Source organism: Ambystoma mexicanum, unplaced genomic scaffold, assembly GCF_040938575.1.
Source record: "Ambystoma mexicanum isolate Mex_15411 unplaced genomic scaffold, UKY_AmexF1_1 Mex_scaf4, whole genome shotgun sequence".
In the NCBI taxonomy this organism is placed as follows: Eukaryota; Metazoa; Chordata; class Amphibia; order Caudata; family Ambystomatidae; genus Ambystoma; species Ambystoma mexicanum.
In genome coordinates, this window is record NW_027182455.1 from 15,429,525 (window position 1) to 16,006,240 (window position 576,716).

Consider the following 576,716-nt stretch of genomic DNA (forward strand, 5'->3'; position numbering starts at 1 on the left):
CTCATGCTATAGGAAGGGTCTCAGGTTGGAATGGGAAGGAGTTGGATATCACATCTCATGTTATAGGAAGGGTCTCAGGATTGGAATGGGAAGGACTTGGATATCACATCTCATGCTATAGGAAGGCTCTCAGGTTTGCAAGGGGAAAGAGTTGGATATCACATTTCATGTTAGAGGTAGGATCTCAGGTTTGGTATTAGAAGTATTGAGATATCACATCTCATGCTATCGGAAGGATCTCAGGTTTGGTATAGAAGCATTGAGATATCATATCTTATGCTATCAGAAGGGTCTCAGGATTGGAATGGGAAGGATTTGGATATCACATCTCATGCTAAAGGGAGGGTCTCAGGTTTGGAAGGGGAAGGATTTGGATATCACATCTCATGTTATAGGATGGATCTCAGGTTTGGTATTAGAAGTATTGAGATATCACATCTCATGTTATCGGAAGGATCTCAGGTTTGGTATTAGAAGTATTGAGATATCACCTCTCATGCTATAGGAAGGGTCTCAGGATTGGAATGGGAAGGAGTTGGAAATCACATCTCATGCTAAAGGAAGGGTCTCAGGTTTGGTAGAAGCATTGAGATATCACATCTCATGCTATAGGAAGGGTCTCAGGATTGGAATGGGAAGGACTTAGATATCACATATCATGCTATAGGGAGGGTCTCAGTTTTGATATTAGAAGCATTGAGATATCACATCTCATGCTATCGGAAGTGTCTCAGGATTGGAATGGGAAGGAGCTGGATATCACATCTCATGCTAAAGGAAGGGTCTCAGGTTTGGAACGGGAAGGAGTTGGATATCACATCTCATGTTATAGGAAGGGTCTCAGGTTTGGTATAAACATTGAGATATCACATCTCTGCTATCGGAAGTGTCTCAGGATTGGAATGGGAAGGAGTTGGATATCCCATCTCATGTTATAGGACGGGTCTCAGGTTTTTTATTAGAATCATTGAGATATCATATTGCATGCTGTAGGAAGGGTCTAAGGATTGGAATGGGAAGGACCTGGATATCACATCTCATGCTATAGATAGGCTCTCAGGTTTGGAAAGTGAAGGAGTTGGATATCATATTTCATGTTAGAGGAAGGATCTCAGGTTTGGTATTAGAGGCATTCAGATATCACATCTCAGGCTATAGGAAGGGTCTCAGGATTGGAATGGGAAGGAGTTGGATATCACATCTCATGCTATAGGAAGGGTCTCAGGTTTGGAATAAGCATTGAGATCATATCTCATGCTATAGGAAGGGTCCAGGATTGGAATGGAAGGAGTTGGATATCACATCTCATGTTATAGGAAGGATCTCAGGTTTGGTATTAGAAGCATTGAGACATCACATCTCATGCTATAGGAAGGGTCTCAGGATTGGAATGGGAAGGAGTTGGATATCACATCTCATGCTATAGGAAGGGTCTCAGGATTGGAATGGGAAGGAGTTGAATATGACATCTCATGCCGTAGGAAGGGTCTCAGGTTTGGTATAAACATTGAGATATCACATCTCTGCTATCAAAAGGGTCTCAGGATTGGAATGGGAAGGAGTTGGATATCCCATCTCATGTTATAGGAAGAGTCTCAGGTTTGGTATTAGAAGCATTGAGATATCACATCTCATGCTATAGGAAGTGTCTCAGGATTGGAATGGGAAGGACTTGGATATCACATCTCATGCTATAGGTAGGGTCTCAAGTTTGATATTAGAAGCATTGAGATATCACATCTCATGCTATAGGAAGGGTCTGAGGATTGGAATGGGAAGGAGTTGGATATCACATCTCATGCTATGGGAAGGGTCTCAGGTTTGGTATAAGCAGTGAGATATCACATCTCATGCTATAGGAAGTGTCTCAGGATTGGAATGGGAAGGAGTTGGATATCACATCTCATGTTATAGGAAGGATCTCAGGTTTGGTATAAGCATTGAGATATCACATCTCTGCTATCGGAAGGGTCTCAGGATTGGAATGGGAAGGAGTTGGATATTCCCATCTCATGTTATAAGAAGGGTCTAAGGTTTGGTATTAGAAGCACTGAGATATCACAACTCATGCTATAGGAAGGGTCTCAGGATTGGAATGGGAAGGACTTGGATATCACATCTCATGCTATAGGGAGGGTCTCAAGTTTGATATTAGAAGCTTTGAGATATCACATCTCATGATATCGGAAGGGTCTCAGGATTGGAATGGGAAGGAGTTGGATATCACATCTCATGATAAAGGAAGGGTCTAAGGTTTGGAAGGGGAAGGATTTGGATATCACATCTCATGTTATATTACGGGTCTCAGGTTTGGTATTAGAAGCATTGAGATATCAAGTCTCATAGTATAGGAAGGGTCTCAGAATTGGAATGGGAAGGAGTTGGATATCACATCTCAAGCTATAGGAAGGGTCTCAGTATTGGAATGGGAAGGACTTGGATATCACATCTCATGCTATAGGAAGGCTCTCAGGTTTGGAAGGGGAAAGAGTTGGATATCACATTTCATGTTAGAGGTAGGATCTCAGGTTTGGTATTAGAGGCATTGAGATATCACATCTCATGCTATCAGAAGGGTCTCAGGAATGGAATGGGAAGGAGTTGGATATCACATCTCATGCTAAAGGGAGGGTCTCAGGTTTGGAAGGGGAAGGATTTGGATATCACATCTCATGTTATAGGAAGGATCTCAGGTTTGGTATTAGAAGCATTGAGATATCACATCTCATGCTATCGGAAGGATCTCAGGTTTGGTATTAGAAGCATTGAGATATCACATCTCATGCTATCAGAAGAGTCTCAGGATTGGAATAGGAAGGAGTTGGATATCACATCTCATGCTAAAGGGAGGGTCTCAGGTTTGGAAGGGGAAGGATTTGGATATCACATCTCATGTTATCGGAAGGATCTCACGTTTGGTATTAGAAGTATTGAGATATCATATCTCATGCTATAGGAAGGGTCTCAGGATTGGAATGGGAAGGAGTTGGATATCACATCTCATGCTATAGGGAGGGTCTCAGGATTGGAATGGGAAGGACTTAGATATCACATATCATGCTATAGGGAGGGTCTCAGTTTTGATATTAGAAGCATTGAGATATCACATCTCATGCTATCGGAAGTGTCTCAGGATTGGAATGGGAAGGAGCTGGATATCACATCTCATGCTAAAGGAAGGGTCTCAGGTTTGGAACGGGAAGGATTTGGATATCACATCTCATGTTATAGGAAGGGTCTCAGGTTTGGTATAAGCATTGAGATATCACATCTCTGCTATCGGAAGAGTCTCAGGATTGGAATGGGAAGGAGTTGAATATCCCATCTCATGTTATAGGACGGGTCTCAGGTTTGTTATTAGAATCATTGAGATATCATATTGCATGCTATAGGAAGGGTCTAAGGGTTGGAATGTGAAGGACTTGGATATCACATCTCATGCTATAGATAGGCTCTTAGGTTTGGAAAGGGAAGGAGTTGGATATCACATTTCATGTTAGAGGAAGGATCTCAGGTTTGGTATTAGAAGCATAGAGATATCACATCTCATGCTATAGGAAGGGTCTCAGGATTGGAATGGGAAGCAGTTGGATATCACATCTCATGCTATAGGAAGTGTCTCAGGATTGGAATGGGAAGGACTTGGGTATCACATCTCATGCTATAGGGAGGGTCTCAAGTTTGATATTAGAAGCATTGAGATATCACATTTCATGATATCGGAAGGGTCTCAAGATTGGAATGGGTAGGAGTTGGCTATCACATCTCATGATAAAGGAAGGGTCTAAGGTTTGGAAGGGGAAGGATTTGGATATCACATCTCATGTTATAGGACGGGTCTCAGGTTTGGTATTAGAAGCATTGAGATATCAAGTCTCATGGTATAGGAAGGGTCTCAGAATTGGAATGGGAAGGAGTTGGATATCACATCTCAAGCTATAGGAAGGGTCTCAGGATTAGAATGGGAAGGAGTTTGATATCACATCTCATGCCATAGTATGGGTCTCAGGTTTGGTAGAAGCATTGGGATATCAGATCTCATGCTATCGGAAGGGTATCGGGATTGGATTTGGAAGGAGTTGGATATCCCATCTCATGCTATAGGAAGGGTCTCAGGTTGGAATGGGAAGGAGTTGGATATCACATCTCATGTTATAGGAAGGGTCTCAGGATTGGAATGGGAAGGACTTGGATATCACATCTCATGCTATAGGAAGGCTCTCAGGTTTGCAAGGGGAAAGAGTTGGATATCACATTTCATGTTAGAGGTAGGATCTCAGGTTTGGTATTAGAAGTATTGAGATATCACATCTCATGCTATCGGAAGGATCTCAGGTTTGGTATAGAAGCATTGAGATATCATATCTTATGCTATCAGAAGGGTCTCAGGATTGGAATGGGAAGGATTTGGATATCACATCTCATGCTAAAGGGAGGGTCTCAGGTTTGGAAGGGGAAGGATTTGGATATCACATCTCATGTTATAGGATGGATCTCAGGTTTGGTATTAGAAGTATTGAGATATCATATCTCATGCTATAGGAAGGGTCTCAGGATTGGAATGGGAAGGAGTTGGATATCACATCTCATGCTATAGGGAGGGTCTCAGGATTGGAATGGGAAGGACTTAGATATCACATATCATGCTATAGGGAGGGTCTCAGTTTTGATATTAGAAGCATTGAGATATCACATCTCATGCTATCGGAAGTGTCTCAGGATTGGAATGGGAAGGAGCTGGATATCACATCTCATGCTAAAGGAAGGGTCTCAGGTTTGGAACGGGAAGGATTTGGATATCACATCTCATGTTATAGGAAGGGTCTCAGGTTTGGTATAAGCATTGAGATATCACATCTCTGCTATCGGAAGAGTCTCAGGATTGGAATGGGAAGGAGTTGAATATCCCATCTCATGTTATAGGACGGGTCTCAGGTTTGTTATTAGAATCATTGAGATATCATATTGCATGCTATAGGAAGGGTCTAAGGGTTGGAATGTGAAGGACTTGGATATCACATCTCATGCTATAGATAGGCTCTTAGGTTTGGAAAGGGAAGGAGTTGGATATCACATTTCATGTTAGAGGAAGGATCTCAGGTTTGGTATTAGAAGCATAGAGATATCACATCTCATGCTATAGGAAGGGTCTCAGGATTGGAATGGGAAGCAGTTGGATATCACATCTCATGCTATAGGAAGTGTCTCAGGATTGGAATGGGAAGGACTTGGGTATCACATCTCATGCTATAGGGAGGGTCTCAAGTTTGATATTAGAAGCATTGAGATATCACATTTCATGATATCGGAAGGGTCTCAAGATTGGAATGGGTAGGAGTTGGCTATCACATCTCATGATAAAGGAAGGGTCTAAGGTTTGGAAGGGGAAGGATTTGGATATCACATCTCATGTTATAGGACGGGTCTCAGGTTTGGTATTAGAAGCATTGAGATATCAAGTCTCATGGTATAGGAAGGGTCTCAGAATTGGAATGGGAAGGAGTTGGATATCACATCTCAAGCTATAGGAAGGGTCTCAGGATTAGAATGGGAAGGAGTTTGATATCACATCTCATGCCATAGTATGGGTCTCAGGTTTGGTAGAAGCATTGGGATATCAGATCTCATGCTATCGGAAGGGTATCGGGATTGGATTTGGAAGGAGTTGGATATCCCATCTCATGCTATAGGAAGGGTCTCAGGTTGGAATGGGAAGGAGTTGGATATCACATCTCATGTTATAGGAAGGGTCTCAGGATTGGAATGGGAAGGACTTGGATATCACATCTCATGCTATAGGAAGGCTCTCAGGTTTGCAAGGGGAAAGAGTTGGATATCACATTTCATGTTAGAGGTAGGATCTCAGGTTTGGTATTAGAAGTATTGAGATATCACATCTCATGCTATCGGAAGGATCTCAGGTTTGGTATAGAAGCATTGAGATATCATATCTTATGCTATCAGAAGGGTCTCAGGATTGGAATGGGAAGGATTTGGATATCACATCTCATGCTAAAGGGAGGGTCTCAGGTTTGGAAGGGGAAGGATTTGGATATCACATCTCATGTTATAGGATGGATCTCAGGTTTGGTATTAGAAGTATTGAGATATCACATCTCATGTTATCGGAAGGATCTCAGGTTTGGTATTAGAAGTATTGAGATATCACCTCTCATGCTATAGGAAGGGTCTCAGGATTGGAATGGGAAGGAGTTGGAAATCACATCTCATGCTAAAGGAAGGGTCTCAGGTTTGGTAGAAGCATTGAGATATCACATCTCATGCTATAGGAAGGGTCTCAGGATTGGAATGGGAAGGACTTAGATATCACATATCATGCTATAGGGAGGGTCTCAGTTTTGATATTAGAAGCATTGAGATATCACATCTCATGCTATCGGAAGTGTCTCAGGATTGGAATGGGAAGGAGCTGGATATCACATCTCATGCTAAAGGAAGGGTCTCAGGTTTGGAACGGGAAGGAGTTGGATATCACATCTCATGTTATAGGAAGGGTCTCAGGTTTGGTATAAACATTGAGATATCACATCTCTGCTATCGGAAGTGTCTCAGGATTGGAATGGGAAGGAGTTGGATATCCCATCTCATGTTATAGGACGGGTCTCAGGTTTTTTATTAGAATCATTGAGATATCATATTGCATGCTGTAGGAAGGGTCTAAGGATTGGAATGGGAAGGACCTGGATATCACATCTCATGCTATAGATAGGCTCTCAGGTTTGGAAAGTGAAGGAGTTGGATATCATATTTCATGTTAGAGGAAGGATCTCAGGTTTGGTATTAGAGGCATTCAGATATCACATCTCAGGCTATAGGAAGGGTCTCAGGATTGGAATGGGAAGGAGTTGGATATCACATCTCATGCTATAGGAAGGGTCTCAGGTTTGGAATAAGCATTGAGATCATATCTCATGCTATAGGAAGGGTCCAGGATTGGAATGGAAGGAGTTGGATATCACATCTCATGTTATAGGAAGGATCTCAGGTTTGGTATTAGAAGCATTGAGACATCACATCTCATGCTATAGGAAGGGTCTCAGGATTGGAATGGGAAGGAGTTGGATATCACATCTCATGCTATAGGAAGGGTCTCAGGATTGGAATGGGAAGGAGTTGAATATGACATCTCATGCCGTAGGAAGGGTCTCAGGTTTGGTATAAACATTGAGATATCACATCTCTGCTATCAAAAGGGTCTCAGGATTGGAATGGGAAGGAGTTGGATATCCCATCTCATGTTATAGGAAGAGTCTCAGGTTTGGTATTAGAAGCATTGAGATATCACATCTCATGCTATAGGAAGTGTCTCAGGATTGGAATGGGAAGGACTTGGATATCACATCTCATGCTATAGGTAGGGTCTCAAGTTTGATATTAGAAGCATTGAGATATCACATCTCATGCTATAGGAAGGGTCTGAGGATTGGAATGGGAAGGAGTTGGATATCACATCTCATGCTATGGGAAGGGTCTCAGGTTTGGTATAAGCAGTGAGATATCACATCTCATGCTATAGGAAGTGTCTCAGGATTGGAATGGGAAGGAGTTGGATATCACATCTCATGTTATAGGAAGGATCTCAGGTTTGGTATAAGCATTGAGATATCACATCTCTGCTATCGGAAGGGTCTCAGGATTGGAATGGGAAGGAGTTGGATATTCCCATCTCATGTTATAAGAAGGGTCTAAGGTTTGGTATTAGAAGCACTGAGATATCACAACTCATGCTATAGGAAGGGTCTCAGGATTGGAATGGGAAGGACTTGGATATCACATCTCATGCTATAGGGAGGGTCTCAAGTTTGATATTAGAAGCTTTGAGATATCACATCTCATGATATCGGAAGGGTCTCAGGATTGGAATGGGAAGGAGTTGGATATCACATCTCATGATAAAGGAAGGGTCTAAGGTTTGGAAGGGGAAGGATTTGGATATCACATCTCATGTTATATTACGGGTCTCAGGTTTGGTATTAGAAGCATTGAGATATCAAGTCTCATAGTATAGGAAGGGTCTCAGAATTGGAATGGGAAGGAGTTGGATATCACATCTCAAGCTATAGGAAGGGTCTCAGTATTGGAATGGGAAGGACTTGGATATCACATCTCATGCTATAGGAAGGCTCTCAGGTTTGGAAGGGGAAAGAGTTGGATATCACATTTCATGTTAGAGGTAGGATCTCAGGTTTGGTATTAGAGGCATTGAGATATCACATCTCATGCTATCAGAAGGGTCTCAGGAATGGAATGGGAAGGAGTTGGATATCACATCTCATGCTAAAGGGAGGGTCTCAGGTTTGGAAGGGGAAGGATTTGGATATCACATCTCATGTTATAGGAAGGATCTCAGGTTTGGTATTAGAAGCATTGAGATATCACATCTCATGCTATCGGAAGGATCTCAGGTTTGGTATTAGAAGCATTGAGATATCACATCTCATGCTATCAGAAGAGTCTCAGGATTGGAATAGGAAGGAGTTGGATATCACATCTCATGCTAAAGGGAGGGTCTCAGGTTTGGAAGGGGAAGGATTTGGATATCACATCTCATGTTATCGGAAGGATCTCACGTTTGGTATTAGAAGTATTGAGATATCATATCTCATGCTATAGGAAGGGTCTCAGGATTGGAATGGGAAGGAGTTGGATATCACATCTCATGCTATAGGGAGGGTCTCAGGATTGGAATGGGAAGGACTTAGATATCACATATCATGCTATAGGGAGGGTCTCAGTTTTGATATTAGAAGCATTGAGATATCACATCTCATGCTATCGGAAGTGTCTCAGGATTGGAATGGGAAGGAGCTGGATATCACATCTCATGCTAAAGGAAGGGTCTCAGGTTTGGAACGGGAAGGATTTGGATATCACATCTCATGTTATAGGAAGGGTCTCAGGTTTGGTATAAGCATTGAGATATCACATCTCTGCTATCGGAAGAGTCTCAGGATTGGAATGGGAAGGAGTTGAATATCCCATCTCATGTTATAGGACGGGTCTCAGGTTTGTTATTAGAATCATTGAGATATCATATTGCATGCTATAGGAAGGGTCTAAGGGTTGGAATGTGAAGGACTTGGATATCACATCTCATGCTATAGATAGGCTCTTAGGTTTGGAAAGGGAAGGAGTTGGATATCACATTTCATGTTAGAGGAAGGATCTCAGGTTTGGTATTAGAAGCATAGAGATATCACATCTCATGCTATAGGAAGGGTCTCAGGATTGGAATGGGAAGCAGTTGGATATCACATCTCATGCTATAGGAAGTGTCTCAGGATTGGAATGGGAAGGACTTGGGTATCACATCTCATGCTATAGGGAGGGTCTCAAGTTTGATATTAGAAGCATTGAGATATCACATTTCATGATATCGGAAGGGTCTCAAGATTGGAATGGGTAGGAGTTGGCTATCACATCTCATGATAAAGGAAGGGTCTAAGGTTTGGAAGGGGAAGGATTTGGATATCACATCTCATGTTATAGGACGGGTCTCAGGTTTGGTATTAGAAGCATTGAGATATCAAGTCTCATGGTATAGGAAGGGTCTCAGAATTGGAATGGGAAGGAGTTGGATATCACATCTCAAGCTATAGGAAGGGTCTCAGGATTAGAATGGGAAGGAGTTTGATATCACATCTCATGCCATAGTATGGGTCTCAGGTTTGGTAGAAGCATTGGGATATCAGATCTCATGCTATCGGAAGGGTATCGGGATTGGATTTGGAAGGAGTTGGATATCCCATCTCATGCTATAGGAAGGGTCTCAGGTTGGAATGGGAAGGAGTTGGATATCACATCTCATGTTATAGGAAGGGTCTCAGGATTGGAATGGGAAGGACTTGGATATCACATCTCATGCTATAGGAAGGCTCTCAGGTTTGCAAGGGGAAAGAGTTGGATATCACATTTCATGTTAGAGGTAGGATCTCAGGTTTGGTATTAGAAGTATTGAGATATCACATCTCATGCTATCAGAAGGATCTCAGGTTTGGTAAAGAAGCATTGAGATATCATATCTTATGCTATCAGAAGAGTCTCAGGATTGGAATGGGAAGGAGTTGGATATCACATCTCATGCTAAAGGGAGGGTCTCAGGTTTGGAAGATAAGGATTTGGATATCACATCTCATGTTATAGGAAGGATCTCAGGTTTGGTATAAGCATTGAGATATCACATCTGTGCTATCGGAAGGGCCTCAGGATTGGAATGGGAAGGAGTTGGATATTCCCATCTCATGTTATAGGGAGGGTCTCAAGTTTGATATTAGAAGCATTGAGATATCACATTTCATGATATCGGAAGGGTCTCAAGATTGGATTGGGAAGGAGTTGGCTATCACATCTCATGATAAAGGAAGGGTCTAAGGTTTGGAAGGGGAAGGATTTGGATATCACATCTCATGTTATAGGACGGGTCTCAGGTTTGGTATTAGAAGCATTGAGATATCAAGTCTCATGGTATAGGAAGGGTCTCAGAATTGGAATGGGAAGGAGTTGGATATCACATCTCAAGCTATAGGAAGGGTCTCAGGATTAGAATGGGAAGGAGTTTGATATCACATCTCATGCCATAGTATGGGTCTCAGGTTTGGTAGAAGCATTGGGATATCAGATCTCATGCTATCGGAAGGGTATCGGGATTGGATTTGGAAGGAGTTGGATATCCCATCTCATGCTATAGGAAGGGTCTCAGGTTGGAATGGGAAGGAGTTGGATATCACATCTCATGTTATAGGAAGGGTCTCAGGATTGGAATGGGAAGGACTTGGATATCACATCTCATGCTATAGGAAGGCTCTCAGGTTTGCAAGGGGAAAGAGTTGGATATCACATTTCATGTTAGAGGTAGGATCTCAGGTTTGGTATTAGAAGTATTGAGATATCACATCTCATGCTATCAGAAGGATCTCAGGTTTGGTAAAGAAGCATTGAGATATCATATCTTATGCTATCAGAAGAGTCTCAGGATTGGAATGGGAAGGAGTTGGATATCACATCTCATGCTAAAGGGAGGGTCTCAGGTTTGGAAGATAAGGATTTGGATATCACATCTCATGTTATAGGAAGGATCTCAGGTTTGGTATTAGAAGTATTGAGATATCACATCTCATGCTATCGGAAGGATCTCAGGTTTGGTATAGAAGCATTGAGATATCATATCTTATGCTATCAGAAGGGTCTCAGGATTGGAATGGGAAGGAGTTGGATATCACATCTCATGCTAAAGAGAGGGTCTCAGGTTTGGAAGGGGAAGGATTTGGATATCACATCTCATGTTATAGGATGGATCCCAGGTTTGGTATTAGAAGTATTGAGATATCACATCTCATGTTATCGGAAGGATCTCAGGTTTGGTATTAGAAGTATTGAGATATCACCTCTCATGCTATAGGAAGGGTCTCAGGATTGGAATGGGAAGGAGTTGGATATCACATCTCATGCTAAAGGAAGGGTCTCAGGTTTGGTAGAAGCATTGAGATATCACATCTCATGCTATAGGAAGGGTCTCAGGATTGGAATGGGAAGGACTTAGATATCACATATCATGCTATAGGGAGGGTCTCAGTTTTGATATTAGAAGCATTGAGATATCACATCATGCTATCGGAAGTGTCTCAGGATTGGAATGGGAAGGAGCTGGATATCACATCTCATGCTAATGGAAGGGTCTCAGGTTTGGAACGGGAAGGAGTTGGATATCACATCTCATGTTATAGGAAGGGTCTCAGGTTTGGTATAAACATTGAGATATCACATCTCTGCTATCGGAAGTGTCTCAGAATTGGAATGGGAAGGAGTTGGATATCCCATCTCATGTTATAGGACGGGTCTCAGGTTTTTTATTAGAATCATTGAGATATCATATTGCATGCTGTAGGAAGGGTCTAAGGATTGGAATGGGAAGGACTTGGATATCACATCTCATGCTATAGATAGGCTCTCAGGTTTGGAAAGTGAAGGAGTTGGATATCACATTTCATGTTAGAGGAAGGATCTCAGGTTTGGTATTAGAAGCATTGAGGCATCACATCTCATGCTATAGGAAGGGTCTCATGATTGGAATGGGAAGGAGTTGGATATCACATCTCATGCTATAGGAAGGGTCTCAGGATTGGAATGGGAAGGAGTTGAATATGACATCTCATGCCGTAGGAAGGGTCTCAGGTTTGGTATAAACATTGAGATATCACATCTCTGCTATTGAAAGGGTCTCAGGATTGGAATGGAAAGGAGTTGGATATCCCATCTCATGTTATAGGAAGAGTCTCAGGTTTGGTATTAGAAGCATTGAGATATCACATCTCATGCTATAGGAAGTGTCTCAGGATTGGAATGGGAAGGACTTGGGTATCACATCTCATGCTATAGGGAGGGTCTCAAGTTTGATATTAGAAGCATTGAGATATCACATCTCATGCTATAGGAAGGGTCTCAGGATTGGAATGGGAAGGAGTTGGATATCACATCTCATGCTATAGGAAGGGTCTCAGGTTTGGTATAAGCAGTGAGATATCACATCTCATGCTATAGGAAGTGTCTCAGGATTGAAATGGGAAGGAGTTGGATATCACATCTCATGTTATAGGAAGGATCTCAGGTTTGGTATAAGCATTGAGATATCACATCTCTGCTATCGGAAGGGTCTAAGGTTTGGAAGGGGAAGGATTTGGATATCACATCTCATGTTATAGGACGGGTCTCAGGTTTGGTATTAGAAGCATTGAGATATCAAGTCTCATGGTATAGGAAGGGTCTCAGAATTGGAATGGGAAGGAGTTGGATATCACATCTCAAGCTATAGGAAGGGTCTCAGGATTAGAATGGGAAGGAGTTTGATATCACATCTCATGCCATAGTATGGGTCTCAGGTTTGGTAGAAGCATTGGGATATCAGATCTCATGCTATCGGAAGGGTATCGGGATTGGATTTGGAAGGAGTTGGATATCCCATCTCATGCTATAGGAAGGGTCTCAGGTTGGAATGGGAAGGAGTTGGATATCACATCTCATGTTATAGGAAGGGTCTCAGGATTGGAATGGGAAGGACTTGGATATCACATCTCATGCTATAGGAAGGCTCTCAGGTTTGCAAGGGGAAAGAGTTGGATATCACATTTCATGTTAGAGGTAGGATCTCAGGTTTGGTATTAGAAGTATTGAGATATCACATCTCATGCTATCAGAAGGATCTCAGGTTTGGTATAGAAGCATTGAGATATCATATCTTATGCTATCAGAAGAGTCTCAGGATTGGAATGGGAAGGAGTTGGATATGACATCTCATGCTAAAGGGAGGGTCTCAGGTTTGGAAGATAAGGATTTGGATATCACATCTCATGTTATAGGAAGGATCTCAGGTTTGGTATTAGAAGTATTGAGATATCACATCTCATGCTATCGGAAGGATCTCAGGTTTGGTATAGAAGCATTGAGATATCATATCTTATGCTATCAGAAGGGTCTCAGGATTGGAATGGGAAGGAGTTGAATATGACATCTCATGCCGTAGGAAGGGTCTCAGGTTTGGTATAAACATTGAGATATCACATCTCTGCTATCAAAAGGGTCTCGGGATTGGAATGGGAAGGAGTTGGATATCCCATCTCATGTTATAGGAAGAGTCTCAGGTTTGGTATTAGAAGCATTGAGATATCACATCTCATGCTATAGGAAGTGTCTCAGGATTGGAATGGGAAGGACTTGGATATCACATCTCATGCTATAGGTAGGGTCTCAAGTTTGATATTAGAAGCATTGAGATATCACATCTCATGCTATAGGAAGGGTCTGAGGATTGGAATGGGAAGGAGTTGGATATCACATCTCATGCTATGGGAAGGGTCTCAGGTTTGGTATAAGCAGTGAGATATCACATCTCATGCTATAGGAAGTGTCTCAGGATTGGAATGGGAAGGAGTTGGATATCACATCTCATGTTATAGGAAGGATCTCAGGTTTGGTATAAGCATTGAGATATCACATCTCTGCTATCGGAAGGGTCTCAGGATTGGAATGGGAAGGAGTTGGATATTCCCATCTCATGTTATAGGAAGGATCTCAGGTTTGGTATTAGAAGTATTGAGATATCACAACTCATGCTATAGGAAGGGTCTCAGGATTGGAATGGAAAGGAGTTGGATATCCCATCTCATGTTATAGGAAGAGTCTCAGGTTTGGTATTAGAAGCATTGAGATATCACATCTCATGATATCGGAAGGGTCTCAGGATTGGAATGGGAAGGAGTTGGATATCACATCTCATGATAAAGGAAGGGTCTAAGGTTTGGAAGGGGAAGGATTTGGATATCACATCTCATGTTATATTACGGGTCTCAGGTTTGGTATTAGAAGCATTGAGATATCAAGTCTCATAGTATAGGAAGGGTCTCAGAATTGGAATGGGAAGGAGTTGGATATCACATCTCAAGCTATAGGAAGGGTCTCAGGATTGGAATGGGAAGGACTTGGATATCACATCTCATGCTATAGGAAGGCTCTCAGGTTTGGAAGGGGAAAGAGTTGGATATCACATTTCATGTTAGAGGTAGGATCTCAGGTTTGGTATTAGAGGCATTGAGATATCACATCTCATGCTATCAGAAGGGTCTCAGGAATGGAATGGGAAGGAGTTGGATATCACATCTCATGCTAAAGGGAGGGTCTCAGGTTTGGAAGGGGAAGGATTTGGATATCACATCTCATGTTATAGGAAGGATCTCAGGTTTGGTATTAGAAGCATTGAGATATCACATCTCATGCTATCGGAAGGATCTCAGGTTTGGTATTAGAAGCATTGAGATATCACATCTCATGCTATCAGAAGAGTCTCAGGATTGGAATAGGAAGGAGTTGGATATCACATCTCATGCTAAAGGGAGGGTCTCAGGTTTGGAAGGGGAAGGATTTGGATATCACATCTCATGTTATCGGAAGGATCTCACGTTTGGTATTAGAAGTATTGAGATATCATATCTCATGCTATAGGAAGGGTCTCAGGATTGGAATGGGAAGGAGTTGGATATCACATCTCATGCTATAGGGAGGGTCTCAGGATTGGAATGGGAAGGACTTAGATATCACATATCATGCTATAGGGAGGGTCTCAGTTTTGATATTAGAAGCATTGAGATATCACATCTCATGCTATCGGAAGTGTCTCAGGATTGGAATGGGAAGGAGCTGGATATCACATCTCATGCTAAAGGAAGGGTCTCAGGTTTGGAACGGGAAGGATTTGGATATCACATCTCATGTTATAGGAAGGGTCTCAGGTTTGGTATAAGCATTGAGATATCACATCTCTGCTATCGGAAGAGTCTCAGGATTGGAATGGGAAGGAGTTGAATATCCCATCTCATGTTATAGGACGGGTCTCAGGTTTGTTATTAGAATCATTGAGATATCATATTGCATGCTGTAGGAAGGGTCTAAGGGTTGGAATGTGAAGGACTTGGATATCACATCTCATGCTATAGATAGGCTCTTAGGTTTGGAAAGGGAAGGAGTTGGATATCACATTTCATGTTAGAGGAAGGATCTCAGGTTTGGTATTAGAAGCATAGAGATATCACATCTCATGCTATAGGAAGGGTCTCAGGATTGGAATGGGAAGCAGTTGGATATCACATCTCATGCTATAGGAAGTGTCTCAGGATTGGAATGGGAAGGACTTGGGTATCACATCTCATGCTATAGGGAGGGTCTCAAGTTTGATATTAGAAGCATTGAGATATCACATCTCATGCTATAGGAAGGGTCTCAGGATTGGAATGGGAAGGAGTTGGATATCACATCTCATGCTATAGGAAGGGTCTCAGGTTTGGTATAAGCAGTGAGATATCACATCTCATGCTATAGGAAGTGTCTCAGGATTGGAATGGGAAGGAGTTGGATATCACATCTCATGTTATAGGAAGGATCTCAGGTTTGGTATAAGCATTGAGATATCACATCTGTGCTATCGGAAGGGTCTCAGGATTGGAATGGGAAGGAGTTGGATATTCCCATCTCATGTTATAGGGAGGGTCTCAAGTTTGATATTAGAAGCATTGAGATATCACATTTCATGATATCGGAAGGGTCTCAAGATTGGAATGGGAAGGAGTTGGCTATCACATCTCATGATAAAGGAAAGGGTCTAAGGTTTGGAAGGGGAAGGATTTGGATATCACATCTCATGTTATAGGACGGGTCTCAGGTTTGGTATTAGAAGCATTGAGATATCACATCTCATGATAAAGGAAGGGTCTCAGAATTGGAATGGGAAGGAGTTGGATATCACATCTCAAGCTATAGGAAGGGTCTCAGGATTAGAATGGGAAGGAGTTTGATATCACATCTCATGCCATAGTATGGGTCTCAGGTTTGGTAGAAGCATTGGGATATCAGATCTCATGCTATCGGAAGGGTATCGGGATTGGATTTGGAAGGAGTTGGATATCCCATCTCATGCTATAGGAAGGGTCTCAGGTTGGAATGGGAAGGAGTTGGATATCACATCTCATGTTATAGGAAGGGTCTCAGGATTGGAATGGGAAGGACTTGGATATCACATCTCATGCTATAGGAAGGCTCTCAGGTTTGCAAGGGGAAAGAGTTGGATATCACATTTCATGTTAGAGGTAGGATCTCAGGTTTGGTATTAGAAGTATTGAGATATCACATCTCATGCTATCAGAAGGATCTCAGGTTTGGTATAGAAGCATTGAGATATCATATCTTATGCTATCAGAAGAGTCTCAGGATTGGAATGGGAAGGAGTTGGATATCACATCTCATGCTAAAGGGAGGGTCTCAGGTTTGGAAGATAAGGATTTGGATATCACATCTCATGTTATAGGAAGGATCTCAGGTTTGGTATTAGAAGTATTGAGATATCACATCTCATGCTATCGGAAGGATCTCAGGTTTGGTATAGAAGCATTGAGATATCATATCTTATGCTATCAGAAGGGTCTCAGGATTGGAATGGGAAGGAGTTGGATATCACATCTCATGCTAAAGGGAGGGTCTCAGGTTTGGAAGGGGAAGGATTTGGATATCACATCTCATGTTATAGGATGGATCCCAGGTTTGGTATTAGAAGTATTGAGATATCACATCTCATGTTATCGGAAGGATCTCAGGTTTGGTATTAGAAGTATTGAGATATCACCTCTCATGCTATAGGAAGGGTCTCAGGATTGGAATGGGAAGGAGTTGGATATCACATCTCATGCTAAAGGAAGGGTCTCAGGTTTGGTAGAAGCATTGAGATATCACATCTCATGCTATAGGAAGGGTCTCAGGATTGGAATGGGAAGGACTTAGATATCACATATCATGCTATAGGGAGGGTCTCAGTTTTGATATTAGAAGCATTGAGATATCACATCTCATGCTATCGGAAGTGTCTCAGGATTGGAATGGGAAGGAGCTGGATATCACATCTCATGCTAAAGGAAGGGTCTCAGGTTTGGAACGGGAAGGAGTTGGATATCACATCTCATGTTATAGGAAGGGTCTCAGGTTTGGTATAAACATTGAGATATCACATCTCTGCTATCGGAAGTGTCTCAGAATTGGAATGGGAAGGAGTTGGATATCCCATCTCATGTTATAGGACGGGTCTCAGGTTTTTTATTAGAATCATTGAGATATCATATTGCATGCTGTAGGAAGGGTCTAAGGATTGGAATGGGAAGGACTTGGATATCACATCTCATGCTATAGATAGGCTCTCAGGTTTGGAAAGTGAAGGAGTTGGATATCACATTTCATGTTAGAGGAAGGATCTCAGGTTTGGTATTAGAGGCATTGAGATATCACATCTCAGGCTATAGGAAGGGTCTCAGGATTGGAATGGGAAGGAGTTGGATATCACATCTCATGCTATAGGAAGGGTCTCAGGTTTGGTATAAGCATTGAGATATCACATCTCATGCTATAGGAAGGGTCCAGGATTGGAATGGAAGGAGTTGGATATCACATCTCATGTTATAGGAAGGATCTCAGGTTTGGTATTAGAAGCATTGAGACATCACATCTCATGCTATAGGAAGGGTCTCATGATTGGAATGGGAAGGAGTTGGATATCACATCTCATGCTATAGGAAGGGTCTCAGGATTGGAATGGGAAGGAGTTGAATATGACATCTCATGCCGTAGGAAGGGTCTCAGGTTTGGTATAAACATTGAGATATCACATCTCTGCTATCGAAAGGGTCTCAGGATTGGAATGGAAAGGAGTTGGATATCCCATCTCATGTTATAGGAAGAGTCTCAGGTTTGGTATTAGAAGCATTGAGATATCACATCTCATGCTATAGGAAGTGTCTCAGGATTGGAATGGGAAGGACTTGGGTATCACATCTCATGCTATAGGGAGGGTCTCAAGTTTGATATTAGAAGCATTGAGATATCACATCTCATGCTATAGGAAGGGTCTCAGGATTGGAATGGGAAGGAGTTGGATATCACATCTCATGCTATAGGAAGGGTCTCAGGTTTGGTATAAGCAGTGAGATATCACATCTCATGCTATAGGAAGTGTCTCAGGATTGGAATGGGAAGGAGTTGGATATCACATCTCATGTTATAGGAAGGATCTCAGGTTTGGTATAAGCATTGAGATATCACATCTCTGCTATCGGAAGGGTCTAAGGTTTGGAAGGGGAAGGATTTGGATATCACATCTCATGTTATAGGACGGGTCTCAGGTTTGGTATTAGAAGCATTGAGATATCAAGTCTCATGGTATAGGAAGGGTCTCAGAATTGGAATGGGAAGGAGTTGGATATCACATCTCAAGCTATAGGAAGGGTCTCAGGATTAGAATGGGAAGGAGTTTGATATCACATCTCATGCCATAGTATGGGTCTCAGGTTTGGTAGAAGCATTGGGATATCAGATCTCATGCTATCGGAAGGGTATCGGGATTGGATTTGGAAGGAGTTGGATATCCCATCTCATGCTATAGGAAGGGTCTCAGGTTGGAATGGGAAGGAGTTGGATATCACATCTCATGTTATAGGAAGGGTCTCAGGATTGGAATGGGAAGGACTTGGATATCACATCTCATGCTATAGGAAGGCTCTCAGGTTTGCAAGGGGAAAGAGTTGGATATCACATTTCATGTTAGAGGTAGGATCTCAGGTTTGGTATTAGAAGTATTGAGATATCACATCTCATGCTATCAGAAGGATCTCAGGTTTGGTATAGAAGCATTGAGATATCATATCTTATGCTATCAGAAGAGTCTCAGGATTGGAATGGGAAGGAGTTGGATATCACATCTCATGCTAAAGGGAGGGTCTCAGGTTTGGAAGATAAGGATTTGGATATCACATCTCATGTTATAGGAAGGATCTCAGGTTTGGTATTAGAAGTATTGAGATATCACATCTCATGCTATCGGAAGGATCTCAGGTTTGGTATAGAAGCATTGAGATATCATATCTTATGCTATCAGAAGGGTCTCAGGATTGGAATGGGAAGGATTTGGATATCACATCTCATGCTAAAGGGAGGGTCTCAGGTTTGGAAGGGGAAGGATTTGGATATCACATCTCATGTTATAGGATGGATCTCAGGTTTGGTATTAGAAGTATTGAGATATCACATCTCATGTTATCGGAAGGATCTCAGGTTTGGTATTAGAAGTATTGAGATATCACCTCTCATGCTATAGGAAGGGTCTCAGGATTGGAATGGGAAGGAGTTGGATATCACATCTCATGCTAAAGGAAGGGTCTCAGGTTTGGTAGAAGCATTGAGATATCACATCTCATGCTATAGGAAGGGTCTCAGGATTGGAATGGGAAGGACTTAGATATCACATATCATGCTATAGGGAGGGTCTCAGTTTTGATATTAGAAGCATTGAGATATCACATCTCATGCTATCGGAAGTGTCTCAGGATTGGAATGGGAAGGAGCTGGATATCACATCTCATGCTAAAGGAAGGGTCTCAGGTTTGGAACGGGAAGGAGTTGGATATCACATCTCATGTTATAGGAAGGGTCTCAGGTTTGGTATAAACATTGAGATATCACATCTCTGCTTTCGGAAGTGTCTCAGGATTGGAATGGGAAGGAGTTGGATATCCATCTCATGTTATAGGACGGGTCTCAGGTTTTTTATTAGAATCATTGAGATATCATATTGCATGCTGTAGGAAGGGTCTAAGGATTGGAATGGGAAGGACTTGGATATCACATCTCATGCTATAGATAGGCTCTCAGGTTTGGAAAGTGAAGGAGTTGGAAATCACATTTCATGTTAGAGGAAGGATCTCAGGTTTGGTATTAGAGGCATTCAGATATCACATCTCAGGCTATAGGAAGGGTCTCAGGATTGGAATGGGAAGGAGTTGGATATCACATCTCATGCTATAGGAAGGGTCTCAGGTTTGGTATAAGCATTGAGATATCACATCTCATGCTATAGGAAGGGTCCAGGATTGGAATGGAAGGAGTTGGATATCACATCTCATGTTATAGGAAGGATCTCAGGTTTGGTATTAGATGCATTGAGACATCACATCTCATGCTATAGGAAGGGTCTCAGGATTGGAATGGGAAGGAGTTGGATATCACATCTCATGCTATAGGAAGGGTCTCAGGATTGGAATGGGAAGGAGTTGAATATGACATCTCATGCCGTAGGAAGGGTCTCAGGTTTGGTATAAACATTGAGATATCACATCTCTGCTATCAAAAGGGTCTCAGGATTGGAATGGGAAGGAGTTGGATATCCCATCTCATGTCATAGGAAGAGTCTCAGGTTTGGTATTAGAAGCATTGAGATATCACATCTCATGCTATAGGAAGTGTCTCAGGATTGGAATGGGAAGGACTTGGATATCACATTTCATGCTATAGGTAGGGTCTCAAGTTTTATATTAGAAGCATTGAGATATCACATCTCATGCTATAGGAAGGGTCTGAGGATTGGAATGGGAAGGAGTTGGATATCACATTTCATGCTATGGGAAGGGTCTCAGGTTTGGTATAAGCAGTGAGATATCACATCTCATGCTATAGGAAGTGTCTCAGGATTGGAATGGGAAGGAGTTGGATATCACATCTCATGTTATAGGAAGGATCTCAGGTTTGGTATAAGCATTGAGATATCACATCTCTGCTATCGGAAGGGTCTCAGGATTGGAATGGGAAGGAGTTGGATATTCCCATCTCATGTTATAAGAAGGGTCTCAGGTTTGGTATTAGAAGCATTGAGATATCACATCTCATGCTATAGGAAGGGTCTCAGGATTGGAATGGGAAGGACTTGGATATCACATCTCATGCTATAGGGAGGGTCTCAAGTTTGATATTAGAAGCTTTGAGATATCACATCTCATGATATCGGAAGGGTCTCAGGATTGGAATGGGAAGGAGTTGGATATCACATCTCATGATAAAGGAAGGGTCTAAGGTTTGGAAGGGGAAGGATTTGGATATCACATCTCATGTTATATTACGGGTCTCAGGTTTGGTATTAGAAGCATTGAGATATCAAGTCTCATAGTATAGGAAGGGTCTCAGAATTGGAATGGGAAGGAGTTGGATATCACATCTCAAGCTATAGGAAGGGTCTCAGGATTGGAATGGGAAGGACTTGGATATCACATCTCATGCTATAGGAAGGCTCTCAGGTTTGGAATGGGAAAGAGTTGGATATCACATTTCATGTTAGAGGTAGGATCTCAGGTTTGGTATTAGAGGCATTGAGATATCACATCTCATGCTATCAGAAGGGTCTCAGGAATGGAATGGGAAGGAGTTGGATATCACATCTCATGCTAAAGGGAGGGTCTCAGGTTTGGAAGGGGAAGGATTTGGATATCACATCTCATGTTATAGGAAGGATCTCAGGTTTGGTATTAGAAGCATTGAGATATCACATCTCATGCTATCGGAAGGATCTCAGGTTTGGTATTAGAAGCATTGAGATATCACATCTCATGCTATCAGAAGAGTCTCAGGATTGGAATAGGAAGGAGTTGGATATCACATCTCATGCTAAAGGGAGGGTCTCAGGTTTGGAAGGGGAAGGATTTGGATATCACATCTCATGTTATCGGAAGGATCTCACGTTTGGTATTAGAAGCATTGAGATATCACATCTCATGCTATCGGAAGGATCTCAGGTTTGGTATTAGAAGCATTGAGATATCACATCTCATGCTATCAGAAGAGTCTCAGGATTGGAATAGGAAGGAGTTGGATATCACATCTCATGCTAAAGGGAGGGTCTCAGGTTTGGAAGGGGAAGGATTTGGATATCACATCTCATGCTAAAGGAAGGGTCTCAGGATTGGAATGGGAAGGAGTTGGATATCACATCTCATGCTATAGGGAGGGTCTCAGGATTGGAATGGGAAGGACTTAGATATCACATATCATGCTATAGGGAGGGTCTCAGTTTTGATATTAGAAGCATTGAGATATCACATCTCATGCTATCGGAAGTGTCTCAGGATTGGAATGGGAAGGAGCTGGATATCACATCTCATGCTAAAGGAAGGGTCTCAGGTTTGGAACGGGAAGGATTTGGATATCACATCTCATGTTATAGGAAGGGTCTCAGGTTTGGTATAAGCATTGAGATATCACATCTCTGCTATCGGAAGAGTCTCAGGATTGGAATGGGAAGGAGTTGAATATCCCATCTCATGTTATAGGACGGGTCTCAGGTTTGTTATTAGAATCATTGAGATATCATATTGCATGCTGTAGGAAGGGTCTAAGGGTTGGAATGTGAAGGACTTGGATATCACATCTCATGCTATAGATAGGCTCTTAGGTTTGGAAAGGGAAGGAGTTGGATATCACATTTCATGTTAGAGGAAGGATCTCAGGTTTGGTATTAGAAGCATAGAGATATCACATCTCATGCTATAGAAAGGGTCTCAGGATTGGAATGGGAAGCAGTTGGATATCACATCTCATGCTATAGGAAGTGTCTCAGGATTGGAATGGGAAGGACTTGGGTATCACATCTCATGCTATAGGGAGGGTCTCAAGTTTGATATTAGAAGCATTGAGATATCACATCTCATGCTATAGGAAGGGTCTCAGGATTGGAATGGGAAGGAGTTGGATATCACATCTCATGCTATAGGAAGGGTCTCAGGTTTGGTATAAGCAGTGAGATATCACATCTCATGCTATAGGAAGTGTCTCAGGATTGGAATGGGAAGGAGTTGGATATCACATCTCATGTTATAGGAAGGATCTCAGGTTTGGTATAAGCATTGAGATATCACATCTATGCTATCAGAAAGGTCTCAGGATTGGAATGGGAAGGAGTTGGATATTCCCATCTCATGTTATAGGGAGGGTCTCAAGTTTGATATTAGAAGCATTGAGATATCACATTTCATGATATCGGAAGGGTCTCAAGATTGGAATGGGAAGGAGTTGGCTATCACATCTCATGATAAAGGAAGGGTGTAAGGTTTGGAAGGGGAAGGATTTGGATATCACATCTCATGTTATAGGACGGGTCTCAGGTTTGGTATTAGAAGCATTGAGATATCAAGTCTCATGGTATAGGAAGGGTCTCAGAATTGGAATGGGAAGGAGTTGGATATCACATCTCAAGCTATAGGAAGGGTCTCAGGATTAGAATGGGAAGGAGTTTGATATCACATCTCATGCCATAGTATGGGTCTCAGGTTTGGTAGAAGCATTGGGATATCAGATCTCATGCTATCGGAAGGGTATCGGGATTGGATTTGGAAGGAGTTGGATATCCCATCTCATGCTATAGGAAGGGTCTCAGGTTGGAATGGGAAGGAGTTGGATATCACATCTCATGTTATAGGAAGGGTCTCAGGATTGGAATGGGAAGGACTTGGATATCACATCTCATGCTATAGGAAGGCTCTCAGGTTTGCAAGGGGAAAGAGTTGGATATCACATTTCATGTTAGAGGTAGGATCTCAGGTTTGGTATTAGAAGTATTGAGATATCACATCTCATGCTATCAGAAGGATCTCAGGTTTGGTATAGAAGCATTGAGATATCATATCTTATGCTATCAGAAGAGTCTCAGGATTGGAATGGGAAGGAGTTGGATATCACATATCATGCTAAAGGGAGGGTCTCAGGTTTGGAAGATAAGGATTTGGATATCACATCTCATGTTATAAGAAGGATCTCAGGTTTGGTATTAGAAGTATTGAGATATCACATCTCATGCTATCGAAAGGATCTCAGGTTTGGTATAGAAGCATTGAGATATCATATCTTATGCTATCAGAAGGGTCTCAGGATTGGAATGGGAAGGAGTTGGATATCACATCTCATGCTAAAGGGAGGGTCTCAGGTTTGGAAGGGGAAGGATTTGGATATCACATCTCATGTTATAGGATGGATCTCAGGTTTGGTATTAGAAGTATTGAGATATCACATCTCATGTTATAGGAAGGATCTCAGGTTTGGTATAAGCATTGAGATATCACATCTGTGCTATCGGAAGGGCCTCAGGATTGGAATGGGAAGGAGTTGGATATTCCCATCTCATGTTATAGGGAGGGTCTCAAGTTTGATATTAGAAGCATTGAGATATCACATTTCATGATATCGGAAGGGTCTCAAGATTGGAATGGGAAGGAGTTGGCTATCACATCTCATGATAAAGGAAGGGTCTAAGGTTTGGAAGGGGAAGGATTTGGATATCACATCTCATGTTATAGGACGGGTCTCAGGTTTGGTATTAGAAGCATTGAGATATCAAGTCTCATGGTATAGGAAGGGTCTCAGAATTGGAATGGGAAGGAGTTGGATATCACATCTCAAGCTATAGGAAGGGTCTCAGGATTAGAATGGGAAGGAGTTTGATATCACATCTCATGCCATAGTATGGGTCTCAGGTTTGGTAGAAGCATTGGGATATCAGATCTCATGCTATCGGAAGGGTATCGGGATTGGATTTGGAAGGAGTTGGATATCCCATCTCATGCTATAGGAAGGGTCTCAGGTTGGAATGGGAAGGAGTTGGATATCACATCTCATGTTATAGGAAGGGTCTCAGGATTGGAATGGGAAGGACTTGGATATCACATCTCATGCTATAGGAAGGCTCTCAGGTTTGCAAGGGGAAAGAGTTGGATATCACATTTCATGTTAGAGGTAGGATCTCAGGTTTGGTATTAGAAGTATTGAGATATCACATCTCATGCTATCAGAAGGATCTCAGGTTTGGTAAAGAAGCATTGAGATATCATATCTTATGCTATCAGAAGAGTCTCAGGATTGGAATGGGAAGGAGTTGGATATCACATCTCATGCTAAAGGGAGGGTCTCAGGTTTGGAAGATAAGGATTTGGATATCACATCTCATGTTATAGGAAGGATCTCAGGTTTGGTATTAGAAGTATTGAGATATCACATCTCATGCTATCGGAAGGATCTCAGGTTTGGTATAGAAGCATTGAGATATCATATCTTATGCTATCAGAAGGGTCTCAGGATTGGAATGGGAAGGAGTTGGATATCACATCTCATGCTAAAGGGAGGGTCTCAGGTTTGGAAGGGGAAGGATTTGGATATCACATCTCATGTTATAGGATGGATCCCAGGTTTGGTATTAGAAGTATTGAGATATCACATCTCATGTTATGGGAAGGATCTCAGGTTTGGTATTAGAAGTATTGAGATATCACCTCTCATGCTATAGGAAGGGTCTCAGGATTGGAATGGGAAGGAGTTGGATATCACATCTCATGCTAAAGGAAGGGTCTCAGGTTTGGTAGAAGCATTGAGATATCACATCTCATGCTATAGGAAGGGTCTCAGGATTGGAATGGGAAGGACTTAGATATCACATATCATGCTATAGGGAGGGTCTCAGTTTTGATATTAGAAGCATTGAGATATCACATCATGCTATCGGAAGTGTCTCAGGATTGGAATGGGAAGGAGCTGGATATCACATCTCATGCTAATGGAAGGGTCTCAGGTTTGGAACGGGAAGGAGTTGGATATCACATCTCATGTTATAGGAAGGGTCTCAGGTTTGGTATAAACATTGAGATATCACATCTCTGCTATCGGAAGTGTCTCAGAATTGGAATGGGAAGGAGTTGGATATCCCATCTCATGTTATAGGACGGGTCTCAGGTTTTTTATTAGAATCATTGAGATATCATATTGCATGCTGTAGGAAGGGTCTAAGGATTGGAATGGGAAGGACTTGGATATCACATCTCATGCTATAGATAGGCTCTCAGGTTTGGAAAGTGAAGGAGTTGGATATCACATTTCATGTTAGAGGAAGGATCTCAGGTTTGGTATTAGAGGCATTGAGATATCACATCTCAGGCTATAGGAAGGGTCTCAGGATTGGAATGGGAAGGAGTTGGATATCACATCTCATGCTATAGGAAGGGTCTCAGGTTTGGTATAAGCATTGAGATATCACATCTCATGCTATAGGAAGGGTCCAGGATTGGAATGGAAGGAGTTGGATATCACATCTCATGTTATAGGAAGGATCTCAGGTTTGGTATTAGAAGCATTGAGACATCACATCTCATGCTATAGGAAGGGTCTCATGATTGGAATGGGAAGGAGTTGGATATCACATCTCATGCTATAGGAAGGGTCTCAGGATTGGAATGGGAAGGAGTTGAATATGACATCTCATGCCGTAGGAAGGGTCTCAGGTTTGGTATAAACATTGAGATATCACATCTCTGCTATTGAAAGGGTCTCAGGATTGGAATGGAAAGGAGTTGGATATCCCATCTCATGTTATAGGAAGAGTCTCAGGTTTGGTATTAGAAGCATTGAGATATCACATCTCATGCTATAGGAAGTGTCTCAGGATTGGAATGGGAAGGACTTGGGTATCACATCTCATGCTATAGGGAGGGTCTCAAGTTTGATATTAGAAGCATTGAGATATCACATCTCATGCTATAGGAAGGGTCTCAGGATTGGAATGGGAAGGAGTTGGATATCACATCTCATGCTATAGGAAGGGTCTCAGGTTTGGTATAAGCAGTGAGATATCACATCTCATGCTATAGGAAGTGTCTCAGGATTGGAATGGGAAGGAGTTGGATATCACATCTCATGTTATAGGAAGGATCTCAGGTTTGGTATAAGCATTGAGATATCACATCTCTGCTATCGGAAGGGTCTAAGGTTTGGAAGGGGAAGGATTTGGATATCACATCTCATGTTATAGGACGGGTCTCAGGTTTGGTATTAGAAGCATTGAGATATCAAGTCTCATGGTATAGGAAGGGTCTCAGAATTGGAATGGGAAGGAGTTGGATATCACATCTCAAGCTATAGGAAGGGTCTCAGGATTAGAATGGGAAGGAGTTTGATATCACATCTCATGCCATAGTATGGGTCTCAGGTTTGGTAGAAGCATTGGGATATCAGATCTCATGCTATCGGAAGGGTATCGGGATTGGATTTGGAAGGAGTTGGATATCCCATCTCATGCTATAGGAAGGGTCTCAGGTTGGAATGGGAAGGAGTTGGATATCACATCTCATGTTATAGGAAGGGTCTCAGGATTGGAATGGGAAGGACTTGGATATCACATCTCATGCTATAGGAAGGCTCTCAGGTTTGCAAGGGGAAAGAGTTGGATATCACATTTCATGTTAGAGGTAGGATCTCAGGTTTGGTATTAGAAGTATTGAGATATCACATCTCATGCTATCAGAAGGATCTCAGGTTTGGTATAGAAGCATTGAGATATCATATCTTATGCTATCAGAAGAGTCTCAGGATTGGAATGGGAAGGAGTTGGATATGACATCTCATGCTAAAGGGAGGGTCTCAGGTTTGGAAGATAAGGATTTGGATATCACATCTCATGTTATAGGAAGGATCTCAGGTTTGGTATTAGAAGTATTGAGATATCACATCTCATGCTATCGGAAGGATCTCAGGTTTGGTATAGAAGCATTGAGATATCATATCTTATGCTATCAGAAGGGTCTCAGGATTGGAATGGGAAGGAGTTGAATATGACATCTCATGCCGTAGGAAGGGTCTCAGGTTTGGTATAAACATTGAGATATCACATCTCTGCTATCAAAAGGGTCTCAGGATTGGAATGGGAAGGAGTTGGATATCCCATCTCATGTTATAGGAAGAGTCTCAGGTTTGGTATTAGAAGCATTGAGATATCACATCTCATGCTATAGGAAGTGTCTCAGGATTGGAATGGGAAGGACTTGGATATCACATCTCATGCTATAGGTAGGGTCTCAAGTTTGATATTAGAAGCATTGAGATATCACATCTCATGCTATAGGAAGGGTCTGAGGATTGGAATGGGAAGGAGTTGGATATCACATCTCATGCTATGGGAAGGGTCTCAGGTTTGGTATAAGCAGTGAGATATCACATCTCATGCTATCGGAAGGGTCTCAGGATTGGAATGGGAAGGAGTTGGATATTCCCATCTCATGTTATAAGAAGGGTCTCAGGTTTGGTATTAGAAGCATTGAGATATCCCAACTCATGCTATAGGAAGGGTCTCAGGATTGGAATGGGAAGGACTTGGATATCACATCTCATGCTATAGGGAGGGTCTCAAGTTTGATATTAGAAGCTTTGAGATATCACATCTCATGATATCGGAAGGGTCTCAGGATTGGAATGGGAAGGAGTTGGATATCACATCTCATGATAAAGGAAGGGTCTAAGGTTTGGAAGGGGAAGGATTTGGATATCACATCTCATGTTATATTACGGGTCTCAGGTTTGGTATTAGAAGCATTGAGATATCAAGTCTCATAGTATAGGAAGGGTCTCAGAATTGGAATGGGAAGGAGTTGGATATCACATCTCAAGCTATAGGAAGGGTCTCAGGATTGGAATGGGAAGGACTTGGATATCACATCTCATGCTATAGGAAGGCTCTCAGGTTTGGAAGGGGAAAGAGTTGGATATCACATTTCATGTTAGAGGTAGGATCTCAGGTTTGGTATTAGAGGCATTGAGATATCACATCTCATGCTATCAGAAGGGTCTCAGGAATGGAATGGGAAGGAGTTGGATATCACATCTCATGCTAAAGGGAGGGTCTCAGGTTTGGAAGGGGAAGGATTTGGATATCACATCTCATGTTATAGGAAGGATCTCAGGTTTGGTATTAGAAGCATTGAGATATCACATCTCATGCTATCGGAAGGATCTCAGGTTTGGTATTAGAAGCATTGAGATATCACATCTCATGCTATCAGAAGAGTCTCAGGATTGGAATAGGAAGGAGTTGGATATCACATCTCATGCTAAAGGGAGGGTCTCAGGTTTGGAAGGGGAAGGATTTGGATATCACATCTCATGTTATCGGAAGGATCTCACGTTTGGTATTAGAAGTATTGAGATATCATATCTCATGCTATAGGAAGGGTCTCAGGATTGGAATGGGAAGGAGTTGGATATCACATCTCATGCTATAGGGAGGGTCTCAGGATTGGAATGGGAAGGACTTAGATATCACATATCATGCTATAGGGAGGGTCTCAGTTTTGATATTAGAAGCATTGAGATATCACATCTCATGCTATCGGAAGTGTCTCAGGATTGGAATGGGAAGGAGCTGGATATCACATCTCATGCTAAAGGAAGGGTCTCAGGTTTGGAACGGGAAGGATTTGGATATCACATCTCATGTTATAGGAAGGGTCTCAGGTTTGGTATAAGCATTGAGATATCACATCTCTGCTATCGGAAGAGTCTCAGGATTGGAATGGGAAGGAGTTGAATATCCCATCTCATGTTATAGGACGGGTCTCAGGTTTGTTATTAGAATCATTGAGATATCATATTGCATGCTGTAGGAAGGGTCTAAGGGTTGGAATGTGAAGGACTTGGATATCACATCTCATGCTATAGATAGGCTCTTAGGTTTGGAAAGGGAAGGAGTTGGATATCACATTTCATGTTAGAGGAAGGATCTCAGGTTTGGTATTAGAAGCATAGAGATATCACATCTCATGCTATAGGAAGGGTCTCAGGATTGGAATGGGAAGCAGTTGGATATCACATCTCATGCTATAGGAAGTGTCTCAGGATTGGAATGGGAAGGACTTGGGTATCACATCTCATGCTATAGGGAGGGTCTCAAGTTTGATATTAGAAGCATTGAGATATCACATCTCATGCTATAGGAAGGGTCTCAGGATTGGAATGGGAAGGAGTTGGATATCACATCTCATGCTATAGGAAGGGTCTCAGGTTTGGTATAAGCAGTGAGATATCACATCTCATGCTATAGGAAGTGTCTCAGGATTGGAATGGGAAGGAGTTGGATATCACATCTCATGTTATAGGAAGGATCTCAGGTTTGGTATAAGCATTGAGATATCACATCTGTGCTATCGGAAGGGTCTCAGGATTGGAATGGGAAGGAGTTGGATATTCCCATCTCATGTTATAGGGAGGGTCTCAAGTTTGATATTAGAAGCATTGAGATATCACATTTCATGATATCGGAAGGGTCTCAAGATTGGAATGGGAAGGAGTTTGGCTATCACATCTCATGATAAAGGAAGGGTCTAAGGTTTGGAAGGGGAAGGATTTGGATATCACATCTCATGTTATAGGACGGGTCTCAGGTTTGGTATTAGAAGCATTGAGATATCACATCTCATGATAAAGGAAGGGTCTCAGAATTGGAATGGGAAGGAGTTGGATATCACATCTCAAGCTATAGGAAGGGTCTCAGGATTAGAATGGGAAGGAGTTTGATATCACATCTCATGCCATAGTATGGGTCTCAGGTTTGGTAGAAGCATTGGGATATCAGATCTCATGCTATCGGAAGGGTATCGGGATTGGATTTGGAAGGAGTTGGATATCCCATCTCATGCTATAGGAAGGGTCTCAGGTTGGAATGGGAAGGAGTTGGATATCACATCTCATGTTATAGGAAGGGTCTCAGGATTGGAATGGGAAGGACTTGGATATCACATCTCATGCTATAGGAAGGCTCTCAGGTTTGCAAGGGGAAAGAGTTGGATATCACATTTCATGTTAGAGGTAGGATCTCAGGTTTGGTATTAGAAGTATTGAGATATCACATCTCATGCTATCAGAAGGATCTCAGGTTTGGTATAGAAGCATTGAGATATCATATCTTATGCTATCAGAAGAGTCTCAGGATTGGAATGGGAAGGAGTTGGATATCACATCTCATGCTAAAGGGAGGGTCTCAGGTTTGGAAGATAAGGATTTGGATATCACATCTCATGTTATAGGAAGGATCTCAGGTTTGGTATTAGAAGTATTGAGATATCACATCTCATGCTATCGGAAGGATCTCAGGTTTGGTATAGAAGCATTGAGATATCATATCTTATGCTATCAGAAGGGTCTCAGGATTGGAATGGGAAGGAGTTGGATATCACATCTCATGCTAAAGGGAGGGTCTCAGGTTTGGAAGGGGAAGGATTTGGATATCACATCTCATGTTATAGGATGGATCCCAGGTTTGGTATTAGAAGTATTGAGATATCACATCTCATGTTATCGGAAGGATCTCAGGTTTGGTATTAGAAGTATTGAGATATCACCTCTCATGCTATAGGAAGGGTCTCAGGATTGGAATGGGAAGGAGTTGGATATCACATCTCATGCTAAAGGAAGGGTCTCAGGTTTGGTAGAAGCATTGAGATATCACATCTCATGCTATAGGAAGGGTCTCAGGATTGGAATGGGAAGAACTTAGATATCACATATCATGCTATAGGGAGGGTCTCAGTTTTGATATTAGAAGCATTGAGATATCACATCTCATGCTATCGGAAGTGTCTCAGGATTGGAATGGGAAGGAGCTGGATATCACATCTCATGCTAAAGGAAGGGTCTCAGGTTTGGAACGGGAAGGAGTTGGATATCACATCTCATGTTATAGGAAGGGTCTCAGGTTTGGTATAAACATTGAGATATCACATCTCTGCTATCGGAAGTGTCTCAGAATTGGAATGGGAAGGAGTTGGATATCCCATCTCATGTTATAGGACGGGTCTCAGGTTTTTTATTAGAATCATTGAGATATCATATTGCATGCTGTAGGAAGGGTCTAAGGATTGAAATGGGAAGGACTTGGATATCACATCTCATGCTATAGATAGGCTCTCAGGTTTGGAAAGTGAAGGAGTTGGATATCACATTTCATGTTAGAGGAAGGATCTCAGGTTTGGTATTAGAGGCATTGAGATATCACATCTCAGGCTATAGGAAGGGTCTCAGGATTGGAATGGGAAGGAGTTGGATATCACATCTCATGCTATAGGAAGGGTCTCAGGTTTGGTATAAGCATTGAGATATCACATCTCATGCTATAGGAAGGGTCCAGGATTGGAATGGAAGGAGTTGGATATCACATCTCATGTTATAGGAAGGATCTCAGGTTTGGTATTAGAAGCATTGAGACATCACATCTCATGCTATAGGAAGGGTCTCATGATTGGAATGGGAAGGAGTTGGATATCACATCTCATGCTATAGGAAGGGTCTCAGGATTGGAATGGGAAGGAGTTGAATATGACATCTCATGCCGTAGGAAGGGTCTCAGGTTTGGTATAAACATTGAGATATCACATCTCTGCTATCGAAAGGGTCTCAGGATTGGAATGGAAAGGAGTTGGATATCCCATCTCATGTTATAGGAAGGATCTCAGGTTTGGTATTAGAAGCATTGAGACATCACATCTCATGCTATAGGAAGGGTCTCATGATTGGAATGGGAAGGAGTTGGATATCACATCTCATGCTATAGGAAGGGTCTCAGGATTGGAATGGGAAGGAGTTGGATATCACATCTCATGCTATAGGAAGGGTCTCAGGTTTGGTATAAGCAGTGAGATATCACATCTCATGCTATAGGAAGTGTCTCAGGATTGGAATGGGAAGGAGTTGGATATCACATCTCATGTTATAGGAAGGATCTCAGGTTTGGTATAAGCATTGAGATATCACATCTCTGCTATCGGAAGGGTCTAAGGTTTGGAAGGGGAAGGATTTGGATATCACATCTCATGTTATAGGATGGGTCTCAGGTTTGGTATTAGAAGCATTGAGATATCAAGTCTCATGGTATAGGAAGGGTCTCAGAATTGGAATGGGAAGGAGTTGGATATCACATCTCAAGCTATAGGAAGGGTCTCAGGATTAGAATGGGAAGGAGTTTGATATCACATCTCATGCCATAGTATGGGTCTCAGGTTTGGTAGAAGCATTGGGATATCAGATCTCATGCTATCGGAAGGGTATCGGGATTGGATTTGGAAGGAGTTGGATATCCCATCTCATGCTATAGGAAGGGTCTCAGGTTGGAATGGGAAGGAGTTGGATATCACATCTCATGTTATAGGAAGGGTCTCAGGATTGGAATGGGAAGGACTTGGATATCACATCTCATGCTATAGGAAGGCTCTCAGGTCTGCAAGGGGAAAGAGTTGGATATCACATTTCATGTTAGAGGTAGGATCTCAGGTTTGGTATTAGAAGTATTGAGATATCACATCTCATGCTATCAGAAGGATCTCAGGTTTGGTATAGAAGCATTGAGATATCATATCTTATGCTATCAGAAGAGTCTCAGGATTGGAATGGGAAGGAGTTGGATATCACATCTCATGCTAAAGGGAGGGTCTCAGGTTTGGAAGATAAGGATTTGGATATCACATCTCATGTTATAGGAAGGATCTCAGGTTTGGTATTAGAAGTATTGAGATATCACATCTCATGCTATCGGAAGGATCTCAGGTTTGGCATAGAAGCATTGAGATATCATATCTTATGCTATCAGAAGGGTCTCAGGATTGGAATGGGAAGGATTTGGATATCACATCTCATGCTAAAGGGAGGGTCTCAGGTTTGGAAGGGGAAGGATTTGGATATCACATCTCATGTTATAGGATGGATTTCAGGTTTGGTATTAGAAGTATTGAGATATCACATCTCATGTTATCGGAAGGATCTCAGGTTTGGTATTAGAAGTATTGAGATATCACCTCTCATGCTATAGGAAGGGTCTCAGGATTGGAATGGGAAGGAGTTGGATATCACATCTCATGCTAAAGGAAGGGTCTCAGGTTTGGAACGGGAAGGAGTTGGATATCACATCTCATGTTATAGGAAGGGTCTCAGGTTTGGTATAAACATTGAGATATCACATCTCTGCTTTCGGAAGTGTCTCAGGATTGGAATGGGAAGGAGTTGGATATCCATCTCATGTTATAGGACAGGTCTCAGGTTTTTTATTAGAATCATTGAGATATCATATTGCATGCTGTAGGAAGGGTCTAAGGATTGGAATGGGAAGGACTTGGATATCACATCTCATGCTATAGATAGGCTCTCAGGTTTGGAAAGTGAAGGAGTTGGAAATCACATTTCATGTTAGAGGAAGGATCTCAGGTTTGGTATTAGAGGCATTCAGATATCACATCTCAGGCTATAGGAAGGGTCTCAGGATTGGAATGGGAAGGAGTTGGATATCACATCTCATGCTATAGGAAGGGTCTCAGGTTTGGTATAAGCATTGAGATATCACATCTCATGCTATAGGAAGGGTCCAGGATTGGAATGGAAGGAGTTGGATATCACATCTCATGTTATAGGAAGGATCTCAGGTTTGGTATTAGAAGCATTGAGACATCACATCTCATGCTATAGGAAGGGTCTCAGGATTGGAATGGGAAGGAGTTGGATATCACATCTCATGCTATAGGAAGGGTCTCAGGATTGGAATGGGAAGGAGTTGAATATGACATCTCATGCCGTAGGAAGGGTCTCAGGTTTGGTATAAACATTGAGATATCACATCTCTGCTATCAAAAGGGTCTCAGGATTGGAATGGGAAGGAGTTGGATATCCCATCTCATGTCATAGGAAGAGTCTCAGGTTTGGTATTAGAAGCATTGAGATATCACATCTCATGCTATAGGAAGGGTCTCAGGATTGGAATGGGAAGGAGTTGGATATCACATCTCATGCTAAAGGAAGGGTCTCAGGTTTGGAACGGGAAGGAGTTGGATATCACATCTCATGTTATAGGAAGGGTCTCAGGTTTGGTATAAACATTGAGATATCACATCTCTGCTTTCGGAAGTGTCTCAGGATTGGAATGGGAAGGAGTTGGATATCCATCTCATGTTATAGGACAGGTCTCAGGTTTTTTATTAGAATCATTGAGATATCATATTGCATGCTGTAGGAAGGGTCTAAGGATTGGAATGGGAAGGACTTGGATATCACATCTCATGCTATAGATAGGCTCTCAGGTTTGGAAAGTGAAGGAGTTGGAAATCACATTTCATGTTAGAGGAAGGATCTCAGGTTTGGTATTAGAGGCATTCAGATATCACATCTCAGGCTATAGGAAGGGTCTCAGGATTGGAATGGGAAGGAGTTGGATATCACATCTCATGCTATAGGAAGGGTCTCAGGTTTGGTATAAGCATTGAGATATCACATCTCATGCTATAGGAAGGGTCCAGGATTGGAATGGAAGGAGTTGGATATCACATCTCATGTTATAGGAAGGATCTCAGGTTTGGTATTAGAAGCATTGAGACATCACATCTCATGCTATAGGAAGGGTCTCAGGATTGGAATGGGAAGGAGTTGGATATCACATCTCATGCTATAGGAAGGGTCTCAGGATTGGAATGGGAAGGAGTTGAATATGACATCTCATGCCGTAGGAAGGGTCTCAGGTTTGGTATAAACATTGAGATATCACATCTCTGCTATCAAAAGGGTCTCAGGATTGGAATGGGAAGGAGTTGGATATCCCATCTCATGTCATAGGAAGAGTCTCAGGTTTGGTATTAGAAGCATTGAGATATCACATCTCATGCTATAGGAAGTGTCTCAGGATTGGAATGGGAAGGACTTGGATATCACATTTCATGCTATAGGTAGGGTCTCAAGTTTGATATTAGAAGCATTGAGATATCACATCTCATGCTATAGGAAGGGTCTGAGGATTGGAATGGGAAGGAGTTGGATATCACATTTCATGCTATGGGAAGGGTCTCAGGTTTGGTATAAGCAGTGAGATATCACATCTCATGCTATAGGAAGTGTCTCAGGATTGGAATGGGAAGGAGTTGGATATCACATCTCATGTTATAGGAAGGATCTCAGGTTTGGTATAAGCATTGAGATATCACATCTCTGCTATCGGAAGGGTCTCAGGATTGGAATGGGAAGGAGTTGGATATTCCCATCTCATGTTATAAGAAGGGTCTCAGGTTTGGTATTAGAAGCATTGAGATATCACATCTCATGCTATAGGAAGGGTCTCAGGATTGGAATGGGAAGGACTTGGATATCACATCTCATGCTATAGGGAGGGTCTCAAGTTTGATATTAGAAGCTTTGAGATATCACATCTCATGATATCGGAAGGGTCTCAGGATTGGAATGGGAAGGAGTTGGATATCACATGTCATGATAAAGGAAGGGTCTAAGGTTTGGAAGGGGAAGGATTTGGATATCACATCTCATGTTATATTACGGGTCTCAGGTTTGGTATTAGAAGCATTGAGATATCAAGTCTCATAGTATAGGAAGGGTCTCAGAATTGGAATGGGAAGGAGTTGGATATCACATCTCAAGCTATAGGAAGGGTCTCAGGATTGGAATGGGAAGGACTTGGATATCACATCTCATGCTATAGGAAGGCTCTCAGGTTTGGAAGGGGAAAGAGTTGGATATCACATTTCATGTTAGAGGTAGGATCTCAGGTTTGGTATTAGAGGCATTGAGATATCACATCTCATGCTATCAGAAGGGTCTCAGGAATGGAATGGGAAGGAGTTGGATATCACATCTCATGCTAAAGGGAGGGTCTCAGGTTTGGAAGGGGAAGGATTTGGATATCACATCTCATGTTATAGGAAGGATCTCAGGTTTGGTATTAGAAGCATTGAGATATCACATCTCATGCTATCGGAAGGATCTCAGGTTTGGTATTAGAAGCATTGAGATATCACATCTCATGCTATCAGAAGAGTCTCAGGATTGGAATAGGAAGGAGTTGGATATCACATCTCATGCTAAAGGGAGGGTCTCAGGTTTGGAAGGGGAAGGATTTGGATATCACATCTCATGTTATCGGAAGGATCTCACGTTTGGTATTAGAAGCATTGAGATATCACATCTCATGCTATCGGAAGGATCTCAGGTTTGGTATTAGAAGCATTGAGATATCACATCTCATGCTATCAGAAGAGTCTCAGGATTGGAATAGGAAGGAGTTGGATATCACATCTCATGCTAAAGGGAGGGTCTCAGGTTTGGAAGGGGAAGGATTTGGATATCACATCTCATGCTAAAGGAAGGGTCTCAGGATTGGAATGGGAAGGAGTTGGATATCACATCTCATGCTATAGGGAGGGTCTCAGGATTGGAATGGGAAGGACTTAGATATCACATATCATGCTATAGGGAGGGTCTCAGTTTTGATATTAGAAGCATTGAGATATCACATCTCATGCTATCGGAAGTGTCTCAGGATTGGAATGGGAAGGAGCTGGATATCACATCTCATGCTAAAGGAAGGGTCTCAGGTTTGGAACGGGAAGGATTTGGATATCACATCTCATGTTATAGGAAGGGTCTCAGGTTTGGTATAAGCATTGAGATATCACATCTCTGCTATCGGAAGAGTCTCAGGATTGGAATGCGAAGGAGTTGAATATCCCATCTCATGTTATAGGACGGGTCTCAGGTTTGTTATTAGAATCATTGAGATATCATATTGCATGCTGTAGGAAGGGTCTAAGGGTTGGAATGTGAAGGACTTGGATATCACATCTCATGCTATAGATAGGCTCTTAGGTTTGGAAAGGGAAGGAGTTGGATATCACATTTCATGTTAGAGGAAGGATCTCAGGTTTGGTATTAGAAGCATAGAGATATCACATCTCATGCTATAGGAAGGGTCTCAGGATTGGAATGGGAAGCAGTTGGATATCACATCTCATGCTATAGGAAGTGTCTCAGGATTGGAATGGGAAGGACTTGGGTATCACATCTCATGCTATAGGGAGGGTCTCAAGTTTGATATTAGAAGCATTGAGATATCACATCTCATGCTATAGGAAGGGTCTCAGGATTGGAATGGGAAGGAGTTGGATATCACATCTCATGCTATAGGAAGGGTCTCAGGTTTGGTATAAGCAGTGAGATATCACATCTCATGCTATAGGAAGTGTCTCAGGATTGGAATGGGAAGGAGTTGGATATCACATCTCATGTTATAGGAAGGATCTCAGGTTTGGTATAAGCATTGAGATATCACATCTCTGCTATCAGAAAGGTCTCAGGATTGGAATGGGAAGGAGTTGGATATTCCCATCTCATGTTATAGGGAGGGTCTCAAGTTTGATATTAGAAGCATTGAGATATCACATTTCATGATATCGGAAGGGTCTCAAGATTGGAATGGGAAGGAGTTGGCTATCACATCTCATGATAAAGGAAGGGTCTAAGGTTTGGAAGGGGAAGGATTTGGATATCACATCTCATGTTATAGGACGGGTCTCAGGTTTGGTATTAGAAGCATTGAGATATCAAGTCTCATGGTATAGGAAGGGTCTCAGAATTGGAATGGGAAGGAGTTGGATATCACATCTCAAGCTATAGGAAGGGTCTCAGGATTAGAATGGGAAGGAGTTTGATATCACATCTCATGCCATAGTATGGGTCTCAGGTTTGGTAGAAGCATTGGGATATCAGATCTCATGCTATCGGAAGGGTATCGGGATTGGATTTGGAAGGAGTTGGATATCCCATCTCATGCTATAGGAAGGGTCTCAGGTTGGAATGGGAAGGAGTTGGATATCACATCTCATGTTATAGGAAGGGTCTCAGGATTGGAATGGGAAGGACTTGGATATCACATCTCATGCTATAGGAAGGCTCTCAGGTTTGCAAGGGGAAAGAGTTGGATATCACATTTCATGTTAGAGGTAGGATCTCAGGTTTGGTATTAGAAGTATTGAGATATCACATCTCATGCTATCAGAAGGATCTCAGGTTTGGTATAGAAGCATTGAGATATCATATCTTATGCTATCAGAAGAGTCTCAGGATTGGAATGGGAAGGAGTTGGATATCACATATCATGCTAAAGGGAGGGTCTCAGGTTTGGAAGATAAGGATTTGGATATCACATCTCATGTTATAAGAAGGATCTCAGGTTTGGTATTAGAAGTATTGAGATATCACATCTCATGCTATCGAAAGGATCTCAGGTTTGGTATAGAAGCATTGAGATATCATATCTTATGCTATCAGAAGGGTCTCAGGATTGGAATGGGAAGGAGTTGGATATCACATCTCATGCTAAAGGGAGGGTCTCAGGTTTGGAAGGGGAAGGATTTGGATATCACATCTCATGTTATAGGATGGATCTCAGGTTTGGTATTAGAAGTATTGAGATATCACATCTCATGTTATCGGAAGGATCTCAGGTTTGGTATTAGAAGTATTGAGATATCACCTCTCATGCTATAGGAAGGGTCTCAGGATTGGAATGGGAAGGAGTTGGATATCACATCTCATGCTAAAGGAAGGGTCTCAGGTTTGGTAGAAGCATTGAGATATCACATCTCATGCTATAGGAAGGGTCTCAGGATTGGAATGGGAAGGACTTAGATATCACATATCATGCTATAGGGAGGGTCTCAGTTTTGATATTAGAAGCATTGAGATATCACATCTCATGCTATCGGAAGTGTCTCAGGATTGGAATGGGAAGGAGCTGGATATCACATCTCATGCTAAAGGAAGGGTCTCAGGTTTGGAACGGGAAGGAGTTGGATATCACATCTCATGTTATAGGAAGGGTCTCAGGTTTGGTATAAGCAGTGAGATATCACATCTCATGCTATAGGAAGTGTCTCAGGATTGGAATGGGAAGGAGTTGGATATCACATCTCATGTTATAGGAAGGATCTCAGGTTTGGTATAAGCATTGAGATATCACATCTCTGCTATCGGAAGGGTCTAAGGTTTGGAAGGGGAAGGATTTGGATATCACATCTCATGTTATAGGACGGGTCTCAGGTTTGGTATTAGAAGCATTGAGATATCAAGTCTCATGGTATAGGAAGGGTCTCAGAATTGGAATGGGAAGGAGTTGGATATCACATCTCAAGCTATAGGAAGGGTCTCAGGATTAGAATGGGAAGGAGTTTGATATCACATCTCATGCCATAGTATGGGTCTCAGGTTTGGTAGAAGCATTGGGATATCAGATCTCATGCTATCGGAAGGGTATCGGGATTGGATTTGGAAGGAGTTGGATATCCCATCTCATGCTATAGGAAGGGTCTCAGGTTGGAATGGGAAGGAGTTGGATATCACATCTCATGCTATAGGGAGGGTCTCAAGTTTGATATTAGAAGCATTGAGATATCACATCTCATGCTATAGGAAGGGTCTCAGGATTGGAATGGGAAGGAGTTGGATATCACATCTCATGCTATAGGAAGGGTCTCAGGTTTGGTATAAGCAGTGAGATATCACATCTCATGCTATAGGAAGTGTCTCAGGATTGGAATGGGAAGGAGTTGGATATCACATCTCATGTTATAGGAAGGATCTCAGGTTTGGTATAAGCATTGAGATATCACATCTCTGCTATCGGAAGTGTCTCAGGATTGGAATGGGAAGGAGCTGGATATCACATCTCATGCTAAAGGAAGGGTCTCAGGTTTGGAACGGGAAGGAGTTGGATATCACATCTCATGTTATAGGAAGGGTCTCAGGTTTGGTATAAACATTGAGATATCACATCTCTGCTTTCGGAAGTGTCTCAGGATTGGAATGGGAAGGAGTTGGATATCCATCTCATGTTATAGGACGGGTCTCAGGTTTTTTATTAGAATCATTGAGATATCATATTGCATGCTGTAGGAAGGGTCTAAGGATTGGAATGGGAAGGACTTGGATATCACATCTCATGCTATAGATAGGCTCTCAGGTTTGGAAAGTGAAGGAGTTGGAAATCACATTTCATGTTAGAGGAAGGATCTCAGGTTTGGTATTAGAGGCATTCAGATATCACATCTCAGGCTATAGGAAGGGTCTCAGGATTGGAATGGGAAGGAGTTGGATATCACATCTCATGCTATAGGAAGGGTCTCAGGTTTGGTATAAGCATTGAGATATCACATCTCATGCTATAGGAAGGGTCCAGGATTGGAATGGAAGGAGTTGGATATCACATCTCATGTTATAGGAAGGATCTCAGGTTTGGTATTAGAAGCATTGAGACATCACATCTCATGCTATAGGAAGGGTCTCAGGATTGGAATGGGAAGGAGTTGGATATCACATCTCATGCTATAGGAAGGGTCTCAGGATTGGAATGGGAAGGAGTTGAATATGACATCTCATGCCGTAGGAAGGGTCTCAGGTTTGGTATAAACATTGAGATATCACATCTCTGCTATCAAAAGGGTCTCAGGATTGGAATGGGAAGGAGTTGGATATCCCATCTCATGTCATAGGAAGAGTCTCAGGTTTGGTATTAGAAGCATTGAGATATCACATCTCATGCTATAGGAAGTGTCTCAGGATTGGAATGGGAAGGACTTGGATATCACATCTCATGCTATAGGTAGGGTCTCAAGTTTGATATTAGAAGCATTGAGATATCACATCTCATGCTATAGGAAGGGTCTGAGGATTGGAATGGGAAGGAGTTGGATATCACATTTCATGCTATGGGAAGGGTCTCAGGTTTGGTATAAGCAGTGAGATATCACATCTCATGCTATAGGAAGTGTCTCAGGATTGGAATGGGAAGGAGTTGGATATCACATCTCATGTTATAGGAAGGATCTCAGGTTTGGTATAAGCATTGAGATATCACATCTCTGCTATCGGAAGGGTCTCAGGATTGGAATGGGAAGGAGTTGGATATTCCCATCTCATGTTATAAGAAGGGTCTCAGGTTTGGTATTAGAAGCATTGAGATATCACATCTCATGCTATAGGAAGGGTCTCAGGATTGGAATGGGAAGGACTTGGATATCACATCTCATGCTATAGGGAGGGTCTCAAGTTTGATATTAGAAGCTTTGAGATATCACATCTCATGATATCGGAAGGGTCTCAGGATTGGAATGGGAAGGAGTTGGATATCACATCTCATGATAAAGGAAGGGTCTAAGGTTTGGAAGGGGAAGGATTTGGATATCACATCTCATGTTATATTACGGGTCTCAGGTTTGGTATTAGAAGCATTGAGATATCAAGTCTCATAGTATAGGAAGGGTCTCAGAATTGGAATGGGAAGGAGTTGGATATCACATCTCATGCTATAGGAAGGCTCTCAGGTTTGGAAGGGGAAAGAGTTGGATATCACATTTCATGTTAGAGGTAGGATCTCAGGTTTGGTATTAGAGGCATTGAGATATCACATCTCATGCTATCAGAAGGGTCTCAGGAATGGAATGGGAAGGAGTTGGATATCACATCTCATGCTAAAGGGAGGGTCTCAGGTTTGGAAGGGGAAGGATTTGGATATCACATCTCATGTTATAGGAAGGATCTCAGGTTTGGTATTAGAAGCATTGAGATATCACATCTCATGCTATCGGAAGGATCTCAGGTTTGGTATTAGAAGCATTGAGATATCACATCTCATGCTATCAGAAGAGTCTCAGGATTGGAATAGGAAGGAGTTGGATATCACATCTCATGCTAAAGGGAGGGTCTCAGGTTTGGAAGGGGAAGGATTTGGATATCACATCTCATGTTATCGGAAGGATCTCACGTTTGGTATTAGAAGTATTGAGATATCATATCTCATGCTATAGGAAGGGTCTCAGGATTGGAATGGGAAGGAGTTGGATATCACATCTCATGCTATAGGGAGGGTCTCAGGATTGGAATGGGAAGGACTTAGATATCACATATCATGCTATAGGGAGGGTCTCAGTTTTGATATTAGAAGCATTGAGATATCACATCTCATGCTATCGGAAGTGTCTCAGGATTGGAATGGGAAGGAGCTGGATATCACATCTCATGCTAAAGGAAGGGTCTCAGGTTTGGAACGGGAAGGATTTGGATATCACATCTCATGTTATAGGAAGGGTCTCAGGTTTGGTATAAGCATTGAGATATCACATCTCTGCTATCGGAAGAGTCTCAGGATTGGAATGGGAAGGAGTTGAATATCCCATCTCATGTTATAGGACGGGTCTCAGGTTTGTTATTAGAATCATTGAGATATCATATTGCATGCTGTAGGAAGGGTCTAAGGGTTGGAATGTGAAGGACTTGGATATCACATCTCATGCTATAGATAGGCTCTTAGGTTTGGAAAGGGAAGGAGTTGGATATCACATTTCATGTTAGAGGAAGGATCTCAGGTTTGGTATTAGAAGCATAGAGATATCACATCTCATGCTATAGGAAGGGTCTCAGGATTGGAATGGGAAGCAGTTGGATATCACATCTCATGCTATAGGAAGTGTCTCAGGATTGGAATGGGAAGGACTTGGGTATCACATCTCATGCTATAGGGAGGGTCTCAAGTTTGATATTAGAAGCATTGAGATATCACATCTCATGCTATAGGAAGGGTCTCAGGATTGGAATGGGAAGGAGTTGGATATCACATCTCATGCTATAGGAAGGGTCTCAGGTTTGGTATAAGCAGTGAGATATCACATCTCATGCTATAGGAAGTGTCTCAGGATTGGAATGGGAAGGAGTTGGATATCACATCTCATGTTATAGGAAGGATCTCAGGTTTGGTATAAGCATTGAGATATCACATCTGTGCTATCGGAAGGGTCTCAGGATTGGAATGGGAAGGAGTTGGATATTCCCATCTCATGTTATAGGGAGGGTCTCAAGTTTGATATTAGAAGCATTGAGATATCACATTTCATGATATCGGAAGGGTCTCAAGATTGGAATGGGAAGGAGTTGGCTATCACATCTCATGATAAAGGAAGGGTCTAAGGTTTGGAAGGGGAAGGATTTGGATATCACATCTCATGTTATAGGACGGGTCTCAGGTTTGGTATTAGAAGCATTGAGATATCACATCTCATGATAAAGGAAGGGTCTCAGAATTGGAATGGGAAGGAGTTGGATATCACATCTCAAGCTATAGGAAGGGTCTCAGGATTAGAATGGGAAGGAGTTTGATATCACATCTCATGCCATAGTATGGGTCTCAGGTTTGGTAGAAGCATTGGGATATCAGATCTCATGCTATCGGAAGGGTATCGGGATTGGATTTGGAAGGAGTTGGATATCCCATCTCATGCTATAGGAAGGGTCTCAGGTTGGAATGGGAAGGAGTTGGATATCACATCTCATGTTATAGGAAGGGTCTCAGGATTGGAATGGGAAGGACTTGGATATCACATCTCATGCTATAGGAAGGCTCTCAGGTTTGCAAGGGGAAAGAGTTGGATATCACATTTCATGTTAGAGGTAGGATCTCAGGTTTGGTATTAGAAGTATTGAGATATCACATCTCATGCTATCAGAAGGATCTCAGGTTTGGTATAGAAGCATTGAGATATCATATCTTATGCTATCAGAAGAGTCTCAGGATTGGAATGGGAAGGAGTTGGATATCACATCTCATGCTAAAGGGAGGGTCTCGGGTTTGGAAGATAAGGATTTGGATATCACATCTCATGTTATAGGAAGGATCTCAGGTTTGGTATTAGAAGTATTGAGATATCACATCTCATGCTATCGGAAGGATCTCAGGTTTGGTATAGAAGCATTGAGATATCATATCTTATGCTATCAGAAGGGTCTCAGGATTGGAATGGGAAGGAGTTGGATATCACATCTCATGCTAAAGGGAGGGTCTCAGGTTTGGAAGGGGAAGGATTTGGATATCACATCTCATGTTATAGGATGGATCCCAGGTTTGGTATTAGAAGTATTGAGATATCACATCTCATGTTATCGGAAGGATCTCAGGTTTGGTATTAGAAGTATTGAGATATCACCTCTCATGCTATAGGAAGGGTCTCAGGATTGGAATGGGAAGGAGTTGGATATCACATCTCATGCTAAAGGAAGGGTCTCAGGTTTGGTAGAAGCATTGAGATATCACATCTCATGCTATAGGAAGGGTCTCAGGATTGGAATGGGAAGGACTTAGATATCACATATCATGCTATAGGGAGGGTCTCAGTTTTGATATTAGAAGCATTGAGATATCACATCTCATGCTATCGGAAGTGTCTCAGGATTGGAATGGGAAGGAGCTGGATATCACATCTCATGCTAAAGGAAGGGTCTCAGGTTTGGAACGGGAAGGAGTTGGATATCACATCTCATGTTATAGGAAGGGTCTCAGGTTTGGTATAAACATTGAGATATCACATCTCTGCTATCGGAAGTGTCTCAGAATTGGAATGGGAAGGAGTTGGATATCCCATCTCATGTTATAGGACGGGTCTCAGGTTTTTTATTAGAATCATTGAGATATCATATTGCATGCTGTAGGAAGGGTCTAAGGATTGGAATGGGAAGGACTTGGATATCACATCTCATGCTATAGATAGGCTCTCAGGTTTGGAAAGTGAAGGAGTTGGATATCACATTTCATGTTAGAGGAAGGATCTCAGGTTTGGTATTAGAGGCATTGAGATATCACATCTCAGGCTATAGGAAGGGTCTCAGGATTGGAATGGGAAGGAGTTGGATATCACATCTCATGCTATAGGAAGGGTCTCAGGTTTGGTATAAGCATTGAGATATCACATCTCATGCTATAGGAAGGGTCCAGGATTGGAATGGAAGGAGTTGGATATCACATCTCATGTTATAGGAAGGATCTCAGGTTTGGTATTAGAAGCATTGAGACATCACATCTCATGCTATAGGAAGGGTCTCATGATTGGAATGGGAAGGAGTTGGATATCACATCTCATGCTATAGGAAGGGTCTCAGGATTGGAATGGGAAGGAGTTGAATATGACATCTCATGCCGTAGGAAGGGTCTCAGGTTTGGTATAAACATTGAGATATCACATCTCTGCTATCGAAAGGGTCTCAGGATTGGAATGGAAAGGAGTTGGATATCCCATCTCATGTTATAGGAAGAGTCTCAGGTTTGGTATTAGAAGCATTGAGATATCACATCTCATGCTATAGGAAGTGTCTCAGGATTGGAATGGGAAGGACTTGGGTATCACATCTCATGCTATAGGGAGGGTCTCAAGTTTGATATTAGAAGCATTGAGATATCACATCTCATGCTATAGGAAGGGTCTCAGGATTGGAATGGGAAGGAGTTGGATATCACATCTCATGTTATAGGACGGGTCTCAGGTTTGGTATTAGAAGCATTGAGATATCAAGTCTCATGGTATAGGAAGGGTCTCAGAATTGGAATGGGAAGGAGTTGGATATCACATCTCAAGCTATAGGAAGGGTCTCAGGATTAGAATGGGAAGGAGTTTGATATCACATCTCATGCCATAGTATGGGTCTCAGGTTTGGTAGAAGCATTGGGATATCAGATCTCATGCTATCGGAAGGGTATCGGGATTGGATTTGGAAGGACTTGGATATCCCATCTCATGCTATAGGAAGGGTCTCAGGTTGGAATGGGAAGGAGTTGGATATCACATCTCATGTTATAGGAAGGGTCTCAGGATTGGAATGGGAAGGACTTGGATATCACATCTCATGCTATAGGAAGGCTCTCAGGTTTGCAAGGGGAAAGAGTTGGATATCACATTTCATGTTAGAGGTAGGATCTCAGGTTTGGTATTAGAAGTATTGAGATATCACATCTCATGCTATCAGAAGGATCTCAGGTTTGGTATAGAAGCATTGAGATATCATATCTTATGCTATCAGAAGAGTCTCAGGATTGGAATGGGAAGGAGTTGGATATCACATCTCATGCTAAAGGGAGGGTCTCAGGTTTGGAAGATAAGGATTTGGATATCACATCTCATGTTATAGGAAGGATCTCAGGTTTGGTATTAGAAGTATTGAGATATCACATCTCATGCTATCGGAAGGATCTCAGGTTTGGTATAGAAGCATTGAGATATCATATCTTATGCTATCAGAAGGGTCTCAGGATTGGAATGGGAAGGATTTGGATATCACATCTCATGCTAAAGGGAGGGTCCCTCGGCGAAAGGGCGAGTATCGTGCTGTTTTGCTGTGGAGAACTGTGGTGAACCCCCTCTGGTGTCCCTCTGGTGTCCTGCGCGTGCTGTGGAGTGTTAACGCTGCTAACATCAAAGCGGACTAAAGCTTTCAGGAGGTGCGTGTGCCTTTAAGTCAGCTGTAAATCGAGGATCAGCTGACTTTAAAAGAGCCGCCTCCCCGCCCTTGCGGCGTAAGCCCTCGGCGAAAGGGCGAGTATCGTGCTGTTTTGCTGTGGAGAACTGTGGTGAACCCCCTCTGGTGTCCCTCTGGTGTCCTGCGCGTGCTGTGGAGTGTTAACGCTGCTAACATCAAAGCGGACTAAAGCTTTCAGGAGGTGCGTGTGCCTTTAAGTCAGCTGTAAATCGAGGATCAGCTGACTTTAAAAGAGCCGCCTCCCCGCCCTTGCGGCGTAAGCCCTCGGCGAAAGGGCGAGTATCGTGCTGTTTTGCTGTTCTGCGTGATTCTGCGGCTGGTGAATCGGCCGCCCTGCCGCCCTGCCGACTCAAACAACACGCTAGCAGTAGCTGCTGATGTACGCTGACGCCCTGAAACAAACAACTCCACTTTCCTCGAACACGATGCACCTTGCCAAGACTCGTGCACAAACCCGGAAATGGTCTGCAACGGACACACACTCTAATGCCGAGCTGACAGACACTGCTCCTCGTGAGGAGTACAACATAACAACTGTAAGTACCTTGAATACACAAGCTTTCTCTGAGCTAGGGAACACTACTCGCACAATGGTCGAGGCGGACATCAACATTAAGGAACTAAATGCTGATTATGTCGATGATGTCTTAGTACACACTCCCATTGAGCAGTGCCCAGCAGAGAATCCAACCAACTGCCTGGACCCTATCACAGACAGTCTATTACGCAGTGCTTGTCAGGACAATCATGGAATCGTTGCGAACACATTGCCAGACTTTACGGAAGGGACACTAGTAACAATGATGGTTACCGAACACACACAAAAACACAACCTCACTGATGAAAGTCATTCGAACACACTGTGTTACGATGAATCCAACATCGAGGTGAATGACACTTCGAATCCCATGAAATCAGATGGATGTAACAGCAATCTACACAATCTAATAACCAATTCTGAGAGCAGGGGTGATAGTGTCGGACGGCATTCATCACCTCTCTGTTGTATGTCCAGCGATGCAGCGGCCTTGTTTAATCAGGACAACTCGGCTGTCAATGATGCAATGGATACACCAACAACTAAAACAGCACACGCTCTGTGTTCTGAAACTCCACAAAGAGATGACACGAGTAGAAATCTACCTATATTTTCCACATTACCAAACTTGGAAGCTTGTACTGAGACACTCAAAACACAAGGTCCCGGGACCCGCAGACATTCCCTAGACATTGCCAACAAATTAATTACTGATCTGGCACTAATGACTAAACTCCAACAAAACCGATATGCAGTAACAGAGGAGCAAGGTCACATCATGGCTAGAAACGAACGGCGAGAACAAGTGATCCATGAAGCCACACAAAGCGGACCCCAGTGTAATACTCGCATAGCATTTGCGGGAACCAAACGCAGCTGGATTAACACAGACAGTTTATCACCGCTGCGTTGCTCACAGGTAAAAAAGCAAAAAGTCATTTCCACTACAGACCGTCTCATTGACCAAATGAGCTCTGACCCTTCCTCAGCTGAACATGTCGATCGCTCCAAAACTGACAGACAACTACATTTACTAAATGTTTCTGACTCAGAAACCTCATCATCTGACTCCTCGATCATGGAGCGTCCCTATCCCAAAATTAGATCCTCCAGACGACTAAACTCATCACAACAAGCACGCTCGAGCAAAAAACAAGAGATACTACGAAATGCATCTGCTCCTAAAGACTTACAAGCTATCATCATCGCATCAATGGGAATTTCAATTGCACCCTTCTTAAAACTTTATGAGCAGATGAACGAAAACATAAAAGATCTTACAACTCTAATTGCTCTTCTTAATACAAAAATAACTGAACTAGAAAGGAATGAAACGAAACAGTACAATAAACTCAATTCTTCTAATGACAAAATTGACCGTATTCTAAACTCGGTCTGTAGCTTTGCATCTAACAATATGGAAGACAAAAAATTACTGGCAGAAGTAGCACGAGAAGCTCTAAAACTTTTTAGAGAACAGCCGGGGAAGTCGGTGTGTAGCATCAATCCGGTAGTATCCAGCTCTGCGAAGATACAAAGTGACACTGATAATATGACTGATGTAACAACTATAATACAACAAGGAAACCGAAATACATTGAGCCATAACCCAGAGACCCAAAAACAAAACACAACAGATCTGTCTGATACGATCGCTATCCAGGCCGTTGGTCTACACCCATTAAATGAGTGTGTTATTTTACCATCTAATGTACAGGATAAGGATTTGTCCCTGCAAACGACAGTCACATTTGACGAGATGATCGAAATTAGCAGCCTTCCGTGCAATCCGGCACACGCTGACCCTCAACCGGCATCATCTTCTGGAAGCGAACCAGTACCAAAGCGAATTGACACAAACGAAAACAGAATACCGATAAAATCGAGTGTGGCTCTGACCTCCACTAGTGTGGAGCTTTACGACATTTTCAAAAAAAATAAACAGCAGCCTAAACCAGTGCCTAAACATGTTGCAGTGAAGCCCGACAACTGTGAGAAAAAATCTAAAAATTTACCATCTAATAACATGAGACGCGTAAACGGTTCCAGAAAGTTTCTGCGAAACTTGAAAGCAGTGAACTTAGCAGTTGCTGACTCGAGAAGTAATCTCTTCAACCCTACTAATCCAAAAACCTCCCAAAAAAGTGGAAACCCTAATGCCAAACGTTGCTCTCCAGAAAGAACCTTAGACGATGATCTAGATCTGATAAATCTATCAACATATGATGATGATGAAACAAACCAAACAGAAGAGCTGATAGATCTGGCAAATGAGAGCTCCCCCCTTAAACATCTAGGAGCTGAAGCTTTACATCCAAATGACAACACAGAGAAAGAACGGTCCGCTACAGCTTCAGACACTCAAAAATCAACAAAGACACGACGTACATGCACGATCATTTGTGCTGTCGACATAAACTCTGATCGAAATGACAACCTGGATTCACCGTTTGTAACAATGGCCGAAAGACGAGCCAAACTGGCGGCCTCATGCACTATGGATCACGATATGGCTGCGGGTCAATCAATGGTTTCTCACATGACGGAAGAAAAGGCCATTCGAACGATCACTGAGTTATCCGGAAATCTTGACTCACCTATTGAAATACTAGCCGAAAGGCGGCTTAAGATGGTGCCAAAGACCCAGAAGGATCACGAACGGGACCGCAGCATAGAGGAGGTTGTCGACAAATTCAGGGAAACCGGAATAAGTGACTTGAACAGCTCAGGTCGCACAAAGTCCAAACAACAGCCTATGCTCAAACAGTGGAGTGACGTATGTAACCTAAGCTCAAAAAACAAGATGCCCAAATCAAAAACAACAAAAAAGGAATCTTCTTTCGAAAAACTTATCCTAGAAAGACTCGACTGTTGTGATAACATGATTCTAAATCGACATTACTTATCCAAACTATTCTACTTAATCCCTAGTTTGCGAACACTCACCTCTGATGACGTGAAAATAGTGGAGTTTCACTGTGAAGAAAGAAATGACACGGTGACGCTACACCTCGCCTCTAAAATTATCCGCGAGATACTGCTGGATGCAGTACCTGCACTGCTATCCCTAGGCTTTGACCTATATCCATTGAGCATAGTTGACAAAACTCCAGTGCCTTGTCTGAATAATACACACGACAAAGGACTGCAAACTTCAAAGAAAAGAACTATCTCGGGCATAAAAGATAAGGATTTCAAAGTCTTGAAATCCGACACACTATCTCGAACTGAGATCAAATCAAGGGACCTTGTAAAATCTCAGTTCCACGTGAACGAACAAATCCAAATAACGGTCGACGGACTGCATAAAAACAATGAAATAACTCAAAAGAACGATTCAGAAGATGGAAATTGGGCATGGTTAGCTGCAAACTTAAACAACAAAAACCATGATTAACGTTCAAACTGGAGTTCACCCCAGCACTTTATTCTCGGATCTTGGAATACACGCGGATTCGTTCATCTATTCAACTCTCCTTGGACGAACAATCTAGATCTGATTTGTCTGCAAGAAACTTGGCTGACAACCTGTCCGCTGCTGCCTGCCTTTGAGATAGTGGCAAATCCAGCCATCAAACCATCCAAAGGTAGGCCCATGTCTGGCCTCCTGATAGCGGTCAAAAAAGACCGTGGACTCAGAATAATTGAAACAGAAAATGTTTCACCGTATATACAAATTGCTAAAGTGGGTATTAACTCCCTAGACAAATCTGAATCTATGCACATAATTAATCTTTATTGGAATCACACTACAACTGGCGTCGCCAAATTTATTGACCAGGTGACTGCCATACTGGATAATATAATGGAAAATACAAACAGACCCTTGGTTCTGCTCTGTGGTGACTTCAACGCCGACTGCCTAAAACTGAATTTAGCATCAAAAGGAAACTTTGAGAATCATAAAGTCAATGAGAAAAAAGGTCAGCTTTGGATGAATGAAATGAATCTGAGAAATTTCACATGTTTGAATGGAAACACACCGGGTGATATCCCGGCTCAACCTACATGGAGACGTGACAATCAATCTTCAACGATAGACTATCTCTTCGCGTCCGAAGACCTTGCAGCCAACGTATATCAACTCGTGGTCACCAAAATGAAACATAGTGATCACGACATGCTAAGGATGTCGTTCAATGCCCATAGCCAGACCTCCCAACAACTATGGCCTTACGACACTGTGTATCGATCGGGAAGAATTCGCCTTAATCTGAAAACAAAGGACATAAATGCGGTTACAACTGCCCTGCAGAACAGCCCTGGGGAGACTGAATATCAACACCTGTTGATCCAATTCGTGGAACGTAAACAAGGACTCAAACAACAAAAAATACAGCACAAACATAAGTCTGATCTTCAAGTCTTACAACAAAAACGAAGTTTACGTAAAGACATAAGGATGTTACCTAGAAATAACAAAGAACTATATGCTGTAACTAAAAAACGTCTAATGCAAAAACATAGAAACTGGAGAAATAACTACTATGCCACAATCTTGCAGAATGATTCTGAAGAAATGATGTGCAAACTCAAAAATAAAAACTCAGCTGATTTTTGGCGTGTAATAAACAACTTTGCCGCCCCACAAACAGCACTTCAAGTATCTCCGATTTGTCAAGAAACTTGGATAAAACACTATACACAATTGTTTAATTCACTTGAAGTGGAATACAAAAGCACAAATGAGCATAAAATTCCGTGGACTCTTGAGTTCGATTTAAACGACATTAAAAACACAATCACGAACTCTAATGCATCCAGAGCTCCTGGGCCGGACGGTCTCACGAATTATACAATGAAACAAAATCCGAAAGAATGGGCAAAGCTTTGTCTACTTCTTTTCGAACGTATAAAAATAAAACGTGCTACCCCAAGATCTTGGAAAAATGCTATAATTGTGCCAATTTTCAAAAAGGGGAACAGACTAGACCCGAGAGATTATCGACCTATCGCCTTGCTTGACGTGATAGGAAAAATCTACGCAACTCAACTTCAGCAAATGCTAAAATCATGGGCACATAAAAACCATCGTAATGACTCTCGACAAGCAGGATTTGTTAAAGGCGTTGGTTGCGGGCTCAACACCCTTTTGCTAAATTTACTAAAAATGGAGTCAATACGAACCAACACTTCCATCTATATCGCATCTATCGATTTTTCACACGCTTTTGATAGTGTTGACCGCCACATTTTGTGGGAGAAACTCAAAGATTGGAAGTGTCCAGTAGACCTTTTAGACGCAATAAAAGAGCTCCATTCTAACACCACTATGCAGGTCAGACTTGACCAAGGAGGCTCCTTATCTCCTTTAATTCCAACTCATAAAGGAGTTAAACAAGGATGCCCCTTGGCTGCAATTGTGTTTAACCTTTTTATTTCTGACATTGGAGATGCACTAAATGTGGCAAAAGCCTTTCCACCTAAAATTCACGGCTCACATTTGGGCCATTTGTTGTATGCGGATGATCTCTTAATCCTGGACGTCACACCGGTCGGCCTACAGCGAAAACTAGATGCCTTAGAAAGATATGTAACGGAAAATAAGTTATGTTTAAACAAAAAGAAATGTGAAATTTTGATATTTCGCAACTTATCGGTCAACAAAAACAGACCAATCCAATTTGTGTGGCACTTGGAAAAAATACCTCTCAAGATCTCCACTCACATAAAATATTTGGGTTCCATAATAAGTGCACACATAAACGACAATCCCTGGGTGGAGGCCGCCAAAAGGAAATGTCAACAACTGGCTTGTCAAGCTGCGTGCATAAACAAAAAATTCGGGAAATTCTCCATAAAACCAGTGATTAACTTTTACATACAAAAAGCAATACCGACCATGATTTATGGTGCCGAAAATATGTTTGGCTGCTCATATGAGCTATGGAACACACTCGAAAACAACTTCTGGACAAGAGCGTTACATATCGCTAAAGGATGTCCGACCAGCAACGTAAGATTCGAACTAGGATTGACTTCCATACAAGCGAAAGTTTGCTGGAACGCTCTAACTCTATATAGGAAATCACAGCTTACCAACGCAGCTCCCCCATTTAAAATAATCCATAAAACAGATTTAGAGCCCGAATACACAATGTTGGCTAAATGGAATCGACATTGCACTGAAATTCTGGATGCAAATAATATTAATATTACAACTTTACTCGAAAATCCAGAGATGGCCAAACGAAAATTACGGAGTGCGGACTGGCATCAAACTTGTAACGAGAGATCCAGCTCACGTCTTTTAAGAGAAGCACCACCAGAGGCAAGAGAGCTAGACAAATTACAACCTTATCTGATGCAATTTCCCGACCAAATTTCAAGAGCAATATATCTGCACTTTCGGCTCAATCTGTTCATGACTAAAGATCGCACAAGCACTTGGCTAAACAAGAAACCTGGCGACTTAACATGTCGCTTCTGTAAATGCTCGACAGAGACACTAAAACACTTGACGCTATTCTGTCCGGAATTTCGATCTTTGCGAACTAAGCTATTTGGACCGTTATTTATGACACGAAGCACCTATACTGCTGATGATTGGTGGAAAGCTATGTTTGAGGGTGTTGATCGTAAAATCATGTTTAGTCTAGTTCAATTGTTGAAAGAACTGAAAATACGGCTAAAAGAACCGATCGAGACAGTAGGAGGAGTGGTCCGTGAAAGTGTTTAGAACAACACACTGTTGACGAAAGAAGTGGAAAGAAATGTCTCTCGTGATTTGTTTTAAAGGTTTTTCTTTTTAAACCATATAAAACCAATAATAAAAAAAAAAAAAAAAAAAAAAGGGAGGGTCTCAGGTTTGGAAGGGGAAGGATTTGGATATCACATCTCATGTTATAGGATGGATCTCAGGTTTGGTATTAGAAGTATTGAGATATCACATCTCATGTTATCGGAAGGATCTCAGGTTTGGTATTAGAAGTATTGAGATATCACCTCTCATGCTATAGGAAGGGTCTCAGGATTGGAATGGGAAGGAGTTGGATATCACATCTCATGCTAAAGGAAGGGTCTCAGGTTTGGTAGAAGCATTGAGATATCACATCTCATGCTATAGGAAGGGTCTCAGGATTGGAATGGGAAGGACTTAGATATCACATATCATGCTATAGGGAGGGTCTCAGTTTTGATATTAGAAGCATTGAGATATCACATCTCATGCTATCGGAAGTGTCTCAGGATTGGAATGGGAAGGAGCTGGATATCACATCTCATGCTAAAGGAAGGGTCTCAGGTTTGGAACGGGAAGGAGTTGGATATCACATCTCATGTTATAGGAAGGGTCTCAGGTTTGGTATAAACATTGAGATATCACATCTCTGCTTTCGGAAGTGTCTCAGGATTGGAATGGGAAGGAGTTGGATATCCATCTCATGTTATAGGACGGGTCTCAGGTTTTTTATTAGAATCATTGAGATATCATATTGCATGCTGTAGGAAGGGTCTAAGGATTGGAATGGGAAGGACTTGGATATCACATCTCATGCTATAGATAGGCTCTCAGGTTTGGAAAGTGAAGGAGTTGGAAATCACATTTCATGTTAGAGGAAGGATCTCAGGTTTGGTATTAGAGGCATTCAGATATCACATCTCAGGCTATAGGAAGGGTCTCAGGATTGGAATGGGAAGGAGTTGGATATCACATCTCATGCTATAGGAAGGGTCTCAGGTTTGGTATAAGCATTGAGATATCACATCTCATGCTATAGGAAGGGTCCAGGATTGGAATGGAAGGAGTTGGATATCACATCTCATGTTATAGGAAGGATCTCAGGTTTGGTATTAGAAGCATTGAGACATCACATCTCATGCTATAGGAAGGGTCTCAGGATTGGAATGGGAAGGAGTTGGATATCACATCTCATGCTATAGGAAGGGTCTCAGGATTGGAATGGGAAGGAGTTGAATATGACATCTCATGCCGTAGGAAGGGTCTCAGGTTTGGTATAAACATTGAGATATCACATCTCTGCTATCAAAAGGGTCTCAGGATTGGAATGGGAAGGAGTTGGATATCCCATCTCATGTCATAGGAAGAGTCTCAGGTTTGGTATTAGAAGCATTGAGATATCACATCTCATGCTATAGGAAGTGTCTCAGGATTGGAATGGGAAGGACTTGGATATCACATCTCATGCTATAGGTAGGGTCTCAAGTTTGATATTAGAAGCATTGAGATATCACATCTCATGCTATAGGAAGGGTCTGAGGATTGGAATGGGAAGGAGTTGGATATCACATTTCATGCTATGGGAAGGGTCTCAGGTTTGGTATAAGCAGTGAGATATCACATCTCATGCTATAGGAAGTGTCTCAGGATTGGAATGGGAAGGAGTTGGATATCACATCTCATGTTATAGGAAGGATCTCAGGTTTGGTATAAGCATTGAGATATCACATCTCTGCTATCGGAAGGGTCTCAGGATTGGAATGGGAAGGAGTTGGATATCACATCTCATGCTATAGGGAGGGTCTCAAGTTTGATATTAGAAGCTTTGAGATATCACATCTCATGATATCGGAAGGGTCTCAGGATTGGAATGGGAAGGAGTTGGATATCACATCTCATGATAAAGGAAGGGTCTAAGGTTTGGAAGGGGAAGGATTTGGATATCACATCTCATGTTATATTACGGGTCTCAGGTTTGGTATTAGAAGCATTGAGATATCAAGTCTCATAGTATAGGAAGGGTCTCAGAATTGGAATGGGAAGGAGTTGGATATCACATCTCAAGCTATAGGAAGGGTCTCAGGATTGGAATGGGAAGGACTTGGATATCACATCTCATGCTATAGGAAGGCTCTCAGGTTTGGAAGGGGAAAGAGTTGGATATCACATTTCATGTTAGAGGTAGGATCTCAGGTTTGGTATTAGAGGCATTGAGATATCACATCTCATGCTATCAGAAGGGTCTCAGGAATGGAATGGGAAGGAGTTGGATATCACATCTCATGCTAAAGGGAGGGTCTCAAGTTTGGAAGGGGAAGGATTTGGATATCACATCTCATGTTATAGGAAGGATCTCAGGTTTGGTATTAGAAGCATTGAGATATCACATCTCATGCTATCGGAAGGATCTCAGGTTTGGTATTAGAAGCATTGAGATATCACATCTCATGCTATCAGAAGAGTCTCAGGATTGGAATAGGAAGGAGTTGGATATCACATCTCATGCTAAAGGGAGGGTCTCAGGTTTGGAAGGGGAAGGATTTGGATATCACATCTCATGTTATCGGAAGGATCTCACGTTTGGTATTAGAAGCATTGAGATATCACATCTCATGCTATCGGAAGGATCTCAGGTTTGGTATTAGAAGCATTGAGATATCACATCTCATGCTATCAGAAGAGTCTCAGGATTGGAATAGGAAGGAGTTGGATATCACATCTCATGCTAAAGGGAGGGTCTCAGGTTTGGAAGGGGAAGGATTTGGATATCACATCTCATGCTAAAGGAAGGGTCTCAGGATTGGAATGGGAAGGAGTTGGATATCACATCTCATGCTATAGGGAGGGTCTCAGGATTGGAATGGGAAGGACTTAGATATCACATATCATGCTATAGGGAGGGTCTCAGTTTTGATATTAGAAGCATTGAGATATCACATCTCATGCTATCGGAAGTGTCTCAGGATTGGAATGGGAAGGAGCTGGATATCACATCTCATGCTAAAGGAAGGGTCTCAGGTTTGGAACGGGAAGGATTTGGATATCACATCTCATGTTATAGGAAGGGTCTCAGGTTTGGTATAAGCATTGAGATATCACATCTCTGCTATCGGAAGAGTCTCAGGATTGGAATGAGAAGGAGTTGAATATCCCATCTCATGTTATAGGACGGGTCTCAGGTTTGTTATTAGAATCATTGAGATATCATATTGCATGCTGTAGGAAGGGTCTAAGGGTTGGAATGTGAAGGACTTGGATATCACATCTCATGCTATAGATAGGCTCTTAGGTTTGGAAAGGGAAGGAGTTGGATATCACATTTCATGTTAGAGGAAGGATCTCAGGTTTGGTATTAGAAGCATAGAGATATCACATCTCATGCTATAGGAAGGGTCTCAGGATTGGAATGGGAAGCAGTTGGATATCACATCTCATGCTATAGGAAGTGTCTCAGGATTGGAATGGGAAGGACTTGGGTATCACATCTCATGCTATAGGGAGGGTCTCAAGTTTTATATTAGAAGCATTGAGATATCACATCTCATGCTATAGGAAGGGTCTCAGGATTGGAATGGGAAGGAGTTGGATATCACATCTCATGCTATAGGAAGGGTCTCAGGTTTGGTATAAGCAGTGAGATATCACATCTCATGCTATAGGAAGTGTCTCAGGATTGGAATGGGAAGGAGTTGGATATCACATCTCATGTTATAGGAAGGATCTCAGGTTTGGTATAAGCATTGAGATATCACATCTCTGCTATCAGAAAGGTCTCAGGATTGGAATGGGAAGGAGTTGGATATTCCCATCTCATGTTATAGGGAGGGTCTCAAGTTTGATATTAGAAGCATTGAGATATCACATTTCATGATATCGGAAGGGTCTCAAGATTGGAATGGGAAGGAGTTGGCTATCACATCTCATGATAAAGGAAGGGTCTAAGGTTTGGAAGGGGAAGGATTTGGATATCACATCTCATGTTATAGGACGGGTCTCAGGTTTGGTATTAGAAGCATTGAGATATCAAGTCTCATGGTATAGGAAGGGTCTCAGAATTGGAATGGGAAGGAGTTTGATATCACATCTCAAGCTATAGGAAGGGTCTCAGGATTAGAATGGGAAGGAGATTGATATCACATCTCATGCCATAGTATGGGTCTCAGGTTTGGTAGAAGCATTGGGATATCAGATCTCATGCTATCGGAAGGGTATCGGGATTGGATTTGGAAGGAGTTGGATATCCCATCTCATGCTATAGGAAGGGTCTCAGGTTGGAATGGGAAGGAGTTGGATATCACATCTCATGTTATAGGAAGGGTCTCAGGATTGGAATGGGAAGGACTTGGATATCACATCTCATGCTATAGGAAGGCTCTCAGGTTTGCAAGGGGAAAGAGTTGGATATCACATTTCATGTTAGAGGTAGGATCTCAGGTTTGGTATTAGAAGTATTGAGATATCACATCTCATGCTATCAGAAGGATCTCAGGTTTGGTAAAGAAGCATTGAGATATCATATCTTATGCTATCAGAAGAGTCTCAGGATTGGAATGGGAAGGAGTTGGATATCACATCTCATGCTAAAGGGAGGGTCTCAGGTTTGGAAGATAAGGATTTGGATATCACATCTCATGTTATAGGAAGGATCTCAGGTTTGGTATTAGAAGTATTGAGATATCACATCTCATGCTATCGGAAGGATCTCAGGTTTGGTATAGAAGCATTGAGATATCATATCTTATGCTATCAGAAGGGTCTCAGGATTGGAATGGGAAGGAGTTGGATATCACATCTCATGCTAAAGGGAGGGTCTCAGGTTTGGAAGGGGAAGGATTTGGATATCACATCTCATGTTATAGGATGGATCCCAGGTTTGGTATTAGAAGTATTGAGATATCACATCTCATGTTATCGGAAGGATCTCAGGTTTGGTATTAGAAGTATTGAGATATCACCTCTCATGCTATAGGAAGGGTCTCAGGATTGGAATGGGAAGGAGTTGGATATCACATCTCATGCTAAAGGAAGGGTCTCAGGTTTGGTAGAAGCATTGAGATATCACATCTCATGCTATAGGAAGGGTCTCAGGATTGGAATGGGAAGGACTTAGATATCACATATCATGCTATAGGGAGGGTCTCCGTTTTGATATTAGAAGCATTGAGATATCACATCTCATGCTATCGGAAGTGTCTCACGTTTGGTATTAGAAGTATTGAGATATCATATCTCATGCTATAGGAAGGGTCTCAGGATTGGAATGGGAAGGAGTTGGATATCACATCTCATGCTATAGGGAGGGTCTCAGGATTGGAATGGGAAGGACTTAGATATCACATATCATGCTATAGGGAGGGTCTCAGTTTTGATATTAGAAGCATTGAGATATCACATCTCATGCTATCGGAAGTGTCTCAGGATTGGAATGGGAAGGAGCTGGATATCACATCTCATGCTAAAGGAAGGGTCTCAGGTTTGGAACGGGAAGGATTTGGATATCACATCTCAGGTTATAGGAAGGGTCTCAGGTTTGGTATAAGCATTGAGATATCACATCTCTGCTATCGGAAGAGTCTCAGGATTGGAATGGGAAGGAGTTGAATATCCCATCTCATGTTATAGGACGGGTCTCAGGTTTGTTATTAGAATCATTGAGATATCATATTGCATGCTGTAGGAAGGGTCTAAGGGTTGGAATGTGAAGGACTTGGATATCACATCTCATGCTATAGATAGGCTCTTAGGTTTGGAAAGGGAAGGAGTTGGATATCACATTTCATGTTAGAGGAAGGATCTCAGGTTTGGTATTAGAAGCATAGAGATATCACATCTCATGCTATAGGAAGGGTCTCAGGATTGGAATGGGAAGCAGTTGGATATCACATCTCATGCTATAGGAAGTGTCTCAGGATTGGAATGGGAAGGACTTGGGTATCACATCTCATGCTATAGGGAGGGTCTCAAGTTTGATATTAGAAGCATTGAGATATCACATTTCATGATATCGGAAGGGTCTCAAGATTGGAATGGGAAGGAGTTGGCTATCACATCTCATGATAAAGGAAGGGTCTAAGGTTTGGAAGGGGAAGGATTTGGATATCACATCTCATGTTATAGGACGGGTCTCAGGTTTGGTATTAGAAGCATTGAGATATCAAGTCTCATGGTATAGGAAGGGTCTCAGAATTGGAATGGGAAGGAGTTGGATATCACATCTCAAGCTATAGGAAGGGTCTCAGGATTAGAATGGGAAGGAGTTTGATATCACATCTCATGCCATAGTATGGGTCTCAGGTTTGGTAGAAGCATTGGGATATCAGATCTCATGCTATCGGAAGGGTATCGGGATTGGATTTGGAAGGAGTTGGATATCCCATCTCATGCTATAGGAAGGGTCTCAGGTTGGAATGGGAAGGAGTTGGATATCACATCTCATGTTATAGGAAGGGTCTCAGGATTGGAATGGGAAGGACTTGGATATCACATCTCATGCTATAGGAAGGCTCTCAGGTTTGCAAGGGGAAAGAGTTGGATATCACATTTCATGTTAGAGGTAGGATCTCAGGTTTGGTATTAGAAGTATTGAGATATCACATCTCATGCTATCAGAAGGATCTCAGGTTTGGTAAAGAAGCATTGAGATATCATATCTTATGCTATCAGAAGAGTCTCAGGATTGGAATGGGAAGGAGTTGGATATCACATCTCATGCTAAAGGGAGGGTCTCAGGTTTGGAAGATAAGGATTTGGATATCACATCTCATGTTATAGGAAGGATCTCAGGTTTGGTATAAGCATTGAGATATCACATCTGTGCTATCGGAAGGATCTCAGGTTTGGTATAGAAGCATTGAGATATCATATCTTATGCTATCAGAAGGGTCTCTGGATTGGAATGGGAAGGAGTTGAATATGACATCTCATGCCGTAGGAAGGGTCTCAGGTTTGGTATAAACATTGAGATATCACATCTCTGCTATCAAAAGGGTCTCAGGATTGGAATGGGAAGGAGTTGGATATCCCATCTCATGTTATAGGAAGAGTCTCAGGTTTGGTATTAGAAGCATTGAGATATCACATCTCATGCTATAGGAAGTGTCTCAGGATTGGAATGGGAAGGACTTGGATATCACATCTCATGCTATAGGTAGGGTCTCAAGTTTGATATTAGAAGCATTGAGATATCACATCTCATGCTATAGGAAGGGTCTGAGGATTGGAATGGGAAGGAGTTGGATATCACATCTCATGCTATGGGAAGGGTCTCAGGTTTGGTATAAGCAGTGAGATATCACATCTCATGCTATAGGAAGTGTCTCAGGATTGGAATGGGAAGGAGTTGGATATCACATCTCATGTTATAGGAAGGATCTCAGGTTTGGTATAAGCATTGAGATATCACATCTCTGCTATCGGAAGGGTCTCAGGATTGGAATGGGAAGGAGTTGGATATTCCCATCTCATGTTATAAGAAGGGTCTCAGGTTTGGTATTAGAAGCATTGAGATATTACAACTCATGCTATAGGAAGGGTCTCAGGATTGGAATGGGAAGGACTTGGATATCACATCTCATGCTATAGGGAGGGTCTCAAGTTTGATATTAGAAGCTTTGAGATATCACATCTCATGATATCGGAAGGGTCTCAGGATTGGAATGGGAAGGAGTTGGATATCACATCTCATGATAAAGGAAGGGTCTAAGGTTTGGAAGGGGAAGGGGAAGGATTTGGATATCACATCTCATGTTATATTACGGGTCTCAGGTTTGGTATTAGAAGCATTGAGATATCAAGTCTCATAGTATAGGAAGGGTCTCAAAATTGGAATGGGAAGGAGTTGGATATCACATCTCAAGCTATAGGAAGGGTCTCAGGATTGGAATGGGAAGGACTTGGATATCACATCTCATGCTATAGGAAGGCTCTCAGGTTTGGAAGGGGAAAGAGTTGGATATCACATTTCATGTTAGAGGTAGGATCTCAGGTTTGGTATTAGAGGCATTGAGATATCACATCTCATGCTATCAGAAGGGTCTCAGGAATGGAATGGGAAGGAGTTGGATATCACATCTCATACTAAAGGGAGGGTCTCAGGTTTGGAAGGGGAAGGATTTGGATATCACATCTCATGTTATAGGAAGGATCTCAGGTTTGGTATTAGAAGCATTGAGATATCACATCTCATGCTATCGGAAGGATCTCAGGTTTGGTATTAGAAGCATTGAGATATCACATCTCATGCTATCAGAAGAGTCTCAGGATTGGAATAGGAAGGAGTTGGATATCACATCTCATGCTAAAGGGAGGGTCTCAGGTTTGGAAGGGGAAGGATTTGGATATCACATCTCATGTTATCGGAAGGATCTCACGTTTGGTATTAGAAGTATTGAGATATCATATCTCATGCTATAGGAAGGGTCTCAGGATTGGAATGGGAAGGAGTTGGATATCACATCTCATGCTATAGGGAGGGTCTCAGGATTGGAATGGGAAGGACTTAGATATCACATATCATGCTATAGGGAGGGTCTCAGTTTTGATATTAGAAGCATTGAGATATCACATCTCATGCTATCGGAAGTGTCTCAGGATTGGAATGGGAAGGAGCTGGATATCACATCTCATGCTAAAGGAAGGGTCTCAGGTTTGGAACGGGAAGGATTTGGATATCACATCTCATGTTATAGGAAGGGTCTCAGGTTTGGTATAAGCATTGAGATATCACATCTCTGCTATCGGAAGAGTCTCAGGATTGGAATGGGAAGGAGTTGAATATCCCATCTCATGTTATAGGACGGGTCTCAGGTTTGTTATTAGAATCATTGAGATATCATATTGCATGCTGTAGGAAGGGTCTAAGGGTTGGAATGTGAAGGACTTGGATATCACATCTCATGCTATAGATAGGCTCTTAGGTTTGGAAAGGGAAGGAGTTGGATATCACATTTCATGTTAGAGGAAGGATCTCAGGTTTGGTATTAGAAGCATAGAGATATCACATCTCATGCTATAGGAAGGGTCTCAGGATTGGAATGGGAAGCAGTTGGATATCACATCTCATGCTATAGGAAGTGTCTCAGGATTGGAATGGGAAGGACTTGGGTATCACATCTCATGCTATAGGGAGGGTCTCAAGTTTGATATTAGAAGCATTGAGATATCACATCTCATGCTATAGGAAGGGTCTCAGGATTGGAATGGGAAGGAGTTGGATATCACATCTCATGCTATAGGAAGGGTCTCAGGTTTGGTATAAGCAGTGAGATATCACATCTCATGCTATAGGAAGTGTCTCAGGATTGGAATGGGAAGGAGTTGGATATCACATCTCATGTTATAGGAAGGATCTCAGGTTTGGTATAAGCATTGAGATATCACATCTGTGCTATCGGAAGGGTCTCAGGATTGGAATGGGAAGGAGTTGGATATTCCCATCTCATGTTATAGGGAGGGTCTCAAGTTTGATATTAGAAGCATTGAGATATCACATTTCATGATATCGGAAGGGTCTCAAGATTGGAATGGGAAGGAGTTGGCTATCACATCTCATGATAAAGGAAGGGTCTAAGGTTTGGAAGGGGAAGGATTTGGATATCACATCTCATGTTATAGGACGGGTCTCAGGTTTGGTATTAGAAGCATTGAGATATCACATCTCATGATAAAGGAAGGGTCTCAGAATTGGAATGGGAAGGAGTTGGATATCACATCTCAAGCTATAGGAAGGGTCTCAGGATTAGAATGGGAAGGAGTTTGATATCACATCTCATGCCATAGTATGGGTCTCAGGTTTGGTAGAAGCATTGGGATATCAGATCTCATGCTATCGGAAGGGTATCGGGATTGGATTTGGAAGGAGTTGGATATCCCATCTCATGCTATAGGAAGGGTCTCAGGTTGGAATGGGAAGGAGTTGGATATCACATCTCATGTTATAGGAAGGGTCTCAGGATTGGAATGGGAAGGACTTGGATATCACATCTCATGCTATAGGAAGGCTCTCAGGTTTGCAAGGGGAAAGAGTTGGATATCACATTTCATGTTAGAGGTAGGATCTCAGGTTTGGTATTAGAAGTATTGAGATATCACATCTCATGCTATCAGAAGGATCTCAGGTTTGGTATAGAAGCATTGAGATATCATATCTTATGCTATCAGAAGAGTCTCAGGATTGGAATGGGAAGGAGTTGGATATCACATCTCATGCTAAAGGGAGGGTCTCGGGTTTGGAAGATAAGGATTTGGATATCACATCTCATGTTATAGGAAGGATCTCAGGTTTGGTATTAGAAGTATTGAGATATCACATCTCATGCTATCGGAAGGATCTCAGGTTTGGTATAGAAGCATTGAGATATCATATCTTATGCTATCAGAAGGGTCTCAGGATTGGAATGGGAAGGAGTTGGATATCACATCTCATGCTAAAGGGAGGGTCTCAGGTTTGGAAGGGGAAGGATTTGGATATCACATCTCATGTTATAGGATGGATCCCAGGTTTGGTATTAGAAGTATTGAGATATCACATCTCATGTTATCGGAAGGATCTCAGGTTTGGTATTAGAAGTATTGAGATATCACCTCTCATGCTATAGGAAGGGTCTCAGGATTGGAATGGGAAGGAGTTGGATATCACATCTCATGCTAAAGGAAGGGTCTCAGGTTTGGTAGAAGCATTGAGATATCACATCTCATGCTATAGGAAGGGTCTCAGGATTGGAATGGGAAGGACTTAGATATCACATATCATGCTATAGGGAGGGTCTCAAGTTTGATATTAGAAGCATTGAGATATCACATCTCATGCTATAGGAAGGGTCTCAGGATTGGAATGGGAAGGAGTTGGATATCACATCTCATGCTATAGGAAGGGTCTCAGGTTTGGTATAAGCAGTGAGATATCACATCTCATGCTATAGGAAGTGTCTCAGGATTGGAATGGGAAGGAGTTGGATATCACATCTCATGTTATAGGAAGGATCTCAGGTTTGGTATAAGCATTGAGATATCACATCTGTGCTATCGGAAGGGTCTCAGGATTGGAATGGGAAGGAGTTGGATATTCCCATCTCATGTTATAGGGAGGGTCTCAAGTTTGATATTAGAAGCATTGAGATATCACATTTCATGATATCGGAAGGGTCTCAAGATTGGAATGGGAAGGAGTTGGCTATCACATCTCATGATAAAGGAAGGGTCTAAGGTTTGGAAGGGGAAGGATTTGGATATCACATCTCATGTTATAGGACGGGTCTCAGGTTTGGTATTAGAAGCATTGAGATATCACATCTCATGATAAAGGAAGGGTCTCAGAATTGGAATGGGAAGGAGTTGGATATCACATCTCAAGCTATAGGAAGGGTCTCAGGATTAGAATGGGAAGGAGTTTGATATCACATCTCATGCCATAGTATGGGTCTCAGGTTTGGTAGAAGCATTGGGATATCAGATCTCATGCTATCGGAAGGGTATCGGGATTGGATTTGGAAGGAGTTGGATATCCCATCTCATGCTATAGGAAGGGTCTCAGGTTGGAATGGGAAGGAGTTGGATATCACATCTCATGTTATAGGAAGGGTCTCAGGATTGGAATGGGAAGGACTTGGATATCACATCTCATGCTATAGGAAGGCTCTCAGGTTTGCAAGGGGAAAGAGTTGGATATCACATTTCATGTTAGAGGTAGGATCTCAGGTTTGGTATTAGAAGTATTGAGATATCACATCTCATGCTATCAGAAGGATCTCAGGTTTGGTATAGAAGCATTGAGATATCATATCTTATGCTATCAGAAGAGTCTCAGGATTGGAATGGGAAGGAGTTGGATATCACATCTCATGCTAAAGGGAGGGTCTCGGGTTTGGAAGATAAGGATTTGGATATCACATCTCATGTTATAGGAAGGATCTCAGGTTTGGTATTAGAAGTATTGAGATATCACATCTCATGCTATCGGAAGGATCTCAGGTTTGGTATAGAAGCATTGAGATATCATATCTTATGCTATCAGAAGGGTCTCAGGATTGGAATGGGAAGGAGTTGGATATCACATCTCATGCTAAAGGGAGGGTCTCAGGTTTGGAAGGGGAAGGATTTGGATATCACATCTCATGTTATAGGATGGATCCCAGGTTTGGTATTAGAAGTATTGAGATATCACATCTCATGTTATCGGAAGGATCTCAGGTTTGGTATTAGAAGTATTGAGATATCACCTCTCATGCTATAGGAAGGGTCTCAGGATTGGAATGGGAAGGAGTTGGATATCACATCTCATGCTAAAGGAAGGGTCTCAGGTTTGGTAGAAGCATTGAGATATCACATCTCATGCTATAGGAAGGGTCTCAGGATTGGAATGGGAAGGACTTAGATATCACATATCATGCTATAGGGAGGGTCTCAGTTTTGATATTAGAAGCATTGAGATATCACATCTCATGCTATCGGAAGTGTCTCAGGATTGGAATGGGAAGGAGCTGGATATCACATCTCATGCTAAAGGAAGGGTCTCAGGTTTGGAACGGGAAGGAGTTGGATATCACATCTCATGTTATAGGAAGGGTCTCAGGTTTAGTATAAACATTGAGATATCACATCTCTGCTATCGGAAGTGTCTCAGAATTGGAATGGGAAGGAGTTGGATATCCCATCTCATGTTATAGGACGGGTCCCAGGTTTTTTATTAGAATCATTGAGATATCATATTGCATGCTGTAGGAAGGGTCTAAAGATTGGAATGGGAAGGACTTGGATATCACATCTCATGCTATAGATAGGCTCTCAGGTTTGGAAAGTGAAGGAGTTGGATATCACATTTCATGTTAGAGGAAGGATCTCAGGTTTGGTATTAGAGGCATTGAGATATCACATCTCAGGCTATAGGAAGGGTCTCAGGATTGGAATGGGAAGGAGTTGGATATCACATCTCATGCTATAGGAAGGGTCTCAGGTTTGGTATAAGCATTGAGATATCACATCTCATGCTATAGGAAGGGTCCAGGATTGGAATGGAAGGAGTTGGATATCACATCTCATGTTATAGGAAGGATCTCAGGTTTGGTATTAGAAGCATTGAGACATCACATCTCATGCTATAGGAAGGGTCTCATGATTGGAATGGGAAGGAGTTGGATATCACATCTCATGCTATAGGAAGGGTCTCAGGATTGGAATGGGAAGGAGTTGAATATGACATCTCATGCCGTAGGAAGGGTCTCAGGTTTGGTATAAACATTGAGATATCACATCTCTGCTATCGAAAGGGTCTCAGGATTGGAATGGAAAGGAGTTGGATATCCCATCTCATGTTATAGGAAGAGTCTCAGGTTTGGTATTAGAAGCATTGAGATATCACATCTCATGCTATAGGAAGTGTCTCAGGATTGGAATGGGAAGGACTTGGGTATCACATCTCATGCTATAGGGAGGGTCTCAAGTTTGATATTAGAAGCATTGAGATATCACATCTCATGCTATAGGAAGGGTCTCAGGATTGGAATGGGAAGGAGTTGGATATCACATCTCATGCTATAGGAAGGGTCTCAGGTTTGGTATAAGCAGTGAGATATCACATCTCATGCTATAGGAAGTGTCTCAGGATTGGAATGGGAAGGAGTTGGATATCACATCTCATGTTATAGGAAGGATCTCAGGTTTGGTATAAGCATTGAGATATCACATCTCTGCTATCGGAAGGGTCTAAGGTTTGGAAGGGGAAGGATTTGGATATCACATCTCATGTTATAGGACGGGTCTCAGGTTTGGTATTAGAAGCATTGAGATATCAAGTCTCATGGTATAGGAAGGGTCTCAGAATTGGAATGGGAAGGAGTTGGATATCACATCTCAAGCTATAGGAAGGGTCTCAGGATTAGAATGGGAAGGAGTTTGATATCACATCTCATGCCATAGTATGGGTCTCAGGTTTGGTAGAAGCATTGGGATATCAGATCTCATGCTATCGGAAGGGTATCGGGATTGGATTTGGAAGGAGTTGGATATCCCATCTCATGCTATAGGAAGGGTCTCAGGTTGGAATGGGAAGGAGTTGGATATCACATCTCATGTTATAGGAAGGGTCTCAGGATTGGAATGGGAAGGACTTGGATATCACATCTCATGCTATAGGAAGGCTCTCAGGTTTGCAAGGGGAAAGAGTTGGATATCACATTTCATGTTAGAGGTAGGATCTCAGGTTTGGTATTAGAAGTATTGAGATATCACATCTCATGCTATCAGAAGGATCTCAGGTTTGGTATAGAAGCATTGAGATATCATATCTTATGCTATCAGAAGAGTCTCAGGATTGGAATGGGAAGGAGTTGGATATCACATCTCATGCTAAAGGGAGGGTCTCAGGTTTGGAAGATAAGGATTTGGATATCACATCTCATGTTATAGGAAGGATCTCAGGTTTGGTATTAGAAGTATTGAGATATCACATCTCATGCTATCGGAAGGATCTCAGGTTTGGTATAGAAGCATTGAGATATCATATCTTATGCTATCAGAAGGGTCTCAGGATTGGAATGGGAAGGATTTGGATATCACATCTCATGCTAAAGGGAGGGTCTCAGGTTTGGAAGGGGAAGGATTTGGATATCACATCTCATGTTATAGGATGGATCTCAGGTTTGGTATTAGAAGTATTGAGATATCACATCTCATGTTATCGGAAGGATCTCAGGTTTGGTATTAGAAGTATTGAGATATCACCTCTCATGCTATAGGAAGGGTCTCAGGATTGGAATGGGAAGGAGTTGGATATCACATCTCATGCTAAAGGAAGGGTCTCAGGTTTGGTAGAAGCATTGAGATATCACATCTCATGCTATAGGAAGGGTCTCAGGATTGGAATGGGAAGGACTTAGATATCACATATCATGCTATAGGGAGGGTCTCAGTTTTGATATTAGAAGCATTGAGATATCACATCTCATGCTATCGGAAGTGTCTCAGGATTGGAATGGGAAGGAGCTGGATATCACATCTCATGCTAAAGGAAGGGTCTCAGGTTTGGAACGGGAAGGAGTTGGATATCACATCTCATGTTATAGGAAGGGTCTCAGGTTTGGTATAAACATTGAGATATCACATCTCTGCTTTCGGAAGTGTCTCAGGATTGGAATGGGAAGGAGTTGGATATCCATCTCATGTTATAGGACGGGTCTCAGGTTTTTTATTAGAATCATTGAGATATCATATTGCATGCTGTAGGAAGGGTCTAAGGATTGGAATGGGAAGGACTTGGATATCACATCTCATGCTATAGATAGGCTCTCAGGTTTGGAAAGTGAAGGAGTTGGAAATCACATTTCATGTTAGAGGAAGGATCTCAGGTTTGGTATTAGAGGCATTCAGATATCACATCTCAGGCTATAGGAAGGGTCTCAGGATTGGAATGGGAAGGAGTTGGATATCACATCTCATGCTATAGGAAGGGTCTCAGGTTTGGTATAAGCATTGAGATATCACATCTCATGCTATAGGAAGGGTCCAGGATTGGAATGGAAGGAGTTGGATATCACATCTCATGTTATAGGAAGGATCTCAGGTTTGGTATTAGAAGCATTGAGACATCACATCTCATGCTATAGGAAGGGTCTCAGGATTGGAATGGGAAGGAGTTGGATATCACATCTCATGCTATAGGAAGGGTCTCAGGATTGGAATGGGAAGGAGTTGAATATGACATCTCATGCCGTAGGAATGGTCTCAGGTTTGGTATAAACATTGAGATATCACATCTCTGCTATCAAAAGGGTCTCAGGATTGGAATGGGAAGGAGTTGGATATCCCATCTCATGTCATAGGAAGAGTCTCAGGTTTGGTATTAGAAGCATTGAGATATCACATCTCATGCTATAGGAAGTGTCTCAGGATTGGAATGGGAAGGACTTGGATATCACATCTCATGCTATAGGTAGGGTCTCAAGTTTGATATTAGAAGCATTGAGATATCACATCTCATGCTATAGGAAGGGTCTGAGGATTGGAATGGGAAGGAGTTGGATATCACATTTCATGCTATGGGAAGGGTCTCAGGTTTGGTATAAGCAGTGAGATATCATATCTCATGCTATAGGAAGTGTCTCAGGATTGGAATGGGAAGGAGTTGGATATCACATCTCATGTTATAGGAAGGATCTCAGGTTTGGTATAAGCATTGAGATATCACATCTCTGCTATCGGAAGGGTCTCAGGATTGGAATGGGAAGGAGTTGGATATTCCCATCTCATGTTATAAGAAGGGTCTCAGGTTTGGTATTAGAAGCATTGAGATATCACATCTCATGCTATAGGAAGGGTCTCAGGATTGGAATGGGAAGGACTTGGATATCACATCTCATGCTATAGGGAGGGTCTCAAGTTTGATATTAGAAGCTTTGAGATATCACATCTCATGATATCGGAAGGGTCTCAGGATTGGAATGGGAAGGAGTTGGATATCACATCTCATGATAAAGGAAGGGTCTAAGGTTTGGAAGGGGAAGGATTTGGATATCACATCTCATGTTATATTACGGGTCTCAGGTTTGGTATTAGAAGCATTGAGATATCAAGTCTCATAGTATAGGAAGGGTCTCAGAATTGGAATGGGAAGGAGTTGGATATCACATCTCAAGCTATAGGAAGGGTCTCAGGATTGGAATGGGAAGGACTTGGATATCACATCTCATGCTATAGGAAGGCTCTCAGGTTTGGAAGGGGAAAGAGTTGGATATCACATTTCATGTTAGAGGTAGGATCTCAGGTTTGGTATTAGAGGCATTGAGATATCACATCTCATGCTATCAGAAGGGTCTCAGGAATGGAATGGGAAGGAGTTGGATATCACATCTCATGCTAAAGGGAGGGTCTCAGGTTTGGAAGGGGAAGGATTTGGATATCACATCTCATGTTATAGGAAGGATCTCAGGTTTGGTATTAGAAGCATTGAGATATCACATCTCATGCTATCGGAAGGATCTCAGGTTTGGTATTAGAAGCATTGAGATATCACATCTCATGCTATCAGAAGAGTCTCAGGATTGGAATAGGAAGGAGTTGGATATCACATCTCATGCTAAAGGGAGGGTCTCAGGTTTGGAAGGGGAAGGATTTGGATATCACATCTCATGTTATCGGAAGGATCTCACGTTTGGTATTAGAAGCATTGAGATATCACATCTCATGCTATCGGAAGGATCTCAGGTTTGGTATTAGAAGCATTGAGATATCACATCTCATGCTATCAGAAGAGTCTCAGGATTGGAATAGGAAGGAGTTGGATATCACATCTCATGCTAAAGGGAGGGTCTCAGGTTTGGAAGGGGAAGGATTTGGATATCACATCTCATGCTAAAGGAAGGGTCTCAGGATTGGAATGGGAAGGAGTTGGATATCACATCTCATGCTATAGGGAGGGTCTCAGGATTGGAATGGGAAGGACTTAGATATCACATATCATGCTATAGGGAGGGTCTCAGTTTTGATATTAGAAGCATTGAGATATCACATCTCATGCTATCGGAAGTGTCTCAGGATTGGAATGGGAAGGAGCTGGATATCACATCTCATGCTAAAGGAAGGGTCTCAGGTTTGGAACGGGAAGGATTTGGATATCACATCTCATGTTATAGGAAGGGTCTCAGGTTTGGTATAAGCATTGAGATATCACATCTCTGCTATCGGAAGAGTCTCAGGATTGGAATGGGAAGGAGTTGAATATCCCATCTCATGTTATAGGACGGGTCTCAGGTTTGTTATTAGAATCATTGAGATATCATATTGCATGCTGTAGGAAGGGTCTAAGGGTTGGAATGTGAAGGACTTGGATATCACATCTCATGCTATAGATAGGCTCTTAGGTTTGGAAAGGGAAGGAGTTGGATATCACATTTCATGTTAGAGGAAGGATCTCAGGTTTGGTATTAGAAGCATAGAGATATCACATCTCATGCTATAGGAAGGGTCTCAGGATTGGAATGGGAAGCAGTTGGATATCACATCTCATGCTATAGGAAGTGTCTCAGGATTGGAATGGGAAGGACTTGGGTATCACATCTCATGCTATAGGGAGGGTCTCAAGTTTGATATTAGAAGCATTGAGATATCACATCTCATGCTATAGGAAGGGTCTCAGGATTGGAATGGGAAGGAGTTGGATATCACATCTCATGCTATAGGAAGGGTCTCAGGTTTGGTATAAGCAGTGAGATATCACATCTCATGCTATAGGAAGTGTCTCAGGATTGGAATGGGAAGGAGTTGGATATCACATCTCATGTTATAGGAAGGATCTCAGGTTTGGTATAAGCATTGAGATATCACATCTCTGCTATCAGAAAGGTCTCAGGATTGGAATGGGAAGGAGTTGGATATTCCCATCTCATGTTATAGGGAGGGTCTCAAGTTTGATATTAGAAGCATTGAGATATCACATTTCATGATATCGGAAGGGTCTCAAGATTGGAATGGGAAGGAGTTGGCTATCACATCTCATGATAAAGGAAGGGTCTAAGGTTTGGAAGGGGAAGGATTTGGATATCACATCTCATGTTATAGGACGGGCCTCAGGTTTGGTATTAGAAGCATTGAGATATCAAGTCTCATGGTATAGGAAGGGTCTCAGAATTGGAATGGGAAGGAGTTGGATATCACATCTCAAGCTATAGGAAGGGTCTCAGGATTAGAATGGGAAGGAGTTTGATATCACATCTCATGCCATAGTATGGGTCTCAGGTTTGGTAGAAGCATTGGGATATCAGATCTCATGCTATCGGAAGGGTATCGGGATTGGATTTGGAAGGAGTTGGATATCCCATCTCATGCTATAGGAAGGGTTTCAGGTTGGAATGGGAAGGAGTTGGATATCACATCTCATGTTATAGGAAGGGTCTCAGGATTGGAATGGGAAGGACTTGGATATCACATCTCATGCTATAGGAAGGCTCTCAGGTTTGCAAGGGGAAAGAGTTGGATATCACATTTCATGTTAGAGGTAGGATCTCAGGTTTGGTATTAGAAGTATTGAGATATCACATCTCATGCTATCAGAAGGATCTCAGGTTTGGTATAGAAGCATTGAGATATCATATCTTATGCTATCAGAAGAGTCTCAGGATTGGAATGGGAAGGAGTTGGATATCACATATCATGCTAAAGGGAGGGTCTCAGGTTTGGAAGATAAGGATTTGGATATCACATCTCATGTTATAGGATGGATCTCAGGTTTGGTATTAGAAGTATTGAGATATCACATCTCATGTTATCGGAAGGATCTCAGGTTTGGTATTAGAAGTATTGAGATATCACATCTCATGTTATCGGAAGGATCTCAGGTTTGGTATTAGAAGTATTGAGATATCACCTCTCATGCTAAAGGAAGGGTCTCAGGTTTGGTAGAAGCATTGAGATATCACATCTCATGCTATAGGAAGGGTCTCAGGATTGGAATGGGAAGGACTTAGATATCACGTATCATGCTATAGGGAGGGTCTCAGTTTTGATATTAGAAGCATTGAGATATCACATCTCATGCTATCGGAAGTGTCTCAGGATTGGAATGGGAAGGAGCTGATATCACATCTCATGCTAAAGGAAGGGTCTCAGGTTTGGAACGGGAAGGAGTTGGATATCACATCTCATGTTATAGGAAGGGTCTCAGGTTTGGTATAAACATTGAGATATCACATCTCTGCTATCGGAAGTGTCTCAGGATTGGAATGGGAAGGAGTTGGATATCCCATCTCATGTTATAGGACGGGTCTCAGGTTTTTTATCAGAATCATTGAGATATCATATTGCATGCTGTAGGAAGGGTCTAAGGATTGGAATGGGAAGGACTTGGATATCACATCTCATGCTATAGATAGGCTCTCAGGTTTGGAAAGTGAAGGAGTTGGATATCACATTTCATGTTAGAGGAAGGATCTCAGGTTTGGTATTAGAGGCATTGAGATATCACATCTCAGGCTATAGGAAGGGTCTCAGGATTGGAATGGGAAGGAGTTGGATATCACATCTCATGCTATAGGAAGGGTCCAGGATTGGAATGGAAGGAGTTGGATATCACATCTCATGTTATAGGAAGGATCTCAGGTTTGGTATTAGAAGCATTGAGACATCACATCTCATGCTATAGGAAGGGTCTCAGGATTGGAATGGGAAGGAGTTGGATATCACATCTCATGCTATAGGAAGGGTCTCAGGATTGGAATGGGAAGGAGTTGAATATGACATCTCATGCCGTAGGAAGGGTCTCAGGTTTGGTATAAACATTGAGATATCACATTTCCGCTATCAAAAGGGTCTCAGGATTGGAATGGGAAGGAGTTGGATATCCCATCTCATGTTATAGGAAGAGTCTCAGGTTTGGTATTAGAAGCATTGAGATATCACATCTCATGCTATAGGAAGTGTCTCAGGATTGGAATGGGAAGGAGTTGGATATCACATCTCATGCTATGGGAAGGGTCTCAGGTTTGGTATAAGCAGTGAGATATCACATCTCATGCTATAGGAAGTGTCTCAGGATTGGAATGGGAAGGAGTTGGATATCACATCTCATTTTATAGGAAGGATCTCAGGTTTGGTATAAGCATTGAGATATCACATCTCTGCTATCGGAAGGGTCTCAGGATTGGAATGGGAATGAGTTGGATATTCCCATCTCATGTTATAGGAAGGGTCTCAGGTTTGGTATTAGAAGCATTGAGATATCACATCTCATGCTATAGGAAGGGTCTCAGGATTGGAATGGGAAGGACTTGGATATCACATCTCATGCTATAGGGAGGGTCTCAAGTTTGATATTAGAAGCTTTGAGATATCACATCTCATGATATCGGAAGGGTCTCAGGATTGGAATGGGAAGGAGTTGGATATCACATCTCATGATAAAGGAAGGGTCTAAGGTTTGGAAGGGGAAGGATTTGGATATCACATCTCATGTTATATTACGGGTCTCAGGTTTGGTATTAGAAGCATTGAGATATCAAGTCTCATAGTATAGGAAGGGTCTCAGAATTGGAATGGGAAGGAGTTGGATATCACATCTCAAGCTATAGGAAGGGTCTCAGGATTGGAATGGGATACCCTTCCGATAGCATGAGATGTGATATCCCAATGCTTATACCAAACCTGAGACCCATACTATTGCATGAGATGTGATATCAAACTCCTTCCCATTCCAATCCTGAGACCCTTCCTATAGCTTGAGATGTGATATCCAACTCTTTCTGATTCCAATTCTGAGACCCTTCCTATACCATGAGACTTGATATCTCAGTGCTTCTAATACCAAACCTGAGACCTGTCCTATAACATGAGATGTGATATCCAAATCCTTCCCCTTCAAACCTTAGACCCTTCCTTTATCATGAGATGTGATATCCAACTCCTTCCCATTCCAATCCTGAGACCCTTCCGATATCGTGAGATGTGATATCTCAATGCTTCTAATATCAAACTTGAGACCCTCCCTATAGCATGAGATGTGATATCCAAGTCCTTCCCATTCCAATCCTGAGACCCTTCCTATAGCATGAGATGTGATATCTCAATGCTTCTAATACCAAACCTGAGACCCTTCCTATAACATGAGATGGGAATATCCAACTCTTCCCATTCCAATCCTGAGACCCTTCCGATAGAAGAGATGTGATATCTCAATGCTCATACCAAACCTGAGATCCTTCCTATAGCATGAGATGTGATATCCTACTCCTTCCCATTCCAATCCTGAGACCCTTCCTATAGCATAAGATGTGATATCTCAATGCTTCTAATATCAAACTTGAGACCCTCCCTATAGCATGAGATGTGATATCCAAGTCCTTCCCATTCCAATCCTGAGACACTTCCTATAGCATGAGATGTGATATCTCAATGCTTCTAATACCAAACCTGAGACTCTTCCTATAACATGAGATGGGATATCCAACTCCTTCCCATTCCAATCCTTAGACCCTTCCGATAGCAGAGATGTGATATCTCAAAGCTTATACCAAACCTGAGACCCTTCCTATGGCTTGAGATGTCATATACAACTCCTTCCCATTCCAATCCTGAGACCCTTCCGATAGCATGAGATGTGATATCTCAATGCTTATACCAAGCCTGAGACCCTTCCTATAGCATGAGATGTGATATACAACTCCTTCCCATTCCAATCCTGAGACCCTTCCTATAGCATGAGATGTGATGTCTCAATGCTTCTAATACCAAACCTGAGATCCTTCGTTTAACATGAGATGTGATATCCAACTCCTTCCATTCCAATCCTGAGACCCTTCCTATAGCATGAGATGTGATATCTCAATGCTTATACCAAACCTGAGACCCTTCCTATAGCATGAGATGTGATATCCAACTCCTTCCCATTCCAATCCTGAGACCCTTCCTATAGCATGAGATGTGATATCTCAATGCCTCTAATACCAAACCTGAGATCCTTCCTCTAACATGAAATGTGATATCCAACTCCTTCCCTTTCCAAACCTGAGAGCCTATCCATAGCATGAGATGTGATATCCAAGTCCTTCCCATTCCAATCCTTAGACCCTTCCTACAGCATGCAATATATATGATATCTCAATGATTCTAATAACAATCCTGAGACCCGTCCTATAACATGAGATGGGATATCCAACTCCTTCCCATCCCAATCCTGAGACACTTCCGATTGCAGAGATGTGATATCTCAATGCTTATACCAAACCTGAGACTCTTCCTATAACATGAGATGTGATATCTGTTAGGAAAGATTTCGTAATTGTAGGTAATTTTCCTTCCATGTGGCAACCCCTAAACTTTTTGCTGTTGTTTTTCACCTTGTTCTCGACTTTGCCAGAGAAGTGCAGCCTTCTGCCGCACTCCTCTGGGCTTTCGCTCCTTTCTTACGGGGAAACTTGCATGGCCTTAAGACAGTCAGTACCGGGAAACGCTGTTTTCCGTAGTTTCTTTTATCATGTTGCGGCTTTCGTGCAACATGACACAAGAGGGCACTGTAAGCTAAGTTACTGCTCTCTTGGGATTCTAGCCTTCTACAGGCCCTAGATACTCTTTCAGGATTGTAACTGATCGGTGCAAGTGATTCACGGACGGTGAATGGTGGCAGCGATCGTTTCTTGTGTTTTGAGCTCCTTTTGGCGTTCTAAGCGCGTTTCTCGCACTTAACCCAAAATGATGGCCTGGCTCCCAAAATTGGCCAGACCACGAGGCTCCTTTATCCTGTCCGCTGACCGTCTTGCTCCCTTCACCTTCCCCAGGTCGAGCCGACCCGGGGCCTTCCTTATTTGGGCATGTACTTTCCCGCGAAACACGGATGCTTTCGCGGGCTTCTACATGTCTTGTGTGTGCCTCCAGGATGTGGGCTGGGATGTCTGGTCCCGTGTGAATGCCTGGGACCACCGTGGTCCGTGATAGGTCCACGAATGGTGTGAGTGTTGATGAGCGGATCTCCCATTGGGTCCCCACCGTTTTGGCACGAAGGGAACCGTGGATAAGAGGGGGCTGGAAACACCACTACCATGTCGATCTCCTGAGTTCTCACGAACGAAGGAATACAGGAGCCAAGTATCCTGCAACCAAGAGGCTGAACCGAGGAATCGCTGGTGACCCGCTGAAGGACTGCTCCTCTGCACTGCTGTCGCCTTGTGAAACCCTTTTCACCTTTGATCGAACCAGAAGGCCTGTACTAGTACTTCGACCCTTGGAATAGCGGGGACAGCTATTCTCGGCATCTTCACCAGCTCCTGCTAGTAAGCCTTCGGAAGCGTCTCTGGCCCATCCAGCAGACTGACCAGCCTACACAGGAGTCTTGCTCTGTAACTGCCACCAGGTTGTGTAGTATATCGAGTCCTTGTCACTCTCACACGATTCGTACACTTGGCGTTCCCAGGTCTGAAGTGAGTAGTGTACATTTGGCTCAGATACACACGGCCGCTCCGTTGCCCTGCTGTGGTAACAAACTGTGCGGGTTCCTTCGTTTGGGACGTCTTTTACTCAACTCTGCTGCTGCAGACTCAACACGACGACGAGACATCCCCTGCTCTTCTGAACCTGCCAGCGACTGAAACTGACGTGGAGAAGCCTGGGTCTGCTTGCATCGGGGACCGGTGAGTAGCATAGCTAGGAACTGGTCGCCCTCCTGCAGGAACCCATAGCTTTTCCCCGCTGTGTCAAAACAGCATGCCTTTCCGTACTCGCGCTCTGCTTCTGCCCTTGAGTCGCGGAACACTGTTCTTCTTCGTTTGTGCACTAAACTGAACTGCCTGATCTCCCTCGAAGAGACTCCCCTTTTGCCCGTTGGCACCAGCGTGTGCAGGTACTTTTGAGCACAAGGCTCCACTCTTCGTAGGGCTCGGACTTCCTTTTAGTTAGGTGCCTCTGAAGGCGGACTGGGTCTAAGCATTATTTCGCACTGCCTGTTTTCCTTCCCTTTTAGGTGGACTACACATTTCGTGCATCTAACGCTTGAGACTTGTTTGTATTTGTATATATATTGTATTGGTATGGTATGTGTTGGTTTACTAGAGTTGTATTGTGATTTCTCGCTACGGTCATTGTTTTAAAGGCCTTGGAATAAATGTGTATATATTTTTAATATAGCACCTGTTTGGAGTAGTTTGTAAGTGTCCTTGCTTTGTGTGCTCATTGCGGGCTTTCAGTCACCCTCACCTCTCTTGAGACCTAGTCTTGACCGCCGCGATCGCTACCTTGATTGGTCTGGCTTGTCCAGAGGTTACCCTGTTCCAAGAAATTAGGTTGGCCATCTGAACTTCTGCGCCACCAGGACAGAGTTCAGAAATCCGTCTTAACAATATCCAACTCCTTCCCATTCCAAACCTGAGACCCTTCCTATAGCATGAGATGTGATATCCAACTCCTTCCCATCCCAATCCTGAGACATTTACGATTGCAGAGATGTGATATCTCAATGCTTATACAAAACCTGAGACTCTTCCTATAACATGAGATGTGATATCCAACTCCTTCCCGTTCCAAACCTGAGACCCTTCCTATAGCATGAGATGTGATATCCAACTCCTTCCCATTCCAATCCTGAGACCCTTCCGATAGCATGAGATGTGATATCTCAATGCTTCTAATACCAAACCTGAGATCCTTCCTATAACATGTGATGTGATATCCAAATTCTTCCCCTTCCAAACCTGAGACCCTCCCTTTAGCATGAGATGTGATATCCAACTCCTTCCCATTCCAATCCTGAGACCCTTCTGATAGCATGAGATGTGATATCTCAATGCCTCTAATACCAAACCTGAGATCCTTCCTATAACATGAGATGTGATATCCAAATCCTTCCCCTTCCAAACCTGAGACCCACCCTTTAGCATGAGATGTGATATCCAACTCCTTCCCATTCCAATCCTGAGACCCTTCTGATAGCATGAGATGTGATATCTCAATGCCTCTAATACCAAACCTGATATCCTACCTCTAACATGAAATGTGATATCCAACTCCTTCCCTTTCCAAACCTGAGACCCTGCCTATAGCATGAGATGTGATATCCAAGTCCTTCCCATTCCAATCCTGAGACCCTTCCTATAGCATGTGATGTGATATCTCAATGCTTATACCAAACCTGAGACCCTTCCTATGGCATGAGATGTCATATACAACTCCTTCCCATTCCAATCCTGAGACCCTTCCTATAGCATGTGATGTGATATCTCAATGCTTATACCAAACCTGAGACCCTTCCTATAGCTTGAGATGTGATATCCAACTCCTTCCCATTCCAATCCTGAGACCCTTCCTATAGTATGAGATGTGATATCTCAATACTTCTAATACCAAACCTGAGATCCTTCCGATAACATGAGATGTGATATCCAAATCCTTCCCCTTCCAAACCTGAGACCCTCCCTTTAGCATGAGATGTGATATCCAACTCCTTCCCATTCCAATCCTGAGACCCTTCTGATAGCATGAGATGTGATATCTCAATGCTTCTAATACCAAACCTGAGATCCTTCCGATAGCATGAGATGTGATATCTCAATGCTTCTAATACCAAACCTGAGCTCCTTCTTATAACATGAGATGTGATATGCAAATCCTTCCCCTTCCAAACCTGAGACCCTCCCTTTAGCATTAGATGTGATATCCAACTCCTTCCCATTCCAATCCTGAGACCCTTCTGATAGCATGAGATGTGATATCTCAATGCCTCTAATACCAAACCTGAGATCCTACCTCTAACATGAAATGTGATATCCAACTCTTTCCCCTTCCAAACCTGAGAGCCTTCCTATAGCATGAGATGTGATATCCAACTCCTTCCCGTTCCAAACCTGAGACCCTTCCTATAGCATGAGATGTGATATCCAACTCCTTCCCATCCCAATCCTGAGACATTTCCGATTGCAGAGATGTGATATCTCAATGCTTATACCAAACCTGAGACTCTTCCTATAACATGAGATGTGATATCCAACTCCTTCCCGTTCCAAACCTGAGACCCTTCCTATAGCATGAGATGTGATATCCAACTCCTTCCCATTCCAATCCTGAGACCCTTCCGATAGCATGAGATGTGATATCTCAATGCTTCTAATACCAAACCTGAGATCCTTCCTATAACATGTGATGTGATATCCAAATTCTTCCCCTTCCAAACCTGAGACCCTCCCTTTAGCATGAGATGTGATATCCAACTCCTTCCCATTCCAATCCTGAGACCCTTATGATAGCATGAGATGTGATATCTCAATGCCTCTAATACCAAACCTGAGATCCTTCCTATAACATGAGATGTGATATCCAAATCCTTCCCCTTCCAAACCTGAGACTCTCCCTTTAGCATGAGATGTGATATCCAACTCCTTCCCATTCCAATCCTGAGACCCTTCTGATAGCATGAGATGTGATATCTCAATGCCTCTAATACCAAACCTGATATCCTACCTCTAACATGAAATGTGATATCCAACTCCTTCCCTTTCCAAACCTGAGACCCTGCCTATAGCATGAGATGTGATATCCAAGTCCTTCCCATTCCAATCCTGAGACCCTTCCTATAGCATGTGATGTGATATCTCAATGCTTATACCAAACCTGAGACCCTTCCTATGGCATGAGATGTCATATACAACACCTTCCCATTCCAATCCTGAGACCCTTCCTATAGCATGTCATGTGATATCTCAATGCTTATACCAAACCTGAGACCCTTCCTATAGCTTGAGATGTGATATCCAACTCCTTCCCATTCCAATCCTGAGACCCTTCCTATAGCATGAGATGTGATATCTCAATACTTCTAATACCAAACCTGAGATCCTTCCGATAACATGAGATGTGATATCCAAATCCTTCCCCTTCCAAACCTGAGACCCTCCCTTTAGCATGAGATGTGATATCCAACTCCTTCCCATTCCAATCCTGAGACCCTTCTGATAGCATGAGATGTGATATCTCAATGCTTCTAATACCAAACCTGAGATCCTTCCGATAGCATGAGATGTGATATCTCAATGCTTCTAATACCAAACCTGAGCTCCTTCTTATAACATGAGATGTGATATCCAAATCCTTCCCCTTCCAAACCTGAGACCCTCCCTTTAGCATGAAATGTGATATCCAACTCATTCCCATTCCAATCCTGAGACCCTTCTGATAGCATGAGATGTGATATCTCAATGCCTCTAATACCAAACCTGAGATCCTACCTCTAACATGAAATGTGATATCCAACTCTTTCCCCTTCCAAACCTGAGAGCCTTCCTATAGCATGAGATGTGATATCCAAGTCCTTCCCATTCCAATCCTGAGACCCTTCCTATAACATGAGATGTGATATCCAACTCCTTCCCATTCCAACCTGAGACCCTTTCTATAGCATGAGATGGGATATCCAACTCCTTCCAAATCCAATCCTGATACCCTTCCGATAGCATGAGATGTGATATCCCAATGCTTATACCAAACCTGAGACCCATACTATGGCATGAGATGTGATATCAAACTCCTTCCCATTCCAATCCTGAGACCCTTCCTATAGCTTGAGATGTGATATCCAACTCCTTCCCATTCTAATTCTGAGACCCTTCCTATACCATGAGACTTGATATCTCAATGCTTCTAATACCAAACCTGAGACCCGCCCTATAACATGAGATGTGATATCCAAATCCTTCCCCTTCCAAACCTTAGACCCTTCCTTTATCATGAGATGTGATATCCAACTCCTTCCCATTCCAATCCTGAGACTCTTCCGATATCATGAGATGTGATATCTCAATGCTTCTAATATCAAACTTGAGACCCTCCCTATAGCATGAGATGTGATATCCAAGTCCTTCCCATTCCAATCCTGAGACCCTTCCTATAGCATGAGATGTGATGTCTCAATGCTTCTAATACCAAACCTGAGACCCTTCCTATAACATGAGATGGGAATATCCAACTCCTTCCCATTCCAATCCTGAGACCCTTCCGATAGCAGAGATGTGATATCTCAATGCTTATACCAAACCTGAGATCCTTCCTATAACATGAGATGTGATATCCAACTCCTTCCCATTCCAATCCTGAGACACTTCCTATAGCATGAGATGTGATATCTCACTGCTTATACCAAACCTGAGATCCATCCTATAGCATGAGATGTGATATCCAACTCCTTCCCATTCCAATCCTGAGACCCTTCCTATAGCATATGTGATATCTCAATGCTTCTAATATCAAACGTGAGATCCTCCCTATAGCATGAGATGTGATATCCAAGTCCTTCCCATTCCAATCCTGAGACACTTCCTATAGCATGAGATGTGATATCTCAATGCTTCTAATACCAAACCTGAGACTCTTCCTATAACATGAGATGGGATATCCAACTCCTTCCCATTCCAATCCTGAGACCTTTCCGATAGCAGAGATGTGATATCTCAATGCTTATACCAAACCTGAGACCCTTCCTACGGCATGAGATGTCATATACAACTCCTTCCCATTCCAATCCTGAGACCCTTCCTATAGCATGAGATGTGATATCTCAATGCTTATAGCAAACCAGAGACCCTTCCTATAGCATGAGATGTGATATCCAACTCCTTCCCATTCCAATCCTGAGACCCTTCCTATAGCATGAGATGTGATGTCTCAATGCTTCTAATACCAAACCTGAGATCCTTCATATAACATGAGATGTGATATCCAACTCCTTCCCATTCCAATCCTGAGACCCTTATGATAGCATGAGATGTGATATCTCAATGCCTCTTATACCAAACCTGAGATCCTTCCGATAGCATGAGATGTGATATCTCAATGCTTCTAATACCAAACCTGAGATCCTTCCTATAATATGAGATGTGATTTCCAAATCCTTCCCCTTCCAAACCTGAGACCCTCCCTTTAGCATGAAATGTGATATCCAACTCCTTCCCATTCCAATCCTGAGACCCTTCTGATAGCATGAGATGTGATATCTCAATGCCTCTAATACCAAACCTGAGATCCTACCTCTAACATGAAATGTGATATCCATCTCCTTCCCTTTCCAAACCTGAGACCCTGCCTATAGCATGAGATGTGATATCCAACTCCTTCCCATTCCAATCCTGAGACCCTTCCTATAGCATGTGATGTGATATCTCAATGCTTATACCAAACCTGAGACCCTTCCTATGGCATGAGATGTCATATACAACTCCTTCCCATTCCAACCCTGAGACCCTTCCTATAGCATGAGATGTGATATCTCAATGCTTATACCAAACCTGAGACCCTTCCTATAGCATGAGATGTGATATCCAACTTCTTCCCATTCCAATCCTGAGACCCTTCCTATAGCATGAGATGTGATATCTCAATGCTTATACCAAACCTGAGACCCTTCCTATAGCTTGAGATGTGATATCCAACTCCTTCCCATTCCAATCCTGAGACCCTTCCTATAGCATGAGATGTGATATCTCAAGGCCTCTAATACCAAACCTGAGATCCTTCCTCTAACATGAAATGTGATATCCAACTCCTTCCCCTTCCAAACCTGAGAGCCTTCCTATAGCATGAGATATGATATCCAAGTCCTTCCCATTCCAATCCTGAGACCCTTCCTATAACATGAAATGTGATATCCAACTCCTTCCCATTCTAACCTGAGACCCTTCCTATAGCATGAGATGGGATATCCAACTCCTTCCAAATCCAATACTGATACCCTTCCGATAGCATGAGATGTGATATCCCAATGCTTCTACCAAACCTGAGACCCATACTATGGCATGAGATGTGATATCAAACTCCTTCCCATTCCAATCCTGAGACGCTTCCTATAGCTTGAGATGTGATATCCAACTCCTTCCCATTCCAATTCTGAGACCCTTCTTATACCATGACACTTGATATCTCAATGCTTCTAATACCAAACCTGAGACCCGTCCTATAACATGAGATGTGATATCCAAATCCTTCCCCTTCCAAACCTTAGACCCTTCCTTTATAATGAGATGTGATATCCAACTCCTTTCCATTCCAATCCTGAGACCCTTCCGATATCATGAGATTTGTTATCTCAATGCTTCTAATATCAAACTTGAGACCCTCCCTATAGCATGAGATGTGACATCCAAGTCCTTCCCATTCCAATCCTGAGACCCTTCCTATAGCATGAGATGTGATATCTCAATGCTTCTAATACCAAACCTGAGACCCTTCCTATAACATGAGATGGGATATCCAACTCCTTCCCATTCCAATCCTGAGACCCTTCCGATAGCAGAGATGTGATATCTCAATGCTTATACCAAACCTGAGACCCTTCTTAAGGCCTGAGATGTAATATACAACTCCTTCCCAATGCAATCCTGAGACCCTTCCTATAGCATGAGATGTGATATCTCAATGCTTATACCAAATCTGAGACCCTTCCTATAGCATGAGATGTGATATCCAACACCTTCCCATTCCAATTCTGAGACCCTTCCTATAGCATGAGAAGTGATATCTCCATGCTTATACCAAACCTGAGACCCTTCCTATAGCATGAGATGTGATATCCAAATCCTTCCCATTCCAATCATGAGACCCTTCCTATAGCATGAGATGTGATATTTCAATGCTTATACCAAACCTGAGCCTACCTATAGCATGAGATGTGATATCCAAGTCCATCCCATTCCAATCATTAGACCCTTCCTACAGCATGCGATTGTTAAGACGGATTTCTGAACTCTGTCCTGGTGGCGCAGAAGTTCAGAAGGCCAACCTAATTACTTGGAACAGGGTAACCTCTGGACAAGCCAGACCAATCAAGGTAGCGATCGCGGCGGTCAAGACTAGGTCTCAAGAGGGGTGAGGGTGACTGAAAGCCCGCAATGAGCACACAAAGCAAGAGCGCTTACAAACTACTCCAAACAGTTGTTATATCAAAAATAGATACACATTTATTTTAAGGCCTTTAAAATAATGACCTTAGCGAGAAAATCACAATATCACAATATTAAACCAACACATACCATATCAACACAATATATATACAAATACACAGTCGCAAGCGTTTAAAGCACGAAATATGTAGTCCACCTGCCAGGGAAGGAAAACAGGCAGTGCGATACCGCTTTAGACTCAGTTCGCCTTCAGAGGCACCTACTAGATGGAAGTCCGAGCCCTGCGAAGAGTGGAGCCTTGTGCTCAAAGTACCTGCCACGCCGGTGCCAACGGGCAAAAGGGGAAGCTCTTCGGAGGAAGTCAGGCAGTTCGGGTTAGTGCACAGCAGAAGGAGAACAGGTTCCGTAACTCAAGCGCAGCCTCCACAGCGGGCAGAAGCAGAGCGCGAGTACGGCCAAAAGGGTGCTGTTTTTACACAGCAGGGAAAAGCAATGGGATACTGCAGGAGGGCGACCAGATCCTAGCTAAACTACTCACCGGTCCCCGAAGCAAGCAGACCCAGGCTTCTCCACGTTCGTTTCAGCAGCTGGCAGGTTCAGAAGAGCAGGGAACGCCTCGTAGTCGTGTAGAGCAAAAAGACGTCCCAATCGACGAAACCAGCACAGTTTGTTGCCGCAGCAGGACAACGGAGCGGCCGTGTGTATTCGAGCCAAATGTACACTCCTCCCTTCAGACTTGGGAACGCCAAGTGTACGAAGCGTGGGAGAGTGACAAGGACTCGGAATACAACACAACCTGGCGGCGGTTACAGAGCAGGACTCCCTTGTAAGCTGGTCAGTCAACTGGATGGCCCAGAGACACTTCCGAAGGCTTACTTGGCAGGAGAGGATGAAGTCGCCGGGAATAGCTGTTCCTGCTATTCCAAAGGTCGAAGCACCAGTACAGGCCTTCTGGTTCGATCCAAGGAGGAAAGGGTTTCACAGGACGACAGCAGTGCAAAGGAGGATTCCTTCAGCGGGTCACCAGCGATTCCTCGGTCCAGCCTCTTGGTTGCAGGATACTTGGCTCCTGTATTCCTTCGTTCGTGAGAACTCAGGAGATCGACCTGGTAGTGGTGTTTCCAGCTCCCTCTTATCCACGGTTCCCTTCGCGCCAAAACGGAGGGGAGCAAATGGGAGATCCGCTCATCAACACACATACCATACGTGGACCAATCACGGACCACGGTGGTCCCAGGCATTCACACCACCCTAGACTCTCTGGCACCCAGGATGTGTATTGGGACCAGACATCCCAGCCCCCACCCTGGAGGCACACAAACGACATGTAGAAGCCCGCGAAAGCAACCACGTTTCGCGGGAAAGTACATGCCCAAATAAGGAAGGCCCCGGGTCGCCCGACCTGGGGAAGGTGAAGGGAGCATGACGGTCAGTGGACAGGACAAAGGAGCCTCGTGGTCTGGCCATTTTGGGAGCCAGGCCACCATTTTGGGTTCAGTGCGAAAAACGTGCTCAGAACGCCAAAAGGAGCTCAAAATAAACAAAACGATCGCTGCCACCATTCCAGTCCCTGAATGACTTGCACCGATCAAATACCATCCTAAAAGAGTATCTAGGGCCTGTAGAAGGCTAGAGACCCAAGAGAGCTGTAACTTAGCTTACAGTGCCCTCTTGTGTCATGTTGCACTAAAGCCGCAACATGATAAAAGAAACTACGGGAAACAGCGTTCCCCGGTACTGACTGTCTTAAGGGCATGTCAGTTTCCCCGTAAGAAAGGAGCGAAAGCCCAGAGAAGTGCGGCAGAAGGCTGTACTTCTCTGGCAAAGTCAAGAACAAGGTTAAAAACAATAGCAAAAAGTTTAGGGGTTGCCACATGGAAGGAAAATTCCCTACAATTACGAAATCTTTCCTAACACTCGCCCCTCCCAGACTATGGACAGGGGGAACTAATCCACCCCTGGATGAGTCTCTTGTTCAGGTCGGTTAAACATTCTGGACAACCCATCAGCATTGCTATGTTGGACACCTGGCCTATGCTCAATAGTGAAGTCGAAGCCTTGTAGACTTATGGACCACCTAAGCAACTTTGGATTCTCCCCCTTCATGTTCATTAGCCACTTTAACGGCTTATGGTCAGTCTGCACAGTGAAGTGGGTCCCATAGAGGTAGGGCCTCAGCTTCCTTAGGGCCCACACAACAGAGAAACATTCTTTCTCTACCGTGGACCATCTGAGCTCTCTGTCCTTAAACTGGCGACTAATAAAACCGATAGGGTGTTCCTTACCCTTCTCATCTACTTGTGATAGTACAGCTCCTATCCCAGTGTCAGAGGCATCCGTCTGCACGATAAAAGGTCTTTGATAATCCGGGGCCCTAAGGACAGGGGCCTGGCACAAGGAGTCTTTTAAGCCATTGAAGGCCTTCTCACACTCGTCGGTCCAAGTTACCTTCTTGGGTTTCTTCGGAGTTGTGAGGGCAGTCAGAGGAGCAGCTATGGTGCCATAGTCTTCCACAAAAGTGCGGTAATACCCCGTGAGTCCTAAAAAGGCTCTCACTTGGGTTTGCGTAGTGGGGGTAGGCCAGTCTTGTACTGCTTGTACCTGACTGAGTAGAGGCTGTCTCCTCCCTCCACCTACTTCATGTCCAAGGTAAACCACTGAGCCTTGTCCATTTTGGTGAGGGGCCACGCGGACACCCTCAAAAGAGCTCTCTGAAGGACTGCTTTGGAACAGGTCGGGGAGAGGTTCAGACTCCTCTTCCTCAACGTCTGAAGCCAATAGCAGTGCTGCGATTTCGCCGCTTGGGACGAAAGCCTTCAGCCTATTCATGTGAAACACTTTGGGAGCCTTTCCAGGCCTTCCAAGGTCCACTGAATAGTTAACCTCACCCAGGGGCTCCACCACTGGGTAAGGGCCTGACCAATTGTCCTGTAAAGCTTGAGGCCTTATGGGATTCATGATCAGGACTTGCTGACCAAGTGTAAAGTTGATGAGGGAAGCTTTCTGGTCATACCAAGGTTTCACCAGCGCTTGCCCTGCCTTCAATTTATCACTAGCCAAGCCCATCAGAAGTACCATCCGTTTTCTGAGCCCTAGCACATAATCAACTACATTGGTAGTAACAGGGGGAGTGGGCATCTCCCATCCCTCCTTGACAATGGCTAAGGGTCCCCGTACGGGATGACCGAACAGAAGTTTGAAGGGGCTGAAGCCAACACCCTCCTGTGGTACCTCTCGGTAGGCAAACAGTAAGCATGAAACAAGAAGATCCCATTTTCTTCTCTGGGGCTCCTCCAGAGCCCCAATCATGCTCGTTAACGTCCTGTCGAAACGCCCCCCCAGACCATTGGTCTGGGGGTGGTATGCAGAAGAGAACCTGTAGGTGACCCCACATTCTTTCCACATAGCCTGCCTATACTTCGACATAAAGTTGCTGCCATGATCCGACACAACTTCTTTAGGGAAGCCAACCCTAGTAAACATGCCGAGTAAAGCTTCTGCAACTGGCTTGGCAGTTACAGTTGTAAATGGGACGGCCTCAGGATACCTGGTTGCATGGTCGACCAGCACCAGGATAAACCTATTGCCTGAGGATGTTTGCGGGTCAAGGGGACCAACCATGTCGATCCCTACCCTTTCAAATGGTACCCCCACAACTGGGAGCGGTACCAACGGAGCTTGGATTGTCGCGCCAACCTTACCAGACAACTGGCAGGAGGCACAACTCCTGCAGTGACTTTCTACTTGCTCCCCCATCTTGGGCCAGTAGAAGTGCATGGATAACCTTTGCTTGGTTTTCCTCATACCGAGGTGACCAGCAATGGGAACTTCATGCGCCAACTGCAGGAGGAAGGGCCTAACAGCAAGGGGAACCACCAACCTCCTATGGTCTCCTTCTGTAGACTCTGTGGGCTCACTATACAGGAGTCCACCTTCCTGGTAAATCCTACGCATCCCAGGAGGTTCACCCTCAAGCTGGGAGCAGGCCTGTCTCCTTAGGCCTTCCAGAGATGGGCACTCACGTTGGCCTTTACTGAATTCGTCCCTATCAGGACCTCCTTCAACTAACAAGTCTTTTAGTTCAGGATGATCGTTGGGGTCGAATACTTCAGGCATCGCCACCTCCTCGTCAGGCCCGGGCGATTGACCAACTTCCTCCACCGCAGTGGTAGGCGAGCTCGGGGGAATATTCTCTTTCCCTCGTTTTGACTTGTAGACTCCTTTCGCCTTGGGCTTCCCCTTCGGCTGGGGCGGCGTATTGGACTTGGCCAATGCTGCCCGTGCTTGAGACCGTGTGTAGGGTCTTTCGGCAGTGTCTCCTACGAGCCCTAAAGCTCTGAGATCATTACCTAACAAGACCTTTCCCGGGACGTTTCTCTGAATGCTCACTGGAATCCTGACTGCTGTACCATTTAAAGTAAGATTTACAGGGATCACGGGAAACATACGGAGGGGGCCGTCAGCCAACTTAGTGGGCATCAGAGTAGCTCTGGCAACTTCCTCTGAGTCTACCAAGGTAGAATCTACTACAGTGCGACTGCACCCACTATCCCTAAGAGCTGGAGTATCCACTCCATTGATCAGCACACTGTCTTTAAAGTAGTGCTTGGTATTATCCGGAATCCTAGCATAAGCCTCTGCGACTTTAGGCTCCCAGGAACCCAGGGACACTAAAACTACCTCAGCCTCTATCCCGCTGGGAAATGAGTCTGAGGAGAAGGATGCTCCTGTAATCTCTTCTTCCTCGTAGGAGGAGAAGGCCAGATTAGCGGAGTGGACCCCCAAAGGTCTAACCTTACACCGGGGATCCCCCTTCACATGGTCAGTTGCTCCACAAGACAAACAAGCCCCAGTGGGTCTGTTTACGTAGGGAGGCTTATTGTAACCAGAGTTCTGTTTCGGAGGCTGACATCCACTACCCTGTGAGTTCTCTTGTGTCTTACCCTTGTTTTTCTTTTTGTGGCCCTTATGGGAAGAAGATTTAGCAGATTCCCCACCCTCCATATCTTTGGACTTTTTCCCTTCCTCCTGCTTACCAGGATGAGTTTTGTCCTTATGGGACACTCGATGTGACACCCATAAGTCTGCTGCAATGGCCAGCTTCTTAGGATCTATCTCCTTCGAATCGGCCAAATGCTGCTTAAGCTCCGGGGAAGAAGAAGCAAAAATATGTTCCAGCATGACAAGATTTATCATGCCTTCGAAGGTAGAAACCTTATAATCTTCGACCCAGCCAGTTAAGTTTTTCAAGGATTCAGCGACATAAGATACCCAAGTACCACCTTCCTTTTTCTTATACTCTCGAAAACGCTTTAAATATTGGGCCGGAGTCTTCCCAAACTTTAAAATGAGAGTTTGCTTTAACATTGCGAAATCAGCCCGCTCAGCCTTCGACATTTCCATAATGGCACTACAGCCAGAATGGGGCAGTCTACTGAGCAACCACGCAATCTTATCAGCACTGTCAACTTTTTGAACCTCGCATGCATACTCAAACGCATTCAGCCAGTCCATAATGTCATTCCTTTCTTCATATACACTGAGCAGATCTTTTGGAAACCGTGGATGAGAGGAAGCCCCAGACCCATGTCCAGGACCCTTGGACCCATTTGCAACCTGAAGCTTGGCCAGTTCCAACTGGTGATCCCTGTCTTTCTGTTTTTCTGCCTGTTCAATTTTTAGTTTGGCTATGCTGAATTCAAGCTCCTGCTGCCTAAACCGCAGCTCTTGCTTCTTGAATTCAAGCATAGCCTCCCCATCAACACTGGCAGAGGAAACATTAAACATTACATCCTCCCTGTCCTCGTGGTCGCGATGGATCAGTGCAGCGGCAGAACCGTCGGTTCTACCAGTGAGAGCAGCCCCACCACCTTCTGCACTGTCCTCGGAAGTTATAGCGTCAAGCTGCGCTTCTTGCCACACCACGATTCTCTGGATCATTTCCAATTTTGTGCCTTGAGAGGAAACACCTCTCTCCGCACACATCTTTTTCAATGTTTCTGATTTGGAAGCATTTAAAGTTAACAAGGTATTTGCTTCCATACTGTTTGATAGGACTATGGCCTTTTTAAAGTTATTCTATAACAATTCACTACGTGTACTGTTTGGAATAACCTGAAATGCCTTAGTTCGAGCGCAACACTGGATACCTTCAGTCGTATCCCACCGCTGTACACCAATTTGTTAAGACGGATTTCTGAACTCTGTCCTGGTGGCGCAGAAGTTCAGAAGGCCAACCTAATTACTTGGAACAGGGTAACCTCTGGACAAGCCAGACCAATCAAGGTAGCGATCGCGGCGGTCAAGACTAGGTCTCAAGAGGGGTGAGGGTGACTGAAAGCCCGCAATGAGCACACAAAGCAAGAGCGCTTACAAACTACTCCAAACAGTTGTTATATCAAAAATAGATACACATTTATTTTAAGGCCTTTAAAATAATGACCGTAGCGAGAAAATCACAATATCACAATATTAAACCAACACATACCATATCAACACAATATATATACAAATACACAGTCGCAAGCGTTTAAAGCACGAAATATGTAGTCCACCTGCCAGGGAAGGAAAACAGGCAGTGCGATACCGCTTTAGACTCAGTTCGCCTTCAGAGGCACCTACTAGATGGAAGTCCGAGCCCTGCGAAGAGTGGAGCCTTGTGCTCAAAGTACCTGCCACGCCGGTGCCAACGGGCAAAAGGGGAAGCTCTTCGGAGGAAGTCAGGCAGTTCGGGTTAGTGCACAGCAGAAGGAGAACAGGTTCCGTAACTCAAGCGCAGCCTCCACAGCGGGCAGAAGCAGAGCGCGAGTACGGCCAAAAGGGTGCTGTTTTTACACAGCAGGGAAAAGCAATGGGATACTGCAGGAGGGCGACCAGATCCTAGCTAAACTACTCACCGGTCCCCGAAGCAAGCAGACCCAGGCTTCTCCACGTTCGTTTTAGCAGCTGGCAGGTTCAGAAGAGCAGGGAACGCCTCGTAGTCGTGTAGAGCAAAAAGACGTCCCAATCGACGAAACCAGCACAGTTTGTTGCCGCAGCAGGACAACGGAGCGGCCGTGTGTATTCGAGCCAAATGTACACTCCTCCCTTCAGACTTGGGAACGCCAAGTGTACGAAGCGTGGGAGAGTGACAAGGACTCGGAATACAACACAACCTGGCGGCGGTTACAGAGCAGGACTCCCTTGTAAGCTGGTCAGTCAACTGGATGGCCCAGAGACACTTCCGAAGGCTTACTTGGCAGGAGAGGATGAAGTCGCCGGGAATAGCTGTTCCTGCTATTCCAAAGGTCGAAGCACCATTACAGGCCTTCTGGTTCGATCCAAGGAGGAAAGGGTTTCACAGGACGACAGCAGTGCAAAGGAGGATTCCTTCAGCGGGTCACCAGCGATTCCTCGGTCCAGCCTCTTGGTTGCAGGATACTTGGCTCCTGTATTCCTTCGTTCGTGAGAACTCAGGAGATCGACCTGGTAGTGGTGTTTCCAGCTCCCTCTTATCCACGGTTCCCTTCGCGCCAAAACGGAGGGGAGCCAATGGGAGATCCGCTCATCAACACACATACCATACGTGGACCAATCACGGACCACGGTGGTCCCAGGCATTCACACCACCCTAGACTCTCTGGCACCCAGGATGTGTATTGGGACCAGACATCCCAGCCCCCACCCTGGAGGCACACAAACGACATGTAGAAGCCCGCGAAAGCAACCACGTTTCGCGGGAAAGTACATGCCCAAATAAGGAAGGCCCCGGGTCGCCCGACCTGGGGAAGGTGAAGGGAGCAAGACGGTCAGTGGACAGGACAAAGGAGCCTCGTGGTCTGGCCATTTTGGGAGTTAGGCCACCATTTTGGGTTCAGTGCGAAAAACGTGCTCAGAACGCCAAAAGGAGCTCAAAATAAACAAAACGATCGCTGCCACCATTCCAGTCCCTGAATGACTTGCACCGATCAAATACCATCCTAAAAGAGTATCTAGGGCCTGTAGAAGGCTAGAGACCCAAGAGAGCTGTAACTTAGCTTACAGTGCCCTCTTGTGTCATGTTGCACTAAAGCCGCAACATGATAAAAGAAACTACGGGAAACAGCGTTCCCCGGTACTGACTGTCTTAAGGGCATGTCAGTTTCCCCGTAAGAAAGGAGCGAAAGCCCAGAGAAGTGCGGCAGAAGGCTGTACTTCTCTGGCAAAGTCAAGAACAAGGTTAAAAACAATAGCAAAAAGTTTAGGGGTTGCCCCATGGAAGGAAAATTCCCTACAATTACGAAATCTTTCCTAACAGCGATGTGATATCTCAATGATTCTAATACCAAACCAGAGACCCGTCCTTTAACATGAGATGGGATATCCAACTCCTTCCCATTCCAATCCTGAGCCACTCCTGATAGCAGAGATGTGATATCTCAATGCTTATACCAAACCTGAGACCCTTCCTATAACATGAGATGTGATATCCAACTCCTTCCCGTTCCAAACCTAAGACACTTCCTATAGCATATGTGATATCCAACTCCTTCCCATTCCAAACATGAGACCCTTCCTATAGCAAGAATGTAACATCCAACTCCTACCCATTCCAATCCTGAGACCATTCCTATAGCATGAGATGTGATGTCTCAATGCTTCCAATACCAATCCTGAGATCCTTCCTATAACATGAGATGTGATATCCAACTCCTTCCCATTCCAATCCTGAGACCCTTATGATAGCATGAGATGTGATATCTCAATGCCTCTTATACCAAACCTGAGATCCTTCCGATAGCATGAGATGTGATATCTCAATGCTTCTAATACCAAACCTGAGATCCTTCCTATAATATGAGATGTGATTTCCAAATCCTTCCCCTTCCAAACCTGAGACCCTCCCTTTAGCATGAGATGTGATATCCAACTCCTTCCCATTCCAATCCTGAGACCCTTCTGATAGCATGAGATGTGATTTCTCAATGCCTCTAATACCAAACCTGAGATCCTACCTCTAACATGAAATGTGATATCCATCTCCTTCCCTTTCCAAACCTGAGACCCTGCCTATAGCATGATATGTGATATCCAAGTCCTTCCCATTCCAATCCTGAGACCCTTCCTATAGCATGTGATGTGATATCTCAATGCTTATACCAAACCTGAGACCCTTCCTATGGCATGAGATGGCATATACAACTCTTTCCCATTCCAATCCTGAGACCCTTCCTATAGCATGAGATGTGATATCTCAATGCTTATACCAAACCTGAGACCCTTCCTATAGCATGCGATGTGATATCCAACTTCTTCCCATTCCAATCCTGAGACCCTTCCTATAGCATGAGATGTGATATCTCAATGCTTATACCAAACCTGAGACCCTTCCTATAGCTTGAGATGTGATATCCAACTCCTTCCCATTCCAATCCTGAGACCCTTCCTATAGCATGAGATGTGATATCTCAAGGCCTCTAATACCAAACCTGAGATCCTTCCTCTAACATGAAATGTGATATCCAACTCCTTCCCCTTCCAAACCTGAGAGCCTTCCTATAGCATGAGATATGATATCCAAGTCCTTCCCATTCCAATCCTGAGACCCTTCCTATAACATGAAATGTGATATCCAACTCCTTCCCATTCCAACCTGAGACCCTTCCTATAGCATGAGATGGGATATCCAACTCCTTCCAAATCCAATACTGATACCCTTCCGATAGCATGAGATGTGATATCCCAATGCTTCTACCAAACCTGAGACCCATACTATGGCATGAGATGTGATATCAAACTCCTTCCCATTCCAATCCTGAGACCCTTCTTATACCATGAGACTTGATATCTCAATGCTTCTAATACCAAACCTGAGACCCGTCCTATAACATGAGATGTGATATCCAAATCCTTCCCCTTCCAAACCTTAGACCCTTCCTTTATCATGAAATGTGATATCCAACTCCTTCCCATTCCAATCCTGAGACCCTTCCGATATCATGAGATGTGATATCTCAATGCTTATACCAAATCTGAGACCCTTCCTATGGCCTGAGATGTCATATACAACTCCTTCCCATTCCAATCCTGAGACCCTTCCTATAGCATGAGATGTGATATCTCAATGCTTATACCAAATCTGAGACCCTTCCTATAGCATGAGATGTGATATCCAACTCCTTCCCATTCCAATCCTGAGACCCTTCCTATAGCATGAGAAGTGATATCTCCATGCTTATACCAAACCTGAGACCCTTCCTATAGCATAAGATGTGATATCCAAATCCTTCCCATTCCAATCCTGAGACCCTTCCTATAGCATGAGATGTGATATCTCAATGCTTATACCAAACCTGAGACCCTTCCTATAGCATGAGATGTGATATCCAACTCCTTCCCATTCCAATCCTGAGACCCTTCCTATAGCATGAGATGTGATGTCTCAATGCTTCTAATACCAAACCTGAGATCCTTCCTATAACATGAGATGTGATATCCAACTCCTTCCCATTCCAATCCTGAGACCCTTATGATAGCATGAGATGTGATATCTCAATGCCTCTTATACCAAACCTGAGATCCTTCCGATAGCATGAGATGTGATATCTCAATGCTTCTAATACCAAACCTGAGATCCTTCCTATAATATGAGATGTGATTTCCAAATCCTTCCCCTTCCAAACCTGAGACCCTCCCTTTAGCATGAAATGTGATATCCAACTCCTTCCCATTCCAATCCTGAGACCCTTCTGATAGCATGAGATGTGATATCTCAATGCCTCTAATACCAAACCTGAGATCCTACCTCTAACATGAAATGTGATATCCATCTCCTTCCCTTTCCAAACCTGAGACCCTGCCTATAGCATGAGAAGTGATATCCAAGTCCTTCCCATTCCAATCCTGAGACCCTTCCTATAGCATGTGATGTGATATCTCAATGCTTATACCAAACCTGAGACCCTTCCGATGGCATGAGATGTCATATACAACTCCTTCCCATTCCAACCCTAAGACCCTTCCTATAGCATGAGATGTGATATCCAACTTCTTCCAATTCCAATCCTGAGACCCTTCCTATAGCATGAGATGTGATATCTCAATGCTTATACCAAACCTGAGACCCTTCCTATAGCATAAGATGTGATATCCAAATCCTTCCCATTCCAATCCTGAGACCCTTCCTATAGCATGAGATGTGATATCTCAATGCTTATACCAAACCTGAGACCCTTCCTATAGCATGAGATGTGATATCCAACTCCTTCCCATTCCAATCCTGAGACCCTTCCTATAGCATGAGATGTGATGTCTCAATGCTTCTAATACCAAACCTGAGATCCTTCCTATAACATGAGATGTGATATCCAACTCCTTCCCATTCCAATCCTGAGACCCTTATGATAGCATGAGATGTGATATCTCAATGCCTCTTATACCAAACCTGAGATCCTTCCGATAGCATGAGATGTGATATCTCAATGCTTCTAATACCAAACCTGAGATCCTTCCTATAATATGAGATGTGATTTCCAAATCCTTCCCCTTCCAAACCTGAGACCCTCCCTTTAGCATGAAATGTGATATCCAACTCCTTCCCATTCCAATCCTGAGACCCTTCTGATAGCATGAGATGTGATATCTCATTGCCTCTAATACCAAACCTGAGATCCTACCTCTAACATGAAATGTGATATCCATCTCCTTCCCTTTCCAAACCTGAGACCCTGCCTATAGCATGAGATGTGATATCCAAGTCCTTCCCATTCCAATCCTGAGACCCTTCCTATAGCATGTGATGTGATATCCAAGTACTTCCCATTCCAATCCTGAGACCCTTCCTATAGCATGTGATGTGAAATCTCAATGCTTATACCAAACCTGAGACCCTTCCTATGGCATGAGATGTCATAAACAACTCCTTCCCATTCCAACCCTGAGACCCTTCCTATAGCATGAGATGTGATATCTCAATGCTTATACCAAACCTGAGACCCTTCCTATAGCTTGAGATGTGATATCCAACTTCTTCCCATTCCAATCCTGAGACCCTTCCTATAGCATGAGATGTGATATCCCAATGCTTCTACCAAACCTGAGACCCATACTATGGCATGAGATGTGATATCAAACTCCTTCCCATTCCAATCCTGAGACGCTTCCTATAGCTTGAGATGTGATATCCAACTCCTTCCCATTCCAATTCTGAGACCCTTCTTATACCATGAGACTTGATATCTCAATGCTTCTAATACCAAACCTGAGACCCGTCCTATAACATGAGATGTGATATCCAAATCCTTCCCCTTCCAAACCTTAGACCCTTCCTTTATAATGAGATGTGATATCCAACTCCTTCCCATTCCAATCCTGAGACCCTTCCGATATCATGAGATTTGTTATCTCAATGCTTCTAATATCAAACTTGAGACCCTCCCTATAGCATGAGATGTGACATCCAAGTCCTTCCCATTCCAATCCTGAGACCCTTCCTATAGCATGAGATGTGATATCTCAATGCTTCTAATACCAAACCTGAGACCCTTCCTATAACATGAGATGGGATATCCAACTCCTTCCCATTCCAATCCTGAGACCCTTCCGATAGCAGAGATGTGATATCTCAATGCTTATACCAAACCTGAGACCCTTCCTAAGGCTTGAGATGTCATATACAACTCCTTCCCATTCCAATCCTGAGACCCTTCCTATAGCATGAGATGTGATATCTCAATGCTTATACCAAATCTGAGACCCTTCCTATAGCATGAGATGTGATATCCAAATCCTTCCCATTCCAATCCTGAGACCCTTCCTATAGCATGAGATGTGATATCTCAATGCTTATACCAAACCTGAGAGCCTACCTATAGCATGAGATGTGATATCCAAGTCCATCCCATTCCAATCCTTAGACCCTTCCTACAGCATGCGATGTGATATCTCAATGATTCTAATACCAAACCAGAGACCCGTCCTTTAACATGAGATGGGATATCCAACTCCTTCCCATTCCAATCCTGAGCCACTCCTGATAGCAGAGATGTGATATCTCAATGCTTATACCAAACCTGAGACCCTTCCTATAACATGAGATGTGATATCCAACTCCTTCCCGTTCCAAACCTGAGACACTTCCTATAGCATATGTGATATCCAACTCCTTCCCATTCCAAACATGAGACCCTTACTATAGCATGAGATGTGATATATCAATGCTTCTAATACCAAACCTGAGATCCTTCCTATGACATGAGATGTGATATCCAAATCCTTCCCATTCCAATCCTGAGACCCTTCCTATAGCAAGAGATGTGATATCCAAATCCTTCCCATTCCAATCCTGAGACCCTTCCTATAACATGAGATGTGATATTCAACTCCTTCCCCTTCCAACCTGAGACACTTCCTATAGCATGGGAAGGGATATCCAACTCCTTCCCAATCCAATCCTGAGAACCTTCCGATAGCAGAGATGTGATATCTCAATGCTTATACCAAACCTGAGACCCTTCCTATGGCATGAGATGTGATATCCAACTCCTTGCCATTCAAATCCTGAGACCCTTCCTATAGCATGAGATGTGATATCTCAATGCTTCTACCAAACCTGAGACCCTTCCTTTAGCATGAGATGTGATATCCAAATCCTTCACATTCCAATCCTGAGACCCTTCCTATAGCATGAGATGTGATATCTCAATGCTTCTAATACCAAACCTGAGATCCTTCCTATAACATGAGATGTGATATCCAATTCCTTCCCATTCCAAACCTGAGACCCTTCCTATTGGATGAGATGTGATATCCAACTCCTTCCCATTCCAACCCTGAGACCCTTCCTATACCATGAGATGTGATATCTCAATGCTTCTAATACCAAACCTGGGAACCGTCCTATAACATGAGATGTGATATCTCAATGTTTCTAATAAAAAACCTGAGACCCTTCCTATAACATGAGATGTGATATCCAATTCCTTCCCATTCCAAACCTGAGACCCTTCCTATTGGATGAGATGTGATATCCAAATCCTTCCCCTTCCAAACCTGAGACCCTTCCTTTAGCATGAGATGTGATATCCAAATACTTCCCATTCCAATCCTAAAACCCTTCCTATAGCATGAGATGTGATATCTCAATGTTTCTAATAAAAAACCTGAGACCCTTCCTATAGCAAGAGATGTGATATCCAAATCCTTCCCATTCCAATCCTGAGACCCTTCCTGTATATAACATGAGATGTGATATCCAACTCCTTCCCATTCCAACCTGAGACCCTTCCTATAGCATGAGATGTGATATCCAACTCCTTACCATTCAAATCCTGAGACCCTCCCTATAACAAGAGATGTCATATCCAACTCCTTCCCATTCCAAACCTGAGACCCTTCCTATAACATGAGATGTGATATCCAACTCCTTCCCATTCCAAACCTGAGACCCTTCCGATAGCATGAGATGTGATATCTCAATGCTTCAAAAACCAAACATGAGAACCATCCTATAACATGAGATGTGAAATCCAAATCCTTCCCTTCCCAAACCTGAGACTCTTCCTATAGCATGAGATGTGATATCTCAATGCTTCTACCAAACCTGAAACCCTTCCTATAGCATGAGATGTGATATCCAACTCCTTCCCATTCCAATCCTGAGACACACCCTATAGCATGAGATGTGATATCACAATGCTTCTAATACCAAACCTGAGACCCGTCCTATAACATGAGATGTGATATCCAAATCCTTCCCCTTCCAAACCTGAGACCCTTCCTTTAGCATGAGATGTGATATATAGCTCCTCCCATTCCAATCCTGAGACCCTTCCGATAGCAGAGATGTGACATTTCAATGCTTATACCAAACCTGAGACCCTTCCCATAGCATGAGATGTGATATCCAACTCCTTCCCATTCCAATCCTGAGACCCTTCCTATAGCATGAGATGTGATATCTCAATGCTTCTAATACCAAACCTGAGATCCTTCCTATAACATGAGATGTGATATCCAACTCCTTCCCATTCCAATCCCGAGACCCTTCCTATAGCATGAGATGTGATATCTCAATGCTTCTAATACCAAACCTAAGGTCCTTCCTATAACATGAGATGTGATATCCAAATCCTTCCCATTCCAAACCTGAGACCCTCCCTTTAGCATGAGATGTGATATCCAACTCCTTCCCATTCCAATCCTGATACCCTTCTGATAGCATGAGATCTGATATCTCAATGCCTCTAATACCAAACCTGAGATCCTACCTCTAACATGAAATGTGATATCCAACTCCTTCCTTTTCCAAACCTGAGACCCTTCCTACAGCATGAGATGTGATATCCAAGTCCTTCCCATTCCAATCCTGAGACCCTTCCTATAAAATGAGATGTGATATCCAACTCCTTCTATTCCAACCTGAGACCCTTCCTATAGCATGAGATGGGATATCCAACTCCTTCCAAATCCAATCCTGATACCCTTCCGATAGCATGAGATGTGATATACCAATGCTTCTACAAAACCTGAGACCCATACCATGGCATGAGATGTGATATCAAACTCCCGTCCTATACCATGAGACTTGATATCTCAATGCTTCTAATACCAAACCTGAGACCGGTCCAATAACATGAGATGTGATATCCAAATCCTTCCCCTTCCAAACCTTAGACCCTTCCTTTATCATGAGATGTGATATCCAAGTCCTTCCCATTCCATTCCTGAGACCCTTCCTATAGCATGAGATGTGATATCTCAATGCTTCTAATACCAAACCTGAGACCCTTCCTATAACATGAGATGTGATATCCAAGTCCTTCCCATTCCAATCCTGAGACCCTTCCTATAGCATGAGATGTGATATCTAAATGCTTCTAATACCAAACCTGAGACCTTTCCTATAACATGAATTATGATATCCAAATCCTTCCCATTCCAATCCTGAGACCCTTCCGATAGCAGAGATGTGATATCTCAATGCTTATACCAAACCTAAGACCCTTCCGATAGCATGAGATGTGATATCTCAATGCTTCTAATACCAAACCTGAGATCCTTCCAATAACATGAGATGTGATATCCAACTCCTTCCCATTCCAATCCCGAGACCCTTCCTATAGCATGAGATGTGATATCTCAATGCTTCTAATACCAAACCTAAGGTCCTTCCTATAACATGAGATGTGATATCCAAATCCTTCCCATTCCAAACCTGAGACCCTCCCTTTAGCATGAGATGTGATATCCAACTCCTTCCCCTTCCAAACCTGAGACCCTTCCTTTAGCATGAGATGTGATATCCAGCTCCTCCCATTCCAATCCTGAGACCCTTCCTATAGCATGAGATGTGATATCTCAATGCTTCTAATACCAAACCTGAGACCCTTCCTATAACATGAGATGTGATATCCAAGTCCTTCCCATTCCAATCCTGAGACCCTTCCTATAGCATGAGATGTGATATCTCAATGCTTCTAATACCAAACCTGAGACCCTTCCTATAACATGAATTGTGATATCCAAATCCTTCCCATTCCAATCCTGAGACCCTTCCGATAGCAGAGATGTGATATCTCAATGCTTATACCAAACCTAAGACCCTTCCGATAGCATGAGATGTGATATCTCAATGCTTCTAATACCAAACCTGAGACCGGTCCAATAACATGAGATGTGATATCCAAATCCTTCCCCTTCCAAACCTTAGACCATCCCTTTAGCATGAGATTTGATATCCAACTCCTTCCCATTCCAATCCTGAGACCCTTCTGATGGCATGAGATGTGATATCTCAATGCCTCTAAAACCAAACCTGAGATCCTACCTCTAACATGAAATGTGATATCCAACTCCTTCCCCTTCCAACCCTGAGAGCCTTCCTATATAATGAGATGTGATATCCAAGTCCTTCCCATTCCAATCCTGAGACCCTTCCTATAACATGAGATGTGATATCCAACTCCTTCCCATTCCAATCATGAGACCCTTCCTATAGCTTGAGATGTGATATCCAACTCCTTCTCATTCCAATTCTGAGACCCGTCCTATACCATGAGACTTGATATCTCAATGCTTCAAATACCAAACCTGAGACCGGTCCTATAACATGAGATGTGATACCCAACTCCTTCCCATTCCAATCCTGATACCCTTCTGATAGCATGAGATGTGATATCTCAATGCCTCTAATACCAAACCTGAGATCCTACCTCTAACATGAAATGTGATATCCAACTCCTTCCTTTTCCAAACCTGAGACCCTTCCTACAGCATGAGATGTGATATCCAAGTCCTTCCCATTCCAATCCTGAGACCCTTCCTATAACATGAGATGTGATATCCAACTCCTTCTATTCCAACCTGAGACCCTTCCTATAGCATGAGATGGGATATCCAACTCCTTCCAAATCCAATCCTGATACCCTTCCGATAGCATGAGATGTGATATCAAACTCCCGTCCTATACCATGAGACTTGATATCTCAATGCTTCTAATACCAAACCTGAGACCGGTCCAATAACATGAGATGTGATATCCAAATCCTTCCCTTCCAAACCTTAGACCCTTCCTTTATCATGAGATGTGATATCCAAGTCCTTCCCATTCCATTCCTGAGACCCTTCCTATAGCATGAGATGTGATATCTCAATGCTTCTAATACCAAACCTGAGACCCTTCCTATAACATGAGATGTGATATCCAAGTCCTTCCCATTCCAATCCTGAGACCCTTCCTATAGCATAAGATGTGATATCTCAATGCTTCTAATACCAAACCTGAGACCCTTCCTATAACATGAATTGTGATATCCAAATCCTTCCCATTCCAATCCTGAGACCCTTCCGATAGCAGAGATGTGATATCTCAATGCTTATACCAAACCTAAGACCCTTCCGATAGCATGAGATGTGATATCTCAATGCTTCTAATACCAAACCTGAGACCGGTCCAATAACATGAGATGGAATATCCAAATCCTTCCCCTTCCAAACCTTAGACCATCCCTTTAGCATGAGATTTGATATCCAACTCCTTCCCATTCCAATCCTGAGACCCTTCTGATGGCATGAGATGTGATATCTCAATGCCTCTAAAACCAAACCTGAGATCCTACCTCTAACATGAAATGTGATATCCAACTCCTTCCCCTTCCAACCCTGAGAGCCTTCCTATAGAATGAGATGTGATATCCAAGTCCTTCCCATTCCAATCCTGAGACCCTTCCTATAACATGAGATGTGATATCCAACTCCTTCCCATTCCAATCATGAGACCCTTCCTATAGCTTGAGATGTGATATCCAACTCCTTCTCATTCCAATTCTGAGACCCGTCCTATACCATGAGACTTGATATCTCAATGCTTCAAATACCAAACCTGAGACCGGTCCTATAACATGAGATGTGATACCCAAATCCGTCCCCTTCCAAACCTTAGACCCTTCCTATAGCATGAGATGTGATATCTCATTGCTTCTAATACCAAACCTGAGACCCTTCCTATAACGAGATGGGATATCCAACTCCTTCCCATTCCAATCCTGAGACCCTTCAGATAGCAGAGATGTGATATCCAACTCCTTCCCATTCCAAACCTGAGACCCTTCCTATAGCATGAGATGTTATAATTTAATGCTTCTAAAACCAAACCTGAGAACCATCCTATAACATGTGAAATCCAAATCCTTCCCTTTCCAAACCTGAGACCCTTCCGATAGCATGAGATGTGATATCTCAATGCTTCTAAAACCAAACATGAGAACCATCCTATAACATGAGATGTGAAATCCAAATCCTTCCCTTTCCAAACCTGAGACCCTTCCTATAGCTTGAGATGAAATATCAAACTCCTTCCCATTCCAATCCTGAGATAGCTTGAGATGTGATATCCAACTCCATCCCATTCCAATCCTGAGACCCTTCCGATAGCATGAGATGTGATAGCTCAATGCTTCTAATATCAAAACTGAGACCCTCCCTATAGTGTGAGATGTGATATCTCAATGCTTATACCAAACCTGATGACCCTTCCTATGGCATTAGATGTGATATCCAACTCCTTCCCATTCCAATCCTGAGTTCCTTCCTATAGCATGAGATGTGATATCTCAATGCTTCTATCAAACCTGATACCCTTCCTTTAGCATGAGAGGTGATATTCAACTCCTGCCCATTCCAATCCTGAGACCCTTCCTATATCATGAGACGTGATATCCAACTCCTTTCCATTCCAATCCTGAGACTCCTCCTATAGCATGAGATGTGATATCTCAATGCTTCTAATACCAGACCTGGGACCGGTCCTATAACATGAGATATGATATCCAAATCCTCCCCCTTCCAAACCTGAGACCCTTCCTATAGCAAGAGATGTGATATCCAATTCCTTCCCATTCCAACCTGAGACCCTTCCTGTAGCATGAGAAGGGAGATCCAACTCCTTCCCATTCCAATCCTGAGACCCTTCCTATACCATGAGATGTGATATCTCAATGCTTCTAATACCAAACCTGGGACCCGTCCTATAACATGAGATATGTCCTATAACATGAGATATGATATCCAAATCCTTCCCCTTCCAAACCTGAGACCCTTCCTTTAGCATGAGATGTGATATCCAAATCCTTCCCATTCCAATACTGAAACCCTTCCTATAGCATGAGATGTCATATCTCAATGTTTCTAATAGAAAACCTGAGACCCTTCCTATAGCAAGAGATGTGATATCCAAATCCTTCCCATTTCAATCTTGAGACCCTTCCTATAACATGAGATGTGATATCCAACTCCTACCCATTCCAACCTGAGACCCTTCCTATAGCATGAGAAGGGATATCCAATTCCTTCCCAATCCAATCCTTAGACCCTTCCGATAGCAGAGATGTGATATCTCAATGCTTATACCAAACCTGAGACCCTTCCTTTAGCATGAGATGTGATATCCAAATGCTTCACATTCCAATCCTGAGACCCTTCCTATAGCATGAGATGTGATATCTCAATGCTTCTAATACAAAACCTGAGATCCTTCCTATAACATGAGATGTGATATCCAAGTCCTTCCCATTCCAATCCTGAGACCCTTCCTATAACATGAGATGTGATATCCAACTCCTTCTACTCCAACCTGAGACCCTTCCTATAGCATGAGATGGGATATCCAACTCCTTTCAAATCCAATCCTGATACCCTTCCAATAGCATGAGATGTGATATCCCAATGCTTCTACAAAACCTGAGACCCATACCATGGCATGAGATGTGATATCAAACTCCCGTCCTATACCATGAGACTTGATATCTCAATGCTTCTAATACCAAACCTGAGACCGGTCCAATAACATGAGATGTGATATCCAAATCCTTCCCCTTCCAAACCTTAGACCCTTCCTTTATCATGAGATGTGATATCCAAGTCCTTCCCATTCCATTCCTGAGACCCTTAATATAGCATGAGATGTGATATCTCGATGCTTCTAATACCAAACCTGAGACCCTTCCTATAACATGAGATGTGATATCCAAATCCTTCCCATTCCAATCCTGAGACCCTTCCGATAGCAGAGATGTGATATCTCAATGCTTATACCAAACCTGAGACCCTTCCGATAGCATGAGATGTGATATCTCAATGCTTCTAATACCAAACCTCAGATCCTTCCAATAACATGAGATGTGATGTCCAAATCCTTCCCCTTCCAAACCTTAGACCCTCCCTTTAGCATGAGATGTGATATCCAACTCCTTCCCATTCCAATCCTGAGACCCTTCTGATGGCATGAGATGTCATATCTCAATGCCTCTAATACCAAACCTGAGATCCTACCTCTAACATGAGATGTGATATCAAACTCCTTCCCATTCCAAACCTGAGACCCTTCAGATAGCATGAGATGTGATATTTCAATGCTTCTAAAACCAAACATGAGAACCATCCTATAACATGAGATGTGAAATCCAAATCATTCCCATTCCAAACCTGAGACCCTTCCTATAGCATGAGATGTTATAATTTAATGCTTCTAAAACCAAACCTGAGAACCATCCTATAACATGTGAAATCCAAATCCTTCCCTTTCCAAACCTGAGACCCTTCCGATAGCATGAGATGTGATATCTCAATGCTTCTAAAACCAAACATGAGAACCATCCTATAACATGAGATGTGAAATCCAAATCCTTCCCTTTCCAAACCTGAGACCCTTCCTATAGCTTGAGATGAAATATCAAACTCCTTCCCATTCCAATCCTGAGACCCTTCCGATAGCATGAGATGTGATAGCTCAATGCTTCTAATATCAAACCTGAGACCCTCCCTATAGTATGAGATGTGAATTCTAAGTCCTTACCATTCCTATCCTGAGACCCTTCCGATAGCAGAGATGTGATATCTCAATGCTTATACCAAACCTGATGACCCTTCCTATGGCATTAGATGTGATATCCAACTCCTTCCCATTCCAATCCTGAGTTCCTTCCTATAGCATGAGATGTGATATCTCAATGCTTCTATCAAACCTGATACCCTTCCTTTAGCATGAGAGGTGATATTCAACTCCTGCCCATTCCAATCCTGAGACTCCTCCTATAGCATGAGATGTGATATCTCAATGCTTCTAATACCAGACCTGGGACCGGTCCTATAACATGAGATATGATATCCAAATCCTTCCCCTTCCAAACCTGAGACCCTTCCTATAGCAAGAGATGTGATATCCAATTCCTTCCCATTCCAATCCTGAGACCCTTCCTATAACGAGATGTGATATCCAACTCCTTCCCATTCCAACCTGAGACCCTTCCTGTAGCATGAGAAGGGAGATCCAACTCCTTCCCATTCCAATCCTGAGACCCTTCCTATACCATGAGATGTGATATCTCAATGCTTCTAATACCAAACCTGGGACCCGTCCTATAACATGAGATATGTCCTATAACATGAGATATGATATCCAAATCCTTCCCCTTCCAAACCTGAGACCCTTCCTATAGCATGAGATGTGATATCCAAATCCTTCCCATTCCAATACTGAAACCCTTCCTATAGCATGAGATGTCATATCTCAATGTTTCTAATAGAAAACCTGAGACCCTTCCTATAGCAAGAGATGTGATATCCAAATCCTTCCCATTTCAATCTTGAGACCCTTCCTATAACATGAGATGTGATATCCAACTCCTACCCATTCCAACCTGAGACCCTTCCTATAGCATGAGAAGGGATATCCAATTCCTTCCCAATCCAATCCTTAGACCCTTCCGATAGCAGAGATGTGATATCTCAATGCTTATACCAAACCTGAGACCCTTCCTTTAGCATGAGATGTGATATCCAAATGCTTCACATTCCAATCCTGAGACCCTTCCTATAGCATGAGATGTGATATCTCAATGCTTCTAATACAAAACCTGAGATCCTTCCTATAACATGAGATGTGATATCCAAGTCCTTCCCATTCCAATCCTGAGACCCTTCCTATAACATGAGATGTGATATCCAACTCCTTCTACTCCAACCTGAGACCCTTCCTATAGCATGAGATGGGATATCCAACTCCTTCCAAATCCAATCCTGATACCCTTCCAATAGCATGAGATGTGATATCCCAATGCTTCTACAAAACCTGAGACCCATACCATGGCATGAGATGTGATATCAAACTCCCGTCCTATACGATGAGACTTGATATCTCAATGCTTCTAATACCAAACCTGAGACCGGTCCAATAACATGAGATGTGATATCCAAATCCTTCCCCTTCCAAACCTTAGACCCTTCCTTTATCATGAGATGTGATATCCAAGTCCTTCCCATTCCATTCCTGAGACCCTTAATATAGCATGAGATGTGATATCTCAATGCTTCTAATACCAAACCTGAGACCCTTCCTATAACATGAGATGTGATATCCAAATCCTTCCCATTCCAATCCTGAGACCCTTCCGATAGCAGAGATGTGATATCTCAATGCTTATACCAAACCTGAGACCCTTCCGATAGCATGAGATGTGATATCTCAATGCTTCTAATACCAAACCTCAGATCCTTCCAATAACATGAGATGTGATGTCCAAATCCTTCCCCTTCCAAACCTTAGACCCTCCCTTTAGCATGAGATGTGATATCCAACTCCTTCCCATTCCAATCCTGAGACCTTTCTGATGGCATGAGATGTCATATCTCAATGCCTCTAATACCAAACCTGAGATCCTACCTCTAACATGAGATGTGATATCAAACTCCTTCCCATTCCAAACCTGAGACCCTTCAGATAGCATGAGATGTGATATTTCAATGCTTCTAAAACCAAACATGAGAACCATCCTATAACATGAGATGTGAAATCCAAATCATTCCCATTCCAAACATGAGGCCCTTCCTATAGCTTGAGATGTGATATCAAACTCCTTCCCATTCAATGTGATATCCAACTCCTTCCCATTCCAATCCTGGGACCCTTCCTATACCATGAGATGTGATAGTTCAATGCTTCTAATACCAAACCTGAGACCCGTCCTAAAACATGAGATGTGAGATCCAAATCCTTCCCCTTCCAGACCTGAGACCTTTCCTTTAGCATGAGATGTGATAACCAATTCCTTCCCATTCCAAACCTGAGACCCTTCCCATAGCATGAGATGTGATATCTCAATGCTTCTAAAACCAAACATGAGAACCATCCTATAACATGAGATGTGAAATCCAAATCCTTCCCTTTCCAAACCTGAGACCCTTCCTATAGCTTGAGATGAAATATCAAACTCCTTCCCATTCCAATCCTGAGATAGCTTGAGATGTGAGATCCAAATCCTTCCCCTTCCAAACCTGAGACCCTTCCTATAGCTTGATATGTGATATCAAACTCCTTCCCATTACAATCCTGAGATAGCTTGAGATGTGATATCCAATTCCATCCCATTCCAATCCTGAGACCCTTCCGATAGCATGAGATGTGATAGCTCAATGCTTCTAATATCAAAACTGAGACCCTCCCTATAGTATGAGATGTGAAATCTACGTCCTTCCCATTCCTATCCTGAGACCCTTCCGATAGCAGAGATGTGATATCTCAATGCTTATACCGAACCTGATGACCCTTCCTTTAGCATGAGATGTGATATTCAACTCCTTCCCATTCCAAACCTGAGACCCTTCCTATAACATGAGACATGATATCCAACTCCTTCCCATTCCAAACCTGAGACCTTTCCTTTAGCATATGTGATATCCAACTCCTTCCAATTCCAATACTGAGACCCTTCCAATAGCATATGTGATATCTCAATGCTTCTAATATCAAAACTGAGACCCTCCCTATAACATGAGATGTGATATCCAACTCCTTCCCATTCCAATACTGAGACCCTTCCAATAGCATATGTGATATCTCAATGCTTCTAATATGAAAACTGAGACCCTCCCTATAACATGAATTGTGATATCCAAATCCTTCCCATTCCAATCCTGAGACCCTTCCGATAGCAGAGATGTGATATCTCAATGCTTATACCAAACCTAAGACCCTTCCGATAGCATGAGATGTGATATCTCAATGCTTCTAATACCAAACCTGAGATCCTTCCAATAACATGAGATATGATGTCCAAATCCCTCCCCTTCCAAACCTTAGACCATCCCTTTAGCATGAGATTTGATATCCAACACCTTCCCATTCCAATCCTGAGACCCTTCTGATAGCGTGAGATATGATATCTCAATGCCTCTAATACCAAACCTGAGATCCTACCTCTAACATGAAATGTGATATCCATCTCCTTCCCTTTCCAAACCTGAGACCCTGCCTATAGCATGAGATGTGATATCCAAGTCCTTCCCATTCCAATCCTGAGACCCTTCCTATAGCATGTGATGTGATATCTCAATGCTTATACCAAACCTGAGACCCTTCCTATGGCATGAGATGTCATATACAACTCCTTCCCATTCCAACCCTGAGACCCTTCCTATAGCATGAGATGTGATATCTCAATGCTTATACCAAACCTGAGACCCTTCCTATAGCATGAGATGTGATATCCAACTTCTTCCCATTCCAATCCTGAGACCCTTCCTATAGCATGAGATGTGATATCTCAATGCTTATACCAAACCTGAGACCCTTCCTATAGCTTGAGATGTGATATCCAACTCCTTCCCATTCCAATCCTGAGACCCTTCCTATAGCATGAGATGTGATATCTCAAGGCCTCTAATACCAAACCTGAGATCCTTCCTCTAACATGAAATGTGATATCCAACTCCTTCCCCTTCCAAACCTGAGAGCCTTCCTATAGCATGAGATATGATATCCAAGTCCTTCCCATTCCAATCCTGAGACCCTTCCTATAACATGAAATGTGATATCCAACTCCTTCCCATTCTAACCTGAGACCCTTCCTATAGCATGAGATGGGATATCCAACTCCTTCCAAATCCAATACTGATACCCTTCCGATAGCATGAGATGTGATATCCCAATGCTTCTACCAAACCTGAGACCCATACTATGGCATGAGATGTGATATCAAACTCCTTCCCATTCCAATCCTGAGACGCTTCCTATAGCTTGAGATGTGATATCCAACTCCTTCCCATTCCAATTCTGAGACCCTTCTTATACCATGACACTTGATATCTCAATGCTTCTAATACCAAACCTGAGACCCGTCCTATAACATGAGATGTGATATCCAAATCCATCCCCTTCCAAACCTTAGACCCTTCCTTTATAATGAGATGTGATATCCAACTCCTTCCCATGATGTGATATCCAGCTCCTTCCCATTCCAATCCTGAGACACTTCCGATAGCATGATGTGATATCTCAATGCTTCTAATATCAAAACTGAGACCCTCCCTATAGCATGATATGTGATATCTAAGTCCTTCCCATTCCAATCCTGAGACCCTTCCTATAGCATGAGATGTGATATCTCAATGCTTCTACCAAACCTGAGACCCTTCCTTTAGCATGAGATGTGATATCCAACTCCTTCCCATTCCAATCCTGAGACCCTTCCTATAACATGAGATGTGATATCCAACTCCTTCCCGTTCCAAACCTGAGACCCTTCCATTAGCATGAGATGTGATATCCAGCTCCTTCCCATTCCAATCCTGAGACACTTCCGATAGCATGAGATGTGATATCTCAATGCTTCTAATATCAAAACTGAGACCCTCCCTATAGCATGATATGTGATATCTAAGTCCTTCCCATTCCAATCCTGAGACCCTTCCTATAGCATGAGAGGTGATATCTCAATACTTCTAATACCAAACCTGAGATCCTTCCGATAACATGAGATGTGATATCTCAATACTTCTAATACCAAACCTGGGATCCATCCTATAACATGAGATGTGATATCCAAATCCTTCCCCTTCCAAACCTGAGACCCTCCCTTTAGCATGAGATGTGATATCCAACTCCTTCCCATTCCAATCCTGAGACCCTTCTGATAGCATAAGATATGATATCTCAATGCTTCTATACCAAACCTGAGATCCTTCCGATAGCATGAGATGTGATATCTCAATACTTCTAATACCAAACCTGAGATCCTTCCTATAACATGAGATGTGATATCCAAATCCTTATCTTCCAAACCTGAGACCCTCCCTTTAGCATGAGATGTGATATCCAACTCCTTCCCATTCCAATCCTGAGACTCTTCTGATAGCATAAGATATGATATCTCAATGCTTCTTTACCAAACCTGAGATCCTTCTGATAGCATGAGATGTGATATCTCAATACTTCTAATACCAAACCTGAGATCCTACCTCTAACATGAAATGTGATATCCAACTCTTTCCCCTTGCAAACCTGAGAGCCTTCCTATAGCATGAGATGTGATATCCAAGTCCTTCCCATTCCAATCCTGAGACCCTTCCTATAACATGAGATGTGATATCCAACTCCTTCCCATTCCAACCTGAGACCCTTCCTATAGCATGAGATGGGATATCCAACTCCTTCCAAATCCAATCCCGATACCCTTCCGATAGCATGAGATCTGATATCCCAATGCTTCTACCAAACCTGAGACCCATACTATGGCATGAGATGTGATATCAAACTCCTTCCCATTCTAATCCTGAGACCCTTCCTATAGCTTGAGATGTGATATCCAACTCCTTCCCATTCCAATTCTGAGACCCTTCCTATACCATGAGACTTGATATCTCAATGCTTCTAATACCAAACCTGAGACCCGTCCTATAACATGAGATGTGATATCCAAATCCTTCCCCTTCCAAACCTTAGACCCTTCCTTTATCATGAGATGTGATAGCCAACTCCTTCCCATTCCAATCTTGAGACCCTTTCGATATCATGAAATGTGATATCTCAATGCTTCTAATATCAAACTTGAGACCCTCCCTATAGCATGAGATGTGATACCCAAGTCCTTCCCATTCCAATCCTGAGACACTTCCTATAGCATGAGATGTGATATCCAACTGCTTCCCATTCCAATCCTGAGACCCTTCCTAGAGCATGAGATGTGATATCTCTATGCTTCTAATACCAAACCTGAGATCCTTCCTCTAACATGAAATGTGATATCCAACTCCTTCCCTTTCCAAACCTAAGAGCCTATCTATAGCATGAGATGTGATATCCAAGTCCTTCACATTCCAACCCTTAGACCCTTCCTACAGCATGCAATATGATATCTCAATGATTCTAATAACAAAACTGAGACCCGTCCTATAACATGAGATGGGATATTCAACTCCTTCCCATTCCAATCCTGAGACTCTTCCGATAGCAGAGATGTGATATCTCAATGCTTATACCAAACCTGAGACCCTTCCTATAACATGAGATGTCATATCCAAATCCTTCCCGTTCCAAACCTGAGACCCTTCCTTTAGCATGAGATGTGATATCCAGCTCCTTCCCATTCCAATCCTGAGACACTTCCGATAGCATGAGATGTGATATCTCAATGCTTCTAATATCAAAACTGAGACCCTCCCTATAGCATGATATGTGATATCTAAGTCCTTCCCATTCCAATCCTGAGACCCTCCCTATAGCATGAGATGTGATATCCAACTCCTTCCCATTCCAATCCTGAGACCCTTCCTATAGCATGAGATATGATATCTCAATACTTCTAATACCAAACGTGAGATCCTTCCGATAACATGAGATGTGATATCCAAATCCTTCCCCTTCCAAACCTGAGACCCTCCCTTTAGCATGAGATGTGATATCCAACTCCTTCCTATTCCAATCCTGAGACTCTTCTGATAGCATGAGATGTGATATCTCAATGCTTCTAATACCAAACCTGAGATCCTTCCGATAGCATGAGATGTGATATCTCAATGCTTCTAATACCAAACCTGAGATCCTTCCTATAACATGAGATGTGATATGCAAATCCTTCCCCTTCTAAACCTGAGACCCTCCCTTTAGCATGAGATGTGATATCCAACTCCTTCCCATTCCATTCCTGAGACCCTTCTGATAGCATGAGATGTGATATCTCAATGCCTCTAATACCAAACCTGAGATCCTACCTCTAACATGAAATGTGATATCCAACTCTTTCCCCTTCCAAACCTGAGAGCCTTCCTATAGCATGAGATGTGATATCCAAGTCCTTCCCATTCCAATACTGAGACCCTTCCTATAGCTTGAGATGTTATATCCAACTCCTTCCCATTCCAATTCTGAGACCCTTCCTATACTATGAGACTTGATATCTCAATGCTTCTAATACCAAACCTGAGACCCGTAATATAACGAGATGTGATATCCAAATCCTTCCCCTTCCAAACCTTAGACCCTTCCTTTATCATGAGATGTGATATCCAACTCCTTCCCATTCCAATCCTGAGACCCTTCCGATATCATGAGATGTGATATCTCAAAGCTTCTAATATCAAACTTGAGACCCTCCCTATAGCATGAGATGTGATATCCAAGTCCTTCCCATTCCAATCCTGAGACCCTTCCTATAGCATGAGTTGTGATATCTCAATGCTTCTAATACCAAACCTGAGACCCTTCTTATGACATGAGATGGGAATATCCAACTCCTTCCCATTCCAATCCTGAGACCCTTCCGATAGCAGAGATGTGATATCTCAATGCTTATACCAAACCTGAGATCCTTCCTATAACATGAGATGTGATATCCAACTCCTTCCCATTCCAATCCTGAGACACTTCCTATAGCATGAGATGTGATATCTCACTGCTTATACCAAACCTGAGACCCTTCCCATAGCATGAGATGTGATATCCAACTCCTTCCCATTCCAATCCTCAGACCCTTCCTATAGCATGAGATGTGATATCTCAATGCTTCTAATATCAAACTTGAGACCCTACCTATAGCATGAGATGTGATATCCAAGTCCTTCCCATTCCAATCCTGAGACACTTCCTATAGCATGAGATGTGATATCTCAATGCTTCTAATACCAAACCTGAGACTCTTCCTATAACATGAGATGGGATATCCAACTCCTTCCCATTCCAATCCTGAGACCCTTTTGATAGCAGAGATGTGATATCTCAATGTTTATACCAAACCTGAGACCCTTCCTACGGCATGAGATGTCATATTCAACTCCTTCCCATTCCAATCCTGAGACCCTTCCTATAGCATGAGATGTGATATCCAACTCCTTCCCATTCCAATCCTGAGACCCTTCCTATAGCATGAGATGTGATGTCTCAATGCTTCTAATACCAAACCTGAGATCCTTCCTATAACATGAGATGTGATATCCAACTCCTTCCATTCCAATCCTGGACCCTTCCTATAGCATGAGATGTGATCTCAATGCTTATACCAAACCTGAGACCCTTCCTATAGCATGAGATGTGATATCCAACTCCTTCCCATTCCAATCCTGAGACCCTTCCTATAGCCTGAGATGTGATATCTGAATGCCTCTAATACCAAACCTGAGACCCTTCCTATAACATGAGATGTGATATCCAACTCCTTCCCGTTCCAAACCTGAGACCCTTCCTTTAGCATGAGATGTGATATCCAGCTCCTTCCCATTCCAATCCTGAGACCCTTCCTATAGCATGAGATGTGATATCTCAATGCTTCTACCAAACCTGAGACCCTTCCTTTAGCATGAGATGTGATATCCAACTCCTTCCCATTCCAATCCTGAGACCCTTCCTATAGCATGAGAGGTGATATCTCAATACTTCTAATACCAAACCTGAGATCCTTCCGATAACATGAGATGTGATATCTCAATACTTCTAATACCAAACCTGAGATCCATCCTATAACATGAGATGTGATATCCAAATCCTTCCCCTTCCAAACCTGAGACCCTCCCTTTAGCATGAGATGTGATATCCAAATCCTTCCCATTCCAATCCTGAGACCCTTCTGATAGCATAAGATATGATATCTCAATGCTTCTATACCAAACCTGAGATCCTTCCGATAGCATGAGATGTGATATCTCAATACTTCTAATACCAAACCTGAGATCCTTCCTATAACATGAGATGTGATATCCAAATCCTTATCTTCCAAACCTGAGACCCTCCCTTTAGCATGAGATGTGATATCCAACTCCTTCCCATTCCAATCCTGAGACTCTTCTGATAGCATAAGATATGATATCTCAATGCTTTTATACCAAACCTGAGATCCTTCTGATAGCATGAGATGTGATATCTCAATACTTCTAATACCAAACCTGAGATCCTACCTCTAACATGAAATGTGATATCCAACTCTTTCCCCTTGCAAACCTGAGAGCCTTCCTATAGCATGAGATGTGATATCCAAGTCCTTCCCATTCCAATCCTGAGACCCTTCCTATAACATGAGATGTGATATCCAACTCCTTCCCATTCCAACCTGAGACCCTTCCTATAGCATGAGATGGGATATCCAACTCCTTCCAAATCCAATCCCGATACCCTTCCGATAGCATGAGATCTGATATCCCAATGCTTCTACCAAACCTGAGACCCATACTATGGCATGAGATGTGATATCAATCTCCTTCCCATTCTAATCCTGAGACCCTTCCTATAGCTTGAGATGTGATATCCAACTCCTTCCCATTCCAATTCTGAGACCCTTCCTATACCATGAGACTTGATATCTCAATGCTTCTAATACCAAACCTGAGACCCGTCCTATAACATGAGATGTGATATCCAAATCCTTCCCCTTCCAAACCTTAGACCCTTCCGATAGCAGACATGTGATATCTCAATGCTTATACCAAACCTGAGATCCTTCCTATAACATGAGATGTGATATCCAACTCCTTCCCATTCCAATCCTGAGACCCTTCCGATATCATGAGATGTGATATCTCAAAGCTTCTAATATCAAACTTGAGACCCTCCCTATAGCATGAGATGTGATATCCAAGTCCTTCCCATTCCAATCCTGAGACCCTTCCTATAGCATGAGTTGTGATATCTCAATGCTTCTAATACCAAACCTGAGACCCTTCTTATAACATGAGATGGGAATATCCAACTCCTTCCCATTCCAATCCTGAGACCCTTCCGATAGCAGAGATGTGATATCTCAATGCTTATACCAAACCTGAGATCCTTCCTATAACATGAGATGTGATATCCAGCTCCTTCCCATTCCAATCCTGAGACACTTCCTATAGCATGAGATGTGATATCTCACTGCTTATACCAAATCTGAGACCCTTCCCATAGCATGAGATGTGATATCCAACTCCTTCCCATTCCAATCCTCAGACCCTTCCTATAGCATGAGATGTGATATCTCAATGCTTCTAATATCAAACTTGAGACCCTACCTATAGCATGAGATGTGATATCCAAGTCCTTCCCATTCCAATCCTGAGACACTTCCTATAGCATGAGATGTGATATCTCAATGCTTCTAATACCAAACCTGAGACTCTTCCTATAACATGAGATGGGATATCCAACTCCTTCCCATTCCAATCCTGAGACCCATTTGATAGCAGAGATGTGATATCTCAATGTTTATACCAAACCTGAGACCCTTCCTACGGCATGAGATGTCATATTCAACTCCTTCCCATTCCAATCCTGAGACCCTTCTGATAGCATAAGATATGATATCTCAATGCTTCTATACCAAACCTGAGATCCTTCCGATAGCATGAGATGTGATATCTCAATACTTCTAATACCAAACCTGAGATCCTTCCTATAACATGAGATGTGATATCCAAATCCTTATCTTCCAAACCTGAGACCCTCCCTTTAGCATGAGATGTCATATCCAACTCCTTCCCATTCCAATCCTGAGACTCTTCTGATAGCATAAGATATGATATCTCAATGCTTCTATACCAAACCTGAGATCCTTCTGATAGCATGAGATGTGATATCTCAATACTTCTAATACCAAACCTGAGATCCTACCTCTAACATGAAATGTGATATCCAACTCTTTCCCCTTGCAAACCTGAGAGCCTTCCTATAGCATGAGATGTGATATCCAAGTCCTTCCCATTCCAATCCTGAGACCCTTCCTATAACATGAGATGTGATATCCAACTCCTTCCCATTCCAACCTGAGACCCTTCCTATAGCATGAGATGGGATATCCAACTCCTTCCAAATCCAATCCCGATACCCTTCCGATAGCATGAGATCTGATATCCCAATGCTTCTACCAAACCTGAGACCCATACTATGGCATGAGATGTGATATCAAACTCCTTCCCATTCTAATCCTGAGACCCTTCCTATAGCTTGAGATGTGATATCCAACTCCTTCCCATTCCAATTCTGAGACCCTTCCTATACCATGAGACTTGATATCTCAATGCTTCTAATACCAAACCTGAGACCCGTCCTATAACATGAGATGTGATATCCAAATCCTTCCCCTTCCAAACCTTAGACCCTTCCGATAGCAGAGATGTGATATCTCAATGCTTATACCAAACCTGAGATCCTTCCTATAACATGAGATGTGATATCCAACTCCTTCCCATTCCAATCCTGAGACACTTCCTATAGCATGAGATGTGATATCTCACTGCTTATACCAAACCTGAGACCCTTCCTATAGCATGAGATGTGATATCCAACTCCTTCCCATTCCAATCCTGAGACCCTTCCTATAGCATGAGATGTGATATCTCAATGCTTCTAATATCAAACTTGAGACCCTCCCTATAGCATGAGATGTGATACCCAAGTCCTTCCCATTCCAATCCTGAGACACTTCCTATAGCATGAGATGTGATATCTCAATGCTTCTAATACCAAACCTGAGACTCTTCCTATAACATGAGATGGGATATCCAACTCCTTTCCATTCCAATCCTGAGACCCTTTCGATAGCAGAGATGTGATATCTCAATGTTTATACCAAACCTGAGACCCTTCCTACGGCATGAGATGTCATATTCAACTCCTTCCCATTCCAATCCTGAGACCCTTCCTATAGCATGAGATGTGATATCCAACTCCTTCCCATTCCAATCATGAGACCCTTCCTATAGCATGAGATGTGATGTCTCAATGCTTCTAATACCAAACCTGAGATCCTTCCTATAACATGAGATGTGATATCCAACTCCTTCCCATTCCAATCCTGAGACCCTTCCTATAGCATGAGATGTGATATCTCAATGCTTCTAATATCAAACTTGAGACCCTCCCTATAGCATGAGATGTGATACCCAAAGTCCTTCCCATTCCAATCCTGGACCCTTCCTATAGCATGAGATGTGATATCTCAATGCTTATACCAAACCTGAGACCCTTCCTATAGCATGAGATGTGATATCCAACTCCTTCCCATTCCAATCCTGAGACCCTTCCTATAGCCTGAGATGTGATATCTCAATGCCTCTAATACCAAACCTGAGATCCTTCCTCTAACATGAAATGTGATATCCAACTCCTTCACTTTCCAAACCTGAGAGCCTATCTATAGCATGAGATGTGATATCCAAGTCCTTCCCATTCCAATCCTTAGACCCTTCCTACAGCATACAATATGATATCTCTATGATTCTAATAAAAAACCTGAGACCCGTCCTATAACATGAGATGGGATATCCAACTCCTTCCCATTCCAATTCTGAGACACTTCCGATAGCAGAGATGTGATATCTCAATGTTTATACCAAACCTGAGACCCTTCCTATAACATGAGATGTGATATCCAACTCCTTCCCGTTCCAAACCTGAGACCCTTCCATTAGCATGAGATGTGATATCCAGCTCCTTCCCATTCCAATCCTGAGACACTTCCGATAGCATGATGTGATATCTCAATGCTTCTAATATCAAAACTGAGACCCTCCCTATAGCATGATATGTGATATCTAAGTCCTTCCCATTCCAATCCTGAGACCCTTCCTATAGCATGAGATGTGATATCTCAATGCTTCTACTAAACCTGAGACCCTTCCTTTAGCATGAGATGTGATATCCAACTCCTTCCCATTCCAATCCTGAGACCCTTCCTATAGCATGAGAGGTGATATCTCAATACTTCTAATACCAAACCTGAGATCCTTCCGATAACATGAGATGTGATATCTCAATACTTCTAATACCAAACCTGGGATCCATCCTATAACATGAGATGTGATATCCAAATCCTTCCCCTTCCAAACCTGAGACCCTCCCTTTAGCATGAGATGTGATATCCAACTCCTTCCCATTCCAATCCTGAGACACTTCCTATAGCATGAGATGTGATATCTCACTGCTTATACCAAACCTGAGACCCTTCCTATAGCATGAGATGTGATATCCAACTCCTTCCCATTCCAATCCTGAGACCCTTCCTATAGCATGAGATGTGATATCTCAATGCTTCTAATATCAAACTTGAGACCCTCCCTATAGCATGAGATGTGATACCCAAGTCCTTCCCATTCCAATCCTGGACCCTTCCTATAGCATGAGATGTGATATCTCAATGCTTATACCAAACCTGAGACCCTTCCTATAGCATGAGATGTGATATCCAACTCCTTCCCATTCCAATCCTGAGACCCTTCCTATAGCCTGAGATGTGATATCTCAATGCCTCTAATACCAAACCTGAGATCCTTCCTCTAACATGAAATGTGATATCCAACTCCTTCACTTTCCAAACCTGAGAGCCTATCTATAGCATGAGATGTGATATCCAAGTCCTTCCCATTCCAATCCTTAGACCCTTCCTACAGCATGCAATATGATATCTCTATGATTCTAATAAAAAACCTGAGACCCGTCCTATAACATGAGATGGGATATCCAACTCCTTCCCATTCCAATTCTGAGACACTTCCGATAGCAGAGATGTGATATCTCAATGTTTATACCAAACCTGAGACCCTTCATATAACATGAGATGTGATATCCAACTCCTTCCCGTTCCAAACCTGAGACCCTTCCATTAGCATGAGATGTGATATCCAGCTCCTTCCCATTCCAATCCTGAGACACTTCCGATAGCATGATGTGATATCTCAATGCTTCTAATATCAAAACTGAGACCCTCCCTATAGCATGATATGTGATATCTAAGTCCTTCCCATTCCAATCCTGAGACCCTTCCTATAGCATGAGATGTGATATCTCAATGCTTCTACCAAACCTGAGACCCTTCCTTTAGCATGAGATGTGATATCCAACTCCTTCCCATTCCAATCCTGAGACCCTTCCTATAACATGAGATGTGATATCCAACTCCTTCCCGTTCCAAACCTGAGACCCTTCCATTAGCATGAGATGTGATATCCAGCTCCTTCCCATTCCAATCCTGAGACACTTCCGATAGCATGAGATGTGATATCTCAATGCTTCTAATATCAAAACTGAGACCCTCCCTATAGCATGATATGTGATATCTAAGTCCTTCCCATTCCAATCCTGAGACCCTTCCTATAGCATGAGAGGTGATATCTCAATACTTCTAATACCAAACCTGAGATCCTTCCGATAACATGAGATGTGATATCTCAATACTTCTAATACCAAACCTGGGATCCATCCTATAACATGAGATGTGATATCCAAATCCTTCCCCTTCCAAACCTGAGACCCTCCCTTTAGCATGAGATGTGATATCCAACTCCTTCCCATTCCAATCCTGAGACCCTTCTGATAGCATAAGATATGATATCTCAATGCTTCTATACCAAACCTGAGATCCTTCCGATAGCATGAGATGTGATATCTCAATACTTCTAATACCAAACCTGAGATCCTTCCTATAACATGAGATGTGATATCCAAATCCTTATCTTCCAAACCTGAGACCCTCCCTTTAGCATGAGATGTGATATCCAACTCCTTCCCATTCCAATCCTGAGACTCTTCTGATAGCATAAGATATGATATCTCAATGCTTCTTTACCAAACCTGAGATCCTTCTGATAGCATGAGATGTGATATCTCAATACTTCTAATACCAAACCTGAGATCCTACCTCTAACATGAAATGTGATATCCAACTCTTTCCCCTTGCAAACCTGAGAGCCTTCCTATAGCATGAGATGTGATATCCAAGTCCTTCCCATTCCAATCCTGAGACCCTTCCTATAACATGAGATGTGATATCCAACTCCTTCCCATTCCAACCTGAGACCCTTCCTATAGCATGAGATGGGATATCCAACTCCTTCCAAATCCAATCCCGATACCCTTCCGATAGCATGAGATCTGATATCCCAATGCTTCTACCAAACCTGAGACCCATACTATGGCATGAGATGTGATATCAAACTCCTTCCCATTCTAATCCTGAGACCCTTCCTATAGCTTGAGATGTGATATCCAACTCCTTCCCATTCCAATTCTGAGACCCTTCCTATACCATGAGACTTGATATCTCAATGCTTCTAATACCAAACCTGAGACCCGTCCTATAACATGAGATGTGATATCCAAATCCTTCCCCTTCCAAACCTTAGACCCTTCCTTTATCATGAGATGTGATAGCCAACTCCTTCCCATTCCAATCTTGAGACCCTTCCGATATCATGAAATGTGATATCTCAATGCTTCTAATATCAAACTTGAGACCCTCCCTATAACATGAGATGGGAATATCCAACTCCTTCCCATTCCAATCCTGAGGCCCTTCCGATAGCACAGATGTGATATCTCAATGCTTATACCAAACCTGAGATCCTTCCTATAACATGAGATGTGATATCCAAATCCTTATCTTCCAAACCTGAGACCCTCCCTTTAGCATGAGATGTGATATCCAACTCCTTCCCATTCCAATCCTGAGACTCTTCTGATAGCATAAGATATGATATCTCAATGCTTCTTTACCAAACCTGAGATCCTTCTGATAGCATGAGATGTGATATCTCAATACTTCTAATACCAAACCTGAGATCCTACCTCTAACATGAAATGTGATATCCAACTCTTTCCCCTTGCAAACCTGAGAGCCTTCCTATAGCATGAGATGTGATATCCAAGTCCTTCCCATTCCAATCCTGAGACCCTTCCTATAACATGAGATGTGATATCCAACTCCTTCCCATTCCAACCTGAGACCCTTCCTATAGCATGAGATGGGATATCCAACTCCTTCCAAATCCAATCCCGATACCCTTCCGATAGCATGAGATCTGATATCCCAATGCTTCTACCAAACCTGAGACCCATACTATGGCATGAGATGTGATATCAAACTCCTTCCCATTCTAATCCTGAGACCCTTCCTATAGCTTGAGATGTGATATCCAACTCCTTCCCATTCCAATTCTGAGACCCTTCCTATACCATGAGACTTGATATCTCAATGCTTCTAATACCAAACCTGAGACCCGTCCTATAACATGAGATGTGATATCCAAATCCTTCCCCTTCCAAACCTTAGACCCTTCCTTTATCATGAGATGTGATAGCCAACTCCTTCCCATTCCAATCTTGAGACCCTTTCGATATCATGAAATGTGATATCTCAATGCTTCTAATATCAAACTTGAGACCCTCCCTATAGCATGAGATGTGATACCCAAGTCCTTCCCATTCCAATCCTGAGACACTTCCTATAGCATGAGATGTGATATCCAACTGCTTCCCATTCCAATCCTGAGACCCTTCCTAGAGCATGAGATGTGATATCTCTATGCTTCTAATACCAAACCTGAGATCCTTCCTCTAACATGAAATGTGATATCCAACTCCTTCCCTTTCCAAACCTAAGAGCCTATCTATAGCATGAGATGTGATATCCAAGTCCTTCACATTCCAACCCTTAGACCCTTCCTACAGCATGCAATATGATATCTCAATGATTCTAATAACAAAACTGAGACCCGTCCTATAACATGAGATGGGATATTCAACTCCTTCCCATTCCAATCCTGAGACTCTTCCGATAGCAGAGATGTGATATCTCAATGCTTATACCAAACCTGAGACCCTTCCTATAACATGAGATGTCATATCCAAATCCTTCCCGTTCCAAACCTGAGACCCTTCCTTTAGCATGAGATGTGATATCCAGCTCCTTCCCATTCCAATCCTGAGACACTTCCGATAGCATGAGATGTGATATCTCAATGCTTCTAATATCAAAACTGAGACCCTCCCTATAGCATGATATGTGATATCTAAGTCCTTCCCATTCCAATCCTGAGACCCTCCCTATAGCATGAGATGTGATATCCAACTCCTTCCCATTCCAATCCTGAGACCCTTCCTATAGCATGAGATATGATATCTCAATACTTCTAATACCAAACGTGAGATCCTTCCGATAACATGAGATGTGATATCCAAATCCTTCCCCTTCCAAACCTGAGACCCTCCCTTTAGCATGAGATGTGATATCCAACTCCTTCCTATTCCAATCCTGAGACTCTTCTGATAGCATGAGATGTGATATCTCAATGCTTCTAATACCAAACCTGAGATCCTTCCGATAGCATGAGATGTGATATCTCAATGCTTCTAATACCAAACCTGAGATCCTTCCTATAACATGAGATGTGATATGCAAATCCTTCCCCTTCTAAACCTGAGACCCTCCCTTTAGCATGAGATGTGATATCCAACTCCTTCCCATTCCATTCCTGAGACCCTTCTGATAGCATGAGATGTGATATCTCAATGCCTCTAATACCAAACCTGAGATCCTACCTCTAACATGAAATGTGATATCCAACTCTTTCCCCTTCCAAACCTGAGAGCCTTCCTATAGCATGAGATGTGATATCCAAGTCCTTCCCATTCCAATACTGAGACCCTTCCTATAGCTTGAGATGTTATATCCAACTCCTTCCCATTCCAATTCTGAGACCCTTCCTATACTATGAGACTTGATATCTCAATGCTTCTAATACCAAACCTGAGACCCGTAATATAACGAGATGTGATATCCAAATCCTTCCCCTTCCAAACCTTAGACCCTTCCTTTATCATGAGATGTGATATCCAACTCCTTCCCATTCCAATCCTGAGACCCTTCCGATATCATGAGATGTGATATCTCAAAGCTTCTAATATCAAACTTGAGACCCTCCCTATAGCATGAGATGTGATATCCAAGTCCTTCCCATTCCAATCCTGAGACCCTTCCTATAGCATGAGTTGTGATATCTCAATGCTTCTAATACCAAACCTGAGACCCTTCTTATGACATGAGATGGGAATATCCAACTCCTTCCCATTCCAATCCTGAGACCCTTCCGATAGCAGAGATGTGATATCTCAATGCTTATACCAAACCTGAGATCCTTCCTATAACATGAGATGTGATATCCAACTCCTTCCCATTCCAATCCTGAGACACTTCCTATAGCATGAGATGTGATATCTCACTGCTTATACCAAACCTGAGACCCTTCCCATAGCATGAGATGTGATATCCAACTCCTTCCCATTCCAATCCTCAGACCCTTCCTATAGCATGAGATGTGATATCTCAATGCTTCTAATATCAAACTTGAGACCCTACCTATAGCATGAGATGTGATATCCAAGTCCTTCCCATTCCAATCCTGAGACACTTCCTATAGCATGAGATGTGATATCTCAATGCTTCTAATACCAAACCTGAGACTCTTCCTATAACATGAGATGGGATATCCAACTCCTTCCCATTCCAATCCTGAGACCCTTTTGATAGCAGAGATGTGATATCTCAATGTTTATACCAAACCTGAGACCCTTCCTACGGCATGAGATGTCATATTCAACTCCTTCCCATTCCAATCCTGAGACCCTTCCTATAGCATGAGATGTGATATCCAACTCCTTCCCATTCCAATCCTGAGACCCTTCCTATAGCATGAGGTGTGATGTCTCAATGCTTCTAATACCAAACCCGAGATCCTTCCTATAACATGAGATGTGATATCCAACTCCTTCCATTCCAATCCTGGACCCTTCCTATAGCATGAGATGTGATCTCAATGCTTATACCAAACCTGAGACCCTTCCTATAGCATGAGATGTGATATCCAACTCCTTCCCATTCCAATCCTGAGACCCTTCCTATAGCCTGAGATGTGATATCTGAATGCCTCTAATACCAAACCTGAGACCCTTCCTATAACATGAGATGTGATATCCAACTCCTTCCCGTTCCAAACCTGAGACCCTTCCTTTAGCATGAGATGTGATATCCAGCTCCTTCCCATTCCAATCCTGAGACCCTTCCTATAGCATGAGATGTGATATCTCAATGCTTCTACCAAACCTGAGACCCTTCCTTTAGCATGAGATGTGATATCCAACTCCTTCCCATTCCAATCCTGAGACCCTTCCTATAGCATGAGAGGTGATATCTCAATACTTCTAATACCAAACCTGAGATCCTTCCGATAACATGAGATGTGATATCTCAATACTTCTAATACCAAACCTGAGATCCATCCTATAACATGAGATGTGATATCCAAATCCTTCCCCTTCCAAACCTGAGACCCTCCCTTTAGCATGAGATGTGATATCCAAATCCTTCCCATTCCAATCCTGAGACCCTTCTGATAGCATAAGATATGATATCTCAATGCTTCTATACCAAACCTGAGATCCTTCCGATAGCATGAGATGTGATATCTCAATACTTCTAATACCAAACCTGAGATCCTTCCTATAACATGAGATGTGATATCCAAATCCTTATCTTCCAAACCTGAGACCCTCCCTTTAGCATGAGATGTGATATCCAACTCCTTCCCATTCCAATCCTGAGACTCTTCTGATAGCATAAGATATGATATCTCAATGCTTTTATACCAAACCTGAGATCCTTCTGATAGCATGAGATGTGATATCTCAATACTTCTAATACCAAACCTGAGATCCTACCTCTAACATGAAATGTGATATCCAACTCTTTCCCCTTGCAAACCTGAGAGCCTTCCTATAGCATGAGATGTGATATCCAAGTCCTTCCCATTCCAATCCTGAGACCCTTCCTATAACATGAGATGTGATATCCAACTCCTTCCCATTCCAACCTGAGACCCTTCCTATAGCATGAGATGGGATATCCAACTCCTTCCAAATCCAATCCCGATACCCTTCCGATAGCATGAGATCTGATATCCCAATGCTTCTACCAAACCTGAGATCCTTCCTCTAACATGAAATGTGATATCCAACTCCTTCACTTTCCAAACCTGAGAGCCTATCTATAGCATGAGATGTGATATCCAAGTCCTTCCCATTCCAATCCTTAGACCCTTCCTACAGCATGCAATATAATATCTCAATGATTTTAATAAAAAACCTGAGACCCGTCCTATAACATGAGATGGGATATCCAACTCCTTCCCATTCCAATCCTGAGACACTTCCGATAGCAGAGATGTGATATCTCAATGTTTATACGAAACCTGAGACCCTTCCTATAACATGAGATGTGATATCCAACTCCTTCCCGTTCCAAACCTGAGACCCTTCCTTTAGCATGAGATGTGATATCCAGCTCCTTCCCATTCCAATCCTGAGACACTTCCGATAGCATGAGATGTGATATCTCAATGCTTCTAATATCAAAACTGAGACCCTCCCTATAGCATATGTGATATCTAAGTCCTTCCCATTCCAATCCTGAGACCCTTCCTATAGCATGAGATGTGATATCCAACTCCTTCCCGTTCCAAACCTGAGACCCTTCCTTTAGCATGAGATGTGATATCCAGCTCCTTCCCATTCCAATCCTGAGACACTTCCGATAGCATGAGATGTGATATCTCAATGCTTCTAATATCAAAACTGAGACCCTCCCTATAGCATATGTGATATCTAAGTCCTTCCCATTCCAATCCTGAGACCCTTCCTATAGCATGAAATGTGATATCTCAATGCTTATCCTTGATTCCTGTAGTAAATTGCTTTCCTTTGCAGGCCGACTCCTCTCACGAATGCCTTGTCTGCATGCATTCTCTCCTGGCCATTCTCTCACCGTGGCTATTTGCCTACCCCCTTCCTCTCTCAGTGGATGGACTTCTCCATCCTAGCCTCCTACCACTCAACTCCGCCTACTTGGAGAATTCAACATGAACCTGTATGCTTCCTGACCTGGACTTTTACGAGATCTGCAACTCTTCATGTCGCTGGCCCTACACACTGCAGGGAATACTCAGGATTTTCTGATCTCAGACCTCCCCCTCTGTAACCCTCTCAACAATCCTCTCCCGTGGTGATCAAGTTCTCATCTCCAAAGAAGGCTAACTGCCAGCTGTTCCTCCTCAGAGGAGTTCTCCCTTTCTGTCCCTGCTCCCTGCGCGTTGCAAACACTCGCTTCCCTGCTCTCTGGTTTAGACGCTTTTCCTTCTCAGAGGCCTTCTTCCTTTCTGCCCTTTTCGCGTTGCAAGTACTCGCTTCCCAGCTCTCTGGTTTAGACGCGTGTTCCCTGCCTTCTCTCCTCTTCCCGCTGCCTTCAAATAAAAAAATGAGCTCCAAAAGATACACAGTGCTCAGAATGCTCTATAACACCCATTATTCAACATATAGCCGTAACCCGCTAGACGTATTGAAACGTGCTGTAAACTAGCAAAAACAGCTAGAAAATGTACTTTCCTCGCGTTTTTGTAAATGCTAATTCTGATGGCTTCCCATGTATGTACTGTCCGTGCGTTTGTTGTCGAATCATGAAGTTTTTAACCACTGTTCTCCCATACAAGGGGGGGGGGGTCAACGTCTACTGCTGTTCACAGGCTGAAGGTATACGGTTGAAATCTTCAAGGCATTATCAGCTTTCCTGACTGTTTTGGAACGTGTATTTGCCATCTGTTAATGCAGTCGCCCTGTGTTCATCGTCCCTTCTACTTTACAGGCTGCACTCCCCTGGTGATCACATTCTCCTCTCCAGAGCAGGCTGACTACCAGCTGCTCCTCCTCATAGGCGTTCATCCTTTCTGTCCCTGCTCCCTGCACCGTTTCGCGTTGCATGTACTCGCTTCCCAGCTCTCTGGTTTAGATGCGTGTTCCCTGCCTTCTCTCCTCTTCCTACAGCCTTCCAATGAGCTCCACAAGATACAGTGTTCAGAATGCTTTATAACACCCATTATTCAACATATAGCTGTAACCCGCTAGACGTATTGAAACGTGCTAAAAACGAGCAGAAACAGCTAGAAAATGTACTTTCCTCGCGTTTTGGTAAATGCGAATTCTGGTGGATTCCCATTTTGTACTCTGTTCGTGCGTTTTTTCAGTCGAATCCTGGTCTTTTGAACCACTCTTCTCCCATACAAGGGAGGGTCAAAATGTGTTGTTCACAGGCTGAATTTATACTGCTGAAATGCTCGCTTGCCTGCTCTCTGGTTTAGACGCGTGTACCCTGCATTTACCAAAACGCGAGGGAAGTACATTTTCTAGCTGTTTTTGCTAGTTTTTAGCACGTTTCAATACGTCTAGCTGGTTACAGCTATATGTTGAATAATGGGTGTTATAAAGCATTCTGAACACTGTATCTTGTGGAGCAAATTGGAAGGCTGTAGCAAGAGGAGAGAAGGCAGGGAACACGCATCTCAACCAGAGAGCTGGGAAGCGAGTACATGCAACGCGAAACGGTGCAGGGAGCAGGGACAGAAAGGATGAACACCTATGAGGAGGAGCAGCTGGTAGTTAGCCTGCATAGGAGAGAAGAATGTGATCACTAGGGGAGTGCAGCCTGTAAACTAGAAGGAACGATGAACAAAGGGCGACTGCATTAACAGATGGCAAATACACGTTCCAAAACAGTCAGGAAAGCTGATAATGCCTTGAAGATTTCAGCCGTATACATTCAGCCTGTGAACAGCAGTAGATGTTGACCCCCCCTCCCTAGTATGGGAGAACAGTGGTTAAAAACTTCAGGATTCGACACAAACGCACGGACACAGTACATACAACATGGGAACCCACCAGAATTCGCATTTACAAAAACGCGAGGGAAGTACATTTTCTAGCTATTTTTGCTAGTTTTTAGCACGTTTCAATACGTCTAGCGGGTTACAGCTATATGTTGAATAATGGGGTTATAAAGCATTCTGAACACTATCTTGTGCAGCTCATTGGAAGGCTGTAGGAAGAGGAGAGAAGGCAGGGAACACACATCTAAACCAGAGAGCTGGGAAGCGAGTACATGCAACGCGAAACGGTGCAGGGAGCAGGGACAGAAAGGTGGAACGCCTCTGAGGAGGAGCAGCTGGTAGTTAGCCTGCTCTGGAGAGGAGAATGTGATCACCACGGGAGTGCAGCCTTGAAACAAGAAGGGACGATGAAAACATGCTGACTGGAATAACAGATGGCAAATACACTTTCCAGAACAGTCGGTTTACCCGATAATGCATTGACGATTTCAGCAGTATACATTCAGCCTGTGAACAGTAGATTTTGATCTCCCCCTTGTATGGGTGACGAGTGGTTAAAAACATCAGGATTCGAATGAACAAATGCACGGAGTACAAAATGGGAATCCACCAGAATTCGTATTTACCAAAACGCGAGGAAAGAACATTTTCTAGCTATTTTGCTAGTTTTTAGCACTTTTCAATACGTCTAGCGGGTTACAGCTATATCTTGAATAATGGGTGTTATAAAGCATTCTGAGCACCGTGTATCTTTTGAAGCTCATTTGTTGATTTGAAGGCAGCGGGAAGAGGAGAGAAGGCAGGGAACACACGTCTAAACCAGAGAGCTGGGATGCGAGTTGTTTTCTGCAACGCGAAACGATGCAGAGAACAGGCACAGAAAGGAAGAAGGAAAAGCGTCTAAACAAGAGAGCAGGGAAGCGAGTGTTTGCAACGCGAAACGGTGCAGAGAGCAGGGACAGAAAGGGAGAACTCCACTGAGGAGGAACAGCTGGTAGTTAGCCTTCTTTGGAGATGAGAACTTGATCACCACGGGAGAGGATTGTTGAGAGGGTTACATAGGGGGATGTCTGAGATCAGAAAATCCTGAGTATTCCCTGCAGTGTGTAGGGCCAGAGACATGAAGAGTTGCAGATCTCGTAAAAGTCCAGGTCAGGAAGCATACAGGTTCATTTTGAATTCTCCAAGTAGACGGAGTTGAGTGGTAGGAGGCTAGGATGGAGAAGTCCATCCACTGAGAGAGGAAGGGGGTAGGCAAATAGCCACGGTGAGAGAATGGCCAGGAAAGAGAGAATGCATGCAGACAAGGCATTCGTGAGAGGAGTCGGCCTGCAAAGGAAAGCAATTTACTACAGGAATCAAGGATACTCCCCCTCATGAACGTTTGGATCTGGGCATGGAGAGGAACTTGTCATTAGGGAGGAAAGTGTCAGAGCTCGAGACAGCGCTGGCCGTCATCCATGTCTCGGTTAGACCAAGGACATCAAGGTCGGGTTCTTCCAGGAAATGGCAGATGTCAGATGAGTGTTAACTGAGTGAGAGTTGAGAGTGGGGAGGGGTACAAATCAGTAATCCTTGCGGAGGTGTAGAAGGAGCCTGACCTAGGGCACATGAGGAAGGAGAGAGGAAAGGAAGCAGAAGAAGGGAGAGAAGACACAGCAGGAGTGCATTATCAATCCGGGAGCTAGGAGTGGTGAGGTTAGACGGGGAGGTCTGAGTCTCAGGATTTGAATGGGAAGTTCGATATCACATGTCATGCTATAGGAAGAGTCTCAGGATTGGAATGGGAAGGAGTTGGATATGATATCTCTTGTTATAGGGAGGATCTCAGGTTTGGTATTAGAAGCACTGAGATATCAAATCACATCCTATCGGAAGGGTCTCGGGTTTGGTATTGGAAGAAATGAGATTTCAAATCTCAGGCTGTGGGAATGGTCTAGGCTAGGGTATGGTATTGGAAGGGGTGAAAAATCACATTTCATGCTAAAGGAAGGGTCACAAGTTTGGAATGGGAAGGAGTTGGATTTCACATATACTACGGGAAGGGCCTCAGGTTTGGTATTAGAAGCATAGAGATATCACATCTCATGTTATAGGAAGGGTCTCGATTGGAATGGGAAGGAGTTGGATATCACATCTCATGTTATAGGGAGGGTCTCAGTTTTGATATTAGAAACATTGAGATATCACATATGCTATTGGAAGGGTCTCAGTATTGGAATGGGAAGGAGTTGGATATCACATCTCATTTTAGAGGGAGGGTCTCAGTTTTGATATTAGAAGCATTGAGATATCACATATGCTATTGGAAGGGTCTCAGTATTGGAATTGGAAGGAGTTGGATATCACATATGCTAAAGGAAAGGTCTCAGGTTTGGAATGGGAAGGAGTTGGATATCACGTCTCATGTTATAGGAAGGGTCTCAGGTTTGGAATGGGAAGGAGTTGAATATCACATCTCATGCTAAAGGAAGGGTCATCAGGTTCGGTATAAGCATTGAGATATCACATCTCTGCTATCGGAAGGGTCTCAGGATAGGAATGGGAAGGACTTAGAATTCCCATCTCATACTATAGGGAGGGTCTCAGTTTTGATATTAGAAGCATTGAGCTATCACATCTCATGCTATCGGAAGGGTCTCAGGATTGGAATGGGATGGAGTTGGATATCACATCTCAAGCTATCTCAGGATTGGAATGGGAAGGAGTTTGATATTTCATCTCAAGCTATAGGAAGGGTCTCAGGTTTGGAAAGGGAAGGATTTGGATTTCACATCTCATGTTATAGGATGGTTCTCATGTTTGGTTTTAGAAGCATTGAGATATCACATCTCATGCTATAGGAAGGGTCTAAGGTTTGGAAGGGGACGGATTTGGGTATCACATCTCATGTTATAGGACCGGTCTCAGGTTTGGTATTTGAAGCATTGAGATATCAAGTCTCATGGTATAGGACGGGTCTCAGAATTGGAATGAGAAGGAGTTGGATATCACATCTCAAGCTATAGGAAGGGTCTCATGATTGGAATGGGAAGGAGTTGGATATCACATCTCATGTTATAGGAAGGGTCTCAGGTTTGGAATGGGAAGGACTTGGACATCACATCTCATTCTATAGGAAGGCTCTCAGGGTTGGAAGGGGAAGGAGTTGGATATCACATTTCATGTTAGAGGTAGGATCTCAGGTTTGGTTTTAGAGGCATTGAGATATCTCATCTCATGCCATCAGAAGGGTCTCAGGATTGGAATGGGAAGGAGTTGGATATCAAATCTCATGCTAAAGGGATGGTCTAAGGTTTGGAAGGGGAGGGATTTGGACATCATATCTCATGTTATTGGAAGGATCTCAGGTTTGGGATTAGAAGCATTGAGATATCACATCTCATGCTATCGGAAGGGTCTTAGGTTTGGTATAAGCATTGAGATATCACATCTCTGCTATCGGAAGGGTCTCAGGATTGGAATGGGAAGGATTTGGATATCACAATTCATGTTATAGGAAGGGTCTCAGGTTTGGTATTAGAAGCATTGAGATATCACATCTCATGCTATAGGAAGGGTCTCAGGATTGGAATGGGAAGGACTTGGATATCACATCTCATGTTATAGGAAGGGTCTCAGGTTTGGTATTAGAAGCATTTAGATATCACATCTCATGCTATAGGAAGGGTCTCAGGAATGGAATGGGAAGGACTTGGATATCACATCTCATGATAAAGGAAGGGTCTAAGGTTTGGAAGGGGAAGGATTTGGATATCACATCTCATGTTATTGGACCGGTCTCAGGTTTGGTATTAGAAGCATTGAGATATCAAGTCTCATGGTATAGGACGGGAGTTTGATATCACATCTCATGCCATGGTATGGGTCTCAGGTTTTGTAGAAGCATTTGGATATCACATCTCATGCTATCGGAAGGGTATCAGGATTGGATTTGGAAGGAGTTGGATATCCCATCTCATGCTATAGGAAGGGTCTCAGGTTGGAATAGAAGGAGTTGGATATCACATCTCATATTATAGGAAGGGTCTCAGGATTGGAATGGGAAGGACTTGGATATCACATCTCATGCTGTAGGAAGGGTCTCAGGTTTGGAAAAGGAAGGAGTTGGATATCACATTTCATGTTAGAGGTAGGATCTCAGGTTTGGTATTAGAGGCATTGAGATATCACATCTCATGCTATCAGAAGGGTATCAGGATTGGAATGGGAAGGAGTTGGATATCACATCTCATGTTATAGGAAGGACCTTAGGTTTGGTATTAGAAGCATTGAGATATCACATCTCATGCTAAAGGGAGGGTCTCAGGTTTGGAATGGGAAGGATTTGGATATCACATGTCATGTTATAGGAAGGACCTTAGGTTTGGTATTAGAAGCATTGAGATATCACATCTCATGCTATAGGAAGGGTCTCGGGATTGGAATGGGAAGGAGTTGGATATCACATCTCATGTTATAGGAAGGATCTCAGGTTTGGTATTAGAAGCATTGAGATATCACATCTCATGCTATAGGAAGGGTCTCAGGATTGGAATGGGAAGGAGTTGGATATCACATCTCATGCTATGGGAAGGGTCTCAGGTTTGGTATAAGCATTGAAATATCACATCTCTGCTATCGGAAGGGTCTCAGGATTGGAATGGGAGGAGCTGGATATCACATCTCATGCTATGGGAAGGGTCTCAGGTTTGGTATAAGCATTGAAATATCACATCTCTGCTATCGGAAGGGTCTCAGGATTGGAATGGGAGGAGCTGGATATCACATCTCATGCTAAAGGAAGGGTCTCAGGTTTGGAAGGGGAAGGAGTTGGATATCACATCTCATGCTAAAGGGAGGGTCTCAGGTTTGGAATGGGAAGGATTTGGATATCACATCTCATGTTATAGGAAGGACCTTAGGTTTGGTATTAGAAGCATTGAGATATCACATCTCACGCTATAGGAAGGGTCTCGGGATTGGAATGGGAAGGAGTTGGATATCACATCTCATGTTATTGGAAGGATCTCAGGTTTGGTATTAGAAGCATTGAGATATCACATCTCATGCTATCGGAAGGGTCTTAGGTTTGGTATAAGCATTGAGATATCACATCTCTGCTATCGGAAGGGTCTCAGGATTGGAATGGGAAGGATTTGGATATCATAATTCATGTTATAGGAAAGGTCTCAGGTTTGGTATTAGAAGCATTGAGATATCACATCTCATGCTATAGGAAGGGTCTCAGGATTGGAATGGGAAGGACTTGGATATCACATCTCATGTTATAGGAAGGGTCTCAGGTTTGGTATTAGAAGCATTGAGATATCACATCTCATGCTATAGGAAGGGTCTCAGGAATGGAATGGGAAGGACTTGGATATCACATCCCATGATAAAGGAAGGGTCTAAGGTTTGGAAGGGGAAGGATTTGGATATCACATCTCATGTTATTGGACCGGTCTCAGGTTTGGTATTAGAAGCATTGAGATATCAAGTCTCATGGTATAGGACGGGAGTTTGATATCACATCTCATGCCATGGTATGGGTCTCAGGTTTTGTAGAAGCATTGGTATATCACATCTCATGCTATCGGAAGGGTATCAGGATTGGATTTGGAAGGAGTTGGATATCCCATCTCATGCTATAGGAAGGGTCTCAGGTTGGAATAGAAGGAGTTGGATATCACATCTCATGTTATAGGAAGGGTCTCAGGATTGGAATGGGAAGGACTTGGATATCACATCTCATGCTGTAGGAAGGGTCTCAGGTTTGGAAAAGGAAGGAGTTGGATATCACATTTCATGTTAGAGGTAGGATCTCAGGTTTGGTATTAGAGGCATTGAGATATCAGATCTCATGCTATCAGAAGGGTATCAGGATTGGAATGGGAAGGAGTTGGATATCACAACTCATGCTAAAGGGAGGGTCTCAGGTTTGGAATGGGAAGGATTTGGATATCACATCTCATGTTATAGGAAGGACCTTAGGTTTGGTATTAGAAGCATTGAGATATCACATCTCATGCCATAGGAAGGGTCTCGGGATTGGAATGGGAAGGAGTTGGATATCACATCTCATGTTATAGGAAGGATCTCAGGTTTGGTATTAGAAGCATTGAGATATCACATCTCATGCTATAGGAAGGGTCTCAGGATTGGAATGGGAGGAGCTATATATCACATCTCATGCTCAAGGAAGGGTCTCAGGTTTGGAAGGGGAAGGATTTGGATATCACATCTCATGTTATAGGACGGGTCTCAGGTTTGGTATTAGAAGCATTGTGATACATCTCATGCTATAGGATGTGTCTCAGGATTGGAATGGGAAGGAGTTGGATATCACATCTCATGCTATAGGAAGGGTTTCAGGTTTGGTAGAAGCATTGAGATATCACATCTCATGCTATAGGAAGAGTCTCAGGTTTGGGAAGGGAAGGATTTGGATTTCACATCTCATGTTATAGGATGGTTCTCATGTTTGGTTTTTGAAGCATTGAGATATCACATCTCATGCTATCGGAAGGGTCTCAGGTTTGGAATGGGAAGGAGTTGGATATCAGATCTCCTGTTATAGGAAGGGTCTCAGGTTTGGAATGGGAAGGAGTTGGATATGACATCTCTTGTTATAGGGAGGGTCTCAGAATTTGAATGGTAAGGAGTTGGATATCACATCTCATGCTATAGGAAGGGTCTCAGGTTGGAATGGGAAGGAGTTGGATATCACATCTCATGTTATATACAGGAAGGGTCTCAGGATTGGAATGGGAAGGATTTGGATATCACATCTCTTGCTATAGGAAGGGTCTCAGGTTTTTTATTAGAAACATTGAGATATCACATCTCATGCTATAGGAAGGGTTTTAGGATTGGAATTGGAAGTATTTGGATATCACATCTCATGCTAAAGGAAGGGTCTCAGGTTTGGAAGGGGAAGGATTTGGATATCACATCTCATCCAATAGGAAGGGTCTCAGGTTTGGAATGGGAAGGAATTGGATATCACATCTCATGTTATAGGAAGGGTCTCAGGTTTTTTATTAGAAACATTGAGATATCACATCTCATGTTATAGGACGGTTCCCAGGTTTGGTATTAGAAGCATTGAGATATCACATCTCATGGTATAGGAAGGGTCTCAGGGTTGGAATGGGAAGGAGTTGGATATCACATCTCATCCAATAGGAAGGGTCTCAGGTTTGGAATGGGAAGGAATTGGATATCACATCTCATGTTATAGGAAGGATCTCAGGTTTGGTATTAGAAGCATTGAGATATCACATCTCATGCTATAGGAAGGGTCTCAGGATTGGAATGTGAAGGATTTGGATATCACATCTCATGCTAAAGGAAGGGTCTCAGGTTTGGTAGAAGCATTGAGATATCACATCTCTGCTATCGGAAGGTTCTCAGGATTGGATTGGGAAGGAGTTGGATATCCCTTCCCATGCTATAGGAAGTGTCTCAGGTTGGAATGGGAAGGAGTTGAATATCACATCTCATGTTATAGGAAGGGTCTCAGGATTGGAATGGGAAGGATTTGGATATCACATCTCTTGCTATAGGAAGGGTCTCAGGATTGGAATGGGAAGGATTTGGATATCACATCTCATGTCATAGGAAGGATCTCAGGTTTGGTATTAGAAGCATTGATATATCACATCTCATGCTATAGGAATGGTCTCAGGATTGGAATGGGTAGGAGTTGGATATTACATTCTTGCTATAGTAAGGGTCTCATGTTTGGAATGGGAAGGAGTTGGATATCACATATGCTATAGGAAGTGTCTCAGGTTTGGAACGGGAAGGAGTTGGATATCACATCTCATGTTATAGGAAGGGTCTCAGGTTTGGTATAAGCATTGAGATATCACATCTCTGCTATCAGGAGTGGCTCAGGATTGGAATGGGAAGGAGTTGGATATCCCATCTCATGTTAAAGGACGGGTCTCTGGTTTGGTATTAGAATCATTGAGATATCACATCTCATGCTATAGGAAGGGTCTCAGGATTGGAATGGGAAGGATTTGGATATCACATCTCATGCTATAGGAAGGGTCTCAGATTTGGTATAAGCATTGAGATATCACATCTCATGCTATAGGAAGGGTCTCAGGATTGGAATGGGAAGGAGTTGTATATGACATCTCAAGCCTTAGGAAGGGTCTCAGGTTTGGTATAAGCATTGAGATATCACATCTCTGCTATCGGAAGGGTCTCAGGATTGGAATGGGAAGGAGTTGGATATCCCATCTCATGTTATAGGAAGGGTCTCAGGTTTGGTATTAGAAGCATTGAGATATCACATCTCATGCTATAGGAAGGGTCTCAGGATTGGAATGGGAAGGAGTTGGATATCACATCTCATTATAAAGGAAGGGTCTAAGGTTTGGAAGGGGAAGGATTTGGATATCACATCTCATGTTATAGGACGGGTCTCAGGTTTGGTATTAGAAGCATTGAGATATCAAGTCTCATGGTATAAGAAGGGTCTCAGAATTGGAATGGGAAGGAGTTGGATATCACATCTCAAGCTATAGGAAGCGTCTCAGGATTGGAATGGGAAGGAGTTTGATATCACATCTCATGCCATAGTATGGGTCTCAGGTTTGGTAGAAGCATTGGGATATCACATCTCATGCTATAGGAAGGGTCTCAGGATTGGAATGGGAAGAAGTTGGATATCACATCTCAAGCTATAGGAAGGGTCTCAGGTTTGGTATAAGCATTGAGATATCACATCTCATGCTATAGGAAGGGTCTCAGGGTTGGAATGGGAAGGAGTTGTATATGACATCTCATGCCATAGGAAGGGTCTCAGGTTTGGTATAAGCATTGAGATATCACATCACATGCTATAGGAAGGGTCTCAGGATTGGAATGGGAAGGACTTGGATATCACATCACATGCTATAGGAAGGGTCTCAGGAATGGAATGGGAAGGACTTGGATATCACATCTCATGCTATAGGCAGGGTCTCAGGTTTGGAAAGGGAAGGAGATGGATATCACATTTCATGTTAGAGGTAGGATCTCAGGGTTGGTATTAGAGGCAATGAGATATCACATCTCATGCTATCAGAAGGGTCTCAGGATTGGAATGGGAAGGAGTTGGATATCACATTTCATGCTAAAGGGAGGGTCTCAGGTTTGGAAGGGGAAGGATTTGGAAATCACATCTCATATTATAGGAAGGATCTCAGGTTTGGTATTAGAAGCATTGAGATATCACATCTCATGCTATCGGAAGGATCTCAGGTTTGGTATAAGAGGCATTGAGATATCACATCTCATGCTATCATAAGGGTCTCAGGATTGGAATGGGAAGGAGTTGGATATCACATCTCATGTTATAGGAAGGATCTCAGGTTTGGTATTAGAAGCATTGAGACATCACATCTCATGCTATAGGAAGGGTCTCAGGATTGGAATGGGAAGGAGTTGGATATCACATCTCATGCTATAGGAAGGGTCTCAGGTTTGGTATAAGCATTGAGATATCACATCTCATGCTATAGGAAGGGTCTCAGGATTGGAATGGGAAGGATTTGGATATCACATCTTATGCTATAGGAAGGGTCTCAGGATTGGAATGGGAAGGAGTTGGATATCACATCTCATGCTATAGGAAGGGTCTCAGGTTTGGTATAAGCATTGAGATATCACATCTCATGCTATAGGAAGGGTCTCAGGATTGGAATGGGAAGGATTTGGATATCACATCTCATGCTATAGGAAGGGTCTCAGGTTTGGTATAAGCATTGAGATATCACATCTCATGCTATAGGAAGGGTCTCAGGGTTGGAATGGGAAGGAGTTGTATATGACATCTCATGCCATAGGAAGGGTCTCAGGTTTGGTATAAGCATTGAGATATCACATCACATGCTATAGGAAGGGTCTCACGATTGGAATGGGAAGGACTTGGATATCACATCTCATGCTATAGGCAGGGTCTCAGGGTTGGAAAGGGAAGGAGATGGATATCACATTTCATGTTAGAGGTAGGATCTCAGGTTTGGTATTAGAGGCATTGAGATATCACATCTCATGCTATCAGAAGGGTCTCAGGATTGGAATGGGAAGGAGTTGGATATCACATTTCATGCTAAAGGGAGGGTCTCAGGTTTGGAAGGGGAAGGATTTGGAAATCACATCTCATATTATAGGAAGGATCTCAGGTTTGGTATTAGAAGCATTGAGATATCACATCTCATGCTATCGGAAGGATCTCAGGTTTGGTATAAGAGGCATTGAGATATCACATCTCATGCTATCATAAGGGTCTCAGGATTGGAATGGGAAGGAGTTGGATATCACATCTCATGTTATAGGAAGGATCTCAGGTTTGGTATTAGAAGCATTGAGACATCACATCTCATGCTATAGGAAGGGTCTCAGGATTGGAATGGGAAGGAGTTGGATATCACATCTCATGCTATAGGAAGGGTCTCAGGTTTGGTATAAGCATTGAGATATCACATCTCATGCTATAGGAAGGGTCTCAGGATTGGAAAGGGAAGGATTTGGATATCACATCTTATGCTATAGGAAGGGTCTCAGGTTTGGTATAAGCATGGAGATATCACTTCTCATGCTATAGGAAGGGTCTCAGGATTGGAATGGGAAGGAGTTGGATATCCCATCTCATGCTATAGGAAGGGTCTCAGATTTGGTATAAGCATTGAGATATCACATCTCATGCTATAGGAAGGGTCTCAGGATTGGAATGGGAAGGAGTTGTATATGACATCTCAGGCCATAGGAAGGGTCTCAGATTTGGTATAAGCATTGAGATATCACATCTCATGATATCGGAAGGGTCTCAGGATTGGAATGGGAAGGAGTTGGATATCACATCTCATTATAAAGGAAGGGTCTAAGGTTTGGAAGGGGATGGATTTGGATATCACATCTCATGTTATAGGACGGGTCTCAGGTTTGGTATTAGAAGCATTGAGATATCAAGTGTCATGGTATAAGAAGGGTCTCAGAATTGGAATGGGAAGGAGTTGGATATCACATCTCAAGCTATAGGAAGCGTCTCAGGATTGGAATGGGAAGGAGTTTGATATCACATCTCATGCCATAGTATGGGTCTCAGGTTTGGTAGAAGCATTGGGATATCACATCTCATGCTATCGGAAGGGTATCAGTATTGGATTTGGAAGGAGTTGGATATCCCATCTCATGCTATAGGAAGGGTCTCAGGTTAGAATGGGAAGGAGTTGGATATCACATTTCATGTTATAGGAAGGGTCTCAGGATTGGAATGGGAAGGACTTGGATATCATATCTCATGCTATAGGAAGGCTCTCAGGTTTGGAAGGGGAAGGAGTTGGATATCACATTTCATGTTAGAGGAAGGATCTCAGGTTTGGTATTAGAGGCCTTGAGATATCACATCTCATGCTATAGGAAGGGTCTCAGGATTGGAATGGGAAGGAGTTGGATATCACATCTCATGCTATAGGAAGGGTCTCAGGTTTGGTATAAGCATTGAGATATCACATCTCATGCTATAGGAAGGGTCTCAGGGTTGGAATGGGAAGGAGTTGTATAAGACATCTCATGCCATAGGAAGGGTCTCAGGTTTGGTATAAGCATTGAGATATCACATCACATGCTATAGGAAGGGTCTCAGGATTGGAATGGGAAGGACTTGGATATCACATCTCATGCTATAGGCAGGGTCTCGGGTTTGGAAAGGGAAGGAGATGGATATCACATTTCATGTTAGAGGTAGGATCTCAGGTTTGGTATTAGAGGCATTGAGATATCACATCTCATGCTATCAGAAGGGTCTCAGGATTGGAATGGGAAGGAGTTGGATATCAAATCTCATGCTAAAGGGATGGTCTAAGGTTTGGAAGGGGAGGGATTTGGACATCATATCTCATGTTATTGGAAGGATCTCAGGTTTGGTATTAGAAGCATTGAGATATCACATCTCATGCTATCGGAAGAGTCTTAGGTTTGGTATAAGCATTGAGATATCACATCTCTGCTATCGGAAGGGTCTCAGGATTGGAATGGGAAGGATTTGGATATCACAATTCATGTTATAGGGAGGGTCTCAGTTTTCATATTAGAAGCATTGAGATATCACATATGCTATTGGAAGGGTCTCAGTATTGGAATGGGAAGGAGTTGGATATCACATCTCATGTTATAGGGAGGGTCTCAGTTTTGATATTAGAAGCATTGAGATATCACATATGCTATTGGAAGGGTCTCAGTATTGGAATTGGAAGGAGTTGGATATCACATATGCTAAAGGAAAGGTCTCAGGTTTGGAATGGGAAGGAGTTGGATATCACGTCTCATGTTATAGGAAGGGTCTCAGGTTTGGAATGGGAAGGAGTTGAATATCACATCTCATGCTAAAGGAAGGGTCATCAGGTTCGGTATAAGCATTGAGATATCACATCTCTGCTATCGGAAGGGTCTCAGGATAGGAATGGGAAGGACGTAGATTTCACATCTCATACTATAGGGAGGGTCTCAGTTTTGATATTAGAAGCATTGAGCTATCACATCTCATGCTATCGGAAGGGTCTCAGGATTGGAATGGGATGGAGTTGGATATCACATCTCAAGCTATCTCAGGATTGTAATGGGAAGGAGTTTGATATCACATATCAAGCTATAGGAAGGGTCTCAGGTTTGGAAGGGGAAGGATTTGGATCTCACATCTCAAGCTATCTCAGGATTGGAATGGGAAGGAGTTTGATATTTCATCTCAAGCTATAGGAAGGGTCTCAGGTTTGGAAAGGGAAGGATTTGGATTTCACATCTCATGTTATAGGATGGTTCTCATGTTTGGTTTTAGAAGCATTGAGATATCACATCTCATGCTATGGGAAGGGTCTCAGGTTTGGAATGGGAAGGAGTTGGTTATCACATCTCATGCTAAAGGAAAGGTCTCAGGTCTGGAAGGGGAAGGATTTGGATCTCACATCTCATGTTTTAGGACGGGTCTCAGGTTTGGTATTAGAAGCATTGAACTATCACATCTCATGGTATAGGAAGGGTCCCAGGATTGGAATGGGAAGGAGTTGGATATCACATTGAATGGGAAGGAGTTTGATATCACATCTCAAGCTATAGGAAGGGCCTCATGTTTGGAATGGGAATGATTTGGATTTCACATCTCATGTTATAGGATGGTTCTCATGTTTGGTTTTAGAAGCATTGAAATATCACATCTCATGCTATCTGAAGGGTCTCAGGTTTGGAATGGGAAGGAGTTTGATATCACATCTCATGTTAGAGGTAGGATCTCAGGTTTGGTATTAGAGGCATTGAGATATGACATCTCATGCCATCAGAAGGGTCTCAGGATTGGAATGGGAAGGAGTTGGATATCACATCTCATGCTAAAGGGAGGGTCTAAGGTTTGGAAGGGGAAGGATTTGGACATCACATCTCATGTTATTGGAAGGATCTGAGGTTTGGTATTAGAAGCATTGAGATATCACATCTCATGCTATCGGAAGGGTCTCAGGTTTGGTATAAGCATTGAGATATCACATCTCTGCTATCGGAAGGGTCTCAGGATTGGAATGGGAAGGATTTGGATATCACATCTCATGTTATAGGAAGGGTCTCAGGTTTGGTATTAGAAGCATTGAGATATCACATCTCATGCTATATTAAGGGTCTCAGGAATGGAATGGGAAGGACTTGGATATCACATCTCATGATAAAGGAAGGGTCTAAGGTTTGGAAGGGGAAGGATTTGGATATCACATCTCATGTTATTGGACCGGTCTCAGGTTTGGTATTAGAAGCATTGAGATATCAAGTCTCATCGTATAGGACGGGAGTTTGATATCACATCTCATGCCATGGTATGGGTCTCAGGTTTTGTAGAAGCATTGGGATATCACATCTCATGCTATTGGAAGGGTATCAGGATTGGATTTGGAAGGAGTTGGATATCCCATCTCATGCTATAGGAAGGGTCTCAGGTTGGAGTAGAAGGAGTTGGATATCACATCTCATGTTATAGGAAGGGTCTCAGGATTGGAATGGGAAGGACTTGGATATCACATCTCATGTTATAGGAAGGATCTCAGGTTTTGTATTAGAAGCATTGAGATATCACATCTCATGCTATAGGAAGGGTCTCAGGATTGGAATGTGAAGCATTTGGATATCACATCTCATGCTAAAGGAAGGGTCTCAGGTTTGGTATAAGCATTGAGATATCACATCTCTGCTATCGGAAGGGTCTAAGGATTGGATTGGGAAGGAATTGGATATCCCTTCTCATGCTATAGGAAGGGTCTCAGGTTGGAATTGGATATCACATCTCATGTTATAGGAAGGGTCTCAAGATTGAAATGGGAAGGATTTGGATATCACATCTCTTGCTATAGGAAGGGTCTCAGGTTTTCTATTAGAAACATTGAGATATGACATCTCATGCTATAGGAAGGGTTTCAGTATTGGAATGGGAAGGATTTGGATATCACATCTCATGCTAAAGGAAGGGTCTCAGGTTTGGAAGGGGAAGGATTTGGATATCATATCTCATGTTATAGGACATATCTCATGTTATAGGACGGGTCCCAGGTTTGGTATTAGAAGCATTGAGATATCACATCTCATGGTATAGGAAGGGTCTCAGGATTGGAATGGGAAGGAGTTGGATCTCCCTTCTCATGCTACAGGAAGGGTCTCAGGTTGGAATGGGAAGGAGTTGGATATCACATCTCGTTATAGGAAGGGTCTCAGGATTGGAATGGGAAGGAATTGGATATCACATCTCTTGCTATAGGAAGGGTCTCAGGTTTGGAAGGGGAAGGATTTGGATATCATATCTCATGTTATAGGACCGGTCCCAGGTCTGGTATTAGAAGCATTGAGATATCACATCTCATGCTATAGGAGGAGTCTCAGGATTGGAATGGGCAGGAGTTGAATATCACCTCTCATGCTAAAGGAAGGGTATCAGGTTTGATAGAAGCATTGAGATATCACATCTCATGCTATAGGAAGGAACTCAGGATTGGAATGGGAAGGAGTTGGATATCACATCTAATGCCATAGGAAGGGTCATCAGGTTTGGTATAAGCATTGAGATATCACATCTCTGCTATCGGAAGGGTCTCAGGATAGGAATGGTAAGGACTTAGAATTCACATCTCATACTATAGGGAGGGTCTCAGTTTTGATATTAGAAGCATTGAGCTATCACATCTCATGCTATCGGAAGGGTCTCAGGATTGGAATGGGATGGAGTTGGATATCACATCTCAAGCTATCTCAGGATTGGAATGGGAAGGAGTTTGATATTTCATCTCAAGCTATAGGAAGGGTCTCAGGTTTGGAAAGGGAAGGATTTGGATTTCACATCTCATGTTATAGGATGGTTCTCATGTTTGGTTTTAGAAGCATTGAGATATCACATCTCATGCTATCGGAAGGGTCTCAGGTTTGGAAAGGGAAGGATTTGGATTTCACATGTTATAGGATGGTTCTCAGGTTTGGTTTTAGAAGCATTAAATTATAACATCTCATGCTATAGGAAGGGTCTCAGGTTTGGAATGGGAATGATTTGGATTTCACATCTCATGTTATAGGATGGTTCTCATGTTTGGTTTTAGAAGCATTGAAATATCACATCTCATGCTATCTGAAGGGTCTCAGGTTTGGAATGGGAAGGAGTTTGATATCACATCTCATGTTAGAGGTAGGATCTCAGGTTTGGTATTAGAGGCATTGAGATATGACATCTCATGCCATCAGAAGGGTCTCAGGATTGGAATGGGAAGGAGTTGGATATCACATCTCATGCTAAAGGGAGGGTCTAAGGTTTGGAAGGGGAAGGATTTGGACATCACATCTCATGTTATTGGAAGGATCTGAGGTTTGGTATTAGAAGCATTGAGATATCACATCTCATGCTATCGGAAGGGTCTCAGGTTTGGTATAAGCATTGAGATATCACATCTCTGCTATCGGAAGGGTCTCAGGATTGGAATGGGAAGGATTTGGATATCACATCTCATGTTATAGGAAGGGTCTCAGGTTTGGTATTAGAAGCATTGAGATATCACATCTCATGCTATATTAAGGGTCTCAGGAATGGAATGGGAAGGACTTGGATATCACATCTCATGATAAAGGAAGGGTCTAAGGTTTGGAAGGGGAAGGATTTGGATATCACATCTCATGTTATTGGACCGGTCTCAGGTTTGGTATTAGAAGCATTGAGATATCAAGTCTCATGGTATAGGACGGGAGTTTGATATCACATCTCATGCCATGGTATGGGTCTCAGGTTTTGTAGAAGCATTGGGATATCACATCTCATGCTATTGGAAGGGTATCAGGATTGGATTTGGAAGGAGTTGGATATCCCATCTCATGCTATAGGAAGGGTCTCAGGTTGGAGTAGAAGGAGTTGGATATCACATCTCATGTTATAGGAAGGGTCTCAGGATTGGAATGGGAAGGACTTGGATATCACATCTCATGTTATAGGAAGGATCTCAGGTTTTGTATTAGAAGCATTGGGATATCACATCTCATGCTATAGGAAGGGTCTCAGGATTGGAATGTGAAGCATTTGGATATCACATCTCATGCTAAAGGAAGGGTCTTAGGTTTGGTATAAGCATTGAGATATCACATCTCTGCTATCGGAAGGGTCTAAGGATTGGATTGGGAAGGAATTGGATATCCCTTCTCATGCTATAGGAAGGGTCTCAGGTTGGAATGGGTAGGAGTTGGATATCACATCTCATGTTATAGGAAGGGTCTCAAGATTGAAATGGGAAGGATTTGGATATCACATCTCTTGCTATAGGAAGGGTCTCAGGTTTTCTATTAGAAACATTGAGATATGACATCTCATGCTATAGGAAGGGTTTCAGTATTGGAATGGGAAGGATTTGGATATCACATCTCATGCTAAAGGAAGGGTCTCAGGTTTGGAAGGGGAAGGATTTGGATATCATATCTCATGTTATAGGACATATCTCATGTTATAGGACGGGTCCCAGGTTTGGTATTAGAAGCATTGAGATATCACATCTCATGGTATAGGAAGGGTCTCAGGATTGGAATGGGAAGGAGTTGGATCTCCCTTCTCATGCTACAGGAAGGGTCTCAGGTTGGAATGGGAAGGAGTTGGATATCACATCTCGTTATAGGAAGGGTCTCAGGATTGGAATGGGAAGGAATTGGATATCACATCTCTTGCTATAGGAAGGGTCTCAGGTTTGGAAGGGGAAGGATTTGGATATCATATCTCATGTTATAGGACCGGTCCCAGGTCTGGTATTAGAAGCATTGAGATATCACATCTCATGCTATAGGAGGAGTCTCAGGATTGGAATGGGAAGGAGTTGGATATCACGTCTCATGATATAGGAAGGGTCTCAGGATTGGAATGGGCAGGAGTTGAATATCACCTCTCATGCTAAAGGAAGGGTATCAGGTTTGATAGAAGCATTGAGATATCACATCTCATGCTATAGGAAGGAACTCAGGATTGGAATGGGAAGGAGTTGGATATCACATCTAATGCCATAGGAAGGGTCATCAGGTTTGGTATAAGCATTGAGATATCACATCTCTGCTATCGGAAGGGTCTCAGGATAGGAATGGTAAGGACTTAGAATTCACATCTCATACTATAGGGAGGGTCTCAGTTTTGATATTAGAAGCATTGAGCTATCACATCTCATGCTATCGGAAGGGTCTCAGGATTGGAATGGGATGGAGTTGGATATCACATCTCAAGCTATCTCAGGATTGGAATGGGAAGGAGTTTGATATTTCATCTCAAGCTATAGGAAGGGTCTCAGGTTTGGAAAGGGAAGGATTTGGATTTCACATCTCATGTTATAGGATGGTTCTCATGTTTGGTTTTAGAAGCATTGAGATATCACATCTCATGCTATCGGAAGGGTCTCAGGATTGGAATGGGAAGGACTTGGATATCACATCTCATGCTATAGGCAGGGTCTCAGGTTTGGAAAGGGAAGGAGATGGATATCACATTTCATGTTAGAGGTAGGATCTCAGGTTTGGTATTAGAGGCATTGAGATATCACATCTCATGCTATCAGAAGGGTCTCAGGATTGGAATGGGAAGGAGTTGGATATCAAATCTCATGCTAAAGGGATGGTCTAAGGTTTGGAAGGGGAGGGATTTGGACATCATATCTCATGTTATTGGAAGGATCTGAGGTTTGGTATTAGAAGCATTGAGATATCACATCTCATGCTATCGGAAGAGTCTTAGGTTTGGTATAAGCATTGAGATATCACATCTCTGCTATCGGAAGGGTCTCAGGATTGGAATGGGAAGGATTTGGATATCACAATTCATGTTATAGGGAGGGTCTCAGTTTTCATATTAGAAGCATTGAGATATCACATATGCTATTGGAAGGGTCTCAGTATTGGAATGGGAAGGAGTTGGATATCACATCTCATGTTATAGGGAGGGTCTCAGTTTTGATATTAGAAGCATTGAGATATCACATATGCTATTGGAAGGGTCTCAGTATTGGAATTGGAAGGAGTTGGATATCACATATGCTAAAGGAAAGGTCTCAGGTTTGGAATGGGAAGGAGTTGGATATCACGTCTCATGTTATAGGAAGGGTCTCAGGTTTGGAATGGGAAGGAGTTGAATATCACATCTCATGCTAAAGGAAGGGTCATCAGGTTCGGTATAAGCATTGAGATATCATATCTCTGCTATCGGAAGGGTCTCAGGATAGGAATGGGAAGGACGTAGATTTCACATCTCATACTATAGGGAGGGTCTCAGTTTTGATATTAGAAGCATTGAGCTATCACATCTCATGCTATCGGAAGGGTCTCAGGATTGGAATGGGATGGAGTTGGATATCACATCTCAAGCTATCTCAGGATTGTAATGGGAAGGAGTTTGATATCACATATCAAGCAATAGGAAGGGTCTCAGGTTTGGAAGGGGAAGGATTTGGATCTCACATCTCAAGCTATCTCAGGATTGGAATGGGAAGGAGTTTGATATTTCATCTCAAGCTATAGGAAGGGTCTCAGGTTTGGAAAGGGAAGGATTTGGATTTCACATCTCATGTTATAGGATGGTTCTCATGTTTGGTTTTAGAAGCATTGAGATATCACATCTCATGCTATGGGAAGGGTCTCAGGTTTGGAATGGGAAGGAGTTGGTTATCACATCTCATGCTAAAGGAAAGGTCTCAGGTTTGGAAAGGGAAGGATTTGGATCTCACATCTCATGTTTTAGGACGGGTCTCAGGTTTGGTATTAGAAGCATTGAACTATCACATCTCATGGTATAGGAAGGGTCCCAGGATTGGAATGGGAAGGAGTTGGATATCACATTGAATGGGAAGGAGTTTGATATCACATCTCAAGCTATAGGAAGGGCCTCATGTTTGGAATGGGAATGATTTGGATTTCACATCTCATGTTATAGGATGGTTCTCATGTTTGGTTTTAGAAGCATTGAAATATCACATCTCATGCTATCTGAAGGGTCTCAGGTTTGGAATGGGAAGGAGTTTGATATCACATCTCATGTTAGAGGTAGGATCTCAGGTTTGGTATTAGAGGCATTGAGATATGACATCTCATGCCATCAGAAGGGTCTCAGGATTGGAATGGGAAGGAGTTGGATATCACATCTCATGCTAAAGGGAGGGTCTAAGGTTTGGAAGGGGAAGGATTTGGACATCACATCTCATGTTATTGGAAGGATCTGAGGTTTGGTATTAGAAGCATTGAGATATCACATCTCATGCTATCGGAAGGGTCTCAGGTTTGGTATAAGCATTGAGATATCACATCTCTGCTATCGGAAGGGTCTCAGGATTGGAATGGGAAGGATTTGGATATCACATCTCATGTTATAGGAAGGGGCTCAGGTTTGGTATTAGAAGCATTGAGATATCACATCTCATGCTATATTAAGGGTCTCAGGAATGGAATGGGAAGGACTTGGATATCACATCTCATGATAAAGGAAGGGTCTAAGGTTTGGAAGGGGAAGGATTTGGATATCACATCTCATGTTATTGGACCGGTCTCAGGTTTGGTATTAGAAGCATTGAGATATCAAGTCTCATCGTATAGGACGGGAGTTTGATATCACATCTCATGCCATGGTATGGGTCTCAGGTTTTGTAGAAGCATTGGGATATCACATCTCATGCTATTGGAAGGGTATCAGGATTGGATTTGGAAGGAGTTGGATATCCCATCTCATGCTATAGGAAGGGTCTCAGGTTGGAGTAGAAGGAGTTGGATATCACATCTCATGTTATAGGAAGGGTCTCAGGATTGGAATGGGAAGGACTTGGATATCACATCTCATGTTATAGGAAGGATCTCAGGTTTTGTATTAGAAGCATTGAGATATCACATCTCATGCTATAGGAAGGGTCTCAGGATTGGAATGTGAAGCATTTGGATATCACATCTCATGCTAAAGGAAGGGTCTCAGGTTTGGTATAAGCATTGAGATATCACATCTCTGCTATCGGAAGGGTCTAAGGATTGGATTGGGAAGGAATTGGATATCCCTTCTCATGCTATAGGAAGGGTCTCAGGTTGGAATGGGTAGGAGTTGGATATCACATCTCATGTTATAGGAAGGGTCTCAAGATTGAAATGGGAAGGATTTGGATATCACATCTCTTGCTATAGGAAGGGTCTCAGGTTTTCTATTAGAAACATTGAGATATGACATCTCATGCTATAGGAAGGGTTTCAGTATTGGAATGGGAAGGATTTGGATATCACATCTCATGCTAAAGGAAGGGTCTCAGGTTTGGAAGGGGAAGGATTTGGATATCATATCTCATGTTATAGGACATATCTCATGTTATAGGACGGGTCCCAGGTTTGGTATTAGAAGCATTGAGATATCACATCTCATGGTATAGGAAGGGTCTCAGGATTGGAATGGGAAGGAGTTGGATCTCCCTTCTCATGCTACAGGAAGGGTCTCAGGTTGGAATGGGAAGGAGTTGGATATCACATCTCGTTATAGGAAGGGTCTCAGGATTGGAATGGGAAGGAATTGGATATCACATCTCTTGCTATAGGAAGGGTCTCAGGTTTGGAAGGGGAAGGATTTGGATATCATATCTCATGTTATAGGACCGGTCCCAGGTCTGGTATTAGAAGCATTGAGATATCACATCTCATGCTATAGGAGGAGTCTCAGGATTGGAATGGGCAGGAGTTGAATATCACCTCTCATGCTAAAGGAAGGGTATCAGGTTTGATAGAAGCATTGAGATATCACATCTCATGCTATAGGAAGGAACTCAGGATTGGAATGGGAAGGAGTTGGATATCACATCTAATGCCATAGGAAGGGTCATCAGGTTTGGTATAAGCATTGAGATATCACATCTCTGCTATCGGAAGGGTCTCAGGATAGGAATGGTAAGGACTTAGAATTCACATCTCATACTATAGGGAGGGTCTCAGTTTTGATATTAGAAGCATTGAGCTATCACATCTCATGCTATCGGAAGGGTCTCAGGATTGGAATGGGATGGAGTTGGATATCACATCTCAAGCTATCTCAGGATTGGAATGGGAAGGAGTTTGATATTTCATCTCAAGCTATAGGAAGGGTCTCAGGTTTGGAAAGGGAAGGATTTGGATTTCACATCTCATGTTATAGGATGGTTCTCATGTTTGGTTTTAGAAGCATTGAGATATCACATCTCATGCTATCGGAAGGGTCTCAGGTTTGGAAAGGGAAGGATTTGGATTTCACATGTTATAGGATGGTTCTCAGGTTTGGTTTTAGAAGCATTAAATTATAACATCTCATGCTATAGGAAGGGTCTCAGGTTTGGAATGGGAATGATTTGGATTTCACATCTCATGTTATAGGATGGTTCTCATGTTTGGTTTTAGAAGCATTGAAATATCACATCTCATGCTATCTGAAGGGTCTCAGGTTTGGAATGGGAAGGAGTTTGATATCACATCTCATGTTAGAGGTAGGATCTCAGGTTTGGTATTAGAGGCATTGAGATATGACATCTCATGCCATCAGAAGGGTCTCAGGATTGGAATGGGAAGGAGTTGGATATCACATCTCATGCTAAAGGGAGGGTCTAAGGTTTGGAAGGGGAAGGATTTGGACATCACATCTCATGTTATTGGAAGGATCTGAGGTTTGGTATTAGAAGCATTGAGATATCACATCTCATGCTATCGGAAGGGTCTCAGGTTTGGTATAAGCATTGAGATATCACATCTCTGCTATCGGAAGGGTCTCAGGATTGGAATGGGAAGGATTTGGATATCACATCTCATGTTATAGGAAGGGTCTCAGGTTTGGTATTAGAAGCATTGAGATATCACATCTCATGCTATATTAAGGGTCTCAGGAATGGAATGGGAAGGACTTGGATATCACATCTCATGATAAAGGAAGGGTCTAAGGTTTGGAAGGGGAAGGATTTGGATATCACATCTCATGTTATTGGACCGGTCTCAGGTTTGGTATTAGAAGCATTGAGATATCAAGTCTCATGGTATAGGACGGGAGTTTGATATCACATCTCATGCCATGGTATGGGTCTCAGGTTTTGTAGAAGCATTGGGATATCACATCTCATGCTATTGGAAGGGTATCAGGATTGGATTTGGAAGGAGTTGGATATCCCATCTCATGCTATAGGAAGGGTCTCAGGTTGGAGTAGAAGGAGTTGGATATCACATCTCATGTTATAGGAAGGGTCTCAGGATTGGAATGGGAAGGACTTGGATATCACATCTCATGTTATAGGAAGGATCTCAGGTTTTGTATTAGAAGCATTGAGATATCACATCTCATGCTATAGGAAGGGTCTCAGGATTGGAATGTGAAGCATTTGGATATCACATCTCATGCTAAAGGAAGGGTCTCAGGTTTGGTATAAGCATTGAGATATCACATCTCTGCTATCGGAAGGGTCTAAGGATTGGATTGGGAAGGAATTGGATATCCCTTCTCATGCTATAGGAAGGGTCTCAGGTTGGAATGGGTAGGAGTTGGATATCACATCTCATGTTATAGGAAGGGTCTCAAGATTGAAATGGGAAGGATTTGGATATCACATCTCTTGCTATAGGAAGGGTCTCAGGTTTTCTATTAGAAACATTGAGATATGACATCTCATGCTATAGGAAGGGTTTCAGTATTGGAATGGGAAGGATTTGGACATCACATCTCATGCTAAAGGAAGGGTCTCAGGTTTGGAAGGGGAAGGATTTGGATATCATATCTCATGTTATAGGACATATCTCATGTTATAGGACGGGTCCCAGGTTTGGTATTAGAAGCATTGAGATATCACATCTCATGGTATAGGAAGGGTCTCAGGATTGGAATGGGAAGGAGTTGGATCTCCCTTCTCATGCTACAGGAAGGGTCTCAGGTTGGAATGGGAAGGAGTTGGATATCACATCTCGTTATAGGAAGGGTCTCAGGATTGGAATGGGAAGGAATTGGATATCACATCTCTTGCTATAGGAAGGGTCTCAGGTTTGGAAGGGGAAGGATTTGGATATCATATCTCATGTTATAGGACCGGTCCCAGGTCTGGTATTAGAAGCATTGAGATATCACATCTCATGCTATAGGAGGAGTCTCAGGATTGGAATGGGAAGGAGTTGGATATCACGTCTCATGATATAGGAAGGGTCTCAGGATTGGAATGGGCAGGAGTTGAATATCACCTCTCATGCTAAAGGAAGGGTATCAGGTTTGATAGAAGCATTGAGATATCACATCTCATGCTATAGGAAGGAACTCAGGATTGGAATGGGAAGGAGTTGGATATCACATCTAATGCCATAGGAAGGGTCATCAGGTTTGGTATAAGCATTGAGATATCACATCTCTGCTATCGGAAGGGTCTCAGGATAGGAATGGTAAGGACTTAGAATTCACATCTCATACTATAGGGAGGGTCTCAGTTTTGATATTAGAAGCATTGAGCTATCACATCTCATGCTATCGGAAGGGTCTCAGGATTGGAATGGGATGGAGTTGGATATCACATCTCAAGCTATCTCAGGATTGGAATGGGAAGGAGTTTGATATTTCATCTCAAGCTATAGGAAGGGTCTCAGGTTTGGAAAGGGAAGGATTTGGATTTCACATCTCATGTTATAGGATGGTTCTCATGTTTGGTTTTAGAAGCATTGAGATATCACATCTCATGCTATCGGAAGGGTCTCAGGTTTGGAAAGGGAAGGATTTGGATTTCACATGTTATAGGATGGTTCTCAGGTTTGGTTTTAGAAGCATTAAATTATAACATCTCATGCTATAGGAAGGGTCTCAGGTTTGGAATGGGAAGGAGTTGGATATCACATCTCTGCTATCTGAAGGGTCTCAGGATTGGAATGGGAAGGAGTTGGATATCCCATCTCGTTATAGGAAGGGTCTCAGGTTTGGTATTAGAAGCAATGAGATATCACATCTCATGCTATAGGAAGGGTCTAAGGTTTGGAAGGGGACGGATTTGGGTATCACATCTCATGTTATAGGACCGGTCTCAGGTTTGGTATTTGAAGCATTGAGATATCAAGTCTCATGGTATAGGACGGGTCTCAGAATTGGAATGAGAAGGAGTTGGATATCACATCTCAAGCTATAGGAAGGGTCTCATGATTGGAATGGGAAGGAGTTGGATATCACATCTCATGTTATAGGAAGGGTCTCAGGATTGGAATGGGAAGGACTTGGATATCACATCTCATTCTATAGGAAGGCTCTCAGGGTTGGAAGGGGAAGGAGTTGGATATCACATTTCATGTTAGAGGTAGGATCTCAGGTTTGGTTTTAGAGGCATTGAGATATCACATCTCATGCCATCAGAAGGGTCTCAGGATTGGAATGGGAAGGAGTTGGATATCACATCTCATGTTATAGGAAGGACCTTAGGTTTGGTATTAGAAGCATTGAGATATCACATCTCATGCTATAGGAAGGGTCTCGGGATTGGAATGGGAAGGAGTTGGATATCACATCTCATGTTATTGGAAGGATCTCAGGTTTGGTATTAGAAGCATTGAGATATCACATCTCATGCTATCGGAAGGGTCTTAGGTTTGGTATAAGCATTGAGATATCACATCTCTGCTATCGGAAGGGTCTCAGGATTGGAATGGGAAGGATTTGGATATCATAATTCATGTTATAGGAAGGGTCTCAGGTTTGGTATTAGAAGCATTGAGATATCACATCTCATGCTATAGGAAGGGTCTCAGGATTGGAATGGGAAGGACTTGGATATCACATCTCATGTTATAGGAAGGGTCTCAGGTTTGGTATTAGAAGCATTGAGATATCACATCTCATGCTATAGGAAGGGTCTCAGGAATGGAATGGGAAGGACTTGGATATCACATCTCATGATAAAGGAAGGGTCTAAGGTTTGGAAGGGGAAGGATTTGGATATCACATCTCATGTTATTGGACCGGTCTCAGGTTTGGTATTAGAAGCATTGAGATATCAAGTCTCATGGTATAGGACGGGAGTTTGATATCACATCTCATGCCATGGTATGGGTCTCAGGTTTTGTAGAAGCATTGGTATATCACATCTCATGCTATCAGAAGGGTATCAGGATTGGATTTGGAAGGAGTTGGATATCCCATCTCATGCTATAGGAAGGGTCTCAGGTTGGAATAGAAGGAGTTGGATATCACATCTCATGTTATAGGAAGGGTCTCAGGATTGGAATGGGAAGGACTTGGATATCACATCTCATGCTGTAGGAAGGGTCTCAGGTTTGGAAAAGGAAGGAGTTGGATATCACATTTCATGCTAGAGGTAGGATCTCAGGTTTGGTATTAGAGGCATTGAGATATCAGATCTCATGCTATCAGAAGGGTATCAGGATTGGAATGGGAAGGAGTTGGATATCACATCTCATGCTAAAGGGAGGGTCTCAGGTTTGGAATGGGAAGGATTTGGATATCACATCTCATGTTATAGGAAGGACCTTAGGTTTGGTATTAGAAGCATTGAGATATCACATCTCATGCTATAGGAAGGGTCTCGGGATTGGAATGGGAAGGAGTTGGATATCACATCTCATGTTATAGGAAGGATCTCAGGTTTGGTATTAGAAGCATTGAGATATCACATCTCATGCTATAGGATGGGTCTCAGGATTGGAATGGGAAGGAGTTGGATATCACATCTCATGCTATGGGAAGGGTCTCAGGTTTGGTATAAGCATTGAAATGTCACATCTCTGCTATCGGAAGGGTCTCAGGATTGGAATGGGAGGAGCTATATATCACATCTCATGCTAAAGGAAGGGTCTCAGGTTTGGAAGGGGAAGGATTTGGATATCACATCTCATGTTATAGGACGGGTCTCAGGTTTGGTATTAGAAGCATTGTGATATCACATCTCATGCTATAGGGTGTGTCTCAGGATTGGAATGGGAAGGAGTTGGATATCACATCTCATGCTATAGGAAGGGTTTCAGGTTTGGTAGAAGCATTGAGATATCACATCTCATGCTATAGGAAGAGTCTCAGGTTTGGGAAGGGAAGGATTTGGATTTCACATCTCATGTTATAGGATGGTTCTCATGTTTGGTTTTTGAAGCATTGAGATATCACATCTCATGCTATCGGAAGGGTCTCAGGTTTGGAATGGGAAGGAGTTGGATATCACATCTCATGTTATAGGAAGGGTCTCAGGTTTGGAATGGGAAGGAGTTGGATATGACATCTCTTGTTATAGGGAGGGTCTCAGGATTTGAATGGTAAGGAGTTGGATATCACATCTCATGCTATAGGAAGGGTCTCAGGTTGGAATGGGAAGGAGTTGGATATCACATCTCATGTTATATACAGGAAGGGTCTCAGGATTGGAATGGGAAGGATTTGGATATCACATCTCTTGCTATAGGAAGGGTCTCAGGTTTTTTATTAGAAACATTGAGATATCACATCTCATGCTATAGGAAGGGTTTTAGGATTGGAATGGGAAGTATTTGGATATCACATCTCATGCTAAAGGAAGGGTCTCAGGTTTGGAAGGGGAAGGATTTGGATATCACATCTCATCCAATAGGAAGGGTCTCAGGTTTGGAATGGGAAGGAATTGGATATCACATCTCATGTTATAGGAAGGGTCTCAGGTTTTTTATTAGAAACATTGAGATATCACATCTCATGTTATAGGACGGTTCCCAGGTTTGGTATTAGAAGCATTGAGATATCACATCTCATGGTATAGGAAGGGTCTCAGGGTTGGAATGGGAAGGAGTTGGATATCACATCTCATCCAATAGGAAGGGTCTCAGGTTTGGAATGGGAAGGAATTGGATATCACATCTCATGTTATAGGAAGGATCTCAGGTTTGGTATTAGAAGCATTGAGATATCACATCTCATGCTATAGGAAGGGTCTCAGGATTGGAATGTGAAGGATTTGGATATCACATCTCATGCTAAAGGAAGGGTCTCAGGTTTGGTAGAAGCATTGAGATATCACATCTCATGCTATAGGAAGGGTCTCAGGATTTGAATGGCAAGGAGTTGGATATCACATCTCATGCCATAGGAAGGGTCTCAGGTTTGGTATAAGCATTGAGATATCACATCTCTGCTATCGGAAGGTTCTCAGGATTGGATTGGGAAGGAGTTGGATATCCCTTCCCATGCTATAGGAAGTGTCTCAGGTTGGAAGGGGAAGGAGTTGAATATCACATCTCATGTTATAGGAAGGGTCTCAGGATTGGAATGGGAAGGATTTGGATATCACATCTCTTGCTATAGGAAGGGTCTCAGGATTGGAATGGGAAGGATTTGGATATCACATCTCATGTCATAGGAAGGATCTCAGGTTTGGTATTAGAAGCATTGATATATCACATCTCATGCTATAGTAAGGGTCTCATGTTTGGAATGGGAAGGAGTTGGATATCACATATGCTATAGGAAGTGTCTCAGGTTTGGAACGGGAAGGAGTTGGATATCACATCTCATGTTATAGGAAGGGTCTCAGGTTTGGTATAAGCATTGAGATATCACATCTCTGCTATCAGGAGTGGCTCAGGATTGGAATGGGAAGGAGTTGGATATCCCATCTCATGTTAAAGGACGGGTCTCTGGTTTGGTATTAGAATCATTGAGATATCACATCGCATGCTGTAGGAAGGGTCTAAGGATTGGAATGGGATGGACTTGGAAATCACATCTCATGCTATAGGTAGGCTCTCAGGTTTGGTATAAGCATTGAGATATCACATCTCATGCTATAGGAAGGGTCTCAGGATTGGAATGGGAAGGATTTGGATATCACATCTCATGCTATAGGAAGGGTCTCAGATTTGGTATAAGCATTGAGATATCACATCTCATGCTATAGGAAGGGTCTCAGGATTGGAATGGGAAGGATTTGTATATGACATCTCAAGCCTTAGGAAGGGTCTCAGGTTTGGTATAAGCATTGAGATATCACATCTCTGCTATCGGAAGGGTCTCAGGATTGGAATGGGAAGGAGTTGGATATCCCATCTCATGTTATAGGAAGGGTCTCAGGTTTGGTATTAGAAGCATTGAGATATCACATCTCATGCTATAGGAAGGGTCTCAGGATTGGAATGGGAAGGACTTGGATGTCACATCTCATGCTATAGGGAGGGTCTCAAGTTTGATATTAGAAGCATTGAGATAACAAATCTCATGATATCAGAAGGGTCTCAGGATTGGAATGGGAAGGAGTTGGATATCACATCTCATTATAAAGGAAGGGTCTAAGGTTTGGAAGGGGAAGGATTTGGATATCACATCTCATGTTATAGGACGGGTCTCAGGTTTGGTATTAGAAGCATTGAGATATCAAGTCTCATGGTATAAGAAGGGTCTCAGAATTGGAATGGGAAGGAGTTGGATATCACATCTCAAGCTATAGGAAGCGTCTCAGGATTGGAATGGGAAGGAGTTTGATATCACATCTCATGCCATAGTATGGGTCTCAGGTTTGGTAGAAGCATTGGGATATCACATCTCATGCTATAGGAAGGGTCTCAGGATTGGAATGGGAAGAAGTTGGATATCACATCTCAAGCTATAGGAAGGGTCTCAGGTTTGGTATAAGCATTGAGATATCACATCTCATGCTATAGGAAGGGTCTCAGGGTTGGAATGGGAAGGAGTTGTTTATGACATCTCATGCCATAGGAAGGGTCTCAGGTTTGGTATAAGCATTGAGATTTCACATCACATGCTATAGGAAGGGTCTCAGGATTGGAATGGGAAGTACTTGGATATCACATCACATGCTATAGGAAGGGTCTCAGGATTGGAATGGGAAGGACTTGGATATCACATCTCATGCTATAGGCAGGGTCTCAGGTTTGGAAAGGGAAGGAGATGGATATCACATTTCATGTTAGAGGTAGGATCTCAGGTTTGGTATTAGAGGCAATGAGATATCACATCTCATGCTATCAGAAGGGTCTCAGGATTGGAATGGGAAGGAGTTGGATATCACATTTCATGCTAAAGGGAGGGTCTCAGGTTTGGAAGGGGAAGGATTTGGAAATCACATCTCATATTATAGGAAGGATCTCAGGTTTGGTATTAGAAGCATTGAGATATCACATCTCATGCTATCGGAAGGATCTCAGGTTTGGTATAAGAGGCATTGAGATATCACATCTCATGCTATCATAAGGGTCTCAGGATTGGAATGGGAAGGAGTTGGATATCACATCTCATGTTATAGGAAGGATCTCAGGTTTGGTATTAGAAGCATTGAGACATCACATCTCATGCTATAGGAAGGGTCTCAGGATTGGAATGGGAAGGAGTTGGATATCACATCTCATGCTATAGGAAGGGTCTCAGGTTTGGTATAAGCATTGAGATATCACATCTCATGCTATAGGAAGGGTCTCAGGATTGGAATGGGAAGGATTTGGATATCACATCTTATGCTATAGGAAGGGTCTCAGGTTTGGTATAAGCATTGAGATATCACATGTCATGCTATAGGAAGGGTCTCAGGATTGGAATGGGAAGAAGTTGGATATCACATCTCATGCTATAGGAAGGGTCTTAGGGTTGGAATGGGAAGGTGTTGTATATGACATCTCATGCCATAGGAAGGGTCTCAGGTTTGGTATAAGCATTGAGATATCACATCACATGCTATAGGAAGGGTCTCAGGATTGGAATGGGAAGGACTTGGATATCACTTCTCATGCTATAGGCAGGGTCTCAGGTTTGGAAAGGGAAGGAGATGGATATCACATTTCATGTTAGAGGTAGGATCTCAGGTTTGGTATTAGAGGCATTGATATATCACATCTCATGCTATCAGAAGGGTCTCAGGATTGGAATGGGAAGGAGTTGGATATCACATTTCATGCTAAAGGGAGGGTCTCAGGTTTGGAAGGGGAAGGATTTGGAAATCACATCTCATATTATAGGAAGGATCTCAGGTTTGGTATTAGAAGCATTGAGATATCACATCTCATGCTATCGGAAGGATCTCAGGTTTGGTATAAGAGGCATTGAGATATCACATCTCATGCTATCATAAGGGTCTCAGGATTGGAATGGGAAGGAGTTGGATATCACATCTCATGTTATAGGAAGGATCTCAGGTTTGGTATTAGAAGCATTGAGACATCACATCTCATGCTATAGGAAGGGTCTCAGGATTGGAATGGGAAGGAGTTGGATATCACATCTCATGCTATAGGAAGGGTCTCAGGTTTGGTATAAGCATTGAGATATCACATCTCATGCTATAGGAAGGGTCTCAGGATTGGAATGGGAAGGATTTGGATATCACATCTTATGCTATAGGAAGGGTCTCAGGTTTGGTATAAGCATGGAGATATCACTTCTCATGCTATAGGAAGGGTCTCAGGATTGGAATGGGAAGGAGTTGGATATCACATCTCATGCTATAGGAAGGGTCTCAGATTTGGTATAAGCATTGAGATATCACATCTCATGCTATAGGAAGGGTCTCAGGATTGGAATGGGAAGGAGTTGTATATGACATCTCAGGCCATAGGAAGGGTCTCAGATTTGGTATAAGCATTGAGATATCACATCTCATGATATCGGAAGGGTCTCAGGATTGGAATGGGAAGGAGTTGAATATCACATTTCATGATAAAGGAAGGGTCTAAGGTTTGGAAGGGGAAGGATTTGGATATCACATCTCATGTTATAGGACGGGTCTCAGGTTTGGTATTAGAAGCATTGAGATATCAAGTCTCATGGTATAAGAAGGGTCTCAGGATTGGAATGGGAAGGAGTTTGATATCACATCTCATGCCATAGTATGGGTCTCAGGTTTGGTAGAAGCATTGGGATATCACATCTCATGCTATCGGAAGGGTATCAGTATTGAATTTGGAAGGAGTTGAATATCCCATCTCATGCTATAGGAAGGGTCTCAGGTTGGAATGGGAAGGAGTTGGATATCACATTTCATGTTATAGGAAGGGTCTCAGGATTGGAATGGGAAGGACTTGGATATCATATCTCATGCTATAGGAAGGCTCTCAGGTTTGGAAGGGGAAGGAGTTGGATATCACATTTCATGTTAGAGGAAGGATCTCAGGTTTGGTATTAGAGGCCTTGAGATATCACATCTCATGCTATAGGAAGGGTCTCAGGATTGGAATGGGAAGGAGTTGGATATCACATCTCAAGCTATAGGAAGGGTCTCAGGTTTGGTATAAGCATTGAGATATCACATCTCATGCTATAGGAAGGGTCTCAGGATTGGAATGGGAAGAAGTTGGATATCACATCGCATGCTATAGGAAGGGTCTCAGGTTTGGTATAAGCATTGAGATATCACATCTCATGCTATAGGAAGGGTCTCAGGATTGGAATGGGAAGGAGTTGTATATGCCATCTCATGCCATAGGAAGGGTCTCAGGTTTGGTATAAGCATTGAGATATCACATCACATGCTATAGGAAGGGTCTCAGGATCGGAATGGGAAGGACTTGGATATCACATATCATGCTATAGGCAGGGTCTCAGGTTTGGAAAGGGAAGGAGATGGATATCACATTTCATGTTAGAGGTAGGATCTCAGGTTTGGTATTAGAGGCATTGAGAAATCACATCTCATGCTATCAGAAGGGTCTCAGGATTGGAATGGGAAGGAGTTGGATATCACATCTCATGCTAAAGGGAGGGTCTCAGGTTTGGAAGGGGAAGGATTTGGAAATCACATCTCATATTATAGGAAGGATCTCAGGTTTGGTATTAGAAGCATTGAGATATCACATCTCATGCTATCGGAAGGATCTCAGGTTTGGTATAAGAGGCATTGAGATATCATATCTCATGCTATCATAAGGGTCTCAGGATTGGAATGGGAAGGAGTTGGATATCACATCTCATGTTATAGGAAGGATCTCAGGTTTGGTATTGGAAGCATTGAGACATCACATCTCATGCTATAGGAATGGTCTCAGGATTGGAATGGGTAGGAGTTGGATGTTACATTCTTGCTATAGGAAGGGTCTCATGTTTGGAATGGGAAGGAGTTGGATATCACATATGCTATAGGAAGTGTCTTAGGTTTGGAACGGGAAGGAGTTGGATATCACATCTCATGTTATAGGAAGGGTCTCAGGTTTGGTATAAGCATTGAGATATCACATCTCTGCTATCAGGAGTGGCTCAGGATTGGAATGGGAAGGAGCTGGATATCCCATCTCATGTTAAAGGACGGGTCTCTGGTTTGGTATTAGAATCATTGAGATATCACATCGCTGTTAGGAAAGATTTCGTAATTGTAGGGAATTTTCCTTCCATGTGGCAACCCCTAAACTTTTTGCTATTGTTTTTAACCTTGTTCTTGACTTTGCCAGAGAAGTACAGCCTTCTGCCGCACTTCTCTGGGCTTTCGCTCCTTTCTTACGGGGAAACTGACATGCCCTTAAGACAGTCAGTACCGGGGAACGCTGTTTCCCGTAGTTTCTTTTATCATGTTGCGGCTTTAGTGCAACATGACACAAGAGGGCACTGTAAGCTAAGTTACAGCTCTCTTGGGTCTCTAGCCTTCTACAGGCCCTAGATACTCTTTTAGGATGGTATTTGATCGGTGCAAGTCATTCAGGGACTGGAATGGTGGCAGCGATCGTTTTGTTTATTTTGAGCTCCTTTTGGCGTTCTGAGCACGTTTTTCGCACTGAACCCAAAATGGTGGCCTGGCTCCCAAAATGGCCAGACCACGAGGCTCCTTTGTCCTGTCCACTGACCGTCTTGCTCCCTTCACCTTCCCCAGGTCGGGTGACCCGGGGCCTTCCTTATTTGGGCATGTACTTTCCCGCGAAACGTGGTTGCTTTCGCGGGCTTCTACATGTCGTTTGTGTGCCTCCAGGGTGGGGGCTGGGATGTCTGGTCCCAATACACATCCTGGGTGCCAGAGAGTCTAGGGTGGTGTGAATGCCTGGGACCACCGTGGTCCGTGATTGGTCCACGTATGGTATGTGTGTTGATGAGCGGATCTCCCATTGGCTCCCCTCCGTTTTGGCGCGAAGGGAACCGTGGATAAGAGGGAGCTGGAAACACCACTACCAGGTCGATCTCCTGAGTTCTCACGAACGAAGGAATACAGGAGCCAAGTATCCTGCAACCAAGAGGCTGGACCGAGGAATCGCTGGTGACCCGCTGAAGGAATCCTCCTTTGCACTGCTGTCGTCCTGTGAAACCCTTTCCTCCTTGGATCGAACCAGAAGGCCTGTACTGGTGCTTCGACCTTTGGAATAGCAGGAACAGCTATTCCCGGCGACTTCATCCTCTCCTGCCAAGTAAGCCTTCGGAAGTGTCTCTGGGCCATCCAGTTGACTGACCAGCTTACAAGGGAGTCCTGCTCTGTAACCGCCGCCAGGTTGTGTTGTATTCCGAGTCCTTGTCACTCTCCCACGCTTCGTACACTTGGCGTTCCCAAGTCTGAAGGGAGGAGTGTACATTTGGCTCGAATACACACGGCCGCTCCGTTGTCCTGCTGCGGCAACAAACTGTGCTGGTTTCGTCGATTGGGACGTCTTTTTGCTCTACACGACTACGAGGCGTTCCCTGCTCTTCTGAACCTGCCAGCTGCTAAAACGAACGTGGAGAAGCCTGGGTCTGCTTGCTTCGGGGACCGGTGAGTAGTTTAGCTAGGATCTGGTCACCCTCCTGCAGTATCCCATTGCTTTTCCCTGCTGTGTAAAAACAGCACCCTTTTGGCCGTACTCGCGCTCTGCTTCTGCCCGCTGTGGAGGCTGCGCTTGAGTTACGGAACCTGTTCTCCTTCTGCTGTGCACTAACCCGAACTGCCTGACTTCCTCCGAAGAGCTTCCCCTTTTGCCCGTTGGCACCGGCGTGGCAGGTACTTTGAGCACAAGGCTCCACTCTTCGCAGGGCTCGGACTTCCATCTAGTAGGTGCCTCTGAAGGCGAACTGAGTCTAAAGCGGTATCGCACTGCCTGTTTTCCTTCCCTGGCAGGTGGACTACATATTTCGTGCTTTAAACGCTTGCGACTGTGTATTTGTATATATATTGTGTTGATATGGTATGTGTTGGTTTAATATTGTGATATTGTGATTTTCTCGCTACGGTCATTATTTTAAAGGCCTTAAAATAAATGTGTATCTATTTTTGATATAACAACTGTTTGGAGTAGTTTGTAAGCGCTCTTGCTTTGTGTGCTCATTGCGGGCTTTCAGTCACCCTCACCCCTCTTGAGACCTAGTCTTGACCGCCGCGATCGCTACCTTGATTGGTCTGGCTTGTCCAGAGGTTACCCTGTTCCAAGTAATTAGGTTGGCCTTCTGAACTTCTGCGCCACCAGGACAGAGTTCAGAAATCCGTCTTAACAAATTGGTGTACAGCGGTGGGATACGACTGAAGGTATCCAGTGTTGCGCTCGAACTAAGGCATTTCAGGTTATTCCAAACAGTACACGTAGTGAATTGTTATAGAATAACTTTAAAAAGGCCATAGTCCTATCAAACAGTATGGAAGCAAATACCTTGTTAACTTTAAATGCTTCCAAATCAGAAACATTGAAAAAGATGTGTGCGGAGAGAGGTGTTTCCTCTCAAGGCACAAAATTGGAAATGATCCAGAGAATCGTGGCGTGGCAAGAAGCGCAGCTTGACGCTATAACTTCCGAGGACAGTGCAGAAGGTGGTGGGGCTGCTCTCACTGGTAGAACCGACGGTTCTGCCGCTGCACTGATCCATCGCGACCACGAGGACAGGGAGGATGTAATGTTTAATGTTTCCTCTGCCAGTGTTGATGGGGAGGCTATGCTTGAATTCAAGAAGCAAGAGCTGCGGTTTAGGCAGCAGGAGCTTGAATTCAGCATAGCCAAACTAAAAATCGAACAGGCAGAAAAACAGAAAGACAGGGATCACCAGTTGGAACTGGCCAAGCTTCAGGTTGCAAATGGGTCCAAGGGTCCTGGACATGGGTCTGGGGCTTCCTCTCATCCACGGTTTCCAAAAGATCTGCTCAGTGTATATGAAGAAAGGAATGACATTATGGACTGGCTGAATGCGTTTGAGTATGCATGCGAGGTTCAAAAAGTTGACAGTGCTGATAAGATTGCGTGGTTGCTCAGTAGACTGCCCCATTCTGGCTGTAGTGCCATTATGGAAATGTCGAAGGCTGAGCGGGCTGATTTCGCAATGTTAAAGCAAACTCTCATTTTAAAGTTTGGGAAGACTCCGGCCCAATATTTAAAGCGTTTTCGAGAGTATAAGAAAAAGGAAGGTGGTACTTGGGTATCTTATGTCGCTGAATCCTTGAAAAACTTAACTGGCTGGGTCGAAGATTATAAGGTTTCTACCTTCGAAGGCATGATAAATCTTGTCATGCTGGAACATATTTTTGCTTCTTCTTCCCCGGAGCTTAAGCAGCATTTGGCCGATTCGAAGGAGATAGATCCTAAGAAGCTGGCCATTGCAGCAGACTTATGGGTGTCACATCGAGTGTCCCATAAGGACAAAACTCATCCTGGTAAGCAGGAGGAAGGGAAAAAGTCCAAAGATATGGAGGGTGGGGAATCTGCTAAATCTTCTTCCCATAAGGGCCACAAAAAGAAAAACAAGGGTAAGACACAAGAGAACTCACAGGGTAGTGGAGGTCAGCCTCCGAAACAGAACTCTGGTTACAATAAGCCTCCCTACGTAAACAGACCCACTGGGGCTTGTTTGTCTTGTGGAGCAACTGACCATGTGAAGGGGGATCCCCGGTGTAAGGTTAGACCTTTGGGGGTCCACTCCGCTAATCTGGCCTTCTCCTCCTACGAGGAAGAAGAGATTACAGGAGCATCCTTCTCCTCAGACTCATTTCCCAGCGGGATAGAGGCTGAGGTAGTTTTAGTGTCCCTGGGTTCCTGGGAGCCTAAAGTCGCAGAGGCTTATGCTAGGATTCCGGATAATACCAAGCACTACTTTAAAGACAGTGTGCTGATCAATGGAGTGGATACTCCAGCTCTTAGGGATAGTGGGTGCAGTCGCACTGTAGTGGATTCTACCTTGGTAGACTCAGAGGAAGTTGCCAGAGCTACTCTGATGCCCACTAAGTTGGCTGACAGCCCCCTCCGTATGTTTCCCGTGATCCCTGTAAATCTTACTTTAAATGGTACAGCAGTCAGGATTCCAGTGAGCATTCAGAGAAACGTCCCGGGAAAGGTCTTGTTAGGTAATGATCTCAGAGCTTTAGGGCTCGTAGGAGACACTGCCGAAAGACCCTACACACGGTCTCAAGCACGGGCAGCATTGGCCAAGTCCAATACGCCGCCCCAGCCGAAGGGGAAGCCCAAGGCGAAAGGAGTCTACAAGTCAAAACGAGGGAAAGAGAATATTCCCCCGAGCTCGCCTACCACTGCGGTGGAGGAAGTTGGTCAATCGCCCGGGCTTGACGAGGAGGTGGTGATGCCTGAAGTATTCGACCCCAACGATCATCCTGAACTAAAAGACTTGTTAGTTGAAGGAGGTCCTGATAGGGACGAATTCAGTAAAGGCCAACGTGAGTGCCCATCTCTGGAAGGCCTAAGGAGACAGGCCTGCTCCCAGCTTGAGGGTGAACCTCCTGGGATGCGTAGGATTTACCAGGAAGGTGGACTCCTGTATAGTGAGCCCACAGAGTCTACAGAAGGAGACCATAGGTGGTTGGTGGTTCCCCTTGCTGTTAGGCCCTTCCTCCTGCAGTTGGCGCATGAAGTTCCCATTGCTGGTCACCTCGGTATGAGGAAAACCAAGCAAAGGTTATCCATGCACTTCTACTGGCCCAAGATGGGGGAGCAAGTAGAAAGTCACTGCAGGAGTTGTGCCTCCTGCCAGTTGTCTGGTAAGGTTGGCGCGACAATCCAAGCTCCGTTGGTACCGCTCCCAGTTGTGGGGGTACCATTTGAAAGGGTAGGGATCGACATGGTTGGTCCCCTTGACCCGCAAACATCCTCAGGCAATAGGTTTATCCTGGTGCTGGTCGACCATGCAACCAGGTATCCTGAGGCCGTCCCATTTACAACTGTAACTGCCAAGCCAGTTGCAGAAGCTTTACTCGGCATGTTTACTAGGGTTGGCTTCCCTAAAGAAGTTGTGTCGGATCATGGCAGCAACTTTATGTCGAAGTATAGGCAGGCTATGTGGAAAGAATGTGGGGTCACCTACAGGTTCTCTTCTGCATACCACCCCCAGACCAATGGTCTGGGGGGGCGTTTCGACAGGACGTTAACGAGCATGATTGGGGCTCTGGAGGAGCCCCAGAGAAGAAAATGGGATCTTCTTGTTTCATGCTTACTGTTTGCCTACCGAGAGGTACCACAGGAGGGTGTTGGCTTCAGCCCCTTCAAACTTCTGTTCGGTCATCCCGTACGGGGACCCTTAGCCATTGTCAAGGAGGGATGGGAGATGCCCACTCCCCCTGTTACTACCAATGTAGTTGATTATGTGCTATGGCTCAGAAAACGGATGGTACTTCTGATGGGCTTGGCTAGTGATAAATTGAAGGCAGGGCAAGCGCTGGTGAAACCTTGGTACGACCAGAAAGCTTCCCTCATCAACTTTACACTTGGTCAGCAAGTCCTGATCATGAATCCCATAAGGCCTCAAGCTTTACAGGACAATTGGTCAGGCCCTTACCCAGTGGTGGAGCCCCTGGGTGAGGTTAACTATTCAGTGGACCTTGGAAGGGCTGGAAAGGCTCCCAAAGTGTTTCACATGAATAGGCTGAAGGCTTTCGTCCCAAGCGGCGAAATCGCAGCACTGCTATTGGCTTCAGACGTTGAGGAAGAGGAGTCTGAACCTCTCCCCGACCTGTTCCAAAGCAGTCCTTCAGAGAGCTCTTTTGAGGGTGTCCGCGTGGCCCCTCACCAAAATGGACAAGGCTCAGTGGTTTACCTTGGACATGAAGTAGGTGGAGGGAGGAGACAGCCTCTACTCAGTCAGGTACAAGCAGTACAAGACTGGCCTACCCCCACTACGCAAACCCAAGTGAGAGCCTTTTTAGGACTCACGGGGTATTACCGCACTTTTGTGGCAGACTATGGCACCATAGCTGCTCCTCTGACTGCCCTCACAACTCCGAAGAAACCCAAGAAGGTAACTTGGACCGACGAGTGTGAGAAGGCCTTCAATGGCTTAAAAGACTCCTTGTGCCAGGCCCCTGTCCTTAGGGCCCCGGATTATCAAAGACCTTTTATCGTGCAGACGGATGCCTCTGACACTGGGATAGGAGCTGTACTATCACAAGTAGATGAGAAGGGTAAGGAACACCCTATCGGTTTTATTAGTCGCCAGTTTAAGGACAGAGAGCTCAGATGGTCCACGGTAGAGAAAGAATGTTTCTCTGTTGTGTGGGCCCTAAGGAAGCTGAGGCCCTACCTCTATGGGACCCACTTCACTGTGCAGACTGACCATAAGCCGTTAAAGTGGCTAATGAACATGAAGGGGGAGAATCCAAAGTTGCTTAGGTGGTCCATAAGTCTACAAGGCTTCGACTTCACTATTGAGCATAGGCCAGGTGTCCAACATAGCAATGCTGATGGGTTGTCCAGAATGTTTAACCGACCTGAACAAGAGACTCATCCAGGGGTGGATTAGTTCCCCCTGTCCATAGTCTGGGAGGGGCGAGTGTTAGGAAAGATTTCGTAATTGTAGGGAATTTTCCTTCCATGTGGCAACCCCTAAACTTTTTGCTATTGTTTTTAACCTTGTTCTTGACTTTGCCAGAGAAGTACAGCCTTCTGCCGCACTTCTCTGGGCTTTCGCTCCTTTCTTACGGGGAAACTGACATGCCCTTAAGACAGTCAGTACCGGGGAACGCTGTTTCCCGTAGTTTCTTTTATCATGTTGCGGCTTTAGTGCAACATGACACAAGAGGGCACTGTAAGCTAAGTTACAGCTCTCTTGGGTCTCTAGCCTTCTACAGGCCCTAGATACTCTTTTAGGATGGTATTTGATCGGTGCAAGTCATTCAGGGACTGGAATGGTGGCAGCGATCGTTTTGTTTATTTTGAGCTCCTTTTGGCGTTCTGAGCACGTTTTTCGCACTGAACCCAAAATGGTGGCCTGGCTCCCAAAATGGCCAGACCACGAGGCTCCTTTGTCCTGTCCACTGACCGTCATGCTCCCTTCACCTTCCCCAGGTCGGGCGACCCGGGGCCTTCCTTATTTGGGCATGTACTTTCCCGCGAAACGTGGTTGCTTTCGCGGGCTTCTACATGTTGTTTGTGTGCCTCCAGGGTGGGGGCTGGGATGTCTGGTCCCAATACACATCCTGGGTGCCAGAGAGTCTAGGGTGGTGTGAATGCCTGGGACCACCGTGGTCCGTGATTGGTCCACGTATGGTATGTGTGTTGATGAGCGGATCTCCCATTTGCTCCCCTCCGTTTTGGCGCGAAGGGAACCGTGGATAAGAGGGAGCTGGAAACACCACTACCAGGTCGATCTCCTGAGTTCTCACGAACGAAGGAATACAGGAGCCAAGTATCCTGCAACCAAGAGGCTGGACCGAGGAATCGCTGGTGACCCGCTGAAGGAATCCTCCTTTGCACTGCTGTCGTCCTGTGAAACCCTTTCCTCCTTGGATCGAACCAGAAGGCCTGTACTGGTGCTTCGACCTTTGGAATAGCAGGAACAGCTATTCCCGGCGACTTCATCCTCTCCTGCCAAGTAAGCCTTCGGAAGTGTCTCTGGGCCATCCAGTTGACTGACCAGCTTACAAGGGAGTCCTGCTCTGTAACCGCCGCCAGGTTGTGTTGTATTCCGAGTCCTTGTCACTCTCCCACGCTTCGTACACTTGGCGTTCCCAAGTCTGAAGGGAGGAGTGTACATTTGGCTCGAATACACACGGCCGCTCCGTTGTCCTGCTGCGGCAACAAACTGTGCTGGTTTCGTCGATTGGGATGTCTTTTTGCTCTACACGACTACGAGGCGTTCCCTGCTCTTCTGAACCTGCCAGCTGCTGAAACGAACGTGGAGAAGCCTGGGTCTGCTTGCTTCGGGGACCGGTGAGTAGTTTAGCTAGGATCTGGTCGCCCTCCTGCAGTATCCCATTGCTTTTCCCTGCTGTGTAAAAACAGCACCCTTTTGGCCGTACTCGCGCTCTGCTTCTGCCCGCTGTGGAGGCTGCGCTTGAGTTACGGAACCTGTTCTCCTTCTGCTGTGCACTAACCCGAACTGCCTGACTTCCTCCGAAGAGCTTCCCCTTTTGCCCGTTGGCACCGGCGTGGCAGGTACTTTGAGCACAAGGCTCCACTCTTCGCAGGGCTCGGACTTCCATCTAGTAGGTGCCTCTGAAGGCGAACTGAGTCTAAAGCGGTATCGCACTGCCTGTTTTCCTTCCCTGGCAGGTGGACTACATATTTCGTGCTTTAAACGCTTGCGACTGTGTATTTGTATATATATTGTGTTGATATGGTATGTGTTGGTTTAATATTGTGATATTGTGATTTTCTCGCTACGGTCATTATTTTAAAGGCCTTAAAATAAATGTGTATCTATTTTTGATATAACAACTGTTTGGAGTAGTTTGTAAGCGCTCTTGCTTTGTGTGCTCATTGCGGGTTTTCAGTCACCCTCACCCCTCTTGAGACCTAGTCTTGACCACCGCGATCGCTACCTTGATTGGTCTGGCTTGTCCAGAGGTTACCCTGTTCCAAGTAATTAGGTTGGCCTTCTGAACTTCTGCGCCACCAGGACAGAGTTCAGAAATCCGTCTTAACAATCGCATGCTGTAGGAAGGGTCTAAGGATTGGAATGGGATGGACTTGGATATCACATCTCATGCTATAGGTAGGCTCAGGTTTGGTATAAGCATTGAGATATCACATCTCATGCTATAGGAAGGGTCTCATGATTGGAATGGGAAGGATTTGGATATCACATCTCATGCTATAGGAAGGGTCTCAGGTTTGGTATAAGCATGGAGATATCACTTCTCATGCTATAGGAAGGGTCTCAGAATTGGAATGGGAAGGTGTTGGATATCACATCTCATGCTATAGGAAGGGTCTCAGATTTGGTATAAGCATTGAGATATCACATCTCATGCTATAGGAAGGGTCTCAGGATTGCAATGGGAAGGAGTTGTATATGACATCTCAGGCCTTAAGAAGGGTCTCAGGTTTGGTATAAGCATTGAGATATCACATCTCTGCTATCGGAAGGGTCTCAGGATTGGAATGGGAAGGAGTTGGATATCCCATCTCATGTTATAGGAAGGGTCTCAGGTTTGGCATTAGAAGCATTGAGATATCACATCTCATGCTATAGGAAGGGTCTCAGGATTGGAATGGGAAGGACTTGGATGTCACATCTCATGCTATAGGGAGGGTCTCAAGTTTGATATTAGAAGCATTGAGATAACAAATCTCATGATATCGGAAGGGTCTCAGGATTGGAATGGAAAGGAGTTGGATATCACATCTCATTATAAAGGAAGGGTCTAAGGTTTGGAAGGGGAAGGATTTGGATATCACATCTCATGTTATAGGACGGGTCTCAGGTTTGGTATTAGAAGCATTGAGATATCAATTGTCATGGTATAAGAAGGGTCTCAGAATTGGAATGGGAAGGAGTTGGATATCACATCTCAAGCTATAGGAAGCGTCTCAGGATTGGAATGGGAAGGAGTTTGATATCACATCTCATGCCATAGTATGGGTCTTAGGTTTGGTAGAAGCATTGGGATATCACATCTCATGCTATCGGAAGGGTATCAGTATTGGATTTGGAAGGAGTTGGATATCCCATCTCATGCTATAGGAAGGGTCTCAGGTTAGAATGGGAAGGAGTTGGATATCACATTTCATGTTATAGGAAGGGTCTCAGGATTGGAATGGGAAGGACTTGGATATCATATCTCATGCTATAGGAAGGCTCTCAGGTTTGGAAGGGGAAGGAGTTGGATATCACATTTCATGTTAGAGGAAGGATCTCAGGTTTGGTATTAGAGGCCTTGAGATATCACATCTCATGCTATAGGAAGGGTCTCAGGATTGGAATGGGAAGGAGTTGGATATCACATCTCAAGCTATAGGAAGGGTCTCAGGTTTGGTATAAGCATTGAGATATCACATCTCATGCTATAGGAAGGGTCTCAGGATTGGAATGGGAAGAAGTTGGATATCACATCTCATGCTATAGGAAGGGTCTCAGGTTTGGTATAAGCATTGAGATATCACATCTCATGCTATAGGAAGGGTCTCAGGGTTGGAATGGGAAGGAGTTGTATATGACATCTCATGCCATAGGAAGGGTCTCAGGTTTGGTATAAGCATTGAGATATCACATCACATGCTATAGGAAGGGTCTCAGGATTGGAATGGGAAGGAGTTGGATATCACATCTCATGCTATAGGCAGGGTCTCAGGTTTGGAAAGGGAAGGAGATGGATATCACATTTCATGTTAGAGGTAGGATCTCAGGTTTGGTATTAGAGGCATTGAGATATCACATCTCATGCTATCAGAAGGGTCTCAGGATTGGAATGGGAAGGAGTTGGATATCACATTTCATGCTAAAGGGAGGGTCTCAGGTTTGGAAGGGGAAGGATTTGGAAATCACATCTCATATTATAGGAAGGATCTCAGGTTTGGTATTAGAAGCATTGAGATATCACATCTCATGCTATCGGAAGGATCTCAGGTTTGGTATAAGAGGCATTGAGATATCACATCTCATGCTATCATAAGGGTCTCAGGATTGGAATGGGAAGGAGTTGGATATCACATCTCATGTTATATGAAGGATCTCAGGTTTGGTATTAGAAGCATTGAGACATCACATCTCATGCTATAGGAAGGGTCTCAGGATTGGAATGGGAAGGAGTTGGATATCACATCTCATGCTATAGGAAGGGTCTCTGGTTTGCTATAAGCATTGAGATATCACATCTCATGCTATAGGAAGGGTCTCAGGATTGGAATGGGAAGGAGTTGTACATGACATCTCATGCCGTAGGAAGGGTCTCAGGTTTGGTATAAGCATTGAGATATCACATCTCTGCTATCGGAAAGGTCTCAGGATTGGAATGGGAAGGAGTTGGATATCCCATCTCATGTTATAGGAAGAGTCTCAGGTTTGGTATTAGAAGCATTGAGATATCACATCTCATGCTATAGGAAGTGTCTCAGGATTGGAATGGGAAGGACTTGGATATCACATCTCATGCTATAGGGAGGATCTCACGTTTGATATTAGAAGCATTGAGATATCACATCTCATGCTATAGGAAGGGTCTCAGGATTGGAATGGGAAGGAGTTGGATATCACATCTCATGCTATAGGATGGGTCTCAGGTTTGGTATAAGCAGTGAGATATCACATCTCATGCTATAGGAAGTGTCTCAGGATTGGAATGGGAAGGAGTTGGATATCACATCTCATGTTATAGGAAGGATCTCAGGTTTGGTATAAGCATTGAGATATCACATCTCTGCTATCGGAAGGGTCTCAGGATTGGAATGGGAAGGAGTTGGATATTCCCATCTCATGTTATAGGAAGGGTCTCAGGTTTGGTATTAGAAGCATTGAGACATCACATCTCATGCTATAGGAAGGGTCTCAGGATTGGAATGGGAAGGACTTGGATATCACATCTCATGCTATAGGGAGGGTCTCAAGTTTGATATTAGAAGCATTGAGATATCACATCTCATGATATCGGAAGGGTCTCAGGATTGGAATGGGAAGGAGTTGGATATCACATCTCATGATAAAGGAAGGGTCTAAGGTTTGGAAGGGGAAGGATTTGGATATCACATTTCATGTTATAGGGCGGGTCTCAGGTTTGGTATTAGAAGCATTGAGATATCAAGTCTCATGGTATAGGAAGGGTCTCAGAATTAGAATGGGAAGGAGTTGGATATCACATCTCAAGCTATAGGAAGGGTCTCAGGATTGGAATGGGAAGGAGTTTGATATCACATCTCATGCCATAGTATGGGTCTCAGGTTTGGTATAAGCATTGGGATATCACATCTCATGCTATCGGAAGGGTATCAGGATTGGATTTGGAAGGAGTTGGATATCCCATCTCATGCTATAGAAAGGGTCTCAGGTTGGAATGGGAAGGAGTTGGATATCACATCTCATGTTATAGGAAGGGTCTCAGGATTGGAATGGGAAGGACTTGGATATCACATCTCATGCTATAGGAAGGCTCTCAGGTTTGGAAGGGGAAAGAGTTGGATATCACATTTCATGTTAGAGGTAGGATCTCAGGTTTGGTATTAGAGGCATTGAGATATCACATCTCATGCTATCAGAAGGGTCTCAGGATTGGAATGGGAATGAGTTGGATATCACATTTCATGCTAAAGGGAGGGTCTCAGGTTTGGAAGGGGAAGGATTTGGATATCACATCTCATGTTATAAGAAGGAGCTCAGGTTTGGTATTAGAAGCATTGAGATATCACATCTCATGCTATCGGAAGGATCTCAGGTTTGGTATTAGAAGCATTGAGATATCACATCTCATGCTATCAGAAGGGTCTCAGGATTGGAATGGGAAGGAGTTGGATATCACATCTCATGCTAAAGGGAGGGTCTCAGGTTTGGAAGGGGAAGGATTTGGATATCACATCTCATGTTATCGGAAGGATCTCAGGTTTGGTATTAGAAGTATTGAGATATCACATCTCATGCTATAGGAAGGGTCTCAGGATTGGAATGGGAAGGAGTTGGATATCACATCTCAAGCTATAGGAAGGGTCTCAGGTTTGGTATAAGCATTGAGATATCACATGACATGCTATAGGAAGGGTCTCAGGATTGGAATGGGAAGGTGTTGTATATGACATCTCATGCCATAGGAAGGGTCTCAGGTTTGGTATAAGCATTGAGATATCACATCACATGCTATAGGAAGGGTCTCAGGATTGGAATGGGAAGGACTTGGATATCACATCTCATGCTATAGGCAGGGTCTCAGGTTTGGAAAGGGAAGGAGTTGGATATCACATTTCATGTTAGAGGTAGGATATCAGGTTTGGTATTAGAGGCATTGAGATATCACATCTCATGCTATCAGAAGGGTCTCAGGATTGGAATGGGAAGGAGTTGGATATCACATCTCATGCTAAAGGGAGAGTCTCAGGTTTGGAAGGGGAAGGATTTGGATATCACATCTCATGTTATAGGAAGGATCTCAGGTTTGGTATTAGAGGCATTGAGATATCACATCTCATGCTATCATAAGGGTCTCAGGATTGGAATGGGAAGGAGTTGGATATCACATCTCATGCTAAAGGGAGGGTCTCAGGTTTGGAAGGGGAAGAATTTGGATATCACATCACATGTTATAGGAAGGATCTCAGGTTTGGTATTAGAAGCATTGAGATATCACATCTCATGCTATCGGAAGGGTCTCAGGATTGGAATGGGAAGGAGTTGGATATCACATCTCATGCTATAGGAAGGGTCTCAGGTTTGGAACGGGAAGGAGTTGGATATCACATCTCATGTTATAGGAAGAGTCTCAGGTTTGGTATAAGCATTGAGATATCACATCTCTGCAATCGGAAATGTCTCAGGATTGGGATGGGAAGGAGTTGGATATCACATCTCATGCTATAGGAAGGGTCTCAGGTTTGGAACGGGAAGGAGTTGGATATCACATCTCATGCTATAGGAAGGCTCTCAGGTTTGGAAGGGGAAAGAGTTGGATATCACATTTCATGTTAGAGGTAGGATCTCAGGTTTGGTATTAGAGGCATTGAGATATCACATCTCATGCTATCAGAAGGGTCTCAGGATTGGAATGGGAAGGAGTTGGATATCACATCGCATGCTAAAGGGAGGGTCTCAGGTTTGGAAGGGGAAGGATTTGCATATCACATCTCATGTTATAAGAAGGAGCTCAGGTTTGGTATTAGAAGCATTGAGATATCACATCTCATGCTATCGGAAGGATCTCAGGTTTGGTATTAGAAGCATTGAGATATCACATCTCATGCTATCAGAAGGGTCTCAGGATTGGAATGGGAAGGAGTTGGATATCACATCTCATGCTAAAGGGAGGGTCTCAGGTTTGGAAGGGGAAGGATTTGGATATCACATCTCATGTTATCGGAAGGATCTCAGGTTTGGTATTAGAAGTATTGAGATATCACATCTCATACTATAGGAAGGGTCTCAGGATTGGAATGGGAAGGAGTTGGATATCACATCTCAAGCTATAGGAAGGGTCTCAGGTTTGGTATAAGCATTGAGATATCACATCACATGCTATAGGAAGGGTCTCAGGATTGGAATGGGAAGGAGTTGTATATGACATCTCATGCCATAGGAAGGGTCTCAGGTTTGGTATAAGCATTGAGATATCACATCACATGCTATAGGAAGGGTCTCAGGATTGGAATGGGAAGGACTTGGATATCACATCTCATGCTATAGGCAGGGTCTCAGGTTTGGAAAGGGAAGGAGTTGGATATCACATTTCATGTTAGAGGTAGGATATCAGGTTTGGTATTAGAGGCATTGAGATATCACATCTCATGCTATCAGAAGGGTCTCAGGATTGGAATGGGAAGGAGTTGGATATCACATCTCATGCTAAAGGGAGGGTCTCAGGTTTGGAAGGGGAAGGATTTGGATATCACATCTCATGTTATAGGAAGGATCTCAGGTTTGGTATTAGAGGCATTGAGATATCACATCTCATGCTATCATAAGGGTCTCAGGATTGGAATGGGAAGGAGTTGGATATCACATCTCATGCTAAAGGGAGGGTCTCAGGTTTGGAAGGGGAAGAATTTGGATATCACATCACATGTTATAGGAAGGATCTCAGGTTTGGTATTAGAAGCATTGAGATATCACATCTCATGCTATCGGAAGGGTCTCAGGATTGGAATGGGAAGGAGTTGGATATCACATCTCATGCTATAGGAAGGGTCTCAGGTTTGGAACGGGAAGGAGTTGGATATCACATCTCATGTTATAGGAAGAGTCTCAGGTTTGGTATAAGCATTGAGATATCACATCTCTGCAATCGGAAATGTCTCAGGATTGGGATGGGAAGGAGTTGGATATCACATCTCATGCTATAGGAAGGGTCTCAGGTTTGGAATGGGAAGGAGTTGGATATTGTTAAGACGGATTTCTGAACTCTGTCCTGGTGGCGCAGAAGTTCAGATGGCCAACCTAATTTCTTGGAACAGGGTAACCTCTGGACAAGCCAGACCAATCAAGGTAGCGATCGCGGCGGTCAAGACTAGGTCTCAAGAGAGGTGAGGGTGACTGAAAGCCCGCAATGAGCACACAAAGCAAGGACACTTACAAACTACTCCAAACAGGTGCTATATTAAAAATATATACACATTTATTCCAAGGCCTTTAAAACAATGACCGTAGCGAGAAATCACAATACAACTCTAGTAAACCAACACATACCATACCAATACAATATATATACAAATACAAACAAGTCTCAAGCGTTAGATGCACGAAATGTGTAGTCCACCTAAAAGGGAACTAAAACAGGCAGTGCGAAATAATGCTTAGACCCAGTCCGCCTTCAGAGGCACCTAACTAAAAGGAAGTCCGAGCCCTACGAAGAGTGGAGCCTTGTGCTCAAAAGTACCTGCACACGCTGGTGCCAACGGGCAAAAGGGGAGTCTCTTCGAGGGAGATCAGGCAGTTCAGTTTAGTGCACAAACGAAGAAGAACAGTGTTCCGCGACTCAAGGGCAGAAGCAGAGCGCGAGTACGGAAAGGCATGCTGTTTTGACACAGCGGGGAAAAGCTATGGGTTCCTGCAGGAGGGCGACCAGTTCCTAGCTATGCTACTCACCGGTCCCCGATGCAAGCAGACCCAGGCTTCTCCGCGTCAGTTTCAGTCGCTGGCAGGTTCAGAAGAGCAGGGGATGTCTCGTCGTCGTGTTGAGTCTGCAGCAGCAGAGTTGAGTAAAAGACGTCCCAAACGAAGGAACCCGCACAGTTTGTTACCACAGCAGGGCAACGGAGCGGCCGTGTGTATCTGAGCCAAATGTACACTACTCACTTCAGACCTGGGAACGCCAAGTGTACGAATCGTGTGAGAGTGACAAGGACTCGATATACTACACAACCTGGTGGCAGTTACAGAGCAAGACTCCTGTGTAGGCTGGTCAGTCTGCTGGATGGGCCAGAGACGCTTCCGAAGGCTTACTAGCAGGAGCTGGTGAAGATGCCGAGAATAGCTGTCCCCGCTATTCCAAGGGTCGAAGTACTAGTACAGGCCTTCTGGTTCGATCAAAGGTGAAAAGGGTTTAACAAGGCGACAGCAGTGCAGAGGAGCAGTCCTTCAGCGGGTCACCAGCGATTCCTCGGTTCAGCCTCTTGGTTGCAGGATACTTGGCTCCTGTATTCCTTCGTTCGTGAGAACTCAGGAGATCGACATGGTAGTGGTGTTTCCAGCCCCCTCTTATCCACGGTTCCCTTCGTGCCAAAACGGTGGGGACCCAATGGGAGATCCGCTCATCAACACTCACACCATTCGTGGACCTATCACGGACCACGGTGGTCCCAGGCATTCACACGGGACCAGACATCCCAGCCCACATCCTGGAGGCACACACAAGACATGTAGAAGCCCGCGAAAGCATCCGTGTTTCGCGGGAAAGTACATGCCCAAATAAGGAAGGCCCCGGGTCGGCTCGACCTGGGGAAGGTGAAGGGAGCAAGACGGTCAGCGGACAGGATAAAGGAGCCTCGTGGTCTGGCCAATTTTGGGAGCCAGGCCATCATTTTGGGTTAAGTGCGAGAAACGCGCTTAGAACGCCAAAAGGAGCTCAAAACACAAGAAACGATCGCTGCCACCATTCACCGTCCGTGAATCACTTGCACCGATCAGTTACAATCCTGAAAGAGTATCTAGGGCCTGTAGAAGGCTAGAATCCCAAGAGAGCAGTAACTTAGCTTACAGTGCCCTCTTGTGTCATGTTGCACGAAAGCCGCAACATGATAAAAGAAACTACGGAAAACAGCGTTTCCCGGTACTGACTGTCTTAAGGCCATGCAAGTTTCCCCGTAAGAAAGGAGCGAAAGCCCAGAGGAGTGCGGCAGAAGGCTGCACTTCTCTGGCAAAGTCGAGAACAAGGTGAAAAACAACAGCAAAAAGTTTAGGGGTTGCCACATGGAAGGAAAATTACCTACAATTACGAAATCTTTCCTAACAGATATCACATCTCATGTTATAGGAAGAGTCTCAGGTTTGGTATAAGCATTGAGATATCACATCTCTGCAATCGGAAGTGTCTCAGGATTGGGATGGGAAGGAGTTGGATATCCCATCTCATGTTATAGGACGGGTCTCGGGATTGTTATTAGAATCATTGAGATATCATATATATTGCATGCTGTAGGAAGGGTCTAAGGATTGGAATGGGAAGGACTTGGATATCACATCTCATGCTATGGATAGGCTCTCAGGTTTGGAAAGGGAAGGAGTTGGATATCACATTTCATGTTAGAGGAAGGATCTCAGGTTTGGTATTAGAGGCATTGAGATATCACATCTCATGCTATAGGAAGGGTCTCAGGATTGGAATGGGAAGGAGTTGGATATCACATCTCATGCTATAGGAAGGGTCTCAGGTTTGGTATAAGCATTGAGATATCACATCTCATGCTATAGGAAGGGTCTCAGGATTGGAATGGAAGGAGTTGGATATCACATCTCATGTTAAACGAAGGATCTCAGGTTTGGTATTAGAAGCATTGAGACATCACATCTCATGCTATAGGAAGGGTCTCAGGATTGGAATGGGAAGGAGTTGGATATCACATCTCATGCTATAGGAAGGGTCTCAGGCTTGGTATAAGCATTGAGATATCACATCTCATGCTATCGGAAGGGTCTCAGGATTGGAATGGGAAGGAGTTGTATATGACATCTCAAGCCATAGGAAGGGTCTCAGGTTTGGTATAAGCTTTGAGATATCACATCTCTGCTATCGGAAGGGTCTCAGGATTGGAATGGGAAGGAGTTGGATATCCCATCTCATGTTATAGGAAGAGTCTCAGGTTTGGTATTAGAAGCATTGAGATATCACATCTCATGCTATAGGAAGTGTCTCAGGATTGGAATGGGAAGGACTTGGATATCACATCTCATGCTATAGGGAGGGTCTCAAGTTTGATATTAGAAGCATTGAGATATCACATCTTATGCTATAGGAAGGGTCTCAGGATTGGAATGGGAAGGAGTAGGATATCACATCTCATGCTATAGGAAGGATCTCAGGTTTGGTATGAGCATTGAGATATCACATCTCTTCTATCGGAAGGGTCTCAGGATTGGAATGGGAAGAGTTGGATATTCCCATCTCATGTTATAGGAAGGGTCTCAGGTTTGGTATTAGAAGCATTGAGATATCACATCTCATGCTATAGGAAGGGTCTCAGGATTGGAATGGGAAGGACTTGGATATCACATCTCATGCTATAGGGAGGGTCTCAAGTTTGATATTAGAAGCATTGAGATATCACATCTCACGATATCGGAAGGGTCTCAGGATTGGAATGGGAAGGAGTTGGATATCACATCTCATGATAAAGGAAGGGTCTAAGGTTTGAAGGGGAAGGATTTGGATATCACATCTCATGTTATAGGACGGGTCTCAGGTTTGGTATTAGAAGCACTGAGATATCAAGTCTCATGGTATAGGAAGGGTCTCAGAATTGGAATCAGAAAGAGTTGGATATCACATCTCAAGCTATAGGAAGGGTCTCAGGATTGGAATGGGAAGGAGTTTGATATCACATCTCATGCAATAGTATGGGTCTCAGCTTTGGTATAAGCATTGGGATATCACGTCTCATGCTATCGGAAGGGTATCAGGATTGGATTTGGAAGGAGCTGGATATCCCATCTCATGCTATACGAAGGGTCTCAGGTTGGAATGGGAAGGAGTTGGATATCACATCTCATGTTATATGAAGGGTCTCAGGATTGGAATGGGAAGGACTTGGATATCACATCTCATGCTATAGGAAGGCTCTCAGGTTTGGAAGGGGAAAGAGTTGGATATCACATTTCATGTTAGAGGTAGGATCTCAGGTTTGGTATTAGAGGCATTGAGATATCACATCTCATGCTATCAGAAGGGTCTCAGGATTGGAATGGGAAGGAGTTGGATATCACATCTCATGCTAAAGGGAGGGTCTCAGGTTTGGAAGGGGAAGGATTTGGATATCACATCTCATGTTATAGGAAGGATCTCAGGTTTGGTATTAGAAGCATTGAGATATCACATCTCATGCTATCGGAAGGATCTCAGGTTTGGTATTAGAAGCATTGAGATATCACATCTCATGCTATCAGAATGGTCTCAGGATTGGAATCGGAAGGAGTTGGATATCACATCTCATGCTAAAGGGAGGGTCTCAGGTTTGGAAGGGGAAGGATTTGGATATCACATCTCATGTTATCAGAAGGATCTCAGGTTTGGTATTAGAAGTATTGAGATATCACATCTCATGCTATAGGAAGGGTCTCAGGATTGGAATGGGAAGGAGTTGGATATCACATCTCAAGCTATAGGAAGGGTCTCAGGTTTGGTATAAGCATTGAGATATCACATCACATGCTATAGGAAGGGTCTCAGGATTGGAATGGGAAGGAGTTGGATATCACATCTCATGTTATAGGAAAGATCTCAGGTTTGGTATTAGAAGCATTGAGACATCACATCTCATGTTATAGGAAGGGTCTCAGGATTGGAATGGGAAGAAGTTGGATATCACATCTCATGCTATAGGAAGAGTCTCAGGTTTGGTATAAGCATTGAGATATCACATCTCATGATATAGGAAGGGCTCAGGATTGGAATGGGAAGGAGTTGTATATGACATCTCATGCCATAGGAAGGGTCTCAGGTTTGGTATAAGCATTGAGATATCACATCACATGCTATAGGAAGGGTCTCAGGATTGGAATGGGAAGGACTTGGATATCACATCTCATGCTAAAGGGAGGGTCTCAGGTTTGGAAGGGGAAGGATTTGGATATCACATCTCATGTTATAGGAAGGATCTCAGGTTTGGTATAAGAAGCATTGAGATATCACATCTCATGCTATCGGAAGAATCTCAGATTTGGTATTAGAGGCATTGAGATATTACATCTCATGCTATCATAAGGGTCTCAGGATTGGAATGGGAAGGAGTTGGATATCACATCTCATGCTATAGGAAGGATCTCAGGTTTGGAACGGGAAGGAGTTGGATATCACATCTCATGCTATAGGAAGGGTCTCAGGTTTGGAACGGGAAGGAGTTGGATATCCCATCTCATGTTATAGGACTGGTCTCAGGTTTGGTATTAGAAGCATTGAGATATCACATCACATGCTGTAGGAAGGGTCTCAGGTTTGGAATGGGAAGGAATTGGATATCACATCTCATGTTATAGGAAGGGTCTCAGGTTTGGTATAAGCATTGAGATATCACATCTCTGCTATCGGAAGTGTCTCAGGATTGGAATGGGAAGGAGTTGGATATCACATCTCATGTTATAGGACGGGTCTCAGGTTTGTTATTAGAATCATTGAGATATCATATTGCATGCTGTAGGAAGGGTCTAAGGATTGGAATGGGAAGGACTTTGATATCACATCTCATGCTATAGGTAGGCTCTCAGGTTTGGAAAGGGAAGGAGTTGGATATCACATTTCATGTTAGAGGAAGGATCTCAGGTTTGGTATTAGAGCCATTGGATATCACATCTCATGCTATAGGAAGGGTCTCAGGATTGGAATGGGAAGGAGTTGGATATCACATCTCATGCTATAGGAAGGGTTTTAGGTTTGGTATAAGCATTGAAATATCACATCTCATGCTATAGGAAGGGTCTCAGGATTGGAATGGGAAGGATCTGTATATGACATCTCATGCCATAGGAAGGGTCTCAGGTTTGGTATAAGCATTGAGATATCACATCTCTGCTTTCGGAAGGGTCTCAGGATTGGAATGGGAAGGAGTTGGATATCCCATCTCATGTTATAGGAAGAGTCTCAGGTTTGGTATTAGAAGCATTGAGATATCACATCTCATGCTATAGGAAGTGTCTCAGGATTGGAATGGGAAGGACTTGGATATCACATCTCATGCTATAGGGAGGGTCTCAAGTTTGATATTAGAAGCATTGAGATATCACATCTCATGCTATAGGAAGGGTCTCAGTATTGGAATGGGAAGGAGTTGGATATCACATCTCATGCTATAGGAAGGGTCTCAGGTTTGGTATAAGCATTGAGATATCACATCTCTGCTATCGGAAGGGTCTCAGGATTGGAATGGGAAGGAGTTGGATATTCCCATCTCATGTTATAGGAAGGGTCTATCAGGTCTTAGCATGAGACTCTTCCTATAACATGAGATGTGATATCCAACTCCTTCCCATTCCAATCCTGAGACCCTTCCGATAGCTTGAGATGTGATATCTCAATGCTTCTAATATCAATACTGAGACCCTCCCTATAGCATGAGATGTGATATCTAAGTCCTTCCCATTCCAATCCTGAGACCCTTCTGATAGCAGAGATGTGATATCTCAATGCTTATACCAAACCTGAGACCCTTCCTATAGCATGAGATGTGATATCCAACTCCTTCCCATTCCAATCCTGAGACCCTTCCTATAGCATGATATGTGAAATCTCAATGCTTCTACCAAAACTGAGACCCTTCCTTTAGCATGAGATGTGATATCCAACTCCTTCCCATTCCAATCCTGAGACCAGTCCTATAGCATGAGATGTGATATCTCAATGCTTCTAATACCAAACCTGAGATCCTTCCTATAACATGAGATGTGATATCCAACTCCTTCCCATTCCAATCCTGAGACCCTTCCTATAGCATGAGATGTGATATCTCAATGCTTCTAATACCAAACCTGAGATCCATCCGATAGCATGAGATGTGATATCTCAATGCTTCTAATACCAAACCTGAGATCCTTCCTATAACATGAGATGTGATATCCAAATCCTTCCCCTTCTGAACCTGAGACCCTCCCTTTAGCATGAGATGTGATATCCAACTCCTTCCCATTCCAATCCTGATACCCTTCTGATAGCATGAGATGTGATATCTCAATGCCTCTAATACCAAACCTGAGATCCTAACTCTAACATGAAATGTGATATCCAACTCCTTCCCTTTCCAAACCTGAGAGCCTTCCTACAGCATGAGATGTGATATCCAAGTCCTTCCCATTCCAATCCTGAGACCCTTCCTATAACATGAGATGTCATATCCAACTCCTTCCCATTCCAACCTGAGACCCTTCCTATAGCATGAGATGGGATATCCAACTCCTTCCAAATCCAATCCTGATACCCTTCCGATAGCATGAGATGTGATATCCCAATGCTTCTACAAAACCTGAGACCCATACCATGGCAGGAGATGTGATATCAAACTCCCGTCCTATACCATGAGACTTGATATCTCAATGCTTCTAATACCAAACCTGAGACCGGTCCAATAACATGAGATGTGATATCCAAATCCTTCCCCTTCCAAACCTTAGACCCTTCCTTTATCATGAGATGTGATATCCAAGTCCTTCCCATTCCATTCCTGAGACCCTTCCTATAGCATGAGATGTGATATCTCAATGCTTCTAATACCAAACCTGAGACCCTTCCTATAACATGAGATGTGATATCCAAGTCCTTCCCATTTCAATCCTGAGACCCTTCCTATAGCATGAGATGTGATATCTCAATGCTTCTAATACCAAACCTGAGACCCTTCCTATAACATGAATTCTGATATCCAAGTCCTTCCCATTCCAATCCTGAGACCCTTCCAATAGCAGAGATGTGATATCTCAATGCTTCTAATATCAAACCTGAGACCTGCCCTATAACATGAGATGGGATATCCAACTCCTTCCCGTTCCAAACCTGATACCCTTCCTATAGCATGAGATGTGATATCCAATTCCTTCCCATCCCAATCCTGAGACACCTCCGATAGCAGAGATGTGATATCTCAATGCTTATACCAAACCTGAGACTCTTCCTATAACATGAGATGTGATATCTAACTCCTTCCCGTTCCAAACCTGAGACCCTTCCTATAGCATGAGATGTGATATCCAACTCCTTCCCATTCCAATCCTGAGACCCTTCCTATAGCATGAGATGTGATATCTCACTGCTTATACCAAATCTGAGACCCTTCCTATAGCATAAGATGTGATATCCAACTCCTTCCCATTCCAATCCTGAGACCCTTCCTATAGCATGAGATGTGATATCTCAATGCTTCTAATACCAAACCTGAGATCCTTCCTATAACATGAGATGTGATATCCAACTCCTTCCCATTCCAATCCTGAGACCCTTATGATAGCATGAGATGTGATATCTCAATGCCTCTAATACCAAACCTGAGATACTTCCGATAGCATGAGATGTGATATCTCAATGCTTTTAATACCAAACCTGAGATCCTTCCTATAACATGAGATGTGATTTCCAAATCCTTCCCCTTCCAAACCTGAGACACTCCCTTTAGCATGAGATGTGATATACAACTCCTTCCCATTCCAATCCTGAGACCCTTCTGATAGCATGAGATGTGATATCTCAATGCCTCTAATACCAAACCTGAGATCCTACCTCTAACATGAAATGTGATATCCATCTCCTTCCCTTTCCAAACCTGAGACCCTGCCTATAGCATGAGATGTGATATTCAAGTCCTTCCCATTCCAATCCTGAGACCCTTCCTATAGCATGTGATGTGATATCTCAATGCGTATACCAAACCTGAGACCCTTCCTATGGCATGAGATGTCATATACAACTCCTTCCCATTCCAATCCTGAGACCCTTCCTATAGCATGAGATGTGATATCTCAATGCTTATACCAAACCTGAGACCCTTCCTATAGCATGAGATGTGATATCCAACTTCTTCCCATTCCAATCCTAAGACCCTTCCTATAACATGAGATGTGATGTCTCAATGCTTCTAATACCAAACCTGAGATCTTTCCTATAACATGAGATGTGATATCCAACTCCTTCCCATTCCAATCCTGAGACCCTTCCTATAGCATGAGATGTGATATCTCAATGCTTATACCAAACCTGAGACCCTTCCTATAGCTTGAGATGTGATATCCAACTCCTTCCCATTCCAATCCTGAGACCCTTCCTATAGCATGAGATGTGATATCTCAAGGCCTCTAATACCAAACCTGAGATCCTTCCTCTAACATGAAATGTGATATCCAACTCCTTCCCCTTCCTAACCTGAGACCCTTCCTATAGCATGAGATGTGATATCCAACTCCTTCCCATTCCAATCCTGAGACCCTTCCGATAGCTTGAGATGTGATATCTCAATGCTTCTAATATCAATACTGAGACCCTCCCTATAGCATGAGATGTGATATCTAAGTCCTTCCCATTCCAATCCTGAGACCCTTCCGATAGCAGAGATGTGATATCTCAATGCTTATACCAAACCTGAGACCCTTCCTATAGCATGAGATGTGATATCCAACTCCTTCCCATTCCAATCCTGAGACCCTTCCTATAGCATGATATGTGAAATCTCAATGCTTCTACCAAAACTGAGACCCTTCCTTTAGCATGAGATGTGATATCCAACTCCTTCCCATTCCAATCCTGAGACCAGTCCTATAGCATGAGATGTGATATCTCAATGCTTCTAATACCAAACCTGAGATCCTTCCTATAACATGAGATGTGATATCCAACTCCTTCCCATTCCAATCCTGAGACCCTTCCTATAGCATGAGATGTGATATCTCAATGCTTCTAATACCAAACCTGAGATCCTTCCGATAGCATGAGATGTGATATCTCAATGCTTCTAATACCAAACATGAGATCCTTCCTATAACATGAGATGTGATATCCAAATCCTTCCCCTTCCGAACCTGAGACCCTCCCTTTAGCATGAGATGTGATATCCCACTCCTTCCCATTCCAATCCTGATACCCTTCTGATAGCATGAGATGTGATATCTCAATGCCTCTAATACCAAACCTGAGATCCTACCTCTAACATGAAATGTGATATCCAACTCCTTCCCTTTCCAAACCTGAGAGCCTTCCTACAGCATGAGATGTGATATCCAAGTCCTTCCCATTCCAATCCTGAGACCCTTCCTATAACATGAGATGTCATATCCAACTCCTTCCCATTCCAACCTGAGACCCTTCCTATAGCATGAGATGGGATATCCAACTCCTTCTTATGCCAAACCTGAGACCCTTCCTATGGCATGATATGTGATATCCAACTCCTTGCCATTCAAATCCTGAGACCCTTCCTATAGCATGAGAAGGGATATCCAACTCCTTCCCAATCCAATCCTGAGACCCTTCCGATAGCAGAGATGTGATATCTCAACGCTTCTACCAAACCTGAGACCCTTCCTATAACATGAGATGTGATATCCAATTCCTTCCCATTCCAAACCTGAGACCCTTACTATTGGATGAGATGTGATATCCAACTCCTTCCCATTCCAACCCTGAGACCCTTCCTATACCATGAGATGTGATATCTCAATGCTTCTAATACCAAACCTGGGTCCCGTCCTATAACATGAGATATGATATCCAAATCCTTCCCCTTCCAAACCTGAGAACCTTCCTTTAGCATGAGATGTGATATCCAAATACTTCCCATTCCAATCCTAAAACCCTTCCTATAGCATGAGATGTGATATCTCAATGTTTCTAATAAAAAACCTGAGACCCTTCCTATAGCAAGAGATGCGATATCCAAATCCTTCCCATTCCAATCCTGAGACCCTTCCTATAACATGAGATGTGATATCCAACTCCTTCCCATTCCAACCTGAGACCCTTCCTATAGCATGAGAAGGGATATCCAACTCCTTCCCAATCCAATCCTGAGACCCTTCTGATAGCAGAGATGTGATATCTCAATGCTTATACCAAACCTGAGACCCTTCCTATGGCATGAGATGTGATATCCAACTCCTTGCCATTCAAATCCTGAGACCCTCCCTATAACAAGAGATGTCATATCCAACTCCTTCCCATTCCAAACCTGAGATCCTTCCTTTATCATGAGATGTAATATCCAAATCCTTCACATTCCAATCCGGAGACCCTTCCTATAGCATGAGATGTGATATCTCAATGCTTCTAATACCAAACATGAGATCCTTCCTATAACATGAGATGTGATATCCAACTCCTTCCCATTCCAAACCTGAGACCCTTCCGATAGCATGAGATGTGATATCTCAATGCTTCAAAAACCAAACATGAGAACCATCCTATAACATGAGATGTGAAATCCAAATCCTTCCCTTCCCAAACCTGAGACTCTTCCTATAGCATGAGATGTGATATCTCAATGCTTCTACCAAACCTGAAACCCTTCCTATAGCATGAGAAGTGATATCCAACTCCTTCCCATTCCAATCCTGAGACACTTCCTATAGCATGAGATGGGATATCCAACTCCTTCCAAATCCAATCCTGATACCCTTCCGATAGCATGAGATGTGATATCCCAATGCTTCTACAAAACCTGAGACCCATACCATGGCATGAGATGTGATATCAAACTCCCGTCCTATACCATGAGACTTGATATCTCAATGCTTCTAATACCAAACCTGAGACCGCTCCAATAACATGAGATGTGATATCCAAATCCTTCCCCTTCCAAACCTTAGACCCTTCCTTTATCATGAGATGTGATATCCAAGTCCTTCCCATTCCATTCCTGAGACCCTTCCTATAGCATGAGATGTGATATCTCAATGCTTCTAATACCAAACCTGAGACCCTTCCTATAACATGAGATGTGATATCCAAGTCCTTCCCATTTCAATCCTGAGACCCTTCCTATAGCATGAGATGTGATATCTCAATGCTTCTAATACCAAACCTGAGACCCTTCCTATAACATGAATTCTGATATCCAAGTCCTTCCCATTCCAATCCTGAGACCCTTCCAATAGCAGAGATGTGATATCTCAATGCTTCTAATATCAAACCTGAGACCTGCCCTATAACATGAGATGGGATATCCAACTCCTTCCCGTTCCAAACCTGATACCCTTCCTATAGCATGAGATGTGATATCCAATTCCTTCCCATCCCAATCCTGAGACACCTCCGATAGCAGAGATGTGATATCTCAATGCTTATACCAAACCTGAGACTCTTCCTATAACATGAGATGTGATATCTAACTCCTTCCCGTTCCAAACCTGAGACCCTTCCTATAGCATGAGATGTGATATCCAACTCCTTCCCATTCCAATCCTGAGACCCTTCCTATAGCATGAGATGTGATATCTCACTGCTTATACCAAATCTGAGACCCTTCCTATAGCATAAGATGTGATATCCAACTCCTTCCCATTCCAATCCTGAGACCCTTCCTATAGCATGAGATGTGATATCTCAATGCTTCTAATACCAAACCTGAGATCCTTCCTATAACATGAGATGTGATATCCAACTCCTTCCCATTCCAATCCTGAGACCCTTCTGATAGCATGAGATGTGATATCTCAATGCCTCTAATACCAAACCTGAGATCCTACCTCTAACATGAAATGTGATATCCATCTCCTTCCCTTTCCAAACCTGAGACCCTGCCTATAGCATGAGATGTGATATTCAAGTCCTTCCCATTCCAATCCTGAGACCCTTCCTATAGCATGTGATGTGATATCTCAATGCGTATACCAAACCTGAGACCCTTCCTATGGCATGAGATGTCATATACAACTCCTTCCCATTCCAATCCTGAGACCCTTCCTATAGCATGAGATGTGATATCTCAATGCTTATACCAAACCTGAGACCCTTCCTATAGCATGAGATGTGATATCCAACTTCTTCCCATTCCAATCCTAAGACCCTTCCTATAACATGAGATGTGATGTCTCAATGCTTCTAATACCAAACCTGAGATCTTTCCTATAACATGAGATGTGATATCCAACTCCTTCCCATTCCAATCCTGAGACCCTTCCTATAGCATGAGATGTGATATCTCAATGCTTATACCAAACCTGAGACCCTTCCTATAGCTTGAGATGTGATATCCAACTCCTTCCCATTCCAATCCTGAGACCCTTCCTATAGCATGAGATGTGATATCTCAAGGCCTCTAATACCAAACCTGAGATCCTTCCTCTAACATGAAATGTGATATCCAACTCCTTCCCCTTCCTAACCTGAGACCCTTCCTATAGCATGAGATGTGATATCCAACTCCTTCCCATTCCAATCCTGAGACCCTTCCGATAGCTTGAGATGTGATATCTCAATGCTTCTAATATCAATACTGAGACCCTCCCTATAGCATGAGATGTGATATCTAAGTCCTTCCCATTCCAATCCTGAGACCCTTCCGATAGCAGAGATGTGATATCTCAATGCTTATACCAAACCTGAGACCCTTCCTATAGCATGAGATGTGATATCCAACTCCTTCCCATTCCAATCCTGAGACCCTTCCTATAGCATGATATGTGAAATCTCAATGCTTCTACCAAAACTGAGACCCTTCCTTTAGCATGAGATGTGATATCCAACTCCTTCCCATTCCAATCCTGAGACCAGTCCTATAGCATGAGATGTGATATCTCAATGCTTCTAATACCAAACCTGAGATCCTTCCTATAACATGAGATGTGATATCCAACTCCTTCCCATTCCAATCCTGAGACCCTTCCTATAGCATGAGATGTGATATCTCAATGCTTCTAATACCAAACCTGAGATCCTTCCGATAGCATGAGATGTGATATCTCAATGCTTCTAATACCAAACATGAGATCCTTCCTATAACATGAGATGTGATATCCAAATCCTTCCCCTTCCGAACCTGAGACCCTCCCTTTAGCATGAGATGTGATATCCCACTCCTTCCCATTCCAATCCTGATACCCTTCTGATAGCATGAGATGTGATATCTCAATGCCTCTAATACCAAACCTGAGATCCTACCTCTAACATGAAATGTGATATCCAACTCCTTCCCTTTCCAAACCTGAGAGCCTTCCTACAGCATGAGATGTGATATCCAAGTCCTTCCCATTCCAATCCTGAGACCCTTCCTATAACATGAGATGTCATATCCAACTCCTTCCCATTCCAACCTGAGACCCTTCCTATAGCATGAGATGGGATATCCAACTCCTTCTTATGCCAAACCTGAGACCCTTCCTATGGCATGATATGTGATATCCAACTCCTTGCCATTCAAATCCTGAGACCCTTCCTATAGCATGAGAAGGGATATCCAACTCCTTCCCAATCCAATCCTGAGACCCTTCCGATAGCAGAGATGTGATATCTCAACGCTTCTACCAAACCTGAGACCCTTCCTATAACATGAGATGTGATATCCAATTCCTTCCCATTCCAAACCTGAGACCCTTACTATTGGATGAGATGTGATATCCAACTCCTTCCCATTCCAACCCTGAGACCCTTCCTATACCATGAGATGTGATATCTCAATGCTTCTAATACCAAACCTGGGTCCCGTCCTATAACATGAGATATGATATCCAAATCCTTCCCCTTCCAAACCTGAGAACCTTCCTTTAGCATGAGATGTGATATCCAAATACTTCCCATTCCAATCCTAAAACCCTTCCTATAGCATGAGATGTGATATCTCAATGTTTCTAATAAAAAACCTGAGACCCTTCCTATAGCAAGAGATGCGATATCCAAATCCTTCCCATTCCAATCCTGAGACCCTTCCTATAACATGAGATGTGATATCCAACTCCTTCCCATTCCAACCTGAGACCCTTCCTATAGCATGAGAAGGGATATCCAACTCCTTCCCAATCCAATCCTGAGACCCTTCCGATAGCAGAGATGTGATATCTCAATGCTTATACCAAACCTGAGACCCTTCCTATGGCATGAGATGTGATATCCAACTCCTTGCCATTCAAATCCTGAGACCCTCCCTATAACAAGAGATGTCATATCCAACTCCTTCCCATTCCAAACCTGAGATCCTTCCTTTAGCATGAGATGTAATATCCAAATCCTTCACATTCCAATCCGGAGACCCTTCCTATAGCATGAGATGTGATATCTCAATGCTTCTAATACCAAACATGAGATCCTTCCTATAACATGAGATGTGATATCCAACTCCTTCCCATTCCAAACCTGAGACCCTTCCGATAGCATGAGATGTGATATCTCAATGCTTCAAAAACCAAACATGAGAACCATCCTATAACATGAGATGTGAAATCCAAATCCTTCCCTTCCCAAACCTGAGACTCTTCCTATAGCATGAGATGTGATATCTCAATGCTTCTACCAAACCTGAAACCCTTCCTATAGCATGAGAAGTGATATCCAACTCCTTCCCATTCCAATCCTGAGACACTTCCTATAGCATGAGATGTGATATCACAATGCTTCTAATACCAAACCTGAGACCCGTCCTATAACATGAGATGTGATATCCAAATCCTTCCCCTTCCAAACCTTAGACCCTTCCTTTATCATGAGATGTGATATCCAAGTCCTTCCCATTCCATTCCTGAGACCCTTCCTATAGCATGAGATGTGATATCTCAATGCTTCTAATACGAAACCTGAGACCCTTCCTATAACATGAGATGTGATATCCAAGTCCTTCCCATTCTAATCCTGAGACCCTCCCTTTAGCATGAGATGTGATATCCAACTCCTTCCCATTCCAATCCTGAGACCGTTCTGATAGCATGAGATGTGATATCTCAATGCTTCTAATACCAAACCTGAGATCCTTCCGATAGCATGAGATGTGATATTTCAATTCTTCTAATACCAAACCTGAGATCCTTCCTATAACACGAGATGTGATATTCAAATCCTTCCCCTTCCAAACCTGAGACCCTCCCTTTAGCATGAGATGTGATATCCAACTCCTTCCCATTCCAATCCTGAGACCCTTCTGATAGCATGAGATGTTATATCTCAATGCCTCTAATACCAAACCTGAGATTCTACCTCTAACATGAAATGTGATATCCAACTCCTTCCCCTTCCAAACCTGGGAGCCTTCCTATAACATGAGATGTGATATCGAAGTCCTTCCCATTCCAATCCTGAGACCCTTCCTATAACATGAGATGTGATATCCAACTCCTTCCCATTCCAATCCTGAGACCCTTCCTATAGCATGAGATGTGATGTCTCAATGCTTCTAATACCAAATCTGAGATCCTTCCTATAACATGAGATGTGATATCCAACTCCTTCCATTCCAATCCTGAGACCCTTCCTATAGCATGGGATGTGATATTTCAATGCTTATAGCAAACCTGAGACCCTTCCTATAGCATGAGATGTGATATCCAAATCCTTCCCATTCCAATCGTGAGACCCTTCCTATAGCATGAGATGTGATATCTCAATGCCTCTAATACCAAACCTGAGATCCTTCCTCTAACATGAAATGTGATATCCAAATCCTTCCCTTTCCAAACCTGAGAGCCTACCTATAGCATGAGATGTGATATCCAACTCCTTCCCATTCCAATCCTGAGACCCTTCCTATAGCATGAGATGTGATATCTCAATGCTTATACCAAACCTGAGACCCTTCCTATAGCATGAGATGTGATATCCAAATCCTTCCCATTCCAATCCTGAGACCCTTCCTATAGCATGGGATGTGATATCTCAATGCCTCTAATACCAAACCTGAGATCCTTCCTTGAACATGAAATGTGATATCCCACTCCTTCCCTTTCCAAACCTGAGAGTCTACCTATAGCATGAGATGTGATATCCAAGTCCTTCCCATTCCAATCCTTAGACACTTCCTACAGCATGAGATGTGATATCTCAATGATTCTATTACCAAACCTGAGACCCGTCCTATAACATGAGATGGGATATCCAACTCCTTCCCATTTCAATCCTGAGAAACTTCCGATAGCAGAGATGTGATATCTCAATGCTTAGACCAAACCTGAGACCCTTCCTATAACATGAGATGTGATATCCAACTCCTTCCCGTTCCAAACCTGAGACCCTTTCTATAGCAAGAATCTAATATCCAACTCCTTCCCATTCCAATCCTGAGACCATTCCTATAGCATGAGATGTGATATCTCAATGCTTCTAATACCAAACCTGAGACCCTTCCTATAACATGAGATGTGATATCCAAGTCCTTCCCATTCCAATCCTGAGACCCTCCCTTTAGCATGAGATGTGATATCCAACTCCTTCCCATTCCAATCCTGAGACCGTTCTGATAGCATGAGATGTGATATCTCAATGCTTCTAATACCAAACCTGAGATCCTTCCGATAGCATGAGATGTGATATTTCAATTCTTCTAATACCAAACCTGAGATCCTTCCTATAACACGAGATGTGATATTCAAATCCTTCCCCTTCCAAACCTGAGACCCTCCCTTTAGCATGAGATGTGATATCCAACTCCTTCCCATTCCAATCCTGAGACCCTTCTGATAGCATGAGATGTTATATCTCAATGCCTCTAATACCAAACCTGAGATTCTACCTCTAACATGAAATGTGATATCCAACTCCTTCCCCTTCCAAACCTGGGAGCCTTCCTATAACATGAGATGTGATATCGAAGTCCTTCCCATTCCAATCCTGAGACCCTTCCTATAACATGAGATGTGATATCCAACTCCTTCCCATTCCAATCCTGAGACCCTTCCTATAGCATGAGATGTGATGTCTCAATGCTTCTAATACCAAATCTGAGATCCTTCCTATAACATGAGATGTGATATCCAACTCCTTCCATTCCAATCCTGAGACCCTTCCTATAGCATGGGATGTGATATTTCAATGCTTATAGCAAACCTGAGACCCTTCCTATAGCATGAGATGTGATATCCAAATCCTTCCCATTCCAATCGTGAGACCCTTCCTATAGCATGAGATGTGATATCTCAATGCCTCTAATACCAAACCTGAGATCCTTCCTCTAACATGAAATGTGATATCCAAATCCTTCCCTTTCCAAACCTGAGAGCCTACCTATAGCATGAGATGTGATATCCAACTCCTTCCCATTCCAATCCTGAGACCCTTCCTATAGCATGAGATGTGATATCTCAATGCTTATACCAAACCTGAGACCCTTCCTATAGCATGAGATGTGATATCCAAATCCTTCCCATTCCAATCCTGAGACCCTTCCTATAGCATGAGATGTGATATCTCAATGCCTCTAATACCAAACCTGAGATCCTTCCTTGAACATGAAATGTGATATCCCACTCCTTCCCTTTCCAAACCAGAGAGTCTACCTATAGCATGAGATGTGATATCCAAGTCCTTCCCATTCCAATCCTTAGACACTTCCTACAGCATGAGATGTGATATCTCAATGATTCTATTACCAAACCTGAGACCCGTCCTATAACATGAGATGGGATATCCAACTCCTTCCCATTTCAATCCTGAGAAACTTCCGATAGCAGAGATGTGATATCTCAATGCTTAGACCAAACCTGAGACCCTTCCTATAACATGAGATGTGATATCTCAATGCTTCTAATACCAAACCTGAGATCCTTCCTATGACATGAGATGTGATATCCAATTCCTTCCCATTCCAAACCTGAGACCCTTCCTATAGCATGAGATGTGATATCTCAATGCTTCTAATACCAAACCTGAGATCCTTCCTATAACATGAGATGTGATATCCAAATCCTTCCCCTTCCAAACCAGAGACCCTCCCTTTAGCATGAGATGTGATATCCAACTCCTTCCCATTCCAATCCTGAGACATTTCTGATAGCATGAGATGTGATATCTCAATGCTTCTAATACCAAACCTGAGATCCTTCCTATGACATGAGATGTGATATCCAATTCCTTCCCATTCCAAACCTGAGACCCTTCCTATAGCATGAGATGTGATATCTCAATGCTTCTAATACCAAACCTGAGATCCTTCCTATAACATGAGATGTGATATCCAAATCCTTCCCCTTCCAAACCAGAGACCCTCCCTTTAGCATGAGATGTGATATCCAACTCCTTCCCATTCCAATCCTGAGACATTTCTGATAGCATGAGATGTGATATCTCAATGCCTCTAATACCAAACCTGAGATCCTACCTCTAACATGAAATGTGATATCCAACTCCTTCCCCTTGCAAACCTGAGAGCCTTCCTATAGCATGAGATGTGATATCGAAGTATTTCCCATTCCAATCCTGAGACCCTTCCTATAACATGAGATGTGATATCCAACTCCTTCCCATTCCAACCTGAGACCCTTCCTATAGCATGAGATGGGATATCCAACTACTTCCAAATCCAATCCTGATACCCTTCCGATAGCATGAGATGTGATATCTCAATCCCTCTAATACCAAACCTGAGATCCTTCCTATAACATGAGATGTGATATCAAAATCCTTCCCCTTCCAAACCTGAGACCCTCCCTTTAGCATGAGATGTGATATCCAACTCCTTCCCATTCCAATCCTGAGACCCTTCTGATAGCATGAGATGTGATATTCAATGCCTCTAATACCAAACCTGAGATCCTACCTCTAACATGAAATGTGATATCCAACTCCTTCCCTTTCCAAACGTGAGAGCCTCCCTATAGCATGACATGGGATATTCAAGTCCTTCCCATTCCAATCCTGAGACCCTTCCTATAGCATGAGATGTGATATCTCAATGCTTCTAATACCAAACCTGAGACCGTTCCTATAACATAAGATGGGATATCCAACTCCTTCCCATTCCAATCCTGAGACCCTTCCGATAGCAGATATGTGATATCTCAATGCTGATACCAAACCTGAGACCCTTCCTATGGCATGAGATGTCATATACAACTCCTTCCCATTCCAATCCTGAGACCATTCCTATAGCATGAGATGTGATATCTCAATGCTTCTAATACCAAACCTGAGATCCTTCCTATGACATGAGATGTGATATCCAATTCCTTCCCATTCCAAACCTGAGACCCTTCCTATAGCATGAGATGTGATATCTCAATGCTTCTAATACCAAACCTGAGATCCTTCCTATAACATGAGATGTGATATCCAAATCCTTCCCCTTCCAAACCAGAGACCCTCCCTTTAGCATGAGATGTGATATCCAACTCCTTCCCATTCCAATCCTGAGACATTTCTGATAGCATGAGATGTGATATCTCAATGCCTCTAATACCAAACCTGAGATCCTACCTCTAACATGAAATGTGATATCCAACTCCTTCCCCTTGCAAACCTGAGAGCCTTCCTATAGCATGAGATGTGATATCGAAGTATTTCCCATTCCAATCCTGAGACCCTTCCTATAACATGATATGTGATATCCAACTCCTTCCCATTCCAACCTGAGACCCTTCCTATAGCATGAGATGGGATATCCAACTACTTCCAAATCCAATCCTGATACCCTTCCGATAGCATGAGATGTGATATCTCAATCCCTCTAATACCAAACCTGAGATCCTTCCTATAACATGAGATGTGATATCAAAATCCTTCCCCTTCCAAACCTGAGACCCTCCCTTTAGCATGAGATGTGATATCCAACTCCTTCCCATTCCAATCCTGAGACCCTTCTGATAGCATGAGATGTGATATTCAATGCCTCTAATACCAAACCTGAGATCCTACCTCTAACATGAAATGTGATATCCAACTCCTTCCCTTTCCAAACGTGAGAGCCTCCCTATAGCATGAGATGGGATATTCAAGTCCTTCCCATTCCAATCCTGAGACCCTTCCTATAGCATGAGATGTGATATCTCAATGCTTCTAATACCAAACCTGAGACCCTTCCTATAACATAAGATGGGATATCCAACTCCTTCCCATTCCAATCCTGAGACCCTTCCGATAGCAGAGATGTGATATCTCAATGCTGATACCAAACCTGAGACCCTTCCTATGGCATGAGATGTCATATACAACTCCTTCCCATTCCAATCCTGAGACCCTTCCTATAGCATGGGATGTGATATCTCAATGCTTATACCAAACCTGAGACCCTTCCTATAGCATGAGATGTGATATCCAACTCCTTCCCATTCCAATCCTGAGACCCTTCCTATAACATGAGATGTGATGTCTCAATGCTTCTAATACCAAACCTGAGATCCTTCCTATGGCATGAGATGTCATATAAAACTCCTTCCCATTCCATTCCTGAGACCCTTCCTATAGCATGAGATGTGATATCCAACTCCTTCCCATTCCAATCCTGAGACCCTTCCTATAGCATGAGATGTGATATCCAAATCCTTCCCATTCCAATCGTGAGACCCTTCCTATAGCATGAGATGTGATATCCAAAACCTTCCCTTTCCAAAACTGAGAGCCTACCTATAGCATGAGATGTGATATCCAACTCCTTCCCATTCCAATCCTGAGACCCTTCCTATAGCATGAGATGTGATATCTCAATGCTTATACCAAACCTGAGACCCTTCCTATAGCATGAGAAGTGATATCCAAATCCTTCCCATTCCAATCCTGAGACCCTTCCTATAGCATGAGATGTGATATCCAAATCCTTCCCCTTCCAAACCTGAGACCCTCCCTTTAGCATGAGATGTGATATCCAACTCCTTCCCATTCCAATCCTGAGACCCTTCTGATAGCATGAGATGTTATATCTCAATGCCTCTAATACCAAACCTGAGATCCTACCTCTAACATGAAATGTGATATCCAACTCCTTCCCCTTCTAAACCTGGGAGCCTTCCTATAACATGAGATGTGATATCGAAGTGCTTCCCATTCCAATCCTGAGACCCTTCCTATAACATGAGATGTGATATCCAACTCCTTCCCATTCCAATCCTGAGACCCTTCCTATAGCATGAGATGGGATGTCTCAATGCTTCTAATACCAAATCTGAGATCCTTCCTATAACATGAGATGTGATATCCAACTCCTTCCCATTACAATCTTGAGACCGTTTCTATAGCATGAGATGTGATATCTCAATGCTTATACCAAACCTGAGACCCTTCCTATAGCATGAGATGTGATATCCAAATCCTTCCCATTCCAATCGTGAGACCCTTCCTATAGCATGAGATGTGATATCTCAATGCCTCTAATACCAAACCTGAGATCCTACCTCTAAAATGAAATTTGATATGCAACTCCTTCCCCTTCCAAACCTGATAGCCTTCCTATAGCATGAGATGTGATATCCAAGTCCTTCCCATTCCAATCCTGATACCCTTCCTATAACATGAGATGTGATATCCAATTCCTTCCCATTCCAACCTGAGACCCTTCCTATAGCATGAGATGGGATATCCAACTCCTTCCAAATCCAATCCTGATACCCTTCCGATAGCATGAGATGTGATATCCCAATGCTTCTACAAAACCTGAGACCCATACATGGCATGAGATGTGATATCAAACTCCTTCCCATTCCAATCCTGAGACACTTCCTATAGCATGAGATGTGATATCTCAATGCTTCTAATACCAAACCCGAGACTCTTCCTATAACATGAGATGGGATATCCAACTCTTTCCCATTCCAATCCTGAGACCCTTCCGATAGCAGAGATGTGATATCTCAATGCTTATACCAAACCTGAGACCCTTCCTATAGCATGAGATGTCATATACAACTCCTTCCCATTCCAATCCTGAGACCCTTCCTATAGCATGAGATGTGATATCTCAATGCTTATACCAAACCTGAGACCCTTCCTATAGCATGAGATGTGATATCCAACTCCTTCCCATTTCAATCCTGAGACCCTTCCTATAGCATGAGATGTGATGTCTCAATGCTTCTAATACCAAACCTGAGATCCTTCCTATAACATCAGATGTGATATCCAACTCCTTCCCATTCCAATCCTGAGACCCTTCCTATAGCATGAGATGTGATATCTCAATGTTCATACCAAACCTGAGACCCTTCCTATAGCATGAGATGTGATATCCAACTCCTTCCCATTCCAATCCTGAGACCCTTCCTATAGCATGAGATGTGATATCTCAATGCCTCTAATACCAAATCTGAGATCCTTCCTCTAACATGAAATGTGATATCCAACTCCTTCCCTTTCCAAACCTGAGAGCCTACCTATAGCATGAGATGTGATATCCAAGACCTTCCCATTCCAATCCTTAGACCCTTCCTACAGCATACAATATGATATCTCAATGATTCTAATAACAAACCTGAGACCCGTCCTATAACATGAGATGTGATATCCAACTCCTTCCCATTCCAATCCTGAGACACTTCCGATAGCAGAGATGTGATATCTCAATGCTTATTCCAAACCTGAGACCCTTCCTATAGCATGAGATGTGATATCCAACTCCTTCCCGTTCCAAACCTGAGACCCTTCCTATAGCATATGTGATATCCAACTCCTTCCCATTCCAAACATGAGACCCTTCCTATAGCAAGAATGTAATATCCAACTCCTTCCCATTCCAATCCTGAGACCCTTCCTACAGCATGCGATGTGATATCTCAATGCTTCTAATACCAAACCTGAGACCCGTCCTATAACATGAGATGGGATATCCAACTCCTTCCCGTTCCAAACCTGAGACCCTTCCTATAGCATGAGATGTGATATCCAACTCCTTCCCATCCCAATCCTGAGACACTTCCGATTGCAGAGATGTGATATCTCAATGCTTATACCAAACCTGAGACTCTTCCTATAACATGAGATGTGATATCCAAATCCTTCCCGTTCCAAACCTGAGACCCTTCCTATAGCATAAGATGTGATATCCAACTCCTTCCCATTCCAATCCTGAGACCCTTCCGATAGCATGAGATGTGATATCTCAATGCTTCTAATACCAAACCTGAGATCCTTCTTATAACATATGATGTGATATCCAAATCCTTCCCCTTCCAAACCTGAGACCCTCCCTTTAGCATGAAATGTGATATCCAACTCCTTCCCATTCCAATCCTGAGACCCTTATGATAGCATGAGATGTGATATCTCAATGCCTCTAATACCAAACCTGAGATACTTCCGATAGCATGAGATGTGATATCTCAATGCTTCTAATACCAAACCTGAGATCCTTCCTATAACATGAGATGTGATATCCAAATCCTTCCCCTTCCAAACCTGAGACCCTCCCTTTAGCATGAGATGTGATATCCAACTCCTTCCCATTCCAATCCTGAGACCCTTCTGATAGCATGAGATGTGATATCTCAATGCCTCTAATACCAAACCTGAGATCCTACCTCTAACATGAAATATGATATCCAACTCCTTCCCTTTCCAAACCTGAGATCCTGCCTATAGCATGAGATGTGATATCCAAGTCCTTCCCATTCCAATCCTGAGACCCTTCCTATAGCATGAGATGTGATATCTCAATGCTTATACCAAACCTGAGACCCTTCCTATGGCATGAGATGCCATATACAACTCCTTCCCATTCCAATCCTGAGACCCTGCTTATAGCATGAGATGTGATATCTCAATGCTTCTAATGCCAAACCTGAGATCTTTCCTATAACATGAGATGTGATATCCAACTCCTTCCCATTCCAATCCTGAGACCATTCCTATAGCATGAGATGTGATATCTCAATGCTTATACCAAACCTGAGACCCTTCCTATAGCTTGAGATGTGATATCCAACTCCATCCCATTCCAATACTGAGACCCTTCCTATAGCATGAGATGTGATATCTCAATGCCTCTAATACCAAACCTGAGATCCTTCCTCTAACATGAAATGTGATATCCAACTCCTTCCCCTTCCAAACCTGAGAGCCTTCCTATAGCATGAGATATGATATCCAAGTCCTTTCCATTCCAATCCTGAGACCCTTCCTATAACATGAGATGTGATATCCAACTCCTTCCCATTCCAACCTGAGACCCTTCCTATAGCATGAGATGGGATATCCAACTCCTTCCAAATCCAATCCTGATACCCTTCCGATAGCATGAGATGTGATATCCCAATGCTTCTACCAAACCTGAGACCCATACTATGGCATGAGATGTGATATCAAACTGCTTCCAATTCTAACCTGAGACCCTTCCTATAGCATGAGATGGGATATCAAACTCCTTCCAAATCCAATCCTGAAATCCTTCCGATAGCATGAGATGTGATATCCCAATGCTTCTACCAAACCTGAGACCCATACTATGGCATGAGATGTGATATCCAACTCCTTCCCATTCCAATTCTGAGACTCTTCTGATAGCATGAGATGTGATATCTCAATGCCTCTAATACCAAACTTGAGATCCTACCTCTAACATGAAATGTGATATCCAACTCTTTCCCGTTGCAAACCTGAGAGCCTTCCTATAGCATGAGATGTGATATCCAAGTCCTTCCCATTCCAATCCTGAGACCCTTCCTATAACATGAGATGTGATATCCAACTCCTTCCCATTCCAACCTGAGACCCTTCCTATAGCATGAGATGGGATATCCAACTCCTTCCAAATCCAATCCTGATACCCTTCCGATAGCATGAGATGTGATATCCCAATGCTTCTACCAAACCTGAGACCCATACTATGGCATGAGATGTGATATCAAACTCCTTCCCATTCCAATCCTGTGACCCTTCCTATAGCTTGAGATGTGATATCCAACTCCTTCCCATTCCAATTCTGAGACCCTTCCTATACAATGAGACTTGATATCTCAATGCTTCTAATACCAAACCTGAGAGCCGTCCTATAACATGAGATGTGATATCCAAATCCTTCCCCTTCCAAACCTCAGACCCTTCCTTTATCATGAGATGTGATATCCAACTCCTTCCCATTCCAATCCTGAGACTCTTCCGATATCATGAGATGTGATATCTCAATGCTTCTAATATCAAACTTGAGACCCTCCCTATAGCATGAGATGTGATATCCAAGTCCTTCCCATTCCAATCCTGAGACCCTTCCTATAGCATGAGATGTGATATCTCAATGCTTCTAATACCAAACCTGAGACCCTTCCTATAACATGAGATGGGAATATCCAACTCCTTCCCATTCCAATCCTGAGACCCTTCCGATAGCAGAGATGTGATATCTCACTGCTTATACCAAACCTGAGACCCTTCCTATAGCATGAGATGTGATATCCAACTCCTTCCCATTCCAATCCTGAGACACTTCCTATAGCATGAGATGTGATATCTCACTGCTTATACCAAACCTGAGACCCTTCCTATAGCATGAGATGTGATATCCAACTCCTTCCCATTCCAATCCTGAGACCCTTCCTATAGCATGAGATGTGATGTCTCAATGCTTCTAATACCAAACCTGAGATCCTTCCTATAACATGAGATGTGATATCCAACTCCTTCCCATTCCAATCCCGAGACCCTTCCTATAGCATGAGATGTGATATCTCAATGCTTATACCAAACCTGAGACCCTTCCTATAGCATGAGATGTGATATCCAACTCCTTCCCATTCCAATCCTGAGACTCTTCCTATAGCATGAGATGTGATATCTCAAAGCCTCTAATACCAAACCTGAGATCCGTCCTCTAACATGAAATGTGATATCCAACTCCTTCCCTTTACAAACCTGAGAGCCTACCTATAGCATGAGATGTGATATCCAAGTTCTTCCCATTCCAATCCTTAGACCCTTCCTACAGCATGCAATATGATATCTCAATGATTCTAATAACAAACCTGAGACCCGTCCTATAACATGAGATGGGATATCCAACTCCTTCCCATTCCAATCCTGAGACACTTCCGATAGCAGAGATGTGATATCTCAATGCTTATACCAAACCTGAGACCCTTCCTATAACATGAGATGTGATATCCAACTCCTTCCCGGTCCAAACATGAGACCCTTCCTATAGCAAGAGTGTAATATCCAACTCCTTCCCATTCCAATCCTGAGACCATTCCTATAGCATGAGATGTGATATCTCAATGCTTCTAATACCAAACCCGAGACCAGTCCTATAACATGAGATTGGATATCCAACTCCTTCCCCTTCCAAACCTGAGACTCTTCCTATAGCATGAGATGTGATATCCAACTTCTTCCCATTCCAATCCTGAGACCCTTCCTATAACATGAGAGATGTGATGTCTCAATGCTTCTAATACCAAACCTGAGATCTTTCCTATAACATGAGATGTGATATCCAACTCCTTCCCATTCCAATCCTGAGACCCTTCCTATAGCATGAGATGTGATATCTCAATGCTTATACCAAACCTGAGACCCTTCCTATAGCTTGAGATGTGATATCCAACTCCTTCCCATTCCAATCCTGAGACCCTTCCTATAGCATGAGATGTGATATCTCAAGGCCTCTAATACCAAACCTGAGATCCTTCCTCTAACATGAAATGTGATATCCAACTCCTTCCCCTTCCAAACCTGAGAGCCTTCCTATAACATGAAATGTGATATCCAATTCCTTCCCATTCCAACCTGAGACCCTTCCTATAGCATGAGATGGGATATCCAACTCCTTCCAAATCCAATACTGATACCCTTCCGATAGCATGAGATGTGATATCCCAATGCTTCTACGAAACCTGAGACCCATACTATGGCATGAGATGTGATATCAAACTCCTTCCCATTCCAATCCTGAGACCCTACCTATAGCTTGAGATGTGATATCCAACTCCTTCCCATTCCAATTCTGAGACCCTTCCTATACCATGAGACTTGATATCTCAATGCTTCTAATACCAAACCTGAGACCCGTCCTATAACATGAGATGTGATATCCAAATCCTTCCCCTTCCAAACCTTAGACCCTTCCTTTATCATGAGATGTGATATCCAATTCCTTCCCATTCCAATCCTGAGACCCTTCCGATATCATGAGATTTGTTATCTCAATGCTTCTAATATCAAACTTGAGACCCTCCCTATAACATGAGATGTGACATCCAAGTCCTCCCCATTCCAATCCTGAGACCCTTCCTATAGCATGAGATGTGATATCTCAATGCTTCTAATACCAAACCTGAGACCCTTCCTATAACATGATTTGGGATATCCAACTCCTTCCCATTCCAATCCTGAGACCCTTCCGATAGCAGAGATGTGATATCTCAATGCTTATACCAAACCTGAGACCCTTCCTATGGCCTGAGATGTCATATGCAACTCCTTCCCATTCCAATCCTGAGACCCTTCCTATAGCATGAGATGTGATATCTCAATGCCTCTAATACAAACCTGAAATCCTTCCCCTAACATGAAATGTGATATCCAACTCCTTCCCTTTCCAAACCTGAGAGCCTACCTATAGCATGAGATGTGATATCCAAGACCTTCCCATTCCAATCCTTAAACCCTTCCTACATCATACAATATGATATCTCAATGATTCTAATAACAAACCTGAGACCCGTCCTATAACATGAGATGTGATATCCAACTCCTTCCCATTCCAATCCTGAGACACTTCCGATAGCAGAGATGTGATATCTCAATGCTTATTCCAAACCTGAGACCCTTCCTATAGCATGAGATGTGATATCCAACTCCTTCCCTTTCCAAACCTGAGACCCTTCCTATAGCATATGTGATATCCAACTCCTTCCCATTCCAAACATGAGACCCTTCCTATAGCAAGAATGTAATATCCAACTCCTTCCCATTCCAATCCTCAGACCCTTCCTACAGCATGCGATGTGATATCTCAATGCTTCTAATACCAAACCTGAGACCCGTCCTATAACATGAGATGGGATATCCAACTCCTTCCCGTTCCAAACCTGAGACCCTTCCTATAGCATGAGATGTGATATCCAACTCCTTCCCATCCCAATCCTGAGACACTTCCGATTGCAGAGATGTGATATCTCAATGCTTATACCAAACCTGAGACTCTTCCTATAACATGAGATGTGATATCCAACTCCTTCCCGTTCCAAACCTGAGACCCTTCCTATAGCATAAGATGTGATATCCAACTCCTTCCCATTCCAATCCTTAGACCCTTCCTACAGCATGCAATATGATATCTCAATGATTCTAATAACAAACCTGAGACCCGTCCTATAACATGAGATGGGATATCCAACTCCTTCCCATTCCAATCCTGAGACACTTCCGATAGCAGAGATGTGATATCTCAATGCTTATACCAAACCTGAGACCCTTCCTATAACATGAGATGTGATATCCAACTCCTTCCCGGTCCAAACCTGAGACCCTTCCTATAGCATATGTGATATCCAACTCCTTCCCATTCCAAACATGAGACCCTTCCTATAGCAAGAGTGTAATATCCAACTCCTTCCCATTCCAATCCTGAGACCATTCCTATAGCATGAGATGTGATATCTCAATGCTTCTAATACCAAACCTGAGATCCTTCCTATGACATGAGATGTGATATCCAATTCCTCCCCATTCCAAACCTGAGAACCTTCCTACAGCATGCAATGTGATATCTCAATGCTTCTAATACCAAACCCGAGACCAGTCCTATAACATGAGATTGGATATCCAACTCCTTCCCCTTCCAAACCTGAGACTCTTCCTATAGCATGAGATGTGATATCCAACTTCTTCCCATTCCAATCCTGAGACCCTTCCTATAACATGAGATGTGATGTCTCAATGCTTCTAATACCAAACCTGAGATCTTTCCTATAACATGAGATGTGATATCCAACTCCTTCCCATTCCAATCCTGAGACCCTTCCTATAGCATGAGATGTGATATCTCAATGCTTATACCAAACCTGAGACCCTTCCTATAGCTTGAGATGTGATATCCAACTCCTTCCCATTCCAATCCTGAGACCCTTCCTATAGCATGAGATGTGATATCTCAAGGCCTCTAATACCAAACCTGAGATCCTTCCTCTAACATGAAATGGGATATCCAACTCCTTCCCCTTCCAAACCTGAGAGCCTTCCTATAACATGAAATGTGATATCCAATTCCTTCCCATTCCAACCTGAGACCCTTCCTATAGCATGAGATGGGATATCCAACTCCTTCCAAATCCAATACTGATACCCTTCCGATAGCATGAGATGTGATATCCCAATGCTTCTACCAAACCTGAGACCCATACTATGGCATGAGATGTGATATCAAACTCCTTACTATTCCAATCCTGAGACCCTACCTATAGCTTGAGATGTGATATCCAACTCCTTCCCATTCCAATTCTGAGACCCTTCCTATACCATGAGACTTGATATCTCAATGCTTCTAATACCAAACCTGAGACCCGTCCTATAACATGAGATGTGATATCCAAATCCTTCCCCTTCCAAACCTTAGACCCTTCCTTTATCATGAGATGTGATATCCAATTCCTTCCCATTCCAATCCTGAGACCCTACCGATATCATGAGATTTGTTATCTCAATGCTTCTAATATCAAACTTGAGACCCTCCCTATAACATGAGATGTGACATCCAAGTCCTCCCCATTCCAATCCTGAGACCCTTCCTATAGCATGAGATGTGATATCTCAATGCTTTTAATACCAAACCTGAGACCCTTCCTATAACATGATTTGGGATATCCAACTCCTTCCCATTCCAATCCTGAGACCCTTCCGATAGCAGAGATGTGATATCTCAATGCTTATACCAAACCTGAGACCCTTCCTATGGCCTGAGATGTCATATGCAACTCCTTCCCATTCCAATCCTGAGACCCTTCCTATAGCAATAGATGTGATATCTCAATGCTTATACCAAATCTGAGACCCTTCCTATAGCATGAGATGTGATATCCAACTTCTTCCCATTCCAATCCTGAGACCCTTCCTATAGCATGAGATGTGATGTCTCAATTCTTCTAATACCAAACCTGAGATCCTTCCTATAACATGAGATGTGATATCCAACTCCTTCCCATTCCAATCCTGAGACCCTTATGATAGCATGAGATGTGATATCTCAATGCTTCTATTACCAAACCTGAGATCCTTCCTATAACATGAGATGTGATTTCCAAATCCTTCCACTTCCAAACCTGAGACCCTCCCTTTAGCATGAGATGTGATATCCAACTCCTTCCCATTCCAATCCTGAGACCCGTCTGATAGCATGAGATGTGATATTTCAATGCCTCTAATACCAAACCTGAGATCCTACCTCTAACATGAAATGTGATATCCATCTCGTTCCCTTTCCAAACCTGAGACCCTGCCTATAGCATGAGATGTGATATCCAAGTCCTTCCCATTCCAATCCTGAGACCCTTCCTATAGCATGTGATGTGATATCTCAATGCTTATACCAAATCTGAGACCCTTCCTATAGCATGAGATGTGATATCCAACTCCTTCCCATTCCAATCCTGAGACCCTTCCTATAGCATGAGATGTGATGTCTCAATGCTTTTAATACCAAACCTGAGATCCTTCCTATAACATGAGATGTGATATCCAACTCCTTCCCATTCCAATCCTGAGACCCTTATGATAGCATGAGATGTGATATCTCAATGCCTCTAATACCAAACCTGAGATACTTCCGATAGCATGAGATGTGATATCTCAATGCTTCTAATACCAAACCTGAGATCCTTCCTATAACATGAGATGTGATTTCCAAATCCTTCCCCTTCCAAACCTGAGACCCTCCCTTTAGCATGAGATGTGATATCCAACTCCTTCCCATTCCAATCCTGAGACCCATCTGATAGCATGAGATGTGATATTTCAATGCCTCTATTACCAAACCTGAGATCCTACCTCTAACATGAAATGTGATATCCATCTCCTTCCCTTTCCAAACCTGAGACCCTGCCTATAGCATGAGATGTGATATCCAAGTCCTTTCCATTCCAATCCTGAGACCCTTCCTATAGCATGTGATGTGATATCTCAATGCTTATACCAAACCTGAGACCCTTCCTATGGCATGAGATGTCATATACAACTCCTTCCCATTCCAATCCTGAGACCCTTCCTAAGCATGAGATGTGATATCTCAATGCTTATACCAAACCTGAGACCCTTCCTATAGCATGAGATGTGATATCCAACTTCTTCCCATTCCAATCCTGAGACCCTTCCTATAACATGAGATGTGATGTCGCAATGCTTCTAATACCAAACCTGAGATCTTTCCTATAACATGAGATGTGATATCCAACTCCTTCCCATTCCAATCCTGAGACCCTTCCTATAGCATGAGATGTGATATCACAATGCTTATACCAAACCTGAGACCGTTCCTATAGCTTGAGATGTGATATCCAACTCCTTCCCATTCCAATCCTGAGACCCTTCCTATAGCATGAGATGTGATATCTCAAGGCCTCTAATACCAAACCTGAGATCGTTCCTCTAACATGAAATGTGATATCCAACTCCTTCCCCTTCCAAACCTGAGAGCCTTCCTATAACATGAGATGTGACATCCAAGTCCTCCCCATTCCAATCCTGAGACCCTTCCTATAGCATGAGATGTGATATCTCAATGCTTCTAATACCAAACCCGAGACCCTTCCTATAACATGATTTGGGATATCTAACTCCTTCCCATTCCAATCCTGAGACCCTTCCGATAGCAGAGATGTGATATCTCAATGCTTATACCAAACCTGAGAGCCTTCCTATAACATGAGATGTGATTTCCAAATCCTTCCACTTCCAATCCTGAGACCCTTCTGATAGCATGAGATGTGATATTTCAATGCCTCTAATACCAAACCTGAGATCCTACCTCTAACATGAAATGTGATATCCATCTCCTTCCCTTTCCAAACCTGAGACCCTGCCTATAGCATGAGATGTGATATCCAAGTGCTTCCCATTCCAATCCTGAGACCCTTCCTATAGCATGTGATGTGATATCTCAATGCTTAGTCCAAACCTGAGACCCTTCCTATGGCATGAGATGTCATATACAACTCCTTCCCATTCCAATCCTGAGACCCTTCCTATAGCATGAGATGTGATATCTCAATGCTTATACCAAACCTGAGACCCTTCCTATAGCATGAGATGTGATATCCAACTTCTTCCCATTCCAATCCTGAGACCCTTCCTATAACATGAGATGTGATGTCTCAATGCTTCTAATACCAAACCTGAGACCCTTCCTATAACATGAGATGGGATATCCAACTCCTTCCCATTCCAATCCTGAGACCCTTCCGATAGCAGAGATGTGATATCTCAATGCTTTTACCAAACCTGAGACCCTTCCTATGGCCTGAGATGTCATATACAACTCCTTCCCATTCCAATCCTGAGACCCTTCCTATAGCATGAGATGTGATTTCTGAATGCTTATACCAAATCTGAGACCCTTCCTATAGCATGAGATGTGATATCCAACTCCTTCCCATTCCAATCCTGAGACCCTTCCTATAGCATGAGATGTGATGTCTCAATGCTTCTAATACCAAACCTGAGATCCTTCCTATAACATGAGATGTGATATCCAACTCCTTCCCATTCCAATCCTGAGACCCTTATGATAGCATGAGATGTGATATCTCAATGCCTCTAATACCAAACCTGAGATACTTCCGATAGCATGAGATGTGATATCTCAATGCTTCTAATACCAAACCTGAGATCCTTCCTATAACATGAGATGTGATTTCCAAATCCTTCCCCTTCCAAACCTGAGACCCTCCCTTTAGCATGAGATGTGATATCCAACTCCTTCCCATTCCAATCCTGAGACCCATCTGATAGCATGAGATGTGATATTTCAATGCCTCTAATACCAAACCTGAGATCCTACCTCTAACATGAAATGTGATATCCATCTCCTTCCCTTTCCAAACCTGGGACCCTGCCTATAGCATGAGATTTGAAATCCAAGTCCCTTCCATTCCAATCCTGAGACCCTTCCTATAGCATGTGATGTGATATCTCAATGCTTATACCAAACCTGAGACCCTTCCTATGGCATGAGATGTCATATACAACTCCTTCCCATTCCAATCCTGAGACCCTTCCTATAGCATGAGATGTGATATCTCAATGCTTATACCAAACCGGAGACCCTTCCTATAGCATGAGATGTGATATCCAACTTCTTCCCATTCCAATCCTGAGACCCTTCCTATAACATGAGATGTGATGTCGCAATGCTTCTAATACCAAACCTGAGATCTTTCCTATAACATGAGATGTGATATCCAACTCCTTCCCATTCCAATCCTGAGACCCTTCCTATAGCATGAGATGTGATATCACAATGCTTATACCAAACCTGAGACCCTTCCTATAGCATGAGATGTGATATCTCAAGGCCTCTAATACCAAACCTGAGATCGTTCCTCTAACATGAAATGTGATATCCAACTCCTTCCCCTTGCAAACCAGAGAGCCTTCCTATAACATGAGATGTGATATCCAACTCCTTCCCATTCCAATCCTGAGACCCTTATGATAGCATGAGATGTGATATCTCAATACCTCTAATACCAAACCTGAGATCCTTCCTATAACATGAGATGTGATTTCCAAATCCTTCCCCTTCCAAACCTGAGACCCTCCCTTTAGCATGAGATGTGATATCCAACTCCTTCCCATTCCAATCCTGAGACCCTTCTGATAGCATGAGATGTGATATTTCAATGCCTCTAATACCAAACCTGAGATCCTACCTCGAACATGAAATGTGATATCCATCTCCTTCCCTTTCCAAACCTGAGACCCTGCCTATAGCATGAGATGTGATATCCAAGTCCTTTCCATTCCAATCCTGAGACCCTTCCTATAGCATGTGATGTGATATCTCAATGCTTATACCAAACCTGAGACCCTTCCTATGGCATGAGATGTCATATACAACTCCTTCCCATTCCAAACCTGAGACCCTTCCTATAGCATGAGATGTGATATCTCAATGCTTATACCAAACCTGAGACCCTTCTTATAGCATGAGATGTGATATCCAACTTCTTCCCATTCCAATCCTGAGACCCTTCCTATAACATGAGATGTGATGTCGCAATGCTTCTAATACCAAACCTGAGATCTTTCCTATAACATGAGATGTGATATCCAACTCCTTCCCATTCCAATCCTGAGACCCTTCCTATAGCATGAGATGTGATATCACAATGCTTATACCAAACCTGAGACCGTCCCTTTAGCTTGAGATGTGATATCCAACTCCTTCCCATTCCAATCCTGAGACCCTTCCTATAGCATGAGATGTGATATCTCAAGGCCTCTAATACCAAACCTGAGATCGTTCCTCTAACATGAAATGTGATATCCAACTCCTTCCCCTTCCAAACCTGAGAGCCTTCCTATAGCATGAGATATGATAGCCAAGTCCCTCCAATTCCAATCCTGAGACCCTTCCTATAACATGAAATGTGATATCCAACTCCTTCCCATTCCAACGTGAGACCCTTCCTATAGCATGAGATGGGATATCTCAATGCTTCTAATACCAAACCTGAGACTCTTCCTATAGCATGAGATGTGATATCCAACTCCTTCCCATTCCAATCCTGAGACCCTTCCTATAGCATGAGATGTGATATCTCAATGCTTATACCAAACCGGAGACCCTTCCTATAGCATGAGATGTGATATCCAACTTCTTCCCATTCCAATCCTGAGACCCTTCCTATAGCATGAGATGTGATATCCAACTTCTTCCCATTCCAATCCTGAGACCCTTCCTATAGCATGAGATGTGATATCTCAATGCTTATACCAAACCTGAGACCCTTCCTATAGCTTGAGATGTGATATCCAACTCCTTCCCATTCCAATCCTGAGACCCTTCCTATAGCATGAGATGTGATATCTCAAGGCCTCTAATACCAAACCTGAGATCCTTCCTCTAACATGAAATGTGATATCCAACTCCTTCCCCTTCCAAACCTGAGAGCCTTCCTATAACATGAAATGTGATATCCAATTCCTTCCCATTCCAACCTGAGACCCTTCCTATAGCATGAGATGGGATATCCAACTCCTTCCAAATCCAATACTGATACCCTTCCGATAACATGAGATGTGATATCCCAATGCTTCTACCAAACCTGAGACCCATACTATGGCATGAGATGTGATATCAAACTCCTTACTATTCCAATCCTGAGACCCTACCTATAGCTTGAGATGTGATATCCAACTCCTTCCCATTCCAATTCTGAGACCCTTCCTATACCATGAGACTTGATATCTCAATGCTTCTAATACCAAACCTGAGACCCGTCCTATAACATGAGATGTGATATCCAAATCCTTCCCCTTCCAAACCTTAGACCCTTCCTTTATCATGAGATGTGATATCCAATTCCTTCCCATTCCAATCCTGAGACCCTACCGATATCACGAGATTTGTTATCTCAATGCTTCTAATATCAAACTTGAGACCCTCCCTATAACATGAGATGTGACATCCAAGTCCTCCCCATTCCAATCCTGAGACCCTTCCTATAGCATGAGATGTGATATCTCAATGCTTCTAATACCAAACCTGAGACCCTTCCTATAACATGATTTGGGATATCCAACTCCTTCCCATTCCAATCCTGAGACCCTTCCGATAGCAGAGATGTGATATCTCAATGCTTATACCAAACCTGAGACCCTTCCTATGGCCTGAGATGTCATATGCCACTCCTTCCCATTCCAATCCTGAGACCCTTCCTATAGCATTAGATGTGATATCTCAATGCTTATACCAAATCTGAGACCCTTCCTATAGCATGAGATGTGATATCCAACTTCTTCCCATTCCAATCCTGAGACCCTTCCTATAGCATGAGATGTGATGTCTCAATTCTTCTAATACCAAACCTGAGATCCTTCCTATAACATGAGATGTGATATCCAACTCCTTCCCATTCCAATCCTGAGACCCTTATGATAGCATGAGATGTGATATCTCAATGCTTCTATTACCAAACCTGAGATCCTTCCTATAACAAGAGATGTGATTTCCAAATCCTTCCACTTCCAAACCTGAGACCCTCCCTTTAGCATGAGATGTGATATCCAACTCCTTCCCATTCCAATCCTGAGACCCTTCTGATAGCATGAGATGTGATATTTCAATGCCTCTAATACCAAACCTGAGATCCTACCTCTAACATGAAATGTGATATCCATCTCCTTCCCTTTCCAAACCTGAGACCCTGCCTATAGCATGAGATGTGATATCCAAGTCCTTCCCATTCCAATCCTGAGACCCTTCCTATAGCATGTGATGTGATATCTCAATGCTTATACCAAATCTGAGACCCTTCCTATAGCATGAGATGTGATATCCAACTCCTTCCCATTCCAATCCTGAGACCCTTCCTATAGCATGAGATGTGATGTCTCAATGCTTCTAATACCAAACCTGAGATCCTTCCTATAACATGAGATGTGATATCCAACTCCTTCCCATTCCAATCCTGAGACCCTTATGATAGCATGAGATGTGATATCTCAATGCCTCTAATACCAAACCTGAGATACTTCCGATAGCATGAGATGTGATATCTCAATGCTTCTAATACCAAACCTGAGATCCTTCCTATAACATGAGATGTGATTTCCAAATCCTTCCCCTTCCAAACCTGAGACCCTCCCTTTAGCATGAGATGTGATATCCAACTCCTTCCCATTCCAATCCTGAGACCCATCTGATAGCATGAGATGTGATATTTCAATGCCTCTAATACCAAACCTGAGATCCTACCTCTAACATGAAATGTGATATCCATCTCCTTCCCTTTCCAAACCTGAGATCCTGCCTATAGCATGAGATGTGATATCCAAGTCCTTTCCATTCCAATCCTGAGACCCTTCCTATAGCACGTGATGTGATATCTCAATGCTTATACCAAACCTGAGACCCTTCCTATGGCATGAGATGTCATATACAACTCCTTCCCATTCCAATCCTGAGACCCTTCCTATAGCATGAGATGTGATATCTCAATGCTTATACCAAACCTGAGACCCTTCCTATAGCATGAGATGTGATATCCAACTTCTTCCCATTCCAATCCTGAGACCCTTCCTATAACATGAGATGTGATGTCGCAATGCTTCTAATACCAAACCTGAGATCTTTCCTATAACATGAGATGTGATATCCAACTCCTTCCCATTCCAATCCTGAGACCCTTCCTATAGCATGAGATGTGATATCACAATGCTTATACCAAACCTGAGACCGTTCCTATAGCTTGAGATGTGATATCCAACTCCTTCCCATTCCAATCCTGAGACCCTTCCTATAGCATGAGATGTGATATCTCAAGGCCTCTAATACCAAACCTGAGATCGTTCCTCTAACATGAAATGTGATATCCAACTCCTTCCCCTTCCAAACCTGAGAGCCTTCCTATAACATGAGATGTGACATCCAAGTCCTCCCCATTCCAATCCTGAGACCCTTCCTATAGCATGAGATGTGATATCTCAATGCTTCTAATACCAAACCTGAGACCCTTCCTATAACATGATTTGGGATATCCAACTCCTTCCCATTCCAATCCTGAGACCCTTCCGATAGCAGAGATGTGATATCTCAATGCTTATACCAAACCTGAGACCCTTCCTATGGCCTGAGATGTCATATGCAACTCCTTCCCATTCCAATCCCGAGACCCTTCCTATAGCATTAGATGTGATATCTCAATGCTTATACCAAATCTGAGACCCTTCCTATAGCATGAGATGTGATATCCAACTTCTTCCCATTCCAATCCTGAGACCCTTCCTATAGCATGAGATGTGATGTCTCAATTCTTCTAATACCAAACCTGAGATCCTTCCTATAACATGAGATGTGATATCCAACTCCTTCCCATTCCAATCCTGAGACCCTTATGATAGCATGAGATGTGATATCTCAATGCTTCTATTACCAAACCTGAGATCCTTCCTATAACATGAGATGTGATTTCCAAATCCTTCCACTTCCAAACCTGAGACCCTCCCTTTAGCATGAGATGTGATATCCAACTCCTTCCCATTCCAATCCTGAGACCCTTCTGATAGCATGAGATGTGATATTTCAATGCCTCTAATACCAAACCTGAGATCCTACCTCTAACATGAAATGTGATATCCATCTCCTTCCCTTTCCAAACCTGAGACCCTGCCTATAGCATGAGATGTGATATCCAAGTCCTTCCCATTCCAATCCTGAGACCCTTCCTATAGCATGTGATGTGATATCTCAATGCTTATACCAAATCTGAGACCCTTCCTATAGCATGAGATGTGATATCCAACTCCTTCCCATTCCAATCCTGAGACCCTTCCTATAGCATGAGATGTGATGTCTCAATGCTTCTAATACCAAACCTGAGATCCTTCCTATAACATGAGATGTGATATCCAACTCCTTCCCATTCCAATCCTGAGACCCTTATGATAGCATGAGATGTGATATCTCAATGCCTCTAATACCAAACCTGAGATACTTCCGATAGCATGAGATGTGATATCTCAATGCTTCTAATACCAAACCTGAGATCCTTCCTATAACATGAGATGTGATTTCCAAATCCTTCCCCTTCCAAACCTGAGACCCTCCCTTTAGCATGAGATGTGATATCCAACTCCTTCCCATTCCAATCCTGAGACCCATCTGATAGCATGACATGTGATATTTCAATGCCTCTAATACCAAACCTGAGATCCTACCTCTAACATGAAATGTGATATCCATCTCCTTCCCTTTCCAAACCTGAGACCCTGCCTATAGCATGAGATGTGATATCCAAGTCCTTTCCATTCCAATCCTGAGACCCTTCCTATAGCATGTGATGTGATATCTCAATGCTTATACCAAACCTGAGACCCTTCCTATGGCATGAGATGTCATATACAACTCCTTCCCATTCCAATCCTGAGACCCTTCCTATAGCATGAGATGTGATATCTCAATGCTTATACCAAACCTGAGACCCTTCCTATAGCATGAGATGTGATATCCAACTTCTTCCCATTCCAATCCTGAGACCCTTCCTATAACATGAGATGTGATGTCGCAATGCTTCTAATACCAAACCTGAGATCTTTCCTATAACATGAGATGTGATATCCAACTCCTTCCCATTCCAATCCTGAGACCCTTCCTATAGCATGAGATGTGATATCACAATGCTTATACCAAACCTGAGACCGTTCCTATAGCTTGAGATGTGATATCCAACTCCTTCCCATTCCAATCCTGAGACCCTTCCTATAGCATGAGATGTGATATCTCAAGGCCTCTAATACCAAACCTGAGATCGTTCCTCTAACATGAAATGTGATATCCAACTCCTTCCCCTTCCAAACCTGAGAGCCTTCCTATAACATGAGATGTGACATCCAAGTCCTCCCCATTCCAATCCTGAGACCCTTCCTATAGCATGAGATGTGATATCTCAATGCTTCTAATACCAAACCTGAGACCCTTCCTATAACATGATTTGGGATATCCAACTCCTTCCCATTCCAATCCTGAGACCCTTCCTATAGCATGTGATGTGATATCTCAATGCTTAGTCCAAACCTGAGACCCTTCCTATGGCATGAGATGTCATATACAACTCCTTCCCATTCCAATCCTGAGACCCTTCCTATAGCATGAGATGTGATATCTCAATGCTTATACCAAACCTGAGGCCCTTCCTATGGCATGAGATGTGATATCCAACTTCTTCCCATTCCAATCCTGAGACCCTTCCTATAACATGAGATGTGATGTCTCAATGCTTCTAATACCAAACCTGAGACCCTTCCTATAACATGAGATGGGATATCCAACTCCTTCCCATTCCAATCCTGAGACCCTTCCGATAGCAGAGATGTGATATCTCAATGCTTTTACCAAACCTGAGACCCTTCCTATGGCCTGAGATGTCATATACAACTCCTTCCCATTCCAATCCTGAGACCCTTCCTATAGCATGAGATGTGATATCTCAATGCTTATACCAAATCTGAGACCCTTCCTATAGCATGAGATGTGATATCCAACTCCTTCCCATTCCAATCCTGAGACCCTTCCTATAGCATGAGATGTGATGTCTCAATGCTTCTAATACCAAACCTGAGATCCTTCCTATAACATGAGATGTGATATCCAACTCCTTCCCATTCCAATCCTGAGACCCTTATGATAGCATGAGATGTGATATCTCAATGCCTCTAATACCAAACCTGAGATACTTCCGATAGCATGAGATGTGATATCTCAATGCTTCTAATACCAAACCTGAGATCCTTCCTATAAGATGAGATGTGATTTCCAAATCCTTCCCCTTCCAAACCTGAGACCCTCCCTTTAGCATGAGATGTGATATCCAACTCCTTCCCATTCCAATCCTGAGACCCATCTGATAGCATGAGATGTGATATTTCAATGCCTCTAATACCAAACCTGAGATCCTACCTCTAACATGAAATGTGATATCCATCTCCTTCCCTTTCCAAACCTGGGACCCTGCCTATAGCATGAGATTTGATATCCAAGTCCTTTCCATTCCAATCCTGAGACCCTTCCTATAGCATGTGATGTGATATCTCAATGCTTATACCAAACCTGAGACCCTTCCTATGGCATGAGATGTCATATACAACTCCTTCCCATTCCAATCCTGAGACCCTTCCTATAGCATGAGATGTGATATCTCAATGCTTATACCAAACCTGAGACCCTTCCTATAGCATGAGATGTGATATCCAACTTCTTCCCATTCCAATCCTGAGACCCTTCCTATAACATGAGATGTGATGTCGCAATGCTTCTAATACCAAACCTGAGATCTTTCCTATAACATGAGATGTGATATCCAACTCCTTCCCATTCCAATCCTGAGACCCTTCCTATAGCATGAGATGTGATATCACAATGCTTATACCAAACCTGAGACCGTTCCTATAGCTTGAGATGTGATATCCAACTCCTTCCCATTCCAATCCTGAGACCCTTCCTATAGCATGAGATGTGATATCTCGAGGCCTCTAATACCAAACCTGAGATCGTTCCTCTAACATGAAATGTGATATCCAACTCCTTCCCCTTGCAAACCAGAGAGCCTTCCTATAACATGAGATGTGATATCCAACTCCTTCCCATTCCAATCCTGAGACCCTTATGATAGCATGAGATGTGATATCTCAATACCTCTAATACCAAACCTGAGATACTTACGATAGCATGAGATGTGATATCTCAATGCTTCTAATACCAAACCTGAGATCCTTCCTATAACATGAGATGTGATTTCCAAATCCTTCCCCTTCCAAACCTGAGACCCTCCCTTTAGCATGAGATGTGATATCCAACTCCTTCCCATTCCAATCCTGAGACCCTTCTGATAGCATGAGATGTGATATTTCAATGCCTCTAATACCAAACCTGAGATCCTACCTCGAACATGAAATGTGATATCCATCTCCTTCCCTTTCCAAACCTGAGACCCTGCCTATAGCATGAGATGTGATATCCAAGTCCTTTCCATTCCAATCCTGAGACCCTTCCTATAGCATGTGATGTGATATCTCAATGCTTATACCAAACCTGAGACCCTTCCTATGGCATGAGATGTCATATACAACTCCTTCCCATTCCAAACCTGAGACCCTTCCTATAGCATGAGATGTGATATCTCAATGCTTATACCAAACCTGAGACCCTTCTTATAGCATGAGATGTGATATCCAACTTCTTCCCATTCCAATCCTGAGACCCTTCCTATAACATGAGATGTGATGTCGCAATGCTTCTAATACCAAACCTGAAATCTTTCCTATAACATGAGATGTGATATCCAACTCCTTCCCATTCCAATCCTGAGACCCTTCCTATAGCATGAGATGTGATATCACAAGGCCTCTAATACCAAACCTGAGATCGTTCCTCTAACATGAAATGTGATATCCAACTCCTTCCCCTTCCAAACCTGAGAGCCTTCCTATAGCATGAGATATGATAGCCAAGTCCTTCCAATTCCAATCCTGAGACCCTTCCTATAACATGAAATGTGATATCCAACTCCTTCCCATTCCAACCTGAGACCCTTCCTATAGCATGAGATGGGATATCTCAATGCTTCTAATACCAAACCTGAGACTCTTCCTATAACATGAGATGGGATATCCAACTCATTCCCATTCCAATCCTGAGACCCTTCCGATAGCAGAGATGTGATATCTCAATGCTTATACCAAACCTGAGACCCTTCCTATGGCCTGAGATGTCATATACAACTCCTTCCCATTCCAATCCTGAGACCCTTCCTATAGCATGAGATGTGATATCTCAATGCTTATACCAAATCTGAGACCCTTCCTATAGCATGAGATGTGATATCCAACTCCTTCCCATTCCAATCCTGAGACCCTTCCTATAGCATGAGATGTGATGTCTCAATGCCTCTAATACCAAACCTGAGATACTTCCGATAGCATGAGATGTGATATCTCAATGCTTCTAATACCAAACCTGAGATCCTTCCTATAACATGAGATGTGATTTCCAAATCCTCACCCTTCCAAACCTGAGACCCTCCCTTTAGCATGAGATGTGATATCCAACTCCTTCCCATTCCAATCCTGAGACCCTTCTGATAGCATGAGATGTGATATCTCAATGCCTCTAATTCCAAACCTGAGATCCTACCTCTAACATGAAATGTGATATCCATCTCCTTCCCTTTCCAAACCTGAGACCCTGCCTATAGCATGAGATGTGATATCCAAGTCCTTCCCATTCCAATCCTGAGACCCTTCCTATAGCATGTGATGTGATATCTCAATGCTTATACCAAACCTGAGACCCTTCCTATGGCATGAGATGTCATATACAACTCCTTCCCATTCCAATCCTGAGACCCTTCCTATAGCATGAGATGTGATATCTCAATGCTTATACCAAACCTGAGACCCTTCCTATAGCATGAGATGTGATATCCAACTTCTTCCCATTCCAATCCTGAGACCCTTCCTATAACATGAGATGTGATGTCTCAATGCTTCTAATACCAAACCTGAGACCCTTCCTATAGCATGAGATGTGATATCCAACTTCTTCCCATTCCAATCCTGAGACCCTTCCTATAACATGAGATGTGATGTCTCAATGCTTCTAATACCAATCCTGAGACCCTTCCTATAGCATGAGATGTGATATCTCAAGGCCTCTAATACCAAACCTGAGATCCTTCCTCTAACATGAAATGTGATATCCAACTCTTTCCCCTTCCAAACCTGATAGCCTTCCTATAGCATGAGATATGATATCCAAATCCTTCCCATTCCAATCCTGAGACCCTTCCTATAACATGAAATGTGATATCCTACTCCTTCCCATTCCATCCTGGGACCCTTCCTATATCATGAGATGGGATATCTCAATGCTTCTAATACCAAACCTGAGACCCTTCCTATAACATGAGATGGGAATATCCAACTCCTTCCCATTCCAATCCTGAGACCCTTCCGATAGCAGAGATGTGATATCTCAATGCTTATACCAAACCTGAGATCCTTCCTATAACATGAGATGTGATATCCAACTCCTTCCCATTCCAATCCTGAGACACTTCCTATAGCATGAGATGTGATATCTCAATGCTTATACCAAATCTGAGACCCTTCCTATAGCATGAGATGTGATATCCAACTCCTTCCCATTCCAATCCTGAGACCCTTCCTATAGCATGAGATTTGATATCTCAAGGCCTCTAATACCAAACCTGAGATCCTTCCTCTAACATGAAATGTGATATCCAACTCTTTCCCCTTCCAAACCTGAGAGCCTTCCTATAGCATGAGATATGATAGCCAAGTCCTTCCAATTCCAATCCTGAGACCCTTCCTATAACATGAAATGTGATATCCAACTCCTTCCCATTCCAACCTGAGACCCTTCCTATAGCATGAGATGGGATATCTCAATGCTTCTAATACCAAACCTGAGACTCTTCCTATAACATGAGATGGGATATCCAACTCATTCCCATTCCAATCCTGAGACCCTTCCGATAGCAGAGATGTGATATCTCAATGCTTATACCAAACCTGAGACCCTTCCTATGGCCTGAGATGTCATATACAACTCCTTCCCATTCCAATCCTGAGACCCTTCCTATAGCATGAGATGTGATATCTCAATGCTTATACCAAATCTGAGACCCTTCCTATAGCATGAGATGTGATATCCAACTCCTTCCCATTCCAATCCTGAGACCCTTCCTATAGCATGAGATGTGATGTCTCAATGCTTCTAATACCAAACCTGAGATCCTTCCTATAACATGAGATGTGATATCCAACTCCTTCCCATTCCAATCCTGAGACCCTTATGATAGCATGAGATGTGATATCTCAATGCCTCTAATACCAAACCTGAGATACTTCCGATAGCATGAGATGTGATATCTCAATGCTTCTAATACCAAACCTGAGATCCTTCCTATAACATGAGATGTGATTTCCAAATCCTCCCCCTTCCAAACCTGAGACCCTCCCTTTAGCATGAGATGTGATATCCAACTCCTTTCCATTCCAATCCTGAGACCCTTCTGATAGCATGAGATGTGATATCTCAATGCCTCTAATTCCAAACCTGAGATCCTACCTCTAACATGAAATGTGATATCCATCTCCTTCCCTTTCCAAACCTGAGACCCTGCCTATAGCATGAGATGTGATATCCAAGTCCTTCCCATTCCAATCCTGAGACCCTTCCTATAGCATGTGATGTGATATCTCAATGCTTATACCAAACCTGAGACCCTTCCTATGGCATGAGATGTCATATACAACTCCTTCCCATTCCAATCCTGAGACCCTTCCTATAGCATGAGATGTGATATCTCAATGCTTATACCAAACCTGAGACCCTTCCTATAGCATGAGATGTGATATCCAACTTCTTCCCATTCCAATCCTGAGACCCTTCCTATAACATGAGATGTGATGTCTCAATGCTTCTAATACCAAACCTGAGATCTTTCCTATAACATGAGATGTGATATCCAACTCCTTCCCATTCCAATCCTGAGACCCTTCCTATAGCATGAGATGTGATATCTCAAGGCCTCTAATACCAAACCTGAGATCCTTCCTCTAACATGAAATGTGATATCCAACTCTTTCCCCTTCCAAACCTGAGAGCCTTCCTATAGCATGAGATATGATATCCAAATCCTTCCCATTCCAATCCTGAGACCCTTCCTATAACATGAAATGTGATATCCTACTCCTTCCCATTCCATCCTGGGACCCTTCCTATATCATGAGATGGGATATCTCAATGCTTCTAATACCAAACCTGAGACCCTTCCTATAACATGAGATGGGAATATCCAACTCCTTCCCATTCCAATCCTGAGACCCTTCCGATAGCAGAGATGTGATATCTCAATGCTTATACCAAACCTGAGATCCTTCCTATAACATGAGATGTGATATCCAACTCCTTCCCATTCCAATCCTGAGACACTTCCTATAGCATGAGATGTGATATCTCACTGCTTATACCAAACCTGAGACCCTTCCTATAGAATGAGATGTGATATCCAACTCCTTCCCATTCCAATCCTGAGACCATTCCTATAGCATGAGATGTGATATCTCAATGCTTCTAATATCAAACTTGAGACCCTCCCTATAGCATGAGATGTGATACCCAAGTCCTTCCCATTCCAATCCTGAGACACTTCCTATAGCATGAGATGTGATATCTCAATGCTTCTAATACCAAACCTGAGACTCTTCCTATAACATGAGATGGGATATCCAACTCCTTCCCATTCCAATCCTGAGACCCTTCCAATAGCAGAGATGTGATATCTCGATGCTTATACCAAATCTGAGACCCTTCCTATAGCATGAGATGTGATATCCAACTCCTTCCCATTCCAATCCTAAGGCCCTTCCTTTAGCATGAGATGTGATATCCAACTCCTTCCCATTCCAATCCTGAGACCCTTCTGATAGCATGAGATGTGATATCTCAATGCCTCTAATTCCAAACCTGAGATCCTACCTCTAACATGAAATGTGATATCCATCTCCTTCCCTTTCCAAACCTGAGACCCTGCCTATAGCATGAGATGTGATATCCAAGTCCTTCCCATTCCAATCCTGAGACCCTTCCTATAGCATGTGATGTGATATCTCAATGCTTATACCAAACCTGAGACCCTTCCTATGGCATGAGATGTCATATACAACTCCTTCCCATTCCAATCCTGAGACCCTTCCTATAGCATGAGATGTGATATCTCAATGCTTATACCAAACCTGAGACCCTTCCTATAGCATGAGATGTGATATCCAACTTCTTCCCATTCCAATCCTGAGACCCTTCCTATAACATGAGATGTGATGTCTCAATGCTTCTAATACCAAACCTGAGATCTTTCCTATAACATGAGATGTGATATCCAACTCCTTCCCATTCCAATCCTGAGACCCTTCCTATAGCATGAGATGTGATATCTCAAGGCCTCTAATACCAAACCTGAGATGCTTCCTCTAACATGAAATGTGATATCCAACTCTTTCCCCTTCCAAACCTGAGAGCCTTCCTATAGCATGAGATATGATATCCAAATCCTTCCCATTCCAATCCTGAGACCCTTCCTATAACATGAAATGTGATATCCTACTCCTTCCCATTCCATCCTGGGACCCTTCCTATATCATGAGATGGGATATCTCAATGCTTCTAATACCAAACCTGAGACCCTTCCTATAACATGAGATGGGAATATCCAACTCCTTCCCATTCCAATCCTGAGACCCTTCCGATAGCAGAGATGTGATATCTCAATGCTTATACCAAATCTGAGACCCTTCCTATAGCATGAGATGTGATATCCAACTCCTTCCCATTCCAATCCTGAGACCCTTCCTATAGCATGAGATGTGATGTCTCAATGCTTCTAATACCAAACCTGAGATCCTTCCTATAACATGAGATGTGATATCCAACTCCTTCCCATTCCAATCCTGAGACCCTTATGATAGCATGAGATGTGATATCTCAATGCCTCTAATACCAAACCTGAGATACTTCCGATAGCATGAGATGTGATATCTCAATGCTTCTAATACCAAACCTGAGATCCTTCCTATAACATGAGATGTGATTTCCAAATCCTCCCCCTTCCAAACCTGAGACCCTCCCTTTAGCATGAGATGTGATATCCAACTCCTTCCCATTCCAATCCTGAGACCCTTCTGATAGCATGAGATGTGATATCTCAATGCCTCTAATTCCAAACCTGAGATCCTACCTCTAACATGAAATGTGATATCCATCTCCTTCCCTTTCCAAACCTGAGACCCTGCCTATAGCATGAGATGTGATATCCAAGTCCTTCCCATTCCAATCCTGAGACCCTTCCTATAGCATGTGATGTGATATCTCAATGCTTATACCAAACCTGAGACCCTTCCTATGGCATGAGATGTCATATACAACTCCTTCCCATTCCAATCCTGAGACCCTTCCTATAGCATGAGATGTGATATCTCAATGCTTATACCAAACCTGAGACCCTTCCTATAGCATGAGATGTGATATCCAACTTCTTCCCATTCCAATCCTGAGACCCTTCCTATAACATGAGATGTGATGTCTCAATGCTTCTAATACCAAACCTGAGACCTTTCCTATAACATGAGATGTGATATCCAACTCCTTCCCATTCCAATCCTGAGACCCTTCCTATAGCATGAGATGTGATATCTCAAGGCCTCTAATACCAAACCTGAGATCCTTCCTCTAACATGAAATGTGATATCCAACTCTTTCCCCTTCCAAACCTGATAGCCTTCCTATAGCATGAGATATGATATCCAAATCCTTCCCATTCCAATCCTGAGACCCTTCCTATAACATGAAATGTGATATCCTACTCCTTCCCATTCCATCCTGGGACCCTTCCTATATCATGAGATGGGATATCTCAATGCTTCTAATACCAAACCTGAGACCCTTCCTATAACATGAGATGGGAATATCCAACTCCTTCCCATTCCAATCCTGAGACCCATCCGATAGCAGAGATGTGATATCTCAATGCTTATACCAAACCTGAGATCCTTCCTATAACATGAGATGTGATATCCAACTCCTTCCCATTCCAATCCTGAGACACTTCCTATAGCATGAGATGTGATATCTCAATGCTTATACCAAATCTGAGACCCTTCCTATAGCATGAGATGTGATATCCAACTCCTTCCCATTCCAATCCTGAGACCCTTCCTATAGCATGAGATTTGATATCTCAAGGCCTCTAATACCAAACCTGAGATCCTTCCTCTAACATGAAATGTGATATCCAACTCTTTCCCCTTCCAAACCTGAGAGCCTTCCTATAGCATGAGATATGATAGCCAAGTCCTTCCAATTCCAATCCTGAGACCCTTCCTATAACATGAAATGTGATATCCAACTCCTTCCCATTCCAACCTGAGACCCTTCCTATAGCATGAGATTGGATATCTCAATGCTTCTAATACCAAACCTGAGACTCTTCCTATAACATGAGATGGGATATCCAACTCATTCCCATTCCAATCCTGAGACCCTTCCGATAGCAGAGATGTGATATCTCAATGCTTATACCAAACCTGAGACCCTTCCTATGGCCTGAGATGTCATATACAACTCCTTCCCATTCCAATCCTGAGACCCTTCCTATAGCATGAGATGTGATATCTCAATGCTTATACCAAATCTGAGACCCTTCCTATAGCATGAGATGTGATATCCAACTCCTTCCCATTCCAATCCTGAGACCCTTCCTATAGCATGAGATGTGATGTCTCAATGCTTCTAATACCAAACCTGAGATCCTTCCTATAACATGAGATGTGATATCCAACTCCTTCCCATTCCAATCCTGAGACCCTTATGATAGCATGAGATGTGATATCTCAATGCCTCTAATACCAAACCTGAGATACTTCCGATAGCATGAGATGTGATATCTCAATGCTTCTAATACCAAACCTGAGATCCTTCCTATAACATGAGATGTGATTTCCAAATCCTCCCCCTTCCAAACCTGAGACCCTCCCTTTAGCATGAGATGTGATATCCAACTCCTTCCCATTCCAATCCTGAGACCCTTCTGATAGCATGAGATGTGATATCTCAATGCCTCTAATTCCAAACCTGAGATCCTACCTCTAACATGAAATGTGATATCCATCTCCTTCCCTTTCCAAACCTGAGACCCTGCCTATAGCATGAGATGTGATATCCAAGTCCTTCCCATTCCAATCCTGAGACCCTTCCTATAGCATGTGATGTGATATCTCAATGCTTATACCAAACCTGAGACCCTTCCTATGGCATGAGATGTCATATACAACTCCTTCCCATTCCAATCCTGAGACCCTTCCTATAGCATGAGATGTGATATCTCAATGCTTATACCAAACCTGAGACCCTTCCTATAGCATGAGATGTGATATCCAACTTCTTCCCATTCCAATCCTGAGACCCTTCCTATAACATGAGATGTGATGTCTCAATGCTTCTAATACCAAACCTGAGATCTTTCCTATAACATGAGATGTGATATCCAACTCCTTCCCATTCCAATCCTGAGACCCTTCCTATAGCATGAGATGTGATATCTCAAGGCCTCTAATACCAAACCTGAGATCCTTCCTCTAACATGAAATGTGATATCCAACTCTTTCCCCTTCCAAACCTGAGAGCCTTCCTATAGCATGAGATATGATATCCAAATCCTTCCCATTCCAATCCTGAGACCCTTCCTATAACATGAAATGTGATATCCTACTCCTTCCCATTCCATCCTGGGACCCTTCCTATATCATGAGATGGGATATCTCAATGCTTCTAATACCAAACCTGAGACCCTTCCTATAACATGAGATGGGAATATCCAACTCCTTCCCATTCCAATCCTGAGACCCTTCCGATAGCAGAGATGTGATATCTCAATGCTTATACCAAACCTGAGATCCTTCCTATAACATGAGATGTGATATCCAACTCCTTCCCATTCCAATCCTGAGACACTTCCTATAGCATGAGATGTGATATCTCACTGCTTATACCAAACCTGAGACCCTTCCTATAGAATGAGATGTGATATCCAACTCCTTCCCATTCCAATCCTGAGACCATTCCTATAGCATGAGATGTGATATCTCAATGCTTCTAATATCAAACTTGAGACCCTCCCTATAGCATGAGATGTGATACCCAAGTCCTTCCCATTCCAATCCTGAGACACTTCCTATAGCATGAGATGTGATATCTCAATGCTTCTAATACCAAACCTGAGACTCTTCCTATAACATGAGATGGGATATCCAACTCCTTCCCATTCCAATCCTGAGACCCTTCCAATAGCAGAGATGTGATATCTCGATGCTTATACCAAATCTGAGACCCTTCCTATAGCATGAGATGTGATATCCAACTCCTTCCCATTCCAATCCTAAGGCCCTTCCTTTAGCATGAGATGTGATATCCAACTCCTTCCCATTCCAATCCTGAGACCCTTCTGATAGCATGAGATGTGATATCTCAATGCCTCTAATTCCAAACCTGAGATCCTACCTCTAACATGAAATGTGATATCCATCTCCTTCCCTTTCCAAACCTGAGACCCTGCCTATAGCATGAGATGTGATATCCAAGTCCTTCCCATTCCAATCCTGAGACCCTTCCTATAGCATGTGATGTGATATCTCAATGCTTATACCAAACCTGAGACCCTTCCTATGGCATGAGATGTCATATACAACTCCTTCCCATTCCAATCCTGAGACCCTTCCTATAGCATGAGATGTGATATCTCAATGCTTATACCAAACCTGAGACCCTTCCTATAGCATGAGATGTGATATCCAACTTCTTCCCATTCCAATCCTGAGACCCTTCCTATAACATGAGATGTGATGTCTCAATGCTTCTAATACCAAACCTGAGATCTTTCCTATAACATGAGATGTGATATCCAACTCCTTCCCATTCCAATCCTGAGACCCTTCCTATAGCATGAGATGTGATATCTCAAGGCCTCTAATACCAAACCTGAGATCCTTCCTCTAACATGAAATGTGATATCCAACTCTTTCCCCTTCCAAACCTGAGAGCCTTCCTATAGCATGAGATATGATATCCAAATCCTTCCCATTCCAATCCTGAGACCCTTCCTAAAACATGAAATGTGATATCCTACTCCTTCCCATTCCATCCTGGGACCCTTCCTATATCATGAGATGGGATATCTCAATGCTTCTAATACCAAACCTGAGACCCTTCCTATAACATGAGATGGGAATATCCAACTCCTACCCATTCCAATCCTGAGACCCTTCCGATAGCAGAGATGTGATATCTCAATGCTTATACCAAACCTGAGATCCTTCCTATAACATGAGATGTGATATCCAACTCCTTCCCATTCCAATCCTGAGACACTTCCTATAGCATGAGATGTGATATCTCAATGCTTATACCAAATCTGAGACCCTTCCTATAGCATGAGATGTGATATCCAACTCCTTCCCATTCCAATCCTGAGACCCTTCCTATAGCATGAGATTTGATATCTCAAGGCCTCTAATACCAAACCTGAGATCCTTCCTCTAACATGAAATGTGATATCCAACTCTTTCCCCTTCCAAACCTGAGAGCCTTCCTATAGCATGAGATATGATAGCCAAGTCCTTCCAATTCCAATCCTGAGACCCTTCCTATAACATGAAATGTGATATCCAACTCCTTCCCGTTCCAACCTGAGACCCTTCCTATAGCATGAGATGGGATATCTCAATGCTTCTAATACCAAACCTGAGACTCTTCCTATAACATGAGATGGGATATCCAACTCATTCCCATTCCAATCCTGAGACCCTTCCGATAGCAGAGATGTGATATCTCAATGCTTATACCAAACCTGAGACCCTTCCTATGGCCTGAGATTTCATATACAACTCCTTCCCATTCCAATCCTGAGACCCTTCCTATAGCATGAGATGTGATATCTCAATGCTTATACCAAATCTGAGACCCTTCCTATAGCATGAGATGTGATATCCAACTCCTTCCCATTCCAATCCTGAGACCCTTGCTATAGCATGAGATGTGATGTCTCAATGCTTCTAATACCAAACCTGAGATCCTCCCTATAACATGAGATGTGATATCCAACTCCTTCCCATTCCAATCCTGAGACCCTTATGATAGCATGAGATGTGATATCTCAATGCCTCTAATACCAAACCTGAGATACTTCCGATAGCATGAGATGTGATATCTCAATGCTTCTAATACCAAACCTGAGATCCTTCCTATAACATGAGATGTGATTTCCAAATCCTCCCCCTTCCAAACCTGAGACCCTCCCTTTAGCATGAGATGTGATATCCAACTCCTTCCCATCCCAATCCTGAGACCCTTCTGATAGCATGAGATGTGATATCTCAATGCCTCTAATTCCAAACCTGAGATCCTACCTCTAACATGAAATGTGATATCCATCTCCTTCCCTTTCCAAACCTGAGACCCTGCCTATAGCATGAGATGTGATATCCAAGTCCTTCCCATTCCAATCCTGAGACCCTTCCTATAGCATGTGATGTGATATCTCAATGCTTATACCAAACCTGAGACCCTTCCTATGGCATGAGATGTCATATACAACTCCTTCCCATTCCAATCCTGAGACCCTTCCTATAGCATGAGATGTGATATCCAACTTCTTCCCATTCCAATCCTGAGACCCTTCCTATAACATGAGATGTGATGTCTCAATGCTTCTAATACCAAACCTGAGATCTTTCCTATAACATGAGATGTGATATCCAACTCCTTCCCATTCCAATCCTGAGACCCTTCCTATAGCATGAGATGTGATATCTCAAGGCCTCTAATACCAAACCTGAGATCCTTCCTCTAACATGAAATGTGATATCCAACTCTTTCCCCTTCCAAACCTGAGAGCCTTCCTATAGCATGAGATATGATATCCAAATCCTTCCCATTCCAATCCTGAGACCCTTCCTATAACATGAAATGTGATATCCTACTCCTTCCCATTCCATCCTGGGACCCTTCCTATATCATGAGATGGGATATCTCAATGCTTCTAATACCAAACCTGAGACGCTTCCTATAACATGAGATGGGAATATCCAACTCCTTCCCATTCCAATCCTGAGACCCTTCTGATAGCAGAGATGTGATATCTCAATGCTTATACCAAACCTGAGATCCTTCCTATAACATGAGATGTGATATCCAACTCCTTCCCATTCCAATCCTGAGACACTTCCTATAGCATGAGATGTGATATCTCACTGCTTATACCAAACCTGAGACCCTTCCTATAGAATGAGATGTGATATCCAACTCCTTCCCATTCCAATCCTGAGACCATTCCTATAGCATGAGATGTGATATCTCAATGCTTCTAATATCAAACTTGAGACCCTCCCTATAGCATGATATGTGATACCCAAGTCCTTCCCATTCCAATCCTGAGACACTTCCTATAGCATGAGATGTGATAGCTCAATGCTTCTAATACCAAACCTGAGAATCTTCCTATAACATGAGATGGGATATCCAACTCCTTCCCATTCCAATCCTGAGACCCTTCCAATAGCAGAGATGTGATATCTCGATGCTTATACCAAATCTGAGACCCTTCCTATAGCATGAGATGTGATATCCAACTCCTTCCCATTCCAATCCTAAGGCCCTTCCTATAGCATGAGATGTGATGTCTCAATGCTTCTAATACCAAACCTGAGATCCTTCCTATAACATGAGATGTGATATCCAACTCCTTCCCATTCCAATCCTGAGACCCTTCCTATAGCATGAGATGTGATGTCTCAATGCTTCTAATACCAAACCTGAGAACCTTCCTACAGCATGCGATGTGATATCTCAATGCTTCTAATACCAAACCTGAGACCAGTCCTATAACATGAGATTGGATATCCAACTCCTTCCCCTTCCAAACCTGAGACCCTTCCTATAGCATGAGATGTGATATCCAACTTCTTCCCATTCCAATCCTGAGACCCTTCCTATAACATGAGATGTAATATCCAACTCCTTCCCATTCCAATCCTGAGACCCTTCCTATAGCATGAGATGTGCTATCTCAATGCTTATACCAAACCTGAGACCCTTCCTAAAGCTTGAGATGTGATATCCAACTCCTTCCCATTCCAATCCTGAGACCCTTCCTATAGCATGATATGTGATATCTCAATGCCTCTAATACCAAACCTGAGACCCTTCCTATAGCATGAGATGTGATATCCAACGTCTTCCCATTCCAATCCTGAGACCCTTCCTATAACATGAGATGTAATATCCAACTCCTTCCCATTCCAATCCTGAGACCCTTCCTATAGCATGAGATGTGCTATCTCAATGCTTATACCAAACCTGAGACCCTTCCTAAAGCTTGAGATGTGATATCCAACTCCTTCCCATTCCAATCCTGAGACCCTTCCTATAGCATGATATGTGATGTCTCAATGCTTCTAATACCAAACCTGAGATCTTTCCTATAACATGCGATGTAATATCCAACTCCTTCCCATTCCAATCCTGAGACCCTTCCTATAGCATGAGATGTGCTATCTCAATGCTTATACCAAACCTGAGACCCTTCCTAAAGCTTGAGATGTGATATCCAACTCCTTCCCATTCCAATCCTGAGACCCTTCCTATAGCATGATATGTGATATCTCAATGCCTCTAATACCAAACCTGAGATCCTTCCTCTAACATGAAATGTGATATCGAACTCCTTCCCTTTCCAAACCTGAGAGCCTACCTATAGCATGAGATGTTATATCCAAGTCCTTCCCATTCCAATCCTTAGACCCTTCCTACAGCATGCAATATGATATCTCAATGATTCTAATAACAAACCTGAGACCCGTCCTATAACTTGAGATGTGATATCCAACTCCTTCCCGTTTCAAACCTGAGACCCTTCCTATAACATGAGATGTGATATCCAACTCCTTCCCGTTTCAAACCTGAGACCCTTCCTATAGCATATGTGATATCCAACTCCTTCCCATTCCAAACATGAGACCCTTCCTATAGCAAGAATGTAATATCCAACTCCTTCCCATTCCAATCCTGAGACCATTCCTATAGCATGAGATGTGATATCTCAATGCTTCTAATACCAAACCTGAGATCCTTCCTATGACATGAGATGTGATATCCAATTCCTCCCCATTCCAAACCTGAGAACCTTCCTACAGCATGCGATGTGATATCTCAATGCTTCTAATACCAAACCTGAGACCAGTCCTATAACATGAGATTGGATATCCAACTCCTTCCCCTTCCAAACATGAGACCCTTCCTATAGCATGAGATGTGATATCCAACTTCTTCCCATTCCAATCCTGAGACCCTTCCTATAACATGAGATGTGATGTCTCAATGCTTCTAATACCAAACCTGAGATCTTTCCTATAACATGAGATGTGATATCCAACTCCTTCCCATTCCAATCCTGAGACCCTTCCTATAGCATGAGATGTGCTATCTCAATGCTTATACCAAACCTGAGACCCTTCCTAAAGCTTGAGATGTGATATCCAACTCCTTCCCATTCCAATCCTGAGACCCTTCCTATAACATGAAATGTGATATCCAACTCCTTCCCATTCCAACCTGAGACCCTTCCCATAGCATGAGATGGGATATCCAACTCCTTCCAAATCCAATACTGATACCCTTCCAATAGCATGAGATGTGATATCCCAATGCTTCTACCAAACCTGACAACCATACTATGGCATGAGATGTGATATCAAACTCCTTCCCATTCCAATCCTGAGACTCTTCCTATAGCTTGAGATGTGATATCCGAAATCCTTCCCATTCCAATTCTGAGACCCTTCCTATACCATGAGACTTGATATCTCAATGCTTCTAATACCAAACCTGAGACCCGTCCTATAACATGAGATGTGATATCAAACTCCTTCCCATTCCAATCCTGAGACTCTTCCTATAGCTTGAGATGTGATATCCGAAATCCTTCCCATTCCAATTCTGAGACCCTTCCTATACCATGAGACTTGATATCTCAATGCTTCTAATACCAAACCTGAGACCCTTCCTTTATCATGAGATGTGATATCCAACTCCTTCCCATTCCAATCCTGAGACCCTTCCGATATCATGAGATTTGTTATCTCAATGCTTCTAATATCAAAATTGAGACCCGCCTATAACATGAGATGTGATATCCAAATCTTTCCCCTTCCAAACCTTAGACCCTTCCTTTATCATGAGATGGGATATCCAACTCCTTCCCATTCCAATCCTGAGACCCTTCCGATAGCAGAGATGTGATATCTCAATGCTTATACCAATCCTGAGACCCTTCCTATGGCCTGAGATGTCATATACAACTCCTTCCCAATCCAATCCTGAGACCCTTCCTATAGCATGAGATGTGATATCTCAATGCTTATACCAAATCTGAGACCCTTCCTATAGCATGAGATGTGATATCCAACTCCTTCCCATTCCAATCCTGAGACCCTTCCTATAGCATGAGATGTGATGTCTCAATGCTTCTAATACCAAACCTGAGATCCTTCCTATAACATGAGATGTGATATCCAACTCCTTCCCATTCCAATCCTGAGACCCTTCCTATAGCATGAGATGTGATGTCTCAATGCTTCTAATACCAAACCTGAGAACCTTCCTACAGCATGCGATGTGTTATCTCAATGCTTCTAATACCAAACCTGAGACCAGTCCTATAACATGAGATTGGATATCCAACTCCTTCCCCTTCCAAACCTGAGACCCTTCCTATAGCATGAGATGTGATATCCAACTTCTTCCCATTCCAATCCTGAGACCCTTCCTATAACATGAGATGTGATGTCTCAATGCTTCTAATACCAAACCTGAGATCTTTCCTATAACATGAGATGTAATATCCAACTCCTTCCCATTCCAATCCTGAGACCCTTCCTATAGCATGAGATGTGCTATCTCAATGCTTATACCAAACCTGAGACCCTTCCTAAAGCTTGAGATGTGATATCCAACTCCTTCCCATTCCAATCCTGAGACCCTTCCTATAGCATGAGATGTGATATCTCAATGCTTCTAATATCAAACTTGAGACCCTTCCTATAGCATGAGATGTGATATCCAACTCCTTCCCATTCCAATCCTGAGACCCTTCCTATAGCATGAGATGTGATGTCTCAATGCTTCTAATACCAAACCTGAGATCCTTCCTATAACATGAGATGTGATATCCAACTCCTTCCCATTCTAATCCCGAGACCCTTCCTATAGCATGAGATGTGATATCTCGATGCTTATACCAAACCTGAGACCCTTCCTATAGCATGAGATGTGATATCCAACTCCTTCCCATTCCAATCCTGAGACCCTTCCTATAGCATGAGATGTGATATCTCAATGCCTCTAATACCAAACCTGAGATCCTTCCTCTAACATGAAATGTGATATCCAACTCCTTCCCTTTCCAAACCTGAGAGCCTACCTATAGCATGAGATGTGATATCCAAGTCCTTCCCATTCCAATCCTTAGACCCTTCCTACAGCATGCAATATGATATCTCAATGATTCTAATAACAAACCTGAGACCCATCCTATAACATGAGATGGGATATCCAACTCCTTCCTATTCCAATCCTGAGACACTTTCGATAGCAGAGATGTGATATCTCAATGCTTATACCAAACCTGAGACCCTTCCTATAACATGAGATGTGATATCCAACTCCTTCCCGGTCCAAACCTGAGACCCTTCCTATAGCATATGTGATATCCAACTCCTTCCCATTCCAAACATGAGACCCTTCCTATAGCAAGAATGTAATATCCAACTCCTTCCCATTCCAATCCTGAGACCATTCCTATAGCATGCGATGTGATATCTCAATGCTTCTAATACCAAACCCGAGTCCAGTCCTATAACATGAGATTGGATATCCAACTCCTTCCCCTTCCAAACCTGAGACCCTTCCTATAGCATGAGATGTGATATCCAACTTCTTCCCATTCCACTCCTGAGACCCTTCCTATAACATGAGATGTGATGTCTCAATGCTTCTAATACCAAACCTGAGATCTTTCCTATAACATGAGATGTGATATCCAACTCCTTCCCATTCCAATCCTGAGACCCTTCCTATAGCATGAGATGTGATATCTCAATGCTTATACCAAACCTGAGACCCTTCCTATAGCTTGAGATGTGATATCCAACTCCTTCCCATTCCAATCCTGAGACCCTTCCTATAGCATGAGATGTGATATCTCAAGGCCTCTAATACCAAACCTGAGATTCTTCCTCTAACATGAAATGTGATATCCAACTCCTTCCCCTTCCAAACCTGAGAGCCTTCCTATAGCATGAGATATGATATCCAAGTCCTTCCCATCCAATCCTGAGACCCTTCCTATAACATGAAATGTGATATCCAACTCCTTCCCATTCCAACCTGAGACCCTTCCTATAGCATGAGATGGGATATCCAATTCCTTCCAAATCCAATACTGATACCCTTCCGATAGCATGAGATGTGATATCCCAATGCTTCTACCAAACCTGAGACCCATACTATGGCATGAGATGTGATATCAAACTCCTTCCCATTCCAATCCTGAGACCCTACCTATAGCTTGAGATGTGATATCCAACTCCTTCCCATTCCAATTCTGAGACCCTTCCTATACCATGAATCTTGATATCTCAATGCTTCTAATACAAAACCTGAGACCCGTCCTATAACATGAGATGTGATATCCAAATCCTTCCCCTTCCAAACCTTAGACCCTTCCTTTATCATGAGATGTGATATCCAATTCCTTCCCATTCCAATCGTGAGACCCTTCCGATATCATGAGATTTGTTATCTCAATGCTTCTAATATCAAACTTGAGACCCTCCCTATAGCATGAGATGTGACATCCAAGTCCTCCCCATTCCAATCCTGAGACTCTTCCTATAGCATGAGATGTGATATCTCAATGCTTCTAATACCAAACCTGAGACCCTTCCTATAACATGAGATGGGATATCCAACTCCTTCCCATTCCAATCCTGAGACCCTTCCGATAGCAGAGATGTGATATCTCAATGCTTATACCAAACCTGAGACCCTTCCTATGGCCTGATTTGTCATATACAACTCCTTCCCATTCCAATCCTGAGACCCTTCCTATAGCATGAGATGTGATATCTCAATGCTTATACCAAATCCGAGACCCTTCCTATAGCATGAGATGTGATATCCAACTCCTTCCCATTCCAATCCTGAGACCCTTCCTATAGCATGAGATGTGATGTCTCAATGCTTCTAATACCAAACCTGAGATCCTTCTGATAGCATGAGATGTGATATCTCAATGCTTCTAGTACCAAACCTGAGATCCTTCCTATAACATGAGATGTGATTTCCAAATCCTTCCACTTCCAAACCTGAGACACTCCCTTTAGCATGAAATGTGATATCCAACTCCTTCCCATTCCAATCCTGAGACCCTTCTGATAGCATGAGATGTGATATTTCAATGCCTCTAATACCAAACCTGAGATCCTACCTCTAACATGAAATGTGATATCCATCTCCTTCCCTTTCCAAACCTGAGACCCTGCCTATAGCATGAGATGTGATATCAAAAGTCCTTCCCATTCCAATCCTGAGACCCTTCCTATAGCATGTGATGTGATATCTCAATGCTTATACCAAACCTGAGACCCTTCCTATGGCATGAGATGTCATATACAACTCCTTCCCATTCCAATCCTGAGACCCTTCCTATAGCATGAGATGTGATATCTCAATGCTTATACCAAACCTGAGACCCTTCCTATAGCATGAGATGTGATATCCAACTTCTTCCCATTCCAATCCTGAGACCCTTCCTATAACATGAGATGTGATGTCTCAATGCTTCTAATACCAAACCTGAGACCCTTCCTATAACATGAGATGGGATATCCAACTCCTTCCCATTCCAATCCTGAGACCCTTCCTATAGCAGAGATGTGATATCTCAATGCTTATACCAAACCTGAGACCCTTCCTATGGCCTGAGATGTCATATACAACTCCTTCCCATTCCAATCCTGAGACCGTTCCTATAGCATGAGATGTGATATCTCAATGCTTATACCAAATCTGAGACCCTTCCTATAGCATGAGATGTGATCTCCAACTCCTTCCCATTCCAATCCTGAGACCCTTCCTATAGCATGAGATGTGATGTCTCAATGCTTCTAATACCAAACCTGAGATCCTTCCTATAACATGAGATGTGATATCCAACTCCTTCCCATTCCAATCCTGAGACCCTTAAGATAGCATGAGATGTGATATCTCAATGCCTCTAATACCAAACCTGAGATACTTCTGATAGCATGAGATGTGATATCTCAATGCTTCTAATACCAAACCTGAGATCCTTCCTATAACATGAGATGTGATTTCCAAATCCTTCCCCTTCCAAACCTGAGACCCTCCCTTTAGCATGAGATGTGATATCCAACTCCTTCCCATTCCAATCCTGAGACCCTTCTGATAGCATGAGATGTGATATTTCAATGCCTCTAATACCAAACCTGAGATCCTACCTCTAACATGAAATGTGATATCCATCTCCTTCCCTTTCCAAACCTGAGACCCTGCCTATAGCATGAGATGTGATATCCAAGTCCTTCCCATTACAATCCTGAGACCCTTCCTATAGCATGTGATGTGATATCTCAATGCTTATACCAAACCTGAGACCCTTCCTATGGCATGAGATGTCATATACAACTCCTTCCCATTCCAATCCTGAGACCCTTCCTATAGCATGAGATGTGATATCTCAATGCTTATACCAAACCTGAGACCCTTCCTATAGCATGAGATGTGATATCCAACTTCTTCCCATTCCAATCCTGAGACCCTTCCTATAACATGAGATGTGATGTCTCAATGCTTCTAATACCAAACCTGAGATCTTTCCTATAACATGAGATGTGATATCCAACTCCTTCCCATTCCAATCCTGAGACCCTTCCTATAGCATGAGATGTGATATCTCAAGGCCTCTAATACCAAACCTGAGATCGTTCCTCTAACATGAAATGTGATATCCAACTCCTTCCCCTTCCAAACCTGAGAGCCTTCCTATAGCATGAGATATGATAGCCAAGTCCTTCCAATTCCAATCCTGAGACCCTTCCTATAACATGAAATGTGATATCCAACTCCTTCCCATTCCAACCTGAGACCCTTCCTATAGCATGAGATGGGATATCTCAATGCTTCTAATACCAAACCTGAGACTCTTCCTATAACATGAGATGGGATATCCAACTCCTTCCCATTCCAATCCTGAGACCCTTCCGATAGCAGAGATGTGATATCTCAATGCTTATACCAAACCTGAGACCCTTCCTATGGCCTGAGATGTGATATCCAACTGCTTCCCATTCCAATCCTGAGACCCTTCCTATAGCATGAGATGTGCTATCTCAATGCTTATACCAAACCTGAGACCCTTCCTAAAGCTTGAGATGTGATATCCAACTCCTTCCCATTCCAATCCTGAGACCCTTCCTATAACATGAAATGTGATATCCAACTCCTTCCCATTCCAACCTGAGACCCTTCCCATAGCATGAGATGGGATATCCAACTCCTTCCAAATCCAATACTGATACCCTTCCAATAGCATGAGATGTGATATCCCAATGCTTCTACCAAACCTGACAACCATACTATGGCATGAGATGTGATATCAAACTCCTTCCCATTCCAATCCTGAGACTCTTCCTATAGCTTGAGATGTGATATCCGAAATCCTTCCCATTCCAATTCTGAGACCCTTCCTATACCATGAGACTTGATATCTCAATGCTTCTAATACCAAACCTGAGACCCGTCCTATAACATGAGATGTGATATCAAACTCCTTCCCATTCCAATCCTGAGACTCTTCCTATAGCTTGAGATGTGATATCCGAAATCCTTCCCATTCCAATTCTGAGACCCTTCCTATACCATGAGACTTGATATCTCAATGCTTCTAATACCAAACCTGAGACCCTTCCTTTATCATGAGATGTGATATCCAACTCCTTCCCATTCCAATCCTGAGACCCTTCCGATATCATGAGATTTGTTATCTCAATGCTTCTAATATCAAAATTGAGACCCGCCTATAACATGAGATGTGATATCCAAATCTTTCCCCTTCCAAACCTTAGACCCTTCCTTTATCATGAGATGGGATATCCAACTCCTTCCCATTCCAATCCTGAGACCCTTCCGATAGCAGAGATGTGATATCTCAATGCTTATACCAATCCTGAGACCCTTCCTATGGCCTGAGATGTCATATACAACTCCTTCCCAATCCAATCCTGAGACCCTTCCTATAGCATGAGATGTGATATCTCAATGCTTATACCAAATCTGAGACCCTTCCTATAGCATGAGATGTGATATCCAACTCCTTCCCATTCCAATCCTGAGACCCTTCCTATAGCATGAGATGTGATGTCTCAATGCTTCTAATACCAAACCTGAGATCCTTCCTATAACATGAGATGTGATATCCAACTCCTTCCCATTCCAATCCTGAGACCCTTCCTATAGCATGAGATGTGATGTCTCAATGCTTCTAATACCAAACCTGAGAACCTTCCTACAGCATGCGATGTGTTATCTCAATGCTTCTAATACCAAACCTGAGACCAGTCCTATAACATGAGATTGGATATCCAACTCCTTCCCCTTCCAAACCTGAGACCCTTCCTATAGCATGAGATGTGATATCCAACTTCTTCCCATTCCAATCCTGAGACCCTTCCTATAACATGAGATGTGATGTCTCAATGCTTCTAATACCAAACCTGAGATCTTTCCTATAACATGAGATGTAATATCCAACTCCTTCCCATTCCAATCCTGAGACCCTTCCTATAGCATGAGATGTGCTATCTCAATGCTTATACCAAACCTGAGACCCTTCCTAAAGCTTGAGATGTGATATCCAACTCCTTCCCATTCCAATCCTGAGACCCTTCCTATAGCATGAGATGTGATATCTCAATGCTTCTAATATCAAACTTGAGACCCTTCCTATAGCATGAGATGTGATATCCAACTCCTTCCCATTCCAATCCTGAGACCCTTCCTATAGCATGAGATGTGATGTCTCAATGCTTCTAATACCAAACCTGAGATCCTTCCTATAACATGAGATGTGATATCCAACTCCTTCCCATTCTAATCCCGAGACCCTTCCTATAGCATGAGATGTGATATCTCGATGCTTATACCAAACCTGAGACCCTTCCTATAGCATGAGATGTGATATCCAACTCCTTCCCATTCCAATCCTGAGACCCTTCCTATAGCATGAGATGTGATATCTCAATGCCTCTAATACCAAACCTGAGATCCTTCCTCTAACATGAAATGTGATATCCAACTCCTTCCCTTTCCAAACCTGAGAGCCTACCTATAGCATGAGATGTGATATCCAAGTCCTTCCCATTCCAATCCTTAGACCCTTCCTACAGCATGCAATATGATATCTCAATGATTCTAATAACAAACCTGAGACCCATCCTATAACATGAGATGGGATATCCAACTCCTTCCTATTCCAATCCTGAGACACTTCCGATAGCAGAGATGTGATATCTCAATGCTTATACCAAACCTGAGACCCTTCCTATAACATGAGATGTGATATCCAACTCCTTCCCGGTCCAAATCTGAGACCCTTCCTATAGCATATGTGATATCCTACTCCTTCCCATTCCAAACATGAGACCCTTCCTATAGCAAGAATGTAATATCCAACTCCTTCCCATTCCAATCCTGAGACCATTCCTATAGCATGCGATGTGATATCTCAATGCTTCTAATACCAAACCCGAGTCCAGTCCTATAACATGAGATTGGATATCCAACTCCTTCCCCTTCCAAACCTGAGACCCTTCCTATAGCATGAGATGTGATATCCAACTTCTTCCCATTCCACTCCTGAGACCCTTCCTATAACATGAGATGTGATGTCTCAATGCTTCTAATACCAAACCTGAGATCTTTCCTATAACATGAGATGTGATATCCAACTCCTTCCCATTCCAATCCTGAGACCCTTCCTATAGCATGAGATGTGATATCTCAATGCTTATACCAAACCTGAGACCCTTCCTATAGCTTGAGATGTGATATCCAACTCCTTCCCATTCCAATCCTGAGACCCTTCCTATAGCATGAGATGTGATATCTCAAGGCCTCTAATACCAAACCTGAGATTCTTCCTCTAACATGAAATGTGATATCCAACTCCTTCCCCTTCCAAACCTGAGAGCCTTCCTATAGCATGAGATATGATATCCAAGTCCTTCCCATCCAATCCTGAGACCCTTCCTATAACATGAAATGTGATATCCAACTCCTTCCCTTTCCAACCTGAGACCCTTCCTATAGCATGAGATGGGATATCCAATTCCTTCCAAATCCAATACTGATACCCTTCCGATAGCATGAGATGTGATATCCCAATGCTTCTACCAAACCTGAGACCCATACTATGGCATGAGATGTGATATCAAACTCCTTCCCATTCCAATCCTGAGACCCTACCTATAGCTTGAGATGTGATATCCAACTCCTTCCCATTCCAATTCTGAGACCCTTCCTATACCATGAGTCTTGATATCTCAATGCTTCTAATACAAAACCTGAGACCCGTCCTATAACATGAGATGTGATATCCAAATCCTTCCCCTTCCAAACCTTAGACCCTTCCTTTATCATGAGATGTGATATCCAATTCCTTCCCATTCCAATCGTGAGACCCTTCCGATATCATGAGATTTGTTATCTCAATGCTTCTAATATCAAACTTGAGACCCTCCCTATAGCATGAGATGTGACATCCAAGTCCTCCCCATTCCAATCCTGAGACTCTTCCTATAGCATGAGATGTGATATCTCAATGCTTCTAATACCAAACCTGAGACCCTTCCTATAACATGAGATGGGATATCCAACTCCTTCCCATTCCAATCCTGAGACCCTTCCGATAGCAGAGATGTGATATCTCAATGCATATACCAAACCTGAGACCCTTCCTATGGCCTGATTTGTCATATACAACTCCTTCCCATTCCAATCCTGAGACCCTTCCTATAGCATGAGATGTGATATCTCAATGCTTATACCAAATCCGAGACCCTTCCTATAGCATGAGATGTGATATCCAACTCCTTCCCATTCCAATCCTGAGACCCTTCCTATAGCATGAGATGTGATGTCTCAATGCTTCTAATACCAAACCTGAGATCCTTCTGATAGCATGAGATGTGATATCTCAATGCTTCTAGTACCAAACCTGAGATCCTTCCTATAACATGAGATGTGATTTCCAAATCCTTCCACTTCCAAACCTGAGACACTCCCTTTAGCATGAAATGTGATATCCAACTCCTTCCCATTCCAATCCTGAGACCCTTCTGATAGCATGAGATGTGATATTTCAATGCCTCTAATACCAAACCTGAGATCCTACCTCTAACATGAAATGTGATATCCATCTCCTTCCCTTTCCAAACCTGAGACCCTGCCTATAGCATGAGATGTGATATCAAAAGTCCTTCCCATTCCAATCCTGAGACCCTTCCTATAGCATGTGATGTGATATCTCAATGCTTATACCAAACCTGAGACCCTTCCTATGGCATGAGATGTCATATACAACTCCTTCCCATTCCAATCCTGAGACCCTTCCTATAGCATGAGATGTGATATCTCAATGCTTATACCAAACCTGAGACCCTTCCTATAGCATGAGATGTGATATCCAACTTCTTCCCATTCCAATCCTGAGACCCTTCCTATAACATGAGATGTGATGTCTCAATGCTTCTAATACCAAACCTGAGACCCTTCCTATAACATGAGATGGGATATCCAACTCCTTCCCATTCCAATCCTGAGACCCTTCCTATAGCAGAGATGTGATATCTCAATGCTTATACCAAACCTGAGACCCTTCCTATGGCCTGAGATGTCATATACAACTCCTTCCCATTCCAATCCTGAGACCGTTCCTATAGCATGAGATGTGATATCTCAATGCTTATACCAAATCTGAGACCCTTCCTATAGCATGAGATGTGATCTCCAACTCCTTCCCATTCCAATCCTGAGACCCTTCCTATAGCATGAGATGTGATGTCTCAATGCTTCTAATACCAAACCTGAGATCCTTCCTATAACATGAGATGTGATATCCAACTCCTTCCCATTCCAATCCTGAGACCCTTAAGATAGCATGAGATGTGATATCTCAATGCCTCTAATACCAAACCTGAGATACTTCTGATAGCATGAGATGTGATATCTCAATGCTTCTAATACCAAACCTGAGATCCTTCCTATAACATGAGATGTGATTTCCAAATCCTTCCCCTTCCAAACCTGAGACCCTCCCTTTAGCATGAGATGTGATATCCAACTCCTTCCCATTCCAATCCTGAGACCCTTCTGATAGCATGAGATGTGATATTTCAATGCCTCTAATACCAAACCTGAGATCCTACCTCTAACATGAAATGTGATATCCATCTCCTTCCCTTTCCAAACCTGAGACCCTGCCTATAGCATGAGATGTGATATCCAAGTCCTTCCCATTACAATCCTGAGACCCTTCCTATAGCATGTGATGTGATATCTCAATGCTTATACCAAACCTGAGACCCTTCCTATGGCATGAGATGTCATATACAACTCCTTCCCATTCCAATCCTGAGACCCTTCCTATAGCATGAGATGTGATATCTCAATGCTTATACCAAACCTGAGACCCTTCCTATAGCATGAGATGTGATATCCAACTTCTTCCCATTCCAATCCTGAGACCCTTCCTATAACATGAGATGTGATGTCTCAATGCTTCTAATACCAAACCTGAGATCTTTCCTATAACATGAGATGTGATATCCAACTCCTTCCCATTCCAATCCTGAGACCCTTCCTATAGCATGAGATGTGATATCTCAAGGCCTCTAATACCAAACCTGAGATCGTTCCTCTAACATGAAATGTGATATCCAACTCCTTCCCCTTCCAAACCTGAGAGCCTTCCTATAGCATGAGATATGATAGCCAAGTCCTTCCAATTCCAATCCTGAGACCCTTCCTATAACATGAAATGTGATATCCAACTCCTTCCCATTCCAACCTGAGACCCTTCCTATAGCATGAGATGGGATATCTCAATGCTTCTAATACCAAACCTGAGACTCTTCCTATAACATGAGATGGGATATCCAACTCCTTCCCATTCCAATCCTGAGACCCTTCCGATAGCAGAGATGTGATATCTCAATGCTTATACCAAACCTGAGACCCTTCCTATGGCCTGAGATGTGATATCCAACTGCTTCCCATTCCAATCCTGAGACCCTTCCTATAGCATGAGATGTAATATCTCAATGCTTATACCAAATCTGAGACCCTTCCTATAGCATGAGATGTGATATCCAACTCCTTCCCATTCCAATCCTGAGACCCTTCCTATAGCATGAGATGTGATGTCTCAATGCTTCTAATACCAAACCTGAGATCCTTCCTATAACATGAGATGTGATATCCAACTCCTTCCGATTCCAATCCTGAGACCCTTATGATAGCATGAGATGTGATATCTCAATGCTTCTAATACCAAACCTGAGATCCTTCCTATAACATGAGATGTGATTTCCAAATCCTTCCCCTTCCAAACCTGAGACCCTCCCTTTAGCATGAGATGTGATATCCAACTCCTTCCCATTCCAATCCTGAGACCCTTCTGATAGCATGAGATGTGATATCTCAATGCCTCTAATTCCAAACCTGAGATCCTACCTCTAACATGAAATGTGATATCCATCTCCTTCCCTTTCCAAACCTGAGACCCTGTCTATAGCATGAGATGTCATATACAACTCCTTCCCATTCCAATCCTGAGACCCTTCCTATAGCACGAGATGTGATATCTCAATGCTTATACCAAACCTGAGACCTTCCTATAGCATGAGATGTGATATCCAACTCCTTCCCATTCCAATCCTGAGACCCTTCCTTTAGCATGAGATGTGATATCCAACTCCTTCCCATTCCAATCCTGAGACCCTTCCTATAGCCTGAGATGTGATGTCTCAATGCCTCTAATACCAAACCTGAGATCCTTCCTCTAACATGAAATGTGATATCCAACTCCTTCCCTTTCCAAACCTGAGAGCCTATCTATAGCATGAGATGTGATATCCAAGTCCTTCCCATTCCAATCCTGAGACACTTCCGATAGCAGAGATGTGATATCTCAATGCTTATACCAAACCTGAGACCCTTCCTATAACATGAGATGTGATATCCAACTCCTTCCCGTTCCAAACCTGAGACCCTTCCTTTAGCATGAGATGTGATATCCAGCTCCTTCCCATTCCAATCCTGAGACACTTCCGATAGCATGAGATGTGATATCTCAATGCTTCTAATATCAAAACTGAGACACTCCCTATAGCATGATATGTGATATCTAAGTCCTTCCCATTCCAATCCTGAGACCCTTCCTATAGCATGAGATGTGATATCTCAATGCTTCTACCAAACCTGAGACCGTTCCTTTAGCATGAGATGTGATAACCAACTCCTTCCCATTCCAATCCTGAGACCCTTCCTATAGCATGAGATGTGATATCTCGATACTTCTAATACCAAACCTGAGATCCTTCCGATAACATGAGATGTGATATCCAAATCCTTCCCCTTCCAAACCTGAGACCCTCCCTTTAGCATGAGATGTGATATCCAACTCCTTCCCATTCCAATCCTGAGACCCTTCTGATAGCATGAGATGTGATATCTCAATGCTTCTATACCAAACCTGAGATCCTTCCGATAGCATGAGATGTGATATCTGAATGCTTCTAATACCAAACCTGAGATCCTTCCTATAACATGAGATGTGATATCCAAATCCTTCCCCTTCCAAACCTGAGACCCTCCCTTTAGCATGAGATGTGATATCCAACTCCTTCCCATTCCAATCCTGAGACCCTTCCGATATCATGAGATTTGTTATCTCAATGCTTCTAATATCAAACTTGAGACCCTCCCTATAGCATGAGATGTGACATCAAAGTCCTCCCCATTCCAATCCTGAGACTCTTCCTATAGCATGAGATGTGATATCTCAATGCTTCTAATACCAAACCTGAGACCCTTCCTATAACATGAGATGGGATATCCAACTCCTTCCCATTCCAATCCTGAGACCCTTCCGATAGCAGAGATGTGATATCTCAATGCTTATGCCAAACCTGAGACCCTTCCTATGGCCTGATTTGTCATATACAACTCCTTCCCATTCCAATCCTGAGACCCTTCCTATAGCATGAGATGTGATATCTCAATGCTTGTACCAAATCCGAGACCCTTCCTATAGCATGAGATGTGATATCCAACTCCTTCCCATTCCAATCCTGAGACCCTTCCTATAGCATGAGATGTGATGTCTCAATGCTTCTAATACCAAACCTGAGATCCTTCTGATAGCATGAGATGTGATATCTCAATGCTTCTAGTACCAAACCTGAGATCCTTCCTATAACATGAGATGTGATTTCCAAATCCTTCCACTTCCAAACCTGAGACACTCCCTTTAGCATGAGATGTGATATCCAACTCCTTCCCATTCCAATCCTGAGACCCTTCTGATAGCATGAGATGTGATATTTCAATGCCTCTAATACCAAACCTGAGATCCTACCTCTAACATGAAATGTGATATCCATCTCCTTCCCTTTCCAAACCTGAGACCCTGCCTATAGCATGAGATGTGATATCAAAAGTCCTTCCCATTCCAATCCTGAGACCCTTCCTATAGCATGTGATGTGATATCTCAATGCTTATACCAAACCTGAGACCCTTCCTATGGCATGAGATGTCATATACAACTCCTTCCCATTCCAATCCTGAGACCCTTCCTATAGCATGAGATGTGATATCTCAATGCTTATACCAAACCTGAGACCCTTCCTATGGCATGAGATGTGATATCCAACTTCTTCCCATTCCAATCCTGAGACCCTTCCTATAACATGAGATGTGATGTCTCAATGCTTCTAATACCAAACCTGAGACCCTTCCTATAACATGAGATGGGATATCCAACTCCTTCCCATTCCAATCCTGTGACCCTTCCGATAGCAGAGATGTGATATCTCAATGCTTATACCAAACCTGAGACCCTTCCTATGGCCTGAGATGTCATATACAACTCCTTCCCATTCCAATCCTGAGACCGTTCCTATAGCATGAGATGTGATATCTCAATGCTTATACCAAATCTGAGACCCTTCCTATAGCATGAGATGTGATATCCAACTCCTTCCCATTCCAATCCTGAGACCCTTCCTATAGCATGAGATGTGATGTCTCAATGCTTCTAATACCAAACCTGAGATCCTTCCTATAACATGAGATGTGATATCCAACTCCTTCCCATTCCAATCCTGAGACCCTTATGATAGCATGAGATGTGATATCTCAATGCCTCTAATAACAAATCTGAGATACTTCCGATAGCATGAGATGTGATATCTCAATGCTTCTAATACCAAACCTGAGATCCTTCCTATAACATGAGATGTGATTTCCAAATCCTTCCCCTTCCAAACCTGAGACCCTCCCTTTAGCATGAGATGTGATATCCAACTCCTTCCCATTCCAATCCTGAGACCCTTCTGATAGCATGAGATGTGATATTTCAATGCCTCTAATACCAAACCTGAGATCCTACCTCTAACATGAAATGTGATATCCATCTCCTTCCCTTTCCAAACCTGAGACCCTGCCTATAGCATGAGATGTGATATCCAAGTCCTTCCCATTACAATCCTGAGACCCTTCCTATAGCATGTGATGTGATATCTCAATGCTTATACCAAACCTGAGACCCTTCCTATGGCATGAGATGTCATATACAACTCCTTCCCATTCCAATCCTGAGACCCTTCCTATAGCATGAGATGTGATATCTCAATGCTTATACCAAACCTGAGACCCTTCCTATAGCATGAGATGTGATATCCAACTTCTTCCCATTCCAATCCTGAGACCATTCCTATAACATGAGATGTGATGTCTCAATGCTTCTAATACCAAACCTGAGATCTTTCCTATAACATGAGATGTGATATCCAACTCCTTCCCATTCCAATCCTGAGACCCTTCCTATAGCATGAGATGTGATATCTCAAGGCCTCTAATACCAAACCTGAGATCGTTCCTCTAACATGAAATGTGATATCCAACTCCTTCCCCTTCCAAACCTGAGAGCCTTCCTATAGCATGAGCTATGATAGCCAAGTCCTTCCAATTCCAATCCTGAGACCCTTCCTATAACATGAAATGTGATATCCAACTCCTTCCCATTCCAACCTGAGACCCTTCCTATAGCATGAGATGGGATATCTCAATGCTTCTAATACCAAACCTGAGACTCTTCCTATAACATGAGATGGGATATCCAACTCCTTCCCATTCCAATCCTGAGACCCTTCCGATAGCAGAGATGTGATATCTCAATGCTTATACCAAACCTGAGACCCTTCCTATGGCCTGAGATGTGATATCCAACTGCTTCCCATTCCAATCCTGAGACCCTTCCTATAGCATGAGATGTGATATCTCAATGCTTATACCAAATCTGAGACCCTTCCTATAGCATGAGATGTGATATCCAACTCCTTCCCATTCCAATCCTGAGACCCTTCCTATAGCATGAGATGTGATGTCTCAATGCTTCTAATACCAAACCTGAGATCCTTCCTATAACATGAGATGTGATATCCAACTCCTTTCGATTCCAATCCTGAGACCCTTATGATAGCATGAGATGTGATATCTCAATGATTCTAATACCAAACCTGAGATCCTTCCTATAACATGAGATGTGATTTCCAAATCCTTCCCCTTCCAAACCTGAGACCCTCCCTTTAGCATGAGATGTGATATCCAACTCCTTCCCATTCCAATCCTGAGACCCTTCCTATAGCATGAGATGTGATGTCTCAATGCTTCTAATACCAAACCTGAGATCCTTCCTATAACATGAGATGTGATATCCAACTCCTTCCGATTCCAATCCTGAGACCCTTATGATAGCATGAGATGTGATATCTCAATGATTCTAATACCAAACCTGAGATCCTTCCTATAACATGAGATGTGATTTCCAAATCCTTCCCCTTCCAAACCTGAGACCCTCCCTTTAGCATGAGATGTGATATCCAACTCCTTCCCTTTCCAAACCTGAGACCCTGTCTATAGCATGAGATGTCATATACAACTCCTTCCCATTCCAATCCTGAGACCCTTCCTATAGCACGAGATGTGATATCTCAATGCTTATACCAAACCTGAGACCCTTCCTATAGCATGAGATGTGATATCCAACTCCTTCCCATTCCAATCCTGAGACCCTTCCTTTAGCATGAGATGTGATATCCAACTCCTTCCCATTCCAATCCTGAGACCCTTCCTATAGCCTGAGATGTGATATCTCAATGCCTCTAATACCAAACCTGAGATCCTTCCTCTAACATGAAATGTGATATCCAACTCCTTCCCTTTCCAAACCTGAGAGCCTATCTATAGCATGAGATGTGATATCCAAGTCCTTCCCATTCCAATCCTGAGACACTTCCGATAGCAGAGATGTGATATCTCAATGCTTATACCAAACCTGAGACCCTTCCTATAACATGAGATGTGATATCCAACTCCTTCCCGTTCCAAACCTGAGACCCTTCCTTTAGCATGAGATGTGATATCCAGCTCCTTCCCATTCCAATCCTGAGACACTTCCGATAGCATGAGATGTGATATCTCAATGCTTCTAATATCAAAACTGAGACCCGCCCTATAGCATGATATGTGATATCTAAGTCCTTCCCATTCCAAACCTGAGACCCTTCCTATAGCATGAGATGTGATATCTCAATGCTTATACCAAACCTGAGACCCTTCTTATAGCATGAGATGTGATATCCAACTTCTTCCCATTCCAATCCTGAGACCCTTCCTATAACATGAGATGTGATGTCGCAATGCTTCTAATACCAAACCTGAGATCTTTCCTATAACATGAGATGTGATATCCAACTCCTTCCCATTCCAATCCTGAGACCCTTCCTATAGCATGAGATGTGATATCACAATGCTTATACCAAACCTGAGACCGTCCCTTTAGCTTGAGATGTGATATCCAACTCCTTCCCATTCCAATCCTGAGACCCTTCCTATAGCATGAGATGTGATATCTCAAGGCCTCTAATGCCAAACCTGAGATCGTTCCTCTAACATGAAATGTGATATCCAACTCCTTCCCCTTCCAAACCTGAGAGCCTTCCTATAGCATGAGATATGATAGCCAAGTCCTTCCAATTCCAATCCTGAGACCCTTCCTATAACATGAAATGTGATATCCAACTCCTTCCCATTCCAACCTGAGACCCTTCCTATAGCATGAGATGGGATATCTCAATGCTTCTAATACCAAACCTGAGACTCTTCCTATAACATGAGATGGGATATCCAACTCATTCCCATTCCAATCCTGAGACCCTTCCGATAGCAGAGATGTGATATCTCAATGCTTATACCAAACCTGAGACCCTTCCTATGGCCTGAGATGTCATATACAACTCCTTCCCATTCCAATCCTGAGACCCTTCCTATAGCATGAGATGTGATATCTCAATGCTTATACCAAATCTGAGACCCTTCCTATAGCATGAGATGTGATATCCAACTCCTTCCCATTCCAATCCTGAGACCCTTCCTATAGCATGAGATGTGATGTCTCAATGCTTCTAATACCAAACCTGAGATCCTTCCTATAACATGAGATGTGATATCCAACTCCTTCTCATTCCAATCCTGAGAGCCTTATGATAGCATGAGATGTGATATCTCAATGCCTCTAATACCAAACCTGAGATACTTCCGATAGCATGAGATGTGATATCTCAATGCTTCTAATACCAAACCTGAGATCCTTCCTATAACATGAGATGTGATTTCCAAATCCTCCCCCTTCCAAACCTGAGACCCTCCCTTTAGCATGAGATGTGATATCCAACTCCTTCCCATTCCAATCCTGAGACCCTTCTGATAGCATGAGATGTGATATCTCAATGCCTCTAATTCCAAACCTGAGATCCTACCTCTAACATGAAATGTGATATCCATCTCCTTCCCTTTCCAAACCTGAGACCCTGCCTATAGCATGAGATGTGATATCCAAGTCCTTCCCATTCCAATCCTGAGACCCTTCCTATAGCATGTGATGTGATATCTCAATGCTTATACCAAACCTGAGACCCTTCCTATGGCATGAGATGTCATATACAACTCCTTCCCATTCCAATCCTGAGACCCTTCCTATAGCATGAGATGTGATATCTGAATGCTTATACCAAACCTGAGACCCTTCCTATAGCATGAGATGTGATATCCAACTTCTTCCCATTCCAATCCTGAGACCCTTCCTATAACATGAGATGTGATGTCTCAATGCTTCTAATACCAAACCTGAGATCTTTCCTATAACATGAGATGTGATATCCAACTCCTTCCCATTCCAATCCTGAGACCCTTCCTATAGCATGAGATGTGATATCTCAAGGCCTCTAATACCAAACCTGAGATCCTTCCTCTAACATGAAATGTGATATCCAACTCTTTCCCCTCCCAAACCTGAGAGCCTTCCTATAGCATGAGATATGATATCCAAATCCTTCCCATTCCAATCCTGAGACCCTTCCTATAACATGAAATGTGATATCCTACTCCTTCCCATTCCATCCTGGGACCCTTCCTATATCATGAGATGGGATATCTCAATGCTTCTAATACCAAACCTGAGACCCTTCCTATAACATGAGATGGGAATATCCAACTCCTTCCCATTCCAATCCTGAGACCCTTCCGATAGCAGAGATGTGATATCTCAATGCTTATACCAAACCTGAGATCCTTCCTATAACATGAGATGTGATATCCAACTCCTTCCCATTCCAATCCTGAGACACTTCCTATAGCATGAGATGTGCTATCTCAATGCTTATACCAAACCTGAGACCCTTCCTAAAGCTTGAGATGTGATATCCAACTCCTTCCCATTCCAATCCTGAGACCCTTCCTATAGCATGAGATGTGATATCTCAATGCTTCTAATATCAAACTTGAGACCCTTCCTATAGCATGAGATGTGATATCCAACTCCTTCCCATTCCAATCCTGAGACCCTTCCTATAGCATGAGATGTGATGTCTCAATGCTTCTAATACCAAACCTGAGATCCTTCCTATAACATGAGATGTGATATCCAACTCCTTCCCATTCTAATCCCGAGACCCTTCCTATAGCATGAGATGTGATATCTCGATGCTTATACCAAACCTGAGACCCTTCCTATAGCATGAGATGTGATATCCAACTCCTTCCCATTCCAATCCTGAGACCCTTCCTATAGCATGAGATGTGATATCTCAATGCCTCTAATACCAAACCTGAGATCCTTCCTCTAACATGAAATGTGATATCCAACTCCTTCCCTTTCCAAACCTGAGAGCCTACCTATAGCATGAGATGTGATATCCAAGTCCTTCCCATTCCAATCCTTAGACCCTTCCTACAGCATGCAATATGATATCTCAATGATTCTAATAACAAACCTGAGACCCATCCTATAACATGAGATGGGATATCCAACTCCTTCCTATTCCAATCCTGAGACACTTCCGATAGCAGAGATGTGATATCTCAATGCTTATACCAAACCTGAGACCCTTCCTATAACATGAGATGTGATATCCAACTCCTTCCCGGTCCAAATCTGAGACCCTTCCTATAGCATATGTGATATCCTACTCCTTCCCATTCCAAACATGAGACCCTTCCTATAGCAAGAATGTAATATCCAACTCCTTCCCATTCCAATCCTGAGACCATTCCTATAGCATGCGATGTGATATCTCAATGCTTCTAATACCAAACCCGAGTCCAGTCCTATAACATGAGATTGGATATCCAACTCCTTCCCCTTCCAAACCTGAGACCCTTCCTATAGCATGAGATGTGATATCCAACTTCTTCCCATTCCACTCCTGAGACCCTTCCTATAACATGAGATGTGATGTCTCAATGCTTCTAATACCAAACCTGAGATCTTTCCTATAACATGAGATGTGATATCCAACTCCTTCCCATTCCAATCCTGAGACCCTTCCTATAGCATGAGATGTGATATCTCAATGCTTATACCAAACCTGAGACCCTTCCTATAGCTTGAGATGTGATATCCAACTCCTTCCCATTCCAATCCTGAGACCCTTCCTATAGCATGAGATGTGATATCTCAAGGCCTCTAATACCAAACCTGAGATTCTTCCTCTAACATGAAATGTGATATCCAACTCCTTCCCCTTCCAAACCTGAGAGCCTTCCTATAGCATGAGATATGATATCCAAGTCCTTCCCATCCAATCCTGAGACCCTTCCTATAACATGAAATGTGATATCCAACTCCTTCCCTTTCCAACCTGAGACCCTTCCTATAGCATGAGATGGGATATCCAATTCCTTCCAAATCCAATACTGATACCCTTCCGATAGCATGAGATGTGATATCCCAATGCTTCTACCAAACCTGAGACCCATACTATGGCATGAGATGTGATATCAAACTCCTTCCCATTCCAATCCTGAGACCCTACCTATAGCTTGAGATGTGATATCCAACTCCTTCCCATTCCAATTCTGAGACCCTTCCTATACCATGAGTCTTGATATCTCAATGCTTCTAATACAAAACCTGAGACCCGTCCTATAACATGAGATGTGATATCCAAATCCTTCCCCTTCCAAACCTTAGACCCTTCCTTTATCATGAGATGTGATATCCAATTCCTTCCCATTCCAATCGTGAGACCCTTCCGATATCATGAGATTTGTTATCTCAATGCTTCTAATATCAAACTTGAGACCCTCCCTATAGCATGAGATGTGACATCCAAGTCCTCCCCATTCCAATCCTGAGACTCTTCCTATAGCATGAGATGTGATATCTCAATGCTTCTAATACCAAACCTGAGACCCTTCCTATAACATGAGATGGGATATCCAACTCCTTCCCATTCCAATCCTGAGACCCTTCCGATAGCAGAGATGTGATATCTCAATGCATATACCAAACCTGAGACCCTTCCTATGGCCTGATTTGTCATATACAACTCCTTCCCATTCCAATCCTGAGACCCTTCCTATAGCATGAGATGTGATATCTCAATGCTTATACCAAATCCGAGACCCTTCCTATAGCATGAGATGTGATATCCAACTCCTTCCCATTCCAATCCTGAGACCCTTCCTATAGCATGAGATGTGATGTCTCAATGCTTCTAATACCAAACCTGAGATCCTTCTGATAGCATGAGATGTGATATCTCAATGCTTCTAGTACCAAACCTGAGATCCTTCCTATAACATGAGATGTGATTTCCAAATCCTTCCACTTCCAAACCTGAGACACTCCCTTTAGCATGAAATGTGATATCCAACTCCTTCCCATTCCAATCCTGAGACCCTTCTGATAGCATGAGATGTGATATTTCAATGCCTCTAATACCAAACCTGAGATCCTACCTCTAACATGAAATGTGATATCCATCTCCTTCCCTTTCCAAACCTGAGACCCTGCCTATAGCATGAGATGTGATATCAAAAGTCCTTCCCATTCCAATCCTGAGACCCTTCCTATAGCATGTGATGTGATATCTCAATGCTTATACCAAACCTGAGACCCTTCCTATGGCATGAGATGTCATATACAACTCCTTCCCATTCCAATCCTGAGACCCTTCCTATAGCATGAGATGTGATATCTCAATGCTTATACCAAACCTGAGACCCTTCCTATAGCATGAGATGTGATATCCAACTTCTTCCCATTCCAATCCTGAGACCCTTCCTATAACATGAGATGTGATGTCTCAATGCTTCTAATACCAAACCTGAGACCCTTCCTATAACATGAGATGGGATATCCAACTCCTTCCCATTCCAATCCTGAGACCCTTCCTATAGCAGAGATGTGATATCTCAATGCTTATACCAAACCTGAGACCCTTCCTATGGCCTGAGATGTCATATACAACTCCTTCCCATTCCAATCCTGAGACCGTTCCTATAGCATGAGATGTGATATCTCAATGCTTATACCAAATCTGAGACCCTTCCTATAGCATGAGATGTGATCTCCAACTCCTTCCCATTCCAATCCTGAGACCCTTCCTATAGCATGAGATGTGATGTCTCAATGCTTCTAATACCAAACCTGAGATCCTTCCTATAACATGAGATGTGATATCCAACTCCTTCCCATTCCAATCCTGAGACCCTTAAGATAGCATGAGATGTGATATCTCAATGCCTCTAATACCAAACCTGAGATACTTCTGATAGCATGAGATGTGATATCTCAATGCTTCTAATACCAAACCTGAGATCCTTCCTATAACATGAGATGTGATTTCCAAATCCTTCCCCTTCCAAACCTGAGACCCTCCCTTTAGCATGAGATGTGATATCCAACTCCTTCCCATTCCAATCCTGAGACCCTTCTGATAGCATGAGATGTGATATTTCAATGCCTCTAATACCAAACCTGAGATCCTACCTCTAACATGAAATGTGATATCCATCTCCTTCCCTTTCCAAACCTGAGACCCTGCCTATAGCATGAGATGTGATATCCAAGTCCTTCCCATTACAATCCTGAGACCCTTCCTATAGCATGTGATGTGATATCTCAATGCTTATACCAAACCTGAGACCCTTCCTATGGCATGAGATGTCATATACAACTCCTTCCCATTCCAATCCTGAGACCCTTCCTATAGCATGAGATGTGATATCTCAATGCTTATACCAAACCTGAGACCCTTCCTATAGCATGAGATGTGATATCCAACTTCTTCCCATTCCAATCCTGAGACCCTTCCTATAACATGAGATGTGATGTCTCAATGCTTCTAATACCAAACCTGAGATCTTTCCTATAACATGAGATGTGATATCCAACTCCTTCCCATTCCAATCCTGAGACCCTTCCTATAGCATGAGATGTGATATCTCAAGGCCTCTAATACCAAACCTGAGATCGTTCCTCTAACATGAAATGTGATATCCAACTCCTTCCCCTTCCAAACCTGAGAGCCTTCCTATAGCATGAGATATGATAGCCAAGTCCTTCCAATTCCAATCCTGAGACCCTTCCTATAACATGAAATGTGATATCCAACTCCTTCCCATTCCAACCTGAGACCCTTCCTATAGCATGAGATGGGATATCTCAATGCTTCTAATACCAAACCTGAGACTCTTCCTATAACATGAGATGGGATATCCAACTCCTTCCCATTCCAATCCTGAGACCCTTCCGATAGCAGAGATGTGATATCTCAATGCTTATACCAAACCTGAGACCCTTCCTATGGCCTGAGATGTGATATCCAACTGCTTCCCATTCCAATCCTGAGACCCTTCCTATAGCATGAGATGTAATATCTCAATGCTTATACCAAATCTGAGACCCTTCCTATAGCATGAGATGTGATATCCAACTCCTTCCCATTCCAATCCTGAGACCCTTCCTATAGCATGAGATGTGATGTCTCAATGCTTCTAATACCAAACCTGAGATCCTTCCTATAACATGAGATGTGATATCCAACTCCTTCCGATTCCAATCCTGAGACCCTTATGATAGCATGAGATGTGATATCTCAATGCTTCTAATACCAAACCTGAGATCCTTCCTATAACATGAGATGTGATTTCCAAATCCTTCCCCTTCCAAACCTGAGACCCTCCCTTTAGCATGAGATGTGATATCCAACTCCTTCCCATTCCAATCCTGAGACCCTTCTGATAGCATGAGATGTGATATCTCAATGCCTCTAATTCCAAACCTGAGATCCTACCTCTAACATGAAATGTGATATCCATCTCCTTCCCTTTCCAAACCTGAGACCCTGTCTATAGCATGAGATGTCATATACAACTCCTTCCCATTCCAATCCTGAGACCCTTCCTATAGCACGAGATGTGATATCTCAATGCTTATACCAAACCTGAGACCTTCCTATAGCATGAGATGTGATATCCAACTCCTTCCCATTCCAATCCTGAGACCCTTCCTTTAGCATGAGATGTGATATCCAACTCCTTCCCATTCCAATCCTGAGACCCTTCCTATAGCCTGAGATGTGATGTCTCAATGCCTCTAATACCAAACCTGAGATCCTTCCTCTAACATGAAATGTGATATCCAACTCCTTCCCTTTCCAAACCTGAGAGCCTATCTATAGCATGAGATGTGATATCCAAGTCCTTCCCATTCCAATCCTGAGACACTTCCGATAGCAGAGATGTGATATCTCAATGCTTATACCAAACCTGAGACCCTTCCTATAACATGAGATGTGATATCCAACTCCTTCCCGTTCCAAACCTGAGACCCTTCCTTTAGCATGAGATGTGATATCCAGCTCCTTCCCATTCCAATCCTGAGACACTTCCGATAGCATGAGATGTGATATCTCAATGCTTCTAATATCAAAACTGAGACACTCCCTATAGCATGATATGTGATATCTAAGTCCTTCCCATTCCAATCCTGAGACCCTTCCTATAGCATGAGATGTGATATCTCAATGCTTCTACCAAACCTGAGACCGTTCCTTTAGCATGAGATGTGATAACCAACTCCTTCCCATTCCAATCCTGAGACCCTTCCTATAGCATGAGATGTGATATCTCGATACTTCTAATACCAAACCTGAGATCCTTCCGATAACATGAGATGTGATATCCAAATCCTTCCCCTTCCAAACCTGAGACCCTCCCTTTAGCATGAGATGTGATATCCAACTCCTTCCCATTCCAATCCTGAGACCCTTCTGATAGCATGAGATGTGATATCTCAATGCTTCTATACCAAACCTGAGATCCTTCCGATAGCATGAGATGTGATATCTGAATGCTTCTAATACCAAACCTGAGATCCTTCCTATAACATGAGATGTGATATCCAAATCCTTCCCCTTCCAAACCTGAGACCCTCCCTTTAGCATGAGATGTGATATCCAACTCCTTCCCATTCCAATCCTGAGACCCTTCCGATATCATGAGATTTGTTATCTCAATGCTTCTAATATCAAACTTGAGACCCTCCCTATAGCATGAGATGTGACATCAAAGTCCTCCCCATTCCAATCCTGAGACTCTTCCTATAGCATGAGATGTGATATCTCAATGCTTCTAATACCAAACCTGAGACCCTTCCTATAACATGAGATGGGATATCCAACTCCTTCCCATTCCAATCCTGAGACCCTTCCGATAGCAGAGATGTGATATCTCAATGCTTATGCCAAACCTGAGACCCTTCCTATGGCCTGATTTGTCATATACAACTCCTTCCCATTCCAATCCTGAGACCCTTCCTATAGCATGAGATGTGATATCTCAATGCTTGTACCAAATCCGAGACCCTTCCTATAGCATGAGATGTGATATCCAACTCCTTCCCATTCCAATCCTGAGACCCTTCCTATAGCATGAGATGTGATGTCTCAATGCTTCTAATACCAAACCTGAGATCCTTCTGATAGCATGAGATGTGATATCTCAATGCTTCTAGTACCAAACCTGAGATCCTTCCTATAACATGAGATGTGATTTCCAAATCCTTCCACTTCCAAACCTGAGACACTCCCTTTAGCATGAGATGTGATATCCAACTCCTTCCCATTCCAATCCTGAGACCCTTCTGATAGCATGAGATGTGATATTTCAATGCCTCTAATACCAAACCTGAGATCCTACCTCTAACATGAAATGTGATATCCATCTCCTTCCCTTTCCAAACCTGAGACCCTGCCTATAGCATGAGATGTGATATCAAAAGTCCTTCCCATTCCAATCCTGAGACCCTTCCTATAGCATGTGATGTGATATCTCAATGCTTATACCAAACCTGAGACCCTTCCTATGGCATGAGATGTCATATACAACTCCTTCCCATTCCAATCCTGAGACCCTTCCTATAGCATGAGATGTGATATCTCAATGCTTATACCAAACCTGAGACCCTTCCTATGGCATGAGATGTGATATCCAACTTCTTCCCATTCCAATCCTGAGACCCTTCCTATAACATGAGATGTGATGTCTCAATGCTTCTAATACCAAACCTGAGACCCTTCCTATAACATGAGATGGGATATCCAACTCCTTCCCATTCCAATCCTGTGACCCTTCCGATAGCAGAGATGTGATATCTCAATGCTTATACCAAACCTGAGACCCTTCCTATGGCCTGAGATGTCATATACAACTCCTTCCCATTCCAATCCTGAGACCGTTCCTATAGCATGAGATGTGATATCTCAATGCTTATACCAAATCTGAGACCCTTCCTATAGCATGAGATGTGATATCCAACTCCTTCCCATTCCAATCCTGAGACCCTTCCTATAGCATGAGATGTGATGTCTCAATGCTTCTAATACCAAACCTGAGATCCTTCCTATAACATGAGATGTGATATCCAACTCCTTCCCATTCCAATCCTGAGACCCTTATGATAGCATGAGATGTGATATCTCAATGCCTCTAATAACAAATCTGAGATACTTCCGATAGCATGAGATGTGATATCTCAATGCTTCTAATACCAAACCTGAGATCCTTCCTATAACATGAGATGTGATTTCCAAATCCTTCCCCTTCCAAACCTGAGACCCTCCCTTTAGCATGAGATGTGATATCCAACTCCTTCCCATTCCAATCCTGAGACCCTTCTGATAGCATGAGATGTGATATTTCAATGCCTCTAATACCAAACCTGAGATCCTACCTCTAACATGAAATGTGATATCCATCTCCTTCCCTTTCCAAACCTGAGACCCTGCCTATAGCATGAGATGTGATATCCAAGTCCTTCCCATTACAATCCTGAGACCCTTCCTATAGCATGTGATGTGATATCTCAATGCTTATACCAAACCTGAGACCCTTCCTATGGCATGAGATGTCATATACAACTCCTTCCCATTCCAATCCTGAGACCCTTCCTATAGCATGAGATGTGATATCTCAATGCTTATACCAAACCTGAGACCCTTCCTATAGCATGAGATGTGATATCCAACTTCTTCCCATTCCAATCCTGAGACCATTCCTATAACATGAGATGTGATGTCTCAATGCTTCTAATACCAAACCTGAGATCTTTCCTATAACATGAGATGTGATATCCAACTCCTTCCCATTCCAATCCTGAGACCCTTCCTATAGCATGAGATGTGATATCTCAAGGCCTCTAATACCAAACCTGAGATTGTTCCTCTAACATGAAATGTGATATCCAACTCCTTCCCCTTCCAAACCTGAGAGCCTTCCTATAGCATGAGCTATGATAGCCAAGTCCTTCCAATTCCAATCCTGAGACCCTTCCTATAACATGAAATGTGATATCCAACTCCTTCCCATTCCAACCTGAGACCCTTCCTATAGCATGAGATGGGATATCTCAATGCTTCTAATACCAAACCTGAGACTCTTCCTATAACATGAGATGGGATATCCAACTCCTTCCCATTCCAATCCTGAGACCCTTCCGATAGCAGAGATGTGATATCTCAATGCTTATACCAAACCTGAGACCCTTCCTATGGCCTGAGATGTGATATCCAACTGCTTCCCATTCCAATCCTGAGACCCTTCCTATAGCATGAGATGTGATATCTCAATGCTTATACCAAATCTGAGACCCTTCCTATAGCATGAGATGTGATATCCAACTCCTTCCCATTCCAATCCTGAGACCCTTCCTATAGCATGAGATGTGATGTCTCAATGCTTCTAATACCAAACCTGAGATCCTTCCTATAACATGAGATGTGATATCCAACTCCTTTCGATTCCAATCCTGAGACCCTTATGATAGCATGAGATGTGATATCTCAATGATTCTAATACCAAACCTGAGATCCTTCCTATAACATGAGATGTGATTTCCAAATCCTTCCCCTTCCAAACCTGAGACCCTCCCTTTAGCATGAGATGTGATATCCAACTCCTTCCCATTCCAATCCTGAGACCCTTCCTATAGCATGAGATGTGATGTCTCAATGCTTCTAATACCAAACCTGAGATCCTTCCTATAACATGAGATGTGATATCCAACTCCTTCCGATTCCAATCCTGAGACCCTTATGATAGCATGAGATGTGATATCTCAATGATTCTAATACCAAACCTGAGATCCTTCCTATAACATGAGATGTGATTTCCAAATCCTTCCCCTTCCAAACCTGAGACCCTCCCTTTAGCATGAGATGTGATATCCAACTCCTTCCCTTTCCAAACCTGAGACCCTGTCTATAGCATGAGATGTCATATACAACTCCTTCCCATTCCAATCCTGAGACCCTTCCTATAGCACGAGATGTGATATCTCAATGCTTATACCAAACCTGAGACCCTTCCTATAGCATGAGATGTGATATCCAACTCCTTCCCATTCCAATCCTGAGACCCTTCCTTTAGCATGAGATGTGATATCCAACTCCTTCCCATTCCAATCCTGAGACCCTTCCTATAGCCTGAGATGTGATATCTCAATGCCTCTAATACCAAACCTGAGATCCTTCCTCTAACATGAAATGTGATATCCAACTCCTTCCCTTTCCAAACCTGAGAGCCTATCTATAGCATGAGATGTGATATCCAAGTCCTTCCCATTCCAATCCTGAGACACTTCCGATAGCAGAGATGTGATATCTCAATGCTTATACCAAACCTGAGACCCTTCCTATAACATGAGATGTGATATCCAACTCCTTCCCGTTCCAAACCTGAGACCCTTCCTTTAGCATGAGATGTGATATCCAGCTCCTTCCCATTCCAATCCTGAGACACTTCCGATAGCATGAGATGTGATATCTCAATGCTTCTAATATCAAAACTGAGACCCGCCCTATAGCATGATATGTGATATCTAAGTCCTTCCCATTCCAAACCTGAGACCCTTCCTATAGCATGAGATGTGATATCTCAATGCTTATACCAAACCTGAGACCCTTCTTATAGCATGAGATGTGATATCCAACTTCTTCCCATTCCAATCCTGAGACCCTTCCTATAACATGAGATGTGATGTCGCAATGCTTCTAATACCAAACCTGAGATCTTTCCTATAACATGAGATGTGATATCCAACTCCTTCCCATTCCAATCCTGAGACCCTTCCTATAGCATGAGATGTGATATCACAATGCTTATACCAAACCTGAGACCGTCCCTTTAGCTTGAGATGTGATATCCAACTCCTTCCCATTCCAATCCTGAGACCCTTCCTATAGCATGAGATGTGATATCTCAAGGCCTCTAATGCCAAACCTGAGATCGTTCCTCTAACATGAAATGTGATATCCAACTCCTTCCCCTTCCAAACCTGAGAGCCTTCCTATAGCATGAGATATGATAGCCAAGTCCTTCCAATTCCAATCCTGAGACCCTTCCTATAACATGAAATGTGATATCCAACTCCTTCCCATTCCAACCTGAGACCCTTCCTATAGCATGAGATGGGATATCTCAATGCTTCTAATACCAAACCTGAGACTCTTCCTATAACATGAGATGGGATATCCAACTCATTCCCATTCCAATCCTGAGACCCTTCCGATAGCAGAGATGTGATATCTCAATGCTTATACCAAACCTGAGACCCTTCCTATGGCCTGAGATGTCATATACAACTCCTTCCCATTCCAATCCTGAGACCCTTCCTATAGCATGAGATGTGATATCTCAATGCTTATACCAAATCTGAGACCCTTCCTATAGCATGAGATGTGATATCCAACTCCTTCCCATTCCAATCCTGAGACCCTTCCTATAGCATGAGATGTGATGTCTCAATGCTTCTAATACCAAACCTGAGATCCTTCCTATAACATGAGATGTGATATCCAACTCCTTCTCATTCCAATCCTGAGAGCCTTATGATAGCATGAGATGTGATATCTCAATGCCTCTAATACCAAACCTGAGATACTTCCGATAGCATGAGATGTGATATCTCAATGCTTCTAATACCAAACCTGAGATCCTTCCTATAACATGAGATGTGATTTCCAAATCCTCCCCCTTCCAAACCTGAGACCCTCCCTTTAGCATGAGATGTGATATCCAACTCCTTCCCATTCCAATCCTGAGACCCTTCTGATAGCATGAGATGTGATATCTCAATGCCTCTAATTCCAAACCTGAGATCCTACCTCTAACATGAAATGTGATATCCATCTCCTTCCCTTTCCAAACCTGAGACCCTGCCTATAGCATGAGATGTGATATCCAAGTCCTTCCCATTCCAATCCTGAGACCCTTCCTATAGCATGTGATGTGATATCTCAATGCTTATACCAAACCTGAGACCCTTCCTATGGCATGAGATGTCATATACAACTCCTTCCCATTCCAATCCTGAGACCCTTCCTATAGCATGAGATGTGATATCTGAATGCTTATACCAAACCTGAGACCCTTCCTATAGCATGAGATGTGATATCCAACTTCTTCCCATTCCAATCCTGAGACCCTTCCTATAACATGAGATGTGATGTCTCAATGCTTCTAATACCAAACCTGAGATCTTTCCTATAACATGAGATGTGATATCCAACTCCTTCCCATTCCAATCCTGAGACCCTTCCTATAGCATGAGATGTGATATCTCAAGGCCTCTAATACCAAACCTGAGATCCTTCCTCTAACATGAAATGTGATATCCAACTCTTTCCCCTCCCAAACCTGAGAGCCTTCCTATAGCATGAGATATGATATCCAAATCCTTCCCATTCCAATCCTGAGACCCTTCCTATAACATGAAATGTGATATCCTACTCCTTCCCATTCCATCCTGGGACCCTTCCTATATCATGAGATGGGATATCTCAATGCTTCTAATACCAAACCTGAGACCCTTCCTATAACATGAGATGGGAATATCCAACTCCTTCCCATTCCAATCCTGAGACCCTTCCGATAGCAGAGATGTGATATCTCAATGCTTATACCAAACCTGAGATCCTTCCTATAACATGAGATGTGATATCCAACTCCTTCCCATTCCAATCCTGAGACACTTCCTATAGCATGAGATGTGATATCTCAATGCTTATACCAAATCTGAGACCCTTTTCCTATAGCATGAGATGTGATATCCAACTCCTTCCCATTCCAATCCTGAGACCCTTCCTATAGCATGAGATGTGATATCTCAAGGCCTCTAATACCAAACCTGAGATCCTTCCTCTAACATGAAATGTGATATCCAACTCTTTCCCCTTCCAAACCTGAGAGCCTTCCTATAGCATGAGATATTTTATTTATTTATTTTATTTGCATTTGTTAAGCGCACTTGCAGCCCATGAGGCATCGAGGCGCTGTTACAGAGGAAACACAGATTTTTTTTGTCTTAGTTACGTATTTATAACGCGCTTAAACACTCGGAGGTTTCTAAGCGCGGACCCGGGGATCGAACCTGTTGTTGCTTTGTGTCGTCTTGCTTCCAAGACGCGCACGCTGCCGCTGTGCTATCCTCCCGGGACATCCTATAATATGATAGCCAAGTCCTTCAAATTCCAATCCTGAGACCCTTCCGATAGCAGAGAAGTGATATCTCAATGCTTATACCAAACCTGAGACCCTTCCTATGGCCTGAGATGTCATATACAACTCCTTCCCATTCCAATCCTGAGACCCTTTCTTTAGCATGAGATGTGATATCTCAATGCTTATACCAAATCTGAGACCCTTCCTATAGCATGAGATGTGATATCCAATTCCTTCCCATTCCAATCCTGAGACCCTTCCTATAGCATGAGATGTGATATCTCAATGCTTATACCAAACCTGAGAGCCTACCTATAGCATGAGATGTGATATCCAAGTCCATCCCATTCCAATCCTTAGACCCTTCCTACAGCATGCGATGTGATATCTCAATGATTCTAATACCAAACCAGAGACTCTTCCTATAACATGAGATGGGATATCCAACTCCTTCCCGTTCCAAACCTGAGACACTAACTATAGCATATGTGATATCCAACTGCTTCCCATTCCAAACATGAGACCCTTCCTATAGCAAGAAAGTAATATCCAACTCCTACCCATTCCAATCCTGAGACCCTTCCTATAGCAAGAGATGTGATATCCAAATCCTTCCCATTCCAATCCTGAGACCCTTCCTATAACATGAGATGTGATATCCAACTCCTTCCCATTCAAATCCTGAGACCCTTCCTATAGCATGAGAAGGGATATCCAACTCCTTCCCAATCCAATCCTGAGACCCTTCCGATAGCAGAAACGTGATATCTCAATGCTTCTACCAAACCTGAGACCCTTCCTTTAGCATGAGATGTGATATCCAAATCCTTCACATTCCAATCCTGAGACCCTTCCTATAGCATGAGATGTGATATCTCAATGCTTCTAATACCAAACCTGAGATTCTTCCTATAACATGAGATGTGATTTCCAAATCCTCCCCCTTCCAAACCTGAGACCCTCCCTTTAGCATGAGATGTGATATCCAACTCCTTCCCATTCCAATCCTGAGACCCTTCTGATAGCATGAGATGTGATATCTCAATGCCTCTAATTCCAAACCTGAGATCCTACCTCACCTCTAACATGAAATGTGATATCCATCTCCTTCCCTTTCCAAACCTGAGACCCTGCCTATAGCATGAGATGTGATATCCAAGTCCTTCCCATTCCAATCCTGAGACCCTTCCTATAGCATGTGATGTGATATCTCAATGCTTATACCAAACCTGAGACCCTTCCTATGGCATGAGATGTCATATACAACTCCTTCCCATTCCAATCCTGAGACCCTTCCTATAGCATGAGATGTGATATCTCAATGCTTATACCAAACCTGAGACCCTTCCTATAGCATGAGATGTGATATCCAACTTCTTCCCATTCCAATCCTGAGACCCTTCCTATAACATGAGATGTGATGTCTCAATGCTTCTAATACCAAACCTGAGATCTTTCCTATAACATGAGATGTGATAGCCAACTCCTTCCCATTCCAATCCTGAGACCCTTCCTATAGCATGAGATGTGATATCTCAAGGCCTCTAATACCAAACCTGAGATCCTTCCTCTAACATGAAATGTGATATCCAACTCTTTCCCCTCCCAAACCTGAGAGCCTTCCTATAGCATGAGATATGATATCCAAATCCTTCCCATTCCAATCCTGAGACCCTTCCTATAACATGAAATGTGATATCCTACTCCTTCCCATTCCATCCTGGGACCCTTCCTATATCATGAGATGGGAATATCCAACTCCTTCCCATTCCAATCCTGAGACCCTTCCGATAGCAGAGATGTGATATCTCAATGCTTATACCAAACCTGAGATCCTACCTATAACATGAGATGTGATATCCAACACCTTCCCATTCCAATCCTGAGACACTTCCTATAGCATGAGATGTGATATCTCAATGCTTATACCAAATCTGAGACCCTTCCTATAGCATGAGATGTGATATCCAACTCCTTCCCATTCCAATCCTGAGACCCTTCCTATAGCATTAGATGTGATATCTCAAGGCCTCTAATACCAAACCTGAGATCCTTCCTCTAACATGAAATGTGATATCCAACTCTTTCCCCTTCCAAACCTGAGAGCCTTCCTATAGCATGAGATATTTTATTTATTTATTTTATTTGCATTTGTTAAGCGCACTTGCAGCCCATGAGGCATCGAGGCGCTGTTACAGAGGAAACACAGATTTTTTTTGTCTTAGTTACGTATTTATAACGCGCTTAAACACTCAGAGGTTTCTAAGCGCGGACCCGGGGATCGAACCTGTTGTTGCTTTGTGTCGTCTTGCTTCCAAGACGCGCACGCTGCCGCTGTGCTATCCTCCCGGGACATCCTATAATATGATAGCCAAGTCCTTCCAATTCCAATCCTGAGACCCTTCCGATAGCAGAGATGTGATATCTCAATGCTTATACCAAACCTGAGACCCTTCCTATGGCCTGAGATGTCATATACAACTCCTTCCCATTCCAATCCTGAGACCCTTTCTTTAGCATGAGATGTGATATCTCAATGCTTATACCAAATCTGAGACCCTTCCTATAGCATGAGATGTGATATCCAATTCCTTCCCATTCCAATCCTGAGACCCTTCCTATAGCATGAGATGTGATATCTCAATGCTTATACCAAACCTGAGAGCCTACCTATAGCATGAGATGTGATATCCAAGTCCATCCCATTCCAATCCTTAGACCCTTCCTACAGCATGCGATGTGATATCTCAATGATTCTAATACCAAACCAGAGACTCTTCCTATAACATGAGATGGGATATCCAACTCCTTCCCGTTCCAAACCTGAGACACTAACTATAGCATATGTGATATCCAACTGCTTCCCATTCCAAACATGAGACCCTTCCTATAGCAAGAAAGTAATATCCAACTCCTACCCATTCCAATCCTGAGACCCTTCCTATAGCAAGAGATGTGATATCCAAATCCTTCCCATTCCAATCCTGAGACCCTTCCTATAACATGAGATGTGATATCCAACTCCTTCCCATTCAAATCCTGAGACCCTTCCTATAGCATGAGAAGGGATATCCAACTCCTTCCCAATCCAATCCTGAGACCCTTCCGATAGCAGAAACGTGATATCTCAATGCTTCTACCAAACCTGAGACCCTTCCTTTAGCATGAGATGTGGTATCCAAATCCTTCACATTCCAATCCTGAGACCCTTCCTATAGCATGAGATGTGATATCTCAATGCTTCTAATACCAAACCTGAGATTCTTCCTATAACATGAGATGTGATATCCAATTCCTTCCCATTCCAAACCTGAGACCCTTCCTATTGGATGAGATGTGATATCCAACTCCTTCCCATTCCAACCCTGAGACCCTTCCTATAGCATGAGATGTGATGTCTCAATGCATCTAATACCAAACCTGAGATCCTTCCTATAACATGAGATGTGATATCCAACTCCTTCCATTCCAATCCTGAGACCCGTCCTATAGCATGAGATGTGATATCTCAATGCTTATACCAAACCTGAGACCCTTCCTATAGCATGAGATGTGATATCCAACTCCTTCCATTCCAATCCTGAGACCCGTCCTATAGCATGAGATGTGATATCTCAATGCTTCTAATACCAAACCTGAGATCCTTCCTCTAACATGAAATGTGATATCCAACTCCTTCACTTTCCAAACCTGAGACCCTTCCTTTAGCATGAGATGTGATATCTCAATGCTTATACCAAATCTGAGATCCTTCCTATAGCATGAGATGTGATATCCAAATCCTTCCCATTCCAATCCTGAGACCCTTCCTATAGCATGAGATGTGATACCTCAATGCTTATACCAAACCTGAGAGCCTACCTATAGCATGAGATGTGATGTCCAAGTCCATCCCATTCCAATCCTTAGACCCTTCCAACAGCATGCGATGTGATATCTCAATGATTCTAATACCAAACCAGAGACTCTTCCTATAACATGAGATGGGATATCCAACTCCTTCCCATTCCAATCCTGAGCCGCTTCCGATAGCAGAGATGTGATATCTCAATGCTTATACCAAACCTGAGACCCTTCCTATAACATGAGATGTGATATCCAACTCCTTCCCGTTCCAAACCTGAGACACTAACTATAGCATATGTGATATCCAACTCCTTCCCATTCCAAACATGAGACCCTTCCTATAGCAAGAAAGTAATATCCAACTCCTACCCATTCCAATCCTGAGACCCTTCCTATAGCAAGAGATGTGATATCCAAATCCTTCCCATTCCAATCCTGAGACCCTTCCTATAACATGAGATGTGATATCCAACTCCTTACCATTCCAACCTGAGACACTTCCTATAGCATGAGAAGGGATATCCAACTCCTTCCCAATCCAATCCTGAGACCCTTCCGATAGCAGAGATGTGATATCTCAATGCTTATACCAAACCTGAGACCCTTCCTATGGCATGAGATGTGATATCCAACTCCTTGCCATTCAAATCCTGAGACCCTTCCTATAGCATGAGAAGGGATATCCAACTCCTTCCCAATCCAATCCTGAGACCCTTCCGATAGCAGAGACGTGATATCTCAATGCTTCTACCAAACCTGAGACCCTTCCTTTAGCATGAGATGTGATATCCAAATCCTTCACATTCCAATCCTGAGACCCTTCCTATAGCATGAGATGTGATATCTCAATGCTTCTAATACCAAACCTGAGATCCTTCCTATAACATGAGATGTGATATCCAATTCCTTCCCATTCCAAACCTGAGACCCTTCCTATTGGATGAGATGTGATATCCAACTCCTTCCCATTCCAACCCTGAGACCCTTCCTACAGCATGAGATGTGATGTCTCAATGCTTCTAATACCAAACCTGAGATCCTTCCTATAACATGAGATGTGATATCCAACTCCTTCCATTCCAATCCTGAGACCCGTCCTAAAGCATGAGATGTGATATCTCAATGCTTATACCAAACCTGAGACCCTTCCTATAGCATGAGATGTGATATCCAAGTCCTTCCCATTCCAACCCTTAGACCCTTCCTACAGCATGCAATATGATATCTCAATGATTCTAATAACAAACCTGAGACCCGTCCTATAACATGAGATGGGATATCCAACTCCTTTCCATTCCAATCCTGAGACACTTCCGATAGCAGAGATGTGATATCTCAATGCTTATACCAAACCTGAGAACCTTCCTATAACATGAGATGTGATATTCAAATCCTTCCCGTTCCAAACCTGAGACCCTTCCTTTAGCATGAGATGTGATATCCAGCTCCTTCCCATTCCAATCCTGAGACCCTTCCTATAGCATGAGATGTGATATCTCAATGCTTCTAATATCAAACCTGAGATCCTTCCTCTAACATGAAATGTGATATCCAACTCCTTCCCTTTCCAAACCTAAGAGCCTATCTATAGCATGAGATGTGATATCCAAGTCCATCCCATTCCAATCCTTAGACCCTTCCTACAGCATGCGATGTGATATCTCAATGATTCTAATACCAAACCAGAGACTCGTCCTATAACATGAGATGGGCTATCCAACTCCTTCCCATTCCAATCCTGAGCCACTTCCGATAGCAGAGATGTGATATCTCAATGCTTATACCAAACCTGAGACCCTTCCTATAACATGAGATGTGATATCCAACTCCTTCCCGTTCCAAACCTGAGACACTAACTATAGCATATGTGATATCCAACTCCTTCCCATTCCAAACATGAGACCCTTCCTATAGCAAGAAAGTAATATCCAACTCCTACCCATTCCAATCCTGAGACCCTTCCTATAGCAAGAGATGTGATATCCAAATCCTTCCCATTCCAATCCTGAGACCCTTCCTATAACATGAGATGTGATATCCAACTCCTTCCCATTCCAACCTGAGACACTTCCTATAGCATGAGAAGGGATATCCAACTCCTTCCCAATCCAATCCTGAGACCCTTCCGATAGCAGAGATGTGATATCTCAATGCTTATACCAAACCTGAGACCCTTCCTATAGCATGAGAAGGGATATCCAACTCCTTCCCAATCCAATCCTGAGACCCTTCCGATAGCAGAGACGTGATATCTCAATGCTTATACCAAACCTGAGAACCTTCCTATAACATGAGATGTGATATTCAAATCCTTCCCGTTCCAAACCTGAGACCCTTCCTTTAGCATGAGATGTGATATCCAGCTCCTTCCCATTCCAATCCTGAGACCCTTCCGATAGCAGAGATGTGATATCTCAATGCTTATACCAAACCTGAGACCCTTCCTATAGCATGAGAAGGGATATCCAACTCCTTTCCATTCCAATCCTGAGACACTTCCGATAGCAGAGATGTGATATCTCAATGCTTATACCAAACCTGAGAACCTTCCTATAACATGAGATGTGATATTCAAATCCTTCCCGTTCCAAACCTGAGACCCTTCCTTTAGCATGAGATGTGATATCCAGCTCCTTCCCATTCCAATCCTGAGACCCTTCCTATAGCATGAGATGTGATATCTCAATGCTTCTAATACCAAACCTGAGATCCTTCCTCTAACATGAAATGTGATATCCAACTCCTTCCCTTTCCAAACCTAAGAGCCTATCTATAGCATGAGATGTGATATCCAAGTCCATCCCATTCCAATCCTTAGACCCTTCCTACAGCATGCGATGTGATATCTCAATGATTCTAATACCAAACCAGAGACTCGTCCTATAACATGAGATGGGATATCCAACTCCTTCCCATTCCAATCCTGAGCCACTTCCGATAGCAGAGATGTGATATCTCAATGCTTATACCAAACCTGAGACCCTTCCTATAACATGAGATGTGATATCCAACTCCTTCCCGTTCCAAACCTGAGACACTAACTATAGCATATGTGATATCCAACTTCTTCCCATTCCAAACATGAGACCCTTCCTATAGCAAGAAAGTAATATCCAACTCCTACCCATTCCAATCCTGAGACCCTTCCTATAGCAAGAGATGTGATATCCAAATCCTTCCCATTCCAATCCTGAGACCCTTCCTATAACATGAGATGTGATATCCAACTCCTTCCCATTCCAACCTGAGACACTTCCTATAGCATGAGAAGGGATATCCAACTCCTTCCCAATCCAATCCTGAGACCCTTCCGATAGCAGAGATGTGATATCTCAATGCTTATACCAAACCTGAGACCCTTCCTATAGCATGAGAAGGGATATCCAACTCCTTCCCAATCCAATCCTGAGACCCTTCCGATAGCAGAGACGTGATATCTCAATGCTTCTACCAAACCTGAGACCCTTCCTTTAGCATGAGATGTGATATCCAAATCCTTCACATTCCAATCCTGAGACCCTTCCTATAGCATGAGAAGGGATATCTCAATGCTTCTAATACCAAACCTGAGATCCTTCCTATAACATGAGATGTGATATCCAATTCCTTCCCATTCCAATCCTGAGACCCTTCCGATAGCAGAGATGTGATATCTCAATGCTTATACCAAACCTGAGACCCTTCCTATGGCCTGAGATGTCATATACAACTCCTTCCCATTCCAATCCTGAGACCCTTCCTATAGCATGAGATGTGATATCTCAATGCTTATACCAAATCTGAGACCCTTCCTATAGCATGAGATGTGATATCCAACTCCTTCCCATTCCAATCCTGAGACCCTTCCTATAGCATGAGATGTGATGTCTCAATGCTTCTAATACCAAACCTGAGATCCTTCCTATAACATCAGATGTGATATCCAACTCCTTCCCATTCCAATCCTGAGACCCTTATGAAAGCATGAGATGTGATATCTCAATGCTTCTAATACCAAACCTGAGACCCTTCCTATAGCATGAGATGTGATATCTCAATGCCTCTAATACCAAACCTGAGATCCTACCTCTAACATGAAATGTGATATCCATCTCATTCCCTTTCCAAACCTGAGACCCTGCCTATAGCATGAGATGTGATATCCAAGTCCTTCCCATTCCAATCCTGAGACCCTTCCTATAGCATGTGATGTGATATCTCAATGCTTATACCAAACCTGAGACCCTTCCTATGGCATGAGATGTCATATACAACTCCTTCCCATTCCAATCCTGAGACCCTTCCTATAACATGAGATGTGATGTCTCAATGCTTCTAATACCAAACCTGAGATCTTTCCTATAACATGAGATGTGATATCCAACTCCTTCCCATTCCAATCCTGAGACCCTTCCTATAGCATGAGATGTGATATCACAATTCTTATACCAAACCTGAGACCGTTCCTATAGCTTGAGATGTGATATCCAACTCCTTCCCATTCCAATCCTGAGACCCTTCCTATAGCATGAGATGTGATATCTCAAGGCCTCTAATACCAAACCTGAGATCCTTCCTCTAACATGAAATGTGATATCCAACTCCTTCCCCTTCCAAACCTGAGAGCCTTCCTATAGCATGGGATATGATATCCAAGTCCTTCCCATTCCAATCCTGAGACCCTTCCTATAACATGAAATGTGATATCCAACTCCTTCCCATTCTAAACTGAGACCCTTCCTATATCATGAGATGGGATATCTCAATGCTTCTAATACCAAACCTGAGACTCTTCCTATAACATGAGATGGGATATCCAACTCCTTCCCATTCCAATCCTAAGACCCTTTCGATAGCAGAGATGTGATATCTCAATGCTTATACCAAACCTGAGACCCTTCCTACGGCATGAGATGTCATATACAACTCCTTCCCATTCCAATCCTGAGACCCTTCCTATAGCACGAGATGTGATATCTCAATGCTTATACCAAACCTGAGACCATTCCTCTAGCATGAGATGTGATATCCAACTCCTTCCCATTCCAATCCTGAGACCCTTCCTATAGCCTGAGATCTGATATCTCAATGCCTCTAATACCAAACCTGAGATCCTTCCTCTAACATGAAATGTGATATCCAACTCCTTCCCTTTCCAAACCTGAGAGCCTATCTATAGCATGAGATGTGATATCCAAGTCCTTCCCATTCCAATTCTGAGACACTTCCGATAGCAGAGATGTGATATCTCAATGCTTATACCAAACCTGAGACCCTTCCTATAACATGACATGTGATATCCAACTCCTTCCCGTTCCAAACCTGAGATCCTTCCTTTAGCATGAGATGTGATATCCAGCTCCTTCCCATTCCAATCCTGAGACCCTTCTGATAGCATGAGATGTGATATCTCAATGCTTCTAATATCAAAACTGAGACCCTCCCTATAGCATGATATTTGATATCTAAGTCCTTCCCATTCCAATCCTGAGACCCTTCCTATAGCATGAGATGTGATATCTCAATGCTTCTACCAAACCTGAGACCCTTCCTTTAGCATGAGATGTGATAACCAACTCCTTCCCATTCCAATCCTGAGACCCTTCCTATAGCATGAGATGTGATATCTCAATACTTCTAATACCAAACCTGAGATCCTTCTGATAACATGAGATATGATATCCAAATCCTTCCCCTTCCAAACCTGAGACCCTCCCTTTAGCATGAGATGTGATATCCAACTCCTTCCCATTCCAATCCTGAGAACCTTCTGATAGCATGAGATGTGATATCTCAATGCTTCTATACCAAACCTGAGATCCTTCCGATAGCATGAGATGTGATATCTCAATGCTTCTAATACCAAACCTGAGATCCTTCCTATAACATGAGATGTGATATCCAAATCCTTCCCCTTCCAAACCTGAGACCCTCCCTTTAGCATGAGATGTGATATCCAACTCCTTCCCATTCCAATCCTGAGACTCTTCTGATAGCATGAGATGTGATATCTCAATGCCTCTAATACCAAACCTGAGATCCTACCTCTAACATGAAATGTGATATCCAACTCTTTCCCCTTCCAAACCTGAGAGCCTTCCTATAGCATGAGATGTGATATCCAAGTCCTTCTAATTCCAATCCTGAGACCCTTCCTATAACATGAGATGTGATATCCAACTCCTTCCCATTCCAACCTGAGACCCTTCCTATAGCATGAGATGGGATATCCAACTCCTTCCAAATCCAATCCTGATACCCTTCCGATAGCATGAGATGTGATATCCCAATGCTTCTACCAAACCTGAGACCAATACTATGGCATGAGATGTGATATCAAACTCCTTCCCCTTCCAAACCTTAGACACTTCCTTTATCATGAGATGTGATATCCAACTCCTTCCCATTCCATCCTTGAGACCCTTCCGATATCATGAGATGTGATATCTCAATGCTTCTAATATCAAACTTGAGACCCTCCTTATAGCATGAGATGTGATATCCAACTCCTTCCCATTCCAATCCTGAGACCCTTCCTATAGCATGAGATGTGATATCTCAATGCTTCTAATACCAAACCTGAGACCCTTCCTATAACATGAGATGGGAATATCCAACTCCTTCCCATTCCAATCCTGAGACCCTTCCGATAGTAGAGATGTGATATCTCAATGCTTATACCAAACCTGAGATCCTTCCTATAACATGAGATGTGATATCCAACTCCTTCCCATTCCAATCCTGAGACACTTCCTATAGCATGAGATGTGATATCTCACTGCTTATACCAAACCTGAGACCCTTCCTATAGCATGAGATGTGATATCCAACTCCTTCCCATTCCAATCCTGAGACCCTTCCTATAGCATGAGATATGATACCTCAATGCTTCTAATATCAAACTTGAGACCCTCCCTATAGCATGAGATGTGATATCCAAGTCCTTCCCATTCCAATCCTGAGACCCTTCCGATAGCATGAGATGTGATGTCTCAATGCTTCTAATACCAAACCTGAGATCCTTCCTATAACATGAGATGTGATATCCAACTCCTTCCCATTCCAATCCTGAGACCCTTCCTATAGCATGAGATGTGATATCTCAATGCTTATACCAAACCTGAGACCCTTCCTATAGCATGAGATGTGATATCCAACTCCTTCCCATTCCAATCCTGAGACCCTTCCTATAGCATGAGATGTGATATCTCAATGCCTCTAATACCAAACCTGAGATCCTTCCTCTAACATGAAATGTGATATCCAACTCCTTCCCATTCCAATCCTGAGACACTTCCTATAGCATGAGATGTGATATCTAAATGCTTCTAATACCAAACTTGAGACTCTTCCTATAACATGAGATGGGATATCCAACTCCTTCCCATTCCAATCCTTAGACCCTTCCTACAGCATGCAATATGATATCTCAATGATTCTAATAACAAACCTGAGACCCGTCCTATAACATGAGATGGGATATCCAACAGCTTCCCATTCCAATCCTGAGACACTTCCGATAGCAGAGATGTGATATCTCAATGCTTATACCAAACCTGAGACCCTTCCTATAACATGAGATGTGATATCCAACTCCTTCCCGTTCCAAACCTGAGACCCTTCCTATAGCATATGTGATATCCAACACATTCCCATTCCAAACATGAGACCCTTCCTATAGCAGGAATGTAATATCCAACTCCTTCCCATTCCAATCCTGAGACCATTCCTATAGCATGAGATGTGATATCTCAATGCTTCTAATACCAAACCTGAGATCCTTCCTATGACATGAGATGTGATATCCAATTCCTCCCCATTCCAAACCTGAGAACCTTCCTACAGCATGCGATGTGATATCTCAATGCTTCTAATACCAAACCTGAGACCAGTCCTATAACATGAGATTGGATATCCAACTCCTTCCCCTTCCAAACCTGAGACCCTTCCTATAGCATGAGATGTGATATCCAACTTCTTCCCATTCCAATCCTGAGACCCTTCCTATAACATGAGATGTGATGTCTCAATGCTTCTAATACCAAACCTGAGATCTTTCCTATAACATGAGATGTGATATCCAACTCCTTCCCATTCCAATCCTGAGACCCTTCCCATAGCATGAGATGTGCTATCTCAATGCTTATACCAAACCTGAGACCCTTCCTAAAGCTTGAGATGTGATATCCAACTCCTTCCCATTCCAATCCTGAGACCCTTCCTATAACATGAAATGTGATATCCAACTCCTTCCCATTCCAACCTGAGACCCTTCCTATAGCATGAGATGTGATATCTCAAGGCCTCTAATACCAAACCTGAGATCCTTCCTCTAACATGAAATGTGATATCCAACTCCTTCTCCATCCAAACCTGAGAGCCTTCCTATAGCATGAGATATGATATCCAAGTCCTTCCCATTCCAATCCTGAGACCCTTCCTATAACATGAAATGTGATATCCAACTCCTTCCCATTCCAACCTGAGACCCTTCCTATAGCATGAGATGGGATATCCAACTCCTTCCAAATCCAATACTGATACCCTTCCAATAGCATGAGATGTGATATCCCAATGCTTCTATCAAACCTGAGAACCATACTATGGCATGAGATGTGATATCAAACTCCTTCCCATTCCAATCCTGAGACCCTTCCGATATCATGAGATTTGTTATCTCAATGCTTCTAATATCAAAATTGAGACCCTCCCTATAGCATGAGATGGGATATCCAACTCCTTCCCATTCCAATCCTGAGACCCTTCCGATAGCAGAGATGTGATATCTCAATGCTTATACCAAATCTGAGACCCTTCCTATAGCATGAGATGTGATATCCAACTCCTTCCCATTCCAATCCTGAGACCCTTCCTATAGCATGAGATGTGATGTCTCAATGCTTCTAATACCAAACCTGAGATCCTTCCTATAACATGAGATGTGATATCCAACTCCTTCCCATTCCAATCCTGAGACCCTTCCTATAGCATGAGATGTGCTATCTCAATGCTTATACCAAACCTGAGACCCTTCCTAAAGCTTGAGATGTGATATCCAACTCCTTCCCATTCCAATCCTGAGATCCTTCCTATAACATGAGATGTGATATCCAACTCCTTCCCATTCCAATCCTGAGACCCTTCCTATAGCATGAGATGTGCTATCTCAATGCTTATACCAAACCTGAGACCCTTCCTAAAGCTTGAGATGTGATATCCAACTCCTTCCCATTCCAATCCTGAGACCCTTCCGATAGCAGAGATGTGATATCTCAATGCTTATACCAAATCTGAGACCCTTCCTATAGCATGAGATGTGATATCCAACTCCTTCCCATTCCAATCCTGAGACCCTTCCTATAGCATGAGATGTGATGTCTCAATGCTTCTAATACCAAACCTGAGATCCTTCCTATAACATGAGATGTGATATCCAACTCCTTCCCCTTCCAAACCTGAGAGCCTTCCTATAGCATGAGATATGATATCCAAGTCCTTCCCATTCCAATCCTGAGACCCTTCCTATAACATGAAATGTGATATCCAACTCCTTCCCATTCCAACCTGAGACCCTTCCTATAACATGAAATGTGATATCCAACTCCTTCCAAATCCAATACTGATACCCTTCCAATAGCATGAGATGTGATATCCCAATGCTTCTACCAAACCTGAGACCCATACTATGGCATGAGATGTGATATCAAACTCCTTCCCATTCCAATCCTGAGACTCTTCCTATAGCTTGAGATGTGATATCCAACTCCTTCACATTCCAATTCTGAGACCCTTCCTATGCCATGAGACTTGATATCTCAATGCTTCTAATACCAAACCTGAGACCCGTCCTATAACATGAGATGTGATATCCAAATCTTTCCCCTTCCAAACCTTAGACCCTTCCTTTATCATGAGATGTGATATCCAACTCCTTCCCATTCCAATCCTGAGACCCTTCCGATATCATGAGATTTGTTATCTCAATGCTTCTAATATCAAAATTGAGACCCTCCCTATAGCATGAGATGGGATATCCAACTCCTTCCCATTCCAATCCTGAGACCCTTCCGATAGCAGAGATGTGATATCTCAATGCTTATACCAAATCTGAGACCCTTCCTATAGCATGAGATGTGATATCCAACTCCTTCCCATTCCAATCCTGAGACCCTTCCTATAGCATGAGATGTGATGTCTCAATGCTTCTAATACCAAACCTGAGATCCTTCCTATAACATGAGATGTGATATCCAACTCCTTCCCATTCCAATCCTGAGACCCTTCCTATAGCATGAGATGTGCTATCTCAATGCTTATACCAAACCTGAGACCCTTCCTAAAGCTTGAGATGTGATATCCAACTCCTTCCCATTCCAATCCTGAGACCCTTCCTATAGCATGAGATGTGATATCTCAAGGCCTCTAATACCAAACCTGAGATCCTTCCTCTAACATGAAATGTGATATCCAACTCCTTCCCCTTCCAAACCTGAGAGCCTTCCTATAGCATGAGATATGATATCCAAGTCCTTCCCATTCCAATCCTGAGACCCTTCCTATAACATGAAATGTGATATCCAACTCCTTCCCATTCCAACCTGAGACCCTTCCTATAACATGAAATGTGATATCCAACTCCTTCCAAATCCAATACTGATACCCTTCCAATAGCATGAGATGTGATATCCCAATGCTTCTACCAAACCTGAGACCCATACTATGGCATGAGATGTGATATCAAACTCCTTCCCATTCCAATCCTGAGATTCTTCCTATAGCTTGAGATGTGATATCCAACTCCTTCACATTCCAATTCTGAGACCCTTCCTATGCCATGAGACTTGATATCTCAATGCTTCTAATACCAAACCTGAGACCCGTCCTATAACATGAGATGTGATATCCAAATATTTCCCCTTCCAAACCTTAGACCCTTCCTTTATCATGAGATGTGATATCCAACTCCTTCCCATTCCAATCCTGAGACCCTTCCGATATCATGAGATTTGTTATCTCAATGCTTCTAATATCAAACTTGAGACACTCCCTATAGCATGAGATGTGACATCCAAGTCCTCCCCATTCCAATCCTGAGACCCTTCCTATAGCATGAGATGTGATATCTCAATGCTTCTAATACCAAACCTGAGACCCTTCCTATAACATGAGATGGGATATCCAATTCCTTCCCATTCCAATCCTGAGACCCTTCCGATAGCAGAGATGTGATATCTCAATGCTTATACCAATCCTGAGACCCTTCCTATGGCCTGAGATGTCATATACAACTCCTTCCCAATCCAATCCTGAGACCCTTCCTATAGCATGAGATGTGATATCTCAATGCTTATACCAAATGTGAGACCCTTCCTATAGCATGAGATGTGATATCCAACTCCTTCCCATTCCAATCCTGAGACCCTTCCTATAGCATGAGATGTGATGTCTCAATGCTTCTAATACCAAACCTGAGATCCTTCCTATAACATGAGATGTGATATCCAACTCCTTCCCATTCCAATCCTGAGACCCTTCCTATAGCATGAGATGTGATGTCTCAATGCTTCTAATACCAAACCTGAGAACCTTCCTACAGCATGCGATGTGATATCTCAATGCTTCTAATACCAAACCTGAGACCAGTCCTATAACATGAGATTGGATATCCAACTCCTTCCCCTTCCAAACCTGAGACCCTTCCTATAGCATGAGATGTGATATCCAACTTCTTCCCATTCCAATCCTGAGACCCTTCCTATAACATGAGATGTGATGTCTCAATGCTTCTAATACCAAACCTGAGATCTTTCCTATAACATGAGATGTGATATCCAACTCCTTCCCATTCCAATCCTGAGACCCTTCCTATATCATGAGATGTGCTATCGCAATGCTTATACCAAACCTGAGACCCTTCCTAAAGCTTGAGATGTGATATCCAACTCCTTCCCATTCCAATCCTGACACCCTTCCTATAGCATGAGATGTGATATCTCAAGGCCTCTAATACCAAACCTGAGATCCTTCCTCTAACATGAAATGTGATATCCAACTCCTTCCCCTTCCAAACCTGAGAGCCTTCCTATAGCATGAGATATGATATCCAAGTCCTTCCCATTCCAATCCTGAGACCCTTCCTATAACATGAAATGTGATATCCAACTCCTTCCCATTCCAACCTGAGACCCTTCCTATAGCATGAGATGGGATATCCAACTCCTTCGAAATCCAATACTGATACCCTTCCAATAGCATGAATTGTGATATCCCAATGCTTCTACCAAACCTGAGACCCATACTATGGCATGAGATGTGATATCAAACTCATTCCCATTCCAATCCTGAGACTCTTCCTATAGCTTGAGATGTGATATCCAACTCCTTCCCATTCCAATTCTGAGACCCTTCCCATGCCATGAGACTTGATATCTCAATGCTTCTAATACCAAACCTGAGACCCGTCCTATAACATGAGATGTGATATCCAAATCTTTCCCCTTCCAAACCTTAGACCCTTCCTTTATCATGTGATGTGATATCCAACTCCTTCCCATTCCAATCCTGAGACCCTTCCGATATCATGAGATTTGTTATCTCAATGCTTCTAATATCAAACTTGAGACCCTCCCTATAGCATGAGATGTGACATCCAAGTCCTCCCCATTCCAATCCTGAGACCCTTCCTATAGCATGAGATGTGATATCTCAATGCTTCTAATACCAAACCTGAGACCCTTCCTATAACATGAGATGTCATATACAACTCCTTCCCAATCCAATCCTGAGACCCTTCCTATAGCATGAGATGTGATATCTCAATGCTTATACCAAATCTGAGACCCTTCCTATAGCATGAGATGTGATATCCAACTCCTTCCCATTCCAATCCTGAGACCCTTCCTATAGCATGAGATGTGATGTCTCAATGCTTCTAATACCAAACCTGCGATCCTTCCAATAACATGAGATGTGATATCCAACTCCTTCCCATTCCAATCCTGAGACCCTTATGATAGCATGAGATGTGATATCTCAATGCCTCTAATACCAAACCTGAGATACTTCCGATAGCATGAGATGTGATATCTCAATGCTTCTAATACCAAACCTGAGATCCTTCCTATAACATGAGATGTGATTTCCAAATCCTTCCCCTTCCAAACCTGAGACCCTCCATTTAGCATGAGATGTGATATACAACTCCTTCCCATTCCAATCCTGAGACCCTTCTGATAGCATGAGATGTGATATCTCAATGCCTCTAATACCAAACCTGAGATCCTATCTCTAACATGAAATGTGAAATCCATCTCCTTCCCTTTCCAAACCTGAGGCCCTGCCTATAGCATGAGATGTGATATCCAAGTCCTTCCCATTCCAATCCTGAGAGGAAGGATCTCAGGTTTGGTATTAGAAGCATTGAGACATCACATCTCATGCTATAGGAAGGGTCTCAGGGTTGGAATGGGAAGGAGTTGGATATCACATCTCATCCAATAGGAAGGGTCTCAGGTTTGGAATGGGAAGGAATTGGATATCACATCTCATGTTATAGGAAGGATCTCAGGTTTGGTATGAGAAGCATTGAGATATCACATCTCATGCTATAGGAAGGGTCTCAGGATTGGAATGTGAAGGATTTGGATATCACATCTCATGCTAAAGGAAGGGTCTCAGGTATGGTAGAAGCATTGAGATATCACGTCTCTGCTATCGGAAGGGTCTCAGGATTGGATTGGGAAGGCGTTGGATATCCCTTCTCATGCTATAGGAAGGGTCTCAGGATTTGAATGGGAAGGAGTTGGATATCACATCTCATGTTATAGGAAGGGTCTCAGGATTGGAATGGGAAGGATTTGGATATCACATCTCTTGCTATAGGAAGGGTCTCAGGATTGGAATGGGTAGGAGTTGGATATTACTTTCTTGCTATAGAAAGGGTCTCATGTTTGGAATGGGAAGCAGTTGGATATCACATCTCATGTTATAGGAAGGGTCTCAGGTTTGGTATAAGCATTGAGATATCACATCTCTGCTATCGGAAGCGGCTCAGGATTGGAATGGGAAGGAGTTGGATATCCCATCTCATGTTATAGGAAGAGTCTCTGGTTTGGTATTAGAATCATTGAGATATCACATTGCATGCTGTAGGAAGGGTCTAAGGATTGGAATGGGATGGACTTGGATATCACATCTCATGCTATAGGTAGGCTCTCAGGTTTGGTATAAGCATTGAGATATCACATCTCATGCTATAGGAAGGGTCTCAGGATTGGAATGGGAAGGAATTGGATATCACATCTCATGCTGTAGGAAGGGTCTCAGATTTGGTATAAGCATTGAGATATCACATCTCATGCTAAAGGAAGGGTCTCAGGATTGGAATGGGAAGGAGTTGTATATGACATCTCAGGCCATAGGAAGGGTCTCAGGTTTGGTATAAGCATTGAGATATCACATCTCTGCTATCGGAAGGGTCTCAGGATTGGAATGGGAAGGAGTTGGATATCCCATCTCATGTTATAGGAATGGTCTCAGGTTTGGTATTAGAAGCATAGAGATATCACATCTCATGCTATAGGAAGGGTCTCAGGATTGGAATGGGAAGGACTTGGATTTCACATCTCATGCTGTAGGGAGGGTCTCAAGTTTGATATTAGAAGCATTGAGATAACAAATCTCATGATATCGGAAGGGTCTCAGGATTGGAATGGGAAGGAGTTGGATATCACATCTCATGATAAAGGAAGGGTCTAAGGTTTGGAAGGGGAAGGATTTGGATATCACATCTCATGTTATAGGACGGGTCTCAGGTTTGGTATTAGAAGCATTGAGATATCAAGTCTCATGGTATAAGAAGGGTCTCAGAATTGGAATGGGAAGGAGTTGGATATCACACCTCAAGCTATAGGAAGGGTCTCAGGATTGGAATGGGAAGGAGTTTGATATCACATCTCATGCCATAGTATGGGTCTCAGGTTTGGTAGAAGCATTGGGATATCACATCTCATGCTATCGGAAGGGTATCAGTATTGGATTTGGAAGAAGTTGGATATCCGATCTCATGCTATAGGAAGGGTCTCAGGTTGGAATGGGAAGGAGTTGGATATCACATTTCATGTTATAGGAAGGGTCTCAGGATTGGAATGGGAAGGACTTGGATATCATATCTCATGCTATAGGAAGGCTCTCAGGTTTGGAAGGGGAAGGAGTTGGATATCACATTTCATGTTAGAGGAAGGATCTCAGGTTTGGTATAAGCATTGAGATATCACATCTCATGCTATAGGAAGGGTCTCAGGATTGGAATGGGAAGGAGTTGGATATCACATCTCATGTTATAGGAAATATCTCAGGTTTGGTATTAGAAGCATTGAGACATCACATCTCATGTTATAGGAAGGGTCTCAGGATTGGAATGGGAAGAAGTTGGATATCACATCTCATGCTATAGGAAGGGTCTCAGGTTTGGTATAAGCATTGAGATATCACATCTCATGCTATAGGAAGGGTCTCAGGATTGGAATGGGAAGGAGTTGTATATGACATCTCATGCCATAGGAAGGGTCTCAGGTTTGGTATAAGCATTGAGATATCACATCACATGCTATAGGAAGGGTCTCAGGATTGGAATGGGAAGGACTTGGATATCACATCTCATGCTATAGGCAGGGCCTCAGGTTTGGAAAGGGAAGGAGATGGATATCACATTTCATGTTAGAGATAGGATCTCAGGTTTGGTATTAGAGGCATTGAGATATCACATCTCATGCTATCAGAAGGGTCTCAGGATTGGAATGGGAAGGAGTTGTATATCACATCTCATGCTAAATGGAGGGTCTCAGGTTTGGAAGGGGAAGGATTTGGAAATCACATCTCATGTTATAGGAAGGATCTCAGGTTTGGTATTAGAAGCATTGAGATATCACATCTCATGCTATCGGAAGTATATCAGGTTTGGTATTAGAGGCATTGAGATATCACATCTCATGCTATCATAAGGGTCTCAGGATTGGAATGGGAAGGAGTTGGATATCACATCTCATGTTATTGGAAGGATCGCAGGTTTGGTATTAGAAGCATTGAGATATCACATCTCATGCTATAGGAAGGGTCTCAGGATTGGAATGGGGAGGACTTGGATGTCACATCTCATGCTATAGGGAGGGTCTCAAGTTTGATATTAGAAGCATTGAGATAACAAATCTCATGATATCGGAAGGGTCTCAGGATTGGAATGGGAAGGAGTTGGATATCACATCTCATGATAAAGGAAGGGTCTAAGGTTTGGAAGGGGAAAGATTTGGATATCACATCTCATGTTATAGGACGGGTCTCAGGTTTGGTATTAGAAGCATTGAGATATCAAGTCTCATGGCATAGGAAGGGTCTCAGAATTGGAATGGGAAGGAGTTGGATATCACATCTCAAGCTATAGGAAGAGTCTCAGGATTGGAATGGGAATGAGTTTGATATCACATCTCATGCCATAGTATGGGTCTCAGGTTTGGTAGAAGCATTGGGATATCACAATTCATGCTATTGGAAGGGTATCAGTATTGGATTTCGAAGGAGTTGGATATCCCATCTCATGCTATAGGAAGGGTCTCAGGTTGGAATGGGAAGGAGTTGGATATCACATTTCATGTTATAGGAAGGGTCTCAGGATTGGAATGGGAAGGACTTGGATATCATATCTCATGCTATAGGAAGGCTCTCAGGTTTGGAAGGGGAAGGAGTTGGATATCACATTTCATGTTAGAGGAAGGATCTCAGGTTTGGTATTAGAGGCCTTGAGATATCACATCTCATGCTATAGGAAGGGTCTCAGGATTGGAATGGGAAGGAGTTGGATATCACATCTCAAGCTTTAGGAAGGGTCTCAGGTTTGGTATAAGGATTGAGATAGCACATCTCATGCTATAGGAAGGGTCTCAGGATTGGAATGGGAAGGAGTTGGATATCACATCTCATGTTATAGGAAGGATCTCAGGTTTGGTATTAGAAGCATTGAGACATCACATCTCATGCTATAGGAAGGGTCTCAGGATTGGAATGGGAAGGAGTTGGATATCACATCTCATGCTATAGGAAGGGTCTCAGATTTGGTATAAGCATTAAGATATCACATCTCTGCTATCGGAAGGGTCTCAGGATTGGAATGGGAAGGAGTTGGATATCCCATCTCATGCTATAGGGAGGGTCTCAATTTTGATATTAGAAGCATTGAGATAACAAATCTCATGATATCGGAAGGGTCTCAGGATTGGAATGGGAAGGAGTTGGATATCACATCTCATGATAAAGGAAGGGTCTAAGGTTTGGAAGGGGAAAGATTTGGATATCACATCTCATGTTATAGGACGGGTCTCAGGTTTGGTATTAGAAGCATTGAGATATCAAGTCTCATGGTATAGGAAGGGTCTCAGAATTGGAATGGGAAGGAGTTGGATATCACATCTCAAGCTATAGGAAGAGTCTCAGGATTGGAATGGGAAGGAGTTTGATATCACATCTCATGCCATAGTATGGTTCTCAGGTTTGATAGAAGCATTGGGATATCACATCTCATGCTATTGGAAGGGTATCAGTATTGGATTTGGAAGGAGTTGGATATCCCATCTCATGCTATAGGAAGGGTCTCAGGTTGGAATGGGAAGGAGTTGGATATCACATTTCATGTTATAGGAAGGGTCTCAGGATTGGAATGGGAAGGACTTGGATATCATATCTCATGCTATAGGAAGGCTCTCAGGTTTGGAAGGAGAAGGAGTTGGATATCACATTTCATGTTAGAGGAAGGATCTCAGGTTTGGTATTAGAGGCCTTGAGATATCACATCTCATGCTATAGGAAGGGTCTCAGGTTGGAATGGGAAGGAGTTGGATATCACATTTCATGTTATAGGAAGGGTCTCAGGATTGGAATGGGAAGGAGTTGGATATCACATTTCAAGCTTTAGGAAGGGTCTCAGGTTTGGTATAAGCATTGAGATAGCACATCTCATGCTATAGGAAGGGTCTCAGGATTGGAATGGGAAGGAGTTGGATATCACATCTCATGTTATAGGAAAGATCTCAGGTTTGGTATTAGAAGCATTGAGACATCACATCTCATGTTATAGGAAGGGTCTCAGGATTGGAATGGGAAGAAGTTGGATATCACATCTCATGCTATAGGAAGGGTCTCAGGTTTGGAAGGGGAAGGAGTTGGATATCCAATCTCATGTTATAGGACTGGTCTCAGGTTTGGTATTAGAAGCATTGAGATATCACATCGCATGCTGTAGGAAGGTTCTCAGGTTTGGAATGGGGAGGAATTGGATATCACATCTCATGTCATAGGAAGGATCTCAGGTTTGGTATTAGAAGCATTGAGATATCACATCTCATGCTATAGGAATGTTCTCAGGATTGGAATGGGAAGGAGTTGGATATTACATTCCTGCTATAGGAAGGGTCTCATGTTTGGAATGGGAATGTGTTGGATATCACATATGCTATAGGAAGGGTCTCAGGTTTGGAACGGGAAGGAGTTGGATATCACATCTCATGTTATAGGAAGGGTCTCAGGTTTGGTATAAGCATTGAGATATCACATCTCTGCTATCGGAAGTGTCTCAGGATTGGAATGGGAAGCTGTTGGATATCCCATCTCATGTTATAGGACGGGTCTCAGGTTTGTTATTAGAATCATTGAGATATCATATTGCATGCTGTAGGAAGGGTCTAAGGATTGGAATGGGAAGGAGTTGGATATCCCATCTCATGTTATAGGAAGAGTCTCAAGTTTGGTATTAGAAGCATTTAGATATCACATCTCATGCTATAGGAAGTGTCTCAGGATTGGAATGGGAAGGAGTTGGATATCACATTTCATGTTAGAGGAAGGATCTCAGGTTTGGTATTAGAGGCATTGAGATATCACATCTCATGCTATAGGAAGGGTCTCAGGATTGGAATGGGAAGGAGTTGGATATCACATCTCATGCTATAGGAAGGGTCTCAGGTTTGGTATAAGCATTGAGATATCACATCTCATGCTATAGGAAGGGTCTCAGGATTGGAATGGGAAGGAGTTGGATATCACATCTCATGTTATAGGAAGGATCTCAGGTTTGGTATTAGAAGCATTGAGACATCACATCTCATGCTATCGGAAGGGTCTCAGGATTGGAATGGGAAGGAGTTGGATATCACATCTCATGCTATAGGAAGGGTCTCAGGTTTGGTATAAGCAGTGAGATATCACATCTCATGCTATAGGAAGTGTCTCAGGATTGGAATGGGAAGGAGTTGGATATCACATCTCATGTTATAGGAAGGATCTCAGGTTTGGTATAAGCATTGAGATATCACATCTCTACTATCGGAAGGGTCTCAGGATTGGAATGGGAAGGAGTTGGATATTCCCATCTCATGTTATAGGAAGGGTCTCAGGTTTGGTATTAGAAGCATTGAGATATCACATCTCATGCTATAGGAAGGGTCTCAGGATTGGAATGGGAAGGACTTGGATATCACATCTCATGCTATAAGGAGGGTCTCAAGTTTGATATTAGAAGCATTGAGATATCACATCTCATGATATCGGAAGGGTCTCAAGGATGGAATGGGAAGGAGTTGGATATCACATCTCATGATAAAGGAAGTGTCTAAGGTTTGGAAGGGGAAGGAGTTTGATATCACATCTCATGCCATAGTATTGGTCTCAGGTTTGGTAGAAGCATTGGGATATCACATCTCATGCTATCGGAAGGGTATCAGGATTGGATTTGGAAGGAGTTGGATATCCCATCTCATGCTATAGGAAGGGTCTCAGGTTGGAATGGGAAGGAGTTGGATATCACATCTCATGTTATAGGAAGGGTCTCAGGATTGGAATTAGAAGGACTTGGATATCACATCTCATGCTATAGGAAGGCTCTCAGGTTTGGAAGGGGAAAGAGTTGGATATCACATTTCATGTTAGAGGTAGGATCTCAGGTTTGGTATTAGAGGCATTGAGATATCACATCTCATGCTATCAGAAGAGTCTCAGGATTGGAATGGGAAGGAGTTGGATATCACATCTCATGCTAAAGGGAGGGTCTCAGGTTTGGAAGGGGAAGGATTTGGATATCACATCTCATGTTATAGGAAGGATCTCAGGTTTGGTATTAGAAGCATTGAGATATCACATCTCATGCTATCGGAAGGATCTCAGGTTTGGTATAGAAGCATTGAGATATCACATCTCATGCTATCAGAAGGTTCTCAGGATTGGAATGGGAAGGAGTTGGATATCACATCTCATGCTAAAGGGAGGGTCTCAGGTTTGGAAGGGGAAGGATTTGGATATCATATCTCATGTTATCAGAAGGATCTCAGGTTTGGTATTAGAAGTATTGAGATATCACATCTCATGCTATAGGAAGGGTCTCAGGATTGGAATGGGAAGGAGTTGGTTATCACATCTCATGCTAGAGGAAGGGTCTCAGGTTTGGTAGAAGCATTGAGATATCACATCTCATGCTATAGGAAGGGTCTCAGGATTGGAATGGGAAGGACTTAGATATCAAATATCATGCTATAGGGAGGGTCTCAGTTTTGATATTAGAAGCATTGAGATATCACATCTCATGCTATCAGAAGGGTCTCAGGATTGGAATGGGAAGGAGCTGGATATCACATCTCATGCTAAAGGAAGGATCTCAGGTTTGGAACGGCAAGGAGTTGGATATCACATGTCATGTTATAGGAAGGGTCTCAGGTTTGGTATAAGCATTGAGATATCACATCTCTGCTATCGGAAGTGTCTCAGGATTGGAATGGGAAGGACTTGGATATCACATCTCATGCTATAGATAGGCTCTCAGGTTTGGAAAGGGAAGGAGTTGGATATCACATTTCATGTTAGAGGAAGGATCTCAGGTTTGGTATTAGAGGCATTGAGATATCAGATCTCAGGCTATAGGAAGGGTCTCAGGATTGGAATGGGAAGGAGTTGGATATCACATCTCATGCTAGAGGAAGGGTCTCAGGTTTGGTATAAGCATTGAGATATCACATCTCGTGCTATAGGAAGGGTCTCAGGATTGGAATGGGAAGGAGTTGTATATGACATCTCATGCCGTAGGAAGGGTCTCAGGTTTGGTATAAGCATTGAGATATCACATCTCTGCTATCGAAAGGGTCTTAGGATTGGAATGGGAAGGAGTTGGATATCACATTTCATGTTAGAGGAAGGATCTCAGGTTTGGTATTAGAGGCATTGAGATATCAGATCTCAGGCTATAGGAAGGGTCTCAGGATTGGAATGGGAAGGAGTTGGATATCACATCTCATGCTAGAGGAAGGGTCTCAGGTTTGGTATAAGCATTGAGATATCACATCTCGTGCTATAGGAAGGGTCTCAGGATTGGAATGGGAAGGAGTTGGATATCCCATCTCATGTTATAGGAAGAGTCTCAGGTTTGGTATTAGAAGCATTGAGATATCCCATCTCATGATATAGGAAGGGTCTCAGTTTAGAATGGGAAGGAGTTGGATATCACATTTCATGTTATAGGAAGGGTCTCAGGATTGGAATGGGAAGGACTTGGATATCATATCCCATGCTATAGGAAGGCTCTCAGGTTTGGAAGGGGAAGGAGTTGGATATCACATTTCATGTTAGAGGAAGGATCTCAGGTTTGGTATTAGAGGCCTTGAGATATCACATCTCATGCTATAGGAAGGGTCTCCGGATTGGAATGGGAAGGAGTTGGATATCACATCTCAAGCTATAGGAACGGTCTCAGGTTTGGTATAAGCATTGTGATATCACATCTCATGCTATAGGAAGGGTCTCAGGATTGGAATGGGAAGGAGTTGGATATCACATCTCATGTTATAGGAAAGATCTCAGGTTTGGTATTAGAAGCATTGAGACATCACATCTCATGTTATAGGAAGGGTCTCAGGATTGGAATGGGAAGAAGTTGGATATCACATCTCATGCTATAGGAAGGGTCTCAGGTTTGGTATAAGCATTGAGATATTACATCTCATGCTATAGGAAGGGTCTCAGGATTGGAATGGGAAGGAGTTGTATGTGACATCTCATGCCATAGGAAGGGTCTCAGGTTTGGTATAAGCATTGAGATATCACATCACATGCTATAGGAAGGGTCTCAGGATTGGAATGGGAAGGACTTGGATATCACATCTCATGCTATAGGCAGGGTCTCAGGTTTGGAAAGGGAATGAGATGGATATCACATTTCATGTTAGAGGTAGGATCTCAGGTTTGGTATTAGAGGCATTGAGATATCACATCTCATGCTATCAGAAGGGTCTCAGGATTGGAATGGGAAGGAGTTGGATATCACATCTCATGCTAAAGGGAGGGTCTCAGGTTTGGAAGGGGAAGGATTTGGAAATCACATCTCATGTTATAGGAAGGATCTCAGGTTTGGTATTAGAAGCATTGAGATATCACATCTCATGCTTTCATAAGGGTCTCAGGATTGGAATGGGAAGGAGTTGGATATCACATCTGATGTTATAGGAAGGATCTCAGGTTTGGTATTAGAAGCATTGAGACATCACATCTCATGCTATAGGAAGGGTCTCAGGATTGGAATGGGAAGGAGTTGGATATCACATCTCATGCTATAGGAAGGGTCTCAGATTTGGTATAAGCATTGAGATATCACATCTCATGCTATAGGAAGGGTCTCAGGATTGGAATGGGAAGGAGTTGTATATGACATCTCAGGCCATAGGAAGGGTCTCAGGTTTGGTATAAGCATTGAGATATCACATCTCTGCTATCGGAAGGGTCTCAGGATTGGAATGGGAAGGAATTGGATATCACATCTCATGTTATAGGAAGGATCTCAGGTTTGGTATTAGAAGCATTGAGATATCCCTTCTCATGCTATAGGAAGGGTCTCAGGTTTGGTATAAGCATTGAGATATCACATCTCGTGCTATAGGAAGGGTCTCAGGATTGGAATGGGAAGGAGTTGTATATGACATCTCATGCCGTAGGAAGGGTCTCAGGTTTGGTATAAGCATTGAGATATCACATCTCTGCTATCGAAAGGGTCTTAGGATTGGAATGGGAAGGAGTTGGATATCACATTTCATGTTAGAGGAAGGATCTCAGGTTTGGTATTAGAGGCATTGAGATATCAGATCTCAGGCTATAGGAAGGGTCTCAGGATTGGAATGGGAAGGAGTTGGATATCACATCTCATGCTAGAGGAAGGGTCTCAGGTTTGGTATAAGCATTGAGATATCACATCTCGTGCTATAGGAAGGGTCTCAGGATTGGAATGGGAAGGAGTTGGATATCCCATCTCATGTTATAGGAAGAGTCTCAGGTTTGGTATTAGAAGCATTGAGATATCCCATCTCATGATATAGGAAGGGTCTCAGTTTAGAATGGGAAGGAGTTGGATATCACATTTCATGTTATAGGAAGGGTCTCAGGATTGGAATGGGAAGGACTTGGATATCATATCCCATGCTATAGGAAGGCTCTCAGGTTTGGAAGGGGAAGGAGTTGGATATCACATTTCATGTTAGAGGAAGGATCTCAGGTTTGGTATTAGAGGCCTTGAGATATCACATCTCATGCTATAGGAAGGGTCTCCGGATTGGAATGGGAAGGAGTTGGATATCACATCTCAAGCTATAGGAACGGTCTCAGGTTTGGTATAAGCATTGTGATATCACATCTCATGCTATAGGAAGGGTCTCAGGATTGGAATGGGAAGGAGTTGGATATCACATCTCATGTTATAGGAAAGATCTCAGGTTTGGTATTAGAAGCATTGAGACATCACATCTCATGTTATAGGAAGGGTCTCAGGATTGGAATGGGAAGAAGTTGGATATCACATCTCATGCTATAGGAAGGGTCTCAGGTTTGGTATAAGCATTGAGATATTACATCTCATGCTATAGGAAGGGTCTCAGGATTGGAATGGGAAGGAGTTGTATATGACATCTCATGCCATAGGAAGGGTCTCAGGTTTGGTATAAGCATTGAGATATCACATCACATGCTATAGGAAGGGTCTCAGGATTGGAATGGGAAGGACTTGGATATCACATCTCATGCTATAGGCAGGGTCTCAGGTTTGGAAAGGGAATGAGATGGATATCACATTTCATGTTAGAGGTAGGATCTCAGGTTTGGTATTAGAGGCATTGAGATATCACATCTCATGCTATCAGAAGGGTCTCAGGATTGGAATGGGAAGGAGTTGGATATCACATCTCATGCTAAAGGGAGGGTCTCAGGTTTGGAAGGGGAAGGATTTGGAAATCACATCTCATGTTATAGGAAGGATCTCAGGTTTGGTATTAGAAGCATTGAGATATCACATCTCATGCTTTCATAAGGGTCTCAGGATTGGAATGGGAAGGAGTTGGATATCACATCTGATGTTATAGGAAGGATCTCAGGTTTGGTATTAGAAGCATTGAGACATCACATCTCATGCTATAGGAAGGGTCTCAGGATTGGAATGGGAAGGAGTTGGATATCACATCTCATGCTATAGGAAGGGTCTCAGATTTGGTATAAGCATTGAGATATCACATCTCATGCTATAGGAAGGGTCTCAGGATTGGAATGGGAAGGAGTTGTATATGACATCTCAGGCCATAGGAAGGGTCTCAGGTTTGGTATAAGCATTGAGATATCACATCTCTGCTATCGGAAGGGTCTCAGGATTGGAATGGGAAGGAATTGGATATCACATCTCATGTTATAGGAAGGATCTCAGGTTTGGTATTAGAAGCATTGAGATATCCCTTCTCATGCTATAGGAAGGGTCTCAGGATTGGAATGTGAAGGATTTGGATATCACATCTCATGCTAAAGGAAGGGTCTCAGGTTTGGTAGAAGCATTGAGATATCACGTCTCTGCTATCGGAAGGGTCTCAGGATTGGATTGGGAAGGAGTTGGATATCCCTTTTCATGCTATAGGAAGGGTCTCAGGTTTGGTATAAGCATTGAGATATCACATCTCTGCTATCGGAAGGGTCTCAGGATTGGATTGGGAAGGAGTTGGATATCCCTTCTCATGCTATAGGAAGTGTCTCAGGTTGGAATGGGAAGGAGTTGGATATCACATCTCATGTTATAGGAAGGGTCTCAGGATTGGAATGGGAAGGATTTGGATATCACATCTCTTGCTATAGGAAGGGTCTCAGGATTGGAATGGGTAGGAGTTGGATATTACTTTCTTGCTATAGGAAGGGTCTCATGTTTGGAATGGGAAGGAGTTGGATATCACATATGCTATAGTTAGTGTCTCAGGTTTGGAACGGGAAGGAGTTGGATATCACATCTCATGTTATAGGAAGGGTCTCAGGTTTGGTATAAGCATTGAGATATCACATCTCTGCTATCGGAAGTGGCTCAGGATTGGAATGGGAAGGAGTTGGATATCCCATCTCATGTTATAGGACGAGTCTCTGGTTTGGTATTAGAATCATTGAGATATCACATCGCATGCTGTAGGAAGGGTCTAAGGATTGTAATGGGATGGACTTGGATATCACATCTCATGCTATAGATAGGCTCTTAGGTTTGGAAAGGGAAGGAGTTGGATATCACATTTCATGTTAGAGGAAGGATCTCAGGTTTGGTATTAGAAGCATTGAGATATCACATCTCATGCTATAGGAAGGGTCTCAGGATTGGAATGGGAAGGAGCTGGATATCACATCTCATGCTAAAGGAAGGGTCTCAGGTTTGGAACGGGAAGGATTTGGATATCACATCTCATGTTATAGGAAGGTTCTCAGGTTTGGTATAAGCATTGAGATATCACATCTCTGCTATCGGAAGTGTCTCAGGATTGGAATGGGAAGGAGTTGGATATCCCATCTCATGTTATAGGACGGGTCTCAGGTTTGTTATTAGAATCATTGAGATATCATATTGCATGCTGTAGGAAGGGTCTAAGGGTTGGAATGGGAAGGACTTGGATATCACATCTCATGCTATAGGAAGGGTCTCAGGTTTGGTATAAGCATTGAGATATCACATCTCATGCTATAGGACGGGTCTCAGGATTGGAATGGAAGGAGTTGGATATCACATCTCATGTTATAGGAAGGATCTCAGGTTTGGTATTAGAAGCATTGAGACATCACATCTCATGCTGTAGGAAGGGTCTCAGGGTTGGAATGGGAAGGAGTTGGATATCACATCTCATCCAATAGGAAGGGTCTCAGGTTTGGAATGGGAAGGAATTGGATATCACATCTCATGTTATAGGAAGGATCTCAGGTTTGGTATTAGAAGCATTGAGATATCACATCTCATGCTATAGGAAGGGTCTCAGGATTGGAATGTGAAGGACTTGGATATCACATCTCATGCTAAAGGAAGGGTCTCAGGTTTGGTAGAAGCATTGAGATATCACGTCTCTGCTATCGGAAGGGTCTCAGGATTGGATTGGGAAGGAGTTGGATATCCCTTCTCATGCTATAGGAAGGGTCTCAGGATTTGAATGGCAAGGAGTTGGATATCACATCTCATGCCATAGGAAGGGTCTCAGGTTTGGTATAAGCATTGAGATATCACATCTCTGCTATCGGAAGGGTCTCAGGATTGGATTGGGAAGGAGTTGGATATCCCTTCTCATGCTATAGGAAGTGTCTCAGGTTGGAATGGTAAGGAGTTGGATATCACATCTCATGTTATAGGAAGGGTCTCAGGATTGGAATGGGAAGGATTTGGATATCACATCTCTTGCTATAGGAAGGGTCTCAGGATTGGAATGGGTAGGAGTTGGATATTACTTTCTTGCTATAGGAAGGGTCTCATGTTTGGAATGGGAAGGAGTTGGATATCACATATGCTATAGTTAGTGTCTCAGGTTTGGAACGGGAAGGAGTTGGATATCACATCTCATGTTATAGGAAGGGTCTCAGGTTTGGTATAAGCATTGAGATATCACATCTCTGCTATCGGAAGCGGCTCAGGATTGGAATGGGAAGGAGTTGGATATCCCATCTCATGTTATAGGAAGAGTCTCTGGTTTGGTATTAGAATCATTGAGATATCACATCGCATGCTGTTGGAAGGGTCTAAGGATTGGAATGGGATGGACTTGGACATCACATCTCATGCTATAGGTAGGCTCTCAGGTTTGGTATAAGCATTGAGGTATCACATCTCATGCTATAGGAAGGGTCTCAGGATTGGAATGGGAAGGATTTGGATATCACATCTCATGCTATAGGAAGGGTCTCAGATTTGGTATAAGCATTGAGATATCACATCTCATGCTAAAGGAAGGGTCTCAGGTTTGGAAAGGGAAGGAGTTGGATATCACATTTCATGTTAGAGGAAGGATCTCAGGTTTGGTATTAGAAGCATTGAGATATCACATCTCATGCTATAGGACGGGTCTCAGGATTGGAATGGAAGGAGTTGGATATCACATCTCATGCTATAGGAAGGGTCTCAGGTTTGGTATAAGCATTGAGATATCACATCTCATGCTATAGGACGGGTCTCAGGATTGGAATGGAAGGAGTTGGATATCACATCTCATGTTATAGGAAGGATCTCAGGTTTGGTATTAGATGCATTGAGACATCACATCTCATGCTATAGGAAGGGTCTCAGGGTTGGAATGGGAAGGAGTTGGATATCACATCTCATCCAATAGGAAGGGTCTCAGGTTTGGAATGGGAAGGAATTGGATATCACATCTCATGTTATAGGAAGAATCTCAGGTTTGGTATTAGAAGCATTGAGATATCACATCTCATGCTATAGGAAGGGTCTCAGGATTGGAATGTGAAGGATTTGGATACCACATCTCATGCTAAAGGAAGGGTCTCAGGTTTGGTAGAAGGATTGAGATATCACGTTTCTGCTATCGGAAGGGTCTCAGGATTGGATTGGGAAGGAGTTGGATATCCCTTCTCATGCTATAGGAAGGGTCTCAGGATTTGAATGGGAAGGAGTTGGATATCACATCTCATGTTATAGGAAGGGTCTCAGGATTGGAATGGGAAGGATTTGGATATCACATCTCTTGCTATAGGAAGGGTCTCAGGATTGGAATGGGTAGGAGTTGGATATTACTTTCTTGCTATAGGAAGGGTCTCATGTTTGGAATGGGAAGCAGTTGGATATCACATATGCTATAGTTAGTGTCTCAGGTTTGGAACGGGAAGGAGTTGGATATCCCATCTCATGTTATAGGAAGAGTCTCTGGTTTGGTATTAGAATCATTGAGATATCACATCGCATGCTGTAGGAAGGGTCTAAGGATTGGAATGGGATGGACTTGGATATCACATCTCATGCTATAGGTAGGCTCTCAGGTTTGGTATAAGCATTGAGATATCACATCTCATGCTATAGGAAGGGTCTCAGGATTGGAATGGGAAGGAATTGGATATCACATCTCATGCTATAGGCAGGGTCTCAGATTTGGTATAAGCATTGAGATATCACATCTCATGCTAAAGAAAGGGTCTCAGGATTGGAATGGGAAGGAGTTGTATATGACATCTCAGGCCATAGGAAGGGTCTCAGGTTTGGTATAAGCATTGAGATATCACATCTCTGCTATCGGAAGGGTCTCAGGATTGGAATTGGAAGGACTTGGCTATCATATTATAGGATGTCCCGGGAGGATAGCACAGCGGCAGCGTGCGCGTCTTGGAAGCAAGACGACACAAAGCAACAACAGGTTCGATCCCCGGGTCCACGCTTAGAAACCTCTGAGTGTTTAAGCGCGTTATAAATATGTAACTAAGACAAAAAAAATCTGTGTTTCCTCTGTAACAGCGCCTCGATGCCTCATGGGCTGCAAGTGCGCTTAACAAATGCAAATAAAATAAATAAATAAAATATCTCATGCTATAGGAAGGCTCTCAGGTTTGGAAGGGGAAAGAGTTGGATATCACATTTCATGTTAGAGGAAGGATCTCAGGTTTGGTATTAGAGGCCTTGAGATATCACATCTCATGCTATAGGAAGGGTCTCAGGATTGGAATGGGAAGGAGTTGGATATCACATCTCATGCTATAGGAAGGGTCTCAGATTTGGTATAAGCATTGAGATATCACATCTCATGCTATAGGAAGTGTCTCAGGATTGGAATGGGAAGGAGTTGGATATCACATCTCATGTTATAGGAAGGATCTCAGGTTTGGTATAAGCATTGAGATATCACATCTCTGCTATCGGAAGGGTCTCAGGATTGGAATGGGAAGGAGTTGGATATTCCCATCTCATGATATAGGAAGGGTCCCAGGATGGAATGGGAAGGAGTAGGATATCACATTTCATGTTATAGGAAGGGTCTCAGGATTGGAATGGGAAGGATTTGGATATCACATCTCATGCTATAGGAAGGCTCTCAGGATTGGAATGGGAAGGAGTTGGATATCACATCTCATGTTATAGGAAGGATCTCAGGTTTGGTATAAGCATTGAGATATCACATCTCTGCTATCGGAAGGGTCTCAGGATTGGAATGGGAAGGAGTTGGATATTCCCATCTCATGTTATAGGAAGGGTCTCAGGTTTGGTATTAGAAGCATTGAGATATCCCATCTCATGATATAGGAAGGGTCCCAGGATGGAATGGGAAGGAGTAGGATATCACATTTCATGTTATAGGAAGGGTCTCAGGATTGGAATGGGAAGGATTTGGATATCATATCTCATGCTATAGGAAGGCTCTCAGGTTTGGGAGGGGAAAGAGTTGGATATCACATTTCATGTTAGAGGAAGGATCTCAGGTTTGGTATTAGAGGCCTTGAGATATCACATCTCATGCTATAGGAAGGGTCTCAGGATTGGAATGGGAAGGAGTTGGATATCACATCTCATGTTATAGGAAAGATCTCAGGTTTGGTATTAGAAGCATTGAGACATCACATCTCATGTTATAGGAAGGGTCTCAGGATTGGAATGGGAAGAAGTTGGATATCACATCTCATGCTATAGGAAGGGTCTCAGGTTTGGTATAAGCATTGAGATATCACATCTCATGCTATAGGAAGGGTCTCAGGATTGGAATGGGAAGGAGTTGTATATGACATCTCATGCCATAGGAAGGGTCTCAGGTTTGGTATAAGCATTGAGATATCACATCACATGCTATAGGAAGGGTCTCAGGATTGGAATGGGAAGGACTTGGATATCACATCTCATGCTATAGGCAGGGTCTCAGGTTTGGAAAGGGAAGGAGATGGATATCACATTTAATGTTAGAGGTAGGATCTCAGGTTTGGAATTAGAGGCATTGAGATATCACATCTCATGCTATCAGAAGGGTCTCAGGATTGGAATGGGAAGGAGTTGGATATCACATCTCATGCTAAAGGGAGGGTCTCAGGTTTGGAAGGGGGAGGATTTGGAAATCACATCTCATGTTATAGGAAGGATCTCAGGTTTGGTATTAGAAGCATTGAGATATCACATCTCATGCTATCGGAAGTATCTCAGGTTTGGTATTAGAGGCATTGAGATATCACATCTCATGCTATCATAAGGGTCTCAGGATTGGAATGAGAAGGAGTTGGATATCACATCTCATGTTATAGGAAGGATCTCAGGTTTGGTATTAGAAGCATTGAGACATCACATCTCATGCTATAGGAAGGGTCTCAGGATTGGAATGGGAAGGAGTTGGATATCACATCTCATGCTATAGGAAGGGTCTCAGATTTGGTATAAGCATTGAGATATCACATCTCATGCTATAGGAAGGGTCTCAGGATTGGAATGGGAAGGAGTTGTATATGACATCTCAGGCCATAGGAAGGGTCTCAGGTTTGGTATAAGCATTGAGATATCACATCTCTGCTATCGGAAGGGTCTCAGGATTGGAATGGGAATGAGTTGGATATCCCATCTCATGTTATAGGAAGAGTCTCAGGTTTGGTATTAGAAGCATTGAGATATCCCATCTCATGCTATAGGAAGGGTCTCAGGTTGGAATGGGAAGGAGTTGGATATCACATTTCATGTTATAGGAAGGGTCTCAGGATTGGAATTGGAAGGACTTGGCTATCATATCTCATGCTATAGGAAGGCTCTCAGGTTTGGAAGGGGAAGGAGTTGGATATCACATTTCATGTTAGAGGAACGATCTCAGGTTTGGCATTAGAGGCCTTGAGATATCACATCTCATGCTATAGGAAGGGTCTCAGGATTGGAAAGGGAAGGAGTTGGATATCACATCTCAAGCTAAAGGGACGGTCTCAGGTTTGGTATAAGCATTGTGATATCACATCTCATGCTATAGGAAGGGTCTCAGGATTGGAATGGGAAGGAGTTGGATATCACATCTCATGTTATAGGAAAGATCTCAGGTTTGGTATTAGAAGTTTTGCGACATCACATCTCATGTTATAGGAAGGGTCTCAGGATTGGAATGGGAAGAAGTTGGATATCACATCTCATGCTATAAGAATGGTCTCAGGTTTGGTATAAGCATTGAGATATCACATCTCATGCTATAGGAAGGGTCTCAGGTTTGGAATGGGAAGGACTTAGATATCACATATCATGCTATAGGGCGGGTCTCAGTTTTGATATTAGAAGCATTGAGATATCACATCTCATGCTATCGGAAGTGTCTCAGGATTGGAATGGGAAGGAGCTGGATATCACATCTCATGCTAAAGGAAGGGTCTCAGGTTTGGAACGGGAAGGAGTTGGATATCACATCTCATGTTATAGGAAGGGTCTCAGGTTTGGTATAAGCATTGAGATATCACATCTCTGCTATCGGAAGTGTCTCAGGATTGGAATGGGAAGGACTTGGATATCACATCTCATGCTATAGATAGGCTCTCAGGTTTGGAAAGGGAAGGAGTTGGATATCACATTTCATGTTAGAGGAAGGATCTCAGGTTTGGTATTAGAGGCATTGAGATATCACATCTCAGGCTATAGGAAGGGTCTCAGGATTGGAATGGGAAGGAGTTGGATATCACATCTCATGCTAAAGGAAGGGTCTCAGGATTGGAATGGGAAGGAGTTGGATATCACATCTCATGCTATAGGAAGGGTCTCAGGTTTGGTATAAGCATTGAGATATCACATCTCGTGCTATAGGAAGGGTCTCAGGATTGGAATGGGAAGGAGTTGTATATGACATCTCATGCTATAGACAGGGTCTCAGGTTTGGAAAGGGAAGGAGATGGATATCACATTTCATGTTAGAGGTAGGATCTCAGGTTTGGAATTAGAGGCATTGAGATATCACATCTCATGCTATCAGAAGGGTCTCAGGATTGGAATGGGAAGGAGTTGGATATCACATCTCATGCTAAAGGGAGGGTCTCAGGTTTGGAAGGGGAAGGATTTGGAAATCACATCTCATGTTATAGGAAGGATCTCAGGTTTGGTATTAGAATCATTGAGATATCACATCTCATGCTATCATAAGGGTCTCAGGATTGGAATCGGAAGGAGTTGGATATCACAGTTCATGTTATAGGAAGGATCTCAGGTTTGGTATTAGAAGCATTGAGACATCACATCTCATGCTATAGGAAGGGTCTCAGGATTGGAATGGGAAGGAGTTGGATATCACATCTCATGCTATAGGAAGGGTCTCAGATTTGGTATAAGCATTGAGATATCACATCTCATGCTATAGGAAGGGTCTCAGGATTGGAATGGGAAGCAGTTGGATATCACATCTCAGGCCATAGGAAGGGTCTCAGGTTTGGTATAAGCATTGAGATATCACATCTCTGCTATCGGAAGGGTCTCAGGATTGGAATGGGAAGGAGTTGGATATCCCATCTCATGTTATAGGAAGAGTCTCAGGTTTGGTATTAGAAGCATTGAGATATCCCATCTCATGCTATAGGAAGGGTCTCAGGTTGGAATGGGAAGGAGTTGGATATCACATTTCATGTTATAGGAAGGGTCTCAGGATTGGAATTGGAAGGACTTGGCTATCATAGCTCATGCTATAGGAAGGCTCTCAGGTTTGGAAGGGGAAGGAGTTGGATATCACATTTCATGTTAGAGGAACGATCTCAGGTTTGGTATTAGAGGCCTTGAGATATCACATCTCATGCTATAGGAAGGGTCTCAGGATTGGAATGGGAAGGAGTTGGATATCACATCTCATGTTATAGGAAAGATCTCAGGTTTGGTATTAGAAGCATTGAGACATCACATCTCATGTTATAGGAATGGTCTCAGGATTGGAATGGGAAGAAGTTGGATATCACATCTCATGCTATAGGAAGGGTCTCAGGTTTGGTATAAGCATTGAGATATCACATCGCATGCTATAGGAAGGGTCTCAGGATTGGAATGGGAAGGAGTTGTATATGACATCTCATGCCATAGGAAGGGTCTCAGGTTTGGTATAAGCATTGCGATATCACATCACATGCTATAGGAAGGGTCTCAGGATTGTAATGGGAAGGACTTGGATATCACATCTCATGCTATAGGCAGGGTCTCAGGTTTGGAAAGGGAAGGAGATGGATATCACATTTCATGTTAGAGGTAGGATCTCAGGTTTGGTATTAGAGGCATTGAAATATCACATCTCATGCTATCAGAAGGGTCTCAGGATTGGAATGGGAAGGAGTTGGATATCACATCTCATGCTAAAGGGAGGGTCTCAGGTTTGGAAGGGGAAGGATTTGGAAATCACATCTCATGTTATAGGAAGGATCTCAGGTTTGGTATTAGAAGCATTGAGATATCACATCTCATGCTATCGGAAGTATCTCAGGTTTGTTATTAGAGGCATTGAGATATCACATCTCATGCTATCATAAGGGTCTCAGGATTGGAATGGGAAGGAGTTGGATATCACATCTCATGTTATAGGAAGGATCTCAGGTTTGGTATTAGAAGCATTGAGACATCACATCTCATGCTATAGGAAGGGTCTCAGGATTGGAATGGGAAGGAGTTGGATATCACATCTCATGCTATAGGAAGGGTCTCAGATTTGGTATAAGCATTGAGATATCACATCTCATGCTATAGGAACGGTCTCAGGATTGGAATGGGAAGGAGTTGTATATGACATCTCAGGCCATAGGAAGGGTCTCAGGTTTGGTATAAGCATTGAGATATCACATCTCTGCTATCGGAAGGGTCACAGGATTGGAATGGGAAGGAGTTGGATATCCCATCTCATGTTATAGGAAGGGTCTCAGGTTTGGTATTAGAAGCATTGAGACATCACATCTCATGTTATAGGAAGGGTCTCAGGATTGGAATGGGAAGAAGTTGGATATCACATCTCATGCTATAGGAAGGGTCTCAGGTTTGGTATAAGCATTGAGATATCACATCTCATGCTATAGGAAGGGTCTCAGGATTGGAATGGGAAGGAGTTGTATATGACATCTCATGCCATAGGAAGGGTCTCAGGTTTGGTATAAGCATTGAGATATCACATCACATGCTATAGGAAGGGTCTCAGGATTGGAATGGGAAGGACTTTTGATATCACATCTCATGCTATAGGCAGGGTCTCAGGTTTGGAAAGGGAAGGAGATGGATATCACATTTCATGTTAGAGGTAGGATCTCAGGTTTGGTATTAGAGGCATTGAAATATCACATCTCATGCTATCAGAAGGGTCTCAGGATTGGAATGGGAAGGAGTTGGATATCACATCTCATGCTAAAGGGAGTGTCTCAGGTTTGGAAGTGGAAGGATTTGGAAATCACATCTCATGTTATAGGAAGGATCTCAGGTTTGGTACTAGAAGCATTGAGATATCACATCTCATGCTATCAGAAGGATCTCAGGTTTGGTATTAGAAGCATTGAGACATCACATCTCATGCTATAGGAAGGGTCTCAGGATTGGAATGGGAAGGAGTTGGATATCACATCTCATGCTATAGGAAGGGTCTCGGATTTGGTACAAGCATTGAGATATCACATCTCATGCTATAGGAAGGGTCTCAGGATTGGAATGGGAAGGAGTTGTATATGACAAATCAGGCCATAGGAAGGGTCTCAGGTTTGGCATAAGCATTGAGATATCACATCTCTGCTATCGGAAGGGTCTCAGGATTGGAATGGGAAGGAGTTGGATATCCCATCTCATGTTATAGGAAGGGTCTCAGGTTTGGTATTAGAAGCATTGAGATATCACATCTCATGCTATAGGAAGAGTCTCAGGATTGGAATGGGGAGGACTTGGATGTCACATCTCATGCTATAGGGAGGGTCTCAAGTTTGATATTAGAAGCATTGAGATAACAAATCTCATGATATCGGAAGGGTCTCAGGATTGGAATGGGAAGGAGTTGGATATCACATCTCATGCTAAAGGGAGGGTCTCAGGTTTGGAAGGGGAAGGATTTGGATATCACATCTCATGTTATAGGAAGGATCTCAGGTTTGGTATTAGAAGCATTCAGATATCACATCTCATGCTATCGGAAGGATCTCAGGTTTGGTATAGAAGCATTGAGATATCACATCTCATGCTATCAGAAGGGTCTCAGGATTGGAATGGGAAGGAGTTGGATATCACATCTCATGCTAAAGGGAGTGTCTCAGGTTTGGAAGTGGAAGGATTTGGAAATCACATCTCATGTTATAGGAAGGATCTCAGGTTTGGTACTAGAAGCATTGAGATATCACATCTCATGCTATCAGAAGGATCTCAGGTTTGGTATTAGAAGCATTGAGACATCACATCTCATGCTATAGGAAGGGTCTCAGGATTGGAATGGGAAGGAGTTGGATATCACATCTCATGCTATAGGAAGGGTCTCGGATTTGGTACAAGCATTGAGATATCACATCTCATGCTATAGGAAGGGTCTCAGGATTGGAATGGGAAGGAGTTGTATATGACAAATCAGGCCATAGGAAGGGTCTCAGGTTTGGCATAAGCATTGAGATATCACATCTCTGCTATCGGAAGGGTCTCAGGATTGGAATGGGAAGGAGTTGGATATCCCATCTCATGTTATAGGAAGGGTCTCAGGTTTGGTATTAGAAGCATTGAGATATCACATCTCATGCTATAGGAAGAGTCTCAGGATTGGAATGGGGAGGACTTGGATGTCACATCTCATGCTATAGGGAGGGTCTCAAGTTTGATATTAGAAGCATTGAGATAACAAATCTCATGATATCGGAAGGGTCTCAGGATTGGAATGGGAAGGAGTTGGATATCACATCTCATGCTAAAGGGAGGGTCTCAGGTTTGGAAGGGGAAGGATTTGGATATCACATCTCATGTTATAGGAAGGATCTCAGGTTTGGTATTAGAAGCATTCAGATATCACATCTCATGCTATCGGAAGGATCTCAGGTTTGGTATAGAAGCATTGAGATATCACATCTCATGCTATCAGAAGGGTCTCAGGATTGGAATGGGAAGGAGTTGGATATCACATCTCATGCTAAAGGGAGGGTCTCAGGTTTGGAAGGGGAAGGATTTGGATATCACATCTCATGTTATCGGAAGGATCTCAGGTTTGGTATTAGAAGTATCGAGATATCACATCTCATGCTATAGGAAGGGTCTCAGGATTGGAATGGGAAGGAGTTGGTTATCACATCTCATGCTAAAGGAAGGGTCTCAGGTTTGGTAGAAGCATTGAGATATCACATCTCATGCTATAGGAAGGGTCTCAGGATTGGAATGGGAAGGACTTAGATATCACATATCATGCTATAGGGAGTGTCTCAGTTTTGATATTAGAAGCATTGAGATATCACATCTCATGCTATCGGAAGTGTCTCAGGATTGGAATGGGAAGGAGCTGGATATCACATCTCATGCTAAAGGAAGGGTCTCAGGTTTGGAACGGGAAGGAGTTGGATATCACATCTCATGTTATAGGAAGGGTCTCAGGTTTGGTATAAGCATTGAGATATCACATCTCTGCTATCGGAAGTGTCTCAGGATTGGAATGGGAAGGACTTGGATATCACATCTCATGCTATAGATAGGCTCTCAGGTTTGGAAAGGGAAGGAGTTGGATATCACATTTCATGTTAGAGGAAGGATCTCAGGTTTGGTATTAGAGGCATTGAGACATCACATCTCAGGCTATAGGAAGGGTCTCAGGATTGGAATGGGAAGGAGTTGGATATCACATCTCATGCTAAAGGAAGGGTCTCAGGATTGGAATGGGAAGGAGTTGGATATCACATCTCATGCTATAGGAAGGGTCTCAGGTTTGGTATAAGCATTGAGATATCACATCTCGTGCTATAGGAAGGGTCTCAGGATTGGAATGGGAAGGAGTTGTATATGACATCTCATGCTATAGACAGGGTCTCAGGTTTGGAAAGGGAAGGAGATGGATATCACATTTCATGTTAGAGGTAGGATCTCAGGTTTGGAATTAGAGGCATTGAGATATCACATCTCATGCTATCAGAAGGGTCTCAGGATTGGAATGGGAAGGAGTTGGATATCACATCTCATGCTAAAGGGAGGGTCTCAGGTTTGGAAGGGGAAGGATTTGGAAATCACATCTCATGTTATAGGAAGGATCTCAGGTTTGGTATTAGAAGCATTGAGATATCACATCTCATGCTATCATAAGGGTCTCAGGATTGGAATCGGAAGGAGTTGGATATCACATCTCATGTTATAGGAAGGATCTCAGGTTTGGTATTAGAAGCATTGAGACATCACATCTCATGCTATAGGAAGGGTCTCAGGATTGGAATGGGAAGGAGTTGGATATCACATCTCATGCTATAGGAAGGGTCTCAGATTTGGTATAAGCATTGAGATATCACATCTCATGCTATAGGAAGGGTCTCAGGATTGGAATGGGAAGCAGTTGGATATCACATCTCAGGCCATAGGAAGGGTCTCAGGTTTGGTATAAGCATTGAGATATCACATCTCTGCTATCGGAAGGGTCTCAGGATTGGAATGGGAAGGAGTTGGATATCCCATCTCATGTTATAGGAAGAGTCTCAGGTTTGGTATTAGAAGCATTGAGATATCCCATCTCATGCTATAGGAAGGGTCTCAGGTTGGAATGGGAAGGAGTTGGATATCACATTTCATGTTATAGGAAGGGTCTCAGGATTGGAATTGGAAGGACTTGGCTATCATATCTCATGCTATAGGAAGGCTCTCAGGTTTGGAAGGGGAAGGAGTTGGATATCACATCTCATGTTATAGGAAAGATCTCAGGTTTGGTATTAGAAGCATTGAGACATCACATCTCATGTTATAGGAAGGGTCTCAGGATTGGAATGGGAAGAAGTTGGATATCACATTTCATGTTAGAGGAACGATCTCAGGTTTGGTATTAGAGGCCTTGAGATATCACATCTCATGCTATAGGAAGGGTCTCAGGATTGGAATGGGAAGGAGTTGGATATCACATCTCATGTTATAGGAAAGATCTCAGGTTTGGTATTAGAAGCATTGAGACATCACATCTCATGTTATAGGAAGGGTCTCAGGATTGGAATGGGAAGAAGTTGGATATCACATCTCATGCTATAGGAAGGGTCTCAGGTTTGGTATAAGCATTGAGATATCACATCTCATGCTATAGGAAGGGTCTCAGGATTGGAATGGGAAGGAGTTGTATATGACATCTCATGCCATAGGAAGGGTCTCAGGTTTGGTATAAGCATTGAGATATCACATCACATGCTATAGGAAGGGTCTCAGGATTGTAATGGGAAGGACTTGGATATCACATCTCATGCTATAGGCAGGGTCTCAGGTTTGGAAAGGGAAGGAGATGGATATCACATTTCATGTTAGAGGTAGGATCTCAGGTTTGGTATTAGAGGCATTGAAATATCACATCTCATGCTATCAGAAGGGTCTCAGGATTGGAATGGGAAGGAGTTGGATATCACATCTCATGCTAAAGGGAGGGTCTCAGGTTTGGAAGGGGAAGGATTTGGAAATCACATCTCATGTTATAGGAAGGATCTCAGGTTTGGTATTAGAAGCATTGAGATATCACATCTCATGCTATCAGAAGTATCTCAGGTTTGGTATTAGAGGCATTGAGATATCACATCTCATGCTATCTTAAGGGTCTCAGGATTGGAATGGGAAGGAGTTGGATATCACATCTCATGTTATAGGAAGGATCTCAGGTTTGGTATTAGAAGCATTGAGACATCACATCTCATGCTATAGGAAGGGTCTCAGGATTGGAATGGGAAGGAGTTGGATATCACATCTCATGCTATAGGAAGGGTCTCAGATTTGGTATAAGCATTGAGATATCACATCTCATGCTATAGGAACGGTCTCAGGATTGGAATGGGAAGGAGTTGTATATGACATCTCAGGCCATAGGAAGGGTCTCAGGTTTGGTATAAGCATTGAGATATCACATCTCTGCTATAGGAAGGGTCTCAGGATTGGAATGGGAAGGAGTTGGATATCCCATCTCATGTTATAGGAAGGGTCTCAGGTTTGGTATTAGAAGCATTGAGACATCACATCTCATGTTATAGGAAGGGTCTCAGGATTGGAATGGGAAGAAGTTGGATATCACATCTCATGCTATAGGAAGGGTCTCAGGTTTGGTATAAGCATTGAGATATCACATCTCATGCTATAGGAAGGGTCTCAGGATTGGAATGGGAAGGAGTTGTATATGACATCTCATGCCATAGGAAGGGTCTCAGGTTTGGTATAAGCATTGAGATATCACATCACATGCTATAGGAAGGGTCTCAGGATTGGAATGGGAAGGACTTTTGATATCACATCTCATGCTATAGGCAGGGTCTCAGGTTTGGAAAGGGAAGGAGATGGATATCACATTTCATGTTAGAGGTAGGATCTCAGGTTTGGTATTAGAGGCATTGAAATATCACATCTCATGCTATCAGAAGGGTCTCAGGATTGGAATGGGAAGGAGTTGGATATCACATCTCATGCTAAAGGGAGTGTCTCAGGTTTGGAAGTGGAAGGATTTGGAAATCACATCTCATGTTATAGGAAGGATCTCAGGTTTGGTACTAGAAGCATTGAGATATCACATCTCATGCTATCAGAAGGATCTCAGGTTTGGTATTAGAAGCATTGAGACATCACATCTCATGCTATAGGAAGGGTCTCGGATTTGGTATAAGCATTGAGATATCACATCTCATGCTATAGGAAGGGTCTCAGGATTGGAATGGGAAGGAGTTGTATATGACAAATCAGGCCATAGGAAGGGTCTCAGGTTTGGTATAAGCATTGAGATATCACATCTCTGCTATCGGAAGGGTCTCAGGATTGGAATGGGAAGGAGTTGGATATCCCATCTCATGTTATAGGAAGGGTCTCAGGTTTGGTATTAGAAGCATTAAGATATCACATCTCATGCTATAGGAAGAGTCTCAGGATTGGAATGGGGAGGACTTGGATGTCACATCTCATGCTATAGGGAGGGTCTCAAGTTTGATATTAGAAGCATTGAGATAACAAATCTCATGATATCGGAAGGGTCTCAGGATTGGAATGGGAAGGAATTGGATATCACATCTCATGATAAAGGAAGGGTCTAAGGTTTGGAATGGGAAGGAGTTGGATATCACATCTCAAGCTATAGGTAGGGTCTCAGGATTGGAATGGGAAGGAGTTTGATATCACATCTCATGCCATAGTATGGGTCTCAGGTTTGGTAGAAGCATTGGGATATCACATCTCATGCTATCGGAAGGGTATCAGTATTGGATTTGGAAGGAATTGGATATCCCATCTCATGCTATAGGAAGGGTCTCAGGTTGGAATGGGAAGGAGTTGGATATCACATTTCATGTTATAGGAAGGGTCTCAGGATTGGATGGGAAGGACTTGGATATCATATCTCATGCTATAGGAAGGCTCTCAGGTTTGGAAGGGGAAGGAGTTGGATATCACATTTCATGTTAGAGGAAGAATCTCAGGTTTGGTATTAGAGGCCTTGAGATATCACATCTCATGCTATAGGAAGGGTCTCAGGATTGGAATGGGAAGGAGTTGGATATCACATCTCAAGCTATAGGAAGGGTCTCAGGTTTGGTATAAGCATTGAGATATCACATCTCATGCTATAGGAAGGGTCTCAGGATTGGAATGGGAAGGAGTTGGATATCACATCTCATGTTATAGGAAAGATCTCAGGTTTGGTATTAGAAGCATTGAGACATCACATCTCATGTTATAGGAAGGGTCTCAGGAGTGGAATGGGAAGAAGTTGGATATCACATCTCATGCTATAGGAAGGGTCTCAGGTTTGGAAGGGGAAGGAGTTGGATATCCAATCTCATGTTATAGGACTGGACTCGGGTTTGGTATTAGAAGCATTGAGATATCACATCGCATGCTATAGGAATGGTCTCAGGATTGGAATGGGAAGGAGTTGGATATTACATTCTTGCTATAGGAAGGGTCTCATGTTTGGAATGGGAAGGAGTTGGATATCACATATGCTATAGGAAGGGTCTCAGGTTTGGACCGGGAAGGAGTTGGATATCACATCTCATGTTATAGGAAGGGTCTCAGGTTTGGTATAAGCATTGAGATATCACATCTCTGCTATCGGAAGTGTCTCAGGATTGGAATAGGAAGGAGTTGGATATCCCATCTCATGTTATAGGATGGGTCTCAGGTTTGTTATTAGAATCATTGAGATATCATATTGCATGCTGTAGGAAGGGTCTAAGGATTGGAATGGGAAGGACTTGGATATCACATCTCATGCTATAGGTAGGCTCTCAGGTTTGGAAAGGGAAGGAGTTGGATATCACATTTCATGTTAGAGGAAGGATCTCAGGTTTGGTATTAGAGGCATTGAGATATCACATCTCATGCTATAGGAAGGGTCTCAGGATTGGAATGGGAAGGAGTTGGATATCACATCTCATGCTATAGGAAGGGTCTCAGGTTTGGTATAAGCATCGAGATATCACATCTCATGCTATAGGAAGGGTCTCGGGATTAGAATGGGAAGGAGTTGGATATCACATCTCATGTTATAGGAAGGATCTCAGGTTTGGTATTAGAAGCATTGAGACATCACATCTCATGCTATAGGAAGGGTCTCAGGATTGGAATGGGAAGGAGTTGGATATCACATCTCATGCTATAGGAAGGGTCTCAAGTTTGATATTAGAAGCATTGAGATATCACATCTCATGCTATAGGAAGGGTCTCAGGATTGGAATGGGAAGGAGTTGGATATCACATCTCAAGCTTTAGGAAGGGTCTCAGGTTTGGTATAAGCATTGAGATAGCACATCTCATGCTATAGGAAGGGTCTCAGGATTGGAATGGGAAGGAGTTGGATAATACATCTCATGTTATAGGAAAGATCTCAGGTTTGGTATTAGAAGCATTGAGACATCACATCTCATGTTATAGGAAGGGTCTCAGGATTGGAATGGGAAGAAGTTGGATATCACATCTCATGCTATAGGAAGGGTCTCAGGTTTGGAAGGGGAAGGAGTTGGATATCCAATCTCATGTTATAGGACTGGTCTCAGGTTTGGTATTAGAAGCATTGAGATAACACATCGCATGCTGTAGGAAGGTTCTCAGGTTTGGTATTAGAAGCATTGAGACATCACATCTCATGCTATAGGAAGGGTCTCAGGATTGGAATGGGAAGGAGTTGGATATCACATCTCATGTTATAGGAAGGATCTCAGGTTTGGTATTAGAAGCATTGAGACATCACATCTCATGCTATAGGAAGGGTCTCAGGATTGGAATGGGAAGGAGTTGGATATCACATCTCATGCTATAGGAAGGGTCTCAGATTTGGTATAAGCATTGAGATATCACATCTCATGCTATAGGAAGGGTCTCAGGATTGGATTGGGAAGGAGTTGTATATGACATCTCAGGCCATAGGAAGGGTCTCAGGATTGGTATAAGCATTGAGATATCACATCTCTGCTATCGGAAGGGTCTCAGGATTGGAATGGGAAGGAGTTGGATATCCCATCTCATGATAAAGGAAGGGTCTAAGGTTTGGAAGGGGAAAGATTTGGATATCACATCTCATGTTATAGGCGGGTCTCAATTTTGATATTAGAAGCATTGAGATAACAAATCTCATGATATCGGAAGGGTCTCAGGATTGGAATGGGAAGGAGTTGGATATCACATCTCATGATAAAGGAAGGGTCTCAGGTTTGGTATTAGAAGCATTGAGATATCAAGTCTCATGGTATAGGAAGGGTCTCAGAATTGGAATGGGAAGGATTTCGGATATCACATCTCAAGCTATAGGAAGAGTCTCAGGATTGGAATGGGAAGGAGTTTGATATCACATCTCATGTTATAGGACGGGTCTCAGGTTTGGTATTAGAAGCATTGAGATATCAAGTCTCATGGTATAGGAAGGGTCTCAGAATTGGAATGGGAAGGATTTCGGATATCACATCTCAAGCTATAGGAAGAGTCTCAGGATTGGAATGGGAAGGAGTTTGATATCACATCTCATGACATAGTATGGTTCTCAGGTTTGGTAGAAGCATTGGGATATCACATCTCATGCTATTGGAAGGGTATCAGTATTGGATTTGGAAGGAGTTGGATATCCCATCTCATGCTATGGGAAGGGTCTCAGGTTGGAATGGGAAGGAGTTGGATATCACATTTCATGTTATAGGAAGGGTCTCAGGATTGGAATGGGAAGGAGTTGGATATCACATCTCAAGCTTTAGGAAGGGTCTCAGGTTTGGTATAAGCATTGAGATAGCACATCTCATGCTATAGGAAGGGTCTCAGGATTGGAATGGGAAGGAGTTGGATATCACATCTCATGTTATAGGAAAGATCTCAGGTTTGGTATTAGAAGCATTGAGACATCACATCTCATGTTATAGGAAGGGTCTCAGGATTGGAATGGGAAGAAGTTGGATATCACATCTCATGCTATAGGAAGGGTCTCATGTTTGGAAGGGGAAGGAGTTGGATATCCAATCTCATGTTATAGGACTGGTCTCAGGTTTGGTATTAGAAGCATTGAGATATCACATCGCATGCTGTAGGAAGGTTCTCAGGTTTGGAATGGGGAGGAATTGGATATCACATCTCATGTCATAGGAAGGATCTCAGGTTTGGTATTAGAAGCATTGAGATATCACATCTCATGCTATAGGAATGGTCTCAGGATTGGAATGGGAAGGAGTTGGATATTACATTCTTGCTATAGGAAGGGTCTCATGTTTGGAATGGGAAGGAGTTGGATATCACATATGCTATAGGAAGGGTCTCAGGTTTGAAACGGGAAGGAGTTGGATATCACATCTCATGTTATAGGAAGGGTCTCAGGTTTGAAACGGGAAGGAGTTGGATATCACATCTCATGTTATAGGACGGGTCTCAGGTTTGTTATTAGAATCATTGAGATATCATATTGCATGCTGTAGGAAGGGTCTAAGGATTGGAATGGGAAGGACTTGGATATCACATCTCATGCTATAGGTAGGCTCTCAGGTTTGGAAAGGGAAGGAGTTCGATGTCACATTTCATGTTAGAGGAAGGATCTCAGGTTTGGTATTAGAGGCATTGAGATATCACATATCATGCTATAGGAAGGGTCTCAGGATTGGAATGGGAAGGAGTTGGATATCACATCTCAAGCTTTAGGAAGGGTCTCAGGTTTGGTATAAGCATTGAGATAGCACATCTCATGCTATAGGAAGGGTCTCAGGATTGGAATGGGAAGGAGTTGGATATTACATCTCATGTTATAGGAAAGATCTCAGGTTTGGTATTAGAAGCATTGAGACATCACATATCATGCTATAGGAAGGGTCTCAGGATTGGAATGGGAAGGAGTTGGATATCACATCTCAATCTTTAGGAAGGGTCTCAGGTTTGGTATAAGCATTGAGATAGCACATCTCATGCTATAGGAAGGGTCTCAGGATTGGAATGGGAAGGAGTTGGATATTACATCTCATGTTATAGGAAGGGTCTCAGGATTGGAATGGGAAGACGTTGGATATCACATCTCATGCTATAGGAAGGGTCTCAGGTTTGGTATTAGAGGCATTGAGATATCACATATCATGCTATAGGAAGGGTCTCAGGATTGGAATGGGAAGGAGTTGGATATCACATCTCAAGCTTTAGGAAGGGTCTCAGGTTTGGTATAAGCATTGAGATAGCACATCTCATGCTATAGGAAGGGTCTCAGGATTGGAATGGGAAGGAGTTGGATATTACATCTCATGTTATAGGAAGGGTCTCAGGTTTGGAAGGGGAAGGAGTTGGATATCCAATCTCATGTTATAGGACTGGTCTCAGGTTTGGTATTAGAAGCATTGAGATATCACATCGCATGCTGTAGGAAGGTTCTCAGGTTTGGTATTAGAAGCATTGAGACATCACATCTCATGCTATAGGAAGGATCTCAGGTTTGGTATTAGAAGCATTGAGACATCACATCTCATGCTATAGGAAGGGTCTCAGGATTGGAATGGGAAGGAGTTGGATATCACATCTCATGTTATAGGAAGGATCTCAGGTTTGGTATTAGAAGCATTGAGACATCACATCTCATGCTATAGGAAGGGCCTTAGGATTGGAATGGGAAGGAGTTGGATATCACATCTCATGCTATAGGAAGGGTCTCAGATTTGGTATAAGCATCGAGATATCACATCTCTGCTATTGGAAGGGTCTCAGGATTGGAATGGGAAGGAGTTGGATATCCCATCTCATGTTATAGGAAGAGTCTCAGGTTTGGTATTAGAAGCATTGAGATATCACATCTCATGCTATAGGAAGTGTCTCAGGATTGGAATGGGAAGGACTTGGGTATCACATCTCATGCTATAGGGAGGGTCTCAAGTTTGATATTAGAAGCATTGAGATATCACATCTCATGCTATAGGAATGGTCTCAGGATTGGAATGGGAAGGAGTTGGATATCACATCTCATTCTATAGGAAGGGTCTCAGGTTTGGTATAAGCAGTGAGATATCACATCTCATGCTATAGGAAGTGTCTCAGGATTGGAATGGGAAGGAGTTGGATATCACATCTCATGTTATAGGAAGGATCTCAGGTTTGGTATAAGCATTGAGATATCACATCTCTGCTATCGGAAGGGTCTCAGGATTGGAATGGGAAGGAGTTGGATATTCCCATCTCATGTTATAGGAAGGGTCTCAGGTTTGGTATTAGAAGCATTGAGATATCCCATCTCATGATATAGGAAGGGTCCCAGGATGGAATGGGAAGGAGTAGGATATCACATTTCATGTTATAGGAAGGGTCTCAGGATTGGAATGGGAAGGATTTGGATATCATATCTCATGCTATAGGAAGGCTCTCAGGTTTGGAAGGGGAAAGAGTTGGATATCACATTTCATGTTAGAGGAAGGATCTCAGGTTTGGTATTAGAGGCCTTGAGATATCACATCTCATGCTATAGGAAGGGTCTCAGGATTGGAATGGGAAGGAGTTGGATATCACATCTCATGTTATAGGAAAGATCTCAGGTTTGGTATTAGAAGCATTGAGACATCACATCTCATGTTATAGGAAGGGTCTCAGGATTGGAATGGGAAGAAGTTGGATATCACATCTCATGCTATAGGAAGGGTCTCAGGTTTGGTATAAGCATTGAGATATCACATCTCATGCTATAGGAAGGGTCTCAGGATTGGAATGGGAAGGAGTTGTATATGACATCTAATGCCATAGGAAGGGTCTCAGGTTTGGTATAAGCATTGAGATATCACATCTCATGCTATAGGCAGGGTCTCAGGTTTGGAAAGGGAAGGAGATGGATATCACATTTCATGTTAGAGGTAGGATCTCAGGTTTGGAATTAGAGGCATTGAGATATCACATCTCATGCTATCAGAAGGGTCTCAGGATTGGAATGGGAAGGAGTTGGATATCACATCTCATGCTAAAGGGAGGGTCTCAGGTTTGGAAGGGGGAGGATTTGGAAATCACATCTCATGTTATAGGAAGGATCTCAGGTTTGGTATTAGAAGCATTGAGATATCACATCTCATGCTATCGGAAGTATCTCAGGTTTGGTATTAGAGGCATTGAGATATCACATCTCATGCTATCATAAGGGTCTCAGGATTGGAATGGGAAGGAGTTGGATATCACATCTCATGTTATAGGAAGGATCTCAGGTTTGGTATTAGAAGCATTGAGACATCACATCTCATGATATAGGAAGGGTCCCAGGATGGAATGGGAAGGAGTAGGATATCACATTTCATGTTATAGGAAGGGTCTCAGGATTGGAATGGGAAGGATTTGGATATCATATCTCATGCTATAGGAAGGCTCTCAGGTTTGGAAGGGGAAAGAGTTGGATATCACATTTCATGTTAGAGGAAGGATCTCAGGTTTGGTATTAGAGGCCTTGAGATATCACATCTCATGCTATAGGAAGGGTCTCGGGATTGGAATGGGAAGGAGTTGGATATCACATCTCATGTTATAGGAAAGATCTCAGGTTTGGTATTAGAAGCATTGAGACATCACATCTCATGTTATAGGAAGGGTCTCAGGATTGGAATGGGAAGAAGTTGGATATCACATCTCATGCTATAGGAAGGGTCTCAGGTTTGGTATAAGCATTGAGATATCACATCTCATGCTATAGGAAGGGTCTCAGGATTGGAATGGGAAGGAGTTGTATATGACATCTCATGCCATAGGAAGGGTCTCAGGTTTGGTATAAGCATTGAGATATCACATCACATGCTATAGGAAGGGTCTCAGGATTGGAATGGGAAGGAGTTGGATATCACATCTCATGTTATAGGAAAGATCTCAGGTTTGGTATTAGAAGCATTGAGACATCACATCTCATGTTATAGGAAGGGTCTCAGGATTGGAATGGGAAGAAGTTGGATATCACATCTCATGCTATAGGAAGGGTCTCAGGTTTGGTATAAGCATTGAGATATCACATCTCATGCTATAGGAAGGGTCTCAGGATTGGAATGGGAAGGAGTTGTATATGACATCTCATGCCATAGGAAGGGTCTCAGGTTTGGTATAAGCATTGAGATATCACATCACATGCTATAGGAAGGGTCTCAGGATTGGAATGGGAAGGACTTGGATATCACATCTCATGCTATAGGCAGGGTCTCAGGTTTGGAAAGGGAAGGAGATGGATATCACATTTCATGTTAGAGGTAGGATCTCAGGTTTGGAATTAGAGGCATTGAAATATCACATCTCATGGTATCAGAAGGGTCTCAGGATTGGAATGGGAAGGAGTTGGATATCACATCTCATGCTAAAGGAAGGGCCTTAGGATTGGAATGGGAAGGAGTTGGATATCACATCTCATGCTATAGGAAGGGTCTCAGATTTGGTATAAGCATCGAGATATCACATCTCTGCTATTGGAAGGGTCTCAGGATTGGAATGGGAAGGAGTTGGATATCCCATCTCATGTTATAGGAAGAGTCTCAGGTTTGGTATTAGAAGCATTGAGATATCACATCTCATGCTATAGGAAGTGTCTCAGGATTGGAATGGGAAGGACTTGGGTATCACATCTCATGCTATAGGGAGGGTCTCAAGTTTGATATTAGAAGCATTGAGATATCACATCTCATGCTATAGGAATGGTCTCAGGATTGGAATGGGAAGGAGTTGGATATCACATCTCATTCTATAGGAAGGGTCTCAGGTTTGGTATAAGCAGTGAGATATCACATCTCATGCTATAGGAAGTGTCTCAGGATTGGAATGGGAAGGAGTTGGATATCACATCTCATGTTATAGGAAGGATCTCAGGTTTGGTATAAGCATTGAGATATCACATCTCTGCTATCGGAAGGGTCTCAGGATTGGAATGGGAAGGAGTTGGATATTCCCATCTCATGTTATAGGAAGGGTCTCAGGTTTGGTATTAGAAGCATTGAGATATCCCATCTCATGATATAGGAAGGGTCCCAGGATGGAATGGGAAGGAGTAGGATATCACATTTCATGTTATAGGAAGGGTCTCAGGATTGGAATGGGAAGGATTTGGATATCATATCTCATGCTATAGGAAGGCTCTCAGGTTTGGAAGGGGAAAGAGTTGGATATCACATTTCATGTTAGAGGAAGGATCTCAGGTTTGGTATTAGAGGCCTTGAGATATCACATCTCATGCTATAGGAAGGGTCTCAGGATTGGAATGGGAAGGAGTTGGATATCACATCTCATGTTATAGGAAAGATCTCAGGTTTGGTATTAGAAGCATTGAGACATCACATCTCATGTTATAGGAAGGGTCTCAGGATTGGAATGGGAAGAAGTTGGATATCACATCTCATGCTATAGGAAGGGTCTCAGGTTTGGTATAAGCATTGAGATATCACATCTCATGCTATAGGAAGGGTCTCAGGATTGGAATGGGAAGGAGTTGTATATGACATCTCATGCCATAGGAAGGGTCTCAGGTTTGGTATAAGCATTGAGATATCACATCACATGCTATAGGAAGGGTCTCAGGATTGGAATGGGAAGGACTTGGATATCACATCTCATGCTATAGGCAGGGTCTCAGGTTTGGAAAGGGAAGGAGATGGATATCACATTTCATGTTAGAGGTAGGATCTCAGGTTTGGAATTAGAGGCATTGAAATATCACATCTCATGCTATCAGAAGGGTCTCAGGATTGGAATGGGAAGGAGTTGGATATCACATCTCATGCTAAAGGGAGGGTCTCAGGTTTGGAAGGGGGAGGATTTGGAAATCACATCTCATGTTATAGGAAGGATCTCAGGTTTGGTATTAGAAGCATTGAGATATCACATCTCATGCTATCGGAAGTATCTCAGGTTTGGTATTAGAGGCATTGAGATATCACATCTCATGCTATCATAAGGGTCTCAGGATTGGAATGGGAAGGAGTTGGATATCACATCTCATGTTATAGGAAGGATCTCAGGTTTGGTATTAGAAGCATTGAGACATCACATCTCATGCTATAGGAAGGGTCTCAGGATTGGAATGGGAAGGAGTTGGATATCACATCTCATGCTATAGGAAGGGTCTCAGATTTGGTATAAGCATTGAGATATCACATCTCATGCTATAGGAAGGGTCTCAGGATTGGAATGGGAAGGAGTTGTATATGACATCTCAGGCCATAGGAAGGGTCTCAGGTTTGGTATAAGCATTGAGATATCACATCTCTGCTATCGGAAGGGTCTCAGGATTGGAATGGGAATGAGTTGGATATCCCATCTCATGTTATAGGAAGAGTCTCAGGTTTGGTATTAGAAGCATTGAGATATCCCATCTCATGCTATAGGAAGGGTCTCAGGTTGGAATGGGAAGGAGTTGGATATCACATTTCATGTTATAGGAAGGGTCTCAGGATTGGAATTGGAAGGACTTGGCTATCATATCTCATGCTATAGGAAGGCTCTCAGGTTTGGAAGGGGAAAGAGTTGGATATCACATTTCATGTTAGAGGAAGGATCTCAGGTTTGGTATTAGAGGCCTTGAGATATCAAATCTCATGCTATAGGAAGGGTCTCAGGATTGGAATGGGAAGGAGTTGGATATCACATCTCATGCTATAGGAAGGGTCTCAGATTTGGTATAAGCATTGAGATATCACATCTCATGCTATAGGAAGTGTCTCAGGATTGGAATGGGAAGGAGTTGGATATCACATCTCATGTTATAGGAAGGATCTCAGGTTTGGTATAAGCATTGAGATATCACATCTCTGCTATCGGAAGGGTCTCAGGATTGGAATGGGAAGGAGTTGGATATTCCCATCTCATGTTATAGGAAGGGTCTCAGGTTTGGTATTAGAAGCATTGAGATATCCCATCTCATGATATAGGAAGGGTCCCAGGATGGAATGGGAAGGAGTAGGATATCACATTTCATGTTATAGGAAGGGTCTCAGGATTGGAATGGGAAGGATTTGGATATCATATCTCATGCTATAGGAAGGCTCTCAGGTTTGGAAGGGGAAAGAGTTGGATATCACATTTCATGTTAGAGGAAGGATCTCAGGTTTGGTATTAGAGGCCTTGAGATATCACATCTCATGCTATAGGAAGGGTCTCAGGATTGGAATGGGAAGGAGTTGGATATCACATCTCATGTTATAGGAAAGATCTCAGGTTTGGTATTAGAAGCATTGAGACATCACATCTCATGTTATAGGAAGGGTCTCAGGATTGGAATGGGAAGAAGTTGGATATCACATCTCATGCTATAGGAAGGGTCTCAGGTTTGGTATAAGCATTGAGATATCACATCTCATGCTATAGGAAGGGTCTCAGGATTGGAATGGGAAGGAGTTGTATATGACATCTCATGCCATAGGAAGGGTCTCAGGTTTGGTATAAGCATTGAGATATCACATCACATGCTATAGGAAGGGTCTCAGGATTGGAATGGGAAGGACTTGGATATCACATCTCATGCTATAGGCAGGGTCTCAGGTTTGGAAAGGGAAGGAGATGGATATCACATTTCATGTTAGAGGTAGGATCTCAGGTTTGGAATTAGAGGCATTGAGATATCACATCTCATGCTATCAGAAGGGTCTCAGGATTGGAATGGGAAGGAGTTGGATATCACATCTCATGCTAAAGGGAGGGTCTCAGGTTTGGAAGGGGGAGGATTTGGAAATCACATCTCATGTTATAGGAAGGATCTCAGGTTTGGTATTAGAAGCATTGAGATATCACATCTCATGCTATCGGAAGTATCTCAGGTTTGGTATTAGAGGCATTGAGATATCACATCTCATGCTATCATAAGGGTCTCAGGATTGGAATGGGAAGGAGTTGGATATCACATCTCATGTTATAGGAAGGATCTCAGGTTTGGTATTAGAAGCATTGAGACATCACATCTCATGCTATAGGAAGGGTCTCAGGATTGGAATGGGAAGGAGTTGGATATCACATCTCATGCTATAGGAAGGGTCTCAGATTTGGTATAAGCATTGAGATATCACATCTCATGCTATAGGAAGGGTCTCAGGATTGGAATGGGAAGGAGTTGTATATGACATCTCAGGCCATAGGAAGGGTCTCAGGTTTGGTATAAGCATTGAGATATCACATCTCTGCTATCGGAAGGGTCTCAGGATTGGAATGGGAATGAGTTGGATATCCCATCTCATGTTATAGGAAGAGTCTCAGGTTTGGTATTAGAAGCATTGAGATATCCCATCTCATGCTATAGGAAGGGTCTCAGGTTGGAATGGGAAGGAGTTGGATATCACATTTCATGTTATAGGAAGGGTCTCAGGATTGGAATTGGAAGGACTTGGCTATCATATCTCATGCTATAGGAAGGCTCTCAGGTTTGGAAGGGGAAGGAGTTGGATATCACATTTCATGTCAGAGGAACGATCTCAGGTTTGGTATTAGAGGCCTTGAGATATCACATCTCATGCTATAGGAAGGGTCTCAGGATTGGAATGGGAAGGAGTTGGATATCACATCTCAAGCTAAAGGGACGGTCTCAGGTTTGGTATAAGCATTGTGATATCACATCTCATGCTATAGGAAGGGTCTCAGGATTGGAATGGGAAGGAGTTGGATATCACATCTCATGTTATAGGAAAGATCTCAGGTTTGGTATTAGAAGCATTGCGACATCACATCTCATGTTATAGGAAGGGTCTCAGGATTGGAATGGGAAGAAGTTGGATATCACATCTCATGCTATAAGAAGGGTCTCAGGTTTGGTATAAGCATTGAGATATCACATCTCATGCTATAGGAAGGGTCTCAGGTTTGGAATGGGAAGGAGTTGTATATGACATCTCATGCCATAGGAAGGGTCTCAGGTTTGGTATAAGCATTGAGATATCACATCACATGCTATAGGAAGGGTCTCAGGATTGGAATGGAAAGGACTTGGATATCACATCTCATGCTATAGGCAGGGTCTCAGGTTTGGAAAGGGAAGGAGATGGATATCACATTTCATGTTCGAGGTAGGATCTCAGGTTTGGTATTAGAGGCATTGAAATATCACATCTCATGCTATCAGAAGGGTCTCAGGATTGGAATGGGAAGGAGTTGGATATCACATCTCATGCTAAAGGGAGGGTCTCAGGTTTGGAAGGGGAAGGATTTGGAAATCACATCTCATGTTATAGGAAGGATCTCAGGTTTGGTATTAGAAGCATTGAGATATCACATCTCATGCTATCGTAAGTATCTCAGGTTTGGTATTAGAGGTATTGAGATATCACATCTCATGCTATCATAAGGGTCTCAGGATTGGAATGGGAAGGAGTTGGATATCACATCTCATGTTATAGGAAGGCTCTCTGGTTTGCAAGGGGAAGGAGTTGGATATCACATTTCATGTTAGAGGAACGATCTCAGGTTTGGTATTAGAGGCCTTGAGATATCACATCTCATGCTATAGGAAGGGTCTCAGGATTGGAATGGGAAGGAGTTGGATATCACATCTCAAGCTATAGGAACGGTCTCAGGTTTGGTATAAGCATTGTGATATCACATCTCATGCTATAGGAAGGGTCTCAGGATTGGAATGGGAAGGAGTTGGATATCACATCTCATGTTATAGGAAAGATCTCAGGTTTGGTATTAGAAGCATTGCGACATCACATCTCATGTTATAGGAAGGGTCTCAGGATTGGAATGGGAAGAAGTTGGATATCACATCTCATGCTATAGGAAGGGTCTCAGGTTTGGTATAAGCATTGAGATATCACATCTCATGCTATAGGAAGGGTCTCAGGATTGGAATGGGAAGGAGTTGTATATGACATCTCATGCCATAGGAAGGGTCTCAGGTTTGGTATAAGCATTGAGATATCACATCACATGCTATAGGAAGGGTCTCAGGATTGGAATGGAAAGGACTTGGATATCAAATCTCATGCTATAGGCAGGGTCCCAGGTTTGGAAAGGGAAGGAGATGGATATCACATTTCATGTTAGAGGTAGGATCTCAGGTTTGGTATTAGAGGCATTGAAATATCACATCTCATGCTATCAGATGGGTCTCAGGATTGGAATGGGAAGGAGTTGGATATCACATCTCATGCTAAAGGGAGGGTCTCAGGTTTGGAAGGGGAAGGATTTGGAAATCACATCTCATGTTATAGGAAGGATCTCAGGTTTGGTATTAGAAGCATTGAGATATCACATCTCATGCTATCGGAAGTATCTCAGGTTTGGTATTAGAGGCATTGAGATATCACATCTCATGCTATCATAAGGGTCTCAGGATTGGAATGGGAAGGAGTTGGATATCACATCTCATGTTATAGGAAGGATCTCAGGTTTGGTATTAGAAGCATTGAGACATCACATCTCATGCTATAGGAAGGGTCTCAGGATTGGAATGGGAAGGAGTTGGATATCACATCTCATGCTATAGGAAGGGTCTCAGATTTGGTATAAGCATTGAGATATCACATCTCATGCTATAGGAAGGGTCTCAGGATTGGAATGGGAAGGAGTTGTATATGACATCTCAGGCCATAGGAAGGGTCTCAGGTTTGGTAAAAGCATTGAGATATCACATCTCTGCTATCGGAAGGGTCTCAGGATTGGAATGGGAATGAGTTGGATATCCCATCTCATGTTATAGGAAGGGTCTCAGGTTTGGTATTAGAAGCATTGAGACATCACATCTCATGTTATAGGAAGGGTCTCAGGATTGGAATGGGAAGAAGTTGGATATCACATCTCATGCTATAGGAAGGGCCTCAGGTTTGGTATAAGCATTGAGATATCACATCTCATGCTATAGGAAGGGTCTCAGGATTGGAATGGGAAGGAGTTGTATATGACATCTCATGCCATAGGAAGGGTCTCAGGTTTGGTATAAGCATTGAGATATCACATCTCTGCTATCGGAAGGGTCTCAGGATTGGAATGGGAATGAGTTGGATATCCCATCTCATGTTATAGGAAGAGTCTCAGGTTTGGTATTAGAAGCATTGAGATATCCCATCTCATGCTATAGGAAGGGTCTCAGGTTGGAATGGGAAGGAGTTGGATATCACATTTCATGTTATAGGAAGGGTCTCAGGATTGGAATTGGAAGGACTTGGCTATCATATCTCATGCTATAGGAAGGCTCTCAGGTTTGGAAGGGGAAGGAGTTGGATATCACATTTCATGTCAGAGGAACGATCTCAGGTTTGGTATTAGAGGCCTTGAGATATCACATCTCATGCTATAGGAAGGGTCTCAGGATTGGAATGGGAAGGAGTTGGATATCACATCTCAAGCTAAAGGGACGGTCTCAGGTTTGGTATAAGCATTGTGATATCACATCTCATGCTATAGGAAGGGTCTCAGGATTGGAATGGGAAGGAGTTGGATATCACATCTCATGTTATAGGAAAGATCTCAGGTTTGGTATTAGAAGCATTGCGACATCACATCTCATGTTATAGGAAGGGTCTCAGGATTGGAATGGGAAGAAGTTGGATATCACATCTCATGCTATAAGAAGGGTCTCAGGTTTGGTATAAGCATTGAGATATCACATCTCATGCTATAGGAAGGGTCTCAGGTTTGGAATGGGAAGGAGTTGTATATGACATCTCATGCCATAGGAAGGGTCTCAGGTTTGGTATAAGCATTGAGATATCACATCACATGCTATAGGAAGGGTCTCAGGATTGGAATGGAAAGGACTTGGATATCACATCTCATGCTATAGGCAGGGTCTCAGGTTTGGAAAGGGAAGGAGATGGATATCACATTTCATGTTCGAGGTAGGATCTCAGGTTTGGTATTAGAGGCATTGAAATATCACATCTCATGCTATCAGAAGGGTCTCAGGATTGGAATGGGAAGGAGTTGGATATCACATCTCATGCTAAAGGGAGGGTCTCAGGTTTGGAAGGGGAAGGATTTGGAAATCACATCTCATGTTATAGGAAGGATCTCAGGTTTGGTATTAGAAGCATTGAGATATCACATCTCATGCTATCGTAAGTATCTCAGGTTTGGTATTAGAGGTATTGAGATATCACATCTCATGCTATCATAAGGGTCTCAGGATTGGAATGGGAAGGAGTTGGATATCACATCTCATGTTATAGGAAGGCTCTCTGGTTTGCAAGGGGAAGGAGTTGGATATCACATTTCATGTTAGAGGAACGATCTCAGGTTTGGTATTAGAGGCCTTGAGATATCACATCTCATGCTATAGGAAGGGTCTCAGGATTGGAATGGGAAGGAGTTGGATATCACATCTCAAGCTATAGGAACGGTCTCAGGTTTGGTATAAGCATTGTGATATCACATCTCATGCTATAGGAAGGGTCTCAGGATTGGAATGGGAAGGAGTTGGATATCACATCTCATGTTATAGGAAAGATCTCAGGTTTGGTATTAGAAGCATTGCGACATCACATCTCATGTTATAGGAAGGGTCTCAGGATTGGAATGGGAAGAAGTTGGATATCACATCTCATGCTATAGGAAGGGTCTCAGGTTTGGTATAAGCATTGAGATATCACATCTCATGCTATAGGAAGGGTCTCAGGATTGGAATGGGAAGGAGTTGTATATGACATCTCATGCCATAGGAAGGGTCTCAGGTTTGGTATAAGCATTGAGATATCACATCACATGCTATAGGAAGGGTCTCAGGATTGGAATGGAAAGGACTTGGATATCAAATCTCATGCTATAGGCAGGGTCCCAGGTTTGGAAAGGGAAGGAGATGGATATCACATTTCATGTTAGAGGTAGGATCTCAGGTTTGGTATTAGAGGCATTGAAATATCACATCTCATGCTATCAGATGGGTCTCAGGATTGGAATGGGAAGGAGTTGGATATCACATCTCATGCTAAAGGGAGGGTCTCAGGTTTGGAAGGGGAAGGATTTGGAAATCACATCTCATGTTATAGGAAGGATCTCAGGTTTGGTATTAGAAGCATTGAGATATCACATCTCATGCTATCGGAAGTATCTCAGGTTTGGTATTAGAGGCATTGAGATATCACATCTCATGCTATCATAAGGGTCTCAGGATTGGAATGGGAAGGAGTTGGATATCACATCTCATGTTATAGGAAGGATCTCAGGTTTGGTATTAGAAGCATTGAGACATCACATCTCATGCTATAGGAAGGGTCTCAGGATTGGAATGGGAAGGAGTTGGATATCACATCTCATGCTATAGGAAGGGTCTCAGATTTGGTATAAGCATTGAGATATCACATCTCATGCTATAGGAAGGGTCTCAGGATTGGAATGGGAAGGAGTTGTATATGACATCTCAGGCCATAGGAAGGGTCTCAGGTTTGGTAAAAGCATTGAGATATCACATCTCTGCTATCGGAAGGGTCTCAGGATTGGAATGGGAATGAGTTGGATATCCCATCTCATGTTATAGGAAGGGTCTCAGGTTTGGTATTAGAAGCATTGAGACATCACATCTCATGTTATAGGAAGGGTCTCAGGATTGGAATGGGAAGAAGTTGGATATCACATCTCATGCTATAGGAAGGGCCTCAGGTTTGGTATAAGCATTGAGATATCACATCTCATGCTATAGGAAGGGTCTCAGGATTGGAATGGGAAGGAGTTGTATATGACATCTCATGCCATAGGAAGGGTCTCAGGTTTGGACTAAGCATTGAGATATCACATCACATGCTATAGGAAGGGTCTCAGGATTGGAATGGGAAGGACTTGGATATCACATCTCATGCTATAGGCAGGGTCTCAGGTTTGGAAAGGGAAGGAGATGGATATCACATTTCATGTTAGAGGTAGGATCTCAGGTTTGGTATTAGAGGCATTGAAATATCACATCTCATGCTATCAGAAGGGTCTCAGGATTGGAATGGGAAGGAGTTGGATATCACATCTCATGCTAAAGGTAGGGTCTCAGGTTTGGAAGTGGAAGGATTTGGAAATCACATCTCATGTTATAGGAAGGATCTCAGGTTTGGTATTAGAAGCATTGAGATATCACATCTCATGCTATCAGAAGTATCTCAGGTTTGGTATTAGAGGCATTGAGATATCACATCTCATGCTATCATAAGGGTCTCAGGATTGGAATGGGAAGGAGTTGGATATCACATCTCATGTTATAGGAAGGATCTCAGGTTTGGTATTAGAAGAATTGAGACATCACATCTCATGCTATAGGAAGGGTCTCAGGATTGGAATGGGAAGAAGTTGGATATCACATCTCATGCTATAGGAAGGGTCTCAGATTTGGTATAAGCATTGAGATATCACATCTAATGCTATAGGAAGGGTCTCAGGATTGGAATGGGAAGGAGTTGCATATGAAATCTCAGGCCATAGGAAGGCTCTCAGGTTTGGTATAAGCATTGAGATATCACATCTCTGCTATCGGAAGGGTCTCAGGATTGGAATGGGAAGGCGTTGGATATCCCAAATCATGTTATAGGAAGGGTCTCAGGTTTGGTATTAGAAGCATTGAGATATCACATCTCATGCTATAGGAAGGGTCTCAGGATTGGAATGGGGAGGACTTGGATGTCACATCTCATGTTATAGGAAGGCTCTCAGGTTTGGAAGGGGAAGGAGTTGGATATCACATTTCATGTTAGAGGAACGATCTCAGGTTTGGTATTAGAGGCCTTGAGATATCACATCTCATGCTATAGGAAGGGTCTCAGGATTGGAATGGGAAGGAGTTGGATATCACATCTCAAGCTATAGGAACGGTCTCAGGTTTGGTATAAGAATTGTGATATCACATCTCATGCTATAGGAAGGGTCTCAGGATTGGAATGGGAAGGAGTTGGATATCACATCTCATGTTATAGGAAAGATCTCAGGTTTGGTATTAGAAGCATTGCGACATCACATCTCATGTTATAGGAAGGGTCTCAGGATTGGAATGGGAAGAAGTTGGATATCACATCTCATGCTATAGGAAGGGTCTCAGGTTTGGTATAAGCATTGAGATATCACATCTCATGCTATAGGAAGGGTCTCAGGATTGGAATGGGAAGGAGTTGTATATGACATCTCATGCCATAGGAAGGGTCTCAGGTTTGGTATAAGCATTGAGATATCACATCACATGCTATAGGAAGGGTCTCAGGATTGGAATGGAAAGGACTTGGATATCACATCTCATGCTATAGGCAGGGTCTCAGGTTTGGAAAGGGAAGGAGATGGATATCACATTTCATGTTAGAGGTAGGATCTCAGGTTTGGTATTAGAGGCATTGAAATATCACATCTCATGCTATCAGATGGGTCTCAGGATTGGAATGGGAAGGAGTTGGATATCACATCTCATGCTAAAGGGAGGGTCTCAGGTTTGGAAGGGGAAGGATTTGGAAATCACATCTCATGTTATAGGAAGGATCTCAGGTTTGGTATTAGAAGCATTGAGATATCACATCTCATGCTATCGGAAGTATCTCAGGTTTGTATTAGAGGCATTGAGATATCACATCTCATGCTATCATAAGGGTCTCAGGATTGGAATGGGAAGGAGTTGGATATCACATCTCATGTTATAGGAAGGATCTCAGGTTTGGTATTAGAAGCATTGAGACATCACATCTCATGCTATAGGAAGGGTCTCAGGATTGGAATGGGAAGGAGTTGGATATCACATCTCATGCTATAGGAAGGGTCTCAGATTTGGTATAAGCATTGAGATATCACATCACATGCTATAGGAAGGGTCTCAGGATTGGAATGGGAAGGACTTGGATATCACATCTCATGCTATAGGCAGGGTCTCAGGTTTGGAAAGGGAAGGAGATGGATATCACATTTCATGTTAGAGGTAGGATCTCAGGTTTGGTATTAGAGGCATTAAAATATCACATCTCATGCTATCAGAAGGGTCTCAGGATTGGAATGGGAAGGAGTTGGATATCACATCTCATGCTAAAGGGAGGGTCTCAGGTTTGGAAGTGGAAGGATTTGGAAATCACATCTCATGTTATAGGAAGGATCTCAGGTTTGGTAATAGAAGCATTGAGATATCACATCTCATGCTATCATAAGGGTCTCAGGATTGGAATGGGAAGGAGTTGGATATCACATCTCATGTTATAGGAAGGATCTCAGGTTTGGTATTAGAAGAATTGAGACATCACATCTCATGCTATAGGAAGGGTCTCAGGATTGGAATGGGAAGAAGTTGGATATCACATCTCATGCTATAGGAAGGGTCTCAGATTTGGTATAAGCATTGAGATATCACATCTAATGCTATAGGAAGGGTCTCGGGATTGGAATGGGAAGGAGTTGCATATGACATCTCAGGCCATAGGAAGGGTCTCAGGTTTGGTATAAGCATTGAGATATCACATCTCTGCTATCGGAAGGGTCTCAGGATTGGAATGGGAAGGAGTTGGATATCCCAAATCATGTTATAGGAAGGGTCTCAGGTTTGGTATTAGAAGCATTGAGATATCACATCTCATGCTATAGGAAGGGTCTCAGGATTGGAATGGGGAGGACTTGGATGTCACATCTCATGTTATAGGAAGGCTCTCAGGTTTGGAAGGGGAAGGAGTTGGATATCACATTTCATGTTAGAGGAACGATCTCAGGTTTGGTATTAGAGGCCTTGAGATGTCACATCTCATGCTATAGGAAGGGTCTCAGGATTGGAATGGGAAGGAGTTGGATATCACATCTCAAGCTATAGGAACGGTCTCAGGTTTGGTATAAGCATTGTGATATCACATCTCATGCTATAGGAAGGGTCTCAGGATTGGAATGGGAAGGAGTTGGATATCACATCTCATGTTATAGGAAAGATCTCAGGTTTGGTATTAGAAGCATTGCGACATCACATCTCATGTTATAGGAAGGGTCTCAGGATTGGAATGGGAAGAAGTTGGATATCACATCTCATGCTATAGGAAGGGTCTCAGGTTTGGTATAAGCATTGAGATATCACATCTCATGCTATAGGAAGGGTCTCAGGATTGGAATGGGAAGGAGTTGTATATGACATCTCATGCCATAGGAAGGGTCTCAGGTTTGGTATAAGCATTGAGATATCACATCACATGCTATAGGAAGGGTCTCAGGATTGGAATGGAAAGGACTTGGATATCACATCTCATGCTATAGGCAGGGTCTCAGGTTTGGAAAGGGAAGGAGATGGATATCACATTTCATGTTAGAGGTAGGATCTCAGGTTTGGTATTAGAGGCATTGAAATATCACATCTCATGCTATCAGATGGGTCTCAGGATTGGAATGGGAAGGAGTTGGATATCACATCTCATGCTAAAGGGAGGGTCTCAGGTTTGGAAGGGGAAGGATTTGGAAATCACATCTCATGTTATAGGAAGGATCTCAGGTTTGGTATTAGAAGCATTGAGATATCACATCTCATGCTATCGGAAGTATCTCAGGTTTGGTATTAGAGGCATTGAGATATCACATCTCATGCTATCATAAGGGTCTCAGGATTGGAATGGGAAGGAGTTGGATATCACATCTCATGTTATAGGAAGGATCTCAGGTTTGGTATTAGAAGCATTGAGACATCACATCTCATGCTATAGGAAGGGTCTCAGGATTGGAATGGGAAGGAGTTGGATATCACATCTCATGCTATAGGAAGGGTCTCAGATTTGGTATAAGCATTGAGATATCACATCACATGCTATAGGAAGGGTCTCAGGATTGGAATGGGAAGGACTTGGATATCACATCTCATGCTATAGGCAGGGTCTCAGGTTTGGAAAGGGAAGGAGATGGATATCACATTTCATGTTAGAGGTAGGATCTCAGGTTTGGTATTAGAGGCATTGAAATATCCCATCTCATGCTATCAGAAGGGTCTCAGGATTGGAATGGGAAGGAGTTGGATATCACATCTCATGCTAAAGGGAGGGTCTCAGGTTTGGAAGTGGAAGGATTTGGAAATCACATCTCATGTTATAGGAAGGATCTCAGGTTTGGTAATAGAAGCATTGAGATATCACATCTCATGCTATCATAAGGGTCTCAGGATTGGAATGGGAAGGAGTTGGATATCACATCTCATGTTATAGGAAGGATCTCAGGTTTGGTATTAGAAGAATTGAGACATCACATCTCATGCTATAGGAAGGGTCTCAGGATTGGAATGGGAAGAAGTTGGATATCACATCTCATGCTATAGGAAGGGTCTCAGATTTGGTATAAGCATTGAGATATCACATCTAATGCTATAGGAAGGGTCTCAGGATTGGAATGGGAAGGAGTTGCATATGACATCTCAGGCCATAGGAAGGGTCTCAGGTTTGGTATAAGCATTGAGATATCACATCTCTGCTATCGGAAGGGTCTCAGGATTGGAATGGGAAGGAGTTGGATATCCCAAATCATGTTATAGGAAGGGTCTCAGGTTTGGTATTAGAAGCATTGAGATATCACATCTCATGCTATAGGAAGGGTCTCAGGATTGGAATGGGGAGGACTTGGATGTCACATCTCATGTTATAGGGAGGGTCTCAAGTTTGATATTAGAAGCATTGAGATAACAAATCTCATGATATCGGTAGGGTCTCAGGATTGGAATGGGAAGGAATTGGATATCACATCTCATGATAAAGGAAGGGTCTAAGGTTTGGAAGGGGAAGGATTTGGATATCACATCTCATGTTATAGGACGGGTCTCAGGTTTGGTATTAGAAGCATTGAGATATCAAGTCTCATGGTATAGGAAGGGTCTCAGAATTGGAATGGGAAGGAGTTGGATATCACATCTCAAGCTATAGGTAGGGTCTCAGGATTGGAATAGTAAGGAGTTTGATATCACATCTCATGCCATAGTATGGGTCTCAGGTTTGGTAGAAGCATTGGGATATCACATCTCATGCTATCGGAAGGGTATCAGTATTGGATTTGGAAGGAGTTGGATATCCCATCTCATGCTATAGGAAGGGTCTCAGGTTGGAATGGGAAGGAATTGGATATCACATTTCATGTTATAGGAAGGCTCTCAGGTTTGGAAGGGGAAGGAGTTGGATATCACATTTCATGTTAGAGGAAGGATCTCAGGTTTGGTATTAGAGGCCTTGAGATATCACATCTCATGCTATAGGAAGGGTCTCAGGATTGGAATGGGAAGGAGTTGGATATCACATCTCAAGCTATAGGAAGGGTCTCAGGTTTGGTATAAGCATTGAGATATCACATCTCATGCTATAGGAAGGGTCTCAGGATTGGAATGGGAAGGAGTTGGATATCACATCTCATGTTATAGGAAAGATCTCAGGTTTGGTATTAGAAGCATTGAGACATCACATCTCATGTTATAGGAAGGGTCTCAGGATTGGAATGGGAAGAAGTTGGATATCACATCTCATGCTATAGGAAGAGTCTCAGGTTTGGTATTAGAAGCATTGAGATATCCCATCTCATGCTATAGGAAGGGTCTCAGGTTGGAATGGGAAGGAGTTGGATATCACATTTCATGTTATAGGAAGGGTCTCAGGATTGGAATTGGAAGGACTTGGCTATCATATCTCATGCTATAGGAAGGCTCTCAGGTTTGGAAGGGGAAGGAGTTGGATATCACATTTCATGTTAGAGGAACGATCTCAGGTTTGGTATTAGAGGCCTTGAGATATCACATCTCATGCTATAGGAAGGGTCTCAGGATTGGAATGGGAAGGAGTTGGATATCACATCTCAAGCTAAAGGGACGGTCTCAGGTTTGGTATAAGCATTGTGATATCACATCTCATGCTATAGGAAGGGTCTCAGGATTGGAATGGGAAGGAGTTGGATATCACATCTCATGTTATAGGAAAGATCTCAGGTTTGGTATTAGAAGCATTGCGACATCACATCTCATGTTATAGGAAGGGTCTCAGGATTGGAATGGGAAGAAGTTGGATATCACATCTCATGCTATAAGAAGGGTCTCAGGTTTGGTATAAGCATTGAGATATCACATCTCATGCTATAGGAAGGGTCTCAGGTTTGGAATGGGAAGGAGATGTATATGACATCTCATGCCATAGGAAGGGTCTCAGGTTTGGTATAAGCATTGAGATATCACATCACATGCTATAGGAAGGGTATCAGGATTGGAATGGAAAGGACTTGGATATCACATCTCATGCTATAGGCAGGGTCTCAGGTTTGGAAAGGGAAGGAGATGGATATCACATTTCATGTTCGAGGTAGGATCTCAGGTTTGGTATTAGAGGCATTGAAATATCACATCTCATGCTATCAGAAGGGTCTCAGGATTGGAATGGGAAGGAGTTGGATATCACATCTCATGCTAAAGGGAGGGTCTCAGGTTTGGAAGGGGAAGGATTTGGAAATCACATCTCATGTTATAGGAAGGATCTCAGGTTTGGTATTAGAAGCATTGAGATATCACATCTCATGCTATCGTAAGTATCTCAGGTTTGGTATTAGAGGTATTGAGATATTACATCTCATGCTATCATAAGGGTCTCAGGATTGGAATGGGAAGGAGTTGGATATCACATCTCATGTTATAGGAAGGCTCTCTGGTTTGCAAGGGGAAGGAGTTGGATATCACATTTCATGTTAGAGGAACGATCTCAGGTTTGGTATTAGAGGCCTTGAGATATCACATCTCATGCTATAGGAAGGGTCTCAGGTTTGGTATAAGCATTGTGATATCACATCTCATGCTATAGGAAGGGTCTCAGGATTGGAATGGGAAGGAGTTGGATATCACATCTCATGTTATAGGAAAGATCTCAGGTTTGGTATTAGAAGCATTGCGACATCACATCTCATGTTATAGGAAGGGTCTCAGGATTGGAATGGGAAGAAGTTGGATATCACATCTCATGCTATAGGAAGGGTCTCCGGTTTGGTATAAGCATTGAGATATCACATCTCATGCTATAGGAAGGGTCTCAGGATTGGAATGGGAAGGAGTTGTATATGACATCTCATGCCATAGGAAGGGTCTCAGGTTTGGTATAAGCATTGAGATATCACATCACATGCTATAGGAAGGGTCTCAGGATTGGAATGGAAAGGACTTGGATATCAAATCTCATGCTATAGGCAGGGTCCCAGGTTTGGAAAGGGAAGGAGATGGATATCACATTTCATGTTAGAGGTAGGATCTCAGGTTTGGTATTAGAGGCATTGAAATATCACATCTCATGCTATCAGATGGGTCTCAGGATTGGAATGGGAAGGAGTTGGATATCACATCTCATGCTAAAGGGAGGGTCTCAGGTTTGGAAGGGGAAGGATTTGGAAATCACATCTCATGTTATAGGAAGGATCTCAGGTTTGGTATTAGAAGCATTGAGATATCACATCTCATGCTATCGGAAGTATCTCAGGTTTGGTATTAGAGGCATTGAGATATCACATCTCATGCTATCATAAGGGTCTCAGGATTGGAATGGGAAGGAGTTGGATATCACATCTCATGTTATAGGAAGGATCTCAGGTTTGGTATTAGAAGCATTGAGACATCACATCTCATGCTATAGGAAGGGTCTCAGGATTGGAATGGGAAGGAGTTGGATATCACATCTCATGCTATAGGAAGGGTCTCAGATTTGGTATAAGCATTCAGATATCACATCTCATGCTATAGGAAGGGTCTCAGGATTGGAATGGGAAGGAGTTGTATATGACATCTCAGGCCATAGGAAGGGTCTCAGGTTTGGTAAAAGCATTGAGATATCACATCTCTGCTATCGGAAGGGTCTCAGGATTGGAATGGGAAGGAGTTGGATATCCCATCTCATGTTATAGGAAGGGTCTCAGGTTTGGTATTAGAAGCATTGAGACATCACATCTCATGTTATAGGAAGGGTCTCAGGATTGGAATGGGAAGAAGTTGGATATCACATCTCATGCTATAGGAAGGGTCTCAGGTTTGGTATAAGCATTGAGATATCACATCTCATGCTATAGGAAGGGTCTCAGGATTGGAATGGGAAGGAGTTGTATATGACATCTCATGCCATAGGAAGGGTCTCAGGTTTGGACTAAGCATTGAGATATCACATCACATGCTATAGGAAGGGTCTCAGGATTGGAATGGGAAGGACATGGATATCACATCTCATGCTATAGGCAGGGTCTCAGGTTTGGAAAGGGAAGGAGATGGATATCACATTTCATGTTAGAGGTAGGATCTCAGGTTTGGTATTAGAGGCATTGAAATATCACATCTCATGCTATCAGAAGTATCTCAGGTTTGGTATTAGAGGCATTGAGATATCACATCTCATGCTATCATAAGGGTCTCAGGATTGGAATGGGAAGGAGTTGGATATCACATCTCATGTTATAGGAAGGATCTCAGGTTTGGTATTAGAAGAATTGAGACATCACATCTCATGCTATAGGAAGGGTCTCAGGATTGGAATGGGAAGAAGTTGGATATCACATCTCATGCTATAGGAAGGGTCTCAGATTTGGTATAAGCATTGAGATATCACATCTAATGCTATAGGAAGGGTCTCAGGATTGGAATGGGAAGGAGTTGCATATGACATCTCAGGCCATAGGAAGGCTCTCAGGTTTGGTATAAGCATTGAGATATCACATCTCTGCTATCGGAAGGGTCTCAGGATTGGAATGGGAAGGAGTTGGATATCCCAAATCATGTTATAGGAAGGGTCTCAGGTTTGGTATTAGAAGCATTGAGATATCACATCTCATGCTATAGGAAGGGTCTCAGGATTGGAATGGGGAGGACTTGGATGTCACATCTCATGTTATAGGAAGGCTCTCAGGTTTGGAAGGGGAAGGAGTTGGATATCACATTTCATGTTAGAGGAACGATCTCAGGTTTGGTATTAGAGGCCTTGAGATATCACATCTCATGCTATAGGAAGGGTCTCAGGATTGGAATGGGAAGGAGTTGGATATCACATCTCAAGCTATAGGAACGGTCTCAGGTTTGGTATAAGCATTGTGATATCACATCTCATGCTATAGGAAGGGTCTCAGGATTGGAATGGGAAGGAGTTGGATATCACATCTCATGTTATAGGAAAGATCTCAGGTTTGGTATTAGAAGCATTGCGACATCACATCTCATGTTATAGGAAGGGTCTCAGGATTGGAATGGGAAGAAGTTGGATATCACATCTCATGCTATAGGAAGGGTCTCAGGTTTGGTATAAGCATTGAGATATCACATCTTATGCTATAGGAAGGGTCTCAGGATTGGAATGGGAAGGAGTTGTATATGACATCTCATGCCATAGGAAGGGTCTCAGGTTTGGTATAAGCATTGAGATATCACATCACATGCTATAGGAAGGGTCTCAGGATTGGAATGGAAAGGACTTGGATATCACATCTCATGCTATAGGCAGGGTCTCAGGTTTGGAAAGGGAAGGAGATGGATATCACATTTCATGTTAGAGGTAGGATCTCAGGTTTGGTATTAGAGGCATTGAAATATCACATCTCATGCTATCAGATGGGTCTCAGGATTGGAATGGGAAGGAGTTGGATATCACATCTCATGCTAAAGGGAGGGTCTCAGGTTTGGAAGGGGAAGGATTTGGAAATCACATCTCATGTTATAGGAAGGATCTCAGGTTTGGTATTAGAAGCATTGAGATATCACATCTCATGCTATCGGAAGTATCTCAGGTTTGGTATTAGAGGCATTGAGATATCACATCTCATGCTATCATAAGGGTCTCAGGAATGGAATGGGAAGGAGTTGGATATCACATCTCATGTTATAGGAAGGATCTCAGGTTTGGTATTAGAAGCATTGAGACATCACATCTCATGCTATAGGAAGGGTCTCAGGATTGGAATGGGAAGGAGTTGGATATCACATCTCATGCTATAGGAAGGGTCTCAGATTTGGTATAAGCATTGAGATATCACATCACATGCTATAGGAAGGGTCTCAGGATTGGAATGGGAAGGACTTGGATATCACATCTCATGCTATAGGCAGGGTCTCAGGTTTGGAAAGGGAAGGAGATGGATATCACATTTCATGTTAGAGGTAGGATCTCAGGTTTGGTATTAGAGGCATTGAAATATCACATCTCATGCTATCAGAAGGGTCTCAGGATTGGAATGGGAAGGAGTTGGATATCACATCTCATGCTAAAGGGAGGGTCTCAGGTTTGGAAGTGGAAGGATTTGGAAATCACATCTCATGTTATAGGAAGGATCTCAGGTTTGGTAATAGAAGCATTGAGATATCACATCTCATGCTATCATAAGGGTCTCAGGATTGGAATGGGAAGGAGTTGGATATCACATCTCATGTTATAGGAAGGATCTCAGGTTTGGTATTAGAAGAATTGAGACATCACATCTCATGCTATAGGAAGGGTCTCAGGATTGGAATGGGAAGAAGTTGGATATCACATCTCATGCTATAGGAAGGGTCTCAGATTTGGTATAAGCATTGAGATATCACATCTAATGCTATAGGAAGGGTCTCAGGATTGGAATGGGAAGGAGTTGCATATGACATCTCAGGCCATAGGAAGGGTCTCAGGTTTGGTATAAGCATTGAGATATCACATCTCTGCTATCGGAAGGGTCTCAGGATTGGAATGGGAAGGAGTTGGATATCCCAAATCATGTTATAGGAAGGGTCTCAGGTTTGGTATTAGAAGCATTGAGATATCACATCTCATGCTATAGGAAGGGTCTCAGGATTGGAATGGGGAGGACTTGGATGTCACATCTCATGTTATAGGAAGGCTCTCAGGTTTGGAAGGGGAAGGAGTTGGATATCACATTTCATGTTAGAGGAACGATCTCAGGTTTGGTATTAGAGGCCTTGAGATATCACATCTCATGCTATAGGAAGGGTCTCAGGATTGGAATGGGAAGGAGTTGGATATCACATCTCAAGCTATAGGAACGGTCTCAGGTTTGGTATAAGCATTGTGATATCACATCTCATGCTATAGGAAGGGTCTCAGGATTGGAATGGGAAGGAGTTGGATATCACATCTCATGTTATAGGAAAGATCTCAGGTTTGGTATTAGAAGCATTGCGACATCACATCTCATGTTATAGGAAGGGTCTCAGGATTGGAATGGGAAGAAGTTGGATATCACATCTCATGCTATAGGAAGGGTCTCAGGTTTGGTATAAGCATTGAGATATCACATCTCATGCTATAGGAAGGGTCTCAGGATTGGAATGGGAAGGAGTTGTATATGACATCTCATGCCATAGGAAGGGTCTCAGGTTTGGTATAAGCATTGAGATATCACATCACATGCTATAGGAAGGGTCTCAGGATTGGAATGGAAAGGACTTGGATATCACATCTCATGCTATAGGCAGAGTCTCAGGTTTGGAAAGGGAAGGAGATGGATATCACATTTCATGTTAGAGGTAGGATCTCAGGTTTGGTATTAGAGGCATTGAAATATCACATCTCATGCTATCAGATGGGTCTCAGGATTGGAATGGGAAGGAGTTGGATATCACATCTCATGCTAAAGGGAGGGTCTCAGGTTTGGAAGGGGAAGGATTTGGAAATCACATCTCATGTTATAGGAAGGATCTCAGGTTTGGTATTAGAAGCATTGAGATATCACATCTCATGCTATCGGAAGTATCTCAGGTTTGGTATTAGAGGCATTGAGATATACCATCTCATGCTATCATAAGGGTCTCAGGATTGGAATGGGAAGGAGTTTGATATCACATCTCATGTTATATCAAGGATCTCAGGTTTGGTATTAGAAGCATTGAGACATCACATCTCATGCTATAGGAAGGGTCTCAGGATTGGAATGGGAAGGAGTTGGATATCACATCTCATGCTATAGGAAGGGTCTCAGATTTGGTATAAGCATTGAAATATCACATCACATGCTATAGGAAGGGTCTCAGGATTGGAATGGGAAGGACTTGGATATCACATCTCATGCTATAGGCAGGGTCTCAGGTTTGGAAAGGGAAGGAGATGGATATCACATTTCATGTTAGAGGTAGGATCTCAGGTTTGGTATTAGAGGCATTGAAATATCACATCTCATGCTATCATAAGGGTCTCAGGATTGGAATGGGAAGGAGTTGGATATCACATCTCATGTTATAGGAAGGATCTCAGGTTTGGTATTAGAAGAATTGAGACATCACATCTCATGCTATAGGAAGGGTCTCAGGATTGGAATGGGAAGAAGTTGGATATCACATCTCATGCTATAGGAAGGGTCTCAGATTTGGTATAAGCATTGAGATATCACATCTAATGCTATAGGAAGGGTCTCAGGATTGGAATGGGAAGGAGTTGCATATGACATCTCAGGCCATAGGAAGGGTCTCAGGTTTGGTATAAGCATTGAGATATCACATCTCTGCTATCGGAAGGGTCTCAGGATTGGAATGGGAAGGAGTTGGATATCCCAAATCATGTTATAGGAAGGGTCTCAGGTTTGGTATTAGAAGCATTGAGATATCACATCTCATGCTATAGGAAGGGTCTCAGGATTGGAATGGGGAGGACTTGGATGTCACATCTCATGTTATAGGGAGGGTCTCAAGTTTGATATTAGAAGCATTGAGATAACAAATCTCATGATATCGGTAGGGTCTCAGGATTGGAATGGGAAGGAATTGGATATCACATCTCATGATAAAGGAAGGGTCTAAGGTTTGGAAGGGGAAGGATTTGGATATCACATCTCATGTTATAGGACGGGTCTCAGGTTTGGTATTAGAAGCATTGAGATATCAAGTCTCATGGTATAGGAAGGGTCTCAGAATTGGAATGGGAAGGAGTTGGATATCACATCTCAAGCTATAGGTAGGGTCTCAGGATTGGAATAGTAAGGAGTTTGATATCACATCTCATGCCATAGTATGGGTCTCAGGTTTGGTAGAAGCATTGGGATATCACATCTCATGCTATCGGAAGGGTATCAGTATTGGATTTGGAAGGAGTTGGATATCCCATCTCATGCTATAGGAAGGGTCTCAGGTTGGAATGGGAAGGAATTGGATATCACATTTCATGTTATAGGAAGGCTCTCAGGTTTGGAAGGGGAAGGAGTTGGATATCCCATTTCATGTTAGAGGAAGGATCTCAGGTTTGGTATTAGAGGCCTTGAGATATCACATCTCATGCTATAGGAAGGGTCTCAGGATTGGAATGGGAAGGAGTTGGATATCACATCTCAAGCTATAGGAAGGGTCTCAGGTTTGGTATAAGCATTGAGATATCACATCTCATGCTATAGGAAGGGTCTCAGGATTGGAATGGGAAGGAGTTGGATATCACATCTCATGTTATAGGAAAGATCTCAGGTTTGGTATTAGAAGCATTGAGACATCACATCTCATGTTATAGGAAGGGTCTCAGGATTGGAATGGGAAGAAGTTGGATATCACATCTCATGCTATAGGAAGAGTCTCAGGTTTGGAAGGGGAAGGAGTTGGATATCCAATCTCATGTTATAGGACTGGTCTCGGGTTTGGTATTAGAAGCATTGAGATATCACATCGCATGCTGTAGGAAGGTTCTCAGGTTTGGAATGGGGAGGAATTGGATATCACATCTCATGTCATAGGAAGGATCTCAGGTTTGGTATTAGAAGCATTGAGATATCACATCTCATGCTATAGGAATGGTCTCAGGATTGGAATGGGAAGGAGTTGGATATTACACTCTTGCTATAGGAAGGGTCTCATGTTTGGAATGGGAAGGAGTTGGATATCACATCTCATGTTATAGGAAGGGTCTCAGGTTTGGTATAAGCATTGAGATATCACATCTCTGCTATCGGAAGTGTCTCAGGATTGGAATGGGAAGGAGTTGGATATCCCATCTCATGTTATAGGACGGGTCTCAGGTTTGTTATTAGAATCATTGAGATATCATATTGCATGCTGTAGGAAGGGTCTAAGGATTGGAATGGGAAAGACTTGGATATCACATCTCATGCTATAGGTAGGCTCTCAGGTTTGGAAAGGGAAGGAGTTGGATATCACATTTCATGTTAGAGGAAGGATCTCAGGTTTGGTATTAGAGGCATTGAGATATCACATCTCATGCTATAGGAAGAGTCTCAGGATTGGAATGGGAAGGAGTTGGATATCACATTTCATGCTATAGGAAGGGTCTCAGGTTTGGTATAAGCATTGAGATATCACATCTCATGCTATAGGAAGGGTCTCGGGATTGGAATGGGAAGGAGTTGGATATCACATCTCATGTTATAGGAAGGATCTCAGGTTTGGTATTAGAAGCATTGAGACATCACATCTCATGCTATAGGAAGGGTCTCAGGATTGGAATGGGAAGGAGTTGGATATCACATCTCATGCTATAGGAAGGGTCTCAGGTTTGGTATAAGCATTGAGATATCACATCTCATGCTATAGGAAGGGTCTCAGGATTGGAATGGGAAGGAGTTGTATATGACATCTCATGCCATAGGAAGGGTCTTAGGTTTGGTATAAGCATTGAGATATCACATCTCTGCTATCGGAAGGGTCTCAGGATTGGAATGGGAAGGAGTTGGATATCCCATCTCATGTTATAGGAAGAGTCTCAGGTTTGGTATTAGAAGCATTGAGACATCACATCGCATGTTGTAGGAAGGGTCTCAGGATTGGAATGGGAAGGACTTGGGTATCACATCTCATGCTATAGGGAGGGTCACAAGTTTGATATTAGAAGCATTGAGATATCACATCTCATGCTATAGAAAGGGTCTCAGGATTGGAATGGGAAGGAGTTGGATATCACATCTCATGCTATAGGAAGGGTCTCAGGTTTGGGATAAGCAGTGAGATATCACATCTCATGCTATAGGAAGTGTCTCAGGATTGGAATGGGAAGGAGTTGGATATCACATCTCATGTTATAGGAAGGATCTCAGGTTTGGTATAAGCATTGAGATATCACATCTCTGCTATCGGAAGGGTCTCAGGATTGGAATGGGAAGGAGTTGGATATTCCCATCTCATGTTATAGGAAGGGTCTCAGGTTTGGTATTACAAGCATTGAGATATCACATCTCATGCTATAAGAAGGGTCTCAGGATTGGAATGGGAAGGACTTGGATATCACATCTCATGCTATAGGGAGGGTCTCAAGTTTGATATTAGAAGCATTGAGATATCACATCTCATGATATCGGAAGAGTCTCAGGATTGGAATGGGAAGGAGTTGGATATCACATCTCATGATAAAGGAAGGGTCTAAGGTTTGGAAGGGGAAGGATTTGGATATCACATCTCATGTTATAGGACGGGTCTCAGGTTTGGTATTAGAAGCATTGAGATATCAAGTCTCGTTGTATAGGAAGGGTCTCAGATTTGGAATGGGAAGGAGTTGGATATCACATCTCAAGCTATAGGAAGGGTCACAGGATTGGAATGGGAAGGAGTTTGATATCACATCTCATGCCATAGTATGGGTCTCAGGTTTGGTAGAAGCATTGGGATATCACATCTCATGCTATCGGAAGGGTATCAGGATTGGATTTGGAAGGAGTTGGATATCTCATCTCATGCTATAGGAAGGGTCTCAGGTTGGAATGGGAAGGAGTTGGATATCACATCTCATGTTATAGGAAGGGTCTCAGGATTGGAATGGGAAGGACTTGGATATCACATCTCATGCTATAGGAAGGCTCTCAGGTTTGCAACGGGAAAGAGTTGGATATCACATTTCATGTTAGAGGTAGGATCTCAGGTTTGGTATTAGAGGCATTGATATATCACATCTCATGCTATCAGAAGGATTTCAGGATTGGATTTGGAAGGAGTTGGATATCCCATCTCATGCTATAGGAAGGGTCTCAGGTTGGAATGGGAAGGAGTTTGATATCACATCTCATGCCATAGTATGGGTCTCAGGTTTGGTAGAAGCATTGGGATATCACATCTCATGCTATCGGAAGGGTATCAGGATTGGATTTGGAAGGAGTTGGATATCCCATCTCATGCTATAGGAAGGGTCTCAGGTTGGAATGGGAAGGAGTTAGATATCACATCTCATGTTATAGGAAGGGTCTCAGGATTGGAATGGAAAGGACTTGGATATCATATCTCATGCTATAGGAAGGCTCTCAGGTTTGGAAGGGGAAGGAGTTGGATATCACATTTCATGTTAGAGGAAGGATCTCAGGTTTGGTATTAGAGGCATTGAGATATCACATCTCATGCTATAGGAAGGGTCTCAGGATTGGAATGGGAAGGAGTTGGATATCACATCTCAAGCTATAGGAAGGGTCTCAGGTTGGGTATAAGCATTGAGATATCACATCTCATGCTATAGGAATGGTCTCAGGATTGGAATGGGAAGGAGATGGATATCACATCTCATGTTATAGGAAAGATCTCAGGTTTGGTATTAGAAGCATTGAGATATCACATCTCATGCTATAAGCAGGGTCTCAGGATTGGAATGGGAAGGAGTTGTATATGGCATCTCATGCCATAGGAAGGGTCTCAGGTTTGGTATAAGCATTGAGACATCACATCTCATGCTATAGGAAGGGTCTCAGGATTGGAATGGGAAGGACTTGGATATCACATCTCATGCTATAGGCAGGATCTCAGGTTTGGAAAGGGAAGGAGTTGGATATCATATTTCATGTTAGAGGTAGGATCTCAGGTTTGGTATTAGAGGCATTGAGATATCACATCTCATGCTATCAGAAGGGTCTCAGGATTGGAATGGGAAGGAGTTGGATATCACATCTCATGCTAAAGGGAGGGTCTCAGGTTTGGAAGGGGAAGGATTTGGATATCACATCTCATGTTATAGGAAGGATCTCAGGTTTGGTATTAGAAGCATTGAGATATCACATCTCATGCTATCGGAAGTATCTCAGGTTTGGTATTAGAGGCATTGAGATATCACATCTCATGCTATCATAAGGGTCTCAGGATTGGAATGGGAAGGAGTTGGATATCACATTTCATGCTAAAGGGAGGGTCTCAAGTTTGGAAGGGGAAGGATTTGGATATCACATCACATGTTATAAGAAGGATCTCAGGTTTGGTATTAGAAGCATTGAGATATCACATCTCATGCTATCGGAAGGGTCTCAGGATTGGAATGGGAAGGAGTTGGATATCACATCTTATGCTATAGGAAGGGTCTCAGGTTTGGAACGGGAAGGAGTTGGATATCACATCTCATGTTATAGGAAGAGTCTCAGGTTTGGTATAAGCATTGAGATATCACATCTCTGCAATCGGAAGTGTCTCAGGATTGGGATGGGAAGGAGTTGGATATCACATCTCATGCTATAGGAAGGGTCTCAGGTTTGGAACGGGAAGGAGTTGGATATCCCATCTCATGTTATAGGACGGGTCTCAGGTTTGGTATTAGAAGCATTGAGATATCACATCGCATGCTGTAGGAAGGGTCTGAGGATTGGAATGGGAAGGAGTTGGATATTACATTCTTGCTATAGGAAGGGTCTCATGTTTGGAATGGGAAGGAGTTGGATATCACATATGCTATAGGAAGGGTCTCAGGTTTGGAACGGGAAGGAGTTGGATATCACATCTCATGCTATAGGAAGGGTCTCAGGTTTGGAATAAGCATTGAGATATCACATCTCTGCTATCAGAGTGTCTCAGGATTGGAATGGGAAGGAGTTGGATATCACATCTCATGTTATAGGACGGGTCTCAGGTTTGTTATTAGAATCATTGAGATATCATATTGTATGCTGTAGGAAGGGTCTAAGGATTGGAATGGGAAGGTCTTGGATATCACATCTCATGCTATAGGTAGGCTCTCAGGTTTGGAAAGGGAAGGAGTTGGATATCACATTTCATGTTAGAGGAAGGATTTCAGGTTTGGTATTAGAGGCATTGAGATATCACATCTCATGCTATAGGAAGGGTCTCAGGATTGGAATGGGAAGGAGTTGCATATGACATCTCAGGCCATAGGAAGGGTCTTAGGTTTGGTATAAGCATTGAGATATCACATCTCTGCTATCGGAAGGGTCTCAGGATTGGAATGGGAAGGAGTTGGATATCCCAAATCATGTTATAGGAAGGGTCTCAGGTTTGGTATTAGAAGCATTGAGATATCACATCTCATGCTATAGGAAGGGTCTCAGGATTGGAATGGGGAGGACTTGGATGTCACATCTCATGTTATAGGGAGGGTCTCAAGTTTGATATTAGAAGCATTGAGATAACAAATCTCATGATATCGGAAGGGTCTCAGGATTGGAATGGGAAGGAATTGGATATCACATCTCATGATAAAGGAAGGGTCTAAGGTTTGGAAGGGGATGGATTTGGATATCACATCTCATGTTATAGGACGGGTCTCAGGTTTGGTATTAGAAGCATTGAGATATCAAGTCTCATGGTATAGGAAGGGTCTCAGAATTGGAATGCGAAGGAGTTGGATATCACATCTCAAGCTATAGGTAGGGTCTCAGGATTGGAATGGGAAGGAGTTTGATATCACATCTCATGCCATAGTATGGGTCTCAGGTTTGGTAGAAGCATTGGGATATCACATCTCATGCTATCGGAAGGGTATCAGTATTGGATTTGGAAGGAGTTGGATATCCCATCTCATGCTATAGGAAGGGTCTCAGGTTGGAATGGGAAGGAATTGGATATCACATTTCATGTTATAGGAAGGCTCTCAGGTTTGGAAGGGGAAGGAGTTGGATATCACATTTCATGTTAGAGGAAGGATCTCAGGTTTGGTATTAGAGGCCTTGAGATATCACATCTCATGCTATAGGAAGGGTCTCAGGATTGGAATGGGAAGGAGTTGGATATCACATCTCAAGCTATAGGAAGGGTCTCAGGTTTGGTATAAGCATTGAGATATCACATCTCATGGGGTCTCAGGGTCTCAGGATTGGAATGGGAAGGAGTTGGATATCACATCTCATGTTATAGGAAAGATCTCAGGTTTGGTATTAGAAGCATTGAGACATCACATCTCTTGTTATAGGAAGGGTCTCAGGATTGGAATGGGAAGAAGTTGGATATCACATCTCATGCTATAGGAAGAGTCTCAGGTTTGGAAGGGGAAGGAGTTGGATATCCAATCTCATGTTATAGGACTGGTCTCGGGTTTGGTATTAGAAGCATTGAGATATCACATTGCATGCTGTAGGAAGGTTCTCAGGTTTGGAATGGGGAGGAATTGGATATCACATCTCATGTCATAGGAAGGATCTCAGGTTTGGTATTAGAAGCATTGAGATATCAAGTCTCGTTGTATAGGAAGGGTCTCAGAATTGGAATGGGAAGGAGTTGGATATCACATCTCAAGCTATAGGAAGGGTCACAGGATTGGAATGGGAAGGAGTTTGATATCACATCTCATGCCATAGTATGGGTCTCAGGTTTGGTAGAAGCATTGGGATATCACATCTCATGCTATCGGAAGGGTATCAGGATTGGATTTGGAAGGAGTTGGATATCTCATCTCATGCTATAGGAAGGGTCTCAGGTTGGAATGGGAAGGAGTTGGATATCACATCTCATGTTATAGGAAGGGTCTCAGGATTGGAATGGGAAGGACTTGGATATCACATCTCATGCTATAGGAAGGCTCTCAGGTTTGCAACGGGAAAGAGTTGGATATCACATTTCATGTTAGAGGTAGGATCTCAGGTTTGGTATTAGAGGCATTGATATATCACATCTCATGCTATCAGAAGGATTTCAGGATTGGATTTGGAAGGAGTTGGATATCCCATCTCATGCTATAGGAAGGGTCTCAGGTTGGAATGGGAAGGAGTTTGATATCACATCTCATGCCATAGTATGGGTCTCAGGTTTGGTAGAAGCATTGGGATATCACATCTCATGCTATCGGAAGGGTATCAGGATTGGATTTGGAAGGAGTTGGATATCCCATCTCATGCTATAGGAAGGGTCTCAGGTTGGAATGGGAAGGAGTTAGATATCACATCTCATGTTATAGGAAGGGTCTCAGGATTGGAATGGAAAGGACTTGGATATCATATCTCATGCTATAGGAAGGCTCTCAGGTTTGGAAGGGGAAGGAGTTGGATATCACATTTCATGTTAGAGGAAGGATCTCAGGTTTGGTATTAGAGGCATTGAGATATCACATCTCATGCTATAGGAAGGGTCTCAGGATTGGAATGGGAAGGAGTTGGATATCACATCTCAAGCTATAGGAAGGGTCTCAGGTTGGGTATAAGCATTGAGATATCACATCTCATGCTATAGGAATGGTCTCAGGATTGGAATGGGAAGGAGATGGATATCACATCTCATGTTATAGGAAAGATCTCAGGTTTGGTATTAGAAGCATTGAGATATCACATCTCATGCTATAAGCAGGGTCTCAGGATTGGAATGGGAAGGAGTTGTATATGGCATCTCATGCCATAGGAAGGGTCTCAGGTTTGGTATAAGCATTGAGACATCACATCTCATGCTATAGGAAGGGTCTCAGGATTGGAATGGGAAGGACTTGGATATCACATCTCATGCTATAGGCAGGATCTCAGGTTTGGAAAGGGAAGGAGTTGGATATCATATTTCATGTTAGAGGTAGGATCTCAGGTTTGGTATTAGAGGCATTGAGATATCACATCTCATGCTATCAGAAGGGTCTCAGGATTGGAATGGGAAGGAGTTGGATATCACATCTCATGCTAAAGGGAGGGTCTCAGGTTTGGAAGGGGAAGGATTTGGATATCACATCTCATGTTATAGGAAGGATCTCAGGTTTGGTATTAGAAGCATTGAGATATCACATCTCATGCTATCGGAAGTATCTCAGGTTTGGTATTAGAGGCATTGAGATATCACATCTCATGCTATCATAAGGGTCTCAGGATTGGAATGGGAAGGAGTTGGATATCACATTTCATGCTAAAGGGAGGGTCTCAAGTTTGGAAGGGGAAGGATTTGGATATCACATCACATGTTATAAGAAGGATCTCAGGTTTGGTATTAGAAGCATTGAGATATCACATCTCATGCTATCGGAAGGGTCTCAGGATTGGAATGGGAAGGAGTTGGATATCACATCTTATGCTATAGGAAGGGTCTCAGGTTTGGAACGGGAAGGAGTTGGATATCACATCTCATGTTATAGGAAGAGTCTCAGGTTTGGTATAAGCATTGAGATATCACATCTCTGCAATCGGAAGTGTCTCAGGATTGGGATGGGAAGGAGTTGGATATCACATCTCATGCTATAGGAAGGGTCTCAGGTTTGGAACGGGAAGGAGTTGGATATCCCATCTCATGTTATAGGACGGGTCTCAGGTTTGGTATTAGAAGCATTGAGATATCACATCGCATGCTGTAGGAAGGGTCTGAGGATTGGAATGGGAAGGAGTTGGATATTACATTCTTGCTATAGGAAGGGTCTCATGTTTGGAATGGGAAGGAGTTGGATATCACATATGCTATAGGAAGGGTCTCAGGTTTGGAACGGGAAGGAGTTGGATATCACATCTCATGCTATAGGAAGGGTCTCAGGTTTGGAATAAGCATTGAGATATCACATCTCTGCTATCAGAGTGTCTCAGGATTGGAATGGGAAGGAGTTGGATATCACATCTCATGTTATAGGACGGGTCTCAGGTTTGTTATTAGAATCATTGAGATATCATATTGTATGCTGTAGGAAGGGTCTAAGGATTGGAATGGGAAGGTCTTGGATATCACATCTCATGCTATAGGTAGGCTCTCAGGTTTGGAAAGGGAAGGAGTTGGATATCACATTTCATGTTAGAGGAAGGATTTCAGGTTTGGTATTAGAGGCATTGAGATATCACATCTCATGCTATAGGAAGGGTCTCAGGATTGGAATGGGAAGGAGTTGCATATGACATCTCAGGCCATAGGAAGGGTCTCAGGTTTGGTATAAGCATTGAGATATCACATCTCTGCTATCGGAAGGGTCTCAGGATTGGAATGGGAAGGAGTTGGATATCCCAAATCATGTTATAGGAAGGGTCTCAGGTTTGGTATTAGAAGCATTGAGATATCACATCTCATGCTATAGGAAGGGTCTCAGGATTGGAATGGGGAGGACTTGGATGTCACATCTCATGTTATAGGGAGGGTCTCAAGTTTGATATTAGAAGCATTGAGATAACAAATCTCATGATATCGGAAGGGTCTCAGGATTGGAATGGGAAGGAATTGGATATCACATCTCATGATAAAGGAAGGGTCTAAGGTTTGGAAGGGGATGGATTTGGATATCACATCTCATGTTATAGGACGGGTCTCAGGTTTGGTATTAGAAGCATTGAGATATCAAGTCTCATGGTATAGGAAGGGTCTCAGAATTGGAATGCGAAGGAGTTGGATATCACATCTCAAGCTATAGGTAGGGTCTCAGGATTGGAATGGGAAGGAGTTTGATATCACATCTCATGCCATAGTATGGGTCTCAGGTTTGGTAGAAGCATTGGGATATCACATCTCATGCTATCGGAAGGGTATCAGTATTGGATTTGGAAGGAGTTGGATATCCCATCTCATGCTATAGGAAGGGTCTCAGGTTGGAATGGGAAGGAATTGGATATCACATTTCATGTTATAGGAAGGCTCTCAGGTTTGGAAGGGGAAGGAGTTGGATATCACATTTCATGTTAGAGGAAGGATCTCAGGTTTGGTATTAGAGGCCTTGAGATATCACATCTCATGCTATAGGAAGGGTCTCAGGATTGGAATGGGAAGGAGTTGGATATCACATCTCAAGCTATAGGAAGGGTCTCAGGTTTGGTATAAGCATTGAGATATCACATCTCATGGGGTCTCAGGGTCTCAGGATTGGAATGGGAAGGAGTTGGATATCACATCTCATGTTATAGGAAAGATCTCAGGTTTGGTATTAGAAGCATTGAGACATCACATCTCTTGTTATAGGAAGGGTCTCAGGATTGGAATGGGAAGAAGTTGGATATCACATCTCATGCTATAGGAAGAGTCTCAGGTTTGGAAGGGGAAGGAGTTGGATATCCAATCTCATGTTATAGGACTGGTCTCGGGTTTGGTATTAGAAGCATTGAGATATCACATTGCATGCTGTAGGAAGGTTCTCAGGTTTGGAATGGGGAGGAATTGGATATCACATCTCATGTCATAGGAAGGATCTCAGGTTTGGTATTAGAAGCATTGAGATATCACATCTCATGCTATAGGAATGGTCTCAGGATTGGAATGGGAAGGAGTTGGATATTACACTCTTGCTATAGGAAGGGTCTCATGTTTGGAATGGGAAGGAGTTGGATATCACATATGCTATAGGAAGGGTCTCAGGTTTGGACCGGGAAGGAGTTGGATATCACATCTCATGTTATAGGAAGGGTCTCAGGTTTGGTATAAGCATTGAGATATCACATCTCTGCTATCGGAAGTGTCTCAGGATTGGAATGGGAAGGAGTTGGATATCCCATCTCATGTTATAGGACGGGTCTCAGGTTTGTTATTAGAATCATTGAGATATCATATTGCATGCTGTAGGAAGGGTCTAAGGATTGGAATGGGAAGGAGTTGGATATCACATCTTATGCTATAGGAAGGGTCTCAGGTTTGGAACGGGAAGGAGTTGGATATCACATCTCATGTTATAGGAAGAGTCTCAGGTTTGGTATAAGCATTGAGATATCACATCTCTGCAATCGGAAGTGTCTCAGGATTGGGATGGGAAGGAGTTGGATATCACATCTCATGCTATAGGAAGGGTCTCAGGTTTGGAACGGGAAGGAGTTGGATATCCCATCTCATGTTATAGGACGGGTCTCAGGTTTGGTATTAGAAGCATTGAGATATCACATCGCATGCTGTAGGAAGGGTCTGAGGATTGGAATGGGAAGGAGTTGGATATTACATTCTTGCTATAGGAAGGGTCTCATGTTTGGAATGGGAAGGAGTTGGATATCACATATGCTATAGGAAGGGTCTCAGGTTTGGAAAGGGAAGGAGTTGGATATCACATCTCATGCTATAGGAAGGGTCTCAGGTTTGGAATAAGCATTGAGATATCACATCTCTGCTATCGGAAGTGTCTCAGGATTGGAATGGGAAGGAGTTGGATATCACATCTCATGTTATAGGACGGGTCTCAGGTTTGTTATTAGAATCATTGAGATATCATATTGTATGATGTAGGAAGGGTTTAAGGATTGGAATGGGAAGGTCTTGGATATCACATCTCATGCTATAGGTAGGCTCTCAGGTTTGGAAAGGGAAGGAGTTGGATATCACATTTCATGTTAGGGGAAGGATTTCAGGTTTGTATTAGAGGCATTGAGATATCACATCTCATGCTATAGGAAGGGTCTCAGGATTGGAATGGGAAGGAGTTGCATATGACATCTCAGGCCATAGGAAGGGTCTCAGGTTTGGTATAAGCATTGAGATATCACATCTCTGTTATCGGAACGGTCTCAGGATTGGAATGGGAAGGAGTTGGATATCCCAAATCATGTTATAGGAAGGGTCTCAGGTTTGGTATTAGAAGCATTGAGATATCACATCTCATGCTATAGGAAGGGTCTCAGGATTGGAATGGGGAGGACTTGGATGTCACATCTCATGTTATAGGGAGGGTCTCAAGTTTGATATTAGAAGCATTGAGATAACAAATCTCATGATATCGGAAGGGTCTCAGGATTGGAATGGGAAGGAATTGGATATCACATCTCATGATAAAGGAAGGGTCTAAGGTTTGGAAGGGGAAGGATTTGGATATCACATCTCATGTTATAGGACGGGTCTCAGGTTTGGTATTAGAAGCATTGAGATATCAAGTCTCATGGTATAGGAAGGGTCTCAGAATTGGAATGGGAAGGAGTTGGATATCACATCTCAAGCTATAGGTAGGGTCTCAGGATTGGAATGGGAAGGAGTTTGATATCACATCTCATGCCATAGTATGGGTCTCAGGTTTCGTAGAAGCATTGGGATATCACATCTCATGCTATCGGAAGGGTATCAGTATTGGATTTGGAAGGAGTTGGATATCCCATCTCATGCTATAGGAAGGGTCTCAGGTTGGAATGGGAAGGAATTGGATATCACATTTCATGTTATAGGAAGGCTCTCAGGTTTGGAAGGGGAAGGAGTTGGATATCACATTTCATGTTAGAGGAAGGATCTCAGGTTTGGTATTAGAGGCCTTGAGATATCACATCTCATGCTATAGGAAGGGTCTCAGGATTGGAATGGGAAGGAGTTGGATATCACATCTCAAGCTATAGGAAGGGTCTCAGGTTTGGTATAAGCATTGAGATATCACATCTCATGCTATAGGAAGGGTCTCAGGATTGGAATGGGAAGGAGTTGGATATCACATCTCATGTTATAGGAAAGATCTTAGGTTTGGTATTAGAAGCATTGAGACATCACATCTCTCATGTTATAGGAAGGGTCTCAGGATTGGAATGGGAAGAAGTTGGATATCACATCTCATGCTATAGGAAGAGTCTCAGGTTTGGAAGGGGAAGGAGTTGGATATCCAATCTCATGTTATAGGACTGGTCTCGGGTTTGGTATTAGAAGCATTGAGATATCACATCGCATGCTGTAGGAAGGTTCTCAGGTTTGGAATGGGGAGGAATTGGATATCACATCTCATGTCATAGGAAGGATCTCAGGTTTGGTATTAGAAGCATTGAGATATCACATCTCATGCTATAGGAATGGTCTCAGGATTGGAATGGGAAGGAGTTGGATATTACACTCTTGCTATAGGAAGGGTCTCATGTTTGGAATGGGAAGGAGTTGGATATCACATATGCTATATGAAGGGTCTCAGGTTTGGACCGGGAAGGAGTTGGATATCACATCTCATGTTATAGGAAGGGTCTCAGGTTTGGTATAAGCATTGAGATATCACATCTCTGCTATCGGAAGTGTCTCAGGATTGGAATGGGAAGGAGTTGGATATCCCATCTCATGTTATAGGACGGGTCTCAGGTTTGTTATTAGAATCATTGAGATATCATATTGCATGCTGTAGGAAGGGTCTAAGGATTGGAATGGGAAGAACTTGGATATCACATCTCATGCTATAGGTAGGCTCTCAGGTTTGTAATGGGAAGGAGTTGGATATCACATTTCATGTTAGAGGAAGGATCTCAGGTTTGGTATTAGAGGCATTGAGATATCACATCTCATGCTATAGGAAGAGTCTCAGGATTGGAATGGGAAGGAGTTGGATATCACATCTCATGCTATAGGAAGGGTCTCAGGTTTGGTATAAGCATTGAGATATCACATCTCATGCTATAGGAAGGGTCTCGGGATTGGAATGGGAAGGAGTTGGATATCACATCTCATGTTATAGGAAGGATCTCAGGTTTGGTATTAGAAGCATTGAGACATCACATCTCATGCTATAGGAAGGGTCTCAGGATTGGAATGGGAAGGAGTTGGATATCACATCTCATGCTATAGGAAGGGTCTCAGGTTTGGTATAAGCATTGAGATATCACATCTCATGCTATAGGAAGGGTCTCAGGATTGGAATGGGAAGGAGTTGTATATGACATCTCATGCCATAGGAAGGGTCTTAGGTTTGGTATAAGCATTGAGATATCACATCTCTGCTATCGGAAGGGTCTCACGATTGGAATGGGAAGGAGTTGGATATCCCATCTCATGTTATAGGAAGAGTCTCAGGTTTGGTATTAGAAGCATTGAGACATCACATCGCATGCTGTAGGAAGGGTCTCAGGATTGGAATGGGAAGGACTTGGGTATCACATCTCATGCTATAGGGAGGGTCTCAAGTTTGATATTAGAAGCATTGAGATATCACATCTCATGCTATAGGAAGGGTCTCAGGATTGGAATGGGAAGGAGTTGGATATCACATCTCATGCTATAGGAAGGGTCTCAGGTTTGGTATAAGCAGTGAGATATCACATCTCATGCTATAGGAAGTGTCTCAGGATTGGAATGGGAAGGAGTTGGATATCACATCTCATGCTATAGGAAGGGTCTCAGGTTTGGTATAAGCAGTGAGATATCACATCTCTGCTATCGGAAGGGTCTCAGGATTGGAATGGGAAGGAGTTGGATATTCCCATCTCATGTTATAGGAAGGGTCTCAGGTTTGGTATTAGAAGCATTGAGATATCATATCTCATGCTATAGGAAGGGTCTCAGGATTGGGATGGGAAGGACTTGGATATCACATCTCATGCTATAGGGAGGGTCTCAAGTTTGATATTAGAAGCATTGAGATATCACATCTCATGATATCGGAAGAGTCTCAGGATTGGAATGGGAAGGAGTTGGATATCACATCTCATGATAAAGGAAGGGTCTAAGGTTTGGAAGGGGAAGGATTTGGATATCACATCTCATGTTATAGGACGGCTCTCAGGTTTGGTATTAGAAGCATTGAGATATCAAGTCTCATTGTATAGGAAGGGTCTCAGAATTGGAATGGGAAGGAGTTGGATATCACATCTCAAGCTATAGGAAGGGTCACAGGATTGGAATGGGAAGGAGTTTGATATCACATCTCATGCCATAGTATGGGTCTCAGGTTTGGTAGAAGCATTGGGATATCACATCTCATGCTATCGGAAGGGTATCAGGATTGGATTTGGAAGGAGTTGGATATCCCATCTCATGCTATAGGAAGGGTCTCAGGTTGGAATGGGAAGGAGTTGGATATCACATCTCATGTTATAGGAAGGGTCTCAGGATTGGAATGGGAAGGACTTGGATATCACATCTCATGCTTTAGGAAGGCTCTCAGGTTTGCAACGGGAAAGAGTTGGATATCACATTTCATGTTAGAGGTAGGATCTCAGGTTTGGTATTAGAGGCATTGAGATATCACATCTCATGCTATCAGAAGAGTCTCAGAATTGGAATGGGAAGGAGTTGGATATCACATCTCATGCCATAGTATGGGTCTCAGGTTTGGTAGAAGCATTGGGATATCACATCTCTTGCTATCGGAAGGATTTCAGGATTGGATTTGGAAGGAGTTGGATATCCCATCTCATGCTATAGGAAGGGTCTCAGGTTAGAATTGGAAGCAGTTTGATATCACATCTCATGCCATAGTATGGGTCTCAGGTTTGGTAGAAGCATTGGGATATCACATCTCATGCTATCGGAAGGGTATCAGGATTGGATTTGGAAGGAGTTGGATATCCCATCTCATGCTATAGGAAGGGTCTCAGGTTGGAATGGGAAGGAGTTGGATATCACATCTCATGTTATAGGAAGGGTCTCAGGATTGGAATGGAAAGGACTTGGATATCATATCTCATGCTATAGGAAGGCTCTCAGGTTTGGAAGGGGAAGGAGTTGGATATCACATTTCATGTTAGAGGAAGGATCTCAGGTTTGGTATTAGAGGCATTGAGATATCACATCTCATGCTATAGGAAGGGTCTCAGTATTGGAATGGGATGGAGTTGGATATCACATCTCAAGCTATAGGAAGGGTCTCAGGTTTGGTATAAGCATTGAGATATCACATCTCATGCTATAGGAATGGTCTCAGGATTGGAATGGGAAGGAGTTGGATATCACATCTCATGTTATAGGAAAGATCTCAGGTTTGGCATTAGAAGCATTGAGATATCACATCTCATGCTATAAGCAGGGTCTCAGGATTGGAATGGGAAGGAGTTGTATATGGCATCTCATGCCTTAGGAAGGGTCTCAGGTTTGGTATAAGCATTGAGATATCACATCTCATGCTATAGGAAGGGTCTCAGGATTGGAATGGGAAGGACTTGGATATCACATCTCATGCTATAGGCAGGATCTCAGATTTGGAAAGGGAAGGAGTTGGATATCATATTTCATGTTAGAGGTAGGATCTCAGGTTTGGTATTAGAGGCATTGAGATATCACATCTCATGCTATCAGAAGGGTCTCAGGATTGGAATGGGAAGGAGTTGGATATCACATCTCATGCTAAAGGGAGGGTCTCAGGTTTGGAAGGGGAAGGATTTGGATATCACATCTCATGTTATAGGAAGGATCTCAGGTTTGGTATTAGAAGCATTGAGATATCACATCTCATGCTATCGGAAGTATCTCAGGTTTGGTATTAGAGGCATTGAGATATCACATCTCATGCTATCATAAGGGTCTCAGGATTGGAATGGGAAGGAGTTGGATATCACATTTCATGCTAAAGGGAGGGTCTCAGGTTTGGAAGGGGAAGGATTTGGATATCACATCATATGTTATAAGAAGGATCTCAGGTTTGGTATTAGAAGCATTGAGATATCACATCTCATGCTATCGGAAGGGTCTCAGGATTGGAATGGGAAGGAGTTGGATATCACATCTTATGCTATAGGAAGGGTCTCAGGTTTGGAACGGGAAGGATTTGGATATCACATCTCATGTTATAGGAAGAGTCTCAGGTTTGGTATAAGCATTGAGATATCACATCTCTGCAATCGGAAGTGTCTCAGGATTGGGATGGGAAGGAGTTGGATATCACATCTCATGCTATAGGAAGGGTCTCAGGTTTGGAACGGGAAGGAGTTGGATATCCCATCTCATGTTATAGGACGGGTCTCAGGTTTGGTATTAGAAGCATTGAGATATCACATCGCATGCTGTAGGAAGGGTCTCAGGATTGGAATGGGAAGGAGTTGGATATTACATTCTTGCTATAGGAAGGGTCTCATGTTTGGAATGGGAAGGAGTTGGATATCACATATGCTATAGGAAGGGTCTCAGGTTTGGAACGGGAAGGAGTTGGATATCACATCTCATGCTATAGGAAGGGTCTCAGGTTTGGAATAAGCATTGAGATATCACATCTCTGCTATCGGAAGTGTCTCAGGATTGGAATGGGAAGGAGTTGGATATCATATCTCATGTTATAGGACGGGTCTCAGGTTTGTTATTAGAATCATTGAGATATCATATTGTATGCTGTAGGAAGGGTCTAAGGATTGGAATGGGAAGGTCTTGGATATCACATCTCATGCTATAGGTAGGCTCTCAGGTTTGGAAAGGGAAGGAGTTGGATATCACATTTCATGTTAGAGGAAGGATTTCAGGTTTGGTATTAGAGGCATTGAGATATCACATCTCATGCTATAGGAAGGGTCTCAGGATTGGAATGGGAAGGAGTTGGATATCACATCTCATGCTATAGGAAGGGTCTCATGTTTGGAATGGGAAGGAGTTGGATATCACATATGCTATAGGAAGGGTCTCAGGTTTGGAACGGGAAGGAGTTGGATATCACATCTCATGCTATAGGAAGGGTCTCAGGTTTGGAATAAGCATTGAGATATCACATCTCTGCTATCGGAAGTGTCTCAGGATTGGAATGGGAAGGAGTTGGATATCACATCTCATGTTATAGGACGGGTCTCAGGTTTGTTATTAGAATCATTGAGATATCATATTGTATGCTGTAGGAAGGGTCTAAGGATTGGAATGGGAAGGTCTTGGATATCACATCTCATGCTATAGGTAGGCTCTCAGGTTTGGAAAGGGAAGGAGTTGGATATCACATTTCATGTTAGAGGAAGGATCTCAGATTTGGTATTAGAGGCATTGAGATATCACATCTCATGCTATAGGAAGGGTCTCAGGATTGGAATGGGAAGGAGTTGGATATCACATCTCATGCTATAGGAAGGGTCTCAGGTTTGGTATGAACATTGAGACATCACATCTCATGCTATAGGAAGGGTCTCAGGATTGGAATGGGAAGGAGTTGGATATCACATCTGATGTTATAGGAAGGATCTCAGGTTTGGTATTAGAAGCATTGAGACATCACATCTCATGCTATAGGAAGGGTCTCAGGATTGAAATGGGAAGGAGTTGGATATCACATCTCATGCTATAGGAAGGGTCTCAGGTTTGGTATAAGCATTGAGATATCACATCTCATGCTATAGGAAGGGTCTCAGGATTGGAATGGGAAGGAGTTGTATATGACATCTCATGCTATAGGAAGGGTCTCAGGTTTGGTATAAGCATTGAGATATCACATCTCTGCTATCGGAAGGGTCTCAGGATTGGAATGGGAAAGAGTTGGATATCCCATCTCATGTTATAGGAAGAGTCTCAGGTTTGGTATTAGAAGCATTGAGATATCACATCTCATGCTATAGGAAGTGTCTCAGGATTGGAATGGGAAGGAGTTTGATATCACATCTCATGCCATGTATGGGTCTCAGGTTTTGTAGAAGCATTGGGAAATCACATCTCATGCTATCGGAAGGGTATCAGGATTGGATTTGGAAGGAGTTGGATATCCCATCTCATGCTATAGGAAGGGTCTCAGGTTGGAATGGGAAGGAATTGGATATCACATCTCATGTTATAGGAAGGGTATCAGGATTGGAATGGGAAGGACTTGGATATCACATCTCATGCTATAGGAAGGCTATCAGGTTTGGAAGGGGAAGGAGTTGCATATCAAATTTCATTTTAGAGGTAGGATCTCAGGTTTGGTATTAGAGGCATTGAGATATCACATCTCATGCTATAGGAAGGGTCTCACGATTGGAATGGGAAGGATTTGGATATCACATCTCATGCTATAGGAAGGGTCTCAGGTTTGGTATAAGCATTGAGATATCACATCTCATGCTATAGAAACGGTCTCAAGATTGTAATGGGAAGGAGTTGGATATCACATCTCATGTTATAGGAAGGATCTCAGATTTGGTATTAGAAGCATTGAGACATCCCATCTCATGCTATAGGAAGGGTCTCAGGATTGGAATGGGAAGGAGTTGGATATCACATCTCATGTTATAGGAAGGGTCTCAGGATTGGAATGGGAAGCACTTCGATATCACATCTCATGTTATAGGAAGGCTCCCAGGTTTAGAAGGGGAAGGAGTTGGATATCACATTTCATGTTAGAGGTAGGATCTCAGGTTTGGTATTAGAGGCATTGAGATATAACATCTCATGCTATCAGAAGGGTCTCAGGATTGGAATGGGAAGGAGTTGGATATCACATCTCATGCTAAAGGGAGGGTCTCAGGTTTGGAAGGGGAAGGATTTGGATATCACATCTCATGCTATAGGAAGGGTCTCAGGATTGGAATGGGAAGGATTTGGATATCACTTCTCATGCTATAGGAAGGGTCTCAGGTTTGGTATAAGCATTGAGATATCACATCTCATGCTATAGGAAGGGTCTCAGGATTGGAATGGGAAGGAGTTGGATATCACATCGCATGCTATAGGTAGGCTCTCAGTTTTGGAAAGGGAAGGTTTTGGATATCACATCTCATGCTATAGGAAGGGTCTCACGATTGGAATGGGAAGGATTTGGATATCACATCTCATGCTATAGGAAGGGTCTCAGGATTGGAATGGGAAGGAGTTGGACATCACATCTCATGCTATAGGAAGGGTCTCAGGAATGGAATGGGAAGGAGTTTTATATGACATCTCATGCCATAGGAAGGATCTCAGGTTTGGTATTAGAAGCATTGAGACATCACATCTCATGTTATAGGAAGGGTCTCAGGATTGGAATGGGAAGGAGTTGGATATCACATCTCATGCTATAGGAAGGGTCTCAGGTTTGGTATAAGCATTGAGATATCACATACCATGCTATAGGAAGGGTCTCAGGATTGGAATGGGAAGGAGTTGTATATGACATCTCATGCCATAGGAAGGGTCTCAGGTTTGGTATCAGCATTGAGATATCACATCTCTGCTATCGGAAGGGTCTCAGGATTGGAATGGGAAGGAGTTGGATATCCCATCTTATGTTATAGGAAGGGTCTCAGGTTTGGTATTAGAAGCATTGAGATATCACATCTCATGCTATAGGAAGGGTCTCAGGATTGGAATGGGAAGGACTTGAATATCCCATCTCATGCTATAGGGAGGCTCTTACGTTTGGAAAGGGAAGGAGTTGGATATCACATTTCATGTTAGAGGTAGGATCTCAGGTTTGGTATTAGAGGCATTGAATATCACGTCTCATGCTATCAGAAGGGTCTCAGGATTGGAATGGGAAGGAGTTGGATATCACATCTCATGCTAAAGGGAGGGTCTCAGGTTTGGAAGGGGAAGGATTTTGATATCACATCTCATGTTATAGGAAGGATCTCAGGTTTGGTATTAGAGGGATTGAGATATCACATCTCATGCTATCGGAAGGGTGTCAGGATTGGATTTGGAAGTAGTTGGATATCCCATCTCATGCTATAGGAAGGGTCTCAGGTTGGAATGGGAAGGAGTTGGATATCACATATCATGTTATAGGAAGGGTCTCAGGATTGGAATGGGAAATACTTCGATATCACATCTCATGCTATAGGAAGGCTCTCAGGTTTGCAAGGGGAAGGAGTTGGATATCACATTTCATGTTAGAGGTAGGATCTCAGGTTTGGTATTAGAGGCATTGAGATATCACATCTCATGCTATCAGAAATGTCTCAGGATTGGAATGGGAAGGAGTTGGATATCACATCTCATGCTAAAGGGAGGGTCTCTGGTTTGGAAGGGGAAGGATTTGGATATCACATCTCATGTTATAGGAAGGATCTCAGGTTTGGTATTAGAAGCATTGAGATATCACATCTCATGCTATAGGAAGGGTCTCAGGTTTGGAATGGGAAGGAATTGGATATCACATCTCATGTCATAGGAAGGATCTCAGGTTTGGTATTAGAAGCATTGAGATATCACATCTCATGCTATAGGAATGGTCTCAGGATTGGAATGGGAAGGAGTTGTATATGACATCTCATGCCATAGGAAGGGTCTCAGGTTTGGTATCAGCATTGAGATATCACATCTCTGCTATCGGAAGGGTCTCAGGATTGGAATGGGAAGGAGTTGGATATCCCATCTTATGTTATAGGAACGGTCTCAGGTTTGGTATTAGAAGCATTGAGATATCACATCTCATGCTATAGCAAGGGTCTCAGGATTGGAATGGGAAGGACTTGAATATCCCATCTCATGCTATAGGGAGGCTCTCACGTTTGGAAAGGGAAGGAGTTGGATATCACATTTCATGTTAGAGGTAGGATCTCAGGTTTGGTATTAGAGGCATTGAATATCACATCTCATGCTATCAGAAGGGTCTCAGGATTGGAATGGGAAGGAGTTGGATATCACATCTCATGCTAAAGGGAGGGTCTCAGGTTTGGAAGGGGAAGGATTTTGATATCACATCTCATGTTATAGGAAGGATCTCAGGTTTGGTATTAGAGGGATTGAGATATCACATCTCATGCTATCGGAAGGGTATCAGGATTGGATTTGGAAGTAGTTGGATATCCCATCTCATGCTATAGGAAGGGTCTCAGGTTGGAATGGGAAGGAGTTGGATATCACATCTCATGTTATAGGAAGGGTCTCAGGATTGGAATGGGAAATACTTCGATATCACATCTCATGCTATAGGAAGGCTCTCAGGTTTGCAAGGGGAAGGAGTTGGATATCACATTTCATGTTAGAGGTAGGATCTCAGGTTTGGTATTAGAGGCATTGAGATATCACATCTCATGCTATCAGAAATGTCTCAGGATTGGAATGGGAAGGAGTTGGATATCACATCTCATGCTAAAGGGAGGGTCTCTGGTTTGGAAGGGGAAGGATTTGGATATCACATCTCATGTTATAGGAAGGATCTCAGGTTTGGTATTAGAAGCATTGAGATATCACATCTCATGCTATAGGAAGGGTCTCAGGTTTGGAATGGGAAGGAATTGGATATCACATCTCATGTCATAGGAAGGATCTCAGGTTTGGTATTAGAAGCATTGAGATATCACATCTCATGCTATCAGAAATGTCTCAGGATTGGAATGGGAAGGAGTTGGATATCACATCTCATGCTAAAGGGAGGGTCTCTGGTTTGGAAGGGGAAGGATTTGGATATCACATCTCATGTTATAGGAAGGATCTCAGGTTTGGTATTAGAAGCATTGAGATATCACATCTCATGCTATAGGAAGGGTCTCAGGTTTGGAATGGGAAGGAATTGGATATCACATCTCATGTCATAGGAAGGATCTCAGGTTTGGTATTAGAAGCATTGAGATATCACATCTCATGTTATAGGAAGGGTCTCAGGTTTGGTCTAAGCATTGAGATATCACATCTCTGCTATCGGAAGTTTCTCAGGATTGAAATGGGAAGGAGTTGGATATCCCATCTCATGTTATAGGACGGGTCTCAGGTTTGGTAATAGAATCATTGAGATATCACATCTCATGCTGTAGGAAGTGTCTAAGGATTGGAATGGGAAGGACTTGGATATCACATCTCATGCTATAGGTAGACTCTCTGGTTTGGAAAGGGAAGGAGTGGGATATCACATTTCATGTTCAAGGAAGGATCTCAGGTTTGGTATTAGAGGCATTGAGATATCACATCTCATGCTATAGGAAGGGTCTCAGGATTGGAATGGGAAGGATTTGGATATCACATCTCATGCTATAGGAAGGGTCTCAGGTTTGGTATAAGCATTGAGATATCACATCTCATGCTATAGGAAGGGTCTCAGGATTGGAATGGGAAGGAGTTGGATATCACATCTCATGCTATAGGTAGGCTCTCAGGTTTGGAAAGGGAAGGATTTGGATATCACATTTCATGTTAGAGGAAGGATCTCAGGTTTGGTATTAGAGGCATTGAGATATCACATCTCATGCTATAGGAAGGGTCTCACGATTGGAATGGGAAGGATTTGGATATCACATCTCATGCTATAGGAAGGGTCTCAGGTTTGCTATAAGCATTGAAATATCACATCCCATGCTATAGGAAGGGTCTCAGGATTGGAATGGAAGGAGTTGGATATCACATCTCATGTTATAGGAAGGATCTCAGATTTGGTATTAGAAGCATTGAGACATCACATCTCATGCTATAGGAAGGGTCTCAGGATTGGAATGGGAAGGAGTTGGATATCACATCTCATGTTATAGGAAGGGTCTCAGGATTGGAATGGGAAGGACTTCGATATCACATCTCATGTTATAGGAAGGCTCCCAGGTTTGGAAGGGGAAGGAGTTGTATATCACATTTCATGTTAGAGGTAGAATCTCAGGTTTGGTATTAGAGGCATTGAGATATAACATCTCATGCTATCAGAAGGGTCTCAGGATTGGAATGGGAAGGAGTTGGATATCACATCTCATGCTAAAGGGAGGGTCTCAGGTTTGGAAGGGGAAGGATTTGAATATCACATCTCGTGTTATAGGAAGGATCTCAGGTTTGGTATTAGAAGAATTGAAATATCACATCTCATGCTATCGGAAGGATCTCAGGTTTGGTATTAGAAGCATTGAGATATCACATCTCATGCTATCAGAACGGTCTCAGGATTGGAATGGGAAGGAGTTGGATATCACATCTCATGCTAAAGGGAGGGTCTCAGGATTAGAATGGGAAGGACTTGGATATCACATCTCATGTTATAGGAAGGGTCTCAGGTTTGGTATTAGAAGCATTGAGATATCACATCTCATGCTATAGGAATGGTCTCAGGATTGGAATGGGAAGGAGTTGGATATTAGATTCTTGCTATAGAAAGGGTCTCAGGTTTGGAATGGGAAGGAGTTGGATATCACATCTCATGTTATAGGAAGGGTCTCAGGTTTGGTCTAAGCATTGAGATATCACATCTCTGCTATCGGAAGTTTCTCAGGATTGAAATGGGAAGGAGTTGGATATCCCATCTCATGTTATAGGACGGGTCTCAGGTTTGGTAATAGAATCATTGAGATATCACATCTCATGCTGTAGGAAGTGTCTAAGGATTGGAATGGGAAGGACTTGGATATCACATCTCATGCTATAGGTAGACTCTCAGGTTTGGAAAGGGAAGGAGTGGGATATCACATTTCATGTTCAAGGAAGGATCTCAGGTTTGGTATTAGAGGCATTGAGATATCACATCTCATGCTATAGGAAGGGTCTCAGGATTGGAATGGGAAGGAGTTGGATATCACATCTCATGCTATAGGAAGGGTCTCATGTTTGGAATGGGAAGGAGTTGGATATCACATATGCTATAGGAAGGGTCTCAGGTTTGGAACGGGAAGGAGTTGGATATCACATCTCATGCTATAGGAAGGGTCTCAGGTTTGGAATAAGCATTGAGATATCACATCTCTGCTATCGGAAGTGTCTCAGGATTGGAATGGGAAGGAGTTGGATATCACATCTCATGTTATAGGACGGGTCTCAGGTTTGTTATTAGAATCATTGAGATATCATATTGTATGCTGTAGGAAGGGTCTAAGGATTGGAATGGGAAGGTCTTGGATATCACATCTCATGCTATAGGTAGGCTCTCAGGTTTGGAAAGGGAAGGAGTTGGATATCACATTTCATGTTAGAGGAAGGATTTCAGGTTTGGTATTAGAGGCATTGAGATATCACATCTCATGCTATAGGAAGGGTCTCAGGATTGGAATGGGAAGGAGTTGGATATCACATCTCATGCTATAGGAAGGGTCTCATGTTTGGAATGGGAAGGAGTTGGATATCACATATGCTATAGGAAGGGTCTCAGGTTTGGAACGGGAAGGAGTTGGATATCACATCTCATGCTATAGGAAGGGTCTCAGGTTTGGAATAAGCATTGAGATATCACATCTCTGCTATCGGAAGTGTCTCAGGATTGGAATGGGAAGGAGTTGGATATCACATCTCATGTTATAGGACGGGTCTCAGGTTTGTTATTAGAATCATTGAGATATCATATTGTATGCTGTAGGAAGGGTCTAAGGATTGGAATGGGAAGGTCTTGGATATCACATCTCATGCTATAGGTAGGCTCTCAGGTTTGGAAAGGGAAGGAGTTGGATATCACATTTCATGTTAGAGGAAGGATCTCAGATTTGGTATTAGAGGCATTGAGATATCACATCTCATGCTATAGGAAGGGTCTCAGGATTGGAATGGGAAGGAGTTGGATATCACATCTCATGCTATAGGAAGGGTCTCAGGTTTGGTATGAACATTGAGATATCACATCTCATGCTATAGGAAGGGTCTCAGGATTGGAATGGGAAGGAGTTGGATATCACATCTGATGTTATAGGAAGGATCTCAGGTTTGGTATTAGAAGCATTGAGACATCACATCTCATGCTATAGGAAGGGTCTCAGGATTGAAATGGGAAGGAGTTGGATATCACATCTCATGCTATAGGAAGGGTCTCAGGTTTGGTATAAGCATTGAGATATCACATCTCATGCTATAGGAAGGGTCTCAGGATTGGAATGGGAAGGAGTTGTATATGACATCTCATGCTATAGGAAGGGTCTCAGGTTTGGTATAAGCATTGAGATATCACATCTCTGCTATCGGAAGGGTCTCAGGATTGGAATGGGAAAGAGTTGGATATCCCATCTCATGTTATAGGAAGAGTCTCAGGTTTGGTATTAGAAGCATTGAGATATCACATCTCATGCTATAGGAAGTGTCTCAGGATTGGAATGGGAAGGAGTTTGATATCACATCTCATGCCATGTATGGGTCTCAGGTTTTGTAGAAGCATTGGGAAATCACATCTCATGCTATCGGAAGGGTATCAGGATTGGATTTGGAAGGAGTTGGATATCCCATCTCATGCTATAGGAAGGGTCTCAGGTTGGAATGGGAAGGAATTGGATATCACATCTCATGTTATAGGAAGGGTATCAGGATTGGAATGGGAAGGACTTGGATATCACATCTCATGCTATAGGAAGGCTATCAGGTTTGGAAGGGGAAGGAGTTGCATATCAAATTTCATTTTAGAGGTAGGATCTCAGGTTTGGTATTAGAGGCATTGAGATATCACATCTCATGCTATAGGAAGGGTCTCACGATTGGAATGGGAAGGATTTGGATATCACATCTCATGCTATAGGAAGGGTCTCAGGTTTGGTATAAGCATTGAGATATCACATCTCATGCTATAGAAACGGTCTCAAGATTGTAATGGGAAGGAGTTGGATATCACATCTCATGTTATAGGAAGGATCTCAGATTTGGTATTAGAAGCATTGAGACATCCCATCTCATGCTATAGGAAGGGTCTCAGGATTGGAATGGGAAGGAGTTGGATATCACATCTCATGTTATAGGAAGGGTCTCAGGATTGGAATGGGAAGCACTTCGATATCACATCTCATGTTATAGGAAGGCTCCCAGGTTTAGAAGGGGAAGGAGTTGGATATCACATTTCATGTTAGAGGTAGGATCTCAGGTTTGGTATTAGAGGCATTGAGATATAACATCTCATGCTATCAGAAGGGTCTCAGGATTGGAATGGGAAGGAGTTGGATATCACATCTCATGCTAAAGGGAGGGTCTCAGGTTTGGAAGGGGAAGGATTTGGATATCACATCTCATGCTATAGGAAGGGTCTCAGGATTGGAATGGGAAGGATTTGGATATCACTTCTCATGCTATAGGAAGGGTCTCAGGTTTGGTATAAGCATTGAGATATCACATCTCATGCTATAGGAAGGGTCTCAGGATTGGAATGGGAAGGAGTTGGATATCACATCGCATGCTATAGGTAGGCTCTCAGTTTTGGAAAGGGAAGGTTTTGGATATCACATCTCATGCTATAGGAAGGGTCTCACGATTGGAATGGGAAGGATTTGGATATCACATCTCATGCTATAGGAAGGGTCTCAGGATTGGAATGGGAAGGAGTTGGACATCACATCTCATGCTATAGGAAGGGTCTCAGGAATGGAATGGGAAGGAGTTTTATATGACATCTCATGCCATAGGAAGGATCTCAGGTTTGGTATTAGAAGCATTGAGACATCACATCTCATGTTATAGGAAGGGTCTCAGGATTGGAATGGGAAGGAGTTGGATATCACATCTCATGCTATAGGAAGGGTCTCAGGTTTGGTATAAGCATTGAGATATCACATACCATGCTATAGGAAGGGTCTCAGGATTGGAATGGGAAGGAGTTGTATATGACATCTCATGCCATAGGAAGGGTCTCAGGTTTGGTATCAGCATTGAGATATCACATCTCTGCTATCGGAAGGGTCTCAGGATTGGAATGGGAAGGAGTTGGATATCCCATCTTATGTTATAGGAAGGGTCTCAGGTTTGGTATTAGAAGCATTGAGATATCACATCTCATGCTATAGGAAGGGTCTCAGGATTGGAATGGGAAGGACTTGAATATCCCATCTCATGCTATAGGGAGGCTCTCACGTTTGGAAAGGGAAGGAGTTGGATATCACATTTCATGTTAGAGGTAGGATCTCAGGTTTGGTATTAGAGGCATTGAATATCACATCTCATGCTATCAGAAGGGTCTCAGGATTGGAATGGGAAGGAGTTGGATATCACATCTCATGCTAAAGGGAGGGTCTCAGGTTTGGAAGGGGAAGGATTTTGATATCACATCTCATGTTATAGGAAGGATCTCAGGTTTGGTATTAGAGGGATTGAGATATCACATCTCATGCTATCGGAAGGGTGTCAGGATTGGATTTGGAAGTAGTTGGATATCCCATCTCATGCTATAGGAAGGGTCTCAGGTTGGAATGGGAAGGAGTTGGATATCACATATCATGTTATAGGAAGGGTCTCAGGATTGGAATGGGAAATACTTCGATATCACATCTCATGCTATAGGAAGGCTCTCAGGTTTGCAAGGGGAAGGAGTTGGATATCACATTTCATGTTAGAGGTAGGATCTCAGGTTTGGTATTAGAGGCATTGAGATATCACATCTCATGCTATCAGAAATGTCTCAGGATTGGAATGGGAAGGAGTTGGATATCACATCTCATGCTAAAGGGAGGGTCTCTGGTTTGGAAGGGGAAGGATTTGGATATCACATCTCATGTTATAGGAAGGATCTCAGGTTTGGTATTAGAAGCATTGAGATATCACATCTCATGCTATAGGAAGGGTCTCAGGTTTGGAATGGGAAGGAATTGGATATCACATCTCATGTCATAGGAAGGATCTCAGGTTTGGTATTAGAAGCATTGAGATATCACATCTCATGCTATAGGAATGGTCTCAGGATTGGAATGGGAAGGAGTTGTATATGACATCTCATGCCATAGGAAGGGTCTCAGGTTTGGTATCAGCATTGAGATATCACATCTCTGCTATCGGAAGGGTCTCAGGATTGGAATGGGAAGGAGTTGGATATCCCATCTTATGTTATAGGAACGGTCTCAGGTTTGGTATTAGAAGCATTGAGATATCACATCTCATGCTATAGCAAGGGTCTCAGGATTGGAATGGGAAGGACTTGAATATCCCATCTCATGCTATAGGGAGGCTCTCACGTTTGGAAAGGGAAGGAGTTGGATATCACATTTCATGTTAGAGGTAGGATCTCAGGTTTGGTATTAGAGGCATTGAATATCACATCTCATGCTATCAGAAGGGTCTCAGGATTGGAATGGGAAGGAGTTGGATATCACATCTCATGCTAAAGGGAGGGTCTCAGGTTTGGAAGGGGAAGGATTTTGATATCACATCTCATGTTATAGGAAGGATCTCAGGTTTGGTATTAGAGGGATTGAGATATCACATCTCATGCTATCGGAAGGGTATCAGGATTGGATTTGGAAGTAGTTGGATATCCCATCTCATGCTATAGGAAGGGTCTCAGGTTGGAATGGGAAGGAGTTGGATATCACATCTCATGTTATAGGAAGGGTCTCAGGATTGGAATGGGAAATACTTCGATATCACATCTCATGCTATAGGAAGGCTCTCAGGTTTGCAAGGGGAAGGAGTTGGATATCACATTTCATGTTAGAGGTAGGATCTCAGGTTTGGTATTAGAGGCATTGAGATATCACATCTCATGCTATCAGAAATGTCTCAGGATTGGAATGGGAAGGAGTTGGATATCACATCTCATGCTAAAGGGAGGGTCTCTGGTTTGGAAGGGGAAGGATTTGGATATCACATCTCATGTTATAGGAAGGATCTCAGGTTTGGTATTAGAAGCATTGAGATATCACATCTCATGCTATAGGAAGGGTCTCAGGTTTGGAATGGGAAGGAATTGGATATCACATCTCATGTCATAGGAAGGATCTCAGGTTTGGTATTAGAAGCATTGAGATATCACATCTCATGCTATCAGAAATGTCTCAGGATTGGAATGGGAAGGAGTTGGATATCACATCTCATGCTAAAGGGAGGGTCTCTGGTTTGGAAGGGGAAGGATTTGGATATCACATCTCATGTTATAGGAAGGATCTCAGGTTTGGTATTAGAAGCATTGAGATATCACATCTCATGCTATAGGAAGGGTCTCAGGTTTGGAATGGGAAGGAATTGGATATCACATCTCATGTCATAGGAAGGATCTCAGGTTTGGTATTAGAAACATTGAGATATCACATCTCATGTTATAGGAAGGGTCTCAGGTTTGGTCTAAGCATTGAGATATCACATCTCTGCTATCGGAAGTTTCTCAGGATTGAAATGGGAAGGAGTTGGATATCCCATCTCATGTTATAGGACGGGTCTCAGGTTTGGTAATAGAATCATTGAGATATCACATCTCATGCTGTAGGAAGTGTCTAAGGATTGGAATGGGAAGGACTTGGATATCACATCTCATGCTATAGGTAGACTCTCTGGTTTGGAAAGGGAAGGAGTGGGATATCACATTTCATGTTCAAGGAAGGATCTCAGGTTTGGTATTAGAGGCATTGAGATATCACATCTCATGCTATAGGAAGGGTCTCAGGATTGGAATGGGAAGGATTTGGATATCACATCTCATGCTATAGGAAGGGTCTCAGGTTTGGTATAAGCATTGAGATATCACATCTCATGCTATAGGAAGGGTCTCAGGATTGGAATGGGAAGGAGTTGGATATCACATCTCATGCTATAGGTAGGCTCTCAGGTTTGGAAAGGGAAGGATTTGGATATCACATTTCATGTTAGAGGAAGGATCTCAGGTTTGGTATTAGAGGCATTGAGATATCACATCTCATGCTATAGGAAGGGTCTCACGATTGGAATGGGAAGGACTTGAATATCCCATCTCATGCTATAGGGAGGCTCTTACGTTTGGAAAGGGAAGGAGTTGGATATCACATTTCATGTTAGAGGTAGGATCTCAGGTTTGGTATTAGAGGCATTGAATATCACGTCTCATGCTATCAGAAGGGTCTCAGGATTGGAATGGGAAGGAGTTGGATATCACATCTCATGCTAAAGGGAGGGTCTCAGGTTTGGAAGGGGAAGGATTTTGATATCACATCTCATGTTATAGGAAGGATCTCAGGTTTGGTATTAGAGGGATTGAGATATCACATCTCATGCTATCGGAAGGGTGTCAGGATTGGATTTGGAAGTAGTTGGATATCCCATCTCATGCTATAGGAAGGGTCTCAGGTTGGAATGGGAAGGAGTTGGATATCACATATCATGTTATAGGAAGGGTCTCAGGATTGGAATGGGAAATACTTCGATATCACATCTCATGCTATAGGAAGGCTCTCAGGTTTGCAAGGGGAAGGAGTTGGATATCACATTTCATGTTAGAGGTAGGATCTCAGGTTTGGTATTAGAGGCATTGAGATATCACATCTCATGCTATCAGAAATGTCTCAGGATTGGAATGGGAAGGAGTTGGATATCACATCTCATGCTAAAGGGAGGGTCTCTGGTTTGGAAGGGGAAGGATTTGGATATCACATCTCATGTTATAGGAAGGATCTCAGGTTTGGTATTAGAAGCATTGAGATATCACATCTCATGCTATAGGAAGGGTCTCAGGTTTGGAATGGGAAGGAATTGGATATCACATCTCATGTCATAGGAAGGATCTCAGGTTTGGTATTAGAAGCATTGAGATATCACATCTCATGCTATAGGAATGGTCTCAGGATTGGAATGGGAAGGAGTTGTATATGACATCTCATGCCATAGGAAGGGTCTCAGGTTTGGTATCAGCATTGAGATATCACATCTCTGCTATCGGAAGGGTCTCAGGATTGGAATGGGAAGGAGTTGGATATCCCATCTTATGTTATAGGAACGGTCTCAGGTTTGGTATTAGAAGCATTGAGATATCACATCTCATGCTATAGCAAGGGTCTCAGGATTGGAATGGGAAGGACTTGAATATCCCATCTCATGCTATAGGGAGGCTCTCACGTTTGGAAAGGGAAGGAGTTGGATATCACATTTCATGTTAGAGGTAGGATCTCAGGTTTGGTATTAGAGGCATTGAATATCACATCTCATGCTATCAGAAGGGTCTCAGGATTGGAATGGGAAGGAGTTGGATATCACATCTCATGCTAAAGGGAGGGTCTCAGGTTTGGAAGGGGAAGGATTTTGATATCACATCTCATGTTATAGGAAGGATCTCAGGTTTGGTATTAGAGGGATTGAGATATCACATCTCATGCTATCGGAAGGGTATCAGGATTGGATTTGGAAGTAGTTGGATATCCCATCTCATGCTATAGGAAGGGTCTCAGGTTGGAATGGGAAGGAGTTGGATATCACATCTCATGTTATAGGAAGGGTCTCAGGATTGGAATGGGAAATACTTCGATATCACATCTCATGCTATAGGAAGGCTCTCAGGTTTGCAAGGGGAAGGAGTTGGATATCACATTTCATGTTAGAGGTAGGATCTCAGGTTTGGTATTAGAGGCATTGAGATATCACATCTCATGCTATCAGAAATGTCTCAGGATTGGAATGGGAAGGAGTTGGATATCACATCTCATGCTAAAGGGAGGGTCTCTGGTTTGGAAGGGGAAGGATTTGGATATCACATCTCATGTTATAGGAAGGATCTCAGGTTTGGTATTAGAAGCATTGAGATATCACATCTCATGCTATAGGAAGGGTCTCAGGTTTGGAATGGGAAGGAATTGGATATCACATCTCATGTCATAGGAAGGATCTCAGGTTTGGTATTAGAAGCATTGAGATATCACATCTCATGCTATCAGAAATGTCTCAGGATTGGAATGGGAAGGAGTTGGATATCACATCTCATGCTAAAGGGAGGGTCTCTGGTTTGGAAGGGGAAGGATTTGGATATCACATCTCATGTTATAGGAAGGATCTCAGGTTTGGTATTAGAAGCATTGAGATATCACATCTCATGCTATAGGAAGGGTCTCAGGTTTGGAATGGGAAGGAATTGGATATCACATCTCATGTCATAGGAAGGATCTCAGGTTTGGTATTAGAAGCATTGAGATATCACATCTCATGTTATAGGAAGGGTCTCAGGTTTGGTCTAAGCATTGAGATATCACATCTCTGCTATCGGAAGTTTCTCAGGATTGAAATGGGAAGGAGTTGGATATCCCATCTCATGTTATAGGACGGGTCTCAGGTTTGGTAATAGAATCATTGAGATATCACATCTCATGCTGTAGGAAGTGTCTAAGGATTGGAATGGGAAGGACTTGGATATCACATCTCATGCTATAGGTAGACTCTCTGGTTTGGAAAGGGAAGGAGTGGGATATCACATTTCATGTTCAAGGAAGGATCTCAGGTTTGGTATTAGAGGCATTGAGATATCACATCTCATGCTATAGGAAGGGTCTCAGGATTGGAATGGGAAGGATTTGGATATCACATCTCATGCTATAGGAAGGGTCTCAGGTTTGGTATAAGCATTGAGATATCACATCTCATGCTATAGGAAGGGTCTCAGGATTGGAATGGGAAGGAGTTGGATATCACATCTCATGCTATAGGTAGGCTCTCAGGTTTGGAAAGGGAAGGATTTGGATATCACATTTCATGTTAGAGGAAGGATCTCAGGTTTGGTATTAGAGGCATTGAGATATCACATCTCATGCTATAGGAAGGGTCTCACGATTGGAATGGGAAGGATTTGGATATCACATCTCATGCTATAGGAAGGGTCTCAGGTTTGCTATAAGCATTGAAATATCACATCCCATGCTATAGGAAGGGTCTCAGGATTGGAATGGAAGGAGTTGGATATCACATCTCATGTTATAGGAAGGATCTCAGATTTGGTATTAGAAGCATTGAGACATCACATCTCATGCTATAGGAAGGGTCTCAGGATTGGAATGGGAAGGAGTTGGATATCACATCTCATGTTATAGGAAGGGTCTCAGGATTGGAATGGGAAGGACTTCGATATCACATCTCATGTTATAGGAAGGCTCCCAGGTTTGGAAGGGGAAGGAGTTGTATATCACATTTCATGTTAGAGGTAGAATCTCAGGTTTGGTATTAGAGGCATTGAGATATAACATCTCATGCTATCAGAAGGGTCTCAGGATTGGAATGGGAAGGAGTTGGATATCACATCTCATGCTAAAGGGAGGGTCTCAGGTTTGGAAGGGGAAGGATTTGAATATCACATCTCGTGTTATAGGAAGGATCTCAGGTTTGGTATTAGAAGAATTGAAATATCACATCTCATGCTATCGGAAGGATCTCAGGTTTGGTATTAGAAGCATTGAGATATCACATCTCATGCTATCAGAACGGTCTCAGGATTGGAATGGGAAGGAGTTGGATATCACATCTCATGCTAAAGGGAGGGTCTCAGGATTAGAATGGGAAGGACTTGGATATCACATCTCATGTTATAGGAAGGGTCTCAGGTTTGGTATTAGAAGCATTGAGATATCACATCTCATGCTATAGGAATGGTCTCAGGATTGGAATGGGAAGGAGTTGGATATTAGATTCTTGCTATAGAAAGGGTCTCAGGTTTGGAATGGGAAGGAGTTGGATATCACATCTCATGTTATAGGAAGGGTCTCAGGTTTGGTCTAAGCATTGAGATATCACATCTCTGCTATCGGAAGTTTCTCAGGATTGAAATGGGAAGGAGTTGGATATCCCATCTCATGTTATAGGACGGGTCTCAGGTTTGGTAATAGAATCATTGAGATATCACATCTCATGCTGTAGGAAGTGTCTAAGGATTGGAATGGGAAGGACTTGGATATCACATCTCATGCTATAGGTAGACTCTCAGGTTTGGAAAGGGAAGGAGTGGGATATCACATTTCATGTTCAAGGAAGGATCTCAGGTTTGGTATTAGAGGCATTGAGATATCACATCTCATGCTATAGGAAGGGTCTCAGGATTGGAATGGGAAGGAGTTGGATATCACATCTCATGCTATAGGAAGGGTCTCATGTTTGGAATGGGAAGGAGTTGGATATCACATATGCTATAGGAAGGGTCTCAGGTTTGGAACGGGAAGGAGTTGGATATCACATCTCATGCTATAGGAAGGGTCTCAGGTTTGGAATAAGCATTGAGATATCACATCTCTGCTATCGGAAGTGTCTCAGGATTGGAATGGGAAGGAGTTGGATATCACATCTCATGTTATAGGACGGGTCTCAGGTTTGTTATTAGAATCATTGAGATATCATATTGTATGCTGTAGGAAGGGTCTAAGGATTGGAATGGGAAGGTCTTGGATATCACATCTCATGCTATAGGTAGGCTCTCAGGTTTGGAAAGGGAAGGAGTTGGATATCACATTTCATGTTAGAGGAAGGATTTCAGGTTTGGTATTAGAGGCATTGAGATATCACATCTCATGCTATAGGAAGGGTCTCAGGATTGGAATGGGAAGGAGTTGGATATCACATCTCATGCTATAGGAAGGGTCTCATGTTTGGAATGGGAAGGAGTTGGATATCACATATGCTATAGGAAGGGTCTCAGGTTTGGAACGGGAAGGAGTTGGATATCACATCTCATGCTATAGGAAGGGTCTCAGGTTTGGAATAAGCATTGAGATATCACATCTCTGCTATCGGAAGTGTCTCAGGATTGGAATGGGAAGGAGTTGGATATCACATCTCATGTTATAGGACGGGTCTCAGGTTTGTTATTAGAATCATTGAGATATCATATTGTATGCTGTAGGAAGGGTCTAAGGATTGGAATGGGAAGGTCTTGGATATCACATCTCATGCTATAGGTAGGCTCTCAGGTTTGGAAAGGGAAGGAGTTGGATATCACATTTCATGTTAGAGGAAGGATCTCAGATTTGGTATTAGAGGCATTGAGATATCACATCTCATGCTATAGGAAGGGTCTCAGGATTGGAATGGGAAGGAGTTGGATATCACATCTCATGCTATAGGAAGGGTCTCAGGTTTGGTATGAACATTGAGATATCACATCTCATGCTATAGGAAGGGTCTCAGGATTGGAATGGGAAGGAGTTGGATATCACATCTGATGTTATAGGAAGGATCTCAGGTTTGGTATTAGAAGCATTGAGACATCACATCTCATGCTATAGGAAGGGTCTCAGGATTGAAATGGGAAGGAGTTGGATATCACATCTCATGCTATAGGAAGGGTCTCAGGTTTGGTATAAGCATTGAGATATCACATCTCATGCTATAGGAAGGGTCTCAGGATTGGAATGGGAAGGAGTTGTATATGACATCTCATGCTATAGGAAGGGTCTCAGGTTTGGTATAAGCATTGAGATATCACATCTCTGCTATCGGAAGGGTCTCAGGATTGGAATGGGAAAGAGTTGGATATCCCATCTCATGTTATAGGAAGAGTCTCAGGTTTGGTATTAGAAGCATTGAGATATCACATCTCATGCTATAGGAAGTGTCTCAGGATTGGAATGGGAAGGAGTTTGATATCACATCTCATGCCATGTATGGGTCTCAGGTTTTGTAGAAGCATTGGGAAATCACATCTCATGCTATCGGAAGGGTATCAGGATTGGATTTGGAAGGAGTTGGATATCCCATCTCATGCTATAGGAAGGGTCTCAGGTTGGAATGGGAAGGAATTGGATATCACATCTCATGTTATAGGAAGGGTATCAGGATTGGAATGGGAAGGACTTGGATATCACATCTCATGCTATAGGAAGGCTATCAGGTTTGGAAGGGGAAGGAGTTGCATATCAAATTTCATTTTAGAGGTAGGATCTCAGGTTTGGTATTAGAGGCATTGAGATATCACATCTCATGCTATAGGAAGGGTCTCACGATTGGAATGGGAAGGATTTGGATATCACATCTCATGCTATAGGAAGGGTCTCAGGTTTGGTATAAGCATTGAGATATCACATCTCATGCTATAGAAACGGTCTCAAGATTGTAATGGGAAGGAGTTGGATATCACATCTCATGTTATAGGAAGGATCTCAGATTTGGTATTAGAAGCATTGAGACATCCCATCTCATGCTATAGGAAGGGTCTCAGGATTGGAATGGGAAGGAGTTGGATATCACATCTCATGTTATAGGAAGGGTCTCAGGATTGGAATGGGAAGCACTTCGATATCACATCTCATGTTATAGGAAGGCTCCCAGGTTTAGAAGGGGAAGGAGTTGGATATCACATTTCATGTTAGAGGTAGGATCTCAGGTTTGGTATTAGAGGCATTGAGATATAACATCTCATGCTATCAGAAGGGTCTCAGGATTGGAATGGGAAGGAGTTGGATATCACATCTCATGCTAAAGGGAGGGTCTCAGGTTTGGAAGGGGAAGGATTTGGATATCACATCTCATGCTATAGGAAGGGTCTCAGGATTGGAATGGGAAGGATTTGGATATCACTTCTCATGCTATAGGAAGGGTCTCAGGTTTGGTATAAGCATTGAGATATCACATCTCATGCTATAGGAAGGGTCTCAGGATTGGAATGGGAAGGAGTTGGATATCACATCGCATGCTATAGGTAGGCTCTCAGTTTTGGAAAGGGAAGGTTTTGGATATCACATCTCATGCTATAGGAAGGGTCTCACGATTGGAATGGGAAGGATTTGGATATCACATCTCATGCTATAGGAAGGGTCTCAGGATTGGAATGGGAAGGAGTTGGACATCACATCTCATGCTATAGGAAGGGTCTCAGGAATGGAATGGGAAGGAGTTTTATATGACATCTCATGCCATAGGAAGGATCTCAGGTTTGGTATTAGAAGCATTGAGACATCACATCTCATGTTATAGGAAGGGTCTCAGGATTGGAATGGGAAGGAGTTGGATATCACATCTCATGCTATAGGAAGGGTCTCAGGTTTGGTATAAGCATTGAGATATCACATACCATGCTATAGGAAGGGTCTCAGGATTGGAATGGGAAGGAGTTGTATATGACATCTCATGCCATAGGAAGGGTCTCAGGTTTGGTATCAGCATTGAGATATCACATCTCTGCTATCGGAAGGGTCTCAGGATTGGAATGGGAAGGAGTTGGATATCCCATCTTATGTTATAGGAAGGGTCTCAGGTTTGGTATTAGAAGCATTGAGATATCACATCTCATGCTATAGGAAGGGTCTCAGGATTGGAATGGGAAGGACTTGAATATCCCATCTCATGCTATAGGGAGGCTCTCACGTTTGGAAAGGGAAGGAGTTGGATATCACATTTCATGTTAGAGGTAGGATCTCAGGTTTGGTATTAGAGGCATTGAATATCACATCTCATGCTATCAGAAGGGTCTCAGGATTGGAATGGGAAGGAGTTGGATATCACATCTCATGCTAAAGGGAGGGTCTCAGGTTTGGAAGGGGAAGGATTTTGATATCACATCTCATGTTATAGGAAGGATCTCAGGTTTGGTATTAGAGGGATTGAGATATCACATCTCATGCTATCGGAAGGGTGTCAGGATTGGATTTGGAAGTAGTTGGATATCCCATCTCATGCTATAGGAAGGGTCTCAGGTTGGAATGGGAAGGAGTTGGATATCACATATCATGTTATAGGAAGGGTCTCAGGATTGGAATGGGAAATACTTCGATATCACATCTCATGCTATAGGAAGGCTCTCAGGTTTGCAAGGGGAAGGAGTTGGATATCACATTTCATGTTAGAGGTAGGATCTCAGGTTTGGTATTAGAGGCATTGAGATATCACATTTCATGCTATCAGAAATGTCTCAGGATTGGAATGGGAAGGAGTTGGATATCACATCTCATGCTAAAGGGAGGGTCTCTGGTTTGGAAGGGGAAGGATTTGGATATCACATCTCATGTTATAGGAAGGATCTCAGGTTTGGTATTAGAAGCATTGAGATATCACATCTCATGCTATAGGAAGGGTCTCAGGTTTGGAATGGGAAGGAATTGGATATCACATCTCATGTCATAGGAAGGATCTCAGGTTTGGTATTAGAAGCATTGAGATATCACATCTCATGCTATAGGAATGGTCTCAGGATTGGAATGGGAAGGAGTTGTATATGACATCTCATGCCATAGGAAGGGTCTCAGGTTTGGTATCAGCATTGAGATATCACATCTCTGCTATCGGAAGGGTCTCAGGATTGGAATGGGAAGGAGTTGGATATCCCATCTTATGTTATAGGAACGGTCTCAGGTTTGGTATTAGAAGCATTGAGATATCACATCTCATGCTATAGCAAGGGTCTCAGGATTGGAATGGGAAGGACTTGAATATCCCATCTCATGCTATAGGGAGGCTCTCACGTTTGGAAAGGGAAGGAGTTGGATATCACATTTCATGTTAGAGGTAGGATCTCAGGTTTGGTATTAGAGGCATTGAATATCACATCTCATGCTATCAGAAGGGTCTCAGGATTGGAATGGGAAGGAGTTGGATATCACATCTCATGCTAAAGGGAGGGTCTCAGGTTTGGAAGGGGAAGGATTTTGATATCACATCTCATGTTATAGGAAGGATCTCAGGTTTGGTATTAGAGGGATTGAGATATCACATCTCATGCTATCGGAAGGGTATCAGGATTGGATTTGGAAGTAGTTGGATATCCCATCTCATGCTATAGGAAGGGTCTCAGGTTGGAATGGGAAGGAGTTGGATATCACATCTCATGTTATAGGAAGGGTCTCAGGATTGGAATGGGAAATACTTCGATATCACATCTCATGCTATAGGAAGGCTCTCAGGTTTGCAAGGGGAAGGAGTTGGATATCACATTTCATGTTAGAGGTAGGATCTCAGGTTTGGTATTAGAGGCATTGAGATATCACATCTCATGCTATCAGAAATGTCTCAGGATTGGAATGGGAAGGAGTTGGATATCACATCTCATGCTAAAGGGAGGGTCTCTGGTTTGGAAGGGGAAGGATTTGGATATCACATCTCATGTTATAGGAAGGATCTCAGGTTTGGTATTAGAAGCATTGAGATATCACATCTCATGCTATAGGAAGGGTCTCAGGTTTGGAATGGGAAGGAATTGGATATCACATCTCATGTCATAGGAAGGATCTCAGGTTTGGTATTAGAAGCATTGAGATATCACATCTCATGCTATCAGAAATGTCTCAGGATTGGAATGGGAAGGAGTTGGATATCACATCTCATGCTAAAGGGAGGGTCTCTGGTTTGGAAGGGGAAGGATTTGGATATCACATCTCATGTTATAGGAAGGATCTCAGGTTTGGTATTAGAAGCATTGAGATATCACATCTCATGCTATAGGAAGGGTCTCAGGTTTGGAATGGGAAGGAATTGGATATCACATCTCATGTCATAGGAAGGATCTCAGGTTTGGTATTAGAAGCATTGAGATATCACATCTCATGTTATAGGAAGGGTCTCAGGTTTGGTCTAAGCATTGAGATATCACATCTCTGCTATCGGAAGTTTCTCAGGATTGAAATGGGAAGGAGTTGGATATCCCATCTCATGTTATAGGACGGGTCTCAGGTTTGGTAATAGAATCATTGAGATATCACATCTCATGCTGTAGGAAGTGTCTAAGGATTGGAATGGGAAGGACTTGGATATCACATCTCATGCTATAGGTAGACTCTCTGGTTTGGAAAGGGAAGGAGTGGGATATCACATTTCATGTTCAAGGAAGGATCTCAGGTTTGGTATTAGAGGCATTGAGATATCACATCTCATGCTATAGGAAGGGTCTCAGGATTGGAATGGGAAGGATTTGGATATCACATCTCATGCTATAGGAAGGGTCTCAGGTTTGGTATAAGCATTGAGATATCACATCTCATGCTATAGGAAGGGTCTCAGGATTGGAATGGGAAGGAGTTGGATATCACATCTCATGCTATAGGTAGGCTCTCAGGTTTGGAAAGGGAAGGATTTGGATATCACATTTCATGTTAGAGGAAGGATCTCAGGTTTGGTATTAGAGGCATTGAGATATCACATCTCATGCTATAGGAAGGGTCTCACGATTGGAATGGGAAGGATTTGGATATCACATCTCATGCTATAGGAAGGGTCTCAGGTTTGCTATAAGCATTGAAATATCACATCCCATGCTATAGGAAGGGTCTCAGGATTGGAATGGAAGGAGTTGGATATCACATCTCATGTTATAGGAAGGATCTCAGATTTGGTATTAGAAGCATTGAGACATCACATCTCATGCTATAGGAAGGGTCTCAGGATTGGAATGGGAAGGAGTTGGATATCACATCTCATGTTATAGGAAGGGTCTCAGGATTGGAATGGGAAGGACTTCGATATCACATCTCATGTTATAGGAAGGCTCCCAGGTTTGGAAGGGGAAGGAGTTGTATATCACATTTCATGTTAGAGGTAGAATCTCAGGTTTGGTATTAGAGGCATTGAGATATAACATCTCATGCTATCAGAAGGGTCTCAGGATTGGAATGGGAAGGAGTTGGATATCACATCTCATGCTAAAGGGAGGGTCTCAGGTTTGGAAGGGGAAGGATTTGAATATCACATCTCGTGTTATAGGAAGGATCTCAGGTTTGGTATTAGAAGAATTGAAATATCACATCTCATGCTATCGGAAGGATCTCAGGTTTGGTATTAGAAGCATTGAGATATCACATCTCATGCTATCAGAACGGTCTCAGGATTGGAATGGGAAGGAGTTGGATATCACATCTCATGCTAAAGGGAGGGTCTCAGGATTAGAATGGGAAGGACTTGGATATCACATCTCATGTTATAGGAAGGGTCTCAGGTTTGGTATTAGAAGCATTGAGATATCACATCTCATGCTATAGGAATGGTCTCAGGATTGGAATGGGAAGGAGTTGGATATTAGATTCTTGCTATAGAAAGGGTCTCAGGTTTGGAATGGGAAGGAGTTGGATATCACATCTCATGTTATAGGAAGGGTCTCAGGTTTGGTCTAAGCATTGAGATATCACATCTCTGCTATCGGAAGTTTCTCAGGATTGAAATGGGAAGGAGTTGGATATCCCATCTCATGTTATAGGACGGGTCTCAGGTTTGGTAATAGAATCATTGAGATATCACATCTCATGCTGTAGGAAGTGTCTAAGGATTGGAATGGGAAGGACTTGGATATCACATCTCATGCTATAGGTAGACTCTCAGGTTTGGAAAGGGAAGGAGTGGGATATCACATTTCATGTTCAAGGAAGGATCTCAGGTTTGGTATTAGAGGCATTGAGATATCACATCCCATGCTATAGGAAGGGTCTCAGGATTGGAATGGGAAGGATTTGGATATCACATCTCATGCTATAGGAAGGGTCTCAGGTTTGGTATAAGCATTGAGATATCACATCTCATGCTATAGGAAGGGTCTCAGGATTGGAATGGGAAGGAGTTGGATATCACATCTCATGCTATAGGTAGGCTCTCAGGTTTGGAAAGGGAAGGATTTGGATATCACATTTCATGTTAGAGGAAGGATCTCAGGTTTGGTATTAGAGGCATTGAGATATCACATCTCATGCTATAGGAAGGGTCTCACGATTGGAATGGGAAGGATTTGGATATCACATCTCATGCTATAGGAAGGGTCTCAGGTTTGCTATAAGCATTGAAATATCACATCCCATGCTATAGGAAGGGTCTCAGGATTGGAATGGAAGGAGTTGGATATCACATCTCATGTTATAGGAAGGATCTCAGATTTGGTATTAGAAGCATTGAGACATCACATCTCATGCTATAGGAAGGGTCTCAGGATTGGAATGGGAAGGAGTTGGATATCACATCTCATGTTATAGGAAGGGTCTCAGGATTGGAATGGGAAGGACTTCGATATCACATCTCATGTTATAGGAAGGCTCCCAGGTTTGGAAGGGGAAGGAGTTGGATATCACATTTCATGTTAGAGGTAGAATCTCAGGTTTGGTATTAGAGGCATTGAGATATAACATCTCATGCTATCAGAAGGGTCTCAGGATTGGAATGGGAAGGAGTTGGATATCACATCTCATGCTAAAGGGAGGGTCTCAGGTTTGGAAGGGGAAGGATTTGAATATCACATCTCGTGTTATAGGAAGGATCTCAGGTTTGGTATTAGAAGAATTGAAATATCACATCTCATGCTATCGGAAGGATCTCAGGTTTGGTATTAGAAGCATTGAGATATCACATCTCATGCTATCAGAACGGTCTCAGGATTGGAATGGGAAGGAGTTGGATATCACATCTCATGCTAAAGGGAGGGTCTCAGGATTGGAATGGGAAGGACTTGGATATCACATCTCATGTTATAGGAAGGGTCTCAGGTTTGGTATTAGAAGCATTGAGATATCACATCTCATGCTATAGGAAGGGTCTCAGGAATGGAATGGGAAGGACTTGGATATCACATCTCATGATAAAGGAAGGGTCTAAGGTTTGGAAGGGGAAGGATTTGGATATCACATCTCATGTTATAGGACGGGTCTCAGGTTTGGTATTAGAAGCATTGTGATATCACATCTCATGCTATAGGAAGTGTCTCAGGATTGGAATGGGAAGGAGTTGGATATCACTTCTCATGCTATAGGAAGGGTTTAAGGTTTGGTAGAAGCATTGAGATATCACATCTCATGCTATAGGAAGAGTCTCAGGTTTGGGAAGGGAAGGATTTGGATTTCACATCTCATGTTATAGGATGGTTCTCATGTTTGGTTTTTGAAGCATTGAGATATCACATCTCATGCTATCGGAAGGGTCTCAGGTTTGGAATGGGAAGGAGTTGGATATCACATCTCATGTTATAGGAAGGATCTCATGTTTGGTATTAGAAGCATTGAGATATCACATCTCATGCTATGGGAAGGGTCTCCGGATTGGAATGTGAAGGATTTGGATATTACATCTCATGCTAAAGGAAGGATCTCAGGTTTGGAATTTGAAGGAGTTGGATATGACATCTCTTGTTATAGGGAGGGTCTCAGGATTTGAATGGCAAGGAGTTGGATATCACATCTCATGCCATAGGAAGGGTCTCAGGTTTGGTATAAGCATTGAGATATCACATCTCATGCTATAGGAAGGGTTTTAGGATTGGAATGGGAAGTATTTGGATATCACATCTCATGCTAAAGGAAGGTTCTCAGGTTTGGAAGGGGAAGGATTTGGATATCATATCTCATGTTATAGGACGGGACCCAGGTTTGGTATTAGAAGCATTGAGATATCACATCTCATGGTATAGGAAGGGTCTCAGGGTTGGAATGGGAAGGAGTTGGATATCACATCTCATCCAATAGTAAGGGTCTCAGGTTTGGAATGGGAAGGAATTGGATATCACATCTCATGTTATAGGAAGGGTCTCAGGTTTGGTAGAAGCGTTGAGATATCACATCTCTGCTATCGGAAGGGTCTCAGGATTGGATTGGGAAGGAGTTGGATATCCCTTCTCATGCTATAGGAAGGGTCTCAGGATTTGAATGGCAAGGAGTTGGATATCACATATCATGCCATAGGAAGGGTCTCAGGTTTGGCATAAGAAGGAGTTGGATATCCCATCTCATGCTATAGGAAGGGTCTCAGGTTGGAATGGGAAGGAGTTGGATATGACATCTCATGTTATAGGAAGGGTCTCAGGATTGGAATGGGAAGGACTTGGATATCACATCTCATGCTGTAGGAAGGCTCTCAGGTTTGGAAAGGGAAGGAGTTGGATATCACATTTCATGTTAGAGGTAGGATCTCAGGTTTGGTATTAGAGGCATTGAGATATCACATCTCATGCTATCAGAAGGGTATCAGGATTGGAATGGGAAGGAGTGGGATATCACATCTCATGCTAAAGGGAGGGTCTCAGGTTCGGAAGGGGAAGGATTTGGATATCACATCTCATGTTATAGGAAGGATCTCATGTTTGGTATTAGAAGCATTGAGATATCACATCTCATGCTATCGGAAGGATCTCAGGTTTGGTATTAGAAGCATTGAGATATCACATCTCATGCTATAGGAAGGGTCTCAGGATTGGAATGGGAAGGAGTTGGATATCACATCTCATGTTATAGGAAGGATCTCAGGTTTGGTATTAGAAGCATTGAGATATCACATCTCATGCTATAGGACTGGTCTCAGGATTGGAATGGGAAGGAGTTGGATATCACATCTCATGCTAAAGGAAGGGTCTCAGTTTTGGTAGAAGCATTGAGATTTCACATATCATGCTATAGGAAGGGTCTCAGGATTGGAATGGGAAGGAGTTGGATATCACATCTCATGCTATAGGAAGGGTCTCAGGTTTGGTATAAGCATTGAGATATCACATCTCTGCTATCGGAAGGGTCTCAGGATTGGAATGGGAAGGACTTAGATATCACATCTCATGCTATAGGGAGGGTCTCAGTATTGATATTAGAAGCATTGAGATATCACATCTCAAGCTATCGGAAGGGTCTCAGGATTGGAATGGGAAGGAGTTGGATATCACATCTCATGCTATAGGAAGGGTCTCAGGTTAGGAAGGGGAAGGAGTTGGATATCACATTTCATGTTAGAGGAAGGATCTCAGGTTTGGTATTAGAGGCCTTGAGATATCACATCTCATGCTATAGGAAGGGTCTCAGGATTGGAATGGGAAGGAGTTGGATATCACATCTCAAGCTATAGGAAGGGTCTCAGGTTTGGTATAAGCATTGAGATATCACATCTCATGCTATAGGAAGGGTCTCAGGATTGGAATGGGAAGGAGTTGGATATCACATCTCATGTTATAGGAAAGATCTCAGGTTTGGTATTAGAAGCATTGAGACATCACATCTCATGTTATAGGAAGGGTCTTAGGATTGGAATGGGAAGAAGTTGGATATCACATCTCATGCTATAGGAAGGGTCTCAGGTTTGGTATAAGCATTGAGATATCACATCTCATGCTATAGGAAGGGTCTCAGGATTGGAATGGGAAGGAGTTGTATATGACATCTCATGCCATAGGAAGGGTCTCAGGTTTGGTATACGCATTGAGATATCACATCACATGCTATAGGAAGGGTCTCAGGATTGGAATGGGAAGGACTTGAATATCACATCTCATGCTATAGGCAGGGTCTCAGGTTTGGAAAGGGAAGGAGATGGATATCACATTTCATGTTAGAGATAGGATCTCAGGTTTGGTATTAGAGGCATTGAGATATCACATCTCATGCTATCAGAAGGGTCTCAGGATTGGAATGGGAAGGAGTTGTATATCACATCTCATGCTAAAGGGAGTGTCTCAGGTTTGGAAGGGGAAGGATTTGGAAATCACATCTCATGTTATAGGAAGGATCTCAGGTTTGGTATTAAAAGCATTGAGATATCACATCTCATGCTATCGGAAGTATCTCAGGTTTGGTATTAGAGGCATTGAGATATCACATCTCATGCTATCATAAGGGTCTCAGGATTGGAATGGGAAGGAGTTGGATATCACATCTCATGTTATAGGAAGGATCTCAGGTTTGGTATTAGAAGCATTGAGATATCACATCTCATGCTATAGGAAGGGTCTCAGGATTGGAATGGGAAGGAGTTGGATATCACATCTTATGCTATAGGAAGGGTCTCAGATTTGGTATAAGCAGTGAGATATCACATCTCATGCTATAGGAAGGGTCTCAGGATTGGAATGGGAAGGAGTTGGATATCACATCTCATGCTATAGGAAGGGTCTCAGGTTTGGAACGGGAAGGAGTTAGATATCACATCTCATGTTATAGGAAGAGTCTCAGGTTTGGTATAAGCATTGAGATATCACATCTCTGCTATCGGAGGTGTCTCAGGATTGGGATGGGAAGGAATTGGATATCACATCTCATGCTATAGGAAGGGTATCAGGTTTGGAACGGGAAGGAGTTGGATATCCCATCTCATGTTATAGGGCAGGTCTCAGGTTTGATATTAGAAGCATTGAGATATCACATCTCTGCTATTGGAAGGGTCTCAGGATTGGAATGGGAAGGACTTGGATATCAGAATTCATGTTATAGGAAGGGTCTCAGGTTTGGTATTAGAAGCATTGAGATATCACATCTCATGCTATAGGAAGGGTCTCAGGATTGAAATGGGAAGGACTTGGATATCACATCTCATGTTATAGGAAGGGTCTCAGGTTTGGTATTAGAAGCATTGAGATATCACATCTCATGCTATAGGAAGGGTCTCAGGAATGGAATGGGAAGGACTTGGATATCACATCTCATGATAAAGGAAGGGTCTAAGGTTTGGAAGGGGAAGGATTTGGATATCACATCTCATGTTATTGGACCGGTCTCAGGTTTGGTATTAGAAGCATTGAGATATCAAGTTTCATGGTATAGGACGGGAGTTTGATATCACATCTCATGCCATGGTATGCATCTCAGGTTTTGTAGAAGCATTGGGATATCACATCTCATGCTATCGGAAGGGTATCAGGATTGGATTTGGAAGGAGTTGGATATCCCATCTCATGCTATAGGAAGGGTCTCAGGTTGGAATGGGAAGGAGTTGGATATGACATCTCATGTTATAGGAAGGGTCTCAGGATTGGAATGGGAAGGACTTGGATATCACATCTCATGCTGTAGGAAGGCTCTCAGGTTTGGAAAGGGAAGGAGTTGGATATCACATTTCATGTTAGAGTTAGGATCTCAGGTTTGGTATTAGAGGCATTGAGATATCACATCTCATGCTATCAGAAGGGTATCAGGATTGGAATGGGAAGGAGTTGGATATCACATCTCATGCTAAAGGGAGGGTCTCAGGTTCAGAAGGGGAAGGATTTGGATATCACATCTCATGTTATAGGAAGGATCTCAGGTTTGGTATTAGAAGCATTGAGATATCACATCTCATGCTATCGGATGGATCTCAGGTTTGGTATTAGAAGCATTGAGATATCACATCTCATGCTATAGGAAGGGTCTCAGGATTGGAATGGGAAGGAGTTGGATATCACATCTCATGTTATAGGAAGGATCTCAGGTTTGGTATTAGAAGCATTGAGATATCACATCTCATGCTATAGGACTGGTCTCAGGATTGGAATGGGAAGGAGTTGGATATCACATCTCATGCTAAAGGAAGGGTCTCAGTTTTGGTAGAAGCATTGAGATTTCACATATCATGCTATAGGAAGGGTCTCAGGATTGGAATGGGAAGGAGTTGGATATCACATCTCATGCTATAGGAAGGGTCTCAGGTTTGGTATAAGCATTGAGATATCACATCTCTGCTATCAGAAGGGTCTCAGGATTGGAATGGGAAGGACTTAGATATCACATCTCATGCTATAGGGAGGGTCTCAGTATTGATATTAGAAGCATTGAGATATCACATCTCAAGCTATCGGAAGGGTCTCAGGATTGGAATGGGAAGGAGTTGGATATCACATCTCATGTTATAGGAAGAGTCTCATGCTAAGACCTGATAGACCCTTCCTATAACATGAGATGGGAATATCCAACTCCTTCCCATTCCAATCCTGAGACCCTTCCGATAGCAGAGATGTGATATCTCAATGCTTATACCAAACCTGAGACCCTTCCTATAGCATGAGATGTGATATCCAACTCCTTCCCATTCCAATACTGAGACCCTTCCTATAGCATGAGATGTGATATCTCAATGCTTCTAATATCAAACTTGAGACCCTCCCTATAGCATGAGATGTGATATCCAAGTCCTTCCCATTCCAATCCTGAGACACTTCCTATAGCATGAGATGTGATATCTCAATGCTTCTAATACCAAACCTGAGACTCTTCCTATAACATGAGATGGGATATCCAACTCCTTCCCATTCCAATCCTGAGACCCTTCCGAAAGCAGAGATGTGATATCTCAATGCTTATACCAAACCTGAGACCCTTCCTATGGCATGAGATGTCATATACAGATCCTTCCCATTCCAATCCTGAGACCCTTCCTATAGCATGAGATGTGATATTTCAATGCTTATACCAAACCTAAAACCCTTCCTATAGCATGAGATGTGATATCCAACTCCTTCCCATTCCAATCCTGAGACCCTTCCTATAGCATGAGATGTGATATCCAATGGCTCTAATACCAAACCTGAGATCCTTCCTCTAACATGAAATGTGATATCCAACTCCTTCCCTTTCCAAACCTGAGAGCCTACCTATAGCATGAGATGTGATATCAAAGTCCTTCCCATTCCAATCCTTAGACCCTTCCTACAGCATGCAATATGATATCTCAATGATTCTAATAACAAACCTGAGACCCGTCCTATAACATGAGATGTGATATCCAACTCCTTCCCATTCCAATCCTGAGACACTTCCGATAGCAGAGATGTGATATCTCAATGCTTATACCAAACCTGAGACCCTTCCTATAACATGAGATGTGATATCCAATTCCTTCCCATTCCAAACCTGAGACCCTTCCTACAGCATGTGATGTGATATCTCAATGCTTCTAATACCAAACCTGAGACCAGTCCTATAACATGAGATGGGATTTCCAACTCCTTCCCGTTCCAAACCTGAGACCCTTCCTATAGCATGAGATGTGATATCCAACTCCTTCCCGTTCCAAACCTGAGATCCTTCCTATAGCATGAGATGTGATATCCAACTCCTTCCCATTCCAATCCTGAGACCCTTATGATAGCATGAGATGTAATATCTCAATGCCTCTAATACCAAATCTGAGATTCTTCCGATAGCATGAGATGTGATATCTCAATGCTTCTTATACCAAACCTGAGATCCTTCCTATAACATGAGATGTGATATCCAAATCCTTCCCCTTCCAAACCTGAGACCCTCCCTTTAGCATGAGATGTGATATCCAAGTCCTTCCCATTCCAATCCTGAGACCCTTCCTATAGCATGTGATGTGATATCTCAATGCTTATACCAAACCTGAGACCCTTCCTATGGCATGAGATGTCATATACAACTCCTTCCCATTCCAATCCTGAGCCCTTCCTATATCATGAGATGTGATATCTCAATGCTTATACCAAACCTGAGACTCTTCCTATAGCATGAGATGTGATATCCAACTTCTTCCCATTCCAATCCTGAGACCCTTCCTATAACATGAGATGTGATGTCTCAATGCTTCTAATACCAAACCTGAGATCTTTCCTATAACATGTGATGTGATATCCAACTCCTTCCCATTCCAATCCTGAGACCCTTCCTATAGCATGTGATGTGATATCTCAATGCTTATACCAAACCTGAGACCCTTCCTATAGCTTGAGATGTGATATCCAACTCCTTCCCATTCCAATCCTGAGACCCTTCCTATAGCATGAGATGTGATATCTCAATACTTCTAATACCAAACCTGAGATCCTTCTGATAACATGAGATGTGATATCCAAATCCTTCCCCTTCCAAACCTGAGACCCTCCCTTTAGCATGAGATGTGATATCCAACTCCTTCCGATTCCAATCCTGAGACCATTCTGATAGCATGAGATGTGATATCTCAATGCTTCTAATACCAAACCTGAGATCCTTCCGATAGCATGAGATGTGATATCTCAATGCTTCTAATACCAAACCTGAGATCCTTCCTATAACATGAGATGTGATATCCAAATCCTTCCCCTTCCAAACCTGAGACCCTCCCTTTAGCATGAGATGTGATATCCAACTCCTTCCCATTCCAATCCTGAGACCCTTCTGATAGCATGAGATGTGATATCTCAATGCCTCTAATACCAAACCTGAGATCCTACCTCTAACATGAAATGTGATATCCAACTCTTTCCCCTTCCAAACCTGAGAGCCTTCCTATAGCATGAGATGTGATATCCAAGTCCTTCCCATTCCAATCCTGAGACCCTTCCTATAACATGAGATGTGATATCCAACTCCTTCCCATTCCAACCTGAGACCCTTCGTATAGCATGAGATGGGATATCCAGCTCCTTCCAAATCCAATCCTGATACCCTTCCGATAGCATGAGATGTGATATCCCAATGCTTATACCAAACCTGAGACCCATACTATTGCATGAGATGTGATATCAAACTCCTTCCCATTCCAATCCTGAGACCCTTCCTATAGCTTGAGATGTGATATCCAACTCTTTCTGATTCCAATTCTGAGACCCTTCCTATACCATGAGACTTGATATCTCAGTGCTTCTAATACCAAACCTGAGACCTGTCCTATAACATGAGATGTGATATCCAAATCCTTCCCCTTCAAACCTTAGACCCTTCCTTTATCATGAGATGTGATATCCAACTCCTTCCCATTCCAATCCTGAGACCCTTCCGATATCGTGAGATGTGATATCTCAATGCTTCTAATATCAAACTTGAGACCCTCCCTATAGCATGAGATGTGATATCCAAGTCCTTCCCATTCCAATCCTGAGACCCTTCCTATAGCATGAGATGTGATATCTCAATGCTTCTAATACCAAACCTGAGACCCTTCCTATAACATGAGATGGGAATATCCAACTCTTCCCATTCCAATCCTGAGACCCTTCCGATTGAAGAGATGTGATATCTCAATGCTCATACCAAACCTGAGATCCTTCCTATAGCATGAGATGTGATATCCTACTCCTTCCCATTCCAATCCTGAGACCCTTCCTATAGCATAAGATGTGATATCTCAATGCTTCTAATATCAAACTTGAGACCCTCCCTATAGCATGAGATGTGATATCCAAGTCCTTCCCATTCCAATCCTGAGACACTTCCTATAGCATGAGATGTGATATCTCAATGCTTCTAATACCAAACCTGAGACTCTTCCTATAACATGAGATGGGATATCCAACTCCTTCCCATTCCAATCCTGAGACCCTTCCGATAGCAGAGATGTGATATCTCAAAGCTTATACCAAACCTGAGACCCTTCCTATGGCTTGAGATGTCATATACAACTCCTTCCCATTCCAATCCTGAGACCCTTCCGATAGCATGAGATGTGATATCTCAATGCTTATACCAAGCCTGAGACCCTTCCTATAGCATGAGATGTGATATCCAACTCCTTCCCATTCCAATCCTGAGACCCTTCCTATAGCATGAGATGTGATGTCTCAATGCTTCTAATACCAAACCTGAGATCCTTCGTTTAACATGAGATGTGATATCCAACTCCTTCCATTCCAATCCTGAGACCCTTCCTATAGCATGAGATGTGATATCTCAATGCTTATACCAAACCTGAGACCCTTCCTATAGCATGAGATGTGATATCCAACTCCTTCCCATTCCAATCCTGAGACCCTTCCTATAGCATGAGATGTGATATCTCAATGCCTCTAATACCAAACCTGAGATCCTTCCTCTAACATGAAATGTGATATCCAACTCCTTCCCTTTCCAAACCTGAGAGCCTATCCATAGCATGAGATGTGATATCCAAGTCCTTCCCATTCCAATCCTTAGACCCTTCCTACAGCATGCAATATATATGATATCTCAATGATTCTAATAACAATCCTGAGACCCGTCCTATAACATGAGATGGGATATCCAACTCCTTCCCATCCCAATCCTGAGACACTTCCGATTGCAGAGATGTGATATCTCAATGCTTATACCAAACCTGAGACTCTTCCTATAACATGAGATGTGATATCTGTTAGGAAAGATTTCGTAATTGTAGGTAATTTTCCTTCCATGTGGCAACCCCTAAACTTTTTGCTGTTGTTTTTCACCTTGTTCTCGACTTTGCCAGAGAAGTGCAGCCTTCTGCCGCACTCCTCTGGGCTTTCGCTCCTTTCTTACGGGGAAACTTGCATGGCCTTAAGACAGTCAGTACCGGGAAACGCTGTTTTCCGTAGTTTCTTTTATCATGTTGCGGCTTTCGTGCAACATGACACAAGAGGGCACTGTAAGCTAAGTTACTGCTCTCTTGGGATTCTAGCCTTCTACAGGCCCTAGATACTCTTTCAGGATTGTAACTGATCGGTGCAAGTGATTCACGGACGGTGAATGGTGGCAGCGATCGTTTCTTGTGTTTTGAGCTCCTTTTGGCGTTCTAAGCGCGTTTCTCGCACTTAACCCAAAATGATGGCCTGGCTCCCAAAATTGGCCAGACCACGAGGCTCCTTTATCCTGTCCGCTGACCGTCTTGCTCCCTTCACCTTCCCCAGGTCGAGCCGACCCGGGGCCTTCCTTATTTGGGCATGTACTTTCCCGCGAAACACGGATGCTTTCGCGGGCTTCTACATGTCTTGTGTGTGCCTCCAGGATGTGGGCTGGGATGTCTGGTCCCGTGTGAATGCCTGGGACCACCGTGGTCCGTGATAGGTCCACGAATGGTGTGAGTGTTGATGAGCGGATCTCCCATTGGGTCCCCACCGTTTTGGCACGAAGGGAACCGTGGATAAGAGGGGGCTGGAAACACCACTACCATGTCGATCTCCTGAGTTCTCACGAACGAAGGAATACAGGAGCCAAGTATCCTGCAACCAAGAGGCTGAACCGAGGAATCGCTGGTGACCCGCTGAAGGACTGCTCCTCTGCACTGCTGTCGCCTTGTGAAACCCTTTTCACCTTTGATCGAACCAGAAGGCCTGTACTAGTACTTCGACCCTTGGAATAGCGGGGACAGCTATTCTCGGCATCTTCACCAGCTCCTGCTAGTAAGCCTTCGGAAGCGTCTCTGGCCCATCCAGCAGACTGACCAGCCTACACAGGAGTCTTGCTCTGTAACTGCCACCAGGTTGTGTAGTATATCGAGTCCTTGTCACTCTCACACGATTCGTACACTTGGCGTTCCCAGGTCTGAAGTGAGTAGTGTACATTTGGCTCAGATACACACGGCCGCTCCGTTGCCCTGCTGTGGTAACAAACTGTGCGAGTTCCTTCGTTTGGGACGTCTTTTACTCAACTCTGCTGCTGCAGACTCAACACGACGACGAGACATCCCCTGCTCTTCTGAACCTGCCAGCGACTGAAACTGACGTGGAGAAGCCTGGGTCTGCTTGCATCGGGGACCGGTGAGTAGCATAGCTAGGAACTGGTCGCCCTCCTGCAGGAACCCATAGCTTTTCCCCGCTGTGTCAAAACAGCATGCCTTTCCGTACTCGCGCTCTGCTTCTGCCCTTGAGTCGCGGAACACTGTTCTTCTTCGTTTGTGCACTAAACTGAACTGCCTGATCTCCCTCGAAGAGACTCCCCTTTTGCCCGTTGGCACCAGCGTGTGCAGGTACTTTTGAGCACAAGGCTCCACTCTTCGTAGGGCTCGGACTTCCTTTTAGTTAGGTGCCTCTGAAGGCGGACTGGGTCTAAGCATTATTTCGCACTGCCTGTTTTCCTTCCCTTTTAGGTGGACTACACATTTCGTGCATCTAACGCTTGAGACTTGTTTGTATTTGTATATATATTGTATTGGTATGGTATGTGTTGGTTTACTAGAGTTGTATTGTGATTTCTCGCTACGGTCATTGTTTTAAAGGCCTTGGAATAAATGTGTATATATTTTTAATATAGCACCTGTTTGGAGTAGTTTGTAAGTGTCCTTGCTTTGTGTGCTCATTGCGGGCTTTCAGTCACCCTCACCTCTCTTGAGACCTAGTCTTGACCGCCGCGATCGCTACCTTGATTGGTCTGGCTTGTCCAGAGGTTACCCTGTTCCAAGAAATTAGGTTGGCCATCTGAACTTCTGCGCCACCAGGACAGAGTTCAGAAATCCGTCTTAACAATATCCAACTCCTTCCCATTCCAAACCTGAGACCCTTCCTATAGCATGAGATGTGATATCCAACTCCTTCCCATCCCAATCCTGAGACATTTCCGATTGCAGAGATGTGATATCTCAATGCTTATACCAAACCTGAGACTCTTCCTATAACATGAGATGTGATATCCAACTCCTTCCCGTTCCAAACCTGAGACCCTTCCTATAGCATGAGATGTGATATCCAACTCCTTCCCATTCCAATCCTGAGACCCTTCCGATAGCATGAGATGTGATATCTCAATGCTTCTAATACCAAACCTGAGATCCTTCCTATAACATGTGATGTGATATCCAAATTCTTCCCCTTCCAAACCTGAGACCCTCCCTTTAGCATGAGATGTGATATCCAACTCCTTCCCATTCCAATCCTGAGACCCTTCTGATAGCATGAGATGTGATATCTCAATGCCTCTAATACCAAACCTGAGATCCTTCCTATAACATGAGATGTGATATCCAAATCCTTCCCCTTCCAAACCTGAGACCCACCCTTTAGCATGAGATGTGATATCCAACTCCTTCCCATTCCAATCCTGAGACCCTTCTGATAGCATGAGATGTGATATCTCAATGCCTCTAATACCAAACCTGATATCCTACCTCTAACATGAAATGTGATATCCAACTCCTTCCCTTTCCAAACCTGAGACCCTGCCTATAGCATGAGATGTGATATCCAAGTCCTTCCCATTCCAATCCTGAGACCCTTCCTATAGCATGTGATGTGATATCTCAATGCTTATACCAAACCTGAGACCCTTCCTATGGCATGAGATGTCATATACAACTCCTTCCCATTCCAATCCTGAGACCCTTCCTATAGCATGTGATGTGATATCTCAATGCTTATACCAAACCTGGACCCTTCCTATAGCTTGAGATGTGATATCCAACTCCTTCCCATTCCAATCCTGAGACCCTTCCTATAGTATGAGATGTGATATCTCAATACTTCTAATACCAAACCTGAGATCCTTCCGATAACATGAGATGTGATATCCAAATCCTTCCCCTTCCAAACCTGAGACCCTCCCTTTAGCATGAGATGTGATATCCAACTCCTTCCCATTCCAATCCTGAGACCCTTCTGATAGCATGAGATGTGATATCTCAATGCTTCTAATACCAAACCTGAGATCCTTCCGATAGCATGAGATGTGATATCTCAATGCTTCTAATACCAAACCTGAGCTCCTTCTTATAACATGAGATGTGATATGCAAATCCTTCCCCTTCCAAACCTGAGACCCTCCCTTTAGCATGAGATGTGATATCCAACTCCTTCCCATTCCAATCCTGAGACCCTTCTGATAGCATGAGATGTGATATCTCAATGCCTCTAATACCAAACCTGAGATCCTACCTCTAACATGAAATGTGATATCCAACTCTTTCCCCTTCCAAACCTGAGAGCCTTCCTATAGCATGAAATGTGATATCCAACTCCTTCCCGTTCCAAACCTGAGACCCTTCCTATAGCATGAGATGTGATATCCAACTCCTTCCCATCCCAATCCTGAGACATTTCCGATTGCAGAGATGTGATATCTCAATGCTTATACCAAACCTGAGACTCTTCCTATAACATGAGATGTGATATCCAACTCCTTCCCGTTCCAAACCTGAGACCCTTCCTATAGCATGAGATGTGATATCCAACTCCTTCCCATTCCAATCCTGAGACCCTTCCGATAGCATGAGATGTGATATCTCAATGCTTCTAATACCAAACCTGAGATCCTTCCTATAACATGTGATGTGATATCCAAATTCTTCCCCTTCCAAACCTGAGACCCTCCCTTTAGCATGAGATGTGATATCCAACTCCTTCCCATTCCAATCCTGAGACCCTTATGATAGCATGAGATGTGATATCTCAATGCCTCTAATACCAAACCTGAGATCCTTCCTATAACATGAGATGTGATATCCAAATCCTTCCCCTTCCAAACCTGAGACTCTCCCTTTAGCATGAGATGTGATATCCAACTCCTTCCCATTCCAATCCTGAGACCCTTCTGATAGCATGAGATGTGATATCTCAATGCCTCTAATACCAAACCTGATATCCTACCTCTAACATGAAATGTGATATCCAACTCCTTCCCTTTCCAAACCTGAGACCCTGCCTATAGCATGAGATGTGATATCCAAGTCCTTCCCATTCCAATCCTGAGACCCTTCCTATAGCATGTGATGTGATATCTCAATGCTTATACCAAACCTGAGACCCTTCCTATGGCATGAGATGTCATATACAACACCTTCCCATTCCAATCCTGAGACCCTTCCTATAGCATGTCATGTGATATCTCAATGCTTATACCAAACCTGAGACCCTTCCTATAGCTTGAGATGTGATATCCAACTCCTTCCCATTCCAATCCTGAGACCCTTCCTATAGCATGAGATGTGATATCTCAATACTTCTAATACCAAACCTGAGATCCTTCCGATAAAATGAGATGTGATATCCAAATCCTTCCCCTTCCAAACCTGAGACCCTCCCTTTAGCATGAGATGTGATATCCAACTCCTTCCCATTCCAATCCTGAGACCCTTCTGATAGCATGAGATGTGATATCTCAATGCTTCTAATACCAAACCTGAGATCCTTCCGATAGCATGAGATGTGATATCTCAATGCTTCTAATACCAAACCTGAGCTCCTTCTTATAACATGAGATGTGATATCCAAATCCTTCCCCTTCCAAACCTGAGACCCTCCCTTTAGCATGAAATGTGATATCCAACTCATTCCCATTCCAATCCTGAGACCCTTCTGATAGCATGAGATGTGATATCTCAATGCCTCTAATACCAAACCTGAGATCCTACCTCTAACATGAAATGTGATATCCAACTCTTTCCCCTTCCAAACCTGAGAGCCTTCCTATAGCATGAGATGTGATATCCAAGTCCTTCCCATTCCAATCCTGAGACCCTTCCTATAACATGAGATGTGATATCCAACTCCTTCCCATTCCAACCTGAGACCCTTTCTATAGCATGAGATGGGATATCCAACTCCTTCCAAATCCAATCCTGATACCCTTCCGATAGCATGAGATGTGATATCCCAATGCTTATACCAAACCTGAGACCCATACTATGGCATGAGATGTGATATCAAACTCCTTCCCATTCCAATCCTGAGACCCTTCCTATAGCTTGAGATGTGATATCCAACTCCTTCCCATTCTAATTCTGAGACCCTTCCTATACCATGAGACTTGATATCTCAATGCTTCTAATACCAAACCTGAGACCCGCCCTATAACATGAGATGTGATATCCAAATCCTTCCCCTTCCAAACCTTAGACCCTTCCTTTATCATGAGATGTGATATCCAACTCCTTCCCATTCCAATCCTGAGACCCTTCCGATATCATGAGATGTGATATCTCAATGCTTCTAATATCAAACTTGAGACCCTCCCTATAGCATGAGATGTGATATCCAAGTCCTTCCCATTCCAATCCTGAGACCCTTCCTATAGCATGAGATGTGATGTCTCAATGCTTCTAATACCAAACCTGAGACCCTTCCTATAACATGAGATGGGAATATCCAACTCCTTCCCATTCCAATCCTGAGACCCTTCCGATAGCAGAGATGTGATATCTCAATGCTTATACCAAACCTGAGATCCTTCCTATAACATGAGATGTGATATCCAACTCCTTCCCATTCCAATCCTGAGACACTTCCTATAGCATGAGATGTGATATCTCACTGCTTATACCAAACCTGAGATCCATCCTATAGCATGAGATGTGATATCCAGCTCCTTCCCATTCCAATCCTGAGACCCTTCCTATAGCATATGTGATATCTCAATGCTTCTAATATCAAACGTGAGATCCTCCCTATAGCATGAGATGTGATATCCAAGTCCTTCCCATTCCAATCCTGAGACACTTCCTATAGCATGAGATGTGATATCTCAATGCTTCTAATACCAAACCTGAGACTCTTCCTATAACATGAGATGGGATATCCAACTCCTTCCCATTCCAATCCTGAGACCTTTCCGATAGCAGAGATGTGATATCTCAATGCTTATACCAAACCTGAGACCCTTCCTACGGCATGAGATGTCATATACAACTCCTTCCCATTCCAATCCTGAGACCCTTCCTATAGCATGAGATGTGATATCTCAATGCTTATAGCAAACCAGAGACCCTTCCTATAGCATGAGATGTGATATCCAACTCCTTCCCATTCCAATCCTGAGACCCTTCCTATAGCATGAGATGTGATGTCTCAATGCTTCTAATACCAAACCTGAGATCCTTCATATAACATGAGATGTGATATCCAACTCCTTCCCATTCCAATCCTGAGACCCTTATGATAGCATGAGATGTGATATCTCAATGCCTCTTATACCAAACCTGAGATCCTTCCGATAGCATGAGATGTGATATCTCAATGCTTCTAATACCAAACCTGAGATCCTTCCTATAATATGAGATGTGATTTCCAAATCCTTCCCCTTCCAAACCTGAGACCCTCCCTTTAGCATGAAATGTGATATCCAACTCCTTCCCATTCCAATCCTGAGACCCTTCTGATAGCATGAGATGTGATATCTCAATGCCTCTAATACCAAACCTGAGATCCTACCTCTAACATGAAATGTGATATCCATCTCCTTCCCTTTCCAAACCTGAGACCCTGCCTATAGCATGAGATGTGATATCCAACTCCTTCCCATTCCAATCCTGAGACCCTTCCTATAGCATGTGATGTGATATCTCAATGCTTATACCAAACCTGAGACCCTTCCTATGGCATGAGATGTCATATACAACTCCTTCCCATTCCAACCCTGAGACCCTTCCTATAGCATGAGATGTGATATCTCAATGCTTATACCAAACCTGAGACCCTTCCTATAGCATGAGATGTGATATCCAACTTCTTCCCATTCCAATCCTGAGACCCTTCCTATAGCATGAGATGTGATATCTCAATGCTTATACCAAACCTGAGACCCTTCCTATAGCTTGAGATGTGATATCCAACTCCTTCCCATTCCAATCCTGAGACCCTTCCTATAGCATGAGATTTGATATCTCAAGGCCTCTAATACCAAACCTGAGATCCTTCCTCTAACATGAAATGTGATATCCAACTCCTTCCCCTTCCAAACCTGAGAGCCTTCCTATAGCATGAGATATGATATCCAAGTCCTTCCCATTCCAATCCTGAGACCCTTCCTATAACATGAAATGTGATATCCAACTCCTTCCCATTCTAACCTGAGACCCTTCCTATAGCATGAGATGGGATATCCAACTCCTTCCAAATCCAATACTGATACCCTTCCGATAGCATGAGATGTGATATCCCAATTCTTCTACCAAACCTGAGACCCATACTATGGCATGAGATGTGATATCAAACTCCTTCCCATTCCAATCCTGAGACGCTTCCTATAGCTTGAGATGTGATATCCAACTCCTTCCCATTCCAATTCTGAGACCCTTCTTATACCATGACACTTGATATCTCAATGCTTCTAATACCAAACCTGAGACCCGTCCTATAACATGAGATGTGATATCCAAATCCTTCCCCTTCCAAACCTTAGACCCTTCCTTTATAATGAGATGTGATATCCAACTCCTTTCCATTCCAATCCTGAGACTCTTCCGATATCATGAGATTTGTTATCTCAATGCTTCTAATATCAAACTTGAGACCCTCCCTATAGCATGAGATGTGACATCCAAGTCCTTCCCATTCCAATCCTGAGACCCTTCCTATAGCATGAGATGTGATATCTCAATGCTTCTAATACCAAACCTGAGACCCTTCCTATAACATGAGATGGGATATCCAACTCCTTCCCATTCCAATCCTGAGACCCTTCCGATAGCAGAGATGTGATATCTCAATGCTTATACCAAACCTGAGACCCTTCTTAAGGCCTGAGATGTCATATACAACTCCTTCCCATTGCAATCCTGAGACCCTTCCTATAGCATGAGATGTGATATCTCAATGCTTATACCAAATCTGAGACCCTTCCTATAGCATGAGATGTGATATCCAACACCTTCCCATTCCAATTCTGAGACCCTTCCTATAGCATGAGAAGTGATATCTCCATGCTTATACCAAACCTGAGACCCTTCCTATAGCATGAGATGTGATATCCAAATCCTTCCCATTCCAATCATGAGACCCTTCCTATAGCATGAGATGTGATATCTCAATGCTTATACCAAACCTGAGCCTACCTATAGCATGAGATGTGATATCCAAGTCCATCCCATTCCAATCCTTAGACCCTTCCTACAGCATGCGATTGTTAAGACGGATTTCTGAACTCTGTCCTGGTGGCGCAGAAGTTCAGAAGGCCAACCTAATTACTTGGAACAGGGTAACCTCTGGACAAGCCAGACCAATCAAGGTAGCGATCGCGGCGGTCAAGACTAGGTCTCAAGAGGGGTGAGGGTGACTGAAAGCCCGCAATGAGCACACAAAGCAAGAGCGCTTACAAACTACTCCAAACAGTTGTTATATCAAAAATAGATACACATTTATTTTAAGGCCTTTAAAATAATGACCGTAGCGAGAAAATCACAATATCACAATATTAAACCAACACATACCATATCAACACAATATATATACAAATACACAGTCGCAAGCGTTTAAAGCACGAAATATGTAGTCCACCTGCCAGGGAAGGAAAACAGGCAGTGCGATACCGCTTTAGACTCAGTTCGCCTTCAGAGGCACCTACTAGATGGAAGTCCGAGCCCTGCGAAGAGTGGAGCCTTGTGCTCAAAGTACCTGCCACGCCGGTGCCAACGGGCAAAAGGGGAAGCTCTTCGGAGGAAGTCAGGCAGTTCGGGTTAGTGCACAGCAGAAGGAGAACAGGTTCCGTAACTCAAGCGCAGCCTCCACAGCGGGCAGAAGCAGAGCGCGAGTACGGCCAAAAGGGTGCTGTTTTTACACAGCAGGGAAAAGCAATGGGATACTGCAGGAGGGCGACCAGATCCTAGCTAAACTACTCACCGGTCCCCGAAGCAAGCAGACCCAGGCTTCTCCACGTTCGTTTCAGCAGCTGGCAGGTTCAGAAGAGCAGGGAACGCCTCGTAGTCGTGTAGAGCAAAAAGACGTCCCAATCGACGAAACCAGCACAGTTTGTTGCCGCAGCAGGACAACGGAGCGGCCGTGTGTATTCGAGCCAAATGTACACTCCTCCCTTCAGACTTGGGAACGCCAAGTGTACGAAGCGTGGGAGAGTGACAAGGACTCGGAATACAACACAACCTGGCGGCGGTTACAGAGCAGGACTCCCTTGTAAGCTGGTCAGTCAACTGGATGGCCCAGAGACACTTCCGAAGGCTTACTTGGCAGGAGAGGATGAAGTCGCCGGGAATAGCTGTTCCTGCTATTCCAAAGGTCGAAGCACCAGTACAGGCCTTCTGGTTCGATCCAAGGAGGAAAGGGTTTCACAGGACGACAGCAGTGCAAAGGAGGATTCCTTCAGCGGGTCACCAGCGATTCCTCGGTCCAGCCTCTTGGTTGCAGGATACTTGGCTCCTGTATTCCTTCGTTCGGGAGAACTCAGGAGATCGACCTGGTAGTGGTGTTTCCAGCTCCCTCTTATCCACGGTTCCCTTCGCGCCAAAACGGAGGGGAGCAAATGGGAGATCCGCTCATCAACACACATACCATACGTGGACCAATCACGGACCACGGTGGTCCCAGGCATTCACACCACCCTAGACTCTCTGGCACCCAGGATGTGTATTGGGACCAGACATCCCAGCCCCCACCCTGGAGGCACACAAACGACATGTAGAAGCCCGCGAAAGCAACCACGTTTCGCGGGAAAGTACATGCCCAAATAAGGAAGGCCCCGGGTCGCCCGACCTGGGGAAGGTGAAGGGAGCATGACGGTCAGTGGACAGGACAAAGGAGCCTCGTGGTCTGGCCATTTTGGGAGCCAGGCCACCATTTTGGGTTCAGTGCGAAAAACGTGCTCAGAACGCCAAAAGGAGCTCAAAATAAACAAAACGATCGCTGCCACCATTCCAGTCCCTGAATGACTTGCACCGATCAAATACCATCCTAAAAGAGTATCTAGGGCCTGTAGAAGGCTAGAGACCCAAGAGAGCTGTAACTTAGCTTACAGTGCCCTCTTGTGTCATGTTGCACTAAAGCCGCAACATGATAAAAGAAACTACGGGAAACAGCGTTCCCCGGTACTGACTGTCTTAAGGGCATGTCAGTTTCCCCGTAAGAAAGGAGCGAAAGCCCAGAGAAGTGCGGCAGAAGGCTGTACTTCTCTGGCAAAGTCAAGAACAAGGTTAAAAACAATAGCAAAAAGTTTAGGGGTTGCCACATGGAAGGAAAATTCCCTACAATTACGAAATCTTTCCTAACACTCGCCCCTCCCAGACTATGGACAGGGGGAACTAATCCACCCCTGGATGAGTCTCTTGTTCAGGTCGGTTAAACATTCTGGACAACCCATCAGCATTGCTATGTTGGACACCTGGCCTATGCTCAATAGTGAAGTCGAAGCCTTGTAGACTTATGGACCACCTAAGCAACTTTGGATTCTCCCCCTTCATGTTCATTAGCCACTTTAACGGCTTATGGTCAGTCTGCACAGTGAAGTGGGTCCCATAGAGGTAGGGCCTCAGCTTCCTTAGGGCCCACACAACAGAGAAACATTCTTTCTCTACCGTGGACCATCTGAGCTCTCTGTCCTTAAACTGGCGACTAATAAAACCGATAGGGTGTTCCTTACCCTTCTCATCTACTTGTGATAGTACAGCTCCTATCCCAGTGTCAGAGGCATCCGTCTGCACGATAAAAGGTCTTTGATAATCCGGGGCCCTAAGGACAGGGGCCTGGCACAAGGAGTCTTTTAAGCCATTGAAGGCCTTCTCACACTCGTCGGTCCAAGTTACCTTCTTGGGTTTCTTCGGAGTTGTGAGGGCAGTCAGAGGAGCAGCTATGGTGCCATAGTCTGCCACAAAAGTGCGGTAATACCCCGTGAGTCCTAAAAAGGCTCTCACTTGGGTTTGCGTAGTGGGGGTAGGCCAGTCTTGTACTGCTTGTACCTGACTGAGTAGAGGCTGTCTCCTCCCTCCACCTACTTCATGTCCAAGGTAAACCACTGAGCCTTGTCCATTTTGGTGAGGGGCCACGCGGACACCCTCAAAAGAGCTCTCTGAAGGACTGCTTTGGAACAGGTCGGGGAGAGGTTCAGACTCCTCTTCCTCAACGTCTGAAGCCAATAGCAGTGCTGCGATTTCGCCGCTTGGGACGAAAGCCTTCAGCCTATTCATGTGAAACACTTTGGGAGCCTTTCCAGGCCTTCCAAGGTCCACTGAATAGTTAACCTCACCCAGGGGCTCCACCACTGGGTAAGGGCCTGACCAATTGTCCTGTAAAGCTTGAGGCCTTATGGGATTCATGATCAGGACTTGCTGACCAAGTGTAAAGTTGATGAGGGAAGCTTTCTGGTCGTACCAAGGTTTCACCAGCGCTTGCCCTGCCTTCAATTTATCACTAGCCAAGCCCATCAGAAGTACCATCCGTTTTCTGAGCCCTAGCACATAATCAACTACATTGGTAGTAACAGGGGGAGTGGGCATCTCCCATCCCTCCTTGACAATGGCTAAGGGTCCCCGTACGGGATGACCGAACAGAAGTTTGAAGGGGCTGAAGCCAACACCCTCCTGTGGTACCTCTCGGTAGGCAAACAGTAAGCATGAAACAAGAAGATCCCATTTTCTTCTCTGGGGCTCCTCCAGAGCCCCAATCATGCTCGTTAACGTCCTGTCGAAACGCCCCCCCAGACCATTGGTCTGGGGGTGGTATGCAGAAGAGAACCTGTAGGTGACCCCACATTCTTTCCACATAGCCTGCCTATACTTCGACATAAAGTTGCTGCCATGATCCGACACAACTTCTTTAGGGAAGCCAACCCTAGTAAACATGCCGAGTAAAGCTTCTGCAACTGGCTTGGCAGTTACAGTTGTAAATGGGACGGCCTCAGGATACCTGGTTGCATGGTCGACCAGCACCAGGATAAACCTATTGCCTGAGGATGTTTGCGGGTCAAGGGGACCAACCATGTCGATCCCTACCCTTTCAAATGGTACCCCCACAACTGGGAGCGGTACCAACGGAGCTTGGATTGTCGCGCCAACCTTACCAGACAACTGGCAGGAGGCACAACTCCTGCAGTGACTTTCTACTTGCTCCCCCATCTTGGGCCAGTAGAAGTGCATGGATAACCTTTGCTTGGTTTTCCTCATACCGAGGTGACCAGCAATGGGAACTTCATGTGCCAACTGCAGGAGGAAGGGCCTAACAGCAAGGGGAACCACCAACCTCCTATGGTCTCCTTCTGTAGACTCTGTGGGCTCACTATACAGGAGTCCACCTTCCTGGTAAATCCTACGCATCCCAGGAGGTTCACCCTCAAGCTGGGAGCAGGCCTGTCTCCTTAGGCCTTCCAGAGATGGGCACTCACGTTGGCCTTTACTGAATTCGTCCCTATCAGGACCTCCTTCAACTAACAAGTCTTTTAGTTCAGGATGATCGTTGGGGTCGAATACTTCAGGCATCGCCACCTCCTCGTCAGGCCCGGGCGATTGACCAACTTCCTCCACCGCAGTGGTAGGCGAGCTCGGGGGAATATTCTCTTTCCCTCGTTTTGACTTGTAGACTCCTTTCGCCTTGGGCTTCCCCTTCGGCTGGGGCGGCGTATTGGACTTGGCCAATGCTGCCCGTGCTTGAGACCGTGTGTAGGGTCTTTCGGCAGTGTCTCCTACGAGCCCTAAAGCTCTGAGATCATTACCTAACAAGACCTTTCCCGGGACGTTTCTCTGAATGCTCACTGGAATCCTGACTGCTGTACCATTTAAAGTAAGATTTACAGGGATCACGGGAAACATACGGAGGGGGCTGTCAGCCAACTTAGTGGGCATCAGAGTAGCTCTGGCAACTTCCTCTGAGTCTACCAAGGTAGAATCCACTACAGTGCGACTGCACCCACTATCCCTAAGAGCTGGAGTATCCACTCCATTGATCAGCACACTGTCTTTAAAGTAGTGCTTGGTATTATCCGGAATCCTAGCATAAGCCTCTGCGACTTTAGGCTCCCAGGAACCCAGGGACACTAAAACTACCTCAGCCTCTATCCCGCTGGGAAATGAGTCTGAGGAGAAGGATGCTCCTGTAATCTCTTCTTCCTCGTAGGAGGAGAAGGCCAGATTAGCGGAGTGGACCCCCAAAGGTCTAACCTTACACCGGGGATCCCCCTTCACATGGTCAGTTGCTCCACAAGACAAACAAGCCCCAGTGGGTCTGTTTACGTAGGGAGGCTTATTGTAACCAGAGTTCTGTTTCGGAGGCTGACATCCACTACCCTGTGAGTTCTCTTGTGTCTTACCCTTGTTTTTCTTTTTGTGGCCCTTATGGGAAGAAGATTTAGCAGATTCCCCACCCTCCATATCTTTGGACTTTTTCCCTTCCTCCTGCTTACCAGGATGAGTTTTGTCCTTATGGGACACTCGATGTGACACCCATAAGTCTGCTGCAATGGCCAGCTTCTTAGGATCTATCTCCTTCGAATCGGCCAAATGCTGCTTAAGCTCCGGGGAAGAAGAAGCAAAAATATGTTCCAGCATGACAAGATTTATCATGCCTTCGAAGGTAGAAACCTTATAATCTTCGACCCAGCCAGTTAAGTTTTTCAAGGATTCAGCGACATAAGATACCCAAGTACCACCTTCCTTTTTCTTATACTCTCGAAAACGCTTTAAATATTGGGCCGGAGTCTTCCCAAACTTTAAAATGAGAGTTTGCTTTAACATTGCGAAATCAGCCCGCTCAGCCTTCGACATTTCCATAATGGCACTACAGCCAGAATGGGGCAGTCTACTGAGCAACCACGCAATCTTATCAGCACTGTCAACTTTTTGAACCTCGCATGCATACTCAAACGCATTCAGCCAGTCCATAATGTCATTCCTTTCTTCATATACACTGAGCAGATCTTTTGGAAACCGTGGATGAGAGGAAGCCCCAGACCCATGTCCAGGACCCTTGGACCCATTTGCAACCTGAAGCTTGGCCAGTTCCAACTGGTGATCCCTGTCTTTCTGTTTTTCTGCCTGTTCAATTTTTAGTTTGGCTATGCTGAATTCAAGCTCCTGCTGCCTAAACCGCAGCTCTTGCTTCTTGAATTCAAGCATAGCCTCCCCATCAACACTGGCAGAGGAAACATTAAACATTACATCCTCCCTGTCCTCGTGGTCGCGATGGATCAGTGCAGCGGCAGAACCGTCGGTTCTACCAGTGAGAGCAGCCCCACCACCTTCTGCACTGTCCTCTGAAGTTATAGCGTCAAGCTGCGCTTCTTGCCACGCCACGATTCTCTGGATCATTTCCAATTTTGTGCCTTGAGAGGAAACACCTCTCTCCGCACACATCTTTTTCAATGTTTCTGATTTGGAAGCATTTAAAGTTAACAAGGTATTTGCTTCCATACTGTTTGATAGGACTATGGCCTTTTTAAAGTTATTCTATAACAATTCACTACGTGTACTGTTTGGAATAACCTGAAATGCCTAGTTCGAGCGCAACACTGGATACCTTCAGTCGTATCCCACCGCTGTACACCAATTTGTTAAGACGGATTTCTGAACTCTGTCCTGGTGGCGCAGAAGTTCAGAAGGCCAACCTAATTACTTGGAACAGGGTAACCTCTGGACAAGCCAGACCAATCAAGGTAGCGATCGCGGCGGTCAAGACTAGGTCTCAAGAGGGGTGAGGGTGACTGAAAGCCCGCAATGAGCACACAAAGCAAGAGCGCTTACAAACTACTCCAAACAGTTGTTATATCAAAAATAGATACACATTTATTTTAAGGCCTTTAAAATAATGACCGTAGCGAGAAAATCACAATATCACAATATTAAACCAACACATACCATATCAACACAATATATATACAAATACACAGTCGCAAGCGTTTAAAGCACGAAATATGTAGTCCACCTGCCAGGGAAGGAAAACAGGCAGTGCGATACCGCTTTAGACTCAGTTCGCCTTCAGAGGCACCTACTAGATGGAAGTCCGAGCCCTGCGAAGAGTGGAGCCTTGTGCTCAAAGTACCTGCCACGCCGGTGCCAACGGGCAAAAGGGGAAGCTCTTCGGAGGAAGTCAGGCAGTTCGGGTTAGTGCACAGCAGAAGGAGAACAGGTTCCGTAACTCAAGCGCAGCCTCCACAGCGGGCAGAAGCAGAGCGCGAGTACGGCCAAAAGGGTGCTGTTTTTACACAGCAGGGAAAAGCAATGGGATACTGCAGGAGGGCGACCAGATCCTAGCTAAACTACTCACCGGTCCCCGAAGCAAGCAGACCCAGGCTTCTCCACGTTCGTTTTAGCAGCTGGCAGGTTCAGAAGAGCAGGGAACGCCTCGTAGTCGTGTAGAGCAAAAAGACGTCCCAATCGACGAAACCAGCACAGTTTGTTGCCGCAGCAGGACAACGGAGCGGCCGTGTGTATTCGAGCCAAATGTACACTCCTCCCTTCAGACTTGGGAACGCCAAGTGTACGAAGCGTGGGAGAGTGACAAGGACTCGGAATACAACACAACCTGGCGGCGGTTACAGAGCAGGACTCCCTTGTAAGCTGGTCAGTCAACTGGATGGCCCAGAGACACTTCCGAAGGCTTACTTGGCAGGAGAGGATGAAGTCGCCGGGAATAGCTGTTCCTGCTATTCCAAAGGTCGAAGCACCAGTACAGGCCTTCTGGTTCGATCCAAGGAGGAAAGGGTTTCACAGGACGACAGCAGTGCAAAGGAGGATTCCTTCAGCGGGTCACCAGCGATTCCTCGGTCCAGCCTCTTGGTTGCAGGATACTTGGCTCCTGTATTCCTTCGTTCGTGAGAACTCAGGAGATCGACCTGGTAGTGGTGTTTCCAGCTCCCTCTTATCCACGGTTCCCTTCGCGCCAAAACGGAGGGGAGCCAATGGGAGATCCGCTCATCAACACACATACCATACGTGGACCAATCACGGACCACGGTGGTCCCAGGCATTCACACCACCCTAGACTCTCTGGCACCCAGGATGTGTATTGGGACCAGACATCCCAGCCCCCACCCTGGAGGCACACAAACGACATGTAGAAGCCCGCGAAAGCAACCACGTTTCGCGGGAAAGTACATGCCCAAATAAGGAAGGCCCCGGGTCGCCCGACCTGGGGAAGGTGAAGGGAGCAAGACGGTCAGTGGACAGGACAAAGGAGCCTCGTGGTCTGGCCATTTTGGGAGCCAGGCCACCATTTTGGGTTCAGTGCGAAAAACGTGCTCAGAACGCCAAAAGGAGCTCAAAATAAACAAAACGATCGCTGCCACCATTCCAGTCCCTGAATGACTTGCACCGATCAAATACCATCCTAAAAGAGTATCTAGGGCCTGTAGAAGGCTAGAGACCCAAGAGAGCTGTAACTTAGCTTACAGTGCCCTCTTGTGTCATGTTGCACTAAAGCCGCAACATGATAAAAGAAACTACGGGAAACAGCGTTCCCCGGTACTGACTGTCTTAAGGGCATGTCAGTTTCCCCGTAAGAAAGGAGCGAAAGCCCAGAGAAGTGCGGCAGAAGGCTGTACTTCTCTGGCAAAGTCAAGAACAAGGTTAAAAACAATAGCAAAAAGTTTAGGGGTTGCCACATGGAAGGAAAATTCCCTACAATTACGAAATCTTTCCTAACAGCGATGTGATATCTCAATGATTCTAATACCAAACCAGAGACCCGTCCTTTAACATGAGATGGGATATCCAACTCCTTCCCATTCCAATCCTGAGCCACTCCTGATAGCAGAGATGTGATATCTCAATGCTTATACCAAACCTGAGACCCTTCCTATAACATGAGATGTGATATCCAACTCCTTCCCGTTCCAAACCTAAGACACTTCCTATAGCATATGTGATATCCAACTCCTTCCCATTCCAAACATGAGACCCTTCCTATAGCAAGAATGTAACATCCAACTCCTACCCATTCCAAACCTGAGACCCTTCCTACAGCATGTGATGTGATATCTCAATGCTTCTAATACCAAACCTGAGACCAGTCCTATAACATGAGATGGGATTTCCAACTCCTTCCCGTTCCAAACCTGAGACCCTTCCTATAGCATGAGATGTGATATCCAACTCCTTCCCGTTCCAAACCTGAGATCCTTCCTATAGCATGAGATGTGATATCCAACTCCTTCCCATTCCAATCCTGAGACCCTTATGATAGCATGAGATGTAATATCTCAATGCCTCTAATACCAAATCTGAGATTCTTCCGATAGCATGAGATGTGATATCTCAATGCTTCTTATACCAAACCTGAGATCCTTCCTATAACATGAGATGTGATATCCAAATCCTTCCCCTTCCAAACCTGAGACCCTCCCTTTAGCATGAGATGTGATATCCAAGTCCTTCCCATTCCAATCCTGAGACCCTTCCTATAGCATGTGATGTGATATCTCAATGCTTATACCAAACCTGAGACCCTTCCTATGGCATGAGATGTCATATACAACTCCTTCCCATTCCAATCCTGAGCCCTTCCTATATCATGAGATGTGATATCTCAATGCTTATACCAAACCTGAGACTCTTCCTATAGCATGAGATGTGATATCCAACTTCTTCCCATTCCAATCCTGAGACCCTTCCTATAACATGAGATGTGATGTCTCAATGCTTCTAATACCAAACCTGAGATCTTTCCTATAACATGTGATGTGATATCCAACTCCTTCCCATTCCAATCCTGAGACCCTTCCTATAGCATGTGATGTGATATCTCAATGCTTATACCAAACCTGAGACCCTTCCTATAGCTTGAGATGTGATATCCAACTCCTTCCCATTCCAATCCTGAGACCCTTCCTATAGCATGAGATGTGATATCTCAATACTTCTAATACCAAACCTGAGATCCTTCTGATAACATGAGATGTGATATCCAAATCCTTCCCCTTCCAAACCTGAGACCCTCCCTTTAGCATGAGATGTGATATCCAACTCCTTCCGATTCCAATCCTGAGACCATTCTGATAGCATGAGATGTGATATCTCAATGCTTCTAATACCAAACCTGAGATCCTTCCGATAGCATGAGATGTGATATCTCAATGCTTCTAATACCAAACCTGAGATCCTTCCTATAACATGAGATGTGATATCCAAATCCTTCCCCTTCCAAACCTGAGACCCTCCCTTTAGCATGAGATGTGATATCCAACTCCTTCCCATTCCAATCCTGAGACCCTTCTGATAGCATGAGATGTGATATCTCAATGCCTCTAATACCAAACCTGAGATCCTACCTCTAACATGAAATGTGATATCCAACTCTTTCCCCTTCCAAACCTGAGAGCCTTCCTATAGCATGAGATGTGATATCCAAGTCCTTCCCATTCCAATCCTGAGACCCTTCCTATAACATGAGATGTGATATCCAACTCCTTCCCATTCCAACCTGAGACCCTTCGTATAGCATGAGATGGGATATCCAGCTCCTTCCAAATCCAATCCTGATACCCTTCCGATAGCATGAGATGTGATATCCCAATGCTTATACCAAACCTGAGACCCATACTATTGCATGAGATGTGATATCAAACTCCTTCCCATTCCAATCCTGAGACCCTTCCTATAGCTTGAGATGTGATATCCAACTCTTTCTGATTCCAATTCTGAGACCCTTCCTATACCATGAGACTTGATATCTCAGTGCTTCTAATACCAAACCTGAGACCTGTCCTATAACATGAGATGTGATATCCAAATCCTTCCCCTTCAAACCTTAGACCCTTCCTTTATCATGAGATGTGATATCCAACTCCTTCCCATTCCAATCCTGAGACCCTTCCGATATCGTGAGATGTGATATCTCAATGCTTCTAATATCAAACTTGAGACCCTCCCTATAGCATGAGATGTGATATCCAAGTCCTTCCCATTCCAATCCTGAGACCCTTCCTATAGCATGAGATGTGATATCTCAATGCTTCTAATACCAAACCTGAGACCCTTCCTATAACATGAGATGGGAATATCCAACTCTTCCCATTCCAATCCTGAGACCCTTCCGATTGAAGAGATGTGATATCTCAATGCTCATACCAAACCTGAGATCCTTCCTATAGCATGAGATGTGATATCCTACTCCTTCCCATTCCAATCCTGAGACCCTTCCTATAGCATAAGATGTGATATCTCAATGCTTCTAATATCAAACTTGAGACCCTCCCTATAGCATGAGATGTGATATCCAAGTCCTTCCCATTCCAATCCTGAGACACTTCCTATAGCATGAGATGTGATATCTCAATGCTTCTAATACCAAACCTGAGACTCTTCCTATAACATGAGATGGGATATCCAACTCCTTCCCATTCCAATCCTGAGACCCTTCCGATAGCAGAGATGTGATATCTCAAAGCTTATACCAAACCTGAGACCCTTCCTATGGCTTGAGATGTCATATACAACTCCTTCCCATTCCAATCCTGAGACCCTTCCGATAGCATGAGATGTGATATCTCAATGCTTATACCAAGCCTGAGACCCTTCCTATAGCATGAGATGTGATATCCAACTCCTTCCCATTCCAATCCTGAGACCCTTCCTATAGCATGAGATGTGATGTCTCAATGCTTCTAATACCAAACCTGAGATCCTTCGTTTAACATGAGATGTGATATCCAACTCCTTCCATTCCAATCCTGAGACCCTTCCTATAGCATGAGATGTGATATCTCAATGCTTATACCAAACCTGAGACCCTTCCTATAGCATGAGATGTGATATCCAACTCCTTCCCATTCCAATCCTGAGACCCTTCCTATAGCATGAGATGTGATATCTCAATGCCTCTAATACCAAACCTGAGATCCTTCCTCTAACATGAAATGTGATATCCAACTCCTTCCCTTTCCAAACCTGAGAGCCTATCCATAGCATGAGATGTGATATCCAAGTCCTTCCCATTCCAATCCTTAGACCCTTCCTACAGCATGCAATATATATGATATCTCAATGATTCTAATAACAATCCTGAGACCCGTCCTATAACATGAGATGGGATATCCAACTCCTTCCCATCCCAATCCTGAGACACTTCCGATTGCAGAGATGTGATATCTCAATGCTTATACCAAACCTGAGACTCTTCCTATAACATGAGATGTGATATCTGTTAGGAAAGATTTCGTAATTGTAGGTAATTTTCCTTCCATGTGGCAACCCCTAAACTTTTTGCTGTTGTTTTTCACCTTGTTCTCGACTTTGCCAGAGAAGTGCAGCCTTCTGCCGCACTCCTCTGGGCTTTCGCTCCTTTCTTACGGGGAAACTTGCATGGCCTTAAGACAGTCAGTACCGGGAAACGCTGTTTTCCGTAGTTTCTTTTATCATGTTGCGGCTTTCGTGCAACATGACACAAGAGGGCACTGTAAGCTAAGTTACTGCTCTCTTGGGATTCTAGCCTTCTACAGGCCCTAGATACTCTTTCAGGATTGTAACTGATCGGTGCAAGTGATTCACGGACGGTGAATGGTGGCAGCGATCGTTTCTTGTGTTTTGAGCTCCTTTTGGCGTTCTAAGCGCGTTTCTCGCACTTAACCCAAAATGATGGCCTGGCTCCCAAAATTGGCCAGACCACGAGGCTCCTTTATCCTGTCCGCTGACCGTCTTGCTCCCTTCACCTTCCCCAGGTCGAGCCGACCCGGGGCCTTCCTTATTTGGGCATGTACTTTCCCGCGAAACACGGATGCTTTCGCGGGCTTCTACATGTCTTGTGTGTGCCTCCAGGATGTGGGCTGGGATGTCTGGTCCCGTGTGAATGCCTGGGACCACCGTGGTCCGTGATAGGTCCACGAATGGTGTGAGTGTTGATGAGCGGATCTCCCATTGGGTCCCCACCGTTTTGGCACGAAGGGAACCGTGGATAAGAGGGGGCTGGAAACACCACTACCATGTCGATCTCCTGAGTTCTCACGAACGAAGGAATACAGGAGCCAAGTATCCTGCAACCAAGAGGCTGAACCGAGGAATCGCTGGTGACCCGCTGAAGGACTGCTCCTCTGCACTGCTGTCGCCTTGTGAAACCCTTTTCACCTTTGATCGAACCAGAAGGCCTGTACTAGTACTTCGACCCTTGGAATAGCGGGGACAGCTATTCTCGGCATCTTCACCAGCTCCTGCTAGTAAGCCTTCGGAAGCGTCTCTGGCCCATCCAGCAGACTGACCAGCCTACACAGGAGTCTTGCTCTGTAACTGCCACCAGGTTGTGTAGTATATCGAGTCCTTGTCACTCTCACACGATTCGTACACTTGGCGTTCCCAGGTCTGAAGTGAGTAGTGTACATTTGGCTCAGATACACACGGCCGCTCCGTTGCCCTGCTGTGGTAACAAACTGTGCGAGTTCCTTCGTTTGGGACGTCTTTTACTCAACTCTGCTGCTGCAGACTCAACACGACGACGAGACATCCCCTGCTCTTCTGAACCTGCCAGCGACTGAAACTGACGTGGAGAAGCCTGGGTCTGCTTGCATCGGGGACCGGTGAGTAGCATAGCTAGGAACTGGTCGCCCTCCTGCAGGAACCCATAGCTTTTCCCCGCTGTGTCAAAACAGCATGCCTTTCCGTACTCGCGCTCTGCTTCTGCCCTTGAGTCGCGGAACACTGTTCTTCTTCGTTTGTGCACTAAACTGAACTGCCTGATCTCCCTCGAAGAGACTCCCCTTTTGCCCGTTGGCACCAGCGTGTGCAGGTACTTTTGAGCACAAGGCTCCACTCTTCGTAGGGCTCGGACTTCCTTTTAGTTAGGTGCCTCTGAAGGCGGACTGGGTCTAAGCATTATTTCGCACTGCCTGTTTTCCTTCCCTTTTAGGTGGACTACACATTTCGTGCATCTAACGCTTGAGACTTGTTTGTATTTGTATATATATTGTATTGGTATGGTATGTGTTGGTTTACTAGAGTTGTATTGTGATTTCTCGCTACGGTCATTGTTTTAAAGGCCTTGGAATAAATGTGTATATATTTTTAATATAGCACCTGTTTGGAGTAGTTTGTAAGTGTCCTTGCTTTGTGTGCTCATTGCGGGCTTTCAGTCACCCTCACCTCTCTTGAGACCTAGTCTTGACCGCCGCGATCGCTACCTTGATTGGTCTGGCTTGTCCAGAGGTTACCCTGTTCCAAGAAATTAGGTTGGCCATCTGAACTTCTGCGCCACCAGGACAGAGTTCAGAAATCCGTCTTAACAATATCCAACTCCTTCCCATTCCAAACCTGAGACCCTTCCTATAGCATGAGATGTGATATCCAACTCCTTCCCATCCCAATCCTGAGACATTTCCGATTGCAGAGATGTGATATCTCAATGCTTATACCAAACCTGAGACTCTTCCTATAACATGAGATGTGATATCCAACTCCTTCCCGTTCCAAACCTGAGACCCTTCCTATAGCATGAGATGTGATATCCAACTCCTTCCCATTCCAATCCTGAGACCCTTCCGATAGCATGAGATGTGATATCTCAATGCTTCTAATACCAAACCTGAGATCCTTCCTATAACATGTGATGTGATATCCAAATTCTTCCCCTTCCAAACCTGAGACCCTCCCTTTAGCATGAGATGTGATATCCAACTCCTTCCCATTCCAATCCTGAGACCCTTCTGATAGCATGAGATGTGATATCTCAATGCCTCTAATACCAAACCTGAGATCCTTCCTATAACATGAGATGTGATATCCAAATCCTTCCCCTTCCAAACCTGAGACCCACCCTTTAGCATGAGATGTGATATCCAACTCCTTCCCATTCCAATCCTGAGACCCTTCTGATAGCATGAGATGTGATATCTCAATGCCTCTAATACCAAACCTGATATCCTACCTCTAACATGAAATGTGATATCCAACTCCTTCCCTTTCCAAACCTGAGACCCTGCCTATAGCATGAGATGTGATATCCAAGTCCTTCCCATTCCAATCCTGAGACCCTTCCTATAGCATGTGATGTGATATCTCAATGCTTATACCAAACCTGAGACCCTTCCTATGGCATGAGATGTCATATACAACTCCTTCCCATTCCAATCCTGAGACCCTTCCTATAGCATGTGATGTGATATCTCAATGCTTATACCAAACCTGGACCCTTCCTATAGCTTGAGATGTGATATCCAACTCCTTCCCATTCCAATCCTGAGACCCTTCCTATAGTATGAGATGTGATATCTCAATACTTCTAATACCAAACCTGAGATCCTTCCGATAACATGAGATGTGATATCCAAATCCTTCCCCTTCCAAACCTGAGACCCTCCCTTTAGCATGAGATGTGATATCCAACTCCTTCCCATTCCAATCCTGAGACCCTTCTGATAGCATGAGATGTGATATCTCAATGCTTCTAATACCAAACCTGAGATCCTTCCGATAGCATGAGATGTGATATCTCAATGCTTCTAATACCAAACCTGAGCTCCTTCTTATAACATGAGATGTGATATGCAAATCCTTCCCCTTCCAAACCTGAGACCCTCCCTTTAGCATGAGATGTGATATCCAACTCCTTCCCATTCCAATCCTGAGACCCTTCTGATAGCATGAGATGTGATATCTCAATGCCTCTAATACCAAACCTGAGATCCTACCTCTAACATGAAATGTGATATCCAACTCTTTCCCCTTCCAAACCTGAGAGCCTTCCTATAGCATGAAATGTGATATCCAACTCCTTCCCGTTCCAAACCTGAGACCCTTCCTATAGCATGAGATGTGATATCCAACTCCTTCCCATCCCAATCCTGAGACATTTCCGATTGCAGAGATGTGATATCTCAATGCTTATACCAAACCTGAGACTCTTCCTATAACATGAGATGTGATATCCAACTCCTTCCCGTTCCAAACCTGAGACCCTTCCTATAGCATGAGATGTGATATCCAACTCCTTCCCATTCCAATCCTGAGACCCTTCCGATAGCATGAGATGTGATATCTCAATGCTTCTAATACCAAACCTGAGATCCTTCCTATAACATGTGATGTGATATCCAAATTCTTCCCCTTCCAAACCTGAGACCCTCCCTTTAGCATGAGATGTGATATCCAACTCCTTCCCATTCCAATCCTGAGACCCTTATGATAGCATGAGATGTGATATCTCAATGCCTCTAATACCAAACCTGAGATCCTTCCTATAACATGAGATGTGATATCCAAATCCTTCCCCTTCCAAACCTGAGACTCTCCCTTTAGCATGAGATGTGATATCCAACTCCTTCCCATTCCAATCCTGAGACCCTTCTGATAGCATGAGATGTGATATCTCAATGCCTCTAATACCAAACCTGATATCCTACCTCTAACATGAAATGTGATATCCAACTCCTTCCCTTTCCAAACCTGAGACCCTGCCTATAGCATGAGATGTGATATCCAAGTCCTTCCCATTCCAATCCTGAGACCCTTCCTATAGCATGTGATGTGATATCTCAATGCTTATACCAAACCTGAGACCCTTCCTATGGCATGAGATGTCATATACAACACCTTCCCATTCCAATCCTGAGACCCTTCCTATAGCATGTCATGTGATATCTCAATGCTTATACCAAACCTGAGACCCTTCCTATAGCTTGAGATGTGATATCCAACTCCTTCCCATTCCAATCCTGAGACCCTTCCTATAGCATGAGATGTGATATCTCAATACTTCTAATACCAAACCTGAGATCCTTCCGATAAAATGAGATGTGATATCCAAATCCTTCCCCTTCCAAACCTGAGACCCTCCCTTTAGCATGAGATGTGATATCCAACTCCTTCCCATTCCAATCCTGAGACCCTTCTGATAGCATGAGATGTGATATCTCAATGCTTCTAATACCAAACCTGAGATCCTTCCGATAGCATGAGATGTGATATCTCAATGCTTCTAATACCAAACCTGAGCTCCTTCTTATAACATGAGATGTGATATCCAAATCCTTCCCCTTCCAAACCTGAGACCCTCCCTTTAGCATGAAATGTGATATCCAACTCATTCCCATTCCAATCCTGAGACCCTTCTGATAGCATGAGATGTGATATCTCAATGCCTCTAATACCAAACCTGAGATCCTACCTCTAACATGAAATGTGATATCCAACTCTTTCCCCTTCCAAACCTGAGAGCCTTCCTATAGCATGAGATGTGATATCCAAGTCCTTCCCATTCCAATCCTGAGACCCTTCCTATAACATGAGATGTGATATCCAACTCCTTCCCATTCCAACCTGAGACCCTTTCTATAGCATGAGATGGGATATCCAACTCCTTCCAAATCCAATCCTGATACCCTTCCGATAGCATGAGATGTGATATCCCAATGCTTATACCAAACCTGAGACCCATACTATGGCATGAGATGTGATATCAAACTCCTTCCCATTCCAATCCTGAGACCCTTCCTATAGCTTGAGATGTGATATCCAACTCCTTCCCATTCTAATTCTGAGACCCTTCCTATACCATGAGACTTGATATCTCAATGCTTCTAATACCAAACCTGAGACCCGCCCTATAACATGAGATGTGATATCCAAATCCTTCCCCTTCCAAACCTTAGACCCTTCCTTTATCATGAGATGTGATATCCAACTCCTTCCCATTCCAATCCTGAGACCCTTCCGATATCATGAGATGTGATATCTCAATGCTTCTAATATCAAACTTGAGACCCTCCCTATAGCATGAGATGTGATATCCAAGTCCTTCCCATTCCAATCCTGAGACCCTTCCTATAGCATGAGATGTGATGTCTCAATGCTTCTAATACCAAACCTGAGACCCTTCCTATAACATGAGATGGGAATATCCAACTCCTTCCCATTCCAATCCTGAGACCCTTCCGATAGCAGAGATGTGATATCTCAATGCTTATACCAAACCTGAGATCCTTCCTATAACATGAGATGTGATATCCAACTCCTTCCCATTCCAATCCTGAGACACTTCCTATAGCATGAGATGTGATATCTCACTGCTTATACCAAACCTGAGATCCATCCTATAGCATGAGATGTGATATCCAGCTCCTTCCCATTCCAATCCTGAGACCCTTCCTATAGCATATGTGATATCTCAATGCTTCTAATATCAAACGTGAGATCCTCCCTATAGCATGAGATGTGATATCCAAGTCCTTCCCATTCCAATCCTGAGACACTTCCTATAGCATGAGATGTGATATCTCAATGCTTCTAATACCAAACCTGAGACTCTTCCTATAACATGAGATGGGATATCCAACTCCTTCCCATTCCAATCCTGAGACCTTTCCGATAGCAGAGATGTGATATCTCAATGCTTATACCAAACCTGAGACCCTTCCTACGGCATGAGATGTCATATACAACTCCTTCCCATTCCAATCCTGAGACCCTTCCTATAGCATGAGATGTGATATCTCAATGCTTATAGCAAACCAGAGACCCTTCCTATAGCATGAGATGTGATATCCAACTCCTTCCCATTCCAATCCTGAGACCCTTCCTATAGCATGAGATGTGATGTCTCAATGCTTCTAATACCAAACCTGAGATCCTTCATATAACATGAGATGTGATATCCAACTCCTTCCCATTCCAATCCTGAGACCCTTATGATAGCATGAGATGTGATATCTCAATGCCTCTTATACCAAACCTGAGATCCTTCCGATAGCATGAGATGTGATATCTCAATGCTTCTAATACCAAACCTGAGATCCTTCCTATAATATGAGATGTGATTTCCAAATCCTTCCCCTTCCAAACCTGAGACCCTCCCTTTAGCATGAAATGTGATATCCAACTCCTTCCCATTCCAATCCTGAGACCCTTCTGATAGCATGAGATGTGATATCTCAATGCCTCTAATACCAAACCTGAGATCCTACCTCTAACATGAAATGTGATATCCATCTCCTTCCCTTTCCAAACCTGAGACCCTGCCTATAGCATGAGATGTGATATCCAACTCCTTCCCATTCCAATCCTGAGACCCTTCCTATAGCATGTGATGTGATATCTCAATGCTTATACCAAACCTGAGACCCTTCCTATGGCATGAGATGTCATATACAACTCCTTCCCATTCCAACCCTGAGACCCTTCCTATAGCATGAGATGTGATATCTCAATGCTTATACCAAACCTGAGACCCTTCCTATAGCATGAGATGTGATATCCAACTTCTTCCCATTCCAATCCTGAGACCCTTCCTATAGCATGAGATGTGATATCTCAATGCTTATACCAAACCTGAGACCCTTCCTATAGCTTGAGATGTGATATCCAACTCCTTCCCATTCCAATCCTGAGACCCTTCCTATAGCATGAGATTTGATATCTCAAGGCCTCTAATACCAAACCTGAGATCCTTCCTCTAACATGAAATGTGATATCCAACTCCTTCCCCTTCCAAACCTGAGAGCCTTCCTATAGCATGAGATATGATATCCAAGTCCTTCCCATTCCAATCCTGAGACCCTTCCTATAACATGAAATGTGATATCCAACTCCTTCCCATTCTAACCTGAGACCCTTCCTATAGCATGAGATGGGATATCCAACTCCTTCCAAATCCAATACTGATACCCTTCCGATAGCATGAGATGTGATATCCCAATTCTTCTACCAAACCTGAGACCCATACTATGGCATGAGATGTGATATCAAACTCCTTCCCATTCCAATCCTGAGACGCTTCCTATAGCTTGAGATGTGATATCCAACTCCTTCCCATTCCAATTCTGAGACCCTTCTTATACCATGACACTTGATATCTCAATGCTTCTAATACCAAACCTGAGACCCGTCCTATAACATGAGATGTGATATCCAAATCCTTCCCCTTCCAAACCTTAGACCCTTCCTTTATAATGAGATGTGATATCCAACTCCTTTCCATTCCAATCCTGAGACTCTTCCGATATCATGAGATTTGTTATCTCAATGCTTCTAATATCAAACTTGAGACCCTCCCTATAGCATGAGATGTGACATCCAAGTCCTTCCCATTCCAATCCTGAGACCCTTCCTATAGCATGAGATGTGATATCTCAATGCTTCTAATACCAAACCTGAGACCCTTCCTATAACATGAGATGGGATATCCAACTCCTTCCCATTCCAATCCTGAGACCCTTCCGATAGCAGAGATGTGATATCTCAATGCTTATACCAAACCTGAGACCCTTCTTAAGGCCTGAGATGTCATATACAACTCCTTCCCATTGCAATCCTGAGACCCTTCCTATAGCATGAGATGTGATATCTCAATGCTTATACCAAATCTGAGACCCTTCCTATAGCATGAGATGTGATATCCAACACCTTCCCATTCCAATTCTGAGACCCTTCCTATAGCATGAGAAGTGATATCTCCATGCTTATACCAAACCTGAGACCCTTCCTATAGCATGAGATGTGATATCCAAATCCTTCCCATTCCAATCATGAGACCCTTCCTATAGCATGAGATGTGATATCTCAATGCTTATACCAAACCTGAGCCTACCTATAGCATGAGATGTGATATCCAAGTCCATCCCATTCCAATCCTTAGACCCTTCCTACAGCATGCGATTGTTAAGACGGATTTCTGAACTCTGTCCTGGTGGCGCAGAAGTTCAGAAGGCCAACCTAATTACTTGGAACAGGGTAACCTCTGGACAAGCCAGACCAATCAAGGTAGCGATCGCGGCGGTCAAGACTAGGTCTCAAGAGGGGTGAGGGTGACTGAAAGCCCGCAATGAGCACACAAAGCAAGAGCGCTTACAAACTACTCCAAACAGTTGTTATATCAAAAATAGATACACATTTATTTTAAGGCCTTTAAAATAATGACCGTAGCGAGAAAATCACAATATCACAATATTAAACCAACACATACCATATCAACACAATATATATACAAATACACAGTCGCAAGCGTTTAAAGCACGAAATATGTAGTCCACCTGCCAGGGAAGGAAAACAGGCAGTGCGATACCGCTTTAGACTCAGTTCGCCTTCAGAGGCACCTACTAGATGGAAGTCCGAGCCCTGCGAAGAGTGGAGCCTTGTGCTCAAAGTACCTGCCACGCCGGTGCCAACGGGCAAAAGGGGAAGCTCTTCGGAGGAAGTCAGGCAGTTCGGGTTAGTGCACAGCAGAAGGAGAACAGGTTCCGTAACTCAAGCGCAGCCTCCACAGCGGGCAGAAGCAGAGCGCGAGTACGGCCAAAAGGGTGCTGTTTTTACACAGCAGGGAAAAGCAATGGGATACTGCAGGAGGGCGACCAGATCCTAGCTAAACTACTCACCGGTCCCCGAAGCAAGCAGACCCAGGCTTCTCCACGTTCGTTTCAGCAGCTGGCAGGTTCAGAAGAGCAGGGAACGCCTCGTAGTCGTGTAGAGCAAAAAGACGTCCCAATCGACGAAACCAGCACAGTTTGTTGCCGCAGCAGGACAACGGAGCGGCCGTGTGTATTCGAGCCAAATGTACACTCCTCCCTTCAGACTTGGGAACGCCAAGTGTACGAAGCGTGGGAGAGTGACAAGGACTCGGAATACAACACAACCTGGCGGCGGTTACAGAGCAGGACTCCCTTGTAAGCTGGTCAGTCAACTGGATGGCCCAGAGACACTTCCGAAGGCTTACTTGGCAGGAGAGGATGAAGTCGCCGGGAATAGCTGTTCCTGCTATTCCAAAGGTCGAAGCACCAGTACAGGCCTTCTGGTTCGATCCAAGGAGGAAAGGGTTTCACAGGACGACAGCAGTGCAAAGGAGGATTCCTTCAGCGGGTCACCAGCGATTCCTCGGTCCAGCCTCTTGGTTGCAGGATACTTGGCTCCTGTATTCCTTCGTTCGGGAGAACTCAGGAGATCGACCTGGTAGTGGTGTTTCCAGCTCCCTCTTATCCACGGTTCCCTTCGCGCCAAAACGGAGGGGAGCAAATGGGAGATCCGCTCATCAACACACATACCATACGTGGACCAATCACGGACCACGGTGGTCCCAGGCATTCACACCACCCTAGACTCTCTGGCACCCAGGATGTGTATTGGGACCAGACATCCCAGCCCCCACCCTGGAGGCACACAAACGACATGTAGAAGCCCGCGAAAGCAACCACGTTTCGCGGGAAAGTACATGCCCAAATAAGGAAGGCCCCGGGTCGCCCGACCTGGGGAAGGTGAAGGGAGCATGACGGTCAGTGGACAGGACAAAGGAGCCTCGTGGTCTGGCCATTTTGGGAGCCAGGCCACCATTTTGGGTTCAGTGCGAAAAACGTGCTCAGAACGCCAAAAGGAGCTCAAAATAAACAAAACGATCGCTGCCACCATTCCAGTCCCTGAATGACTTGCACCGATCAAATACCATCCTAAAAGAGTATCTAGGGCCTGTAGAAGGCTAGAGACCCAAGAGAGCTGTAACTTAGCTTACAGTGCCCTCTTGTGTCATGTTGCACTAAAGCCGCAACATGATAAAAGAAACTACGGGAAACAGCGTTCCCCGGTACTGACTGTCTTAAGGGCATGTCAGTTTCCCCGTAAGAAAGGAGCGAAAGCCCAGAGAAGTGCGGCAGAAGGCTGTACTTCTCTGGCAAAGTCAAGAACAAGGTTAAAAACAATAGCAAAAAGTTTAGGGGTTGCCACATGGAAGGAAAATTCCCTACAATTACGAAATCTTTCCTAACACTCGCCCCTCCCAGACTATGGACAGGGGGAACTAATCCACCCCTGGATGAGTCTCTTGTTCAGGTCGGTTAAACATTCTGGACAACCCATCAGCATTGCTATGTTGGACACCTGGCCTATGCTCAATAGTGAAGTCGAAGCCTTGTAGACTTATGGACCACCTAAGCAACTTTGGATTCTCCCCCTTCATGTTCATTAGCCACTTTAACGGCTTATGGTCAGTCTGCACAGTGAAGTGGGTCCCATAGAGGTAGGGCCTCAGCTTCCTTAGGGCCCACACAACAGAGAAACATTCTTTCTCTACCGTGGACCATCTGAGCTCTCTGTCCTTAAACTGGCGACTAATAAAACCGATAGGGTGTTCCTTACCCTTCTCATCTACTTGTGATAGTACAGCTCCTATCCCAGTGTCAGAGGCATCCGTCTGCACGATAAAAGGTCTTTGATAATCCGGGGCCCTAAGGACAGGGGCCTGGCACAAGGAGTCTTTTAAGCCATTGAAGGCCTTCTCACACTCGTCGGTCCAAGTTACCTTCTTGGGTTTCTTCGGAGTTGTGAGGGCAGTCAGAGGAGCAGCTATGGTGCCATAGTCTGCCACAAAAGTGCGGTAATACCCCGTGAGTCCTAAAAAGGCTCTCACTTGGGTTTGCGTAGTGGGGGTAGGCCAGTCTTGTACTGCTTGTACCTGACTGAGTAGAGGCTGTCTCCTCCCTCCACCTACTTCATGTCCAAGGTAAACCACTGAGCCTTGTCCATTTTGGTGAGGGGCCACGCGGACACCCTCAAAAGAGCTCTCTGAAGGACTGCTTTGGAACAGGTCGGGGAGAGGTTCAGACTCCTCTTCCTCAACGTCTGAAGCCAATAGCAGTGCTGCGATTTCGCCGCTTGGGACGAAAGCCTTCAGCCTATTCATGTGAAACACTTTGGGAGCCTTTCCAGGCCTTCCAAGGTCCACTGAATAGTTAACCTCACCCAGGGGCTCCACCACTGGGTAAGGGCCTGACCAATTGTCCTGTAAAGCTTGAGGCCTTATGGGATTCATGATCAGGACTTGCTGACCAAGTGTAAAGTTGATGAGGGAAGCTTTCTGGTCGTACCAAGGTTTCACCAGCGCTTGCCCTGCCTTCAATTTATCACTAGCCAAGCCCATCAGAAGTACCATCCGTTTTCTGAGCCCTAGCACATAATCAACTACATTGGTAGTAACAGGGGGAGTGGGCATCTCCCATCCCTCCTTGACAATGGCTAAGGGTCCCCGTACGGGATGACCGAACAGAAGTTTGAAGGGGCTGAAGCCAACACCCTCCTGTGGTACCTCTCGGTAGGCAAACAGTAAGCATGAAACAAGAAGATCCCATTTTCTTCTCTGGGGCTCCTCCAGAGCCCCAATCATGCTCGTTAACGTCCTGTCGAAACGCCCCCCCAGACCATTGGTCTGGGGGTGGTATGCAGAAGAGAACCTGTAGGTGACCCCACATTCTTTCCACATAGCCTGCCTATACTTCGACATAAAGTTGCTGCCATGATCCGACACAACTTCTTTAGGGAAGCCAACCCTAGTAAACATGCCGAGTAAAGCTTCTGCAACTGGCTTGGCAGTTACAGTTGTAAATGGGACGGCCTCAGGATACCTGGTTGCATGGTCGACCAGCACCAGGATAAACCTATTGCCTGAGGATGTTTGCGGGTCAAGGGGACCAACCATGTCGATCCCTACCCTTTCAAATGGTACCCCCACAACTGGGAGCGGTACCAACGGAGCTTGGATTGTCGCGCCAACCTTACCAGACAACTGGCAGGAGGCACAACTCCTGCAGTGACTTTCTACTTGCTCCCCCATCTTGGGCCAGTAGAAGTGCATGGATAACCTTTGCTTGGTTTTCCTCATACCGAGGTGACCAGCAATGGGAACTTCATGTGCCAACTGCAGGAGGAAGGGCCTAACAGCAAGGGGAACCACCAACCTCCTATGGTCTCCTTCTGTAGACTCTGTGGGCTCACTATACAGGAGTCCACCTTCCTGGTAAATCCTACGCATCCCAGGAGGTTCACCCTCAAGCTGGGAGCAGGCCTGTCTCCTTAGGCCTTCCAGAGATGGGCACTCACGTTGGCCTTTACTGAATTCGTCCCTATCAGGACCTCCTTCAACTAACAAGTCTTTTAGTTCAGGATGATCGTTGGGGTCGAATACTTCAGGCATCGCCACCTCCTCGTCAGGCCCGGGCGATTGACCAACTTCCTCCACCGCAGTGGTAGGCGAGCTCGGGGGAATATTCTCTTTCCCTCGTTTTGACTTGTAGACTCCTTTCGCCTTGGGCTTCCCCTTCGGCTGGGGCGGCGTATTGGACTTGGCCAATGCTGCCCGTGCTTGAGACCGTGTGTAGGGTCTTTCGGCAGTGTCTCCTACGAGCCCTAAAGCTCTGAGATCATTACCTAACAAGACCTTTCCCGGGACGTTTCTCTGAATGCTCACTGGAATCCTGACTGCTGTACCATTTAAAGTAAGATTTACAGGGATCACGGGAAACATACGGAGGGGGCTGTCAGCCAACTTAGTGGGCATCAGAGTAGCTCTGGCAACTTCCTCTGAGTCTACCAAGGTAGAATCCACTACAGTGCGACTGCACCCACTATCCCTAAGAGCTGGAGTATCCACTCCATTGATCAGCACACTGTCTTTAAAGTAGTGCTTGGTATTATCCGGAATCCTAGCATAAGCCTCTGCGACTTTAGGCTCCCAGGAACCCAGGGACACTAAAACTACCTCAGCCTCTATCCCGCTGGGAAATGAGTCTGAGGAGAAGGATGCTCCTGTAATCTCTTCTTCCTCGTAGGAGGAGAAGGCCAGATTAGCGGAGTGGACCCCCAAAGGTCTAACCTTACACCGGGGATCCCCCTTCACATGGTCAGTTGCTCCACAAGACAAACAAGCCCCAGTGGGTCTGTTTACGTAGGGAGGCTTATTGTAACCAGAGTTCTGTTTCGGAGGCTGACATCCACTACCCTGTGAGTTCTCTTGTGTCTTACCCTTGTTTTTCTTTTTGTGGCCCTTATGGGAAGAAGATTTAGCAGATTCCCCACCCTCCATATCTTTGGACTTTTTCCCTTCCTCCTGCTTACCAGGATGAGTTTTGTCCTTATGGGACACTCGATGTGACACCCATAAGTCTGCTGCAATGGCCAGCTTCTTAGGATCTATCTCCTTCGAATCGGCCAAATGCTGCTTAAGCTCCGGGGAAGAAGAAGCAAAAATATGTTCCAGCATGACAAGATTTATCATGCCTTCGAAGGTAGAAACCTTATAATCTTCGACCCAGCCAGTTAAGTTTTTCAAGGATTCAGCGACATAAGATACCCAAGTACCACCTTCCTTTTTCTTATACTCTCGAAAACGCTTTAAATATTGGGCCGGAGTCTTCCCAAACTTTAAAATGAGAGTTTGCTTTAACATTGCGAAATCAGCCCGCTCAGCCTTCGACATTTCCATAATGGCACTACAGCCAGAATGGGGCAGTCTACTGAGCAACCACGCAATCTTATCAGCACTGTCAACTTTTTGAACCTCGCATGCATACTCAAACGCATTCAGCCAGTCCATAATGTCATTCCTTTCTTCATATACACTGAGCAGATCTTTTGGAAACCGTGGATGAGAGGAAGCCCCAGACCCATGTCCAGGACCCTTGGACCCATTTGCAACCTGAAGCTTGGCCAGTTCCAACTGGTGATCCCTGTCTTTCTGTTTTTCTGCCTGTTCAATTTTTAGTTTGGCTATGCTGAATTCAAGCTCCTGCTGCCTAAACCGCAGCTCTTGCTTCTTGAATTCAAGCATAGCCTCCCCATCAACACTGGCAGAGGAAACATTAAACATTACATCCTCCCTGTCCTCGTGGTCGCGATGGATCAGTGCAGCGGCAGAACCGTCGGTTCTACCAGTGAGAGCAGCCCCACCACCTTCTGCACTGTCCTCTGAAGTTATAGCGTCAAGCTGCGCTTCTTGCCACGCCACGATTCTCTGGATCATTTCCAATTTTGTGCCTTGAGAGGAAACACCTCTCTCCGCACACATCTTTTTCAATGTTTCTGATTTGGAAGCATTTAAAGTTAACAAGGTATTTGCTTCCATACTGTTTGATAGGACTATGGCCTTTTTAAAGTTATTCTATAACAATTCACTACGTGTACTGTTTGGAATAACCTGAAATGCCTAGTTCGAGCGCAACACTGGATACCTTCAGTCGTATCCCACCGCTGTACACCAATTTGTTAAGACGGATTTCTGAACTCTGTCCTGGTGGCGCAGAAGTTCAGAAGGCCAACCTAATTACTTGGAACAGGGTAACCTCTGGACAAGCCAGACCAATCAAGGTAGCGATCGCGGCGGTCAAGACTAGGTCTCAAGAGGGGTGAGGGTGACTGAAAGCCCGCAATGAGCACACAAAGCAAGAGCGCTTACAAACTACTCCAAACAGTTGTTATATCAAAAATAGATACACATTTATTTTAAGGCCTTTAAAATAATGACCGTAGCGAGAAAATCACAATATCACAATATTAAACCAACACATACCATATCAACACAATATATATACAAATACACAGTCGCAAGCGTTTAAAGCACGAAATATGTAGTCCACCTGCCAGGGAAGGAAAACAGGCAGTGCGATACCGCTTTAGACTCAGTTCGCCTTCAGAGGCACCTACTAGATGGAAGTCCGAGCCCTGCGAAGAGTGGAGCCTTGTGCTCAAAGTACCTGCCACGCCGGTGCCAACGGGCAAAAGGGGAAGCTCTTCGGAGGAAGTCAGGCAGTTCGGGTTAGTGCACAGCAGAAGGAGAACAGGTTCCGTAACTCAAGCGCAGCCTCCACAGCGGGCAGAAGCAGAGCGCGAGTACGGCCAAAAGGGTGCTGTTTTTACACAGCAGGGAAAAGCAATGGGATACTGCAGGAGGGCGACCAGATCCTAGCTAAACTACTCACCGGTCCCCGAAGCAAGCAGACCCAGGCTTCTCCACGTTCGTTTTAGCAGCTGGCAGGTTCAGAAGAGCAGGGAACGCCTCGTAGTCGTGTAGAGCAAAAAGACGTCCCAATCGACGAAACCAGCACAGTTTGTTGCCGCAGCAGGACAACGGAGCGGCCGTGTGTATTCGAGCCAAATGTACACTCCTCCCTTCAGACTTGGGAACGCCAAGTGTACGAAGCGTGGGAGAGTGACAAGGACTCGGAATACAACACAACCTGGCGGCGGTTACAGAGCAGGACTCCCTTGTAAGCTGGTCAGTCAACTGGATGGCCCAGAGACACTTCCGAAGGCTTACTTGGCAGGAGAGGATGAAGTCGCCGGGAATAGCTGTTCCTGCTATTCCAAAGGTCGAAGCACCAGTACAGGCCTTCTGGTTCGATCCAAGGAGGAAAGGGTTTCACAGGACGACAGCAGTGCAAAGGAGGATTCCTTCAGCGGGTCACCAGCGATTCCTCGGTCCAGCCTCTTGGTTGCAGGATACTTGGCTCCTGTATTCCTTCGTTCGTGAGAACTCAGGAGATCGACCTGGTAGTGGTGTTTCCAGCTCCCTCTTATCCACGGTTCCCTTCGCGCCAAAACGGAGGGGAGCCAATGGGAGATCCGCTCATCAACACACATACCATACGTGGACCAATCACGGACCACGGTGGTCCCAGGCATTCACACCACCCTAGACTCTCTGGCACCCAGGATGTGTATTGGGACCAGACATCCCAGCCCCCACCCTGGAGGCACACAAACGACATGTAGAAGCCCGCGAAAGCAACCACGTTTCGCGGGAAAGTACATGCCCAAATAAGGAAGGCCCCGGGTCGCCCGACCTGGGGAAGGTGAAGGGAGCAAGACGGTCAGTGGACAGGACAAAGGAGCCTCGTGGTCTGGCCATTTTGGGAGCCAGGCCACCATTTTGGGTTCAGTGCGAAAAACGTGCTCAGAACGCCAAAAGGAGCTCAAAATAAACAAAACGATCGCTGCCACCATTCCAGTCCCTGAATGACTTGCACCGATCAAATACCATCCTAAAAGAGTATCTAGGGCCTGTAGAAGGCTAGAGACCCAAGAGAGCTGTAACTTAGCTTACAGTGCCCTCTTGTGTCATGTTGCACTAAAGCCGCAACATGATAAAAGAAACTACGGGAAACAGCGTTCCCCGGTACTGACTGTCTTAAGGGCATGTCAGTTTCCCCGTAAGAAAGGAGCGAAAGCCCAGAGAAGTGCGGCAGAAGGCTGTACTTCTCTGGCAAAGTCAAGAACAAGGTTAAAAACAATAGCAAAAAGTTTAGGGGTTGCCACATGGAAGGAAAATTCCCTACAATTACGAAATCTTTCCTAACAGCGATGTGATATCTCAATGATTCTAATACCAAACCAGAGACCCGTCCTTTAACATGAGATGGGATATCCAACTCCTTCCCATTCCAATCCTGAGCCACTCCTGATAGCAGAGATGTGATATCTCAATGCTTATACCAAACCTGAGACCCTTCCTATAACATGAGATGTGATATCCAACTCCTTCCCGTTCCAAACCTAAGACACTTCCTATAGCATATGTGATATCCAACTCCTTCCCATTCCAAACATGAGACCCTTCCTATAGCAAGAATGTAACATCCAACTCCTACCCATTCCAATCCTGAGACCATTCCTATAGCATGAGATGTGATGTCTCAATGCTTCCAATACCAAACCTGAGATCCTTCCGATAGCATGAGATGTGATATCTCAATGCTTCTAATACCAAACCTGAGATCCTTCCTATAATATGAGATGTGATTTCCAAATCCTTCCCCTTCCAAACCTGAGACCCTCCCTTTAGCATGAGATGTGATATCCAACTCCTTCCCATTCCAATCCTGAGACCCTTCTGATAGCATGAGATGTGATTTCTCAATGCCTCTAATACCAAACCTGAGATCCTACCTCTAACATGAAATGTGATATCCATCTCCTTCTCTTTCCAAACCTGAGACCCTGCCTATAGCATGATATGTGATATCCAAGTCCTTCCCATTCCAATCCTGAGACCCTTCCTATAGCATGTGATGTGATATCTCAATGCTTATACCAAACCTGAGACCCTTCCTATGGCATGAGATGGCATATACAACTCCTTCCCATTCCAATCCTGAGACCCTTCCTATAGCATGAGATGTGATATCTCAATGCTTATACCAAACCTGAGACCCTTCCTATAGCATGCGATGTGATATCCAACTTCTTCCCATTCCAATCCTGAGACCCTTCCTATAGCATGAGATGTGATATCTCAATGCTTATACCAAACCTGAGACCCTTCCTATAGCTTGAGATGTGATATCCAACTCCTTCCCATTCCAATCCTGAGACCCTTCCTATAGCATGAGATGTGATATCTCAAGGCCTCTAATACCAAACCTGAGATCCTTCCTCTAACATGAAATGTGATATCCAACTCCTTCCCCTTCCAAACCTGAGAGCCTTCCTATAGCATGAGATATGATATCCAAGTCCTTCCCATTCCAATCCTGAGACCCTTCCTATAACATGAAATGTGATATCCAACTCCTTCCCATTCCAACCTGAGACCCTTCCTATAGCATGAGATGGGATATCCAACTCCTTCCAAATCCAATACTGATACCCTTCCGATAGCATGAGATGTGATATCCCAATGCTTCTACCAAACCTGAGACCCATACTATGGCATGAGATGTGATATCAAACTCCTTCCCATTCCAATCCTGAGACCCTTCTTATACCATGAGACTTGATATCTCAATGCTTCTAATACCAAACCTGAGACCCGTCCTATAACATGAGATGTGATATCCAAATCCTTCCCCTTCCAAACCTTAGACCCTTCCTTTATCATGAAATGTGATATCCAACTCCTTCCCATTCCAATCCTGAGACCCTTCCGATATCATGAGATGTGATATCTCAATGCTTATACCAAATCTGAGACCCTTCCTATGGCCTGAGATGTCATATACAACTCCTTCCCATTCCAATCCTGAGACCCTTCCTATAGCATGAGATGTGATATCTCAATGCTTATACCAAATCTGAGACCCTTCCTATAGCATGAGATGTGATATCCAACTCCTTCCCATTCCAATCCTGAGACCCTTCCTATAGCATGAGAAGTGATATCTCCATGCTTATACCAAACCTGAGACCCTTCCTATAGCATAAGATGTGATATCCAAATCCTTCCCATTCCAATCCTGAGACCCTTCCTATAGCATGAGATGTGATATCTCAATGCTTATACCAAACCTGAGACCCTTCCTATAGCATGAGATGTGATATCCAACTCCTTCCCATTCCAATCCTGAGACCCTTCCTATAGCATGAGATGTGATGTCTCAATGCTTCTAATACCAAACCTGAGATCCTTCCTATAACATGAGATGTGATATCCAACTCCTTCCCATTCCAATCCTGAGACCCTTATGATAGCATGAGATGTGATATCTCAATGCCTCTTATACCAAACCTGAGATCCTTCCGATAGCATGAGATGTGATATCTCAATGCTTCTAATACCAAACCTGAGATCCTTCCTATAATATGAGATGTGATTTCCAAATCCTTCCCCTTCCAAACCTGAGACCCTCCCTTTAGCATGAAATGTGATATCCAACTCCTTCCCATTCCAATCCTGAGACCCTTCTGATAGCATGAGATGTGATATCTCAATGCCTCTAATACCAAACCTGAGATCCTACCTCTAACATGAAATGTGATATCCATCTCCTTCCCTTTCCAAACCTGAGACCCTGCCTATAGCATGAGAAGTGATATCCAAGTCCTTCCCATTCCAATCCTGAGACCCTTCCTATAGCATGTGATGTGATATCTCAATGCTTATACCAAACCTGAGACCCTTCCTATGGCATGAGATGTCATATACAACTCCTTCCCATTCCAACCCTAAGACCCTTCCTATAGCATGAGATGTGATATCCAACTTCTTCCAATTCCAATCCTGAGACCCTTCCTATAGCATGAGATGTGATATCTCAATGCTTATACCAAACCTGAGACCCTTCCTATAGCATAAAATGTGATATCCAAATCCTTCCCATTCCAATCCTGAGACCCTTCCTATAGCATGAGATGTGATATCTCAATGCTTATACCAAACCTGAGACCCTTCCTATAGCATGAGATGTGATATCCAACTCCTTCCCATTCCAATCCTGAGACCCTTCCTATAGCATGAGATGTGATGTCTCAATGCTTCTAATACCAAACCTGAGATCCTTCCTATAACATGAGATGTGATATCCAACTCCTTCCCATTCCAATCCTGAGACCCTTATGATAGCATGAGATGTGATATCTCAATGCCTCTTATACCAAACCTGAGATCCTTCCGATAGCATGAGATGTGATATCTCAATGCTTCTAATACCAAACCTGAGATCCTTCCTATAATATGAGATGTGATTTCCAAATCCTTCCCCTTCCAAACCTGAGACCCTCCCTTTAGCATGAAATGTGATATCCAACTCCTTCCCATTCCAATCCTGAGACCCTTCTGATAGCATGAGATGTGATATCTCATTGCCTCTAATACCAAACCTGAGATCCTACCTCTAACATGAAATGTGATATCCATCTCCTTCCCTTTCCAAACCTGAGACCCTGCCTATAGCATGAGATGTGATATCCAAGTCCTTCCCATTCCAATCCTGAGACCCTTCCTATAGCATGTGATGTGATATCCAAGTACTTCCCATTCCAATCCTGAGACCCTTCCTATAGCATGTGATGTGAAATCTCAATGCTTATACCAAACCTGAGACCCTTCCTATGGCATGAGATGTCATAAACAACTCCTTCCCATTCCAACCCTGAGACCCTTCCTATAGCATGAGATGTGATATCTCAATGCTTATACCAAACCTGAGACCCTTCCTATAGCTTGAGATGTGATATCCAACTTCTTCCCATTCCAATCCTGAGACCCTTCCTATAGCATGAGATGTGATATCCCAATGCTTCTACCAAACCTGAGACCCATACTATGGCATGAGATGTGATATCAAACTCCTTCCCATTCCAATCCTGAGACGCTTCCTATAGCTTGAGATGTGATATCCAACTCCTTCCCATTCCAATTCTGAGACCCTTCTTATACCATGAGACTTGATATCTCAATGCTTCTAATACCAAACCTGAGACCCGTCCTATAACATGAGATGTGATATCCAAATCCTTCCCCTTCCAAACCTTAGACCCTTCCTTTATAATGAGATGTGATATCCAACTCCTTCCCATTCCAATCCTGAGACCCTTCCGATATCATGAGATTTGTTATCTCAATGCTTCTAATATCAAACTTGAGACCCTCCCTATAGCATGAGATGTGACATCCAAGTCCTTCCCATTCCAATCCTGAGACCCTTCCTATAGCATGAGATGTGATATCTCAATGCTTCTAATACCAAACCTGAGACCCTTCCTATAACATGAGATGGGATATCCAACTCCTTCCCATTCCAATCCTGAGACCCTTCCGATAGCAGAGATGTGATATCTCAATGCTTATACCAAACCTGAGACCCTTCCTAAGGCTTGAGATGTCATATACAACTCCTTCCCATTCCAATCCTGAGACCCTTCCTATAGCATGAGATGTGATATCTCAATGCTTATACCAAATCTGAGACCCTTCCTATAGCATGAGATGTGATATCCAAATCCTTCCCATTCCAATCCTGAGACCCTTCCTATAGCATGAGATGTGATATCTCAATGCTTATACCAAACCTGAGAGCCTACCTATAGCATGAGATGTGATATCCAAGTCCATCCCATTCCAATCCTTAGACCCTTCCTACAGCATGCGATGTGATATCTCAATGATTCTAATACCAAACCAGAGACCCGTCCTTTAACATGAGATGGGATATCCAACTCCTTCCCATTCCAATCCTGAGCCACTCCTGATAGCAGAGATGTGATATCTCAATGCTTATACCAAACCTGAGACCCTTCCTATAACATGAGATGTGATATCCAACTCCTTCCCGTTCCAAACCTGAGACACTTCCTATAGCATATGTGATATCCAACTCCTTCCCATTCCAAACATGAGACCCTTACTATAGCATGAGATGTGATATATCAATGCTTCTAATACCAAACCTGAGATCCTTCCTATGACATGAGATGTGATATCCAAATCCTTCCCATTCCAATCCTGAGACCCTTCCTATAGCAAGAGATGTGATATCCAAATCCTTCCCATTCCAATCCTGAGACCCTTCCTATAACATGAGATGTGATATTCAACTCCTTCCCCTTCCAACCTGAGACACTTCCTATAGCATGGGAAGGGATATCCAACTCCTTCCCAATCCAATCCTGAGAACCTTCCGATAGCAGAGATGTGATATCTCAATGCTTATACCAAACCTGAGACCCTTCCTATGGCATGAGATGTGATATCCAACTCCTTGCCATTCAAATCCTGAGACCCTTCCTATAGCATGAGATGTGATATCTCAATGCTTCTACCAAACCTGAGACCCTTCCTTTAGCATGAGATGTGATATCCAAATCCTTCACATTCCAATCCTGATACCCTTCCTATAGCATGAGATGTGATATCTCAATGCTTCTAATACCAAACCTGAGATCCTTCCTATAACATGAGATGTGATATCCAATTCCTTCCCATTCCAAACCTGAGACCCTTCCTATTGGATGAGATGTGATATCCAACTCCTTCCCATTCCAACCCTGAGACCCTTCCTATACCATGAGATGTGATATCTCAATGCTTCTAATACCAAACCTGGGAACCGTCCTATAACATGAGATGTGATATCTCAATGTTTCTAATAAAAAACCTGAGACCCTTCCTATAACATGAGATGTGATATCCAATTCCTTCCCATTCCAAACCTGAGACCCTTCCTATTGGATGAGATGTGATATCCAAATCCTTCCCCTTCCAAACCTGAGACCCTTCCTTTAGCATGAGATGTGATATCCAAATACTTCCCATTCCAATCCTAAAACCCTTCCTATAGCATGAGATGTGATATCTCAATGTTTCTAATAAAAAACCTGAGACCCTTCCTATAGCAAGAGATGTGATATCCAAATCCTTCCCATTCCAATCCTGAGACCCTTCCTGTATATAACATGAGATGTGATATCCAACTCCTTCCCATTCCAACCTGAAACCCTTCCTATAGCATGAGATGTGATATCCAACTCCTTACCATTCAAATCCTGAGACCCTCCCTATAACAAGAGATGTCATATCCAACTCCTTCCCATTCCAAACCTGAGACCCTTCCTATAACATGAGATGTGATATCCAACTCCTTCCCATTCCAAACCTGAGACCCTTCCGATAGCATGAGATGTGATATCTCAATGCTTCAAAAACCAAACATGAGAACCATCCTATAACATGAGATGTGAAATCCAAATCCTTCCCTTCCCAAACCTGAGACTCTTCCTATAGCATGAGATGTGATATCTCAATGCTTCTACCAAACCTGAAACCCTTCCTATAGCATGAGATGTGATATCCAACTCCTTCCCATTCCAATCCTGAGACACACCCTATAGCATGAGATGTGATATCACAATGCTTCTAATACCAAACCTGAGACCCGTCCTATAACATGAGATGTGATATCCAAATCCTTCCCCTTCCAAACCTGAGACCCTTCCTTTAGCATGAGATGTGATATATAGCTCCTCCCATTCCAATCCTGAGACCCTTCCGATAGCAGAGATGTGACATTTCAATGCTTATACCAAACCTGAGACCCTTCCCATAGCATGAGATGTGATATCCAACTCCTTCCCATTCCAATCCTGAGACCCTTCCTATAGCATGAGATGTGATATCTCAATGCTTCTAATACCAAACCTGAGATCCTTCCTATAACATGAGATGTGATATCCAACTCCTTCCCATTCCAATCCCGAGACCCTTCCTATAGCATGAGATGTGATATCTCAATGCTTCTAATACCAAACCTAAGGTCCTTCCTATAACATGAGATGTGATATCCAAATCCTTCCCATTCCAAACCTGAGACCCTCCCTTTAGCATGAGATGTGATATCCAACTCCTTCCCATTCCAATCCTGATACCCTTCTGATAGCATGAGATCTGATATCTCAATGCCTCTAATACCAAACCTGAGATCCTACCTCTAACATGAAATGTGATATCCAACTCCTTCCTTTTCCAAACCTGAGACCCTTCCTACAGCATGAGATGTGATATCCAAGTCCTTCCCATTCCAATCCTGAGACCCTTCCTATAAAATGAGATGTGATAACCAACTCCTTCTATTCCAACCTGAGACCCTTCCTATAGCATGAGATGGGATATCCAACTCCTTCCAAATCCAATCCTGATACCCTTCCGATAGCATGAGATGTGATATACCAATGCTTCTACAAAACCTGAGACCCATACCATGGCATGAGATGTGATATCAAACTCCCGTCCTATACCATGAGACTTGATATCTCAATGCTTCTAATACCAAACCTGAGACCGGTCCAATAACATGAGATGTGATATCCAAATCCTTCCCCTTCCAAACCTTAGACCCTTCCTTTATCATGAGATGTGATATCCAAGTCCTTCCCATTCCATTCCTGAGACCCTTCCTATAGCATGAGATGTGATATCTCAATGCTTCTAATACCAAACCTGAGACCCTTCCTATAACATGAGATGCGATATCCAAGTCCTTCCCATTCCAATCCTGAGACCCTTCCTATAGCATGAGATGTGATATCTCAATGCTTCTAATACCAAACCTGAGACCCTTCCTATAACATGAATTATGATATCCAAATCCTTCCCATTCCAATCCTGAGACCCTTCCGATAGCAGAGATGTGATATCTCAATGCTTATACCAAACCTAAGACCCTTCCGATAGCATGAGATGTGATATCTCAATGCTTCTAATACCAAACCTGAGATCCTTCCAATAACATGAGATGTGATATCCAACTCCTTCCCATTCCAATCCCGAGACCCTTCCTATAGCATGAGATGTGATATCTCAATGCTTCTAATACCAAACCTAAGGTCCTTCCTATAACATGAGATGTGATATCCAAATCCTTCCCATTCCAAACCTGAGACCCTCCCTTTAGCATGAGATGTGATATCCAACTCCTTCCCCTTCCAAACCTGAGACCCTTCCTTTAGCATGAGATGTGATATCCAGCTCCTCCCATTCCAATCCTGAGACCCTTCCGATAGCAGAGATGTGATATTTCAATGCTTATACCAAACCTGAGACCCTTCCCATAGCATGAGATGTGATATCCAGCTCCTCCCATTCCAATCCTGAGACCCTTCCGATAGCAGAGATGTGATATTTCAATGCTTATACCAAACCTGAGACCCTTCCCATAGCATGAGATGTGATATCCAACTCCTTCCCATTCCAATCCTGAGACCCTTCCTATAGCATGAGATGTGATATCTCAATGCTTCTAATACCAAACCTGAGATCCTTCCTATAACATGAGATGTGATATCCAACTACTTCCCATTCCAATCCCGAGACCCTTCCTATAGCATGAGATGTGATATCTCAATGCTTCTAATACCAAACCTAAGGTCCTTCCTATAACGTGAGATGTGATATCCAAATCCTTCCCATTCCAAACCTGAGACCCTCCCTTTAGCATGAGATGTGATATCCAACTCCTTCCCATTCCAATCCTGATACCCTTCTGATAGCATGAGATGTGATATCTCAATGCCTCTAATACCAAACCTGAGATCCTACCTCTAACATGAAATGTGATATCCAACTCCTTCCTTTTCCAAACCTGAGACCCTTCCTACAGCATGAGATGTGATATCCAAGTCCTTCCCATTCCAATCCTGAGACCCTTCCTATAGCTTGAGATGGGATATCCAACTCCTTCCAAATCCAATCCTGATACCCTTCCGATAGCATGAGATGTGATATCCCAATGCTTCTACAAACCTGAGACCCATACCATGGCATGAGATGTGATATCAAACTCCCGTCCTATACCATGAGACTTGATATCTCAATGCTTCTAATACCAAACCTGAGACCGGTCCAATAACATGAGATGTGATATCCAAATCCTTCCCCTTCCAAACCTTAGACCCTTCCTTTATCATGAGATGTGATATCCAAGTCCTTCCCATTCCATTCCTGAGACCCTTCCTATAGCATGAGATGTGATATCTCAATGCTTCTAATACCAAACCTGAGACCCTTCCTATAACATGAGATGTGATATCCAAGTCCTTCCCATTCCAATCCTGAGACCCTTCCTATAGCATGAGATGTGATATCTCAATGCTTCTAATACCAAACCTGAGACCCTTCCTATAACATGAATTGTGATATCCAAATCCTTCCCATTCCAATCCTGAGACCCTTCCGATAGCAGAGATGTGATATCTCAATGCTTATACCAAACCTAAGACCCTTCCGATAGCATGAGATGTGATATCTCAATGCTTCTAATACCAAACCTGAGACCGGTCCAATAACATGAGATGTGATATCCACATCCTTCCCCTTCCAAACCTTAGACCATCCCTTTAGCATGAGATTTGATATCCAACTCCTTCCCATTCCAATCCTGAGACCCTTCTGATGGCATGAGATGTGATATCTCAATGCCTCTAAAACCAAACCTGAGATCCTACCTCTAACATGAAATGTGATATCCAACTCCTTCCCCTTCCAACCCTGAGAGCCTTCCTATATAATGAGATGTGATATCCAAGTCCTTCCCATTCCAATCCTGAGACCCTTCCTATAACATGAGATGTGATATCCAACTCCTTCCCATTCCAATCATGAGACCCTTCCTATAGCTTGAGATGTGATATCCAACTCCTTCTCATTCCAATTCTGAGACCCGTCCTATACCATGAGACTTGATATCTCAATGCTTCAAATACCAAACCTGAGACCGGTCCTATAACATGAGATGTGATACCCAACTCCTTCCCATTCCAATCCTGATACCCTTCTGATAGCATGAGATGTGATATCTCAATGCCTCTAATACCAAACCTGAGATCCTACCTCTAACATGAAATGTGATATCCAACTCCTTCCTTTTCCAAACCTGAGACCCTTCCTACAGCATGAGATGTGATATCCAAGTCCTTCCCATTCCAATCCTGAGACCCTTCCTATAACATGAGATGTGATATCCAACTCCTTCTATTCCAACCTGAGACCCTTCCTATAGCATGAGATGGGATATCCAACTCCTTCCAAATCCAATCCTGATACCCTTCCGATAGCATGAGATGTGATATCCCAATGCTTCTACAAAACCTGAGACCCATACCATGGCATGAGATGTGATATCAAACTCCCGTCCTATACCATGAGACTTGATATCTCAATGCTTCTAATACCAAACCTGAGACCGGTCCAATAACATGAGATGTGATATCCAAATCCTTCCCCTTCCAAACCTTAGACCCTTCCTTTATCATGAGATGTGATATCCAAGTCCTTCCCATTCCATTCCTGAGACCCTTCCTATAGCATGAGATGTGATATCTCAATGCTTCTAATACCAAACCTGAGACCCTTCCTATAACATGAGATGTGATATCCAAGTCCTTCCCATTCCAATCCTGAGACCCTTCCTATAGCATAAGATGTGATATCTCAATGCTTCTAATACCAAACCTGAGACCCTTCCTATAACATGAATTGTGATATCCAAATCCTTCCCATTCCAATCCTGAGACCCTTCCGATAGCAGAGATGTGATATCTCAATGCTTATACCAAACCTAAGACCCTTCCGATAGCATGAGATGTGATATCTCAATGCTTCTAATACCAAACCTGAGACCGGTCCAATAACATGAGATGGAATATCCAAATCCTTCCCCTTCCAAACCTTAGACCATCCCTTTAGCATGAGATTTGATATCCAACTCCTTCCCATTCCAATCCTGAGACCCTTCTGATGGCATGAGATGTGATATCTCAATGCCTCTAAAACCAAACCTGAGATCCTACCTCTAACATGAAATGTGATATCCAACTCCTTCCCCTTCCAACCCTGAGAGCCTTCCTATAGAATGAGATGTGATATCCAAGTCCTTCCCATTCCAATCCTGAGACCCTTCCTATAACATGAGATGTGATATCCAACTCCTTCCCATTCCAATCATGAGACCCTTCCTATAGCTTGAGATGTGATATCCAACTCCTTCTCATTCCAATTCTGAGACCCGTCCTATACCATGAGACTTGATATCTCAATGCTTCAAATACCAAACCTGAGACCGGTCCTATAACATGAGATGTGATACCCAAATCCGTCCCCTTCCAAACCTTAGACCCTTCCTATAGCATGAGATGTGATATCTCATTGCTTCTAATACCAAACCTGAGACCCTTCCTATAACGAGATGGGATATCCAACTCCTTCCCATTCCAATCCTGAGACCCTTCAGATAGCAGAGATGTGATATCCAACTCCTTCCCATTCCAAACCTGAGACCCTTCCTATAGCATGAGATGTTATAATTTAATGCTTCTAAAACCAAACCTGAGAACCATCCTATAACATGTGAAATCCAAATCCTTCCCTTTCCAAACCTGAGACCCTTCCGATAGCATGAGATGTGATATCTCAATGCTTCTAAAACCAAACATGAGAACCATCCTATAACATGAGATGTGAAATCCAAATCCTTCCCTTTCCAAACCTGAGACCCTTCCTATAGCTTGAGATGAAATATCAAACTCCTTCCCATTCCAATCCTGAGATAGCTTGAGATGTGATATCCAACTCCATCCCATTCCAATCCTGAGACCCTTCCGATAGCATGAGATGTGATAGCTCAATGCTTCTAATATCAAAACTGAGACCCTCCCTATAGTGTGAGATGTGATATCTCAATGCTTATACCAAACCTGATGACCCTTCCTATGGCATTAGATGTGATATCCAACTCCTTCCCATTCCAATCCTGAGTTCCTTCCTATAGCATGAGATGTGATATCTCAATGCTTCTATCAAACCTGATACCCTTCCTTTAGCATGAGAGGTGATATTCAACTCCTGCCCATTCCAATCCTGAGATCCTTCCTATATCATGAGACGTGATATCCAACTCCTTCCCATTCCAATCCTGAGACTCCTCCTATAGCATGAGATGTGATATCTCAATGCTTCTAATACCAGACCTGGGACCGGTCCTATAACATGAGATATGATATCCAAATCCTCCCCCTTCCAAACCTGAGACCCTTCCTATAGCAAGAGATGTGATATCCAATTCCTTCCCATTCCAATCCTGAGACCCTTCCTATAACGAGATGTGATATCCAACTCCTTCCCATTCCAACCTGAGACCCTTCCTGTAGCATGAGAAGGGAGATCCAACTCCTTCCCATTCCAATCCTGAGACCCTTCCTATACCATGAGATGTGATATCTCAATGCTTCTAATACCAAACCTGGGACCCGTCCTATAACATGAGATATGTCCTATAACATGAGATATGATATCCAAATCCTTCCCCTTCCAAACCTGAGACCCTTCCTTTAGCATGAGATGTGATATCCAAATCCTTCCCATTCCAATACTGAAACCCTTCCTATAGCATGAGATGTCATATCTCAATGTTTCTAATAGAAAACCTGAGACCCTTCCTATAGCAAGAGATGTGATATCCAAATCCTTCCCATTTCAATCTTGAGACCCTTCCTATAACATGAGATGTGATATCCAACTCCTACCCATTCCAACCTGAGACCCTTCCTATAGCATGAGAAGGGATATCCAATTCCTTCCCAATCCAATCCTTAGACCCTTCCGATAGCAGAGATGTGATATCTCAATGCTTATACCAAACCTGAGACCCTTCCTTTAGCATGAGATGTGATATCCAAATGCTTCACATTCCAATCCTGAGACCCTTCCTATAGCATGAGATGTGATATCTCAATGCTTCTAATACAAAACCTGAGATCCTTCCTATAACATGAGATGTGATATCCAAGTCCTTCCCATTCCAATCCTGAGACCCTTCCTATAACATGAGATGTGATATCCAACTCCTTCTACTCCAACCTGAGACCCTTCCTATAGCATGAGATGGGATATCCAACTCCTTCCAAATCCAATCCTGATACCCTTCCAATAGCATGAGATGTGATATCCCAATGCTTCTACAAAACCTGAGACCCATACCATGGCATGAGATGTGATATCAAACTCCCGTCCTATACCATGAGACTTGATATCTCAATGCTTCTAATACCAAACCTGAGACCGGTCCAATAACATGAGATGTGATATCCAAATCCTTCCCCTTCCAAACCTTAGACCCTTCCTTTATCATGAGATGTGATATCCAAGTCCTTCCCATTCCATTCCTGAGACCCTTAATATAGCATGAGATGTGATATCTCAATGCTTCTAATACCAAACCTGAGACCCTTCCTATAACATGAGATGTGATATCCAAATCCTTCCCATTCCAATCCTGAGACCCTTCCGATAGCAGAGATGTGATATCTCAATGCTTATACCAAACCTGAGACCCTTCCGATAGCATGAGATGTGATATCTCAATGCTTCTAATACCAAACCTCAGATCCTTCCAATAACATGAGATGTGATGTCCAAATCCTTCCCCTTCCAAACCTTAGACCCTCCCTTTAGCATGAGATGTGATATCCAACTCCTTCCCATTCCAATCCTGAGACCCTTCTGATGGCATGAGATGTCATATCTCAATGCCTCTAATACCAAACCTGAGATCCTACCTCTAACATGAGATGTGATATCAAACTCCTTCCCATTCCAAACCTGAGACCCTTCAGATAGCATGAGATGTGATATTTCAATGCTTCTAAAACCAAACATGAGAACCATCCTATAACATGAGATGTGAAATCCAAATCATTCCCATTCCAAACCTGAGACCCTTCCTATAGCATGAGATGTTATAATTTAATGCTTCTAAAACCAAACCTGAGAACCATCCTATAACATGTGAAATCCAAATCCTTCCCTTTCCAAACCTGAGACCCTTCCGATAGCATGAGATGTGATATCTCAATGCTTCTAAAACCAAACATGAGAACCATCCTATAACATGAGATGTGAAATCCAAATCCTTCCCTTTCCAAACCTGAGACCCTTCCTATAGCTTGAGATGAAATATCAAACTCCTTCCCATTCCAATCCTGAGACCCTTCCGATAGCATGAGATGTGATAGCTCAATGCTTCTAATATCAAACCTGAGACCCTCCCTATAGTATGAGATGTGAATTCTAAGTCCTTACCATTCCTATCCTGAGACCCTTCCGATAGCAGAGATGTGATATCTCAATGCTTATACCAAACCTGATGACCCTTCCTATGGCATTAGATGTGATATCCAACTCCTTCCCATTCCAATCCTGAGTTCCTTCCTATAGCATGAGATGTGATATCTCAATGCTTCTATCAAACCTGATACCCTTCCTTTAGCATGAGAGGTGATATTCAACTCCTGCCCATTCCAATCCTGAGACTCCTCCTATAGCATGAGATGTGATATCTCAATGCTTCTAATACCAGACCTGGGACCGGTCCTATAACATGAGATATGATATCCAAATCCTTCCCCTTCCAAACCTGAGACCCTTCCTATAGCAAGAGATGTGATATCCAATTCCTTCCCATTCCAATCCTGAGACCCTTCCTATAACGAGATGTGATATCCAACTCCTTCCCATTCCAACCTGAGACCCTTCCTGTAGCATGAGAAGGGAGATCCAACTCCTTCTCATTCCAATCCTGAGACCCTTCCTATACCATGAGATGTGATATCTCAATGCTTCTAATACCAAACCTGGGACCCGTCCTATAACATGAGATATGTCCTATAACATGAGATATGATATCCAAATCCTTCCCCTTCCAAACCTGAGACCCTTCCTTTAGCATGAGATGTGATATCCAAATCCTTCCCATTCCAATACTGAAACCCTTCCTATAGCATGAGATGTCATATCTCAATGTTTCTAATAGAAAACCTGAGACCCTTCCTATAGCAAGAGATGTGATATCCAAATCCTTCCCATTTCAATCTTGAGACCCTTCCTATAACATGAGATGTGATATCCAACTCCTACCCATTCCAACCTGAGACCCTTCCTATAGCATGAGAAGGGATATCCAATTCCTTCCCAATCCAATCCTTAGACCCTTCCGATAGCAGAGATGTGATATCTCAATGCTTATACCAAACCTGAGACCCTTCCTTTAGCATGAGATGTGATATCCAAATGCTTCACATTCCAATCCTGAGACCCTTCCTATAGCATGAGATGTGATATCTCAATGCTTCTAATACAAAACCTGAGATCCTTCCTATAACATGAGATGTGATATCCAAGTCCTTCCCATTCCAATCCTGAGACCCTTCCTATAACATGAGATGTGATATCCAACTCCTTCTACTCCAACCTGAGACCCTTCCTATAGCATGAGATGGGATATCCAACTCCTTCCAAATCCAATCCTGATACCCTTCCAATAGCATGAGATGTGATATCCCAATGCTTCTACAAAACCTGAGACCCATACCATGGCATGAGATGTGATATCAACTCCCGTCCTATACGATGAGACTTGATATCTCAATGCTTCTAATACCAAACCTGAGACCGGTCCAATAACATGAGATGTGATATCCAAATCCTTCCCCTTCCAAACCTTAGACCCTTCCTTTATCATGAGATGTGATATCCAAGTCCTTCCCATTCCATTCCTGAGACCCTTAATATAGCATGAGATGTGATATCTCAATGCTTCTAATACCAAACCTGAGACCCTTCCTATAACATGAGATGTGATATCCAAATCCTTCCCATTCCAATCCTGAGACCCTTCCGATAGCAGAGATGTGATATCTCAATGCTTATACCAAACCTGAGACCCTTCCGATAGCATGAGATGTGATATCTCAATGCTTCTAATACCAAACCTCAGATCCTTCCAATAACATGAGATGTGATGTCCAAATCCTTCCCCTTCCAAACCTTAGACCCTCCCTTTAGCATGAGATGTGATATCCAACTCCTTCCCATTCCAATCCTGAGACCCTTCTGATGGCAGGAGATGTCATATCTCAATGCCTCTAATACCAAACCTGAGATCCTACCTCTAACATGAGATGTGATATCAAACTCCTTCCCATTCCAAACCTGAGACCCTTCAGATAGCATGAGATGTGATATTTCAATGCTTCTAAAACCAAACATGAGAACCATCCTATAACATGAGATGTGAAATCCAAATCATTCCCATTCCAAACATGAGGCCCTTCCTATAGCTTGAGATGTGATATCAAACTCCTTCCCATTCAATGTGATATCCAACTCCTTCCCATTCCAATCCTGGGACCCTTCCTATACCATGAGATGTGATAGTTCAATGCTTCTAATACCAAACCTGAGACCCGTCCTAAAACATGAGATGTGAGATCCAAATCCTTCCCCTTCCAGACCTGAGACCTTTCCTTTAGCATGAGATGTGATAACCAACTCCTTCCCATTCCAAACCTGAGATAGCTTGAGATGTGATATCCAACTCCATCCCATTCCAATCCTGAGACCCTTCCGATAGCATGAGATGTGATAGCTCAATGCTTCTAATATCAAAACTGAGACCCTCCCTATAGTATGAGATGTGAAATCTACGTCCTTCCCATTCCTATCCTGAGACCCTTCCGATAGCAGAGATGTGATATCTCAATGCTTATACCGAACCTGATGACCCTTCCTTTAGCATGAGATGTGATATTCAACTCCTTCCCATTCCAAACCTGAGACCCTTCCTATAACATGAGACGTGATATCCAACTCCTTCCCATTCCAAACCTGAGACCTTTCCTTTAGCATATGTGATATCCAACTCCTTCCAATTCCAATACTGAGACCCTTCCAATAGCATATGTGATATCTCAATGCTTCTAATATCAAAACTGAGACCCTCCCTATAACATGAGATGTGATATCCAACTCCTTCCCATTCCAATACTGAGACCCTTCCAATAGCATATGTGATATCTCAATGCTTCTAATATGAAAACTGAGACCCTCCCTATAACATGAATTGTGATATCCAAATCCTTCCCATTCCAATCCTGAGACCCTTCCGATAGCAGAGATGTGATATCTCAATGCTTATACCAAACCTAAGACCATTCCGATAGCATGAGATGTGATATCTCAATGCTTCTAATACCAAACCTGAGATCCTTCCAATAACATGAGATATGATGTCCAAATCCCTCCCCTTCCAAACCTTAGACCATCCCTTTAGCATGAGATTTGATATCCAACACCTTCCCATTCCAATCCTGAGACCCTTCTGATAGCGTGAGATATGATATCTCAATGCCTCTAATACCAAACCTGAGATCCTACCTCTAACATGAAATGTGATATCCATCTCCTTCCCTTTCCAAACCTGAGACCCTGCCTATAGCATGAGATGTGATATCCAAGTCCTTCCCATTCCAATCCTGAGACCCTTCCTATAGCATGTGATGTGATATCTCAATGCTTATACCAAACCTGAGACCCTTCCTATGGCATGAGATGTCATATACAACTCCTTCCCATTCCAACCCTGAGACCCTTCCTATAGCATGAGATGTGATATCTCAATGCTTATACCAAACCTGAGACCCTTCCTATAGCATGAGATGTGATATCCAACTTCTTCCCATTCCAATCCTGAGACCCTTCCTATAGCATGAGATGTGATATCTCAATGCTTATACCAAACCTGAGACCCTTCCTATAGCTTGAGATGTGATATCCAACTCCTTCCCATTCCAATCCTGAGACCCTTCCTATAGCATGAGATGTGATATCTCAAGGCCTCTAATACCAAACCTGAGATCCTTCCTCTAACATGAAATGTGATATCCAACTCCTTCCCCTTCCAAACCTGAGAGCCTTCCTATAGCATGAGATATGATATCCAAGTCCTTCCCATTCCAATCCTGAGACCCTTCCTATAACATGAAATGTGATATCCAACTCCTTCCCATTCTAACCTGAGACCCTTCCTATAGCATGAGATGGGATATCCAACTCCTTCCAAATCCAATACTGATACCCTTCCGATAGCATGAGATGTGATATCCCAATGCTTCTACCAAACCTGAGACCCATACTATGGCATGAGATGTGATATCAAACTCCTTCCCATTCCAATCCTGAGACGCTTCCTATAGCTTGAGATGTGATATCCAACTCCTTCCCATTCCAATTCTGAGACCCTTCTTATACCATGACACTTGATATCTCAATGCTTCTAATACCAAACCTGAGACCCGTCCTATAACATGAGATGTGATATCCAAATCCATCCCCTTCCAAACCTTAGACCCTTCCTTTATAATGAGATGTGATATCCAACTCCTTCCCATTCCAATCCTGAGACCCTTCTGATATCATGAGATGTGATGTCTCAATGCTTATACCAAATCTGAGACCCTTCCTATGGCCTGAGATGTCATATACAACTCCTTCCCATTCCAATCCTGAGACCCTTCCTATAGCATGAGATGTGATATCTCAATGCTTATACCAAATCTGAGACCCTTCCTATAGCATGAGATGGGATATCCAACTCCTTCCCATTCCAATCCTGAGACCCTTCCTATAGCATGAGAAGTGATATCTCCATGCTTATACCAAACCTGAGACCCTTCCTATAGCATAAGATGTGATATCCAAATCCTTCCCTTTCCAATCCTGAGACCCTTCCTATAGCATGAGATGTGATATCTCAATGCTTATACCAAACCTGAGACCCTTCCTATAGCATGAGATGTGATATCCAACTCCTTCCCATTCCAATCCTGAGACCCTTCCTATAGCATGAGATGTGATGTCTCAATGCTTCTAATACCAAACCTGAGATCCTTCCTATAACATGAGATGTGATATCCAACTCCTTCCCATTCCAATCCTGAGACCCTTATGATAGCATGAGATGTGATATCTCAATGCCTCTTATACCAAACCTGAGATCCTTCCGATAGCATGAGATGTGATATCTCAATGCTTCTAATACCAAACCTGAGATCCTTCCTATAATATGAGATGTGATTTCCAAATCCTTCCCCTTCCAAACCTGAGACCCTCCCTTTAGCATGAAATGTGATATCCAACTCCTTCCCATTCCAATCCTGAGACCCTTCTGATAGCATGAGATGTGATATCTCAATGCCTCTAATACCAAACCTGAGATCCTACCTCTAACATGAAATGTGATATCCATCTCCTTCCCTTTCCAACCCTGAGACCCTGCCTATAGCATGAGATGTGATATCCAAGTCCTTCCCATTCCAATCGTGAGACCCTTCCTATAGCATGTGATGTGATATCTCAATGCTTATACCAAACCTGAGACCCTTCCTATGGCATGAGATGTCATATACAACTCCTTCCCATTCCAACCCTGAGACCCTTCCTATAGCATGAGATGTGATATCTCAATGCTTATACCAAACCTGAGACCCTTCCTATAGCATGAGATGTGATATCCAACTTCTTCCCATTCCAATCCTGAGACCCTTCCTATAGCATGAGATGTGATATCTCAGTGCTTATACCAAACCTGAGACCCTTCCTATAGCATAAGATGTGATATCCAAATCCTTCCCATTCCAATCCTGAGACCCTTCCTATAGCATGAGATGTGATATCTCAATGCTTATACCAAACCTGAGACCCTTCCTATAGCATGAGATGTGATATCCAACTCCTTCCCATTCCAATCCTGAGACCCTTCCTATAGCATGAGATGTGATGTCTCAATGCTTCTAATACCAAACCTGAGATCCTTCCTATAACATGAGATGTGATATCCAACTCCTTCCCATTCCAATCCTGAGACCCTTATGATAGCATGAGATGTGATATCTCAATGCCTCTTATACCAAACCTGAGATCCTTCCGATAGCATGAGATGTGATATCTCAATGCTTCTAATACCAAACCTGAGATCCTTCCTATAATATGAGATGTGATTTCCAAATCCTTCCCCTTCCAAACCTGAGACCCTCCCTTTAGCATGAAATGTGATATCCATCTCCTTCCCATTCCAATCCTGAGACCCTTCTGATAGCATGAGATGTGATATCTCATTGCCTCTAATACCAAACCTGAGATCCTACCTCTAACATGAAATGTGATATCCATCTCCTTCCCTTTCCAAACCTGAGACCCTGCCTATAACATGAGATGTGATATCCAAGTCCTTCCCATTCCAATCCTGAGACCCTTCCTATAGCATGCGATGTGATATCCAAGTCCTTCCCATTCCAATCCTGAGACCCTTCCTATAGCATGTGATGTGATATCTCAATGCTTATACCAAACCTGAGACCCTTCCTATGGCATGAGATGTCATATACAACTCCTTCCCATTCCAACCCTGAGACCCTTCCTATAGCATGAGATGTGATATCTCAATGCTTATACCAAACCTGAGACCCTTCCTATAGCTTGAGATGTGATATCCAACTTCTTCCCATTCCAATCCTGAGACCCTTCCTATAGCATGAGATGTGATATCCCAATGCTTCTACCAAACCTGAGACCCATACTATGGCATGAGATGTGATATCAAACTCCTTCCCATTCCAATCCTGAGACGCTTCCTATAGCTTGAGATGTGATATCCAACTCCTTCCCATTCCAATTCTGAGACCCTTCTTATACCATGAGACTTGATATCTCAATGCTTCTAATACCAAACCTGAGACCCGTCCTATAACATGAGATGTGATATCCAAATCCTTCCCCTTCCAAACCTTAGACCCTTCCTTTATAATGAGATGTGATATCCAACTCCTTCCCATTCCAATCCTGAGACCCTTCCTATAGCATGAGATGTGATATCTCAATGCTTCTAATACCAAACCTGAGACCCTTCCTATAACATGAGATGGGATATCCAACTCCTTCCCATTCCAATCCTGAGACCCTTCTGATAGCAGAGATGTGATATCTCAATGCTTATACCAAACCTGAGACCCTTGCTAAGGCTTGAGATGTCATATACAACTCCTTCCCATTCCAATCCTGAGACCCTTCCCATAGCATGAGATGTGATATCTCAATGCTTATACCAAATCTGAGACCCTTCCTATAGCATGAGATGTGATATCCAAATCCTTCCCATTCCAATCCTGAGACCCTTCCTATAGCATGAGATGTGATATCTCAATGCTTATACCAAACCTGAGAGCCTACCTATAGCATGAGATGTGATATCCAAGTCCATCCCATTCCAATCCTTAGACCCTTCCTACAGCATGCGATGTGATATCTCAATGATTCTAATACCAAACCAGAGACCCGTCCTTTAACATGAGATGGGATATCCAACTCCTTCCCATTCCAATCCTGAGCCACTCCTGATAGCAGAGATGTGATATCTCAATGCTTATACCAAACCTGAGACCCTTCCTATAACATGAGATGTGATATCCAACTCCTTCCCATTCCAATCCTGAGACCCTTCCTATAGCATGAGATGTGATGTCTCAATGCTTCTAATACCAAACCTGAGATCCTTCCTATAACATGAGATGTGATATCCAACTCCTTCCCATTCCAATCCTGAGACCCTTATGATAGCATGAGATGTGATATCTCAATGCCTCTTATACCAAACCTGAGATCCTTCCGATAGCATGAGATGTGATATCTCAATGCTTCTAATACCAAACCTGAGATCCTTCCTATAATATGAGATGTGATTTCCAAATCCTTCCCCTTCCAAACCTGAGACCCTCCCTTTAGCATGAAATGTGATATCCAACTCCTTCCCATTCCAATCCTGAGACCCTTCTGATAGCATGAGATGTGATATCTCAATGCCTCTAATACCAAACCTGAGATCCTACCTCTAACATGAAATGTGATATCCATCTCCTTCCCTTTCCAACCCTGAGACCCTGCCTATAGCATGAGATGTGATATCCAAGTCCTTCCCATTCCAATCGTGAGACCCTTCCTATAGCATGTGATGTGATATCTCAATGCTTATACCAAACCTGAGACCCTTCCTATGGCATGAGATGTCATATACAACTCCTTCCCATTCCAACCCTGAGACCCTTCCTATAGCATGAGATGTGATATCTCAATGCTTATACCAAACCTGAGACCCTTCCTATAGCATGAGATGTGATATCCAACTTCTTCCCATTCCAATCCTGAGACCCTTCCTATAGCATGAGATGTGATATCTCAGTGCTTATACCAAACCTGAGACCCTTCCTATAGCATAAGATGTGATATCCAAATCCTTCCCATTCCAATCCTGAGACCCTTCCTATAGCATGAGATGTGATATCTCAATGCTTATACCAAACCTGAGACCCTTCCTATAGCATGAGATGTGATATCCAACTCCTTCCCATTCCAATCCTGAGACCCTTCCTATAGCATGAGATGTGATGTCTCAATGCTTCTAATACCAAACCTGAGATCCTTCCTATAACATGAGATGTGATATCCAACTCCTTCCCATTCCAATCCTGAGACCCTTATGATAGCATGAGATGTGATATCTCAATGCCTCTTATACCAAACCTGAGATCCTTCCGATAGCATGAGATGTGATATCTCAATGCTTCTAATACCAAACCTGAGATCCTTCCTATAATATGAGATGTGATTTCCAAATCCTTCCCCTTCCAAACCTGAGACCCTCCCTTTAGCATGAAATGTGATATCCATCTCCTTCCCATTCCAATCCTGAGACCCTTCTGATAGCATGAGATGTGATATCTCATTGCCTCTAATACCAAACCTGAGATCCTACCTCTAACACGAAATGTGATATCCATCTCCTTCCCCTTCCAAACCTGAGACCCTGCCTATAACATGAGATGTGATATCCAAGTCCTTCCCATTCCAATCCTGAGACCCTTCCTATAGCATGCGATGTGATATCCAAGTCCTTCCCATTCCAATCCTGAGACCCTTCCTATAGCATGTGATGTGATATCTCAATGCTTATACCAAACCTGAGACCCTTCCTATGGCATGAGATGTCATATACAACTCCTTCCCATTCCAACCCTGAGACCCTTCCTATAGCATGAGATGTGATATCTCAATGCTTATACCAAACCTGAGACCCTTCCTATAGCTTGAGATGTGATATCCAACTTCTTCCCATTCCAATCCTGAGACCCTTCCTATAGCATGAGATGTGATATCCCAATGCTTCTACCAAACCTGAGACCCATACTATGGCATGAGATGTGATATCAAACTCCTTCCCATTCCAATCCTGAGACGCTTCCTATAGCTTGAGATGTGATATCCAACTCCTTCCCATTCCAATTCTGAGACCCTTCTTATACCATGAGACTTGATATCTCAATGCTTCTAATACCAAACCTGAGACCCGTCCTATAACATGAGATGTGATATCCAAATCCTTCCCCTTCCAAACCTTAGACCCTTCCTTTATAATGAGATGTGATATCCAACTCCTTCCCATTCCAATCCTGAGACCCTTCCTATAGCATGAGATGTGATATCTCAATGCTTCTAATACCAAACCTGAGACCCTTCCTATAACATGAGATGGGATATCCAACTCCTTCCCATTCCAATCCTGAGACCCTTCTGATAGCAGAGATGTGATATCTCAATGCTTATACCAAACCTGAGACCCTTCCTAAGGCTTGAGATGTCATATACAACTCCTTCCCATTCCAATCCTGAGACCCTTCCCATAGCATGAGATGTGATATCTCAATGCTTATACCAAATCTGAGACCCTTCCTATAGCATGAGATGTGATATCCAAATCCTTCCCATTCCAATCCTGAGACCCTTCCTATAGCATGAGATGTGATATCTCAATGCTTATACCAAACCTGAGAGCCTACCTATAGCATGAGATGTGATATCCAAGTCCATCCCATTCCAATCCTTAGACCCTTCCTACAGCATGCGATGTGATATCTCAATGATTCTAATACCAAACCAGAGACCCGTCCTTTAACATGAGATGGGATATCCAACTCCTCCCCATTCCAATCCTGAGCCACTCCTGATAGCAGAGATGTGATATCTCAATGCTTATACCAAACCTGAGACCCTTCCTATAACATGAGATGTGATATCCAACTCCTTCCCGTTCCAAACCTGAGACACTTCCTATAGCATATGTGATATCCAACTCCTTCCCATTCCAAACATGAGACCCTTACTATAGCAAGAATGTAATATCCAACTCCTACCCATTCCAATCCTGAGACCATTCCTATAGCATGAGATGTGATATATCAATGCTTCTAATACCAAACCTGAGATCCTTCCTATGACATGAGATGTGATATCCAGATCCTTCCCATTCCAATCCTGAGACCCTTCCTATAGCAAGAGATGTGATATCCAAATCCTTCCCATTCCAATCCTGAGACCCTTCCTATAACATGAGATGTGATATTCAACTCCTTCCCATTCCAACCTGAGACACTTCCTATAGCATGGGAAGGGATATCCAACTCCTTCCCAATCCAATCCTGAGAACCTTCCGATAGCAGAGATGTGATATCTCAATGCTTATACCAAACCTGAGACGCTTCCTATGGCATGAGATGTGATATCCAACTCCTTGCCATTCAAATCCTGAGACCCTTCCTATAGCATGAGATGTGATATCTCAATGCTTCTACCAAACCTGAGACCCTTCCTTTAGCATGAGATGTGATATCCAAATCCTTCACATTCCAATCCTGAGACCCTTCCTATAGCATGAGATGTGATATCTCAATGCTTCTAATACCAAACCTGAGATCCTTCCTATAACATGAGATGTGATATCCAATTCCTTCCCATTCCAAACCTGAGACCCTTCCTATTGGATGAGATGTGATATCCAACTCCTTCCCATTCCAACCCTGAGACCCTTCCTATACCATGAGATGTGATATCTCAATGCTTCTAATACCAAACCTGGGAACCGTCCTATAACATGAGATGTGATATCTCAATGTTTCTAATAAAAAACCTGAGACCCTTCCTATAACATGAGATGTGATATCCAATTCCTTCCCATTCCAAACCTGAGACCCTTCCTATTGGATGAGATGTGATATCCAAATCCTTCCCCTTCCAAACCTGAGACCCTTCCTTTAGCATGAGATGTGATATCCAAATACTTCCAATTCCAATCCTAAAACCCTTCCTATAGCATGAGATGTGATATCTCAATGTTTCTAATAAAAAACCTGAGACCCTTCCTATAGCAAGAGATGTGATATCCAAATCCTTCCCATTCCAATCCTGAGACCCTTCCTGTATATAACATGAGATGTGATATCCAACTCCTTCCCATTCCAACCTGAGACCCTTCCTATAGCATGAGATGTGATATCCAACTCCTTACCATTCAAATTCTGAGACCCTCCCTATAACAAGAGATGTCATATCCAACTCCTTCCCATTCCAAACCTGAGACCCTTCCTATAACAGGAGATCTGATATCCAACTCCTTCCCATTCCAAACCTGAGACCCTTCCGATAGCATGAGATGTGATATCTCAATGCTTCAAAAACCAAACATGAGAACCATCCTATAACATGAGATGTGAAATCCAAATCCTTCCCTTCCCAAACCTGAGACTCTTCCTATAGCATGAGATGTGATATCTCAATGCTTCTACCAAACCTGAAACCCTTCCTATAGCATGAGATGTGATATCCAACTCCTTCCCATTCCAATCCTGAGACACATCCTATAGCATGAGATGTGATATCACAATGCTTCTAATACCAAACCTGAGACCCGTCCTATAACATGAGATGTGATATCCAAATCCTTCCCCTTCCAAACCTGAGACCCTTCCTTGAGCATGAGATGTGATATATAGCTCCTCCCATTCCAATCCTGAGACCCTTCCTATAGCATGAGATGTGATATCTCAATGCTTCTAATACCAAACCTGAGATCCTTCCTATAACATGAGATGTGATATCCAACTCCTTCCCATTCCAATCCCGAGACCCTTCCTATAGCATGAGATGTGATATCTCAATGCTTCTAATACCAAACCTAAGGTCCTTCCTATAACATGAGATGTGATATCCAAATCCTTCCCATTCCAAACCTGAGACCCTCCCTTTAGCATGAGATGTGATATCCAACTCCTTCCCATTCCAATCCTGATACCCTTCTGATAGCATGAGATCTGATATCTCAATGCCTCTAATACCAAACCTGAGATCCTACCTCTAACATGAAATGTGATATCCAACTCCTTCCTTTTCCAAACCTGAGACCCTTCCTACAGCATGAGATGTGATATCCAAGTCCTTCCCATTCCAATCCTGAGACCCTTCCTATAACATGAGATGTGATATCCAACTCCTTCTATTCCAACCTGAGACCCTTCCTATAGCATGAGATGGGATATCCAACTCCTTCCAAATCCAATCCTGATACCCTTCCGATAGCATGAGATGTGATATACCAATGCTTCTACAAAACCTGAGACCCATACCATGGCATGAGATGTGATATCAAACTCCCGTCCTATACCATGAGACTTGATATCTCAATGCTTCTAATACCAAACCTGAGACCGGTCCAATAACATGAGATGTGATATCCAAATCCTTCCCCTTCCAAACCTTAGACCCTTCCTTTATCATGAGATGTGATATCCAAGTCCTTCCCATTCCATTCCTGAGACCCTTCCTATAGCATGAGATGTGATATCTCAATGCTTCTAATACCAAACCTGAGACCCTTCCTATAACATGAGATGTGATATCCAAGTCCTTCCCATTCCAATCCTGAGACCCTTCCTATAGCATGAGATGTGATATCCCAATGCTTCTAATACCAAAACTGAGACCCTTCCTATAACATGAATTATGATATCCAAATCCTTCCCATTCCAATCCTGAGACCCTTCCGATAGCAGAGATGTGATATCTCAATGCTTATACCAAACCTAAGACCCTTCCGATAGCATGAGATGTGATATCTCAATGCTTCTAATACCAAACCTGAGATCCTTCCAATAACATGAGATGTGATATCCAACTCCTTCCCATTCCAATCCCGAGACCCTTCCTATAGCATGAGATGTGATATCTCAATGCTTCTAATACCAAACCTAAGGTCCTTCCTATAACATGAGATGTGATATCCAACTCCTTCCCATTCCAATCCTGAGACCCTTCTGATGGCATGAGATGTGATATCTCAATGCCTCTAAAACCAAACCTGAGATCCTACCTCTAACATGAAATGTGATATCCAACTCCTTCCCCTTCCAACCCTGAGAGCCTTCCTATAGAATGAGATGTGATATCCAAGTCCTTCCCATTCCAATCCTGAGACCCTTCCTATAACATGAGATGTGATATCCAACTCCTTCCCATTCCAATCATGAGACCCTTCCTATAGCTTGAGATGTGATATCCAACTCCTTCTCATTCCAATTCTGAGACCCGTCCTATACCATGAGACTTGATATCTCAATGCTTCTAAAACCAAACATGAGAACCATCCTATAACATGAGATGTGAAATCCAAATCCTTCCCTTTCCAAACCTGAGACCCTTCCTATAGCTTGAGATGAAATATCAAACTCCTTCCCATTCCAATCCTGAGATAGCTTGAGATGTGATATCCAACTCCATCCCATTCCAATCCTGAGACCCTTCCGATAGCATGAGATGTGATAGCTCAATGCTTCTAATATCAAAACTGAGACCCTCCCTATAGTATGAGATGTGAATTCTAAGTCCTTACCATTCCTATCCTGAGACCCTTCCGATAGCAGAGATGTGATATCTCAATGCTTATACCAAACCTGATGACCCTTCCTATGGCATTAGATGTGATATCCAACTCCTTCCCATTCCAATCCTGAGTTCCTTCCTATAGCATGAGATGTGATATCTCAATGCTTCTATCAAACCTGATACCCTTCCTTTAGCATGAGAGGTGATATTCAACTCCTGCCCATTCCAATCCTGAGACCCTTCCTATATCATGAGACGTGATATCCAACTCCTTCCCATTCCAATCCTGAGACTCCTCTTATAGCATGAGATGTGATATCTCAATGCTTCTAATACCAGACCTGGGACCGGTCCTATAACATGAGATATGATATCCAAATCCTTCCCCTTCCAAACCTGAGACCCTTCCTATAGCAAGAGATGTGATATCCAATTCCTTCCCATTCCAATCCTGAGACCCTTCCTATAACGAGATGTGATATCCAACTCCTTCCCATTCCAACCTGAGACCCTTCCTGTAGCATGAGAAGGGAGATCCAACTCCTTCCCATTCCAATCCTGAGACCCTTCCTATACCATGAGATGTGATATCTCAATGCTTCTAATACCAAACCTGGGACCCGTCCTATAACATGAGATATGTCCTATAACATGAGATATGATATCCAAATCCTTCCCCTTCCAAACCTGAGACCCTTCCTTTAGCATGAGATGTGATATCCAAATCCTTCCCATTCCAATACTGAAACCCTTCCTATAGCATGAGATGTCATATCTCAATGTTTCTAATAGAAAACCTGAGACCCTTCCTATAGCAAGCTATGTGATATCCAAATCCTTCCCATTTCAATCTTGAGACCCTTCCTATAACATGAGATGTGATATCCAACTCCTACCCATTCCAACCTGAGACCCTTCCTATAGCATGAGAAGGGATATCCAATTCCTTCCCAATCCAATCCTTAGACCCTTCCGATAGCAGAGATGTGATATCTCAATGCTTATACCAAACCTGAGACCCTTCCTTTAGCATGAGATGTGATATCCAAATGCTTCACATTCCAATCCTGAGACCCTTCCTATAGCATGAGATGTGATATCTCAATGCTTCTAATACAAAACCTGAGATCCTTCCTATAACATGAGATGTGATATCCAAGTCCTTCCCATTCCAATCCTGAGACCCTTCCTATAACATGAGATGTGATATCCAACTCCTTCTACTCCAACCTGAGACCCTTCCTATAGCATGAGATGGGATATCCAACTCCTTCCAAATCCAATCCTGATACCCTTCCAATAGCATGAGATGTGATATCCCAATGCTTCTACAAAACCTGAGACCCATACCATGGCATGAGATGTGATATCAAACTCCCGTCCTATACCATGAGACTTGATATCTCAATGCTTCTAATACCAAACCTGAGACCGGTCCAATAACATGAGATGTGATATCCAAATCCTTCCCCTTCCAAACCTTAGACCCTTCCTTTATCATGAGATGTGATATCCAAGTCCTTCCCATTCCATTCCTGAGACCCTTAATATAGCATGAGATGTGATATCTCAATGCTTCTAATACCAAACCTGAGACCCTTCCTATAACATGAGATGTGATATCCAAATCCTTCCCATTCCAATCCTGAGACCCTTCCGATAGCAGAGATGTGATATCTCAATGCTTATACCAAACCTGAGACCCTTCCGATAGCATGAGATGTGATATCTCAATGCTTCTAATACCAAACCTCAGATCCTTCCAATAACATGAGATGTGATGTCCAAATCCTTCCCCTTCCAAACCTTAGACCCTCCTCTAGCATGAGATGTGATATCCAACTCCTTCCCATTCCAATCCTGAGACCCTTCTGATGGCATGAGATGTCATATCTCAATGCCTCTAATACCAAACCTGAGATCCTACCTCTAACATGAGATGTGATATCAAACTCCTTCCCATTCCAAACCTGAGACCCTTCAGATAGCATGAGATGTGATATTTCAATGCTTCTAAAACCAAACATGAGAACCATCCTATAACATGAGATGTGAAATCCAAATCATTCCCATTCCAAACCTGAGACCCTTCCTATAGCATGAGATGTTATAATTTAATGCTTCTAAAACCAAACCTGAGAACCATCCTATAACATGTGAAATCCAAATCCTTCCCTTTCCAAACCTGAGACCCTTCCGATAGCATGAGATGTGATATCTCAATGCTTCTAAAACCAAACATGAGAACCATCCTATAACATGAGATGTGAAATCCAAATCCTTCCCTTTCCAAACCTGAGACCCTTCCTATAGCTTGAGATGAAATATCAAACTCCTTCCCATTCCAATCCAGAGATAGCTTGAGATGTGATATCCAACTCCATCCCATTCCAATCCTGAGACCCTTCCGATAGCATGAGATGTGATAGCTCAATGCTTCTAATATCAAAACTGAGACCCTCCCTATAGTATGAGATGTGAATTCTAAGTCCTTACCATTCCTATCCTGAGACCCTTCCGATAGCAGAGATGTGATATCTCAATGCTTATACCAAACCTGATGACCCTTCCTATGGCATTAGATGTGATATCCAACTCCTTCCCATTCCAATCCTGAGTTCCTTCCTATAGCATGAGATGTGATATCTCAATGCTTCTATCAAACCTGATACCCTTCCTTTAGCATGAGAGGTGATATTCAACTCCTGCCCATTCCAATCCTGAGACTCCTCCTATAGCATGAGATGTGATATCTCAATGCTTCTAATACCAGACCTGGGACCGGTCCTATAACATGAGATATGATATCCAAATCCTTCCCCTTCCAAACCTGAGACCCTTCCTATAGCAAGAGATGTGATATCCAATTCCTTCCCATTCCAATCCTGAGACCCTTCCTATAACGAGATGTGATATCCAACTCCTTCCCATTCCAACCTGAGACCCTTCCTGTAGCATGAGAAGGGAGATCCAACTCCTTCCCATTCCAATCCTGAGACCCTTCCTATACCATGAGATGTGATATCTCAATGCTTCTAATACCAAACCTGGGACCCGTCCTATAACATGAGATATGTCCTATAACATGAGATATGATATCCAAATCCTTCCCCTTCCAAACCTGAGACCCTTCCTTTAGCATGAGATGTGATATCCAAATCCTTCCCATTCCAATACTGAAACCCTTCCTATAGCATGAGATGTCATATCTCAATGTTTCTAATAGAAAACCTGAGACCCTTCCTATAGCAAGAGATGTGATATCCAAATCCTTCCCATTTCAATCTTGAGACCCTTCCTATAACATGAGATGTGATATCCAACTCCTACCCATTCCAACCTGAGACCCTTCCTATAGCATGAGAAGGGATATCCAATTCCTTCCCAATCCAATCCTTAGACCCTTCCGATAGCAGAGATGTGATATCTCAATGCTTATACCAAACCTGAGACCCTTCCTTTAGCATGAGATGTGATATCCAAATGCTTCACATTCCAATCCTGAGACCCTTCCTATAGCATGAGATGTGATATCTCAATGCTTCTAATACAAAACCTGAGATCCTTCCTATAACATGAGATGTGATATCCAAGTCCTTCCCATTCCAATCCTGAGACCCTTCCTATAACATGAGATGTGATATCCAACTCCTTCTACTCCAACCTGAGACCCTTCCTATAGCATGAGATGGGATATCCAACTCCTTCCAAATCCAATCCTGATACCCTTCCAATAGCATGAGATGTGATATCCCAATGCTTCTACAAAACCTGAGACCCATACCATGGCATGAGATGTGATATCAAACTCCCGTCCTATACGATGAGACTTGATATCTCAATGCTTCTAATACCAAACCTGAGACCGGTCCAATAACATGAGATGTGATATCCAAATCCTTCCCCTTCCAAACCTTAGACCCTTCCTTTATCATGAGATGTGATATCCAAGTCCTTCCCATTCCATTCCTGAGACCCTTAATATAGCATGAGATGTGACATCTCAATGCTTCTAATACCAAACCTGAGACCCTTCCTATAACATGAGATGTGATATCCAAATCCTTCCCATTCCAATCCTGAGACCCTTCCGATAGCAGAGATGTGATATCTCAATGCTTATACCAAACCTGAGACCCTTCCGATAGCATGAGATGTGATATCTCAATGCTTCTAATACCAAACCTCAGATCCTTCCAATAACATGAGATGTGATGTCCAAATCCTTCCCCTTCCAAACCTTAGACCCTCCCTTTAGCATGAGATGTGATATCCAACTCCTTCCCATTCCAATCCTGAGACCCTTCTGATGGCATGAGATGTCATATCTCAATGCCTCTAATACCAAACCTGAGATCCTACCTCTAACATGAGATGTGATATCAAACTCCTTCCCATTCCAAACCTGAGACCCTTCAGATAGCATGAGATGTGATATTTCAATGCTTCTAAAACCAAACATGAGAACCATCCTATAACATGAGATGTGAAATCCAAATCATTCCCATTCCAAACATGAGGCCCTTCCTATAGCTTGAGATGTGATATCAAACTCCTTCCCATTCAATGTGATATCCAACTCCTTCCCATTCCAATCCTGGGACCCTTCCTATACCATGAGATGTGATAGTTCAATGCTTCTAATACCAAACCTGAGACCCGTCCTAAAACATGAGATGTGAGATCCAAATCCTTCCCCTTCCAGACCTGAGACCTTTCCTTTAGCATGAGATGTGATAACCAACTCCTTCCCATTCCAAACCTGAGACCCTTCCCATAGCATGAGATGTGATATCTCAATGCTTCTAAAACCAAACATGAGAACCATCCTATAACATGAGATGTGAAATCCAAATCCTTCCCTTTCCAAACCTGAGACCCTTCCTATAGCTTGAGATGAAATATCAAACTCCTTCCCATTCCAATCCTGAGATAGCTTGAGATGTGAGATCCAAATCCTTCCCCTTCCAAACCTGAGACCCTTCCTATAGCTTGATATGTGATATCAAACTCCTTCCCATTACAATCCTGAGATAGCTTGAGATGTGATATCCAACTCCATCCCATTCCAATCCTGAGACCCTTCCGATAGCATGAGATGTGATAGCTCAATGCTTCTAATATCAAAACTGAGACCCTCCCTATAGTATGAGATGTGAAATCTACGTCCTTCCCATTCCTATCCTGAGACCCTTCCGATAGCAGAGATGTGATATCTCAATGCTTATACCGAACCTGATGACCCTTCCTTTAGCATGAGATGTGATATTCAACTCCTTCCCATTCCAAACCTGAGACCCTTCCTATAACATGAGACGTGATATCCAACTCCTTCCCATTCCAAACCTGAGACCTTTCCTTTAGCATATGTGATATCCAACTCCTTCCAATTCCAATACTGAGACCCTTCCAATAGCATATGTGATATCTCAATGCTTCTAATATCAAAACTGAGACCCTCCCTATAACATGAGATGTGATATCCAACTCCTTCCCATTCCAATACTGAGACCCTTCCAATAGCATATGTGATATCTCAATGCTTCTAATATGAAAACTGAGACCCTCCCTATAACATGAATTGTGATATCCAAATCCTTCCCATTCCAATCCTGAGACCCTTCCGATAGCAGAGATGTGATATCTCAATGCTTATACCAAACCTAAGACCCTTCCGATAGCATGAGATGTGATATCTCAATGCTTCTAATACCAAACCTGAGATCCTTCCAATAACATGAGATATGATGTCCAAATCCCTCCCCTTCCAAACCTTAGACCATCCCTTTAGCATGAGATTTGATATCCAACACCTTCCCATTCCAATCCTGAGACCCTTCTGATAGCATGAGATGTGATATCTCAATGCCTCTAATACCAAACCTGAGATCCTACCTCTAACATGAAATGTGATATCCATCTCCTTCCCTTTCCAAACCTGAGACCCTGCCTATAGCATGAGATGTGATATCCAAGTCCTTCCCATTCCAATCCTGAGACCCTTCCTATAGCATGTGATGTGATATCTCAATGCTTATACCAAACCTGAGACCCTTCCTATGGCATGAGATGTCATATACAACTCCTTCCCATTCCAACCCTGAGACCCTTCCTATAGCATGAGATGTGATATCTCAATGCTTATACCAAACCTGAGACCCTTCCTATAGCATGAGATGTGATATCCAACTTCTTCCCATTCCAATCCTGAGACCCTTCCTATAGCATGAGATGTGATATCTCAATGCTTATACCAAACCTGAGACCCTTCCTATAGCTTGAGATGTGATATCCAACTCCTTCCCATTCCAATCCTGAGACCCTTCCTATAGCATGAGATGTGATATCTCAAGGCCTCTAATACCAAACCTGAGATCCTTCCTCTAACATGAAATGTGATATCCAACTCCTTCCCCTTCCAAACCTGAGAGCCTTCCTATAGCATGATATATGATATCCAAGTCCTTCCCATTCCAATCCTGAGACCCTTCCTATAACATGAAATGTGATATCCAACTCCTTCCCATTCTAACCTGAGACCCTTCCTATAGCATGAGATGGGATATCCAACTCCTTCCAAATCCAATACTGATACCCTTCCGATAGCATGAGATGTGATATCCCAATGCTTCTACCAAACCTGAGACCCATACTATGGCATGAGATGTGATATCAAACTCCTTCCCATTCCAATCCTGAGACGCTTCCTATAGCTTGAGATGTGATATCCAACTCCTTCCCATTCCAATTCTGAGACCCTTCTTATACCATGACACTTGATATCTCAATGCTTCTAATACCAAACCTGAGACCCGTCCTATAACATGAGATGTGATATCCAAATCCATCCCCTTCCAAACCTTAGACCCTTCCTTTATAATGAGATGTGATATCCAACTCCTTCCCATTCCAATCCTGAGACCCTTCCGATATCATGAGATGTGATATCTCAATGCTTATACCAAATCTGAGACCCTTCCTATGGCCTGAGATGTCATATACAACTCCTTCCCATTCCAATCCTGAGACCCTTCCTATAGCATGAGATGTGATATCTCAATGCTTATACCAAATCTGAGACCCTTCCTATAGCATGAGATGGGATATCCAACTCCTTCCCATTCCAATCCTGAGACCCTTCCTATAGCATGAGAAGTGATATCTCCATGCTTATACCAAACCTGAGACCCTTCCTATAGCATAAGATGTGATATCCAAATCCTTCCCTTTCCAATCCTGAGACCCTTCCTATAGCATGAGATGTGATATCTCAATGCTTATACCAAACCTGAGACCCTTCCTATAGCATGAGATGTGATATCCAACTCCTTCCCATTCCAATCCTGAGACCCTTCCTATAGCATGAGATGTGATGTCTCAATGCTTCTAATACCAAACCTGAGATCCTTCCTATAACATGAGATGTGATATCCAACTCCTTCCCATTCCAATCCTGAGACCCTTATGATAGCATGAGATGTGATATCTCAATGCCTCTTATACCAAACCTGAGATCCTTCCGATAGCATGAGATGTGATATCTCAATGCTTCTAATACCAAACCTGAGATCCTTCCTATAATATGAGATGTGATTTCCAAATCCTTCCCCTTCCAAACCTGAGACCCTCCCTTTAGCATGAAATGTGATATCCAACTCCTTCCCATTCCAATCCTTAGACCCTTCTGATAGCATGAGATGTGATATCTCAATGCCTCTAATACCAAACCTGAGATCCTACCTCTAACATGAAATGTGATATCCATCTCCTTCCCTTTCCAACCCTGAGACCCTGCCTATAGCATGAGATGTGATATCCAAGTCCTTCCCATTCCAATCGTGAGACCCTTCCTATAGCATGTGATGTGATATCTCAATGCTTATACCAAACCTGAGACCCTTCCTATGGCATGAGATGTCATATACAACTCCTTCCCATTCCAACCCTGAGACCCTTCCTATAGCATGAGATGTGATATCTCAATGCTTATACCAAACCTGAGACCCTTCCTATAGCATGAGATGTGATATCCAACTTCTTCCCATTCCAATCCTGAGACCCTTCCTATAGCATGAGATGTGATATTTCAGTGCTTATACCAAACCTGAGACCCTTCCTATAGCATAAGATGTGATATCCAAATCCTTCCCATTCCAATCCTGAGACCCTTCCTATAGCATGAGATGTGATATCTCAATGCTTATACCAAACCTGAGACCCTTCCTATAGCATGAGATGTGATATCCAACTCCTTCCCATTCCAATCCTGAGACCCTTCCTATAGCATGAGATGTGATGTCTCAATGCTTCTAATACCAAACCTGAGATCCTTCCTATAACATGAGATGTGATATCCAACTCCTTCCCATTCCAATCCTGAGACCCTTATGATAGCATGAGATGTGATATCTCAATGCTTCTAATACCAAACCTGAGATCCTTCCGATAGCATGAGATGTGATATCTCAATGCTTCTAATACCAAACCTGAGATCCTTCCTATAATATGAGATGTGATTTCCAAATCCTTCCCCTTCCAAACCTGAGACCCTCCCTTTAGCATGAAATGTGATATCCAACTCCTTCCCATTCCAATCCTGAGACCCTTCTGATAGCATGAGATGTGATATCTCATTGCCTCTAATACCAAACCTGAGATCCTACCTCTAACATGAAATGTGATATCCATCTCCTTCCCTTTCCAAACCTGAGACCCTGCCTATAGCATGAGATGTGATATCCAAGTCCTTCCCATTCCAATCCTGAGACCCTTCCTATAGCATGTGATGTGATATCCAAGTCCTTCCCATTCCAATCCTGATACCCTTCCTATAGCATGTGATGTGATATCTCAATGCTTATACCAAACCTGAGACCCTTCCTATGGCATGAGATGTCATATACAACTCCTTCCCATTCCAACCCTGAGACCCTTCCTATAGCATGAGATGTGATATCTCAATGCTTATACCAAACCTGAGACCCTTCCTATAGCTTGAGATGTGATATCCAACTTCTTCCCATTCCAATCCTGAGACCCTTCCTATAGCATGAGATGTGATATCCCAATGCTTCTACCAAACCTGAGACCCATACTATGGCATGAGATGTGATATCAAACTCCTTCCCATTCCAATCCTGAGACGCTTCCTATAGCTTGAGATGTGATATCCAACTCCTTCCCATTCCAATTCTGAGACCCTTCTTATACCATGAGACTTGATATCTCAATGCTTCTAATACCAAACCTGAGACCCGTCCTATAACATGAGATGTGATATCCAAATCCTTCCCCTTCCAAACCTTAGACCCTTCCTTTATAATGAGATGTGATATCCAACTCCTTCCCATTCCAATCCTGAGACCCTTCCTATAGCATGAGATGTGATATCTCAATGCTTCTAATACCAAACCTGAGACCCTTCCTATAACATGAGATGGGATATCCAACTCCTTCCCATTCCAATCCTGAGACCCTTCCGATAGCAGAGATGTGATATCTCAATGCTTATACCAAACCTGAGACCCTTCCTAAGGCTTGAGATGTCATATACAACTCCTTCCCATTCCAATCCTGAGACCCTTCCTATAGCATGAGATGTGATATCTCAATGCTTATACCAAATCTGAGACCCTTCCTATAGCATGAGATGTGATATCCAAATCCTTCCCATTCCAATCCTGAGACCCTTCCTATAGCATGAGATGTGATATCTCAATGCTTATACCAAACCTGAGAGCCTAACTATAGCATGAGATGTGATATCCAAGTCCATCCCATTCCAATCCTTAGACCCTTCCTACAGCATGCGATGTGATATCTCAATGATTCTAATACCAAACCAGAGACCCGTCCTTTAACATGAGATGGGATATCCAACTCCTTCCCATTCCAATCCTGAGCCACTCCTGATAGCAGAGATGCGATATCTCAATGCTTATACCAAACCTGAGACCCTTCCTATAACATGAGATGTGATATCCAACTCCTTCCCGTTCCAAACCTGAGACACTTCCTATAGCATATGTGATATCCAACTCCTTCCCATTCCAAACATGAGACCCTTACTATAGCAAGAATGTAATATCCAACTCCTACCCATTCCAATCCTGAGACCATTCCTATAGCATGAGATGTGATATATCAATGCTTCTAATACCAAACCTGAGATCCTTCCTATGACATGAGATGTGATATCCAAATCCTTCCCATTCCAATCCTGAGACCCTTCCTATAGCAAGAGATGTGATATCCAAATCCTTCCCATTCCAATCCTGAGACCCTTCCTATAACATGAGATGTGATATTCAACTCCTTCCCATTCCAACCTGAGACACTTCCTATAGCATGGGAAGGGATATCCAACTCCTTCCCAATCCAATCCTGAGAACCTTCCGATAGCAGAGATGTGATATCTCAATGCTTATACCAAACCTGAGACGCTTCCTATGGCATGAGATGTGATATCCAACTCCTTGCCATTCAAATCCTGAGACCCTTCCTATAGCATGAGATGTGATATCTCAATGCTTCTACCAAACCTGAGACCCTTCCTTTAGCATGAGATGTGATATCCAAATCCTTCACATTCCAATCCTGAGACCCTTCCTATAGCATGAGATGTGATATCTCAATGCTTCTAATACCAAACCTGAGATCCTTCCTATAGCATGAGATGTGATATCCAATTCCTTCCCATTCCAAACCTGAGACCCTTCCTATTGGATGAGATGTGATATCCAACTCCTTCCCATTCCAACCCTGAGACCCTTCCTATACCATGAGATGTGATATCTCAATGCTTCTAATACCAAACCTGGGAAACGTCCTATAACATGAGATGTGATATCTCAATGTTTCTAATAAAAAACCTGAGACCCTTCCTATAACATGAGATGTGATATCCAATTCCTTCCCATTCCAAACCTGAGACCCTTCCTATTGGATGAGATGTGATATCCAAATCCTTCCCCTTCCAAACCTGAGACCCTTCCTTTAGCATGAGATGTGATATCCAAATACTTCCAATTCCAATCCTAAAACCCTTCCTATAGCATGAGATGTGATATCTCAATGTTTCTAATAAAAAACCTGAGACCCTTCCTATAGCAAGAGATGTGATATCCAAATCCTTCCCATTCCAATCCTGAGACCCTTCCTGTATATAACATGAGATGTGATATCCAACTCCTTCCCATTCCAACCTGAGACCCTTCCTATAGCATGAGATGTGATATCCAACTCCTTACCATTCAAATTCTGAGACCCTCCCTATAACAAGAGATGTCATATCCAACTCCTTCCCATTCCAAACCTGAGACCCTTCCTATAACAGGAGATCTGATATCCAACTCCTTCCCATTCCAAACCTGAGACCCTTCCGATAGCATGAGATGTGATATCTCAATGCTTCAAAAACCAAACATGAGAACCATCCTATAACATGAGATGTGAAATCCAAATCCTTCCCTTCCCAAACCTGAGACTCTTCCTATAGCATGAGATGTGATATCTCAATGCTTCTACCAAACCTGAAACCCTTCCTATAGCATGAGATGTGATATCCACCTCCTTCCCATTCCAATCCTGAGACACATCCTATAGCATGAGATGTGATATCACAATGCTTCTAATACCAAACCTGAGACCCGTCCTATAACATGAGATGTGATATCCAAATCCTTCCCCTTCCAAACCTGAGACCCTTCCTTGAGCATGAGATGTGATATATAGCTCCTCCCATTCCAATCCTGAGACCCTTCCTATAGCATGAGATGTGATATCTCAATGCTTCTAATACCAAACCTGAGATCCTTCCTATAACATGAGATGTGATATCCAACTCCTTCCCATTCCAATCCCGAGACCCTTCCTATAGCATGAGATGTGATATCTCAATGCTTCTAATACCAAACCTAAGGTCCTTCCTATAACATGAGATGTGATATCCAAATCCTTCCCATTCCAAACCTGAGACCCTCCCTTTAGCATGAGATGTGATATCCAACTCCTTCCCATTCCAATCCTGATACCCTTCTGATAGCATGAGATCTGATATCTCAATGCCTCTAATACCAAACCTGAGATCCTACCTCTAACATGAAATGTGATATCCAACTCCTTCCTTTTCCAAACCTGAGACCCTTCCTACAGCATGAGATGTGATATCCAAGTCCTTCCCATTCCAATCCTGAGACCCTTCCTATAACATGAGATGTGATATCCAACTCCTTCTATTCCAACCTGAGACCCTTCCTATAGCATGAGATGGGATATCCAACTCCTTCCAAATCCAATCCTGATACCCTTCCGATAGCATGAGATGTGATATACCAATGCTTCTACAAAACCTGAGACCCATACCATGGCATGAGATGTGATATCAAACTCCCGTCCTATACCATGAGACTTGATATCTCAATGCTTCTAATACCAAACCTGAGACCGGTCCAATAACATGAGATGTGATATCCAAATCCTTCCCCTTCCAAACCTTAGACCCTTCCTTTATCATGAGATGTGATATCCAAGTCCTTCCCATTCCATTCCTGAGACCCTTCCTATAGCATGAGATGTGATATCTCAATGCTTCTAATACCAAACCTGAGACCCTTCCTATAACATGAGATGTGATATCCAAGTCCTTCCCATTCCAATCCTGAGACCCTTCCTATAGCATGAGATGTGATATCTCAATGCTTCTAATACCAAAACTGAGACCCTTCCTATAACATGAATTATGATATCCAAATCCTTCCCATTCCAATCCTGAGACCCTTCCGATAGCAGAGATGTGATATCTCAATGCTTATACCAAACCTAAGACCCTTCCGATAGCATGAGATGTGATATCTCAATGCTTCTAATACCAAACCTGAGATCCTTCCAATAACATGAGATGTGATATCCAACTCCTTCCCATTCCAATCCCGAGACCCTTCCTATAGCATGAGATGTGATATCTCAATGCTTCTAATACCAAACCTAAGGTCCTTCCTATAACATGAGATGTGATATCCAACTCCTTCCCATTCCAATCCTCAGACCCTTCTGATGGCATGAGATGTGATATCTCAATGCCTCTAAAACCAAACCTGAGATCCTACCTCTAACATGAAATGTGATATCCAACTCCTTCCCCTTCCAACCCTGAGAGCCTTCCTATAGAATGAGATGTGATATCCAAGTCCTTCCCATTCCAATCCTGAGACCCTTCCTATAACATGAGATGTGATATCCAACTCCTTCCCATTCCAATCATGAGACCCTTCCTATAGCTTGAGATGTGATATCCAACTCCTTCTCATTCCAATTCTGAGACCCGTCCTATACCATGAGACTTGATATCTCAATGCTTCAAATACCAAACCTGAGACCGGTCCTATAACATGAGATGTGATACCCAAATCCGTCCCCTTCCAAACCTTAGACCCTTCCTATAGCATGAGATGTGATATCTCATTGCTTCTAATACCAAACCTGAGACCCTTCCTATAACGAGATGGGATATCCAACTCCTTCCCATTCCAATCCTGAGACCCTTCAGATAGCAGAGATGTGATATCCAACTCCTTCCCATTCCAAACCTGAGACCCTTCCAATAGCATGAGATGTTATAATTTAATGCTTCTAAAACCAAACCTGAGAACCATCCTATAACATGTGAAATCCAAATCCTTCCCTTTCCAAACCTGAGACCCTTCCGATAGCATGAGATGTGATATCTCAATGCTTCTAAAACCAAACATGAGAACCATCCTATAACATGAGATGTGAAATCCAAATCCTTCCCTTTCCAAACCTGAGACCCTTCCTATAGCTTGAGATGAAATATCAAACTCCTTCCCATTCCAATCCTGAGATAGCTTGAGATGTGATATCCAACTCCATCCCATTCCAATCCTGAGACACTTCCGATAGCATGAGATGTGATAGCTCAATGCTTCTAATATCAAAACTGAGACCCTCCCTATAGTATGAGATGTGAATTCTAAGTCCTTACCATTCCTATCCTGAGACCCTTCCGATAGCAGAGATGTGATATCTCAATGCTTATACCAAACCTGATGACCCTTCCTATGGCATTAGATGTGATATCCAACTCCTTCCCATTCCAATCCTGAGTTCCTTCCTATAGCATGAGATGTGATATCTCAATGCTTCTATTAAACCTGATACCCTTCCTTTAGCATGAGAGGTGATATTCAACTCCTGCCCATTCCAATCCTGAGACCCTTCCTATATCATGAGACGTGATATCCAACTCCTTCCCATTCCAATCCTGAGACTCCTCCTATAGCATGAGATGTGATATCTCAATGCTTCTAATACCAGACCTGGGACCGGTCCTATAACATGAGATATGATATCCAAATCCTTCCCCTTCCAAACCTGAGACCCTTCCTATAGCAAGAGATGTGATATCCAATTCCTTCCCATTCCAATCCTGAGACCCTTCCTATAACGAGATGTGATATCCAACTCCTTCCCATTCCAACCTGAGACCCTTCCTGTAGCATGAGAAGGGAGATCCAACTCCTTCCCATTCCAATCCTGAGACCCTTCCTATACCATGAGATGTGATATCTCAATGCTTCTAATACCAAACCTGGGACCCGTCCTATAACATGAGATATGTCCTATAACATGAGATATGATATCCAAATCCTTCCCCTTCCAAACCTGAGACCCTTCCTTTAGCATGAGATGTGATATCCAAATCCTTCCCATTCCAATACTGAAACCCTTCCTATAGCATGAGATGTCATATCTCAATGTTTCTAATAGAAAACCTGAGACCCTTCCTATAGCAAGAGATGTGATATCCAAATCCTTCCCATTTCAATCTTGAGACCCTTCCTATAACATGAGATGTGATATCCAACTCCTACCCATTCCAACCTGAGACCCTTCCTATAGCATGAGAAGGGATATCCAATTCCTTCCCAATCCAATCCTTAGACCCTTCCGATAGCAGAGATGTGATATCTCAATGCTTATACCAAACCTGAGACCCTTCCTTTAGCATGAGATGTGATATCCAAATGCTTCACATTCCAATCCTGAGACCCTTCCTATAGCATGAGATGTGATATCTCAATGCTTCTAATACAAAACCTGAGATCCTTCCTATAACATGAGATGTGATATCCAAGTCCTTCCCATTCCAATCCTGAGACCCTTCCTATAACATGAGATGTGATATCCAACTCCTTCTACTCCAACCTGAGACCCTTCCTATAGCATGAGATGGGATATCCAACTCCTTCCAAATCCAATCCTGATACCCTTCCAATAGCATGAGATGTGATATCCCAATGCTTCTACAAAACCTGAGACCCATACCATGGCATGAGATGTGATATCAAACTCCCGTCCTATACCATGAGACTTGATATCTCAATGCTTCTAATACCAAACCTGAGACCGGTCCAATAACATGAGATGTGATATCCAAATCCTTCCCCTTCCAAACCTTAGACCCTTCCTTTATCATGAGATGTGATATCCAAGTCCTTCCCATTCCATTCCTGAGACCCTTAATATAGCATGAGATGTGATATCTCAATGCTTCTAATACCAAACCTGAGACCCTTCCTATAACATGAGATGTGATATCCAAATCCTTCCCATTCCAATCCTGAGACCCTTCCGATAGCAGAGATGTGATATCGCAATGCTTATACCAAACCTGAGACCCTTCCGATAGCATGAGATGTGATATCTCAATGCTTCTAATACCAAACCTCAGATCCTTCCAATAACATGAGATGTGATGTCCAAATCCTTCCCCTTCCAAACCTGAGACCCTTCTGATGGCATGAGATGTCATATCTCAATGCCTCTAATACCAAACCTGAGATCCTACCTCTAACATGAGATGTGATATCAAACTCCTTCCCATTCCAAACCTGAGACCCTTCAGATAGCATGAGATGTGATATTTCAATGCTTCTAAAACCAAACATGAGAACCATCCTATAACATGAGATGTGAAATCCAAATCATTCCCATTCCAAACCTGAGACCCTTCCTATAGCATGAGATGTTATAATTTAATGCTTCTAAAACCAAACCTGAGAACCATCCTATAACATGTGAAATCCAAATCCTTCCCTTTCCAAACCTGAGACCCTTCCGATAGCATGAGATGTGATATCTCAATGCTTCTAAAACCAAACATGAGAACCATCCTATAACATGAGATGTGAAATCCAAATCCTTCCCTTTCCAAACCTGAGACCCTTCCTATAGCTTGAGATGAAATATCAAACTCCTTCCCATTCCAATCCTGAGATAGCTTGAGATGTGATATCCAACTCCATCCCATTCCAATCCTGAGACCCTTCCGATAGCATGAGATGTGATAGCTCAATGCTTCTAATATCAAAACTGAGACCCTCCCTATAGTATGAGATGTGAATTCTAAGTCCTTACCATTCCTATCCTGAGACCCTTCCGATAGCAGAGATGTGATATCTCAATGCTTATACCAAACCTGATGACCCTTCCTATGGCATTAGATGTGATATCCAACTCCTTCCCATTCCAATCCTGAGTTCCTTCCTATAGCATGAGATGTGATATCTCAATGCTTCTATCAAACCTGATACCCTTCCTTTAGCATGAGAGGTGATATTCAACTCCTGCCCATTCCAATCCTGAGACTCCTCCTATAGCATGAGATGTGATATCTCAATGCTTCTAATACCAGACCTGGGACCGGTCCTATAACATGAGATATGATATCCAAATCCTTCCCCTTCCAAACCTGAGACCCTTCCTATAGCAAGAGATGTGATATCCAATTCCTTCCCATTCCAATCCTGAGACCCTTCCTATAACGAGATGTGATATCCAACTCCTTCCCATTCCAACCTGAGACCCTTCCTGTAGCATGAGAAGGGAGATCCAACTCCTTCCCATTCCAATCCTGAGACCCTTCCTATACCATGAGATGTGATATCTCAATGCTTCTAATACCAAACCTGGGACCCGTCCTATAACATGAGATATGTCCTATAACATGAGATATGATATCCAAATCCTTCCCCTTCCAAACCTGAGACCCTTCCTTTAGCATGAGATGTGATATCCAAATCCTTCCCATTCCAATACTGAAACCCTTCCTATAGCATGAGATGTCATATCTCAATGTTTCTAATAGAAAACCTGAGACCCTTCCTATAGCAAGAGATGTGATATCCAAATCCTTCCCATTTCAATCTTGAGACCCTTCCTATAACATGAGATGTGATATCCAACTCCTACCCATTCCAACCTGAGACCCTTCCTATAGCATGAGAAGGGATATCCAATTCCTTCCCAATCCAATCCTTAGACCCTTCCGATAGCAGAGATGTGATATCTCAATGCTTATACCAAACCTGAGACCCTTCCTTTAGCATGAGATGTGATATCCAAATGCTTCACATTCCAATCCTGAGACCCTTCCTATAGCATGAGATGTGATATCTCAATGCTTCTAATACAAAACCTGAGATCCTTCCTATAACATGAGATGTGATATCCAAGTCCTTCCCATTCCAATCCTGAGACCCTTCCTATAACATGAGATGTGATATCCAACTCCTTCTACTCCAACCTGAGACCCTTCCTATAGCATGAGATGGGATATCCAACTCCTTCCAAATCCAATCCTGATACCCTTCCAATAGCATGAGATGTGATATCCCAATGCTTCTACAAAACCTGAGACCCATACCATGGCATGAGATGTGATATCAAACTCCCGTCCTATACGATGAGAATTGATATCTCAATGCTTCTAATACCAAACCTGAGACCGGTCCAATAACATGAGATGTGATATCCAAATCCTTCCCCTTCCAAACCTTAGACCCTTCCTTTATCATGAGATGTGATATCCAAGTCCTTCCCATTCCATTCCTGAGACCCTTAATATAGCATGAGATGTGATATCTCAATGCTTCTAATACCAAACCTGAGACCCTTCCTATAACATGAGATGTGATATCCAAATCCTTCCCATTCCAATCCTGAGACCCTTCCGATAGCAGAGATGTGATATCTCAATGCTTATACCAAACCTGAGACCCTTCCGATAGCATGAGATGTGATATCTCAATGCTTCTAATACCAAACCTCAGATCCTTCCAATAACATGAGATGTGATGTCCAAATCCTTCCCCTTCCAAACCTTAGACCCTCCCTTTAGCATGAGATGTGATATCCAACTCCTTCCCATTCCAATCCTGAGACCCTTCTGATGGCATGAGATGTCATATCTCAATGCCTCTAATACCAAACCTGAGATCCTACCTCTAACATGAGATGTGATATCAAACTCCTTCCCATTCCAAACCTGAGACCCTTCAGATAGCATGAGATGTGATATTTCAATGCTTCTAAAACCAAACATGAGAACCATCCTATAACATGAGATGTGAAATCCAAATCATTCCCATTCCAAACATGAGGCCCTTCCTATAGCTTGAGATGTGATATCAAACTCCTTCCCATTCAATGTGATATCCAACTCCTTCCCATTCCAATCCTGGGACCCTTCCTATACCATGAGATGTGATAGTTCAATGCTTCTAATACCAAACCTGAGACCCGTCCTAAAACATGAGATGTGAGATCCAAATCCTTCCCTTCCAGACCTGAGACCTTTCCTTTAGCATGAGATGTGATAACCAACTCCTTCCCATTCCAAACCTGAGACCCTTCCCATAGCATGAGATGTGATATCTCAATGCTTCTAAAACCAAACATGAGAACCATCCTATAACATGAGATGTGAAATCCAAATCCTTCCCTTTCCAAACCTGAGACCCTTCCTATAGCTTGAGATGAAATATCAAACTCCTTCCCATTCCAATCCTGAGATAGCTTGAGATGTGAGATCCAAATCCTTCCCCTTCCAAACCTGAGACCCTTCCTATAGCTTGATATGTGATCTCAAACTCCTTCCCATTACAATCCTGAGATAGCTTGAGATGTGATATCCAACTCCATCCCATTCCAATCCTGAGACCCTTCCGATAGCATGAGATGTGATAGCTCAATGCTTCTAATATCAAAACTGAGACCCTCCCTATAGTATGAGATGTGAAATCTACGTCCTTCCCATTCCTATCCTGAGACCCTTCCGATAGCAGAGATGTGATATCTCAATGCTTATACCGAACCTGATGACCCTTCCTTTAGCATGAGATGTGATATTCAACTCCTTCCCATTCCAAACCTGAGACCCTTCCTATAACATGAGACGTGATATCCAACTCCTTCCCATTCCAAACCTGAGACCTTTCCTTTAGCATATGTGATATCCAACTCCTTCCAATTCCAATACTGAGACCCTTCCAATAGCATATGTGATATCTCAATGCTTCTAATATCAAAACTGAGACCCTCCCTATAACATGAGATGTGATATCCAACTCCTTCCCATTCCAATACTGAGACCCTTCCAATAGCATATGTGATATCTCAATGCTTCTAATATGAAAACTGAGACCCTCCCTAAAACATGAATTGTGATATCCAAATCCTTCCCATTCCAATCCTGAGACCCTTCCGATAGCAGAGATGTGATATCTCAATGCTTATACCAAACCTAAGACCCTTCCGATAGCATGAGATGTGATATCTCAATGCTTCTAATACCAAACCTGAGATCCTTCCAATAACATGAGATATGATGTCCAAATCCCTCCCCTTCCAAACCTTAGACCATCCCTTTAGCATGAGATTTGATATCCAACTCCTTCCCATTCCAATCCTGAGACCCTTCTGATAGCATGAGATGTGATATCTCAATGCCTCTAATACCAAACCTGAGATCCTACCTCTAACATGAAATGTGATATCCATCTCCTTCCCTTTCCAAACCTGAGACCCTGCCTATAGCATGAGATGTGATATCCAAGTCCTTCCCATTCCAATCCTGAGACCCTTCCTATAGCATGTGATGTGATATCTCAATGCTTATACCAAACCTGAGACCCTTCCTATGGCATGAGATGTCATATACAACTCCTTCCCATTCCAACCCTGAGACCCTTCCTATAGCATGAGATGTGATATCTCAATGCTTATACCAAACCTGAGACCCTTCCTATAGCATGAGATGTGATATCCAACTTCTTCCCATTCCAATCCTGAGACCCTTCCTATAGCATGAGATGTGATATCTCAATGCTTATACCAAACCTGAGACCCTTCCTATAGCTTGAGATGTGATATCCAACTCCTTCCCATTCCAATCCTGAGACCCTTCCTATAGCATGAGATGTGATATCTCAAGGCCTCTAATACCAAACCTGAGATCCTTCCTCTAACATGAAATGTGATATCCAACTCCTTCCCCTTCCAAACCTGAGAGCCTTCCTATAGCATGAGATATGATATCCAAGTCCTTCCCATTCCAATCCTGAGACCCTTCCTATAACATGAAATGTGATATCCAACTCCTTCCCATTCTAACCTGAGACCCTTCCTATAGCATGAGATGGGATATCCAACTCCTTCCAAATCCAATACTGATACCCTTCCGATAGCATGAGATGTGATATCCCAATGCTTCTACCAAACCTGAGACCCATACTATGGCATGAGATGTGATATCAAACTCCTTCCCATTCCAATCCTGAGACGCTTCCTATAGCTTGAGATGTGATATCCAACTCCTTCCCATTCCAATTCTGAGACCCTTCTTATACCATGACACTTGATATCTCAATGCTTCTAATACCAAACCTGAGACCCGTCCTATAACATGAGATGTGATATCCAAATCCATCCCCTTCCAAACCTTAGACCCTTCCTTTATAATGAGATGTGATATCCAACTCCTTCCCATTCCAATCCTGAGACCCTTCCGATATCATGAGATGTGATATCTCAATGCTTATACCAAATCTGAGACCCTTCCTATGGCCTGAGATGTCATATACAACACCTTCCCATTCCAATCCTGAGACCCTTCCTATAGCATGAGATGTGATATCTCAATGCTTATACCAAATCTGAGACCCTTCCTATAGCATGAGATGGGATATCCACCTCCTTCCCATTCCAATCCTGAGACCCTTCCTATAGCATGAGAAGTGATATCTCCATGCTTATACCAAACCTGAGACCCTTCCTATAGCATAAGATGTGATATCCAAATCCTTCCCTTTCCAATCCTGAGACCCTTCCTATAGCATGAGATGTGATATCTCAATGCTTATACCAAACCTGAGACCCTTCCTATAGCATGAGATGTGATATCCAACTCCTTCCCATTCCAATCCTGAGACCCTTCCTATAGCATGAGATGTGATGTCTCAATGCTTCTAATACCAAACCTGAGATCCTTCCTATAACATGAGATGTGATATCCAACTCCTTCCCATTCCAATCCTGAGACCCTTATGATAGCATGAGATGTGATATCTCAATGCCTCTTATACCAAACCTGAGATCCTTCCGATAGCATGAGATGTGATATCTCAATGCTTCTAATACCAAACCTGAGATCCTTCCTATAATATGAGATGTGATTTCCAAATCCTTCCCCTTCCAAACCTGAGACCCTCCCTTTAGCATGAAATGTGATATCCAACTCCTTCCCATTCCAATCCTGAGACCCTTCTGATAGCATGAGATGTGATATCTCAATGCCTCTAATACCAAACCTGAGATCCTACCTCTAACATGAAATGTGATATCCATCTCCTTCCCTTTCCAACCCTGAGACCCTGCCTATAGCATGAGATGTGATATCCAAGTCCTTCCCATTCCAATCGTGAGACCCTTCCTATAGCATGTGATGTGATATCTCAATGCTTATACCAAACCTGAGACCCTTCCTATGGCATGAGATGTCATATACAACTCCTTCCCATTCCAACCCTGAGACCCTTCCTATAGCATGAGATGTGATATCCAACTTCTTCCCATTCCAATCCTGAGACCCTTCCTATAGCATGAGATGTGATATCTCAGTGCTTATACCAAACCTGAGACCCTTCCTATAGCATAAGATGTGATATCCAAATCCTTCCCATTCCAATCCTGAGACCCTTCCTATAGCATGAGATGTGATATCTCAATGCTTATACCAAACCTGAGACCCTTCCTATAGCATGAGATGTGATATCCAACTCCTTCCCATTCCAATCCTGAGACCCTTCCTATAGCATGAGATGTGATGTCTCAATGCTTCTAATACCAAACCTGAGATCCTTCCTATAACATGAGATGTGATATCCAACTCCTTCCCATTCCAATCCTGAGACCCTTATGATAGCATGAGATGTGATATCTCAATGCCTCTTATACCAAACCTGAGATCCTTCCGATAGCATGAGATGTGATATCTCAATGCTTCTAATACCAAACCTGAGATCCTTCCTATAATATGAGATGTGATTTCCAAATCCTTCCCCTTCCAAACCTGAGACCCTCCCTTTAGCATGAAATGTGATATCCAACTCCTTCCCATTCCAATCCTGAGACCCTTCTGATAGCATGAGATGTGATATCTCATTGCCTCTAATACCAAACCTGAGATCCTACCTCTAACATGAAATGTGATATCCATCTCCTTCCCTTTCCAAACCTGAGACCCTGCCTATAGCATGAGATGTGATATCCAAGTCCTTCCCATTCCAATCCTGAGACCCTTCCTATAGCATGTGATGTGATATCCAAGTCCTTCCCATTCCAATCCTGAGACCCTTCCTATAGCATGTGATGTGATATCTCAATGCTTATACCAAACCTGAGACCCTTCCTATGGCATGAGATGTCATATACAACTCCTTCCCATTCCAACCCTGAGACCCTTCCTATAGCATGAGATGTGATATCTCAATGCTTATACCAAACCTGAGACCCTTCCTATAGCTTGAGATGTGATATCCAACTTCTTCCCATTCCAATCCTGAGACCCTTCCTATAGCATGAGATGTGATATCCCAATGCTTCTACCAAACCTGAGACCCATACTATGGCATGAGATGTGATATCAAACTCCTTCCCATTCCAATCCTGAGACGCTTCCTATAGCTTGAGATGTGATATCTCAATGCTTATACCAAACCTGATGACCCTTCCTATGGCATTAGATGTGATATCCAACTCCTTCCCATTCCAATCCTGAGTTCCTTCCTATAGCATGAGATGTGATATCTCAATGCTTCTATTAAACCTGATACCCTTCCTTTAGCATGAGAGGTGATATTCAACTCCTGCCCATTCCAATCCTGAGACCCTTCCTATATCATGAGACGTGATATCCAACTCCTTCCCATTCCAATCCTGAGACTCCTCCTATAGCATGAGATGTGATATCTCAATGCTTCTAATACCAGACCTGGGACCGGTCCTATAACATGAGATATGATATCCAAATCCTTCCCCTTCCAAACCTGAGACCCTTCCTATAGCAAGAGATGTGATATCCAATTCCTTCCCATTCCAATCCTGAGACCCTTCCTATAACGAGATGTGATATCCAACTCCTTCCCATTCCAACCTGAGACCCTTCCTGTAGCATGAGAAGGGAGATCCAACTCCTTCCCATTCCAATCCTGAGACCCTTCCTATACCATGAGATGTGATATCTCAATGCTTCTAATACCAAACCTGGGACCCGTCCTATAACATGAGATATGTCCTATAACATGAGATATGATATCCAAATCCTTCCCCTTCCAAACCTGAGACCCTTCCTTTAGCATGAGATGTGATATCCAAATCCTTCCCATTCCAATACTGAAACCCTTCCTATAGCATGAGATGTCATATCTCAATGTTTCTAATAGAAAACCTGAGACCCTTCCTATAGCAAGAGATGTGATATCCAAATCCTTCCCATTTCAATCTTGAGACCCTTCCTATAACATGAGATGTGATATCCAACTCCTACCCATTCCAACCTGAGACCCTTCCTATAGCATGAGAAGGGATATCCAATTCCTTCCCAATCCAATCCTTAGACCCTTCCGATAGCAGAGATGTGATATCTCAATGCTTATACCAAACCTGAGACCCTTCCTTTAGCATGAGATGTGATATCCAAATGCTTCACATTCCAATCCTGAGACCCTTCCTATAGCATGAGATGTGATATCTCAATGCTTCTAATACAAAACCTGAGATCCTTCCTATAACATGAGATGTGATATCCAAGTCCTTCCCATTCCAATCCTGAGACCCTTCCTATAACATGAGATGTGATATCCAACTCCTTCTACTCCAACCTGAGACCCTTCCTATAGCATGAGATGGGATATCCAACTCCTTCCAAATCCAATCCTGATACCCTTCCAATAGCATGAGATGTGATATCCCAATGCTTCTACAAAACCTGAGACCCATACCATGGCATGAGATGTGATATCAAACTCCTGTCCTATACCATGAGACTTGATATCTCAATGCTTCTAATACCAAACCTGAGACCGGTCCAATAACATGAGATGTGATATCCAAATCCTTCCCCTTCCAAACCTTAGACCCTTCCTTTATCATGAGATGTGATATCCAAGTCCTTCCCATTCCATTCCTGAGACCCTTAATATAGCATGAGATGTGATATCTCAATGCTTCTAATACCAAACCTGAGACCCTTCCTATAACATGAGATGTGATATCCAAATCCTTCCCATTCCAATCCTGAGACCCTTCCGATAGCAGAGATGTGATATCTCAATGCTTATACCAAACCTGAGACCCTTCCGATAGCATGAGATGTGATATCTCAATGCTTCTAATACCAAACCTCAGATCCTTCCAATAACATGAGATGTGATGTCCAAATCCTTCCCCTTCCAAACCTGAGACCCTTCTGATGGCATGAGATGTCATATCTCAATGCCTCTAATACCAAACCTGAGATCCTACCTCTAACATGAGATGTGATATCAAACTCCTTCCCATTCCAAACCTGAGACCCTTCAGATAGCATGAGATGTGATATTTCAATGCTTCTAAAACCAAACATGAGAACCATCCTATAACATGAGATGTGAAATCCAAATCATTCCCATTCCAAACCTGAGACCCTTCCTATAGCATGAGATGTTATAATTTAATGCTTCTAAAACCAAACCTGAGAACCATCCTATAACATGTGAAATCCAAATCCTTCCCTTTCCAAACCTGAGACCCTTCCTATAGCTTGAGATGAAATATCAAACTCCTTCCCATTCCAATCCTGAGATAGCTTGAGATGTGATATCCAACTCCATCCCATTCCAATCCTGAGACCCTTCCGATAGCATGAGATGTGATAGCTCAATGCTTCTAATATCAAAACTGAGACCCTCCCTATAGTATGAGATGTGAATTCTAAGTCCTTACCATTCCTATCCTGAGACCCTTCCGATAGCAGAGATGTGATATCTCAATGCTTATACCAAACCTGATGACCCTTCCTATGGCATTAGATGTGATATCCAACTCCTTCCCATTCCAATCCTGAGTTCCTTCCTATAGCATGAGATGTGATATCTCAATGCTTCTATCAAACCTGATACCCTTCCTTTAGCATGAGAGGTGATATTCAACTCCTGCCCATTCCAATCCTGAGACTCCTCCTATAGCATGAGATGTGATATCTCAATGCTTCTAATACCAGACCTGGGACCGGTCCTATAACATGAGATATGATATCCAAATCCTTCCCCTTCCAAACCTGAGACCCTTCCTATAGAAAGAGATGTGATATCCAATTCCTTCCAATTCCAATCCTGAGACCCTTCCTATAACGAGATGTGATATCCAACTCCTTCCCATTCCAACCTGAGACCCTTCCTGTAGCATGAGAAGGGAGATCCAAATCCTTCCCATTCCAATCCTGAGACCCTTCCTATACCATGAGATGTGATATCTCAATGCTTCTAATACCAAACCTGGGACCCGTCCTATAACATGAGATATGTCCTATAACATGAGATATGATATCCAAATCCTTCCCCTTCCAAACCTGAGACCCTTCCTTTAGCATGAGATGTGATATCCAAATCCTTCCCATTCCAATACTGAAACCCTTCCTATAGCATGAGATGTCATATCTCAATGTTTCTAATAGAAAACCTGAGACCCTTCCTATAGCAAGAGATGTGATATCCAAATCCTTCCCATTTCAATCTTGAGACCCTTCCTATAACATGAGATGTGATATCCAACTCCTACCCATTCCAACCTGAGACCCTTCCTATAGCATGAGAAGGGATATCCAATTCCTTCCCAATCCAATCCTTAGACCCTTCCGATAGCAGAGATGTGATATCTCAATGCTTATACCAAACCTGAGACCCTTCCTTTAGCATGAGATGTGATATCCAAATGCTTCACATTCCAATCCTGAGACCCTTCCTATAGCATGAGATGTGATATCTCAATGCTTCTAATACAAAACCTGAGATCCTTCCTATAACATGAGATGTGATATCCAAGTCCTTCCCATTCCAATCCTGAGACCCTTCCTATAACATGAGATGTGATATCCAACTCCTTCTACTCCAACCTGAGACCCTTCCTATAGCATGAGATGGGATATCCAACTCCTTCCAAATCCAATCCTGATACCCTTCCAATAGCATGAGATGTGATATCCCAATGCTTCTACAAAACCTGAGACCCATACCATGGCATGAGATGTGATATCAAACTCCCGTCCTATACGATGAGACTTGATATCTCAATGCTTCTAATACCAAACCTGAGACCGGTCCAATAACATGAGATGTGATATCCAAATCCTTCCCCTTCCAAACCTTAGACCCTTCCTTTATCATTAGATGTGATATCCAAGTCCTTCCCATTCCATTCCTGAGTCCCTTAATATAGCATGAGATGTGATATCTCAATGCTTCTAATACCAAACCTGAGACCCTTCCTATAACATGAGATGTGATATCCAAATCCTTCCCATTCCAATCCTGAGACCCTTCCGATAGCAGAGATGTAATATCTCAATGCTTATACCAAACCTGAGACCCTTCCGATAGCATGAGATGTGATATCTCAATGCTTCTAATACCAAACCTCAGATCCTTCCAATAACATGAGATGTGATGTCCAAATCCTTCCCCTTCCAAACCTTAGACCCTCCCTTTAGCATGAGATGTGATATCCAACTCCTTCCCATTCCAATCCTGAGACCCTTCTGATGGCATGAGATGTCATATCTCAATGCCTCTAATACCAAACCTGAGATCCTACCTCTAACATGAGATGTGATATCAAACTCCTTCCCATTCCAAACCTGAGACCCTTCAGATAGCATGAGATGTGATATTTCAATGCTTCTAAAACCAAACATGAGAACCATCCTATAACATGAGATGTGAAATCCAAATCATTCCCATTCCAAACATGAGGCCCTTCCTATAGCTTGAGATGTGATATCAAACTCCTTCCCATTCAATGTGATATCCAACTCCTTCCCATTCCAATCCTGGGACCCTTCCTATACCATGAGATGTGATAGTTCAATGCTTCTAATACCAAACCTGAGACCCGTCCTAAAACATGAGATGTGAGATCCAAATCCTTCCCCTTCCAGACCTGAGACCTTTCCTTTAGCATGACATGTGATAACCAACTCCTTCCCATTCCAAACCTGAGACCCTTCCCATAGCATGAGATGTGATATCTCAATGCTTCTAAAACCAAACATGAGAACCATCCTATAACATGAGATGTGAAATCCAAATCCTTCCCTTTCCAAACCTGAGACCCTTCCTATAGCTTGAGATGAAATATCAAACTCCTTCCCATTCCAATCCTGAGATAGCTTGAGATGTGAGATCCAAATCCTTCCCCTTCCAAACCTGAGACCCTTCCTATAGCTTGATATGTGATATCAAACTCCTTCCCATTACAATCCTGAGATAGCTTGAGATGTGATATCCAACTCCATCCCATTCCAATCCTGAGACCCTTCCGATAGCATGAGATGTGATAGCTCAATGCTTCTAATATCAAAACTGAGACCCTCCCTATAGTATGAGATGTGAAATCTACGTCCTTCCCATTCCTATCCTGAGACCCTTCCGATAGCAGAGATGTGATATCTCAATGCTTATACCGAACCTGATGACCCTTCCTTTAGCATGAGATGTGATATTCAACTCCTTCCCATTCCAAACCTGAGACCCTTCCTATAACATGAGACGTGATATCCAACTCCTTCCCATTCCAAACCTGAGACCTTTCCTTTAGCATATGTGATATCCAACTCCTTCCAATTCCAATACTGAGACCCTTCCAATAGCATATGTGATATCTCAATGCTTCTAATATCAAAACTGAGACCCTCCCTATAACATGAGATGTGATATCCAACTCCTTCCCATTCCAATACTGAGACCCTTCCAATAGCATATGTGATATCTCAATGCTTCTAATATGAAAACTGAGACCCTCCCTATAACATGAATTGTGATATCCAAATCCTTCCCATTCCAATCCTGAGACCCTTCCGATAGCAGAGATGTGATATCTCAATGCTTATACCAAACCTAAGACCCTTCCGATAGCATGAGATGTGATATCTCAATGCTTCTAACACCAAACCTGAGATCCTTCCAATAACATGAGATATGATGTCCAAATCCCTCCCCTTCCAAACCTTAGACCATCCCTTTAGCATGAGATTTGATATCCAACTCCTTCCCATTCCAATCCTGAGACCCTTCTGATAGCATGAGATGTGATATCTCAATGCCTCTAATACCAAACCTGAGATCCTACCTCTAACATGAAATGTGATATCCATCTCCTTCCCTTTCCAAACCTGAGACCCTGCCTATAGCATGAGATGTGATATCCAAGTCCTTCCCATTCCAATCCTGAGACCCTTCCTATAGCATGTGATGTGATATCTCAATGCTTATACCAAACCTGAGACCCTTCCTATGGCATGAGATGTCATATACAACTCCTTCCCATTCCAACCCTGAGACCCTTCCTATAGCATGAGATGTGATATCTCAATGCTTATACCAAACCTGAGACCCTTCCTATAGCATGAGATGTGATATCCAACTTCTTCCCATTCCAATCCTGAGACCCTTCCTATAGCATGAGATGTGATATCTCAATGCTTATACCAAACCTGAGACCCTTCCTATAGCTTGAGATGTGATATCCAACTCCTTCCCATTCCAATCCTGAGACCCTTCCTATAGCATGAGATGTGATATCTCAAGGCCTCTAATACCAAACCTGAGATCCTTCCTCTAACATGAAATGTGATATCCAACTCCTTCCCCTTCCAAACCTGAGAGCCTTCCTATAGCATGAGATATGATATCCAAGTCCTTCCCATTCCAATCCTGAGACCCTTCCTATAACATGAAATGTGATATCCAACTCATTCCCATTCTAACCTGAGACCCTTCCTATAGCATGAGATGGGATATCCAACTCCTTCCAAATCCAATACTGATACCCTTCTGATAGCATGAGATGTGATATCCCAATGCTTCTACCAAACCTGAGACCCATACTATGGCATGAGATGTGATATCAAACTCCTTCCCATTCCAATCCTGAGACGCTTCCTATAGCTTGAGATGTGATATCCAACTCCTTCCCATTCCAATTCTGAGACCCTTCTTATACCATGACACTTGATATCTCAATGCTTCTAATACCAAACCTGAGACCCGTCCTATAACATGAGATGTGATATCCAAATCCATCCCCTTCCAAACCTTAGACCCTTCCTTTATAATGAGATGTGATATCCAACTCCTTCCCATTCCAATCCTGAGACCCTTCCGATATCATGAGATGTGATATCTCAATGCTTATACCAAATCTGAGACCCTTCCTATGGCCTGAGATGTCATATACAACTCCTTCCCATTCCAATCCTGAGACCCTTCCTATAGCATGAGATGTGATATCTCAATGCTTATACCAAATCTGAGACCCTTCCTATAGCATGAGATGGGATATCCAACTCCTTCCCATTCCAATCCTGAGACCCTTCCTATAGCATGAGAAGTGATATCTCCATGCTTATACCAAACCTGAGACCCTTCCTATAGCATAAGATGTGATATCCAAATCCTTCCCTTTCCAATCCTGAGACCCTTCCTATAGCATGAGATGTGATATCTCAATGCTTATACCAAACCTGAGACCCTTCCTATAGCATGAGATGTGATATCCAACTCCTTCCCATTCCAATCCTGAGACCCTTCCTATAGCATGAGATGTGATGTCTCAATGCTTCTAATACCAAACCTGAGATCCTTCCTATAACATGAGATGTGATATCCAACTCCTTCCCATTCCAATCGTGAGACCCTTCCTATAGCATGTGATGTGATATCTCAATGCTTATACCAAACCTGAGACCCTTCCTATGGCATGAGATGTCATATACAACTCCTTCCCATTCCAACCCTGAGACCCTTCCTATAGCATGAGATGTGATATCTCAATGCTTATACCAAACCTGAGACCCTTCCTATAGCATGAGATGTGATATCCAACTTCTTCCCATTCCAATCCTGAGACCCTTCCTATAGCATGAGATGTGATATCTCAGTGCTTATACCAAACCTGAGACCCTTCCTATAGCATAAGATGTGATATCCAAATCCTTCCCATTCCAATCCTGAGACCCTTCCTATAGCATGAGATGTGATATCTCAATGCTTATACCAAACCTGAGACCCTTCCTATAGCATGAGATGTGATATCCAACTCCTTCCCATTCCAATCCTGAGACCCTTCCTATAGCATGAGATGTGATGTCTCAATGCTTCTAATACCAAACCTGAGATCCTTCCTATAACATGAGATGTGATATCCAACTCCTTCCCATTCCAATCCTGAGACCCTTATGATAGCATGAGATGTGATATCTCAATGCCTCTTATACCAAACCTGAGATCCTTCCGATAGCATGAGATGTGATATCTCAATGCTTCTAATACCAAACCTGAGATCCTTCCTATAATATGAGATGTGATTTCCAAATCCTTCCCCTTCCAAACCTGAGACCCTCCCTTTAGCATGAAATGTGATATCCAACTCCTTCCCATTCCAATCCTGAGACCCTTCTGATAGCATGAGATGTGATATCTCATTGCCTCTAATACCAAACCTGAGATCCTACCTCTAACATGAAATGTGATATCCATCTCCTTCCCTTTCCAAACCTGAGACCCTGCCTATAGCATGAGATGTGATATCCAAGTCCTTCCCATTCCAATCCTGAGACCCTTCCTATAGCATGTGATGTGATATCCAAGTCCTTCCCATTCCAATCCTGAGACCCTTCCTATAGCATGTGATGTGATATCTCAATGCTTATACCAAACCTGAGACCCTTCCTATGGCATGAGATGTCATATACAACTCCTTCCCATTCCAACCCTGAGACCCTTCCTATAGCATGAGATGTGATATCTCAATGCTTATACCAAACCTGAGACCCTTCCTATAGCTTGAGATGTGATATCCAACTTCTTCCCATTCCAATCCTGAGACCCTTCCTATAGCATGAGATGTGATATCCCAATGCTTCTACCAAACCTGAGACCCATACTATGGCATGAGATGTGATATCAAACTCCTTCCCATTCCAATCCTGAGACGCTTCCTATAGCTTGAGATGTGATATCCAACTCCTTCCCATTCCAATTCTGAGACCCTTCTTATACCATGAGACTTGATATCTCAATGCTTCTAATACCAAACCTGAGACCCGTCCTATAACATGAGATGTGATATCCAAATCCTTCCCCTTCCAAACCTTAGACCCTTCCTTTATAATGAGATGTGATATCCAACTCCTTCCCATTCCAATCCTGAGACCCTTCCTATAGCATGAGATGTGATATCTCAATGCTTCTAATACCAAACCTGAGACCCTTCCTATAACATGAGATGGGATATCCAACTCCTTCCCATTCCAATCCTGAGACCCTTCCGATAGCAGAGATGTGATATCTCAATGCTTATACCAAACCTGAGACCCTTCCTAAGGCTTGAGATGTCATATACAACTCCTTCCCATTCCAATCCTGAGACCCTTCCTATAGCATGAGATGTGATATCTCAATGCTTATACCAAATCTGAGACCCTTCCTATAGCATGAGATGTGATATCCAAATCCTTCCCATTCCAATCCTGAGACCCTTCCTATAGCATGAGATGTGATATCTCAATGCTTATACCAAACCTGAGAGCCTACCTATAGCATGAGATGTGATATCCAAGTCCATCCCATTCCAATCCTTAGACCCTTCCTACAGCATGCGATGTGATATCTCAATGATTCTAATACCAAACCAGAGACCCGTCCTTTAACATGAGATGGGATATCCAACTCCTTCCCATTCCAATCCTGAGCCACTCCTGATAGCAGAGATGTGATATCTCAATGCTTATACCAAACCTGAGACCCTTCTTATAACATGAGATGTGATATCCAACTCCTTCCCGTTCCAAACCTGAGACACTTCCTATAGCATATGTGATATCCAACTCCTTCCCATTCCAAACATGAGACCCTTACTATAGCAAGAATGTAATATCCAACTCCTACCCATTCCAATCCTGAGACCATTCCTATAGCATGAGATGTGATATATCAATGCTTCTAATACCAAACCTGAGATCCTTCCTATGACATGAGATGTGATATCCAAATCCTTCCCATTCCAATCCTGAGACCCTTCCTATAGCAAGAGATGTGATATCCAAATCCTTCCCATTCCAATCCTGAGACCCTTCCTATAACATGAGATGTGATATTCAACTCCTTCCCATTCCAACCTGAGACACTTCCTATAGCATGGGAAGGGATATCCAACTCCTTCCCAATCCAATCCTGAGAACCTTCCGATAGCAGAGATGTGATATCTCAATGCTTATACCAAACCTGAGACGCTTCCTATGGCATGAGATGTGATATCCAACTCCTTGCCATTCAAATCCTGAGACCCTTCCTATAGCATGAGATGTGATATCTCAATGCTTCTACCAAACCTGAGACCCTTCCTTTAGCATGAGATGTGATATCCAAATCCTTCACATTCCAATCCTGAGACCCTTCCTATAGCATGAGATGTGATATCTCAATGCTTCTAATACCAAACCTGAGATCCTTCCTATAACATGAGATGTGATATCCAATTCCTTCCCATTCCAAACCTGAGACCCTTCCTATTGGATGAGATGTGATATCCAACTCCTTCCCATTCCAACCCTGAGACCCTTCCTATACCATGAGATGTGATATCTCAATGCTTCTAATACCAAACCTGGGAACCGTCCTATAACATGAGATGTGATATCTCAATGTTTCTAATAAAAAACCTGAGACCCTTCCTATAACATGAGATGTGATATCCAATTCCTTCCCATTCCAAACCTGAGACCATTCCTATTGGATGAGATGTGATATCCAAATCCTTCCCCTTCCAAACCTGAGACCCTTCCTTTAGCATGAGATGTGATATCCAAATACTTCCAATTCCAATCCTAAAACCCTTCCTATAGAATGAGATGTGATATCTCAATGTTTCTAATAAAAAACCTGAGACCCTTCCTATAGCAAGAGATGTGATATCCAAATCCTTCCCATTCCAATCCTGAGACCCTTCCTGTATATAACATGAGATGTGATATCCAACTCCTTCCCATTCCAACCTGAGACCCTTCCTATAGCATGAGATGTGATATCCAACTCCTTACCATTCAAATTCTGAGACCCTCCCTATAACAAGAGATGTCATATCCAACTCCTTCCCATTCCAAACCTGAGACCCTTCCTATAACAGGAGATCTGATATCCAACTCCTTCCCATTCCAAACCTGAGACCCTTCCGATAGCATGAGATGTGATATCTCAATGCTTCAAAAACCAAACATGAGAACCATCCTATAACATGAGATGTGAAATCCAAATCCTTCCCTTCCCAAACCTGAGACTCTTCCTATAGCATGAGATGTGATATCTCAATGCTTTTACCAAACCTGAAACCCTTCCTATAGCATGAGATGTGATATCCAACTCCTTCCCATTCCAATCCTGAGACACATCCTATAGCATGAGATGTGATATCACAATGCTTCTAATACCAAACCTGAGACCCGTAATATAACATGAGATGTGATATCCAAATCCTTCCCCTTCCAAACCTGAGACCCTTCCTTGAGCATGAGATGTGATATATAGCTCCTCCCATTCCAATCCTGAGACCCTTCCTATAGCATGAGATGTGATATCTCAATGCTTCTAATACCAAACCTGAGATCCTTCCTATAACATGAGATGTGATATCCAACTCCTTCCCATTCCAATCCCGAGACCCTTCCTATAGCATGAGATGTGATATCTCAATGCTTCTAATACCAAACCTAAGGTCCTTTCTATAACATGAGATGTGATATCCAAATCCTTCCCATTCCAATCCTGATACCCTTCTGATAGCATGAGATCTGATATCTCAATGCCTCTAATACCAAACCTGAGATCCTACCTCTAACATGAAATGTGATATCCAACTCCTTCCTTTTCCAAACCTGAGACCCTTCCTACAGCATGAGATGTGATATCCAAGTCCTTCCCATTCCAATCCTGAGACCCTTCCTATAACATGAGATGTGATATCCAACTCCTTCTATTCCAACCTGAGACCCTTCCTATAGCATGAGATGGGATATCCAACTCCTTCCAAATCCAATCCTGATACCCTTCCGATAGCATGAGATGTGATATACCAATGCTTCTACAAAACCTGAGACCCATACCATGGCATGAGATGTGATATCAAACTCCCGTCCTATACCATGAGACTTGATATCTCAATGCTTCTAATACCAAACCTGAGACCGGTCCAATAACATGAGATGTGATATCCAAATCCTTCCCCTTCCAAACCTTAGACCCTTCCTTTATCATGAGATGTGATATCCAAGTCCTTCCCATTCCATTCCTGAGACCCTTCCTATAGCATGAGATGTGATATCTCAATGCTTCTAATACCAAACCTGAGACCCTTCCTATAACATGAGATGTGATATCCAAGTCCTTCCCATTCCAATCCTGAGACCCTTCCTATAGCATGAGATGTGATATCTCAATGCTTCTAATACCAAACCTGAGACCCTTCCTATAACATGAATTATGATATCCAAATCCTTCCCATTCCAATCCTGAGACCCTTCCGATAGCAGAGATGTGATATCTCAATGCTTATACCAAACCTAAGACCCTTCCGATAGCATGAGATGTGATATCTCAATGCTTCTAATACCAAACCTGAGATCCTTCCAATAACATGAGATGTGATATCCAACTCCTTCCCATTCCAATCCCGAGACCCTTCCTATAGCATGAGATGTGATATCTCAATGCTTCTAATACCAAACCTAAGGTCCTTCCTATAACATGAGATGTGATATCCAAATCCTTCCCATTCCAAACCTGAGACCCTCCCTTTAGCATGAGATGTGATATCCAACTCCTTCCCCTTCCAAACCTGAGACCCTTCCTTTAGCATGAGATGTGATATCCAGCTCCTCCCATTCTAATCCTGAGACCCTTCCGATAGCAGAGATGTGATATTTCAATGCTTCTAATACCAAACCTGAGATCCTTCCTATAACATGAGATGTGATATCCAACTCCTTCCCATTCCAATCCCGAGACCCTTCCTATAGCATGAGATGTGATATCTCAATGCTTCTAATACCAAACCTGAGATCCTTCCTATAACATGAGATGTGATATCCAACTCCTTACCATTCCAATCCCGAGACCCTTCCTATAGCATGAGATGTGATATCTCAATGCTTCTAATACCAAACCTAAGGTCCTTCCTATAACATGAGATGTGATATCCAAATCCTTCCCATTCCAATCCTGAGACCCTTCCTATAGCATGAGATGTGATATCTCAATGCTTCTAATACCAAACCTGAGACCCTTCCTATAACATGAATTATGATATCCAAATCCTTCCCATTCCAATCCTGAGACCCTTCCGATAGCAGAGATGTGATATCTCAATGCTTATACCAAACCTAAGACCCTTCCGATAGCATGAGATGTGATATCTCAATGCTTCTAATACCAAACCTGAGATCCTTCCAATAACATGAGATGTGATATCCAACTCCTTCCCATTCCAATCCCGAGACCCTTCCTATAGCATGAGATGTGATATCTCAATGCTTCTAATACCAAACCTAAGGTCCTTCCTATAACATGAGATGTGATATCCAAATCCTTCCCATTCCAAACCTGAGACCCTCCCTTTAGCATGAGATGTGATATCCAACTCCTTCCCCTTCCAAACCTGAGACCCTTCCTTTAGCATGAGATGTGATATCCAGCTCCTCCCATTCTAATCCTGAGACCCTTCCGATAGCAGAGATGTGATATTTCAATGCTTCTAATACCAAACCTGAGATCCTTCCTATAACATGAGATGTGATATCCAACTCCTTCCCATTCCAATCCCGAGACCCTTCCTATAGCATGAGATGTGATATCTCAATGCTTCTAATACCAAACCTGAGATCCTTCCTATAACATGAGATGTGATATCCAACTCCTTCCCATTCCAATCCCGAGACCCTTCCTATAGCATGAGATGTGATATCTCAATGCTTCTAATACCAAACCTAAGGTCCTTCCTATAACATGAGATGTGATATCCAAATCCTTCCCATTCCAAACCTGAGACCCTCCCTTTAGCATGAGATGTGATATCCAACTCCTTCCCATTCCAATCCTGATACCCTTCTGATAGCATGAGATGTGATATCTCAATGCCTCTAATACCAAACCTGAGATCCTACCTCTAACATGAAATGTGATATCCAACTCCTTCCTTTTCCAAACCTGAGACCCTTCCTACAGCATGAGATGTGATATCCAAGTCCTTCCCATTCCAATCCTGAGACCCTTCCTATAACATGAGATGTGATATCCAACTCCTTCTATTCCAACCTGAGACCCTTCCTATAGCATGAGATGGGATATCCAACTCCTTCCAAATCCAATCCTGATACCCTTCCGATAGCATGAGATGTGATATCCAAATGCTTCTACAAAACCTGAGACCCATACCATGGCATGAGATGTGATATCAAACTCCCGTCCTATACCATGAGACTTGATATCTCAATGCTTCTAATACCAAACCTGAGACCGGTCCAATAACATGAGATGTGATATCCAAATCCTTCCCCTTCCAAACCTTAGACCCTTCCTTTATCATGAGATGTGATATCCAAGTCCTTCCCATTCCATTCCTGAGACCCTTCCTATAGCATGAGATGTGATATCCAACTCCTTACCATTCAAATTCTGAGACCCTCCCTATAACAAGAGATGTCATATCCAACTCCTTCCCATTCCAAACCTGAGACCCTTCCTATAACAGGAGATCTGATATCCAACTCCTTCCCATTCCAAACCTGAGACCCTTCCGATAGCATGAGATGTGATATCTCAATGCTTCAAAAACCAAACATGAGAACCATCCTATAACATGAGATGTGAAATCCAAATCCTTCCCTTCCCAAACCTGAGACTCTTCCTATAGCATGAGATGTGATATCTCAATGCTTCTACCAAACCTGAAACCCTTCCTATAGCATGAGATGTGATATCCAACTCCTTCCCATTCCAATCCTGAGACACATCCTATAGCATGAGATGTGATATCACAATGCTTCTAATACCAAACCTGAGACCCGTCCTATAACATGAGATGTGATATCCAAATCCTTCCCCTTCCAAACCTGAGACCCTTCCTTGAGCATGAGATGTGATATATAGCTCCTCCCATTCCAATCCTGAGACCCTTCCTATAGCATGAGATGTGATATCTCAATGCTTCTAATACCAAACCTGAGATCCTTCCTATAACATGAGATGTGATATCCAACTCCTTCCCATTCCAATCCCGAGACCCTTCCTATAGCATGAGATGTGATATCTCAATGCTTCTAATACCAAACCTAAGGTCCTTTCTATAACATGAGATGTGATATCCAAATCCTTCCCATTCCAATCCTGATACCCTTCTGATAGCATGAGATCTGATATCTCAATGCCTCTAATACCAAACCTGAGATCCTACCTCTAACATGAAATGTGATATCCAACTCCTTCCTTTTCCAAACCTGAGACCCTTCCTACAGCATGAGATGTGATATCCAAGTCCTTCCCATTCCAATCCTGAGACCCTTCCTATAACATGAGATGTGATATCCAACTCCTTCTATTCCAACCTGAGACCCTTCCTATAGCATGAGATGGGATATCCAACTCCTTCCAAATCCAATCCTGATACCCTTCCGATAGCATGAGATGTGATATACCAATGCTTCTACAAAACCTGAGACCCATACCATGGCATGAGATGTGATATCAAACTCCCGTCCTATACCATGAGACTTGATATCTCAATGCTTCTAATACCAAACCTGAGACCGGTCCAATAACATGAGATGTGATATCCAAATCCTTCCCCTTCCAAACCTTAGACCCTTCCTTTATCATGAGATGTGATATCCAAGTCCTTCCCATTCCATTCCTGAGACCCTTCCTATAGCATGAGATGTGATATCTCAATGCTTCTAATACCAAACCTGAGACCCTTCCTATAACATGAGATGTGATATCCAAGTCCTTCCCATTCCAATCCTGAGACCCTTCCTATAGCATGAGATGTGATATCTCAATGCTTCTAATACCAAACCTGAGACCCTTCCTATAACATGAATTATGATATCCAAATCCTTCCCATTCCAATCCTGAGACCCTTCCGATAGCAGAGATGTGATATCTCAATGCTTATACCAAACCTAAGACCCTTCCGATAGCATGAGATGTGATATCTCAATGCTTCTAATACCAAACCTGAGATCCTTCCAATAACATGAGATGTGATATCCAACTCCTTCCCATTCCAATCCCGAGACCCTTCCTATAGCATGAGATGTGATATCTCAATGCTTCTAATACCAAACCTAAGGTCCTTCCTATAACATGAGATGTGATATCCAAATCCTTCCCATTCCAAACCTGAGACCCTCCCTTTAGCATGAGATGTGATATCCAACTCCTTCCCCTTCCAAACCTGAGACCCTTCCTTTAGCATGAGATGTGATATCCAGTTCCTCCCATTCTAATCCTGAGACCCTTCCGATAGCAGAGATGTGATATTTCAATGCTTCTAATACCAAACCTGAGATCCTTCCTATAACATGAGATGTGATATCCAACTCCTTCCCATTCCAATCCCGAGACCCTTCCTATAGCATGAGATGTGATATCTCAATGCTTCTAATACCAAACCTGAGATCCTTCCTATAACATGAGATGTGATATCCAACTCCTTACCATTCCAATCCCGAGACCCTTCCTATAGCATGAGATGTGATATCTCAATGCTTCTAATACCAAACCTAAGGTCCTTCCTATAACATGAGATGTGATATCCAAATCCTTCCCATTCCAATCCTGAGACCCTTCCTATAGCATGAGATGTGATATCTCAATGCTTCTAATACCAAACCTGAGACCCTTCCTATAACATGAATTATGATATCCAAATCCTTCCCATTCCAATGCTGAGACCCTTCCGATAGCAGAGATGTGATATCTCAATGCTTATACCAAACCTAAGACCCTTCCGATAGCATGAGATGTGATATCTCAATGCTTCTAATACCAAACCTGAGATCCTTCCAATAACATGAGATGTGATATCCAACTCCTTCCCATTCCAATCCCGAGACCCTTCCTATAGCATGAGATGTGATATCTCAATGCTTCTAATACCAAACCTAAGGTCCTTCCTATAACATGAGATGTGATATCCAAATCCTTCCCATTCCAAACCTGAGACCCTCCCTTTAGCATGAGATGTGATATCCAACTCCTTCCCCTTCCAAACCTGAGACCCTTCCTTTAGCATGAGATGTGATATCCAGCTCCTCCCATTCTAATCCTGAGACCCTTCCGATAGCAGAGATGTGATATCTCAATGCTTCTAATACCAAACCTAAGGTCCTTCCTATAACATGAGATGTGATATCCAAATCCTTCCCATTCCAAACCTGAGACCCTCCCTTTAGCATGAGATGTGATATCCAACTCCTTCCCATTCCAATCCTGATACCCTTCTGATAGCATGAGATGTGATATCTCAATGCCTCTAATACCAAACCTGAGATCCTACCTCTAACATGAAATGTGATATCCAACTCCTTCCTTTTCCAAACCTGAGACCCTTCCTACAGCATGAGATGTGATATCCAAGTCCTTCCCATTCCAATCCTGAGACCCTTCCTATAACATGAGATGTGATATCCAACTCCTTCTATTCCAACCTGAGACCCTTCCTATAGCATGAGATGGGATATCCAACTCCTTCCAAATCCAATCCTGATACCCTTCCGATAGCATGAGATGTGATATCCAAATGCTTCTACAAAACCTGAGACCCATACCATGGCATGAGATGTGATATCAAACTCCTGTCCTATACCATGAGACTTGATATCTCAATGCTTCTAATACCAAACCTGAGACCGGTCCAATAACATGAGATGTGATATCCAAATCCTTCCCCTTCCAAACCTTAGACCCTTCCTTTATCATGAGATGTGATATCCAAGTCCTTCCCATTCCATTCCTGAGACCCTTCCTATAGCATGAGATGTGATATCCAACTCCTTACCATTCAAATTCTGAGACCCTCCCTATAACAAGAGATGTCATATCCAACTCCTTCCCATTCCAAACCTGAGACCCTTCCTATAACAGGAGATCTGATATCCAACTCCTTCCCATTCCAAACCTGAGACCCTTCCGATAGCATGAGATGTGATATCTCAATGCTTCAAAAACCAAACATGAGAACCATCCTATAACATGAGATGTGAAATCCAAATCCTTCCCTTCCCAAACCTGAGACTCTTCCTATAGCATGAGATGTGATATCTCAATGCTTCTACCAAACCTGAAACCCTTCCTATAGCATGAGATGTGATATCCAACTCCTTCCCATTCCAATCCTGAGACACATCCTATAGCATGAGATGTGATATCACAATGCTTCTAATACCAAACCTGAGACCCGTCCTATAACATGAGATGTGATATCCAAATCCTTCCCCTTCCAAACCTGAGACCCTTCCTTGAGCATGGGATGTGATATATAGCTCCTCCCATTCCAATCCTGAGACCCTTCCTATAGCATGAGATGTGATATCTCAATGCTTCTAATACCAAACCTGAGATCCTTCCTATAACATGAGATGTGATATCCAACTCCTTCCCATTCCAATCCCGAGACCCTTCCTATAGCATGAGATGTGATATCTCAATGCTTCTAATACCAAACCTAAGGTCCTTTCTATAACATGAGATGTGATATCCAAATCCTTCCCCTTCCAATCCTGATACCCTTCTGATAGCATGAGATCTGATATCTCAATGCCTCTAATACCAAACCTGAGATCCTACCTCTAACATGAAATGTGATATCCAACTCCTTCCTTTTCCAAACCTGAGACCCTTCCTACAGCATGAGATGTGATATCCAAGTCCTTCCCATTCCAATCCTGAGACCCTTCCTATAACATGAGATGTGATATCCAACTCCTTCTATTCCAACCTGAGACCCTTCCTATAGCATGAGATGGGATATCCAACTCCTTCCAAATCCAATCCTGATACCCTTCCGATAGCATGAGATGTGATATACCAATGCTTCTACAAAACCTGAGACCCATACCATGGCATGAGATGTGATATCAAACTCCCGTCCTATACCATGAGACTTGATATCTCAATGCTTCTAATACCAAACCTGAGACCGGTCCAATAACATGAGATGTGATATCCAAATCCTTCCCCTTCCAAACCTTAGACCCTTCCTTTATCATGAGATGTGATATCCAAGTCCTTCCCATTCCATTCCTGAGACCCTTCCTATAGCATGAGATGTGATATCTCAATGCTTCTAATACCAAACCTGAGACCCTTCCTATAACATGAGATGTGATATCCAAGTCCTTCCCATTCCAATCCTGAGACCCTTCCTATAGCATGAGATGTGATATCTCAATGCTTCTAATACCAAACCTGAGACCCTTCCTATAACATGAATTATGATATCCAAATCCTTCCCATTCCAATCCTGAGACCCTTCCGATAGCAGAGATGTGATATCTCAATGCTTATACCAAACCTAAGACCCTTCCGATAGCATGAGATGTGATATCTCAATGCTTCTAATACCAAACCTGAGATCCTTCCAATAACATGAGATGTGATATCCAACTCCTTCCCATTCCAATCCCGAGACCCTTCCTATAGCATGAGATGTGATATCTCAATGCTTCTAATACCAAACCTAAGGTCCTTCCTATAACATGAGATGTGATATCCAAATCCTTCCCATTCCAAACCTGAGACCCTCCCTTTAGCATGAGATGTGATATCCAACTCCTTCCCCTTCCAAACCTGAGACCCTTCCTTTAGCATGAGATGTGATATCCAGCTCCTCCCATTCTAATCCTGAGACCCTTCCGAAGGCAGAGATGTGATATTTCAATGCTTCTAATACCAAACCTGAGATCCTTCCTATAACATGAGATGTGATATCCAACTCCTTCCCATTCCAATCCCGAGACCCTTCCTATAGCATGAGATGTGATATCTCAATGCTTCTAATACCAAACCTGAGATCCTTCCTATAACATGAGATGTGATATCCAACTCCTTACCATTCCAATCCCGAGACTCTTCCTATAGCATGAGATGTGATATCTCAATGCTTCTAATACCAAACCTAAGGTCCTTCCTATAACATGAGATGTGATATCCAAATCCTTCCCATTCCAATCCTGAGACCCTTCCTATAGCATGAGATGTGATATCTCAATGCTTCTAATACCAAACCTGAGACCCTTCCTATAACATGAATTATGATATCCAAATCCTTCCCATTCCAATCCTGAGACCCTTCCGATAGCAGAGATGTGATATCTCAATGCTTATACCAAACCTAAGACCCTTCCGATAGCATGAGATGTGATATCTCAATGCTTCTAATACCAAACCTGAGATCCTTCCAATAACATGAGATGTGATATCCAACTCCTTCCCATTCCAATCCCGAGACCCTTCCTATAGCATGAGATGTGATATCTCAATGCTTCTAATACCAAACCTAAGGTCCTTCCTATAACATGAGATGTGATATCCAAATCCTTCCCATTCCAAACCTGAGACCCTCCCTTTAGCATGAGATGTGATATCCAACTCCTTCCCCTTCCAAACCTGAGACCCTTCCTTTAGCATGAGATGTGATATCCAGCTCCTCCCATTCTAATCCTGAGACCCTTCCGATAGCAGAGATGTGATATTTCAATGCTTCTAATACCAAACCTGAGATCCTTCCTATAACATGAGATGTGATATCCAACTCCTTCCCATTCCAATCCCGAGACCCTTCCTATAGCATGAGATGTGATATCTCAATGCTTCTAATACCAAACCTGAGATCCTTCCTATAACATGAGATGTGATATCCAACTCCTTCCCATTCCAATCCCGAGACCCTTCCTATAGCATGAGATGTGATATCTCAATGCTTCTAATACCAAACCTAAGGTCCTTCCTATAACATGAGATGTGATATCCAAATCCTTCCCATTCCAAACCTGAGACCCTCCCTTTAGCATGAGATGTGATATCCAACTCCTTCCCATTCCAATCCTGATACCCTTCTGATAGCATGAGATGTGATATCTCAATGCCTCTAATACCAAACCTGAGATCCTACCTCTAACATGAAATGTGATATCCAACTCCTTCCTTTTCCAAACCTGAGACCCTTCCTACAGCATGAGATGTGATATCCAAGTCCTTCCCATTCCAATCCTGAGACCCTTCCTATAACATGAGATGTGATATCCAACTCCTTCTATTCCAACCTGAGACCCTTCCTATAGCATGAGATGGGATATCCAACTCCTTCCAAATCCAATCCTGATACCCTTCCGATAGCATGAGATGTGATATCCAAATGCTTCTACAAAACCTGAGACCCATACCATGGCATGAGATGTGATATCAAACTCCCGTCCTATACCATGAGACTTGATATCTCAATGCTTCTAATACCAAACCTGAGACCGGTCCAATAACATGAGATGTGATATCCAAATCATTCCCCTTCCAAACCTTAGACCCTTCCTTTATCATGAGATGTGATATCCAAGTCCTTCCCATTCCATTCCTGAGACCCTTCCTATAGCATGAGATGTGATATCCAACTCCTTACCATTCAAATTCTGAGACCCTCCCTATAACAAGAGATGTCATATCCAACTCCTTCCCATTCCAAACCTGAGACCCTTCCTATAACAGGAGATCTGATATCCAACTCCTTCCCATTCCAAACCTGAGACCCTTCCGATAGCATGAGATGTGATATCTCAATGCTTCAAAAACCAAACATGAGAACCATCCTATAACATGAGATGTGAAATCCAAATCCTTCCCTTCCCAAACCTGAGACTCTTCCTATAGCATGAGATGTGATATCTCAATGCTTCTACCAAACCTGAAACCCTTCCTATAGCATGAGATGTGATATCCAACTCCTTCCCATTCCAATCCTGAGACACATCCTATAGCATGAGATGTGATATCACAATGCTTCTAATACCAAACCTGAGACCCGTCCTATAACATGAGATGTGATATCCAAATCCTTCCCCTTCCAAACCTGAGACCCTTCCTTGAGCATGAGATGTGATATATAGCTCCTCCCATTCCAATCCTGAGACCCTTCCTATAGCATGAGATGTGATATCTCAATGCTTCTAATACCAAACCTGAGATCCTTCCTATAACATGAGATGTGATATCCAACTCCTTCCCATTCCAATCCCGAGACCCTTCCTATAGCATGAGATGTGATATCTCAATGCTTCTAATACCAAACCTAAGGTCCTTTCTATAACATGAGATGTGATATCCAAATCCTTCCCATTCCAATCCTGATACCCTTCTGATAGCATGAGATCTGATATCTCAATGCCTCTAATACCAAACCTGAGATCCTACCTCTAACATGAAATGTGATATCCAACTCCTTCCTTTTCCAAACCTGAGACCCTTCCTACAGCATGAGATGTGATATCCAAGTCCTTCCCATTCCAATCCTGAGACCCTTCCTATAACATGAGATGTGATATCCAACTCCTTCTATTCCAACCTGAGACCCTTCCTATAGCATGAGATGGGATATCCAACTCCTTCCAAATCCAATCCTGATACCCTTCCGATAGCATGAGATGTGATATACCAATGCTTCTACAAAACCTGAGACCCATACCATGGCATGAGATGTGATATCAAACTCCCGTCCTATACCATGAGACTTGATATCTCAATGCTTCTAATACCAAACCTGAGACCGGTCCAATAACATGAGATGTGATATCCAAATCCTTCCCCTTCCAAACCTTAGACCCTTCCTTTATCATGAGATGTGATATCCAAGTCCTTCCCATTCCATTCCTGAGACCCTTCCTATAGCATGAGATGTGATATCTCAATGCTTCTAATACCAAACCTGAGACCCTTCCTATAACATGAGATGTGATATCCAAGTCCTTCCCATTCCAATCCTGAGACCCTTCCTATAGCATGAGATGTGATATCTCAATGCTTCTAATACCAAACCTGAGACCCTTCCTATAACATGAATTATGATATCCAAATCCTTCCCATTCCAATCCTGAGACCCTTCCGATAGCAGAGATGTGATATCTCAATGCTTATACCAAACCTAAGACCCTTCCGATAGCATGAGATGTGATATCTCAATGCTTCTAATACCAAACCTGAGATCCTTCCAATAACATGAGATGTGATATCCAACTCCTTCCCATTCCAATCCCGAGACCCTTCCTATAGCATGAGATGTGATATCTCAATGCTTCTAATACCAAACCTAAGGTCCTTCCTATAACATGAGATGTGATATCCAAATCCTTCCCATTCCAAACCTGAGACCCTCCCTTTAGCATGAGATGTGATATCCAACTCCTTCCCCTTCCAAACCTGAGACCCTTCCTTTAGCATGAGATGTGATATCCAGTTCCTCCCATTCTAATCCTGAGACCCTTCCGATAGCAGAGATGTGATATTTCAATGCTTCTAATACCAAACCTGAGATCCTTCCTATAACATGAGATGTGATATCCAACGCCTTCCCATTCCAATCCCGAGACCCTTCCTATAGCATGAGATGTGATATCTCAATGCTTCTAATACCAAACCTGAGATCCTTCCTATAACATGAGATGTGATATCCAACTCCTTCCCATTCCAATCCCGAGACCCTTCCTATAGCATGAGATGTGATATCTCAATGCTTCTAATACCAAACCTAAGGTCCTTCCTATAACATGAGATGTGATATCCAAATCCTTCCCATTCCAAACCTGAGACCCTCCCTTTAGCATGAGATGTGATATCCAACTCCTTCCCATTCCAATCCTGATACCCTTCTGATAGCATGAGATGTGATATCTCAATGCCTCTAATACCAAACCTGAGATCCTACCTCTAACATGAAATGTGATATCCAACTCCTTCCTTTTCCAAACCTGAGACCCTTCCTACAGCATGAGATGTGATATCCAAGTCCTTCCCATTCCAATCCTGAGACCCTTCCTATAACATGAGATGTGATATCCAACTCCTTCTATTCCAACCTGAGACCCTTCCTATAGCATGAGATGGGATATCCAACTCCTTCCAAATCCAATCCTGATACCCTTCCGATAGCATGAGATGTGATATCCAAATGCTTCTACAAAACCTGAGACCCATACCATGGCATGAGATGTGATATCAAACTCCCGTCCTATACCATGAGACTTGATATCTCAATGCTTCTAATACCAAACCTGAGACCGGTCCAATAACATGAGATGTGATATCCAAATCATTCCCCTTCCAAACCTTAGACCCTTCCTTTATCATGAGATGTGATATCCAAGTCCTTCCCATTCCATTCCTGAGACCCTTCCTATAGCATGAGATGTGATATCCAACTCCTTACCATTCAAATTCTGAGACCCTCCCTATAACAAGAGATGTCATATCCAACTCCTTCCCATTCCAAACCTGAGACCCTTCCTATAACAGGAGATCTGATATCCAACTCCTTCCCATTCCAAACCTGAGACCCTTCCGATAGCATGAGATGTGATATCTCAATGCTTCAAAAACCAAACATGAGAACCATCCTATAACATGAGATGTGAAATCCAAATCCTTCCCTTCCCAAACCTGAGACTCTTCCTATAGCATGAGATGTGATATCTCAATGCTTCTACCAAACCTGAAACCCTTCCTATAGCATGAGATGTGATATCCAACTCCTTCCCATTCCAATCCTGAGACACATCCTATAGCATGAGATGTGATATCACAATGCTTCTAATACCAAACCTGAGACCCGTCCTATAACATGAGATGTGATATCCAAATCCTTCCCCTTCCAAACCTGAGACCCTTCCTTGAGCATGAGATGTGATATATAGCTCCTCCCATTCCAATCCTGAGACCCTTCCTATAGCATGAGATGTGATATCTCAATGCTTCTAATACCAAACCTGAGATCCTTCCTATAACATGAGATGTGATATCCAACTCCTTCCCATTCCAATCCCGAGACCCTTCCTATAGCATGAGATGTGATATCTCAATGCTTCTAATACCAAACCTAAGGTCCTTTCTATAACATGAGATGTGATATCCAAATCCTTCCCATTCCAATCCTGATACCCTTCTGATAGCATGAGATCTGATATCTCAATGCCTCTAATACCAAACCTGAGATCCTACCTCTAACATGAAATGTGATATCCAACTCCTTCCTTTTCCAAACCTGAGACCCTTCCTACAGCATGAGATGTGATATCCAAGTCCTTCCCATTCCAATCCTGAGACCCTTCCTATAACATGAGATGTGATATCCAACTCCTTCTATTCCAACCTGAGACCCTTCCTATAGCATGAGATGGGATATCCAACTCCTTCCAAATCCAATCCTGATACCCTTCCGATAGCATGAGATGTGATATACCAATGCTTCTACAAAACCTGAGACCCATACCATGGCATGAGATGTGATATCAAACTCCCGTCCTATACCATGAGACTTGATATCTCAATGCTTCTAATACCAAACCTGAGACCGGTCCAATAACATGAGATGTGATATCCAAATCCTTCCCCTTCCAAACCTTAGACCCTTCCTTTATCATGAGATGTGATATCCAAGTCCTTCCCATTCCATTCCTGAGACCCTTCCTATAGCATGAGATGTGATATCTCAATGCTTCTAATACCAAACCTGAGACCCTTCCTATAACATGAGATGTGATATCCAAGTCCTTCCCATTCCAATCCTGAGACCCTTCCTATAGCATGAGATGTGATATCTCAATGCTTCTAATACCAAACCTGAGACCCTTCCTATAACATGAATTATGATATCCAAATCCTTCCCATTCCAATCCTGAGACCCTTCCGATAGCAGAGATGTGATATCTCAATGCTTATACCAAACCTAAGACCCTTCCGATAGCATGAGATGTGATATCTCAATGCTTCTAATACCAAACCTGAGATCCTTCCAATAACATGAGATGTGATATCCAACTCCTTCCCCTTCCAAACCTGAGACCCTTCCTTTAGCATGAGATGTGATATCCAGTTCCTCCCATTCTAATCCTGAGACCCTTCCGATAGCAGAGATGTGATATTTCAATGCTTCTAATACCAAACCTGAGATCCTTCCTATAACATGAGATGTGATATCCAACGCCTTCCCATTCCAATCCCGAGACCCTTCCTATAGCATGAGATGTGATATCTCAATGCTTCTAATACCAAACCTGAGATCCTTCCTATAACATGAGATGTGATATCCAACTCCTTACCATTCCAATCCCGAGACCCTTCCTATAGCATGAGATGTGATATCTCAATGCTTCTAATACCAAACCTAAGGTCCTTCCTATAACATGAGATGTGATATCCAAATCCTTCCCATTCCAATCCTGAGACCCTTCCTATAGCATGAGATGTGATATCTCAATGCTTCTAATACCAAACCTGAGACCCTTCCTATAACATGAATTATGATATCCAAATCCTTCCCATTCCAATCCTGAGACCCTTCCGATAGCAGAGATGTGATATCTCAATGCTTATACCAAACCTAAGACCCTTCCGATAGCATGAGATGTGATATCTCAATGCTTCTAATACCAAACCTGAGATCCTTCCAATAACATGAGATGTGATATCCAACTCCTTCCCATTCCAATCCCGAGACCCTTCCTATAGCATGAGATGTGATATCTCAATGCTTCTAATACCAAACCTAAGGTCCTTCCTATAACATGAGATGTGATTTCCAAATCCTTCCCATTCCAAACCTGAGACCCTCCCTTTAGCATGAGATGTGATATCCAACTCCTTCCCCTTCCAAACCTGAGACCCTTCCTTTAGCATGAGATGTGATATCCAGCTCCTCCCATTCTAATCCTGAGACCCTTCCGATAGCAGAGATGTGATATCTCAATGCTTCTAATACCAAACCTAAGGTCCTTCCTATAACATGAGATGTGATATCCAAATCCTTCCCATTCCAAACCTGAGACCCTCCCTTTAGCATGAGATGTGATATCCAACTCCTTCCCATTCCAATCCTGATACCCTTCTGATAGCATGAGATGTGATATCTCAATGCCTCTAATACCAAACCTGAGATCCTACCTCTAACATGAAATGTGATATCCAACTCCTTCCTTTTCCAAACCTGAGACCCTTCCTACAGCATGAGATGTGATATCCAAGTCCTTCCCATTCCAATCCTGAGACCCTTCCTATAACATGAGATGTGATATCCAACTCCTTCTATTCCAACCTGAGACCCTTCCTATAGCATGAGATGGGATATCCAACTCCTTCCAAATCCAATCCTGATACCCTTCCGATAGCATGAGATGTGATATCCAAATGCTTCTACAAAACCTGAGACCCATACCATGGCATGAGATGTGATATCAAACTCCCGTCCTATACCATGAGACTTGATATCTCAATGCTTCTAATACCAAACCTGAGACCGGTCCAATAACATGAGATGTGATATCCAAATCCTTCCCCTTCCAAACCTTAGACCCTTCCTTTATCATGAGATGTGATATCCAAGTCCTTCCCATTCCATTCCTGAGACCCTTCCTATAGCATGAGATGTGATATCCAACTCCTTACCATTCAAATTCTGAGACCCTCCCTATAACAAGAGATGTCATATCCAACTCCTTCCCATTCCAAACCTGAGACCCTTCCTATAACAGGAGATCTGATATCCAACTCCTTCCCATTCCAAACCTGAGACCCTTCCGATAGCATGAGATGTGATATCTCAATGCTTCAAAAACCAAACATGAGAACCATCCTATAACATGAGATGTGAAATCCAAATCCTTCCCTTCCCAAACCTGAGACTCTTCCTATAGCATGAGATGTGATATCTCAATGCTTCTACCAAACCTGAAACCCTTCCTATAGCATGAGATGTGATATCCAACTCCTTCCCATTCCAATCCTGAGACACATCCTATAGCATGAGATGTGATATCACAATGCTTCTAATACCAAACCTGAGACCCGTCCTATAACATGAGATGTGATATCCAAATCCTTCCCCTTCCAAACCTGAGACCCTTCCTTGAGCATGAGATGTGATATATAGCTCCTCCCATTCCAATCCTGAGACCCTTCCTATAGCATGAGATGTGATATCTCAATGCTTCTAATACCAAACCTGAGATCCTTCCTATAACATGAGATGTGATATCCAACTCCTTCCCATTCCAATCCCGAGACCCTTCCTATAGCATGAGATGTGATATCTCAATGCTTCTAATACCAAACCTAAGGTCCTTTCTATAACATGAGATGTGATATCCAAATCCTTCCCATTCCAATCCTGATACCCTTCTGATAGCATGAGATCTGATATCTCAATGCCTCTAATACCAAACCTGAGATCCTACCTCTAACATGAAATGTGATATCCAACTCCTTCCTTTTCCAAACCTGAGACCCTTCCTACAGCATGAGATGTGATATCCAAGTCCTTCCCATTCCAATCCTGAGACCCTTCCTATAACATGAGATGTGATATCCAACTCCTTCTATTCCAACCTGAGACCCTTCCTATAGCATGAGATGGGATATCCAACTCCTTCCAAATCCAATCCTGATACCCTTCCGATAGCATGAGATGTGATATACCAATGCTTCTACAAAACCTGAGACCCATACCATGGCATGAGATGTGATATCAAACTCCCGTCCTATACCATGAGACTTGATATCTCAATGCTTCTAATACCAAACCTGAGACCGGTCCAATAACATGAGATGTGATATCCAAATCCTTCCCCTTCCAAACCTTAGACCCTTCCTTTATCATGAGATGTGATATCCAAGTCCTTCCCATTCCATTCCTGAGACCCTTCCTATAGCATGAGATGTGATATCTCAATGCTTCTAATACCAAACCTGAGACCCTTCCTATAACATGAGATGTGATATCCAAGTCCTTCCCATTCCAATCCTGAGACCCTTCCTATAGCATGAGATGTGATATCTCAATGCTTCTAATACCAAACCTGAGACCCTTCCTATAACATGAATTATGATATCCAAATCCTTCCCATTCCAATCCTGAGACCCTTCCGATAGCAGAGATGTGATATCTCAATGCTTATACCAAACCTAAGACCCTTCCGATAGCATGAGATGTGATATCTCAATGCTTCTAATACCAAACCTGAGATCCTTCCAATAACATGAGATGTGATATCCAACTCCTTCCCCTTCCAAACCTGAGACCCTTCCTTTAGCATGAGATGTGATATCCAGTTCCTCCCATTCTAATCCTGAGACCCTTCCGATAGCAGAGATGTGATATTTCAATGCTTCTAATACCAAACCTGAGATCCTTCCTATAACATGAGATGTGATATCCAACGCCTTCCCATTCCAATCCCGAGACCCTTCCTATAGCATGAGATGTGATATCTCAATGCTTCTAATACCAAACCTGAGATCCTTCCTATAACATGAGATGTGATATCCAACTCCTTACCATTCCAATCCCGAGACCCTTCCTATAGCATGAGATGTGATATCTCAATGCTTCTAATACCAAACCTAAGGTCCTTCCTATAACATGAGATGTGATATCCAAATCCTTCCCATTCCAAACCTGAGACCCTTCCTTTAGCATGAGATGTGATATCCAGCTCCTCCCATTCTAATCCTGAGACCCTTCCGATAGCAGAGATGTGATATCTCAATGCTTCTAATACCAAACCTAAGGTCCTTCCTATAACATGAGATGTGATATCCAAATCCTTCCCATTCCAAACCTGAGACCCTCCCTTTAGCATGAGATGTGATATCCAACTCCTTCCCATTCCAATCCTGATACCCTTCTGATAGCATGAGATGTGATATCTCAATGCCTCTAATACCAAACCTGAGATCCTACCTCTAACATGAAATGTGATATCCAACTCCTTCCTTTTCCAAACCTGAGACCCTTCCTACAGCATGAGATGTGATATCCAAGTCCTTCCCATTCCAATCCTGAGACCCTTCCTATAACATGAGATGTGATATCCAACTCCTTCTATTCCAACCTGAGACCCTTCCTATAGCATGAGATGGGATATCCAACTCCTTCCAAATCCAATCCTGATACCCTTCCGATAGCATGAGATGTGATATCCAAATGCTTCTACAAAACCTGAGACCCATACCATGGCATGAGATGTGATATCAAACTCCCGTCCTATACCATGAGACTTGATATCTCAATGCTTCTAATACCAAACCTGAGACCGGTCCAATAACATGAGATGTGATATCCAAATCCTTCCCCTTCCAAACCTTAGACCCTTCCTTTATCATGAGATGTGATATCCAAGTCCTTCCCATTCCATTCCTGAGACCCTTCCTATAGCATGAGATGTGATATCCAACTCCTTACCATTCAAATTCTGAGACCCTCCCTATAACAAGAGATGTCATATCCAACTCCTTCCCATTCCAAACCTGAGACCCTTCCTATAACAGGAGATCTGATATCCAACTCCTTCCCATTCCAAACCTGAGACCCTTCCGATAGCATGAGATGTGATATCTCAATGCTTCAAAAACCAAACATGAGAACCATCCTATAACATGAGATGTGAAATCCAAATCCTTCCCTTCCCAAACCTGAGACTCTTCCTATAGCATGAGATGTGATATCTCAATGCTTCTACCAAACCTGAAACCCTTCCTATAGCATGAGATGTGATATCCAACTCCTTCCCATTCCAATCCTGAGACACATCCTATAGCATGAGATGTGATATCACAATGCTTCTAATACCAAACCTGAGACCCGTCCTATAACATGAGATGTGATATCCAAATCCTTCCCCTTCCAAACCTGAGACCCTTCCTTGAGCATGAGATGTGATATATAGCTCCTCCCATTCCAATCCTGAGACCCTTCCTATAGCATGAGATGTGATATCTCAATGCTTCTAATACCAAACCTGAGATCCTTCCTATAACATGAGATGTGATATCCAACTCCTTCCCATTCCAATCCCGAGACCCTTCCTATAGCATGAGATGTGATATCTCAATGCTTCTAATACCAAACCTAAGGTCCTTTCTATAACATGAGATGTGATATCCAAATCCTTCCCATTCCAATCCTGATACCCTTCTGATAGCATGAGATCTGATATCTCAATGCCTCTAATACCAAACCTGAGATCCTACCTCTAACATGAAATGTGATATCCAACTCCTTCCTTTTCCAAACCTGAGACCCTTCCTACAGCATGAGATGTGATATCCAAGTCCTTCCCATTCCAATCCTGAGACCCTTCCTATAACATGAGATGTGATATCCAACTCCTTCTATTCCAACCTGAGACCCTTCCTATAGCATGAGATGGGATATCCAACTCCTTCCAAATCCAATCCTGATACCCTTCCGATAGCATGAGATGTGATATACCAATGCTTCTACAAAACCTGAGACCCATACCATGGCATGAGATGTGATATCAAACTCCCGTCCTATACCATGAGACTTGATATCTCAATGCTTCTAATACCAAACCTGAGACCGGTCCAATAACATGAGATGTGATATCCAAATCCTTCCCCTTCCAAACCTTAGACCCTTCCTTTATCATGAGATGTGATATCCAAGTCCTTCCCATTCCATTCCTGAGACCCTTCCTATAGCATGAGATGTGATATCTCAATGCTTCTAATACCAAACCTGAGACCCTTCCTATAACATGAGATGTGATATCCAAGTCCTTCCCATTCCAATCCTGAGACCCTTCCTATAGCATGAGATGTGATATCTCAATGCTTCTAATACCAAACCTGAGACCCTTCCTATAACATGAATTATGATATCCAAATCCTTCCCATTCCAATCCTGAGACCCTTCCGATAGCAGAGATGTGATATCTCAATGCTTATACCAAACCTAAGACCCTTCCTATAGCATGAGATGTGATATCTCAATGCTTCTAATACCAAACCTAAGGTCCTTCCTATAACATGAGATGTGATATCCAAATCCTTCCCATTCCAAACCTGAGACCCTCCCTTTAGCATGAGATGTGATATCCAACTCCTTCCCCTTCCAAACCTGAGACCCTTCCTTTAGCATGAGATGTGATATCCAGCTCCTCCCATTCTAATCCTGAGACCCTTCCGATAGCAGAGATGTGATATCTCAATGCTTCTAATACCAAACCTAAGGTCCTTCCTATAACATGAGATGTGATATCCAAATCCTTCCCATTCCAAACCTGAGACCCTCCCTTTAGCATGAGATGTGATATCCAACTCCTTCCCATTCCAATCCTGATACCCTTCTGATAGCATGAGATGTGATATCTCAATGCCTCTAATACCAAACCTGAGATCCTACCTCTAACATGAAATGTGATATCCAACTCCTTCCTTTTCCAAACCTGAGACCCTTCCTACAGCATGAGATGTGATATCCAAGTCCTTCCCATTCCAATCCTGAGACCCTTCCTATAACATGAGATGTGATATCCAACTCCTTCTATTCCAACCTGAGACCCTTCCTATAGCATGAGATGGGATATCCAACTCCTTCCAAATCCAATCCTGATACCCTTCCGATAGCATGAGATGTGATATCCAAATGCTTCTACAAAACCTGAGACCCATACCATGGCATGAGATGTGATATCAAACTCCCGTCCTATACCATGAGACTTGATATCTCAATGCTTCTAATACCAAACCTGAGACCGGTCCAATAACATGAGATGTGATATCCAAATCCTTCCCCTTCCAAACCTTAGACCCTTCCTTTATCATGAGATGTGATATCCAAGTCCTTCCCATTCCATTCCTGAGACCCTTCCTATAGCATGAGATGTGATATCCAACTCCTTACCATTCAAATTCTGAGACCCTCCCTATAACAAGAGATGTCATATCCAACTCCTTCCCATTCCAAACCTGAGACCCTTCCTATAACAGGAGATCTGATATCCAACTCCTTCCCATTCCAAACCTGAGACCCTTCCGATAGCATGAGATGTGATATCTCAATGCTTCAAAAACCAAACATGAGAACCATCCTATAACATGAGATGTGAAATCCAAATCCTTCCCTTCCCAAACCTGAGACTCTTCCTATAGCATGAGATGTGATATCTCAATGCTTCTACCAAACCTGAAACCCTTCCTATAGCATGAGATGTGATATCCAACTCCTTCCCATTCCAATCCTGAGACACATCCTATAGCATGAGATGTGATATCACAATGCTTCTAATACCAAACCTGAGACCCGTCCTATAACATGAGATGTGATATCCAAATCCTTCCCCTTCCAAACCTGAGACCCTTCCTTGAGCATGAGATGTGATATATAGCTCCTCCCATTCCAATCCTGAGACCCTTCCTATAGCATGAGATGTGATATCTCAATGCTTCTAATACCAAACCTGAGATCCTTCCTATAACATGAGATGTGATATCCAACTCCTTCCCATTCCAATCCCGAGACCCTTCCTATAGCATGAGATGTGATATCTCAATGCTTCTAATACCAAACCTAAGGTCCTTTCTATAACATGAGATGTGATATCCAAATCCTTCCCATTCCAATCCTGATACCCTTCTGATAGCATGAGATCTGATATCTCAATGCCTCTAATACCAAACCTGAGATCCTACCTCTAACATGAAATGTGATATCCAACTCCTTCCTTTTCCAAACCTGAGACCCTTCCTACAGCATGAGATGTGATATCCAAGTCCTTCCCATTCCAATCCTGAGACCCTTCCTATAACATGAGATGTGATATCCAACTCCTTCTATTCCAACCTGAGACCCTTCCTATAGCATGAGATGGGATATCCAACTCCTTCCAAATCCAATCCTGATACCCTTCCGATAGCATGAGATGTGATATACCAATGCTTCTACAAAACCTGAGACCCATACCATGGCATGAGATGTGATATCAAACTCCCGTCCTATACCATGAGACTTGATATCTCAATGCTTCTAATACCAAACCTGAGACCGGTCCAATAACATGAGATGTGATATCCAAATCCTTCCCCTTCCAAACCTTAGACCCTTCCTTTATCATGAGATGTGATATCCAAGTCCTTCCCATTCCATTCCTGAGACCCTTCCTATAGCATGAGATGTGATATCTCAATGCTTCTAATACCAAACCTGAGACCCTTCCTATAACATGAGATGTGATATCCAAGTCCTTCCCATTCCAATCCTGAGACCCTTCCTATAGCATGAGATGTGATATCTCAATGCTTCTAATACCAAACCTGAGACCCTTCCTATAACATGAATTATGATATCCAAATCCTTCCCATACCAATCCTGAGACCCTTCCGATAGCAGAGATGTGATATCTCAATGCTTATACCAAACCTAAGACCCTTCCGATAGCATGAGATGTGATATCTCAATGCTTCTAATACCAAACCTGAGATCCTTCCAATAACATGAGATGTGATATCCATCTCCTTCCCATTCCAATCCCGAGACCCTTCCTATAGCATGAGATGTGATATCTCAATGCTTCTAATACCAAACCTAAGGTCCTTCCTATAACATGAGATGTGATATCCAAATCCTTCCCATTCCAAACCTGAGACCCTCCCTTTAGCATGAGATGTGATATCCAACTCCTTCCCCTTCCAAACCTGAGACCCTTCCTTTAGCATGAGATGTGATATCCAGCTCCTCCCATTCTAATCCTGAGACCCTTCCGATAGCAGAGATGTGATATTTCAATGCTTCTAATACCAAACCTGAGATCCTTCCAATAACATGAGATGTGATATCCAACTCCTTCCCATTCCAATCCCGAGACCCTTCCTATAGCATGAGATGTGATATCTCAATGCTTCTAATACCAAACCTAAGGTCCTTCCTATAACATGAGATGTGATATCCAAATCCTTCCCATTCCAAACCTGAGACCCTCCCTTTAGCATGAGATGTGATATCCAACTCCTTCCCCTTCCAAACCTGAGACCCTTCCTTTAGCATGAGATGTGATATCCAGCTCCTCCCATTCTAATCCTGAGACCCTTCCGATAGCAGAGATGTGATATTTCAATGCTTCTAATACCAAACCTGAGATCCTTCCTATAACATGAGATGTGATATCCAACTCCTTCCCATTCCAATCCCGAGACCCTTCCTATAGCATGAGATGTGATATCTCAATGCTTCTAATACCAAACCTGAGATCCTTCCTATAACATGAGATGTGATATCCAACTCCTTCCCATTCCAATCCCGAGACCCTTCCTATAGCATGAGATGTGATATCTCAATGCTTCTAATACCAAACCTAAGGTCCTTCCTATAACATGAGATGTGATATCCAAATCCTTCCCATTCCAAACCTGAGACCCTCCCTTTAGCATGAGATGTGATATCCAACTCCTTCCCATTCCAATCCTGATACCCTTCTGATAGCATGAGATGTGATATCTCAATGCCTCTAATACCAAACCTGAGATCCTACCTCTAACATGAAATGTGATATCCAACTCCTTCCTTTTCCAAACCTGAGACCCTTCCTACAGCATGAGATGTGATATCCAAGTCCTTCCCATTCCAATCCTGAGACCCTTCCTATAACATGAGATGTGATATCCAACTCCTTCTATTCCAACCTGAGACCCTTCCTATAGCATGAGATGGGATATCCAACTCCTTCCAAATCCAATCCTGATACCCTTCCGATAGCATGAGATGTGATATCCAAATGCTTCTACAAAACCTGAGACCCATACCATGGCATGAGATGTGATATCAAACTCCCGTCCTATACCATGAGACTTGATATCTCAATGCTTCTAATACCAAACCTGAGACCGGTCCAATAACATGAGATGTGATATCCAAATCCTTCCCCTTCCAAACCTTAGACCCTTCCTTTATCATGAGATGTGATATCCAAGTCCTTCCCATTCCATTCCTGAGACCCTTCCTATAGCATGAGATGTGATATCTAAATGCTTCTAATACCAAACCTGAGACCCTTCCTATAACATGAGATGTGATATCCAAGTCCTTCCCATTCCAATCCTGAGACCCTTCCTATAGCATGAGATGTGATATCTCAATGCTTCTAATACCAAACCTGAGACCCTTCCTATAACATGAATTGTGATATCCAAATCCTTCCCATTCCAATCCTGAGACCCTTCCGATAGCAGAGATGTGATATCTCAATGCTTATACCAAACCTAAGACCCTTCCGATAGCATGAGATGTGATATCTCAATGCTTCTAATCCCAAACCTGAGATCCTTCCAATAACATGAGATATGATGTCCAAATCCCTCCCCTTCCAAACCGTAGACCATCCCTTTAGCATGAGATTTGATATCCAACTCCTTCCCATTCCAATCCTGAGACCCTTCTGATGGCATGAGATGTGATATCTCAATGCCTCTAAAACCAAACCTGAGATCCTACCTCTAACATGAAATGTGATATCCAACTCCTTCCCCTTCCAACCCTGAGAGCCTTCCTACAGAATGAGATGTGATGTCCAAGTCCTTCCCATTCCAAACCGGAGACCCTTCCTATAACATGAGATGTGATATCCAACTCCTTCCCATTCCAATCATGAGACCCTTCCTATAGCTTGAGATGTGATATCCAACTCCTTCTCATTCCAATTCTGAGACCCGTCCTATACCATGAGACTTGATATCTCAATGCTTCAAATACCAAACCTGAGACCGGTCCTATAACATGAGATGTGATACCCAAATCCGTCCCCTTCCAAACCTTAGACCCTTCCTATAGCATGAGATGTGATATCTCAATGCTTCTAAAACCAAACATGAGAACCATCCTATAACATGAGATGTGAAATCCAAATCCTTCCCTTTCCAAACCTGAGACACTTCCTATAGCTTGAGATGAAATATCAAACTCCTTCCCATTCCAATCCTGAGATAGCTTGAGATGTGATATCCAACTCCATCCCATTCCAATCCTGAGACCCTTCCGATAGCATGAGATGTGATAGCTCAATGCTTCTAATATCAAAACTGAGACCCTCCCTATAGTATGAGATGTGAATTCTAAGTCCTTCCCATTCCTATCCTGAGACCCTTCCGATAGCAGAGATGTGATATCTCAATGCTTATACCGAACCTGATGACCCTTCCTTTAGCATGAGATGTGATATTCAACTCCTTCCCATTCCAAACCTGAGACCCTTCCTATAACATGAGACGTGATATCCAACTCCTTCCCATTCCAAACCTGAGACCTTTCCTTTAGCATATGTGATATCCAACTCCTTCCAATTCCAATACTGAGACCCTTCCAATAGCATATGTGATATCTCAATGCTTCTAATATCAAAACTGAGACCCTCCCTCTAACATGAGATGTGATATCCAACTCCTTCCCATTCCAATACTGAGACCCTTCCAATAGCATATGTGATATCTCTATGCTTCTAATACCAAACCTGAGGCCCTTCCCGTAGTATATGTGAAATCCAACTCCTTCCCATTCCAAACTTGTGACCCTTCCTGTAGCATGAAATGTGATTTTTCACCCCTTCCAATACCATACCCTAGCCTAGACCATTCCCACAGCCTGAGATTTGAAATCTCATTTCTTCCAATACCAAACCCGAGACCCTTCCGATAGGATGTGATTTGATATCTCAGTGCTTCTAATACCAAACCTGAGATCCTCCCTATAACAAGAGATATCATATCCAACTCCTTCCCATTCCAATCCTGAGACTCTTCCTATAGCATGACATGTGATATCGAACTTCCCATTCAAATCCTGAGACTCAGACCTCCCCGTCTAACCTCACCACTCCTAGCTCCCGGATTGATAATGCACTCCTGCTGTGTCTTCTCTCCCTTCTTCTGCTTCCTTTCCTCTCTCCTTCCTCATGTGCCCTAGGTCAGGCTCCTTCTACACCTCCGCAAGGATTACTGATTTGTACCCCTCCCCACTCTCAACTCTCACTCAGTTAACACTCATCTGACATCTGCCATTTCCTGGAAGAACCCGACCTTGATGTCCTTGGTCTAACCGAGACATGGATGACGGCCAGCGCTGTCTCGAGCTCTGACACTTTCCTCCCTGATGACAAGTTCCTCTCCATGCCCAGATCCAAACGTTCATGAGGGGGAGTATCCTTGATTCCTGTAGTAAATTGCTTTCCTTTGCAGGCCGACTCCTCTCACGAATGCCTTGTCTGCATGCATTCTCTCTTTCCTGGCCATTCTCTCACCGTGGCTATTTGCCTACCCCCTTCCTCTCTCAGTGGATGGACTTCTCCATCCTAGCCTCCTACCACTCAACTCCGTCTACTTGGAGAATTCAAAATGAACCTGTATGCTTCCTGACCTGGAATTTTACGAGATCTGCAACTCTTCATGTCTCTGGCCCTACACACTGCAGGGAATACTCAGGATTTTCTGATCTCAGACATCCCCCTATGTAACCCTCTCAACAATCCTCTCCCGTGGTGATCAAGTTCTCATCTCCAAAGAAGGCTAACTACCAGCTGTTCCTCCTCAGTGGAGTTCTCCCTTTCTGTCCCTGCTCTCTGCACCGTTTCGCGTTGCAAACACTCGCTTCCCTGCTCTCTGGTTTAGACGCTTTTCCTTCTTCCTTTCTGTGCCTGTTCTCTGCATCGTTTCGCGTTGCAGAAAACAACTCGCTTCCCAGCTCTCTGGTTTAGACGTGTGTTCCCTGCCTTCTCTCCTCTTCCCGCTGCCTTCAAATCAACAAATGAGCTTCAAAAGATACACGGTGCTCAGAATGCTTTATAACACCCATTATTCAAGATATAGCTGTAACCCGCTAGACGTATTGAAAAGTGCTAAAAACTAGCAAAATAGCTAGAAAATGTTCTTTCCTCGCGTTTTGGTAAATACGAATTCTGGTGGATTCCCATTTTGTACTCCGTGCATTTGTTCAGTCGAATCCTGATGTTTTTAACCACTCGTCACCCATACAAGGGGGAGATCAAAATCTACTGTTCACAGGCTGAATGTATACTGCTGAAATCGTCAATGCATTATCGTTTAAACCGACTGTTCTGGAAAGTGTATTTGCCATCTGTTATTCCAGTCAGCATGTTTTCATCGTCCCTTCTTGTTTCAAGGCTGCACTCCCGTGGTGATCACATTCTCCTCTCCAGAGCAGGCTAACTACCAGCTGCTCCTCCTCAGAGGCGTTCCACCTTTCTGTCCCTGCTCCCTGCACCGTTTCGCGTTGCATGTACTCGCTTCCCAGCTCTCTGGTTTAGATGTGTGTTCCCTGCCTTCTCTCCTCTTCCTACAGCCTTCCAATGAGCTCCACAAGATAGTGTTCAGAATGCTTTATAACCCCATTATTCAACATATAGCTGTAACCCGCTAGACGTATTGAAACGTGCTAAAAACTAGCAAAAATAGCTAGAAAATGTACTTCCCTCGCGTTTTTGTAAATGCGAATTCTGGTGGGTTCCCATGTTGTATGTACTGTGTCCGTGCGTTTGTGTCGAATCCTGAAGTTTTTAACCACTGTTCTCCCATACTAGGGAGGGGGGGTCAACATCTACTGCTGTTCACAGGCTGAATGTATACGGCTGAAATCTTCAAGGCATTATCAGCTTTCCTGACTGTTTTGGAACGTGTATTTGCCATCTGTTAATGCAGTCGTCCTTTGTTCATCGTTCCTTCTAGTTTACAGGCTGCACTCCCCTAGTGATCACATTCTTCTCTCCTATGCAGGCTAACTACCAGCTGCTCCTCCTCATAGGTGTTCATCCTTTCTGTCCCTGCTCCCTGCACCGTTTCGCGTTGCATGTACTCGCTTCCCAGCTCTCTGGTTGAGATGCGTGTTCCCTGCCTTCTCTCCTCTTGCTACAGCCTTCCAATTTGCTCCACAAGATACAGTGTTCAGAATGCTTTATAACACCCATTATTCAACATATAGCTGTAACCAGCTAGACGTATTGAAACGTGCTAAAAACTAGCAAAAACAGCTAGAAAATGTACTTCCCTCGCGTTTTGGTAAATGCAGGGTACACGCGTCTAAACCAGAGAGCAGGCAAGCGAGCATTTCAGCAGTATAAATTCAGCCTGTGAACAACACATTTTGACCCTCCCTTGTATGGGAGAAGAGTGGTTCAAAAGACCAGGATTCGACTGAACAAACGCACGAACAGAGTACAAAATGGGAATCCACCAGAATTCGCATTTACCAAAACGCGAGGAAAGTACATTTTCTAGCTGTTTCTGCTCGTTTTTAGCACGTTTCAATACGTCTAGCGGGTTACAGCTATATGTTGAATAATGGGTGTTATAAAGCATTCTGAACACTGTATCTTGTGGAGCTCATTGGAAGGCTGTAGGAAGAGGAGAGAAGGCAGGGAATACGCATCTAAACCAGAGCTGGGAAGCGAGTACATGCAACGCGAAACGGTGCAGGGAGCAGGGACAGAAAGGATGAACGCCTATGAGGAGGAGCAGCTGGTAGTCAGCCTGCTCTGGAGAGGAGAATGTGATCACCAGGGGAGTGCAGCCTGTAAAGTAGAAGGGACGATGAACACAGGGCGACTGCATTAACAGATGGCAAATACACGTTCCAAAACAGTCAGGAAAGCTGATAATGCCTTGAAGATTTCAACCGTATACCTTCAGCCTGTGAACAGCAGTAGACGTTGACCCCCCCCTTGTATGGGAGAACAGTGGTTAAAAACTTCAGGATTCGACAACAAACGCACGGACAGTACATACATGGGAAGCCATCAGAATTAGCATTTACAAAAACGCGAGGAAAGTACATTTTCTAGCTGTTTTTGCTAGTTTACAGCACGTTTCAATACGTCTAGCGGGTTACGGCTATATGTTGAATAATGGGTGTTATAGAGCATTCTGAGCACTGTGTATCTTTTGGAGCTCATTTTTTGATTTGAAGGCAGCGGGAAGAGGAGAGAAGGCAGGGAACACGCGTCTAAACCAGAGAGCTGGGAAGCGAGTACTTGCAACGCGAAAAGGGCAGAAAGGAAGAAGGCCTCTGAGAAGGAAAAGCGTCTAAACCAGAGAGCAGGGAAGCGAGTGTTTGCAACGCGCAGGGATCAGGGACAGAAAGGGAGAACTCCTCTGAGGAGGAACAGCTGGCAGTTAGCCTTCTTTGGAGATAAGAACTTGATCACCACGGGAGAGGATTGTTGAGAGGGTTACAGAGGGGGAGGTCTGAGATCAGAAAATCCTGAGTATTCCCTGCAGTGTGTAGGGCCAGCGACATGAAGAGTTGCAGATCTCGTAAAAGTCCAGGTCAGGAAGCATACAGGTTCATGTTGAATTCTCCAAGTAGGCGGAGTTGAGTGGTAGGAGGCTAGGATGGAGAAGTCCATCCACTGAGAGAGGAAGGGGGTAGGCAAATAGCCACGGTGAGAGAATGGCCAGGAGAGAATGCATGCAGACAAGGCATTCGTGAAAGGAGTCGGCCTGCAAAGGAAAGCAATTTACTACAGGAATCAAGGATAAGCATTGAGATATCACATCTCATGCTATAGGAAGGGTCTCAGGATTGGAATGGGAAGGACTTAGATATCACATATGCTATAGGGAGGGTCTCAGTTTTGATATTAGAAGCATTGAGATATCACATCTCATGCTATCGGAAGTGTCTCAGGATTGGAATGGGAAGGAGCTGGATATCACATCTCATGCTAAAGGAAGGGTCTCAGGTTTGGAACGGGAAGGAGTTGGATATCACATCTCATGCTATAGGAAGGGTCTCAGGATTGGAATGGGAAGGACTTAGATATCACATATGCAATAGGGAGGGTCTCAGTTTTGATATTAGAAGCATTGAGATATCACGTCTCATGCTATCGGAAGTGTCTCAGGATTGGAATGGGAAGGAGCTGGATATCACATCTCATGCTAAAGGAAGGGTCTCAGGTTTGGAACGGGAAGGAGTTGGATATCACATCTCATGTTATAGGAAGGGTCTCAGGTTTCGTATAAACATTGAGATATCACATCTCTGCTATCGGAAGTGTCTCAGGATTGGAATGGGAAGGAGTTGGATATCCCATCTCATGTTATAGGACGGGTCTCAGGTTTTTTATTAAAATCATTGAGATATTATATTGCATGCTGTAGGAAGGGTCTAAGGATTGGAATGGGAAGGACTTGGATATCACATCTCATGCTATAGATAGGCTCTCAGGTTTGGAAAGTGAAGGAGTTGGATATCACATTTCATGTTAGAGGAAGGATCTCAGGTTTGGTATTAGAGGCATTCAGATATCACATCTCAGGCTATAGGAAGGGTCTCAGGATTGGAATGGGAAGGAGTTGGATATCACATCTCATGCTATAGGAAGGGTATTGAGATATCACATCTCATGCTATAGGAAGTGTCTCAGGATTGGAATGGGAAGGAGTTGTATATGACATCTCATGCCGTAGGGAGGGTCTCAGGTTTGGTATAAACATTGAGATATCACATCTCTGCTATCGATAGGGTCTCAGGATTGGAATGGAAAGGAGTTGGATATCCCATCTCATGTTATAGGAAGAGTCTCAGGTTTGGTATTAGAAGCATTGAGATATCACATCTCATGCTATAGGAAGTGTCTCAGGATTGGAATGGGAAGGACTTGGGTATCACATCTCATGCTATGGGGAGGGTCTCAAGTTTGATATTAGAAGCATTGAGATATCACATCTCATGCTATAGGAAGGGTCTCAGGATTGGAATAGGAAGGAGTTGGATATCACATCTCATGCTATAGGAAGGGTCTCAGGTTTGGTATAAGCAGTGAGATATCACATCTCATGCTATAGGAAGTGTCTCAGGATTGGAATGGGAAGGAGTTGGATATCACATCTCATGTTATAGGAAGGATCTCAGGTTTGGTATAAGCATTGAGATATCACATGTCTGCTATCGGAAGGGTCTAAGGTTTGGAAGGGGAAGGATTTGGATATCACATCTCATGTTATAGGACGGGTCTCAGGTTTGGTATTAGAAGCATTGAGATATCAAGTCTCATGGTATAGGAAGGGTCTCAGAATTGGAATGGGAAGGAGTTGGATATCACATCTCAAGCTATATGAAGGGTCTCAGGATTAGAATGGGAAGGAGTTTGATATCACATCTCATGCCATAGTATGGGTCTCAGGTTTGGTAGAAGCATTGGGATATCAGATCTCATGCTATCGGAAGGATATCGGGATTGGATTTGGAAGGAGTTGGATATCCCATCTCATGCTATAGGAAGGGTCTCAGGTTGGAATGGGAAGGAGTTGGATATCACATCTCATGTTAAAGGAAGGGTCTCAGGATTGGAATGGGAAGGACTTGGATATCACATCTCATGCTATAGGAAGGCTCTCAGGTTTGCAAGGGGAAAGAGTTGGATATCACATTTCATGTTAGAGGTAGGATCTCAGGTTTGGTATTAGAAGTATTGAGATATCACATCTCATGCTATCAGAAGGATCTCAGGTTTGGTATAGAAGCATTGAGATATCATATCTTATGCTATCAGAAGAGTCTCAGGATTGGAATGGGAAGGAGTTGGATATCACATCTCATGCTAAAGGGAGGGTCTCAGGTTTGGAAGGGGAAGGATTTGGATATCACATCTCATGTTATAGGATGGATCTCAGGTTTGGTATTAGAAGTATTGAGATATCACATCTCATGTTATCGGAAGGATCTCAGGTTATTAGAAGTTAGAAGTATTAGAAGTATTGAGATATCACCTCTCATGCTATAGGAAGGGTCTCAGGATTGGAATGGGAAGGAGTTGGAAATCACATCTCATGCTAAAGGAAGGGTCTCAGGTTTGGTAGAAGCATTGAGATATCACATCTCATGCTATAGGAAGGGTCTCAGGATTGGAATGGGAAGGACTTAGATATCACATATCATGCTATAGGGAGGGTCTCAGTTTTGATATTAGAAGCATTGAGATATCACATCTCATGCTATCGGAAGTGTCTCAGGATTGGAATGGGAAGGAGCTGGATATCACATCTCATGCTAAAGGAAGGGTCTCAGGTTTGGAACGGGAAGGAGTTGGATATCACATCTCATGCTATAGGAAGGGTCTCAGGATTGGAATGGGAAGGACTTAGATATCACATATGCTATAGGGAGGGTCTCAGTTTTGATATTAGAAGCATTGAGATATCACATCTCATGCTATCGGAAGTGTCTCAGGATTGGAATGGGAAGGAGCTGGATATCACATCTCATGCTAAAGGAAGGGTCTCAGGTTTGGAACGGGAAGGAGTTGGATATCACATCTCATGTTATAGGAAGGGTCTCAGGTTTCGTATAAACATTGAGATATCACATCTCTGCTATCGGAAGTGTCTCAGGATTGGAATGGGAAGGAGTTGGATATCCCATCTCATGTTATAGGACGGGTCTCAGGTTTTTTATTAAAATCATTGACATATTATATTGCATGCTGTAGGAAGGGTCTAAGGATTGGAATGGGAAGGACTTGGATATCACATCTCATGCTATAGATAGGCTCTCAGGTTTGGAAAGTGAAGGAGTTGGATATCACATTTCATGTTAGAGGAAGGATCTCAGGTTTGGTATTAGAGGCATTCAGATATCACATCTCAGGCTATAGGAAGGGTCTCAGGATTGGAATGGGAAGGAGTTGGATATCACATCTCATGCTATAGGAAGGGTCTTGAGATATCACATCTCATGCTATAGGAAGTGTCTCAGGATTGGAATGGGAAGGAGTTGTATATGACATCTCATGCCGTAGGGAGGGTCTCAGGTTTGGTATAAACATTGAGATATCACATCTCTGCTATCGATAGGGTCTCAGGATTGGAATGGAAAGGAGTTGGATATCCCATCTCATGTTATAGGAAGAGTCTCAGGTTTGGTATTAGAAGCATTGAGATATCACATCTCATGCTATAGGAAATGTCTCAGGATTGGAATGGGAAGGACTTGGGTATCACATCTCATGCTATAGGGAGGGTCTCAAGTTTGATATTAGAAGCATTGAGATATCACATCTCATGCTATAGGAAGGGTCTCAGGATTGGAATGGGAAGGAGTTGGATATCACATCTCATGCTATAGGAAGGGTCTCAGGTTTGGTATAAGCAGTGAGATATCACATCTCATGCTATAGGAAGTGTCTCAGGATTGGAATGGGAAGGAGTTGGATATCACATCTCATGTTATAGGAAGGATCTCAGGTTTGGTATAAGCATTGAGGTATCACATGTCTGCTATCGGAAGGGTCTAAGGTTTGGAAGGGGAAGGATTTGGATATCACATCTCATGTTATAGGACGGGTCTCAGGTTTGGTATTAGAAGCATTGAGATATCAAGTCACATGGTATAGGAAGGGTCTCAGAATTGGAATGGGAAGGAGTTGGATATCACATCTCAAGCTGTAGGAAGGGTCTCAGGATTAGAATGGGAAGGAGTTTGATATCACATCTCATGCCATAGTATGGGTCTCAGGTTTGGTAGAAGCATTGGGATATCAGATCTCATGCTATCGGAAGGGTATCGGGATTGGATTTGGAAGGAGTTGGATATCCCATCTCATGCTATAGGAAGGGTCTCAGGTTGGAATGGGAAGGAGTTGGATATCACATCTCATGTTATAGGAAGGGTCTCAGGATTGGAATGGGAAGGACTTGGATATCACATCTCATGCTATAGGAAGGCTCTCAGGTTTGCAAGGGGAAAGAGTTGGATATCACATTTCATGTTAGAGGTAGGATCTCAGGTTTGGTATTAGAAGTATTGAGATATCACATCTCATGCTATCGGAAGGATCTCAGGTTTGGTATAGAAGCATTGAGATATCATATCTTATGCTATCAGAAGGGTCTCAGGATTGGAATGGGAAGGATTTGGATATCACATCTCATGCTAAAGGGAGGGTCTCAGGTTTGGAAGGGGAAGGATTTGGATATCACATCTCATGTTATAGGATGGATCTCAGGTTTGGTATTAGAAGTATTGAGATATCACATCTCATGTTATCGGAAGGATCTCAGGTTTGGTATTAGAAGTATTGAGATATCACCTCTCATGCTATAGGAAGGGTCTCAGGATTGGAATGGGAAGGAGTTGGAAATCACATCTCATGCTAAAGGAAGGGTCTCAGGTTTGGTAGAAGCATTGAGATATCACATCTCATGCTATAGGAAGGGTCTCAGGATTGGAATGGGAAGGACTTAGATATCACATATCATGCTATAGGGAGGGTCTCAGTTTTGATATTAGAAGCATTGAGATATCACATCTCATGCTATCGGAAGTGTCTCAGGATTGGAATGGGAAGGAGCTGGATATCACATCTCATGCTAAAGGAAGGGTCTCAGGTTTGGAACGGGAAGGAGTTGGATATCACATCTCATGTTATAGGAAGGGTCTCAGGTTTGGTATAAACATTGAGATATCACATCTCTGCTATCGGAAGTATCTCAGGATTGGAATGGGAAGGAGTTGGATATCCCATCTCATGTTATAGGACGGGTCTCAGGTTTTTTATTAGAATCATTGAGATATCATATTGCATGCTGTAGGAAGGGTCTAAGGATTGGAATGGGAAGGACCTGGATATCACATCTCATGCTATAGATAGGCTCTCAGGTTTGGAAAGTGAAGGAGTTGGATATCATATTTCATGTTAGAGGAAGGATCTCAGGTTTGGTATTAGAGGCATTCAGATATCACATCTCAGGCTATAGGAAGGGTCTCAGGATTGGAATGGGAAGGAGTTGGATATCACATCTCATGCTATAGGAAGGGTCTCAGGTTTGGAATAAGCATTGAGATCATATCTCATGCTATAGGAAGGGTCCAGGATTGGAATGGAAGGAGTTGGATATCACATCTCATGTTATAGGAAGGATCTCAGGTTTGGTATTAGAAGCATTGAGACATCACATCTCATGCTATAGGAAGGGTCTCAGGATTGGAATGGGAAGGAGTTGGATATCACATCTCATGCTATAGGAAGGGTCTCAGGATTGGAATGGGAAGGAGTTGAATATGACATCTCATGCCGTAGGAAGGGTCTCAGGTTTGGTATAAACATTGAGATATCACATCTCTGCTATCAAAAGGGTCTCAGGATTGGAATGGGAAGGAGTTGGATATCCCATCTCATGTTATAGGAAGAGTCTCAGGTTTGGTATTAGAAGCATTGAGATATCACATCTCATGCTATAGGAAGTGTCTCAGGATTGGAATGGGAAGGACTTGGATATCACATCTCATGCTATAGGTAGGGTCTCAAGTTTGATATTAGAAGCATTGAGATATCACATCTCATGCTATAGGAAGGGTCTGAGGATTGGAATGGGAAGGAGTTGGATATCACATCTCATGCTATGGGAATGGTCTCAGGTTTGGTATAAGCAGTGAGATATCACATCTCATGCTATAGGAAGTGTCTCAGGATTGGAATGGGAAGGAGTTGGATATCACATCTCATGTTATAGGAAGGATCTCAGGTTTGGTATAAGCATTGAGATATCACATCTCTGCTATCGGAAGGGTCTCAGGATTGGAATGGGAAGGAGTTGGATATTCCCATCTCATGTTATAAGAAGGGTCTAAGGTTTGGTATTAGAAGCACTGAGATATCACAACTCATGCTATAGGAAGGGTCTCAGGATTGGAATGGGAAGGACTTGGATATCACATCTCATGCTATAGGGAGGGTCTCAAGTTTGATATTAGAAGCTTTGAGATATCACATCTCATGATATCGGAAGGGTCTCAGGATTGGAATGGGAAGGAGTTGGATATCACATCTCATGATAAAGGAAGGGTCTAAGGTTTGGAAGGGGAAGGATTTGGATATCACATCTCATGTTATATTACGGGTCTCAGGTTTGGTATTAGAAGCATTGAGATATCAAGTCTCATAGTATAGGAAGGGTCTCAGAATTGGAATGGGAAGGAGTTGGATATCACATCTCAAGCTATAGGAAGGGTCTCAGTATTGGAATGGGAAGGACTTGGATATCACATCTCATGCTATAGGAAGGCTCTCAGGTTTGGAAGGGGAAAGAGTTGGATATCACATTTCATGTTAGAGGTAGGATCTCAGGTTTGGTATTAGAGGCATTGAGATATCACATCTCATGCTATCAGAAGGGTCTCAGGAATGGAATGGGAAGGAGTTGGATATCACATCTCATGCTAAAGGGAGGGTCTCAGGTTTGGAAGGGGAAGGATTTGGATATCACATCTCATGTTATAGGAAGGATCTCAGGTTTGGTATTAGAAGCATTGAGATATCACATCTCATGCTATCGGAAGGATCTCAGGTTTGGTATTAGAAGCATTGAGATATCACATCTCATGCTATCAGAAGAGTCTCAGGATTGGAATAGGAAGGAGTTGGATATCACATCTCATGCTAAAGGGAGGGTCTCAGGTTTGGAAGGGGAAGGATTTGGATATCACATCTCATGTTATCGGAAGGATCTCACGTTTGGTATTAGAAGTATTGAGATATCATATCTCATGCTATAGGAAGGGTCTCAGGATTGGAATGGGAAGGAGTTGGATATCACATCTCATGCTATAGGGAGGGTCTCAGGATTGGAATGGGAAGGACTTAGATATCACATATCATGCTATAGGGAGGGTCTCAGTTTTGATATTAGAAGCATTGAGATATCACATCTCATGCTATCGGAAGTGTCTCAGGATTGGAATGGGAAGGAGCTGGATATCACATCTCATGCTAAAGGAAGGGTCTCAGGTTTGGAACGGGAAGGATTTGGATATCACATCTCATGTTATAGGAAGGGTCTCAGGTTTGGTATAAGCATTGAGATATCACATCTCTGCTATCGGAAGAGTCTCAGGATTGGAATGGGAAGGAGTTGAATATCCCATCTCATGTTATAGGACGGGTCTCAGGTTTGTTATTAGAATCATTGAGATATCATATTGCATGCTATAGGAAGGGTCTAAGGGTTGGAATGTGAAGGACTTGGATATCACATCTCATGCTATAGATAGGCTCTTAGGTTTGGAAAGGGAAGGAGTTGGATATCACATTTCATGTTAGAGGAAGGATCTCAGGTTTGGTATTAGAAGCATAGAGATATCACATCTCATGCTATAGGAAGGGTCTCAGGATTGGAATGGGAAGCAGTTGGATATCACATCTCATGCTATAGGAAGTGTCTCAGGATTGGAATGGGAAGGACTTGGGTATCACATCTCATGCTATAGGGAGGGTCTCAAGTTTGATATTAGAAGCATTGAGATATCACATTTCATGATATCGGAAGGGTCTCAAGATTGGAATGGGTAGGAGTTGGCTATCACATCTCATGATAAAGGAAGGGTCTAAGGTTTGGAAGGGGAAGGATTTGGATATCACATCTCATGTTATAGGACGGGTCTCAGGTTTGGTATTAGAAGCATTGAGATATCAAGTCTCATGGTATAGGAAGGGTCTCAGAATTGGAATGGGAAGGAGTTGGATATCACATCTCAAGCTATAGGAAGGGTCTCAGGATTAGAATGGGAAGGAGTTTGATATCACATCTCATGCCATAGTATGGGTCTCAGGTTTGGTAGAAGCATTGGGATATCAGATCTCATGCTATCGGAAGGGTATCGGGATTGGATTTGGAAGGAGTTGGATATCCCATCTCATGCTATAGGAAGGGTCTCAGGTTGGAATGGGAAGGAGTTGGATATCACATCTCATGTTATAGGAAGGGTCTCAGGATTGGAATGGGAAGGACTTGGATATCACATCTCATGCTATAGGAAGGCTCTCAGGTTTGCAAGGGGAAAGAGTTGGATATCACATTTCATGTTAGAGGTAGGATCTCAGGTTTGGTATTAGAAGTATTGAGATATCACATCTCATGCTATCAGAAGGATCTCAGGTTTGGTAAAGAAGCATTGAGATATCATATCTTATGCTATCAGAAGAGTCTCAGGATTGGAATGGGAAGGAGTTGGATATCACATCTCATGCTAAAGGGAGGGTCTCAGGTTTGGAAGATAAGGATTTGGATATCACATCTCATGTTATAGGAAGGATCTCAGGTTTGGTATAAGCATTGAGATATCACATCTGTGCTATCGGAAGGGCCTCAGGATTGGAATGGGAAGGAGTTGGATATTCCCATCTCATGTTATAGGGAGGGTCTCAAGTTTGATATTAGAAGCATTGAGATATCACATTTCATGATATCGGAAGGGTCTCAAGATTGGATTGGGAAGGAGTTGGCTATCACATCTCATGATAAAGGAAGGGTCTAAGGTTTGGAAGGGGAAGGATTTGGATATCACATCTCATGTTATAGGACGGGTCTCAGGTTTGGTATTAGAAGCATTGAGATATCAAGTCTCATGGTATAGGAAGGGTCTCAGAATTGGAATGGGAAGGAGTTGGATATCACATCTCAAGCTATAGGAAGGGTCTCAGGATTAGAATGGGAAGGAGTTTGATATCACATCTCATGCCATAGTATGGGTCTCAGGTTTGGTAGAAGCATTGGGATATCAGATCTCATGCTATCGGAAGGGTATCGGGATTGGATTTGGAAGGAGTTGGATATCCCATCTCATGCTATAGGAAGGGTCTCAGGTTGGAATGGGAAGGAGTTGGATATCACATCTCATGTTATAGGAAGGGTCTCAGGATTGGAATGGGAAGGACTTGGATATCACATCTCATGCTATAGGAAGGCTCTCAGGTTTGCAAGGGGAAAGAGTTGGATATCACATTTCATGTTAGAGGTAGGATCTCAGGTTTGGTATTAGAAGTATTGAGATATCACATCTCATGCTATCAGAAGGATCTCAGGTTTGGTAAAGAAGCATTGAGATATCATATCTTATGCTATCAGAAGAGTCTCAGGATTGGAATGGGAAGGAGTTGGATATCACATCTCATGCTAAAGGGAGGGTCTCAGGTTTGGAAGATAAGGATTTGGATATCACATCTCATGTTATAGGAAGGATCTCAGGTTTGGTATTAGAAGTATTGAGATATCACATCTCATGCTATCGGAAGGATCTCAGGTTTGGTATAGAAGCATTGAGATATCATATCTTATGCTATCAGAAGGGTCTCAGGATTGGAATGGGAAGGAGTTGGATATCACATCTCATGCTAAAGAGAGGGTCTCAGGTTTGGAAGGGGAAGGATTTGGATATCACATCTCATGTTATAGGATGGATCCCAGGTTTGGTATTAGAAGTATTGAGATATCACATCTCATGTTATCGGAAGGATCTCAGGTTTGGTATTAGAAGTATTGAGATATCACCTCTCATGCTATAGGAAGGGTCTCAGGATTGGAATGGGAAGGAGTTGGATATCACATCTCATGCTAAAGGAAGGGTCTCAGGTTTGGTAGAAGCATTGAGATATCACATCTCATGCTATAGGAAGGGTCTCAGGATTGGAATGGGAAGGACTTAGATATCACATATCATGCTATAGGGAGGGTCTCAGTTTTGATATTAGAAGCATTGAGATATCACATCATGCTATCGGAAGTGTCTCAGGATTGGAATGGGAAGGAGCTGGATATCACATCTCATGCTAATGGAAGGGTCTCAGGTTTGGAACGGGAAGGAGTTGGATATCACATCTCATGTTATAGGAAGGGTCTCAGGTTTGGTATAAACATTGAGATATCACATCTCTGCTATCGGAAGTGTCTCAGAATTGGAATGGGAAGGAGTTGGATATCCCATCTCATGTTATAGGACGGGTCTCAGGTTTTTTATTAGAATCATTGAGATATCATATTGCATGCTGTAGGAAGGGTCTAAGGATTGGAATGGGAAGGACTTGGATATCACATCTCATGCTATAGATAGGCTCTCAGGTTTGGAAAGTGAAGGAGTTGGATATCACATTTCATGTTAGAGGAAGGATCTCAGGTTTGGTATTAGAAGCATTGAGGCATCACATCTCATGCTATAGGAAGGGTCTCATGATTGGAATGGGAAGGAGTTGGATATCACATCTCATGCTATAGGAAGGGTCTCAGGATTGGAATGGGAAGGAGTTGAATATGACATCTCATGCCGTAGGAAGGGTCTCAGGTTTGGTATAAACATTGAGATATCACATCTCTGCTATTGAAAGGGTCTCAGGATTGGAATGGAAAGGAGTTGGATATCCCATCTCATGTTATAGGAAGAGTCTCAGGTTTGGTATTAGAAGCATTGAGATATCACATCTCATGCTATAGGAAGTGTCTCAGGATTGGAATGGGAAGGACTTGGGTATCACATCTCATGCTATAGGGAGGGTCTCAAGTTTGATATTAGAAGCATTGAGATATCACATCTCATGCTATAGGAAGGGTCTCAGGATTGGAATGGGAAGGAGTTGGATATCACATCTCATGCTATAGGAAGGGTCTCAGGTTTGGTATAAGCAGTGAGATATCACATCTCATGCTATAGGAAGTGTCTCAGGATTGGAATGGGAAGGAGTTGGATATCACATCTCATGTTATAGGAAGGATCTCAGGTTTGGTATAAGCATTGAGATATCACATCTCTGCTATCGGAAGGGTCTAAGGTTTGGAAGGGGAAGGATTTGGATATCACATCTCATGTTATAGGACGGGTCTCAGGTTTGGTATTAGAAGCATTGAGATATCAAGTCTCATGGTATAGGAAGGGTCTCAGAATTGGAATGGGAAGGAGTTGGATATCACATCTCAAGCTATAGGAAGGGTCTCAGGATTAGAATGGGAAGGAGTTTGATATCACATCTCATGCCATAGTATGGGTCTCAGGTTTGGTAGAAGCATTGGGATATCAGATCTCATGCTATCGGAAGGGTATCGGGATTGGATTTGGAAGGAGTTGGATATCCCATCTCATGCTATAGGAAGGGTCTCAGGATTGGAATGGGAAGGACTTGGATATCACATCTCATGCTATAGGAAGGCTCTCAGGTTTGCAAGGGGAAAGAGTTGGATATCACATTTCATGTTAGAGGTAGGATCTCAGGTTTGGTATTAGAAGTATTGAGATATCACATCTCATGCTATCAGAAGGATCTCAGGTTTGGTATAGAAGCATTGAGATATCATATCTTATGCTATCAGAAGAGTCTCAGGATTGGAATGGGAAGGAGTTGGATATGACATCTCATGCTAAAGGGAGGGTCTCAGGTTTGGAAGATAAGGATTTGGATATCACATCTCATGTTATAGGAAGGATCTCAGGTTTGGTATTAGAAGTATTGAGATATCACATCTCATGCTATCGGAAGGATCTCAGGTTTGGTATAGAAGCATTGAGATATCATATCTTATGCTATCAGAAGGGTCTCAGGATTGGAATGGGAAGGAGTTGAATATGACATCTCATGCCGTAGGAAGGGTCTCAGGTTTGGTATAAACATTGAGATATCACATCTCTGCTATCAAAAGGGTCTCGGGATTGGAATGGGAAGGAGTTGGATATCCCATCTCATGTTATAGGAAGAGTCTCAGGTTTGGTATTAGAAGCATTGAGATATCACATCTCATGCTATAGGAAGTGTCTCAGGATTGGAATGGGAAGGACTTGGATATCACATCTCATGCTATAGGTAGGGTCTCAAGTTTGATATTAGAAGCATTGAGATATCACATCTCATGCTATAGGAAGGGTCTGAGGATTGGAATGGGAAGGAGTTGGATATCACATCTCATGCTATGGGAAGGGTCTCAGGTTTGGTATAAGCAGTGAGATATCACATCTCATGCTATAGGAAGTGTCTCAGGATTGGAATGGGAAGGAGTTGGATATCACATCTCATGTTATAGGAAGGATCTCAGGTTTGGTATAAGCATTGAGATATCACATCTCTGCTATCGGAAGGGTCTCAGGATTGGAATGGGAAGGAGTTGGATATTCCCATCTCATGTTATAGGAAGGATCTCAGGTTTGGTATTAGAAGTATTGAGATATCACATCTCATGCTATAGGAAGGGTCTCAGGATTGGAATGGAAAGGAGTTGGATATCCCATCTCATGTTATAGGAAGAGTCTCAGGTTTGGTATTAGAAGCATTGAGATATCACATCTCATGATATCGGAAGGGTCTCAGGATTGGAATGGGAAGGAGTTGGATATCACATCTCATGATAAAGGAAGGGTCTAAGGTTTGGAAGGGGAAGGATTTGGATATCACATCTCATGTTATATTACGGGTCTCAGGTTTGGTATTAGAAGCATTGAGATATCAAGTCTCATAGTATAGGAAGGGTCTCAGAATTGGAATGGGAAGGAGTTGGATATCACATCTCAAGCTATAGGAAGGGTCTCAGGATTGGAATGGGAAGGACTTGGATATCACATCTCATGCTATAGGAAGGCTCTCAGGTTTGGAAGGGGAAAGAGTTGGATATCACATTTCATGTTAGAGGTAGGATCTCAGGTTTGGTATTAGAGGCATTGAGATATCACATCTCATGCTATCAGAAGGGTCTCAGGAATGGAATGGGAAGGAGTTGGATATCACATCTCATGCTAAAGGGAGGGTCTCAGGTTTGGAAGGGGAAGGATTTGGATATCACATCTCATGTTATAGGAAGGATCTCAGGTTTGGTATTAGAAGCATTGAGATATCACATCTCATGCTATCGGAAGGATCTCAGGTTTGGTATTAGAAGCATTGAGATATCACATCTCATGCTATCAGAAGAGTCTCAGGATTGGAATAGGAAGGAGTTGGATATCACATCTCATGCTAAAGGGAGGGTCTCAGGTTTGGAAGGGGAAGGATTTGGATATCACATCTCATGTTATCGGAAGGATCTCACGTTTGGTATTAGAAGTATTGAGATATCATATCTCATGCTATAGGAAGGGTCTCAGGATTGGAATGGGAAGGAGTTGGATATCACATCTCATGCTATAGGGAGGGTCTCAGGATTGGAATGGGAAGGACTTAGATATCACATATCATGCTATAGGGAGGGTCTCAGTTTTGATATTAGAAGCATTGAGATATCACATCTCATGCTATCGGAAGTGTCTCAGGATTGGAATGGGAAGGAGCTGGATATCACATCTCATGCTAAAGGAAGGGTCTCAGGTTTGGAACGGGAAGGATTTGGATATCACATCTCATGTTATAGGAAGGGTCTCAGGTTTGGTATAAGCATTGAGATATCACATCTCTGCTATCGGAAGAGTCTCAGGATTGGAATGGGAAGGAGTTGAATATCCCATCTCATGTTATAGGACGGGTCTCAGGTTTGTTATTAGAATCATTGAGATATCATATTGCATGCTGTAGGAAGGGTCTAAGGGTTGGAATGTGAAGGACTTGGATATCACATCTCATGCTATAGATAGGCTCTTAGGTTTGGAAAGGGAAGGAGTTGGATATCACATTTCATGTTAGAGGAAGGATCTCAGGTTTGGTATTAGAAGCATAGAGATATCACATCTCATGCTATAGGAAGGGTCTCAGGATTGGAATGGGAAGCAGTTGGATATCACATCTCATGCTATAGGAAGTGTCTCAGGATTGGAATGGGAAGGACTTGGGTATCACATCTCATGCTATAGGGAGGGTCTCAAGTTTGATATTAGAAGCATTGAGATATCACATCTCATGCTATAGGAAGGGTCTCAGGATTGGAATGGGAAGGAGTTGGATATCACATCTCATGCTATAGGAAGGGTCTCAGGTTTGGTATAAGCAGTGAGATATCACATCTCATGCTATAGGAAGTGTCTCAGGATTGGAATGGGAAGGAGTTGGATATCACATCTCATGTTATAGGAAGGATCTCAGGTTTGGTATAAGCATTGAGATATCACATCTGTGCTATCGGAAGGGTCTCAGGATTGGAATGGGAAGGAGTTGGATATTCCCATCTCATGTTATAGGGAGGGTCTCAAGTTTGATATTAGAAGCATTGAGATATCACATTTCATGATATCGGAAGGGTCTCAAGATTGGAATGGGAAGGAGTTGGCTATCACATCTCATGATAAAGGAAAGGGTCTAAGGTTTGGAAGGGGAAGGATTTGGATATCACATCTCATGTTATAGGACGGGTCTCAGGTTTGGTATTAGAAGCATTGAGATATCACATCTCATGATAAAGGAAGGGTCTCAGAATTGGAATGGGAAGGAGTTGGATATCACATCTCAAGCTATAGGAAGGGTCTCAGGATTAGAATGGGAAGGAGTTTGATATCACATCTCATGCCATAGTATGGGTCTCAGGTTTGGTAGAAGCATTGGGATATCAGATCTCATGCTATCGGAAGGGTATCGGGATTGGATTTGGAAGGAGTTGGATATCCCATCTCATGCTATAGGAAGGGTCTCAGGTTGGAATGGGAAGGAGTTGGATATCACATCTCATGTTATAGGAAGGGTCTCAGGATTGGAATGGGAAGGACTTGGATATCACATCTCATGCTATAGGAAGGCTCTCAGGTTTGCAAGGGGAAAGAGTTGGATATCACATTTCATGTTAGAGGTAGGATCTCAGGTTTGGTATTAGAAGTATTGAGATATCACATCTCATGCTATCAGAAGGATCTCAGGTTTGGTATAGAAGCATTGAGATATCATATCTTATGCTATCAGAAGAGTCTCAGGATTGGAATGGGAAGGAGTTGGATATCACATCTCATGCTAAAGGGAGGGTCTCAGGTTTGGAAGATAAGGATTTGGATATCACATCTCATGTTATAGGAAGGATCTCAGGTTTGGTATTAGAAGTATTGAGATATCACATCTCATGCTATCGGAAGGATCTCAGGTTTGGTATAGAAGCATTGAGATATCATATCTTATGCTATCAGAAGGGTCTCAGGATTGGAATGGGAAGGAGTTGGATATCACATCTCATGCTAAAGGGAGGGTCTCAGGTTTGGAAGGGGAAGGATTTGGATATCACATCTCATGTTATAGGATGGATCCCAGGTTTGGTATTAGAAGTATTGAGATATCACATCTCATGTTATCGGAAGGATCTCAGGTTTGGTATTAGAAGTATTGAGATATCACCTCTCATGCTATAGGAAGGGTCTCAGGATTGGAATGGGAAGGAGTTGGATATCACATCTCATGCTAAAGGAAGGGTCTCAGGTTTGGTAGAAGCATTGAGATATCACATCTCATGCCATAGGAAGGGTCTCAGGATTGGAATGGGAAGGACTTAGATATCACATATCATGCTATAGGGAGGGTCTCAGTTTTGATATTAGAAGCATTGAGATATCACATCTCATGCTATCGGAAGTGTCTCAGGATTGGAATGGGAAGGAGCTGGATATCACATCTCATGCTAAAGGAAGGGTCTCAGGTTTGGAACGGGAAGGAGTTGGATATCACATCTCATGTTATAGGAAGGGTCTCAGGTTTGGTATAAACATTGAGATATCACATCTCTGCTATCGGAAGTGTCTCAGAATTGGAATGGGAAGGAGTTGGATATCCCATCTCATGTTATAGGACGGGTCTCAGGTTTTTTATTAGAATCATTGAGATATCATATTGCATGCTGTAGGAAGGGTCTAAGGATTGGAATGGGAAGGACTTGGATATCACATCTCATGCTATAGATAGGCTCTCAGGTTTGGAAAGTGAAGGAGTTGGATATCACATTTCATGTTAGAGGAAGGATCTCAGGTTTGGTATTAGAGGCATTGAGATATCACATCTCAGGCTATAGGAAGGGTCTCAGGATTGGAATGGGAAGGAGTTGGATATCACATCTCATGCTATAGGAAGGGTCTCAGGTTTGGTATAAGCATTGAGATATCACATCTCATGCTATAGGAAGGGTCCAGGATTGGAATGGAAGGAGTTGGATATCACATCTCATGTTATAGGAAGGATCTCAGGTTTGGTATTAGAAGCATTGAGACATCACATCTCATGCTATAGGAAGGGTCTCATGATTGGAATGGGAAGGAGTTGGATATCACATCTCATGCTATAGGAAGGGTCTCAGGATTGGAATGGGAAGGAGTTGAATATGACATCTCATGCCGTAGGAAGGGTCTCAGGTTTGGTATAAACATTGAGATATCACATCTCTGCTATCGAAAGGGTCTCAGGATTGGAATGGAAAGGAGTTGGATATCCCATCTCATGTTATAGGAAGAGTCTCAGGTTTGGTATTAGAAGCATTGAGATATCACATCTCATGCTATAGGAAGTGTCTCAGGATTGGAATGGGAAGGACTTGGGTATCACATCTCATGCTATAGGGAGGGTCTCAAGTTTGATATTAGAAGCATTGAGATATCACATCTCATGCTATAGGAAGGGTCTCAGGATTGGAATGGGAAGGAGTTGGATATCACATCTCATGCTATAGGAAGGGTCTCAGGTTTGGTATAAGCAGTGAGATATCACATCTCATGCTATAGGAAGTGTCTCAGGATTGGAATGGGAAGGAGTTGGATATCACATCTCATGTTATAGGAAGGATCTCAGGTTTGGTATAAGCATTGAGATATCACATCTCTGCTATCGGAAGGGTCTAAGGTTTGGAAGGGGAAGGATTTGGATATCACATCTCATGTTATAGGACGGGTCTCAGGTTTGGTATTAGAAGCATTGAGATATCAAGTCTCATGGTATAGGAAGGGTCTCAGAATTGGAATGGGAAGGAGTTGGATATCACATCTCAAGCTATAGGAAGGGTCTCAGGATTAGAATGGGAAGGAGTTTGATATCACATCTCATGCCATAGTATGGGTCTCAGGTTTGGTAGAAGCATTGGGATATCAGATCTCATGCTATCGGAAGGGTATCGGGATTGGATTTGGAAGGAGTTGGATATCCCATCTCATGCTATAGGAAGGGTCTCAGGTTGGAATGGGAAGGAGTTGGATATCACATCTCATGTTATAGGAAGGGTCTCAGGATTGGAATGGGAAGGACTTGGATATCACATCTCATGCTATAGGAAGGCTCTCAGGTTTGCAAGGGGAAAGAGTTGGATATCACATTTCATGTTAGAGGTAGGATCTCAGGTTTGGTATTAGAAGTATTGAGATATCACATCTCATGCTATCAGAAGGATCTCAGGTTTGGTATAGAAGCATTGAGATATCATATCTTATGCTATCAGAAGAGTCTCAGGATTGGAATGGGAAGGAGTTGGATATCACATCTCATGCTAAAGGGAGGGTCTCAGGTTTGGAAGATAAGGATTTGGATATCACATCTCATGTTATAGGAAGGATCTCAGGTTTGGTATTAGAAGTATTGAGATATCACATCTCATGCTATCGGAAGGATCTCAGGTTTGGTATAGAAGCATTGAGATATCATATCTTATGCTATCAGAAGGGTCTCAGGATTGGAATGGGAAGGATTTGGATATCACATCTCATGCTAAAGGGAGGGTCTCAGGTTTGGAAGGGGAAGGATTTGGATATCACATCTCATGTTATAGGATGGATCTCAGGTTTGGTATTAGAAGTATTGAGATATCACATCTCATGTTATCGGAAGGATCTCAGGTTTGGTATTAGAAGTATTGAGATATCACCTCTCATGCTATAGGAAGGGTCTCAGGATTGGAATGGGAAGGAGTTGGATATCACATCTCATGCTAAAGGAAGGGTCTCAGGTTTGGTAGAAGCATTGAGATATCACATCTCATGCTATAGGAAGGGTCTCAGGATTGGAATGGGAAGGACTTAGATATCACATATCATGCTATAGGGAGGGTCTCAGTTTTGATATTAGAAGCATTGAGATATCACATCTCATGCTATCGGAAGTGTCTCAGGATTGGAATGGGAAGGAGCTGGATATCACATCTCATGCTAAAGGAAGGGTCTCAGGTTTGGAACGGGAAGGAGTTGGATATCACATCTCATGTTATAGGAAGGGTCTCAGGTTTGGTATAAACATTGAGATATCACATCTCTGCTTTCGGAAGTGTCTCAGGATTGGAATGGGAAGGAGTTGGATATCCATCTCATGTTATAGGACGGGTCTCAGGTTTTTTATTAGAATCATTGAGATATCATATTGCATGCTGTAGGAAGGGTCTAAGGATTGGAATGGGAAGGACTTGGATATCACATCTCATGCTATAGATAGGCTCTCAGGTTTGGAAAGTGAAGGAGTTGGAAATCACATTTCATGTTAGAGGAAGGATCTCAGGTTTGGTATTAGAGGCATTCAGATATCACATCTCAGGCTATAGGAAGGGTCTCAGGATTGGAATGGGAAGGAGTTGGATATCACATCTCATGCTATAGGAAGGGTCTCAGGTTTGGTATAAGCATTGAGATATCACATCTCATGCTATAGGAAGGGTCCAGGATTGGAATGGAAGGAGTTGGATATCACATCTCATGTTATAGGAAGGATCTCAGGTTTGGTATTAGATGCATTGAGACATCACATCTCATGCTATAGGAAGGGTCTCAGGATTGGAATGGGAAGGAGTTGGATATCACATCTCATGCTATAGGAAGGGTCTCAGGATTGGAATGGGAAGGAGTTGAATATGACATCTCATGCCGTAGGAAGGGTCTCAGGTTTGGTATAAACATTGAGATATCACATCTCTGCTATCAAAAGGGTCTCAGGATTGGAATGGGAAGGAGTTGGATATCCCATCTCATGTCATAGGAAGAGTCTCAGGTTTGGTATTAGAAGCATTGAGATATCACATCTCATGCTATAGGAAGTGTCTCAGGATTGGAATGGGAAGGACTTGGATATCACATTTCATGCTATAGGTAGGGTCTCAAGTTTTATATTAGAAGCATTGAGATATCACATCTCATGCTATAGGAAGGGTCTGAGGATTGGAATGGGAAGGAGTTGGATATCACATTTCATGCTATGGGAAGGGTCTCAGGTTTGGTATAAGCAGTGAGATATCACATCTCATGCTATAGGAAGTGTCTCAGGATTGGAATGGGAAGGAGTTGGATATCACATCTCATGTTATAGGAAGGATCTCAGGTTTGGTATAAGCATTGAGATATCACATCTCTGCTATCGGAAGGGTCTCAGGATTGGAATGGGAAGGAGTTGGATATTCCCATCTCATGTTATAAGAAGGGTCTCAGGTTTGGTATTAGAAGCATTGAGATATCACATCTCATGCTATAGGAAGGGTCTCAGGATTGGAATGGGAAGGACTTGGATATCACATCTCATGCTATAGGGAGGGTCTCAAGTTTGATATTAGAAGCTTTGAGATATCACATCTCATGATATCGGAAGGGTCTCAGGATTGGAATGGGAAGGAGTTGGATATCACATCTCATGATAAAGGAAGGGTCTAAGGTTTGGAAGGGGAAGGATTTGGATATCACATCTCATGTTATATTACGGGTCTCAGGTTTGGTATTAGAAGCATTGAGATATCAAGTCTCATAGTATAGGAAGGGTCTCAGAATTGGAATGGGAAGGAGTTGGATATCACATCTCAAGCTATAGGAAGGGTCTCAGGATTGGAATGGGAAGGACTTGGATATCACATCTCATGCTATAGGAAGGCTCTCAGGTTTGGAATGGGAAAGAGTTGGATATCACATTTCATGTTAGAGGTAGGATCTCAGGTTTGGTATTAGAGGCATTGAGATATCACATCTCATGCTATCAGAAGGGTCTCAGGAATGGAATGGGAAGGAGTTGGATATCACATCTCATGCTAAAGGGAGGGTCTCAGGTTTGGAAGGGGAAGGATTTGGATATCACATCTCATGTTATAGGAAGGATCTCAGGTTTGGTATTAGAAGCATTGAGATATCACATCTCATGCTATCGGAAGGATCTCAGGTTTGGTATTAGAAGCATTGAGATATCACATCTCATGCTATCAGAAGAGTCTCAGGATTGGAATAGGAAGGAGTTGGATATCACATCTCATGCTAAAGGGAGGGTCTCAGGTTTGGAAGGGGAAGGATTTGGATATCACATCTCATGTTATCGGAAGGATCTCACGTTTGGTATTAGAAGCATTGAGATATCACATCTCATGCTATCGGAAGGATCTCAGGTTTGGTATTAGAAGCATTGAGATATCACATCTCATGCTATCAGAAGAGTCTCAGGATTGGAATAGGAAGGAGTTGGATATCACATCTCATGCTAAAGGGAGGGTCTCAGGTTTGGAAGGGGAAGGATTTGGATATCACATCTCATGCTAAAGGAAGGGTCTCAGGATTGGAATGGGAAGGAGTTGGATATCACATCTCATGCTATAGGGAGGGTCTCAGGATTGGAATGGGAAGGACTTAGATATCACATATCATGCTATAGGGAGGGTCTCAGTTTTGATATTAGAAGCATTGAGATATCACATCTCATGCTATCGGAAGTGTCTCAGGATTGGAATGGGAAGGAGCTGGATATCACATCTCATGCTAAAGGAAGGGTCTCAGGTTTGGAACGGGAAGGATTTGGATATCACATCTCATGTTATAGGAAGGGTCTCAGGTTTGGTATAAGCATTGAGATATCACATCTCTGCTATCGGAAGAGTCTCAGGATTGGAATGGGAAGGAGTTGAATATCCCATCTCATGTTATAGGACGGGTCTCAGGTTTGTTATTAGAATCATTGAGATATCATATTGCATGCTGTAGGAAGGGTCTAAGGGTTGGAATGTGAAGGACTTGGATATCACATCTCATGCTATAGATAGGCTCTTAGGTTTGGAAAGGGAAGGAGTTGGATATCACATTTCATGTTAGAGGAAGGATCTCAGGTTTGGTATTAGAAGCATAGAGATATCACATCTCATGCTATAGAAAGGGTCTCAGGATTGGAATGGGAAGCAGTTGGATATCACATCTCATGCTATAGGAAGTGTCTCAGGATTGGAATGGGAAGGACTTGGGTATCACATCTCATGCTATAGGGAGGGTCTCAAGTTTGATATTAGAAGCATTGAGATATCACATCTCATGCTATAGGAAGGGTCTCAGGATTGGAATGGGAAGGAGTTGGATATCACATCTCATGCTATAGGAAGGGTCTCAGGTTTGGTATAAGCAGTGAGATATCACATCTCATGCTATAGGAAGTGTCTCAGGATTGGAATGGGAAGGAGTTGGATATCACATCTCATGTTATAGGAAGGATCTCAGGTTTGGTATAAGCATTGAGATATCACATCTATGCTATCAGAAAGGTCTCAGGATTGGAATGGGAAGGAGTTGGATATTCCCATCTCATGTTATAGGGAGGGTCTCAAGTTTGATATTAGATGCATTGAGATATCACATTTCATGATATCGGAAGGGTCTCAAGATTGGAATGGGAAGGAGTTGGCTATCACATCTCATGATAAAGGAAGGGTGTAAGGTTTGGAAGGGGAAGGATTTGGATATCACATCTCATGTTATAGGACGGGTCTCAGGTTTGGTATTAGAAGCATTGAGATATCAAGTCTCATGGTATAGGAAGGGTCTCAGAATTGGAATGGGAAGGAGTTGGATATCACATCTCAAGCTATAGGAAGGGTCTCAGGATTAGAATGGGAAGGAGTTTGATATCACATCTCATGCCATAGTATGGGTCTCAGGTTTGGTAGAAGCATTGGGATATCAGATCTCATGCTATCGGAAGGGTATCGGGATTGGATTTGGAAGGAGTTGGATATCCCATCTCATGCTATAGGAAGGGTCTCAGGTTGGAATGGGAAGGAGTTGGATATCACATCTCATGTTATAGGAAGGGTCTCAGGATTGGAATGGGAAGGACTTGGATATCACATCTCATGCTATAGGAAGGCTCTCAGGTTTGCAAGGGGAAAGAGTTGGATATCACATTTCATGTTAGAGGTAGGATCTCAGGTTTGGTATTAGAAGTATTGAGATATCACATCTCATGCTATCAGAAGGATCTCAGGTTTGGTATAGAAGCATTGAGATATCATATCTTATGCTATCAGAAGAGTCTCAGGATTGGAATGGGAAGGAGTTGGATATCACATATCATGCTAAAGGGAGGGTCTCAGGTTTGGAAGATAAGGATTTGGATATCACATCTCATGTTATAAGAAGGATCTCAGGTTTGGTATTAGAAGTATTGAGATATCACATCTCATGCTATCGAAAGGATCTCAGGTTTGGTATAGAAGCATTGAGATATCATATCTTATGCTATCAGAAGGGTCTCAGGATTGGAATGGGAAGGAGTTGGATATCACATCTCATGCTAAAGGGAGGGTCTCAGGTTTGGAAGGGGAAGGATTTGGATATCACATCTCATGTTATAGGATGGATCTCAGGTTTGGTATTAGAAGTATTGAGATATCACATCTCATGTTATAGGAAGGATCTCAGGTTTGGTATAAGCATTGAGATATCACATCTGTGCTATCGGAAGGGCCTCAGGATTGGAATGGGAAGGAGTTGGATATTCCCATCTCATGTTATAGGGAGGGTCTCAAGTTTGATATTAGAAGCATTGAGATATCACATTTCATGATATCGGAAGGGTCTCAAGATTGGAATGGGAAGGAGTTGGCTATCACATCTCATGATAAAGGAAGGGTCTAAGGTTTGGAAGGGGAAGGATTTGGATATCACATCTCATGTTATAGGACGGGTCTCAGGTTTGGTATTAGAAGCATTGAGATATCAAGTCTCATGGTATAGGAAGGGTCTCAGAATTGGAATGGGAAGGAGTTGGATATCACATCTCAAACTATAGGAAGGGTCTCAGGATTAGAATGGGAAGGAGTTTGATATCACATCTCATGCCATAGTATGGGTCTCAGGTTTGGTAGAAGCATTGGGATATCAGATCTCATGCTATCGGAAGGGTATCGGGATTGGATTTGGAAGGAGTTGGATATCCCATCTCATGCTATAGGAAGGGTCTCAGGTTGGAATGGGAAGGAGTTGGATATCACATCTCATGTTATAGGAAGGGTCTCAGGATTGGAATGGGAAGGACTTGGATATCACATCTCATGCTATAGGAAGGCTCTCAGGTTTGCAAGGGGAAAGAGTTGGATATCACATTTCATGTTAGAGGTAGGATCTCAGGTTTGGTATTAGAAGTATTGAGATATCACATCTCATGCTATCAGAAGGATCTCAGGTTTGGTAAAGAAGCATTGAGATATCATATCTCATGCTATCAGAAGAGTCTCAGGATTGGAATGGGAAGGAGTTGGATATCACATCTCATGCTAAAGGGAGGGTCTCATCTTTGGAAGATAAGGATTTGGATATCACATCTCATGTTATAGGAAGGATCTCAGGTTTGGTATTAGAAGTATTGAGATATCACATCTCATGCTATCGGAAGGATCTCAGGTTTGGTATAGAAGCATTGAGATATCATATCTTATGCTATCAGAAGGGTCTCAGGATTGGAATGGGAAGGAGTTGGATATCACATCTCATGCTAAAGGGAGGGTCTCAGGTTTGGAAGGGGAAGGATTTGGATATCACATCTCATGTTATAGGATGGATCCCAGGTTTGGTATTAGAAGTATTGAGATATCACATCTCATGTTATGGGAAGGATCTCAGGTTTGGTATTAGAAGTATTGAGATATCACCTCTCATGCTATAGGAAGGGTCTCAGGATTGGAATGGGAAGGAGTTGGATATCACATCTCATGCTAAAGGAAGGGTCTCAGGTTTGGTAGAAGCATTGAGATATCACATCTCATGCTATAGGAAGGGTCTCAGGATTGGAATGGGAAGGACTTAGATATCACATATCATGCTATAGGGAGGGTCTCAGTTTTGATATTAGAAGCATTGAGATATCACATCATGCTATCGGAAGTGTCTCAGGATTGGAATGGGAAGGAGCTGGATATCACATCTCATGCTAATGGAAGGGTCTCAGGTTTGGAACGGGAAGGAGTTGGATATCACATCTCATGTTATAGGAAGGGTCTCAGGTTTGGTATAAACATTGAGATATCACATCTCTGCTATCGGAAGTGTCTCAGAATTGGAATGGGAAGGAGTTGGATATCCCATCTCATGTTATAGGACGGGTCTCAGGTTTTTTATTAGAATCATTGAGATATCATATTGCATGCTGTAGGAAGGGTCTAAGGATTGGAATGGGAAGGACTTGGATATCACATCTCATGCTATAGATAGGCTCTCAGGTTTGGAAAGTGAAGGAGTTGGATATCACATTTCATGTTAGAGGAAGGATCTCAGGTTTGGTATTAGAGGCATTGAGATATCACATCTCAGGCTATAGGAAGGGTCTCAGGATTGGAATGGGAAGGAGTTGGATATCACATCTCATGCTATAGGAAGGGTCTCAGGTTTGGTATAAGCATTGAGATATCACATCTCATGCTATAGGAAGGGTCCAGGATTGGAATGGAAGGAGTTGGATATCACATCTCATGTTATAGGAAGGATCTCAGGTTTGGTATTAGAAGCATTGAGACATCACATCTCATGCTATAGGAAGGGTCTCATGATTGGAATGGGAAGGAGTTGGATATCACATCTCATGCTATAGGAAGGGTCTCAGGATTGGAATGGGAAGGAGTTGAATATGACATCTCATGCCGTAGGAAGGGTCTCAGGTTTGGTATAAACATTGAGATATCACATCTCTGCTATTGAAAGGGTCTCAGGATTGGAATGGAAAGGAGTTGGATATCCCATCTCATGTTATAGGAAGAGTCTCAGGTTTGGTATTAGAAGCATTGAGATATCACATCTCATGCTATAGGAAGTGTCTCAGGATTGGAATGGGAAGGACTTGGGTATCACATCTCATGCTATAGGGAGGGTCTCAAGTTTGATATTAGAAGCATTGAGATATCACATCTCATGCTATAGGAAGGGTCTCAGGATTGGAATGGGAAGGAGTTGGATATCACATCTCATGCTATAGGAAGGGTCTCAGGTTTGGTATAAGCAGTGAGATATCACATCTCATGCTATAGGAAGTGTCTCAGGATTGGAATGGGAAGGAGTTGGATATCACATCTCATGTTATAGGAAGGATCTCAGGTTTGGTATAAGCATTGAGATATCACATCTCTGCTATCGGAAGGGTCTAAGGTTTGGAAGGGGAAGGATTTGGATATCACATCTCATGTTATAGGACGGGTCTCAGGTTTGGTATTAGAAGCATTGAGATATCAAGTCTCATGGTATAGGAAGGGTCTCAGAATTGGAATGGGAAGGAGTTGGATATCACATCTCAAGCTATAGGAAGGGTCTCAGGATTAGAATGGGAAGGAGTTTGATATCACATCTCATGCCATAGTATGGGTCTCAGGTTTGGTAGAAGCATTGGGATATCAGATCTCATGCTATCGGAAGGGTATCGGGATTGGATTTGGAAGGAGTTGGATATCCCATCTCATGCTATAGGAAGGGTCTCAGGTTGGAATGGGAAGGAGTTGGATATCACATCTCATGTTATAGGAAGGGTCTCAGGATTGGAATGGGAAGGACTTGGATATCACATCTCATGCTATAGGAAGGCTCTCAGGTTTGCAAGGGGAAAGAGTTGGATATCACATTTCATGTTAGAGGTAGGATCTCAGGTTTGGTATTAGAAGTATTGAGATATCACATCTCATGCTATCAGAAGGATCTCAGGTTTGGTATAGAAGCATTGAGATATCATATCTTATGCTATCAGAAGAGTCTCAGGATTGGAATGGGAAGGAGTTGGATATGACATCTCATGCTAAAGGGAGGGTCTCAGGTTTGGAAGATAAGGATTTGGATATCACATCTCATGTTATAGGAAGGATCTCAGGTTTGGTATTAGAAGTATTGAGATATCACATCTCATGCTATCGGAAGGATCTCAGGTTTGGTATAGAAGCATTGAGATATCATATCTTATGCTATCAGAAGGGTCTCAGGATTGGAATGGGAAGGAGTTGAATATGACATCTCATGCCGTAGGAAGGGTCTCAGGTTTGGTATAAACATTGAGATATCACATCTCTGCTATCAAAAGGGTCTCAGGATTGGAATGGGAAGGAGTTGGATATCCCATCTCATGTTATAGGAAGAGTCTCAGGTTTGGTATTAGAAGCATTGAGATATCACATCTCATGCTATAGGAAGTGTCTCAGGATTGGAATGGGAAGGACTTGGATATCACATCTCATGCTATAGGTAGGGTCTCAAGTTTGATATTAGAAGCATTGAGATATCACATCTCATGCTATAGGAAGGGTCTGAGGATTGGAATGGGAAGGAGTTGGATATCACATCTCATGCTATGGGAAGGGTCTCAGGTTTGGTATAAGCAGTGAGATATCACATCTCATGCTATCGGAAGGGTCTCAGGATTGGAATGGGAAGGAGTTGGATATTCCCATCTCATGTTATAAGAAGGGTCTCAGGTTTGGTATTAGAAGCATTGAGATATCCCAACTCATGCTATAGGAAGGGTCTCAGGATTGGAATGGGAAGGACTTGGATATCACATCTCATGCTATAGGGAGGGTCTCAAGTTTGATATTAGAAGCTTTGAGATATCACATCTCATGATATCGGAAGGGTCTCAGGATTGGAATGGGAAGGAGTTGGATATCACATCTCATGATAAAGGAAGGGTCTAAGGTTTGGAAGGGGAAGGATTTGGATATCACATCTCATGTTATATTACGGGTCTCAGGTTTGGTATTAGAAGCATTGAGATATCAAGTCTCATAGTATAGGAAGGGTCTCAGAATTGGAATGGGAAGGAGTTGGATATCACATCTCAAGCTATAGGAAGGGTCTCAGGATTGGAATGGGAAGGACTTGGATATCACATCTCATGCTATAGGAAGGCTCTCAGGTTTGGAAGGGGAAAGAGTTGGATATCACATTTCATGTTAGAGGTAGGATCTCAGGTTTGGTATTAGAGGCATTGAGATATCACATCTCATGCTATCAGAAGGGTCTCAGGAATGGAATGGGAAGGAGTTGGATATCACATCTCATGCTAAAGGGAGGGTCTCAGGTTTGGAAGGGGAAGGATTTGGATATCACATCTCATGTTATAGGAAGGATCTCAGGTTTGGTATTAGAAGCATTGAGATATCACATCTCATGCTATCGGAAGGATCTCAGGTTTGGTATTAGAAGCATTGAGATATCACATCTCATGCTATCAGAAGAGTCTCAGGATTGGAATAGGAAGGAGTTGGATATCACATCTCATGCTAAAGGGAGGGTCTCAGGTTTGGAAGGGGAAGGATTTGGATATCACATCTCATGTTATCGGAAGGATCTCACGTTTGGTATTAGAAGTATTGAGATATCATATCTCATGCTATAGGAAGGGTCTCAGGATTGGAATGGGAAGGAGTTGGATATCACATCTCATGCTATAGGGAGGGTCTCAGGATTGGAATGGGAAGGACTTAGATATCACATATCATGCTATAGGGAGGATCTCAGTTTTGATATTAGAAGCATTGAGATATCACATCTCATGCTATCGGAAGTGTCTCAGGATTGGAATGGGAAGGAGCTGGATATCACATCTCATGCTAAAGGAAGGGTCTCAGGTTTGGAACGGGAAGGATTTGGATATCACATCTCATGTTATAGGAAGGGTCTCAGGTTTGGTATAAGCATTGAGATATCACATCTCTGCTATCGGAAGAGTCTCAGGATTGGAATGGGAAGGAGTTGAATATCCCATCTCATGTTATAGGACGGGTCTCAGGTTTGTTATTAGAATCATTGAGATATCATATTGCATGCTGTAGGAAGGGTCTAAGGGTTGGAATGTGAAGGACTTGGATATCACATCTCATGCTATAGATAGGCTCTTAGGTTTGGAAAGGGAAGGAGTTGGATATCACATTTCATGTTAGAGGAAGGATCTCAGGTTTGGTATTAGAAGCATAGAGATATCACATCTCATGCTATAGGAAGGGTCTCAGGATTGGAATGGGAAGCAGTTGGATATCACATCTCATGCTATAGGAAGTGTCTCAGGATTGGAATGGGAAGGACTTGGGTATCACATCTCATGCTATAGGGAGGGTCTCAAGTTTGATATTAGAAGCATTGAGATATCACATCTCATGCTATAGGAAGGGTCTCAGGATTGGAATGGGAAGGAGTTGGATATCACATCTCATGCTATAGGAAGGGTCTCAGGTTTGGTATAAGCAGTGAGATATCACATCTCATGCTATAGGAAGTGTCTCAGGATTGGAATGGGAAGGAGTTGGATATCACATCTCATGTTATAGGAAGGATCTCAGGTTTGGTATAAGCATTGAGATATCACATCTGTGCTATCGGAAGGGTCTCAGGATTGGAATGGGAAGGAGTTGGATATTCCCATCTCATGTTATAGGGAGGGTCTCAAGTTTGATATTAGAAGCATTGAGATATCACATTTCATGATATCGGAAGGGTCTCAAGATTGGAATGGGAAGGAGTTTGGCTATCACATCTCATGATAAAGGAAGGGTCTAAGGTTTGGAAGGGGAAGGATTTGGATATCACATCTCATGTTATAGGACGGGTCTCAGGTTTGGTATTAGAAGCATTGAGATATCACATCTCATGATAAAGGAAGGGTCTCAGAATTGGAATGGGAAGGAGTTGGATATCACATCTCAAGCTATAGGAAGGGTCTCAGGATTAGAATGGGAAGGAGTTTGATATCACATCTCATGCCATAGTATGGGTCTCAGGTTTGGTAGAAGCATTGGGATATCAGATCTCATGCTATCGGAAGGGTATCGGGATTGGATTTGGAAGGAGTTGGATATCCCATCTCATGCTATAGGAAGGGTCTCAGGTTGGAATGGGAAGGAGTTGGATATCACATCTCATGTTATAGGAAGGGTCTCAGGATTGGAATGGGAAGGACTTGGATATCACATCTCATGCTATAGGAAGGCTCTCAGGTTTGCAAGGGGAAAGAGTTGGATATCACATTTCATGTTAGAGGTAGGATCTCAGGTTTGGTATTAGAAGTATTGAGATATCACATCTCATGCTATCAGAAGGATCTCAGGTTTGGTATAGAAGCATTGAGATATCATATCTTATGCTATCAGAAGAGTCTCAGGATTGGAATGGGAAGGAGTTGGATATCACATCTCATGCTAAAGGGAGGGTCTCAGGTTTGGAAGATAAGGATTTGGATATCACATCTCATGTTATAGGAAGGATCTCAGGTTTGGTATTAGAAGTATTGAGATATCACATCTCATGCTATCGGAAGGATCTCAGGTTTGGTATAGAAGCATTGAGATATCATATCTTATGCTATCAGAAGGGTCTCAGGATTGGAATGGGAAGGAGTTGGATATCACATCTCATGCTAAAGGGAGGGTCTCAGGTTTGGAAGGGGAAGGATTTGGATATCACATCTCATGTTATAGGATGGATCCCAGGTTTGGTATTAGAAGTATTGAGATATCACATCTCATGTTATCGGAAGGATCTCAGGTTTGGTATTAGAAGTATTGAGATATCACCTCTCATGCTATAGGAAGGGTCTCAGGATTGGAATGGGAAGGAGTTGGATATCACATCTCATGCTAAAGGAAGGGTCTCAGGTTTGGTAGAAGCATTGAGATATCACATCTCATGCTATAGGAAGGGTCTCAGGATTGGAATGGGAAGAACTTAGATATCACATATCATGCTATAGGGAGGGTCTCAGTTTTGATATTAGAAGCATTGAGATATCACATCTCATGCTATCGGAAGTGTCTCAGGATTGGAATGGGAAGGAGCTGGATATCACATCTCATGCTAAAGGAAGGGTCTCAGGTTTGGAACGGGAAGGAGTTGGATATCACATCTCATGTTATAGGAAGGGTCTCAGGTTTGGTATAAACATTGAGATATCACATCTCTGCTATCGGAAGTGTCTCAGAATTGGAATGGGAAGGAGTTGGATATCCCATCTCATGTTATAGGACGGGTCTCAGGTTTTTTATTAGAATCATTGAGATATCATATTGCATGCTGTAGGAAGGGTCTAAGGATTGAAATGGGAAGGACTTGGATATCACATCTCATGCTATAGATAGGCTCTCAGGTTTGGAAAGTGAAGGAGTTGGATATCACATTTCATGTTAGAGGAAGGATCTCAGGTTTGGTATTAGAGGCATTGAGATATCACATCTCAGGCTATAGGAAGGGTCTCAGGATTGGAATGGGAAGGAGTTGGATATCACATCTCATGCTATAGGAAGGGTCTCAGGTTTGGTATAAGCATTGAGATATCACATCTCATGCTATAGGAAGGGTCCAGGATTGGAATGGAAGGAGTTGGATATCACATCTCATGTTATAGGAAGGATCTCAGGTTTGGTATTAGAAGCATTGAGACATCACATCTCATGCTATAGGAAGGGTCTCATGATTGGAATGGGAAGGAGTTGGATATCACATCTCATGCTATAGGAAGGGTCTCAGGATTGGAATGGGAAGGAGTTGAATATGACATCTCATGCCGTAGGAAGGGTCTCAGGTTTGGTATAAACATTGAGATATCACATCTCTGCTATCGAAAGGGTCTCAGGATTGGAATGGAAAGGAGTTGGATATCCCATCTCATGTTATAGGAAGGATCTCAGGTTTGGTATTAGAAGCATTGAGACATCACATCTCATGCTATAGGAAGGGTCTCATGATTGGAATGGGAAGGAGTTGGATATCACATCTCATGCTATAGGAAGGGTCTCAGGATTGGAATGGGAAGGAGTTGGATATCACATCTCATGCTATAGGAAGGGTCTCAGGTTTGGTATAAGCAGTGAGATATCACATCTCATGCTATAGGAAGTGTCTCAGGATTGGAATGGGAAGGAGTTGGATATCACATCTCATGTTATAGGAAGGATCTCAGGTTTGGTATAAGCATTGAGATATCACATCTCTGCTATCGGAAGGGTCTAAGGTTTGGAAGGGGAAGGATTTGGATATCACATCTCATGTTATAGGATGGGTCTCAGGTTTGGTATTAGAAGCATTGAGATATCAAGTCTCATGGTATAGGAAGGGTCTCAGAATTGGAATGGGAAGGAGTTGGATATCACATCTCAAGCTATAGGAAGGGTCTCAGGATTAGAATGGGAAGGAGTTTGATATCACATCTCATGCCATAGTATGGGTCTCAGGTTTGGTAGAAGCATTGGGATATCAGATCTCATGCTATCGGAAGGGTATCGGGATTGGATTTGGAAGGAGTTGGATATCCCATCTCATGCTATAGGAAGGGTCTCAGGTTGGAATGGGAAGGAGTTGGATATCACATCTCATGTTATAGGAAGGGTCTCAGGATTGGAATGGGAAGGACTTGGATATCACATCTCATGCTATAGGAAGGCTCTCAGGTCTGCAAGGGGAAAGAGTTGGATATCACATTTCATGTTAGAGGTAGGATCTCAGGTTTGGTATTAGAAGTATTGAGATATCACATCTCATGCTATCAGAAGGATCTCAGGTTTGGTATAGAAGCATTGAGATATCATATCTTATGCTATCAGAAGAGTCTCAGGATTGGAATGGGAAGGAGTTGGATATCACATCTCATGCTAAAGGGAGGGTCTCAGGTTTGGAAGATAAGGATTTGGATATCACATCTCATGTTATAGGAAGGATCTCAGGTTTGGTATTAGAAGTATTGAGATATCACATCTCATGCTATCGGAAGGATCTCAGGTTTGGCATAGAAGCATTGAGATATCATATCTTATGCTATCAGAAGGGTCTCAGGATTGGAATGGGAAGGATTTGGATATCACATCTCATGCTAAAGGGAGGGTCTCAGGTTTGGAAGGGGAAGGATTTGGATATCACATCTCATGTTATAGGATGGATCTCAGGTTTGGTATTAGAAGTATTGAGATATCACATCTCATGTTATCGGAAGGATCTCAGGTTTGGTATTAGAAGTATTGAGATATCACCTCTCATGCTATAGGAAGGGTCTCAGGATTGGAATGGGAAGGAGTTGGATATCACATCTCATGCTAAAGGAAGGGTCTCAGGTTTGGAACGGGAAGGAGTTGGATATCACATCTCATGTTATAGGAAGGGTCTCAGGTTTGGTATAAACATTGAGATATCACATCTCTGCTTTCGGAAGTGTCTCAGGATTGGAATGGGAAGGAGTTGGATATCCATCTCATGTTATAGGACAGGTCTCAGGTTTTTTATTAGAATCATTGAGATATCATATTGCATGCTGTAGGAAGGGTCTAAGGATTGGAATGGGAAGGACTTGGATATCACATCTCATGCTATAGATAGGCTCTCAGGTTTGGAAAGTGAAGGAGTTGGAAATCACATTTCATGTTAGAGGAAGGATCTCAGGTTTGGTATTAGAGGCATTCAGATATCACATCTCAGGCTATAGGAAGGGTCTCAGGATTGGAATGGGAAGGAGTTGGATATCACATCTCATGCTATAGGAAGGGTCTCAGGTTTGGTATAAGCATTGAGATATCACATCTCATGCTATAGGAAGGGTCCAGGATTGGAATGGAAGGAGTTGGATATCACATCTCATGTTATAGGAAGGATCTCAGGTTTGGTATTAGAAGCATTGAGACATCACATCTCATGCTATAGGAAGGGTCTCAGGATTGGAATGGGAAGGAGTTGGATATCACATCTCATGCTATAGGAAGGGTCTCAGGATTGGAATGGGAAGGAGTTGAATATGACATCTCATGCCGTAGGAAGGGTCTCAGGTTTGGTATAAACATTGAGATATCACATCTCTGCTATCAAAAGGGTCTCAGGATTGGAATGGGAAGGAGTTGGATATCCCATCTCATGTCATAGGAAGAGTCTCAGGTTTGGTATTAGAAGCATTGAGATATCACATCTCATGCTATAGGAAGGGTCTCAGGATTGGAATGGGAAGGAGTTGGATATCACATCTCATGCTAAAGGAAGGGTCTCAGGTTTGGAACGGGAAGGAGTTGGATATCACATCTCATGTTATAGGAAGGGTCTCAGGTTTGGTATAAACATTGAGATATCACATCTCTGCTTTCGGAAGTGTCTCAGGATTGGAATGGGAAGGAGTTGGATATCCATCTCATGTTATAGGACAGGTCTCAGGTTTTTTATTAGAATCATTGAGATATCATATTGCATGCTGTAGGAAGGGTCTAAGGATTGGAATGGGAAGGACTTGGATATCACATCTCATGCTATAGATAGGCTCTCAGGTTTGGAAAGTGAAGGAGTTGGAAATCACATTTCATGTTAGAGGAAGGATCTCAGGTTTGGTATTAGAGGCATTCAGATATCACATCTCAGGCTATAGGAAGGGTCTCAGGATTGGAATGGGAAGGAGTTGGATATCACATCTCATGCTATAGGAAGGGTCTCAGGTTTGGTATAAGCATTGAGATATCACATCTCATGCTATAGGAAGGGTCCAGGATTGGAATGGAAGGAGTTGGATATCACATCTCATGTTATAGGAAGGATCTCAGGTTTGGTATTAGAAGCATTGAGACATCACATCTCATGCTATAGGAAGGGTCTCAGGATTGGAATGGGAAGGAGTTGGATATCACATCTCATGCTATAGGAAGGGTCTCAGGATTGGAATGGGAAGGAGTTGAATATGACATCTCATGCCGTAGGAAGGGTCTCAGGTTTGGTATAAACATTGAGATATCACATCTCTGCTATCAAAAGGGTCTCAGGATTGGAATGGGAAGGAGTTGGATATCCCATCTCATGTCATAGGAAGAGTCTCAGGTTTGGTATTAGAAGCATTGAGATATCACATCTCATGCTATAGGAAGTGTCTCAGGATTGGAATGGGAAGGACTTGGATATCACATTTCATGCTATAGGTAGGGTCTCAAGTTTGATATTAGAAGCATTGAGATATCACATCTCATGCTATAGGAAGGGTCTGAGGATTGGAATGGGAAGGAGTTGGATATCACATTTCATGCTATGGGAAGGGTCTCAGGTTTGGTATAAGCAGTGAGATATCACATCTCATGCTATAGGAAGTGTCTCAGGATTGGAATGGGAAGGAGTTGGATATCACATCTCATGTTATAGGAAGGATCTCAGGTTTGGTATAAGCATTGAGATATCACATCTCTGCTATCGGAAGGGTCTCAGGATTGGAATGGGAAGGAGTTGGATATTCCCATCTCATGTTATAAGAAGGGTCTCAGGTTTGGTATTAGAAGCATTGAGATATCACATCTCATGCTATAGGAAGGGTCTCAGGATTGGAATGGGAAGGACTTGGATATCACATCTCATGCTATAGGGAGGGTCTCAAGTTTGATATTAGAAGCTTTGAGATATCACATCTCATGATATCGGAAGGGTCTCAGGATTGGAATGGGAAGGAGTTGGATATCACATCTCATGATAAAGGAAGGGTCTAAGGTTTGGAAGGGGAAGGATTTGGATATCACATCTCATGTTATATTACGGGTCTCAGGTTTGGTATTAGAAGCATTGAGATATCAAGTCTCATAGTATAGGAAGGGTCTCAGAATTGGAATGGGAAGGAGTTGGATATCACATCTCAAGCTATAGGAAGGGTCTCAGGATTGGAATGGGAAGGACTTGGATATCACATCTCATGCTATAGGAAGGCTCTCAGGTTTGGAAGGGGAAAGAGTTGGATATCACATTTCATGTTAGAGGTAGGATCTCAGGTTTGGTATTAGAGGCATTGAGATATCACATCTCATGCTATCAGAAGGGTCTCAGGAATGGAATGGGAAGGAGTTGGATATCACATCTCATGCTAAAGGGAGGGTCTCAGGTTTGGAAGGGGAAGGATTTGGATATCACATCTCATGTTATAGGAAGGATCTCAGGTTTGGTATTAGAAGCATTGAGATATCACATCTCATGCTATCGGAAGGATCTCAGGTTTGGTATTAGAAGCATTGAGATATCACATCTCATGCTATCAGAAGAGTCTCAGGATTGGAATAGGAAGGAGTTGGATATCACATCTCATGCTAAAGGGAGGGTCTCAGGTTTGGAAGGGGAAGGATTTGGATATCACATCTCATGTTATCGGAAGGATCTCACGTTTGGTATTAGAAGCATTGAGATATCACATCTCATGCTATCGGAAGGATCTCAGGTTTGGTATTAGAAGCATTGAGATATCACATCTCATGCTATCAGAAGAGTCTCAGGATTGGAATAGGAAGGAGTTGGATATCACATCTCATGCTAAAGGGAGGGTCTCAGGTTTGGAAGGGGAAGGATTTGGATATCACATCTCATGCTAAAGGAAGGGTCTCAGGATTGGAATGGGAAGGAGTTGGATATCACATCTCATGCTATAGGGAGGGTCTCAGGATTGGAATGGGAAGGACTTAGATATCACATATCATGCTATAGGGAGGGTCTCAGTTTTGATATTAGAAGCATTGAGATATCACATCTCATGCTATCGGAAGTGTCTCAGGATTGGAATGGGAAGGAGCTGGATATCACATCTCATGCTAAAGGAAGGGTCTCAGGTTTGGAACGGGAAGGATTTGGATATCACATCTCATGTTATAGGAAGGGTCTCAGGTTTGGTATAAGCATTGAGATATCACATCTCTGCTATCGGAAGAGTCTCAGGATTGGAATGCGAAGGAGTTGAATATCCCATCTCATGTTATAGGACGGGTCTCAGGTTTGTTATTAGAATCATTGAGATATCATATTGCATGCTGTAGGAAGGGTCTAAGGGTTGGAATGTGAAGGACTTGGATATCACATCTCATGCTATAGATAGGCTCTTAGGTTTGGAAAGGGAAGGAGTTGGATATCACATTTCATGTTAGAGGAAGGATCTCAGGTTTGGTATTAGAAGCATAGAGATATCACATCTCATGCTATAGGAAGGGTCTCAGGATTGGAATGGGAAGCAGTTGGATATCACATCTCATGCTATAGGAAGTGTCTCAGGATTGGAATGGGAAGGACTTGGGTATCACATCTCATGCTATAGGGAGGGTCTCAAGTTTGATATTAGAAGCATTGAGATATCACATCTCATGCTATAGGAAGGGTCTCAGGATTGGAATGGGAAGGAGTTGGATATCACATCTCATGCTATAGGAAGGGTCTCAGGTTTGGTATAAGCAGTGAGATATCACATCTCATGCTATAGGAAGTGTCTCAGGATTGGAATGGGAAGGAGTTGGATATCACATCTCATGTTATAGGAAGGATCTCAGGTTTGGTATAAGCATTGAGATATCACATCTCTGCTATCAGAAAGGTCTCAGGATTGGAATGGGAAGGAGTTGGATATTCCCATCTCATGTTATAGGGAGGGTCTCAAGTTTGATATTAGAAGCATTGAGATATCACATTTCATGATATCGGAAGGGTCTCAAGATTGGAATGGGAAGGAGTTGGCTATCACATCTCATGATAAAGGAAGGGTCTAAGGTTTGGAAGGGGAAGGATTTGGATATCACATCTCATGTTATAGGACGGGTCTCAGGTTTGGTATTAGAAGCATTGAGATATCAAGTCTCATGGTATAGGAAGGGTCTCAGAATTGGAATGGGAAGGAGTTGGATATCACATCTCAAGCTATAGGAAGGGTCTCAGGATTAGAATGGGAAGGAGTTTGATATCACATCTCATGCCATAGTATGGGTCTCAGGTTTGGTAGAAGCATTGGGATATCAGATCTCATGCTATCGGAAGGGTATCGGGATTGGATTTGGAAGGAGTTGGATATCCCATCTCATGCTATAGGAAGGGTCTCAGGTTGGAATGGGAAGGAGTTGGATATCACATCTCATGTTATAGGAAGGGTCTCAGGATTGGAATGGGAAGGACTTGGATATCACATCTCATGCTATAGGAAGGCTCTCAGGTTTGCAAGGGGAAAGAGTTGGATATCACATTTCATGTTAGAGGTAGGATCTCAGGTTTGGTATTAGAAGTATTGAGATATCACATCTCATGCTATCAGAAGGATCTCAGGTTTGGTATAGAAGCATTGAGATATCATATCTTATGCTATCAGAAGAGTCTCAGGATTGGAATGGGAAGGAGTTGGATATCACATATCATGCTAAAGGGAGGGTCTCAGGTTTGGAAGATAAGGATTTGGATATCACATCTCATGTTATAAGAAGGATCTCAGGTTTGGTATTAGAAGTATTGAGATATCACATCTCATGCTATCGAAAGGATCTCAGGTTTGGTATAGAAGCATTGAGATATCATATCTTATGCTATCAGAAGGGTCTCAGGATTGGAATGGGAAGGAGTTGGATATCACATCTCATGCTAAAGGGAGGGTCTCAGGTTTGGAAGGGGAAGGATTTGGATATCACATCTCATGTTATAGGATGGATCTCAGGTTTGGTATTAGAAGTATTGAGATATCACATCTCATGTTATCGGAAGGATCTCAGGTTTGGTATTAGAAGTATTGAGATATCACCTCTCATGCTATAGGAAGGGTCTCAGGATTGGAATGGGAAGGAGTTGGATATCACATCTCATGCTAAAGGAAGGGTCTCAGGTTTGGTAGAAGCATTGAGATATCACATCTCATGCTATAGGAAGGGTCTCAGGATTGGAATGGGAAGGACTTAGATATCACATATCATGCTATAGGGAGGGTCTCAGTTTTGATATTAGAAGCATTGAGATATCACATCTCATGCTATCGGAAGTGTCTCAGGATTGGAATGGGAAGGAGCTGGATATCACATCTCATGCTAAAGGAAGGGTCTCAGGTTTGGAACGGGAAGGAGTTGGATATCACATCTCATGTTATAGGAAGGGTCTCAGGTTTGGTATAAGCAGTGAGATATCACATCTCATGCTATAGGAAGTGTCTCAGGATTGGAATGGGAAGGAGTTGGATATCACATCTCATGTTATAGGAAGGATCTCAGGTTTGGTATAAGCATTGAGATATCACATCTCTGCTATCGGAAGGGTCTAAGGTTTGGAAGGGGAAGGATTTGGATATCACATCTCATGTTATAGGACGGGTCTCAGGTTTGGTATTAGAAGCATTGAGATATCAAGTCTCATGGTATAGGAAGGGTCTCAGAATTGGAATGGGAAGGAGTTGGATATCACATCTCAAGCTATAGGAAGGGTCTCAGGATTAGAATGGGAAGGAGTTTGATATCACATCTCATGCCATAGTATGGGTCTCAGGTTTGGTAGAAGCATTGGGATATCAGATCTCATGCTATCGGAAGGGTATCGGGATTGGATTTGGAAGGAGTTGGATATCCCATCTCATGCTATAGGAAGGGTCTCAGGTTGGAATGGGAAGGAGTTGGATATCACATCTCATGCTATAGGGAGGGTCTCAAGTTTGATATTAGAAGCATTGAGATATCACATCTCATGCTATAGGAAGGGTCTCAGGATTGGAATGGGAAGGAGTTGGATATCACATCTCATGCTATAGGAAGGGTCTCAGGTTTGGTATAAGCAGTGAGATATCACATCTCATGCTATAGGAAGTGTCTCAGGATTGGAATGGGAAGGAGTTGGATATCACATCTCATGTTATAGGAAGGATCTCAGGTTTGGTATAAGCATTGAGATATCACATCTCTGCTATCGGAAGTGTCTCAGGATTGGAATGGGAAGGAGCTGGATATCACATCTCATGCTAAAGGAAGGGTCTCAGGTTTGGAACGGGAAGGAGTTGGATATCACATCTCATGTTATAGGAAGGGTCTCAGGTTTGGTATAAACATTGAGATATCACATCTCTGCTTTCGGAAGTGTCTCAGGATTGGAATGGGAAGGAGTTGGATATCCATCTCATGTTATAGGACGGGTCTCAGGTTTTTTATTAGAATCATTGAGATATCATATTGCATGCTGTAGGAAGGGTCTAAGGATTGGAATGGGAAGGACTTGGATATCACATCTCATGCTATAGATAGGCTCTCAGGTTTGGAAAGTGAAGGAGTTGGAAATCACATTTCATGTTAGAGGAAGGATCTCAGGTTTGGTATTAGAGGCATTCAGATATCACATCTCAGGCTATAGGAAGGGTCTCAGGATTGGAATGGGAAGGAGTTGGATATCACATCTCATGCTATAGGAAGGGTCTCAGGTTTGGTATAAGCATTGAGATATCACATCTCATGCTATAGGAAGGGTCCAGGATTGGAATGGAAGGAGTTGGATATCACATCTCATGTTATAGGAAGGATCTCAGGTTTGGTATTAGAAGCATTGAGACATCACATCTCATGCTATAGGAAGGGTCTCAGGATTGGAATGGGAAGGAGTTGGATATCACATCTCATGCTATAGGAAGGGTCTCAGGATTGGAATGGGAAGGAGTTGAATATGACATCTCATGCCGTAGGAAGGGTCTCAGGTTTGGTATAAACATTGAGATATCACATCTCTGCTATCAAAAGGGTCTCAGGATTGGAATGGGAAGGAGTTGGATATCCCATCTCATGTCATAGGAAGAGTCTCAGGTTTGGTATTAGAAGCATTGAGATATCACATCTCATGCTATAGGAAGTGTCTCAGGATTGGAATGGGAAGGACTTGGATATCACATCTCATGCTATAGGTAGGGTCTCAAGTTTGATATTAGAAGCATTGAGATATCACATCTCATGCTATAGGAAGGGTCTGAGGATTGGAATGGGAAGGAGTTGGATATCACATTTCATGCTATGGGAAGGGTCTCAGGTTTGGTATAAGCAGTGAGATATCACATCTCATGCTATAGGAAGTGTCTCAGGATTGGAATGGGAAGGAGTTGGATATCACATCTCATGTTATAGGAAGGATCTCAGGTTTGGTATAAGCATTGAGATATCACATCTCTGCTATCGGAAGGGTCTCAGGATTGGAATGGGAAGGAGTTGGATATTCCCATCTCATGTTATAAGAAGGGTCTCAGGTTTGGTATTAGAAGCATTGAGATATCACATCTCATGCTATAGGAAGGGTCTCAGGATTGGAATGGGAAGGACTTGGATATCACATCTCATGCTATAGGGAGGGTCTCAAGTTTGATATTAGAAGCTTTGAGATATCACATCTCATGATATCGGAAGGGTCTCAGGATTGGAATGGGAAGGAGTTGGATATCACATCTCATGATAAAGGAAGGGTCTAAGGTTTGGAAGGGGAAGGATTTGGATATCACATCTCATGTTATATTACGGGTCTCAGGTTTGGTATTAGAAGCATTGAGATATCAAGTCTCATAGTATAGGAAGGGTCTCAGAATTGGAACGGGAAGGAGTTGGATATCACATCTCATGCTATAGGAAGGCTCTCAGGTTTGGAAGGGGAAAGAGTTGGATATCACATTTCATGTTAGAGGTAGGATCTCAGGTTTGGTATTAGAGGCATTGAGATATCACATCTCATGCTATCAGAAGGGTCTCAGGAATGGAATGGGAAGGAGTTGGATATCACATCTCATGCTAAAGGGAGGGTCTCAGGTTTGGAAGGGGAAGGATTTGGATATCACATCTCATGTTATAGGAAGGATCTCAGGTTTGGTATTAGAAGCATTGAGATATCACATCTCATGCTATCGGAAGGATCTCAGGTTTGGTATTAGAAGCATTGAGATATCACATCTCATGCTATCAGAAGAGTCTCAGGATTGGAATAGGAAGGAGTTGGATATCACATCTCATGCTAAAGGGAGGGTCTCAGGTTTGGAAGGGGAAGGATTTGGATATCACATCTCATGTTATCGGAAGGATCTCACGTTTGGTATTAGAAGTATTGAGATATCATATCTCATGCTATAGGAAGGGTCTCAGGATTGGAATGGGAAGGAGTTGGATATCACATCTCATGCTATAGGGAGGGTCTCAGGATTGGAATGGGAAGGACTTAGATATCACATATCATGCTATAGGGAGGGTCTCAGTTTTGATATTAGAAGCATTGAGATATCACATCTCATGCTATCGGAAGTGTCTCAGGATTGGAATGGGAAGGAGCTGGATATCACATCTCATGCTAAAGGAAGGGTCTCAGGTTTGGAACGGGAAGGATTTGGATATCACATCTCATGTTATAGGAAGGGTCTCAGGTTTGGTATAAGCATTGAGATATCACATCTCTGCTATCGGAAGAGTCTCAGGATTGGAATGGGAAGGAGTTGAATATCCCATCTCATGTTATAGGACGGGTCTCAGGTTTGTTATTAGAATCATTGAGATATCATATTGCATGCTGTAGGAAGGGTCTAAGGGTTGGAATGTGAAGGACTTGGATATCACATCTCATGCTATAGATAGGCTCTTAGGTTTGGAAAGGGAAGGAGTTGGATATCACATTTCATGTTAGAGGAAGGATCTCAGGTTTGGTATTAGAAGCATAGAGATATCACATCTCATGCTATAGGAAGGGTCTCAGGATTGGAATGGGAAGCAGTTGGATATCACATCTCATGCTATAGGAAGTGTCTCAGGATTGGAATGGGAAGGACTTGGGTATCACATCTCATGCTATAGGGAGGGTCTCAAGTTTGATATTAGAAGCATTGAGATATCACATCTCATGCTATAGGAAGGGTCTCAGGATTGGAATGGGAAGGAGTTGGATATCACATCTCATGCTATAGGAAGGGTCTCAGGTTTGGTATAAGCAGTGAGATATCACATCTCATGCTATAGGAAGTGTCTCAGGATTGGAATGGGAAGGAGTTGGATATCACATCTCATGTTATAGGAAGGATCTCAGGTTTGGTATAAGCATTGAGATATCACATCTGTGCTATCGGAAGGGTCTCAGGATTGGAATGGGAAGGAGTTGGATATTCCCATCTCATGTTATAGGGAGGGTCTCAAGTTTGATATTAGAAGCATTGAGATATCACATTTCATGATATCGGAAGGGTCTCAAGATTGGAATGGGAAGGAGTTGGCTATCACATCTCATGATAAAGGAAGGGTCTAAGGTTTGGAAGGGGAAGGATTTGGATATCACATCTCATGTTATAGGACGGGTCTCAGGTTTGGTATTAGAAGCATTGAGATATCACATCTCATGATAAAGGAAGGGTCTCAGAATTGGAATGGGAAGGAGTTGGATATCACATCTCAAGCTATAGGAAGGGTCTCAGGATTAGAATGGGAAGGAGTTTGATATCACATCTCATGCCATAGTATGGGTCTCAGGTTTGGTAGAAGCATTGGGATATCAGATCTCATGCTATCGGAAGGGTATCGGGATTGGATTTGGAAGGAGTTGGATATCCCATCTCATGCTATAGGAAGGGTCTCAGGTTGGAATGGGAAGGAGTTGGATATCACATCTCATGTTATAGGAAGGGTCTCAGGATTGGAATGGGAAGGACTTGGATATCACATCTCATGCTATAGGAAGGCTCTCAGGTTTGCAAGGGGAAAGAGTTGGATATCACATTTCATGTTAGAGGTAGGATCTCAGGTTTGGTATTAGAAGTATTGAGATATCACATCTCATGCTATCAGAAGGATCTCAGGTTTGGTATAGAAGCATTGAGATATCATATCTTATGCTATCAGAAGAGTCTCAGGATTGGAATGGGAAGGAGTTGGATATCACATCTCATGCTAAAGGGAGGGTCTCGGGTTTGGAAGATAAGGATTTGGATATCACATCTCATGTTATAGGAAGGATCTCAGGTTTGGTATTAGAAGTATTGAGATATCACATCTCATGCTATCGGAAGGATCTCAGGTTTGGTATAGAAGCATTGAGATATCATATCTTATGCTATCAGAAGGGTCTCAGGATTGGAATGGGAAGGAGTTGGATATCACATCTCATGCTAAAGGGAGGGTCTCAGGTTTGGAAGGGGAAGGATTTGGATATCACATCTCATGTTATAGGATGGATCCCAGGTTTGGTATTAGAAGTATTGAGATATCACATCTCATGTTATCGGAAGGATCTCAGGTTTGGTATTAGAAGTATTGAGATATCACCTCTCATGCTATAGGAAGGGTCTCAGGATTGGAATGGGAAGGAGTTGGATATCACATCTCATGCTAAAGGAAGGGTCTCAGGTTTGGTAGAAGCATTGAGATATCACATCTCATGCTATAGGAAGGGTCTCAGGATTGGAATGGGAAGGACTTAGATATCACATATCATGCTATAGGGAGGGTCTCAGTTTTGATATTAGAAGCATTGAGATATCACATCTCATGCTATCGGAAGTGTCTCAGGATTGGAATGGGAAGGAGCTGGATATCACATCTCATGCTAAAGGAAGGGTCTCAGGTTTGGAACGGGAAGGAGTTGGATATCACATCTCATGTTATAGGAAGGGTCTCAGGTTTGGTATAAACATTGAGATATCACATCTCTGCTATCGGAAGTGTCTCAGAATTGGAATGGGAAGGAGTTGGATATCCCATCTCATGTTATAGGACGGGTCTCAGGTTTTTTATTAGAATCATTGAGATATCATATTGCATGCTGTAGGAAGGGTCTAAGGATTGGAATGGGAAGGACTTGGATATCACATCTCATGCTATAGATAGGCTCTCAGGTTTGGAAAGTGAAGGAGTTGGATATCACATTTCATGTTAGAGGAAGGATCTCAGGTTTGGTATTAGAGGCATTGAGATATCACATCTCAGGCTATAGGAAGGGTCTCAGGATTGGAATGGGAAGGAGTTGGATATCACATCTCATGCTATAGGAAGGGTCTCAGGTTTGGTATAAGCATTGAGATATCACATCTCATGCTATAGGAAGGGTCCAGGATTGGAATGGAAGGAGTTGGATATCACATCTCATGTTATAGGAAGGATCTCAGGTTTGGTATTAGAAGCATTGAGACATCACATCTCATGCTATAGGAAGGGTCTCATGATTGGAATGGGAAGGAGTTGGATATCACATCTCATGCTATAGGAAGGGTCTCAGGATTGGAATGGGAAGGAGTTGAATATGACATCTCATGCCGTAGGAAGGGTCTCAGGTTTGGTATAAACATTGAGATATCACATCTCTGCTATCGAAAGGGTCTCAGGATTGGAATGGAAAGGAGTTGGATATCCCATCTCATGTTATAGGAAGAGTCTCAGGTTTGGTATTAGAAGCATTGAGATATCACATCTCATGCTATAGGAAGTGTCTCAGGATTGGAATGGGAAGGACTTGGGTATCACATCTCATGCTATAGGGAGGGTCTCAAGTTTGATATTAGAAGCATTGAGATATCACATCTCATGCTATAGGAAGGGTCTCAGGATTGGAATGGGAAGGAGTTGGATATCACATCTCATGTTATAGGACGGGTCTCAGGTTTGGTATTAGAAGCATTGAGATATCAAGTCTCATGGTATAGGAAGGGTCTCAGAATTGGAATGGGAAGGAGTTGGATATCACATCTCAAGCTATAGGAAGGGTCTCAGGATTAGAATGGGAAGGAGTTTGATATCACATCTCATGCCATAGTATGGGTCTCAGGTTTGGTAGAAGCATTGGGATATCAGATCTCATGCTATCGGAAGGGTATCGGGATTGGATTTGGAAGGACTTGGATATCCCATCTCATGCTATAGGAAGGGTCTCAGGTTGGAATGGGAAGGAGTTGGATATCACATCTCATGTTATAGGAAGGGTCTCAGGATTGGAATGGGAAGGACTTGGATATCACATCTCATGCTATAGGAAGGCTCTCAGGTTTGCAAGGGGAAAGAGTTGGATATCACATTTCATGTTAGAGGTAGGATCTCAGGTTTGGTATTAGAAGTATTGAGATATCACATCTCATGCTATCAGAAGGATCTCAGGTTTGGTATAGAAGCATTGAGATATCATATCTTATGCTATCAGAAGAGTCTCAGGATTGGAATGGGAAGGAGTTGGATATCACATCTCATGCTAAAGGGAGGGTCTCAGGTTTGGAAGATAAGGATTTGGATATCACATCTCATGTTATAGGAAGGATCTCAGGTTTGGTATTAGAAGTATTGAGATATCACATCTCATGCTATCGGAAGGATCTCAGGTTTGGTATAGAAGCATTGAGATATCATATCTTATGCTATCAGAAGGGTCTCAGGATTGGAATGGGAAGGATTTGGATATCACATCTCATGCTAAAGGGAGGGTCCCTCGGCGAAAGGGCGAGTATCGTGCTGTTTTGCTGTGGAGAACTGTGGTGAACCCCCTCTGGTGTCCCTCTGGTGTCCTGCGCGTGCTGTGGAGTGTTAACGCTGCTAACATCAAAGCGGACTAAAGCTTTCAGGAGGTGCGTGTGCCTTTAAGTCAGCTGTAAATCGAGGATCAGCTGACTTTAAAAGAGCCGCCTCCCCGCCCTTGCGGCGTAAGCCCTCGGCGAAAGGGCGAGTATCGTGCTGTTTTGCTGTGGAGAACTGTGGTGAACCCCCTCTGGTGTCCCTCTGGTGTCCTGCGCGTGCTGTGGAGTGTTAACGCTGCTAACATCAAAGCGGACTAAAGCTTTCAGGAGGTGCGTGTGCCTTTAAGTCAGCTGTAAATCGAGGATCAGCTGACTTTAAAAGAGCCGCCTCCCCGCCCTTGCGGCGTAAGCCCTCGGCGAAAGGGCGAGTATCGTGCTGTTTTGCTGTTCTGCGTGATTCTGCGGCTGGTGAATCGGCCGCCCTGCCGCCCTGCCGACTCAAACAACACGCTAGCAGTAGCTGCTGATGTACGCTGACGCCCTGAAACAAACAACTCCACTTTCCTCGAACACGATGCACCTTGCCAAGACTCGTGCACAAACCCGGAAATGGTCTGCAACGGACACACACTCTAATGCCGAGCTGACAGACACTGCTCCTCGTGAGGAGTACAACATAACAACTGTAAGTACCTTGAATACACAAGCTTTCTCTGAGCTAGGGAACACTACTCGCACAATGGTCGAGGCGGACATCAACATTAAGGAACTAAATGCTGATTATGTCGATGATGTCTTAGTACACACTCCCATTGAGCAGTGCCCAGCAGAGAATCCAACCAACTGCCTGGACCCTATCACAGACAGTCTATTACGCAGTGCTTGTCAGGACAATCATGGAATCGTTGCGAACACATTGCCAGACTTTACGGAAGGGACACTAGTAACAATGATGGTTACCGAACACACACAAAAACACAACCTCACTGATGAAAGTCATTCGAACACACTGTGTTACGATGAATCCAACATCGAGGTGAATGACACTTCGAATCCCATGAAATCAGATGGATGTAACAGCAATCTACACAATCTAATAACCAATTCTGAGAGCAGGGGTGATAGTGTCGGACGGCATTCATCACCTCTCTGTTGTATGTCCAGCGATGCAGCGGCCTTGTTTAATCAGGACAACTCGGCTGTCAATGATGCAATGGATACACCAACAACTAAAACAGCACACGCTCTGTGTTCTGAAACTCCACAAAGAGATGACACGAGTAGAAATCTACCTATATTTTCCACATTACCAAACTTGGAAGCTTGTACTGAGACACTCAAAACACAAGGTCCCGGGACCCGCAGACATTCCCTAGACATTGCCAACAAATTAATTACTGATCTGGCACTAATGACTAAACTCCAACAAAACCGATATGCAGTAACAGAGGAGCAAGGTCACATCATGGCTAGAAACGAACGGCGAGAACAAGTGATCCATGAAGCCACACAAAGCGGACCCCAGTGTAATACTCGCATAGCATTTGCGGGAACCAAACGCAGCTGGATTAACACAGACAGTTTATCACCGCTGCGTTGCTCACAGGTAAAAAAGCAAAAAGTCATTTCCACTACAGACCGTCTCATTGACCAAATGAGCTCTGACCCTTCCTCAGCTGAACATGTCGATCGCTCCAAAACTGACAGACAACTACATTTACTAAATGTTTCTGACTCAGAAACCTCATCATCTGACTCCTCGATCATGGAGCGTCCCTATCCCAAAATTAGATCCTCCAGACGACTAAACTCATCACAACAAGCACGCTCGAGCAAAAAACAAGAGATACTACGAAATGCATCTGCTCCTAAAGACTTACAAGCTATCATCATCGCATCAATGGGAATTTCAATTGCACCCTTCTTAAAACTTTATGAGCAGATGAACGAAAACATAAAAGATCTTACAACTCTAATTGCTCTTCTTAATACAAAAATAACTGAACTAGAAAGGAATGAAACGAAACAGTACAATAAACTCAATTCTTCTAATGACAAAATTGACCGTATTCTAAACTCGGTCTGTAGCTTTGCATCTAACAATATGGAAGACAAAAAATTACTGGCAGAAGTAGCACGAGAAGCTCTAAAACTTTTTAGAGAACAGCCGGGGAAGTCGGTGTGTAGCATCAATCCGGTAGTATCCAGCTCTGCGAAGATACAAAGTGACACTGATAATATGACTGATGTAACAACTATAATACAACAAGGAAACCGAAATACATTGAGCCATAACCCAGAGACCCAAAAACAAAACACAACAGATCTGTCTGATACGATCGCTATCCAGGCCGTTGGTCTACACCCATTAAATGAGTGTGTTATTTTACCATCTAATGTACAGGATAAGGATTTGTCCCTGCAAACGACAGTCACATTTGACGAGATGATCGAAATTAGCAGCCTTCCGTGCAATCCGGCACACGCTGACCCTCAACCGGCATCATCTTCTGGAAGCGAACCAGTACCAAAGCGAATTGACACAAACGAAAACAGAATACCGATAAAATCGAGTGTGGCTCTGACCTCCACTAGTGTGGAGCTTTACGACATTTTCAAAAAAAATAAACAGCAGCCTAAACCAGTGCCTAAACATGTTGCAGTGAAGCCCGACAACTGTGAGAAAAAATCTAAAAATTTACCATCTAATAACATGAGACGCGTAAACGGTTCCAGAAAGTTTCTGCGAAACTTGAAAGCAGTGAACTTAGCAGTTGCTGACTCGAGAAGTAATCTCTTCAACCCTACTAATCCAAAAACCTCCCAAAAAAGTGGAAACCCTAATGCCAAACGTTGCTCTCCAGAAAGAACCTTAGACGATGATCTAGATCTGATAAATCTATCAACATATGATGATGATGAAACAAACCAAACAGAAGAGCTGATAGATCTGGCAAATGAGAGCTCCCCCCTTAAACATCTAGGAGCTGAAGCTTTACATCCAAATGACAACACAGAGAAAGAACGGTCCGCTACAGCTTCAGACACTCAAAAATCAACAAAGACACGACGTACATGCACGATCATTTGTGCTGTCGACATAAACTCTGATCGAAATGACAACCTGGATTCACCGTTTGTAACAATGGCCGAAAGACGAGCCAAACTGGCGGCCTCATGCACTATGGATCACGATATGGCTGCGGGTCAATCAATGGTTTCTCACATGACGGAAGAAAAGGCCATTCGAACGATCACTGAGTTATCCGGAAATCTTGACTCACCTATTGAAATACTAGCCGAAAGGCGGCTTAAGATGGTGCCAAAGACCCAGAAGGATCACGAACGGGACCGCAGCATAGAGGAGGTTGTCGACAAATTCAGGGAAACCGGAATAAGTGACTTGAACAGCTCAGGTCGCACAAAGTCCAAACAACAGCCTATGCTCAAACAGTGGAGTGACGTATGTAACCTAAGCTCAAAAAACAAGATGCCCAAATCAAAAACAACAAAAAAGGAATCTTCTTTCGAAAAACTTATCCTAGAAAGACTCGACTGTTGTGATAACATGATTCTAAATCGACATTACTTATCCAAACTATTCTACTTAATCCCTAGTTTGCGAACACTCACCTCTGATGACGTGAAAATAGTGGAGTTTCACTGTGAAGAAAGAAATGACACGGTGACGCTACACCTCGCCTCTAAAATTATCCGCGAGATACTGCTGGATGCAGTACCTGCACTGCTATCCCTAGGCTTTGACCTATATCCATTGAGCATAGTTGACAAAACTCCAGTGCCTTGTCTGAATAATACACACGACAAAGGACTGCAAACTTCAAAGAAAAGAACTATCTCGGGCATAAAAGATAAGGATTTCAAAGTCTTGAAATCCGACACACTATCTCGAACTGAGATCAAATCAAGGGACCTTGTAAAATCTCAGTTCCACGTGAACGAACAAATCCAAATAACGGTCGACGGACTGCATAAAAACAATGAAATAACTCAAAAGAACGATTCAGAAGATGGAAATTGGGCATGGTTAGCTGCAAACTTAAACAACAAAAACCATGATTAACGTTCAAACTGGAGTTCACCCCAGCACTTTATTCTCGGATCTTGGAATACACGCGGATTCGTTCATCTATTCAACTCTCCTTGGACGAACAATCTAGATCTGATTTGTCTGCAAGAAACTTGGCTGACAACCTGTCCGCTGCTGCCTGCCTTTGAGATAGTGGCAAATCCAGCCATCAAACCATCCAAAGGTAGGCCCATGTCTGGCCTCCTGATAGCGGTCAAAAAAGACCGTGGACTCAGAATAATTGAAACAGAAAATGTTTCACCGTATATACAAATTGCTAAAGTGGGTATTAACTCCCTAGACAAATCTGAATCTATGCACATAATTAATCTTTATTGGAATCACACTACAACTGGCGTCGCCAAATTTATTGACCAGGTGACTGCCATACTGGATAATATAATGGAAAATACAAACAGACCCTTGGTTCTGCTCTGTGGTGACTTCAACGCCGACTGCCTAAAACTGAATTTAGCATCAAAAGGAAACTTTGAGAATCATAAAGTCAATGAGAAAAAAGGTCAGCTTTGGATGAATGAAATGAATCTGAGAAATTTCACATGTTTGAATGGAAACACACCGGGTGATATCCCGGCTCAACCTACATGGAGACGTGACAATCAATCTTCAACGATAGACTATCTCTTCGCGTCCGAAGACCTTGCAGCCAACGTATATCAACTCGTGGTCACCAAAATGAAACATAGTGATCACGACATGCTAAGGATGTCGTTCAATGCCCATAGCCAGACCTCCCAACAACTATGGCCTTACGACACTGTGTATCGATCGGGAAGAATTCGCCTTAATCTGAAAACAAAGGACATAAATGCGGTTACAACTGCCCTGCAGAACAGCCCTGGGGAGACTGAATATCAACACCTGTTGATCCAATTCGTGGAACGTAAACAAGGACTCAAACAACAAAAAATACAGCACAAACATAAGTCTGATCTTCAAGTCTTACAACAAAAACGAAGTTTACGTAAAGACATAAGGATGTTACCTAGAAATAACAAAGAACTATATGCTGTAACTAAAAAACGTCTAATGCAAAAACATAGAAACTGGAGAAATAACTACTATGCCACAATCTTGCAGAATGATTCTGAAGAAATGATGTGCAAACTCAAAAATAAAAACTCAGCTGATTTTTGGCGTGTAATAAACAACTTTGCCGCCCCACAAACAGCACTTCAAGTATCTCCGATTTGTCAAGAAACTTGGATAAAACACTATACACAATTGTTTAATTCACTTGAAGTGGAATACAAAAGCACAAATGAGCATAAAATTCCGTGGACTCTTGAGTTCGATTTAAACGACATTAAAAACACAATCACGAACTCTAATGCATCCAGAGCTCCTGGGCCGGACGGTCTCACGAATTATACAATGAAACAAAATCCGAAAGAATGGGCAAAGCTTTGTCTACTTCTTTTCGAACGTATAAAAATAAAACGTGCTACCCCAAGATCTTGGAAAAATGCTATAATTGTGCCAATTTTCAAAAAGGGGAACAGACTAGACCCGAGAGATTATCGACCTATCGCCTTGCTTGACGTGATAGGAAAAATCTACGCAACTCAACTTCAGCAAATGCTAAAATCATGGGCACATAAAAACCATTGTAATGACTCTCGACAAGCAGGATTTGTTAAAGGCGTTGGTTGCGGGCTCAACACCCTTTTGCTAAATTTACTAAAAATGGAGTCAATACGAACCAACACTTCCATCTATATCGCATCTATCGATTTTTCACACGCTTTTGATAGTGTTGACCGCCACATTTTGTGGGAGAAACTCAAAGATTGGAAGTGTCCAGTAGACCTTTTAGACGCAATAAAAGAGCTCCATTCTAACACCACTATGCAGGTCAGACTTGACCAAGGAGGCTCCTTATCTCCTTTAATTCCAACTCATAAAGGAGTTAAACAAGGATGCCCCTTGGCTGCAATTGTGTTTAACCTTTTTATTTCTGACATTGGAGATGCACTAAATGTGGCAAAAGCCTTTCCACCTAAAATTCACGGCTCACATTTGGGCCATTTGTTGTATGCGGATGATCTCTTAATCCTGGACGTCACACCGGTCGGCCTACAGCGAAAACTAGATGCCTTAGAAAGATATGTAACGGAAAATAAGTTATGTTTAAACAAAAAGAAATGTGAAATTTTGATATTTCGCAACTTATCGGTCAACAAAAACAGACCAATCCAATTTGTGTGGCACTTGGAAAAAATACCTCTCAAGATCTCCACTCACATAAAATATTTGGGTTCCATAATAAGTGCACACATAAACGACAATCCCTGGGTGGAGGCCGCCAAAAGGAAATGTCAACAACTGGCTTGTCAAGCTGCGTGCATAAACAAAAAATTCGGGAAATTCTCCATAAAACCAGTGATTAACTTTTACATACAAAAAGCAATACCGACCATGATTTATGGTGCCGAAAATATGTTTGGCTGCTCATATGAGCTATGGAACACACTCGAAAACAACTTCTGGACAAGAGCGTTACATATCGCTAAAGGATGTCCGACCAGCAACGTAAGATTCGAACTAGGATTGACTTCCATACAAGCGAAAGTTTGCTGGAACGCTCTAACTCTATATAGGAAATCACAGCTTACCAACGCAGCTCCCCCATTTAAAATAATCCATAAAACAGATTTAGAGCCCGAATACACAATGTTGGCTAAATGGAATCGACATTGCACTGAAATTCTGGATGCAAATAATATTAATATTACAACTTTACTCGAAAATCCAGAGATGGCCAAACGAAAATTACGGAGTGCGGACTGGCATCAAACTTGTAACGAGAGATCCAGCTCACGTCTTTTAAGAGAAGCACCACCAGAGGCAAGAGAGCTAGACAAATTACAACCTTATCTGATGCAATTTCCCGACCAAATTTCAAGAGCAATATATCTGCACTTTCGGCTCAATCTGTTCATGACTAAAGATCGCACAAGCACTTGGCTAAACAAGAAACCTGGCGACTTAACATGTCGCTTCTGTAAATGCTCGACAGAGACACTAAAACACTTGACGCTATTCTGTCCGGAATTTCGATCTTTGCGAACTAAGCTATTTGGACCGTTATTTATGACACGAAGCACCTATACTGCTGATGATTGGTGGAAAGCTATGTTTGAGGGTGTTGATCGTAAAATCATGTTTAGTCTAGTTCAATTGTTGAAAGAACTGAAAATACGGCTAAAAGAACCGATCGAGACAGTAGGAGGAGTGGTCCGTGAAAGTGTTTAGAACAACACACTGTTGACGAAAGAAGTGGAAAGAAATGTCTCTCGTGATTTGTTTTAAAGGTTTTTCTTTTTAAACCATATAAAACCAATAATAAAAAAAAAAGGAGGGTCTCAGGTTTGGAAGGGGAAGGATTTGGATATCACATCTCATGTTATAGGATGGATCTCAGGTTTGGTATTAGAAGTATTGAGATATCACATCTCATGTTATCGGAAGGATCTCAGGTTTGGTATTAGAAGTATTGAGATATCACCTCTCATGCTATAGGAAGGGTCTCAGGATTGGAATGGGAAGGAGTTGGATATCACATCTCATGCTAAAGGAAGGGTCTCAGGTTTGGTAGAAGCATTGAGATATCACATCTCATGCTATAGGAAGGGTCTCAGGATTGGAATGGGAAGGACTTAGATATCACATATCATGCTATAGGGAGGGTCTCAGTTTTGATATTAGAAGCATTGAGATATCACATCTCATGCTATCGGAAGTGTCTCAGGATTGGAATGGGAAGGAGCTGGATATCACATCTCATGCTAAAGGAAGGGTCTCAGGTTTGGAACGGGAAGGAGTTGGATATCACATCTCATGTTATAGGAAGGGTCTCAGGTTTGGTATAAACATTGAGATATCACATCTCTGCTTTCGGAAGTGTCTCAGGATTGGAATGGGAAGGAGTTGGATATCCATCTCATGTTATAGGACGGGTCTCAGGTTTTTTATTAGAATCATTGAGATATCATATTGCATGCTGTAGGAAGGGTCTAAGGATTGGAATGGGAAGGACTTGGATATCACATCTCATGCTATAGATAGGCTCTCAGGTTTGGAAAGTGAAGGAGTTGGAAATCACATTTCATGTTAGAGGAAGGATCTCAGGTTTGGTATTAGAGGCATTCAGATATCACATCTCAGGCTATAGGAAGGGTCTCAGGATTGGAATGGGAAGGAGTTGGATATCACATCTCATGCTATAGGAAGGGTCTCAGGTTTGGTATAAGCATTGAGATATCACATCTCATGCTATAGGAAGGGTCCAGGATTGGAATGGAAGGAGTTGGATATCACATCTCATGTTATAGGAAGGATCTCAGGTTTGGTATTAGAAGCATTGAGACATCACATCTCATGCTATAGGAAGGGTCTCAGGATTGGAATGGGAAGGAGTTGGATATCACATCTCATGCTATAGGAAGGGTCTCAGGATTGGAATGGGAAGGAGTTGAATATGACATCTCATGCCGTAGGAAGGGTCTCAGGTTTGGTATAAACATTGAGATATCACATCTCTGCTATCAAAAGGGTCTCAGGATTGGAATGGGAAGGAGTTGGATATCCCATCTCATGTCATAGGAAGAGTCTCAGGTTTGGTATTAGAAGCATTGAGATATCACATCTCATGCTATAGGAAGTGTCTCAGGATTGGAATGGGAAGGACTTGGATATCACATCTCATGCTATAGGTAGGGTCTCAAGTTTGATATTAGAAGCATTGAGATATCACATCTCATGCTATAGGAAGGGTCTGAGGATTGGAATGGGAAGGAGTTGGATATCACATTTCATGCTATGGGAAGGGTCTCAGGTTTGGTATAAGCAGTGAGATATCACATCTCATGCTATAGGAAGTGTCTCAGGATTGGAATGGGAAGGAGTTGGATATCACATCTCATGTTATAGGAAGGATCTCAGGTTTGGTATAAGCATTGAGATATCACATCTCTGCTATCGGAAGGGTCTCAGGATTGGAATGGGAAGGAGTTGGATATTCCCATCTCATGTTATAAGAAGGGTCTCAGGTTTGGTATTAGAAGCATTGAGATATCACATCTCATGCTATAGGAAGGGTCTCAGGATTGGAATGGGAAGGACTTGGATATCACATCTCATGCTATAGGGAGGGTCTCAAGTTTGATATTAGAAGCTTTGAGATATCACATCTCATGATATCGGAAGGGTCTCAGGATTGGAATGGGAAGGAGTTGGATATCACATCTCATGATAAAGGAAGGGTCTAAGGTTTGGAAGGGGAAGGATTTGGATATCACATCTCATGTTATATTACGGGTCTCAGGTTTGGTATTAGAAGCATTGAGATATCAAGTCTCATAGTATAGGAAGGGTCTCAGAATTGGAATGGGAAGGAGTTGGATATCACATCTCAAGC